Genomic DNA, 576,716 nt, shown 5'->3' with positions numbered 1-576,716 from the left:
CATGAAAAAATGCTCATCATCACTGGTCATCAGGGAAATGCAAATCCAAACCACAATGAGATACCATCTCACTCCAGTTAGAATGGCCATCATTAAAAAGTCAGGAAACAACAGATGCTGGAGAGGATGTGGAGAAATAGGAATGCTTTTACACCGTTTATGGGAGTATAAACTAGTTCAACCATTGTGGAAGACAGTGTGGCAATTCCTCAAGGATCTAGAACTAGAAATACCATTTGACCCAGCAATCGCATTTCTGGGTATATACCCAAAGGATTATAAATCACGCTACTATAAAGACACATGCCCACATATGTTTACTGCGGCACTATTCACAATAGCAAAGACTTGGAACCAACCCAAATGTCCAACAATGATAGACTGGATTAAGAAAATGTGGCACATATACACCATGGAATACTATGCAGCCATAAAAAAGATGAGTTTATGTCCTTTGTAGGGACATGGATAAAGCTGGAAACCATCATTCTCAGCAAACTATCACAAAGACAGAAAACCAAACACCACATGTTCTCACTCATAGGTGGGAACTGAACAATGAGAACACTTGGTCACAGGGTGGGAAACATCACATACTGGGGCCTGTCCAGGGCTGGGGGGCTGGGGGAGGGATAGCATTAGGAGAAATACCTAATGTAAATGACGAGTTGATGGGTGCAGCAAACCAACATGACACATGTCTACCTATGTATCAAACCTGCACGTTGTGCATATGTACGCTAGAACTTAAAGTATAACAACAAAAAAAGAAAAAGAAATAACTTTTTAAAAAGAAATGTTCTTTTACTTCCACTACAAAAATAATTCAAAGCAGAGTCCTAAACATTTTTTGTAATCCTAAAGGATCTTGTCTCAGTTTGTATGGGCTGCTGTAACAAAATATCATAGGTTGTGTGGCTTATAAACAGCTGTTTAGTCCTCACAGTTCTGGCATCTCAAAAGTCCAAGCTCAAGAGGATGGCAGATTGAGTGTTTCATGAAGACCCATTCCTCATATGCAGACATCTCACTGTAACCTCGCATGGTGGAAAGGATGACTGAGATCCCTCAGGCGTCTTTTGTAAGGGCATTAATCCCATTCATAAGGGTTCCACCCTCATGACCTAATCACCTCCCAAAGTCCCCACCTCCTGATACCATTACCTTGGGAGTTAGGATTTCAACATATTAATTGTGGGGGAAAACAAACAATCAAACCATAGCATTTATCTCTAATTCAACCCATAATTTTAGATAGAAATAATTGGAGATTCAGGCCAGGCATGGTGGCTTTTACCTGTAATCCCAGCACTTTGGGAGGCTGAGGCAGGCGTATCACTTGAGCTCAGGAGTTCAAGACTAGCCTGGGCAACATGGCGAATCCCTCTCTCTACAAAAAATACAAAAATTAGCCAGGCATGATGGTGAGCCTATTGCCCCAGCTACTTAGGAGGCTGAGGTGGGAGGATCACTTGAACCCAAGAGGTTGAGGCCACAGTGAGCTGTGATCACACCAGTGCAGTCCAGCCTGGGCAACAAAATGAAACCCTGTCTCAAAAAACTAAAATAAATTAGAGATTCAGAAAGGTTAAATAACTTGCTAAGGTCGCACAGTAGAACTCAGGGCTTTTGGCTTTCAAAGATCCCAAAACATCATGCTGCAAATATCAAAAGCAGTTCTTGTGGAAAGTGGCTTGTCATAATTGGAAAAGACACTCATAATTACCATATTCTTGCTTTGTATGCAAAGAGCACTTCCTGAGATTTATGCAAAGAATAATTAAATATGGCCTGCATTTGCCGTCTCGTCTTGCAATTATTCTCCTTTAGGTTGTTAATAATTACTCAACTAGACGAAATTAAGGATACAAGTAGATATCCATAAAGAGCAGAATGTAAACAAATGCCAAGTGTGTAATATCAACATTAAGTGCTATGAGAGGTCAGCAGTGGGAGATGAATTCAAATTAACTTGGGGTGGTGGAGAAAAAAAGATTCGTGAAAAAAGAAATTAGAAGGAATATTAAAAGATTTCTTATCTGTGAATGTTGCACATATTTAAGAACATTTGTACTACACAGGCTCTTATTCACAATATTGAGCTTTAGTTTACATGGAACTTGTGACCCCCAATCCTAAGACAATATTGCAGCCTCATTTCCCACACGTGTCCCCGGCTTAAAAAGAGATACATTTGGAATATGTGCAAAAAGCATACATCCACATACTCGTAGACCTGCATTTTCTTTGGTTCAGACAGCTTGGATAAATTAGGGAAGTTACTAGACTTGTCTGCATGTAACTAAACAATAGAATAAAAATGAAAGCAGGAGGCAAAAGCAGGAGAATCACTTGAACCTGGGAGGCAGAGGTTGTAGTGAGCCAAGATCGTGCCATTGCACTGCAGCCTGGGTGACACAGCGAGACTTTATCTCAAAAAAAAAAAAAGAAAAAGAAAGGCCAGGCACGGTGGCTCACACCTGTAACCCCAACACTTTGGGAGGCCAAGGCAGGAGGACTGCTTGAGGCCAGAAGTTCGAGACCAGCCTAAGGGACATAAGACCCCCATTTCTAAAACAAAAACAAACCAAAAAAAAAGTGAAAAATGCAATAACTGGGCCAGGCGTGGTGGCTCACACCTGTAATCCCAGCACTTTGGGAGGCAGAGGGAGGCGGTCAAGAGATTGAGACCATTCAGGCCAACATGGTGAAACCCTGTCTGTACTAAAAATACAAAAATTAGCTGGGTGTGGTGGCACACGCCTGTAGTCCCAGCTACTTGGGAGGCTGAGGCAGGAGAATTGCTCAAACCCAGGAGGTGGAGGTTGCAGTGAGCCGAGATCACACCACTGCACTCAAGCCTGACGACAGAGCAAGACTCCATCTCAAAAACAAACAAACAAAAAAAAATGCAATAACTGATGTGCTCCTAAATACATACCTTTTGGGTGTCATAAGCACGTCCTTTCCAATATCACCAGCAGATTGGAAGTATTAGCTCAGACTTCACTAAACCAAAACCCATGGCAGAAAATAATAAGTATAAATGTTTCTTCTTGAAAGAATTTTAAGCTCCACTACTTAAGCTAAATTACTTATTTACAATAGACGAGAAATGTCATGTTTACCCACCACAAGACTGAGTCAAGTACTGGGAAAACATCTTGAACTCCTCAGGAGTGACTATGTAAAATGTGAAAAGCCCCTTTTTAGAGCAAAGGCAGTATATCACAATGGTTATGTGTGTGGGCTCTGAAGCCACACTGCCAGGCTGGGTCTTTGTTCTGCCACTCTCTAGTTCCATGATATCAGGTAAATCATTGAATCTCTCTGGGCCTCAGCTTCCTTATCTGTGAAATGGGGTTAGTAGTAACTACCTCAAAGGTTGTTGTGAAGAGTGATTGAATCATTACCAGTAAAGCATTTAGACAACTGCTGCAGCCTATGGTCTACACCTCTAACTTAATAGGAATTAGTAAATTGTTATGCTATTATTTAACAATTGTTGAGTGCTTACAGTTTGTCGGCTTTGTGCTGTTTTTTATATGTATATAATTTTATGCAATCCACACAGCAGCCCTTTGATGTAGCTACTGTCATCCATCCCCTTCTATTATAGGTGAGAAAACTGAAGCTCAGAGAAGGTGGGTAATTTGCTCAATGGCCCACAGCTAGCAAGGATAGAACCAGACTTTGAGTCGGCTGGGCGTGGTGGCTCACACCTGTAATCCCAGCACTTTGGGAGGCCGAGGCAGACGGATCATGAGGTCAGGAGATCAAGCCATCCTGGCTAACACGGTGAAACCCCGTCTCTACTAAAAACACAAAAATTTAGCCAAGCAAGGTGGTGGGCGCCTGTAGTCCCAGCTACTCGGAAGGCTGAGGCAGGAGAATGGTGTAACCCGGAAGGTGGAGCTTGCAGTGAGCTGAGATCGCGCCACTGCACTCCAGCCTGAGCGACAGAGCAAGACTCCGTCTCAAGAACCAGACTTTGAGTCCAGGTCTAGTATGGATCAAGAGCTTGAACTTTTAATCCCTGTTTATACTGCCTCCCAAGTCAGCAGTTCAAAAATATACAACAAAGACCCATTCCTCTGCTCATCTATTCACTGGTTCATTTGCTGAGAGCTGGCTGTGTGCCAGGCACTGTCCCTGGTGTAGTGGGTGTAGAGGTGAAACAGATAGGCCAGAGGGCGCTGCCTGCATGGAGCCTAGGCACCAGGAAGGGAGGGAGACAAGTGAACAAAAATAAACCCATCATGTAATGCCAGCGGGGGTAAGTGCATAAGGAAGGGTCAGAGGATAGAGAGCATCAGGGCCCGGATGGGACGCTATTTTAGGCAGAGAAGTCAGGGAATACTTCTTTGAGTAGTGGAAGTGAATCCAATGAGGGGTTTTTCGTGGCAAGAATGGCAAGGGGAAGTGTGGAAGACAGAGTGACTGTAAGTGCAAACGTCTGGAGGCAGAAATGAGCCGTGCCTATTGGAAGAGTGAGGAGGCAGAGATACTACAGGGAGTTGGTTTCGAGAGAGAAGGTGTAAAATAGCCTCGCAAAGAATAGGAAAGTGAATTAACTAGGGAAATGAGGCAGCACTGCCAGGCACCACTGAGAATCCACTTGCACTCTGTGCATAAAATTAAGACCAGTAAGCCAGCTATGTATTTTTATCCAGCCACACTCTGAGATTTGGTGCCTGGATGCAGACCTGAATTGGTGAGTAGATTCTTATCAGGTCTGGGGTTTGCCAGGGGAAAGCATCGGAGAAACACGAGAGCCAGGGAGTTGAACAGGGACCATGGATTCAGGCTGGGAAAGGAAGGATAAAAGGGGAACCTGAGGGTCATGATGGACAATGAAAAAGTATACGGATTAGGGAACCTGGTGAGGCCAGACGATGGTCAGAGTTGGGGTTCTAGAGGGGGGAACTGGAGTGAGGAGGTGGTGGTCAGAGTAGGATGCCAGAAATCAACATTTTTGAGGTTGGAACAAACAATAGGAAAGCCAGTCACCACAGCATGACTGAGAGTGGGTGGCTGAGGCAGGAGGAAGGGCTGCTGGCACTAAGGAAGGTAAGAAATCAAGAGGCCAGAATACTACCTGCATCACCAGCTTCTCAAACCTGGCCACATTCTAGAATGACCTGGGAGCTCTTAAAAAATGCACATGCCAGCAAGGACTTCACATCTAAAACACCAAAAGCAACGGCAACAAAAGCCAAAATTGACAAATGGGATCTAATTAAACTTAAGAGCTTCTGCACAGCAAAAGAAACTATCATCAGAGTGAACAGGCAACCTACAAAATGGGAGAAAATTTTCGCAACCTACTCATCTGACAAAGGGCTAATATCCAGAATCTACAATGAACTCAAACAAATTTACAAGAAAAAAACAAACAACCCCATTAAAAAGTGGGCAAAGGACATGAACAGACACTTCTCAAAAGAAGACATTTATGCAGCCAAAAAACACAAGCAAAAATGCTCATCATCACTGGCCATCAGAGAAATGCAAATCAAAACCACAATGAGATACCATCTCACACCAGTTAGAACGGCCATCATTAAAAAGTCAGGAAACAACAGATGCTGGAGAGGATGTGGAGAAATAGGAACACTTTTACACTGTTGGTGGGACTGTAAACTAGTTCAACCATTGTGGAAGTCAGTGTGGCAATTCCTCAGCGATCTAGAACTAGAAATACCATTTGACCCAGCCATCCCATTACTGGGTATATACCCAAAGGACTATAAATCACGCTGTTATAAAGACACATGCACACGTATGTTTATTGCGGCACTATTCACAATAGCAAAGACTTGGAACCAACCCAAATGTCCAACAATGATAGACTGGATTAAGAAAACGTGGCACATATACCATGGAATACTATGCAGCCATAAAAAATGATGAGTTCGTGTCCTTTGTAGGGACATGGATGAAACTGGAAACCATCATTCTCAGTAAACTATTGCAAGGACAAAAAAGCAAACACCACATGTTCTCACTCATAGGTGGGAATTGAACAATGAGATCTCATGGACACAGGAAGGGGAACATCACACTCCAGGGACTGTTGTGGGGTGGGGGGAGGGGGGAGGGACAGCATGAGGAGATATACCTAATGCTAAATGATGAGTTAATGGGTGCAGCAAACCAACATGGCACATGGATACATATGTAACAAACCTGCACATTGTGCACATGTACCCTAAAACCTAAAGTATAATAATAAAAAAAAAATAAATGCACATGCCATCTGGGCATGGGGCTCACACCTGTAATCCCAGCACTTTGGGCAGCCAAGGCAGGTGGATCACTTGAGGTCAGGAGTTTGAGACCAGCCTGGCCAACGGTGAAACTCTGTTTCTACCAAAAAATACAAAAATTAGCCGGGCATGGTGGTGTGTGCCTGTAGTCCCAGCTACTCGGGAGACTGAGTGAATTGCTTGAACCCAGGAGGGAGAGATTGCAGTGAGCCAACATGGCGCCACTGCACTCCAGCCTGGGTGACAGACTGAGACCCTGTCTCAAAAAATAAAATAAAATAAAAATACACATGCCTCCAACTCCCCAAAGATTCAGGCTTAATTGGGTAGAAACAGGGAAAGAGGAGGAGAGAAGCTTAATGGCGGGCATTTTTTAAATCTTCCCAGGTAATTGTAAAGTGCAGCCAGGGGTGGGACTGACTGACTTATGTGGACAATGCAATCACCAAGAGAAGAGGTGAGAAGAGCCCCTGAGAGCCGGCAGGGGCTCAAAGCTTCACTCAGTGGGAAGAGTGACAGCAGGCTGGTAGGAGGCCACAGCACAAGAGGCTTACACAGATTCCCATGGCCTGCGCTTCCAAGCTCGGGGGAGGGTTAGGGAGAAGCAATAGCCTGGGAGTGGCCATGAGGAGCAATGCAGATACCTACCCCACCATCAGGCCCCTGTACATTTGAGGGGTGTCTCCCTGTCCCCAGGAGCTAGTCGGGCATCATTTACAGCACAACAGTGAGGTTGAGGATATAGAGGAAGGGGCTGGGGGTCAGGTGCCTGGGAGATGAAGTCAAATAAGGAACCATACAGAGCTGTGTAGGGGAAGGGCCTGGGAGCCTTGTACTCAGGTAATCACCAGGTAGGGCACAGCGGGATTAGGATCAAGGCCTTTCAGGGGAAAGTGGGTAATGTATTCTAATTAGAGCTTCTCTTTTGTATTTTATTTAGACTCTTGGGCAGCATGTTAGTTTCCTGTGGCTGCCATAACAAATTATCACAAACTTTGTGGCCTAAAACAACAGAAATGTATTCTCCAACGGTTCTGAAGCCTAGAAGTCTGGAATTGAGGTGTAGGCAGGGTCACGCTCCCTCTGCAGCCTCTAGAGGAGAACTCTTCCCTGCCTCTTCTGGCTTCGGGTGGCTCCCAGCCAGCCTTGACATTCTCTGGCTTGTAGCTGCATCAGCCCAATTTCTGCCTCCATCTTCACACGGCCGTCTTCCTTCTGTGTGTGGCCAAATCCCTCTCTCTCCTTACAAAGATGGCAGACACTGGATTTAGGCCTCGAGCCAATCCAGTATGGCCTAATCTTAACTTGATTACATTTGCAAATACTCTATTTCCAAATAAGGTCACATTCACATATACCACAGGCTAGGACTTCAACATATCTTTTGGGGGACACAATTCAACCCACAGCAGGCAGTTGGTGAAAGTGATGTGACATCTGGGATTGGGGTTCCCACCTAAATAACACCGGCTCTTTGGGCCACTATGAAATCCACTAAGAACATGTCACAGCCAGAAGAGGGTCAGTCATAGGCCTCCTTTCTGGCCCTCTGTGTCAGGGCAGAGGAAAGACAGTCTCACAGGCACACACACAGCTCCATGGGCCTCCTCAAACCCGCTTGAGAGAGAAAACAAAGCTCCACCGGGAAAACGCATGGTCACAGTGGATAAACAAGTCAACTCCCTGTTCATAGCAGGTCAGCAGTGTCTTTGAATACACATATTGCATATATTTGATGAGAAGCCACAATCTGACAAGAGAATGAAAGCCTAAAAAACGTCCTGCTAGCTCATCATTAGCAACACGCAGTGAAACCGGACCAATCAAGACAACAAAAATAACCTGTGTTGTGTGGCAGAAGCCAAATTTCGTTAAATGGGTAATGTACTCCATCTATTATCAAGAATTAAGTGCCTAATATTGCAATGTTAACACAGGAAAAACAAAATGCACAGCGCCCTCCTGTGCTTAGCCACTAGTTGGAGACGTGAAGAAAACTACAGCCACAAATTAAAGACAGGATATAGTTAATTGTTAAATTGTACGACGTAGATAGACTCAATAACACAGAAATACAAAAATAGGAGAGATCAAAGATTGAGGATTACTCAATAACACAGAAATACAAAAATAAGAGAGATCAAAGATTGATGATTACTCAAATTGGGCTTTCTGAGTTTGGTAAGTATTTCCATTCTGTATATTCCAGTCACCAGTCACTGGACCCTAAACCCTCTGCATTCACCCTTTGAGAGTCTCAGCATTCCTGTTTTACAGGTGAAGAAACCAAGATTCACAGACATGAAGTGGCTTGCCCAAGGTCAGATAGCAAAAATTTCCAAGTTAAGAATTGAGCACAAGTCTTTATTCCCAATTCCAAGGCTTTTTCTACAATGCACTGAAGGATGAGTAGGGTCTGTATAGGTAAGGGAAAACAAGAAGAGTGGTTCATGTATGGGAAATAGGATTAATATTTTATTATTACATTTAGCTCATCAGCTCCTGAGAGCTGGCCTGAATCCCCAGATGAGAAGCGGCTGTCAGTCTCTTAAAATATCTGCTCTTAAAATATCTGGGTCAGTGAGAAGAGGATCACAAGGTCTCCTTGTGGTTATTTTTAACTTAAAAAAGATAAACCTTTAAAGCAAAAGAGAGGATAAAAATGAAATTAATAAATAAATCAGAATTTTTACAAGCTGAAGTCAAAAGAGAGCTGTTCTATAGGAAGAGCAGGTTATTGACCCTGATTTGGAAGCTATAGGGAGGTATCCTTGGTGGATCACAGTGGTTCCTGGCTCCATCATATCTGTAAAGGGTGGCCTGGAATCAGAAAATGGACCTGAGACATGAGCAGAAATGCAAAGCAGGAGACGTGCAAGGGCTAGTGCCACTCCCTCACACTGCCTCCAGAAAGGCATTGCCCTTCACCCTTTCTTGAGAGAAGAAAGGGAGGAAGAAATTCAGCAAACGTGTCCCAGCTTCTACCACTGGCTCTCGCAATTTTCATAACAAAAGGAAAGGAAGGGGAATCTTTTAAGCAAGCGCGGTATGTTACATGAAAGTGGCACCAATTGACATGTAAATGCTGTTTTAATATTGAGAAAGATATTCTGAGCGCTGCTTTATGTTTATTGTGACAAATTAGCAATAACACTAATGCCCTGCACAGCTTTTCCATCAAGTCAAAGGTACTAGGAATGAGGAAGGAATTCTAGTTGTAAGTGCCAGGAAATATGTCTCCCTCAAAGGGAGAGTTTCCTGCAAAGCACCCCACTGTGTCACATGTCAACACAGCACATGAAAACAGTAGGTTTCCCTCAGTTCTGAGGCAAGACAGGCACTTTCCTGCACTGAATCCCATGCAGGGGAAAAAGTATCAGATATAATAGAAGTCCTGCATCTAAGCAATTGACTCCTTGGTCGCATCTCTAATCCAAGACCTGGATCATAGCAAGTTTCACCATTTGCTGAACATCATTGAAGGACAGGACTAACATATAAAATGCAGCAAGTCAAATATGTGAATCTATGGCTATCTGAGGACTGAATTGCTATGGGAGTTCCGAGGAGAGAAAGATCAATATAAGCTGGTTTGACTGAGAAAATGAGCCTTCAACTGGGCCCTGAATGGATACAACTTGCATAGAAAGGGAATGACAGAATCTTGGTACAGGGAGACTTGTTCCTCCAGGCTCTGGCATGCACCAGACACCATGGTGGACAAGATGCATCCCGATCCCCACTTTCATAGAGCTCATAGTCTAGCAATCAGTCTCCTTACAGAAGAGGGTACTGGTGGGTCATGACAAAAGCTGGCACTTATCTAGGGTCTATGATGCGCCAGGCACTATGCTAAGCGCTTCACAAATATAATCTTATTTATCCCCATAGCAACTCAATGATAAGGCCATTACTATTATCATCATTTTATGCATGGGAAACTGAGCTCACAGACCTAATTAGTAGTGAAGGAAAAATTCAAATCCAAGGTTTCCTGGCTCATGAGCCGTTCTCTCTCCACCATACCACACGGGAAATAAGATCAGATGAGATTGTATGATGTAGTGCTTGAAAGCCAGGTGAAGTAATTCATATCTGCTATGGAAGAGATAGGAAGTTATCTGTTATCAGTTCTCTCTTCCTGCTGCTGAGTACCCCCTCTGTCAAAGTCATATTCCCAAGACATACACATGAAGCTTAAAGGATCCTCCTGGTAAGACATACTTCCCCTGCTCCCAGATCTCCATCAGCTTTCCCGCCTTAGAGAACTGCAATATTTTTCTCTCTCCTTTAAATCCTAAACCAATGATAGCCATAAGAAACCAGTCCCCATGGTTTTTCTCATCCAGCCCCTGTACTGGCCTTTTTCAGGGTTCCTAAGATCCACAAGAACCCTGGAAGTTACCCGAGATCAAACACCCCCATTTTTTAAGTGGCATCTTATCACCCAAAACATCTAAAGGAGAAGAAAGATGTTTGGAAAGATCTTCCTACCTTTAATTCTTTAGTTTACCCACCAGATCTTCCCGGAGAGGGAAAGGGGTATCAGAAAAGGGGTGTCTGCACTCTCTCCACCTCCTTAGAGGACCAGGGATTCTTCCCTGCCCTCCGTCCTCTCTATTTCTGAGTTGCAAGTACCGCTCCCTAACTAGGCTAGGGTCAGGACGGGCACGGTAAAGCTCATCCCACCTGAAGGGCATAGAACTGGAAATGCTGCAATAAAAGAGGAAATTCTTACATTTGAAGGATAAACCTATTTATCAATGACAAAACACTTTCAGAAACACCACTTCATTTGAATCTCTCATAATAGTTGATACTACGTTCCCTCTTCCTTTTTTTAACAGATGAGTAAACTGAGGTACATAGAAGAGAAATGATTCTCTAAAGTCACAGAGGTAATACTTGCAGCCAGGCCCCTGAGCCCAAATTCTATGCTCTCTGCTCTCCAGCATGTATGCTCAGGAATCTTGATTTAGATAAGGATGCCAGATAGAGACAGGAAAGTTTAATAGTCATTCCCTATCATCATCCTAACAGATTAGGGAGATTTAACCAAATAGTTTTGGTTTCATTTTATAATCTCCTATGAATCTATCCTCCAACAATATAAATCTCTTACAATATTTGCTTTTGGTCTTAGCAAACTTTAAGAGTAGTAAGTTCTATATGCTTACTCTTCTTCTGTTAAAAAGTGCTATTTTTACTTTGCCCTAAAACTATTTCTTTAAAATGTTAAAGTCGTCCTTAGTTCCTAGGCTCTGGGATTTAATAAGTTCATATTTTTATCCTAGGTTTTCATTATCTTGTAAATTTCAATCATATTCCCCCCTCAGCCCATGTCTTTCTTTCCAGAATGAAGAGTTCTAATTCTTTTATCATCGCTCACAAAGAATGCTCTCTACCCTCTTGACCAGCTTACATGTCCTTCTCTAGACCTTGTCTGGCTCTGTAATTCTTTGAAGTACATCAGATCATTGGGCTCCCATCACTCTGTCTATTCTTCTGTATAAAAGAACACAATGGCTTTAGTTAAAATGTAAAAATATTTGAGGGACCATTTTAAAAATCAAACAATTCTTTTGCTCTATGTCAGCCCAGCATATGCTGAAAAAATATACATTTTTTGCTCCCATAAAATGAAATGAATTGAACTCTGCAATGAATTTAAATACACTGGTAGAAGTCAACCTTGTAATCTATTATGAAAATAACTTGCAAAGCACTTTTACATACCTTATCTCATTTGACCACACATGAACCACGCAAGGTAGAGAAAATATGTGATCCTTATTTTTCACATGAAAACAGTAAAAAGGTAACTAGACTAAGATCAAAGAGCTGGAATTAGAGTCCCAGTCCCTGGCCCTTCATTAAGAGGACGGTGCTTTTGCAACTGTGCAATGCGTCCTTCCTTATATTCACTTGGCACTTATTTTAAATCACCAAACTACCCCTTCTAAGACTTTGAGTGGTAAACAGCACAGTTATGAAATATTCCATGGTTCTATTGAAAGGAAACATGTTCAAGACTAGCCTATACCCTATTCTTTTCTCACCCTACACACTCTCCATGGATAATCTCAGCCACACCACAGGCATCAATATCACCTTCATGCAAATGATTCCCAAAGTTGTATCTCTAGGCCACATCTCTCTTCTGAGCCCCAGACAGGTATTTAACATGTCCTGTAAATCTCAATATTTACAAAACTTAACCTTTTGCCCCATCATAGCCCGTCTCCACTGCTACAACCCAATTTTGATGTCCCTATTCTCAAACATCTAGGAGCTAGGAGTCGTCTTGACATTTCCCTCTCCTTTCCTCCTCCTTACCCCTATATCCAATTTAACATCAAGTCCTTTCACTTTCATCTCCTGCATAGCATTCCCTTCTGTCCATTTCTCTCCTTCCCCATCACCACCACCTTAGTCCAAGATACAACCATCTTTCATTTGGACTTTAATGAACTCCTAGCTGTCCATTCCTCTCTAATCCCTTCTCCCCACTATAGTTGAAGGGATTCCAAAAGGCCATTCTGGTCATGCTGCCCCTGTTTCACCTCTGCTTACAATACTTCAATGGCACCCCTTGCTTTTAGGGTAAAGTCAAAACTCCCATAATTTGATTGCACATCCCTGCCTAACCTGGTCCCCACTACCAGCCTCATCTCACAACAGTTGCCTTCATTTCTCAAGCTTCAGCCCCACTAGCCTTCTTTCAGCTCCCTTTATTCACTGTGCTTTCACTACCCACAGGGTCCGGGAATATTCTTCCCCTTCTTCCATATCTAAATCGCTAGGATTAAATTCCTAGAAGCTTCCATCTTCAGATAGAGGCTCAAAGGTCTTTCCTCAGGGAATGTTTCTTGACCTTCCTGAGTTGAATTCCTCCATTAGACCTCAGATGGCACCAGTTTAGCATGATTATATGTATTTGATTAACGTCTGTCTCCCCACTAGATTTGTAAACTTTTGCTCACATAGAGGCACACTGATAAACACTTACGTGAATAAGCTCACTAATAAGGAAATGATTATATATTATATACCTCCTCACTATGGAATACTAGGCAGCTGTTAAAAAGAGATAACTCTATATACTAATACGAATGTCTATATTTTAAATTTAAAACAGCACATTACAGAACAGTATGCATACTACTTTTAAAACTTATATATCTTTATTTAAAAAAAAACCTCTGTGTTTGTCAGGGGAGTACAGGGTGGGGGGCCGGTATTTAAAAAGGTTTGCAAGAGTCAAGACTAACAACAAATTGCTCGCAGTGCTTTCCCTGGAGAATGGAAATGAGACAAGAAAGAGGAAAAATAGGATAGCAATTTCTACTTATAAATTTCTGGGTGGTTTGACTTTTTCCAGTGACTATATGGTATTGTTGTAATTATTTTAGCAATGCCATTTCTAAAATAATGATGTAGTTCACCAAAGTTCAAGAAAATGATCATTTCTAAATATCGTGTGAAAAAGGGAAAAAAGCCACTTTGTATATGATTCCTCAACAAGGATACAGTTCTAGAAACAAGCTAATTTCCAAGTCAGACCTTCAATCTAGCAATAAGCTCTGATGAAGACGTGAAATGGAAGAGAACAAATGGAAATGCCAGAATTTGTTTGTTTAATTAGGTCTTCCCTTCACATCACTTTTATAAACAAAAGAGATTTCAAAAAGTCACTGCTGGCCTGGGACGGTGGCTCACACCTGTAATCCCAACACTTTGGGAGGCCGAGGTGGGTGGATCACTTGAGGTCAGGAGTCCAAGGCCAGCCTGGCCAATATGGTGAAACCCCGTCTCTAGTAAAAATACAAAAATTAGCTGGGTGTGGTGGTGGGCGCCTGTAGTCCCAGCTACTTGGGAGGCTGAGGCAGGAGAATGGCATAACCCGGAAGGTAGAGCTTGCAGTGAGCTGCGATCACGCCACTGCACTCCAGCCTGGGTGACAGAGTGAGACTCCATCTCAAAAAAAGAAAAAAAAAAGTCATTGCTCCTTGATTCCTTTATATAAACTTGGAAAGAAAATAAGAAAAAGAAATAATGGCATGAATTTTTCTTAGTTTACTCCAATTGTTTTAAATTAAATACGATTGGGTACATGAAGACACCTCACTATCCTTTACTTCTCAAATAGCAGCCCTTATTATCTTTACCATAACTCAAATAGAAAAGGTCATTTTCTAAATTCACACAGATTACAGAGGAAGGAGCAGGGACAAATATACTGGTGGTGCATAGATAGGATCATTCCACAGCTAATGGCGGAAAACCTCACTTTGGTTTGGAGAGAAGTATGTGCAGGTGGAGAGACCCACAGTTACTGAAAAAGGGGAGGTGGGTGTGTGGGCATGATTCCTCCAGCAGCAGCCTACGAGGAAGCACTGGGAAAAGTCTGTGAATATAGAATAAATACTGTCACTTGGAGCTGCATTGATTCTTTTTTCAGACTAACTAATGGCTCAGATGGTAGAACAACCAAACGATGACTAAAATATGAGTCAAACGCTTTCAAATCAAATCATTCCAATGAAACAGGAACAGAGGCAAGCAGAGAACGGTCATTAGGGGTTCTAACCAAAACTTGTTAAATCTGAAAAAAACTCACTCTCCTAAATGACTGTCTCTTTCTATTTAAGTCATTTTGATGTTAGTGAACCAGGGACAATAGATCGTTATTACTTGTGACACGTACTGATCAGCTCTCAGCAGCAGAAAAAGCAGCTCCTGGCTGGGCTCATACACTTTTCCCAATCCTGATTTGTCTTTTCTCCTGCAATCTATCCAGCATGTCTTCAGTTATGCCAAAGGGTGTTAGAAAACTCTAAAATAAGGCTCAAAGTTTACTTTTTTAATATTTTTGAAAATCAACTTTCATTTAAATATAAAAGTAGTTCATATTAAGATGAAATGGGGATGGGGGAAGGGAGGTGAGAAGAAGCCTATTATGAAACGGAATCACAGGGCATGAAGCTCCCAGAAGGCTGAAACACACCCCCTGAGATATGGAAGAGGCGGCAGCATGTGCGCTGGCCCTTGTGGAGGCACCACGTGGCCCACAACACACACGTGGGTGATTTCCCTGACATCTTTCTCCTCCCTCTTCCTTCTGCTAATTTCTCCATTTCAAATTCTTTCCTCAAATGTTAATCCCTATTTTACCATTCTACTCTTCAAAAATATATATATTTTTTCAAAACAAAGCCTCTTACCACATTTATTGGAAGCGGACTTCATCAAGAATAAGTGGAAGTACCCACATCTGCCTGTTGTGTCAGGTGCCTGTTTTTATCCCCATCCCACCTCCTCCTTTCTGAGAATTATCACTCATGCAGTAGGAGAAATAGAGCACAATGTTTAGCACCCAGCAAAAGTACAGGACCTCTCCCAACAAACCAGGACGCTGGCAGAGACTGGAGCTGACTTCAACCTAAGCTAGGCACGCTACACACACTCCCTGTTCTCCTCCCTGAATGGATTCACTTAGAAAGGAGGATAACATGATTTTTTAAAAAACTTCTTTTATTGTTGTAAGACATACACAAAATTTATCATTTTTACCATTTTTAAGTGTGCACAGTTAAGCAGTACTAAGTACCTTCCCATTGTTGCACATCCATAACCATCACACACCTCCAAAACTTTCCATCTTCCCAAACGGAAACACTGTACCATTAAACAGTAACTCTCCATTCTCTCCTCCCACCTTGCAACCACCATTCTACATGTTGCACATTGAGTATCCTTTATCCAAAATTCTTGAGACCAGAAGTGTTTTAGACTTCAGATTTTTTCAGAGTTTGGAATATTCAATTATGCCAGCTGAGCATCCCGAATCCAAAAATCCAAAATCCGAAACGCTCCAATTAGCATTTTCTTTGAGCATCGTGTCAGCATTCAAAAAGTTTCAGATTTTGGAGCATTTCCCATTTCAGATTTTGGATGTCAACCTGTACTTTCTGTTTCTATGAATTTCACTACTCTAGGTACTTCACACAGGTGGAATCATATAGTATTTGTCCTTTTCTGTCTGGCTTATGTCACATATAATGTCTTCCAGGTTCATCGTATTGTAGCCCATGTCAGAATATCATTCGTTTTTAAGGCTGAGTAATATTCCATTATGTGTATACCACATTTTGTTTATCTATTCATCCATCGATAGACATTTGGGTATTTCCAGGGCAACATATTCTTAATTTAATCCCACATTTTAAGACTTACAGGTAATTTAAATTCAGTTCAACTTACTGAGTATTTACTAAGCATAACTCACTATGGGAAGTACTGTGGGAAATACAAAGGCAAATCAGACATGGTGCCTGCTCTGAAGGAACTTATGATAGACTGGGAAAAGGGAAGAGAAAGAAGTAGAAGTAACCAGCATTTGCTAATCGCTTGCCATGTGCCAGGTGCTTTACCCAATCGCTGCAGGTATAGCTCCCAATGACTCTGTAAGTTAGATATTGTAACATCTACTTTATATAGGAAGAAGAATGAAGGCACTGAGACCTTAAGTAACCACCTCCAAAGCTGGGATTTAAACTCATATCTTGGATTCAGAGGCCTGTGTTCATTCCACTACACATGCTGTTCCCTATGATTCAAGGCAGAATGTGATAAATCCTGGGGGAGAAGCTACAGCAAGGTAGAAGAGGAAGAGAAGAGATTGCTCCTTGCCTGAGAGTAAAGGTACATGACATAGTTAGGTCTTAGAGGTCAGGAAGGCTTACGTTTGACAGAGATGGAGGGTGGAAAAAATTGCACAAGCAGAGCAAAATGAGGGAGGCAGGAAAGTTCAGTACATACTTAAGGCCCCATGGAATTGTGGACCACAAGGCTGGAAAGTGGTGCGGGGAAAAATCACGGTCATAATGAAATGCTAGCTCAAGGGGTCTGAACTCCACCATCAGGCAATGGTGAGCCATTGTAGGTTTTCTGAGATGGGCCATCGTCAGAGCTATGCTTCGGGACAATCACCATGGCAATAACGCATCACAAGGATGGAGGGGATGAGAGTAGTTTAAAGGTAGGAAAAGCAGTTAGAAGGTTACTGGTGATAGCAGTTGAGGCTTAATTAGTCAGAATGGAAAAGAGGATATGGACATGAGAGATATCTTAGGGGGGGGAATGACAGAACTCGGCAATCACTGCATTTCATAATGCATCAAGTAGGCTGACCATATATCCTGGTTTGCCTGGGATATGTTTTCCTGATGTAATTACTAATGGCACTCTTTTACTCTCGAAAAGGTTTGGACAATAAACTATATAATCACATTAATTAGGAGCAATTAGTAAACAGAATCAAAGGTGACTCCAAGATTTTAAACCTGGATTAGTAAGGAAAGTGGTAACACCTTTGGAAACACAGAAGGGAAATCGGGTTTTGGGGAAAGATGTGGAGTTTTGATCTGGACATGTTAACTTTGCTGCTCAGGCAAGGATTTATTTAAGAGCGAGAAGCACCTTGCCCACGGATTTCCCCTGTATCACATGAAGGAAGGCATCATTGACCTAAAACAAAATGCAAAAGAATGTGGTCAGATTTGCATGTATGGATATTTCAACAAACATTTGATGCAGGATCAAGTAATAAAATAACTAAAGTATTAAGATGTATCTCCAATGAACTATAACTAACTATGCAACGCTAACTAGTTATCACAAATGCAAAGGAAAACAGTAACATTCAAGAATAACTCAGCCTCAGTATTTCTCTAAATGTATAATTCTCAGTGTTGTCAGATAAATGCCAGATGGTAAAAAGCCCTAGGCCTGTTCATACGCCACGGTAATAGTGCTTTGTTTTCCAGCTTTTGAAAGAATGGAGCCACTGGCAGAAGAATGAGTATTTTATCTTTAATAATTTTGTCTTTTTATTAAAATTGTCCTACTTCCTATGTAACTGAAATTGTAATCTATCTTGAATCATTTTTTAGGAAGTACGAGGTTACAAAACATATATTTAAAAGCAGCTACAGTAATCAAGGCAGTGTGATATTGGTGAAAGAATAGACAAACAGATCAATGCAATAGAATAGAGAGCCCAAAAATAGACCCATACAATATAGTTAAATGATCTTTGACAAAAGAGCAAAGCAATTCAAAAGAGACAGAATAGTCTTTCAACAAATGGTGCTGGAAAAACTGCATAGCCACATGCAAAAATATGAATCTAGATACAGACCCTATACTCTTCACAAAAAACACCTTAAAATGGATCATAGACCTTAAATGTAAAATGCAAAACTATAAAACTTCCAGAAGAAAATATAGGGAAAAATCTAGGTCACCTTGGTTTAGCAATGAGTTTTTAGATACAGCACCAAAAAAGCACAATCCATGAAAAAAAAATGGGTAAGTAGTCTTCATTAAAGTTAAAAACTTATGCTCTGCAAAAGACACTGTTAAAAGAATAAAAAGACAAGCCACAGTCTGGGAGAAAAATTCTCTGCAAAACACATATCTGATAAAGGACTTGTATCTAAAATATACACAGAATTCTTAAAACTTAACAATAAAAAGCAGGCAAAAGATCTGAACGGACACTTCACCAAAGAAGATATACAGATGGCAAATAAGCATATAAAAAGATGCCCAACATCATATGTCACTAGGGAACTGCAAATTAAAACAACAATGAGATACCACTACATACCGACCAGAATGGCTAAAATCCAAAACACTAACAGCAAATGCCGGTGAGGATGTAGAGCAATAGAAACTCCCATTTGCTGCTAGAGGGAATACAAAATGGTACAGCCACTTTGGAAGACAGTTTGGCAGTTTCTTACACAACTAAACATATCCTTACCACCCAATCCAGCAATTTCACTCCTAGGTATTTACCCAAATGATCTGAAAACATATGTCCATATAAAAACCTGCACATAAATGTTTATAGCACCTTTATTCACAATTGCCAAAACTTGGAAGCAACCAAAATGTCCTTCGATAGGTAAATGGAAAACAACCAGTGGTACATCTATACAATGAAATATCATTCTGTGATAAGAAGAAATGATCCATTAAGCCAAGAAAAGACATGGAGGAACCTTAAGTGCATGTTTCTAAGTGAAAGAAGCCAGTGTGAGAAGGCTACATGCAGTCTAAATCCAACCATATGACATTCGGGAAAAAGCAAAACTGTAAAGACAGTAAAAAGATCAGTGCCTGCCAGGGATTCAGGGGCTGGGGGTAAAGATGACTATGTGGAGCTCAGAGGATTTTTTTAGAGCTGTGAAGCAATTAAATCTAGACAAAAAGCAATTAAATCTAGACAAAAGTGATAGTAGCATGACAAATGTAGAAGAAGACTTTTGCAAAGTCTCAAACTAACATCTAGAACTTTGCTACTCAAAGGGTGGTACAAGAACCCCAGGCTTCCACATCATCTGGGAGCTTATAAGAAACGCACAAGCTTGAGCCCCATCCTGTCTTTACTGAATCATAATCTGAATCTTAACAAGATTCCCAGGTGATTTGTATGCACATCAAAGTTTGAGAGCCACAGATTACACAAGGAACTTTTGCAACTTAGAAAAAGACAGGAAGGCCAGGCATGGTGATTCACACCTGTAATCCCAGCATTTCAGGAGGCCATGTTGGGAGGATCGCTTGAGCCCAGGAATTGGAGACCAGTCTGGGCAACACAGGGAAACCCCATCTCTATTAAAAAGGTTTTTTTAATTAGCCAGGCATGGTGGCACATGCCTGTAGTCCCAGCTGCTCAGGAGGCTGAGGCAGGAACTCACTTAAATTTGGGAGGATTGCTTGAGGCCCAGAGGTAGCCTTCGGTGAACCATGATTGTGCCACTGCACTCCAGCCTAGGTGACAGAACAAGACCTCATCTCAAAAAACAAGAACAAAACCCAAAGACAGGAAGCCAAATAGAAAACTACACAAAGAGCTTAAATTGCAATTCAAAGCCCTGGAAACCTGAATGGATACCAAATATATAAAGAGATACTTAAATGTATTAGAAATCAGGAAAATTCAAATTAAAATAGTAAGATGCCACTTTACCCTTATCAGTTTGGCAAAATTCTGAATGTTGGACATATCAACAGGGTGACAAATAAACAAGAATTCTCACGTACTCATTGATGATAGAGGCATAAACTGGTCAAGTCATTCTGGAGAGTAACTGGCAGTCAAATTAAGTATGCATACATCCTATGACCCAACAATCTACACCTGGGAAAATAACCCCAACGTGACCTTTGCACAAGTCCCTAAGGTTGTGCAATAAGGCTGTTTACTGCCATACTGATTATTATGATTTGATTAGGGCATCAAGTTAACCTCAAAGTTTATCAGTAGAGAATGAATCTGTAAACTGCGGTGGATGCATACCATGCACCACGATGTAACAGTGGGAAGCAATGAACTGGATACAGGAACAGCAACACAGATGGATCTTAAAAAGCACCGACTGAGTTATATGAAACAGAACAAGGTCTAGTGCATAACACCACTTAATGTAACTTAAAAAGAAATTAACACACAAATTAACTCTATTTGTTTTACAAGGAAATGCAAATCCAAAGATGCATATCAAACTCATCACCGACTGGCTCAGAAGGGAGGAAAAAGTGGGGAGAGGCAGTGGGAAATGAGGGGAAAGGGAATAAGTCAATACAGACATTCATAAATATACAGACATAAAAACAAAAGATCAGCTTTCCATGGCCCAACAATGAAAATGTACTTTGAAATGAAGATTATGATTAATCAACCCTTTCCATTTGAGATTCTCAAAAAAAAATTATAAAAAATCAAGTAAAATAAGTACAGGAACAAATCAATCATGGCAATCTCTCTGCCGCATGAAATCCCTGGTTTCAAAAACATCTGTCTTTCAGACCTCTGTGCCTTACAGAGACCTTTCCCATCTAAGCAAATTTAGACCCTCGACGAGGAGGTGGAAGAGGTCTAAGACAGATGTTTGAAACACTCATCCCCCCTGTCAGTCATTTCCAGGTGACTCACAGCTGCATCACTCTCCCTGTCAGTTAGAAGTCACTTGTTCCCAGAGATGTGTCATAGCCCAACAATAGAAAATATTTGAGAAAACAAATATTATTAAAGCTAGTGATACTTTTTCACCTGGCATCCTAAGGGAGTCAAGGTCTTCTGCAAATAAATGTTAACATAAAAAGAAAGCTGTCCCTTCAAATGCTCAAGCTAATTTTAATCATTTTGCATAAAAATCTTTATTAAAATGTATCACACATTTCTGTGACTTCTATTACAGAGAATACCGGGGGAAAGCATAATCTTCTTGTTCCATGACTTCGGCATTTCAAAATTTTGAACATCCATTATTTTACCTTCTATTTTTCCGATATTCTATCACCTCTGCATGTCCAGTTGCCACTTCCGTTGTAACTGTAGCTGCTTCTAAAAATAACCCAACTCTGTCCCTTTCTACCTGGTGGTCCCTGTCCAGGCTGGGAAAACACACCCTCAGTGGTGTTAAGGACTGGAAGTTTAATAAAAGTGATAAGGCTCTGAGTGAGAAACTAAAAAGTAAAATGCACGGCTTTAGACCAGAGTCTTTTGATAGCTACTTCAGATAGCCTAGGGATGCTTTCCTCCTGGATTCTACAGGCTGTGTTACAGAGAGGAAGACTGCACAATACTGATGCCTAGGTATAATAGATACACAGGCTGTTCCCAGCACTCTGGTTTTCTGCCTTCAGGTGGATGAAGCCATAATTCAATTTGTCTCTGGAGATATGTAACCTGGAATTTGCTGCAAGATAAAAACATTGCTTTTGTTTTAGGATATGAAGGTTCTGCTGTTGGAATTTTTAACTAGTTCATCAATCAGGAATAATGAAATCTAGAGTTTTCTAAATATATCATATTGATGTGTGCATTCATTAGAAACTGGCTCTCCCCCATCACAGCACTGTCCTGAGATCTTCCCAACTAAAACATAAACTCCTCATGGGCAAGACTAAATCTTACTTTTTATTGACTGAAATAAAGTGAATGATGAATAAAATAAATCATGAATGAATGAATATATCTGAGATGAATGGGATTGGGGTTTTTTTCTAATCGTTTTTGGAGTACAGGTGGCTTTTGGTTACATGGATAAGTTACTTAGTTGTGATTTCTGAGATTTTAGTGTACCCATTACCCAGCAGTATACATGGTACCCAATATGTAGCCTTTTATCCATCCCCCAAATCTTCCCCCAAACTGAGACCCCAAAGTTCATTAATATCACTCTTATGCCTTTGAGTCCTCATAGCTTAGATCCCACTTACAAGTGAGAACATACGATATTTGATTTTCCATTCCTGAGTTACTTCACTTAGAATAATGACCTCCGGCTTCATCCAAGATGCTGCAAAAGGCATTTTTGTTTGTTTGTTTCTTTTTATGGCTGAGTGGAATTCCACGGTGTACATATATCACATTTTCCTTATCCACTCATTGGTCATTGGTCACTTAGGTGGGTTCCATATCTTTGCAATTGCAAATTGTGCCACTATAAACATGTGTGTACATGTCTTTTTCATATAATGACTTCTTTTCCTTTGGGTAGATACCCAATAGTGGGATTGCTGGATTGAATGATAGTTCTACTTTTAGTTCTTTAAGGAATCTCCATACTGTTTTCCATAATGGTTATGCTAATTTACATTCCCACCAGCAGTGTAAAAGCGTTCCCTTTTCACCACATCCACACCAACATCTATTGTTTTTTAACTTTTTAATTATGGCCATTCTTGCAGGAGTAACATGGTATCTCACTGTGATTTTAATTTGCATTTCCCCAATTATTAGTGATGTTGAGCATTTTTTCATATGTTTGTTCGCTGTTTGCATATCTCCTTTTGAGAAATGTCTATTCATGTCCTTCCCCCACTTTTGATAGAATTATTTGTTTTTTTTCTTGCTGATTTGTTTGAGTTCCTTGTAGATTCTGGATACTAGTCCTTTGTCAGATGCATAGGTTGCAAATATTTTCTCCCTCTCCGTGGGTTGTCTGTTTACTCTGCTAATTATTTCTTTTGCTGTGCAGAAGCTTTCCAGTTTAATTAGGTCCCATCTATTTATTTTTTGTTTTTGTTGCATTTGTTTTTGGGGTCTTAGTCATGAATTCTTTGCCTAAGCCAATGTCTAGAAGAGTTTTTCTCATGTTATCTTCTAGAATTTTTATGGTTTCAGATCTTAGATTTAAGTCTTTGATCCATCTTGAGCTTTTTTTTTTTTGAGAAGGAGTCTCGCTCCTTCACCCAGGCTGGAGTGCAGTGGCGCAATCTCGGCTCACTGCAGGCTCCGCCCCCCGGGGTTCACACCATTCTCCTGCCTCAGCCTCCCACATAGCTGGGACTACAGGTGCCCGCCACCTCTCCCGGCTAATTTTTAATAAAGACGGAGTTTCACTGTGTTAGCCAGGATGGTCTCCTGACCTCGTGATCTGCCCGCCTCGGCCTCCCAAAGTGCTGGGATTACAGGCGTGAGCCACCGCGCCCGGCCTAGTTCTTGAGTTGATTTTTGTATAAGGTGAGCGATGGGAATCCAGTTTGTTTCTTCTAGATGTGCCTGCCAGTTTTCCCAACACTATTTATTGAATGGGGTGTCCTTTCCCCAATTTATGTTTTTGTGTGATTTGTTGAAAGTCAGTTGGCTGTAAGAATTGGGCTTTATTTCTGGGCTCTCTATTCTGTTCCATTGGTCTATGTGCCTATTTTTAAACCAGTAGCATGCTGTTTTGGTAACTATGGCCTTGTAGTATAATTTAAAGTCGGGTAACGTGATGTTTCCAGATTTGTTCTTTTTGCTTAGTATTGCTTTGGCTATGTGGGCTCTTTTTTGGTTCCACATGAAATTTAGGATTGTTTTTTCCAGTTATGTGAAGAATGATGCTGGTATTCTGATAGCAATTGCATTGAATCTGTAGATTGCTTTGGGCAGCATGGTCATTTTCACAATATTGATTGTTCCCATCCATGAGCATGGGATGTGTTTCCATTTGTTTGTGTTATCTATGATTTCTTTCAGCAGTGTTTTGCAGTTTTCCTTGTAGAGATCTTTCACCTCTTTGGTTAAGTATATTCCTAGGTTTGGGGGAGGGTTTTTCTGTTTGTTTTTTGCAGTTAGTGTAAAAAGGATTGAGTTCTTCATTTGATTCTCAGCTTAGTCGCTGTTGGTGTACAGTAGTGCTACTGATTTGTGTATAATGATTTTGTATCCGGAGACTTTACTGAATTCATTTCTCAGATCTGGGAGCTTTTTGGATGAGTCTTAGGGTCTTCTAGGTATACAATCATATCATCAGTAAATGGTGACAGTTTGACTTCCTCTTCTCCAATTTGGATACCCTTTATTTCTTTCTTTTGCCTGATTTCTCTGGCTCGGACTTCCAGTACTATGTTAAATAGAAGTGGTGAAAGTGAGCATCCTTGTCTTGTCCCAGTTCTCAAGGGGAATACTTTCAACTTTTCCCCATTCAGTATGATGCTGGCAGTGGGTTTGTCATATATGGCTTTTATTACTTTGAGGTAAGTCCCTTCTGTGCCTATTTCATTGAGGGTTTTTATCATACAAGGATGCTGGATTTTATCAAATGCTTTCTCTGTACCTATTGAAATGATCATATAGTTTTTGTTTTTAATTTTTTTTATGTGATGTACCATATTTATTGACTTGCATATGTTAAACCATCCCTGCATCCCTGGGATGAAACCCACTTGTTCATGATGTGTAATCTTTTTGATGGGCTGTTGGATTTGGTTATCTAGTATTTTGTTAAGGACTTTTGCGTCTATATTCATCAGGGAAATTGGTCTGTAGTTTTTTTTTTCTTGTGTCCTTTCCTGGTTTGGGAATTAGGGCGATACTGGCTTCATAGAATGACTTAGGGAGCATTCCCTCTTTCTCTATCTTTTGAAATGGCTTCAGTGGGATTGGTACCAATCCTTCTTTGAATGTCTGGTAGAATTCAGCTGTGAATCTATCTGGTCCTGGACCTTTTTATGTTGTTGGTAACTTTTTTATTACTGATTCAATCTCTCTGCTTGTTATTGGTCTGTTCATGGTTTCTGTTTCTTCCTGATTCAATCTAGGAGGGTTGTATGTTTCTAGGAATTTACCTATTTCCTCTAGATTTGCTAGTTTGTACTCATAAAGGTGTTTGTAGTAGCCTTGAATGATCTTTTGTATTTATGTGGTATCATTTGTAATATCTCCAGTTTCATTTCTAATTGAGCTTATTTGGATTTTCTCTCTTCTTTCCTTGGTTAATCTCACTAATGGTCTATCAACTTTGTTTATCTTTTCAAAGAACCAGCTTTTGTTTCATTTGTCTTTTGTATTTTGTTGTTGTTGTTGTTGTTTCAATTTCATTTGGCTCTGCTCTAATCTTTGTTATTTCTTTCTTCTGGGTTTTGGTTTAGTTTGTTCTTGTTTCTCTAGTTCCTTGAGGTGTGACATTAGGTTGTCAATTTGTGCTCTTTCATGCTTTTTGATGTAGGCATTTAATGCTATGAACTTTCCTCATAGCACTACTTTTGCTGTATCCCAGAGGTTTTGATAAGTTGTGTCACTATTATCATTCATTTCAAAGAATTTTTTAACTTCCATCTTGATTTCATTGTTAACCCAAAAATCATTCAAGAGCAGATTATTTAATTTCCATTTGTATATTTGTATAGTATAATTTCCATTTCCACTATTTGTATAGTTTTGAGGGTTCTTTCTGGAGTTGATTTCCAGTTTTATTCCACTGTGGTCTAAGAAGATACTTGATATAATTTTGATTTTCTTAAATTTATTGAGACTTGTTTTGTGGTCTTCATATGGTCTATCTTGGAGAATGTTCCATGTGCTGATGGGAAGAATATAGAATACTACAGTTGCTGGGAGGAATTTCTGTAAGTATCTGTTAAGTCCAATTGTTCTAGGGTATAATTTAAGTCCATTGTTTCTTCGTTGACTTTCTGTCTTGATGATCTGTCTAGTGCTGTCAGTGAAGTATTGAAGTCCCCCACTATTATTGTGTCACTGTCTCATTTCTTAAGTATAGTAGTAATTGCTTTATAATTCTGGAAGCTCCAGGGTTAGATTCATATAAATGTAGGACTATAATATCTCATTGTTGGACTGATCCTTTTATTATTACATAATGTCCTTCTTTGTATTTTTTTTTAACTGTTGCTGCTTTAAAATCTGTTTTGTCTGTAAGAACAGCTACTCCTGCTCGCTTTTGGTTTCTATTTGTGTGGAACATCTTTTTCCACCCCTTTACCTTGAATTTACACGAGTCCTTTTGTGTTAGGTGAGTCTCTTGAAGATAGCAAATATTTGGTTGGTGGTTCTTTATTCATTCTGCCATTCTGTATCTTTTAAGTAGAGCATTTAGGCCATTTACATTTAATGTTGAGATGTGAGGTACTGTTCTATTCATCATATCAGTTGTTACCCAGATACTGTTTTTTTCATTGTGCTATTGTTTTACAGGCCCTGTAAGACTTATGCTTTAAGGAGGTTCAACCCTGGCCTATAGAATTGGGATAGTTTCTAAAAGGTAAAAACTTGCAGTACGTTGTCATCAGTGAATTATATTCATCACATCATTGATCTAAGTTTATTTAAATCTTAGATACCACTACAAACCTAATGAAACGGCTAACATTCAAGGAAACAACTGACAAAACTAAGTTTTGGCAGATGCAGAGCAACTGGAACTCTCATACACAGGGAATGCAAAATGGCACAAGCACTTTGGAAAACAGTTTGCCAATTTATTAAAAGCTAAACATGTAGTAGCAAACCAGTACAAAAAGTCCCCAAAAAAACAAAGTCCCAAAGTGTTAAAACGGAGAGCTCAACTTTGGGCACATTTGTATGCCAGAGCACCAGTTTCTAATCCAGAGTACAGCCAAAGAAATGGAAAACCTGTGTGATACGGGCTTTGATAGGAATGTAGTAACAACAGCCTTCTCTTCAAAATCATAGGACATAGAAACTGAAACAGAATTGTTTCTGAATAACTGAGGCATAGAGAAACAGCTGCTGATATAATCGAAGTTGCCTCTTTTTGAAGGGGCATCAACATCTGTTCTTTTAAGAATTCTGCACAGATTGATTTTAAAGTTATCATTCAGTAGCAGCTACAATGCAATCCTTGCCTTATATCATTCTTGCTTCATGATGTTATCTAGGAAACAATGGAGAATGAGGAGAAAAGTAAAACCAATTACACATCTGTGTAAATTGTCTTAAGTTAAACATACATCTAGCATATAACCCAGAAATCTCAGTCCTAAACTATATAAAACTGTATGTCTATACCTGTCATGAATGTTTACAGAAGATATATTCATAATCACCAAAAACTGAAAATAATCAAATGTCTGCATACTGGTGAATGAAAAAAACTGTGGTACATCCATACAATGAAATACTACTCAGCAATAAAAAGGAATGGACTACCGACACATGCAGCAACATGGTGCACCTCAGAAGCATTAAGCAAAGAGAAAGAAATCAAACTCAAAAGGCTACATACTGTATGATTTCATTTATATGACACTCTGGAAAAGGAAAAATTAAATGGGAAGAAAACAGGTCAGTGACTACTAGTAGCCGTGGAGCAGGAAAAGGAGACTGATTACAAGGCACATAGGGAACTTTTGGGGGTGACGGAACTGTTCTTATATCTTGACTGTGGTGGGGTAGCTATGTGCTGTATAGGTTTGTCAAAACTCAGAGAAGTGTACACCTAAAAAGGGTGAATGTTATTATATGTAAATTATATCTCAACAAACTTAACTTTTAAAAAAAAAAAAGTCAATGTGGTAATAAACATAAAAATAAATAAACTTTTGAAGTTGAGCATCAGCATGAGCCCTTAGAAAATAGAACCTAATCAAAAGTTATGCCCTAATGCATCAGAGGGTTGCAATCCCAGGGAGGCAAGGGTAACAGAAAAAGTAAAGCAAACCAAGGAAAGAAGAAGAGAAACTACAGGGCATTGTGTTACTGATTTTGAATTGGTTGTAGCTTCAGGGGGACATGTAGTTGGCAGTTGTTCACATGGGACCTCTATAGAGAAGCCATTGGATAGTGGCAATGGTTGTAAAAAATAAATAAATAAATAAATAAATAAATAAATAAATAAGGCTGGGCGGAGTGGCTCATGCCTATAGTCCCAGCACTTTGGGAGGCCGAGGCGGGTGGATCACCTGAGGTCAGGAGTCTGAGACCAGCCTGACCAACATAGTGAAACCCCATCCCTACTAAAAATACAAAATTAGCCACGAGTGGTGGCAGGCGCCTATAATCCCAGCTACTCGGGAGGCTGAGGCAGGAGAATCACTTGAACCTGGGAGGCAGAGGTTGCAGCGACTGAGATCACGCCACTGCACTCCAGCTTGAGCAACAAGAATGAAACTCCATCTTAAATAAATAAATAAATAAATAAAGCAGCCATATGAAACAGTCAACAGGGAGGAGAAAAGGCAAACAATTTATCTCCTTTCATTCCTCCCAATGAAAAGCTTGCCCTATGGAGTAAAATACCCATACTTCTGGACTGCATTGCCCAGACCCTCCATACAGTTTCTGGGGAAGCCAGAAGCTTCAACACGTCCATTTGGATCAAATCTCTGTACCAGAGCTGCAGAAGCTTCTGTATGATGAACACGATGGTAGCCTTGCCTCTAGGATCAGCTCCCAACCCAGGAAAGCACAAGGCAATCAACGATGTTAGGAGATGCATCCTAGAGATAGTGGTCTGGGCTGTATGCATTGTAGGATCAGCTATAGGAGTCGTCACTGGAAAAGCATGACAAGTGGCCAAGACCTGGGGCAGGTGGGGCCAGCAGATATGAGGAATTCCACAAACTGGGTCTAGAACAATGGGCTATAATTAATAGACCTTCTAAACTAAAAGAGTAGTTTCATTTTTAAGAATATGCCACAGATACACTAAGAAAATTTCAAGCAATTTCTATCCATTAACAATTTCTATCCATCTGTTCATATGATGATCTCACTTGACCTTTAAATAATAAGTAAGTTCATATCTGTGAGGTTAAATACCATGTCAAGCTGACACGTTCAGAGACAGCTCCCTACAGAAAGCAGACACTGCACATCAAAATAATGCCCTCCTCTGGACAGATCACAGGACCAATTCATGATCCACCCACCACAGCATAGATATAATCCTTCAGAAAATAATAAATTCTAGGTAGAATTCAAAATCTAAAGACTGTCTTATAATCCTTCCCTCTGAGACATCAAAGCAAAAGTGTTACAGTTGAGGGGAACTGAAAAAGCTCAGCTCTTTATTTTATCATGGAAATATATTATGCTTTTAAAAAGTTACTATATTCATTATGTGCTTTTACATGTATCATGTTATTTAATCCTCATAATCACCCTAGGAGGCAGGGTATATTACCGCCCCTGCTACAGATGAGAAAACTAAGGCACAAAGATGTGTAATTTGCCCACAGCCAGCATCTGAACGCTGTTGGTCTGAGCCCAGAGCCCCCCACACACACGGTCATTCAACAGGTATGTGAGCGCCTGCCAGAAGCTGGAAATGTAGAGGTGCAGACGGCACACGGCCCTGCTTGCACAGAGTTTATGCCCTATGGGAAAGACAGGCATTAAAGAAGTAATCACAAGTAAATAAAGGCGAAGCAGAGTCCTATGGAAGTTCACACCCTGTGCCTACTCAAAAATCTATGGTGCAAAGTTTGTGGTCATATTAGTATCAACTATCAAGGTTAAATCTGCAAGTACACATATTCAGGAGAAAATACAAGCTAGTCAGAAATACCAGTGCATTTTAGTTTGTATTTTCTCTATATACAGTACAGTGGTCATTTTCCAAACCCAAACAGGTCCTGATAAATAACTTTTTCCAGTATGTTAACTAATTTACACATTTACTGATTTGCTCATTTAATATTTTTCTTACCCAGGCTTTAAAGTTCAGTGAAATTAATTGTATATTCATTTAACCATCTTCATTTTCAAAAGAACAAAGAACAAAAGAACAAAATATACAAATTCTGGTACTGCTCAGGAAAATATAAGAGTGTAACTATAACATAGTTAAAATAATCTCTCTCACACAGATAATTCTATGATAAATAGATAAACTGCACCCTATAGAATAAGGCTTCTCAGAAGTGACTTCTTGGCTTGTTTGAGGAGAGAGTTTGACAATCATAAGAAGCCCAGATTCTGGCATCAGATGGACCAAGACTAGATTTACTTCCTACCTATCACTGGGCAAGGCTCCTAGCCTCTATAAGTCTTGATTCTTTCATCTGTAAAATATAATAAAGTTGGCATACCTCAAAGGGTTGTTGTGAAAGTTAAAGGAAATAATGCAGGTAAAGTGTTTAGCATAGTTCTTGACCCACAGTAAGCACCGAATGTATATGACCTGTCATTCCTATTATGAATCCTCTAAATGATTTCCATATTGAAAGAAACAGAAAAAGAAGACATGGTAAATGGATGGTATATGAATGAGATGCTTGAAATGTGTGAGGGAGCATGGCCTAAAGAGCCACCCGATTACAACGAGGGCAGCAGAGTGAGAACAACTCTATAAATCCCACATGCAGAGACCTCACTGGAAAGGAGAAGGGCAAATGGAAGCTGACAGGTGGTTAGTAATTACATAGTCAATTCATGTTTACAGAGGAGAGAGAACTTCAACGGGGATAATTAAAACAATAATCCACCTCTGGCTTTCGTTCCTGCCTAAACGGCACCTAAAAGACCTTGAGAGAGAAGAGACAGTTTAAACAGTCACTTGTTTCCACTTCTGTATGCCTGCTTGTCCTTACCCCTTATCAACAGGTATAGCCTCAGGTTAGAAGTCACATGATAAAAGCCACAGGATGGAAGGGGACCCAGAACTTGGGGTTTTCAAGTTTTAAAGCCACAAGACCTTTGCTTAAAAGTTTGAAAGAAGTAGTCAACAACCCAAATGTCCAACAATGATAGACTGGATTAAGAAAATGTGGCACATATACACCATGGAGTACTATGCAGCCATAAAAAATGATGAGTTCATGTCCTTTGTAGGGACATGGATGAAGCTGGAAACCATCATTCTCAGCAAACTATCGCAAGGACAAAAAACCAAACACCGTATGTTCTCACTCATAGGTGGGAATTGAACAATGAGAACACATGGACACAGGACGGGGAACATCACACACTGGGGACTGTTGTGGGGTGGGGGAGGGGGGAGGGATAGCATTAGGAGATATACCTAATGCTGAATGACGAGTTAATGGGTGCAGCACACCAACATGGCACATGTATACATATGTAACAAACCTTCACGTTGTGCACATGTACCCTAAAACTTAAAAGATAATAATAATAAAAAAGAAAGAAAAAAAAAAGAAAAAAGTAGTTAAAATGTGCAGCTACTCAAACCCCAGCAGCAATGGGGTCCCACAGCACAGACAGCTCACATCTATGCCTGCTGCCCTAGCCCCACATCCCTGCTGTGGCTCCTGCAGCACAGTCTAAAAACCACTCATCACGTCCTCCTGCTTATTTAGAGAGGCAGAAACTGAAGTCAGAAAAGCAAGGGGATTTCCACAAAATGGCATGGCTGGAGGGATGAAGCTGTGACTGGCATCCAACCAGTTTTCTACTGGCCAGTCAGGTTCTCTTCACCATTGAACACCATCTTCCTGACTTACATATTAAGAAGATAAAGAAAATAAGCCATGTTTGAAAAGAATGAGTCTCCTCACAGGAAGAAACAACCGTGGAAGGCTGGTTAGCAATGAAGTCTGGCATCGACAGCTTGGGCTCCACTAATCTGCATTTGAACAAAATATCACCTCCATCTATGGCTGACAAGAGTTACCAAGACAGTTTTTTGAACATTAAAATAAATTAAGTCAAAAAATAATAAAGATTTCACAGTGAATGCCTAACAGATTCACATTTACAACTATATTGCATATGCATGCTCACAATTACACTTCGGAGGAAGTTTAAGCCACATTAATGAGACTGGGGGGAATGAAAAAAGGGAGTGAATAGCCAACAAAATTAACTACAGTGACTAATGGATGAATTATAGTCTTATGATACCAGGCATTATTTAGTGTTCTACTCACAGAACCCCAACTTAGATCATCTGGTTGTGCTTTAAAGCATCTATATTTTAAAACCAAAGGTCATGCCAAGCACTTTCTTCTTAGGCTTGTATGTTGTAGAGTTCAAAGCTCATATCAACACGTGTAAATCATTTTCTAAAGAACCATAACTTTCCTCTATTTGAGGGAGCAGTGATGCACACAGAGCCCTCAAATTTCGGCTTCACGTGGCCTTCACGGATTCAGATTCACATTAGGCCTGAGTCTACAGCCATACAACCCAGAAGGCTGGGAAAAATCCTGTGACCCTGACACCTGTGCAATCCCACTATTCTGTGTTGCATTTTCATCTTTTCCTTTTATAAAAAGAGGATTGATAGCATCCAGAGATAAACTGCCCAGTCGCTTGCACAAATTATTTCCTGGCCTCATCTGCATCACATCCCTTAAGTGCGTCTCACCTCATCCAGCTTGAAAACCATTCCGACATATGGCTGGATGCACCCTTGCTGGCAGTACTGAAGCACTGAAGACAGGCTCTTGGAGAAGACGGGAAAGTTCATTTCTTTGTATTGACCACAGTACAGGCCCACAGCAGAGATATTCTTCAGGAGCAGAAGGTTGGCTGGTACAGATGCAATGTTTCCTCCAGCAAATCCCACCACCACAATCCTGCCCTCCCATGCCAGGCTGAGGAGAAAGAGAAGAAGAAAAAGAAATTATAAAAAAGCAACATACATTCACATCCATTAGGAAGGCTAGTCTCATAAAATAACAAATGACAAATGGCGAGGATGTGAAGAAATTTAAGCCCCTGTGCACTGCTGGTGGGATTATAAAATAGTGCAACTACTATAGAAAACAGTATGAAGGTTCCTTAAAAAATTAAAAATAGGTTCAGCAATTCCACTTCTGATACATATCTAAAAGAATTGAAAGCAAGGTCTCAAAGAGATATTTGCACAGCCATATTCACAGCAGCACTATTCACAATAGCCAAGAGGTGGAAGCAACCCAAGTGTCCATCAACAGACAAATGATAAACAAAATGTGATATATACATATAATGAAATACTATTCTGCCTTAAAAAGGAAGGAAATCTTGTCACATGCGATAACATGGATGATCCTTGAGAACATTATGCTAAGTGAAATAAGCCAAACACAAAAAGACAAATACTGTATGATTCCACTTATACGAGATATCTAAAGTAGTCAAATTCGTAGAAACAGAAAGTGAATGGTGGTTACCAAGGGCTAGGGAAAGGGAGGAAAGGAGAGTTGTTGTTTAATCGCTATAGAGTTTCAGGTTTACAAGATGAAAAAGTTCTTGAGATCTGTCACATAACAATGTGAATATAATTAACACTACTGAACATTTGAAAACGGTTAAGATGGTAAACTTTATGTTGTCTGTTTTTTACCACAATAAAAAAAGTAAAATGAGAAAAAGAGCAATGTACATTCATTCACAGAGACAGAAAGTAGGACAGAGGTTACTAGGGGATGGGGAAGGGGAAAGAGGCAGTTAATATTTAACAAGTACAGAGTTTTTGTTGAGGATGATCATGCAACGTTATGACTGTATTTAATGCCAGTGATTTGTACACTTACAAATCATTAAAATGATAAATATTAGGTTATAGTATATTTTACCAACATTAAAAAAACCAACACATATTAAATCCACAGCTGGGCACTCCTCTTGACCTTGCAAGCTGGCAGGAGTGAACCATCATTTATTACTTTGGGCTTCTCAGTAAAAAAAAAAATACATATATATATATATATATATACCATAAGCAAAGTATTAGGGAACCAAAGGAACTAGACAATTTTATAAGGGGGCCCACTTTAGAATCCAGGCTGTTGAGCCAGGTGCAGTGGTTTAAACCTATAATCCAAGCACCTTCGGAGGCCAAGGCAAGAGGATCACTTGAGCCCAAGAGGTCAAGACCAGCCTGGGCAACATAGTGAGACCTTGTCTCTACAAAATATAAAAATATTAGCCAGAACACAATGAAACCCCATCTCTACTAAAAATACAAAAAATCAGTTGGGTGTGGTGGCGGGTGCCTGTAGTCTCAGCTACTCGGGAGGCTGAGGCAGAAGAATGGCGTGAACTCGGGAGGTGGAGCTTGCAGTGAGCAGAGATAGTGCCACTGCACTTAAGCCTGGGTGACAGAGTGAGACTCCATCTCAAAAAAAAAAAAAAAAAAAATTTAGCCAGGCATTGTGGCACATGCCTGTAGTCCTAGTGATATGGTTTGGCTGTGACCCCATCCAAATCTCATATTGAATTGTAGTTCCCATAATCCTCACGTGTCGTGGGAGGGACCCAGTGGGAGGTAATTTAATCAAGGGGCAGTTACACTCATGCTGTTCTCGTGATAATGAGTAGGTTCTCAAAAGATCTGAGACGGTTTTATAAGGGGCTTTCCCCAGCACTTCTCCTTGCTGCTGCCATGTGAAGAAGGACGTGTTTGCTTCCCCTTCCACCATGATTGTGAGTTTCCTGAGGTCTCCCCAGCCATGCTGAACAGTGAGTCAATTAAACCTTTTTCCTTTATAAATTACCCAGTCTCAGGTATGTCTTTATTAGCAGTGTAAGAACAGACTAATACACCCAGCTACTCAGGAGGCTGAGGCAGAAGGACCGCTTGAGCCCAGGAGGTCAAGGCTGTAGGGAGCCATGGAGCCATGATTGCACCACTGTGCTCCAGCCTGTGCAACAGAGTGAGACCCTACCTCAGAAAAAAAAAAAAGAAGAATCAAGACTATCTATTTAACTACCTCAACTACTTTGTGGAAGAAAATTGGGCAATGTCATTCCATAGGTTGTACTGAAACAACTAAGTTTGAAGATTATGAACTTAGGAAGCAGGAATAAGAAGACATACACTTCAATGAGGGAAGGACCATTTGCTTTATACAAAGACTTACTTTAGGATTCCTTTAACACATGTGCCTCTTTAGAGAATTTTAAATAATCTATAAAAATTCATAAGTATTCTGCAGCCCAGTATGAAAATCCCCCTACGGTACCATTGCTAAGCAATGAGTTACAGAAACAACTTTGCAAACATCTTTGATATAAAATATGTGTATATTTGTTTGGCTTTTGCTTTTTGCTTTTCTTCTTTAGAAGGGAAATGAGAAGCTATTTCTAAAACACAATTATCCAGAAGGCAAGAAGGAAGGCAAGAGATGGGAGAGTTTTACCGGCTGTCTATCCTGGCTTTCCACTTGGACTACACACTCCTTCCTTTGCTTCTCCTCTAAGCACAGCACCAGGCACAGTGCAGAGATGAGCAAACATATAGACTGCCTGCCACTCAGCTCAGGGGCTAGAGAACCAACCGGACCCCTTTTGTGGGCAAGCTGCTCTCTCTGCTTCTGTGGCTTCTACCTGAAACTGAGATAAACTACAAAATTATGCTTGTCAGGACGACATGAGAAATGAAACCAATGCTATCAGAGTACTCCAGAATCCTTGGTTGAAAACAGAATGAGAATTGGTGTGATACAACCCTCCTACTAAATCTCCAGTGATTTTTTTAAATAAAACAAGTCAAGGAATTATCTATGCTGCTGGCTGCTTCAGAAAGCAGTAAGATCAGAAGAGCCTGTAGTTTGGTCCACAATGAACTGGGAAAAGGGGAACTGCGACCCCAGTAATTCTAACAGCTGAACGATGCCCTCTGCAAGAATTCCCCACAGACATGGATATAAAGTAGTTAGTGAGAACTGGCATAGCTGAATTTAACACATGAATAAGTTCTAAAGCATTTGGCATTGCCAACTAAGAGAGTCTGCAGTCATTTTTTGGATATTTTCCAGATGGGTATTTTGTTTTTGCTATATATAAGCATTTCCTGATTTTCTCTGCTTCTATTCCTTTTCACCCACCCACTCGCTGTTCTCGTTGATGCTGATGCCTACAGGAGAAGTGAACAGCAAAGATGAGAGAGAAGCAAGGCCAGAAGGAAAGCAGAGATCAGGAAAGGTTTCAGCTGTAGCCCACTCTAGACAGACCACCCCATGCACCTGTGGAGAGCCTCCAGGCAGATGTCTCCTCCCACCATGTCGATGGACACATTCACCCCACCCTTGTCCACCAGCTTCCTCACTGCATCCTTCAGGCTGCCCTGACTAGTTCACACTGGACTGCGCACCCCTCTGCATTGCCAGCTTGCACTTCTCATCACTTCCAGCAGCAGCTATATTACCTGCATCAAGAACACAAGATATCTGATTATCCAGAACATGTCCCAAGAAAGGGGCACCCCACCTACCCCATCTCCAGCCAAAGGGTGCTACTCGAGGAAATCATTGTGACCTTGCTGCCCTGGCACTGGCCTTGAGCCCACACATCAGGCCCAACACACAGACCATCCCACTGGCCCCTCCATGCCCTACTAGCCATGAGGTCCACATTTCTAGGAATCCTGGAACCCTAACAAGGATAGCTAGAAGGTGGTTCAAGAGACATTCAGAAAGTCTTCTCAAATTCAAATGAAAGCCACCATTTATTGAGCATCTACTATGAATCAAGCAGTTAAGGATACAAGATGGATCCTTTAGAGCCAAGAAAGCAAGATACAGCAGAGTGATGGGGGAAATAAACAGGGGTCCAGAAATGTAAACAAGAGGTACCCAATCTAAATCTAGAGGATCAAGAAAGAGTTCCTAGAGGGTAAAACATGATTCAATAGAAAGATCTTGAGGTTAGAGAGACCTTAGTCCAAATTCTGGCTTTGCCACTCACTAGCTGTGTTAACCTAGGCAAAATACTTAGTAACAAAACAACATTTTGTTAGTATTTGCCAGTTAACATTCTAAACATTTTACATACATGAATAACTCATTTAATTGTAATAGCCCAATGAAATATACAGTATTATTATCCTTGTTTTATAGATGAAGAAACTGAGGCAAAAGAAGTTAAGTAACTTGTTGCCCAAGGAAGGTCGCACAGCAAATGGGAGACAGCACTGGGGTCCAAACCCAGGTAATTCATCTCCAGAGTCCATGCATCTAACCTCCATACTGCCTGCCAGCTTCTCAAGGTTTCAGTTACCTCATCAGTAAAGTAAGACATTCAAAAAATTATCAGAGGCCAGGCGTGGTGGCTCACGCCTGTAATCCCAGTACTTTGGGAGGCCCAGGTGGGCAGATCACAAGGTCGGGAGTTCAAGACCAGCCTGGCCAATATGGTGAATCCCCCATCTCTACTAAAAATACAAAAATTAGCTGGGCATGGTGGCACACACCTATAGTCCCATCTACTCAGGAGGCTGAAGCAGGAGAATCGCTTGAACCTGGGAAGTGGAGGCTGCAGTGAGCCAAGATGCACCACTGCACTCCAGCCTGGGCGACAGAGCAAGACTCCATCTCAAAAAAAAAAAAAAAAAAAATCAGGGGCTGGGCGCAGTGGCTCACGCCTGTAATCCCAGCACTTTGGGAGGCTAAGGTGGGCGGATCACAAGGTCAGGAGTTCGAGGCCAGCCTGGCCAATATCGTGAAACCCCATCTCTACTAAAAATACAAAAATTAGCTGGGCATGGTGGCGTGTGTCTGTAGTCCCAGCTACTCGGGAGGCTGAGGCAGAATAATTGCTTGAACCTGGGAGGCAGAGGTTGCAGTGAGCCAAGATCTTACCACTGCACTCCAGCCTGGGCAACACAGCAAGACTCCGTTTAAAAAAAAAAAAATTATCTGCAGGCACAAGCTCAAGAGAAATAAAGGAAAAAGAATTAAATGGGACACTGTATACAAAGCACTTGGAAAACAAAGTGTTAGATAAACTGAAGCCGTTGTTACACCACGCAATCATTTATCCTATTTGAACCTCATAAGAACATTACTGAGGAGATATAATTACTCCCAGTTTCCAGACAAAGACGTAGACTCAGAGAGGTAAAGCAATCAACCAGGGTCATCCAGGTTGCAGGTGTTAGAACAATTACTCAAGCCCACTGCTGCGTTACTCCAAAGCCCATGCTTTTCCACTCCATCACCCTAGGAGAAAGCCATACCTAAGGCCCGACACAGATGGCACAGATGGTGGTGAGCCATACTGTGGGGAAGTCTGGGGTTTGGAAGTCTCCAGAAAAGCTGCAAACACTCAAGCATTGCCTAGACGTGCCTCACCATGGGGCAGCACCCACCAGCCCAAGCACTTTAGTCTCAAAGTGAATTTGCAATGAAATACTCCAAGAACACTGGTGCCCTTAAAAGATTCCAAAGTTTCTGATAACTATTCGAAACTGAATGCTTCCCTCAAATATTCCCTGGTGGAACCCTGAAATAGCTGCAGTTCACTGAGGGCTATTAGCACACAGTGCCACAGTGGGCAGGCACTACTCTAGGGTCAGGCACCTGAATTGAATCCCAAGATTCTCACTGGGTCTCCATGGGACCTGCAGTGAACCATCTGCTCTCTTGGTGCCTCGCTTTCTTGATCCGTGAAATAGGGATAATAAACACTTACACACCCATATCCCAGGGGCTCTGTGAGGATCGAGGGTAAGATAATTGCCGCGGAGGCACTTTGGAAGCAATATGAAATGCTGTGGGTTCAAGGTGTAATCAAAATGACCTGTTCCACATAGGTGGCATGGTAACATTTATATTTTGGTTTGCCTTTGTTTAAAATCATTATTGCTGTTCAAGAAAATATAGCTTAGGTTAATTTTAATATATTAATTAAAGTGAGGTTTTCCATCTACTATTTATAACAATTTACAACTATTTAAAACAATTTGTACAATTTTATCTTCCTCGAAATGTTAAATAACCAATAGCTCTAGACAATAAAACCAGTTATAGTCTCTCCCCCAGACAGGAGCTAAAAGCCCATCTTGTTAACATGAAATGTGTTCATATCACTTGAGGAGCCTCCTGGTATCTATGATTACTTTCAGAACTCACATGTCCTTCCCAAATGGAACTTAATAGGAGAAAGGAGAGATGTCCCCTAAAGGAATTCCAGACCAATCCAATTATCTCCAAACCTATACACCCAGCTGCCCTCTGGCTATCCAACTGCATGCTCCACAGGAACCTCACATTCAACACAGCCAAAACCCAACTCACTATTCCTGCCTGTGTTCTCAATCCCAGTAAGATGGCAACTCCATGAGTTAACTTAGTTTGCTCCTTCCCACTCAATGTCTAATAATAACAGGATTCTTTTTAAAGAGATTCTTACTGACATGACCCGCCCTCTAATAGGCACTGCACGTGTAATCTCAATATTCCCACAACAACTCCATGGAGAGAGCATTCTTTTACAAGTGAGAAAACTGACGATATTAAGCTGGAGGCAGAGCTGGAATTTGAACCTACGTCAGGCTAACTTTAAAGTCCTTGTTCTTTAGACTAGAGCAGGATGCTCTCCAGGTACCAAATTATCTATTTTTTTTCCACTTCGGTATCTCTCAATGCATTGTTTCCACTGCCTTGGTTCAGGTGGCCTATCCTAATCCTGGCTCAGATTGCCCCAAGAGCCTGTCCTATTGCTTCCAGACTACCCTTGACCTTTCCCCTATCCCTCATCCCCATGGCTACCAGAGTGAAATTTCCAAATGCAAAAATATCATGTCACTTCCCTATTTTAAATCCTCAACTGCTCTCAATAGCTTCCAATAAATGTTCAAATTCTTCAGCCCCACACAAGGCCCCTCGTGATCTTATCTCTGCCCTCCTCTCTAGAGCCACCTTCCACCATTTCCCCCCAGGTCCCTGGCTCCAGAGATACTATTTGCAATTCTCTGAATGCCTCATGCTTGTTCCTAGTTCTCTATCTTCTAATAAGTCCTCCCACCACTGAAATGGCCTTCACGTCCCTTCTTCCTCTATTCAACTGCTACCAATTCTTTAAAAGTCAGCTTAAATGTCCACCTTCTCCAAGAAATCCTCCTTTTCCAACACTCACAGCCTCAGAAAGATACTTCTGAAGAGACCTAAGTCTTTTTTCATTATTTTATTCATTCATTCATTTAAGAAATAGTTCTTGAGGGCCTACTATGTTCTGGGTACCATGCTAGGTGCAGGACTACAGGAGTGAACCAAAGAGACACTGTCACTGCCTTTATAGGGATTACAGTCCAGTAAGAGGGAGACAATAACCCGATAATGACACAAGTAACCACACTCTGAGCTATGTATTATGAAAGAGAAGTAGAGGGTGCTATGAAATCATATATACAGAGGAGGGAGAGGGGCCTCACCTAGACTGAGGGACAGAGAATACTTCTCTGAAAAAGTGACATTTGAGTTTAAATCTGAACGACAGCTCTGAGAATTACAGGTAGAGAAAATAGCATGTGCAGAAAGCATGAAGTGGGTCAGATCTTGCCAGGGTCTAGTAGCTGGAAGGATGAGTGATTTGCTTCTAGGCCCCCTCCCTAGTCTGTAAGCGAATAGATGGCAAGACCCTGCTCTGGGTTACTTTATATCCCCAGTGCCTTGCACATGATTTTTAATCAATGAATGAATATGTTATTTGAATAAATATATGTTTGAAAACTGGAGTTATGATTTTTTTAAATGGCGACTCTAACATGCAAATACCTTGGCCTGAAGAACATTTGCTGCCACATCACTGCAAGGCCCGTGGCTCCAGCTGCTGCCGTCACTAAAACAACTTCTCTGTGCCAAAGAAAGATGAATGCTACTTCAGAAACCTTCAAAAGTCAATCAGTAATATGATTTCACAAATATTTTAGAAACAGAACACTTTAAAGCAAGAATGTTAGAGGTCGTTTCATTCAAACCTTCATATATATCTGTTCTCCACCCTGTAAGCTTGCAGATGTGACTTCTAGATTAGTGCTAATTTGGTTCAGTTTTGAAGACCTCCCAGGAAAAATATTCCTGAATCTCTCTAGGTAGCCTCTCCCTCATGTCAGTGGCAATCCTTCCTTTGAGCTACCACTCCAATGTATTCTTCAGAAATTCTATCTTAAAATCCTTCTCATATCAGATACTGCCCAATGTTACAAGGTGATGAGCATGTAATGGCCACTGCCCAACTAAACCCACCTCTCTAAAGCAATTCTGAGCCTCAGCTCTCTGAAAAGATCAAGAAGCAGTATGTATGCTCCAGGTAAAGAGTCAAACTTCAGCACCTTTTCTTCTGAAATGTCCCATCTGGCACACTCAACAAGGCCTCACAGAAAAAAAACACCATAGGCCTCTAATAAACTCAGAGTGAAATGGGTTTAAATAAACCAACTATCTACACTTTAATATTTTTTATGAGATCTCCAGGGCAGTCACATTTGAGAGAGGTATTTCTCCAATTCACAATGGCCAAGTTCACAGTCTATCATCTCCTCTCAGACAGAGGGATGTCCTCACGGTCAAAAAACCCCAATCTCAAGTGGCTACCTCCCTTTGGCCTTTCCTCAGCCAAAAGGAAGGGAAGGGAAGGGAAGAGGTGGGGCACGGCCTTGTTGGACACTTCCGATATCAAGAGAAGGGTACTTTCTAGCCTTCTGTCATCTACACAGTCCTTACCCAGGCTGGGTATGGGCCCGATGCTCAACAGCAAAAATCGCAGTGCCATAAGTTACAGGGAGGACAGCAGCTTCTTATAGGAAGATCTTTTCTGGAATCTGCCATAGGTCCTAAAAAAGAGATAACAGCGACTTACGGATTGAGTGTACGTACCTAGTCATAAAGGCTGCTCGGTAAATATTAGGATTTGATTCAATGACTGATTTGCAAAGGGAAACGCTTGCCCATAACCAAGCCCAGTGGAAGTCAAAACTAAGCAAGCTGTAGCAGATTTCAGAACTTGAATGCATCAGACTTCAAAACCCCAAGGCTAGCATCTGGCTCAGGAAGAGGCCAACAGGTAGAGAATGGAACACAGATCACTGTACTGTGACGGGTGAATGGTCCGGTATGTCAGTTTTACCTCAGTAAAGCTGGCGGGGACAATTGTGTACTGTCCACCACCAGGGGGCACCATTCACACCCTGCACAACCATGCTAGACTACCCTGGCTGGCTCCATTCCCAGGGCTATCTCTTTCATAAGCTTTGTGTCCGGGAGAAGCCCATTACATCCAGCTCAATGCCCAAAACCAGTTTTTCTACTAAAACTACCTAGTCCAAATGAACAGCCAGCTCAAGGACTCAGAAAACAAAATGTTGTTATTCATTAAAACACTCAACGCAAACAAAGCTCTGTGCAAAGTGTTGTCACATTAATGAAGAGAAGGAGTTTAACATTTGAAAAAATGAAGTGCTTAGCTGAGAAACAAGACATGACCAAATAAATACAAAGAAAAAGAGGGAGAGGGGAAGACAGGAGTGAGGGATAGGTGGAAATTAAAGAAAAACAAAGGAGAAAAAACATCTTCAACCATTAATCTTGAGTGGTACAGATACCTTCTGGTCAGTGATGCATTCTTCAGCCATACAATCAAAGTTTCTTATGCCAATAACTCTATCTCCCTAAAGGAAACATACCATTAAGGATATGTGCAAATGTATGACCTTGCATTCCTTTTCCTGAGTTAATCAAAAAAGAAAAAAAAAATGCACATCTCTGACTCCATAAGACGCAGGTTGGTCTTAATTATTCAGTTAATGTTTAGTGAATAAAATAATAACTCTCAATACCACCACCAGGTTGTGAAGCCAATTTGAGGGAGCACATTTGAGACGATGAGATAGAGAAAGGGAAAGGTTGATTTGAATTAGAAGCCCAGTCTTAATTACACAAGAGGCTCAAATTCTCTGTCCTTTTGGTTAAAGACTGAGGTGCCGCCTTTTATTCATAATAAAAAGTTTAATGCAGCCAGGAACTTCCAATTACTTCCTTTCCCCAGAAAGAATTTTGTTTCTTACCCTTCTAGTTAGGTTTCCCTTTGGTGTCTGCAGGCAAAAGCCAGTAGAAGCAAGACCCTTTGGCTACAAATGAAGTTAGCAGATTTTTCATAACTACATATACATTGATTCCCTACACTTCAACTAATTTACCTCTTTAACTGTGCTGGCATCTGTGCCTGTCCCCAATACTGTCCCAGAAAACTCCATTCCTAAAAACATACTGTTTAAAGATTAAGTTATCTGTAAAACACAACACCATGGAGATGAGAAAACACTGATCAACAGGCTATTCCAACAGCTTTCACAGCTGATGATTTAGGTGCCCCTCCTCCTCTCCATACGCAGGCAGAGAGGTAAGGTGTTAGACTCAAAGCACAGGAAAGTAAACATAAGATTTCACAATCACAACCTGGGAAGCTATAGCAGTCCCAATCTTACCATGACACAAATGAAAATTTCAAGAATGTGCAAAAGCACAGAGAATCACAGGTACACAGGTACTTTTGACCCTAATCACTGGGACCTCCTATAGCACCCCAATGACAATGTTCATCCTATTTGTTTATCTGTTTTCAAGTCTCTTCTGCTGTACTATAGGGCCCTCAAGGACATGAACTGTGTTTATTCAGACAGTACTTGGCTCAACTTGATGAACTGTTGCTGTCTGCCCTTTCCTCTTTCACCTCTGAAATTTCTGAATTAATGATCATGCTTCCTACTTGAGCTGCCAGGGGAATAACTCAATTGAGTATGACATCTTCCCCCCAACCAGTATTTCAGCAAATATAAACAGAAGGAAATGGTTCTAACTGTCGAGATACAATCAAACACCCTGAAACCAAAACACGGTAACTATTTGCAATCACTCTATCTTTCATAATATATACCTATATAAAATGTACATGTGCTATATACATGCTAAGCTATACTTATATCCCTTTAAATAAATTTCAACAACAAAAATCAGTCACTTGTCCACATGTTCAGGATCTAGAAGTAGATTGGGAACAAAAATCAGACAGAGGGCTGCTAAGAAATCCACACTCTTCTTCTCTCTGATCCTTTGGCATTAGGTTTTTTTGTATGTTTGTTTGTTTGTTTGTTTTGTTTTTGAGACGGAGTCTCACTCTGCTGCCCAGGCTGGAGTGCAGTGGCATGATCTTGGCTCACTGCAACCTCCGCCTTCTAGGTTCAAGCAATTCTCCTGCCTCAGCCTCCCGAGTAGCTGGGACTACAGGCGCACGCCGCCACGCTTGGCTAATTTTTGTATTTTGATAGAGACAGGGTTTCACCATTGTTGCCCAGGCTGGTCTTGAACTCCTGGGCTCAGGCAATCCGCCCCCCTCAGCCTCGCAGAGTGCTAGGATTACAGGCATGAGTCACCATGCCCGGCCTGGCATTAGGTTTTATTGGGAATGTGTCTGTGAGGCTGAAAGTTTTAGCTGCAAACAGATGTCTGTGATCCTTCAGTGAAGAAACAAAATTGGGGCAATATCCAGCAAGGAAAGGGAATGAATCACTAGGACCAATGATAATTGTGGTAAAAATTCATTTGTTCATTTCTTCATTTTTAGAGTATTTATTGAGCACCTACTAAGAGCCATGTACAATGCTAAGCTGGGGGAATATAATGTTGATCAAGACAGGCATAGACTTTGCCCTCATGGGGCTCACAATCTAGTGATCCCAATACACAGTGAGATGGACACATCTAACTGAACCATCACTGATGGCAGGCAAACACCTGAGACCAAGGGCATGATTCTGAAAACTCCCTGTATCTTTTTTTCCTGAAGCAGTCACTTGGTCTCCCCATACTCACCAGGTGTGAAGGGAAGATGGGGCCTTTCCTGATATTGACCACGGCAGATCACAATATCACCAAAGTTAACTCCACAGAAATGGACATCAACTCTGACCTACAAAAGAAATAGAGCAGCAAAGCAGAACAGTACACATCCATGGAGACAATGTTCATTCAATCATACCAAAATAGTTACCGAATGACAACGACATGCCAGGTACTAAAGTAAGAGCCGGCACACACTCATGGGTAAGGTCTCTGCCTTCATGAAGCTAAAGTATAGGAGGGAAAACAGATATTAACCAGATAATAATGAAAATACATATATTAAGTTATAACTCCAGTACCAAGCATTAATGACAAAAATATATGGTGCTATGAAAGCACATAATGGAAGGATTTGACCACTTAGGGAAGTCAGGAAAAGCGTTCCTAAGTAAGCAACACTTTGAACTAACAACTAAGAGTTAACTCTTCAAAATAGGAGGCAAAAGGCTTGGCACAGACAAAAGCAATGGCATGTACAAAGACACTACAGTGGGGACACAAGAGACTTTGAAGCCTTACTGAGGATTTTTTTTTTTTTTTTTTTTTGAAACGGACTATTGCACTGTTGCCCAGGATGGAGTGCAGTGGCATGATCTCGGCTCACTGCAACCTCTGCCTCCCCGGTTCAAGCAATTCTCCTGCCTCAGCCTCCCAAATAGCTGGGATTAGAGGCATGCACCACCACGCCCAGCTAATTTTTTTTGTATTTTTAGTAGAGACGGGGTTTCACCATATTAGCCAGGCTGGTCTCGAACTCCTGACCTTGTGATCCGCCTGCCTCAGCCTCCCAAAGTGCTGGGATTACAGGCATGAGCCACCGCATCTGGCCTCCTTACTGAGGATCTTAATTTTCATACTAGGAACAATGGGAAGTCATTAATGAGTTTTAAACAGAAGGGTAAAATGATCAGCTGTTTGGGGAATCTGCAATCCTTTACCCTAGTCCCAGATCCCCAGCCTCTACGTTTTGTGATAGTGCCATAGCTGAGGCAGACCTACAGCAGTGTAGCCAGCAATTTCTCCAGGCCTTGTAAGCCCACGGTTCTCAAAATGTGGCCCCAGACCACCAGCATCAGTATCACCTGGCACAGGCCAGGCACAATGGCTCATGCCTGTAATCCCAGCACTTCAGGAGGCCAAAGCAGGAGAATCACTTGAGCCCAGGAGTTCGAGACTAGCCTGGGCAACCATCTCCATAAAAATAAAAATTAAAAAATTAGCCAGGAATGGTGGCATGTGCCAGTGGTCTCAGCTACTTGGGAGACTGGGGTGGGAGAACTGCTTGAGCCTGGGAGGTCAAGGTTGCAGTGAGCCATGATCATGCCACTGCACTCCACCCTGAGTGACAGAGTGAGACCCTATCTCAAAAAAAAAATGAAATTCAAATTATCAAGCCCCATCCCAGACCTACTAAATCAGAAACTCTGAAGACAAAACCTAGCATTCTGTTTTAACAAGCCCCAAGACCAGGGGTTCCCAATCACGGGGCCACAGACCGGTAGGCTCTCAGGAATCCAGCTGCACAGCAAGAGGTGAGCAGACAAAGCAAGCATACTGCCCAGCTCTGCCTCCTGTCAGATCAGTGGCGGCATCAGATTCTCATAGAAGTGCGAACCCTATTGTGAACTACACAGGCAAGGGATCTAGGTTGCGCACTCCTTATGAGAATCTAATACCTGAGGATCTGAGGTGGAACAGTTTCATTCCAAAACCATCCCCTCCAACCCCAACAGTCCATGGAAAAACTGTCTTCCACAGAACTGGTCCCTGGTGCCAAAAAGGTTGCGGACCGCTGTGCTAGACAACCACTGTCTTAAACCAACACATCCCAACAGGGGTTGGAATTACTGGAAGAAATGAAAGCTGAGACACCAAAGGGATGATATTGATTTGTTTGTACGGAGGTGGCCATATTGATGAGAAGACATTTTTATCTACAAAATTTATTCATTCAACAATTTTTTAAGCCTCTGCCACATGCCAGGAACCATTTTAGACTTAAGGGATTTAGAAGTGAGTAAAACAAACATAGTCACAGTTCTCATGGGCTAATTCCTTACAATGCAATGTCTAGGACAAATAACAGAACAAAGGAGCCCAGCCCTCAGCCTGGACACATTCTGTGCAGGACACATCAGTTATTGACAAGCACACATAGGGCACACATGTGTTCTCCAGCCACTCCACCTAGATTTAAGGAAGATTTGAGGGTGAATGTCGTTCAGCATGTGAATCCCAGGAAGTAGATCGGCTGCCATCATGTGCTCATTCAAATAATCCGTGTTAGCCATGTTAGTTAACAGGCTCCACGCTGGTAACACTTCAGGGCTATAGCTGCCTTTCTCCCTCTCCCTGGCGGTCTCCAACACTGAGGCCCACTGCCTGCTTCACGCCGTCTGAGGTTCTCATCTCCACACCAGATGACAGTGTTACCAGAGTGGTCCAATAGGCAGGGCCAAAGTGATGTCCACATTTCAGTGGACCAGCTGCCCACATCCCTAAACGAACCCCATCCCAAATCTCTGCAATATACCAGAGGCGTATGTTCACATGGAAACACGGGGGTTACCGGGCTGGTTTCAGGGAGGCAGAGGCCGAATAATTCGATTCCGGCACTGAGGTGGAAGGAAGCAAAGGACGAGGTCCATGTACCTGTGTTAAACCAATAACTTGCACATACGAAGTCGTGTGCAAATCAGAATTCTCTGTTTCTAAGGCAACAGCTCTGAGCATTGAAAAAGATGCCTATAGGCGTGTTTTGGGGGAACAATCTTCCTTTAGCACTTTAGACCTTGGAAAGGGCTTCAACCCCCTAGCTAGCTCAGGACGAAGTTGCCCTCCAGACTCTCGGTCGCCCCCTCACTTGGGAACTGGGAACTTGATTCAAGAAGGAAGCCTGCGGGGAGTGTGTGGTGACGGGGAGAAGGAGAGTGTAGAAGGGGATAAGCCAGCCCCCTACCTCGTGAGGCCTGACGGGGCGGGGGCCACCTCTTCAATGGTCAGGGGCTTCTTCAGCTCTGCGCAAATCGCGGCGTGGTAGTGCCGGCCGCTGCTCTGTCCGGCTCTCCTGCAACACAGAACAAGGGTAGGGTCAGTCGGACAGCCCCGCCGGGGGCACCCCGGGACTGCCTTGCGGGGCTCAGGGAGGAGTCGGGGTTGCACCTGCAGACCCACGCCCGAGGGAGGCACTGCCTGCAGAGCACCGCCGCCAAGGCCAGGCCGAGCGAGGGGGGAGGGGGAGTGGCCAGAGCGCGGCAGGAAGAGCCGGACAGCGCCGCCCAACCCCGGGAGAGCGGAAGGGCGGCCTGCGAGGCCTCCTGGCGATGCGCCCCGGCAGCCACGACCCAACCCTGGCGGGGCAGCTCCGGCCCAGTGCACCCGGCTTCTACGGCCGGCCGCGGAGCCCAAACGACCGCGCGAGCCCCCTGTTGGGCCTCTCTGGAGGTGGAGCCGGCTGGAAGAAAGAAAGAATAAAGGAAAACACCAGGAAACGGAATTAGACTACCCGAGATTGGCATTTTTGTAACAAATTTGGGGGACTTTTTTTTTTATAGTTTCAACTTTTATTTTAGATTTAGGGGCTACATGTGCAGATGTGACCTGGGTATATTGCGTGATGCTAAGGTTCAGGGTACGAATCATCTCGTCACTTCGGTGCTGAACATAGTACCCAATAGTTTTTCAACCCTTGCGCCCCTCAAAATTGGGAGACTTTTTAAACCACACTTGGCGATATTTAAATAGTGGTTCTTGGCTGGGTGGTTCACGCCTGTAATCCCAGCACTTTGGGAGGCCAAGGCGGGTGGTGGCCAGTGTCTGTGGTCTCAGCTACTTGGGAGGCTGAGGCGGGAGGGTCGCTTGAGCGCAGGAGTTGGAGGCTGCGGTGAGCTATGATCGCACCACCCTGAGTGACAGAGTGAGACCTTCTCTATAGATTAGATAGATGATAGATAGATAGATAGATAGATAGATAGATAGATGATACATAGATAAAGTTTCTTGGGTCCTCTGTAGTGCAAAAAATCCTAAATGCACAGGTAAAGGCTTTATTTATGTATTTACTTATTTTTGAGACAGGGTCCTGCTCTGTCATCCAGGCTGGAGTGTAGTGGCACTATTTCGGCTCACTGCAACCTCCGCCACTCCAGGTCAAACCATCCTCCCTCCTCAGCCTCCCATGTAGCTGGTACTGTAGTTGTGCGCCACCATATTGGGCTAATTTTTGTATTTTTTTAGAGACAGGGTTTCACCATTTTGCCCAGGCTGGTCTCGAACTCCTGGCCGCAAGCACCCTGCCCGCCTCAGCCTTCCAAAGTGCTAGGATTACAAGTGTGAGCCACCACACCCGCCTAGGTAAAGGCTTTAAAGTCAGCATTTGAACACCTTGTTAGAGTTCAATTCTTGTTACTAATTTTCTCATATTTACAGGACCATTTACACTAAATCTAAAGAGTTACCATTAATGATCCAATGTTGAATGAGCCTACACAAATCCAAATAATACTTCCAGTTAAAATCAGACCAAAACCCACCACGGGGAGAGTGGAAGGGCATTGGTTCTCATGTCCCCAATGCCAGTATTATGCTTGGCACATAGTAGATGCTCAATAAATGATTGTTGATTCGAAGACCAACACAGACCATTCACACTAGGTGAATGAGCACACTCTGGAAGAATTGAAAATATACAATATAATCTGTGAAATATTATAAAATTGGGTAGATCTCTATTGCAACAGTAACCAAATATTTATAGGCTAGCTATATAAGAGAAGCACACATTATGTTGGAGAGAATATTTCATTTGACAGGTAGCTTTTAAAGACAGCTTGATGTCTTTAAAAGCCATCTGGCAGAAGAGTAGTCTCAGGTTCAAGCCCGGCTCTCCCACTTATTTGTGGGTTTAACATTGACACTTGTTGGCTCTCTGCCTCAGTGAACTCCTCTGTAAAGTGAACATATTGGGCAGAATAATCCCTAAGTTGCTAAATTCCGTCTATTTTTTGACAGAAACAGAATTCCCAGATACAGCATGACCTGGAAGGCATGATCAGGAATGGAATAAAGGGAAAATGGAGAGCAAAAATGAAGTAGGAATGAACTTCTGAGATTATAGCCTAAAGGCTCTGGGGAAAAGGAGTCCGAGAGCAAGGTCCTCACCTTGGATATACAATAGAGCTTAGTGTTATTTTAATAGCACTCACAAGGAATTTGAGAAGTCATTTTAGTCCTCTCCCCCTTCTCACACAAGAGGAAGACTAGAACAATGACTAGAAGCTGAGAAGATGAAAAAACTTGTGTTTCCAAAGAGGCAAGAAAGCACTTTGTGAACTGTTAATCATTAGGCATATAAAATCAAACCGGGAATAATGGAGAAATACTAATGTTATCATCAAAGTGAACATTCTGGTTGCCAAATAACAGTGAGCAACTGGGCGCAGTGGCTCACACCTGTAATCTCAGCATTTTGAAAGGCTGAGGGAGGTGGATCGCTTGAGGCCAGTAGCTCACAGCCTGGGCAAGATAATTGTCAGGCCTCTGAGCCCAAGCTAAGCCACCATATCCCCTGTGACCTGCACGTATACATCCGGATGGCCTGAAGCAACTGGCGATCCACAAAAGAAGTGAAAATAGCCTTAACTAATGACATTCCACTATTGTGATTTGTTTCTGCCCCACCCTAACTGATCAGTGTACTTTGTAATCTCCCCCACCCTTAAGAAGGATCTTTGTAATTCTCCCCACCCTTGAGAATGTACTTGGTGAGATCCACCCCCTGCCCGCAAAACATTGCTCCTAACTCCACCGCCTATCTCAAAACCTATAAGAACTAATGATAATCCACCACCGTTTGCTGACTCTCTTTTCGGACTCAGCCCGCCTGCACCCAGGTGAAATAAACAGCCTCGTTGCTCACGCAAAGCCTGTTTGGTGGTCTCCTCACATGGACGTGCATGACATTTGGTGCTGAAACCCGGGACAGGAGGACTCCTTTGGGAGACCAGTCCCCTGTCCTCGCCCTCACTCTGTGAGGAGATCCACCTGCAACCTCGGGTCCTCAGACCAACCAGCCCAAGAAACATCTCATGAACTTCAAATCTGGTAAGCGGTCTTTTCACTCTCTTCTCCAGCCTCTCTTGCTACCCTTCAATCTCCCTCTCTCGCTACCCTTCAATCTCCTTGTCCTTCCAACTCCAGTTTTTTTCCTCTCTAGTAGAGACAAAGGAGACACATTTTATCTGTGGACTCCGGCACCAGTCACGGACTCGGGAAGACAGTCTTCCCTTGGTGTTTAATCACTGCGGGGACGCCTGCCTGATTATTCACTCACACTCCATTGGTGTCTGATCACCGAGGGGATGCCTGCCTCGGTCATTCACCCACATCCCCTTAGTGGCAAGTCAATTGCAGGGACACCTGCTTTGGCTGCTCACCCACATTGCAGCCCAGGGCTGCTCACCTACCACCTTCTCCATGTCTCTACCTTTCTCTTTAAACTTACCTCCTTTACTATGGGCAACCTTCCACCCTCCATTCCCCCATCTTCTCCCTTAGCCTCTCTTCTCAAAAACTTAAAACCTCTTCAACTCTCACCTGACCTAAAACCTAAGCATCTTATTTTCTTCTGCAACACCACTTGGCCCCAATACAAACTCGATAATGGTTCTAAATAGCTAGAAAATGACACTTTTGATTTCTCCATTTTACAAGACCTGGATGATTTTTGTCGAAAAATGGGCAAATGGGTCTGATGTGCCTGACCTCCAGGCATTGTTTTATACATTGGTCCCTCCTTAGTCTCTGCTCCCAATGGGACTCATCCCAAATCTTTCTTCTTTCTCTCCTGTCTGTTCCTTCAGTCTCCACCCCAAGCTCTGAGTCCTTTGAATGCTCATTTTCTACAGACCCATCTAACCTCTCCCCTCCTCCCCAGGCTGCTCCTTACCAGGCAGAGCCAGGTCCCAATTCTTCCTCAGCCTCCGCTCCCCAATCCTATAATCCTTTTATCACCTCCCCTCCTCACACCCGGTCCAGCTTATAGTTTCATTCCTCGACTAGCCCTCCCCCACCTGCCCAACAATTTCCTCTTAAAGAGGTGGCTGGAGCTGAAGGCATAGCCAAGATTAATGCTCCTTTTTCTTTATCCGACCTCTCCCACATCAGGGTTTAGGCTGTTTTTCATCAAATATAAAAACTCAACCCAGTTCCTGGCCTGTTTGGCAACAACCCTTAGACAGTTTACTGCCATATACCCAGAAGGGCCAGAAGGCCGTCTTATTCTCAATATGCATTTTATTACCCAATCCGCTGCCAACATTAGAAAAAGCTCCAAAAATTAGATTCTGGCCCTCAAACTCCACAACGGGACCTAATTAACCTCACCTTCAAGGTGTACAATAATAGAGTAGAGGCAGCCAAGTAGCAACGTATTTCTGAGTTGCAATTCCTTGCCTCCACTGTGAGACAAACCTCAGCCACATCTCCAGCACACAAGAACTCCAAATGCCAGAAACGCAGTGGCCAGCCATTCCTCCAGGACCACCTGCCCCAGGATCTTGCTTCAAGTTCCAGAAATCTGGCCACTGGGCCAAGGAATGCCTGCAGCCCGGGATTCCTCCTATGCCATGTCCCATCTGTGCAAGACCCCACTGGAAATCGGACTGTCCAACTTGCCGGCAGCCACTCCCAGAGCCCCTGGTACTCTGGCTCAAGGCTGTCTGACTGACTCCTTCCCAAGTCTTTCGACTTAGCAGCTGAAGACTGATGCTGCCCGATCGCCTCGGAAGCCCCCTAGACCATCACGGACGCCGAGCTTCAGGTAACTCTCACAGTGGAGGGTAAGTCCGTCCCTTCTTAGTCAATATGGAGGCTACGCACTCCATATTACCTTCTTTTCAAGGGCCTGTTTCCTTTGCCTCCATAACTGTTGTGGGTATTGATGGCCAGGCTTCTAGACCCCTTAAAACTCCCCAACTCTGATGCTAACTTGGACAATATTCTTTTATGTGCTCCTTTTTAGTTATCCCCACCTGCCCAGCTCCCTGATTAGGCTGAGACATTTTAACTAAATTATCTGCTTCCCTAACTATTCCTAAGCTACAGCCACACCTCATTGACGCCCTTTTCCCCAGTTCAACGCCTCCTTCACATCCTCCCCTTGTATCTCCCCACCTTAATCCACTAGTATAGGACACCTCTACTCCCTCCTTGGCAACCGATTATGCACCCCTTACCATCCCATTGAAACCTAATCACCCTTACCCCACTCAATGCCAATATCCCATCCCACAGCATGCTTTAAAAGGATTAAAGCCTGTTATCAGTCGCCTGTTACAGCATGGCCTTTTAAAGCCTATAAACTCTCCTCACAATTCCCCCATTTTACTTGTCCAAAAACCAGACAAGCCTTACAGGTTAGTTCAGGATTTGCGCCTTATCAACCAAATTGTCTTGCCTATCCAACCTGTGGTGCCAAAGCCATATACTCTCCTATCCTCAATACCTCCCTCTACAATCCATTATTCTGTTCTGGATCTCAAACATGCTGTCTTTACTATTCCTTTGCACCCTTCATCCCAGCCTCTCTTCACTTTCACTTGAACTGACCCTGACACCCATTAGGCTCAGCAAATTACCTGGGCTGTACTGCCACAAGGCTTCACAGACAGCTCCCATTACTTCAGTCCAGCCCAAATTTCTTCCTTATGCATTACCTATCTCGGCATAATTCTTCATGAAAACACACGTGCTCTCCCTGCTGATTGTGTCCGGCTAATCTCCCAAACCCAACCCCTTCTACAAAACAACTCCTTTCCTTCCTATGCATGGTTAGGTACTTCCGCCTTGGGATACCTAGTTTTACCATCCTGACTAAACCATTATATAAACTCAAAAAGCAAACCTAGCTGACTCCATAGATCCTAGATCCTTTCCCCACTCCTCTTTCCATTCCTTAAAAACAACCCTAGAAGCTGCTCCCACACTAGCTCTCCCTAACTCATCCCAACCCTTTTCATTACACACAGCCGAAGTACAGGGCTGTGCAGTCAAAATTCTTACACAAGAGCTGGGACCACACCCTGTAGCCTTTCTGTCCAAACAACTTGACCTTACTGTTTTAGGCTGGCCCCCACATTATTCCTGATACCACACCTGACCCCCGTGACTGTATCTCTCTGATCCACCTGACATTCACTCCACTTCCCCTTATTTCCTTCTTTCCTGTTCCTCACCCTGATCACACCTGGTTTATCGATGGTAGTTCCACCAGGCCTAATCGCCACTCACCAGCAAAGGCAAGCTATGCTATAGTATCTTCCACATCTATCATTGAGGCTACCACTCTGCCCCCCTCCAGTACCTCTCAGCAAGCCGAACTCGTTGCCTTAACTCGAGCCCTCACTCTTGCAAAGGAATTATGCATCAATATTTATACTGACTCTAAATATGCCTTCCATATCCTGCACCACCATGCTGTTATATGGGCTGAAAGAGGTTTCCTTACTATGCAAGGGTCCTCCATCATTAATGCCTCTTTAATAAAAACTCTTCTTAAGGCCGCTTTACTTCCAAAGAAAGCTGGAGTCATACACTGCAAGGGCCACCAAAAGGCATCAGATCCCATCACTAGGGGCAGTGCTTATGCTGATAAGATAGCTAAAGAAGCAACTAGCATTCCAACTTCTATCCCTCACGGCAGTTTTTCTCCTTCTCATCTGGTCACTCCCACCTACTCTCCCACTGAAACTTCCACCTATCAATCTCTTCCCACACAAGGCAAATGGTTCTTAGACCAAGGAAAATATCTCCTTCTTGCCTCACAGGCCCATTCTATTCTATCATCATTTCATAACCTCTTCCATGTAGGTTACAAGCCATTAGCCCACCTCTTAGAACCTCTCATTTCCTTTCCATCATGGAAATCTATCCTTAAGGAAATCACTTCTCAGTGTTCCATCTGCTATTCTACTACTCCTCAGGGACCGTTCAGGCCCCCTCCCTTCCCTACATATCAAGCTCAGGGATTTACCGCCCCCAGGACTGGCAAATTGACTTTACTCACATGCCCATGTCAGGAAACCAAAATACCTCTTGGTCTGGGTAGACACTTTCACTGGATGGATAGAGGCCTTTCCCACAGGGTCTGAGAAGGCCACCGCGGTCATTTCTTCCCTTTTGTCAGACATAATTCCTTAGTTTGGCTTTCTCACCTCTATACAGTCCAATAACAGACCGGCCTTTACTAGTCAAATACCCAAGCAATTTCTCAGGCTCTTGGTATTCAGTGGAACCTTCATACCCCTGACCGTCCTCAATCTTCAGGAAAGGTAAAACGGACTAATGGTCTTTTCCCAAAAACTCACCAACCAAGCAAGTAATTACACTGAACCCCCTTGGGCACTCTCTAATTGGATGTCCTGGGTCTTCCCAATTCTTAGTCCTTTAATACCTATTTTTCTCCTTCTTTTATTTGGACCTTGTAACTTCTGTTTAGTTTCTCAATTCATCCAAAACTGTATCCAGGCCATCACCAATCATTCTTTATGACAAATGCTCCTTATAACAACCCCACAATATCACCCCTGAACACAAAATCTTCCTTCAACTTAATCTCTCCCACTCTAGGTTCCCACACCGCCCCTAATCCCGCTCGAAGCAGCCCTGAGAAACATCGCCCATTATCTCTCCATGCCACCCCCAAAATTTTTCACCACTCCGACACTTAACCACTATTTTGTTTTGCTTTTCTTATTAACATAAGAAGACAGGAATGTCAGGCCTCTGAGCCCAAGCTAAGTCATCATATCCCCTGTGACCTGCACGTATACATCCAGATGGCCTGAAGCAACTGAAGATCTACAAAAGAAGTGAAAATACTCTTAACTGATGACATTCCACCGTTGTGATTTGTTTCTGCCTCACCCTAACTGATCAATGTACTTTGTAATCTCCCCAACCCTTAAGAAGATTCTTTGTAATCTCCCCCACATCTTAAGAATGCTCTTTGTAATTCTCCCCACCGTTGAGAATGCACTTTGTGAGATCCACTCCCTGCCCGCAAAACATTGCTCCTAACTCCACTGCCTATCCCAAAACCTATAAGAACTAATGATAATCCCACGACCCTTTGCTGACTCTCTTTTCAGACTCAGCCCACCTGCACCCAGGTGAAATAAGCAGCCTTGTTGCTCACACAAAGCCTGTTTGGTGGCCTCTTCACACGGACGTGCGTGACAATAATGAGACCCTGTCTCTACCAAAAATACAAAAACTTAGCCAACCGTGGTAGTACACACCTGTAGTCCTGGCTACTTGAGAAGCTGAGGCATGAGAATCGCTTGAACCCGGGAGGTGGAGATTGCAGTAAGCCGGAATTGCCCCACTGCACTCCAGCCTAGATAACAGAGTGAGACCTGGTCTAAGAAAAAAAAAAAAAAGCAGTGAGCAACAAGGTATAAAGCAAGCGGCTCTTAATTGAGCTCCTTGAAAGTAGCAATCATTTCTTAATCTCCTTTATGTTTTCAGTACTTTGCACAATACCTGACACAGCCATTTAATACTGGTTTATCTAATGAATTGTTCAATAAACATTGAGTTATCTGTTATCAATTTTCTAGATAACAAAAAATATCTTTAAGAATCAAACTTTTTATTTTTAATTAAGTGTTTTTATGGAAAATTTTTCAATTATGATTTTCATAATATCCTCATTCTCAGATAATATGAAAATATTTGGGATGAGAATATTTAGAGAAATCAAATAGTTTGGAGAAAAGGGTCAAGACTGCATTCTGCATTTATAACAATATCTGAAGAAAATAGTAAAAGCCCCATTAAGAAGAATCTTGGAGGGAGATGAAAGTATTTTCGGTAATTGAGGTGATTTTAAGCACATATGCAAAATAACCTTCACATTTCCAAAGAGAATCAAAGATGTGTGACAAGGCATTTAATAGTAGTTGCTATAGTAGCAAAAGAAATATTTGGTCTATCCATCAAAGTGCTGCCACCACACCCTACTATCTAGTTTTGGTGATTGTTTCTGATTATTTTATTTTATTTGAGGGTAAGATGGAAAGGGGACAAGAAGAGTAAAATTTGAGTCCTGGGAGAGAATAAGACCAAGCAGCTATATCTGAACCAATCTGTCCTCTGGAAAAAAAAAGAAAGAAAGTATAGATAGCTGCCCTGCAAACCAGCTTGAGGGCTCATTAAGGAAGTAAAAGAGTAACAGATGACTCTTCCTTCTGGTACAGCTCACACGAAGAGATAATATTTAACATCCAGAAGCTGGTGGAGGGCTGAGGGTGGGGAAGCAAGCCAAAGCTGAATACACAAACAGCTATGTTTTCACAGAATAATAGACAAACAATATATAAACAATGTAAGCATCATGCAGGACTATTCAGAAAATGCAAAAGTATCCTCCACAGTTAAAATGCTTTACCCAATAGATTGTCAGTCCCTTGAGAATAGAGACTGTCTCAGTAGCCTCAGAGCCTACCACCACTCCTGGAACATGGCAGGTGCTCAGTAAATGGTAGGAAGGTGTGAAGAGCTGCCAGCCACAACATAACTATCCAAAGCCCAAATCCAGACAATCTTAAGGGTTATTGCACCCACTTCTTTAGCTAAGTATACAGATGCTGAACATAATCTCATCTTCTTTATGACTTCAGTATTGCCATTTTAGATATAAATTCTCTTCTGCCACAATCATGTCCTTCAAAATTCCTGAGGTGGGTAGGAGTAGTTTGCTTTTTCACTGCATTCCCCTAGGAATGCTCTTTCTGATTGTTGCAATTGGGGTTAACTTTTATCAACTTCAGAAATGTACTTTGGCCATTAATATATAATGTATATTGACCTACTCTATTCCAGGAAATGTATAAGATTTCTACATAAGTTATTTGCTCCAAAGGTCATGGAATCATAGAATTTTGGAGCTGGAAAGGGTCTTCAAGATAATCTAATCAAACCACCTCATTTACAAGTAAAAAAACCCGAGGTTAGGGGAGAGACTGGCCCAAGGTCACACTGCTGATTGGTGACAGAAGTAGCATGAGGATCTGGCTTTCCTGACTTCCTGTTCACTGCTCTTAATACCATGCTCTTTGGATCTCACTCCTCAGCAGTATCCATAAGTGATAATATTTCACATTTTTATAGTGCTTCATAGGTTTCAAATCACTGTCACCCAAATTTGTTCATCCTGCTAACCATGAGAGTAATAATAATCATCACAAGTAGCACTGGCTGGGCATGGTGACTCACACCTATAATTCCAGCACTTTGGGAGGCCATGGCAGGAGGATCACTTGAGGCCAGGAGTTTGAGACCAGCCCGGGCAACATAGTGAGACCCCACCTCTATGAAAAAAAAAATAGAAAAATTAGTGCCAGACAGGGTGACATGCACCTGAAGTCCCAGCTACTAGAAAGGCTGAGGAGAGAGAATCGCTTGAGCCTAGGAGTTCAAGGTTGCAGTGAGCCATGATTGTGCCCCTGCACTCCAGCCTGAGCAAAAGAGAGAGACCCTGTCTCTAACAAAAATAAACAAAGTAAGTAAATATGTAAATTAACAGTAGCACTTACTGGTTATTTCTAACAAACCAGTCACTAAGTGCTTTTGCATGATTTCGTTAATCCACCCAATAGTTCTATGACTAGGATACTATTATTTTTGCTCTTTTATAGATCAGGAATGTAGGCTTAAGGAGGTCAAGTAACTTGCCCAAGGCCACATAACTCGGAAATGGAGCAATTTAGAATCATCCTAATTGCCTGGTACCAGAGCCCCTACAACAGTATCCTGCTGCCTGCTGTGCTTTCCCTGACAAACACCCCCAAGAGCAGACAAAGAAGGTATTATACAATACATTTTAAAGCAATGCTTTGCTTGCAGTTTTAAGCCTCATTTTATAGGAATTTTACAGTCATTCAAGCCTAGAAAATAGATTAATTCCCTGGAGGAGAGAATACAGAAAGCAGCCTCTAGGGATGCCTGTAGTTAAGGGACAAGAGCAGGAAGAGAAGCTAACACATAATTAGGGGTTGCTACACTATTCTATATAGCCATAAGCTTGAAAATACACTTATTTCATTTAAATGTAAAGTATACTGTACAAGATTAAAGCTGTGATTATGTAAAGTTGTTTTCATATTCACAGACTCACAAATATGATTTCAATGAAACAATGTGCTGACAGGGTTGCCTGGTTACCAGTCATCACTTAAGCAGGTACCAGCAGGCATTTGGGCTGCATTCCTGGCACCCAGATGGGCCAACTTGGAAGCAGTAGTGACCTGGGCAGTGGCTGTTGTGGCCCTTAAAACCAACCGCCAGGATTAGATGCAGGGAACTGTCTTCCACCTTGAACCATCATTATTAAGTCAGTTGACAAATTCCCAAGCATTCTGGCAACCTTATGAAGCTCTTCCAGCTCCCACCTCTCACAAAGGGAACAAATTATTCCCTTCCATATGTCACTCCAAAGAACTTTGTACCAACCTGTAGTAGCTTGCTAATCTCAATGTTCACGTGGTATTTATCTATTTACCCCCACAGCTAAGCTGTGAGCATTGTAGATAATTCCAACGACAGCATAGTGAAGTGAAAAGAATTTGGGCTTTGGATTAAGACGTACCTGTGTTTAATTCCTGGGTTAGCTACTTACTCACTGTGACCTTGTAGAAGTTACCTAACTTCTCTGAGCCTCCATTTCCACATCTTTAAAAGAGGCATCATAAGCCGGGCACAGTGGCTCATGCCTGTAATCCCAGCACTTTGGGAGGCCGAGGCAGGTGGATCACGTGGTCAGGAGTTCAAGACCAGCCCGACCAACATGGTAAAACCCCATCTCTACTAAAAATACAAAAATTAGCTGGGCGTGGTGGTGCGTGCCTGTAAACCCAACTACTTAGGAGGCTGAGGCAGGAGAATTGCTTGAACCCAGGAGGCAGAGGTTGCAGTGAGCTGATAACACGCCACTGTACTCCAGCCTGGGTGACAGTGAGACTCCATCTCACAAAAAAAAAAAAAAAAAGAAAAGAAAAGAGGCATAATAGGCTGGGCGCAGTGGCTCACACCTGTAATCCCAGCACTTTGGGAGGCCGAGGCGGGAGGATCACCTGAGGTCGGGAGTTCGAGACCAGCTTGACCAACATGGAGAAACCCTGTCTCTACTAAAAATACAAAATTAGCTGAGTGTGGTAGTACATGCCTGTAGTCCCAGCTACTCAGGAGGCTGAGGCAAGAGAATCACTTGAACCCAGGAGGCAGAGGTTGCAGTGAGCCGAGATCATGCCACTGTACTCCAGCCTGGACAACAAGAGTGAAACTCCATTTCAAAAAAAAAAAAAATAAGAAGCATAATAATTCCCACCTCAGGTAGTGGTTGTGAAAATTAAACAAAGTAAGCACATTTGTGGCAGCACTCAATCAATAGCAGCTTTTGTTATGAAGACACTGCCCCTGCCCTTGAGCCTCTCACTGTCTAGTGGAGCGAAGTTCGCATAAGGAGGCTTCTCAAATGCCTATGGTATGTTCTGTGATGAAGGGCTGCAAGAGGGGATATGGGAGCAGAGAGGAAGGTCAGCCTACCCCAGCCAGAGAACATCATTTCAGGAAAGCCTCAGAGAAGAAGAATGAAGAAGAATTGCCCAGCCAGAGGGCACAGCTAAATGTGTCCCAGGCAAAGGAGTACACACGACAGAACATGGCATGGTCAAGGAATTGCAAGTGGTCATTTACAATTGAAGTTACTGTTTGAGCTGGAGAATGACGAGGGATGAGGCTGGTGTAGAAAGAGTATAGGTTTTGGAATTCCAGCAGTCAGGAATTCCAGCTTCTTCACTCTCCAATCACGTATCCTCAACCAAGTGACTTCTTTCTGAGTCTCCGTTTCCCCATTTGTAAAACGATGGTGATTATATGAACTAATGTATGTAAAGTGCCTGGCACAGAATATACATTGTTTAAATGATAACAAGTATTATTTAACTGTGTTTATCTAGGATACATTTGGTGGTTGATCTGTAGTATACACTCATTTTTTATTGAATCAGTTGAAGGAGGAATGGGTGAATCATTCACTTACTGCATATTTTTTAGACACTCTCCATGTGCCAGTCACTGTTCTAGGCACTAGGGACACAGCAGCTAACAAAACAGACAAAAGTCTCTGCCGCGGTGGGACTTAACGGTTCGTGAATTGAGATGCGAAAGGGGACGCAGGTGTCCATGAGGGGACAGTATACGTCATGGTCCCTGTGTCTTTATGGTTCTCTGATGAAAAGCTAATAAACTGACAAGGCAAAGTTCCCAAGAGGTCTGGATGTTAATTCCACTTCATAATAACAATGAGGAGGCTCTCGTCCTCTCCCTTAATCGCTTCTTACTTATCAACCCCCAGCTTCCTGTTGTGATCCGGGGGAACTGGCGAGTTGTGTTGTTTGTCAGGAAGAAATGTCAAGGAGAGCTCAAGTAATTATTAGGCTCTAATGTCTAAAGCCACGGCAAGAGGAAATAGGAAAACAGTGCACACAAAAAGGCTATGGAGAGGGAGATTTGCCTATCTCAGCAGCCAAGTGATAAGTGAGCTCAAATGCCTTGTGATGATGCATAGAGGTTTCATTTCAACAGCAGGATAATCATACTTCACATGTGTGTATCTCTTTAGAGAAAGGGTTCACCAAGGGGATCTCATTTAATCCTCAGAAAGACTCTGTGAAGTAGGAATTCACCCCATTTAATCCCATCTCTGTCCTGTAGGTTAACTCCTCCCTCTCCACTGTGGCATATAATGATGCCCACGTTTCAGTCATAAACAAAAACAGCAAAAGGCTTCCTTCATTCCTTATGCCTGTCTAGCCATCATCTCCTCCTCACAGCCAAGTCCACCAAACATTAAGAATATGCTTGTTAGCTCCATTGCTGTCCTTCCATTTACTCATCCTACTGTGATCAACCCCCAAAGGCCACTGAAATTGCTGTGACTTCCCATATGCCCAGTCCAAGGGATGCTCGTCGGACCTGTGATAGTTGGCTTCTTTAGCATTCAAAGCCATTCTCTGCTCTTTCTCCTTCTGCTTCCCAGCCTGCTCCTTCTCGATCTTGTCCTCAGCTTCTTCTCCTCTGCCACACCTTAATGCTGTTGATCCGGGTTCTTTCTACCACCCTTCTGTGTGTGTGTGTGTGTGTGTGTGTGTGTGTGTGTGTGTGTGTGTGTGTCTCCATCTCTCCAAGTGAACAGGATTTCTTTAAAATCCTGCTCGGGCTTCCAATTTGTGAAACCCTCCCTAGCAGCAGTCCGACCACCTCTCACCTTCTCACTCTGCTGCCCCATCTTGAAAACACGTGCATTCCCCTTCCTCTTGCTTTCACAGTGGCTCTTTCCTGGCTTCAGTAAAGCTCACATCACATTGTGCTGTGACTGTTTGTGTGTATGCCTTCCCCAGGAGATTATGAAAAACTTCAGGGTCAAAACTGTGACTTCGCTATTTGTGTATTCTCAGTGCCTGGCTAGGTACCTGGCACACGGTAGGCACAGATTTAGAAGTGTTTGGTGAATTCTTAAGAGTCAAACCAAGAGCAATTGATAAAAAGTCGGGGCCTAAACCCCAGTCTTCTGACTTTAAAGGTGGTAGTCTCTCTACCTCAGCAGAGAAAAAAAGCAGTGTCGCAAGTATTCAATTATAAGTGCCTCAACCCCAGTGAATTCTATAAATTAAGGAGCAAGATGGAGGGAAGGATTTCCTTTTCCCCACAAATATTGCCCTAGCTACCAGGTGTGGAAGGATTGTTTGGCATCTGTAGCCTTCCTTTTGCATACCCCAGGATAAAAGAAGAAAATAAAAAATAAAAAAAACACCCACCTCCCCTCTCTTCCTCCCAGTGGACAGCCGTCACCATCACTTCCTGTTAAGCCAGGAGGCAGGAAACATATCTTAGCTCCTGAAACTCCCAATTTCCCTCAGGTTTCCTCACAGACCCAGGGGTGGAGAGTATTTTAATAAGATGCCTTGTAGCCAGGCCTGCCCTGAATATGATCTCTACCATCCTGAAGTAATACACCTGAAGAAACCTTCATAAAGTGGTCAAAGATACACTTGGAAGGAAGGAAATTTTGCCTCTTCCAGGGAGAGGCTCTGAAATCAGACAATGTGTGCATTCGGCAATTACAAGTTAAAGTTCCACCCAAATACACACAATCAAAGGCTTTAACCAAGGCCATCATTACTTGTGCAGGGCCCTCCTGCTGTTTGGGCAACATTTTAGTGCTGCAGTGAAGCAAGAGAAATGTCATCAAAGCGACGAGGTACCGATAGACCCATTCGCCAGTGCCTTTTTTTGACCTGATGATTCACTTCACCTTGTCGTTTATAATGCTTCAGGCTGGGAGGGAAAGAAGGAAATGAAGAGGAAAAGAGTGGGCTGTGTTGTGCATGTAATTTGTTTCACCATTTCAGACTGCTTTTTAATGAGCTTTCTCATTAAGGGTTCTGTGAGTCTATGCTTAAACTTTTCCGGACAAGCAAATAAGCAAGACTGAAATCAGATGGCATCAGCCCAGCACCTCATAGTTTGTTTCAAAGCTACAGTCACGGAGAATGGGGGAGCTTAAAAAAACATTATTTGTGAGAACAGAGATTTGATAACTCTTTTGTCTTAAAACATTTGAAAATTAATGATGTGGTCTTAACTAATCCCCATGAAAATTCCAACGTTCTTCAAGTATTAGAATATTAGAGTGTGTCTGTGATAGCATTTCTCTATTCAGCTGGTTCCCATGGAGAGAGGTCATTGTCCTGTGCTATCCTAGCCCTGGGTTCGTATTTCTGGTAGAGTACCCATCCCATTGCATCAGATAATGTCCCCCCTAGACGCTGACCCCTGTATAGGCAGTCAGCCTTACCCAGTGCTCCTTTATACTTCTTGAGCCCAACACAGTGTCCAGACATATAGTAGACACTCAATAAATGTAGTTTTGCCATTTAAATGAATTCATTAGGTACAATTACCTAACAATTAGTACATGAACAAGTACATAAAAGACTTAGACTTGAGTAGTAGACTTCACATCAGAGTAATTTATCACCTCACAAGGTTCAACAAACATTTTAGTTTGTGAACAGCCCCTTAGTGAAGCGGCAGCCTTCATTTAAAATTATCAAGAGGGAGGCCGGGCATGATGGCTTACCCCTGCAATCCCAGTACACTGGGAGGCCGAGGCGGGAAGATCACCTGAGGCCAGAAGTTAGAGAGCAGCCTGACCAACATGGTGAAACCCCATCTCTACTAAAAATACAAAAATTAGCTGGATGTGATGGTACATGCCTGTAATCCCAGCTACTCAGGAGGCTGAGGCACAAGAATCGCTTGAACCCGGGAGGTAGAGGCTTCAGTGAGCCGAGATTGTGCCACTGCACTCCAGCCTGGGTGACAGAGCGAGACTCTGTATCAAAAATAATAATAATAATAATAATAAAATTATCAAGAGGAAGGAAGAAAAGTACCGGTGGGGATTTGAAGTGGTTTTTTTTTTTTTTTTTTGTCATTGTTGAACACTGTCTATTGGGTTTCTGGCCATGAATTGGCCCTTTTTATGAATGAGAAAGTGATGCAGTTGTTACTGTATTTATCTTTACAGTGAGTTTGTTAACAGAACATAAATACAGACACATGAAAGTGAATTCTCTCTGTTGCCTATGCCTGAACCAGTTGTCCAGCAATCCTTCCCTCTGTATGGTACAAAGAATGCCTCTATGATTCCAGGGACTTCTAGAGATGATATACTTTAAAAGTCTGACATAGTGGTGGCCGTGGACTGTTTGCTTGATAAAAGCCAGGCACCTCCCCACCCTTGTTGCCAGGAAGGGTACAAAATGAGGAAAGTAGCGCTCTTCATTAGTGCTTTATCGGATTGGAGATAGGTATCAAAAGAGGGTGACACAATCCTCCCTAAAACATTCGCTCAGTGTTTCCATCCATTTTTTGCTGCTCAATATTCTTGTGTGTACTGGATTCATACCAGAGATGTAGACACTGTTTCTTCCCCCTCTCTCCTCTCTCTGTCTTTCTCATCCAAATCCATCCTTGGGTAGTAAGCAAGAGGTCAGTGATCCATCCCTAGGAGCAGAAGAATGGGCGTGGGTGTTCTCAGATTACATATCTGGAGAGTTTTTTACTGATGAGCATCACCTAGTCAGTACTTCACAAAGTGTGATCTGAGGACTGTGTGCATCAGATCCCTGAAGATGCTGATTGAAGGGCTTGATCTCCCCGCTGGCTTGGCATTCTGGGAAGGTGCACTGACGTCTACAGTTTTGTCAGGCTCCCTGGATGATCCTGCTTCCTGCTGAAATTCAAGGGCCTCTGGCCCTGACTTCTGACCTGGTGGTGCCTTGGCTCACTAGAGGGCACCATGGAACAATGTTTATTCTGGCTGCGGGCTTCCTGTTCCTGCCAACCCACCAGGGCCGCGGCTCCCACATAGTTCTGAGCTACAGCTTCCAAGCCCATCCTGGAACCACAGTTTCCTTTAAGAAACTTAGTCCGTTGCCACATCACCAAACAGATCTAGTATTCACTTCCACAATGGCACTATAACAAATTCAATTTCTAAAGAAAAATTAGGGTTTAAGTTATCTCATGTGTATTCATTAAACACAAATTGTGTACTACAAAAGCATTAGGTATCAACAGGATTAATAAAAGAAAACATCCTTCCTACTATCAAGAAAAACCTGGAAAAGATAAGACAAAATTGTAAGATCATTTAAAAGCGATTATAATTAATAGCAATTTTCAAATGAACAGTAAAAAAAAATTTTTTTAAAAATTACAAAATCCGACACAGACATTTGCCAGTAAATGTACACACAGGGAGTGGCCCCTAAGCTGACTAGGATGACTGCAAACCAGGATCCCTGAAAAGACATCGTGGAAAAGGTGGGATGAGAGAGGGCCTTGGAATAAAGCGAAAGGGAGAAGAGGAGGTCAGGGCAGCCTACTTACAACACATGTCTAATTCAGGGCCCTTCCTGTGTCTTAGCGTGACTTAACTAAAATAAACATGTTGAATGTAAATCCGGGAAGTACTACTGGGCTTTCCATTGTCATATTGGCACAGTAGCCATTTATTCGACAAATACTTGCAGAGCACTACCACGTGCCAGGCACTGGGAGTACAACGCTGGACAAGGCAAACGCTTAGTGCTGCCCTCATGTGTTTACAGTTCAGTGGGAGAGACAGGCCGGCAAGCACAATGATTTCAGAGCAGTGGATTACATGGTAGGTAAAGCAGGAGGTTTGTGGGAGTTCACAGGAGAGAAGCCTAATCCAGAGCCAGGGTGGTAACAGAAGGCTTCCCTGGGGTAGAAATGTTCAATGGAAGGAAGGATGAATTAGGAGCGGAGGGAGAAAGCGCATGTTTGAAGGCTGGGGGAGAGAGGAAACAGTATATTTGAGGAACTGAAAGAAAGGCAGTAGGGCTGGCCCCGTGGTAGTGGGGGTGTGCCGAACAGCATGGAGAGCACGCAGTAGACTGGGGCCAGCTCGTGAAGAGTCTTGTAAATCATAACTGGGCTACCTAGATATCATCCTCCGGGCACTGGGGAACCACTGAAGGGTTAAGAGCAGGGAAATGGTGGTTCCCTAATGAGATATGCATTTTAGGAGGACCTGTCTATGTCAGGGTCAGTGCTACCTTGGAGTAGTAATAAACGAGCAAAGCCATAGGAATCAGTCTCTCTTTAATTGGACCTTTCCGGTTTCCTTCCTCCATCCCCATTCACCAGCTTCCCTTGAAACCTTTTCAAACTGAGGTCTGTTTTTAAGGTCTGCTTCCCATGCCGGATGGCAGAGAAAGCAGGAATAGCTTAAAAATGTGACTGTCACGAGCTGGACTGCCCTTCTCTGTGTCCCTTACGGTCCTTGAAAAAGGCCATCTCTAGTAAAGTGCAGAAGGAGGCAGAGCCACACTGGATTGAGAGGAAGAGTGGTGGTCCGAACCCCAGTTCCCAGATTGGACACCCTTAGCATTTCCCACCGTTTAAAGGCAGTGCCTATTGAATGTTCCCAACACAAAGAAGTGATAAATACTTGAGATGATGGAGATGCTAGTAATCCTGATCTGATCACTATACATTATATGTATTGCAGCATTCCTATGTATACTATAAATATACACAATTATTATGTGTCCATTTAAAAAATTAATTAAATAAAGGCAATGCAGAGGGGAAAACTACAGACAAACGTATGGATCAGTGCACAAAATTAATGTGGAACGTACGAAGAGGGGCTTTATCTTCCTAGGTAACTGCTGTTTTATTACTGCTATGACTGACTTACAGCTTTCACTTTGCTCACACATCAAAATGTAAAACTCTTAATCAGACCTTACCTCCTTATCTACATGTTAGCTGAGAAGCAGGTGATGGCGGTAAACTTTAATGACCAGAGGAAGTGTAATACTAATGCAGCCATTTAAACCTCCCAATTTAATTAAAGTCTAGTTCCGCGCTTGCTGCTTGCCTGGAGAATAGTCAAAGGAGCACTTTTTTTTTTTAAACCACTAACTCCACCCTCAGGCCAATCCCAAAGCAGCCTGCACTATATCCTCATTTCCTAAAATGGAAGCCGTATGTACGGAGAACAGGCCTTGGAGGGACACAGGTTCCTCAGTTCCGGCCTCTGTAACAGGGAGGTCTCCCGCCCAGTTTCCTTTCCTTCGGAGTGAGGAAGAGTCTGTGTGCAGGGGCTGGAGCCTCAGGACACAAAAATAGAATATTCGAGCGTTTGGATTTTCCTTTCCTGACAGTGAACTTACTCAGGAAGAGGCATTTAAACAAGATTTTTTTTCCTCTGTTTTTCAAAAAACACGTTTAATAGGAGGAACAAAACTGTTGAGAGAAGACTTTTCAGCCCCATCTTCTTTGGCCCCAAACAGGCCAAGGTGAGGCAGTCTTTTTCTTCCTTAATTGCCCTTTTTGCTTGTAATCACATTGCCCCCCCACATGCCTCCCCCCCCAGCATGCTTCTAGACGCCTTTGCAAGGCCCCCCACCAAGTCTTCAAAGCACCACCATGTCTTTGATTGTTGGGCTCATAACTGAGACTTCCCACACAGTGGTATGAAGAGACATATGATTCAAGCATCCTCATTCCAGAAATATTATTAGTCTCAGGAAAAAAAATAGGGGCCTGCTCTATGTCTGTCACCTGAAATAAACTCCCTGTTCCTCCCCTACTGCTTCTCAGATACTCAATTCTAAAGATTATTCCAGCTTATTTTGCCACCCCCAAGGTTTCTTACCCCAGCCCCCCAGCTAGTGACTGAAGGAGAGAGAGGAGGAAGGGGGCCCTCGGAAGTTGGCCACCTCAGGGTATGTGAAGCACGTGCTTGTCACGTGGAGAAAAAATGTGCTGGGCTAACCTCTGAGACTCCCTAGAGAATCCAGAGTTTGTGTCTCTTTGCAGAGCTCAGAACAGCGTGTATGTTCTCCTCTCCCTGTTGTGTGCCTGGCGCTTCCCCAGTGAGATATCTCCTGCAAAAGCTTTTCCTGTAAGGGGTGGGGAGCTTTTGTTCTCTGGGAAATATGGTGAAGCTAATTAAGAGCATTGTCCTGTGAGGGGGGAAGGCGGAGGGCTTTCCGAGACCATGGTTTTCACCAGGGGTAAGTGAGGGCTGCTGAGATCTCTCTGTCCTGCTGGTTAACCGTTTTAGGGGGAGATTGTGATGAAGCCCAATAACATAAAAATAGATATGTGAAGTGTAATCTCTCCCTCCCTCCCTCTCTCTCTTTCTGTCTCTCTTTTTTGGCATTTGAGTTTCCAGTACTAACTCACTTCAGAAAAGGACGCTCCGACAATTTGGCTTTTAACTCCTACTGACCCGGTACAGACTGGAGGTCACAGGACTAATGCCTTATTCTATTTCACCCCAAACATGCAGGTGTGCTGCTAAAGTGAAATTTCCAGCAACTATATAGATTTGGCTGTGGGCTGTTCGTGTAGAAGTAGTTCAACAACTCAGTTCTTGACTTCCGAAACAGGAGCAGCATATTTTATGGCATTTGTAAGATATAGCACCACAAAGGTCTTAAAATATATAAACTATGATTGTCCCCATAGCAGCAAACCCAATTAGGAGCAAACATGTTGAGGCAGCATTCTGTAAGGTGTATCACTTACCTGGTTTTCTCTCTCTGGATTTAAAAATCTTTATGTATCAAACACTACAAATATTTATTGAGCACTGACCACATGCTAGGTAGCGTTCTGGGTGCTTCAGATATATTCGTGAATGAAACAAACACAGATTCCTGCCCTTGTGGGGCTTACAGTCTAGCTGAGGAAGATAAAATAAAGAACAATAAGCAGGTTATATAATATATTAAAAGCTGACAAGTGCTTTGAGGGGGAAACATAGAACAAAATAAGGGCAATTGGGAGAGTTGTGGTGAAGGAGGCAGGTTGCAATTCAATTAGGGTGGTCAGGGTAACCATGAGGTGGTGGTCATTGAGGTGACAGCTGAAAAAGACGATGGAAGTGATGGAAAGTGGGGTGCAGTGGCTTCCACCTGTAATTGCAGCAACTCAGGAGACAGAGGTGGGAGGATCACTTGAGTCCAGGAGTTTAAGACCAGTCTGGGTAACATAGCAAGAGCCTGTTTCTAATAAATGAATGAATGAATGAATGAGTGAAGTGATGGAGTTCGCCATGTAGACATCTGTGAAGAACTTTTCCAAAAGAGAGAAGAGCCAATGCAGAGGACCTGAGATGAAAATGTGCCTAGAGCAACAAGGAGGCTGCTATGGTTGGAGTAGCAGAGCATAGGAGGAGAGTGGAGAGAGGTGACAGACTCCAGCTCAGCAGAGCCCTGTGTGCCATGGGAAGGACTTTGCCTTTGACTCTGAGCAAAAGAGGGAATCATGGGAGATTTTTGAGCAACAGAATGAAGGGATCTCATTTAAATTTTTACAGAACCATACTGGCTGCCTTGTAGAAAATAGACTGAGATACTGTATCAGCAAAAGTGATTAATCCTAGGTATATAAACATATATATTTTTTTCTGGATATATTTTGAAAGTAGAGCCAACAAGATTTGCTGATAGATTAGATGTGGAATGAGAGAATAAGAGTTAAATCCAGGACAACTGCAAAGCTTTTGGCCTGAGCAACCGAGAGGAAGGAAAAAACATCAGTGGAGAAAGGGAGGGGTGCACCAGTGTCACTTGGGGTGCATTTGATCCAAGTAACTTATCTATAGTTCTTATCCAAGTGTGTTGATCAGAATCATGTGGGACGCTTTCACAATTATACTTGCCCAAGATCCCGAAAGATTCTTCTTTAGTAAGTCTGGAGTAGGGGTCCAAAAATATATATTCAATGGAGAGCCACTAAATTATAAAATAATAGTTGGTGGAGTTCTGTGTTTAAAATTCTGGACTTTATAATGAGACAAGTGAAAGGAATTATACATAACCCTCCCACTCTCTAGGATTAACTATACTTTAGGTCCTCCTTTCAAAATATCTTACAAATGAACTATGCATAACTTACTAAACAGTTAAAGCTGAAGCGTACGAAAATGACGAATAACAGAAGAAAGCTGCCAGGTTAATTTCCAGTCTCTTCCATTATGACATTAGTAATATTCATAGCCATTTATGGGACAATTCTGTCCTGAGTGTATTTAGGTTCCTTTGAAGCTAACCTAGTGTGGGCTATCTAAACATCAAGCCATTCACCATCCCTCCAGCAGTGAGCAGAGTGGGAAAGGCAAACCTTCAGTGTAAAATACACAGGAAGAGAAAAACAGTGTCTCCAGAAAGATTTGGGGGAATAGTTAAAAAGGGGAATGATAGTGTCTCCAACCCAGGCATTACTTAGAAACATTCATCTGTTGGTGAAGATTACTGATCCCAGTTTCCAGATTTAAAAACTGAGACTCGAGGCTAACCGAGTTCTCCTTCTTACACCAACTAACAATACAGTGGTAGGACTGAGCTTCAAAGTGACTAATCACTTTGGAGGCCAGCTTTTCTGGTTCCCAGGCTGTCAGCCCTTGCTTGTCAAATTGGTTCCACCAAAAGTTGGAATTCCTCGGTGAAAGGAGGGATTGCGTAATGAAGCAGCATTCCATGGGGACTTTCTATTCTGTCTGACTCCCAACCAGATCTTTCTTTCATGTTGGATCATTTTCTCTAACTATTTATTTCTGTGCGGCGGTGGTGGGAACATTGACGACAAAATGGCACCTTCTTACTCAATTTTGCTGCTCCCTGTGTGTCTGACTCACACCTGCTGACAGGAATGAGCCTCTCAGCTTCTTCCTTCCCCGGGGAGCTGGAGGTGGATTTTAACTTGCCCTTGCCCTCCCCACCATCCTCATGAAGACTGTCAGCTTAGCTCTGATTTTAAAACAACAAAAAAGAGAAAGAAACAAAGCAACTCCACAAACCTTTATTACTCAGCAGGTCACTAGAGGCAGAGAAAGAGCAGCTCAATTTTCCAGTCTCACATGGAGGCACCAATGCTGCCTGTGAAAGGCCAGCTTTGACTTATAAAATAGCAGCTAAATTGTCCACAGAGGCTCTTATGCAAGCAGCAACCAAGGGCTCCCCTTTCCGTGTTCAACCTTCACGCAGAAAATATTTTTTACACTGGCAGGAACATCTATTTGAGGACATTTATTTGGGCAACATTTAGAATACTGGTCTTTTTGAAATCAAGTATTCAGTTGACCTGAAAAATAATGCTCAGGTCCAATGAGAGTGTAGAACAAAGTAATGTAATGTGCCGCTCTTATTGCCAATAGGCTGTGATTGTGAGTTGGTACTTTCTTTTCCCGTTACTGACAATAGGCTGGTACTCATTTTTCATTTTCCCTTTCTGCCCCAGACTCTCTGGAGCACAGCTCTTTGCAAGACAGTTGTCCTAGGAGTAAAGGTTGTGTCACTATTTACAAAGAGTAAAGGTGTCTCGTTATATGTGGATTAAATCCCTGACTTTATCTTCCTTAACACCTTGTTCTATGATACCAAGACAGAAACCATTTGGCACAGAGGCACTGCCTGTGAAATCTATTAGGATTTAGCCAATCTTTAAAAATCTCTTTCTTTGGAGGCAGGACTTGGGTCGTTTTCAGACCATGTTGGAATATTTTACCTTTATTTGCACACTCGTTAGGTGGCCAGCGATTGGGCTTTTTTTTTTTTTTTTTTTGGCCTCTCTTCTGGGGTTGCTTTGGGATATTGCAAAGGGGCCACAATGAAGAGCAAATTGCTCTGATTAATATTGTGTTTATAGTTGTCTATCAAGGTCATTTCCCTAGATGCCAGCCTTTCTTTGTGAAGACAGAAATACTGTTTCGGTGTCTGTCTAACCCTACAAGAGGAAGGAGGCCAATGAGGAAGACAAGCAGTAATAAGAGTAGGATGCACATTTATTTATTTACATATATATATATATGGCAGGTTGGTGCTATAAATATGCCTGTTCCAGCTTTTCCTCCTACTCTGAAACTTCTCTTAAGTCACCTCAGTTGCCTCTTACATTGTGTCCTTGGAAACAAATCCAACGCTGTTATACAATTCTATTCTGTTTCTTTCTCTCCCCCGACCAAACAAACTAAGCATCTAGAGGCACTACTTCTATTATTAAAACTTGACTTTTAAATCCCAGGCTTGTGAAGCTTGAACTAAGGCCTGGCTTCTGTAACTCTGGAAAAGGAAAGCACCTGCAGAACTCAGCCCTCTCCTGGGGCAGGATGTGTGAGATTGCAGGTGTCTGTGACACTGGAAGAACCAAGGGCCCAGTCCTCTTAAATTACTGGAAAATAAGTTAAAACAGTTATCTTGATGTTTACTTGCTTTTAACAGTCACGTTTATGTAAAGAAGACATTACCTCAGTCTCAGTCATGACGACTTCAGGAACCTTGAGGTGTCCTGTTTGATTCAGACCTCCTTCCTCAAGGGAATATAATTCCCTGAGTGCTTGCATAGAAATAGAATGACCTCATTTTCCAAAAGCTCCGAGTGACCAGCAACCAAGGTGGTGTAATTTTTATGCAAGGTGCTTAGTGTAATAGATTTAATATTCACCTTTGGGTTAATGTTAATAATTTTGGTTTAAGACCCATTGATTTTATAAATAATGAGTAAATAACCATATGGGGATAAATGATACAGTATCTGACTTTAGAAGTAATAACAGCAGGCTGGGCATGGTGGCTCAAGCCTGTAATCTCGGCACTTTGGGAGACTGAGTGGGAGGATAGATTGAGCCCAGGAATTTGAGACCAGCCTGGGCAACATAGGGAGACCCTGTCTTTACAAAAAACTAAAAAAAAAATTAGCAGGGCATGGTGGTGCATGCCTGTAGTCCCAGCTACTCAGGAGACTGAAGCAGGAGGATCGCTTGAGCCCAGAAGGTCGAGGCTGCAGTGAGATATGATTGCATCACTGCATTCCAGCCTGGGCTACAGAGCAAGACCCTGCCTCAAAAAAAAAAAAAATTAATAACAGCCAAGATTTACTGAATATTTGCTACATTCCAGGCACCATTCTAAATGCTTTACTTACCTTTTCTCATTGAATCTTCACAACAAGCCTATGAGATAGGCACCAATATAATCCCCATTTTGCAGATGAGAAAACTGAGGCTCAAATTTGCAAGTTGTCTAAGACCCCAGTAACAGGATGTTGTAGATCTTGGATTTGAAGCCAGGCAATCTTATTCTAGAGCCTGAATTCTTAACCAATTGTACAGTAAGTCCTCACTTAACATCATTGACAGGTTCTTGGAAACTGCATCTTTAAGCAAAATGATATATAACGAAACCAATTTTACAGTAGGCTAATTGATACAAACAAGAGTTAACCTCCTAAGGCACATTTCTGGTCACAAACCCCACTAAACTTCTAACTAAGGACCCCCAAACACTTCCAATATTAAAGATTGAAATAAACGCGAACTATACATACATTAAAGAAAGAGAAATAAAAACAATAAGTTACTTATTAACTCAATTTTTGGTGAGCCAGTGAGTGACAGCAGTCACTGTGGTGGTGGGTTAAATCAAGGAATAAATGTTTGCAAAGCAAAAATTAGAAGGAGCACCGCCCTCCACCACAAAGGTCAAACACAAACCAAAATGAATATGTTGGGCTCACTGAGAACTTTCCTACCACCTCCTTTATTATCATGCATTTGTATGATTATTGTTGAGCTTAAGATTATTTATTTATTTATTTATTGGGTCTCATTCTATTGCCCAGGCTGGAGTGCAGTGGTGTGATCATAGCTCACTGCAACCTTGAATTCCTGAGCTTAAGTGACCCTCCCGCTTCAGCCTCCCAGGTAGCTGGGGCTACAGGTGCATGCCACAGCACCTCACTAGGTTTTTTTGTTTGTTTGTTTGTTTGTTTTAGAGACGGGATCTTGCGTTGTTGGCCAGGCATGTCTCTAACTCCTGGCTTCAAGCAATCCTCCTGCCTTGGCTTCTCAAAGTGCTGGGATTACAGACATGAGCCATTGTGCCTGATTGAATATTTATTTTTTTGCAGTAATTTGTATTCATTCATTTTGCAACCTGCTTATTCCAGTTCAGGGTGGTGGATGGTCAGGGCCTGTTCCAGCAGCTCAGGGAGCAAAGTCGAAGCCACCCTGGACAGGACTCCATTCCATGTCAGGGTGCTCTCACACACACACCTGTGCTCACTCACACCGGGACCATTTTGACATGCCAGTTCACCTAGCATGCACATTTTTGGGATGTGGCAGGAAACTGGAGTACCCGGAGAAACTCAGGAAGACATGGGAGAGCATGCACACCCCACAAAGACAGTGACCTTTTCTGGGAATCAATTATTTTTCTCATCAACATTATAATGAATGATGTTGAATGAAACAATGTTATTTGACGACCTGCTATATTTGATAGCCACGGCCTCACAGGCCTTGTAGCTTAAAGAGAGAAGAAAAATATGAACTATGATAGAAGGAGGTGTAGAAAAGCAGGAAACATTTAAGAGATATATTGACCCAAGGTACCCACCATCATGACGTACATTTTTAGGCAAATTGCCTGTTTTGTGTGAGACTCAAGAGCGTGGCTGAGAAAGTACTTTAACTTCATCCACAGTAGGTAGAAACATAGACAATACAGAGATTGATAGAGAAGAGCAGGTACCCCAGAGGAAGAGTTAGCAAGACTTTATCTTATTGAGACTGAGGACAGCTTTCTAGCAGAAAATCCAGAATCAGTTCATTAAGGCTGGATAGAAGGCTGGAGTGGGAAGGGAACAAAGGAGAGCTTGCTAAAAGATAGCTGGGTCATGAGAGGCCACACATGCTGCACCAGGAAATCAGAGCTCCAACCTGAAGGATTTACACTTTATAAAGATCATTCTGGGCCAGATGCAGTGGCTCCTGCTTGTAATCCCAGCATTTCGGGAGGCCAAGGCAGGAGGACCGCTTGAGCCCAAGAGTTCGACACCAGCCTAGGCAACATAACAAGACCCTGTCTCTCCAAAAAATAAAAGTTAAAAATTAGCCAAGTGTGATGTTGTGCACCTGTAGTTCCAGCTACTCAGGAGCTGAGGTGGGAGGATTGTTTGAATCTGGGTTGTCAAGCCTGCAGTCAGCCATGATCACACCACTGCACTTCAGCCTGGATGACAGAGCAAGACCCTATCTCAAGAAAAGATCACTCTGGCTGCAGGATGGAGAATGAATTTGGGAAGGACAAGACTGGAGGCAAGATCAGTTGGGAGATGCCTGTAGTAATTCTGGTTAGAGGAGATGGGGACTTGGTCTGGACAGTGGTAGTAAACATGGAAATAGTGGATGGATTCCAGGTATATTTAAGAGATATTATTGTCAAACTTGATTAGAAATGGGGTGGTGGCTCACACCTGTAATTCTAGCACTTTGGGAGGCCAAGGTGGAAGGATCACCTGAGGCCAGGAGTTTCAGACCAGCTGGGGCAATGTAGCAAGAGACCCCATCTCCTAAAAAAAAATTTGAAAATTAGCTGGAGGTAGTGACATACACTCATAGTCCCAGCTACTCTGCAGGCTGAGGTGGGAGGATCATGTGAGCCCAGAAGGTCAAGGCTGCAGTGAGCCATGATTATGCCACTGCACTCCACCCTAAGTGACAAAGAGACCCTATTTCAAAAAAAACCCAAAAGGAATGGGGCACATGAGGGAGAATAATTTAGGAAGGACACCCACATTTTAGACGTAGGCAACTGGTTGTATGGAAACCCAAGAGAAAGAGCAGGTTAGGAGGCAAAAGCAGGTGAATTTGGAGCAATTGAGTTTGAAGCACCTATAGAACATCCCCAACTTTTTTGGTACCAGGGACCTGTTTCGTCCCTGGAGAAACAGGGAGGGATGGTTTCAGGATGAAACTGTTCCACCTCACATCATCACACATTAGTTAGATTCTCATAAAGAGTGTGCAACCCTCGCATGTGCAGTTCACAATAGAGTGGGTGCTCCTATGAGAATCTAATTTCCCCACTAATCTGACAGAAGGTGGAGCTCAGGCAGTAACAGGGGCTCATGGTGCTGCTCACCTCCTGCTGTGCGCCCCAGTTCCTAACACGCCATAAACCGGTACCAGTCCAAGGCCCAGGGGTTGGGGGCCCCATATCTAAGTGGAAATGTCCACGAGGTAGGTTGATATGTACATATTTTAGGTATGTACATATTTGAGGTATGTAAGCTCACAAGGGAGATCTAGGCCAGAATTATAAATAGGGGTGTCATAGGCAAATAGATGGTAATTTAGGCCAAAGGAACAGATAATCCCACCCAGGGAAACTGTGTAGATTGAGAAATGAAGATGCCGCAGTACAGAACACCAAGGGGAAAAGATGGCCAGTGGAAGAGGAGCACACAAAAAAAGCATAGCCAGAGAGGTAGAAAGAAAATCCAGCCAAGCAAAGAGAGCAGCTCAAGAGATGGTAAACAGTGTCAAACATTGAGAGGTGAAGAAATAAATGGAGTAAACAGTGTCCCTGGGATTTTGCAACAGAGAGTTTATCGGTGCCCTTGGTGATAGCAGATTGAGAGAAGTGTTGATGGCATAAGCTGAAATGTGGTGGGGGTGAGGAGTGAGTGGGAGGTAGGAAAGTAGTGATGCCAAGTGTAGACAATTTCTGAAAACTGGCTGAAAAGGGGAAGAGAGAAAGAGCAGAGGCCATAGGAGGGTTTTTGTTTGTTTTGCATTTACTAAGCAGAGATTTGAGCATTTTAAATATTGAAATAATATCATAGGAGAGCAAAAGGTGGAGAAGGAAGAGAGAGGGAGAAATCAATAGGGCAAGATTCCTGAGAAAGTAAGAGTTTGAGATCTGAAGAACAGGCAGGGGCCTTAGCTGCAGAAAAGAGGAATGCTTCCCTAGTCTGGTGGGAGGCCAGGCTTTAGCATGTGGTGGGAAGTTGAAGTGGTTATCGTCGGGTGGCTTGTATTTTCCCTCTCAGTGGGTGTTGAGTCATGAGAGTGATGGGGACACGATTGTGTTTGTGGGTGGGAGGGATGGTTGAAGATTTCTGGAGAATGGAGAAGATGGGAGAATGCTGCTTTGGAGAAAGAAAGGGAACTTGTTACAAGGGGCCCAGCTGGGTCTGGAGTAAAGTAGGAGGACTGCCTTCACTGTGACATAGACTTTTAGACAAATTCTCTGCTTTGTATGAGACCCAGAAGCTTGCCTGGGAAAGCACTTTATCCTACTCCACAACTAAGTTTGAAACATATGAAGACATGTCAGCTGTTTGTTGGGACATAGCCTAAAAAACATTTCTTGAAATTAATATTAATTAATGATTCATTATAAGGGATATATTTACAGTAAATATGCAGACTCCACAAACATCATCTTTTTTTCTTCTTTTTTTTTTTTTTTTTTGAGACAGAGTCTTGCTCTGTCACTCGGGCTGGAGTGCAGTGGCGCGATCTCAGCTCACTGCACTCTCCTCCTCCCAGGTTCAAGTGATTTTCCTGCCTCAGCCTCCGAAGTAACTGGGACTACAGGTGCATGCCACCACGCCTGGCTAATTTTTTGTATTTTTAGAGAGACGGGGTTTCACCATGTTAGCCAGGATGGTCTCAATCTCCTGACCTCATGATCTGCTCGCCTTGGCCTCCCAAAGTGCTGGGATTACAAGCGTGAGCCACCGCGCCCGGCCTATCACTTTTTCTTCAGATTCTATAGTCACTACATCGGTATAACTAGTATTCGGAGGTAGAATTACTTGATAGTTAAAAGCACAGACTCTGGAGGTGGTCACCCTGGGGGTTCAATCCTGGTTGGGCCACCTACCATCCATGTGATCAAAAGCAAGGTAACTGTTTACCTGTAAAATGGGCATGATAAGAACACTTACCTCATAGGGTTGTTAAAGGAGATGACATATTTGGTGTAATAATATTTTTTGATATATTAACTTTTAAGTTATTAACTAATTCTCTTTCTGGAACTGTTCTTTGTGGTATATTCTTTGAAGTAAAATGGGGCAGAGCAGGTTGTGGAACTGGTGAGAAAAAAAAAAGCAAAAGGAGTCTTCCTAATTTGAGAACCCCTAAACCCATTAAGAAAAGGATGTCAGGGGATATATTTTAAGCCATCAGCAAGGGAGGAATTGTCTCTGAGACAACTGATGGTCCCTGAAGAGTAGAAAAGACTCCCTCCTTTCTGGAGAGAAAAGAAAGAAGCTGAGAGAATTGTGTGCGTGTGTGTGTGTGCGTGTGTGTGTGTGTGTGTGTGTATGTGTGTGTGTCTGAGTCACTGGAGAGAAGTCCAGACTTAATCAGATCCAAGCCTGTAAGAATGAGGGACAGCTCAGGAAAGGGGACATTCTATTAGTTATCTATTGCTCTGTAACAATTTACCCCAAAACTTAGTAGTCAAAGAAAACAAACATTTATTATATCACAGTTTCAGGGGTCAGGAGTCAAAAAGGGGCTTAACTAGGTATTTGTGGCTCTGAGCCTCTCAAGAGATTGCAGTCAAGCCACTGGCTGGGTTGCAGTCATCTACTTGATTGGAGCTGTAGGACCTGCTTCAAGCTCACTTACATGGCTATTAGCAGGAGGCTTCAATTTCTCACCACATGGGCCTCTCCATAGGGATGTTCAAGACATAGTAACTGGTTTTCCTTGTAGTGAGTGATCTAAGAGAGAGAAGAGGAGAGGAAAGACAAGGACAGAAAAGAGAAAGAGACCCAGATGGAAGCAACAGTATCTTTTATGACTTAATCTTAGATGTCATACCATCATTTCTGCCACATTCTTCTGTCTTATTATATAACCATCTCTGGTATAATATGGAAGGGGTTTGCATGAGAATGAGAATGAGAATACTAGGAGATGGTGATCATTGGGAATTATTTCAGAGGCTGGCTGTCACAGATACCATGATGGGTATTGTTGGAGCAGCCAGGCACAAGTGGGAGCAGTCTGCCTGACTTCCCTGAGTTTTGTTTGGCACCTGTGGCTCTCAACTTGCCTTTGGCATTAGTGGAGGGTGTCTCTTCTACAACAGACATCCTCTCATCACACAAGGACCTTCCAGCAGGAGTGATGGCCACCATGCTCTGAGACTTTGCTTGGGCCTGCTTACCCTATGTGCATGACCCCTAACTTGCAGAGAGCGCAAAAGAAGAAAGCCTGGACTTATTGATGGGCCAGTGTACTAAGAAAACTCCCTTTCTAACTGGGGCAATAGTTAAACATATTCCATCTGCGTAATCGCTAACTTTTACCAGGTGTTTATTTATCACATCCTCACTTTTCAGATGAAGAAACTGACGCCCAGAGAGGTTGAGTAACTTGGGAGGGGGGTAATAACTAACATGTGGTGAAAACAAGATTTGAACCTGCTGAACCTTGTTGTAAATCTCAACCTCTATTCTACATGTATGTATGGCATGTATTTAGCATGAAGCCCGGCATTAGTAAGGTAAGTGTTCAATAGATGTTGTTATTATTATTATTAATTTTTCTCATTGGAACAAAAGATAACCTATTATAGACTCAAGAAGCTAAAGGATGGGTACAGTCATTTTGAAATGTAAACATTATGTTTTTATTACTCTCTTTTGTTACTTTCATTAACAACTTGGACACTTTATTCATGTGTACAAATTGCCATTTTGATCCCTGTGATCATGTGTCCACCAATTGCTCAGTGGTGGATCTAGATTGATTATGACTACTATTTGTTTTACTCCTTTTCATAAAGTTTTAATAACCTAAAGTGTTTCTTTCAGATATTACAGTCCGGTCTAAATCAGAAGCTGCCAATTGTCCTCTTAACTCAACGGTAACCCATACCACCACCTTCCTTCAGGTGACTGAAAAGAGTATGGCTTCTGCTAGGTTTGAATTTGGCCTTCGTACCAAACAAACTGTGTGACTTGGGAAAGCTACCTAATGTTACTGAGCTGTTCTTTCATCCTTTGTAAAACTGAGCTGTTGGGAGGACTAAATGAGATAATTCACATAAAGTTTTTAACACGGTGCTTATCACAGAGTAGGCTCCTGGAGTTAAATGTCATTATCCTTTTCCTCCTTCAAATAGGGTTTAATTGCTCCAGTCATTGTGGTCCCAAATAATCTTGATTGTGCTAGGTTACCACACCTGAAATGTATCAGATGATATTTAAATGCATAAAAAAGTGCCTGATGATATCTCTATTTATTTTGTATTTTGTGAAAAGTCAAACCTGTCTCCCTCAATATATTTCCTGAAGGCGGGGAATACTTCTGATTCATATTTATATTTTTTTCTCTGTAGTACCTAGCAAAGTGACTGGTACCTAGTAGTATTTAATATGTATTTGCTGACCTAAATTAAAATCAGAGTATTTAGAACAGACTGAAATGAAAACAGAAAATCCTTGCAGTGGAAGATGAAGTAAATGGCTTTGGAGATAGGAGAAATTAATATTTCCATGAAACAAATCACATGCACCGTATAGATTTTCCTATTACATATCATTCAATACTCTCCACGAACATTTTAAAATTCAATTAAATAACATTTCAAATATTTAAAGAGATAATGATGACAGAAGTAGATTCGTCTTTTGAAAATATTTAATATTTTATTTCATGAGCTTAAGTCATATGAATACCTGGTACTGGAGAAATTATACCATTAATCATATTAATGATTTAATTGGCTTCCCAGAGTAAATGTTTCAGTTCTATTGTTGCTTAAAGAGAGAATTATTAGAGAGGAAAAGGATTTAGAGGAAGGCAATTTATATCCTCTTTTCAACTATTAGGGGCAACAAGATAGGACACTTTAGATCCCTAGTGGTGTGAGTGGGACAACAGGCCTGAGGCATTTTACTTTCCTCGCCCTAGTGTCTAGTTACACCTAAATGACAAAATGTCAACTCCAGATCAACCCCAAACTCAATCATCTGATTTCTCCATGCGTCCCCCCCAACTCTGTCACTTGGCAGCCTGCAGTTGCTGCCTACTGTTTGGGTGTGCAGTGCTGTGGCTTTTTAAATTTTTCTGCTCAGTAGTGCTGTTTTTCATTCAATGGTACATGTCTTGTCAGAGAAATGCCTGGTCATGCACGGCTCCTGTGAGCTCTTGAGTGGGAGTGGGGTTTGTCTTACAGCAGAGCCCCTTAATCCCCTTTCATTGTCATATGAATGTGTTGGATGACTTCTTCAAGGAGCTGCATCAGGATGGGTTTGAAAACAGTTAGGCTTTACTAGAACCATCTTTCTTTCCCTTCAGGTTGTGTTGCTGGGTCAGGTCCCCTGTTCCAGTCTCTTCCCTCCTCTACAGTGATTTTTTTTTTTTCCTTTCAAGGGTCCCACTGTTTACTTCTGCAGTCTGGCTTTTATTGGTGGGGGCTAAAGGATGAGAGGGGCTCAGGGAGTGGATAAAGATATTTCTCAGGCGAATTACTTAAACGTACTTTTTTCTAAGCAAAAGTTTATTGGTTTGTTTCTAGGCAGAGTCAAAATGTTCCCATATCAAAACAGCCACATCAAGGCAGCCACATCAAGACGTTCTTGGCATCAACATGACTGTGCCAAAGCTGTGTGTCAGCAAACTTGACTATGACAAAACAGCCTTTATCAAAATGGCTGTATCCTACATTGGCACAGGACTTGCCATGACAGGAATGGTTTCTAGAATGTCATTACTGTTTATAGTAACGTAAAAATGAAAAGTTGTGTTTCTTTCCACCACCAATGCTTCTACTTTCAATTGGGAGCTAGATTTACCCACAGGGACCCCACAAGGATGATAAAGAGGTACCCACTCCTTACTCCTAATGATCAATGTCTTCTGCAAAAAAGAATTGGGTACAATTTAACAAAGATGATCCTGCTTTCACCACGAAAATTGTGAAACTCCCATACTAATTTTATAATCATGTCTTTACACTTTGTTCTCATCACAGAGATCTTTTGGAATTAACTACTAACAATCAGCCAACACATTTATGTCAGCATTGAGGCAGCTCAGAGTCACATGTTCACTGACTACCACTGCATGTTCAATCACAAGCCTGGAAAAACCCATAACACATGATCGTGCCCTGACCTGATGCCTCTTCAGGCACCCAATTAGGATGCAAAATCTTTCCTGAATAGGTTGACGTGATAAACCCTTTCTAACCTGTATTTTCAGGCTAAGAAAGCTTATAGACTGGGGAGATTCTTGCTCTGGGTATACAATATATAGTGGACATGCCTCTCTGTTCCTAACTTAATTGCTGACCAACTCTTCCTTGACTTTCAAGGCACCACACTCTCTTGGCTTTATCCTGCCTCGCTGTCCGCTCCTTCTCAGTCCTTTTCTGTCTCCTATTTTTCTACCTGACCTCTATATGTTGGAGTGCCTCTGTGCTCAGTCTTGGGCCTTCTTCTCTAAGTATAACTCTCTCCTTAAGAGAGCACCTTCAATTCTAAGACTTTAAATAACATCTGTGTGCTGACTACTCCAAATATGTATTTCCAGCCTGCATTAGTCCATTTGCACACTGCTGATAAAGACATACCCGAGACTGGGCAATTTACAAAAGAAAGAGGCTTATTGGACTTACAGTTCCACATGGCTGGGGAGGCCTCACAATCATGGCAGAACGCAAGGAGGAACAAGTTGCATCTTGCGTGGATGGCAGCATGCAAAGAGAGAGAGCTTGTGAAGAGAAACTCCCATTTTTAAAACCATCAGATCTCATGACATCCATTCACTATCACAAGAACAGCATGGGAAAGACCCAACCCCATGATTCAATCATCTCCCACTGGGTCCCTCCCATAACATGTGAGAATTATGGGAGCTACAAGATGAGATCTGGGTGGTGACACAGAACCAAACCATATCCCAGCCCTAACCATTCCCCATAAAACCAATATCTCTATTCGAAAGTCCAAGAGACATTTCAAGCTTATAGGTCCATAATGGAACAGTGACTCAAACCTGTTCTTCTTCTAGTCTTCTTCATCTTAGTGTGAAAATGAATTATATAGTCTCCCAAGCCACACACATAGAAGTTATCCCCGATTTTGTTTTTCACATCCCATATATATAATCCACCAGCAAATATTACTATGGGTCTACCTCCAAAATATATCTTGACTATATCTCTTCAAATGCTACAACCCTAGTCCAAGCCACCATCATCTTTTTCCACGACTATTGCAATGGCCTCTTTTTCTTTTTTCAGTCAATTCAGTGAATGCGTATGCAATCGTAACTGGTTTCCCCCTCCTTTTTTTTTAGTTCTCAGCAGATCAAGCAAAGCTCAAGAAGGACATCTGAAACTACCCTATCAAGAATACTTCCCTCCACCCACTACTTGTTTTTTTGTTGTTGTTGTTTGTTTGCTTTTGAGACAGACTCTCACTCTGTCCCCCAGGCTGGAGTGCAGTGGCACGATCTCAGCTCACTGCAACCTCCGCCTCCCAGGTTCAAGTGATTCTTCTGCCTCGGCCTCCCGAGCAGCTGGGACTACAGGTGCGTGCCACTACGCCCGGCTAATTTTATTTTTTGTATTTTTAGTAGAGACGGGCCAGCCTCAGCCTTCCAAAGTGCTGGGATTACAGGCGTGAGCCACCGCCCCCAACCTGTTCTTTATTAACTCACCATGCTGACTTTCTTCACAGAACTTACCACTATATGTAACTTTCTATTTCTTTCCTATTGACCATATTTCCCTCTAGAATATAAGCGCCACAAAAGCAGAGAGTTCAACTCTTTTCTTCTCCATTAGTCCTCAGGGTTTACTGTAGTGCCTGACCCACAGTAGGCTCTTAACAAATATTTGCTAGGAAGGAATGAATTCAGGTATTTGCAAAAGAGGATATTTCTGGGATTCTAAAAGTTTAGGCACCATCAATATTTGCTGTTGTTCAGAAGTATTCCATTCAGATTGGCCACATATACATGTATAAAATACATGTATTATTTAAAGGGAATGAGTTGAGAATATTTTGAGGCCTAGTTCAGACGTAATTCTTAAAACCTACTATTTTGTTTGATTGTCCCAACCTGAACACTGGGGTGACAATCCATGTTGCTTAATATCACCTGGTTCAGGCACCAATCGTTAGATATAATTAAAAGTGTTTTGTTTTGGTTTGTTTTGTTTAGAGGTGGAGTCTTGCTCTGTCACCCAGGCTGGAGTACAGCGGTGCCATCATAGCTCACTGCAGCCTCAACCTCCTGGGCTCAAGCGATCCTCCTGCCTCAGCCTCCCAAGTAGCTAGGACTACAGGCATGTGCCACCAAGCCCAGCTGACTTTTATTTTTATTTTTGTAGAGACAGGAGTCTCAACATGTTGCACAGGCTAGTCTCAAACTCCTGGGTTTAAGCAGTTCTCCCACCTTGGCTTCCCAAAGTGCTAAGATTAAAAGTATATGCCACTGTGCCTGGACTGAAAGTGTTAAGATCTTATGACGAAACAAAATATTTAGATGAGAAGAAATAATCACATGGATTAAAATGATCAATGTTGAATTTGTTACATAGTTAGCTGAAGCATAAATATATACACACTCTAAATAGAAATGTAGTTGAAAATAGAAATTACTATTTTGCAAACTGGTACACGAGTTCTTTTTAGGTAAGTAATTATCTTTATTTAGAATAATATCTTGAGAGATGCCTAAGGGGTGGTAGGTGAGGCTCTGTATGGGTTGGGGAAAAAAAACAATCAAAAGATCACAAAATCATATTCTGCAGAGCCAAGAGTAGAAAAAAATCACAAAATCATTCTGCATAAGCAATTATTGGGAGGTATGGGAAGAAGACAGAAGTGGTAAGGGAGGAGGCAGAGTGGGAGAGGAGGCTGAGCAAAATGTCAGGAAGCTTACATTTGGGTTGGTGGAAATAGAACAAGGAAATCAAGTTTTCAGTTTTAAATTGGCTGCTAAAGAGTATTGCATATTTGCCATGTAGCCTCCCTATATGGCAAACATTATCTTTGAATTGCCAGAACACTCTACCACACACAGCTGCCTCTCATGAATTTGGGATGGGAAATCAAAGAGGAGGAGCTGTAACCCATCCCTGGGTCAGTGCCAAAAGAAGATAAAGGAACAGCTGCAAGACACTGCAGAGTGAAGAATGGTAATTCAGCAGAAGCCAGAAATCAAACCCGGAGGTACCAAGAGAATGGGAAGCCCAGAAGAATCTCAGGGAGTTTGGGAGAGCATCAACTTCCCATAAGACATGGGATGAGGTTTCCAGGTGAGTTTATTAAACTGCAAGGTTGTATTTGACTTCACAAATAATCTAAGAGCCACTGACAATAGGATTCTGCTGATAAATATTAATCACCCCTCACCATAGTATTAGCGAAAACTCTCTTTAGAGATGATAGGTGCAACAGACAATGTCTGTGTCCTCCCCCTGACAGGTTCGTATGTCATCCCCCAATGTGATGGTATTAGATGGTAGTGTCTTTGGGAGTTAATTAGGTCATGAGGGTGGTGCCCTAATGAGTGGAATTAGCACCCCTATAAAAAGAACCCCAGAGAGCTCCCTTGCCCTCTTTCTGTCATGTGAGGATTCAATGAGAAGACGGCAGTCTGCAATCCAGAAGAGGACCCTCACCAGAATGCAACCTTGCCAGCATGCTGATCTAGGATATCTAGCCTTCCAAACTGTGAGAAATAAATTTCATTTGTATATAAGCCATCCAGTCTGTGGTGCTTTGTCATACCAGCTCCAAATGACTAAAACAATAAGTGGTGTGTGTTTCAATTTTGATCCTCTCCTTTGATCATTCTATCCCGCTTTATTTGTTTCTGTTTTCCCCTGTGGTTCCATACTCCAATGTAGACCATGTTGGCCACAGTGATAGATCACTGTTTTTTTATTATTTTTAGAGTTGGTTAGCCAGAACAATAAAAATTAAATTTATCAAATCTATGTAGTATGAGCAGGCTAGTGAAAACTAAAATTTAAATAATAATAGAAAAGCCAAAAGTTATCTGCAAAGAGCATATCCAATTCAGCCAAATCACTTATTCATTGAATTCAACAAATACTCTGTGCCACATACTCTGCTAGGTTCTGGAACTTTGAATATAAAAAAACCCAGTTGTTCCTCTCCATGAGTTCACAGTTCAGTGGGGATACAAAAGCAAATACTTATGACACAATGTAGGAATACAACGTAGGAAGTGCAAAATATAAAAACAATCATGGCTTTTATGAGATCACTGAAGAAAGAGGCACTTAGTGAAGCCTTTGGAAGAGATAAGAGTTAGGAGTGGCTTTTTTTTTTTTCCTTGAGACAGGGTCTCGCTCTGTTGCCCAGGCTGAAGTCCAGGCTGAAATAAAGTGGTGCAATCATAGCTCACTGTAACCCTGAACTCTTGGGCTCAAACGATCCTCCTGCCTCATTCCTCCCAAAGCACTGGGATTACAGATGTGAGCCACTGTGCCCACCCAGGGGTGGCCTTTTTAATAAGATGACAGCTGAGTTGGATTTTTAAGGATATGAAGAATTACTCAAGACAAATTCTTGATGGGAAGGAAACTGGATTGGGGTTAGGAGTAGGAGAGGGAAGTAGAAGCAGAGATGTGGTTCCAGAATGAACAGCATAGGCAAAGACACAGAAGGGGAAAAGTGCAAAGACTACATAGGAAACTACAAGTTTTGATTTGCTGGAAACAGTTATAATGCACTAGAGAAAAGGGTAAAAGGTAGATGGTGGTGACTCTGAGTGTTATCTCTAAAAAGTGTAGACCATCTTGTCTGCGATGTGGAAAGGCTAACGGGTTTTGAGGCAGAAAAGTGGCAGGGCAAGAGTAGAGTTTTAAATAAATTACTTCAGTGTTTATAGAGAGAACAGTTAAAAAGGGGTTGTAGCTGCACCTGTGGTTATACCTGTATTTAAGGTAGACAAAACAAAGGAAATTTGTTAGCAAATTGTTTTTCTAGACCAGGTGAAAGATGAAGAGAGGCCTATCTGAGGTGTGGATGGTGAAGATGGAGAAGTGGGAACAGGTCAAGCAATGTTTAGGAAGTTAAACCCTCAGGGCATGGTAACCAATTAGATTTTGGAGATGAAGGAGAGACACTACCAAAGGACTCTCTCTCAGATGATAAGTATGGATGACGGGGTCATGAGCTAAGATTGTGTCAACAGGAGGTAAAACTTTTTTAATGGAGAAGATGATAAATTTCATTCTAAACATGAAGTTCTGGGTGCCTTTGGGACAGCCAGAATGAGCCAGAAAATGCTAGAACTGAGGGGTGAGGTCTGAAAGTACAGCACTGGAATTCATTTCTGTACAGGTGGTAGTTGAAACATTGAAGATGCCTCAGATCACTTAAGCAACATCTGTAGACTGATAGACAAGGGAGAGTCCAGGGAGAAGATGAGCCCACAAGGAAGGTAGAGAAGGAATGATCAGAGATGTCTAAGAAAAGGAGGAGAGTGGTATATTAAAATAAAGAATGCATTTTCAGAAGGAAGTGATCAATTGTGTCAAATGATTATAACAGGTGTTGTAATACAGGGCTTAGAGGAAAATAAATTTATTCACTTAGATGTCAATTTATTCACTTAGATGTCATTTCAAGAGCTGTTGTCATAGAGTTGTAAGGAGCTGAAAAATGAGTAGGGAGGCAACTCCCTTGAATATCAAAAGAGGATATTCAAACCAAACAAGGGTAGGACCAGAACAGAAAGTTACTAGCTTGTCTCATATAAATATTGATATACAAAAACTAAACAAAATATTTGCAATTCATTGAAAATGCAGTATAATCAAGGGGGGGTTAATCCCAGAAGTGAATGATACTTTATTTTTTGAAATCTATTAGTGTAATTCACTATCATATCCAATTAATGGAGGAACTTAAATGATCACCTCAAAAACTATAGGAAAACATTCTTTTTTTTTCTTTTTTGAGATGGAGTCTCACTCTGTTGCCAGACTGGAGTGCAGTAGCATGATCTTGGCTCACTTCAACCTCCGCCTCCCAGCTTCAAGCGATTCTCCTGCCTCAGCCTCCCGAGTAGCTGGGATTACAGACGCGCAGCACCACGCCCGGCTAATTTTTGTATTTTTAGCAGAGACGAGGTTTCACCATGTTGGCCAGGCTGGTCTTGATCCCCTGACTTCGTGATCCACCCGCCTCGGCCTCCCAGAGTGCTAGGATTACAGGCGTGAGCCACCACGCCAGGCCCTCATTTATTTTAAAATATTCTTCTTAGAAAACCAGAAATAGATCAGATCATCCTAAATATCAAAAACCTACAGCAAATATTGTACTTAATGGTGAAAAAAATGGAAACATTTTCTTCAAAGCCAAGAACAAGACATGGTATTGTATCCATTCCACATTGTTTCTGGGGGTCCTAGACAATGAAATAAGATAAGAAATAAAAGCATAGCAATTGAAAAGAAAGAAATAATAATTATATGAAAATAATATAATTGTCTACAGAGGATATTCAAGACAATCTTTTGACATGTTATCAATACTTTTTGGGTTTTTTTTTTTTTTTTTTTGAGACAGTCTCGCTCTGACGCCAGGTTGGAGTGCAGTGGTGCAATCTCGGCTCACTGCACCCTCCGCCTCCCAGGTTCAAACGATTCTCCTGCCTCAGCCTCCTGAGTAGCTGGGATTACAGGCACATACCACCACACCTGGCTAATTTTTGTATTTTTAGTAGAGACAGGATTTCACCATGTTGGCCGGGATGGTCTCTATTTCTTGACCTTGTGATCCGTCCACCTCGGCCTCCCAAAATACTAACATTACAGGTGTGTGCCACTGTGCCCAGCCTATCAATACTTCTAAAAGAGTTCTTCAAGGTTGATGGACACAAAGCCAATGTTCAAGAATCAATAGTGTTTTTCGGCCTGGCACAGTGGCTTACTCCTGTAATCCCAGAACTTTGGAAGGCCAAGGTGGGCGGATCACTTGAGGTCAGGAGTTTGAGACCAGCCTGGCCAATATGGTGAAAACCCATCTCTACTAAAAACACAAAAATCAGCTGGGCGTGGTGGTGCGCACATGTAGTCCCAGCTACTGAGGAGGCTGGGGCAGGAGAATCACTTGAACCCAGGAGGCGGAGGCTGCAATGAGCCAAGATCACGCCATTGCACTCCAGCCTGGGCATCGCAGACAGACTCTGTCTCTAAATAAATAAATAAATAAATAAATTAAATTAAATATAAAATAAAATAAAAATAGTGTTTTGCTATGACAGCAATAACCAATTAGAAAATATAATAAGAATATCTAAATTACAGTCCCAACAAAAGCCATAATGTACCCAGAAGTAGATTTAACAAAACATGTCTAAGACTTATACGGAAAAAAAAAATGAGACTTTATCAATGAATACAAAATAGAAGAAATATATCATGTTCTTGAAGGGAAACGCAATATTATAACCAGGCAATTCTCCTTAATTAATGTATACATTTAACATTTTACAATCAGAATCTCAATGAGTGCTTTGTGGAATTTGACATTTGATTATAAAATGCCCATAGAAGAGTTCAGGGCCAAGAACAGGCAAAACAAATTTGAAAAAGGAAAATAAGAATGGGAAGGAATTAAGACGGTATGGTATTAGAGCATAAATAAATATAAAGTTCAACGGAACAGAGAGCAACACATAGGAGAGCTTGGTATGTGATAGAACATACAAAGCAGCAGGAAATAGCTGGACTATTCAATAAGTGGTGCTAGGTCAATTAGTTATCCATATAGAGAAAAATTAGATCTTTCTCACTATATACATAAATACACATCAGGTGGATTAAACTTTTCAATGAGAAAGGCAGAATAATAAAGCTTTTGGAATATAGTAGAGGAGAATACATTTATAACTTTGGAGTAGGGAAGGCAATTTTAAGACATGAAAAACTTACATCATAAATGAACATAAAAATGATAAATTAAAATTTCCTTCCCTCTCTCCCTCCCTCCCTCCTTTCTTCCCTTCCCCTCTTCCTTCCTTCCTTCCTTCTTGTGAGACAGAGTCTCACTCTTCACTCTTTTGCCCAGGCAGGAGTGCAGTGATGCAATCTCAGCTCACTACAACCTCCACTTCCCAGGCAGAAGCCATCCTCCCACCTCAGCTTCCCTAGTGGCTGGGACTACAGGCACATGCCACCACACCAGGCTAATTTTTTTGTATTTTTAATAGGGTTTTGCTATGTTGCTCAGGCTGGTCTTGAACTCTGGGCTCAAGCGATCCACCCACCTGCCTTGGCCTTCCACAGTGCTGGGATTACAGGCATGAACCACTGCACCCAGCCTAAAATAAATTCCTATGTGAGAAAAAATACCATAAACTATGTGAAAATACCAGGAGAAAATGTTGACAATTCAAAAAACTGACAAAAGATTACAGTACAGCATATATACGGGGAAAGCGTTTATAAACCAATAAGGAAAAGACAAAAATGCAACAGAAAAAAAATTCTCAAAAAATGTGAATTGGCCAGGCACAGTGGCTCATGCCTGTAATCCCAGCACTTTGAGAAGCCAAGGCAGGAGGATTACTTGAGGCCAGAAGTCTGAGACCAGCCAAGTCAACATAGTAAGACTCCATCTGTACAAAAAATTAAAAATAGCCAGGTGTGGTGGTGCACAACTGTAGTCCCAGTTACTTGGGAGGCTGAGGTGGGAGGATCACTTGAGCCCAGGAGTTTAAGGTTGTAGTGAGCCATGATTGAGCCACTGTACTCCAGCCTAGGCAACAGAGCAAGACTCAGTCTCAAAAAAAAAAAAAAAAAAAAAAAAATTAAAAATAAATAAAAAGAATGTGAATAGGCAACTCAGAGAAGTAAAATCCAAATTGTCAATAGCATATCGAAAGATGTTTAACCTCTTTCCTAAAGAGGAAAATTCAGAATTAACATTGGATTGCTTTTCATATATGTGAGAATAGCAAAATCTAAAAATCTGATAATGCTAAATCTTGGCAAGAACATGAAGAAAGGAATTTCTACATCTTCTGATGGGAAAGCAAACTGGTACAACCACTATGAAAAGCAATTTTCCAACTATTTGTAGAGTTGAATATGTGTATTCCCTACACATGGCAATTCAATTTCTGAACATATATCTAGAGAAATGCATATATACATAAGGAGAAGTGCCTTAAGGATGATCACTGCTTTATTGTTTGCAATAAAAAAGTTGGAAACAACCATTTCTGTGGAATATGTAAACTAATGGATGGACTATTTATATGATACGCAACTATACAGCAGTTAAAATGAATGGAATAGAATCACAAGTATCAACGTAGATAAATCATGAAACAATACTGAATGCAAAAGGTAAAGTCTAGGATATATGTATATATATATATATATATATATATATATACATTTTATAAAGACACAAAACAATTTTATCTCTTTTTTTTAAAGATCTGAAGAAAAACTGGCTAGGAGGTAAGGAAGTAGTGAAGTTAGTGAGTATTATCTACCCTTTAGAAAAGTTCAGGTAGAGAAAGGAAGAAAGATTGGATGGTGGTTTGAGGAAGATGCTGGGTTGGAAGCCACACCCCCACAAAAATGTTGTGTACCCCAACACTTTTACTATAATTTTTTAAAAGAGGATTTTGCTCTATTGCCTACACTGGAGTGTAGTGGCACAGTCATAGCTCACTGCAGCCTCAAACTCCTGGGCTCAAGCTATCCTACTGCCTCAGCCTCCTAAGTAGCTGGAATTACAGGCGTGAGCCAGCGTGCCCAGCTATGACAATTTAAAAAAAAAAACAGAAAAGTTGAAAGAATTGTACAGTGAACACTCATTTACCCACAACCTAGATTCCACAAAGAGCATTTTGCTTTATTTGGTTTATTCTACATCTATCCATCCATCAATCCAGCCTATTTTTTTAGATGCATTTCAAAGAAAGTCGTAGACATCAGTGCACTTCATCAGTCAGTAGCGTTTTGTTTTGTTTTCTTTCTGAGAGTCTCGCTCTGTTACCCAGAGTGCAGTGGCATGTTACTGGAGTGCAGTGGCATGATCTCAGCTTACTGCAACCACTACCTCCCAGGTTCAAGCGATTCTCCTGCCTCAGCCTCTGAGTAGCTGGCATTACAGATGCCTGTCATCATGAGCGGCCATTTTTGTATTTTTAGTAGAGACGGGGTTTCACTATGTTGGCCAGGCTGGTCTCGAACTCCTGACCTCAAGAGATCCACTCACTTCGGCCTCCCAAAGTGCTGGGATTACAGGCATGAGCCACCATGCCCGGCCAACTTTTTGATTAGATGGGAGAGATGAACACATGAATTGAAAGGAGTCAGTGTTGAGGTTGTGGTTGAAGGAAAAAAGAGAAAATAATTGCTTAAGCCCTAAAAGAGGTGGGAGCATCTGGTCTTTGAAAAAGAGGAGGGAGCTCTCATCCCCTGCGCCTGAAAGAAAAGACTGGAGGGATGTGGATGTTGAAGGAGATCTTACTTAGTGCCTCAATTTTTCTCCTTGAAATAGGAGGTGGAAACATTTGTTGAGAATGAGAGTTGGGAGTTGACCAGGTCTTGAGGAGGGAAGACAAAGATTAGGTCTATTCACTGAGCAGAATGGGAGAGGGAATTGATCAAAGACAAGTTAAGGGGTTGGTGAAATCTTTGAGGGCCCAGTTGAGCTTGAATCTGTAGCAGCAGAAGACGCCAGGTTATGGGATTTTCTCCGGGCCTCAACTGTTTGAGAAAGATGATATGGTTTGGCTCTGTGTCCCCACCCAAATCTCATCTCAAATTGTAATCCCCACTTGTTGAGGGAGGGACATAGTAGGGGGTGACTGAATCACTGTGGCAGTTCCCCCCATGCTGTTCTTGTGATAGTGAGGGAGTTCTCACAGGATCTGATGGTTTAAAAGTGGTAGTTTCCTCTGTACTCCCTCTCTCCCTCTTCTACCATCATGTAAGATGTGCCTCGCTTCCTCTTCACCTTTCACCATGATTGTACGTTTTCTGAGGCCTCCCTAGCCATGTGGAACTGTAAGCCAATTAAACTTCTTTTCTTTATAAATTACCCAGTCTCAGGTAGTATCTTTATAGCAGTGTGAGAACAGACTAAAACAAAGGAGGAGAAGGAAAAATAGACTGTGAGACTGATACAGAGATGATGCAGTGGGCAAGGTGCAAGGGAACAGAAGGGACTAGTGTATTTTTTAATTTAATTTAATTTTATTCTATTTTGAGGCCGGGCGCGTTGGCTCACGCTTGTAATCCCAGCACTTTGGGAGGCCGAGGCGGGCAGATCACGAGGGCAGGAGATCAAGACCACGGGGAAACCCCGTCTCTACTAAAAATACAAAAAAATTAGCTGGGCGTGGTGGTGGGCGTCTGTAGTCCCAGCTACTCAGAGAGGCTGAGGCAGGAGAATGGCGTGAACCCGGGAGGCGGAGCTTGCAGTGAGCCGAGATTGCTCCACTGCACTCCAGCCTGGGCGACAGAGTGAGACTCTGTCTCAAAAAAAAAAAAAAAAAATTTTTTTATTCTATTTTGAGACAAGGTCTTGCTCTGTCACCCAGGCTAGAATGTAATGGTGCAATCTTAGCTCACTGCAACCTCCACCTCCCAGGCTCAAGCGATTCTCATGCCTCAGCCTCCCAAATAGCTGGGATTACAGGCATGTGCCACTGTGCCTGGCTAATTTTTGTATTTTCAGTAGAGATGGGGTTTCGCCATGTTGGCCGGGCTGGTCTCAAACTCCTGAACTCAAATGATCCACCGGCCTCAGTCTCCTAAAGTACTGGGATTACAGGCATGAGCCACCACTCCTGGCCCAGGAGTAGTGTGTTTTAGATGATCAATCATTAGTCCCAGGCAGAGCACAGAACTAACAGAGTCTAGGAAAGGCTGATCAACTGGAATAAAATGAAGGTATCTACAGAGTAGAGTTCTCATGAAATGGAAAAACAACCCTCTATTGAGCCACAAACCTTGAGAGAGCCCTGTCCTCACTAGGCTTATTGCTTCAGCTTCAGACACAGAGAGACAGCTTGGATTAGAACAAGGTCCTTGTGACCTTTCCAAAAACTTTGTGACAGGCTTCACAGTGAGCCAAAGTACAATATTTGAAGCCCATCTCTCCCTCATTCCTCTAATCCCCAGTCATTGATTGAATGGGCAATATTTCTAGTCACCTGTGCTCTCTATTGCCTTCACCCCCTTAATGAACGGTTCAGTACTTTCTCACATCTGCCTATCACTATGAAACCCCTCTTTCTCACCTCTTGTGGCTATCACTACAAACCCCTTAATCATCCTTTGCACTGAGCCATCTGGAACCATTATCCCATTATAAATAAGACATTCTACATTCTTAATATTTTTTCTTGGAAGTGTACTCTTCACTTGTCTTGAATTGAGAGACCCACTTCAAGGCTAGGATTTGCCTTGCAACATCCTCTAGTTGAGGCTGTTCATTCTCCCACACACTTTGTTCTGTTGTGCTGTAGAGGGAGTCGGGATGCAGGAGTTGGCATTTGGCTGACTGTCCATTGCTACTTCCAGACCACCACTATTTAACTCTCATGTAAATGCTTATTCTTTTCTTAAGGGTTCCCTCTACCCTCTCTTCTTTTTTGCCACTTGGTTCCCTTCATTCTACAAAAATTTGGGGACTTAACTCCCCAATAGTTTTTATCTTTATCCTACCTCCTAGTACCATCCTAGGAGTTGGTGTTAACAACTGTTCCACTAACTTAGCTTTTTAATTTTTGTACCTTCTTAACCCTTCTGACCTTCTCCTTCAATCTACTTTAGTCATCTACCACTTAGGACCACATTTTGTATCCTGTCATTACTCAGACATTACACCTTAGCAATCTTGATTCTGATATCCCACTTTCTGACTACTTGCTTCCAACCTTCCAGCTCCTCCCTGGTTATCCTGCTAATAATTTCCTGTTATAAACTAATGGAAAAATGACCAAAAAAAACCTTTCCAGGTTTCTTATTTCTCAATACTAACAATTAACCATGATCAACACTGGGAAGAGATTCTTCATCCATATTTAGGTAACAACTTACAAAAGATACATTTTGGATATTTTTTTCTTTATTCACAAGTCTTAGGCTCTAGCTATTATAACCAATGTCTTGACATCTTGAAGATATGAGAGAAAAATGAAAATGGTTGTGTAGCCTCCACATATTGACCAATTAAGATAATATTTCTTGGCCAGGCGCGGTGGCTCACGCCTGTAATCCCAGCACTTTGGGAGGCCGAGGAGGGTGGATCACAAGGTCAGGAGATTGAGACTATCCTGGCTAACATGGTGAAACCCCGTCTCTACTAAAAATACAAAAAAAAAAAAAAATTAGGCGTGGTGACAGGTGCCTGCAGTCCCAGCTACTCGGGAGGCTGAGGCAGGAGAATGGCATGAACCCAGGAGGCAGAGCTTGCAGTGAGCTGAGATCATGCCACTGTACTCTAGCCTGGGCGACAGAGCAAGACTCCGTCTCAAAAAAAAAAAAACAAAAAAGATAATATTTATTTCAGAGTAATAGGAGGACAGTGGAATAATTTTTTTAAATCTGTTCTTCAGAATCATTTGGTTCTGATTTTTTAATCACATTTTTTGAGGACTCATTAGAATAACAAAGCTAAGGAAGTGATCATTTTCTTCAGTCTCTATAGTTAATAGAAAAACACAGAAATTAATTTGCTAAAGATTACTCTCTTCATACATAGTGTCTGTTAATAGATGGTTGGCTCAGGATATTCCAAGAAGAGCTGGGTTACTCAACAGATATGGTGTTTAGGGCACTGGCAAAGTAGGAATACACAAAGACACATACAAAACTTTTAAGAGTTTGGTATCTGCCATATCTGAAACAAATTCTGTAGTGGTTATCACTGAAAACATAAAATAGAACTTTGTTGTTCTTCCTAACACTTTGCAAAAATAATTTTTGGGGGGGTGAGGCACCTTATTATTTTCAGTGCTTAGGACCTCTAAGGTTTTAATTAGGCCCTGATGTCAGGGGCCAGTATGATTCCATCTGAATATTTTTACTTTTTTCGCATTCCTGTAGTAGAATGCTGAAGTGAAGTCATGATTTTTGAGGAGTTTTGAAGTGACTGGTAGACGTCTGTTTGTCTCTGGGCTGTTCCACTGCTTTTCCAAACAATATTGTTATTGGTTAGTACAAACAGTGGCCTTCTCTTAGAGGACACGGGCCAGATATAAAAGGTACTCACAAAACCCAAGAAGATTCCTAAGCCTTTCTTTGGTCCTGATGACTCCCTAAGATCATGAAGTTTCTAACTGCTATGAGGAGAATCAGTGCTCCTTAAATTCTCCTCATTAACCTCAGTTTCCCCATTTAGAATGCTCACTTCCTTTCTACCTGACCTGCTTCCAAACTTGACTTATGCCACAGCTTTGGTTTCTATCCAACTTCTTTCTACCCAGAATGCTGTGGAATGAATGGCAGACACCCAACCACTTGAGGCTTGCTGTCCTATACTCCTCAATGAAGAGACTGAGAGAGTAGAGAAATATTTCCTATTAAAGACAGACCCCTTCTAGGGAGTAGGAAATATATTTTCTATGATTGCATTAGATTCTGCTTAAGACTCAGGATGCAGGATGCTATCGTGATGAGGGACAGACAAGGTTGAAAAGGGGAACATACTGAGCAATGAGGAACAGCTGAGAGCTACAAAGATAGGGCTGTGCTCGTGTATAAATAGCAATGTTGCTGCTACCCTGATGAATCAGACCAGATGTTTCTCTGATGTCTCTGGTCCTTTGGTTAAAAAAAATAAGTATAATTTTGCTAAAATGATATGTGGGGCCAGGAATATGGCACGAATGCTTTAAGCTTAAATAATATGTAAAAGAATAAAATTACTTCGCTGAGAAAACCTTTATTAACAAGAAAAATATCCATTTAAAGGACAGAAAAGGATGGAAAGGAATGAATCTTTTGATAGGGCTAATGAATTGAGATTCAGGAGATCTGAATTCTAATCCTTCCTCTGTCATTAGTTTTGTGAGCACAGTCATGTCATTTTCCTGGGCCTAGGAATGTTTATTTTTAAAATGGGGAGGGGCAGGAGAGAAAACGAGAGTTGCATGATTGGACTTATTAAACGGATATTTTAGTATCTTTTGCAGCCCCAAGCATCTATGAAAAAACCCTTAGTATAATTTCTTGTTTCTTGGCTTCTGGTTTCATTGAGGGGTTAATTTATGAAAGACATTGTGGGGGAGAAACAAGGTTTCTGTCTCAAGGTGCTTATAACCTAATAGCAGACAGTAAGAGTTATACAGGCCGGGTGCGGTGGCTCATGCCCATAATCCCAGCACTTTGGGAGGCCAAGGAGGGTGGATCACAAGGTCAGGAGATCAAGACCATCCTGGCTAACACAGTGAAACCCCGTCTCTACTAAAAATACAAAAAAAAAAAAAAAAAAAAAAAAATTAGCCGGGTGTGGCAGCGGGCGCCTGTAGTCCCAGCTACTCGGGAGGCTGAGGCAGGAGAATGGCATGGACCCGGGAGGTGGAGCTTCCGGTGAGCTGAGATCGCGCCACCGTATTCCAGCCTGGGCGACAGAGCCAGACTCCGTCCCCCCCCCCCCAAAAAAAAAAAAAAAGAGTTATACAAAGGACTATTCCATAATATATACTATGATTGGTTCCAGAAGACAGGCAGAAACAAATGCTACAGGAACTCAGAGGAGGCTAATTGCCAGCTTGGAGAATAGGGAATGACTTGATGGAGGAGGACAGTGGTATTTGATGGGGACCCTTGAAAAGTCCCATTCCAGGTGGAAGAAACAAGCAGAGGCAAGGGGCAAGGCAAGTGCTGGATGTATTTGTAGAATAGAGAGTCTATTGGGTTGGCAGAGCACATGCAATGAGCGAGGCAGCAACAGTGGTTTGGGACTACATTTGGAAGGCCCTTTTAAGCTCTGTAAAGCATATATTTTACTTAGTAGGCAACAAGGAGCTGTTTTTTTGAGTTTGGATGTGATTTGGTCTGAACTGTGCTGTAGAATAATTCACCTACAACAGAAAGTAGAAAGTATTGGAGGTGGAAAGGTGGCAGGGGAAGGAGGACAGCTAACAAGCTAATGCAATAATCCTGGTGAACGCTAACTAGGTCCAAGCTAGGACGGTGTCAATACGAATGCAAAGCATGGGTTGGATTTATGCAAGCTAGGATGGAGGAGAGGACTCAAAGGTAACTCCATGTATAAGCAATTTTGAGACAGAACCCACTAGTTTTACTAACATAAAAAGGCAATTCAAGAAGGCAAGGGTGTTTGGGCAAGGGGTAAGGAGATCATGAAGATGTCACTTTCCATGCATTGAGTTGGAAGTCCAGGAAGCATATCTTGTTGGAGGTGTTCAACATTAAAAAACTCCTGATAGGACCCTAGTACTGTGGATAAGGCTGGAGATGAGTTTCTCAAAGTCAACATTATCCAAGTGACAGCTGAAATCACAGAAGTGGGTAGATCACCAGGGATTTAGGGAGTGAGGTGAGAGGAAGACAGATGGCAGAATCTTGGGAAATGTCTGAATTCTTCCTTATGATAGACTGGGCATAGTCAGTGTTATAGAGTATAATCAGGAGAGTGCTGCATAAATGTGTCTAAAGGGAGAGGGGATATTGAAAGGGAGGAGCTGGCAAACCAGTTTAAAAATTGCATTACTGTTTTGGGGATTAGCTGCTTAGAGGTGGTGCCTACATAGTCTAGAAGGGACTGGCTATAAGAAAATAGCTGGCCAGGCTTGGTGGCTCACTCCTGTAATCCCAGTATTTTGGGAAGTCGAGGCAGGTGGATCACTTGAGCCCAGGAGCTTGAGGCCAGCCTGGGCAACATGGGGCAACCCCGTCTCTACAAAAAATGCAAAATTAGCCAGGTATGGTGGTGCACACCTGTAGTCCCAGCTGCTTGGGAGGTTGAGGTGGGAGAATTGCTTGAGCCTGGGAGGTGGAGGTTGCAGTGAGCCAAGATCATGCCACTGCACTCCAGCCTGGGTGACAGAGCAAGACCCTGCCTTAAAAGGAAAGAAAACAGTTAACAGCATTTGTGAAGAGGGAACCTCGTGTGTGTGTGTGTCTGTGTGTGTGTGTGTGTGTGTGCACGCCTGAGTGCTAACAAGTGAATGAAGAAGAAAACTGGACCCATACCCGGTCCTCGGTTTTGTGACAGCCAAGATTCCAAACCCTTATCTCCCCTCATTATTGACTATTGGTAATGTATATTTCTCTTTATTACTGGCAACGTGTATTCAGAACCAAAGGCCTCTTTCTATCTTTTAGAAACCTCAGATTTGTGCCAGCACTTGTTTTTAGACATAGGAAAACTATTATTTCTTCTCCTCACTAGTTACCCAATTTTTAGTTCCCACTTCTCCGGGGACTTGGGTTTGATTCTTGATGTTATGAATTCCAATGATAGTAAATATGTAGATCACCTCTGGGAGCTTGAAACCTGGAGGAAAGAGGAGGGGAGACGGCAGGCAGGGGTGTGAGAGCTTTCTTGTAGTTCACAAATAAAGGACTGTTTGCAAACTACAGTGTTAACTAAGACTTCATTAGCCAAGGATTTATCTTCACATTAAAATCTGGGTTGGCTCTGGGGAGATACCACTGGTGTAAGTTCAAGTAGGATTAACTGCCTCCCAGCAATGCAAATTGGTTTACAACTTTTTTGTTTTGTTTTTTCTTCAATATTTTTTGGGATATTTTTCTTAAATGATAATAATTTGCAAAAACCATGAAATATTACTTTTGGTTCTACAAATGTCAGAACACCAAAGAAAAACACTCTTCAGGAATCCAGATCTATTAATGAAATTAAAAATTAGGAGACTTGAGTTTTAATCTCAATCTCCTAAGTAGCCATGTTAAGGTAGGTTGCTTAATACAATTCTATGCTTAATTTTTTTTTTTTAATTTTCTAAATGGTGATTTTAAAATACTGGTTCTACTTATCTCACAGAATTATTGTTCAGGTTGTGAAAGTATTTTCTTTCTTTCTTTTCTTTTTTTTTTTTTGAGACAGGGTCTCATGCTGTTGCCCAGGCTGGAATGTAGTGGTGCAATTATGGTTCACTGCAGTCTCAAACTCCTGGCCTCAAGTGATTCTCCTGCCTCAGCCTCCTGAGTAGCTGGGACTACAGGTGTTTGCCACCAGGCCCAGTTAATTTTTTTCTCTTTTTTTGTAGAGATGAGGGTCTCACTATGTTGTCCAGGCTGGTCACAAACTCCTGGGGCGCAAGTGGTCCTCCTGCCTCAGCCTCCAAAAGCACTAGGATTATAGGTGTAAGCCACCATGCCTGGCCTGTGAAAGTATTTTATTTTTAAGTTATGAACATTAGATAAATTTCAGACATACTATTACTTAGTCAATTAGATAATGACCTGCTGCTAGTCTGGGGTCAGGATAGGGAGGTGAAGCAGGGACCAGTATCTGGAAGGTTTGGATTTAAAAAGTAGGATTATTGAAGATGGATTAAAGACTTAAATGTAAAACCCCAAACCATAAAAACCCTAGAAGAAAATCTAGGCAACACCATTCAGGACATAGGCATGGGCAAAGACTTCATGACTAAAACACCAAAAGCAATTCCAACAAAAGCCAAAATTGACAAATGGGATCTAATCAAACTAAAGAGCTTCTGCACAGCAAAAGAAACTATCATCAGAGTGAACAGGCAACCTACAGAATGGGAGAAAGTTTTTGCAATCTACCCATCCGACAAAGGTCTAATATCCAGAATTTACAAGGAACTGAGACAAATTTACAAGAAAAAAACAAACCACCCCATCAAAAAGTGGGCGAAGGATATGAACAGACACTTCTCAAAAGAAGACATTTATGCAGCCAATAAACATATGAAAGAAAGTTCATCATCATTGGTCATTAGAGAAATGCAAATCAAAACCACAATGAGACACCACCTCACACCAGTGAGAATGGTGATTATTAAAAAGTCAGGAAACAACAGATTCTGCCAAGGCTATGGAGAAATAGGAATGCTTTTACACTGTTGGTGGGAGTGTAAATTAGTTCAACCATTGTGGAAGACACTGTGGCGATTCCTCAAGGATCTAGAACCAAAATACCATTTGACCCAGCAATCCCATTACTGGGTATATACCCAAAGGATTATAAATCATTCTACTATAAAGACACATGCACATGTATGTTTATTGCAGTGCTATTTACAATAGCAAAGACTTGGAACCAACCCAAATGCCATTGATGATAGACTGGATAAAGACAATGTGGCATATATACACCATGGAATACTATGCAGCCATAAAAAAGAATGAGTTCATGTCCTTTGCAGGGACATGGATGAAGCTGGAAGCCATCATTCTAAGCAAAGTAACACAACAGAAAACCAAACTCTGCATGTTCTCACTCATAAGTGGGAGTTGAACAATGAGAACACATGGACACAGGGAGGGTAATATCACATACTGGGGCCTGTCAGAGGGTGGGGGAAAGGGGAGGAAGAGCATTAGGACAAATACCTAATGAATGCAGGGCTTAAAACCTAGATGACGGGTTGATAGGTGCAGTAAACGACCATGGCACATGTATACCTATGTAACAAACCTGCACGTTCTGCACATGTATCCCAGAACTTAAAGTTAAAAAAAAAAAAGTAGGATTACTGAAAAAGCAGGATTACTGGGGGTTGGCAGAGGCCTTTTCTTGAGCTCAGGAATGGATGATGCCATTGAAAGAGCAGATGTGGAAATAAATTCTGGAAATGTTTTGCATACCACTTGTAATGCTGTTTTTAAGATAATTGCTTGGGTAAATAAATTCCTTATACATTGACTAGTAAAGAGATACTCAACTTTGTACATTTGATGCCATATTCACTTGCTCTCTAACTTATGTTACCATGGCATTAATTTAGTATAAATAAAAATGCTCTAGGTCTGCTCAGTGCTGAGCCCTGCAATCTCAGCACTCAACATCTCTTATCCATTAAAGCACACACCATTGTTTACACGTGGAAGACTGACTATGCAGCCAGTCTAGTAAGCAAGCAAGCAAGCAAGCAGCGTCCTAGATATTAAAAATGACCATTCCTGTAAACCATCAAGCCACAAATCAACAAGCTTAATCACAAAAGTTCTTGAGGGAACAAAGTTGAAATAATATCCATTGAGTCATTGTGGAACTATCTGTACTTGTGGGTGATTTGCCAGGTAAGCTGGTTTTTCCTCAATTTCCTCACCTGTTAAACAAGAGGCAGAATGATGTTATCTCTAAAACACTTCTTGCTTTGAAATACTATTACTCTAAATAAGAGTTTGGAGAAACTCACAAAATACATCCTTGTTAACTCTCAATAAGCCCAAACAATATTCCAGGACCCCACAAAACCAGAGAACTAACAGGACCCCTTGTAGACCAGTCTCTTTGTGCAACGTAGGGAGAAAGGTGGGGGGGGGGGGACTAAAGAACTTCCCAAAAGGTATTAAAAATAGCAACATGTAATTATGAAAAATCTTGTTCCACATTAGGTAGCCACATTCAAGAAACACTGTTGGAGATCTACTATGTCTAAGGCACGGTTTAAGTTATTATTGTTCAATTTTGAAATTATTATTGTTAACTTGTCAGTAATTTCTTAAACCTAAACTGATGAAACTCGCCTTGGGTGGACATAAAAGTAAAGCCATGGCCAAGGAGGGAGACAGTCTACAAATAAACCAAAAATAAAATGCAAGTGACATCATTAAAGGAAAAAAGCCAACACACTGCACAAAGATCAAAGACAAAACAGAGAAACATGATTGGTTAATACTGGGCTTTTGAGTATTTCATGTGCCTGAGAGGTCCGTCCATCCATCCACACCACACTTCTTCACCATGCTGTTGCAAACCAATGACAAGTCCAGCTTCAGCGCGGACAGGGCGCAGGGCGCAGACCCTGTGCATATCCCAGAATCCCGGACCCACTACCACTCCACTCTGGGAAGGAAGAAGGCGTTTCCCCTTGGGTGACTGTAAGATAAAGCAGCTTCTTCGATCTCTTTGTCCAATAAGAAAGAAACGTTGGCCCATAAAGAAAGAAAGAAACAAATAAATAGGAAAGGTGTGAGAAGGAAGGAAGGGAAGCTCCTTTCTTTTCTGTTTAAATTTCCCGCACCCTTTTACCTCCCCGCCTTCTCAAACGGTCTTTACTTTGAGCAGCAGAGACCCGGACCGCTCAATACCCGGCTCTCCCGGGGAGGGTACTTGGAAAGTAGGCGGGACAGGCCGGATGAATAATTCGGTGTCCGACTTTTCCTGCCTTCGGCGCAGTCCCTCCCCCGCTTCGTTACTCGAGTGCACACGCGGCCGGGCTCTCGGCCCTCGATTGCTTCAGCCTATCACCCTGGGATGCCGCCTGCCGCCGCCGCCGCCGCCACCGCTACCGCCGCGGCTGCCGGGCTTGTGGGATCTGTCGCGGAGCAGGAGCCAGAGCTGCGGCCGGAGCTGTGGCCTGAGAGTCAGGGGGCGGGCAGGCTCATTCCAGAAGTGGGGGCCGAGGACAGGCGGGCTAGAACCCGGGGCCACCGCCCCCTACCCCTCCTCAGGCTGAGGGAACGGGCACTCGGAGCTTGAGGCGGCGGCGGCGGGAGCCGGTCAGAGGGGGCGGCCCCTGGCGGCGACGCCCCCAAGCCCAGCCCTGCCCGGCCCCGCTGCATCCCCAGCCAGAGCCTGGTCTGACCGCGAGAGACGCCGGCGAGGCTGAAGAAGGCGGCTCCGAGGAGGTGGGAGGGCGAGCCTCCCCTCCCGGGTTCTTCTGCGTCCTCTCCCGGGAGGGACCCACACACACCTGAGCCCGGACTCACCCTTGGTCGGGGCCACGCTGGATCCTCCTCCCGGCCTGGATCCCGCCCGCCGGCTGCAGGTGGGCTGCAGCGCCCGAGCCCCGGGCAGTGGGCGACGGGGAAGGAGGTGAGAGGTGTCCGCGCCGGCTGCCGCTCGGGTCCCTGTCCTCGCTGCGCGCTCTCCTCCTCCCCTTCCCGCAGGCAGGGCGCGGAGCCGCGCGCCAGCCCGCCCTGAAGCCGCCGCCTCGTCCCCCTCCCACCTCGGGGCACCATGGAGCTCTCTCCGTCGTCCGGAGGAGCCGCGGAGGCGCTGTCCTGGCCGGAGATGTTCCCGGCGCTGGAGTCCGACTCGCCGCTGCCCCCGGAGGAACTGGACGCGGTTGTCCCAGTCAGTGGAGCCGTAGCCGGTGGCATGTTGGATCGGATCCTTCTGGAGTCCGTGTGCCAGCAACAGAGCTGGGTCCGGGTGTACGGTAAGGACCACAGGCCGTCTTAGAGGCTGATGTTTCCTATTTTTGCTTGGGCTGAAATTCATTCCCTAAGTCACAGGCTCATTCCCAGTCCTCATCCGTGCTAGGTCAGTTTCCCACATCCCTTTTTGTTCTGGGGGTGCATTTCTGACAAGTTTCTTGAGACTATCACTTGGACAGGGATGTGACTCAGTATGGTCTTTGGACCTCTTCAGACACCTGCAGTAAGTTTAATGCGGAAGTTGGGCTATCCAAGACGTAATTCTTAGGCGATTACTTCAAGGGAACTGCCAGGCAATCAATCTTCAAGAAGGTATGATGGAAAACTCCATGAAACCAAGTGAATGGATTTTCGTCTCTTTTTCTTGTTGAATGAGGCAAGACTGGAAACAAAGATATTATGAAAAAGCAGAGAATAAGCTAATGAATGAAAAAAAAATACAAACTATGTATTTGGTGGGAGCAGACTAATCTATAACCTCTGCCTGAACCTCACTCTCTCTAAAAGCAACCACTTATTCCAACGGGTGTGGATTGTTTCAGATTACACTATTGTTTCTGAATCTCGTTGTAAAGTGACTGGGTTGCCACTCAGCAGGTTAAAAGTGATGAACACACTGAAACTTTGCCTTTCTGCATTCCTGGTAACCACCTCTTTAATTAAAACTGAATGATGAGATTCTATTAGGGTGAGCCTTGTGGCAGCACTAAAACCATACTGGTTTTGAAAACTCATAGCTTAAGGATTTATAGCCTGGCATTCAGGACTGAGCTGTGGCTTTCCAAAATATTGAAACGGCAAGATGTTTATCGCTTAGCTTACGTGACTACAAAAGACGTTAGTAATGTGGCTGAGTATAAGATGGCAAATTTGAAGCACTTGGGATCAAACACAATGTTAAGATGTTATCCTGCAGTCGTGTGCATCTAAGCCTGTAGTGATCAAGTACCTTATGTTTTTTTCTTTCATCTTTCTGAACAGGGTATATGCTTACTATTCAAGAGTGACCAAGACTTAGAAGGTTTTTTTCTGTATAGTTCAGTTGATTTGAAAACTTCATGTCCATCACAAAGATCATAGAACAAGGAGTCCAGAGATCTAAGTTCTTGCCTCAGTTCTACCACTAAATGGCTATGGGATTTGGGGCAGATCGAGTCACATTTTTGGCTTGTGATTCCTCATCTGTAAAGTGAGTGGATTGGATTAAATCATCACTAGTGACCCTTTTAATCATAAAAATGCAGCAATTCTTCTTATAACCAGTTCTTAAGGATTTATTTGTGTACCACTTTGTATTTTGCTGGCTGTTTCTTGATGTTACTCTACGTACCGGAAGACTTAATGCAAAGGAGTGGGAGACGATGCAAGGTCACCCAGTTTGTTCTCAGCAAATTAGATTAAAAACTTTGGTGCCTGATTTTCCGTCTGCCTGCTAATCCCACTTAGCTGGTCATTTAGAACAAAGGTTGATGAGAATCTGAAAGTGCATATGAATTAGAGTATATTGTAGTTACAACGTTTTCCCATTCTATCATCTTCCTCTCCTTACACACTTCTTTGGCATACTGTTTATTTGTGTGATGTTAGAAATAGGGCCATGCTATTCTAAGAATACGTGTATATGATAATTCGGTATTTCAGTATCCAAAACTATCTGGGTTCTCTGGACCTAGTGTTAACTATCATTCTTCATTTGTAAGGACATAAAAGTCTATAAGTGTATGTTGTTTTGTAGTCCATTCCTAGGGGTTGATTTGTGAAATATATATTGTATATTTTGTGTGTGTGTGTGTGTGAGAGAGAGAGAGAGAGTGAGAGCAAGTTTACATTATGTTTTTTTTTCTTTCGTCCTTCTGAACAGGATATATGTTTATTGTTCAAGAGTGACCATGACTTAGAAGTTTTCTTTCTGCGTAGTTCAGTTGATGCCAAGACTTCATATCAGACATCACAGAAATGCATGGTATGTATATGTGTGTGACACACACATATACATACCATACCTTGCATTTTTGTGACCAATTGCAGACTTTCCACTGCATTGTAACTTTTTTTGTTTTCTCTATCAATTAACCAGAAGTTGTTTTTATTTATTGTTTAGTATTGCTACTTTCCTTCCTCTGGGGCAGCTCATCCTGGATACTACTTTGTTGTCTTTAGTTTGACGTAAATATTTCAGAACTATTGGAATGACTCTTGGCTATGTCCTTAGCTAGTTTTAAGTTGCCTATTGTATGAACAGGGTGTATGTTTGAAAACTTTGAAGTAAAAACTTTGAAATAAAAGTAATAGAATGTAGAAAAACAGTTTGGAGAATACACTAGTTTTGTTTTTCTTGTTTCTTGTCTGTGTGTTCAAACCTTCATTGTCTTGGATCATCTAGGTTCGTCTCACAATTTAAAGAGACTTTGATGAGTGTAGTCTAACATGTTTCAGGGAAATCTACAAATTGGGAACCTAGTCTAGAGGATACAACCAGAAACCTAGAGTATACAACTGGGGATGGAGAACTTGGTTTCATTCTGGCTTTGCCACAAGTTGGTTGTCTAACTCTGGGCAAGAAGTTTTAACTCATGGCCTCTAGGTTTCAGCATAAAAGTGGAATCTGGAGTAATTGGTATCTGTGGTCCCTTTTAGCTTTAAAATTGTCTGATTCTGTGGCTTGGCCCATTATTTTACCTGCAGGTTGGCCTATAATCTTTATCCTGGCTCTTGGGGCCAGGCATTAACCAAGCCCTTAACTTAGTGCATTTAAATCATGATTGTCAGGGGATTCTGGGGAGCAGTTTTATCAAAAGGTCAGTGAACTGAGTTTTCAAAGAAGATATATTGAAGGCAGATGTTTATTTATTTGGAATGTTTTCACAAGATAGGAAGGTGAGTATGGGGATGTTGCTTAGGTCTAGTTCATCCAGTTTTGAGACCTAACCTACATAGCCATGTGGGTTCTAAAGGTAGGGTAATAATAAGGAGCTTTATTAAGTGCAATTTACATCTCCTGCAATATACTTCTGTTTGCAATCATGATGGGAACAAACAACAACAGAAGTAACCCTCCAAAGAATATCTTAACAGGAACTTCTAGAAACAATATTTTATTAGTTTGCCTCACAAAATTTGAAGACTAGGCACTATTTTGAGTTTGTTGTTGACAGGTTTGGCTCCTTGGTTGATAATACATATATATTGTGTACATATGTATATATTGTCGTAATACATATACTCAGGGTTTTGTGTATTGCCATGGTTTGGAAAATTTTTCTGGAATATGTTCAGAGCTTTATAATAGGTGGATCTATATTTAGAACACAAACTAATGCACATTTTTGAGACGTGGCTGAGAGAAAAATATTTATGCTGTCTGTCCTAATCTTCATTTTCTTTTAGTTGTAAAATGTTTCATTTGTTTTATTCCAGTGTTATAAGTTGTGCCCATGCCTTGTCAAGACTATGAAATTTTTGATATCAGGGAGCCTTGTTTATCTTTGTATTCTTATCTTGCCACCCCCTTCATTGTCAACTTGTCTGCCAGATTGGTACCTTGCTCGTAGTAAGTCAGTGTCTGTTGAATGTTGATCCGTTTGTCCTTTGACCATCCAGATCTCAACCTGACCGATTGTATGGGTGGTAGAGTAGCTTAAACAAAGGCATGCCACAAACAGCTAAATATGGATACAGAATCCAAGAGCATCAAATGCAGAACATTTTTCAGATATTTATAGCCTCAAAGCAAAGTCAATTGGCTGAAAAAGCTCAGCAGCATAGCGAAAGGAAACGGGAGTGGCAAAGCTAGCCTCACTGTCTGTGCTTTCTGGTAAACAATGAGAACATTAAAATTAAATACTTTACCATGAATGGATGGGGAGTGTAGGACACTCTGGGAGAAATTTAAGATCCCAATCTCTAGGACTGCCTGCGGTGGAGCTCTGCACTCATCAGTATGACAGGTCTGCAAGTATGTGCTCAGATATGCTCTTGGAGAGTTAAAAGGGAAATATAATCAGCACAAGGAAGGGATCAACAAGAAATCTTATACTTTTAAATTTTAATATTATCAGAAGGAATTAGGTAAAATATTCTGTTAAGAAAATGAATAGCATCAACGTTATTACCATTAAGCTTGTATACAGCTCATTGTTTATTGATAACAACATAGGGACCTGCTGGAAAATTTCAAAGGGCTAGTACTATTTAAGCAAACAGAAGAAAAAGGGAATTAATCATACTTCATTAAGTACCTTATAATTCCAGAAATGTGGCAGTGGGAATTTGGTAAGAATTAATAAAAGTTCATATTCAAGAAGTGAATATGAGCTGATGCGACAGAAGTCTTACCTGGTTGTATTATATGATACTGCTTACACCTCACCAATTAAGACACAGGATGAGATTTTTAAAAGTTACGTTTCTAGAGGTTATGTCTCTAAATTTATTTAAAATGTTGCAACTAGTATTGCTAGAAGAAAGTCAGTGAGTATGTATAAAATACATCCCCAAACATGTTCATGTTCCTTAAATGTCTTAATTTCCTCAGGTACTGTTAATTCAGTCTTTACACCTGAGTAGTCATATTTTAGAAATTTTTGGAATCAAGCTTGAGTTCAATACTCAGGATGTGGCATAGGCTTGTTGATGTATTAGTTTCCAATGATTTCCAAATACATTAAAACACATTAAGAGTAGACAGTTTTTCATTGGAATCAGAGAGAACTTCTAAGAATGCCTAGGCATGTACTGTTTAAGTGACTTTAAATAGCCCCCTTTTTTCTTCTTTTGAGAGAAAATTTGTATGTCTTATTTAAATTGTGTGCTCTATTAATGTAGATGATAGACAGTTTCATTTATAACATCTTAGTATTGTTCTATCCTCTATCATGTTGGTTTACTGCTATTTGATTTTCAAACAGTGAAAATATTTTTGAGGAATAAAATTATACATCCACAATCTCTTTTCCAAAACCATTTGGACTAGACAGTTATGTTAATATTTCTGCAGTTAAACAAATGAATAGGCCGGGTGTGGTGGCTCACGCCTGTAATTCCAGCACTTTGGGAGGCCAAGGCAGGTGGATCACTTGAGGTCAGGAGTTCAAGACTGTCTGGCCAACATGGTGAAACCCCGTTTCTACTAAAGTACAAAGAAATTAGCTGGGTGTGGTGGCATGCACCTGTAATCCCAGCTACTTGGGAGGCTGAGGCAGGAGAATTGCTTGAACCCGGGAGGCGGAGATTGCAGTGAGCTGTGATTCCGCCGTTGCACTGCAGCCTGGGTGACAGAGTGAGACTATCTCAAAAAAAAAAAAAAAAAAAAAAAAAAAAAAAATTCATACCAAGTGGTATAAAGACTATAAATAGCCTTAAGTCAGTGCAGGTCAGACTTTACTGCCAGAAAAGTTGCATACAGTCTTTTGCTTTTCAGAGCTTTTTTGATTTAGGAATTGCAGATATGGAATTGAGGATCTGTACACATCTTCGGATATAAATAATACAAAGTTCTAGAACACCCCTCTAAGAATAGTTTGTGTGGATATCCTTTATCTTTTTCAGATAATAACATTTACTGAACACATTTTTAAAAATGGGCCGGGCATGGTGGCTCATGCCCATAATTCCAGCACTTTAGGAGGCCAAGGTGGGCGGATCACCTGAGGTAAGGAGTTTGAGACCAGTCTGGCCAACATGGTGAAACCTTGTGTCTACTAAAAATACAAAAAAAAAAAAAAATTAGCAGGGCGTGGTGGCACATCTGTAATTCCAGCTACTCGGGATGCTGAGGCACGAGAATCGCTTGAGCCCAGGAGGCAGAGGTTGCAGCTAGCTGAGATTGTGCCATGACACTCCAGCCTGGGCAACAGAGCGAGACTCAGTCTCAAAAAAAAAAAAATAAAAAAGTTGTACAGTTGTGTGTCCTACTATAGTGAATGAAATTTCTGTGGTTTGCTAAGAAAAAGAAAAGAGATTCACATGACATAGTAGGCTTTACCAAGATTATTAAGGAAATGGTGGCAAGGTAGTGGTTTCGGATCCTTTGTTTCATTAGAAGGAAGGATGAGGTAAGTTGAAATAGAGGGTTTATGTAATTGTTCTTTGCAGTTGCTTTCTTCAGTAGTACAAAGTAATTTGATCACCTTTTAAGTAGGTGAACCACAAAAAAGCATTCAACTAATAACTGTTAATTCAGAAAAACTTCAGCTGTTTGCTCCCTTGTGCCTCCCTATTGGAAAAACTTTTAACTAACTAGAGAGTTGTTTGGTCTTGTTAACCAGGAGGAGGAGTTTGAAGTGTGCTAAGGGCACTGCTAAAATTGCTTCACCCTGTCTTGGCAGAGGGATAATTGCTGTCTGATGTTTGTAAAAACACCTTTCTTCCCAAAGGCTGTCAAGTACTTCTTAAGGCTAGCATGTAGAAAACCCTTTTGCAAATTTCATGTAGTTTATTTTATAGTGAGAGGGCAGCCCATCAAGAAGTAATGCGGTACACAAATAGAAGGGAAAAGAGAAGTCTTGAGGCCCAGTGCAGTGGTGTTAGTGAGTATACAGTAAACAAAAGAAATAAAAATTGAACCCTTAAAGGCATAACAACATTTCATTTGCTAGACTATGATACAGAAGTTATCACTTTCCTAATCTCTACAGCTGGGTTCAGAGATGAGCTGTCTGAATTTTACCTTCCCTTACCAGGTGTTAGTAACATCAGTTAATTGTTTTTGTTGGCTTTGCTCATCAGGGTTCAATTTAGATCCTGATTATATTTTTACCCCTCTATAAATTATCTTCAATGTTGCTCAAGTTCCGTTCACATTGTGTCACTTGTAGCAGACTTTCTAAAAGTACCCCTTACCTCCATCCCTGAGTCTAAGGGATTGGTAATACTTATAGGTATTGATTGAGAGAGTGAAAATTTAGTGAGGGGAAAATATTCAACATAGATAAGAAAACAAAATTCAGAAGAATAGTCTGAAAAGTTAAAATGAAACCTTGAAGTCAATAGTTTTTGACATTTTTCAAAGCAATCCTTTAGGTTTTCTCATTAAAGAAACTGGCTCAGGAAGTTTAGCTTATTCCCAAAATTGGAGACAGACTCCACAGTTTGTCAGGATTGGAACTCTTAACCTCAGATTCCTTAGCCTCCTGATTTAGCTTCTAGATCTTGCTGCCTTCCCTTAGGGAGATGGCCTCTCAAAGCTGAAGGTCAGGAAAACTCGACAGTGAGAAATACCAGATTGTTAGTTTCACAGTCTTTTAAGGGAAATGCTGGAAATACCATTACCTAGGTAACAGAAAACAAAAATGGACAAAACATCCATAAAGTAGGAGGATGAGAATAATTTCATAATAATCCTTAAGAGATAGACCAGAGGACAGATGAGATTTTTTTTCATATTTTTCCTAAGCTTATTATCCATAATTTTTTGGTGCTGTGATTGGAAGTGATGTCTGAAGGAAATTTGAATTTCATGTATGATGCTTAGAACCCTGAATAATACCTAATAACTTTGTACCTTCCACTTGAATTTCTAACCTCTGATTCCTATCATTAAAAATTAATACCCTTTTTTCTGATTATGAATATAATTTGTGCTTAACATAAAGAATTAGAATTTTAGGAAAAGCCAAAATTAAAATCATTTGTAATTCTACCTCTTAGAGATAACTATTATTTTTTAAAAAATATTAATTTTAGAGACAGGGTCTCATTCTGTTGCCCAGGTTGGAGTGCAGTGGCACAATCATAGCTCATGCCCAGGTTGGAGTGCAGTGGCGCAATCATAGCTTACGTAATATCCATTGCCTGGGCTCGGGATCCTTCGACCTCAGCCTCCTGAATAGCTGGGACTACAGGAGTGTGCTACCACGCCTGGCTGAGATAATTATTCTTTTAATATTTTATTGTGTTTTATTCCAGTCTTTTTTGTGTACAGATATTTTTGTATTAATACATATTTGGTATCAGATTGCATATATTTTACATCCTACTTTTTTTCTCTTAATAAGTGTATTTTCTCATGTTATTGAAAACATTAACACATTTTTTTCAAATGTTTTTATTTATTTTTAAAAATAGGTAATATATTCCTTTGTTCCAAAATTCAGAGTATAAAAAGATATTCCATGAGCTCTCTCTTACCCTTCCTCCCTGCCTCTACAACTTGCCATCTGGCAGGCATGGTCCCTCTTCCCAATCAATAAATACTTGAAATTGTTATGTATCTTTTCATACCTATTCCACGTGCATAGAAGCAAATATACAGATAGATATGTTAAAATCCTGCCATAAGTGGGGTCCAAGAAATCTAGTTTACAAAAAATTCAGGGTTATATTTCTGTGAGGTTAGTGAAATGACCAGAACAAACCTGCAAATGAAGTTGGCCATGAGTTCTGGGAGTCTGGAGCCAGTAAATTGCTTTATATCTGAAATGATATCATAGGTTTTTACTGTATATATGCATTTTTCTCTATTTTTACACGTATGATAACCCATTAGAATTGATTTTTATCTGCACTTTGAGATTCCTTCTTCTTCCTTCCCCCCTGCCCCTCACTTATTAATGTATCTCAGATATATTTTCCTTTCATTTTGTAAAGAGGTCCCTCATTCTTTTTATGGCTGCATAATGCCTGAATTAATCATAACTCATTTAATTATTCCCCAAGTTTTGCTAGTACAAGTGATTCTGCAGTGAATGATCTTGAGTATAAGCCATTTTGCTTGTGTATATCTGTAAGAAAAATTCATAGAATTGCTAGGTCAAAGGTATGTGTATTTGTAATTTTGAAAGATGTTGCCAAATTGCCCTACCTATCTATACTTCGCCCGCAATATATGAGAGTGCCTGTCTACCCACACATAGTGAATTATTACGAAATTTTGAATCAGACAATCTGAAAGGTAAAAATGATGTCTTAATTTAATTTTTTTATATCTTTTACATTAAGGGTGATTGAACATCTTTTCATTTTTAAGAGCCATTTAAATATAACCTTTTCTGTGAACTGTACATACCTTTTGCCCATTTTTTTTGGGTTCTTGGATCTTTTTCTTAGTGATTTGTAGGAACTATTAGTATATTAAGCAAAGCATACTAAAGAACTCTTAGTATTTAAGTAAAGAACTGTTTATCTGCAACAATTGGCAGTATTTTCATTTTTCTTATGGTATTCCCTCCACCCTTATGAAGAAATGATTCTTACACAATTGAATGTATTGGATTTTTCTTTTATGGCTTTTTGGTTTTATGTCATAGTTAGAATGGCCTTTCCTGGGAGTTCTCTGGATCTTTATTTTATAACCTCAGAATAGGAAAGCCCATTCTTTTTTTTTCCCCCTCTACATACCCTAAGTACCTAAATACCCTTGGGGGACAAAAAAAAGAATGGGCTTTCCTATTCTGAGGCTGTGAGATAATTCTCTCTTGGTTTATCTAGTACTTCGTTGGTTTTATTTTTTACATTCAAATCTTTGATCCAGTCTGGTATTAAATATGAGATATGGATCCAACGTCATTTTTTAAAAGATGGCTTTCCAGTTGTCCTGCCATCATTTGTTGAAGAAACCAGCTTTTTCGCACTGATTTAAGAAGACTTCTTTATTCTATACAAGATTGCCATTTATATTTTGGGTTATTTCAAGATTTTCTCTTCTGTTCTATGGTCTGTTTATATTCATGTGCCAGTATCACACAGCTTTGTTGTTGAGCCTTTATAATATGAAAATACAATTTTTAATGACTAACATTATTTAACCATTATTCTATTTTAGATGTTAACATTTTTCAAAAAGTTTAACACTTTACTGATTTGTCTTTGTGCACAAATCTTTGATCCAAACTTCTGAATGTTTTCTTATACTGAATTCCTAGAAGAGTATGAAATGTTTTTAAAGGCCTGAGATTTAGTGCCAAATTGGTGAAACCTTCCTGGAAAGTAATTCCTGCCTCTAGTATGTGAAATATGGCTCATAATTTTAAGTTCTGCTGTGTTGCTACTTTCAATGTATTAAATGTATTAAAATCTTTTTACATAAATTTTATATAATACCTTAAACGTTACTTAGCACATGCTAAATGCCTTGAGTCCTTATGCCTTTAAGACTGTCCTTCAAAAACTTAGTTGTTGTTTAAATGGTACTCCTTTTGATTAATGGCATATTTCCAAGTGAATTGAGGGAAGGGTGGGAGTATAGACTCAAAGCAATTGGTCTGCTAAAGGTCAAATCCATGACCATGGCCTTATTTGTATTATGTCAGACCCTCCGACTGAAATAACTTGATGCAGACATAATGTTTTAGGTATTCCAAGAAGCACACAGTTGGTAACTTTTATCTCAGCTAGAAAGAGTTGACGTTCATGAAAGTTATTTTGAACATGATTTGAATATAGTTTCATTTAGTTTTACCTGGATGAGTGATTGAGTTGTATGTCTTATATAATACTGTGTTAATGACCCAGTTTTATAGCATGGGATTAATTTAGGTATGTTCTGAGGAAAGTTTTTCATAATGTTAAAGAAAGCCGAATCCAAGTAATGGCAACAAGAACTAATATTAATGATTAAAGTAATTTAAAATCTTTTCTTCAGAAAAAATAATGGCAGGAATAGGAATAAGACTATGGAAAAAGTCGTATTTTATATAGACCATTAACAAAGTTAACCAAATTTTCTTTTACCAGTTAGCTGTTTAGCATGTAATACATAAGCATAAGCTTGTCTTGCTAGGCCAGAAAGGAGCAAACTTAGAAAAAGAACAAACTGTTTAACTTTTAACAATGTCTTAGAGTAGTTTGAAAGTGAAATGAAAAAATAATCCCTTATCCAGTTAATGCTCTGGAGGTTTGTAGGAAAATTTGTTTAATTCGGGCAGGATAGAATATGCAAATATCTTGTTCCATAAATAAGTACTAAATAATGAAGACATATGAAGGATATGATACAGTGGGAAAGTATGCCAGTATTTTTGTCAGTTTTTGAAGTGTATGAAATTACTAGACACATTCTCTTTTTGTTTTTTGGGGTTCTTTTTTTTTATTTTTATTTGAGACAGAGTCTTGTTCTGCCACTCAGGCTGGAGTGCTGTGGCACTATCTTGGCTCACTGTAGCCTGGGCCTCCCAGGCTCAAGGGATCCTCCCACCAAGTAGCTGGTACTTCAGGCGTGCACCACTGCACCCAGATAGTTTTTTGTTTACTTTTTGTAGAGACGAGGTCTCACTGTGTTGCCCAGGCTGGTTTCGAACTCCTGAGCTCAAGCAATCCTCCTGCCCCAGCCGTCCAATGTGCTGTGATTATAGGCATGAGCTGCTGTACCCAGCCACATTTTCTTTTTGAACTCAGTAAAAATCAATTGTAGTTTTAAAGCATTTTACTAATTTAGTTCATGGAAACATGAAATCACTGTAGATGACAACATTATTGTTAGGAGTTAATCTATAACTGTGTTGCTCTGAGGGATACACTGACAAGGTGAAGATTATTCTTGTTTTTTCAGTTCTTGTAATGAAAATTTTTTAATGTCATATTTTATGTAATAATTTTCCAAAAAGGATAGCATTTACACTATCTCCAGGGTAGTGACTGACAGCATAAAAAATCTCTTTGCCTGGCTATAATCTATATTTGCATGTTCCAGTTTGTGCTGAAGTATAGCATATCCACAATTACAGATTTCCCTCCATGCTTCCCTTAGGCTTGACTGTGTACAACTTTATGTGTGTTTGTAAATTTCAAGAATGCCCTTGAGTGAGGAAACCCAAGGCCTTTCTATTGCATGTTCCTATTTTGAAATGGCTGCTTTTTGTCCAAGTGGTTGGTGATTACTCTGTATCAATGTATGGACCTTGAATAAGATGGTCAGTACAGTAGCTACCAACTAACAAAAGATACGTTGTAATGTCTAAAATAATGACTTTGCTTTTAATGTTGTCTAGTTTCATAAAGACTTCATAGGAGTTTTCCTTTTTATAGAAAATAAAATTTATATTCCTGTTTTTGAATCTAGCTTGATAACATGATTAAGAAAAAACAGTATCATATGGTAATTCCTATTGAAATAGAAAGATACCCCAGATATAGTCAGATTTCTTCCTGTTTTGTTCAGGTCAGAAAGTCTTCAGTCATTCTTTTGCAAGTTCAACCAAAATAAGCTTGAGAGAACATTTTCAGTTATTTGCATTTTAGGTTGTAGTTTTGGTCTATACTGAGATTGTCATGCCAGAGTGTCACCTTGAGAGAGGCTTGACTTTGTAATATCTATTAGCTGATCATCTTTCTTTTCCTGTAGCTTAACTAGCGTAATAAATTTCCCCATATATATCCGGTAATATTATTCTGTTTACCTGTGAGCATATCGTATGAAATTATATGTTTTTACAGAGTTGCTTTTTCCCTACAGTCTTGAAAAACCTTGCGTTTTTTTCTGCCAACAAACTTATTAAACATGATAAGTCATTTCTCCATTTTATCAGGGAAATAATTGTGAAAAAGTTAGTGACTCCTAACGATTCTTGGTGACGTGAGATGATTACTATTTGACTCCCAATCCAGTAGTTTCTTTTGAAATATTACCCTCTATTATTGAAGTTCACATTTACTGTTTTAAATTTAACATATTTGTGTTAAAATGTATTACAAGCATTTTTGTGCTTTTCTAAGTTGTCTCAGAATTTAACAGTATGTCTTATCCTATCTTCTTTGCCTGTTTGAGACCCGTGTGGATAGTAACAGATATTGAGTTGTTTGTTGAACTGCAGGAATAAAAGTGAGGATGCTAGGTAGAGTAACCAATAAATTATTTTGTGTTCTTTTTTTATTATGGTAAATATAGCAAACTTTCATTTTAAGTTTGCTATATTTAATAAGTGTACAATTTAATGATATTAAATACATTCACAATGTTGTGTAACCATCACCACTACCTATACCCCAAATGTTTTCATCATCTTCAAACTTCCCATTAAACAATGACTCTCCCTTTCCCCTCCTCTTAGCAGCTGGTAACCTCTATTCTTTCTGTCTCCATGAATTTGCCTATTCTAGGTACCTCATATAGGTGAAATCATACATTTGTCCTCCTGTGTCTGACTTATTCACTAAGCATAATGGCTTCAAGGTCCATTCTTGTAACATGTATAAAAATTTCATTTTTTATGGCTAAATATTCCATTGTATGCATAAACTATATTTTTTATCCATTCATTTGTTGATGGACATTTGGGTTGTTTCCACATTTTGTTTCCACATTTTGTCTGTTTTGAATAATGCTGCCATGAGCTTTGGTATACAAATATCTGTTTGAGTCTCTGCTTTCCATTCTTATATACCTAGGGGTGGAAATGCTGGGTGTATGGTTGTTCTATGTTTAGCCTTTTGAGAAACTGCCAGACTGTTTTGGTACAGCAGCTGTATGTACCCTTTTACATCCTTACCAGCAATGCACGAGGGTTCCAATTACTCCACTTCCTTGCCAACATTTATTATTCATTTTTGGTTTAACCATCCTAGCAGGTGTGAAGTGATATCCCATTGTGATTTTCATTTGTATTTACATAATAATTAATGATATTGAGCATCTTTTTATTGCTTATTGGTCATTTATATATCTTCTTTGGAGACATGTCTATTCAAGTCCTTTTTTTTGCATGAATTCTCAGTAGATGTATTGGTATTTTTTAGATTGTCACTGATGGCGTTAATTATTCTACATATTAATCTTAACTCTGGTAACTGTGACAGTCATGAGCATGATGATAATGATGATAATGAGAAAACTTGTTAAGTGTTTGCTGTGAACCTGGCACAGTTCTAAGTGCTTTATACCTGTTAACTTATTTAATCTTTATAACTACACTATCAGGTAAATACTATTGTTTTTCTCATTTTATAGATGAGGAATTGGAGGCATAAAGATGTAGAGGAACTTGTCCAACGTTATACAGAAAGCAAGTGACTGATGTGGGATTTGAATCTAGACAGTTCCTCTCAAATCTGTGCTCTTAATCACTATATAATTTGACTTCTCACAAATAAGGAATGCAAATAGTTACTATAAAAAGTATTCAGTATGATGTTTGTTAATTTGTATCCCAATCCTGTAGTTTACCTATGAGTTTTATATTAGCACCGTGACTATAAAATAATGACATTTGTTATGCTTGATACGCTTTGGATGTCATAATTTACAGAATGTCTTCATCGAGTTGTATAAGTTTTATTAACCGTAGATAACATGAGGAAGCTCTGTGTGGGTGAGCCATTTGAATAGTTCTATATTTAAAAAAGGTTAAACAAAGTCTGTTAGCTCTCTAAAATTCATGTATTTTTAGAAGTAATATGAAATATGAACTTTTTTTTCTATAAAAGCATGTCTTTCTATGCCTATTAGTTATGTTTGATCAAGCCAGTGAGACTACTGATAGTTAAGAAATCACACAATCTTAAGAACCGCAAGTTGTATTCATCTGGGACATAGCTTTATTTACTCCAGGATTTATTCAGGTAGCTCTCTACTTTAGTATTAGTAATTCTGGGAAAGAGAATTCACTTTCACAGAAGCAGGTCAGTCAAAACATTGTTCAGAGCTTGGCCCTACAGGAGATATTTTAGGACATTGATAGAATTAACAGTTTTTTGTTTTTTGTTTTTCCTAGGTGAGGGTCTTACTGTGTTGCCCAGGCTGGTCTTAAACTCCTGAAGTCAAGCAGTTCTCTTGCCTTAGTCTCCCAGGGAGCTGGGATTATAGGTGCATGGTTCTCTACTCACCTTCACATGTTCTTTTCTAAAAGCTCAGGCACACTGTGGGCTCTTAGTGGGCCTAGTTCTCTTTCTCTAAGTTCCTCTTGAGCCTGACTATACTTAACAGTACATATGCTTTATAATTCATAATTTATATCCCAGGGTTTATATTTCAAGGACTCAGAAACTTAAAGCATGATTCATACACACAAAACTGTGAATCAGTTTTGAAATTTAACTCCATTTCTTACAAATAGGTTGCAGTTCTTAAAAATCTGTGATTCTGTCTTGGCCAATTTAGCAATGGGAAGTGAGTTACAGTATTTCATTCTGACCAATTCATATATCCTTTTAGAAACCAGATTTAGGCGAGGCATGGTTGGCTGATGTCTATAATCCTAGTGTTTTGGGAGGCTAAGGCGGGAGAATCTCTTGAGGCCAGGAGTTGGAGACCAGCCTGGGCAACATAGTGAAAACCTGCCTCTACAAAAAATAAATTAGCCAGGTGTTGTGGCCCGCACTTGTAGTCCTAGCTACTTGGGAGGCTGAAGCAGGAGGATTGCTTGAACCCAGGAGTTCAAGTCTACAGTGAACTATGATCATGCTACTACACTTCAGCCTGAGCTACAGAGTGAGACACCGTCTCTAAAACAAACAAACAACCGGATTCAATAAGAAAATTGAAACAACAAACTACACATCTTTAAAGTGTAATTTGATGTATTTGAAATAAGTAACCATGAAACCATTACCACAGTCAAGAAAATGAACACTTATTTTGTCTAAAAAGTTTCTTTGCATCCCTTTGTAATTCCCCCCTTTCCCCAGCCTAACACTAGACAACTACTAATCTGCTTTCTATCTGTATAGATTAGTTTGGATTTTCAAGAATTTTATGGACATTAATCCCTCGGTATTCACCAGGGGATTGGTTCCAGGGTCCCAGCAGATACCAAAATCTTCAGATGCTGAAGTTCCATATATAAAATGGCATACTATTTGCGTATAGCTTAGGCTTATCCTTCCATATACTTTAAACCATTCCTAGATTACGTAAAATACCTAATACAATGTAAATTCTGTGTGAATAGTTTTTATACTATATATATAGTGTATATATAGTATATATATAGCATATACATAGTGTATATATAGTATATATATAGCATATGTAGTGTATATATAGTATATATAGCATATATAGTGTGTATATATAGTATATATATAGCATATATATATAGTGTATATATAGTGTATACATGTGTGTGTGTGTATATATATATATATATATATGTATACTGCAACCTCCACCTTCCAGGTTCAAGCTATTCTCATGCCTCAGCCTCCTGAGTGGCTGGGATTAAGGTACACACTACTATGCTTGGCTAATTTTTTGTATTTTTAGTAGAGATGGGGTTTCACCATGTTTCCCAGGCTGATCTCGAACTCCCGAGCTCAGGCAATCCGTCTGCCTCAGCCTCCCAAATTTGGGATTTGCTGGGATTACAGGATTGAGCCACTGCACCTGGCCATACTGTATTGTTTTTTAAAATTTGTATTCTACATTTTTTATAGTTGTGTTTTTTTCTTTTTACGGAATATTTTTGATTTGCAGTTGGTTCAATCCATGAATGTGGAATTTATGGAAGGTTAACTGTAAGTGGAATTGTATGATATATACTAATTTTTTGTTTGGCTTCTTTCAGCATATTTTGAGATTCATCCATATTGTTGCATGTATCAATAGTTAATTCCTTTGTACTGCTGATAGTATCCCATTGATATTCTACAATTATTTGCCAGTTCGCCTTTTGATGAACATTTGCGTTGTTTTTTAGTTTTTGACTATGACAGATAAAGTTGTTTTGAAAATTTGTGTACTAGTCTTTGCACACACCACCACACCTGGCTAATTGTTTTGTATTTTTCTGTAGAGACAGGGTTTTGCCATGTTGCCCAGGCTGATCTCAAACTCCTGGGCTCAAGTGATCCTCCTGCCTCAGCCTCCCAAAGTGCTAGGATTACGTGCATGAGCCACCATGCCTGGCCTTGTTTAATATTTTAAGAAACTGCTGAACTGTTTTCCTAAGTGGTTGTACCATTTTCCCACTAGCAGTGTGTGGCAGGTTCCATTATCACATTTTCCTACCAGCAGTGTACATAGGTTCCATTTCCACGTTTTCCTACCAGCAGTGTATGTAAGTTCCATTTCCACATCCTCATCAATACTTAATTTTAGCCATTTCAAGAGATGTGCAGTGATAGCCATTGTGGTTTCAATTTATTCAGTGACTAATAATGTTGAGCATCTTTTCATACGCTTATTGGATATTCATATATCTTTAGTAAAATGTTCAATCTTTTGTCTATTTTATTTTATTTTATTTTGTTTTATTTTAAGATGGAGTCTTGCTCTGTCACCCAGGCTGGAGTGCGATAGCATGATTTCAGCTCACTGCAACCTCTGCCTCCCGGGTTCAAGCGATTCTCCCACCTCAGCCTCCCGAGTAGCTGGGATTACAGGCATCTGCCATCATGCCTGGCTAATTTTTGTATTTTTGTAGAGACAGGGTTTCACCATGTTGGCCAGGCTGGTCTTGAACTCCTGACCTCAGGTGATCTGCCTACCTCCACCTCCCAAACTGCTGGAATTACAGGTGTGAGCTACTGTGCCTGGCCTCTTTTGTCAATTTTAAAATTGATTTTTTCTTATTTATTGTATGAATTCCTCATATATTTTGGATATGTCATCTGTAATTATGTGATCTGTAATTATTGATCTGTAATTATTTTTTCCTCATTGATCTGTAATTATGTGATCTGTGATAAGTGATCTGTGATACATGTCTGTGATTACAGATATGTGATCTGTAATTATTTTTTCCTCATTCTGTGGCTGGTCTTATTCTCTTAAACCTTTCAAAGAATTAAAATTCTTAATTTTGGCTGGGCGCGGTGGCCCATGCTTGTAATCCCACCACTTTGGGAGGCCGAGGCGGGCGGATCACGAGGTCAGGAGATCAAGACCATGGTGAAACCCCGTCTCTACTAAAAGTACAAAAAAAATTAGCCGGGCATGGTGGCGGGCGCCTGTAGTCCCAGCTACTCGGTGAGGCTGAGGCAGGAGAATGGCGTGAACCCAGGAGGCGGAGCTTGCAGTGAGCCGAGATTGTGCCACTGCACTCCAGCCTGGGCGACAGAGCGAGACTCTGTCTCAAAAAAAAAAAAAAAAAAAAAAATTCTTTATTTTGATAAGGTTGATTTATCCCTATTTTCTTTTGCTTTGGTGGATTGTACTTTTGCTATTTTATTTAAGAAATCATTGTCGGCTGGGCACGGTGGCTCACGCCTGTAATCCTAGCACTTTGGGAGGCCGAGGCGGGTGGATCACGAGGTCAGGAGTTCGAGACCAGCCTGACTAACATGGTGAAACCCCGTCTCTACTAAAAATACAAAAGTTAGCTGGGCGTGGTGGTGCGCGCCTATAATCTCAACTACTCAGGAGGCTGAGGCAGGAGAATTGCTTGAACCCGGGAGGTGGAGGTTGCAGTGAGCCGAGATTGCGACACTGCACTCCCGGGCGGCAGAGCGAGACTCCATCTCAAAAAAAAAGAAAAAGAAAAAGAAATCATGGTCTAGCCCAATTTCACAAAGATTTTCTTCTAGTTTTTTCGTTAAAAGTTTTATAATTTTTGTCCTATCATCCATTTTGATTGTATTTTTGTGTGTGGTAAAGAATAAGAATTGAAATTCTTCTTTTTTTAAATGGATATCTAATAGCACCATTTGTTGAAAAAACTATCCTTTCAGCACTCAGGTGCCTTTGTATCTTTGTTGAAAATGAAATATATGTGTGGGTTTATATCTGGACTATTCAGTTCCATCGGTCTGTTGTCTATCTTGATTTACAAGCATACTGTTTTGATTACTATAGATTAATAATAAATTGAGGTGAGATATACAAACCTGACTTTTTTTTTTCAAAGTTACTTTGACTACTCTAGATCATTTGCATGCCCATAGGTCTTGTTCTGTCACCCAGGCTGGAGCTCAGTGGTGTGATCATTACTGTAGCTTTGAACTCCTAGGCTCAAGCAATCTTCCCACCTCAGATTCCTAAGTAGCTAGGACTGCAGGCATGTACCACCATACCAGGCTGATTTTGTGTGTGTGTGTGTGTGCGTGCCTGCAAGTGTGTGTGTGTGTGTGTGTGTGTGTGTGTGTGTGTGTGTGTGTTTAGAGGCAGAGTCTTGCTGTATTGCCCAGGCTGGTCTGAAACTCCTGGCCTCAAGCGATCCCCCAACCTTGGCCTCCAAACGTGCTGGGATTATAGCTGTGAGCCACCACACCTGGGTGGAAATTTTAGAATCACTTTGCCACTTTTACAGAAAAAAAGCCTGCAAGATTTTGATTGGGATTGTGTTAAATCTATAGATCAATTTTGGGGAGACTTACTGTCTTAATATTAAGTCTTTCAATCTAGGAGCACAATACATTTCTCCATATGGTTTGTCTTTGATTTCTTACTACAAAGATTTCAGTATATAGATCTGGTACATCTTTTGTTGGATTTACCTTTAAGTATTTCATAATCTTTGATAATATTATAAATGTATGGTTTAAATTTTTTAATTTTCAATTATTTGTTGCTAGTATATAGGCATACAATAATTTTTTACATTTTTTATCTTGTACCCTGCAACCTTGCTAAACTCATTTATTATTTCTAGTGTTTTTTTTTTTTTATGGATTCCATTGGCTTTTCTAAATGGAGGATCATGTTGTCTGCAAATAAAGATAGATTACTTCTTTTTGTAATCAGGATGCCTTTTATTTCTTGCTTGATTACATTGGCTAGAACTTCCAGTATAATGTTTAATAGAAGTGGTGAGAGTAGAAATCCTTGCCATCAACCTGATTGTAGGTAAAAAGCAGTCAGTCTTTTGCCATTTAAGTATGATGTTAGCCTTAGGTGTTTTTGTTGTTTGTTAAAAAATACAGATCTCCTTATAAGTTTAAAGATGTTCCCTCCTATTTTTAGTTTCTGAGAGCTTTTTTAAATTTTAAATTAGGAGTGGATGTTGGATTTTTGTCAAATGCATTTCCTGTATATATGGAGAAGACCATATGGTTTTTCTTTTTTGTTCATTAATATTGTGAATAACCTTGATTTTTGAGGGTTTTTTTTTTTTCCTTTGAGATGGAGTCTTGCTGTTTTGCCCAGGCTGGAGTGCAATGGTGCGATATCCACTCACTGCAAGCTCCGCCTCCTGGGTTCATGCCATTCTCCTGCCTCAGCCTCCCTAGTACCTGCGACTACAGGCGCCCGCCACCACGCCCGGCTAATTTTTTGTATCTTTTAGTAGAGATGGTGTTTCACCGTGTTAGCCAGGACGGTCTTGATCTCCTGACCTTGTGATCTGCCCGCCTTGGCCTCCCAAAGGGCTGGGATTACAGGTGTGAGCCACCGCGCCCAGCCATTTTTGAGTTTTAAACCAATTTACAATCCTGGCATAAACCTCATTTGGTCTTGATGTAGTATTCTTTTTATGTGTTGATTTGATTTGCTAAAATTATGTTAAGATTTTTGTACCTATATTCATGAGGAATATTGGTTTTTGGTTTTCTTATGTCTTTGGTTTCAGAATATGCTGTCTTCATACTATACATTATAAAATATTTTTTTCCACTTTCTGGAAGAGTTTGTGTAGAAGTAGTACTATTTTTTCCTTATATATTTGGTACAGTTTATCAGAGAAGCCATCTAGACCTGGACTTTTCTTTGTTGGAGGGTAATTCACTTCAAATCCAATTTCCTTAATAGATATAGGGCTATTTAGGTTATTTGTTTCTTCTTGAGTGTGCTTTTATTGTTTGTGTCTTTGAAGGAATATGTCCATTTTGTCTAAATTGTCAAATGTATTAACATAAAATTGTTCATAATATTTCCTTATCTTATAAATATCTTTAGAATCCTTAATGATATTACCTGTTTCATTCCTGATATTGTTAGTTTATGTCTTCTCTGTTTTGTCCCCAGTCTGGTTTATCAGTTTTATTTATTTGTATGGGAGATCTAATTTAGTGTGGGAGAGTAGGAAAGACCTTGAGAAAGTGACATTTGTACTAAGACCAAAAGGGTGAATAGGAGTTAACTATGTAGTGGGAGTTAGTAGTGGGTGAGTGTTCCAGATGAAGGGGATAACACGTGCAAAGTTTCTGGTGTTAGCCAGCATGGCAGCTTTGAGGAACTCTGAATAAAGGCTGGAGCACAGATAGTGAGATGGTACATGGTACAGTATGAGGCTAGAGAAATAGCTATGCCAAAGATTTGAGTTTGGAAGGTGATGCCTAGTGTCTTTATTTTCAAAAAGACCACTCTGGTTGTGGTGTAGGAAATAGATTCCTGCGGAGCAGAGAGATCAGCCAGAAGGCTGCTTTGTAGACTGGGTAAAACATGGTGGTAATTCCTAAACTAGAAGGGGAATATGTATTTTATTTAGGGACGTTTTAAAATCCTATTCATCTGATAGTACCCAGCACAAATAGAACTTCTTCCTTGGAGTCTTTCTTGACATCTCTTTGCTTGCTTTTCCCTCCTGGCTAGAAATAACCTTTCCCTTTTCTGAATTTCTGTTAAACTTTGTTTACATTTCTATTATGGGGCTTTTTTATTATCTAACTTGTCGTATTCTTATTGGTATATATGTTTTATTTTCTTTATTGTAGTAGAAACTGCTCATTGAAAGGGAGCATTATTCATTTTAATAGTTCACAACTAAAAGTAATGGTTTCTTTAATGAACACATGCTATAGCCTTATGGAGGTGGGTAGTCAGTCTATGAAAGAGTATACCTAGTTCAGTAAATCAGAACTCTTACGCACATTGAGGTATCTACAAACAAGAAGAATCACTAGAGTTAGTATAATAGTAGGAAGATTTCTTATGATTCCATTATTTAGATTATTAACCATTATTAAACGTTACTTTTTTTAAAAAAAAGGAGGAACTACTTCAGTTAAATATGAATCTTTGCTCAAAGTTTCTTAATAAAGTAGATTGTTATTTTATGTTATTTTTTTTTTTTGAGACAGAGTCTCTCTCTGTCGCCCAGGCTTGAGTGCAGTGGCGCAATCTCGGCTCACTGCAATCTCCACCTCCTAGGTTCACTCCATTCTCCTGCCTCAGCCTCCTGAGTAACTGGGATTACAGGCACCCGCCACCACGTCCGGCTAATGTTTTTGTATTTTTAGTAGAGATGGGGTTTCACCGTGTTAGCCAGGATGACCTTGATCTCCTGACTTCGTGATCTGCCTGCCTCTGCCTCCCAAAGTGGTGGGATTACCCACCACGCCCGGCCTAGATTGCTAATTTTATAATTTTTGATTTATCAGTCTGAAAGTGAAGAGCCAAACATAGACTTAAATAATGCCTAACGCTTTTATAGGGCTTCATAACTACTTAAAACATTCATGCGTAATATAGCTCATTCTGTTTTCATAACAGACCTGTTAGATGGGTAAGAAAGGTATTGTTCTTAATTTACAGATTTACGTCATATATTGAAGAACACTTATTAAGACGTTGGAATGAGGCTATTTTGTGTTTACGAAAATCAAAATATTCCCTTATACTTTCTCTAATAGAGTTAACTGGAAGCATTTGAGTAATAAAGTAATTGATACTGTTGTAAATAGTAATTTTTTTTTTTACGATTTAACCTGAGTAGCTTTTGGGGCGAGCATCTCAATCAGGTTCAATTTCTGAGATGAACTCAACTCTAACCATTCTGTTTAAGCATTTTATAATGTTTTAATATTTTAGTTTAAAACAGACTTTAAATTTGTCTTTGAAGTAACTAGTAAAGATGCATTTTGTAATAGATATATTTATGTTTAAAATGTACTTTGAAGGAAATAGTGTGATCTTACAAATAAAGCACAATTAGGACTTGGAATATGCTATGGTCTGAATGCTGATGTCCCCCCCAATTCATATGTTGAAAGTTAATCACCAATGTGATAGTGTTAAGAGGTGGGGCCTTTAGGAGGTGATTAAGTCACAAGGGTGACTTAATCCTTGTGAATGGGATTAGTGCCCTTATAAAAGGGGTGCAAGGGAGCTAGCTGTTTGGACTTTTCTGCCATGTGAGAATGCAGCAAGAGGCACTGTCCATGAAGCAGAAAGTGAACCTTCGCCAGACACTGAATCTAGTGGGGCCTTGATCTTACACTTCCAGGCCTCCAGAAATGTGAGAAATAAATTTATATTATTTGTAAATTATGCAGTCTAAGATATTTTGTTATAGCGGCCCAAGTAGACTAAGATAGAATATAATAATCTTGGCCAGGCATGGTGACTCATACCTGTAATCCCAGCACTTTGGGAGGCCAAGATGGGTGGATCACCTGAGGTCACGAGTTTGACACCAGCCTGACCAACATGGTGAAACTCCGTCTCGACCAAATACAAAAAATTAGCTCTGCGTGGTGGCTGGCCTCTGTAATCCCAGCTACTTAGGAGGTTGATACAGGAGAATCCCTAGAACCCAGGAGATGGAGGTTGCAGTAGCTGAGATTGCACCATTGCACTTCAGCCTGAGCAGTAAGAACGAGATTCTGTCTCAAAAAAAAAAAAAAATATGTGTATATATATATATATATATATATATATATATATAGTTCTTTTAACTTGCTTTAGAGCAGTGGTTCTCAACCTTTTTGGCACCAGGGACTGGTTTCATGGAAGAAACCTCCCCTCCACGGATGGGGAGGAGGTGGGTGGGGATGATTCAAGCTCATTACATTTATTGTGTACTTTATTTCTATTATTATTATTACATTGTAATATATAATGAAATAATTATACAACTCACCATAATGTAGAATCAGTGGAAGCCCTGAGCTCGTTGTCCTGCAACTAGTCTCATCTGGGGGTGATGGGAGGCAGTGACACACAAAGTGTGTTGCAGTCTCAAGCAGTTGATCCTATTCTAGCATGGACAAAGTCAGTTCACCTGGCTTATTCCCAAATGGGTTGTGGATCTATTCCTTCCCAGTTTGGGGATCTTTTGTGGTTGGGAAGTAATACTTCAACTCTTTCGAAAGCTGAGATAGGTGATCATGCACCAGCTGGGAGAAAGAAGGCCCTCGCTTAGTCTCTTTCAAAATCTCTGCTCATGTTTGAAACATTTCAGAAATCCCAATGTTCACTCATCGCCCCCATAGTTCCAGTTTGGCTTTGAATGCAGCCACTTTATCTGCTGACTTGAACACAGTTGTCGTTCTCTTCCGAAATGACAGATTGAGTTTGTTGAGCAGGTTGAATATGTCACACAATTGAGAAAGTTTTTGTTTGTTTGTTTGTTTGTTTGTTTTTTGAGATGGAGTTTCGCTCTTGTTGCCCAGGCTGCAGTGCAGTGGTGTGATCTCGGCTCACTGCAACCTCCGCCTCCTGGGTTCAAGCGATTCTTCTGTCTCAGCCTCCCAAGTAGCTGGGATTACAGGCACCTGCCACCACGCCCAGCTAATTTTTGTATTTTTAGTAGAGACAGGGTTTCACCATGTTGGCCAGGTTGGTCTCGAACTCCTGACCTCAGGTGATCCACCCACCCTGGCCTCCCAAAGTGCTGGGATTCCAGGCGTGAGCCACCATGCTCGGCTAAGTGAGCAAGTTTTGTGACCCATTGTGTGTCACTGAAATATGCTGCCACTGGTGACTGTTTTTCTAAGAGAAATCTCTGGAGCGGCTCTTATAACTCAAAAACCCTGGCCAGGGATCTACCTTTAGAAAGCCATCTCACTTCTGTGTGTAAGAGAAGATGTGTGTGTTCTGCATCCATCCCCTCACAGAGTTGCGTGAACAGGCGTGAGTTAAGGGCATGTACTTTAATGTGGTTGATAATTTTAATCACATCCTGCAAAACGTTGTTAAGTTCAGGTGACATTTTTCATCTAGCCAGCATTTCTCTATGGATGATACTGTGCATAGACTCAACATTCAAAAGTGACCTCTTTGACCCAAGTAGTGAAACCAGAAAGCTGTCCAGTCATGGCAGCCACTCCATCCTTGGATATACCAACACAAAATGATCAGTTCAGTTTTCCTGATATGTATTCATTCAAAGACTTGAATAGTTCTGCAGCTGTGGTGTTGGTTGGCAACAGAAGTATGTATAACGTATTTTCATGGATATCTTCCTGAAAAATATCACACAAAAACAAGCACTGTTGCCTTGTTGTCAACATTGGTAGACTTGTCAATCTGGATTGCCTACCACGGTGACTCACTAATCCTCTCTAACGATTGTGCCTCAGTATCCTCTGCTATTTCCTCAATTCATCTAGTTATGGTGCTAGCCAAAACAGGAACACGTGCCGCCCTTTGAACTGCAGCCTCTCCTGAAAGTTCATGACAGTTGTCCTTAACAGCAAACAGGATCACTCTTCACCAGTATTAAAGGGTTTCTCAGCTTTAGCAATGCCATTAGCTACTAAGAATGATGCTCTCAGTGCAGACATCACTTGATGAAGTGGTGGCCTTCAGTAATTGCTTCTGTACTTGATATTCACATTTTTTTCTTTTAAAGACCTCCAAAGCCTGTGTTTTAATGCAGGGCGCTTGGTCTCCATGTGGCGAAGCAGTGTTGAAGGTTTCATGGCTTCGTTTGATAGCTAGTCATCAAATATTGTACAAAGTGGCTTGGAGAATGTGAATCACCTGTTGCAATGAACTCATAATTTAAGTAGGACTCTTGGTATTTTACGTGTAGATTTCTTTCTGTTGGCAGTCTTAGAGTCTCCAGCTGTTTCACCATTGGGTCTTTTCCTGTTTTCAAAGAAGCTCTCCAGTAATGTTTATTTTTTATTCATTTTGGCTAGGGTTAGCTTGTGAACTTACCAAAACTGTGACTGAGACAAGTGTACAGTACAGGAAAGAGGCGTAGATGGAAGTGGTAAATAAAATAATGATGGGCTACACATGGACTAAAATAAGTGTCAGATTCTGATTTAAAGCCTTCTACCAGATGCAGCTGTACCATTGATGTACATCAACTCACTGTCACTATAAAGCCTGCCACCAGATGTAGCTTGTCACTTGCTACGTACTGATAGGGTTTTGATATGAGTCTGCAAGCAATTGATTTATTATGGTCTCTGTGCAATCAAACCTCTCTGCTGATGTTAATCTGTATTTGCAGCCACTCACCAGTGCTAGCATTACCACCTTAGCTCCACCTCAGATCATCAGGCATTAGATTCTCATAAGGGGCACACAACCTAGATCCCTTGCATGCTCAGTTCACAATAGGGTTCGTGCTCCCATGAGAATCTAATGCTGCTGCTGATCTGACAGGAGATGGAGCTCAGGCAGTAATGTGAGCCATGGGGAACAGCTGTAAATACAGATGAAGCTTTGCTTGTGCTTGCTTGCCTGCTGCTCATCTCCTCCTGTGTGGTGGCCCGGTTCCTAACAGGAACCAGGGTTTGAGGACCCCTGTTTTAGAGAATCAGTTGCAGGGTCCCAGTAATTTCCTTTTCCTCAAGTTTTCATAATACATTTTCAAGTTTTTCCAAGTGAGTATCATCAGACTTACTGGTTTCTAGCTTCTAAAATCTACCCCTAACTACTTTATGAAAATCAGTGCAACATTTTCCTTTTACAAGATCACTTTCAGATGTTTTGTGAATAAATTCTTTCTTATCTCTTGTTCCAGTTTTCTCTTAATGTTCCCTTTAAAAATGTATTTTGTTCACTGGGTATTAGAAACTCGTATTTATGTATTACTTTGATGTGCATGATACACATTTTTCTCAATGTTCCTCATAGCAACTTTGTGAAATACACAAGGTTATAGATGAAGAAACTGAGGCTAAAATAGGTTGTGATTTGCTCAGTTAGAGACTAATCTAGTGTTTGATCTCTCAACCTCTCTTCTAATAGAAATCACATATTTCTGCTTTCTCTTCATCATTGGTTGTTTTCTTTTTTTTTTTTTTTTTTTTTGGGATGGAGTCTCACTGTGTTGCCCAGGCTGGAGTGCAGTGGCACGATCTTGGCTCACTGCAACCTCCGTCTCCCGGGTTCAGGTGATTCTCCTGCCTCAGCCTCCTGAGTAGCTGGGATTACAGGTGCACACCACCATGCCTGGCCAAGTTTTATATTTTTAGTAGAGCTGGGGTTTTGCCATGTTGGCCAGGCTGGTCTTGAATTTCCTGACCTCAGGTGATCTGCCCAGTCAGCCTCCCAAAGTGCTGGGATTACAGGCATGAGCCACCATGCCCAGCCCGTTTGTTGTTATTATACTCTTTTCCCCCAACCCTGAACCTCTCTGAGTTTCTTTCATGTTACTCTGTGTATAGCTTAAAACAAAACAAGAACAAATAGAAAAAAAACCTATCTCCACTTTTTTTTCTTTGCCATTTTTCACTGACATCACCTCATTTTTGGCTTTAGTCTTCCTGATAACTGTTTTCTGGTTTTTTTTTTGGAGGCTTTTGGAGGCTCTTTAAGAGCTCAGCCTGGCTCTAGGACCAAGTCATTGTTAGACTGCCTCGTTTTTAATTTATGGTATTCTGTATCTTGAAAACAAAGGACATGCTGAGTCTTTTCAAAGGAGCGTGGAATCCATGGAGCTGACTCTTGTTGTTACTGCTGAAATAATGACTGAATGTACCATCAGCCTGAGATTCATGAAATGTGCATTAAAATCGGTTTGGAATGTTAGGTGAAATGTAAAAACATCAGTGTGCTTTATCACCAATCTGATTTTTGTCTGGTGTAAGAAAAAATATGACAAGTATGGGATTGTTTATATGTCTTATAAAGCCAACATTGGAGTGAAAAAAATTGAGTGTTTGGGGATACACATTAAGTCAAAAAGAAAATGATGCTGCCTGCTTTGGTTGTATTTGGGTCAGAAATGGAGAAGATGAAATTGACATGGCCATTTGCTGAAATATTTTCAGGTGTTCAGACTATAGTAGGAATGCAGTAATAATGACTGGATTTCAGAAATGACACTGGAAGTCATTTATTTATTTGCATCCTAGAACATCGACTTAATGTGTGTCCAGGAAGAAAATAAATCAGAAGACTGATTCATGAACTGACTGTACTATTTGTTAGAGCCAAGTATGTTTGTGGTGCATGAAAACCTTTATCAAGGAGCTAGGATTTTCATAACCAGTAAAGTTTTTTTTTTTTGGAATGTCTTGTAATATATAAAATTATAGCTGGGATAAATGTAGTTTTTTTTTGCAAGGGAAAGATGAATGGTTTGGATTTGTCAAATTTTATAGCCTAGCTATTCATCATAAAATGAATCTGTAATACTTACTTTCCATTTTTTTTTCTCACACACTACTCTGGATGATTTTAATTGTATAGTATTTAAAATTAATTTTTAGATCTTAGATGAGTTGACCAGAGACTAGTGGTAATACCAAGTATGGTATAGTCTAGGGATAGGAAAGGATAGAATTTCGTGATAACACTATAATGTGTGTGCCAAATTTAGCATATTGACCAGTGTTTTACAAAATGAGTTTTTCAGATCATCTATGTAAAAATCACCTGGAATGCGTGTTAAAAATTCAGATCTTTGGACCCTTCCTTCCCCCATCTCTCACCAATCAGAATATCTGGGAACTGCCTAGGAATTGCATTTTACAGGCACCCAGGTAATTTGGATATACATTAAAAGTTGAGATCTCCTGACATAGAACGTTCAGCATGTTATACATATTGCTCTCCTGTTTAAGATGATTAAATTATGAGATCTTTGAAGGCCGGGAGAGAACAAGGGTATCTGTTTTCAATTTATGAATTGAATGAATTTTTGGAGTTTTAAAAGCTAACACATAATTACAGCATTCATTTGATTTATTAGTTTCTCCTGAGGAGGAAACTTGGCCTTGAATTTTATAATGCAGGGCTTTGAACATCTAATTTTTGTTTAACCAAAGTAGAAAGTGCTGTAATGCTTCTAAAAACTACATTTACAGTTCCTGTTGCACTAAGGAAATATAGATAAGCTACATGTTCAAACTTGCTTTGTGGTCCCCACTTCGCTGTCCTCTCTCCTAGAGCTCTTCCAGATGTCAGGTTTTCTGAAATTGGTCCTGAATTTAAAAATAGAGAAGGAACAGTAAAAAAGGTGAGGTTTTAAATTCAATGTTGTATAAAATGTAATATTGTTGTTTTTTCTGTCACCCAGGCAGAATGCAGTGGTACAGTCATGGCTCATTGCAGCCTCAACCTCCTGGGCTCAATTGATCCTCCTGCCTCAGCCTTCTGAGTAGTTGGGACTACAGGTGCACGCCATGATGCCCCACTGATTTTTGTATTTTTTGTAGAGATGGGGTTTTGTCATGTCGCCTAGGCTGGTCTTGAACTTCTGGGCTCAAGCGATCCTCCTACCTCGGCCTTCCAAAGTGCTGGGATTACAGGCATGAGCCACCTTGCTTGGCCCAAAATGCACTATTAGTGACATACTTATCTATGTCAGGATTTCCAGACTTTTTCCCACCCAAAGGAAATATCCAGAACCCCAGAAAATGAAAGTAGACCTGCTCTGGTTACATACCCCATGGGTGTTCCTGAGACATTTCCTAGGGACTCAAGGGGTTTGGGCATAAAATTTGAAAATCACTGGAAGAAGTGGTAGGTAATTTTTATTAAATTTTATGTAGAGAGGATAGGAGAGAGTCTGAAGTTCTGTCAAAGCTGTTCAATCCTTAGAGTGGTAGTTCTCAGCCTAGGGGAATTTTGCCCTCCAGGGGACCTTTGACAAAGTCTGCAGACATTTTTGGTTGTCACAACTGGAGTGGGGGGGTGGGGAGCCACTGGTATCTTGTGGGTGGAGCCCAGAGTACTGCTAAACATTCTACAGTGCATGGTGCCCCTCATACTAAAGACTTATCCTGTCCCAAATATTAAGGGTAAGTACCTAGGTTGAGAAACTCTGCCTTAGATAAATGTTTTCTAAAATATAATTTAGTTTGTAGTCCATATTCTCTGTAGATAAGAGTTTAGTGGACGAGAGCTTAGTAAGTTGTGGTTATTTTGCTGTTAGCTTACTCTTTTATTAGGATGTTTATTTTGCAAAGATATTTTGATTAAACGTAAGTTTTCTTTCAACAGCTTTAGTAAGATTTTTAATAAGAAAATGCTATTTGTATTTTATGTATGATAACCTATTAGACCTATATGGTATGAGACAATAGCCTCTCTTTCAGAATTGCCCCGCCCTCCTTTGGGAGAGACTCTCTAATTTTATTACCAGCTTGTATCAGTTGATTTGGTTTTTTAAAAAACCACATTTTTAATCAGCTTTATTAAAATGGGTTAACTTTTAAAATGTGGAAATATTTCAGTGGTAGAATTTCCTTTCTCCATAAGCTTATTTTTCTATTAATTCAGCATCAAAGAAGTGTTATAGTGAGGTAAAAATCTTGAGTTTGAAAATGTTCTATCTCATACTTAGAGAAATTATCTCCTATCGTTTTTAGGTTCTCACGAACTGGCAGTCATAGAAATATCCTGGGAGAATTAATGCCCAAACATCAGTTAGAAAAAGGATGTTAAGGAAGTTCTGGTCCCTTGAAATGCTTCCTTTAGTCTTATTTCCTCTAGCAAATATGCAGCATTTTAGCCAATTTCTGTGGCATATGTATAGTAAATGTTTTACATTTCAGATCATTTTTGCTCTGTATTTTAGGGGAAATTGAATTATCTGACTGGTGGTAGTTGCTGAGAATATATTTTACTACCTTATTTTAAATTTCTTTCACTAAATTATTTCCTAGGGCTTTGGAATGGCATCTCTTCATATGCAACGTAGAATATATGCTTACTGTATTAGTCCACTTTGTGTTGCTATGAAGGAATACCTGAAACTGGGTAATTTATAAAGAAAAGAAGTTTAATTGTCTTAGAGTTCTTCAGGCTGTACAGGAAATGTGGTGCCAGCATCTGCTTCTGGTGAGGGCCTCAAAAAGCTTGAAATCATGGTATTTTATTTTTTGCTACTGAAATTAACTTATTATTTTTCAGAAGAATAACAGTATACTTTCCTGTATTCTGATAATTGATGTGATATTTTAAGTAGCTTACAATTACATTGACAAGGCTTCTGCTTTATCACACTTAGTAGCTGGGACTGTCAAACAGATGCAGAATGAACAGGTGAATAATTTGTTTTGTTATTTTTCATTTCCTTTTCAACTAGATTGAAAAGTAAGGATATATAATCCTACATTTTAGACTAATTGCATAAGACATCTTGAAGAATTAAGATATTCAAGAATAGCAGAGAGTTCATTTCTCATAAATTAGATGGTGACAGTGAGAGAAATTGTATTGTTGATATAGTTGTACATATTTTTGGCCAATTGGCAGATACTTGGACACCTACCTAAGGAGCAAGGTCTGGTGCTAGGCATTGTAGGGATACAGATAGTTATAATAACTGACATTTTATAATGCTTACTATGTGCCAGACACATTCTAGGTACTCAGAACTTATTACTTGTATAAATTTTACAGCAGTCATATGCTTTTACCTCTCTTTTGCAAATAAGAAAACTGAGACATAGGGAAGATAAGTATCTTGGACAAGGTCACAAAGCTGGTGGTGGAGTTTGTATTTGAAACCTGGTGATATGGCTCTGGAGCCTGTGTTATTATCCTGTAGTCAATAGTAGGAAGCAGAAGACCTGGTTCCTGCCCTCAAATAGCCTGTTGTCTAGTTGCAGTGACAAGTCTCAAACACATGTAAAGATATATAATGTATATTTTTTAAGATTGTAGACAGTAAATAAATGCTCTAAGTAGAAATATTCATCTATTTATTTGACTAGGTTGACTAGCAAGGCAATCTTGACTGGCATAATCAGGATTCTAGACTCTGGCCATATTGTTGCATAATACTGAACAGCTGGGATGGGCTGTGCACTGTGCATTTGCACCCTACATGAGTAAGATTTAAAGAAACACCATTGTTTTAGTCATTACCTTTTAAAAAACACTTTTAACCATGTACAGGTAGTTACATTGAATAGTTTATTAAAATTCTCTCACTTATTTCTGAAATCTATTTAAATAAAAATGTGGGAAAGCTCAAGAGTGAGTACACTTTACAACCTGCCTTTTTCAGATTTCTGCTTGCATTACTGTTTGGAAGTTGTTCTTCATATTCCATGGGAGATGATGGGGAGTGGAAAGATAAGAAAGGAGCAGTGACATTCATTCAATTCCTATAAATGACTTTTATTAACATTGTTCTGATGCTTCAGGTTTGTGCTTAGAAACAGGGTGTGTTATTCATTACATAGCATGCTGTCATGTCCAATCTGCTCTCTCATGACTTCTCTGAGTAAAACTGACTCAGTCAGTGGTTTGAAGCTTGACCTTCAGCACAAGAGAAGCAAACACCCACTTACAGCAGCTAGATTAATACTGTCTTTCTTTCTGAAATACTTGAGGTAGTATTGCTGTCTAATTCTTTGTCCTTCATTTTGTAGGTTATTTCGCCTCAGTCATCTTGTGACCCACAAACTGTAGGTTGAGTTGACTCAACCTATAATGATTTATATTTCCAGAATGTGTGGAATGTGTCACAGTATAGTGGCTTGAAGATAGAGACTTATCAAAGGTTATACCTGGTTTTTAAGTAGCATTCCTTCTAATATTTGTTATTACCCAGTACTTAATGATAGTATATTTATTAAGTTCAGTGTTTTCTCTTGGCTTCGAATTATTCTTGAGTTTTAGAGAAATACATAGCCTGTTAAAAATTAGGCAGCAGGAAAGAAATATTTTCTATTCTGAAATAGAAGCATTTAAAGGCACAAGGAAATGGTAATTGCAATCCTCTTTCTTCCTGTGAAAATAACAACAGCATTAACTCTTTCTTTGCCATTTTTCATAGTAAGTAATCATAATACATCATTCCTTTGTCGTTGATAGTGTTTTCTCTGATTTTTAAAATTTCAGGGATAAATTATCTGGAAAGAGCCTATCTTTTTTGAAACCTTGTGTTTGAGAGAATTACCTGATAGAAACAAAACTCAAGGCTTACAGAGGAAATGGAGTGAACATTACATTTTATAACTTTGTTACTTTTAGGCTGGAGATACATTCCTCTAGTGGTGATCTTTAAAAGATCACCTTTAATATCTAGTATCTCCATACTTATTCTAGAATCTAGACTTTTCATACATGTGTTCCCGTAGCCTATACATTTCCCCCTCAATCTCTGATCAGGAGAACTGTACATCATTTCAGTTGAATTTGTCAGTGTTAATTTCTTTTTAAAGAATAGAAGTTTACTGTAAATAACTAGTAGAAAAAGAGAGAGCCAGATAAAGAGCATTGCCTCTAAATATAAAAAATTAAGAAGAGGAAATGATTGCTCTAGTGACTAAGTTACTAAAGCTATGGAAAACCAGTGGTGAAAAATTTCTCAATTTTCTGTGGAAGACATTTCATTTTGTGGAACAAAATTTGAAAGGGCCCTTAAAGATACTATAGTTCAATTCTTTCATTTTCACCTAAGGTTCATCAACCCAGTTCTTCTGACTTCAATGAAGTGTTCTTTCTACATCACTACCCAAGTATTTATGATCTCTCTAGTGGCTAAAGAATTTCTTTCCTTTAAAACCTCAGAATTCAAAAAATTGATCCATAGAAAAAAATCCTTATGCATTTTGTAAACAAATGAAGTGCCTATCAATTTTTATTATTTGAAGTCAGATAAATAGGAGTTCTAACTCTGGTCATGCCATTTATTAACTGAATAACATATTACTTAATCTCTCTGTCTCAGTTCCCTGGTTTGTGATATGAAGGTAATAATAGAATTCTACTTGTTAGTTTGTTGTGAGGATTAAATGAGTTACTCAGAATCTCACATTGGTGATGTTACAATAGAGAGAAGGAAATGATTTTGTTGTTGTTTTTATTTTAAACATAATACTCTGTACATCAATAACTTTATTGAGGTGTAATTTATGTACATAAAATTCATTCATTGTAATTAATTGTACAATTCACTGATTATTACTAAATTTATAAAGTCATATAACCATCACTTCAATCCAGTTTTAGAACATTTCCATTATTCCCACAAATTCCTTTGTATCTGTTTGCAGTTAATCCCCATTCCCAGCCCTAGGCAACTACTGATCGGCTTTCTGATTCCCCTAAATGTGCCATTTCTGGACCTTTCAATACATAGAATCGTAAAATTTGTGGCTCTTTGTGACTGGGTTCTTTCACCATAATGTTTTCAGGGTTCATCCATGTTGTAACATGAATTAGTACTTCATTCTTTTTTTTGGCTGAATAAGATTCTATTGTATAGATATACCATACTTTGTTTATTCATTCATTCATTCATTAGTAGATGGACATTTGGGTTGTTCGGCTATTATGAATAATGCTACTATGAACGTTCATGTACAAGTTTTTATGTTAACATACATATGTTTTATATAGTATGAACATACATATGTTTTATATGTTAAGGTACATAGGTTTCAGTTCTCTTTGGCGTATACCTAGGACTGGAATGGCTGGGTCATATAGTCACTCTATGTTTAACCTTTTGAGGAAATGCCAAATTGTTTTCTATAGCAGCTGCACCATTCTGCATTTCCACTAGTATTGTATAAGGGCTCTGATTTCTCCATATCCTTCCCAACACTTATTTTTCTGTTACTTTTTTCATTTTCTAACAGCCATCCTAATGTATGTAAAGTGGCATTTCATTGTGGTTTTAACTTGCGTTTTTCGTGATTACTAATGATGTTGAACACCTTGTTATGTGCTTACTATGTATTTGTATATCTTCTTTAGTGAAGTGTCACTTCATATGTTTTGTCCATTTTAAAATTGGGCTGTCTGTTTGCTTAATGAGTTGTATGAATTCTTTATATATTCGGAATAAAAGATCTTTATAAAGATAGGTGATTTTTATATGTTTTCTTTTAGTGTGTGGCCTGTTTATTTCTTGATGTCTTTTGGAGTGTGAAAGTTTAAAATTTTGATGCAGTTCAGTTTGTCAAGATTTTATTTTATGATTGATGGTTTTAGTATCATATCTAAGAACTCAGCTTAATTGAAGGTCATGAACGTGTTTTTTTTTTTTTAAGAAATTTTATAGTTTGGTTTTAAAATTTAGACCCATGATCCATTTTAAGTTAATTTTTGTGTATGATTGTGAGGTAAGAGCCCATAAGATTATTTTTTAGCCTGTGGATATTCAATTATCCTGGCATCATTGTTAGAAAGATTTTCATTTCCTCATTGAGTGGTCTTGGCATCTTTGTTGAAAAATGAATGTTTGACACATATATGCACATGGAAACATGTGTTTTCCGTTTTGACACTAGCACATTAAATTAGAATAATTAAAACACCAGGACTCATTGGCCAGATTTATATTTTAGAACTAACATAAGTGTTAGTATTACAGACTTTCCCTTTTTATGATATACAGACATTTGCATAATTAAGGAAAATCTTCATTTCAAATATAGAACAGGTCTTTTCCATAGCATATTCAAATTCAGCAGAGCAGTTTATAAAACACTTACTGTATAGTACATTTAAGATAATGTCTCAAACTTGGTTTTTTTAAAAGCCAGTTTCCATATCTTTATTTCATTGTCACTCTGGGCCTGTGGTCATTGACTTCTACCCAAATTTTAACACAAGGAGATGTAATATGTGATTGACAATTGGCAGGTCATATGACTTTGGACTTTGGAGAATGAAGTTTAAAAGAAAAATGTTTAATTGAGTTTCTTTTCATTTTATGTTAAGTTGCTCTGAAATATCCCCCTGGGCCACTGTATTTGTTTTGACATCTGATGTTTGAAGGAGCATGTTTTTCCCCCCTAGAAAATCTTACATAATCTCAACTACATCACCTCTGTGTGGGAGAGAGAATTTATTCTTTTACTTATTATATGTTGTGTACAAGTTAGTTCTTGAATGCGATCTTGACTACAGTATATATTGAATAGTTTATCATACGGGAAATGTAAAGAAGCCATATGTAACGTCTAGTATCTTTGATTTAGTCCTGGTCTTTAGATGCTAACTTTAGGGGCAAACAGAATAAACAAACCTCTAGACTAAAGATTTGTTTTTTCTTCACCTTGTTTGGCAGACGTAATCAAATATTAATCTTAGTCTTCTGACTTGGCTTTTCCTGTCATATATTCCTTTCACTTAAAAAATAACATTTGTCACCTGTAATCCAAGCACTTTGGGAGGCCGAGGCGGGCGGATCACGAGGTGAGGAGATCGAGACCATCCTGGCTAACACGGTGAACCCCGTCTCTACTAAAAATACAAAAAATTAGCTGGGCGCTGTGGTGTGCGCCTGTAGTCCCAGCTGCTCGGGAGGCTGAGGCAGGAGAATGGTGTGAACCCGGGAGGCGGAGCTTGCAGTGAGCCGAGATAGCGCCACTACAGTCTGGCCTGGGCGAGAGAGCGAGACTCCGTCTCAAAAAAAAAAAAAAAAAAAAAAATTTGTTATTGTTAGGTTACAAGATGAATTCATATTTTAAAATTCCAAATAATTAGAGTAAAACCCAGTAAGTGCCAAGACCCTTTTTATGGCAATATTTATGTCTCTGAAATGGAAATATTTATTTATTTAGATATAGACAGAGTTTCACTCTGTGGCCTAGACCGGACTGCAGTGGCACAATCATAGCTCACTGCAGTCTTGAACTCCCAGGCTCAAGTGATCCTCCTGCCTCAGCCTCCTGAGTAGCTGGCACTGTAGTTGTGCACTACCACACCTGGGTAATCTTTGTGTGTGTGTGTGTGTGTGTGTGTGTAGACAGGGTATGTGTTTGTTGCCGAGGCTGGTCTCAAACTCCTGGTCTCAAGCAGACCTCCTGCTTTGGCCTCCCAAAATGCTGAGATTACAGGTGTGAGCTACTGCACCCAGCTAGGATATATTTCAGTTCTTTCTCTTCCCTCTTGGAAAGTATACAGCAAACTTAATTTAACGTTCTTTTAGTAACTCTTGCGAGGTGGTGGTGGTTTTTCCAAAAACCTGACACTTAGCTGAACATTCTGTTATCAACTATCTTATTTCCTCATCATGCACAAGTTAAATGTTAGACTGAGGAGTAGGTGAGTTATCCCCAAGGACGTAAAATGATGTTAATTTTCTTGAGGTCACATGAATTGTGAGTAGCTGAATGCTACTGTGAATTCTGGGCAGCCCGACCACAGAACCTGAACTCTTAAATATTACACTGTATTAACTTGACATGTTTATAAAAGTAACAATTACATGCTACCTGAATGCCCTCAGTAGTTTTGAACATGGTGCAACTGTTTATCCCTATACTAAAATTCCAATTAGGCTATTCTGTTTTGAGTCTTTGTAGTCATGTTTTATAATTTTTGTTTCCTTCCTCATTGTCAGGCGTCTTTTCTTCCTCCCTTACCCTCCCTCTTCCCTTCCCTCTTTCTCTTCCCTCCCTTCCCCCTTCCCTTTCTCCTTCTCTTAGAGTCTTGCTCTGTCACCCACACTGAAGTGTAGCCTCAAACTCCTGGGCTCTAGCCATTCTCCTACCTCAGCCTCCTGAGTAGCTGGGACTGCAAGTGTATACCACTATGCCTGGCTAATTTAAAAAATTTTAAATTTTTTTTTTTTTTGTAGAGACAGAGTCTCACTATGTTGCCAAGGCTGATCTTGAGCTCTTGGGCTCAAGTGATCCTCCTACCTTGGCCTCCCAAAGCACTGGGATTATAGGTGTGAGCCACTGTGACTGGCCTCTTTTTTCTTAAAAAAATAATTTACTACTGTCAGTGTACCATACCTGTTACCTGTTTTCTTATTTCTTTCTGATCTTCTGTGGGCTTGAATATTATATAAACAAGCTTGTATGTTTGCAGTTTCTAATCTAGAAGTGAATAGGGTCATATATGAGGAGAACATAAATCACCCAGTAATTTACCTGTAGTTATACAAAGTAGTCATTAGGTTGGTGCAAAAGTAATGGTGGTTTTGTAATTATGAATGACACCTTTTTAAAGTTGAGGAGAAGTCTGTTTGGGTATTTAACTTGGAGGTAGAATTTGAATAGCAAGATGGATTTTATTTCTTCTAAGGTTTGGAGGATGTGTACCATAACTGATTTGTATGTCATTTTTGTTGTTTTGATTCACCTTTTACAATTCAGAGTTTTTTTTTTTTTTTTTTTTTTGAGACGGAGTCTTGCTCTGTCACCCAGGATGGAGTGCAGTGGTGTGATCTTGGCTTACTGCAACCTCTGCCTCCTGGGTTCAAGCGATTCTCCTGCTTCAACCTCCCAAGTAGCTGGGACCACAGGTACGCGCCACCATACCTAGCTAATTTTTGTATTTTTAGTAGAGACAGAGTCCATGTCGGCCAGGCTGGTCTCAAACTTCTGACCTCAGGTGATACACCCGCCTCGGCCTCCCAAAGTGCTGGGATTACAGGCGTGAGCCACTGTGCCCGGCCTACAGTTCAGAAATTTAAATGATACTTTTAGAAGAGTTTGAGGCAGGGAAGTGAAATCCATGAATTAAGAGTGCAGTTTGGTATGTTTTAGAGCTCAGTGCTTTGTCCTCTGTCATCCTTCTACTGCATCCCTTTCTTCCTCTCCTCACTTCAACTCGTTAGTAAACCTGTCTGAGGCATTAGCTTTACTCTTATGCATTTTGCTTCCCCACCTTTTTGTTATAAATATTATCATGGCATGAAACAAAAAGCCTGTTATCCGCCTTTCCATGATCACTTTGGTGACACTGTTTCAGCCACAAGTAAACCTAGCAGCTCTATGAATAGCAGGACAGACTTGAATGTGGTGTGTGTGCAAGGAAGTTATTTAACTTTCTTAATCTTAAATGCCACCAGAAAACATTCTGCTCCCTGTTAACTTTTTTTTTTTTTTAATTACTTTGTTTTGCGGTAAGGAGTTGGGGGACGTGTGGTGGCAGGGAAGTAATGTAAGTTGCTTTATAACTCACTGTCTAACAAAGTTTTGAAAATTTGTCTGATTTGTAATTAGGTTCTTTAGGGTTATTAGGTTTTCATAAAAATTCTGGTTAGGGCTCTTGCCCTGCTCCCAATGAAAGCCTTTCCACAGAGCAAATATAAAAGAGAGAGTAGAGGGAATCCCCCTGAGGTTTAAATAAGTCAAACCAGTAAGTAATAGTGGAGCCTGAGTGCTGTTTGTCAGTGCATCTCTTTCTTACTGTACTTAACATCTAAAGGGCACCCTCATTTCTTTTCAGCTAATTGTGTTCTTTATGAGTGACTGTCAAATCAGGGAAGGGTGTGACAGGATCATGTGGAGATACCTTTTCTAATTAATAGCTGCCTTGCTCCTCAAGATTCTAATGAATGTTGGGAAAGGAAAAACGTTGAGGTGCAAACAATGTGAGAAATTTAATAATTGAGAGATACTTAAATTTCTATCTATTGCTGTATAACAAACTACCCCTAAACTTAGCAGCTTAAAACAATGAACATTTATCTATTATCTCACATAGTTTTGTGCATCAGAAATTTAGGAGCCAGTTAGCAGAGTTGTTCTGGCTCAGGGATTCTCATAACATCGTAGGCAAGATGTTGGCAAGGCTGAAGTCATCTGAAGGCCTCTTTGGGGTGGGGGGATGGCTATTGTCAGGAGACTTTACTTCCTCTCTGGCTGTTGGCAGGAAGCCTTAGTTGTTAATCATGTGGACCTCTCTATAGAGCTATTTGGATAATCTCAGGACATGGCCTAGAGTGAGTAGTCCCAGCTACTTGGGAAGCTGAGGTGGGAGGATTGCTTGAGCCTGGAAGGTTGAGGCTGTAGTGAGCCGTGATTGTGGCATGGCACCCCAGCCTGGGTGGCAAAGTGAGACCCTATCTCAAAAAAAAAAAAGAAGGATTAGATGATGTTGAAGGTGAAGCCTGCTATAGGGGCAGGCAATCTACATCAGTTAATCTTTTTCATGTTCTAATTGAAGGAGACCTATGATTAACAGCAAAAACAATAGCCAACACCATAGACATTTCAGCTGGTTCATTTTACACAATTCTGACTCTGCTCAATGGGTGCCAAAACTGTTGCTCCCAGATCAATTGCAGACAAGAGCAGAGCTTTCACTGGAAATTTCAAACAGGTGGGATCAATATTCTGAAGGATTTCTTTGAAGAATTGTAACAATGAATGAACATGGTTTTACCAGTACATCCTGAAGACAAAGTACAATCAAATCACTGACTACCAAGAGGTGGAAGTCAGAGCAGAAGCAGACTGATCAAGAACAAAGGTCATGGCAACACTTTTTTTTGGGATACGCAAGGCATTTTGCTTGTCGACTTTTGGGAGGGCCAATGAATGCCAACATCTGCTTATTATAAGAGTATTTTAAGAAAGTTAGCTAAAGCTTGAGCAGAAACATGCCTAGGAAAGCTTCACCAGAGAGTCCTTCTCCACCATGATAGTGCTCTTGCTCATTCTTCTCGTCAAACAAGGTCAATTTTGGGATAGTTTTGATGCACATTTATTAGGCATCCACCCTACAGTCCTGATTTGGCTCCTTCTGACTTTTTTATTTCCTAATCTTAAAACATCTATAAAGCATATCCATTTTTCTTCAGTTAGAAATGTGAAAAAGACTGCATTGACATGGTTAATGCAGGACCCTCAGTTCTTTAAGGATGGACTAAATGTGTGTTATTATTGCCTACAGGTGTCTTGACCTTGATGGAGCTTATGTTGAGAAATAAAGTTTAACTTTTTATTTTCATCTAATTCCATTTTTTCCACAAACTTTTTGGAGTCCTCTTGTATTTCCAGAATACTTGTGTATGGCTTTTTCAAATTAATTTGGCCTAAATATTATCCCAATTTATTAACCTTAATTGGAGAATGTTGAAAATCTTGTCTCTTCATAAAAAAAAAAAAAGCCATTTCCGAATACCTAGTAGCTGAATTCCTAAGGGTAAACTGAGAAATTCTATAGTTTAACTACTTGATTTACCTATTATAGCAATTATATAAAGTATAGAAAAGAAATAGCATTTTACATATACTGTTGTATTAGTCCATTTTCATGCTGCTGATAAAGACATACCTGAGACTGGGCAATTTACAAAAGAAAGAGTTTTAATTGGACTTAAAGTTCCACGTGGCTGGAGAAGCCTCACAATAATGGCAGAAGGCAAGGAGGAGCAAGTCCTGTCTTACATGGATGGCAGTAGGCAAAGAGAGAATGAGGAGGACGCAAAAGCGGAAACACCTGATAAAACCATCAGATGTCATGAGACTTATTTACTAACACGAGAACCGTATGGGGAAACCGCCCCCATGATTCAGTTATCTCCCACCAGGTCCCTCCCACAACATGTGGGAATTATGGGAGTTCAATTAAAGATGAGATTTGGGTGGGGACACAGAGACAAACCATATTAACCATATGAACTTTTTGGGTCTGTAGAATAAATAGCTATTGTTTTTTAAATCTAGCATGATCCCAGTTAGCTAGGATTGCTAATATAAAAGAAATAAAGATAGTGAATATGAAATTAATTATCCAAATTTTCAGTTTATAGATTTTTATGTAAACCACTGTCCTTTTGTAGCTCTGTATATAATTAAGCATTTCCTTCTGGTAAGATAGTTTTCTTTCAAACAGAGAGGCAATATAATGTAGCAGAAAGATTGTAGACTTGGAATTAGACCCATTTGGGCTTGAATCTTTGCTTTACCTGTGGGACCGTGGACCAGCTGCTTAATCTTCATATCAAATCTATTTCCTCATCTAGAAGAATAGTATCGAAGATTTCTTGTGAAGATTAAATTATGTGAAGGGTTTCCCAGTGTTTCTTAGATACTCTCTTTTTATCTCTTAAAGGACTTGGCCAGGCGTGGTGGCTCATGCCTGTAGTCCCAGCACTTTGGGAGGCTGAGGCAGGAGGATCACTTGAGGTCAGGAGTTCGAGACCAGCCTGGCCAACATGGTGAAACCCTGTCTCTACCAAAAAACATGAAAATTACCAGGGCATGGTGGCGGGTGCCAGTAATGTCAGCTACTCAGGAGGCTGAGACAGGATGATTCCTTGAACCTGTTGTGGGGAGGTTGCAGTGAGCCAAGATTGCGCCACTGTACTCCAGCCTAGGCGACAAAGTGAGACTCTGTCTCAAGAAAAAGATGAAAAGATAAGACAACCAGAAAAGAAAACATGTCCCTGACGAGATATATTTAAACTGAAACATAAAGGTCTAGTCCTATCCCTGTAGTGAGAATAATATGTTCAGAGCTTTACAAGAAGAAAAGCTTGACAATTTTGAGAACTAATGGAAGGCTTTTGTCCTTTAATTAGATGTAGTGGGGATAAGATTGGAGAGGTAAGTAGGAGCCAGATCTTAAGGGCCTTTGAGGTTGTGACATTTATTTGTATTTAATTTTTAATGTAGTTGAAACCACTGGAGAGTTTAAATCCACAAGGGCTATAATTCTGCTTTCCAAAATTTTGAGACAGTAAGCTGCAGTTAATTTCCGTGGAGGAATTTATTTTTCTCTTGTTATTCAGAGTCTTAGAATCTAATGTTTATTACTTAGTTTCAGGATTTTATTCTTTTTTCAAAAGTCAGAGAATAAACTTGGGTGGAAGGGATCCATGTAGATCTATGATCCTTTCTCAGTAAGAAATTTAAAAATAACTGCAGGGTCTGAGACAGAACTTTCCCTTCTCTGTTTTGCTTCTGCTTGCAGAATTGAAGTTATATTTTCCTCTGTCCTCTTTCTCCCAATTACTGCATTTTTAAGGAAGTTGGGGATTGAGCATTTGAAGTTAGTTCTACTGTCTCCCTCTGTTGTTTTTCTGTGGAGTGTGGCACCGTTTTTACTGTTGCTGAAGCAGATTTTCTGGAACATTTCTAAGGCACATACAGTCCCAGCCCCTTTTTTTCTCTTGGTGCTAAGAGAAGTCTATTGCCTATGCTTCTGTCATCTGAGGTATAATAGGGCATAATATTGGGCACTAGTTTATTAGCTGCTATTAACTTTTAAATGACTTTTTTAAAGTTTTGGAATTTCATTTCACAGAATGAAAAATTTTGTCAGTGGTTTTAGGAAGAAAGCCTCAGATGCTTACTGATGCTTTCAAATAATCAACAAAAAGTAGAGTTAAAGATTTTGTGAAATGATTTGTTTGTGGCCAAAGAAATCATGATTGTGACTCAGATGATTTAGTTAAATGTATACCAAATAACCTTTTTTAAACTGTGGAAGAATATATAAAGAATCTAATGTTGATAACTGTTTTTAGTCGCCATTTCTGCTTCATATTTTATAGAGATTGTTCTTACTCCAGTGAGGGTGATTTAAAGGGCAGGTGTTCTGGATTGCTGAAGGCACTGTGGAAACAGAGATGCTCTCACTTCTTTCCTGCTCAGTGCTTTCCAGAAGCTGTCAGGAGAAGTGCCATGTGTATTTTCTACCTTCTGTTAGCTATGCAGAAGGAAGAGGAAGAAAAATATTGTATTTTTGGATACTTGAGTTAAGAATTCAGATTATTATGGGAATAGAAAAATGGTGATGGATGTCTTTGTTTGACTGCACAGGGAGAGAATTGTTTGGAATCTGAAGATCTTTTGGTCACCTTTATAAAAAAGAATAAAAATTGATAACCATGCTAAAGTCATGAGCTGATTCTCCTGAAGTTCCCTGAAATAGTCATATGAATGATATCATATACTTTTGTACATTGTTATAATGGTGATTCTTTTATACCACATATTAATATATCTCAAATGTAAAAGTTTTACATAAAATACTTTTTCAGAATAGTTTCATGAATTAGAACTGATTTTATCATACACACTAAGGCATCATAGACAGCACTGTGTTGGTCTCTCTTCATAACAGAGATTATATGTATAAGCCATATAACCTTGAACGAGCTGTGTAACCTCTTTCTCATTTCTCTCATCATCTCTAAAATGGTATGAAAATGCCCTATTTAATTTGATTCTGAGCTGCATACATTTTTTTCACATTCTGAGGGCTCTGAAATCTGGATACATGTTTGTGATTGCTGTATTTTACTATCAGTCATGTGGCAGTAGACATGAAGTTACATGAAAATTCTTGATTTATACCTTTTGGTATGGTCACTGCATCTGATTATCCTAATGGAGTTGATGATAATACATACCTCGAAGGACTTTTGTGAGGATCAAATCAATTTATATATATAAGGTACTTAGAACAGTTCCTTCCACCTAGTAAATGCTATTTGTGTTAGCTATTTTTAATATCTATTAGAAATGTAACAGTGATTGGCTGATTTATTTCTAATTTTAAGATTATATAATACCCTTTATCTGTGGACCACAAAGCGTGTTTTATTGGAAATTTTGAAAAAGAAAGGTAAATTCCTTGTTATAGATATATAATAGATATTATATATATAAATAAATACAAATTATTTATTATATATCTATAATTTACTAGGTGGAAGGAACTGTTCTAAGTACCTTATATACATAAATTGATTTGATCCTCACAAAAGTCCTTCGAGGTATGTATTATCATCAACTCCATTAGGATGATCAGATGCAGTGACCATACCAAAAGGTATAAATTAAGAATTTTCATGTAACTTCATGTCTACTGCCACATGACTGATAGTAAAATACAGCAATCACAAACATGTATCCAGATTTCAGAGCCCTCAGAATGTGAAGATTACTGGGTAGACGAGGTAATTGAGGGTGGTAAAAGCAGAATGTCTTCTGTATTTAATATAAGATATAAGTTTCTGCTATACATATTTCTGGTATTAATGTTAGGGAGTGGATTTTAATAAAAATATCTAGTGGATCTCAACTTTTTGGAAGAATTGTTAATCTCTAGTGGTATATACTTTCTGTTTAGATTTCTTTCTCTCATGGGAATAAGGGAACTTTTTTTCTGAGGACCATATTTGTGAAAAATGGAGCATTTCAGTTTTTGTTCTAATTGTGATTTTCAGATGATCTACACTAAATCTAATAGATTAGTGTTATAATTATTCATTATCTGATTACAGCTATAAACTTTTTACTGACCTTTTTATTGATATATGTACTGTTTCTGACTTACAAGTAGACAATTTCAGAGTGATAACAGTGTTTTTGAATTTTTAAAAGTTACTCCTATTAGTCCATATTCTTAACTTTAATTCCCAATATGGCACAGAGTTATTGACAAAATATTTTCCAGTTTTTACCAAGAGTCGGAAAGTTACCTATGATAGGTGAAGAAACTGCAGGGAAGTTATTTATTTATTTATTTGTTTGTTTATTTGTTGGTACTATACCACATGAACTCTATGTTGTAATTATCATATAAAATTGTCATAGGTTTTTTTTTTTAATGTGGCTTTTTCCAGGGTGATTTCCTTTGTAGTAAATTAGTGATAAAGTTATCTAAACACCCTATTACCTTTTATGGGAATGAAATGTACACAAATTTTGATATTTCATGATAAAAAGTCAGGGTGCCTTTTAATGAGCTCCTCTTTGTGAAAACCAGAGCACTTTATATGTGCACTTATATTTACTTTGCTATACATAACGTTTTTCTTTTTACAAATATCCTTTTAAAAGTTTGTCTTATTCTTTCCTCTACTTTTTAATGCTAAGAGGTGAAAGAACTTGTCACCGTACTGGTAAATGTCAGAATTTGAACCCAGTTCTATATTATTCTAAAACCTATGAAAGCAGATTGGAAGTTTAAAATTTGAATCACTGTCTTTTAAGACTAGAGCAATATTTCTCAATCTTTTTTTCATTATTGCTCCTCCAAGGACCCTTTTTGTTTTTTAAAATAGACTTTATTTTTTAGAGCAGTTTGAGGTTTACAGAAAAATTGTGCAGAAAATACAGAGTTCCCAAGTGCCACTCTCCCCCAAACACACATAATTTCTTCTGTCTTAGTGTGGTACATTTGTTACAGTTGATGAACCAATATTGATGCATTATCAGTTTACATTAGGTTTCTCTCTTTGTATTATACAGTTCTATGGTTTTGACAAATGCACAATGCCATATCTCTACCATTACAGTATTATATAGGATAGCTTACTGCCCTAAAAATACCCTGTGTTTCTCCTCTTCATCCATTCTCTCCTCCCGCTGAAACCCTGTCAATCACGGATATGTTTACTGTCTCTATAGTTTTGCCTTTTCTAGAATGTCACATGGTTGGAGTCAGACAGTGTGTAGCCTGTTCAAACTGGCCCTTTTCGTTTAGCAATATGCAGTTAAAAGGTTCCTCCATGACTTTTTGTGGCTTGATAGCTAATTTAAAAAAATCAGTGAATCTCCATTGTATTGGATGTACCACAGTTTATACATTTACCTGTTAAAGGACATCATTTGCTTCCAGTTTTTCATAATCTTAAGTTTGTGAACTCCTCACGTTTTACTTGAAAAGCAAAATCCTAAGAAGTCCTTTAGACCCCTAGTGTATTCGGTCATTCTTGCATTGCTATAAAGAAATACCTGAGACTGTTAATTTATAAAGAAAAGAGGTTTAATTGGCTCATGGTTCTATAGGCTATGCAAGCATGGCACTGGCATCAGATTCTGGTGAGGGCCTCAGGAAGCGGAAGGCAAAAGGGCAGCAGGCACATTACATGGCCAGAGTAGGAGCAAGAAAGAGTGGGGGAGGCACTACATACTTTTTAAACAACCAGGTCTTATGTGAACTCAGAGTGAGAGCTCACTTATCACCAAGGGAATGGTGCCAAGCCATTCATGAGGATCCACCCCTATGATCCAAACACCTCTGACCAGGCCCCACCTCCAACACTGGAGACCACTTTTCTTTTCTTTTCTTTTTTTTTTGCAGCTGCAAGATTTCATAGAGTGAAAACAGAGCTCCTATACAATGGGAGGGGACCCAAACGGGGTTGCCCACTCCCAGCTCGAATGCCTGGGGTTTATATCCCAATCATTGTCCCTTAAGGGGGGGGCGAGAGATGATTTGATTATTTCTTTACCTCCTGTTTTTAGACTAATTGGTATTTTAATGAGCTCTCTTTACTACCTGATTGGTCAGATGTGAGCTGAGTTACAAGCCCCGTGTTTAAAGGTAGGTGCAGTCACCTTCCCCAGCTAAGCTTAGAAATTCTTAGTCAGCCTAGGAAATCCAGCTAGTCCTGTCTCTCAATACCCCCTCTCAACAGGAAAACCCAAGTGCTGTTGGGGAGGTTGGCCGTCGACTGCTCCAACTGCTTCCTGCTGAATTGGGGCGTAGTAGGGGTTGTGCATTTGAGATTTCCTCGGGAGGAGTGCCTTCGATGTCATTAACATCAGAGCATGGGCTAGCAGGCTGGTCCAGGGGTCCGCGGTGGATCTTAGTCATGGACTGCATCTGGGAATCCATTTGAAGAACGATGTGTAGTTTTACAGCTTTGATTCTGGAAGAGACAAACTTAACAAGGAGGTTAAAGATACAGGGATTGAAATGTATGGCCTAAAGTGCAGAGGCATATGGGTGTGGATGGTGAAAGTGGGGTTTCCTTTAGAAAAACCCCTATATGATGGGGCATCAATATTTCCGGGAAGCTGCATTCTCCATAGAAGCTCTTGGTAAGGGGAGCTTCTGATAGTACAGCAGCATGGAGGAGGTGCAGTGAGAGTGAAAGGGGGTAAGAGGACAGTAAAAAGAAAAATACGACAAGGGAGGGCCACGAGGATCTACGATTCTTAGTTACTTTCCTCACGGTTGTCACTTGAAGAGCAGGCTCAGATCCTCTAGAGATTCACAGGAATAGCTAGCACTGTCGCCTGGATTTTCGGGTTCCTATGGCAGTATCCAGGGTTTGACTCGAGTGTGATGTATCCAAGACTCCACTCCAGCCACTTTAACTGCAGTTGGGGTAGATAAAATGACTGGGTAGGGTCCTTCCCAGGATGTGTCTAGGGATGGGAAGTTAGAGGGAAGGGACTTGACTAATACCATGTCACTAGGGTGGAGTAATTCCTTTCCCTCCTCTCAGGGACAGGTTCCCTGTAATGTTTTAAGAACTTGTTGATACTTGGCTAAGGAGGTGATATCTGCAACTAAGTTGGCTGTCTCTTGGTCAAGCACAAGGTCATTGGTTAGGAAGGGCTGTCCATACAGCATTTCGTATGGGCTAAGTCCTGTTCTTTGGGGAGAGTTTCGGATTCTTGGTAAGGCTAAAGGCAACAGAGCAGGCCATGTAAGGTGGGTTTCTTGGGTTAGCTGTTCTAGATGTTGTTTGAGTGTTTCGTTCATTTTCTCGACTTTTCCTGAGGATTGTGGCCTCTAGGCACAGTGTAAGTGATATTGTATGCCTAATGCCTGGGATACTTCCTGGGTTACTGCAGCCTTGAAAGCGGGGCCATTTTCACTCTGTAAACCTCGGGGAAGTCCGAATCTGGAAATTATTTCATGAATTACCTCTTGGGCCTTTTCTGTCCTGCAAGGGAAGGCCTCCGCCCAACCAGTGAAAGTATCTACCCAGAATAGTAGATACTAAAATCCCTGAGATTTGGGCATGTGGGTAAAATCTTGTGCCAGTCTTCTCCTGGGTAATGGCCTGTTCTTTGTTCTCCTGAAGGAGCTTGGTGATAAGGCAGGGGATTATTTCTTTGGCACACTGCACAAGCCCTGACTGTCTGCTTGGTAGTTTTGAAAAGGCCTGATTGGAGACCGTATTTCAACATGAGATTTGGAAGGAACACATACTCAAACCATGTCACCCACCATTAAATTTTAATATCATAGATGTAATGTATGTTTATTTATAATGTATATTATTTTTATATAGATGTAATGTATATTTAATTATCTATGATAATTTTAATATAGATATAATATATATTTATCTATAATATCATAGATATAATATGTTTATATTTATGGGCTTTGGAGGGCCATAAACCATTTTCATGGCTAAGATTTTTACATTCCTGAAGAACCAATATTTGCCCTATTGTGAGTGATACTACCTTCATTGAGAATGCATGGAAGACAGATTTTTAAAAAGGATGTTTTTTATTCAGGCCTTTGCTGCAGTTTTTTGAAGCAGATTTAAAAAAACCCCAAATCATTAAATTAACTTGCCATTGTAGATCTATATGAATTTATATGGAAAGATTCCCAAGATACTTTAGGGGACTAAAGCAAATTGCAGAATAATTGATAGAATATGTTAACATTTATGTAAATGAATTATACCTAAAGAACCAAATATATGGTTCTACATATGCATCAGTGTATGCAAATGTATAGAAAAAGATATACATAAGATTGGTAAGTGTAAGCCCTCTGATGCAACTGGGATTGGGAAGTGGGGGTGATTAAAGGATAATTTTGCTTTATCTCTATTGTTTGGTATTTTTTTTGACAAGTAGAATACATTCATGTATTACTTATACAATTAAAAATAAATTTTCAAAAGAGAAAGGGAAACCTGAAATGGAGACAGTCAAGTATCTAAAGCAAAACCAAAAACACCTATCATTGAGCCTATGATAAATGAAAGAAATGAAGTTAACTATATAGCTGGTTATGTCATAGGTGTTATATCATAGGTGGTGTTATAGTATCATTATTACCTACTACCAGAAATAATTTCTTTTCACTCTCTCATTATTATTCTTGTCACTGTTGAATGTCTCAAGAGTTGTGTGTGTGTTCAGTTTCTATTTCCCTCTCTGTCTTATTTACTGACTCCAGTCTGACTAATGCTCTAATATGCTCTTGACAGGTCACCATGAACTCCATGTTGCTGAGCCCAGTGGACACTTTCTGTCCTCCTGCTTAACCTCTCTGCACAGATAGCTTCCATACAGAGAGAAAGTTGATCACTTCCTCTCTTCTCTCAGCTTCTCTGACACCAATTCTGTATTTTTCTCCTACCCCTTTGGCTAATCTTCATTTTTAAGACACTTTGTGGGCCAACAAAACATTCTGTGGAAGGAGTTCAGCATATATTACAATTTCCCCTTTTTAAAAATCATGTTATTCTGTTTCATTTACAGCTCTTCACATTCTGTATTGATTTTTAAAAATATTTTAAAATTGTTTCTCTTTCCTCCACTTTGAAAGCTTTATGAAAGAAGAATTTCTGTCTATTGCCTAATACTGTGTATCATCACTGTGCTTGACACGTAGTAGGTACTCTCTAAATATTTGAGAAGCAGTGAGTTAATTAATATTTGCTTTTTTGACTTTTTTAGGTTATTTAAGTATTTCTGACATCCCTTTTTGGGAATGGGGTAAAAGAATTGTAGAGGAACTATTAAATGACCAGTGTAAACCATTGTTTATAAATGGTTGTGTAATATGACTTTGGAATAATGCAGTTAATGGTTATCAGTTTAAATAATCACTATTCAGTTTTGATAATAAATGTGCTTTAGTCTTTTTCTAAATCATTCTAGGAGATTTGCCCATGGATTTATACATAGCAACTATACACATATATTTTAGATGACCAGAAAAATTTAGTGCTTTTTCCGAGCTGTCAGCTGGAATAATTGTGTACTCATACAACAGGAGTTAGGTTAGAACTGTTATTATTTAGTATCCTTTTGTTATTACCTGATGTAGTTAGTTTAACATCTTTGTAAAAATATGTTTTCAGTTCTGGGCCATTGATTTTGAAGTGGGAAATAAATGAATGCTGTCGTTTTTTCATGTCAGAATTACCAAAAAGCTCTATGGAAAGTTATTTTATAGCAAACACAAGGGAAAGGTATTTTCCAGAATGAGTTTTTTACAAATGGATAGCCATCTTTTCTGTAATACTTAAGTTTAGAAACATGTATCAGATGACAAGTCCATTGTTTATTCAAAAAACAAATAGGCATTTGACTCATTTGGGACTGTAAAATCTTCAAAAATATGCCAGAAAACTAAAAAATGTAGAAAAGAGGATTTTTTTGTTTTGTTTTCAGCCCCCAGACCACCACTTTTTATAGTAACTTATTTTCTAGTATCTTAAAAAATAGGGGCTTTTAAGGAAAGAGAATATTTCTCTTAAAGTTAATTTTGATAGATATTTATCTAGATGCTTTCTTTTTTCCCTTGCCATAATAGCTAGCTGGTAGAGAGAGGTATGTTTGAAAAGGCTTGCATTTTTTCACTTGCTCTGAGCAGGATTATGTTAGGGCCCAAATTGTGACTTTGACAAAAAAAAAAAAAAAAAAAAGGGAGTATATTAGTTTTAGGTTTGACAGCATAAAACAAAACTCAAAAATAAAAGTGGCTTAAACAAAATAGAAGTTTATAAAAGAAGACTGGAGACAGGTAGGAACAGGTAGTCATTAGGGACCAGTTTCCTCTTCTTCCTATCATCATCTGGCATGGCCAGTTGACCTTATGGACAACTGTGCCTACAGGACCTTCTGCCATTGCATCAGTATCCTTAGGTAGCAGCAAAGAGGAAGTGGATCAATGACTCCATCCTTCAGTTAAGCCAACTACCTATAAGCGACTTTCCCAGAAAGCTCCACACATTTGTACCCATTAGCCAGAACTCACACACATGGTCATACCTAGCTATAAGGGAAACTGGAAAACTAACCTAGATGAATTGCTACTCTAAATAAAATTGGGGATCCATTATTGAGGAAGGAAGAGAGTGTGTATTGGATAGGGAAATAGCATTCTCTTCTATAGTGAGAGAAGTAATAGTTTTTGTTTCTACTGAGATATGATAGGTAATTCTGCAAATTTTATTGATTATTGCAAATTTTCAGTATATTTTCCATTAGCAAGGTATCTTTTATAAATTCCTATTGGAAAAAACACAGACAGTTGCCATGGACTTGTATTCAGAGGGCTTTAAAAAGGTACTTCTGGAAAATAATACAGATTATACTTTGATTTTTCACAACAGAGAGGAATGGTTGTCCTTATTTACTTGTTATATTCAAGCTCTGTAGTCCTAAGAGGATTTTGAGTTTATCCTTTGCAAACTGATGTAGGTGAAGCCTTGCAGGCTTTATTTAGCTATATAATGCTTAACACTTACAGTCAGATTGCATTCTTTGTTTTCTTATGTTCAAAAATAATTAGAGAAAATTTGAGATATATAAATTATTCCATGAGATGCTCAAAAAATACTGATTGTGGCCATTTTTGCATGTAATCATGCTGTTTTCAAAGCTGTTACAGGTTTTATTACTGAGATACTTGGAAAACATCTTCTTGTCTCATTCTATTATTCTTAGGTGATTGAGCAGGAAATGTTTATGCAGCTTTTATAATGGTGACTTATTGACTGAGTATGTGTGCCTGCTGCTGTCTTTGGCATTTGAATAATGAATTAACATGTAGGTGGCCATGGGAAGGGAATGTTATGAATGGACTTTGCCTATGCTTTTTTTGGTAGCAAATTATATTTGCTACAAGACTGCTGTGCCATACCATTATTTCTTCAACTATTAAAAGCTATTAATTTTCACTGTGATGGATGGCAGCAACCTTTTCCACATCAACTTGGTCTCAGCAGGTGTATGTCAGGCTAACCTGCAGGTGGAGATGTCTATATAAAGGGTTGGCATGAATGCCAAAATTACTTAATAGCATAAAATGTTTCCTTTTAGCAGTAGCCTTTGGCTGTTTCTCTAAGATTGGTTCATTTATTTCATACAATTTGAATAATTTCTGAGGTAACAGATTTTAGCTGTAATTAAGTCTTTCTTAAAATTGGTTTTGTCAATGCAGATACTTGTGGTAGATAACTCGATCGTTTTATTTTGAACTTTTATATTCAGAGGATTGAATATTTTAATTGTCTTCATCTCTATCTTCTATTCTGCCCTTTTAAAGCTAGTTTATGGCTGGGCGTGTTAGCTCATGCCTATAATCCCAGCACTTAGGGAGGCCGAGGTGGGCAGATCGCCTGAGCTCAGGAGTTACAGACCACCCTGGGCAACATGGCGGAACCCTCCCTCTACTAAAAATACAAAAAATTAGCTGGGCGTGGTAGTGTGTGCCTGTAGTCCCAGCTACTTGGGAGGCTGAGGCAGGAGAATCGCTTGAGCCCCAGAGGTGGAGGTTATAGTCGTACCACTGCACTCTGGCTTGGGCTACAGAGTGAGACTCCGTCTCAAAAAAAAAAAAAAAGAGAAAAGTAAAGAAAAGCTAGTTTATGTAAACAGTAACAGTAAAGTGGTAAGTGAATATGAACCAACCATTAAAATATATATGAGCACATAGGCTCCCTTTGGCAAATAAATGGGATTATACGAGGCAAGCTGATCTTTCCTTGGTTGTCTGAGATGCCTGCAATAATAGTAATATAACTAGGTTGTATACATATGTGCAACAGTAGAAAGTTCACCTTACTGAGCAACTTATTCTCAAATTTATGTGGATTTCAGTTTCCAGCTTTACTATAAAATGATTGAGTGATTGGGCTGGGCTTGGTGGCTCACACCTGTAATCTCAGCACTTTGGGAGGCCAAGGCGGGTGGATCACCTGAGGTCAGGGGTTCGAGACCAGGCTGGCCAACATGGTGAAAACCTGCTTCCACTAAAAATACAGAAAATTAGCCAGGCATGGTGATGCATGCCTGTAATCCCAGCTACTTGGGAGGCGGAGGCAGGAGAATCGCTTGAACCCCGGAGGCGGAGGTTGCAGTGAGCTGAGATTACGCCACTGCACTCCAGCCTGGACAGCAAAGTGAGACTCTGTCTCAAAATAAAATGATTGAGTGATTGTGTTGTTAGTTGACTATAAGCATCTACACTGGAATAACTGACATTTCTCCAGTGTTCATTTGTTTTCTTTGCTCACTTTTTTTTTTTTTTTTGAAAGGGGGCTTAACCATGAGTAAGGGATTAAAGAAGTGATAGAAAAGGGTAAGGCTTGGTAAAGTGCTTTGACTTTCAGTTTTGACCCCTGCGGGGCCAGTTTTGTGTATACACTATAAATTGTCTGGAGGAAAGCCATTTAGTTAGCATCTCTTAAGTGGTGAATTTAAGCACAGTAATTTTATTAAACGCATAGTCAATAGGCTTAATGTGGTTAATCTATTTCATTCTTGTTTGTTTGTTTGTTTATTTATTTATTTATTTTTTGAGATAGGGTCTCACTTTGTCAGCCAGGCTAGAGTGCAGTGGCGTGATCTTGGCCCACTGCAGCTTCAACCTCCTGGGCTCAGGTGATCCTCCTGCCTCAGCTCCCCAAGCAGCTGGGACTACAGGTGTGCACCAGCATGCCTGGCTACTTTGTGTTTTTTGTAGAGACAGGATTGCCATGTTGCCCAGGCTGGTCTCAAACTCCCGAGCTTAAGCAATACACTACCTCAGCCTCCCAAAGTGTTAGGATTACAGGCATGAGACACTTCACCCAACCCCTTTACCATTATTAACTGAATTAGATTTAGAAATTTGGAGAGTTGTCCATGGCTACTCAAAGTTGTTACTGTATACTTATATGAATATCAATATGTAAATACGTGGGTTTATTTAGATAATCTGGGAGATTCTCTTTGTAATTTTGTAAACTGTTTTGTTTTACTTTAATTTCCCATCCATCTTCTCTTTCTCCGATCTGGAAAACAAACGACTATGACAGCTGGATTCCTATTCTCATTTTCTCTCCTTCTTCCTCTCTTTTCCCCTTCCCTCCCTTCCTTTTTCCTAAGTATAGATGACAGAAGTATTTTATTAAGGAGGATTGTGCCATATGAATGATCTAAACCCATGTAAAAATACCCTTGTTGAGTTAGATTATTCTAGGACATAAACTGTCTCCAAATTACTCACTAATTTGGGTATTAATGATATGAAAATTAAGCCTTTTAGAGATTCTAAACTTACAGATAATAGAAGAGTTTATGTTCTTAGATTTTTGTGTGTATGTGTTTACTCTATAAAAGGGAATATACTAGGCATTTGTAGAAATTTTAATCTGTTTTCTTAAGGAGTATGCTAAAATCTGATTAAGTAAAACATAACAAAGGTAGATTTATTTTTTATTTCTGGTTGTTGTACAAATTGTCAGTATAAAATACTCTAAAATTGATGTGGATTTAATTCATTTTTTTCTTAACCTCAAAAATTTTGCCAGTACCTCTTTAATCATTGTATTCTTTCTTTCTGCTTGTCATCTCGTAATTTTCTGTTGTTTGCCTCATAGTAGTTGCTGTCTTTGTCTTTTTCTATATTATGCATTAATTTTTAATTTACCTTTTTGCCAAACTTTGAGTATCACAGAGTCCACGTCTTCTCTGTGAGCCAAATTGGAAGAAAGTAGTCAAGAATATTCTTTCTTCTTTGTATGAAATCAAAACTGTCCTGTATTCTGTTTAAATATGTTTCCTATCATCTTTCCTTCTACCACCTTTCTAGATGGAGGCAGATTTGATCAAGTAATGCAGTCTGAATGATTCTCAGTTGTACTTAAAAATAAATTACATTTGACATGCAAATAGGATCACTCTGATACTTAATTATCTGTTGTTTGACCATTGATCCTCCTTCATTAACTAACAGAAACAATTAGACTAGGAATGATTGTTACCAGACCAGATTTAGAAACTGCCACAACCCCCAGTATATAAATTTTGTGGGTTCTATTAGTATTGGTTTCTGCTTTAGATGGTTCAACTTCTACTTCTTCCATTTTTAAAGGTACCATCCTATTTTAGGAGAGTTAGAATTGTAAGTTAGTTCCTTGTCAATTCATTAGATAAGCTTGATTATGAAACTTTTCATCTTTTAATAGATTTTCTGTGGTGTTTTTAATAATTAAAAGCCTTGTATTGTTGACTAAATTAAGAAATTGCAGTATATTGGGCTTCACTGTTAAGTTATTTATTTATTTTTTTGAGACGGAGTCTCACTTTGTCATCCAGGCTGGAGTGCAGCAGCACTATCTCGGCGCACCGCAACCTCCACCTCCTGGGTTCAAGTGATTCTCCCACCTTAGCCTCCCAAGTAGCTGAGATTAGCTATCACGCCTGGCTAATTTTTGTATTTTTAGTAGAGACAGGGTTTCGCCATGTTGGGCAGGCTAGTCTCAAACTCCTGACCAACATGGCGAAACCCTGTCTCTACTAAAAATACAAAAATTAGCCAGGCGTGATGGCTAATCCACCCACCTTGGCCTCCCAAAGTGCTGGTATTACAGGCGTGATCCACTGTGCTTTGGCCTGTTAGCTGTTTTTTAAACCAAAATAAGAATCTACTGGTTTTCTCCATAGAAGATAAAATGTTATCTGTTGTTACATTGATGTGGACTTTAGGAATTTAATTCAAGTATTTCAATATAAAAATATTGAACACTTCTAAAACCTGTTGCTTCTGTGGGATTGTGTGTTTGTATATTCATTGGATCCTCATTATTCATCATTATTCATGGATTCTGTGTTTGCAAATTCACCTGCTTGTTAAATTTTATTTTTAACCTCCAAATCAATACTTGTGTTGTTCTCGTGGCTACTTGCAGAGCAGCAAAAAATTTGAGTCACCAGTCATTCATCTTCCCAGATGAGATGGGAAAAAAGCAACACTCTAATAAACAACATAATAAGGAAATAAACAACATAATAAGGAAATAAAAATTTCCTTATTATTTCAGCTGTTATACTGTAAATAAGCATCCTTTTTGCTATTTAGTGCCATGATTTTTTTCACTTTTTTTGTGCTTTTTCTTGGTGATATGGCTGTTTAAATGGTGCCATATGAAGTGCTGAAGTGTTGTCTAGTGTTTGTAAGTGCAAGAAGGCTATGCTGTACCTTCTGGAGAAAATATGAGTGTTAAATAAGCTTTATTTAGACTGTTGACCATGAGTTCAATATTAATGAATCAACAATATAAAATAAGGTGCTTTAGCAGCCAGGCATAGTGGCTCACGCCTGTAAGTAATCCCAGCACTTTCGGAGGCCTAGGCGGGTGGATCATTTGAGGTCAGGAGTTTGAGAACAGCCTGGCCAACATGGTAAAACCCTGTCTCTACTAAAAATACAAAAATTAGCCAGATGTGGTGGCACGTGCCTGTGGTCTTAGCTACTCAGAGGCTGAGGCAGGAGAATTGCTTGAACCCAGTAAACGGAGGTTGCAGTGAGCTGAGATCGCCCCACTTCACTCTAGCCTGCGCAACAGAGCGAGACTCTGTCTCAAAAATAAAATAAAATAAAATAAGGTACTTTAAACAGAAACACACATTAAACAAGATTATGTATTGATCAGTTGATGAAAATGTTGTGACCAGAGGCTTACAGGAACCTAACCTTGTATTTCTCGTATTCGCTAAGTGATTCAGTATTGGCTAATTCAGTATTTGCAGTGACATGGTAGAACATAACTATTGCTAATAACCAGAATTGATTGTATATTGTGGTAGCTCACCTCCAAAATGGCCTCCAATGATCCAAGGCTCCTGGTGTTTACACGCTAGTGTAGTCCCCTTCCACACTGAATTATAGCTGGTTGACTCTGTGTCAGAAATAGAATACAGTGGATGGTGATGATTTGTGCTTTCTGAGGCTGGGTCATGTGAAAAGAATTACACACTTCTGCCTTGGTACTTGGATTGTTCTTTCTGGAGGAAGCCAGCTGTTCCACTGTACCCAGAGGACGTCTGTATAGTCCTGTGGAAAGGCCCACCTGGAGAGGAACTTAATATCCTGGCTGAGGTGTAGTAAATTTTATGTTTGATCTTTGTCTCTGTTCCTGGTAGAGAGTTCCTTGGACTCATGGAGTTTCTTGAGTGTTAGGAGAGTGTTTCGTTAGTCATAAGAAGTTCCTTTTGATTACACCTAAATTTATGCTGGTGAGGTGACTTAGAGTGGAGCCACTGAATTGCCTCAGGATATGGCTGGTCACCAGACAGACCATATGATTAGAGGATGGAAATTTTCAGTTTCACTCACCAACCTCTGGGGGAAGTAGAGGCTGGAGATTGAGTCCTATAGGAGCTCTTCCTTAAAACAGCAGTGTTGGGTGAACTTCTGGATTGAACACATGGAGGTACTGGGAGGGCGGTTCACATGGAGAGGGCATGGGAACTGTGTGTCCCTCTTCCCCGTCTTAACTTGCCCTATGCATCTCTTTCATTTGACTGTTCTTGGGTTGTATCTCTTATAATAAACCGTAAATATAAGTACAGTGTTTTGTGAGTCATTCTAGCAAATTATTGAATATGAAGAGGTTGTTGTGGAGACCCCTGATTTATAGCTGGTCAGTCAGGAGTATGGGTGGCCCTTCCAGGACTTGTGACTGGTGCCTGGAATTAGCCAAGCGTGGTGGCGGGTGCCTGTAGTCCCAGCTACTCGGGAGGCTGAGGCAGGAGAATCACCTGAGCCTGGGAGGCGGAGGTTGCAGTGAGCCGAGATTGCGCCACTGCACTCTAGCCTGGCAACAGAGCTAGACTCTGTCTCAAAAAAACAAACCAAAACAAAACAAAAAAACCACCTTTTTCGGTAGAAAATTTTATACATACACAAAAGTGGAGAAAATAATTTAATGAGTCCCATGTAACCATTACTCAGCTTCAACAGTGGTCAACTCATGGCCAGTCTTGTTTTGTTTGAACCTGTTTACTTTCCAGTTACACCCTTTCAGATTATGTTGAAGCAAATCTCAGACATTATTTCAGTAAATAATTCAGTATATATCTCTAAAAGATAAGGACTCAGCACAACATCATTATTCTATCCCTCCAAATTAGTAATCATTTCTTAAAAATAATCTAATATCCAATAAATATTTGTTTCCCCTATGTCTTACAGTTTAATGTATTTGAATGTGATCCGGATAAATTTCATACATTTTGGTAGTTGTTATATTTCTAGATCTCTCTTAATTTATAGATTCTTTCTCTCTCCCAACCCCCTTTTTGCAATGTTTTGTCAAAGAAACAGGGTTGATTATCTTGTATAGTTTCCCATAGTGTAGATTTTGCTGATTTTATCCTTGTGGTATCATTAATATGTTCCTCTTGCTCCCCTGCATGTTCTCTATGTATATAGACGTCGAGGAATGGAATTGCTAGATAATGTAACTCTATGATTAACATTTTTTTTTTTTTTTGAGATGCAGTTTTGTTCTTGTTGCCCAGGCTGGAATGCAATGGTGCGATCTTGGCTTACTGCAACCTCTACCTCCTAGGTGCAAGCGATTCTCCTGCCTCAGCCTCCTGAGTAGCTGGGATTATGGGCACCCGCCACCATGCTTGGCTAATTTTTGTACTTTTAGTAGAGACGAGGTTTCACCATGTTGGTCAGGCTGGTCTCGAACTCCTGACCTCAGGTGATCCACCTGCTTCAGCCTCCCAGAGTGCCGGGGTTACAGGTGTGAGCCACCGCGCATGGCCTGATTGATTTTTTTTTTTTTTTTTTTTTTTTTTAAAAGAGACGGAGTCTTGCTCTGTACCCCAGGCTGGAGTACAGTGGCACCATCACGGCTCACTGCAGCCTTGAACTCCTGGGCTCCAGTGATCCTCCCATCTCAGCCTTCTAAGTAGCTGAGACTATAACCATGCATCACCACATTTAGCTAATTTTTAAAATTTTTTGGGGAGACGTGGGTCTCTCTGTGTTGCCCAGGCTGGTGTTGAACTCCTGGGCTCAAGCAGTCCTCCGGCCTTGGCTTCCCAAAGTGCTGGGATTACAGCAGTGGGCCACACTGCCTAGCCTATGATTAATTTTTTAAGGATCTGCCAAACTATTTTCCAAAGTGGTCACACTATTTTACACTCCTATCAGCAATGTATGAGGGCTTTACTTTCTTCACATCCTTGACAACATTTGTTAATGTTTGACTTTTTGACTATAACCATTCTATTGGGTGAAAAATGATATTAAATTTGTTGTTTTAATTTGCATTTCCCTGATGACTAATTAAGTTGAACATCTTTGCATGTGCATATTGGCCATTCATATATCTTCTTTAGATAAACATTGCAAGAGCACATCTTAAGTTATTGTGTACTTCTATCAGGGGGCACATAGTGTATGCTTGTCTCATTTTATTGGGATATCAGCCATTGGTATAATAGCTTCATAATAATAATAATTATTATTTTTTGAGACAGAGTTTCACTCTTGTTGCCCAGGCTGGAGTACAAGGGTGCCATCTCAGCTCACCGCAACCTCTGCCTTCCGGGTTCAAGCGATTCTCCTGCCTCATCCTCCTGAGTACCTGAGATTAGAGTTATGCGCCACCACGCCTGGCTAATTTTGTATTTTTAGTAGAGACAGGGTTTCTCCATGTTGGTCAGGCTGGTCTTGAACTCCTGTCCTCAGGTGATCCACCCGCCTTGGCCTCCCAAAGTGCTGGGATTACAAGCGTGAGCCACCGTGCCCGGCCAGATTCATATTTATTAATTAAAGGAGAGTTTGGATATATAATCTAGATATAGTACCAGGAAATAGGATTTTGATTCTGTATTCTTCTATTGCCCCAGGGGTCATTAGAAAATACTCTAATATTCTAAAATTCTTGGACATACATATTGTTCTGATCTAGACTACTTTATTCTGAGTATCATCAACTTTCATGCTCTTTGTCTTCTAATAAAATTTTTAAATTATTATTTATGTACATTTCCCCTGATAACTTTGCCGTTTATTTTAAAAATTTAAGACATTTTTAGAAAGTTTTTTTTTTTTACCCCTGAAGAACATAGCCCACTCAGTACATTATAAACCAGCAAAAAAAAAAAAAAATTTTAGTAGTATGATGTTGACATCCTTCAGTTATAATTTACGTTGCCTTAAAAAAAAATCTGAAAAATCTGTTACTGTCTTCCAGGGAACTTTTTTAGTCAGGTCTAAAGCAGCCTCCTACATCTTTTGTGATGCAGGAGACAGATCTTGCTGGATCACTGTCATCTTGCCAGTCTTTTTTTTTTTCCTTTTTCTTTAGAGAGTATGCTGAATATGTTGGACTTTCTCCCTCCGTTCTACTGAAAGCCCCCATGAATGACTTTACCACAGATGACTGTCAACTGACTGGGTGTACTCTACCGAACTTTGTTGAGAATATTACACCTCTGTCTTTGTAAGGAATAATTTAGTTAGGCTCTATTACATCTATATGCAAGTTGTTACAGAGATTCTTAGAACCCAGATCCCATCTCCTTCCCAATAATTAGTAGCCTGCTATTTGAGTTGATAGTTTCCAGAAACCTGTTGTAAAACAATGTTTGCTTGCTCTTCCCCCCATAACCCCAAACCTTATATTTCTTGCCTTGTTTAATGATTACTAGGTATTTAATTGTAAAGGGTATTTTAAGAAGTTCTGTTCCGGTAATATTTACTGCGCAGCTGGGAGCTTGTAATTGCTATGCAGTAATAGAAACTCACAGCTCAAGAATTTCTAACCGGAATTTTAAAAATGATTTAATTTGAAGCAGATTAAAGATGAATTGAGCTACCATATTACTCAGTATTTGCTGCTGAAAGCTTACACCTGAATGCAAAGAAATCAAGCTATTGATTTAGGAACAGTGGTGATTTAAATTATTGTTTTTAGAATTCTCTCTCATTTATTAAACTTGATATGTTATAAAAATTATATCTAAGTAAGGATTAATTGTGTCATTTCTACCCTTTTCCCCTTCTCATTATATCAGGTAGTTTTAGAATACATATGAGTAATGTGTTGGTTTAATGGACTCCTTATAAACAATGAACTTCGAATATATGAGTGTTAATGTGACACTTTGGTTGTTATAATAGTAAGTTATGGGTGAGATTAGGGAAGATGTATATTTTCTGTGTCAGAATGTCAGCGTGCTCAGATGCATATTTTTTTATTTGAAAAAAATGCACATGAAAGTGTTTATATGAGTCACAAACTTCAACTAAAGTGTATACTTCTTTTTGAACCACTCAATAATTCTAGTGATGGATTTTTAGATGGCAGACATTTAACGTGACCTGTTGAGTAGACACAGAACAGAGAAAAAGAGCTAAAGACATGAAATATTATTACACTTTCTAATAAATATTCTTTTTTAAAAAACACAGTGATTAAGGTCAGTGTTAAAAGCCTGATACAGTGATATTCTTAGATACATAATACTCATTAAAATAGAAGCAAATATGATATTAGGACAGGTTGAAAGTGTGGTTATGCATAAAATCCTTGGCAGTGTTTGGCAATGTCATTTTGTGAGTGCCCAGATCAATAATGTATGATTTAATCTATAAATCAGTTTTATTTAGCCTAAATACCTACTTAGGTGTATAACTTCTGCTTATAATACCTGACATTATGGGTAACCTCTTTTGTTTATATCTAGTGTTAGTACTCATTTGGTGGGCCTTGACTGTCATAAAAATAATATTTTAAAACATTATATGTTGACTTCCTGAACTCTCTTCTGCATATGGAACTGAATTTTCCATGTTCTATTTTCTGAGTCTTGATAATTTTGATGTGTTGCATTTTGGCACTTCTGCCCTAGACCACTGACAGTGCTTTTTAGAGTAGGCACTTGTTCTAGCAGTGGTCTAAGTATTTTTACTGTGCCTTGCCTTGTGGAGGAGCCTCCCAGGAATCCTAGATTGTCAAATGCTTCTGTGGACCACTGCACAGCCAGAGCTTGGAATTTGTTTAACAGTGGTGTCCATCTACTTAGACTTTCCCCATGCCCTTCCTTTTCTGTCACACCTCTGCCATTTTACCACCTAGTTTTTGCCCTTGTGTGGAGTGGGGAATTGGTCAGTGGGAGGACTGTAGGCTGTAGGAAGGAGAAATACCTAATTCTAATTCCCAAGGCTGCAGGGAGTTGGGGTGCCTATGAGGGTTATCTGCTGCTCCCTGGATTGCTGGTTTAGAGTAGGGGTGGTGTTCAGGTAGTTGATAATGCTCCCAGAGCAATAATTAGGGATTTGATTATATCCTTTAACTCCCTGAGTGCATAACCGCCATTATTGCATGTAAATCTGTTAGGTAAGAAGTCTGTTTTTAGACTGGCGTACATTCACCCTTCAAGTGCATCTTTGGAAATGCTAAGTATAAAAGTGGAAAACAGTCAATATTAAATGATACTTTTCTACAGAGTTTATTATTGCTACAAGGTTTGTATATAAGGGGCAAAAGTAAAGGAATTACCATAAAAATATCAATATTTTATTCATTTGCTTATTGGTAACTGGTTTCAGCCCTGCACATCTCATGTGAAAATGACATAAAAAAAAACACACTTTCTTGCTAGGATTGCTCTTCATCTTCTATTGATTATCAGTTGGTGATTTTAAAAAATGAGTCCAGCAGATTAGTGGCCAGTGGACATATTTTGTTTGACTGCTTTGTTATGTTTGTACACTATATATCAAGAGACCAGGTTAGGTAGGCAAGGTATATACTTGGTTGCAAAGTATTTATTCTCTATTTAACTCACAGCATGTATTTTATTTTAATTGCAAGACCTCATTTGACATTTTTGAGTTTGCAGCCTTGCTTTAAAAGAACGGAGGATGTGCATCATAGTATAGCAAAGGAATAGGCTTTGGAATTAGATCAACTTGGGTTCAAAATCCTGTTCTGCCTCATACCTTGTGTGTCCTTCAACAAAGTAGTGGACTAAGTCTTATTTACCTAGTTTGTAAAATAGGAAAAATATTATTTTTGAGGATTAAGTGAGACAATTTATATGAAGCACCTAGCACATAGCAAGTACTCCATAAATGGTAGTGATTCTTAGACCAACTTGGGTTCCAAATCCTGTTCTGCCTCATGCTTTGAGCATCCTTCAACAAAGTAGTTGACTAGGTCTTATTTACCTAATTTGTAAAATAGGGAAACATTGTTTTTGAGGATTAAATGAGCTAATTTATATGTAGCATCTAGCACATAGCAAGTACTCCATAAATGGTAGTGATTCTTATTGTAGACAAAGCTAATAGAAGAATCGTTAGTATCATGGCAGTTTTCTTAAAATATTAGAAGCACCTATTATTTTGATCTCTCATGTTTTCTTCCCTTACAATTCAAATCCCTAAGTTGCTCTTTGTTGAAATATGTAAATGGACTTCTCTCTTAAAATTTATTTGATGCTTATTCTTCTTAGGAGAAAAATATGTGTCTTGTAACTTTCTTTTAATAGGTATCAATCGCTGTGATATTTCTGAGGCTAAAGGGCGTGAGACAAATACTTTATGCAAATATTAAAGTATTGTGATAGAAATGTTTCTTGATGACTTCTAGATGCTCAGGCTTAAATCCAGATTACTGGATAGTATTTACCGTGTGAGCTCAAAATACAGTCTTATAGAGGTTTTGATCACTTTGGAACCAATAAAGTAAAATATAACTTGAATTTTAGAATATAAATAACAAATAATTTAGGAATTATTTTTAGAAAATAAAATAGTTTTTTTTTTAATTATACTTTAGGTTTTAGGGTACATGTGCACAATGTGCAGGTTTGTTACATATGTATCCATGTGCCATGTTGATTTCCTGCACCCATTAACTCATCATTTAGCATTAGGTATATCTCCTAATGCTGTCCCTCCCCCCTCCCCCAACCCCACAACAGTCCCCGGAGTGTGATGTTCCCCTTCCTGTGTCCATGAGTTCTCATTGTTCAGTTCCCACCTATGAGTGAGAACATGTGGTGTTTGGTTTTTTGTTCTTGCGATAGTTTACTGAGAATGATGTTTTCCAGTTTCATCCATGTCCCTACAAAGGACATGAACTCATCATTTTTTATGGCTGCATAGTATTCCATGGTGTATATGTGCCACATTTTCTTAATCCAGTCTATCGTTGTTGGACATTTGGGTTGGTTCCAAGTCTTTGCTATTGTGAATAGTGCCGCAAGAAACATACGTGTGCATGTGTCTTTATAGCAGCATGATTTATAGTCCTTTGGGTATATACCCAGTAATGGGTTGGCAGGGTCAAATGGTATTTCTAGTTCTAGATCCCTGAGGAATCACCACACTGACTTCCACAATGGTTGAACTAGTTTACAGTCCCACCAACAGTGTAAAAATGTTCCTATTTCTCCACATCCTCTCCAGCATCTGTTGTTTCCTGATTTTTTAATGATGGCCATTCTAACTGGTGTGAAATGGTATCTCACTGTGGTTTTGATTTGCATTTCTCTGATGGCCAGTGATGATGAGCATTTTTTCATGTGTTTTTTGGCTGCATAAATGTCGTCTTTTGAGAAGTGTCTGTTCATGTCCTTTGCCCACTTTTTGATGGGGTTGTTTGTTTTTTTCTTGTAAATTTGTTTGAGTTCATTGTAGATTCTGGATATTAGCCCTTTGTCAGATGAGTAGGTTGCAAAAATTTTCTCCCATTCTGTAGGTTGCCTGTTCACTCTGATGGTAGTTTCTTTTGCTGTGCAGAAGCTGTTTAGTTTAATTAGATCCCATTTGTCAATTTTGGCTTTTGTTGCCATTGCTTTTGGTGTTTTCGACATGAAGTCCTTGCCCACACCTATGTCCTGAATGGTATTGCCTAGGTTTTCTTGTAGAATTTTAATGATTTTAGGTCTAACATTTAAGTCTTTAATCCATCTTGAATTAATTTTTGTATAAGGTGTAAGGAAGGGATCCAGTTTCAGCTTTCTACATATGGCTAGCCAGTTTTCCCAGCACCATTTATTAAATAGGGAATCCTTTCCCCATTTCTTGTTTTTGTCAGGTTTGTCAAAGATCAGATAGTTGTAGATATGCGGCATCATTTCTGAGGGCTCTGTTCTGTTCCATTGATCTATGTCTCTGTTGTGGTACCAGTACCATGCTGTTTTGGTTACTGTAGCCTTGTAGTATAGTTTGAAGTCAGGTAGCGTGATGCCTCCAGCTTTGTTCTTCTGGCTTAGGATTGACTTGGTGATGCAGGCTCTTTTTTGGTTCCATATGAACTTTAAAGTAGTTTTTTCCAATTCTGTGAAGAAAGTCATTGGTAGCTTGATGGGGATGGCATTGAATCTATAAATTACCTTGGGCAGTATGGCCATTTTCACGATATTGATTCTTCCAACCCATAAGCATGGAATGTTCTTCCATTTGTTTGTATCCTCTTCTATTTCATTGAGCAGTGGTTTGTAGTTCTCCTTGAAGAGGTCCTTCACATCCCTTGTAAGTTGGATTCCTAGGTATTTGATTCTCTTTGAAGCAATTGTGAATGGGAGTTCACTCATGACTTGGCTCTGTGTTTGTCTGTGATTGGTGTACAAGAATGCTTGTGATTTTTGTACATTGATTTTGTATCCTGAGACTTTGCTGAAGTTGCTAATCAGCTTAAGGAGATTTTGGGCTGATACAGTGGAGTTTTCTAGATATACAATCATGTCATCTGCAAACAGGGATAATTTGACTTCCTCTTTTCCTAATTGAATACCCTTTATTTCCTTCTCCTGCCTGATTGCTCTGGCCAGAACTTCCAGCACTATGTTGAATAGGAGTGGTGAGAGAGGGCATCCCTGTCTTGTGCCAGTTTTCAGAGGGAATGCTTCCAGTTTTTGCCCATTCAGTATGATATTGGCTGTGGGTTTGTCGTAGATCGCTCTTATTATTTTGAGGTATGTCCCATCAATACCTAATTTATTGAGAGTTTTTAGCATGAAGGGTTGTTGAATTTTGTCAAAGGCCTTTTCTGCATCTATTGAGATAATCATGTGGTTTTTGTCTTTGGTTCTGTTTATATGCTGGATTACATTTATTGATTTGAGAAAATAAAATAGTTTTAAAAGTGAATGTGTAAGCTTGTACTGTTTGGTCTTTCAAACTTAATTGTGCAAATTGGTGTCATACTGCTTAGCTTGGTTTTATTTAATTGTTTATCTTTTCATATGTTAGTCTTTTTTAGTTAGCATGCGTGTCATTGACACAAGAAACATTGCGAATGAGGTGATAACACCGTAGCATCCATATTGATGCTGTATCTCTTTACTGTCATGTATATATTTCCTCTAACTAGGCCAGTCACGCAGTATGGAAAGGTAGACCTGACATATCTCATTTCAGAGTAGTGCCAAGACTTTCTCTTGGTTGGTCAGTCAGTCTGGATACAGCGTAGCAGTTTCTGATGCCCTAGAAAATAACATAAAACAAAATGATACAGGGAAAGTGTTTGAAAACAAACTGATTTATACATCCGCTTGTTCTTTTCTAAAATGCCCTCGCTTATTAGACTATTATTGAAAAACAAGAAACTTGTTTTTGTTTTTGCTCTTCTGCATATATTCCATAAAATATTACTGTAGGCCAGGCGCGGTGACTCATGCCTGTAATCCCCGCACTTTGGGAGGCCAAGGTGGGTGGATCACCTGAGGTCAGGAGTTTGAGACCAGCCTGGCCAACATGGTGAAACTCTGTTTCTACTAAAAATAAAAAAATGAGTTATCCCAGCCACTCGGGAGGCTGAGGCAGGAGAATTGCTTGAATCCAGAGGCGGAGGTTGCAGTGAGCCGAGATCGCGACACTGCACTCCTGCCTGGGCGACAGAGCGAGACTGTCTAAAAATACCAAACAAACAAACAAAAAAACTACTGTGGATGAGTGTGTCCAAAGCAAAAATCAAAATGATCAGAACTTTTAAATTTCCAGTCAGCCTCTAGGAAAATTATTCTGTAGTTTTTTTTTTTGTTTTTTTTTTTAAGGAAATAACCGAAGTTTATTTTCTTTCTTTCTTTCTTTCTTTCTTTCTTTCTTTCTTTCTTTCTTTCTTTCTTTCTTTCTTTCTTTTTTGTTTAAGTTCTAGGGTACATGTGCACAACGTGCAGGTTTGTTACATATGTATACATGTGTCATGTTGGTTTGCTACACCCTATTCTGTAGTTTTACAAACTACAATAGAACCAGTACAAAAGAAAAAAGAAACATCATTACTTAATAAAAACAATAAGGTAATAAAATTATTACTTTATATGATCATCAAGAGAGTAGATTTTCTTTTCATAATTTAACTCATGAAATTAGATTAAGATCAGGTTGATAATAAGGGGGTTGTATTTGTATTAAACCTATTGAGTCGCTGGGCACGGTGGCTCTCGCCTGTAATCCCAGAACTTTGGGAGGCCGAGATGGGTGTGTCACCTGAGGTCAGGAGTTTGAGACCAGCCTGGCCAACATGGCAAAACCCGGTCTCTATTAAAAATACATAAACTAGCGGGACGTGATGGCAGGCGCCTGTAATCCCAACTACTTGGGAGGCTGAGGCCGGAGAATCGCTTGAACCTGGGAGGCAGAAGTTGCAGTGAGCCGAGATCGCACCACGGCACTCCAGCCTGGACTACAAGAGTGAAACTCTGTCTCAAAAAAATAATAATAATGAAAACAAATAAATATATTGAGTCAATCTTTATTAATCCTATCTAATGAAGAAAAGATCAGACAGACAGTGAAAGCCTGACTTATGGAACACTGTGAAAGAAATGTAGCTAGTTGTTTTCAATAATGTCCAGGATTGGTCTCCAACCAGAGAAGGGGGATGGAATAGTAAGCAGGCTTCTTTTTAAGAGAGCGTATTTAAACTGGGTGGGACTTGTATTAAGTATGCTCATCACTCAGAATGATTTTCTGAAAGAATTTGACACTTCTGACCCTAATAGTGTTCCATTTGATTTTACAAACTCCATTTTCCATCTGATTGCTTCTCTGGCCTCTTCTTCCTCTTTATTCCACATAGGTGAGGGTTCCCCCAAGTGTCTGTCTGGCTATTTTCTGTTTTCTTTCTCTTTTTACTCACAGAGTTTTCTAACACATTTTTTTTCCTCAAATACTTTAAAAAAAAGGATATAGTTAAATACAGTACATTTTTTTCTTTTAAAACGTACAATTAAGTAGTTTTTAGTACTTTGTACAATATCTTTTGCAACAATCACTACCATCTAGTTCCAGAACTTTGATCACCCTGAAGGGAAACCCCTTAAGCATTGTCATTGTTCATTTCCCCTCCCCCAGGCCCTGGCAACCACTAATTTACTTTCTGTCTTTATGGAGTTGCCTACCTATTCTGTACTTTTCACATAAATAGAATCATACAGTATGGCCTTTGTGACTGGCTTCTTTCACTTAGCATAATATTTTCAAGATTCATCCATATTATAGCATGTATCAATACTACATGATTTCATTTTATGGCTGAATATCATTCCAGTCATTATTTGAATATACCACATTCATCATTTGATGGACATTTGGGTTTTTTCTACCATTTGACTATTATGAATAATACTGATATGGACATTTGTGAACAAGTTTGTTGTTGACACATTTTCAATTTTTTTGGGTATATGCCTAGGAATGAAATGTCTGGGTCACATGGTAACTCTGGGCTTAACATTTTGACGAACTGCCAAATGCACCATTTTAATTCCCACCAGCAATGAATAAGGATTCCACTTTTTCCACATCCTTGTCAACACTTCTTATCATCTGTTTTTTTTATTATAGCCTTCCTAGTGGGTGTGAAGTGGCATCTCTTTGTGATTTTGATTTTGTATTTCCTTGGTGACTAATAGTGCTGAGTATCTTTTCATGTGTTTGAGACACTGTGTGTCTTCTTTGAAGAAATGTCTATTCAGATTCTTTGCCATGTTTAAATTGGGTTATTTGTCTTTTGATTGTTGATTTATTTATTTATTTTTATTTATTTATTTTGAGACTGAGTCTCGCTCTGTCGGCCAGGCTGGAGTGCAGTGGTGTGATCTCCGCTCACTGCAAGCTCCGCCTGTCGGGTTCAAGCCATTCACCTGCCTCAGCCTCCCGAGTAGCTGGGACTACAGGCACCCGCCACCACGCCTGGCCAATTTTTTGTATTTTTTAGTAGAGACAGTGTTTCACCGTGTTAGCCAGGATGGTCTCAATCTCCTGACCTCGTGATGTGCCCGCCTCGGCCTCCTAGAGTGCTGGGATTACAGGCGTGAGCCACCGTGCCTGGCCTAATTGTTGATTTATAAGATTTCTTTATATATATATATATATATATAAATATGTATTTTATATATAATAGATATTTTATATATAATAGATATTATATATTATATATTTTATATAAGATATATATTATATATTTTATATATAATAGTTATATATTTTATATGTAATATCTATTATATATTATATATTTTATATGTAATATCTATTATATATTTTATATGTAATATCTATTATATATTTTATATGTAATATCTATTATATATTTTATATGTAATATCTATTATAGATCATATATTTTATATGTAATATCTATTATAGATCATATATTTTATATGTAATATCTATTATAGATCATATATTTTATATGTAATATATATTATATATTATATGTAATATCTATTATATATTTTATATATATATAGATATTTTATATAAAATATATATATTTTTTGAGACTGAGTCTCTCTGTCACTCAGGCTGGAGTGCAGTGGCACGATCTCAACTCACCACAACCTCCGCCTCCTGGGTTCAAGTGATCCTCCTGCCTCAGCCTCTCAAGTAGCTAGGATTACAAGCATGAGCCACCATGCTCATCTAATTTCTGTATTTTTAGTAGAGACAGCGTTTTACCATGTTGGCTAGGTGGGTCTTGAACTCCTTACCTTAGGTGATCCACCTGCCTCAGCCTCCCAAAGTGCTGGGATTGTGAGCCACTGTGCCCAGCCGAGATTTCTTTATATATGCTTGATACTAGAACCTTATCAGATACATGATTTGAAAAACATTTCCTCCCTTTTGCAGTTTTACACTTTCTTTGTTTTTTATTTTCCGAGACAGAGTCTTGCTCTGTTGCCCAGGCTGGAGTGCGGTGGTGCCATCTCGGCTCGCTGAAACCTCTGCCTCCTGGGTTCAAGCAATTCTCCTGCCTCAGTCTCCTGAGTAGCTGGGATTACAGGTGCACACCATGCCCGGCTAATTTTTGTATTTTTAGTAGAGATGGGGTTTCACCATGTTGGCCAGGCCAGTCTTGGACTGCTGACCTCGTTATCTGCCTGCCTCAGCCTCCCAAAATGCTGGGATTACAGGCGTTAGCCACTGTGTCTTTCTTTACACTTTCTTGATGATAGTTTTTGAAGGATATATTTTAAATTTTTATGAAGTCCAGTTTTTCTTTTTTCTTACGTGTGCTTTTCTGTGTCATAGCCAGTAAACCATTACCTATTCCAAGGTCAAACAGAATTGTGCTTATGTTTTCTTCTAAGAGTTTTCTAGTTTTAGCATATATATTTAGGTCTTTGATCCTGTGATGAGTCGGTTTTTGTATATGGCGTGACTAGGGTCTAACTTTATACTTCTGCATGTGGATATCCTATTAACCCAACATCATTTGTTGTAAAGACTATTCCCAAATTTGTCTTGGCCCCTTTGTCAAAATCGATTGCCCACAAATTTATGAGTTTACTTTTATGTTTATGATCTATATGTCTATCCTATGTTTGTACCATATAATGTTAATTATTGTAACTTTGTAGTAAGTTTTGAGATTGGGAAAATGTGAGTACTCCAACTTTATTTTTCTTTTTCTAGGTTGTTCTAGCTATTTGGAGGCCCTTGTTATTCCGTATGAGCTTATCAATTTCTGCATAATAAAACCATTTGGGATTTTAATAGAGATTTTGTTTAATTTGTAGATCAATTTAGGGAATATTGCCTTTGTAACAACATTAAACCTAGTAATCCATGAATGGGGTTGTCTTTTTGTTTATTTAGGTTTTTCTTGCAATGTTTAGTAGTCTTCAGGATACAAGTATTTCACTTGTTTTCTTTATTCCTAAGTATTTTATTCATTTTCCTGTTTTTGTTTAAAAAAGGGAAAATAATAAGGCATATATGGCAAAATGTGAACATTTGGGGGATCTGGATGAAGAGTATACAGGAATTATTTGTACAATTCTTTCAACTTTTTTATGTGTCTGAAACTGTTTCAAAATAAAAAGTTAAAAAACTGTATAAAAGGAAGGTAGGGCAACTGGTAGACATAGAAATTAGCTCTAAGACTCCCAATACTAATTATTGACATCAATTTTTATTTCTAGGGGCTGGTCAAAAATGCGGTACTTTTCTGAATTCAGGACTCCAATTATAACATGTTATTTCCATTTTTGCAATCATCATTATGCCAGCAATCAGACAGATTAATGTCTTTTCTAATTCCTATTATTGAAAAAGCTGGTTATTCCAAATGGAACAGGCCCAAAATCTTCAGGGGAAATGTATTTAATTTTTAAGCATCTCAGCAAGAATTATAATGATAATTAGCATTTGTGTGTGTGTGTGTGTGTGTGTGTGTGTGTGTGTGTGTGTGTTTTAAACTGTATTTCCCCTTCCTTGCTCTAAATGGTTTCCTGAAAATAAACTGTCAGTAAATTTGTGGATGTCATTTTCTTCTATGCATACAGGATTTTTTTCTCCGTTTTAAAGGAGGCAGAAATATATATTGCTGGGTTACTGAGCATGCCATTAAAAGCTTTCTTGGGTGGTGATATAGTTGATAAATTACCTATTTTGGTGGAGTGATATGTTGTCAATTTTCACTGATTGTTTTCCATTTCATGACACCACAGTTTTAAGTTTTTTAGAACACATGCCTTGTTCATCAAACATTTGTGTGTGTGTGTGTGCGTGTGTGTGCGCGTGCGCGCGCGCGTGCAGTGGGCCCTCTGTATCTGTTGCAGATTCTGAGTCTGTGGATTCAACCAACTATGTATTGGAAAAAAACAATAAAAAGAAAACTTTATAACACTAAAAAATAATACAAAGAAAAATATAACTATTTACATTGCATTTATATTATATTAGTTATTATAAATAATCTAGAGATGACTTAAAGTATACAGGAAGATGTAGGCTATATGCAAATACTTCACCATTTTATATAAGAGTCTTGAGTGCATGGACTTTGTTATCTGAGAGACATCCTGGAGCCAATCCCCCACAGATATCAAAGTACAACTGTACGTGCGTGTGTATACATATATGTGTGTGTATCTATAGTTACACATATATGTGTGTGTGTATCTATAGTTACACATATATGTGTGTGTGTATCTATAGTTACACATACATGTGTGTGTGTATCTATAGTTACATGTGAATGTATATATACAGTTAGCCCTCCTCATCTGTGAGTTCTGCATCTGTGGATTCAACCAACCAAAGAGCAAGCATTCAGGAAAAAGTTGCATCTGTACTTATCACATATAGACTTTTTTCTTGTCATTATTCCCTAAACAATGTAACTGTTACGTAACATTTACATTGTGTTAGATATTATAAATAATCCAGAGATTACTTGAAGTATACAAGAGGATGTGCATAGGTTATACAGCAAATTCTACGCCATTTTATGTCAGAGACTTGAGCATTTGTGGATTTGGGTATCCAAGGGAAGTCCTGGAACTAATCCCCCAAGGATGCTAAGGGATGACTGTACACATACATGTACACGTATACACACAAATGCAAACACAGTATGTTTTATTTAGAAACAGTGGACATGGTGATTGAGTTTTTTATTGAGTCAACTTTTAGAGCCAGAGCTGTGTTTTATTTATCTTTATGTTCTAAAAATTGATATTCAATGAATATTTGAGTTTCAGAACTGAAAGGAACCTTACAAGCTAAAGTAGACCTCACTGCTAATTTTACAGATAAAGAAGCTGAGGTCCAGAGAAAGTTAATGTCTCTTGTCCAAAGTTGCCTGCTCACTGTCTTTTAACCATGACCAGCATAAACCTAATACTTGGTGGTGTGATGTATTTTAAAGGCTTTAGTCATAGATGAGTAGATAGTGGGAATTACATTTATAAGCTGCATTTCCCCCCCATATTTGTACATATGTGCACATACATACTCACCAAACCCACTTTACCCACCTCCACTGCTGGTATCAGCAAACCCAGTTTCCCCATAAGTGTTCTATGTTTTATCTATATTACCATATTGTGTTGTTCTTTTTTTTTTTTTTTTTTTTTTTTTTTTTTTTTTTTTTTTTTTTTTTTTTTTTTTTTTTTTTTTTCCTCATCTCACCAAAGCCAAATTGATTGTTTCCGGCTTCCTGAAAGTAAAACGAGACCTGTCCCTTGTGCTATAAATAAGGGAGATCAGAGGAATTTTTGCAATCTCACTGTTGCAAAATGTGAAAATAATAGCTGTATAACACAATATTAATGTGATCATTTAACTTAAAATTCAAGGCATGCCATCCAAGTGGCAACAATTTTCAGGTGAAAGTTTTCTATGAAATGATAGATATCCTCATGGAATAAAATCCTCATGGAACTAATATCTCTTGGCTTGTACCTCCTCAAAGGGTAATGATCTCTTGGACTATTTAATAGTTAGCATCGTTATGATATACCCAAAGGTAAGCAATTAGTGTCAATTGTAATGATTAAAAAGAACATCTTTAAAAAATAAACTCATCTGAGTAAATGAAGCCAGTTGAAAAGTCAACCAGATATATTTTGTATATCTTATCTAAAAGAGATGTAAAAATAAATGAACACTTCCTCAAAATAAAATCTTCTAATAAGAAGTGTCACCAAAGATCCCTTGGGGTTTTTTCTAAGCTGTGTGAATACAACTTGTCAATCATAGAGGGAAGAAAGAGTAACCACCACAATTAAATAAGACTTGGAAATATTCAAATATAAAGACTATACATTAGGAGTATTTTTTCCTACATAGGTAAGTAGGTAGTCATAAAAATGTCAGAAAATTGACAAATGGTGCCTAATTTATTTTAGGTTGTAGGTGCCTAATGTGATTAGGTTGTGGCTGAAAGTTCTATATAGTTTTAAAAGTCCCTTGTTGTTATGCTTATTCAAAAGGAAAACTGCCGAATTAATTTTTAAAAATCAGTTATTAGGAGTCATTTTTAAGTTAACTTTCAGTCGTTTACATGGATTTTCACAGAGTTTTAATAAAGTTCTTTCTAGCCCCTACTCTGAGGCAGGTTATTACTCAAAATGTTCAAACAAAAAATTTCCTAACTGATAAATCCAAAGAGATTTTCCTCCTGTAATAAGATCTGGCAAGATATTTTCCATTTTCAGAGTTTTCTTTAGGCTTTAATAATATGTACAGTAAGTTAGAATGTTCATAAACCACTAGTTTGTGTGTCTTATACTATTTAAACACAGCACATAATGACTGTGGACTTTAAGTTTAAATTAGAGAGACAGATAAAGCAGTAACAGAATCAGAGAATCATGATTTCTAATTGGCTACTGTGAAACTTCTTCATATAAGTGATTCTACTTGTCTTATTTGTTGATATCTGTACTATACAAGATGGAAATAGTTTCAAATATAAAGCTGTGCTTGCTTTTCAGATAATGAATCAAAATAATAAAATTTTAGTTAATTGAGAATACTATTTAGAAATAAGAGATTGGCATTAATTTGATTTTTCTTTTTAAAGTACAGTTGCTCTTTGGACAAAATGGGTATGGGGGTGTCTGTAATGCTCCCTGCCTTGCAGCCAAAAATTTGCATGTAACTTTTGACTCTTCCAAAACTTAACTACTAATAGCCTACGGTTGACCTGAAGCCTTACTGATAACATAAACGATTGATTAATATACAAATAGACTAGTATTTACATGTATTTTATCCATTGATGACATGCCCAACTTTTTCTTTTCTTTCTTCCTTTTTTTTTTTTTTTTTTTTTGAGACGGAGTCTCGCTCTGTCGCCCAGGCTGGAGTGCAGTGGCGCGATCTCGGCTCACTGCAAGCTCCGCCTCCCGGGTTCACGCCATTCTCCTGCCTCAGCCTCTCCGAGTAGCTGGGACTACAGGCGCCCGCCACCACGCCCGCCTAATTTTTTTGTATTTTTAGTAGAGACGGGGTTTCACCGTGGTCTCGATCTCCTGACCTCGTGATCCGCCCGCCTCAGCCTCCCAAAGTGCTGGGATTACAAGCGTGAGCCACCGCGCCCGGCTTTCCTTTTTTTTTTTAAATTTCTATGCTACATGGTTTGCCTGCACGTTTTTTCAAATTGTCACAAATCTCCAAAAATTTTCAAATACATTTAATGAAAGAAATTCACATGTATGTGGACCTGTGCGATTAAAACCTGTGTTGCTCAAGGATCAACTGTTGTTGTATGAGGAAAGGATAAACAGATCACTGCTTTTAAGGGGGAGTGCAAGGTTTTAACTGTATCTAAGAGCATTTACAAAAATAACAGTTCTTCTCGGATTAGAGTGTGTTTTCAATATTAACTAACAACCAGATTTTCCTCTCAACTTCGGAAACTGCTGAGGGTTAGCTTGATTCATGGCACAAGCAGATGGCATCCTGCTTCTGGCAAAACAGGCAGAAAATTCCTTTAGCACCCACCTGCATATGTTCTAGTCTTTATAAAATCCTGTACACTTTTAAATACTCTCCCCAGTTTTAACAAACATTTATTAAAGTTGAAATTGAAGATAACACACAAATAGCTAAGGTTTAGTCTTATTTTAGACCCTGTGAGAAGCCAAAAAAAAAACTGTAGACTAGAAAATATAGTATTTTATAACTGCACAAATACTACATATATTATATGAAGATATAGATACATATCCCCAAGAAGAAAAGTTTATCAGAAATATTACTACTATAAATCTTTTTTTTCCATTTTATACCTTTAGCTTAATTTCTAGAGGATTGTTTTTTGTAAAGTACTTTATAAAGGTTTGAAGTTTGTAATCAGAAGTTTTTACTGGTAATCTATGAGGGCACTGCTGTTTTGAGTATGATATTCTCTAGACCTAAAGTCTCATTTTAAAATTTGGAATTGTGGTATGTACCATCTTTATGTGGCCTGCAGAATCTCAACAATAGCACTGCTAGCTCTATAGACTAGTTGAAATGCGCACTGGGCTGTGTGTTTGTGAGACTTTTGCTTACAGGCTTATGTTCAATCTCACAGCAGTCAGTGGGACCATCTGCACCATCACATGAGAGGTGGGTTGTGAGTCACACAGAATGAACACTTTATAGCCACTCTTATTCCTGTTCTTTACTGTGTGGAATTTTAGAGTTTGTCACCGAGTGTTTTGCAGCTCCTATGTATACACCAAAGTCTAATTTTAATATGTTTTTGAACATATTTGATAATGTTCCAGTTCATTGTAGTTGCATAGATTTATTCGTTTTTTAACTGCAAAACTGTTTTTATGTAACATTGAAGATGTCCGAGACAATGAAGAAAGATCAGTGAAGTTATCCTTAGTTTTCATCTTTTATTGAGGCAGTATTTATCGTGTGAGAGCAATAGAAGATATAATCTTTGATTATGAAACTTTTTAACATTAATATGCACAGTTGCCTACTTTTCCTTTAAAAATGTACCATTTGTCAATTTTCTGACATTTTTATGACTACCTACTTACCTAGTATATGAAAAAATACTCCTAATATATAGTCTTTATATTCGAATATTTCCAAGTCTTATTTAATCGTGGTGTTTACTTTCTTCCCTCTATAATTGACAAGTTGTATTCACACAACTTAGAGAAACCCCAAGGGATCTTTGGCGACACTTCTTATTAGAAGATTGTATTTCAAGGAAGTGTTTATTTTTACATCTGTTTTAGATAAGATATATAAAATATATCTGGTTGACTTTTCAAGTGGCTTCATTTACTCAGATGAGTTTATTTTTAAAAGATGTTCTTTTTAATCATTACAATTGACACTAATTGCTTACCTTTGGGTATATCATAAGGATGCTAACTATTAAATAGTCCAAGAGATCATTACCCTTTGAGGAGGTATAAGCCAAGAGATATGCGAAAGTCTTACTGGTCCTACTTGTGTCACGTTTATTAATTGAAGAGTACTCTTCACAGTTTTCAAGTTTGTGCCTTTCCCAGCCATTCTGTTTATTGTTGAAATTATCCTTCAGAACCCATATGCTGAGTTCTGAATGTAGACCACAGCTGCAATTCTACTTAGAGCCTTTAAAATGAAGGCTGTGGTATTTAATTATGTGACAGTACAGTTTTAAAATGAGGGTGGAGTTAGGTGTATGGGCCTTACCAAAAAGCAACTTGTAAAAATTATTAAGGTGTTTACACTTGCCAGAGAGCTGCCTTCTTAACATTCCATTTTATACTTTAAAGAAATACATATCATGGAAGAATGGGAAGGTTTTAAAACATTAACAGTTTGGCTAAGTGATTATGAATACATTTATTTCCACTTAATTTCTTCAGTGTATGATTATATCCTTCTCTATCCTCCCCATTCTCATTTATTTTAGATTTATCTTTTCTTGTTTGATTTAAATTGCTCCTTATTTCTTAATAGGATACATTGAAAATAGGCAATCCTGTTACTTGGTTGCTAAAAAAGATTCAAGACATTTGAAAGTGGATTCTTGACCTGCATTTATAGGAAATACGTTGTTGACTGGAGAACCACATATTTGTGAAGTAGACAAAAAAGTTTCCTCTGCCTATTTTAATATTTATAAAGATATAGCAAATTGTCCCATGCACTAGCTAAATTGAGATAGAGAAATTCTGTGGTCTTTGCCTGGAGGAAGTATGTAAAGATATATTATATATATATATATTGGTAGTAGCATAATAGAGGATGCTGCTAATGTGGGAAGAGCTAAGTCATAGTTTATTCTTTCATTGTAGTAAAATATATAATCAGACAAGGGAATATGTAATTGGAAACAGAATTTTTAGGGGGATTAAACTGTTTTTAATATTTATTCATATGTATAACTATTTAAATATTTTCTCCTTTTTATAGCATATTTTTCAAGAGGAATTCTTTGGTGGTTTTTACTTGGAGGTGGTTCTTTGTTCATTTCTTAAAGTTGTTTTATTTGCTCTTTTTCTATGAAGGACATTCTATTTATTCATATTTCATGGTCTTTTTATATATATTATATATCCATGAGCTCTTATCTGTCTATAACTCTTTTTCAGTTCTTTAGGTTTTAAATATTAAATATTTATTCATCAGCAATCAACATAAATGCATGTAGTCACACACATGAAGCACATACATACCAGCCCAGGTGCTTTTATTTAAAGTTATCAGTTCTTTTTGTTTTTTAGTTTTGTTGATTTGAGTTGTTCATGATTTCATTTCTTCCTTTGTCATTTCTCACTTATTTTTTATGAAGCTTTGTCTCAGCTGTTTGAATGGAGGCAGCGAATTCATTTCATTTACATTTCTTGGCATATGCTCTTAATTCAGTGTAAGTTTGCTTGTCTTTATGTCCTTAACTAATAATTATTAATCAGCAGTCAGTAAACTTATACACCATTACACATGGGTTTTCCTTGGAAAATTCCACAGAATGTATGGAGTATTTTTATCCATGTTATGTCTGTGCCATCCAAAAGTAATTTCTACTCCTTAAGACATGAGTTGAAAAGAAGAGGAATGAAACATTAGGCCTTTTAAATAATGTGATCTCTCAGCACATTGTACCTGCTCACTCTTATTTTCGCAAGGGTACTGGTTTTGTTTTCAGAAAGAGACACCAGTAGTTCAGGCAATTTAACCAGTAACTGGTTCCTGTAATCAGAGTAAAGGCTAACTGCAGACTGTCATATATATTCCGAGTAGCTTTCCCCACAAAAGAATGAAAGTAATTGATACTTGAGTTGCCTGTTTAAAATATTGGGAAATTCATATTTTTGAAGCCCTAGTAGTTACTAGTTTTGAGGGAAAAAAGGACTAACCATTTTGAAAGTGAGCCTATTCAGACAATATTTTACTTGTATACTTGGGGTGCACAGGTTGGTGTGGATCATATTCCTGCTATAGAGAATAGGTTATAAATAGTTTCTGTGTGAAAGTTCTTTATCCAGTACTTAATATAAGCTATTTTAATGAGGTGGCCTATTTGGAGATGTTTTATGAAGCTTTGGCCTAAGGGATGAGGTTGGAGAGAGAGATTTAAGACTAAAGTGCTAGGAGTAGTAACCTTCCCAAATTTTCATTGCTTTCTGTTTGGCACTCTCTTATGGGAATATACCATGAGTAACCATCTCTATAAATTTGCCTTCTTACTTGGGTCTGTCATTCAGGTATTTTCAAAAGGATTTATCATGGCTAATATGTTTTGAATTAATAAGTTTATGGGTATATAAACTTGATATGTTCCTGGAGAGCTTTTTCATGCTCTATTTCATATGTTGCCTTACCAATGTTTCCCTTTCCTTTTTTCTCTCTCTCTTCTTCCTTTCCTTCCATTCATTCATTCATGATAGTCCTTTTCAAACTTTGGACCAGGACAAGGCCTAAGTTTGAAACTGTTATTGACTGTTACCTGTTGGGAGAGGTTGTCCATGAAAAATTAATAGGAGATGAAAGACATGTCTATTTCATGAATTTGCAAGTCCTTCATACCATTTTACCATGCCATCTTTTTCACATTGTTTCGTAAAATCAATTATATCTACAAATTGGTCCAGATAATAGTTTGTCAAAGGTTAATGTGAGGGGAATGGCTGCCTCTGACTGTGGCCTAAATAATGTGTAGAAATGGTGGTGGTCTCAGTAGAGAAGCTGGCTGTAATCCCAGCTGCTAGCATAGTGAGATAGATAAAAATATTCTGCAAATTAATCCTGTAAGCTACCATTGAATATTCTGTTTGTAAAGATGTTTGACAGCTTTTTCATTTAAATCTAATATTGTTATCCCTAGATCAGTGGTTCTCAATCCTATCAGACCTATTGCCCGCTTGTTGTAGCAAATATTTTGTGATGCTCTCTTTAGACTGTCCTGAAGTAAAATTGACATATAGTGAAAACCACCTGAATATAAGTCAAAAGTGATTATACGGTAATACCTAAGTAATATAAATGAGAAATAATAAGGAAAATAATTTAGAATTAAATAATTTGTATTTCAGTATGTAAATAATTAAGCATATACACTAGGAGACATAATGAGGTAGTGAAGTCCTTGCACCTATATGTAGAATCATCATAACTGCAGTATTTCCAAATGCAGATTAATAAAGGTATCTTTCATTGGCAGCTCAGATACCACAAATAGTGTTGTCATTGGTGACATGATTTTTCAAAACGGTCAACAACCTTGGTAAAGTTCCAAACAAAACAAAATACAGTCTTCATCTATTTACCTGGTAATTGCATTCCTAGAAATTCAATGTATCTTAAAATTGTGTAAAAGTATCTTATATTTATGTGTAAAACAGATTTCAGTTTCAGGCTTAGATAATTATAAATGGGTTTTCACCTACGTGCATGTGTGGTAGGACGTTTTTCACTTTGTGGGAATATCCATGCATTCCATTCTAACATACGTGTCCATTTCTCCATCTCTTCCTCCCCAGTGTTGTGGGGAGGAGAGAACTCTGCATTTCCATAGAAACCTCTAGTTACTGTAGTAACCAAACACACACAAATTCCATTGTGCCACCCACGGGGGTGCATAGCCCCTATTTTGAACCACTGCCCTGGAGGAATGATCAATGGGAAAATAGTTTTAACAGTCCAGTGTGTCTCCAGTAAGGCAATGTGGTCTATTCTTGGTATTTGTGTTTCCTGAGATAATGGCCTTTGTCATAGAATGCACAGAATAAATGAAACATAAAAGGCCACCATCACATTGTAATGTACATCTAAATATAGCATTTGCCTTGGTGGAAAGTGTGTAAACCTGTTGTTGCTTTTTAGGGCAAAGGTCCTAATTTGGTGTTCGGGTATTCCCTGAAATTACACATTTTGTATGTATGTTCTTGGGTACATTTTTCTGGGGAGATGATTTTCAGTAGATCTGTAAAGAAGTGCCTGAGGTCATGATGGAGTCTAACAGGTATGGAAGGAGCCTGTTCTCTTTCTGTGAACCTTAGTGGCACACCCTGAGATTGACTAAGATTAGAGTAGCCTTACCTTTACCACTACTTCTTTCCTTTTTCCTAGAAGTAAGGATTCAAATCCTGAAATCCATTTTTGAAAATTGTAGATTTTTTTTGAAACTGTGGCATTAAAGTGCAGAAGGAAAGCTAACATACTGTCATTGGGTCTTTATCCCCACTACATGACAAGAGAGGAATTTTAATGGTTGGGTAAAGCTTTCCAGGATATCAGTTATGAAAAACAAGCTTTTTTTTTTTTTAAATAAAAGGTTCATATTGTAATCAAGACTTTTCTCCTTAATTTCCCCCTCCCCACTATTAGTTATTTCCATATTTAAGACTGTGATTCATACTCTATGAAAATTACTTTTAAATGAGGCAGTGACATTAGGACAGATTTTACTTAGTTGATGCAGCCTCTTCCTTTTGCTTGTTACTTATTCTAAAAAGTTTTCAAGAAGAAACTTTGTCCTCTAATAATCTAGTATGTTGTGAAAAACGTATTAGCGTATAATTTTTTTCTGTCCTTGGAAAATGTCAGCAATATTCTTATACCTTTGTCTAAATGCTTAATTTAGGTCTTATAGTTCTTTTCCTAGTAGTCATTTTAGAATACTATATCTGTGTCCCTAATCTTATGTCTTTCTGTATCCTAATTATTTCGGAGTTGGTTTCAGAATTCTTTCAATATTTGTCATTTTTTCTTTTTATTTACTGTCCAAGATTAAAGTTTGCATGGTAATACAGTTTACACTCTATTAAGCTGGAAAATTTAAAAAGCTTTCATCAACTTTTGCAGAAACAAATGCTGTACTTTTCTAACACATGAAATCGAGTGATGGCCTAACATACGCTTCTAAGCAAGAATATTGTGGAAGAAGAAGAGTTAATGGGTGCTTTTCTTATCAGGTTGGCACCTGATAAAATGAGTTGCATAGGTTAGATGAAGTTTAAACTGTTTCTAGACCAAATTCTCTAAATGTTGGAGATGAGTTATTATTAGGTCAGTCAAGAAGGCCACAGATAACAAATGAGAAGCTAATTAATTTCCTGCTTCTGCCTCTGGATTTAAACAGTGTAGAGTGTTCATGCACGAACCTTTGACTTTGGCATTTACTTTCCAAGGACAATTGAAGGCAATAGCTGGTTCCTCCATGTGCTAAATTCAGCTCTTTCCTGAGCTTGCTTTAAAAAATAATCAACCTTGCCAGATTGCAGCTTCCGAGCTACCTGTTTTCAAATTGGTATAAATTATTGTCAAATTGTGATTGCTATCTATTGCTTACCTAAGTTGCAAGAAGCTTTTAGACAAGTTTTCCTGTAACATACTAAGATGAGATAGAATCATATAGTACATGGCAGATTACTGGGAATAAGGAGGTCCTAGATTTTAGAGCTAATGTCACTGAATTGACTATTGCCTTTGGAATTATCTTAACTACTTAACAAAATTATCTTAACTATTTTAGTTTTCTCATTAATAAAATAGGAAAGTATTATCTTAGGTCCCATTCATCGCCATGATTTTGACATGTGTTTTTTTCCCTTATAGTTAAGTTATGGGAATGATTAATGCTGTTAATTTAGCTTTGAACATTTTTATTAACTTTTTTGGGGGGAAAAGTCAGTCATATATGAGAGTAGAAAACATTGTGATACCTGCAAGGGTTTATGATGAAAGGGAGATCTACGTCTTCTAACCTAGACTTCCAAATTTCACAGGACTCTCCCAGAACTAATAGCTGTTGGAACTGTATCCATCCAGAAGTATTCTATGTAGATACATGGTTATATGTGTGTGTGTGTGTGTGTGTGTGTGTGTGTGTGTGTGTGATAACTATGCCCTTTTTTCACCAATTAAACATACTTATTTAATTTACTTAATTTACTTCTTTTAAACTTTTTAAAATTTCAACAGCTTTTAGGATACAAGTGGTTTTTGGTTATATAGATGAACTGTATAGCGGTGAAGTCTGAGATTTTAGTGTACCCATCACCCAAATGGTGTACATTGTACCCTATATGTAGGTTTTTTTTTTTTTTTGTCTCTCACCCCACTCCCAACCTCCCCCTTCTAAGTTTCCAAAGTCCATTATATCACTGTGAATGCCTTTGTGTACCCATTGTTTAGGTCCCAGTTATAAGAGAGAACATAGGGTATTTGGTTTTCCATCCCTGAGTTAACTTCACTTAAAATGATGTCCTCCAGTTTCATCCAAGTTGTTGCAAAACACATTATTTTGTTGTTGTTGTTGTTGTTGTTGTTGTTTTAATGGCAGAGTAGTATTCCATGGTGTATATATACCACATTTTCTTTATTCACTTATTGGTCAATGGGCACTTAGGTTAGTTCCATATCTTTGCAATTGTGAATTATGCAACAATAAACATACATATGCAGGTATCTTTTGATGTAATGAGTTCTTTTCCTTTGGGTAGATACCCAGTTAATGCTATTGCTGGATGGAATGGTAGATCTACTTTTAGTTCTTTAAGAAATCTCCATACTATTTACCATAGAGGTTGTACTACTAATTTACATTCCAACCAGCAGTGTATAAGCATTCCCCTGTCACCACATCCATGCCAACATCTATTGTTTTTTGACTTTTTAGTTGTGGCCATTGTTGCGTGGCCATTCTTGCAGGAATAAGGTGATATCTCCTTGTGGTTTTAAATTGCATTTCCCTGATGATTAGTGCTGTTGAGCATTTTTTCATGTTTCTTGACCATTTGTATATCTTCTTTTGAGAAATCTCTGTTCCTGTCATTTGCCTACTTTTTGATGGGATTATTTGGGTTTTTTTTTTTTTTTTCCTTGCTGATTTGAGTTGTTTGTAGATACTGGATGTTAGTTGTTTGTCAGATGCATAGCTTGCAGATATTTTCTCCCATTCTCATAGTTCTCTTTCACCGAGCTTAGACACAGCCTCAGAATCTTCTTAATACATGCTTCAGACAGGCATAACCAACTCATCAGAATTAGTAACTATATATTAAGCCATATGTGTTGCATTTTTTTTTTTTTTTTTGAGAAAGAGGGAGAGAGAGAGAGAGAGACAGACAGACAGAGAGACTCCCTCCCTCATTCCTCCAGGCTGGAGTGCATTGGCGTGATCATAGCTCACTGTAGCCTCAAACTCCCATGCTCAAGTGATCCTCCCACCTTAGCCTCCTGAGTAGCTGGGACTACAGGCGTGTGCCACCATACCTGGCTAATTCTTTTTTTTTATTATTTTGTAGAGACAGGGTTTCACTATGTTGCCTAGGCTGATCTTGAACTGTTGGCCTAAAACTATCCTCCCACCACAGCCTCCCAAAGTGCTGGGATTACAGGTGTGAGCACCATGCCTGGCTATCAGGTGCAATTTCAAAATTCTATTTCAGGGATTCTACCAGTATAGGCCTTTATACAAAAAATTAGTCTAAATTTTGCTAGTTCCAGAATATTCTTCAGCTGAATATTTTCTTTAGTTGTTTAAAGGAACAGTGGGTAACATGAATAGTTGTGAGAACAGTACCATGAGTTAAGTGTGTGATACTGCCTGAGAATTAAAATTTCCATGCTATTTGAAAAAACATAAGGCCTGAATTACGTATTTGGAGTTTAATACTTTCGAATGGTAGCTATAGGTTTCAGTATGATCTTAAGTTAACTGGATCAGTGTTACTTGGGATTCAGCAATTATGCTGTGATCTTGAATTGCATCTGATGTTGATTTATATACCTTGCAGCTTAATTTGTAGTAATCTATGTATATAATTCATTAAATATTCACCTACTATGTGCCAGAGACCATGCTACTTGCTGATGTAATAATGGTAAGCAGGAATTGACAAGGTTCTTACTCTCAAGGAGCCTAAAGTTTAAGTTAAACAGACAAATGCATAAATATAAACTGGTAAGTACTGTAAAGGAAAGAAACATGCTTCTAATAGAAAAAATATATTAAAAAGGAACAGTACCTTCACTGAGAAATACAGGAAGACTTCTCTGAGGAATTGATCTTTGAGTTGGGATTAAAGTGGAAAAAGCACTGGAAGAACATTCCATTTTGAGGGAATAGGATGGGAAGGTCCCCATGGAATGAGGAAGGATTGTGTATTAGAAAAACTGAAGGAAGGGGATAATGCTGAGCCAGGAAAGTAAGAAGCCTAGGCAGTGTAAGATGATTCCAGAGAGGCAGGCAAGGGGTAGACCTACAACTATAGTATAAATAACTAACTTAAATGACTACAGAACATGATAATTCTGAAACGTTCTGTAAATAGTTTTTAGTAATTAATAATGGATAATGCCCTACATTACAATTATGTTTTAGACTAGAAAAGCATTTCCCCTCTTGATAAAGTTTCAAACTATTCAGTGGAGAAACTTGAATCTCCATATTGTAGAGGTTATTTCTCTTTTGTGATTATAGTTTTCAAATTTCGTATTGAGTGTTGCTTATTGAATTGGGTTTAGAATCATCAGTTATCATAAGACTTGTGTCATTAATAAAAATGCAGTTTGAGTGCTTCTTAACACTAGTCCAAACATTTAGACGTGAGATCACCATAAAAAAAATTCAATAGGAATAATAAATCAGCATCAGAGGATATGAGGGCCTAAGTGGGAAATGTGTGTACCAACTTAAAACAAAGAACTTGAAAATTTAAAAATTACTTAAATAATTTATTTCATTTATGTGATGTTAGCAACATGATGATAATCTGAAATGAAGACCTCACATTCATTTATGGGGGCCAAGGTAAAAAAAAAATCATTCAAATCATTACTTAGTGAAGGGAGGAAAAATAATATATTTCTAGACAGATTCATAACTATTTTTTTCCTCTGAGATACTTTGGAAGACTCCAGGTAATCTTTTTTACATGAGATATTGCAAGTCAATTTATTACACATAAATTATAGTTGAGGGATTTTGCTCAAATGTCTGAAACCTTAAATAAAAAGAATTGTGAAAGCCTCAAACATATATTACTAAATTATATACTAAGTTACCTATATGTGTGATTTCTCCTTCGCAGTGCTTTTTCCACTGCTTGTGCTTTTCTGAATTTGTGCCAGCTACTAGTACTCAAACAGTTTGTTTTTATGGGATATGTAGTAGTGGCTGACAACCTGAACACAAGAGATCATAATTAAAAAGAAACCTGGAAGATAGAAGAAGATGCAAAAAAAAAATTGTTCTCATTAATTGAGGAAAAGTATATGGAATTCTGTATTAATTCTTTCCATTTAAAAATCCTAAAGGACCCGGCACCTCTACTAAAGTTCAACTGCTTTATTATACTTTTACATGAATGACTGCATTACTTATTATTTATGTTCTACTTTCATATAGCCAGACTTCATTTATAGTACCATAACTTTTTGCTATATACCACATACTAAGTGCCTTTTATGTCACTAGAATTTTGCTAGGTGTTTTACTGATATTATTTGAAGTCCTTACAACATATTTGCAGGGTTGGTGTTATTAGCCCTGTTTGAAAGAGGTGGAAACTGAAGCTGATGATGTATTGGTGAATGTTTTAAAAACTAGTTCTTTGGGGTGAAAGTTCTGATTTGTAGTGTTTGCCGATTTCTGTGGTGTAAATACTCCTATTATGGCTGAGTTCAAGCTACCAGCCTGAAGTCAGTGAAGGGGATTTGGGAAGAAGAGATGAGCACAGTTGGTTCTCCAGCCAGTGTGATCTGGTTCTGAAACACCACTGACTGAGGCACATAAAAATGAAGTAACTTTTCTTTGATAATGCCAACATTCACACTTGTATCAGTCTAATTCTAAAGACTGTGCTTTTTCCGCAATACTCCTTTTCTTTACTGGATAAAAGAGTAGCGAAGAGTCCACCTCTTCAACTTGAGAAGGAAAGAAAGAGCTAGAAGAGACAAAGAGGGTAAGAGAAAGGAGAGAGGACAGGTAGTGAGCAAAGTCGGGGGAGGAAGAAAGGAGCTTTAAGATTGAAGATTGAGAGCAACTGATGTAGATCGTTTGGAGGTGGAAGAAAAAAGCAAGTCTTATAAAGTGATAACACAAGTTTTATCAAGATGGCAGCAGTCGGCTGTGTTTTTGTCACTTTCAAGAGGACACCTAGTATATAGAAATGATAATAATGGCTACCACATCTTAAGGGGAATTGTGTTTTGACAAGCTTCCTGCAACTGATGATCTATTCTTATCACCCTCATTCATACAACTTCAACTAATGACCACACTGCTACACACAAAGCAGCCCAACAAAGTAGCTAATCTAGATAATAAATAACAATCTCTTATTCGTATGAAATAGAAAATAACCCTAATTTTCTGAGGGTAAAAAAGCCAAATATGCCATTGTACATTCAACGTTTACAAAATTTCTTGTTGTTATAAATAACAAGGGGAGAGGAAGCTGGTTCCAGAGGACATCTGGAATGAAAGATCATTCACTGGAATTTTTTAGAGTTTGATTATGAAATACTTATTAATCTGGATTCACTAATCTGCAGTATAATCCTGTCATTGTATGTAGCTTTGAGATACGTAAGGTTTCAGATTAAAAAGTCTTTCCATATGTTTATAACCAGTCAGATAAAGGTCATGTATTTTACTGAAATGTTTTGAGTTATCTTAATGATACTTAGCTTCTTTCATAGGCATATAGTCACAGTTGAGCTAAGTAGCAGGACACACAGGGAAGACAATACATTATTAATTTTAGAAATAATTCTTTCCCTTTACCATTCTTGCAAAATTAATCTGGTACTAAAATATGATACTAAGAGGCTGGGCATGGTGGCTCATTCCTGTTATACCTGCACTTTGAGACGCCAAGGCAGGTGGATGGATCGCTTGAGTCCAGGAATTCAAAACCAGCCTGGGCAACATGGTGAAACCTCATCTCTACCAAAAAAAAAAAAAACAAACCCACAAAGAGTAGCCTAGCATGATGGTGCGCCTATAGTACCAGCTTCTCGGGAGGCTGAGGTGAGAGAATCGCTTGAGCCTGGAAGGTGGAGGTTTCAGTGAGCTGAGATCACAGCACTGCATTCAAGCCTGGGCGATGGAGCGAGACTCTGTCACACACACACACACACGTGCACACATACACACACACACACACACACACACACAAGATTCTGAGAAGGAAGAAAAGACATTGTTGCTACTCTAACCACAATTTTTAGTTAGCCTCTCAGCTAATAGTATCTAGAATTTTTATGCACAAAATACTATAATAATCCTGAAAAGTTACTTTATTTTTAGAAAAACCCCACAATTTATTCTGTATACAAATAGCCAAAGACATAATTGAAGCTGGGGAGAAGAAACCACTGAAATTTAATTCTGCTTCTCAGGTTTCATATCACATAAGAAACAGATACACATTTCTTCTAAGTTGTTCGACCTAATGACATAATGCTATTCATAACATTTTCTTATCCTTTTAGTGTTTATGGAATCTGTAGTAATGTCATTTCATTTATGATATTGATACTTTGTAGCTTGTCTCTTTTTTCCTTGATTAATCTGGCTAAAGATTTTTCAGTTTTATTAATCTTTTCAAAGAACCAGCTTTTTGTGTTACTAATGTTTTCAGGATATTTAAAAATAAATATTAATGATAGAATAGTTTTTGATTTATAGAAAAATCACCAAGATAGTACAGAGAGTTCTCATATGCTTCACACCCAATTTCCCTATTACTTATATTAACATCCTTATTAATATGATACATTCATCACACTTAATGAAACAATATTAACAATTATTATTAAATAAAGTTCCTACTTGATTCCGATTTTTTTTTTTTTTTTTTGAGACAGAGTCTCACTCTGTCACCCAGGCTGGAGTGCAGTGGCACGATCTCAGCTCACTGCAAGCTCTGCCTCCCAGGTTCACACCATTCTCCTGCCTCAGCCTGCTGAGTAGCTGGGACTACGGGCACCTGCCACCGCGCCTGGCTAATTTTTTGTATTTTTAGTAGAGACGGGGTTTCACCGTGGTTGATTTAGATTATTTTTACCTAATATTCTTTTTCTGTTTCAGGATGCCATCTAGGATACCACATTAACTTTGGTTGTCATATCTTCTGAGATCTGATCCATCTTGGCTGTGACAGTCTCTCAGACGTTCTTTATTTTTTATAACGTTGACAGTTTTGAGGAGTATTGATAAGGTTTTGTAAAAGTGCCTCAACTGGGATTTGCAGGTTTTTTTTTTTAAATCATAGTTAGACTCAGTTTAAGGTTTTTATTTAGAGGGAGACACAGAGGTAAAGTGCCATTTTCATTACGTCATGTCAAGGGTACACACTATCAACATGACTTAACATTGTTAATGTTGATCACCTTGTTGAGCTAGTGTTTGCTAGGTTTCTCTGCTGTAAAGTTACTTTTTTTCCCCTTATTTCCATTCTGTATTCTTTGGAAGTCACTGTGCTCAGCACACTTAAGGAGTGATGTGTTATGTTCCACCTCCTTGAGGGTAGAGTATCTACACAAATTACTTGAAATTGTTCTGCACGGATTTGTCCACCCTCCTACCCCTATTTATCTATTTATTTATATCACTAGACTCATGGATATTTATTCATACTTCGCATTACTATCCAATAGTTCTTTATATATTCTATTGCTCAAATTGTTCTAGCTTTAGCCATCGGATACTCTTTTAGTTGGATCCTTGACCCCATCATTGTGCGTTTGTTTGAATATATCCTTACTTTTTGGCACTACAAGATGCTCCAGGCCCATCTTACATATTTCCTGTTCCAGTCCTATAATGAGCCATTTCTCAAAAAGCCCTGGTTCCTTTTATTGGAGAATAATATTAGAAGTCATGATCTAGGCACTAGGTATGTTTGTTTGTACTGGGGCATCGTTGCTTCTAGGTCCTCTCTGCTGACAGAGCAAGAAATTAAATGTGTTTATACTGATTCGTGTATACACACATATTGATAAGCATTTCTGTATGTGACCACCTGTATCTATATAAGCTAAATGTAAGTTCATATTAATGTTTCTGACTCTAACCCATTACTGTATGGATCGTTCTACCCTTCTCCCCTGGCATATCTGTAAACTCCCACTCCAACAATTCGGAACTTGGACTCCCACTCATTTACTTATTTTTTCAGTTCCAATACATGTATACAGTTCCACTATACATGTATAGTGGTTTCCAGAATTGTTAATCCATATCCCTCTGGGAAACAGCTTCATCAACTAGAGCAGCAGTCCCCAACCTTTTTGTTTTGTGGAAGACAGTTTTTCCATGGACTCGGGTGTGGGGGTGGGTAGGTGTGGGGGAAATGGTTTTGGGATCAAACTGTTCTACCTCAGATCGTCAGGCGTTAGATTCTTGTAAGGGGTGTGCAGCCTAGAACCTTCACATGAGCAGTTCACAATGGGGTTTGCAATGCATGAGAATTGAATGCCACCACTGATCTGACAGGAGGTGGAGCTCAGGCAGTAATGCTCACTCATCCACCACTCACCTCCTGCTGTGTGGCCCAGTTGCTAACAGGCCCTAACAGGCCATGGACTGGTACCGGTTAGGGACCCCTGAACTAGAGTATAGTGCTTACATATAATGTCTTTCATGTTTAGTTTTACAGACTTCACTGGTTTCCAGGGTTACTTAGGACAGCACCCTTTCCCACCTACCATCTTCAGTAAGATTGTTTCACACATTTGTATTACAAATAGATTGTTTTGTCACATTCTGCATTCAATCCTGAGATTCCCAGACCTCCTAAAGAATTTATCTTAAATTTGTATCCTTTAAGATTCACAAACACCGCATGTTCTCACTCATAGGTGGGAATTGAACAATGAGAACTCATGGACACAGGAAGGGGAACATCACACTCCGGGGACTGTTGTGGGGTAGGGGGAGGGGGGAGGGACAGCATTAGGAGATAATACCTAATGCTAAATGACGAGTTAATGGGTGCAGCAAACCAACATGGCACATGGATACATATGTAACAAACCTGCACATTGTGCACATGTACCCCAAAACCTAAAGTATAATAATAAAATAAAAAAAAAACGATTCACACTTTGTGCTGCAAAGTTCTATGGGTTGTAACAAATATATAGTGTCATATATCCATGATTACTGTATCATAGGGAATAGTTCCACTGCCAAGAATATCCTGAAGAATATCCTGTACTTCACCTGTTCAGTACCCCCGACCCACTCCCTTCTTTTGGCAGCCAACTTAAATGTTTACCATCTCTCCAGTTTTGCCTTTTCCAGAATATCATGTTGTTAAAATCATAGAGTATGTAGACTTCTGAAACGGACTTCTTTCATGTAGTAATATGCCTTTAGGGTTCATCCATGTCTTTGTGTGGCTTAATGTCTCACTCCTTTGCATCACTGAATAGTATTTATGTACCTATTGAGGGACATTTTTGTTGTTTCTAGTTTTTGGTGATTATGAATAAAGTTGGTATAAAATACATCCATGTGTGGGTTTATATGTGGACATAAGTTTTCAGACATTTGTGTAAATACCTAGGAGCGTGATTGCTGGATTATATAGTAAGACTGCGTTTAACTTCTTCTGAAATTGCCAAACTGTACTCCAAAATATACCATTTTGCATTCTTACCAGCAATGAATGAGAGTTCCTGTTGCTCTGTATCCTCACCAGCAGTTGGTTAGTATTTTGGATTTTAGCCATTCTAATAGGTATGTAGTGTTAAAACAACAAATCTCACTGTTGCATTCCCCTAATGACAGATGATGTTGATCATTTTTTGTATGCATATTTGCTATCTGTGTATTTTCTTTGGTAAGCTGCCCATTCAGACCTTTTGCCCATTTTTAAAATTGAGTTATCTGTTTTTATATTGGTGAACTTTATAGAGTCTTTGTATATTTTGGATACAAGTCCTTTGTCAGATATGTGTTTTGCAGATATTTTCTTCCAGTTTATATCTTGTCTTTTGACTCTCTTACCAGTGTGTTTTGCAAAGAATTTAATTTTAATTAAATCCTGCAAATTAATTTTTTCATTCAGTATGCTTTTGGTGTTACATGCAAAAACTCATCAAAATCCAGGTCACATAGAATTTTTCCTGTTTTTTTTTTTAAATAAGTTTTATACTTTTACATTTTACATTTAGATCTATGTTCCATTTTATTTACATTTAGATCTATGTCCCATTTTTAGTTTATTTTTGTGAAAGATGTTAGGTTTGTGTTTAGGTTCATAGTTTTACATACAGGCATCCAATGTTTCAGCATTATTTGTTGAAATACTATTCTTTCTCCATTGAATTACTTGTTTCCTTTTGTCAACAACCAGTTAACTATATAAATGTGTGTCTTTTTCCAGTCTCTCTATTCTGTTTCATTGCTTTTTCTGTTCTTTGTAGATACTATGCTCTCTTGATTACTGTAGCTTTGTAGTAGGTCTTAAGATCTACTACAGTGTGATCCTTCCACTTTGTTCTTTTTCAGTATCGTGTTGGTTATTCTAGGTCTTTTCCTATTTCATATAAACTTTAGGGATAGTTTGTTATCCACAAAACAACTTGCTGGAAATTTAATTGAGATTGTGTTGAATATATAGAACAAGTAGGGAAGAATTGACATCTTTTCAAAATTGAGTCTTCCAATCCATGAATTTAGAATTTCTCTTATTTAGATCTTCTTTGGTTTCTTTCATTGATGTTCCATAGCTTTTGCATACAGATTCTGTACATATTTTGTTAGGTTTATACTGAAGTATTTCTTTTCTAGTCTCTTTTTGTTGTATGTGTGGGGATGCCATTGTAAATGGTTTTATTTTTATTTTTATTTTTTAATTTTCAGATTGTAGTTGTTTGTTGCTGGCATAAAGGAAATCAATAGACTTTGGCTTATTAACCTGGTATTCTGTGACCTTGCTATAACTGCTTATTGGTTCCGAGAGGTTTTTAGTAGATTCTTTACATTTTTTTTTCTACAGTCATGTCATTTGCAAATAAAGGCAGGTTTATTTCTTCTTTTCCTAACTATTGCTCTAGTTAGGACTTGCGGTAGGATGCTGAAGAGGAATGGTGAGAGATGGGTAACATCTTTGTCTTGTTATCCATCTTAGAGAGAAAGTGGCCAGTCTCTCATCATTAAGTATGTTAGTTATAGGTTTTTTGTAGATGTTTTTTACAAAGTTGAGGAAATTTGCTGAGAAGATTTAAAAAAATTTTTTTTTTGGCTTGGGGATATATAAGAAGGTTTGTTAACATAGATGAACTCATGTTGGGGAGTAAGGGGGTTAAATCATGAATGGGTGCTGGATTTTTTTCCGGCTCCCTTTTTGGTCTTCAGTTGATATGATTATATGATTTTTCTTCTTTATCCTGTTTATATGGTGGATTACATTTATTGATTTGAACTGTTGAACCAGCCTTGCATACCTAGAATCTCACTTGGTTATGTTATATAATTCTTTTTATAAAATGTTGGATATGATTTGCTAATGTTGAGAGTCTTTATATTCACGTTTATGAGAGATATTGTTCTATTGTTTTCCTTTCTTGTAATGTCTCTCTCTGGTTTTGGTATTAGGGTAATGCTGGCTTCATAGATTGAATTAGGGGTGTTCCATCTACTTCTGATTTCTGGAAGAGATTTTGGAGAATTGTTATTGCTTGTTCCTTAAATGTTTGGTAGAATTTACCATTGAAACTGTCTGGACCTGGTACTTTGTTTTTTGAAAGTTTATTATTTATTCAATATCATTAATAAATATAGAGCTATTAAAGTTACCTATTTCTTTTTGTGTGAATTTTGGTAAATTACATCTTTTAAGGAATTTTTCATTTAAGTTATCAAATTTATGGATAAAGTGTTGTTTGTAATATTTATTGTCCTCGTAACGTCCATGTGATCAGTAGTGATGACTTTTCTCTTTTTTCTGATACTGACAATTTATCTTTTCTCCTTTTTATTTTCTTACACTGGGTAGAGATTTATCTATTTTGTTGATCTATTCAAAGAACCAGCTTCTGGTTTTATTTTTCTCTGTTGATTCTCCGTTTTCATTTCCATTGATTTCTACTCTGTTATTTTTTACTTCTGCTTACATTAGGCTTAAATAAGGTCTGTTGGAAGTGAATTCATTCAGCTTTTTAAAAAAGTATTTTGCCTTCATTTTTGAAGGGTATGGTATGTTTCACTAATTATAGAATTTCATTTCTTTTCTTTCTGTACATTTAAAGTCATATTCCATCATCTTGAGGCTTGATTCTTTCCGATGAGTAGTAATCAGCAGTCATTCTCCTATTTGTTCCCCTGCATGTAATAGTTATCCTCCTCTGGCTGTTATTATTATTTTGTTTCTTTATAACCAGTTTTCAGCAATTTAATTATTATGTGTCTTGGTGTGGTTTTCTTGGTTTTGTCCTGCATGGGATTTGTTGTTGGTTTTATGGATTTTTAGTTCAAATTTCAAAAACATTTCAGCCTTCTTTCTTCCTTTTTCTTTTTTCTTTCTTTTTTTGGGTGGTTGGGCAGGCAGGGTCTCTCTGTGTCGCCCATGCTAGACGACAGTGGTACAATCATAGCTCACTTCAGCCTCCAACTCCTGGGCTCAAGTGATCCTCCCGCCTCAACTTCCTGAGTAGTTAGGACTACAAGCATGTGCCACCATGCCTTACCAATTTTTCATTTTTATTTTTTGTGGAGACAAGGGTCTCTGTGTTGCCCAGGTTGGTCTCGAACTCCTGGCCTAAATCAATCCTGCCTCGGCCTCCCCAAGTGCTGGGATTATAGGTGTGATCCACTGCACCCGGCTTATTTCTTCAACCGTATTTGTTTCTCCTCCCTTTCTATTTTTTTCACCAGGGATTACTTGATAACCTCCGTAGGCCACTGGCCACTGTTTTCAGCCCTTTTTCCCCCACTCTGTTTTTCAATTGATGTATTTTAGATTGCTATATCTTATTGTTCACTGATATTTTCTTTGTGGTATTTAATCTACTGTTCTATTCATCAAGTAAATTTTTCATGTTAGATACTGTATTTTTTAATTCTGGAACTTCTGTTTGGTCCTTTAAAAAACATCTTTCACTTCTGTCCTTGTTAGCACATTGAATGTGTTTATAATAGCTGTTTTATAGTCTTTCCTAATTCTATCATGTCTGTCATTTCAGTAGGTATTGTACCTACTGACTGATTTTCTTTTTTCTGGTTGAGGTTCACAAAAGGTGAACCAGTCCTGTGCTCTCTGTTGTCTAGTATCTGAAAAAAAGTTCACAAAAGGTGAACCACAACCAGAAAAACTGTTACTTGCATAACAATTTTTACATCGTTGATAGTTTGGTTTTTGTTGTCTTTCTTTAATTATGACTGGGTTTAAACTTCTTGAGAATCAGCTTGCTAGTTTTGAGGCTTGATTGAAAGCTTTATTAGGGTGGATCTAAAGTACCCTTTTTACTTTTCTTTTTCTAAGAAACAGAGTCTCACCCTGCAGAAGTATGGTCATAGCTTCACTGTAACCTTGAACTCTTGGCCTCAAGTAGTCCTTCCACCTTGGCCTCTCAAGGCACTAGAATTACAGGTGTGAGCCACAGCACCTGGCCCCAAAGTATGCTTTTTTTTCTAGGGCTAATTTACTCTTACTATTAATACCAACGTGTAACCCTTTGGAAGATAGCTATACAATGCTCTGGGTATTCAACAAAGTCTCTTCCTCTTTGACTTGAAGGATCCCAAATGACCTCCACCCCTGAGTAAGTTGTGGAACTTTTCAGCTTATATCTCCCTAGCAGTTTTCTTTGCCTTCAGTCATGAAGTTTAATCCTACTTACATGCACTTTATTATTCAACCAATAACTCAAGGAGATTTCTGTACATTTCTGGATCATTTTCTCTTTGTAACTCCCTTTTCTTTGGTATTCTACCCTGAAAATTCTACCAGTCGCAGTCTCCCTAAACTCCCATTCCTGTTTCCTCAAATTCATTGAGGCCATTGTATTCTGTCTATGTTCCCTCTCCTTGTACCAGTTTTCAAAACATGACTCATGCTTAAAATCTGGGATTATTATAGGATTTATTGATAGGTTTTCCTTTTCTTAGGGATCACAGTCCTGTGCTCTCTGTTGTCTAGTATCTGAAAAAAAGTTGTTTCATATATTTTGTCTGGTTTTCTAGGTGTTTATAGGAGGGCAAGTTCAGTATCAGTCACTTGGTCATAGTAGGAAATGGATGATGGCAGTTTCATTTTTAGCACAATATTAATTACATCACCAAAAAGTCTGCCACTAAAGTAGTTTTACTTTGCAGATTATTTGAAGTATTTCCTCTCAAAAGCATGTTCAAATAAAACTTAGAAGTGGTAAAATTCTTAAGCTTACATTCGGATTCTATGATTCTTAAGCCTACATTCTGTGATCCTAATTCAACATTTATTGAATGAGTGTTAATATTTAGAAGGCAAATTATACTTTTCATTATTTACAGATATATGTATATTAGCTTAAATCGTTTTGCTTGAGGGTGATGAACCACAGGAGTCACTAAAAGTACCTAATTTCTAAATTTTATACCCTCTAAAAAGCTATGAATACTATTTCTCTGATGGGACCACTGAGTTCGCTTAATATAGAGCCATATTCACTGGTGCCAGTTATAAAATTGAGACCCATATGGTAGTTAGAAGCATTCAAGATAAAGGCAAATAACCATAGCAATTATTGTGGTTCGCTTCAAATGTTGATTTATGTTACCTGTGTAAATCTGGAGTGATGACATGAATACCAGCTGCATCATTATCAACCATGAGCTACTACATGAATGACTGATAATATTCTCCCAAACTACTATTTTATGGCTAATCATTATGGCATAAAATAAGAGACCTTCAGCAATAGCCATAATTACAGTTCTTATATTCCTTGTTATGTATTCCACAAATTTTGTTAAATAAAAATTGATTGTCATGTGAGGATATAATAACCAATTCTTGCTACATTAGTGGGGTCCATTTGTAAATAGGGTTGTAGGACTGTGTGGTAGAAATGCTGACATCTGTCTATCCTTTTTTGAATACAAGTACCAGATACAGGAGAAAGAAAGACCAAAGTAAACCAGAGAATTCATCCTGAGTCATTGGTCTTATGAGTATACTTTTCTGTAGAACCAAAAATTTAACGAATACATTTTTCTGAAGCTTTAGAGTTATTTCACTTTTCAGTAAAGGCCACAGCATTTCTGTTACATTGTATATTGGAGTGATTATATCTAGTTTATAAATGGCACGAATATGTTCTACACAACCCGATGACCTCAAAGTCTCACTGTAAATAACAGTAACTGAGCCAATAAAATAATCGAATCTGAAAATAATCTATACCAGTTGTCTCAAAAGTATGGTGTATACATCCCTGGGAGTACAAAGATAATCCTCGGGGGTTCAGGATAAAAGTATTAGCGAGGCGGGCAGATCACGAGGTCAGGAGATGGAGACCATCCTGGCTAACACGGTGAAACCCCGTCTCTACTAAAAATATGAAAAATTAGCCAGGCATGGTGGTGTGCGCCTGTAGTCCCAGCTACTCGGGAGGCTGAGGCAGGAGAATGGCGTGAACTCAGGAGGCGGAGCTTGCAGTGAGCCGAGATAGCGCCACTGCACTCCAGCCTGGGCGAAAGAGCGAGACTTCATCTCAAAAAAAAAAAAAAAAAAAAAAAAAAAAAGTATTAGCACATCTATTTACATGTTTTATCTCATTGTGTTTAAATTTATGTTTCTATCTTTTGCAGTGTATTTACAGCAGTCCACGAATGTAATTTATAAATACACCTAGATAGAGATGCATGTCCGATTTTTTTTTTAAACTGATGGTACATGTTGGGAAAACAAAATTGAAACTACTGCTTTGTGCTGTGAACCAGTGGTTCTCAACTGGGGGCATGTTGAGTAGTGTCATGTCAAGGGGGCAAGGGTGTGCTACTGACATCTAGTGGGTAGATGCCAGGGATGCTGCTAAATAAACATCCTAGAGTTCACAGGACAGCTTTCCTTCAGCCCCCTACCCCACCTTCCACAGAAAGAATTATCTGGTCTAAAATGAGTTTGAAAAACAGGTATATACTGTGTATTTCTTTTTCCTTGAAGGAGGGATCTCAAAGAAGTGAGTCTAGCCTGTTTATTTTCTTTTTCATCTCACTGTTGGCTGACTACTTGGTTTTCTTACGTATATGTCTATATTTTCCAATATCTCAAAAATAGGCACTAAGAGAACTGAAGGTACTTAATTTTATAAAACCAAAAGAATACTCTGAACAGTTAGAGGAAAAGAGGTAACAAAATGTGTAAGGCCTTACACACAGGGTGGTATCTAAAATATTTGTATGTGGTTTTACACTTCTGAGATTACCTGAATATGTTCATTAAGTTCTAATTTTTGTTTCGTAATTCCTAGCAAATCTTTTGATGTTTTATGAATTGTATTGGTGTCCTGATTCATTGAAATCTAAAAAGAAAGCTGCTACTGTAAGATTGACAGGAAGGAATCTATCTAGCTAGAATAAACTATGTGCAAAGTAAAGAACAAGGAGTCCATGATCTAATGATTTTTGTGAAAGATTCTGACTTCAGGGTTTAATTTCCAAATTGGTATGCTTCTCATATGCATGATCTTATGCATATTAAACTTTGTTGTAATTTCATAGTTTTCAAAAAAAAAAATCTCCTATATATAGCCGGAATAAACAGTCACTGTGAGTTGTCCATTTTAGAGCATAGGTTTTTAGGTGGTAAAGACCTGTCCTTAGTTGAATTTGTATGTGAATTAAATTCTTATTTTTATAACAATTCACTTGAGTTCTTTAAATAAAGATGATACCAAAGAGATGTAAGGCTTGTCTCTCAAAAGAATAGTAAGGATTAATGGCTTCAGGTATTAGGAGAATTAAATAGAATAGTATTCTATCACCATCTAATTGCTTTTTCTTTTGATAATATGTGCCACAGAATGTGAACCAGCTACTGCTCACTCCACTGAGATACTTAGGATGCTTTTGGTCAGCCTAGCTGAATTGTTAGCATGATCCTTAATTAAAATCATCCAAATGATATAAGGTTCTTCCTGAAGTCATTGGAAAACCTCTTAGCGTACACTCTAGAACTCAAAAGGAGCTTAAAAGTGGGAACACTTTAGCGTTACAGGCAGAATTAGATGCAGTTAATAATAGCACTTCTCAAACTGTATGTGCTCTTAAAAAATTTCAGTATGTTGTGAGCCAATAATTTTGTTAAATATAATATAAATGAATAGATAAATGAAAACAAAACATACAAAAACAAGCCATAATTTTAAAACTTAGATTCAACAGACATATTACTGTCAAATTGCAATGAAGCTTTCTAAATACTTATCCTCTATTTTTGTATCCATCTTGACATAGCCTGGTAACAGTTTCTGGATCATCAGAAGCTTGTGAACCAAACTTTGGGTTGCACAAATTTCAGTAGAAATTATATGAAATAAAATTTCTTTTTCTGCCGTTTACACGTTAGCTTTTGCTCAGTACAGATTTCTGCTTACTCTCAAATGCTGTCTTGTCTTTAAAGCTTTCCTTGACTTTCCCAAGCTGACTTGGGTAATTCCTAGCCTATACTCTTGCTGTATCCCCAAAGGGCCTCTAATATAGCAACTGTGATATCAATTCATTTATTTCATTTAAAGAAAAAGTAAAAATAGTCCTTAAGACCTAGAAAGGTTTGTGGCACACAGACAATAAGTAAATGTCTATTTAATGAATGAAATAAAAGACGAATGAATTGTAGCAAAATCCTGAGGCTTTAATAACAACACACACTGGATAAAGGAAAACTTCATTTTGCAGAAAGAAAAGACAGTTTCTCAGTCTCAAAAGTTAGACTTATGTGAATCTAATTATTATAAAAATAACCCTTGATAGACAACTGAACACATGCATACATTTCATAATTGTATAACACAGACTATGGAGGTGAAGGAGCATATGGACCTAAATAAAAACTCAAGACCCCTTGAGAGAACTTGCTAGCAATGCTGATTTAAATAATTTTTAACAGTGAGGGGGTAGGAAGTGGGGATGGGAAAGGGAGTTGAAAACTAATGCCCCCAGAGTTTCATGGTACTCTGTGCTATCTTTTTTCTTTTCCCTGCCCCTCCAACTGTTAATATTTGGTATCTTGTCATACTACTTTTATTTCAGTAAATATTTGATGACAGTCTATTATGTACTCTGTTAGGCACCTTGGAGAATACAAAGAGAAATACATGAAATTAACTAAAAGACAAAAAAATGCATTAGGTAGAAGTGCAATAGCGCATGAACGAAGAAGAACTTTTAAAAATGTGAATAAATTATTTTAAAATTAAAAGTGTTCAAATATAGAATGCTTTTCAAATCTATGTTTCTTCTGAGGCAATCTATGGATATGCTTAGGACAGCTGTTGTAGATGACACATCTATATAAATATGAAGTAGATTTATTTTCTTTAAACAATAAAACCATTAGTGTATGTGTGTATATACACACACATGTGCATATATTGAACTAGCTTCATCAACTTCTCAATAAATGGACACATTTAGCTTCTAAAGGTAGAAACGAGTCTAAAAGGGAAGAAGATGGTAAGGAATTTAGCAGCCTACAGTCTTCTTCAGATTTTGATCTGTATCTAAGCAGGCAAATGAATATATTTCTTGCAGTACTTCCTCCTCTGAGTCTGGTCAGCTATTTCCTTTGCATTCTGTCTCCAAGGCACTGGTTTAGGGGAAGGAAGTACAGAAGTCTGAATTCCTAGGGTGTTGGCACTGCCCCTGGGGAAAGTGAGATCTTGCATTACTTCTTGGTTATGTGCACATTTCCAGTTCCCACAGAGAAGCCGATCCCTGGCAGAAGGCAGATAGAGACAGCCAGACTGAGTCACAATTAGAGAATCAGGGAAATTATTTTTTTTTAAAAAAAAGGCTCTTAGTAGGGTCAAATTTTTACATAGCCAAACAGGAAGCAGTGAAAAAAATATATTTAAATCTAGATCACGTTTGAGGGAACTCATCCCCAAATTTTCAGGTTGTTCTGCCATGACAAATAAATCAGTGTGGATTCATGTGACAATTACATCTGTTGATTTTCCTTCACAAACATTGACTGATAATCTTCTGGTGTATTTTATCTCTATCTCCTAGCAGCATAATGCTCTTTAAATATGGTTCATAGGATAAACGCAAGTCAGGTTATTGAATGTTAAAGACCACAATAAATAACAAACTTTCTTTTCTGCCCCAACCCCCCTTTTTCTGATTGGAAAATTATTTGTTGGGAAAGCCTTACAACAGTAAAATAAATTACTTTTGTTCACAATATAATGAATTTTTATATTGAAAATAATAAAAATTAAATCAGCACTTTTGAAAAACTGAGGACATGATTTTATGACATGACGCTTTGTAAAACTTAATTCTATTTGGAAATTCTTTAAACTTTCTTTAAAAAAAAGTTTTTTCTTTTCTTTCCCTTCCTTTTCTTTCTTTCCCTCCTTCACCCTGTTCTTTCTCAGCAGCTAGCACAGGTAGTTGATATATTATTTCCCTACCTAGATTTAAATGTCCTGTTTGGAACGGAGTTATTCTTTTTTTCCTTGTACCTAAACACTTAGATTGCCTCATAATACATGAAACTTAAACATAATTTACCACGAGTACTTGACACAAAGAATTTTTTTTGGGTGAATATAAAACATTTAATTTTAAAATGTTGACACTATATATAATATATGAAATAGCTAGCTATTACAAATGTACACGGTGTATTTTGTAGATACCAACCTGACTTTTTTTGTTTTAGGAAGCTTTAAGTTACACTTGGTTAAGACATATCTTCACCCTTGAAAAAGCCCACATTCTATCTCTGTGATGTATGGTCAAACTGAGGCCCAATCGTTAAACACTTGGATCAAATCATAACTAATTTTATTGCCAAAGGACTTGTACACATTTATTTGTCAATTTTAGTGCCTTAAAATCTACCCAGCAGCTCATTAACATATAGAAACATACATCATGAGAACAAGAACTATCACCCATCCCTTCTGTATATTAGCAACGTATCACTCATGAGCAAAATCTCATTACTGAGGCCTGTGAACAGTCACTTTTCACATTTGAGTGAAATATGGAATGACTTATAAATGCAGCATATTGTAAGTCATTTCTTACAAAAATGTCACGAATTAAAGTATTTTACGGCATTTACTACAAAACTCCATAAAAACTGCCTTCACTTAAACTCTCTCTCCATATTCAGCAAACCAACTGGATGTCTTTGGGCATCTCTTAGCATGGATAGCACACAGACTAGTGTCTTCCATCACATCCACCAACTATGCCTCACTTGCCTCTGGAACTACAGGAGAAGCTTGGTCAATTTCCGGTAATGATGAATTTCTCCAAGCACCAAGGTCCTGGGCCTGTAGTGATGCTTTTTTATGATTTTTGTTGTTGTTGTTTTGTTTCTGTTTTTTGTTTTGTTTTGTTTTTACCATCGTTAGAGGGGGGCTGCTCTTCCTGGCAGCTTTAGTGGCTAGCTGTTTGCAGGAAGCTTCCTCACCAGTGGATTTACTAGCAGTCTATTTGGTTTGGGCCATCTTCTTTTACCCAGCGCTGAAGTCTTAGGCCACTTCTCCAACTGCTGCACTGCTTCTGCAGTCACCAAGCAAAGAAAAGATGCTCCTCCAATGAATGACCAAACACTCTGCACCTGACACAAAGAATGATTTTAAATGTAGATAGTTTTGGTATAACATGCCCAACCATTTTTACTGTTCAACTTGTCATGTTCAAATGATGAAAAATAAAAATAAAAATAGTTGTATAGGATCCAGTAAGAGATATTATCTTTGAAACTGTAGTTTGAGTGATTTAAGAATTTTGAAGGGTAATTTTGAATGTATCTAATTTTTGCTTTCCTCATTTACTTTAAAACCAAATTCAATTCCTGCTTCTATTTCACTCGGCACAGATAAACATACACAGTGCATTTCCACTGTAGTTTCATTTATATTTGAGTAAAGTGGGGCTAAGAGGTATTAAATGACTTGCTCAAAGGCAGTCAACTAGACAGGTGTGGCTGGGATCAGTGAGACTTAATATTTTCCTGATTTTAAAGGTTATATTCTAGCATACAATCTAGATTACTTCTAATTTGCCAGCAGTCAATGTAGTATTTTTTCCATAGTAGGCGTTTATTAAATATTCCGATTTAATTAACTGCATTTGAATAGCTCATTGTTAGTGATCTTTTCAATAATTTGCAATGTGAATTAGTGTAAGGTTAAAAGTTACTAGGCTTGTGTTTGAATTGTTGCTCTTGCTAAATATTGCTGTACCACTTAATAACTATTGCTCTGGTACTTATTGTGTGGCTCCCAAAGCCACACAATAGAATGAAGTACATAAGAATGTAAGTGAAGAAAAAGCTTCACTTTCTTCATTTATAAAACCTACCTCGTAGAGTGCTGTGAGAATTAAAAATAATAAATATAAGATGTAACTATATAGTATTTGATAAATGGTAGATATTATTTTCCTTTAGCATACTTGATATTTTTCGTCTTAAAAATACTGCTATGGCATTCTTGTACACCAATAACAGACAAACAGAGAGCCAAATCATGAGTGAACTCCCATTCACAATTGCTTCAAAGAGAATAAAATACCTAGGAATCCAACTTCCAAGGGATGTGAAGGACCTCTTCAAGGAGAACTACAAACCACTGCTCAATGAAATAAAAGAGGATACAAACAAATGGAAGAACATTCCATGCTCATGGGTTGGAAGAATCAATATCGTGAAAATGGCCATACTGCCCAAGGTAATTTATAGATTCAATGCCATCCCCATCAAGCTACCAATGACTTTCTTCACAGAATTGGAAAAAACTACTTTAAAGTTCATATGGAACCAAAAAAGAGCCCGCATTGCCAAGTCAATCCTAAGCCAAAAGAACAAAGCTGGAGGCATCATGCTACCTGACTTTAAACTATACTACAAGGCTACAGTAACCAAAACAGCATGGTACTGGTACCACAACAGAGACATAGATCAATGGAACAGAACAGAGCCCTCAGAAATGATGCCGCATAGCTACAACTATCTGATCTTTGACAAACCTGACAAAAACAAGAAATGGGGAAAGGATTCCCTATTTAATAAATGGTGCTGGGAAAACTGGCTAGCCATATGTAGAAAGCTGCAACTGGATCCCTTCCTTACACCTTATACAAAAATTAATTCAAGATGGATTAAAGACTTATATGTTAGACCTAAAACCATTAAAATCCTACAAGAAAACCTAGGCAATACCATTCAGGACATAGGCGTGGGCAAGGACTTCATGTCTAAAACACCAAAAGCAATGGCAACAAAAGCCAAAATCGACAAATGGGATCTCATTAAACTAAAGAGCTTCTGCACAGCAAAAGAAACTATCATCAGAATGAACAGGCAACCTACAGAATGGGAGAAAATTTTTGCAACCTACTCATCTGACAAAGGGCTAATATCCAGAATCTATAATGAACTCAAACAAATTTACAAGAAAAAAACAAACAACCCCATCAAAAAGTGGGCAGAGGACATGAACAGACACTTCTCAAAAGAAGACATTTATGCAGCCAGAAAACACATGAAGAAATGCTCATCATCACTGGCCATCAGAGAAATGCAAATCAAAACCACAGTGAGATACCATCTCACACCAGTTAGAATGGCCATCATTAAAAAATCAGGAAACAACAGGTGCTGGAGAGGATGTGGAGAAATAGGAACACTTTTACACTGTTGGTGGGACTGTAAACTAGTTCAACCATTGTGGAAGTCCGTGTGGCGATTCCTCAGGGATCTCGAACTAGAAATACCATTTGACCCAGCCATCCCATTACTGGGTATATACCCAAAGGACTATAAATCATGCTGCTATAAAGACACATGCACACGTATGTTTATTGCGGCACTATTCACAATAGCAAAGAGTTGGAACCAACCCAAATGTCCAACAACGATAGACTGGATTAAGAAAATGTGGCACATATACACCATGGAATACTATGCAGCCATAAAAAATGATGAGTTCATGTCCTTTGTAGGGACATGGATGAAACTGGAAAACATCATTCTCAGTAAACTATCGCAAGGACAAAAAACCAAACACCGCATGTTCTCACTCATAGGTGGGAATTGAACAATGAGAACTCATGGACACAGGAAGGGGAACATCACACTCCGGGGACTGTTGTGGGGTGGGGGGAGGGGGGAGGGACAGCATTAGGAGATACACCTAATGCTAAATGACGAGTTAATGGTGCAGGAAATCAACATGCACATGATACATATGTAACAACTGCACATTTGCACATGTACCTAAAAAAAAAAAAAAAAAAAAAAAAAAAAAAAAAAAATACTGCTATGGAAGATGAATCATTTTTTATGAAATCAGAACTAAACAAAATTACTCATCAAACTACACATTTTCTAGATAGATCTATTGAAAGCATGACACTTAAAAAATAAGCTAATTATGATGAGCTCTGAATTAAAGACACTGAATCTACTATCTCAGGGCTGTTATTATAATCTTAAAAGGATAAGAGTTATTGACAGTCATCCTTCTAGCCATACTATTCATATATATTACCCATACTATTCTGGAGACCTGTGAAAATCTTTGGATTCTATATCCTAGTAAAGATATAAATCTGCTATCCCAAGACCAAACATGTAAAAATTCCATATCTCATAAATATTTGAGGATATTATATAATCCTATCAAATGAAAATATAAATGAAAGAAGAACAGATGTAGAATGTTATAGGTATTATATTTAAGAAATAAGGTAGGATCTTAAATTCTCAGAAGTTCTACCCTCTCCTTGGGGTACTTCTCATTAATTTAAAAAAATAAATAAATAGGCCGGGCGCGGTGGCTCACGCTTGTAATCCCAGCACTTTGGGAGGCTGAGGTAGGCGGATCACGAGGTCAGGAGATTGAGACCACGGTGAAACCCTGTCTCGACTAAAAATACAAAAAAATTAGCTGGGTGTGGTGGCGGGCGCCTGTAGTCCCAGCTGCTCGGAGAGGCTGAGGCAGGAGAATGGCATGAACCCGGGAGGCAGAGCTTGCAGTGAGCCGAGATTGCGCCACTGCACTCCAGCCTGGGTGACAGAGCGAGACTCCGTCTCAAAAAAAAAAATAATAATAAAATAAATAAATAAATAGTTGCCAATTGTATTATATATACCTAAAAATATATTGCCTTACAAGTTTAGGGGCCATTCATATTCATTAAAAACATGTTTAAAACAACTAATACTATAAAGAAAGGGAAAAGTCAAGGTACAAAGTGAGAAGATATTTGCAACATGTAAAACAAAAGATTAAAATTCAGACTAAAGAACTTTTAAGAGACAAAGGCAAGCCAATCAATGGAAAATGAATGTAGTCAGCCTTCTGTATCCATGGGTTCCTCATCCTTGGAAGCAACCAACCATGGATTGAAAATATTAGGGGAAAAAATTCCAGAAAATTCTAGAAATCAAAACTTGAATTTGCTGCATGCTGAGTACTACTTTGAATCCATGCCAGTGAAGTGACATGAAAACGTTGTATTAGGTACTATAAGTAATCTAGAGATGATTTAAAGTATACAGGAGGATGTGCCTGGGCTGTATGCAAATACTACACCATCTTATATAAGAGACTTAAGCATCCTTGGGTACTGGTATGTGGGTGTGCAGATACCAAGGGATGACTGTAAAAGACTTCAAGTGAGACCTCATAAGAGAGGAAACACAGCTTATTAGTAACTACAACAAAAGATGTTCAACTTCATTAGTAATTAGGAAAATGCAACTTTAAACCACAAAGAAATACTCTCATATACCATCTGATGACTAAACATTAAAAAATGTTGACATTAGTGATGAAGGTCGTGTGGAGCAATAGGAATTCATTTTTATCTCATGGGACTGTAAATTGGTACAAGCCCTTTGAAAAATACCTTGACATTACCTATTAAACATGCTCAGCCAGGCACAGTGGCTGACACCTGTAATCCCAGCACTTTGGGAGGCCAAGGTGGACAGATGACTTGAGTTCAGGAGTTCAAGACCAGCCTGGCCAACATCGTGAAACGTTGTCTCTACTGAAATACAAAAATTAGCCAGGTGTGGCCGGCGTGGTGGCTCACGCCTGTAATCCCAAAACTTTGGGAGGCCGAGGCGGGCAGATCATGGTGTCAGGAGTTTGAGACCAGCCTGACCAACATGGTGAAACCTTGTCTCTATTAAAAATATAAAAATTCTCTGGGCTTGGTGGCACACATCTGTAATCCTAGCTACTCAGGAGACGGGCAGGAGAATTGCTTGAACCTGGGAGGCAGAGGTTGCAGTGAGCCGAGATTGTGCCATTGCACTCCAGCATGAGTGACAGAGTGAGACTCTGTCTCAAAAAAAAAAAAAAAAAAAAGCCAGGCGTGGTGGTGCGCACCTGTAGCCCCAGCTACTCGGGAGGCTGAGGCAGGAGAATTGCTTGAACCTTGGAAAGGGAGGCTGTAGTGAGCCAAGATTGTGCCACTGCACCCCAGCCTGGGCAACAGAGCAAGACTCCATCTGAAAAAAAAAAAGTTTAAACATGCTCATAGCTTGCTCAGCAATTTTATTTCTGCCCATTTATCCTAGAGAAATTCTTTTTTTAAAATTATTATACTTTAAGTTCTAGGGTACATGTGCACAACGTGCAGGTTTGTTACATGTGTATACATGTGCCATTTTGGTTTGCTGCACCCATTAAGTCGTCATTTACATTAGATATTTCTCCTAATGCTATCCTTCCCCCATTCCTCCACCCAACGACAGGCCCCGGTGTGTGATGTTCCCTGCCCTGTGTCCAAGTATTCTCATTGTTCATTTCCCACCTATGAGTGAGAACATGCAGTGTTTGGTTTTCTGTCCTTGCAATAGTTTTCTCAGAATGATGATTTCCAGCTTCATCCATGTCACTACAGAGGACATGAACTCATCCTTTTTTATGGCTGCATAGTATTGCATGGTGTATATGTGCCACATTTTCTTAATCCAGTCTATCATTGATGGACATTTGGGTTGGTTCCAAGTCTTTGCTATTGTGAATAGTGCCACAATAAACATACATGTGCATGTGTCTTTATAGTGGCATGATTTATAATCCTTTGGGTATATATATATATGCAGTAATGGGATCTCTGGGTCAAATGGTATTTCCAGTTCTAGATCCTTGAGGAATCGCCACACTGTCTTATGCAATAGTTGAACTAGTTTACACTCCCACCAAAAGTGTAAAAGCATTCCTATTTCTCCACATCCTCTCCAGTATCTGGAGGGGCACTCTGGTTTTTAGAATTTTCAGCTTTTCTGCTCTGGTTTCTCCCCATCTTTGTGGTTTTATCTAACTTTGGTCTTTGATGATGGTGACCTACAGATGGGGTTTTGGTGTGGATGTCCTTTTTGTTGATGTTGATGCTATTCCTTTCTGTTTGTTAGTTTTCCTTCTAACAGTCAGGTCCTTCAGCTGCAGGTCTGTTGGAGTTTGCTGGAGATCCACTCCAGACTGTGTTTGCCTGGGTATCACCAGTGGAGGCTACAGAACACCAAATATTGCTGCCTGATCCTTTCTCTGGGAGCTTTGTCTCAGAGGGGCACCTGGCTGTATGAGGTGTCAGTCAGCCGCTACTGGGAGGTGTCTCCAAGTTAGGCTACCTGGGGGTCAGACACCCGCTTGAGGGTGCAGTCTGTCCATTCCCAGAGCTCAAACACTGCTGGGAGAACCACTGCTCTCTTCAGAGCTGTCAGACAGGAACTTTTAAGTCTGCAGAAGTTTTTGTTGTGTTTTGTTCAGCTATGCCCTGCCCCCAGAGGTGGAGTCTACAGAGGCAAGTGGTCCTCATTGAGCTGCGGTGGGCTCCACCCAGTTCAAGGTTCCTGGCTGCTTTATTTACCTACTCAAGCCTCAGTAATGGCGGGCACCTCCCCCAGCCAGGCTGGCTGCCCTGCAGTTCGATCTGAGACTAGCAGTGAACAAGGTTTCATGGGTGTGGGACCCACTGAGGCAGGCATGGGATATAATTTCCTGGTGTGCCATTTGCTAAGACCATTGGAAAAGTGCAGTGTTTAGGTGGCAGTGTCCCGATTTTCCTGGTACAGTCTGTCAAGGCTTCCCTTGGCTAGGAAAGGGAAATCCCCCGACACCTTGCTCTTCCCCAGGTGAGGCGATGCCTTGCCCTCCGTGAGCTGTACCCACTTTCCGACCAGTCCCAATGAGATGAACCAGGTACCTCAGTTGGAAATGCAGAAATCACCTGTCTTCTACGTTGATCATGCTGGGAGATGCAGACCAGAGCTGTTCCTATTTGGCCATCTTGGAACGGACCCCCCGAGAAATTCTTAAATATGTGTACCAAGAGACATATATAAGAAAGTTCACAGGAACATTGTTCATAATACCAAAAAATTGGAGATAAGTCAAATGTTCATTAGCAGTAGATTGGTTAAATGTTGATAAATTCATAAATTGGAATATATTTTACAGTAGCAAAAATGAACTACAGGTACATACAACATTGAATATGTGCACATGTGAATATGTATGTTTCATGACAACAAATCTTCTGTGATTTTTTTTGGAGACAAAAATTTTAGGCACAACCACCATGTGATGGTTAATAGTGTCAACTTAATTGGATTGAAGGATGCAAAGTATTGTTCCCAGGGTGTTGCCAAAGGAGATTAACTTTTGAGTCAGTGGACTAGGAGAGGCAGACCAAACCTCGATCTGGGTGGGCACCATCTAATCAGCTGCCAGCGTGGCCAGAATAAAAAACAGGCCGAAGATCGTGGAGAGATTAGACTGGCTTAGCCTCCCACCCTACATCTTTCTCCCATGCGGGATGCTTCCTGCCTTTGAACATTGGGCTCCAGGTTCTTGAGCTTTGGGACTTGGACCAGCTTCCCTGCTCCTCAGCTTGCAGATGGCCTATTGTGGTACCTTGTGATCGTGTGAGTTAATACTCCTTAATATACTCCCCTTTATATATACATCTGTCCTATTAGCTCTCTCTAGAGAACCCTGACTAATACAGATTTTGGTACCAGGAGTGGTTCTAGAGGAACAGAATATTAAGGATGGAGTTCTTTTGTTGGTTTTGGGGTTTCTGGAGTTGGCTGCTTAATATGAATAGACCCAAAAATGCTAAGGACGCTACTTCTAATAAAATGGAGAACAGTGATAGTCCTTGGCGTGAACTGTTTAGAGAGTTATGCAAAATAAATGCGTTTGACGTTCCTGATGCGCTGCTCGTGAGAGGCAAAGAGTTTAGCAACTTTATACATAATACCTTTGACCATATGTGGAGAACCAAAGAACATAATGAAGTTGGTTAGTTGCTTCTAACTGGACCAGGTGATTTAAGAAAATAATGAACTTGGGCCTTCTAACTCCTGGCTTCAGAAGGAGATACTGAGCCTCAAATCCGTTAAGATTGCTGTGATTGAAAGTCTTATCTCTTGTAGAGAAAGAGTTGAAATTGTGGGAAAATAGACAGAAGCTCTTACACTAGTGACTGACCTGCAACAAAAGGTGCATGGACAGCCTCACCAGGTGTCTACTATTAAAGTGAGGGCATTTACTGGAAAAGAATGGGACCGTGCAACTTGGAATGGTGACATGTGGGAGGACCCTGATGAAGCTGGGGACACTGAGCTTGTAAACTTTGATGAACCGTTTTTACCAGAAGAAACAGCTTCCTCATCCCCAGTAGTGGCAGCATCCCCTCCCCAACCCATGCTGCCATCATCCTTTCCACCGTTGTTTGAGGAGATATGCTGCTTGAGGCAACAGTGATGGCGTCACCTGAGGCTGGTGCCTGGCAAGATACCCAGGACCCACCCCCAACACCCTGTTAGCTTCTAGACCTATAATTAGACTAAAGTCCTGGCAGGCTCCTAGAGGTGAGATTCAGAGTGTGACCCACAAGGTGGTGTGCTACACTCGAAAAAAATTGCTGAGTTCTCTAATTTATATAAGCAGAAATATGGAGAACAGGCATGGGAATGGATATTAAGGGTGTGGGATGATGGTGGATGGAACGTAGAGTTGAATCAGGCTGAATTTATTAATTTGGGCCCCCTAAGTAGGGATTCTGCATTTATGTGGCAGCTTGGGGAGTAAAAAAAGGTTCTAATAGTTCATTTGCTTGGTTAGGTGAAATGTGAATTAAAAGATGGCCCACTGTGAGTGAGCTGGAAATGCCTAATCTCCCTTGGTTTAATGTAGAGGAAGGGATGCAAGGGCTTAGGGATATTGTGATACTGGAGTGGATTAGTCACTTTAGACCTACTCATCCCAGCTGGAAGAGTCCAGAAGCTATACCCTTGACCAATGGTTTGCGAAATGGATTTGTAAGGGCAGCATCTGCATCTTTGAAGAGCTCCATAGGGACTGCTTTTCTCTGTATGCCAGATCTAACTGTGGGAACTGCAGTCGCTCAACTATAAAATTTAAATGCAGTGGGAATGATTGGATTCCAGTGTGGCAGGGGCCAAGTAGCGGCACTCAACTGTCAAAAGCAAGGTAAACATAGCTACCATAATGGACAGCAGAGGCAAAGCAGCAATCAGAATAGTTTGACTCATGTAGAGCTCTGCCATTGGCTAATTAATCATGGTGTTTCTAGAAGTGAAACTGCATTCCTACTTTAATTTATATAAGCAGAAAACGTCCAGGTCAAGTGGACAAAAGACGAATTCGAATTATGAAAACAGAATAATGGCTCCTCAATTTCCAGACTTGAGCTAGTTTACAGACCCAGAACCCCTTGAATGAAGGGGAGGCCAGGTCCCCCTGAAGAAGGATCCCTCTACCGACAATTTATGCTGTAAATCTTTCTCCCTGCTTCCCCAAAGAGACCTCTTGCCTTTTACCAGAGTAACTGTGCATTGGAGAAAGGGAAATGATCATACATGTCAGGGACTATTGGACACTGGCTCTGAGCTGACGTTGATTCCAGGGAACCCAAAACATCACTATGGTCCTCCAGTTAAAATAGTGGCTTATGGAGGTCAGGTAATTAATGGAGTTTTAGCTCAGGTTTAACTTACAGTGGGTTCAATGGGTCCCTGGACTCATCCTGTGGTCATTTCCCCAGTGCCAGAATGCGTAATTGGCATAGACATACTTAGCAGCTTGCAGAACCCCCACATTGGCTCCATGACTGATAGGGCGAGGGCTGTTTTGCTGTGAAAGGCCAAATGGAAGCCGTTAGAGCTGCCTCTACCTAGAAAAATAATAAATCAAAAACAATATCACATCCCTGGAGGGATTGCGGAGATTAGTGCCACTGTCAAGGACTTGAAAGACACAGGGATGGTGATTCCCAACACATCCCTGTTCAACTCTCCTGTTTGGCTGGTGCAGAAGACAGATGGATCTTGGAGAACGACAGTAGATTATCATAAGCTTAACCAAGTGCTGACTCCAGTTGCAGCTGCTGTACCAGATGTGATTTCATTGCTTTAACAAATTAGCACATCTTCTGGTACCTGGTGTGTAGCCATTGATTTGACAAATGCCTTTTTCTCCATCTCTGTCCATAAGGCCCACTAGAAGCAATTTGCCTTCAGCTGGCAAGGCCAGCAATATACCTTTACTGTCCTACCTCAGGAGTATATCAACTCCCTGGCTTTGTTTCATAATCTTGTTTGGAGAGACCTTGATCAATTTTCTCTTCCACAAGATGTTACACTGGTCCATTACATTGATGACATTATGCTGATTGGATCCAGTGAGCGAGAAGTAGCAAACACACTGGACTTACTGGTGAGACATTTGCATGCCAGAAGATGGGAAATAAATCCGACTAAAATTCAGGGACTTTCTACCTCAGTAAAATTTTTAGGGGTCCAGTGGTGTGGGGCTTGTTGAGATATTCTTTCTAAGGTGAAGGATAAGTTGCTGCATTTGGCCCCTCCTACAACAAAGAAAGAGGCACAATGCCTAATGGGCCTATTTGGATTTTGGAGGCAACACATTCCTCATTTGGGTGTGTTACTGTGGCCCATTTATCGAATGACCCGAATGGCTGCCAGTTTTGAGTGGGGTCTGTAACAGGAGAAGACTCTCCAACAGGTCCAGGCTGCTGTGCAAGCTGCTCTGCCACTTGGGCCATATGACCCAGCAGATGCAATGGTGCTTGAGGTGTCAGTGGCAGATAAGGATGCTGTTTGTGAGCCTTTGGAAGGCCCCCATAGGTGAATCACAGCAGAGGCCTCTAGGATTTTGGAGCAAGGCCCTGCCATCTTCTGCAGGTAACTCTTCTCCTTTTGAGAGACAGCTCTTGGCCTGTTACTGGGCTTTGGTGGAAACTGAACATTTGACTATGGGTCATCAAGTCACCATGTGACCTGAACTGCCTATCATGAACTGGGTGCTTTCTGACCCATCTCGCCGTAATGTGGGTCATGCACAGCAGCAACCATCATCAAATGGAAGTGGTATATATGTGATCGAGCTCGAGCAGGTCCTGAAGGCACAAGTAAGTTACCTGAGGAAGTGGCTCAAATGCCCATGGTTTTCACTCCTGCCACCCTGCCTTCTCTCCCCCAGCCTGCACTGATGACCTCATGGGGAGTTCCCTATGATCAGCTGACAGAGGAAGAGAAGACTAAGGCCTGGTTCACAGATGGTTCTGCACAATATGCAGACACCACCTGAAAGTGGACAGCTGCAGCACTACAACCCCTTTCTAGGACATCCCTGAAGGATAGTGGTGAAGGAAAATCTTTCCAGTGGGCAGAACTTCAAGCAGCGCACCTGGTTGTGCACTTTGCATGGAAGGAGAAATGGCCAGATGTGTGATTATATACTGAGTCATGGGCTGTAGTCAATGGTTTGGCTGGATGGTCAGGGACTTGGAAGAAGCATGATTGGAAAACTGGTGACAAAGAAATCTGGGGAAGAGGTATGTGGATGGGCCTCTCTGAGTGGTCAAAAACTGTGAAGGTATTTGTATCCCATGTGAGTGCTCACCAAAGGGTGACTTTGGCAGAGGAGGATTTTAATAATCAAGTGGATGGGATGACTCGTTCTGTATGCACCATTCAGCCTGTTTCCCCAGCCACCTGTGTCATTGCCCAATGGGCCCATGAACAAAGTGGTCATGGTGGCAGGGGTGGAGGTTATGTATGGGCTCAGCAACATGGACTTCCACTTACCAAGGCTGACTTGGCTATGGCGACTGCTGAATGCCCAATTTGCCAGCAGCAGAGACCAAAACTGAGCCCTCAAAATGGCACCATTCCTCTGGGTGATCAGCCAGCTGGTTGGTGGCAAGTTGATTATATTGGACCTCTTCTATCATGGAAAGGGCAGAGGTTTGTCCTCACTGGAATAGATACTTACTCTGGATATGGGCTTGCCTGTCCTGCACATAATGCTTCTGCCAAGACTACCATATGTGGGCTCAAGGAATGCCTTATCCACTGTCACAGTATTCCACACAGCATTGCCTCTGACCAAGGCACTCACTTTATGGCTAAAGATGTGTGGCAGTGGGCTCATGCTCATGGAATTCACTGGTCTTACCATGTTCCTCATCATCCTGAAGCAGCTGGATTGATAGAACGGTAGAATGGCCTTTTGAAGTCACAATTACAATGCCATGTAGGTGAGAATACTTGGCAAGGCTGGGGCAGAGTTCTCCAGAAGGCTGTGCATGCTCTGAATCGGCATCTAATATATGGTACTGTTTCTTGCATAGCCAGAATTCACAGGTCCAGGAATCAAGGGGTGGAAATGGAAGTGGCACGATTCACTATCACCCCTAGTAATCCACTAGCACAATTTTTGCTTCCTATTCCTGCAACATTATGTTCTGTTGGCCTAGAGGTCTTAGTACCAGAGAGAAGAACACTGCCACCAGGAGGCACAACAATGATTCCATTAAACTGGAAGTTAAGATTGCCACCTGGACACTTTGGGCTCCTCCTACCTTTAAGTTAACAGGCTAAGAAGGAAGTTACTGTGTTGGCTGGGGTGATTGACTGGACTATCAAGATGAAATCAGTCTACTACTCCACAGTGGAGGTAAGGAAGAGTATGTTTAGAATACAGGAGATCCCTTGGAGCTTCTCTTAGTATTACCATACTCTGTGATTAAGGTCAATGGGAAACTACAACAGCCCAAACCAGGCAAGACTACAAATGGCCTAGACCCTTCAGGAATGAAGGTTTGGGTGACTCCACCAGGAAAAAAAACCATGACCTGCTGAGGTGCTTGCTGAAGGCAAAGGGAATACAGAATTGGTAGTAGTAGAAGAAGGTCATCAATACCAGCTACGACCATGTGGCCAGTTGCAGAAATGAGGACCGTAATTGTCATGAGTATTTTCTCCTTTTGCGAAAAACATATTTGTACATTTATACACTTGTATTAAGAAAATATCTTCATTGTATTGGCATTTAAGTGTTGTTAACTTTATGTGATAACGTTTGGGTTGGGGATTGGTGCGTCTCTGGTTGTACGAAGGATAGTTTTATTATGTTAGGCATAATTATGACCTTATTATTGTGTTTATTTGAAGATTATGATCTCAGGAGATGCATATAGGTTCAAGTTGACAAGGGGTGGACTTGTGATAGTTAATATTGATGGTTAATACACACCAGGAGGTTCATGAGAGGAAGCCAGACGCTGCACTAAGTGAAGCCTTATACTAACACTATTCATCTCTGTATCTTTGATAGTTTGACCCTGTTCCTCAAGGATACATAGTATGCCATACCCTTCTTAGGCAGTTACACAAACTGGAGTATTTTACATTTTTAAAGTGATACCCAAAACAAAACTACTTGCCGATGTTGATGATGGAATTAAATAACTGAAAGATGGTTCGTAAGCCAAATATTGAAATTTTGCATAAATTAAAAAGCAAAACATTGAAATCTGAAACACCTTGACTTTAAGATTTGAGTAAATCCATCCTATATTCTGTACAGAAAGAATCAAAGCAATGTATGAAATTGTTTCATGGGTTTTTTCAATTACGTACAAAATGCTTATAAAGTTAAAAGGTGCATCATTTGCCACTTAATTTCAATTGTGATTTAGCGTGTGCTTTCTTCCAGAAAATGAAATACGATCGTATTTCATAATCAGAGGAACATGTAAAGGCTTCCAAATTCATTCCTTGACCATAACTAGAATCTACCATATATCCATCATAAAAAAGAGAAAAGAATTATTAGAATTATTAGCTGAAAATATCATCTGGTGTCAAAGTATCTTTGCTGTCATTCATAAACTGTGAGACGGAGTCTTGCTCTGTCACCCAGGCTGGAGAACAGTGGCGTGATCTCGGCTCAGTGCAGCCTCCACCTCCCAGGTTCAAGCAATTCTTGCGCCTCAGCCTCCTGAGTATCTGGGATTATAGGCGTACACTACCATGCCCAGCTAATTTTTGTATTTTTGGTAGAGACTGGGTTTCACCATGTTGGCCAGGCTGGTCTTGAACTCCCGAACTCAGGTGATTTGCCTGCCTCGGCCTCCCAAAGTGCTGTGATTATAGGTGTGAGGCACTGTGCCCAGCCCAGAAAATTGTTTATAGAAAAATACATAGTTGTGTGAATTAACAGGCTATACCAGATCTTAGAGAAATTTTTATAAAGTGACTTTTTCTTGAGTGCTTTAATTAAAAGCCAAAAGCAGAGTCATGGGTCACCAACCTTGTTAACAATAATTTTTAAAAAAGACTCTTATGGGCTGGGCGCGGTGGATCACACCTGTAATCCCAGCATTTGGGAGGCTGAGGTGGGCTGATCACTATGTCAGGAGATCGAGACCATCCTGGCCCACATGGTGAAGCCCCGTCTCTACTAAATAATACAAAAAATTAGCCAGGCGTGGTGGTGGGTGCCTATAGTCCCATCTACTCGGGAGGCTGAGGCAGGAGAATGGCATGAACCTGGGAGGCAGAGCTTGCGGTGAGCTGAGATTGCGGCACTGCACTCCAGCCTGGGCGACAGAGCGAGACTCCGTCTCAAAAAAAAAAAAAAAAAAAAAAGACTCACGTTCACAACTCTTCTGCCTTACATTAGATCACTTTAGATGTATACGTCCTCACCAACCACTTACTTCTTAGCCTATAGGAACTTGCCACCCATACTTATCATTTTATTGAAGTTACAAATTTCCTAGCTGATAAATCTAATGGCAACTTTTAACTCCACAACATTATTGACTTCTGTGTGACATTATGGACCATCCTCTCCTTGAAATTCTTTTTTCCTCTGGTTTCCTTGACATTGTTATCCTGACACTCTGACTGTTCAACTTTCTTCCTTAGCTCAAGTCCTTTGCCCTTCTCTTACATAGAGAATTCTTTTTGGTGTATTTATCTTGCTGTATGTACTCTGTCCTCTCTGAACTCCTGTCTACCCAGAAAAGCCATCTTGAGAAGAAAGTTTCAGGAAAGATGGGGTGAAGAAAGTGAGACAGGAAAGAGGGGTAGCATTCTGTTTTGTTCTTATACAAAGATCCCATTTGAGAGACCAAATGGCTGAAGTATATTCCTTTCTAGTATTTCTTTCACCTTCACATCCACTACCAGATCTTGCTACACTGATCCTTTCTGTCTTGTATAGTCAAGCTTTGCCTTTCTACTAGTTAAAACTCTCAGCTAAGGATTACTGATAATAGGTGTGACACTTGACACTTGCTGTGTTATCTCAATCAATGCTTATAACAATTCTATGAGAAAAGTATTTTCATCTTCTAGATGAGGAAGAAGGTTAAGTGACAAGCCAAAATATAGTTGCATGGCTAATAAGGAATAGAACTAATACTGGACATAGAAAGCTTCCTGGCTACAAAGTCCTTGTTCTTTACAGTTCATCACTGTCTTCTTTATCAGTTTTTCCATCCTAGTCACTACTCTTTGGTGAAAGCCTTAAATTTTTTATGTCCCTTGAACCAGTAATTTTAACAATATACCTGAGAAAAGTGAAGATTTGACAAAGATCTATATTAAAATTTTTTATAATGTTACTTCTAACAGTAAAAACAAAGCAAACAAATGAAAAACTTGGAGTAACCTTTAAAACAAAGTTCATCAATAGTGGAATGGCTGAATAAATTATGGTACTCTGCTCAATGTAATGTAATTCGGACATTAAAAGTAATGATCTCAGCCAGACGAGGTGGCTTACTCCTGTAGTCCTAGCACTTTGGGAGGCCAAGGCAGTGGGATTGCTTAAGCTTAGGAGTTCGAGACCAGCCTGGACTACATAGCAAGACCTTGTCTCTCCTAAAAGTAAAAAGAAAATATTAGCTGGGCATGGTGGTGCACACCTGTAGTCCAAGCTACTTGGGAGGCTGAGGTGGGAAGATTGCTTGAGCTGAGGAGTTTGAGGCTGCAGTGGGTGACAGAGCGAGACCCTGTCTCAAAAAAAAAAAGAGAAAAAGTAATGATTTTAAAGCATTTAAATGATGATTGGAAATACTGATGTTATGTGAAAAGAAAAACATTCTGACCTTAAATCTAAAGAAATATACACACACATATGGGAAAAAATAAATACAGTTTGTCCTCTGTATCCTCAGGTCCCACATCTGTGGATTCAACCAACCATGGGTTGAAGATATTAGAAAAAGTGATAATAACAATAAAAATAACACAAATACAAAATACAGTATAACAACTATTGATGTAACATTTATATTGTGTTAGATATTATAAGTAATCTGGAGATGATTTAAAATTGGGTACAGATTATGTGCAAATACTACAACATTTTACGTAAAAGACTTGAGCATCCTCATATTTTGGTATTGAAGGGAATCCTGGAACCGATTCCCCATGGATACTGAGGGACAAATATGCTAGAAAAAAATAGGCTAAAGTATTGAGTGGTGGGATTTTGGATGATTCCTTTTTATTATTAAAACAAGTTTTATCAGACTCAAAAATGCACATGGTTAATAACTTATATCATACAGCTTATAATAAAAAACAGTCCTCTCCCCACCCCCCACACACATAAGTAACATGATAATATCCTCTACTTTTTAACTTATTCATTTTAGATATTATCTATTTATTTTCTCTCATGATAAAAACATTAGAACTCTTATACCACACAGTTCCACTATAGCATCCCCCATATAGCTGTAGTACACATTTTAGTCAAATCATATTGCGGGAAGTCAGGGACCCCAAACGGAGGGTCTGGCTAGAGCCGCGGCAGAGGAACATGAATTGTGAAGATTTCATGGACATTTTTCAGTTCCCAAATAATACTTTTATAATTTCTTATGCCTATCTTTAATCTCTTAATCCTGTTATCTTCATAAGCTGAGGATGTACGTCACCTCAGGACCACTGTGATTATTGTGTTAACTGTACAAATTGATTGTAAAACGTGTGTTTGAACAATATGAAGTCAATGCACCTTGAAAAAGAACAGAATAACAGCAATTTTTAGGGAACAAAGGAAGACAACCGTAAGGTCTGACTGTCTGCAGGGTCGGGCAAAAACAGCCATATTTTTCTTCTTGCAGAGAGTCTATAAATGGATGTGCGAGTAGGAGAGATATTGCTAAATTCTTTTGCTAGCAAGGAATATTAATATTAATACCCTGGGAAAGGAATGCATTCCTTGGGGGAGGTCTATAAACAGCCGCTCTGGGAGTGTCTGTCTGATGCAGTTGAGATAAGGACTGAGATATGCCCTGGTCTCCTGCAGTACCCTCAGGCTTACTAGGGTTGGGAAAAAACTCCGCCCTAGTAAATTTGTGGTTAGACCAGTTCTCTGCTCTCGAACCCTGTTTTCTGTTGTTTAAGATGTTTATCAAGAGAATATGTGCACTGCTGAACATAGACCCTTATCAGTAGTTCTGCTTTTGCCTTTTGACCTGTGATCTTTGTTGGAACCTTATCAGTAGTTCTGCTTTTGCCTTTTATCCTGTTCTGTCAGAAGCATGTGATCTTTGTTCTGCTTTTTGCCCTTTGAAGTATGTGATCTTTGTACCTACTCTCTGTTATTACACCCCTTTCCCTTTTGAAACTCTTAATAAAAAACTTGCTGGTTTGAGGCTCAGGTGGGTATCACTGTCCTACCAATATATGATGTCACCCCTGGCGGCCCAGCTGTAAAATTCCTCTCTTTGTACTCTTTATTTCTCAGCCGGCCAACACTTATGGAAAATAGAACCTACATTGAAATATTGGGGGCAGGTTCCCCTGATAAAATCAGGGAAAAAAGAGTTTTTAAAAAAATGATTGTGTGGTACTTTGGTTATATTTCTTTTCTGGTGCATCTTATTCAATTTTTCCTTAAATTTTTAATTGTCTTTTTGTATTGTCTTTCATATTCTCATTTTTTCAAGTGTGCCATGATATCAAGTGCTCTTATATAATTTTATATTAAATTATCCCACCCCACACATATTTTGCTGTTTTTGGAGATAATTCTGGAGCTTTGTGTCCATTATCTTTTGTCTCCATTGGTTGCTCTCTAGACTTGCTATGTGACTTAGCCATGACACTTCCCATAACTGCTTTTATGGATTGGATACTTTTGTCCTGGATCTCATTTCTTTCTCTTTCTTGAATTAATTTTCATTTTGCTGAGGCATATTATCAAGTAGCTTCCTAAGAAATAGTGCATTGGGATCAATATTTCTGAATCCTTGCACGTCATTTTGGTGTAACAGGCTTTCAGTATTTTAGAGGCATTCAGTGTAACTCCCAAGTAGTCAGTGTTTTCTCATCTTTTTCCATTCCTGTATAGGTGACCTTTATATTCACCTCCCTTTTGAAGTTTTAAGCTCATGTCTTTATTCCCATTGTTTTGAAATAGCATGATGATGTGCTCTGGTTGGGTCTTTTTTAATTCATGGGCTTTTAGTCTAAAGACTTGTATTTCATTTCCGGATAATTCATCTGTTTATAGCTCCTTTTCCGTCTTTTTCTCTCTCTCTCATATGATAACATCCATTTTTCCATTCTCTCTTTCTTGGACTCTTATTAATCAGATATCATTATCTGATTAATATACACAGATCAGTCTCCTAGACTATGTATGTATATTATATTTTGTTTTTCTAATTTCAGCCTGTTTTAGGGGCCTTCTTTCTCTTTCTTACTTCATCTCCATTTCCTGGATTTCTTTTTATTTATTTCTATTTGAATTCTTTGGGCTTCTTGAAACTATGGATTGATATCTTTTATCAAATGTGGAAAAATATTAGTCATTATCTTTTTAAATAACACCGCTTCTCCATTCTTCCTCTCCTTTTCTTTTGGTAGTTCAATTTAGCATGTTAAATTTTCTCCCTGTGACTGTTAGGTCACTTTACTCTTCTCTTTTTATATTTTTCATGCTTTTGTCTTTTCATGCTTTATTCTAGATAGTTTCCTCTGACCTTACTCTCTCTTTAGCAGTATATAATGGTTTTTCATAGTTCTAGGATTTGTATTTAGTTCTTTTTCTAATCTACTTTGACACTTTTATAATTTTTAGTTTTCTGCCAAACTTTCAAGCTTGGATTTATTGTTTTATATATTGTAAGCATATAATTATATTGACCTGGCCTTGTAATTCAAACACATCATATCTCTGTTAATGTTTCTGTTAATATGTTTTTGTTGCCTGTTGATTTTACTTGTTAGTGCTTATGATATCTTTTATCCTTGGGGACTTCCTTATCTTTGATTGTGTGTTGAACATTATACGGAATTGTAGTCCCTTATCTGCAATTTTGAAATCAAAAAAGTTCAAATAACTTAAAAGATTTTTTGTGACTCATTTGTCGGCCAAACCTGCTGTGAAGTGACACAGAGCTGTTTAGTCTTATCCTACTTTGTGGGAATGTTGTTAAAGTTTGCTTCAGACTGATAACAGGTGCTGCCAAACATTCCGCTGGTGATATAACATAGTATTATGGTGTATATGCCATATTACCTTTCTAAAATCTGAAGTCTTCTGAATTCTGAAACACATTTGGTCTGAAAGTTTAGATAAAGACCTGTGGACCTATTTGAAAATTTATATATAGAAATCATTTTGGGTTTAGGATAATGCATTTCTCTTAATAAAATTTTTGCTCTGTCCAAACACCAAGGGCTGTAGTACTGTAGAACATAATTTAGTTTTGGGACTGGAGATTTTTGATGAACTACCTAGAAGACTTGAAGCTAGCCTCTTTACAAATCTCATTTACTTATGGTTAATCTATAGTCCTAGGGTGTAGCCCTTTAGAGTCCCAGTCTAACATGGGCTAAAGGGACAGGGATTGGTCACCTGGGGTTTGAACCCTGTCAAGCCTGGTCTCTGACTTTTATCCCTTTAGTTCCATGTGCCTATTAAAGACACAGCTCAGTTTCTGAGGACCTCTTCTAGGTAACAAAAGCCCCCAAGCAAGAACTGCTCCTGATACCATGCTCACTTATCTGGATTGTTGACTCAACCAAGAACTTCTTCACCATCTGGTTAGTTGTTTCATATATGAAGTCTTTGATAGGTCTTGGAGCCAGCTCTGACTCCACTCTTGGTTCAGGTTCTCATCATTTCACTTCTGATTGTATCCTAGCTCACCTCCCTACCTTGATCCTTATCCCTTTCCAATCTAATTTCCTGCTCATTGCCAGAAAGAGCTTTCTTAAAAAAGCACAAACATGATCACATTACTAGCCTATTTAAACTTTTTCAGTAGCTCCTCATTATTTATAAGATGAAGTCCAGATTCTTTAATAAGGAAGAAACTCACTATTCCTCCCTTGATCTGCCTCTACAGTGTTGCTCCCATTGCTTCTCGCCCCATACTCTGGATTCTTTATCAGTACCTGAAATGGATCATGCTGTTTTATGTCTTCATATATTTGCCCATGCTGTTCTCTTTGCTGGTAATGATTTTCTTCTACCCTCAAACTCTATCCCCTTAACCTAAAAAAACCCTCCTCCTATAAAACCTAGAAAAATTGACTTTTTTTTTTCTGTAGTGCTTTCTTCATTTACTCTCCCTTTCTCTCATTCCCCATAGGGTAGACTATGGTTTCCATTTTGTCCCCATTGAATTCTGTGTGTACTTTATATTTTTGCATAAACCAACCATCGTAACAGTTATTTGTGTCCATGTCTGTTTTCCCTAACTAAATGGAGGCCATTGAGGGAATATAGAATGCATTGTTTTTTATCCCCAATCCTTAGCATGAATTTGATAATACAATAAATGCTTTAAAAAATGTCAGTTGAGGTCCTTGAATGAATGTTATGGCTTGAGCAGTATTTTTTATTCTATCCCACTTAATATTCAAATGAACTATAAAATGAGGAGGTATAGTATGTAGTTTATGAGGTCCCTTCTTTTCTATATACTTCTAGGATTCTAGTAGATGTAGAAATGGTCTACACTTTGGGAAAGAATGTCTAAAGTGAAAGTGACCCTGAAAAATTGTAAAAGTTGCCAAAAAAACAGCAGAATAAAAAGTTCAGCTAGTTCATTCCATTACAAGGCAGTATGCATTCAACATATATATTTGTTTAAGGAATGAATTGCAAAGAATTCCCAAACACAAAATGTAATGAACTATAACAAGCGTAAATAACTGAAACAAATATAAAAATAGCATTTTCAGATTGTTGTTTGTGTGGTCCTCATTGTGAGCTTTGTGATCTTTTAATGATCATGCCAGCTAACAGGAAGGAACTGGTAAGAGGCGGCAGTATAATAAACAACACGAAACAAGTGAGATGATGTAGACTTCTGTTTTTTTTTGAGACAGAGTCTCACTCTGTCGCCCAGGCTGGAGTGCAGTGGCACGATCTTGGCTCACTGCAACCTCCGCCTCCTGGGTTCAAGCAATTCTTCTGCCTCAGCCTCCCGAGTAGGTGGGACTACAGGTATGCACCACCATGCCCAACTAATTTTTGTATTTTTAGTAGAGATGGGGTCTCACCATATTGGCCAGGCTGGTCTCAAACTCCTGACCTCATGATCTACCTGCCTCAGCCTCCCAAAGTGTTGGGATTACAGGCATGAGCCATGAGCCACTGTGCCCAGCCACTTCTGTCTAACTCTTTAAATATCATAACATTGAAGATATTTGAGTCTCATTGGTGCCCACTATATTCAATCAATAAAGAATTATATTTAGGCATAATCACCAGACAATGAAATGATTTTCTGAGAAAAGCTGTGTGTACTTTCCTGACCTTTGAAAGTACAAAGCAGTCTTTCTCCAAGATGGTTTAATTGTATTCCCCAACTAGGTGCAACCACTTTGGAAAACTGTTTGGTTATATTGACTATTCTTTTTTAAGAGACAGGGTCTCACTGTGTTGCCCAGGCTGGAGTGCAGTGGTGTGATCTCAGCTCACCACAACCTTGACCTCCCTGGCTCAAGCAATACTGCCACCTCAGCCTCTGGAGTAGCTGGGACTACAGGTGCATGCTACCGTGCCCAGTTCAGTTTCTTTTTCTTTCATTTGCTATAGAAACGAGGTCTCACTATGTTGCCCAGGCTGATCTCAAACTCCTGGGTGCAAGCGGTTCTCCTGCCTCGGCTTCCGAAAGTGCAGGGATTACAGGCACGAGTCACTGTACCTAGCCATATTCACTAAAATTACACATGTGCCTACCTTATGACCAGCAACTCCATGTCTAGGAACATAACTATGAGAAAAGAGTGTAGACATCTACCAAAAGTCTGTGCAGGAATATTAATGGCAGCTTTATCATAGACAAAAACTGGATATGGTCAAATGTTCATCAACAGTGGAATGGTTAAATCATGATATGATGAAATACATGTCAACAAAATAATCAAGTTGTATACAACAATGTGGATGAATCTGAGACACAATGATGAGCATAAGAAGCAAGGCAAAGGAGTACATAATGTATAATTTTATTTATATATAATAAATTTTATTTATATGAATTAATTTTTAAAAAGTAAAACTAATCTGTATGACAGAAGTGAAAATAAGTTACCTGTAGGTTCTTGGGGGAGTTGGGGGAAGGAGCAACAAAAGACTGAAAAAGAGTATAAGGGAACCTTCCGGGATCCTGAAAATCTGTGAGCTGAATTGAGTGGTGAATACAAATACATGAGAACTCACTGAACTTTTTACTATGGATATAAGGACTTTATAAAGGGAAAAAAAACCCCAAACACAAACTCTGAAAAGAATATATTTCTATCTGAATTCAGGAAGAGGCTGAACCTGGTAGCTCATACCTGTAATTCCAACACTTTGGGATTGCTTGAGGCCAGGAGTTCAAGACCAGCCTGGGCAACATCTTGAGACTACCTCTACAAAAGCAAGACAAGACAAAACAAAACAAAAACTAGCTGGGTGTGGTAATCCATGTCTGTAGTCCTAGCTACTTGGGAGGCTGAGGCAAGTGGATCACTTGAGTCTAGGAGTTCAAGGCTATAGTGAACGAGCTATCATCATGCCACTGCTCTCCAGCCTGGATGACTGAGCAAGAACCTTAGAATGAATGAATGAATGAATGAATAATTAATTAATTAATTAATTATTTTCAGGAAGATAAGAAGATTAACTTGTGTCTTGTAGTACTAGTTACTGTAGCCGTACATGTAATTTGACTTATTTGGAACTTAGCTATTTGGAAACCTTACTTAACCAGGTCATAGAAAATACCTGAATGCTAAGCCAAAGATAAAAACAAATACCTTTTGGGCAGTCAAATATGTTTCACATAGTAGATGCCATTGGCTAAAACTCACACATTTTAATCAGTAACATCACCTGGACTATGTATTTTTTTTTTGAGATGGAGTGTCGCTCTGTCACCCAGGCTGGAGTGCAGTGGCACGATCTCGGCTCACTGCAAGCTCTGCCTCCTGGGTTCATGCCATTCTCCTGCCTCAGCCTCCCAAGTAGGTGGGACTACAGGTGCCTGCCACCACACTCGGCTAATTTTTTGTATTTTTAGTAGAGACAGGGTTTCACCGTGTTAGCCAGGGTGGTCTCGATCTCTTGACCTCGTGATCTGCCCACCTCGGCCTCTGAAAGTGCAGGGATTACAGACGTGAGCCACCACGCCTGGCCCACCGGGACTGTGTGTTTTTATTTTGCATTTATCCCTAGTAAGGCTATCTGGTCTCCAAGCAGATAGCATATTAAATGGGACATATTAACTGTTTGCATCATGAATTTATGGGTGTCTAACCTTTTCTGTAAGGGTAACTTTGCTGTTGCTGTAGTACAGATGTTTTCAAACTTTGTTTTAGCTGTGGAACTTTTTCTTCAAATGTTGTCTCGTGTAAGTTCAGTATCTCATGTGTAACAGTTAACTTGCGTTAAATCACCCAACTGATATATAGCAGGCCAGTATTTGTATTCAAGTGTGGCAGAGATGGATTTGGATGCTCACCAAGTCTGCTTTTTGTTTGTTTCTTTGTTTCTTGACTCTGGTCATGTAGCTAAGCTACATTTCTTAGCCTCTCTTTCATTAGCAGTGGCCATGTGTTGACATCTAACCAAGGGAACATGGGTGGAACGGATGTAAGCCACTTTGAAGCTGGCACCACAAAACCTCCCATGGGTTCTCTCTCTTCTTCTTTGGTGTACTTGTTGGATGGAGAAGATGCTGTGAAAGAGTGGGAAGTCCTAGGGGATGGAAGAACCCGGGATCCTGAATACTCCATTGGACCTTACGTGAGTGGAAAATAAGCTTCTGTTTTGTTCAACTAAATCTTTGCTCAGACTTGAGGGTTCATTATACCAGCTAGTATTGCTTATGAGTACACTTTGTCTGCATGACTATAAAAGTTATACTCATCTTCTCAGTGTACCAGGCACTTTTCTAATAGGTAGCAGGATTAGAAAGTCTTAATAGGTCATAAAGATAGTTTCTTCTCCCTAGCTCTACTCCTCTCCTCAGAAAAGGAGAAAAAGTATTATGAATGTTTATTTTGTTTAAATATGTCAGCTTTGACAATTTAGGGGCAATTTCATTTAATGCCTAAACAAGCTGAAGACACAAAGAATTATCACTGAGTCAGTGATTAGGAATAATTAGACCAGAAGACCTTTGCAATATCCATCTAGCCTTACTTAAAGTTCAAATTATGAATATATTACTTATATGAGAAAAAAGATCCAGGAAAATAAAGATTTGTCCTTTTACAAAATAATTTCAGCAAAGTAACTAAATCTATTCAGTGGAACGTATTTTCTATTCTTCCAACCGATAATAATAAATAGTAGCTTAGAAGAGAATTAAAATGCTCTTGATACTTTTTGCTCTAATAATCATTTTAGAGGCTGACAGTGAGAGGAAAAGATTGGGTTGATTTTGAAGTCCTTAGGAAAGACTGGATCTCAGATGTTACAGTTAACAGAATTTTCTAGTCTTAATAACATCTCATCATCAAACTCATTTTGTGTTTTTTACTTCATGTCTTCAATTTGTGTTAAATATGAAGAGTTGTAAATCAGATATGAAAATCCACTGTTTGTGAGATTTTGAAAAAGGCTCGATCTTATCGTTGATTTACAGTGTTTTATAATAAGACTGATTTCATAAGCCAGAGAAGAAATTTGTGACATTTTATGTTCTATTCCTCATACCTGTGTTTACTTTCTAAGCTTTAAATTAATGATCCAAAAAGACATCTCTAGATATATGTATAACTGCAGCTGTAAAATTATAGAATGTAATTATTCAGATTTACTATTATTTATCTAGTTTACTCAATAAATAATAATTAGATAATTTACTATTATTTATCTAGTTTAACCAACCAATTATCGTAAAAATAACGTTCCTTACCTACCCAGCCATCCATTGACTCTTATCTAGTGTTTTTTTGGTTGCCGAATTCAGGATAGCTAATTTAAATAATTATATTGGTTATCAGTTTGTTTGTGTGTTTAAGATGGAGTCTCACTCTGTTGCCCAGGCTGAAGTGCAGTGGCACGATCTTGGCTCACTGCAGCCTCTGCCTCCTGGGTCCAAGTGATTCTCCTGCCTCAGCCTCCTGATTAGCTGGGATTACAGGTGTGTGCCACTGTGCCTGGACGGTTATTAGTTTTGAACCACTCTTTTGAAATCAGAAGTTGAAGAAGATAGTGTTCAAAGGTTGAAGCAAATGTGGAGGCTGTACTAATTATAAAAGTGTTCTGTGGGAACCATGAAGCAGCAAGTAAGAAGTTGCACCCTCAATTTTTTTTCAGTAGACTTTATTATTTATTTATTTATTTATTTATTTATTTATTTATTTTGAGACAGAGTTTTGCTCTTGTTGCCCAGGCTGGAGTGCAATGGCACGATCTCGGCTCACCGCAACCTCCACCTCCTGGGTTCAAACAATTCTCCTGCCTCAGCCCACCAAGTAGCTGGGATTACAGGCACGCACCACCACGCCTGGCTAATTTTGTATTTTTAGTAGAGATGAGGTTTCTCCATGTTAGTCAGGCTGGTCTTGAACTCCCAACCTCAGGTGATCTGCCCACCTCGGCCTCCCAAAGTGCTGGGATTACAGGCGTGACCACCGCGCCCGGCCAAGTAGACTTTATTTTTTAGAGTGCTATTTAGTTGACAGAAAAAATGAGCAGAAAATACAAAGAAGTCCCATGTAACCCCTGCTTCCTCCCCAAAGCCCTGCTACTAGAACTTCTCACACCAGAGTGGTACATTTGTTAAAATAAATGAACCCACATCAACACATCATCACCACCCAAAGTTCATAATTCCATTAAGGTTCACTCTTGGTGGTGTACATTTATGAGTTTTGACAAGCTACAGGCATACTGCAGATGTTGTGTGTTCAGTTCCAGACCACTGCAATAAAGCAAATGTCCCAATAAAGTGAGTCACATGAATTTGTTTGTTTCTCAGTCCATATAAAAGTTGTGCATTATGTCTAAAAAATTACATACCTGAATTTAAAATTTTTTTATTGCTAAAAACTGCTAATGATCATCTGAGCCTTCAGAGAGTTGTAATCTTTTTGTTGAAGAGTCTTGCCTCAATGTTGATGACTGCTAGCTGCTCAGGGTAGTGGTTGCTGAACATGGGGATGGCTGTGGCAATTTCTTAAAAGAAGACGACAATGAAGTTTGCCCCATTGATCAACTTTTCCTTTCATGAAAGATTTCTCTTTAGTATGCAGTACTGTTTGATAGCATTGTACCCACAGAATTTCTTTCCAAACTGGAGTCAATCCCTTCAAAGTCTTCTACTGCTATATCAACTAAGTTTATGTAATAAACTTCTATCTCAAGATGGAATAAACTTCCATATCAAGAAGCCACTTTCTTTGCTTATCCGTAAGAAGCAACTCCTCATCCATTCAAGTTTTGAGATTACAGCAATTCAGTCACATCTTCAGGCTCCACTTCTATTTCCTGTTCTCTTGCTGTTTCTAACACATCTGCATTACATCCTTCACTGAAGTCTTAAACCTTTCAAAGTCATCCATGAAAGTTGGAATCAGCTTCTTCCAGATACCTGTTAATGTTGATATTATGGATGTCATATTAGGAGGGATGAAAACAACATTAATCTACTTGTGTATCCCTATCAGAGCTCTTGGGGTAACTAAGTGCATTGTCAATGAGCAGTAATATTTTTAAAGGAACCTTTTTTTCTGAGCAATAGGTCTCAACAGTGGGGCTTAAAATATTCAGTATGTGGCCAGGTGCGGTGGCTCACGCCTGTAATCCCAGCACTTTGGAAGGCCGAGGCGGGCAGATTACCTGAGGTCAGGAGTTCGAGACCAGCCTGGCCAACATGGTGAAACCCCATCTCTACTAAAAATACAAAAAATAGCCAGGCATGATGGCACACTGCTGTAATCCCAGCTACTCGAGAGGCTGAGGCAGGAGAGTTGCTTGAATCCTGGAGGAGGAGGTAGGTTGCAGTGAGCCAAGATCGCGCCATTACACTCCAGCCTGGGTGACAAGAGCGAGACTCGGTCTCAAAAAAAAAAATTCAGTTTGCCATGCTTAAAACAGATTGCTGTCATCCAGGCTTTGTTATTTTATTGATAGAGCACAGTCAGAGTAGATTTAGCATAATTCATACGGGCCCTAGGATTTTTTGGAATAGGAAATGAGCGTTGGCTTCAACTTAAAAGTCACCAGCTGTATTAGCCCCTAACAATAGAGTCAGCCTATCCTTTGAAGCTTTTAAGCCAGGCACTGACTTCTCTAGGTATGAAAAGTCCTAGATGGCATTTTCTTCCAATAGCATACTGTTTCATCTATGTTGAAAATCTTTTGTTTAGTGTACAATGTTCATCAATGTTCTTAGTGTTCATCAATGGTCTTAGCTAGATCTTCTGGATAACTTGGTACAGCTTCTGCATTAGCACTTGCTGCTTCACCTTGTACTTCTATGTTCTGGAGATTGGGTTATTTCTTTAAACCTTATAAACCAACTTCTGCTAGCTTCAAACTTTTCTTCTGTAGCTTCTTTACTTCTCTCAACCTACATAGAATTGAAGAGAGTTAGGGCCTTGCTCTGGATTAGGCTTTGGTTTAAGGAAATATAGCTAGTTTGATCTTCTATTCAGACCACTGAAACTTTATTGTTTTGCTTTCTTATATTTCATGTGATGCCTGGAGAGTAGCACTTTTAATTTCCTTCAAGAACTTTTCAGGCCAGGTGTGGTGGCTCACACCTGTAATCCCAGCACTTTGGGAGGCTGAGGCTGGTGGATCACTTGAGCTCTGGGTTTGAGACCAGCCTGGGCAACAAACCCTATTTCTATAAAAAGTAGAAAAATTAGCCAGGCTTGGTGGTGCACGCAGGTAGTCCCCTCTACTCAGGAGGCTGCGGTGGGAGCACCGTTGGTCAAGGCTGCAGTGAGCTGTGATTGCGCCATAGCACTCTAGCCTAAGTGACAGAGTGAGACTCTGCCTCAGGAAAAAAAAAAAAGAAAGAAAGAAAATTTTTCCATTTAATTCACAACCTGGCTGTTTGGTGTAAGAGGCCTATCTTAGCTTTTGATTTGCCTTCCTCACTAAGCTTAATCATTTCTAGCTTTTGATTTAAAGTGAGATATGTGACTCTTCCTTTCACCTGAACACTTAGATGCCATTGTAGGGTGATATGGTTTGGATGTTTCATCCCCTTCAAATCTTGTGTTAAAATGTGACCTCCAATGTTGGAGGTGAGGCCTAGTGGGAGGTGTTTGACTAGTAGGGGTGGGTGGATCCCTCATGAATGGCTGGTACCCTCCTCTCAGTAATGAGTGAGTTCTCGCTCTGAGTTCACATGAGATATGGTTGTTTAAAAGAGTGTGGTATGCCCTCTCCTCTCTTTATCTCTCTCTCTCTCACCATGTGATATGCCTGCTCCCCCTTTGCCTTCCACCATGATTGTAAGCTTCCTGAGGCTGTCACCAGAAGCAGAACAGATGCTGTGCCGTGCCTGTATAGGCTGCAGATCCGTGAGCTGAACAGACCTCTTTTTTTTTAATAAATTACTCAACCCGAGGTATTCCTTTATAGAGACACAATGTAGACTAACATGTAGGATGACTAATTGTCCTAATTTCCACATCATCATGTCTCAGCAAATAGGGAGGCCCAAGGGGAAGAAAAGAGGCAAGGAATGGCCAGTTGATGGAGCAGTCAGAACACATAAGGGTTTATTGGTTATGTTTGCTATCTTACGTAGGTTTGTGGTGCCTCCAAACAATTACAGTAGTAACATCAAAGATTATTTATCATAGATTACCATAATAGATACAATAATAATGAAAAAATTTGAAGTAATGTGAGAATTACCACAGGTGATACAGAGATACAAAGCGAGCACATGCTGCTGGAAAAATGGTGCCAACAGACTTGGTTGACACAGGGTTGCCACAAACCTTAATTTTATAAAAAATGCAATATCTGCAAAGTGCTAAAAAAATGAGATATGCCTATAGTTGGAATCATACAGTATGTAGCCTTTTCAGATTGGCTTCTTTCACTTAGTAATATGTATTTAAGGTTCTTCCATGTCTTTTCATAGCTTGATGGCTCATTTCTTTTTAGCACTGAATAATATTCAGTTGTCTGGATGTACCAAGGTTTATTTAGCCATTTGTCTACTGAAAGACATCTTGGTTGCTTCCAAGTTTTGGCAATTATGAATAAAGTTGCTATAAACATTCATGTGGAGGTTTTTGTGTGGACATAAGCTTTCAGCTCATTTGGGTAAACACCAAAGAGTACGATTGCTGAATTGTACGTTAAGAGTATGTTTAGTTTTTAAAGAAACTGCCAAATCGTCTTTTAAAGTAGCTGTACCATTTTTGTGTTCCCACCAGCAGTGCATGAGAGTTCCTGTTGCTTCACACCCTTGCCAGCATTTGGTGGTTTTAGTGTTTAGGATTGTTGCCATTTTAATAGGTTTGTAATGATATGTCGTTGTAATGAAATACTTTGTGGAGCATCTTTTCATATGCTTATTTACCATTTGTATGTCTTGTTTGGTTAAGAGACTGTTGAGATTTTTGCCCATTTTTAATTGATTTCATTGATTTCTCCTCTAATTTTGTTTATTCTACTTACTTTGTATTTAATTTGCTTTTCTTTTTCTAGTATCCTAAGGTAGAAGCTTCAATTATTGATTTTAGACCTTCTTTTTTAAGATATGCATTTCAATGTTACAGACTTCCCTATAAGTAGTTTTCACTGCATCCCACAAATTCTGATAAGTTGTATCATCATTTTTACTTAGTTTGCAATATATTTACATTTCTCTTGAGATTTCTTTGATAACATGTACTTGAAAGTGTGTTGCTTTATCTTTATGTGTTTGAGGATTTATCAACTGTCTTTGTGTTATTGATTTCTAGTTTAATTCTAGTGTAGTCTGAGAGCAGACATTGTATGATTTCTGTTTTAAATTTGTTAAGGTGTGTTTTATGACCTAGAATGTGGCCTGTCTTGATGAATGTTCCATGTGAGCTTGAGAAGAATGTGTATTCTGCTGTTGTTGAATGAAGTAGTCTATAGATGTCAGGTATATTCAGTGAATTGCTGGTACTGTTAAGATCAACTGTATTCTCACTGATTTTCTGCCCACTGAATCTGTCCATTTCTGATAAGAGGACTGTTAAAATTTCCAACTGTAATACTGGATTCATGTATTTCTCATTGGCATCTCTTAATTTTTGCTTCCTATCTCTTAATACTCTGTTGTTAAGTGCATACACATTAAGGATTGTTAAGTTTTCTTGGAGAATTGACTCCTTTATCCTTTCTTTACCCCTGATAATTTTATTTCTCTGTAGTCTGCTGTGCTGAAGTTAATATAGTGACTCCAGCTTTTGATTTGTGTTAGCACAGTATAGCTTTCTCCATTTACTTTTAATCTATGTGTGTCTTTATATTTAAAATGTGTTTCTTGTAGATAACACATAGTTAGGTTTTGTTTTGTGATTTACTCTGTCTCTATTTTTAAATTGGATTTAGATTATCGATGTGTAAAAGTGATATTGATATATTTGGATTATTATTATCTACCATATTACTTCCTATTTGTATTCATTGCCTTTGTTCTTTTTTCCTTATGTATCTTCCACCCTTTTTCTACATTTTCTGGTTTAATTGAGCATTTTGTTTCACTCCATTTTCTTTTGTTTCTTAGCATGTCAGTTATCTTTTTTTAACTTTTTAAATTGTTTGCTTTTGAGTTTGCAATATACATTTACAATTAATTCAAGTCTAGTTTCAAGTAACACTATATCATTTTACAGATAGTGCATGTATCTTATAATAAGAAAATATTCCTAATCTCTGTCTCTGGAATCTTCAATTTTTGGTGCTTAGCTAAAGTTCTATCTTAGAACCAATTGCTTATCAGATGTCCAATGTTGATATTTGTTTCAGGTTATGAGAATATTTATTTTCTAAGTATATATTCGTTAAAGAACATATAAAGCTTGTTAAGAGCTTTTAGATATCTCTTTATGCTTTAAAAATTTCCCTAAATTGTGATGCTAATGTTAAAATAATAATTATAAAAAACTTGAACAGGCCAGATAATAGTTTGTACATCTACTAAATTGACATTTCTGGGAAGAAAATTGCTTTAACAATTTTAGTAGTATTTCTTGCCTTCTCCTTATCCTCCTGTTTCACATTATTCTTTTTTCCTTTTTTAATATTCTGTCCATATCCTTTAAGAAACAACAAATTACTTGGTATAGGGAAAATGACTCCCTGTAGTGCATTTAACTGCTTCCTCACCCATGATCTGTATTTTGATGTAATCTTCATGGTATCAGAGAGAATGTTAAACTCAAATAGGTGCTTACTGACTTTCTCATTACTAGTCTGAAGTTAGGTACTTTTATTTTAGATCTCTCTTTTTATTAATTAATTCAACAAATATTTATTGTGTGCTTACAATTTGCTAAGCACTTGAGATACTACGGAGAATCAAAACAAACATGGACGTTATAGCCTAGTGGGTAAAACAGGCATTGATTGATAATTTCACGAGGAAATATACAATTACAACGCTACAGCTGTGATGGAGAGATGCATTGGGCTGTAAAGGCCTGTAATAGGGAGATTTGACCTGGTCGGGGGGGTCAGGAAAGACTTCCCTGAGGAAGTGACACTTGAACTGAAATCTGAAGCATGATAATGATGGAAGGAAGATCGTATACCATCCAGTTGCAGAGAACAGGATGAGCAAGAGCCCTGTGGTGGGAAGAAGAGTGACAGGTATGAAGAACTGAAAGAATTCAAGTATGTCTTTATGAGGGAGCCTTACAGGGGTAGAGTGGGTATGAGTAGGCTCATACCAAAATCAAGAATTTTGTCTTGACTGTAAGTAGGGAACCATTGAATAGTTCCAGACAAGATGAGGTAAATTTGTATTTTGAAAAGATTATTCTGACTACAGTAGGAAAAATGTTTTTTGGTGGTCATAGTAGATGTAGGTTGATAAATTTAGGAGGCTCTCGTAATCCAGGTAAGAGATGATGGTAGATTCATTTAGGGGAGAACGGTGAGAAGTAGATAGGTTGGATAATACTCAGGAAGGGAAATGAGTAAGATTCATTAGATATTGGATATTGAATGGTGAGAGATGGTGATAACTAAGGTTTGGGGCTTGTATAGCTGGATGAATGTGGTCCCATTTATTAGGATAAGGAACACTAGAATAAGACCAGATTTTAAAAGAAAGATCATAGTTTAGGTTTTATACATTTTGAACTTGAGATAGCTATTAAGTGTTAAATTGAATATATGAGTATGTTGCTCAAAGAAGACAAAGTCTGAACTGGAGATATAAGTAGATGTGTTAATTGTGAATGATGATATGCATGGTGAGAATATGGACAGAGGATGTCAAGGACCCAGCTTTGAAAGTCTCCCAACACTTAGAGACTAGATAGAAAATATTGAACCTCTGATTGAACCAGTCAGAAGTGTGATCGGAGGTTAGGGGAAAAGTAGATTTTTTTTTTTTTTTTAAATATTTAAAGGTGTTCATTATGGTTTTAGGAGTCACCTGGTTTTTTTTTGTTTTTGTTTAAAAATGCTTTCTTATTTAAATAAATCATTTATTCCAACACTTAAAAAATCTTTATTTGGCCCTTCTAGACATATCTTTGTCTCTTAAATGAGAAGCGGTTGTGTACATGTCAGGTGTGCCTTTCACTTCTAATACTTAGAAGAAAGGTAGTTTTTGCTGCAGGAAGTGTTTCATTGGGAAGCACATGTGCTCCAGTGATAGGAAATGGGAAGAGGATGTTTTGTTATTAATTATTTAGCTTTGTATAAACAAGGACTTTGTACTTTTGAAAGATGTCATCTTCTGGTTAATATAAATGAGTCCTATTTTTAAAGATTTTTATGAGTTGATCTAAGAGATATGTAGTCACTTGTTCTAGTAACAGAATTCTAGAACTCTTTGTTAATTGTAGCATCTATCATGTATTCTAATACAAAAGAGCAAGTGGGATATGTATAACAGAATAGAATATTCCTATAGAAAAGGTGTGTCATAAAATAGGAAGTGACAACAGACTATGTCTAAGCTGAGAAAGCTCATGTTTTGCCTTTTCATCTCTACTTGTTTCCCTAATAAACACATTTTAATGAGAAACTGATATCCTATTTTAAACTTTTTAAAAGACGTTTAGCATTTACACTAATCCTAGAATATCTAAGAGTTAAGTGCCACAACTATGTTCTTTAAGCCTGAATTTCTCAATTATGTTCTGTGGATCATAGTTTAGAAAATGCTAATTTAAGCAGGTCATGGAATCCTGAACTGGAAATTAGGATATACTTGTGTTTTTCTATTTTTGCTGTTAACTTATAAGGGACAAGTCCCTTTTGTCTGGCTTTGTTGGATTATTTATAATATGAGAGACTTAGTGAAGTTGGTCTGTGATGACTTGTCTAGTTCTCTGTTCTATAATTATGATTCTGTAGATTAGTGTTAAGGCTTTTATTTTTGCTGTGGGTAGATTTTAGATTTTAAATATATATATTTTTACTTAACTTTTCTGCTTTCAAAAGGAATGAAAACACATACTTATAAAATTTGAGATATGATAGAAATTAATAATATAAAAAATGAAATTCTACCCTAAAAGAAAATAACAACACATTTTCTCTTGATGCATATGATTCTACCATGTACATACTGATATATTAATCATTATTTTAAATAAAAGTAGGATCATGGTCTACTTTTTATGGTATATTTTACCTTTCTATCTTGTCTCTTGGATTCTTTTCCATATGCATTTATCTCTTACATTTTTTTCTTGTCACTATTATGAATGTAGTATATAGTCATGGTTAAAACTTAAAACCAGAGGTCTAAGGTGATTTCTCAGCTATACTCCCCACAACTAATCACTGTTATAAAAGCATGTGAGTCTTTGTAGCATGTATAAATATATGTGTGTTTCTTTTTGTATGTATGTATATGTACTATGATTTATTTAGTCACTTTTCTATTGATGGTCATTAGCATTTGCCTCCTTTCCTTTCATACTGTACATATATATATATATATATATATATATATCCTGTATATATGTATATGCTCACTCATAAGAATGTAAGTGCAAAAGATTGTTGGATTTTTTATTGTGCTTTATTTATATGCTTTAGATAATCTTTGTCTTCAAGGAGGTTTGGCTAGGATTACTGTATCTTTGATTCTTTCTTAGCACACTGTCATGAGCACTGCATAGGTCTCTACAATCTCACAGAACATTTCAGGCAAATGTTCTCATTTTGCCCCGAAATCTTGATACAGTTTTCTCTTTTGGTGAACTTGACTGAATTACAGAGGAGCCTTGAGAACTTAGTTCTTTTAGTTTAAGATCTATCTACAGCTTGTTATTCACAATTTGTCCATGGACCAGTAGCATAGTTATCATCTAGGAGCTTAGAAATGTGGAATCTCAGGTGGAGTAGTAAATCGAAATCTGCATCTTAATACAATCTCCTAGCAATTCATTCACATATTATAATGTGAGAAGTACTGGTCTGGAAGCAAATTTGTTGCATTGTTTTTGGGGGGCGTGTTTCTTAGTGCCCACATCATGAGTTTGGTCCTTTGCTTCTTCTTGTTCTGATTAAGAGTAGAGGAAGAAAAGAAAAACATACAAATGTTTGAACTAAAGAGCTGAATTTACTAAGGATAAAAGCCATTTTCCCTGTTTTTATTGTGCCTTTCAATGGTAGGGTCTTTTGTTGATTTTTACCTGGTTTTTACCACACCAGCTGTGTGGAAGAGAAGAGAAAATACAGTTGGTTGTGTTGTAATACTTGCTTTGAAAACACAGATTTGTACTACAGAATTGATATTAAGGAAAAATTTAAGCATTATGTTAATTTTGTGTTGACTTATATGCCATTTGTCTGTAAGAATTACTAACTGAATACAGAAAACTGTATCCAGGGCCAGATGCGGTGGCTCACACCTGTAATCCCAGCATTTTGGGAGGCCGAGGCAGGCAGATCACCTGAGGCCAGGAGTTCAAGACCAGCCTGGCCAACATGGTGAAACCCCTTCCCTACAAAAATACAAAAACTAGCCAGGTGTGGTGACATGTGCCTGTAATCCCAGCTATTTGGGAGGCTGAGGCAGGAGAATCACTTGAACCTGGGAGGTGGAGGTTGCAGTGAGCCGAGATCATGACACTGCACTCCAGCCTAGGTGACAGAATGAGACTTTCTCAAAAAACAAACAAACAGACAAACAAACAAAAAACCACAACTGTATCCAGCTGAAGCAAGCCACATAGGAATACTCAAAATACATACATCTCAACTACCAGCTGCCTAAGTTCTCCACATGTTAAAGCCACACCTGCCTACCTGTGTTGTTACAGCTTTACTTGCTGTACACTTCAGGTAACTCACCTCTACCACTTCAGAAAAAATCAAAAGCTGCAACCATTCTGATGCCTACTTTCACAAGCAAACTTCCGGTTTAAAAAAAAAAAAAACCCTATTTATTTTTGTATTTATGTATTTCTTAGCCATTTTAGCGTCTTGTCTTACGTGTCATTGTCTTTAAGTTTCTGAATGTTATTCCCCTAACTCCATCTTCCCCGTAAGCCCTGTGGTTTTAGTGTGCAGTTTTGCTTAGTGCAGGGAATTTTAAAGAATTCATGTTACATTATGGCAGAATTGACTGTAGATCGTAAGACTCTCAAAAGACATTGCCTCCATCCTTTATACTTTGTAAAAATCCCCTTACAACACACTTCCCTAACACCTTACATTTTCCCCTTCCTAATGTAAGCCTTTCCTGATAATGGGAAGTTCCAGGAAGGCAGGGACAGTGTCTGTTTTGTTGTTGTTGTTGTTGTTGTTCCTCTAGTCCTAATATAGTGCCCGATAGGTAGGTGCTTAATAACTATTTGAAATATGATTCTGTGAATTTAAGTAGTTGCATATTTATTCAGAGAATTTAAATGTCATTTTGACATAGCAACCAGAATGATTCTTAAAGCTGTGCTTTAAATGTTATAAATTGTTGTTTAAAAAATGTAAAAGTACTTAGTTGCTGTTGGAAGTGGCAGAAATGTTCTGACATTTCAATCAGCAGCCAACTTTTATAGTAGAAAGAATTCTTAATAAATGTAGTAATCCAGTGGTTCTAGTATCATTGTTTCTAAGAGATTATACATCCCGTGAATATTTTCTTTAAAATTCCTAAACTCATTATATATATTTGAGAAAATTCAGAAAATGAAGTGTCAAGTTATTGTTTTAAAGTTAGATTAAGGATAAAGCTTAGAGAAATAACTAACGTAAAGTGATATTAGGCTTTTGTTAATAATAGAAGATAATTTTGAGCCCTTGTCAAATTAAATTTTAGCTAGCTGTGACAGATCTGAATCTTCACCTTTCTTTGATTCTTTCTTGTATAGTGTGTCTTCCTCAGTCCGTGGTTCTTTCTGCCTTCTAATTGTATTTGATTTTGTTTCTGTTATTTAATATTTTCCATCTCCATATTCCTGAATTAAATAGGGAAGCTTATGGTAAAAAGAATTGTGGGCCGGGTGCGGTGGCTCACGCCTCTAATCCCAGCACTTTAGGAGGCCGAGGCGGGGGGATCACAAGTTCAGGAGTTCAAGACCAGCCTGGCCAAGATGGTGAAACTGCGTCTCTACTTAAAATACAAAAAAATTAGCCAGGCGTGGTGGCAGGTGCCTGTAATCCCAGCTACTTGGGAGGCTGGAGCAGAGAATTGCTTGAACCGGGGAGACGGAGGTTGCAGTGAGCCAAGCGCGCCACTGCACTCCTGGGTGACAGAGCGAGACTCCGTCCCGGGGGAAAAAAAAAAAAGAATTTTGGTAGTTTTTCGAAACAATTGAGTTGATGGTTTACAAAATACCGTAATCCTTGTTACCTTTAACCTTACCTCTTGGTATATAAGAATATTTTCTCATTTAACAGTGAGTCCCTGAATTTTACCATGTGGATTTCAGGACTCAAATTCTATTCCCAGTTTGCAACTTTTCTCAAAATTATAGCTCTAATTTAATTTTCCACTAAGATATCTTAATAGGGTGATCTTGATTAACTTCTCTCCCTCATAAAATCTATGAAGCAAGATACTTTGTTATACTACTCGAAAGATACTCTCAAAGAGGGAACATTACAGTATTAATTATAAAAATCTATATTGTAGACTCAAAGGAAGAGGTTGTAAAATTTAAAAATATTTACTTGTATATTGTTTTATTTCAATGTAATTTCAAACCTATAGAAATTTGCAACAGTACAAGAAACTCCCATAACTCCTTTACTTAGATCCAACAACTGTGTACAGTTTGCCCCATTTGCTTTATCATATTTTATCTACCTTTATATGCAGTTTTTCCCGAGTCATTTGAGAATAAGTTGGAAACATTATGACCCTCTATCCCTAAATCCTTCTGTGAGTACCTTAAGAATATGATAACTTTCTCTTACATAACCATAGTAAAATTATTAAAATGAGAATTTTAATATTTTGTAATCAGGTAATGGCCTAACCCATAATCCACATTCAAAATTTGTCAGTTGTCCCAATAATGTCTTTCATAACTGTTTTTCCCCAGTTCATGATACAATCCAAAATCATGCATTGCTTTAAATTGTCTGTCATTAGTCTCTTTGAAACTGAAACAATTCCATGATCTTTCTTTGTCCTGATCCTGACATTTTTGAAGCAAGGAGGATGGTTATTTTGTAGAACTTTTTTTCAATTGGGAGGGCGTACCAGTCTGATTTTGCTCATGATTAGATGTAGGCTAGGCATTTTTTTTTGCAGGAATGACACACAAATGATGTTGTATCCCTCACTGTTCATCATATCAGGAGGCAAATAATGTCAGTTTGTTCCAGTATTGCCATTTAGTCACTTGCTCATTGATTGATGATTGATTCGTTCATTCATTGTCTTAAATGTATTTACTCCTTTCCTCAAGCCAATAATACACAGAAAGTGGTTTCTGACTGGTTGATCTATAACACTGATTAAGCAAATCTGCTAACTAGATAGAGTTCAGTGTTGCTTATAGTTTTCAAGGTAAAATCTAATTATGATGAAATGGTAAACCTTAAGAGAACATTTGGATGAGTTTTGAAAATACATAAACCTTCATAATCCAGATCCCTATCAAAGCTTAGAAAGTTTCCATCACCAAAAGCTTCCTGGTTCTCCTTTCTGGTTAATAATAATGCCATCTACCACTGAGAACTGCTTTTCTGATATTTTTTTCTATTATAGATTAGTTTGGTTTGGTTTAGCACTTTGTATAAATAGAATCATACAGTGTACACTCTTGTGTCTAGAGTCTTTTTTTGGCATAATATCTGTGAGATGCATCCTCATTGTTTTGTGAATGAGTAGTTCATTCTTTTTATGGCTGAGTAGTATTCCATTGTATGAAAACACCACAATGTATTTATCCATTCTTTTGTGATGTACATTTGGGTTGTTTTATTTTATGACTATTATAAATAAAGCTGCTGTGAACATTTAGGTACAAGTATATATATTTTTAATTTCTCTTGAGTAAATACCTGTAAGTGGAATTGCTGGTTCATAGGGCAGATGTATGCTTAACTTTTTTTAAAAAAACTGCAAACATATTCCATAGAAATTGTACCATGTTGTGCTCCCATTACCAATCATGAGAGTTCTGGTTACTCTACATCCTCACCAACATGTGGTTTTATCAGCCTTTTAAGTGTTAGCCATTCTAGTGGATGTGAGTAATATCTCATTATGGCTTTAATTTGCATTTCCCCAATTACTAATGAGATCGTTATCAGTGGTGGCTGAGTTACTGGTGGTGCACCCGTATAGGCCTGCAGCAACCCTAATTCTTGCCTCCTCAGAAGAAAGAATTTGAGGGGCATAAGGCAGAAGAGGAGATCGAGGCAAGTTTTAGAGCAGGAGTGAAAGTTTATTAAAAAGCTTTAGAGCAATGATGAAAAGAAAGTAAAAATACACTTGGAAGAGGGCCAAGTGGACATCTTGGAGGACAAGTGTCCCCATTCGATCATGGACTTAGGGTTTTATATGTTGGCATGCTTCTGGGGTCTTGCATCCCTTTCCTCTTGATTCGTCCCTTGGGGTAGGCTGCCCGCATGCACAGGGGTCTGCTAGCACTTGGGAAGTGAGCATGCGCAGTGTGTTTACTGGAGTTGTACACAGGCTCACCTGAGGCGTTCTTCCCTTTACCAGTGGAATGTCCCCAGAAGGTCATATACCAGTTAAACTCTGCCATTTTGCCTTTTAGTGTGCATGCTTGAGCCCATTCACCCAATTCCTGAGATCTTATCAGGAAGCTGCTGATCACCAGTTTCATGTGTTTCTATCTATTGGGAAACTGCCTTTCCCTGGTGCTGGCTGCAACCAATTACTATTTTAGAGAGACAGTTAACAACTGCCTGACCATCACCTGGTGGTCACCTGACATTCCTGGTGGTCACCTGACATTCCTGGTGGGGTGGGCCCTCTGCTGTCCTGTTCATGTATGACTAGATACCCACTGTAACAAGATTAATTCTTTTTTCATATGCTTGTTGGCCTTTAATATTTTTTTTTGTGTGTGAAGAGTTTGTTCAACTCTTACTGACTTTTTAAAAATTGGTTTTTCTTTTTACCAGTAAGTTGTAGAAGTTCTTTGTATATTCTGATATAAATTATTTGAAATGTTTGTATTGTGAATATTTTTTCTCATTTTGTGGCTTGCATGTTGATTTTCTTAATAATGTCTTCTATTGAACAGAAGTTGTTAAATTTATGAAATCATACTTATTACCATTTTCCTGTATTAGTTTTGCTTTCTGTGTCCTAAGAAATCTTTGCCCACCCTCAGGTCACAAAAATATTCACTCACAGTTTTTTTTTTTTTTACAAGCTTTATAATTTTATACTCTACATTTAGGTCTTTTTTTCTCCTCACAGATTATTTTTTGTGAATGATGTGATGTGCCATAAATAGAGATTAGAACTTGATATTTATTGTTTCTTTCCTTGTGCAAATTCACCATTCTAGGTTTTCTTTTAAATAAGGGGAAAATGTACAATTTTAAGGTTCTCTAATTTGATATGTTTTTGAGAAAGCCAAATACTTCATTTCTTTAATATACAAATATATAAATTTGGAGACTATATAAACAAATCAAAATGCAGTTATTGGTTGATGATAATAGTGATAAATAGAACATTGTAATATATTTAAAGGAATAGGTATGTTGGTTTCTGTTACAATTTCGACCATAATAAGAAAAAGACTTAGTGTGAGAACTGTTTTTCATTGTAAAACATTCTACAAATAAGTGGATAGTTTTTTTAGTTTGCCAGATGAAATCATTTTTAAAACAACTTGCAGAGTGACTTTGATTGCACTGTTATATCTGTTTTATTGGTAGTCTGAAGTCTGTCAGGCTTTCCATTTGAAACCCCTATTTTCAGGGGTTTATGAGCAGACAGTTGAAAAGAACTTAACCAGCAGAAAGTTGGCATTCATGATATTGGTTCAGGATAAGGTACTTGCTTTAACAAATTTTAAGTAGTCAACTCTTTTTTAAAGTTGTAAGGAGCACAAAGAGGAATAAAGGAATTTCTTTGGTTAAACAGATAGGGAATATTTTTCCAGCCAACTTATCCCAATTAGATTTATATAGCAAACTTTCTTCTTCCAGAAATTTTTAAAGTATGTACATTCCTATGTTCCAGTTGCCACAAGATCTTGCCTCAAGATTTTCCTTTTCCTTTGCTATAGTTCATAGCAAATACCCTGTGCCTCTGCTCTTTTTCTTCCTATTTATGCTTTTTAAATTCTTCATAGTGTAATATATTTACACTAAAAATGGTGTTAGCTTTCTTTTGGCTTTTTTCCTCCTCTTACAGTACCAGTTTGAATTTTACCTATTGGTTGAAAAACAATATTAACTTTGAGAGATGTAATATAAATAGCATTGATTTGCTTGAAATTAAACTTCTGAAATGCAGGCCATCAAAACTCTTCTGAAGAGTTGTCACTCCAAGACTAGGCAAGGTTTTTTTTCTTCTTCTGGAAAGTATCAATATCAGCTTGAGTAATTTGATTTTCTTCACAATCTGTTTTTAACTCGCTATCATTTGCATGGTGAACACTTAACTACTACTGGTCCATAAAGGTGTTGGTGGGTTGTTGTTGTTTTTATTTCACTTAAAAAGATCATTTCCTGAAAGCCTATTACAGAAATGTAACCCTACCGCAGGAAGTGAAGTGATCCTTTGGAAATCTTGACTTTGTCTCTACTCTGATGATACTTTGCTTCAGGCAAGAGGTTTTTAGGTGCTGCTGAAGTTTTTGAGATCTGGGAAAATGGCATAATAACATGACACCAGCTCTTAAGCAGCAACATCTGCTGTGGTTCAAAGCCACACAAAGAAAGCTGCTTAAGCAGTCAAACGTTTTGGACTGCACAGACATGTGTGGTTCAACTGCAAAGACTGCAGAGTAGAGGAATCTTAAAGTTTAGAGAGGCTGTTGAAGACTGGAGTCAGGGAAGATGAGCATCTTTAAGAAACAAACATCACCTTGTCCTCCAAGCTATCGAAGATCTTTGTCAGAACCTGCTTATGCAGATTCAGAGATAGGAACAAGTTTAAAGAGTTATCCATGGTGTGGTCCAGCGAAAAGCAAGAGGAAGAAAAACGATTCTGCTGTTTCCAATCTGGGAAAGCCACTGGGTGCTTATCGGTGGCAGAGACATCCGAGTTGTGGGTGGAAAGGGAACAAAAGGGAGAGATTGCAGAGTAATAAAGGAGACCTGGTTGAACGACAACAACAAAAGGTCATCCTGCCAAAGATGGTTAGTAATAATGCTTCCTCCTCTGCTGATGAGGTCCTTGGAACATCAACAGAGAAGCCACACCTGGTCAACAGCCAGTCGCTTCGAGCACCATTCACCAGATCTATTTCAGAACCAGAACCCCGCTGCAGTATCCGATTTGTTAGACTGTGGCCAACTTCAGTTGGTTCAGTGGAGTCTGAGCAGCAGGGATATTTCATCCGTGGCATTTTCTCTACTCTTTCCAGTGGCTTCTCCAGGATGCTGAATCTAAAAGGAGAATCAACCAATGAACCAGTAAGAGAAGGTATATTGCAATGAATAAGGGGAAAAGAGGGATGGCTCAGATTTAGTTACTGTTGAAATTTTAATTATTTGTTTTATAATCAGGTGAAGCATTTCATTTTCTCATTATAAAATAAATATATTTAATTAGCACAATTTTAAAAAAGTGATCATCACTGCCTCAGAAAACTTTTAATGACTTATAGTAATAGCAAGAAGTGAATGGATTTGGTTAATTAAGGAATATTTTTGTGTTGTTAATTCTTGAACTCAATTTTGGGGCCCATGTGAAAAAATTATTTTTAATGCTCATTTGTTTCCACTGATCTGCTTTTCCAGGTTAAGTGCAATTTGGAGGGAAAAATATTCAAGTAATTTTTCATAACAGTTGAGAATTTAAAATGTATTTCTACTGTTATCTCTTCATAAACATTATTTTTAAATTAATGTTATTAGTGAGAAATGTAGAGCAGAATTACACTGATAGCTCTTAAAAAGTTGGGATTTTAATTTGCTTGTATCATAAAATACTCCATTTGAATATGTAAGCCAAGCATGCAAATCTTGAATATTTGTTTAGATGACAAAATAGAAATTTGTGTTTGATTCATTTAAGACAATAGAATTGTCAAATTTTTAAAAATCTTATTTGGGACTTTTTAAAATTTAAAAATATATTTCATATTGATTATAGCATTGTTAAAGCCAAAAAGCCCACAATGCTTAATTTTTTTAAGTGATTCCCTTAAAAATGGTTGACCTTATCTGGTGAACAATTTTGGTTATGACTTGGGGCCTATGTTTTTTAAAAAACCTTAACACTGGAAGCTTGGTAGTATCTTCATGACCAGTTGAGATCATTTTTTGAGAAGCTCTTACCATTAAGAAAATTTCAGCCTCTCATTATCAGGAGATCGAACGTATCATCAAAGGTTTAAACCCTTTCTAAAACTGTGAGAATTGTTGAAGAATTTTGTTATTGAAATATAATTTAATTTATTTTAAAATAAAGTTGAAGAATGCTAATGTGATCATTTCAGTGAAAACTGAAGTAATTTTCCAAATTAATGTAAGCCAAAAATTAACTATTTCCTATAAATCCTGTCCTCCCTAGATGTTCCTTTGCTCAGTGAATTTTAATGATACTCTTAAACATATATATTTTCTCCTTACTGTTGGCAAATAGATAATTACCTAGAGGAAAATCTTCCTCCTTGATGTGCCTCTATTAACATTCCATTAAAATTTTTGAGACTTGGTTGTTTCAGTTTCTTGGATACTTGTGTGTCTGTTTCCTTGCCAGGTGATCATAAGGTGATCAAAGTAAAAGAATGTCAAAGGAAATTAAGAGTTTAAAATCTTACAGTCAGTTTCTCTCAATGGTTAGCATGTGTGCATTTGACAAAAGAAGCAATACTTTAAATTTTTGCATTTATAATCATTTTTGGACTTTCATAGTGCACTTTCAGTTTTTAGCAAATATACCAAGCTATTTTTGACTGTCTACGATGTGTGAGGTGCTGTAAGAAGGTGTCCCTGCATTTTATGCATATATGGTCTCCTTAAGGAAATATAAAATGTAATAATATGTATATGGAAGCACATACAGAGTTTAAGTTTAAGGTGCTATTTCAAGGAATTTCTATTCCAGTAACTAAAAAACAGTGCATAGTGTCCTACCAGTCACATAACAACATTTATAAAACAGTTACTCCTCTTATCTCGTAAGTGCTTCGTGTGTGTGTGTGTGTGTGTGTGTGTGTGTGTGTGTGTGTGTATGGGTATGTGTGTGCATGTGAGGGCGGATTAAGCTCTTAAGACTGAAATGTGCTGTTTATTATAAAGACCGGATCAAGTGCCTGTGCAGAGGTCTCCTTTTCTCTTTTGGCAGTAACTTCTTTCTGGCCTAGTGTCTACATCAGTGGTTTTCTAACCTTTTGCAGTTGTGAGCCTTTCTTCATCCCTCATTTCCCACAAGCAAAAGACTACCAAATAACTGACTAGTTTGATTTTCTTATCTAAGAGAAAGTAATTAAACTTGAATTCACTGAGTTAGCAAATTAAGAAGTAAATTTATAGGTGAGAGCTAGTATCCTGATGAATAAAGTTTCTTAGGAAATTTATTTATCTAAAATCCAAATTATTTGGAAATAATTTTCCAAAAAAGATTATTTAGCTGTTATCCTACTTTATCCTGCCTACCAGTATTTTTTTAATGCCCATTTTCCAGATACTGGAATTGGAAAGCTATTGATTACCAAACTTTCAGATAACCAGAAGATAGTCTCTTTTGTTCAGATATGACCCAGTGTGGTCATGGTAGCTAATTGTTAAATCAGCTATATAGTTGTTGTTTTTTTAGGTTATGCCTAATAATCTTGAGGGCTAAGCTACCCCTAACCTATAATAGAATTTCTCTCTTCATAAGTATATACTATGGTAGTCTTCGTAGAGGCATGATACTGTAATAATCATGTACCTGTCTCTCAGCTTTAGAATTTGCGGTTACACTTGGTTTCCAAAAATCAGATATTCTGGATTTTAAGAGCTTAGACTAGCCACTAAAAACATGTAGAATGTCTAATAATCACCCCAAATTTTTACTAGTCAGCCAAGTGTTATTTTTTATCCATGTGGCAACTGAGTCATTTCTTTGCTCCTCAAGCCTATAAAGATTAGTAATTCCTTGGTTTTCAGTTGCTCATTGTTTTCCAAGGAAGTCTTAAAAAACAAAGGAAAACAAATAACAGAAAGGGTTTGCTTTAAGCATTATGATTGGTAGTTTATTTCACTGTTTAAAACTTTAGGGTATGACTTACACAAAACACTAGACTTCTCTAGCTTTTACTTACGAGCAAAACTTAATCTGTGATATTTTATATTGGACACTACTGTTTTTTTTTTTTTTTTTTTTTTGAGACAGGGTCTCGCTCTGTCGCCCAGGCTGGAGTGCAGTGGCGCGATCTCGGCTCACTGCAACCTCCGCCCCCCGGGTTCAAGCGGTTCTCCTGACTCAGCCTCCTGAGTAGCTGGGATTATGGGTGCACAGCACCAAGCCTAGCTAATTTTTGTATTTTTAATAGAGACGGGGTCTCACCATGTTGGTCAGGCTGGTCTCAAACTTCTGATCTCAGGTGATCCACCTGCCTCAGCCTCCAAAAATGCTGGAATTACAGATGTGAGCCACCATGCCCAGCCTCCCTGAGTACTTTAAATGCATTTTATCTGGTTTAATCCTCCAAATAATCCTGTGAGGTAGTGTTACTCTCATTTTAAAAGTAAAGAATTAGAGCCTCAGAAAGTTACAGTTACTTCTCCAAGACTAAACAGCTAGTAAGTTGTGGGTCCCAGGTCTCTTATGATTCTATGCTCCTCCATTTGGGGGCCCACTTTGAACACATGATGTTTGAGAGGTTTTCAGGAACTTGAAAGCATCGCTTCAAGCAGTATTGAGGAATAAAGGGGCAGGAGTTTAGCGGCAGAGGTTAGTTCCCATTTGAGGATATACATTTGGAAGCCATCAGCCCATGGACATTGAAGCCACAGGAGTGGGTGAAGTCACACAGGCTAGGGATATAGTGGGAGAGTAATGAGAATGTTGAGACTAGCATCCTAGCCTCAACACATCTGGACATCTTATTCCGGTCTAACCAGTGTCTGTTAGCAGAGCCACTGGTTTACAAGTATAGACTTGGAGTTTACCAATGTGGTGGTGACTTTAATATTCTTACTTTTACGTATACATGCATGCCCACCTTATTTATTTTTATTTAACAGCTTTTTTGAGATATAATTTAACATACAGTTCATCTACTTAATACACACAATTCAATTACTTTTTTATTGTGATAGCATGCACATACCAAAAAATTTGCCACTTTAACCATTTTTAAGTGTACAGTTCAGTGGTTATAAGTAGCTTCACATTGTTGTTCAACCATCGCCATCATCCATCTCCAGATTATTTTATCTTCCCATACCGAAACTCTGTACCCATTAAACACTAACTCCCCATTCTTGCCTCACCCTAGGCCCTGGTAACCACCATTCTACTTTCTGTCTCTATGAATTTGACTCCCAAGTACCTCATATAAGTGGAATCATAATATTCTTTTGTACAGTTTATTTTTAGTATTTTTACAAAGCTATACTAGCACACCACAGTTTTAGAACATTTTCATCACACCAATTACCTATTAGCAGGCAATTCCTGTTTACCCTTAAAGGTCCCATCCGTCAGACCTAGGCAACCAGTAATATACTGTCTCTATAGATTTGCTTATAGATGCTATATAAATGGAATTGTACAATATGTGACATTTTGTGTCTAGCTTCTTTTACTTTGCATAATGGTTTCATGGCTCCTCCATGTTGTAGCAGCAGTACTTTCTTTTTATCACTGACTTTCTATTGTATGGATATACTGTATTTTATTTATACGTTCATCATTTGGTTGACATTTGGGTTGTTTCCACGTTTGTGCTATTATGAATTATGCTACTATGAACATTCATGAACAAATTTTTACATGAGCATATGTTTTCATTTCGCCTGGGTATTTGCCCTTGTATTTTGCAAACAGTGTATTCTGCCTCCAGAATAATGATTTGGTGTTTTATGACCTTAAGTCACATTAAATTTTCCATTTGTTATCTGAATATGTAATGGTGCTGCTACTTTATTGTTGTTTTATATCCATGTATTCATTCAGTAAAATATTTCTGTGTATATGTGTGTATATATATATACACACACACACACACACTTTGATCACATCAAGTACCTATTAGCAATCACTATGTCTATATATGTAAATAAAATTTTAGTCTAGTCTTAATCAAATACCTTCTGTATTTAGTCTTAGTCAAATACCTTCTGTTAGTAATTTCCCAACCTCTGCTCAAAATATAAATAGCTCAATGTGATCTACAGTTTTCAACTGGTAGCTTGATTACAATGAACAGTACAATTTGTCTGCATTTCCAGGATGATTGTCATATTTTTATCTGCCTCAGGCAAGTTATTAGTTGGTTTCTCACACTCAAGGCCAGTTTGTCTTTGTGAGGAAGCAAAGAGAAGAGTAAGATGAGTAATGACGCTGGATCTACGATTATGAAACCGTATCCTTATGAGTACACAGGTTCTTAGTGGCTGAGCTTGAGTCAGTTAACCACAGGTATTTTTCCTGTCATTCTCATGTGGAATTTTCATTGAAATGTCTTAAAAAAATTTTGCCCCTGATTTCTGGATTTAAGGATGATTACTTATTCACTTTACAAAGTAGAAACCCTATTCTATCTATGTTTTTAGATTTTGTCACCAAAATGTCAAAATAGTTTGAAGCTTAAGGCATATTGATTCATATAATTTAGCATAATATATAACCATAACCTTGGTCAAACTAAAGAGTATTTTGAAAGCTATGTGTGTGGTTTGTTGTTCTGAAGTAAAGTGGTATCTGGTGGTTAGAACATAAGAGTTACTGTCAGCATTTGTGGGTTTTCTTCCCAGATCCAAGCTTTTTTAAAAGAAAAGTCAGAGTCCATGCCTGTTATATGTTTAGTGCAATGGTTTACATACTGTAGATATATTGTAAATACTAGTGAAGATGTTATACAACTGGCAGAATAATATGCAATAAATCACTCTCAATATATGTAAAATAATGATAGTTGTCACTGGTACTTAGTGATTCTATTCTTTAATAAATCTTTCTTTGAGAAAGGCATGATTACTGTTTCCAAGTAGTAGTGTGGTATTTTAAGCAACTTATAATAAACATTTTTAATTCAAAGTGGTTAGACATTACTCTCTATCCAAGGGACTTTTGAGGACACTACCTCATGGATACCATCCATATCACAGTAGTACATGCCAGAATCTAAGAGTAAAGAATATGTTTAAGATTGTGTGGTGATTCTAATATGTGGACACATTAGGCACTGATACTCTAGTATTTAAGTTTTATTTACCTCTATCCTCTTGATGGCATCCTAAACCACGGTTCTTAAAAATGAGCCCTTTTGTAATATGGCTGGTCCTTGAGCTGGATGGAGGTGTTCTGCCCCTAAAATAGGTATAATGCCCCTAATAAAGGTATTTTCCTAGCTTATTAAAAACAGATGAATGGTATTTTTATTTAAAATTTTTATTTTATAAATTTTTTTAACATTGTGGTGCCTTGCTATCCCTTAGCCTATAATAAAACATAAAATATTTGCCTTTACACAGATTTTTATGCTTGATTATTTTGTCTTTAATATAAACTTTTGTAATTGCTTTTTGTCCTGTGATGTAACATTAGGGCATTGCTTTTCAAGCACAATGTTTTATGAACATATGTTGTCCACAGTGAACAAGGTCAGTTGCTAGTGGAAATTATGGAGTTGCTGGCTTATTAATCCTCTCTAGCCTGTTATTTCAATTTATTGGACTGTTAGTGATACCTCAGATATTGCTATTAGTCCCTAGATGTAGGCAGTATTTCTTTGAATAATGCTTTCCTGTTCATAGAATTCTGGATGTATCATTTTGTTTAGCCAAAAGGAACTTATACTTTCTTGTAAACCCTATCACTTCACATGTTAGTGTTTATTGTATTTCTTTACCAATAAAGAACATTCATTTAAACACAATAGGTCCATTTTCTTATTTTTATCCAGTTTTTTTTTTCTTAGCCTTAGACTTTATTTTAAATACAAGAATATAAAGGGATGTTTTATCCAAAAGCAAATGGCATTGAAAAAAGACCACTTTAAATTATTTAAAGCAAGTGTCAAAATTTCATAGTAAATAATGTATACATGTGTTGCTGGAGAGGATATTGGGAATTTATCTTAAATGCAAATTTATGAAAATAAACTTTTTAGTTTTTTAAACAAAATTTACATTATAATTGTAATTATATACTAGTTAAAATAAAGTTATTAAGCTAATTATTAACAACTTTTTGGGGTATTTTCCCCTGAACAAAATTGTGTGACTGCAAATCAATATCCTTCACATTTTACTTTGTCTGGAGAATTATTTTATTACAATGTTTTTAAGGAAAATTATTAGAAGACTTTGTTAGTTTTTAAGGTTCCTTTTTATTTCTAATTATTTTATTTATACATATTTATATTTTTATTCATGACTTTTTTATTGATTAGAAACATAAACCCTCTGGTGTATCCTACTGTCACATTGTTCTAATTGACCAGTATGGCTTTTAAATAAGAGTTTAGAATATAAAGTATGAGGTGGAATTTTGAGGAAAATGATTTATAAATGAAATTTTAAAATAGGATGAATTTATGAATACACTTGAATATTTAGGTTATGACATCTATGCTTCTTTCTGGTGTGCTATATAACTAGAACTTATATACCCTAAATGAGTATTATTGATGTGATTCATATGCTTGGATAAGTACACAGAATGTTGAGTCACTGTATGAAAGAATGAAGAGCTGTTTATGTACAGATATGGAAAGATCTCCAAGCTGTGTAAGGAAATAAGCTACAAAAGTACTATATGTTTCTTTTGGTTCTTTGCAATTTTCAATCCCTTTCACATGTGTTGACAGTGTATTGTGGAGAAAGTAATAAGTTCACTTTATGTGTGAGGAGAAATACTTTAGGGATACATATTAAATTTCCATGGGTAAGCTCTTTTCTCATCCTTTAAGGCAGTTGTGGATTTGGAAATGGAGAGTCAGTCTGAGAATCAAACTTGAATCCTCCACTAATCCAATATCTCTATCCATCTTTAATTTAACTAGAATACATTGAGCCTTGATCATGAGCATCAGGATTAAATAACATTTACATAATACTTCACCTTCTTCTCTCAGAAATGGATGACCAAAGTATTGCACTCAGAAAGGTGTGCAAAGGTGTGCAGATGACATACCAACTTATCAGTGTATTATCTTGGACAAACTTACTCTTCATTTGGCTATTAAATGCAGGAAATAATAGTACAGATTAATTCTCCCCCTTCCACAAACACATACACATATGCATGCAAAGAAGTGTATGTAGAGGCTATGGCTGTTGCTTAGTCTGGAAAGCTTTTTCAATCCGAATGCTCTGTCTTCTCTTGCTATGGTGATGTTTACCTCTAGCTCTCTCTTCAATTTTTCGCTCATGCAGGGAGCACTGGTCAGAGCACAAGGATGGAGAACTGCTTTATTTCACCCTCAGGTTTGTTTCTTGATTTATTTATAGTATTTTTGAGTGTATCTCTTTGGATAGTTTTCTTAGTGGTTGCTATAGGTATTACAGTATTCATATGTGACATCACAGTTTATTGTTATCAACATTTTACTACTTTGAGTAAATGACAGGTAGTAAACTCTCCATTTACAACTTCTGCCTTCCCCACTTTTAAGTATCATTGTCTTGAATATTGGATGGTGTTCTAATTATTGCTTTAATCAATATATATGGTTTATAAAACTCATGAGGATACTTACATGTTCCCATATTTCTGCTTCCTTCCTGATAATCTAAGATTTTAGCATATCTTTTAACATATCTTTTCTCTTTGAAGAACTCCCTTTAGCCATTCTTTATGCATAGGTCTGCTAATGACAATTTTTATAATGCATTCTCTCTCTCTCTCTCTCATCTCTCTCTCATCTCTGTCTCTCCCCATTCCTGGGCTCAAGCGGTCCTCCACCCTCGGCTTCTTACAGTGCTGTGATGGGATTACAAGTGTGAGCCACCGTGCCTGGCCCACTTACGTTCTTGAATCTGTAGGTTTAGTCTTTTCCCAAATTTGGGAGGTTTTCACCATTATTTCTTTGAATACTCTTTTAGCTCTACTTTCTTCTCTCCTAGATCTCTGGTAATACAGATGTTGGATCTTATTTATTTATGTTTGAGACAGGACCTTACTCTGCCACCCAGGCTGGAGTGAGTGGTGCCATCAAAGCTCACTGCAGCCTTGACCTTCCCGGCTCAAGCGATCCTCACACCTCAGCCTCCTGAGTAGCTCTATAACTTCTGTTTCTTTTATGAGGTTTTCTTTTTTCTTAATTTGTTTCCAGATAATTTCTAATTGATTGTGAAGCATTTTATGACATCCAATTTAAACTTCTGAGATAATTTTAATGTCTGATTTTTCTCAGTTGATTGTCTTTTTTCATTCAAGTTGAGATTTTCCTGGTTCTTGGTGTGTTGATTTTTTAAAAATTTATTGAATCTTGAACATTTTGGTTATTATGCTAGGGAACTCTGGCTTTTATTTAAATCTTTTATTTTAGCAGGGAGTTGCCCTACTCAAGTTTAGCAAGCAGCTCCAAGCCTGTAGTAGTGAGCTGTGATTCCAGTGACAATTTAATTTTCAGAGATTTTGCAGTACTATTTTTGTCTGCTTAGTTTAGCTGGAGTTCCTACCGATTCCTGCTGGTGCTGTCCAAAGCAGAGAATGAGCTTCCCCAGGATAGGCCATCTGGTGCCTCTAGGAGGCAGAAGGGAATCTCTGGCCCATTGGGGAAAATGAGGCTTCTCGGGTTTTGGCAGGACCTCCCAGCCTGTGAAAATGAGGAACACTTCCCAGCCTGAGCCCTGATTGTGGTGCATCCCCCTTTCTGGTATCCACCTGGCTACCTGAATCTCTCACTGGGGAAGGGGAATCCCAGATCTGGAGGGGAAGAAGAATGCTTTCCCTGGCTGCTTATTGTCTGTTGGCCTCCCCATCATTACCCCTTGCTAGTGATGCTAGGCTTGTTGTTGTTGTAAAAAAAAAAAATGACAACAACAAAATAAATAGCTCCAGGTAGGCTATTTCTGTTCCTAGGTTTGAGGTCAGGCCTGGGTTGCCTTCTTTTAATGGATTGGGAGGCAGGGTCCTCAGATGTCCTGCCACTATTTTGGTCCTCCTTGTCCTAGGGCCCCTAACAAATCAGCCATTTTTCTTTTTGCAGAGTTCTTCTATGACTGTATTTTGTATTATTTCAAAATTTTGTCATATTTAGTGAGGAGCAGTTGGGAGAAACGAGTCTACACCATCTTGTCTGGCCCAGGACTTTTTCTTAATCTTTTGTTATTCATGTCATTTTCATTTAGAGTGCCTAGCTTGTCATCATCCATGTCAAATATCTGCAGTTGTTAAATGGTATAACTCTTCTATTCCTCACTTATTAGTGCTTTTTACATGGAATCTGAGCACTTTTCCAACATCACTTTCATTGGCTCTGTGAAATTTTATCTTTTTGCAAGATTAGCAATTTAACCCTTCAGTCAGTTTGCACTTATACAGTATTCAACAATGATCAAAAAGGTACAAGGATGGGTAGTATTCAAGTGGGGATTAAGTTGTATAAGGGGTCAGTTCACTAAGGAATATTGTTGTACTTGGTAAACTTTTATTTCTTTTTTTTTTTTTTTTTTTTTTTTTGAGAAGGAGTCTCACTCTGTCACCCAGGCTGGACTGCAGTGGTGCGATCTTGGCTCACTGCAACCTCTGCCTCTCGGGTTCAAGTGATTCTCCTACCTCAGCTTCCCGAGTACCTGGAACTACAGGTGCATGCCACCATGCCCAGCTAATTTTTGTATTTTTAGTAGAGATGGGGTTTTACCATATTGGTCAGGCTGGTCTCGAACTCCTGACCTCGTAATCCACCCGCCTCGGCCTCCCAAAGTGCTGGGATTACAGGCGTGAGCCACCGTGCCTGGCCCATTTCTTTTTTAAAATTTCGTTTTATTTTTGTTGTACATTAAGTTCTGGGATATATGTGCTGAACGTGCAGGTTTGTTACACAGGTATACATGTGCCATGGTGGTTTGATGCACCTATCAACCTGTCATCTAGGTTTTAAGCCCCACATGCATTAGATATTTGTCTTAATGCTCTCCTTCCCCTTATCCCCCAACAGGCCCCGGTGTGTGATGATCCCCTCCTTATGTCCATGTGTTCGCATTGTTCAACTCCCACTTATGAGTGAGAACATGCAGTGTTTGGTTTTCTGTTGCTGTGTTAGTTTGCTGAGGATGATGGTTTCCAGCTTCATCCATGTCCCTCCAAAGGACATGAATTCATTCTTTTTTATGGCTGCTTAGTATTCCATGGTGTATATGTGCCACGTTTTCTTTATCCAGTCTATCATTGGTGGGCATTTGGGTTGGTTCCAAGTTTTTGCTATTGTAAATAGTGCTGCAATAAACATATATGTGCATATGTCTTTATAGTAGAATGATTTATAATCCTTTGCGTATATACCCGGTAATGGGATTGCCGGTTCAAATGGTATTTCTGGTTCTAGATCCTTGAGGAATCGCCATACTGTCGTCCACTGAACTAATTTACACTGCCACCAACAGTGTAAAAGCGTTCCTATTTCTCCACATCCTCGCCAGCATCTGTTGTTTCCAGACTTTTTAATGATCACCATTCTAACTGGCATGAGATGGTATTTCATTGTGGTTGTGATTTGCATTTCTCTAATCACCGGTGATGATGAGCTTTTTTTCATGTTTGTCAGCTGCATAAATGTCTTCTTTTGAGAAGTATCTGTTCATATCCTTCACCCACTTTTTGATGGGGTTATTTTTTTCTTGTAAATTTGTTCAAGTTCCTTGTAGATTCTGGATATTAGTTCTTTGTCAGATGGGTAGATTACAAAAATTTTCTCCCATTCTGTAGGTTGCCTGTTCACTCTGATGATAGTTTCTTTTGCTGAGTAGAAGCTCTTTAGTTTAATTAGATCCCATTTGTCAATTTTGGCTTTTGTTGCAGTTGCTTTTGGTGTTTTAGTCATGAAGTCTTTGCCCATGCCTATGTCCTGAATGGTGTTGCCTAGGTTTTCTTCTAGGGTTTTTATGGTTTTAGGTTTTACATTTAATTATTTAATCCATCTTGAGTTAATTTTTGTGTGAGGTGCAAGGAAGGGGTCCAGTTTCTGTTTTCTGCATATGGCTAGCCAGTTTTCCCAGCACCATTTGTTAAATACAGAATCCTTTCCCCATTGCTTTTTTTGGTCAGGTTTGTCAAAGATCAGATGGTTGTAGATGTGTGGTGTTATTTCTGATGCCTCTGTTCTGTTGCATTGGACTGTGTATCTGTTTTGGTACCAGTACCATGCTGTTTTGGTTACTGTAGCCTTGTAGTATAGTTTGAAGTCAGGTAGCATGATGCCTCCAGCTTTGTTCTTTTTGCTTAGGATTGTCTTGGCTATACAGGCTCTTGTTTGGTTCCATATGAAATTTAAAGTCATTTTTTCTAGTTCTGTGAAGAAAGTCAGTGGTAACTTGATAGGAATAGCATTGAATTTATAAATTACTTTGGGCAGTATGGTCATTTTCACAATATTGATTCTTCCTATCCATGAGCATGGAATTTTTTTCCATTTGTTTTTGTCCTCCCTTATTTCCTTGAGCAGTGGTTCATAGTTCTCCTTGGAGAGGTCCTTCACATCCCTTGTAAGTTGTATTCCTAGGTATTTTACTTTCTTTGTAGCAGTTGTGAATAGGAGTTCATTCAGGATTTAGCTCTCTGCTTGTCTGTTATTGGTGTATAGGAATACTTTTGATTTTTGCACATTGATTTTGTATCCTGAGAATTTGGTGAAGTTGTTTGTCAGCTTAAGGAGTTTTGGGGCTGACACGATGGGATTTTCTAAATATACAATCACGTCATCTGCAAACAGAGACAATTTGACTTCCTGTCTTCCTATTTGAATACCCTTTATTTCTTTCTCTTGCCTGATTGCTCTGGCCAGAATTCCAACACTATGTTGAATAGGAGTGGTGAGAGAGGGCATCCTTGTCTTGTGCTGGTTTTCAAAGGGAATGCTTCCAGTTTTTGCCCATTCAGTATGATATTGGCTGTGGGTTTGTCATAAATAGCTCTTATTATTTTGAGTTATGTTCTATCAATACCTAGTTTATTGAGAGTTTTTAGTATGAACGGGTTTCGAATTTTATCAAAAGCTTTTTCTGCATCTATTGAGATAATCATGTGGTTTTTGTCATTGGTTCTGTTTATGTGATGAATTACATTTATTGATTTGCATAAGTTGAACCAGCCTCGCATCCCAGGGATGAAGCTGCCTTGATCGTGGTGGATAAGCTTTTTGATGTGCTGCTGAATCAGTTCGCCAGTATTTTATTGAGGATTATCGCATCAATGTTCATCAGGGATATTGGCCTGAAATTTTCTTTTTTTTTAATGTCTTGGCCAGGTTTTGGAATCAGGTTGATGCTGGCCTCATAAAATGAGTTACGGAGAAGTCCCTCTTTTTCTGTTGTTTGGAATAGTTTCAGAAAGAACTGTACCAGCTCCTCTTTGTACCTCTGGTAGAATTTGGCTGTGGATCCATCTGGTCCTGGGCTTTTTGTTGTTGGTAAGCTATTAATTACTGCCTCAGTTTCAGAACTTGTTATTGGTCTATTCAGGGATTTGACTTCTTCCTGGTTTAGTCTTGGCAGGGTTTATGTGTCTAGGAATTTATCCATTTCTTCTAGAATTTCCAGTTTATTTGTGTACAGGTGTTTATAGTATTCTCTGATGGTAGTTTATATTTCTGTGGGATCAGTGGTGATATCCTCTTTATGATTTTTTATTGTGTCTATTTGATGCTTCTCTCTTTTCTTATTAGTCTATCTAGTGGTCTATCTATTTTGTTAATCTTTTCAGAAAACCAGCTCCTGGATTCATTGATTTTTTTGAAGAGTTTTTCGTGTCTCTATCTCCTTCAGTTCTGCACTGATCTTAGTTATTTATTGCCTTCTGCTAGCTTTTGAATTTGTTTCCTCTTGCTTCTCTAGCTCTTTTAATTGTGATGTTAGGGTGTTGATTTTAGATCTTTCCCACTTTCTGATACGGGCATTTAGTACTATAAATTTCCCTCTAAACACTGCCTTAGCTGTATCCCAGAGATTCTGGTATGTTGTGTCTTTATTCTCATTGGTTTCAAAGAACTTCATTATTTCTACCTTACTTTCGTTATTTACCCAGTAGTCATGCAGGAGCAGGTTGTTCAGTTTCCATGTAGTTGTGTGGTTTTGAGTGAGTTTCTGAATTCTGAGTTCTAATTTGATTGCATTGTGGTCTGAGAGGCTGTTTGTTATGATTTCCATTCTTTTGCATTTGCTGAGAAGTGTTTTACTTCCAATTATGTGGTCAGTTTTAGAATAAGTGCTGTATAGTGCTGAGAAGAATGTATATTCTGTTGAGTTGGGGTGGAGAGTTCTGTAGATGTCTATTAGGTCCACTTGGTCCAGAGCTGAGTTCAAATCCTGAATATCCTTGTTAATTTTCTATGTCATTGATCTGCTTAATATTGACAGTGGGGTGTTAAAATCTCCCACTATTATTGTGTGGTAGTCTAAGTCTCTTTGTAGATCTCTGAAATCTTGCTTAATGAATCTGGTTGCTCCTGTATTGCATGCATATATATTTAAGATAGTTAGCTCTTCTTGTTGCATTGATCCCTTTACCATTATGTAATGCCCGTCTTTGTCTTTTTTGATCTTTATTGGTTTAAAGTCTGTTTTATCAGGGACTAGGATTGCAACCCTGCTTTTTTTGCTTTCCATTTGCTTGGTAAATATTCCTCCATCCCTTTATTTTGAGCCCATGTGTGTCTTTGCATGTGAGATGGGTCTCCTGAATACGACATATCGATGGGTCTTGACCCTTTATCTAGTTTACCGATTTGTGTCTTTTAATTGAGACATTTAGCCCATTACATTTAAGGTTAATATCGTTAGTGTGTGAATTTGATCCTGTCATCATGATGCTAGCTGGTTATTTTGCACATTAGTTGATGCAGTTTCTTTATAGTGCTGTTCTTTATATTTTGTTATGTTTTTGCAGTGATTGGTACCAGTTTTTACTTTCCATATTTAGTGCTTCCTTCAGGAGCTCTAGTAAGGCCTCCTGGTGACAAAATTTCTCAGCATTTGCTTGTCTGTAAAGGATTTTATTTCTCCTTCACTTATGAAGCTTAGTTTAGCTGGATATGAAATTCTGGGTTGAAAATTCTTTTCTTTAAGAATGTTGAATATTGGCCCCACTCTCTTCTGGCTTGTAGGGTTTCTGCCAAGAGATCTGCAGTTAGTCTGATGGGCTTCCCTTTGTAGGTAACCTGACCTTTCTCTCTGGCTGCCCTTAACATTTTTGCCTTCATTTCAACTTGGGAGCATCTCATGATTATGTGTCTTCGGGTTTCTCTCCTCAAGGAGTATCTTTGTGGTGTTCTCTGTATTTCCTGAATTTGAATGTTAGCCTGTCTTCCTAGGTTGGGTAAGTTCTCCTGGATAATATCCTAAAGTGTGTTTTCCAACTTGGTTCCATTCTCTTTGTTACTTTCAGGGACCCCAATCAAGCATAGGTTTGGTCTTTTCACATCGTCCCATATTTCTTGGAGGCTTTGTTCGTTCCTTTTCATTCTTTTTTCTCTAATCTTGTCTTCACGTCTTATTTCATTAAGTTGGTCTTCAATCTCTGATATCCTTTCTTCTGCTTGATCGATTCAGCTATAGATACTTGTGTATGCTTCACGAAGTTCTCATGCTGTGTTTTTCATCTCTATCAGGTCATTTATGTTCTTCTCTAAACTGGTTATTCTAGTTAGCAGTTCCTGTAACCTTTTGTCAAGGTTCTTAGCTGCCTTACATTGGATTAGAAGATGCTCCTTTAGCTCAGAGGAGTTTGTCATTACCCACCTTCTGAAGCCTACTCCTGTCAGTTCGTCAAACTCATTCTCTATCCAGTTTTGTGCCCTTGCTGGAGAGGAGTTGTGATCATTTGGAGAAGAGGCATTCTGGTTTTTGGAATTTTCAGCATTTTTGCTCTGGTTTTTCCTCATTTTCGTGGATTTATCTACCTTTGATCCTTGAGTCCAGTGACCTTTGGATGGGTTTTCTGTGTGGGGTCCTTTTTGTTGATTTTGATGTTGCTTCCTGTTTGTTAGTGTTTCTTCTAACAGTCAGGCTTCTCTTCTGCAGATCTGCTCCAGTTTGCTGGAGGTCCACTCCAGACCCTGTTTGCCTGGCTATCACCAGCGGAAGCTGCAGAGCAGCAAAAATTGCCACCTGTTCCTTCCTCTGGAAGCTTCGTCCCAGAGGGGCACCAGCCTGATGCCAGGGCTCTCCTGTGTGAGGAATCTGTCACCCCTGTTGTGAGGTCTCTGTCAGTCAGGAGGCTTGGCGGTCAGGGACCCACTTGAAGAGGCAGTCTGTCCCTTAGCAGAGCTCGAGTATTGTACTGGAAGAGCCCTGTTTGTCAGGATCCCCTTGCTGTCTTCAGAGCCAGTAGGCTGGAGCGTTTATGTCTGCTGAAGCTGCGCCCACAGCCGCCTCTTTCCTCAGGTGCTCTGTCCCAGGGAGATGGGAGTTTTATCAATAAGCCTCTTACTGGGGCTGCTGCCTTTCTTTCAGAGATGCCCTGCCCAGTGAAGAGGAATCTAGAGAGGCAGTCAGGCCACAGCCGCATTGCTGTGCTGTGTTGAGTTCTGCCCAGTCCAAACTTCCAGGCCTCCTCAGTGCTGTCGGGAAAACCGCCTACTCAAGCCTCAGCAATGGCAGGCGCCCCAACCCCACCAAGCTTGATCATCCCAGGTCGACTTCAGACTGCTGTCCTGGCAGCAAGAATTTCAAGCCAGTGGTTCTTAGCTTGCTGAGCTGTTTGGGAGTGGGACTCGCTGGTCAAGACCACTTGGCTCCCTGGCTTTAGCTTCCTTTCCAGGAGAGTGAACAGTGCTGTCTTGCTGGGGTTCCAGGCGCTGCTCAGTTGGAAATGCAGAAATCACCTGCCTTCTGCGTTGGTCTCGCTGGGAGCTGCAGACCAGAGCTGTTCCTATTAGGTCATCTTGCCAGATCCAGAAAACCTTATTTCTTTATAAAAGTTTACAACTATGGGGACTGCAGTGAACACTTATAAGCAAACACCTTACTATATATATATATATGTGTGTGTGTCCTTACACTGTATTTGCTTAGTCACGTTATTTTGAAATTGAAAGACCATAAAGTCTTCGAATCAAATGTACTTATTTTACAGATGAGTAAAATAAAGTCACAGGGGTACTGTGAGGCTTACATGAGGATGTAAAGCTCTTAGTACAGTCAAGGGCTAGCTAGCATTTAGTAAGTGTCATGTTTGCTGCTACTGTTAATAACTTTTGTTACTATTTTGTAAAATTCTAAGATCAGAGAAAGCGAGAGTGAAGTGAGGTCTGATAGTTTTTGTAGGAAACTAAGAATCAGGAGTTTAGGGTTCTATTTCTGTTTTGTTCCTGACTCACTTGGACTCTTTGCGAAACTGGTTAACCTTTTCGTGTCTAAATCTAGCCATCTAAAGCTAGGAGAATCTTGCCATCTGCCTACGTCATGGGAGATGGTAAAGAAAATGATGGAAAATGCTTTACATCTGTGGGAGAAAGGTATTACGTAAGCTTATAACTTTGTTCTTCTCTCCATTGACAATAACTTGCTCGTACAGTCTTTAAAAATCTGTTTAACTAGCAATCCAAAATTACTGTATATGTGCAATGTGGGAGTGTTGATGCTTCCGTTAGAACACTCCCTTTTGTGATTTCCTCATCACTTAAGAAATGTAGATACTTGCTGCCACAGTATACTAAAACTATTTGCAAAAATCAGTATGTGTAAATTATAGTTAATGACTGAACATAATTCCTCATTTATCTGGCCAGGCGCGGTGGCTCACGCTTGTAATCCCAGCACTTTGGGAGGCCGAGGCGGGCGGATCACGAGTTCAGGAGATTGAGACCACGGTGAAACCCCGTCTCTACTAAAAATACAAAAAATTAGCCGGGCGTGGTGGCGGGCGCCTGTAGTCCAGCTACTCGGAGAGGCTGAAGCAGGAGAATGGCGTGAACCCGGGAGGCGGAGCTTGCAGTGAGCCGAGATTGCGCCACTGCACTCCAGCCTGGGCGACAGAGCGAGACTCCGTCTCAAGAAAAAAAAAAAAAAAAAAAAAATTCCTCATTTATCTACATAGTTTTAATTGAAATGAGCTTTGGTACTTTTTAAAGGAAAGAAAAAGGATGAAAGTAGGGACAGGGAATGGTTGATTAATTACAGTGATAAAACATGGGCTAGAACCTTGAAAGATCATGTAGCCTGTCCTTCTGCCACAGTAGAATTGTATGTTAATTCAGTTCAATAATTATTGATCAAGTGGCTGCTATGTGCATGGCACATTAAAAAAGTAAAAGAGTCTTTTTCTTCAGATGCTTATCAGTCTAGTAGGGAAAGTAAAAACATAGCTATTTACTTTATTCTTTCATCCCCATTAATGAATTAGCCTCGTAAAGATGGTTGCAAATATAGTCAGAATGTTATATAAATTTTAACTATTTTAAATTAGCTACAGTTAACTAAATGTTTATATATAAGGCTCTAAGTGTCAGATGGTCAGATCAGAAAAGACATACACATAAAGGTTTCAGATTTGCCAAATTCATTTCTGGTTGGGGTCCAAAAACATTGAAAAATTATGTTATTTAAGAGAATAAAGTGCTTGAAAAATTTTATAAACTGAAAATTTATCTGGGGGTGGAGGAAATTTTTGTTCTAATTTTCTCATAATCCACTTTGAGATTATGATTGAGCCTGAGTGAGTTTTATTTTAAAATTAATTCTGAGGAATTTAATTCAATATTTTAAAATAAAATTATGTGGAAAAATATATTCTAAACCTATTAATTTTGCATTTTACATTGAAATAATAAAAATCCAGGGGTAAATTATGAATATTCAGATAGTATACTCACTCTGAAATCTCACTATTCACTTATACTAGGAAGAAAATGTTGGAATAGGAAGAGATGTAATCTATCTCAGCAATATGGCAGTATGAACATCAATATTTAAGTAAAATGTTAACATTTTGTTTTTTGATGTTTATAGTTGTATAGAGATTAGAAAATAAAAAATTTATTTTGTTTTTAAGAAGAGAGTACTTTCAGGCTGATGGTGTGATGCTTTGGAATTGGCAGTCTAGTTCTTTATCTTTTTGTTTCAGTTGCAGATCCCTAAAATGCTACTCTTTCTTTAAAGAGAAATGAAATAGAAATGAAATCATTAAGATCAGAATACAGTTTTTGGCCTGTAAAGCTCAAGGAGGAATCTTTAGATATGAATTAAAGGGAAAAACTTTATAATGATAGTTAGAAAAGGGTCTGATGCAAGAAAATCCTGAAATCAAAATCTACCATCTGATTGGATAATCCAGAAATCAAATGACCATCTTTAACACCTTGCTTTCCCTGTCACTAAATCCAGTTCGTCAGCAATTCTTACCCTTTTTGCCACCTAAATATTTCTCTATTACAACCTTCGTTTATCTCTCCCCCGACTATATTGGTCTCAATCTACCAGTAACTAGTAAACCTTGCCCGGGTTACCATAGTAGCCTCTGTATTCATTTTCTAGGACTGCTGTAAGAAATTACCACAAAGAGGTAGCTTAAAGCAATAGAAATTTATTCTCTCTCAGTTCAGAAGGCTAGAAGCTTAAAATCTAGGTGTCAGCAGGGTTGGTTCTTTCTGAAGGCTCTGAGGGAAAATCTGTTCCATGCCTCTCTCCTTGTTTCTGGTGGTTGCTGACAATCTTTGGTGTTTCTTGGCATTCAGCTTCATCACCTTAATTTCTGTCGCCGGTGTCACATGGCTGCCTTCTTTGTGTGTCTCTTCTGTGACTTCAAATTTTTCTTTTATTATAATGATTTCGGTGATTAGATTTCAGACTCATTGTACTCCAATATGACTTTACCTTAACTTGATTACGTCTGCAATGACCCATATTTTCAAATAGGGTCACAATATGATACCAAGGGCCATAACTTTAACATACTTTTGGGGGGCATACAATTCAACCTATTACAGCTTCTAAGCAAAAGTGTCCCTATATTTGAGACTTTTTTGAGTCAATTGCCTATATGTAGTTTCACTCGTGTCAGTGTGAAGAGACCACCAAACAGGCTTTGTGTGAGCAACAAGGCTGTTTATTTCACCTGGGGGCAGGTGGGCTGAGTCTGAAAAGAGGAGTCAGTGAAGGGAGATAGGGGTGGGGCCGTTTTATAAGATTTGGGTAGGTAAAGGAAAATTACAGTCAAAGGGGGTTGTTCTCTGGTGGGCAGGGGTGGGGGTCACAAGGTGCTCATTGGGGGAGCTTTTTGAGCCAGGATGAGCCAGGAGAAGGAATTTCACAAGGTAATGTCATCAGTTAAGGCAAAGACTGGCCATTTTCACTTCTTTTATGGTGGAATGTCATCAGTTAAGGCAGGAACAGGCCATTTTCACTTCTTTTGTGATTCTTCACTTGCTTCCGGCCATCTGGGCGTATACATGCAGGTCACAGGGGATATGATGGCTTAGCTTGGGCCCAGAGGCCTGACATTCCTGCCTTCTTATATTAATAAGAAAAATAACATAAAATAGTATTGAAGTGTTGGGGCAGCGAAAAAAATTTTTTGGGGGGTGGCATGGAGAGATAATGGGCAGTGTTTCTCAGGGCTGCTTTGAGTGGGATTAGGGGCGGCGTGGGAACCTAGAGTGGGAGAGGTCAAGTTGAAGGAGGATTTTGTGGTAAGGGGTGATATTGTGGGGTTGTTAGAAGGAGCATTTGCCATATAGATTGATTGGTGATGGCCTGGATACAGTTTTGGATGAATTGAGAAACCAAATGGAAGATACAAGGTCTGAATAAAAGAAGGAGAAAAACAGGCATTAAAGGACTACGAATTGGGAGGACCCAGGACATCCAATTAGAGAGTGCCCAAGGAGGTTCAGCATGGCCCTGACAGCAAAGATTATTTATTTACTTTAAGAGGGAGTTAAGAGTAGCAGTTTGGGGATAGCACCAGGAGATAGCAGCTATGATGGCTTGGAGAAACAGTGTAAACCGGCAGTGTAAACAAGAGCAGGGCATTTATGAGTAGTTGAGAACAGTGAATAGGAGTATGACTAGACAGAAGATAGTAGGGATGACAAGTTTTTTGGGGTGCAGTCCAAGTTGGTCTGGTGTCTGGAATGAGACTTGGGCCTAATAAAAAGGAGCATCTATGCAGGAGCTCAAATGGGCTGTACCCTGTAGCATTCCAAGGACAGGCCCGAATTCTGTGAAGGGCAAGTGGTAAAAGTATTGTCCAGTCCTTTTTAAGTTGGTGGCTGAGCTTGGTGAGATGTGTTTTTAAAAGACCATTAGTCCGTTCTACCTTTCCTGAAGATTGAGGATAGTAAAGGATATAAAGATTTCACTGAATACCTGAATACCAAGAGCCTGAAAAACTGCTTGGATGATTTGACTAATAAAGGCTGGTCCGTTATTGGACTGAATAGAGGTGGGAAGGCCAAACCGAGGAATTAAGTCTGACAGAAGGGAAGAAATGTCCGCGGTGGCCTTCTCAGACCCTGTGGGAAAGGCCTCTACCCATCCAGTGAAAGTGTCTACCCAGACCAAGAGGTATTTTAGTTTTCTCACTGAGGGCACGTGAGTAGAGTCAATTTGCCAGTCCTGGGCAGGGGCAAATCCCTGAGCTTGATGTGTAGGAAAGGGAGGGGGCCTGAACAGTCCCTGAGGGGTAGTAGAATAGCAGATGGAACACTGAGAAGTGATTTCCTTGAGGATAGATTTCCACGATGGAAAGGAAATGAGAAGTTCTAAGCGATGGGCTAGCGGCCTGTAACCTGAATGGAAGAGGTTATGAAATGATGACAGAATAGAATGGGCCTGTGAGGCTGGAAGGATATATTTTTCTTGGTCTAAGAGCCATTTGCCTTGTGTGGGAAGAGATTGATAGGTGGAAGTTTCAGCGGGGAGTAGGTGGGAGTGACCGATGTGAAGGAGAAAAACTGGCCATGAGAGACAGAAGTTGGAACGTTAGCTGCTTGTCTAGCCACCTTATCAGCATAAGCATTGCCTAGAGCAATGAGATCTGACACCTTTTGATGGCCCTTGCAGTGTATGACTCCAGCTTCCTTTGGAAGTAAAGCGACTTTGAGAAGCGTTTTTATTAAAGAGGCATTAATGATGGAGGACCTTTGTGTAGTGAGGAAATCTCTTTCAGCCCGTTTAACAGCATGGTGGTGCAGGATATGGAAGGCATATTTAGAGTCAGTATAAATATTGACACGTAGTCCTTTTGCAAGAGTGAGAGCTCAAGTTAAGGCAATGAGTTTGGCTTGCTGAGAGGCAGTGGAGGGGGGCAGAAAGTATATGCATCAGATGTGAGGAAGAAAATAGATTTTGGAAGTTATGAGAACCGCAGAGTGAGTTGAGCGTAGTTTGTGATTTTGAGGGCCTCTAAAAGTATTAAGGCAGCGGCAGCCACTGCATGCAGACATGAGGGCTAGGCTAAAACATTAAGGTCAAGTTGTTTGGAAAGAAAGGCTACAGGGTGCAGTCCCAGCTCTTGTGTAAGAATTCTGACTGCACTAACCATGCCTAGGAAGGAAAGGAGTTGTTGTTTTGTAGAAGGGATTGGGGTTTGGGAGATTAGCTGGACACGATCAGCAGGGAGAGCATGTGTGTCTTCATGATAATTATGTCGAGATAGGTAACAGATGAGGAAGAAATTTGGGCTTGACTGAAGTAATGTGGGCTGTCTGTGAAGCCTTGTGGCAGTACAGCCCAGGTAATTTGCTGAACCTGATGCATGTCAGGGTCAGTCCAAGTGAAAGCGAAGAGAGGCTGGGATGAAGGGTGCAAAGGAATAGTAAAGAAAGCATGTTTGAGATCCAGAACAGAGTAATGGATTGTGGAGGGAGGTATTGAGGAGAGGAGAGTATATATATGGGTTTGGCACCATGGGGTGGATAGGCAAAACAATTTGGTTGGTAAAGCACAGATCCTGAACTAATCTGTAAGGCTAGTCTGGTTTTAGGACAGGTAAAATGGGGGAATTGTAAGGGGAGTTTATAGGCTTTAAAAGGCCATGCTATAGCAGGCGAGTGATAACAGGCTTTAATCCTTTTAAAGCATGCTGTGGGATGGGATATTAGCATTTAGCCGGGGAAGGGTGATTAGGTTTTAAGGGGATAGTAATGGGCATATGATTGGTTGCCAGGGAGGGAGTAGAGGTGTCCCATATTTGTGGGTTAAGGTGGAGGGATATGAGAGGAAGATGCATAGGAGGCTTCGGGTTGGGAAGAAGGGCGGCAATGAGATGTGGCTGTAGTCCAGGAATAGTCAGGGAAGCAGATAATTTGGTTAAAATGTCTTGGCCTAATAAGGGAACTGGGCAGGTGGGGATAACTAAAAAAGAGTGCATAAAAGAATGTTATCCAAGTTGGCACCAGAGTGGGGGAGTTTTAAGGGGTTTTGAAACTTGGCCATCAGTACCCACAACAGTTATGGAGGCAAAGGAAACATGCCTTTGAAAAGAAGGTAATGTGGAGTTGGTAGCCTCCGTATTGATTTGGAAGGGGATGGACTTACCCTCCACTGTTAAGAGTTACCCAAAGCGTCTGTGATGGTCCAAGAGGCTTCTGAGGCGATCGGGCAGCATCAGTCTTCAGCCGTTAAGTCAAGAAGATCTGGGAAGGAGTCAGTCAGAGCCTTGGGCCAGTTGGACAGTCTAATTTCCAGTGGGGTCCCACACAGATGGGACACAGCTTAGGAGGAATCCTGGGCTGCGGGCATTCCTTGGCCCAGTGGCCAGATTTCTGGCACTTGAAGCAAGATCCTGATGGAGAAGGTCCTGGAGGAACCCCTGACAGCTGCGGTTCAGGCGTTTGGAGTTCTTGTGTGCTGGAGATGTGGCTAGGGTTTTGTCTCACAGTGGAGGCAAGTTAATTATAACTTTTCTTTATTATTGTATACCTTGAAGTCAAGGTTAATTAAGTCCTGTTGTGGGGTTTGAGGGCCAGAATTTAGTTTTTGGAGTTTTATTTAATGTCGGGAGCAGATGGAGCAATAAAATAAAATGCATATTGAGAAAAAGACAGGCATCTGACCTTTCAGGGTCTAGGGCTGTAAAGAGTCTCAGGATTGCTGCCAAACGGGCCATGAACTGGGCTGGGTTTTTCATATTTGATGAAAAAGAGCCTAAACACTAACTGATTTGGGAGAGGTTGGATAAAGAAAAAGGAGTATTAACCTTGACTATGCCTTTAGCTCCAGCCACCTTTTTAAGAGGAAATTGCTGGGCAGGTGGGGGAGGGCTAGTCGTGGAACGAAACTGTAAGCCCAACCGGGTGTGAAGAGGGAAGGTGATAAAAGGATTACAGGGTAGGGGAGCGGAGGCTGAGGAATAATTGAGACCTAGCTCGGCCTGGCGATGAGCAGCCTGGGGAGGAGGGGAGAGGTCAGATGGGTCTGTAGAAAAGGAAGATTGGAAAGAGGAAAGACTCAGCAATGCTTGGGGTTGGTCTGAGGACCAGAGGTCGTAGGTGGGAGAGAAAGAAGGAAGATTTGGGAAAAGTTGCATTGGGAACAGAGACTAGGGAGGGACCAATGTGTAAAAGAATGCCTGGACATCAGGCACATCAGACCGTTTGCCCATTTTACGACAAGAATTATTTAGATCTTGTAGGATGAAAAAATTGAAAGTGCCGTTTTCTGGCTGTTTGGAACCACTGTCGAGTTTGTATTGGGGTCAAGCAGCATTGCAGAAGAAAATAAGGCATTTAGGTTTTAGGTTAGGTGTGAGTTGAAGTGGTTTTAAGTTCTTGAGAACACAGGCTAAGGGGGAAGAAGGAGGAATGGAGGGTGGAAGGTTGCCTATAGTGAAGGAGGCAAGTCCAGAAGAAAGAGAGGGTAGAGACACGGAGAGAAGGGGTTGGGGATGCTTGTCCCCCAGAAAAGCGGTGCTTGCCACTAAGGGTGAAGGACCAAGGCAGGTGTCCCCATGTGATCAGACACCTCTGAAACGTGGGTGAATAATCAGGCAGGCATCCCTGTGCGATTAAACACCAAGGGAAGACTGTCTTCCCGAGTCTGTGACCAGTGCTGGAGTTTTGGGTTCACGGATAAAATGCATCTCTTTTGTCTCTACCAGAAAAGGAAAGGAACTGAAATTAAGAGAAGGGAGAGATTGAAGTGTGGTGCCAAGATTGAAAGGAGAAAGAGGTTGAAGGATAGTGAGAGAGGTTGAAGAAGAGAGTAAAGAGAGGCAGCTTACTGGATTTACAATTGGTGAGATGTTCCTTGGGCTGGTTGGTCTGAGGACCAGAGGTCGTAGGTGGATCTTTCTCATAGAGCAAAGAGCAGGAGAACAGCGGATTGATCTCCCAAGGGAGGTCCCCTGATCTGAATCACAGCACCAAAATTTCACTCATGTCCGTGTGAAGAGACCACCAAACAGGCTTTGTGTGAGCAACAAGGCTGTTTATTTCACCTGGGTGCAGGCGGGCTGAGTCCGAAAAGAGAATCAGTGAAGGGAGATAGGGGTGGGGCCATTTTATAAGATTTGGGTAGGTAAAGGAAAATTACACTCAAAGGGGTTGTTCTCTGGTGGGCATGGGTGGGGTTCACAAGGTGCTCATTGGGGGACCTTTTTGAGCCAGGATGAGCCAGGGGAAGGAATTTCACAAGGTAATGTCATCAGTTAAGGCAAGGACCGGCCATTTTCACTTCTTTTGTTATTCTTCACTTGCTTCGGGCCATCTGGGCGTATACGTGCAGGTCACAGGGGATATGATGGCTTAGCTTGGGCTCAGAGGCCTGACTTGTAGGCAGAATGATCTTTCAAAGAGACAAATTGATCCTGTAACTCTTCTGTTCAAAACTATCCATTGGTTGTCCATTCTTTTTGAAATTAGGCTTAAAATTTATAACATACTCTGGCCTCTGCTTCTCAAGCTTTACTTGGAGCCATTCGTCTCCCTCATATTTCTGCTCCAATGACTGGCTTACTTTCAGTTCCCTGAATGTGCCATGTTCCTTTTCACCTCAAGTCAAATGCTGTTGTCTCTGTTTGAGATCTTTTGCTGCTCCTTCTTCCCCATCATTTATTCTTCTAGGTAATGTCTATTTATCCTTCAGAGCTCAACTCAAATGTCACTTTCTTAGAGAAATGTTCCCTGATCCCCAAAACTAGATTGTCTCCCCATATTATATACTCATAGTGTTTTGTACGTTTCATGTATCATAACTGTAATTACATGCACAGGGTCTTTAAAAGTTAATGTCTGGATTAGATCAACTTTTGGCGTTGCAGTCTGAGGATATCTGCTGATGTTTCTCAGTGAAATTATTGAAACTTATAAAGAAAACAGTTATTTTAAAGCCTTTGGAAACGGTCATAAAGGCATACAATAAATGAAGAAAAACCTACAAAAGTTCAAGAAAAATATGCTAAGAAAAAGCAAGAGTCTGTAATACTTGAAACTGCTCCTGACCTCCCACTACTGAGCTCACTGAGACTGTTGCAACCAAATCTTGGCAACCAAGCCAAGAACACAAGGCTCCATCTTTCCTCAGCTCCTTGTTGGAATGCTTTCTTCTCAGGAGTATAGAAGGAGGGGAGAAAGAGAAAGAAACAGAAAAATATTCAAAGAAACAGTAGCAGAAAACTCCCCCAATTTATTGAAAAACAATAAGCTGCACAGCCAGAAAGCTCAGTGAACTCCAAGTAGGATAAACATAGGCACATAGTAGTAAAAATACTGTCAGTCAAGTACAAGGAGAAAATCTTGAAATCAGCTACAGAAAAACCACTCATTATTTACAAGGAATCTCCAGTGAGATTAACATCTTCTCTGTGGGGGAAAAAAAAGGAGGCCAGGAGACAGTAGGATAACATACTCAAAGTACTCCGGAAAAAAATCCAAAAAAACAAAAAAACTGTCAACCAAACATTTTATCTCTAACAAAGCTATCTTTGTTGCGATATAAGCAAAATCAGAATGATATAAAGATATTTCCAGAGAAACAAAAACTGAGACAAATTGTCACCAGCAGACTTGCCATAGAGGAAATACTAAAGGAAGTTCTTCAGGCTGAAAGCAAGTAACTCCAGAGAGTAATTCAAATCTAAATGAAAAAAAAAAAAAAAAAAAAAAAAAAAAAAAAAAAGCTCCAGTAAAGCTAATCATCTAATTTTAAAAGATTGTATAAATGCTTATTTTCTCCATTCTTTTTCTAATTGAAAAAGCAATTGCATAAAATAATATGTATATTATTGTTGGGCTCATAACATATAGAAATGTAATATATTGTAGTGTATTTGCCAATTACGCACAAAAGACATGGGTGGGAATAAAGCTGTATTGGACTAAAGCAATGATTATAAAGTAATTATAGCAATGTATTAATATTACTGAGTTTATAATATTAATACATGTAATATGTAAAACAATAAAGTGGAAAAAGAGAATAGAGCTGTATGGGAGTAACCTTTCTATATCCCACTGCAATTAAATTAGAACAAATCTGAAGATGATTCTAGTGAGATATGTATGGTAAGCCCTAGAGAAACAAGGAAACAATAACTTTTTTAAAAAGTGAAAAATAATTTAAATGTATTAGAAAATATTCACTTAATGCAAAAGAAAGCAGTAAAAGAAAAATAGAAGAACAACAACAAAAACAAGAGATAAATAGAAAACAAAAGGTAAAATAGTAGATATAAATTCAGTTATGTCAATAACAATGTGAAATGTGAATGGATTACACAATCCAATCAAAAGAAAGCGCTTGTGAGACTGGATTAAAAATAAGAATCAACTATATGTTTTCTACAGGAGACCCACTTTAAGAAATGCAAATAGATTGTAAGTAAAAGGATGGAAAAACATGTATCATACAAGGAGCAACAACAAGAAGGCTGAAGTGCCTATACTAACATCAGAGAAAACAGACTAAACAATAACAACAAAGGACTCCTCTTATTAGAAATAGAGGGGCATCCTCAATAAAATACTAGCAAATTGAATCCAGCAACATCTAAGTATTATAAACTATGGCCATGTGGGATGTATCCCAGGAATGCTAGGTTGTTTGAACATAAGAAAATCAATGAGGATAATATATCATATTAATAGAATAAAGGAAAAAAACATGATTCTTCCAATAAACACAGAAAGAGCATTCAATGAGATTCAACACCTTTCATGATAAAAAACACTCAACAAGTAAATGGGAACTTAGCCTGATAAAGGCCATCAACAAACATCCACAGCTAATATCATACTTAATGAGGAAACATTAGATACTTTTCTCCTAATGTGAAGAAGATAAGGATGTTTGCTCTCACTACTTCTGTTCAATATCTTCTTGGAAATTCTAACCAGGGCAATTAGGCAACATAAAGAAATAAAAAGCAACCAGATTGTAAACCAACAGTAAAGAAAACCAAACCAAAGTAAAACTATCTCTGTTTGCAAGTGATATATTCACATGTATGTAATATCCTAAGAAATCCACTAAAATATACAGTAAATATACAACTTCACCTTGATTATGGGATACAAAATCAATATATAGAAAAATCAATGTTTTTGTTTTTGTTTGAGACAGAGTCTTGCTCTGTCGCCTAGGCTGGAGTGCTGTGGCATGATCTCGGCTCATTGCAACCTTCGCCTCCTGGGTTCAAGCAATTCTCCTGACTCAGCCTCCTGAGTAGCTGGGACTACAGGCACATGCCACCATGCCCAGCTAATGTTTTGTATTTTAGTAGAGACGGGGTTTCACCGTGTTGCCCAGGCTGGTCTCAAATTCCTGATCTCAGGTGATCCACCTGCCTCAGCCTCCCAAAGTGCTAGGATTACAGGCGTGAGCCACTGCGCCTGGCCCAGTGGTATTTTATATACTTGCAATGAATAATCCAAAAATTTAAGACAATTTTATTCATAAAGCATCAAAAAGAATAATATACTTAGTAATTTAATAAAAGAAGTGCAAAACCTTTGAAAACCACAAAACACTATTGAAAGAAATTAAAGAAGATTTAAATAAATGGAAAAGCACCCCATGTTCATTGATTAGAAGACTTAGTGTTGTTAAGATGGCAACAATACTCACAAAATGGCCTACAGATTCAATACAATCCCTGTCAGAATCCCAGCTGACTTTTTTGTGGATATTGACAAACTGATTCTAAAATGTATATGGAATTGCAAGCCACCCAGAATAGCCACAACAATCATAGGGGATAAAAAGAACACTTCTCAATGTCACAACTTGATACAAAGTAGTAGTAATCAATCAAGAATCAAGACAGTGTGGTACTGGCTCAGGGATATGTGTGTGTGTGTACATAGAATTAAGTCTAGAAATAAAATCAAGTGTCTCATAAAACTAATTGATTTTTGACGAGATTATCAAGACCACTCATCATAAGAGTATAATAACTTTATAAAAATTAATATAGGCTGGGCATGGTGGCTCAGGCCTGTAATCCCAGTACTTTGGGAAACCAAGGCAGGTGGCTTCCCACGTGCTTGAGCCCAGGAGTTCAAGATCAACCTGGGCAACATGGCAAAACCCCACCTCTACCAAAAATACAAAAAATTAGGCTTGATGGTGTGTGCTTGTAGTCCCAGGTACTCGGGAGGCTGAGGTAGGAGAATCACCTGAGCCCGTGAGTTGAGGCTGCAATGAGCTATGATCATGCCGCTGCACTCCAGCCTGGGCAACAGAGTGAGACCCTGTCTCAAAAAAGAAAAAAGAAAGAATTGATATATAGCTAAATCTTCATGACCTGGGATTGGCAAAGTATTTCTAGAAGTGACATCAAAAGCATGAAGAACAAAAGAAACAATAAATAATTGGGCTTCATCAATATTTAAAACAAAACGATACCATCAAGACAGTGAAAGGAGGGCCAGGCCCTGTGGCCTACACCTGTAATCCCAGCACTTTGGGAGGTCCAGGCGGGCGGATCATGAGGTCAGGAGATGGGAGACTATCCTGGCTAAATGGTGAAACCCTATCTCTACTAAAAATACTAAAAATTAGCCAGGCATGGTGGCACGCACCTGTAGTCCCAGCTACTCGGGAGGCTGAGGCAGAAGAATCACTTGAACCCGGGAGGTGGAGTTTGCAGTGAGCCGAGATCGCGCCACTGCATTCTACCCTGGGTGACAGAGCAAGACTCCATCTCAAAAAAAAAAAAAAAAAAAAGACAGTGAAAGGACATCCCCACAGAATGGAAGAAAATATTTGCAAATTAATTAACTAATTTGGGACTTGTATCCATAACATATAAAAACTGTTACATCTCAATAATAAAAAGACAAGCCAATTTTAAAAACAGGCAAAGATCTGAATAGATAGTTCTCTAAGGACAATATACAAATAGCCAGTAAGCACATGAAAAGATGCTCAGCATCATTAATCATTAGGGAAATACCAATCAATACAACAGTGAGATACCACATCTTTCTATTAGGATATCTAGAATCAAAAAGTCAGATAATAACAAGTGTTGACTTGTATATGGAGAAATTTTAACCCTTCTACATTGCTGACAAAATCGTGTAGCTGCTTTGAAAGACTGCCTGGCAGTTCTTCAAACAATTAAAATAGCATTACTAAATGACTCAGCAATTCCACTCCAAGATATATAACCAAGAGAAATGAAAACGTATGTCCTCTTAAAAATTCATACATGAATGTTTATAGCCACATTATTCATAAGTGCCAAAAGGTGGAAACAACCCAAATGTTCATCAACTGATGAATGTATAAATAAAATGTAGTGTATCTATACAATAGAATAATAATCAGCCCTAAAAAGAATGTAGTACTAACACTTTCTAAACACGAATGAATCTTCATTATGTTATGTTAAGTGAAAGACCACACATATTATATGATTCCATTCACATGAAATATCCAGACTAGGGAAATACAGAGACAGGAAGCAGATTAGTAGTTTCTTAGGGCCAAGGGGGATGGGTGGATAGATGTGTAAAGGGCAATGAAACTTCTTTTTGAGGTGACAAGAATGTTCTAAAATCATCTATGTTGATTGCACATATCCGTGAATAAAGTACAGACTGTTGAATTGTACACTTTAAATGGCTAAATTATGTGCTATGTAAGTTGTATCTTCATAAAGCTGTTATTAAAAGATGTCCGTTGTCCTAGGTAAACTACATGTTTTGTTTTGTTTTTAGAGGCCAGGTCTTTCTCTGTCACTCAGGCTGGAGTGCAGTGGTACGAACACAGCTCACTGTAGCCTTGGCCTCCAGGCCTGCCTTAGCCTCCCCAGTAGCTGGGACTACAGGTGTGTGCTCCCATGCCCAGCTAATATTTTGAGTTTTTTTGTTGCGATGGGATCTCACTTTGTTGCCCATGCTGGTCTTGAAATACTGGGCCCAAGTCATCCTCCCTCCTTGGCCTCTCAAAGTGCTGAGATTACAGGGATGAGTCACTCCCCTCTGCATGTTTTGATATCACTAATGATGTTTATTTTGTTAATCATTGTATTTAGACTTCAGAGTATAGAGTACAGCCATAAACAACCTTAACAGTTTGAATTACTGAAAAATAATCTTTTATTTTAGACCTAATGATCTTACAAATGACCTGAAATGTAAGGTTTGTTTTGCCTTTGTAACAGATGTAAATTTTCTTTTAAAAATATATTTGAGGCCGGGCGCGGTGGCTCACGCCTGTAATCTCAGCACTGTGGGAGGCCGAGGTGGGTGGATTACAAGGTCAGGAGTTCAAGACCAGCCTGGCCAAGATGGTGAAACCCCGTCTCTACTAAAAATACAAAAAAATTGGCCGGGCGTGGTGGCTGGCGCCTGTAATCCCAGCCACTCGGGAGGCTGAGACAGAGAATTGCTTGAACTCAGGAGGCGGAGGTTGCAATGAGCCGAGATCACGCCACTGCACTCCAGCCTGGGCGACAGAGCGAGACTTGTCTCAAAAATATATATATATGATAATAATTTTAGCAAACTGGAAGATTCAAGAAAGTCTGGCACCTTTTATCTAGTGTGTGTTTCTAGTTTTATTTTTCCCTACAGTCTTGACTTTTGTTAAGAATTGTAGAGTTCTCATTAAGACTATTAGGTGAGTCGTTCATACAAAGTTTTTAAAAAGTCTTCCAAATAAGAAAAAACAAATTCACTTACAGGTAAAATATTTCCCATTATTCTATTTCCCTAAGTCAAACTCTATATCCTAAATAACTAACTTCACTAAAATATCAAGAGTATTTTATAAAGGACTTGCTGGATTAACTGACATGATTAATTCCCCCAAATTTCTCCACTCCTTCTGTGAAACCTACTGACTGATGCTAATGGTGCGTTGAACATGTTGGAGAGGACTGCTCTTCAACATGCCCACTTACTTCCGCACCCATCAGTTGTAAGCTTATCATAAATCAGTGATTTGTTCCCAAATTTGGCAGTTTGTTCTTGTTATTGTACTTAGACTGATATTCAGTGTTTTATAAATTGATGAACTGTGAATGCTAAATAGAAATTGTTGTTGTTCTATAATCTTGGCGTTATAACAGTCTGAATGCAAGATGCAGTAAGGAGAGGAGCCAGAAGGTGTGGAGGTCATTCTATTCATACAGCTCCGAGCTCCTTGCTGCTGCCATCATTATTAAACAGCTCTTTGGAACTCTCTAATTTTAGTCTCTGTGAATTCTCCCTTTTTTCCTTGACAGTTTCCAATCTGTATTTTGAGAAATACTTGATTAAAATATTTATCTCCTAAGTAGAAAATAAGAACTGTGAAATTGTCCAAACTCTCATGTTTGTAACTCATGGAAAACAAATAAATTTGATGTTAGCATAATATAAATATTTAGGCCTACCTCTGGATAGGTATTAGAGAAGAGCTTAGTTACAGATGTTTTATAACAACTTAGCTCTACATATCTTTTTTTATATACCTTTATAAAGACATAAACTACCTTTTTGACTTTTAGTAATAATGTAATCACCCCATATTCCACCTGTGTTTTTATGTTGCAGTAGTTACTCCAGCTAACACAAACAAGTTTATATACTGCATTTTTATATGTGAGTTCAAGGTGAATAGTAAGTAAAGAAAAGTAACTTTTCCAGGAAATGCACACAAGTGCTCTGTGTTACTAAAAGAGTACTCCATAACACAGAGGAACATAACTGTAAGGATTAATTAGAAGTGTTGGATGGGCGCGGTGACTCATGCCTGTAATCCCAGCATTTTGGGAGGCTGGTGGATCAGGAGGTCAGGAGTTCAAGACCAGCCAGGCCAATATGGTGAAACCCTGTCTCTACTAAAAATACAAAAAAAGTAGCCGGGCGTGGTGGTGGGCGCCTGGGGAGGCTGAGGTGGAGAATTGCTACTCGGGAGGCTGAGGTGGAGAATTGCTTGAACCTGGGAAGTGGAGGTTGCAGTGAGTTGAGATCGCACCACTGTACTCCAGCCTGGGTGACAGAGTGAGACTGTCTCAAAAAAAAAAAAAAGTGTTTATGTGCCTTGCATTACAAAAAAAATCTATATCATGAAGTTTTCTTAAAGGACTCCAGCCTAGCTAGCCTTTTGAGAGTCTGTCTGTTAGGGGCCTGCTAGGGCTATTTAAATTCTTAATCTTCTTTTTTTGGTGTCATTATATTAAGAATATAAAGATGAATAATTGAATGATTGAGGAATGTTTCAAGTATATTATTTGGAGGAATTATTAGGAGCAAAATCAGTATCCTTTCTCTGCTGAAAACAGTGGCTAAAAAGAGAAAGTGGGCAGGCTCCTTGTATTGTTAGGAAGGTTGTGCTCTTGGGCTTTGTATAAATGTAGGGTATTTAAAGTTCCTAGTATCCTTGGAAACACAAACTGTTTATAATACCAATTGGTGCTTGTGTTTCAATGACGTCATACAATTTACAGATCCACACAATGAATGTCTTGTTTGTGGACCTACAGAGGAGTTCAGACAGTTTTGGAAAAGCAACTGAATGCCCATAGGATTTAAGGCTTAATTTGTGTGTGTGTGTTTTCTCAGGCTTTAATTTTAAGAAAGAGTGACAACCTTACTTTTCCTTCTTTAAATCTTATGAGTTTGGATTCAACTTTTTTTAAAACAGCAAAAGATGTCACCCATCAAATTTGTCATTGTTTTATATTCTTGTGATTGCATTTGAGAAGTGTATACACATTTTTGTACCAATTGAAACCTGTGAAGAAATAGATGAAGAAGATCAATTACTCCTCTCAAGTTTAGCCATCAACTGTGAGTGGTAAGAGACTTTTAGAGCTGGGAGTGTTTGAACTAACTGTTTAGAATAAAACAGTGCCATTAAAAAGATTTTTTTCTCTCTTCTCATCCTCCCTGCCCCCACTCTTTTTTTTTTTTTAATCTGAGAGGGAATTGGTAGACTGACCTAAATGGTGTACATTAAGCTGAACAAATAGACCTAAATAAAAGAATGTGTTTCGGCCCTTATATTTCATTTTTGCTGGTAACTGTTTCTCTAGCCAAAAGGCTCTGGATTTGTTGTCTTTTCCTTTGTAAAGTTTGTATTAAGAATAATATGTAGATTTTTGGCACAGCATTATAACTAGAGTCTGTCTGATGCTATCAGATGGAAGTATGTTTTTGTTAGAGCAAATCTGTGCAGTACTTTTTTTCCTCAGAATATTTCCAAGGAAAGTTTTATTTACATTCATCATATAATCCTGAAGACCATTCACAGTTTAAATCAGTTTTTTCTATCAGGTTTTATTACAGTATTTTTACCATCTGAACATTTTCAGTAGGAGTAACAAATGAACCCATTGTTTCAGATGTGTGAAGTTAAAATAATAACAAGTGCTATTATTTATTGAGGGCTTTACAGTATGCCGAGCACTGTTCGTAATGCTTAATATTTCTCATTTAATCATCACCACATTCCTACATAGTAGAAACCGCATTATTCCATTTTAAAGATGAGAAAACTGGAGCTCTAAGAAGTTAAGTATCTTGACTAGAGTCACATGGCTGGCAAGTGATAGGATGGGAATTCTTTTTCAGGCAGTCTGACTCCAAACTCTGTGCTCTTAACCACTTGACCTTCATGCTTCTCAAGAATGATAATAATCAGAGTTAACATTTATTGAGTACTTTTCTGTGTTCCAGAAATTGCTCTCAACTCTTTCTGGTGTGTTAACTTATTGAATCAAATAACCTAAGTTGAGGACATGGGTCTTGCCAGGGCTCCAGTTTGACTCTGAGCCTCCCTTTGCCAATGTTTGTGGTTTGGTAACTTCTTCTCTAAAATCGTTTAAAAAAAAAAAAATTGAGACAGGGTCTCACTATTTTTCCCAGGCTGGATTCGAATTCCTGGACTCAAACGATCCTCCCCCATCAGCCTCCTGAATAGTCGGGATTACAGGCCATATGCCACCATGCTGGGCCTCAAAGATCTTTGAAAACAATTTGTGTCTGCTGAAAATCTGTATTGAGTTGTGTTAAACAACTCCATAGGAATTCTAGCACAGGTCTGCGTGTGCCATTGCGCTTTGAGTTAGTATTACCTTCCTTCCGGTATATTCAGGTACTCTTACTTTTCTTATGGGAGAAGTAAAAATCTTAGAGAGTTATGCAGAAGTCTAAGTTTGAACCTAACATTTCAAGTGCTGCTTAGATATTTATAAGGGAAAGATTAAAAACCTTGTAACCAGCATTTCTTTTCTGATTGTTTAAAGCAGTGGATGTACATAGTTAAAAAGTCAGTTCTGCGAAGATTTAAATGAAAATGATCATTCACCTTCCCTATCTCTACCCATTGCCTCAGCTAGTTTCTGCTCCACAGAGGCATCCATTGTCAACTCTTTCAGGGGTTTCTTTCACTATTTACCATCATATTTTAAATAACTCATGTATTCATGTACGCATACATGAAACCAAGATAGACTTACACAGTTTTAAACATTTTTTATTTGGAATTGCCTTTTACTTTTAATCTATTTCTAAAATTCTCTCTAAACCCTCATGCACAAAACTGCGATGTTATCCCCTTGTATAATTTAGAAAATCAGAAGTTCTTACAACCGCCTCTCAGATTTGATAATTTGCTATAGTGGCTCTCAGAACTCAGGGAAACAGTATATAGTATTTACTATTATCAGTTTACCAAAAGGATGTCATAGAGGACACAAATGAACAGCCAGATGAGGAAGTCTATAGGGCAAGGTCTAGAAGGTTTCTAAGGGCAGGTGCTTCTGTCCCTGTGGAGTTTTAGGGTACACCAGCATCCTGGCATGTGGATGTATTCACCAACCTGGGAGCTCTCTGAACCCCACTGTTTAGAGTTTTAATGGAACTCTATTACATAGACATGATTGATTAAATCATTAGCCATTGGTGATTAGTTCAATCTCCAGCTTCATTTCTTCCATGGGGGTGTTGGTTACATCTGAAAGTTCCAACCTTCTAATCACAGGGTTGGTTACTCTGGCAACCAGCCCCCATTTGGGGGCCACTAAGAGTCAACTCATTAGTATAAACTTAAGTAAATTTGAAAGGGACTTACTATGAATAACAAAAGATGCTTCTCCAACTGATTACTCTAGAAATTCTAAGGGTTTTAGCAGTTCTGTGCAAGGAACCAGGGACAAAGACCAAATATGTATTTCTTGTTATATCAGAATATCACACTTGCCCAAAATCATGTATAATACATGGAAGATTTGAATCTAGTTATCTGACTATACCACTAAATTAATGTTTTCATATAACTCACATTTGGCCTTGTTCAAATGTTCAAATGGAACTATATAGTCATGGTTACCTCCTTTTTTTGTTGTTGTTTTTTTTTTTTTTTTTTTTTTTTTTTTTTTTGAGACAGAGTCTTGCTCTGTCGCCCAGGCTGGTGTGCAGTGGCACGATCTTGGCTCACTGCAACCTCCGCCTCCTGGGTTCAAGCAGTTCCCCTGCCTCAGCCTCCCACGTAGCTGGAATTAGTTTCCCTCCTTTTCAATGCCCAAATAGTTAATAATAGAAAAACGTTATTGTATGCCTAGTATGTGCAAAGTGCTTTGTTAAGCACTCAGTATGCATTATCTCATTTGAACCTCAAAAAACTCCCTAAAAGAGTAGGTATTTTTATAGTCCCTATTCATAGATGAGGAGATTGAAGTTCAATTAGGTTGAGTAATTTGTCCAGTCTTTTTCAAGTAAACTTTTTATGAAAGGATAATGTACACAAAGTACATAAATTGTATAGTTGATGTATGGCTTGATGAATTTGCATAAAGGGGCATATCTGTGTAATTTATACCCTGCTCAAGAAACAGAACGTTATTACCATCGCAGAAGCCCACTTATGTCCTGTCCCAGACACGTCACCTCCAAATAGTGACTACTAAACTGACTTTTAATACTATAGATTAGGTTTACCCAATTTTGATGTTTAAACAAAATTATACATCTTTTATGTCTTTTTTTGCTCAACGTTATATTTGTGAGAGTCAAACATATTGTTTTCTGTAGTTATAGTTCTTGCATTCTCCCTGGTATATAATATTTCATTTTATGAATTACCAAAATTTATCCATTTTACTGTTTTTATTTTGGATTGTTTCTAGCTTTTGGCAATTTTGAATAGTGCTGCCATGTATGTTCTTATACATGTCTTTTGACTAAAACATGTCCACATTTCTGTTGGGTATATATCTAGGAGTAGAATTGCTAGATATGTATACGTTGTTTTAGTTAATATTGTCCAACAGTTTTCAAAAGTGATTTTACCAATTTATACTCTCACCCTCAGATCCTTCAATTCCTCAACAATACTTAGTATCTTTTTCATTTTAGCCATTCTGGTGGGTATGTAGTGCTATCTCACTGTGGCCTTAATTTGCATTTCCCTGATGACTAATGAAGTTGAGCATCTTTTTACATGTTAAATGGACATTTGGATATTCTTTTTTGTGAAGTGAGCGTTCAAGTCTTTTGCCTGTATTCAGCTGGTTTGTCTGCCCTTGTTTCTTTTTTCTCATACCATTCACACTTGGTTTTACTGGACAGCCTTATTCATTTTGATACGGCTCCAATGAGTGGAGGAACACCAGGGCTCTTGTCTCACACCGAATTAGATAAGACGACATGGACACACATGGAGTGGTTTTAAGTAGCAGAGAGTTTAATAAGCAAGAAAGAAGAGAGAAGAAAGAAGGAAGAAGCTCCCCTGTACAGAGACAGAGGGAGAGGGCCTCCAAAGCTGAGAGGAGACCTCAAGTGTGGCAGAAACCAGCCAGGTATATGAAGAGGCTGGAAGAGGCAGTGTTTTATTTACATAGGGCTCAGGGGATTGGTTTGACCAGGCATGTCATTCATGTAGCCTGTGGAAAAAACTGGCCCTCCCACCCTAGCCTTTTAATATGCGAATGCAGAGTGCCATGAGGTTCTATACACTTGGGGAAATGGGGGGCAGCCATGTTGCCAGGCACACGTGGGGGCAAAGGCAAGAGAACAAGGGTAGGAATCGCCATGTTGGGCGGACCCAGTTTCTAATGGCTGGCATTTGTATATCAAAGGTTTCCAGCCCAGCTCTAAGAGCCGGGCTTTCCTGCTAGACAAAAAATGTTTCTGGAGCTGCTTCTAAAGAGACAAAAACTTTCCAAGGACCCCTTTTCCTCTCTAGCTGCCTAAAGTAATTTCTTAACTCCTACCACATTTTTTCAATCTATCCATCCTTTTCTTAACAGATTACATTGACTTTCTCCATCCCTGTTCCCTTTTTCTGAAGAAAGAACTTTTGACTCTTCTAGCATTTTATTTCGGAATTTACATCTCTCTCTTAATTCCAAATAATATACATACACTGTTGCTTTTTTATTCATCCATTTTAGACCTTTTTATTGATTTCCTATTATGGCGGATGAGGATTTAGCTATCACATAAAACCGTTCAAACTTCCTCACTATAGTTTTGGTGATTGGTTGGTTTGTTTTTATCAGTATTCAATGTTTGTATTATTATGCCATGCTGAGTATGGTTGAGTATCATTATTATTTTTCCTTCCTTTTTTTTTTTTTTTTTTTGAAGTTTGTAATTGCCCTTTTTTCCTGTTCGTTTAGTTTTCTTATTACTTATTCTTCTCAGACCTTACTGTAATATTGCATTATATTTTTACTCAAGGTCGATAATATCAGGTAACCTATCAGATCTAGTGTCTTTTTTGTTTTTTTGTTTTTTGTTTTATTTTGTTGTTTTTTTGAGAGGGAGTCTTGCTCTGTTGCCCAGCTAGAATGCGGGGCTCACTGCAGTCTCCACCTCCTGAATTCAAGCTATTCCCCAGACTCAGCCTCCAGAGGATGGTCTCAATCTCCTGACCTCGTGATAGCCTGCCTCAGATCTAGTGTTATTTTGCTTTCTTTTCTTTTTTCTTGGACACATTCCTCATGGAGCCCTCCTATTCTTACCTTTAGGCCTATTTCCTGAATAGCTGTCATTTTAGGAGTTTCTTTTGCTGTCATTCTTGGAATTCCTTTTGCTTTTTTCATAGGTTGTATTCCTGGTTGTGTGGATCTTCCTCTCTTTTTTTACTTACTTCCTTGCTTTGTTCAAGCATATCCTCCAGTAGTTAGTTGTTTTTTTTTTTTTTAAGAGACAAGGTCTAGGCCAGGCATAGCGGTTCACACCCATAATCCTAGTTTGGAAAGCGGAGGCAGGAGAATTGCCTGAGGCCAGAATTTAAAACCAGCATGGGCAATAGAGTGAGACCGTACCAAAAAAAATATAAACAAATTAAAAATTAGCAGCTGGGCACAGTGGCTCCCACCTGTAATCCCAGCACTTTGGGAGGCCGAGGCGGGCGGATCACAAGGTCAAGAGATGGAGACCATCCTGGCCAACATGGTGAAACCCCATCTCTACTAAAAATACAAAAATTAGTTGGGCATGGTGGTGAGCACCTTTAGTCCCAGCTACTTGGGAGGCTGAGGCAGGAGAATTGCTTGAACCCGGGAAGCAGAGGTTGCAGTGAGCCGAGATTGCACCACTGCACTCCAGCCTGGCGACAGAGCGAGACTCCATCTCAAAAAAAAAAAAAAAAAAATTAGCTGGGTGTGGTGGTGCATGTCTGTCATCAGGGCTACTTGGGAGGATTGCTTGAGCCCAGGAGTTAAAGGTCACAATGAGCTGTGATCACACCACTGTACTCCAGCCTGGGCAACAAAGCAAGACCCTGTCTCTTAGAAAAAAAAGAGAGAGAGGAGGGGTATTGCTTGCTCCTTTATCCAGGCTGAACCTGAACTCCTGGACTAAAAAGACCCCCCTGCCTTAGCCTCCTGAGTAGCTAGGACGACAGGCATGCACCACGGCTCCTGGCTTCCTTCAGTAGTTTTTAAAGATGGCACATAGGCAAAAAAGCATGATATGACAGCCTTCAGCATGCCAGTCTCTTTAACCGTACTGCTGCAATCAGGACTGGTGGATAGTTATCAACCTCCTATTCTTATTCATTGTCATGTTGAGATACTACTTGCTTCTCTCCTGTATTGGAGCACCTGTTTTTTAAAATACTGTATGCTTTTTGTTTTCTTCGTTTACTTTCTGTTATGAACTGATTGTGTCTCCCCAAAGTTATTTTATGTTGAAGCCTTCTATCTGAGTGTACTGTATTTGGACATAGGACCTGTGAGGAAAGTGATAAAGATTAAATGAGGTAATAAGGGTGGGACCTTAATTTAATAGGGCTGTTGCCCTTATAAAGAAGGGAGAGACTCCAGTGCTCTCTCTTCCCCATGTGAGGACACGGTGAGAAGGTGGCCGTCTGTAAGCCAAGAAAGATTCCTCATCAGGAACTGAATTGGCCAGTACCTTGATCTTGGACTTCACAACCTTCAGAACTATGTGAATATAAATTTGTGTTGTTTAACTCACACCATCTATAATATTTCGTTAAGGCAGCCTGAGCAGACTAAGACATTCTCCCGTTTTGAAGGGTGATATCTTCTTGTCAGACGCGTGTGAACCAGTGCAACTCTATCTTAAATAGGACCTGGGTACAGTGAGGCTGAAACTTGCCGGGCTGCATTCCCAGATGGTTAAGGCATTCTAAGTCACAGGATGAGACAGGAGGTCAGCACAAAATACAGGTCATAAAGACCTTCCTGATAAAATAGGTTGCAGTAAAGGAGCTGGCCAAAACCTGCCAAAACCAAAATGGTGACGAGAGTGACCTCTGGTCGTCCTCACTGCTACACCCCCACCAGCGCCATCACTGTTTACAAATGCCATGACAACGTACCCTATATGGTCTACCAAGGGGAGGCATTAATAATCTACCCCTTGTTTAGCATATCATCAAGAAATAACCATAAAAATGGGCAACCAGCAGCCCTTGGGGCTGCTCTGTCTATGGAGTAGCCATTCTTTTATTCCTTTACTTTCTTAATAAACTTGCTTTCATTTTGCACTGCGGACTCGCCCTGAATTCTTTATTGCGTGAGATCCAAGAACCCTCTCTTGGGGGTCTGGATTGGGACCCTTTCCTGTAACACTCTGGTAGGATATTTTTCCTGATAGCAGTTCGTGGTAGGCAAAATTTTTGAGGCCTTGATTATCTAAAATACTTTTATTCTCACACTTGGTTGTTAGTTTGGCTAAGTGAATAATAATCTAGATTAGAAATACTTTTCTGTCAGAATGTTGAACTCATTGCTCCATTGTCTTCCAAATTCCTGTGTTGCTTTTGAGAAGTCCAGATCTATTCTTATTCCTGATGTTTTATACGTAACTGTTTTTTTTTCTTACTGATATGTTTTGGTGGTCATCTATTTTCATCAATTTTGCTGGACACTCAGTGGGTTTCGATCTAGAAACTCACATCATTTAGTACTGAGAAATTTCACAAATGATTTCCTCATTTCTGTTTCTTCTTGCCTAGTATTTTTATCTTGACGCTCCTAGATTGGTTTCTCAGTTTACCTTTTTCTTTTCCATCTTTTTGTCTTTTTCATCTATTTTCTTAATTTTATCTTTTAATTATGTTACTGCATTTTTTTCATTTCTGCTATTATGTTTTTAATATACAAAAGATCTTTTTAGCTCTGTGTTGCTTTTTATTAAAAAAAAATCTTATTTTTGTTTCCTGGATGCCATTTTTTCCTGTATCTGTCTCTTAGAGGATAACAGTGTTTTGTTTTTTCCCTGTATTGTTTGTGTCTCCTTCAAGTTGCCTTTTTCTGTGTCTCTCTTTTTTTTTTATCTCTATATTCTTCTGCTAGAAGCTTTCTTTTGGTTCTGGTAATTCTTGTTGGTCTGCTTCAGATTAACAATGAGAGATGAGAAAGCTTACTGGAGGATCTAAGTGCGAAGATGGACCTTGCCCATTTTAAGGGCTTTACTATAAGGTGACCTGGAACTGCTATTTGTCGGGGGAACCCTTTTGTTAGTATCTTTAGTTCTTTTCTCTTGGGATGGTCTGATGCCCAGAGTGTTCTTCTAAATTGCCTGTGTGGAATGTAAAAGTCTAATTTTGAGAGTCAAATGGGAGTTCAAGAGAACTTTGGGGGGAGCTCATGTCTTATATGTTTAGAGTAGCCTTTTCTCAACTGTGACAATTACTCTTTTGTCCACCATTTATTTTACCCTCCCAGGAGAGCAAACCTCCATTCTTTTACCTGGGTTGGGAAGGGACATTTATCTATATAATGGGCGAGAGGATCTTGGTACTCTGCCTCTTAAACAGATTTTATACTACCCCTCTTCTCCATTGAGAGCTACCTAGTACTGGCCTATCCCTGAATCTTTCAAGGATTCTGTGGTTTAAATTAGGTTGGTTCTTAGCTTTTCTCATTCTTAATCTAAGATTCTGTTACTCAGGCCTGCTAAGTCAGTTACCACTTGAACATGTTTCTTCTAGCTTTTAAACTTTTATTTACTTTTTCTTTATTTCCATTCTCACTACTTTTGTGGGTCCATGTCTCTGTCTCTCCGTATATAAATTTATCTTTACTGTAGTTTAAGTTGGGTTTTGAAAGGAAGTGAAATTATATATGTTCAATCTACTGTTTTAACCAGTAGCTGCCATATATTTCTTAAAATGAAATTTGAATAAGGCATTATGGAGCTCTTGGAGCAATTCCAGTTTTTTCTGTAGGCCAGAGTTAGAGATCTTGGCCTTATACAGATGGATCTAGCATTTGGCTTGACTTTATCTGACTAGATGTGACCCAAACTAAATTTCTCAGCTTCTTCCTCAAACTTGTTCTTCTTTCAGAATTCCTAATCTCAGTAAATGAAACCTCTGTTAACCTTTTGACAAAAATGCAAATCAGTGGTGTCATTCCTCTGTTTAAAATTCTTCAGATGCTTCCCATTGTTCATAGGATAAAAATCAACCTCCTTAACCTGGTTTATAGGGCTCTGCATGATCTTGCCCCAAACTTTTCACTAGCCTCCTATCTCTGCACTACTTCCTTGCTCTGCAAAACTGCTTCAGCCATAGGGCCCCCCGCCCCCCCACCTTTTCAGATTGTTGACGCAGGACCACCGTCTTCCTCAAGGGCTTTTACATCTGTGGTTCCTTTGTCTGAAATGCTAATACATTTCCCTTCACCACCTACCATTCTTCCAGCTGTAATAATGCCCAAGCCTAAGTCTATTGCTTGTTGAATGTTCTCACAGCACCCTACACTGCTTTTTTGTAGTGTTTATCAGAATTATTTTAAATTAGTTGTATACTGATTATACAGTATTTGACCCCATTAAGTTGATGTTCCATGATTCCAGTCACTAGATCCGTCTTGTTCATTGTTATATCCCCAGGCTTGAGTACAGTGCTTTACTTACAATAAACACTCATTGAACTTAAAAATAAAGGAGAAGCTTTATTGATATGCTAGAAAAAAATCCCAGACTATACATCAGAATAACTGAATTCTAAGATAGCTATGCTAGGTGTGTAACTTTGAGCAAGTAATTGTATAATTCTCAGCCTTATTTATGAATTAAGGAAGTATGATTTATTGATCTCTAAGATACCTTTTAACTCTACATTAAAGGACCCCCCTTTCCCTTTCTATTCATTTCTTTTCCAGTTGGCATTTATTTTGATTTATTTTCCTACTTAATACTCATAAATCATTTCTTCCTTATGTTCATTCTTTTTATTCTCTGTAATATGAATATATTCCTTGATATTTGAACTCTCACTTTAGTTCAAGATGGGCTTGAACTACATTTTCTTTTCTCAATTAAAATCCAAATATTTGGCCAGGCACAGTTGCTTAGCCTGTAATCCTAGCACTTTGGGAGACCAAGGCAGGCAGATCACTTGAGATCAAGAGTTCGAGACTAGCCTGGCCAACATGTTTAAACGCCATCTCTACTAAAAATACAAAAATTAGCGGGGTGTGCTGGCACATGCTTGTAGTCCTAGCTGCTCGGGAGGCTGAGGCAGGAGAATCACTTGAACCCAGGAGGCAGAGGTTGCAGTGAGTGAGCTGACATCGCACCATTGCACTGCAGCCTGGGTGACAGAATGAGACTCCACCTTAAAAAAAAAAAAATCCAAATATTTGCTGTAACGACTTGGAATTTTTTTAACCTTAAATTGACTATCCAGATTAAAATATTACTAAAAGAACCTGCATGTGTATTGTGGCCAAAAACATAAGTGCCACACAAATGTGGTTGGAGAATATAGACTTATTGTCCTGTATCAGCTATGTGCCCAATAGGATTGTGTTTCATGATTATATTAAGGGTTTTATGCAATCTTAATATCTTCTAAGATAATGGAAAAGGCTGCGAAAAGTAGGTATGCCTAGGAAATTAGAAAAATTCTTACTTTGAAGAAAATATATGTGATAAAGGCTAATGAGGCAAAAACCATGAACTTGGCCATGCATATGTCCTCTTGCACTGTGTGTATGACTTTTATAAAGAAAATTATGATAATGGTGTTAGTTTTAGAAAGTCTTGTAATTTGTTTATTAAGTCTTATTTGCATTCATTATGTATCTTTAACAAATTATTGTTTATTTACCTTACAGTACAGCTTTGTAGTGTCAAAGGGAATGTAACTTGTGTCTGATGTATATACGATGTGTAAACATACCCACTAACAGGTTCACCAAATATTAAACAATTTTGTATTGGCATTTTTAATTTGGAACTTTCTGATGGGTTATATATAGGAGTTTAAGAATACTTAATATTTGGGGAAACTAATTTGGAGTTTTAGATGGGTTTGAACTAAATTTTCTTTTTCCATTTAAGAAATCATAGAATATAGGCTCCTGTTACATGAAAATTTGCCATCCAATGCATTTTCAGGAATGGATTAGATTTGGATAAGAGGGAGGTTTTTCTATTTGTGTTGGCCGTATTAAAGAGAAAAACTAAATGCTGCTTCTTACTGCTTTATAGCCTTGTATTGTAGGTGTTTGTTTCCTGCCACTCACTTGAGGTCAGTGGTTTGTTATAAAAAGAAAGGTTTTTCACTGCTGATATGAGTCATCTAAGTTGTGCTCATCGAATTGGGTTATCTAATTCCTAGTGAGTGATGGATAAGATTCTTTAGAGATGCTTGTATTATCACCTTGATAGTTTTCACTGTAAGCTCAACAATTTGTGATTCAAATGGGTCTCAATTCAGAAAATATGCATATGTAGCTTTGGATTCTATTGCACTTGATGCTATAAATAGAGGTAGAGCTATTAAAGATTTTTAATGCTGCCATACTCTTGACAACTTTTATTTCTAGTGTAGCCTGCCTTCTTCTGCTTTCTTAGGTAAAGAGGTGAGATCACAGCACTGGTTGTGTAACCAATTGCTAAAAAATCAGACACTAATTTCTCAATAGTGAAATTAGTGTCTGAGTTCACTCTTTTTCACCCTCTCCACTAAGAATCACATTCCTTGAAAAGCTCTAATTCTTTTCCCACACCAGCTGCCCCTAAAGGAAAGTGATGCGATCCAATTCAAAAAGAGGCAATCATGAGGATATATTAATATATAGAGAGATACTAAATATAGCAAAAGGAATGTGCATTAAATGGTGTTTGAGATTAAGTCTTAGTGTAGTTCATTTTTGTCAGTAACAGAAACGAGACATGAAAATGATCTTGAGTTTTTATCACTTAGTAATATAATACTATGGTCGTATTTTAAGTGCCATGCTAGTTTTTTCTTATGCTTTTCTCTTTCTTTTCTTTTTGAGACAGGGTCTTGCTCTGTAACCAAGGCTGGAATACAGTAACACAAATCACAGCTCACCACAGCATCGACCTCCCAGGCTCAAGCAATCCTCCTGCCATAGCCTCCTGAGTAGTTGGGACTAAAGGTTCAAGCCACCACACCTGGCTGCTTTTTGTACTCCTTTTGTAGAGCCAGGGGTCCCACTTTGTTGCCCAGGCTGGTCTTGAACTCTGAAGCTCAAAGGATCCTCCTGCTGCTGCCTCCCAAAGTGCTAGGATTACAGGCGTGAGCCACCGTGCTTGGCTACTTTTCTTAAATTAGCACAATATTTATTTAAGAAAAAATTGTAGATAGGCTTTTATTTCCTTCAAAGGATTAGTATATAAGTGACTTATTTTATTTTGAATATTTTATATTTTTCTGTTTAAGAGGTTTAGTATGAACTGTAGATTATGACTGATCTATTGGGATTGAAGAACAGGCTGTGATGGACTGCCATTTGTCATCTTACTGCTGGCACCATTCATGAGACTCCATTCAGTTAACTAGGCCATATAGTTGCTTAAGCAGACTTGGCTCAATGTGGAAATTAAGGGACTTACCTCTTTTAAGAGACTGGGTTGTGCTATGTTGCCCCGGTTTGAGTGCAGTGGCTATTGAGAGCACAGTCATGCACCCTACAGCTTCGATCTTCTGAGCTCAAGTGATCTCAGCTCCCGAGTAGCTGGGACTGTAGAGGCATGCCCTGATATCCCAGCAGGACTTATTTCTTCGAATGCATATTTAAGAAGTGGAAGAAAACTTTATGATCTGCTTTGCTTGCATTTCATGGCACATGTGATCGGGGCAGTGCAAACTGTTGTAGTGATGTGGAAGGGAGAAGCAAGGTAGAACTATCGTGGAAATTGTTCCCCATCCTTACCATCTTCTTAAAATAAGTAATGGCACCAAACTAAAATGAGCTCTTCTATAAAGAGAAGTGTTACCTTTATCAAATATCAAGTGTCTGCCATAAATAAGTCATAACTTCAAGGAATTTATTACTTTTTTACCAGATAACTCACTCTGACCTGTGATAGAGCAGAGTTAGAACATTCATGCTGAACTGTGCTGCAGCTGAGACTGAGAGGGAAGCAGCAGCAGAACTCTGCAAATGTTAGACTAAAGGAAATTACTCACCAGAGAGAAGTATCACATGTTATCTCTTTCCTGCTCTCTCCTTCTCTTAACAAGGGTGATAATGAGCATAGTGGATGTACTAACTAGATACCAGTGATCAAGTAGGTCGTAAATTAAGCCTCTGTAGTTGACAAGGAAACTAAAGTGGTTAGCTAAGGTTAAAAGACACAATGTAAATTTATTTCAGCAAATAGTTGTGGTCTCATAGTAAATTTATGGTAATGTAAGGATTAAGACTTGTATTTCCATGAAGGCAACCATTTCTGACCTAATGACTTTATATCTTAAACATATTGAATGATTACTTAGTATCCATATTACTCATCAAGGTATGAGGGTGGCCATATTTAAATCCACTGAGGCCCTTTATTTGTATGAACTATAATATAATTTGCCAGCCCAAATGTTCACTGTGTGTCAGGACAAAGCAGAGTTCACGGGTACTGTGTTTTGGGTGGTTATCAGTCTAAGAAAATTTTTGTTTGTTGTTCTGGAAATGTTATTTTCTGACATTTTGACAGAATATAGAGGGTGGTAAGGTGATGAAGGGATAAAATAAGTAAAATTAAACTTTAAGTGACCTGACTGGATTTTCCTTTCCTTTTGTACTTTAAGAATGAAAGAGAGTGACTTAACTGATGGCAACTACACTAGGTCTTAAGCAGACAACATTAATACATTTATAAAATAATTTGAGCATAAATCTGCAGTATATTGTGGACTACTTCTCAACCACATTACAATTTTTTTTTAATAATTTTTTTTTTTTTGAGACAAGGTCTCATTCTGTTGCCCAGGCAGAGTACAGTGGTGTGATCATGGCCCACTGCAGCCTTGACCTCCTGGGCTCAAGTGATCCTCCTGCCTTAGCCTCCCAAAGTGCTGGGATTACAGGCATGAGCCACTGTGCCCAGCCTGTTAACAGTTATTGACATTGTTAAGAATCATCTCCACATAGCAACTCTTAACATTATTTCTTCTATTGTATCAGAAATTGTCTATAGAAGATAGCCATGTGTATGCCATATTTTTAAATCTGCATGTCAGGGGCAAGGATTTTATTGTTTATTAAAAAAATAAAGAACTGCCTTTTAAAAAATAGCTTGTTGGCTGGGCAATAAAAACAAGGATTTTATTGTTTATTAAAAAAATAAAGAACTGCCTTTTAAAAAATAGCTTGTTGGCTGGGCACAGTGGCTCATGCCTGTAATCCCAGGACTTTGGGAGGCCAAGGCTGGCGGATCACAAGGTCAGGAGATTTAGATCATCCTGGCTAACACAGTGAAACCCCGTCTCTACTAAAAATACAAAAAATTCGCCAGGTGTGGTGGCGGTCTCTTGTAGTCCCAGCTACTCGGGAGGCTGAGCCAGGAGAATGGCGTGAACCTGCGAGGCAGAGCTTGCCGTGAGCTGAGATCGAGCCACTGCTCTCCAGCCTGGGCGACAGAGTGAGACTCTCTCTCTCTCAAAAAAAAAAAATAACTGTTAATTGGCCTATTAATATGATATTAAACATGAATGCCTGTTAAAACTGTTATGAACATGTTGATGAAAAGAAAAATACAATCCTCCCACCTCAGCCTCCCAAGTAGCTGGGACGACAGGCATGCACCACCATGCCTGGCTGATTTTTGTATTTTTTGTAGAGATGAGGTCTCACTGCATTGACCAGGCTAGCCTCAAACTCCTGAGTTCAAGTGATCCACCCACCTTGGCCTCCCAAAGTGCTGGGATTATAGGCATGAGCCACCATTCCTGGCCGGATGTTTTTGCTTCTGTAATAAAGTGATCACTTTAATTCTTAGCTTTTATGAAGTAATACTTTTTGACTTTGGGTTCAAAGCCAAAACAAATCTGGTCACTGAAATTTCAGAGTTGCAAAGAATTTGCCATTTCTAAGCCAGGTTAGCTGTGGTGTGGGAATAAAAACGTATGTATAGACACAGAAAAATATAGATCTGTCCTTCCACAACAGTTCAGACTTTTGCAGTTCATACTGATTATCTGTTGGGAATGTGTTTCTCTTTTAGTGTATTAAGACCTTCCCTATTTAGATAGATTTCCCAAAGCTATGCTGTTGTTATTTCTTTTTTTAGGTTGGCACTAAGATAGATGAAAGGCCCCCGAGACTGAATGAAACATTAGAGTTTGTATTTGGGAAGATTCTCTCTATAGAATCCCTTTATAAAGCTTTCTCTGGAAGGCAGTAAATATTAATAGTGTTACAGTCTCACCAATGCAACACAGTGTAGTAGTCTGTTATTGTGAGGCATCACCCAGAGTTGTTTATCTCACGACCAGGAGAATTAAGGAGCATGGTCACAAAGGGTGAGGTTGGAGCAAAAGTGTAATAAGCAGAAGAATGAAAGCTGTCTGCCTCAGAGAGAGGGTCTAGAAGAGGGTTGCCATTTTTACAGTTCAATGCAAAGGCTTTTATGAGAAACTGATGAGGGCTGGGCGTCTCATTTCCATAAGGTGTGAATTTCTGGTACCTCCACCCTGTCCTGCTAGTGCACATGTGGGCCCTTAGCTTGAGTTACTCCATAATGCTTTGTTCCCCTTACTGCACATGTGTTAGAGGATGGAATTTTCCATTGTGGCCATGTCTGGGCAAGTCATCTCTATAACCTGTCTTATCTGTGTGGCTGTGAGCATGTCTTAGGCAAGCTTCCCTGTACAAGTTCCCTTATCTGTGCCTACAGCCTGAAAAATCAGGCTTTTGTTTGAAAGGATTCAACCGAGGACCCACCCTAGCTGCCTGCCTGACCAGTTTCTTCCTTTCTCCTCTCTCAATAGGTTCATGATTTTACTAATTGCATTTAACATATCATGTCATAATTTTTAAAAACATGAGACTAGTAAATGATGTGATTCAAAAGCAACCCAGATGAACTTCTAAGGAGCTGTAAGATACAAAAATAAAATTTCTCACCGCAATTTTTTCCTACACATTCTTCATATTTTGGCCATAGACTTATTGTCCTCTCTCCCTTATCCCTGTTTCTGCTTTCTATCGGATCCCTTTAATTACTCTCCTGCTATAAAATTTTTGAGGCACTTTTCCTAAGTATGGAAGAGATAAGTTGCTTGTCCTCTAAGAAAAAAGTTGGACTGTGTCTGTGTGTGTGTTCCTATACTGAAATTTCTAGCTCTATCATATCATTCAGTTTGTCATTTTTGTCAAGTAATAGAACATGCTATGATGCTCCTTTCTCCCATTACAGGGAAGGGTTAACACATGAGAGATCTATTGTTATTGTCGTTGTTTCCTTGCCAAGTAGTTTCTAAATTTATATTAGCATTTGCAGTTACTGAATTTATATTAGCATTTGAAGGGGCCCAAAGTTTGCTTTTTAGACTTACTGGCAGGCCAAATGACTTAGTATTTTGAATGCTGTTTTGAAATTATTTGGAAATAATAGATTGCATTGAATATGTCAAATAAGCTTCCCTTTTAGGTTATCTTTCTTCCTTTTTTGAAAACCATCTATATTGGACTTCCTGTTTTATATTATAGTTACATAACCTGCTTTATTAACTTTTATCAATTTGTATTTTTATTAGTGACTCTTTTATTCTCTCATCTCTTTTGTGTTATTCATCCACCACAAACAACTAGAAAGTTACCTGTCGTGTTGATTCCTATTTCAAAATCTGGCTCACATGATCTGTTTGTTACCATTTTCACTATAACTGATCTGTTTCAGACCCTGACCATCCCTAAACCAGGCCATTACATCAGTCTCCCATACATTGTTAAGACCTCTGGTCTTTCCCCCACTTTCTTCATCTTGTTATAAACTAGTATGGCCAGATTTTCTTAGAATACCTCATTGACTTTCTGTTGTCTAAGCAGTGGTTTTTAGCATGTGGTCTGTGGAATGCTAGATCTCCAGGACCCCCCCGCCCCCGATCTGATAGTTTAAAACTATTTTTTATAGTAGAACTATAAGACTAATTATGGTTATTCAGTCTTGGTTATATGGCAGACATTTTCTGAAAAAAGGAAGACATAAACGTATCACTTCAGGGAAACAACCAAGAGTATTTATTGCTAATGATAAAATTTAAAACTAAAAGCAAAAACTAGAATGTTAGAAAATTTGCATCTGCAACTTTGAGCTTGGCAGCTTCCCAGTAGTACTTGAAGTCTTTTCTGATGAGATCAAAACTTTTCTGAAGATTGATGAATGTGACTTTTTTGATATATAATGAAAGATGTCAATATTTGGAATATCTGCAAACTGAATGAACCAATATTTTTTAAGTGATCGGTGCATGATGTTTATAAACTCACATAGGGTGAAAGATACACAAAGGACAAGGTGGACCGGTGGTTTTTGATGTAACAGAATATGAAAAGTTCATTGATTTGGTTTCAGATTACACATTTACACTAACTTTTGAAAAGCAACTGCTTGTCAGGTTTGGTGTAGTATTAATGAAGAATATTCATAGTTATTTGAAAATATTATTAAAACACTCTTTCCTTTTCCAACTACATATTTGTGAGTCCAGATTTCCTTTATGTATATCAACCAGAAAAACACAAAGCAATAGATTGAATGTAGAAACAGATATAAAAACCTTGCTGTCTTCTATTCAGCCAGACTTTAAAGAGATTTGCAAAAATATAAAAGTGTCGCTCTTTTAATTTTTTTTGAAAACAGTTACATTTCATTAAAAATGTGTTAACCTATGTTAACATGCAATAGGAGTGTTATTGTTAAATGAATTCATATTTTTAAAATTTCTCAGTTTTAATTTCTAACATGATAAATATTGATATAACCCATATAAACTCATATTGATAGAACCCATATAGTGAAGTCCTCAGTAATTTTAAAGTCTAAAGGAGTCCTGCAATCAAGAAATTGGAGAACTGCTGGTCTGCAGAATAATACCCAGTTTTAAAGAAGTATTTACAAAGAGATCCATTGACTTACCTCTGATTCTTTTTAATGTTTCTAAAATTATTTAATTTTTGTAATGAGGCCAACATTCATTGTCCTTAGTATCCTCATAGGAATGGACAGAGCAAATCCAAAATTGTTTTCAGTTTTGCTATTAAGATTCTTCTGTGCGATTCTAAGTTAGTTATTCTTTTCTCTAGTGAATTTTGGATACTAAAAATAATTGGAAGTCAGAAATTAAAAGTAAGTCACTAGAGCAAAAAAAAAAGATAGGATTGGCAAGGTGAAATGGGACAAAAATCTGAGCTTGTCCTGGTAACGCGTATAGTCTCAGTATACAGGCCTTGCTTACGTGCTTTTAAACCTTCATTTAGCCCTGGAAATGAGAACATGATATAACATAACCTATGTAAGTTAAATATAGGTTATTTAAAAAAATATCATTTTATTACTTAAAATGCCTTTTAGATAATAGAGAAGTGCTAAAAAGAACAGAAACCATCACCTTTTTTCTTTCTTTTTTTTTTTTTCCGCTTGGTATACATTCTTATAAAATGACCAAAAATGGGCATTAGAAAAAGAAGCTATAAAATCTATAGGATGGCTAACAAATCCCTCTGTTTAGACAAACATAATTTTTTTTAATATAGAAGTATTGCTCCCTATTTCATTGCTCTCTATTTCTTCTTATCTTTAGCACCAGAGGGGGATGGTTCAGGGTTCCAGAATGTTTTTTTGAGACATTGTTTTGTTTTCACAATACCATGAAGAAATTAGGAAAAGGATTAGGTTGGACAAAGGGAGAATATTAGACAGTGAGGCTTTAAGAGAATTAATTAGGATCTCACAGAAAAGAGAATTTAGATTTTCTTAAATTCAATGTTGATACAGATTTATATTTTGTCAGGAAACCTGGGTTATGCTATTAATCAATATCCTGTATTAAAATTTTTACAGACAGGGTTTATCAGTGTTTTCTTGCTAAAGTTGATTTACAGTAAAGCTTACAGTACGCAGTTGAGGTCACCCATGGCTAACTTATATAATAAAGCTAGTTATTTGAATGACCATAAATTGTCTAATTTTGTCAAAGTTTCTAATTGTTTAGACCACAAAACTATTCATATTTTCACATAAAGTAGGTGCATCTCTTTCTGTTGAAGTCGTCTTGGTATTTGACTCTAAAAATAGGCCTACGTGTGGTAAAATTGTAACCCATATTTTTGTCCAAATCATGTGAAGAAAATTAGTTTTGACATGGCTTTTAAATGTAGGCAAGAATATCCTATATATGTACAAAAGGATTAAGAGTCAGTTTCATTAGAGCTTTTTTGTGATAATTTTGAGATTTTGAAGTCAAAAGAAAACTTTGGAAGAACTGACGCTGCAATTCTAACATAAAATAATTTAAGATGCTTAGACTACAAGGGGAGGGTTGAGGGTAGGGGAGAGAGGGTTGGTGTGGATTGGAGATGCTACAGATGTAGCATGTAATGCTGTGCATAGTGTGGAGGAGATACAAACAGCAAATAAGGGAAGAAAAGACAAAACAGTGGACTTCTAAGAATTAATAACATGTCTAACCAAGCCCTAATAACACTGTTGGTTCTTGGACCTTGAATTATCTTTGGGGGGAGTTGATAAACCCCCAAACATGCAGCGCAGTATGTTTAGATAGCCTTAGAGAGGACAGGAAGTTAAACCAGAAGAAACAATGAAGACAGTATTGAACACATAAAGAGATTTATAAAGAGAGACCTACGTAGTTCTATGAAGAGAGACATATAGCAACTGACTTGTTGCTAACGTTCTACAGAACTCCAGCTATAATTATGCATATTTGGTTGATTATAATATAAGACACCTAGGAAATTATTTGGCTTTCCTTGAAGTCAAGCCAGTGCCAGTAATATATCTATCATCCTCTGACAAAAGACAAAAATTCTACAGAAAGCAGTGATAATGAAAAATACTCATATAATAGATATAATGTGCTTTTTTATGATTTACAACTCCCCTGCCCTCATGGGTGTTGGTTTTCTAATCTTTTCAATTTGAGTTTTTACTTTAGCATAACTAAGTAGTGGTAATGCATGTTAAGTAGTCTCTATAGTATATTCCTGAGAAGAATTAGTTCTTCATGCCTGAAGAACTTTTAATATATATCGAACTGTCATAAAAGCTTTATTTAATGGAACTAATGTGTACTTATAAATTAAAATATGTGCCCAGTTCCAGCAGCCCAAATGAGTAAACATTTTATATCAAAAAATTGAAAATGACAAAGATGTTAGTAACCACTTGGTATTCTATAAGGAAACGAGACAGTTGGGAATTGCTGAGACATTTTGCTTTAATATCGGGTAGCTCCACCTTTAAGAAACATCATGGTAATATATTTAGATCTTTTCTTAAGAAAATTATTTTCCATGTTTTTAAGATCTTGGTGGCCTCTAGTGGTAATACGATGCTGTTGTTTAAACATTTTCAATTCTTATGAGTGTAAAGCCATTTGGAAGGCCTAGTCTGCTGATAAATTTACTCTCAGAGTTCTGCGTTAACAGTGTTCTCAAAGTGTGTATGTAACAACATCATCTTTCTCCTAAAGACTAGGGAAGGTGTCTGAGTCACTCTGCCTCTGTATTTTGAACGATACTGGTTAAGCTCTGAAGCAACCTCTCATTATTATAGTTTATATACAGTGGTAATTACTATGTAAAGTTTGCACTAACAATTCTTCCCAGAGTGTTTCAGCCCTCTTCTCTGAAGGTTGGAGGGCCAATTTTTCATTATTCTGTATATAACAGTTTTCATTTTCTTAAGAGGAAGCTTTAAATTTACCATTGAGATTCATGTTTAGGCTCACCTCTTTATTTGATTTGGAAGAATTTTACATTTGGAATACTAGTTTACTAAGCAAGATAATGATTTGTCACTTTTGTTTTTCCCTTTTCTCATGCAGATGTGAAAGGGCCACCCACCCACCGTCTGTCCTGTGGTCAGTCACCCTACACCGAGACAACAACGTGGGAGCGGAAGTATTGCATCCTCACAGACAGCCAGTTGGTATTGCTCAACAAGGAGAAGGAGGTGAGATGGATATTATTCAGGAAAGTTAGTTTCCTTTTCTGAGTAAATTCCTGAAATTACCTAGTTTTTGTTTGCATTTTGATAAGTTGTATTATAAAAATAAAGGCTTGATGAAGATATAGGTAAGTCTAAAAGGCTGCTAATATCATAAAGGTATGTTATCTTCACGAAGGAGTGGGTTTCACAAGATAGGGCTGGATTTTCACTAAGAAACAATGGAAGAGATACTGAGTTAAACTGAGGAGTTTGGAATGGGAAGGGGTTGGATTATATAGGCCTGGCCCTGAAAATGGTCTCAAGGGGCCATTGGAAATTACATCAGTCTACTTCCTAGCAAAAACAAATGTCATTAATTGGATTAATTGAAAGAGGTTTATTGGAGAGACTATTTGCAGATGTCTGGGCAGCATAAAGGACCTATCTAAGGATGAGGAAGCACCCACGAGCTAGCAATCGCAGAAAGCAGTTATCACCCTAGGCTTCCAAGGCACGGGAAGAAAGTGATGTTTCTGGAACCTAGAGAACTGTAGCTGCATGAGAGAGCTGCTTGACAGTTGCTGTGGTTATGCACAAAAGAACACAGTCTCTATACCAAACAAAAATGGCCAGCAGGGAGGAAGTAAGACAGAATAAACACTCCGACTCTTTTCTTCTGCCTTCTGATTTCTTGCCAGTGTCACCTATTGGTCAAATCTAACTCGAAGGCAGAAAAAGATTGCTTTTTGATGTATTCTGTAGAGGTCAGCTTCCTGAAACATGTAACAAGGTCAAGAAGGGCAGAGAGTAGAATAGATCTGGTGAGGTAGACAGAATGTAACCAGGACAGGCGTCTAGTTCTAGGTGTACTTTCTGTTCTTCTAAATTAAAAAACTCTTAAACTTATCACATGCTATTACTGTTTTATTCTTCAAACTGTTACAGTTTACAAATCCTTCCACAGCCATCTCATTTATTTGCTTATTGGTGATTAATCAGGTAATTGATATCGTTCTGATTTGGTATGATAAAACTACTCTGTAAAATCATCATAATTCCCAATTTCCATGATATAAAAAAATAAGTGAATATAATATTGACAAAGAAGAGGAATAATGAAAGGGAAGGAGAAGATATGATTCAATGAAGGAGAAAGATTAATTGCCAAAACTATATAAATAACTAAAAAGATGTAGGTAGAATATCCATTCATTAAGTCACCTTACAGAAAGGTGAGTTCAAAAGAAGCAAAGAACAGGAAACACATTTCTTAATTCTTATCTGTGGATCCCTACCTCCCCTTTCTCTTCTCTTGCTCCGCCTTCCTTCCCTGTCCCTTCTTTTACCTGTCTCTTCTCTTTCTCAGCATTTTTTAATGTGGTAAAGATAATACCAATAAAACAATTTCAGTTTCTTCTTGTATTTTAATAGGCATTGCTACTTTCAAGAGCCTTGTTAATATGCCTCCATGAAGAACTTGCTCATTCTTTTTCTCTTGCCATTGAAAATATCTTTTACTTTTGTTATCATCTCCCTACCTATAACCCTTTTCCAGCATTTTAATATTCTTAAATTTAATTTTATTAAAATAACTGAATAAAGGCCAGACTTTTCTAGAACAAGTTGTGTATGTTGCTGTGTTTATATTAAGTAGACAATAAAAATTGTTAAAGTGAATATTAGTGTAGAACATTTCTAATTATCCAAACTATTCAAAATCTTCATTTTAACCAAATGTACTGTCTTTTCTCAGAGCTATTAGTAAAGAGTAATATAAACAAATCGTTGGCCATCTTTTTTGCCCTTACATTTTATTCAGTTTAGTACTGTAAGAGATGAAATAGCTGTAAGTATAGATAGCAGAAAGTCAAGAAGCATGCCTTTTCCAGAACCAAGGTGCAAATTAATCAATTGAGTTACCTGCGCTTTGGCCACCTTTTGTCTCATAAAATAACTGTCCATGATAAATAATTTTTTAAAACAACATCTTATGTCCTTTATCCCTTTTTATACCAGTCATCAAGAGTAACCCTAAACACCTGGGGAACCCTCATCCACCATGCTGTATGTACTCTCCCTATGGCTCTGTGTATTCTCTTTTCTGACACTGTCTTCCACTTGTCCTTCCCCACATCTTGAAACCCTTTCACTGTGTCCACTGCAATTCCAGGTTCATCATCAGCAAAACCAGCTGTTTCTTCCACCTTTTCTCTGAAGGATTCCCTTAACTTCTTAGTCTTACAAGAACTGAGATCTTCCCTGAGGACACTGTCTTCCATAAAGTTTTGTCAGTGGATGGCTGTTTTTCCTAATACCATAATGTCTGTGATAGGTGTCTTCCTCTTTTATGGCTGCTGTCTATTCTCCCATTTTCCCTAAAATGTCCAAACTTTGAGTCTCATATTATAGTTATCTTCTTCTTTTTTTTTTTTTTTTTTTTTTGAGACGGAGTCTCTCTCTTGTTTCTCAGGCTAGAGTGCAATGGTGCCATCTCGGCTCACTGCAACCTCCGCCTCCTGAGTTCAAGCGATTCTCCTGCCTCAGCCTCCCAAGTAGCTGGGATTACAGGCACCTGTCACCATGCCCAGCTAATTTTTTGTATTTTTAGTAGAGATGGGGTTCACAATGTTGGCCAGGCTGGTCTCGAACTCCTGACCTCAGGTGATCCACCCGCCTCAGCCTCCCAAAGTGCTGGAATTATAGGCGTGGGCCACCGCGCCCGGCCTGTAGTCATCTAACCTTCCTCATCGTTTTTTGTTGATTCTATCCCCTGGGCCATTATTATCTCCAAGACTACTCCAGTTTTAATTTTTTATGATTCTGATATCCATAGAGAGATTTTTCTTTTGTAACACACTGGCTGTCAGTTCCTTGAACTTTTTCCTCTCTAAGGATCCCACCTTATTGCTACAACTCCTTCATATTCACAATTGTGTGCATATTACTCTTTGACTAATACCTTCTATCTTTCTAGCTCATTTCTTATTTCAGCAATCCTTCAACCCTTCTGGGACCTAGGACCCATTGATCCTGTCACCTTTTCTGGCTTTTATAAAGCCTCTGATGTCCTCTGTCTCCCCTGAGTTCCATGGTCAGTCATTCTCATCACTCCTTTGCATACTGTTTCCTCGCCCTTCCCTTGCTTCATCATACACACTTGGCAAAGTGATAGCTGAAGTGAATCTTACTCTTTATCTAAGCTGCCCTGTATCCATGCAGCTTAATGTGGAGAAATTTTCTGGAGAAAATTACGCATACCATGCTGCCTGGTGTTAAACAAATGGCTGCAAACCTCTTATCAGTCCATAATGCTGCTTGGCAATCACAAAACATTTTCCCACTTCAGTTACTGTCCCACTCTCCTGGGCTAGTGCTTCACATTCTATCTATGGTAAAGTACCAGTTTCCCCTCCACCCACCTTGTTGTGATCAATAAAATACAATAAAGTGGATTGTTAAGAAAAAAATGAAAAAAAAACCATAAAAATATAATCCCACTCCTGGCTATCTACCCAGAGGAAAATAAGTCATTATATAACAAGGATATACATGTTTACAGCACACATGTTTACAGCAGCACAATTTGCAATTGCAAAAATATGGAACCAGCCCAAATGCCCATCAGTCAAGGGGTGGATAAAGAAAATATGGTGTATGTATATACTGTGGAATACTACTCAGCCATAAAAAGGAATGAAATAATAGCATTTGAAGCAAACTGGAAGAAACTGGAGACCATTATTCTATGAAGTAACTCAGGAATGGAGTATGTCCTCACTCATAAGTGGGAGCTGAGCTATGAGGATGCAAAGGAATAAGAATAACAATGGACTTTGGGGACTCAAGGGAAAGGGTGGGAGATAAGTGAGGGATAAAAGACTGCATATTGGGTACAATGCACACTGCTCAGGTAATGAGTGAACCAAAATCTCAGAAATCACCACTAAAAAACTTATCCATGTAACCAAACACCACCCATTCCCCCAAAAACCTATAAAATAAATAATAATTAAAAATTTAAAAAATATATAAGACCAAGTTTTTATTGGGTTTAACAGACATTAAATCACAATTCAGTTAAGTATGTTCAGCATAATCATAACATAGGAAAAGAAGGAATAGAAGGATAAAAATTGTATATATTCATGGAAAGTAGGCTGTACAAACCCACTGATCACACCAAGCATGCTGCTTCTCGGTTTCTGTACTATTTTGTTTATTGTGGACTAGTCACAATTTGCAGATGGCACAGGAGCTTGAACTACACTTTGAGTAAGACAGTCCAGAATAATTTCTAAGGTGATGTTTTTCATACCTTCTCCTGTTTCCTCAAACTGCCAATCTCTTCTTTATTAGTCCCACCTAGAGCTGATTACTTTGCTTATTACTTCACCGAGAAAATTGGAAAATTCACAAGAGAACTTCTGCATACTCCATTACTGTATCTGTCTAACAGCAGCTGTTTCCTTCTACCCTGATTTTACTTTTTTAACTGTGGTCAGCCCTTCTGCTTGTGTTCATTCCATTATTTCTTGCCTGTTCAAGGATATATCACTAGCAATTCTCCCCTACCTTTTTTGAAAAACATTTTAGTTTTTTGCTTTCTACCAGATCATTCCCATCAGCATGCTATTCTCTCTCTCTCTCTCTCTTTTTTTTTTTTTTTTTTTGAGACAGAGTTTCACTCTGTTGCCCAGGCTGGAGTGCAATGGTGCCATCTCAGCTCATTGCAACCTCTGCCTCCTGGGTTCAAGCGATTCTCCTGCCTTAGCCTCCCGAGTAGCTGGAATTACAGGCATGCATCACCACACCCAGCTAATTTTTGTATTTTTAGTAGAGATGGGGTTTCACCATGTTGGCCAGGCTGGACTCGAACTCCTGACCTCCGGTGATCCACCCGTCTCAGCCTCCCAAAGTGCTGGGATTACAGGTGTGAGGCACTGAGCCCAGCTTTATTTCTCATCTGAAAAAAATAAAGCCTGTATTAACCTCACTTGTACCTCCAGATACCACCCCTTTCTCTTCTCTCCTTTACAACAAAAATTCTCAAAACTTCTATATGCTCATTGTCTTTAATTACTGTTGTCCTTTAAATCTATTCCAGTCAGACTCTTACCCACATCACTGCCAGAATTGTGCTTGTTAAGCTCACTAGTGACCTTCCCATTGTTAAATTCAGTGGTCAGTTCTCAGTTCTCATCTTAATCTGTTAATGGCATTTAGTAGAGTTGATCACCCTCCTAAGGTCTCCTAAGGTCACATTCCTTCTCCTAAGGTCACTTTTCCTATTTGGCTTCCATGACACTGTGTTCTTTTTCTTTCCTGCCTCTCTGGAAGTTTCTTTTGAGTCATCTTTACAGATTTCTCTTGTTCTCTCTAAATCTTAACATGGAAGTGCCATGGGACCTTATTTCCTTGGGGATCTCCTCTCATTTATAGTCTTGAGACTATAAATGTCCTCTAATGCTGATGATTCCTAATTTTATATCTTAAAACTACATATCACTGTTCTCTCTCTCTTAAAAAGATGGAGTCTCACTATGTTGCTGAAGCTGGCCTGTAACTTTTGGGCTCAAGTGACCCTCCCACCTCAGCCTCCCAAAGTGCTGGGATTATAGGCATGAGCCACTGCACCAGGCCATCTCTCTTCTCTAGACTCATATATCCATCTGTGCATTACACATCTCCACTTGGATATGTAAGAGTCATTTCCAACATGCCCCACACTTCAGCCCTAATCTTCACTTCATAACTTACCTATGGTAAGTTATTGACATTAATGACAACTCCATCCTTCCAAGTTTCAAAGGCCAAAAGCTTCCCCAACTTGCTACTTTCCAGACATACTGTCTTCATCATTATTTCATGAGTACATCAGGCATGTTCTTCCCTAAGGCCTTAGTCTTGGCTTTTTCTTTGCATGGAACATTCTTCCCTCTTATATTTGCATGGCTCATTTTCTTACCTCCTTCATCTCTTTGCTTACATACCACATACTTAGCAAGGCCAACCCTGACTAACCTATTTTAAATCACTACTGCTCCCCACATCTGTATCCAGAACTTCTGACCTAATTACCTGGCTCTAATATTTTTTTATAGCATTTGCCACCTGCTAAAATGCTATATAATTTATTTATTATGTTTAATGTCTCTCATCTCCTAGTGGAATATAAGCTTTTGAGCAAAGATTTTGCCTGTTTTGTTCAAGGATGTATCCACCAGTTCTTAGAACAGTTCGTGATGAAACATAGGAAACTCTCAATAAATATTTGTTGAATGAATGTTGCAAGGACCAAATTAAAAACTTTTATTTCTGAATGTCTATTTCCTTAATAAAAGTTGAATAGAAGATATCTTCTATCCTTTCTTTCCATGATATATCTACCCAGAACATGCAACTTAATTCTTTATTTTTCTAAAACTAATAAAAAGAAGAGAAAAATAATTGATGGGGTGCTTTTCCACAGTTGAATACATGATTCCATCTTTATTTATTGAGCACCTATCATTATGTGTAGTATTGTGGTCACAAAGATGCAGTTTTGTTGAGACACACTGAGGTAAAATAAAGTTAAAACCGTTTGGAATTAGATAGTGGTAGTTGCACAACGTTGTGAACGTACTAAATGCTGATGAATTATTCACTTTAAAATAGTAAATTTTATGTTATATAAATTTTGCTTCGGTAAGTTTATTTCTGTTTTTTTGTTTGTTTTTTGTTTTTGAGATGGAGTCTTGCAATGTCACCCAGGCTGAAGTGCAGTGGCACTATCTCGGCTCACTGCAAGCTCCACCTCCCGGGTTCATGCCATTCTCCTGCCTCAGCCTCCCAAGTAGCTGGGACTACAGGTGCCCACCACCATGCCCGGCTAATTTTTTTGTATTTTTAGTAGAGACGGGGTTTCATCGTGTTGGCCAGGATGGTCTCAATCTCCTGACCTTGTGATCCGCCCGCCTCAGCCTCCCAAAGTGCTGGAATTATAGGTGTGAGCCACCGTACCCAGCCAAGTTTATTTTTTAATTGTAATATAACCATAAGAGATTAACTGAGATATGGCCTAGGATGGATTATAGTATGGAGTGGAGAATGCCAAAAAAGTGTTTTACAGAGAAATTTATGCTTGGGCTGTATCTTAAGGGACAAATAAGGGCTCACGAGGAGAAAAAGAAGGGAAGGATATTCTGAGTGTATATAATGATACAAAGTCAAGAAACGTATGTCTCTTTGGCAAACTGCAAAATATTCAGAGTTCATGGAACATGGTTTGCAAGAGGAAAAGTGATAGCTAGCAAGAACTAGGTAATGAAGAACCTTGAAGGCTATGATGAGGAATTTGGATTTTATTCCGGAAATGATCTGGATCAGGGAAAGGGTATTTAGCAAGGTAGTGACATCATCAGATTTGCTTCTTAGAGAAGTAACTCTGTTGATTACATGGAAAATGAAGTGAAAGGGATTAGAAGCAAATAGATGAGTTACAAGATTGCTTCAGTAGACCGGGTGAGGAATAATGAGGGGATAAATTTACAAAACAGTTTACAAAAACAGTTTAATGCCCTCAGACAGGTGTTTATGTTCTGCCATTATTATATGGAGAAAATTGAATTAAATCTCTAGGAAAAGAAAATGTGAAGCCATTGCTTTACATTACTTGAATAAGTTTAACTTTCTGTTAATTTCATTACATGAAAAGATTATAAATCCATTTCTTGTGCAGGGACCAGAATATGCTGGCACCCTTCTACCTTTCACCCACATTTAAGAATTATAAAGAATGTGGGCCGGGCACGGCGGCTCACGCCTGTAATCCCAGCACTTTGGGAGGTTGAGGCAGGTGGATCATGAGGTCAGGAGTTCGAGACCAGCCTGACCAATATGGTGAAACCCTGTCTCTACTAAAAATACAAAAATTAGCTGGACATGGTGTCGGGTACCTGTAACCCCAGCTACTCAGGAGGCTGAGGCAGGAGAAATCCTTTGAACTCAGGAGGTGGAGGTTGCAGTGAGTTGACATCGCACCACTGCACTCCAGCCTGGGTGACTGGGCAAGACTTTGTCTCAAAAAAAAAAAAAAAAAAAAAAAAAAAAGAATTATAAAGAATTTAACTCTTATCCTTGGAATTTTGCATTGAATAATTTAGAATTTCTTAAAATGAGTTTAAGGAATTTCCTGCTAAAATTATCTAAAAAGGTGGTTTTAAACTTTAATTAAGTCATCATGGGGTGTTTATTGCTGTGTTAAAAAAATTAATTTAAAGGATTCTGTAAGGATTTAAACTGAATCCTTAGCCAGGCACTGCTGGAATGTGGGAGGATTATATTAGTCTAGTATCACTCATGTATTAAGTCAGTGTGTGGGATCTTTTAATGCTTTCTCTTAACTCTACATGTTTCTTGTCAGAACTGGGGAAAAGTCTGTTTGAGGAGTATACATGGGAAGAGTATTAAATATTCCAATTACCAATCTGGGAATGTAGCAGAAGGGTAGATTGGGGCAGAATGCTGAAAGAGAGGCTTGCTGGGAGTGTCACCTTGAGAAATGACTTACTGGTTCAATAAACTGCTTCATGCAAATTTTGCCAAATAGATATTGCTTATGTGCTATGAAATATACTTCCTTGCCTGGGTACCAGGAAAGGCCCCAAATGGCATGATACCAGCCCAGTTCAAAGAGGGCACAGGAGGCCATTTGACTTTCATTTTGCTTGCAATAGATGAGACCAAGTAAATTTGAGATTAAGGAGTTGAGGGAAATGGTAGAGAAGACAAACATGAACCCCTCTGAGGTACAGCCATTATAAAAATACAAAAGAAAGCTGAATTTGTGAGTATTTCTTTTGGCAATAACAGTCTATTAGGCAGGGTACATTTGACTCCATTTTTCTTAATGCAAACTCTACTTTCTATATTTAGAATGTTTAAGGCTGGATTCTAGTGTATAGGCAGCAAGGCATTTAAAATGACACTTTTAAATATTTTAAAACATTTTTCTTTTGGAAGTGTTTACACTCAGATATGTTGATGAAAATATCAGTCTTTGTGCAAATAGCTAAAAATCAACTGTTATTTATTCTGGGGGGAGCTACCTATGGCATATTTTATTCAGAACCACTTTTAAATTATTCAGTAGATATATAATATGCCCTTATATGTTATTCACTATGTTAGGAGTTACAAAGAACAAGACAGATCTTTCCTCTTTCTCCCCCGTAACAAATTTAGTGGTAAAAATAAGACAATTTTAAAGTGATATTTGATAAATAACACAAGTAAATGGATAGAATAAGAGAAAGAAATCCATTTATTATAAAAAGAACCTTGGCCTAACTAAATATGTCATTAAGATGCCACTGGCAATGGGGAATTACCAAAAGAAGGCTTAATAAAAGAAGCAATTTGATCAAAGTTAGGTGTTAGGACGTATTGGAAGAGCAAGACACAGGAAAGAGAGCAATTAGGAGACTGCCATTCCTCAGATCTAAAAGCTTGAGTGGCTTCTCAGTGCTCCCCATGCATGGTCTGGTATTCCAGCCCTCCTAACATGTTCATAATATATTGTTATATCCCTTTTCTCCCTCTTAAGAGGCTCTAGCCAAATTGGCCTACTCCCTATTCCAAAACAAAACAAAAAAGTCATATACTTTACCAACTTCTTGGCTGATGTTATGCTTTTTCCTTTGCCTAAAATGGCCCCCATCTCTACCTATCATTCATTTATTTGTGAACTATTTTAAGGTTTGGGGATTTACTGGTAAAGTACAAGCTGTTAACTTACGTGGAATTAGTTGCATAAATGAGTAATTATAATTTAACACAGTAAGTATAATGACAGAGAAAGATGTGTTACTGGAGAACTAAATGGAAGTGTACTTTAACCTTCCCTTAGGGGACTGATAGAGGAGGAAGATTCCTGGGAAATGCAAAGCCGGTCCTAAGCCTCAGGATGATTAGGAGTTTACCTTGCAGATGTAGAATAGAAAAGAAAGAGGGAAAACATTTCAGGAAGAGAGAACAAACTAAGCCATGGCACTGAACTACACAATAGGGAATGTATTAAAGAACTACAAGCAATTTGGTATTTTTAGAATGAAGTCTAAAATTGAGCACAAAGACAGAGACAGTGGCTGGATTGTAGAAAATCTGGTGTACTATATTAGGGAGCTTGCACTTTATAGGATAGTAATTTTTAAACCCTTTTTAAGCGGAAGGACACTTTCTTTGTAGAAAGGCTTATGCAGAAGCCCTGTACAACAGATACACTGAGAATGATGTTCAGGTTGAAGCAGAGATACTTCCCTCCACCCCCACATACTTCCATACACAAACACACCACCACTTCTTTGAAAACCACTGCTAGAGTCAAAGAACTGCTGAAGGGCTTTAAACCTCAGAATGACATGATCATATTTGCATTTTGGAATTATTATGATAACTATGTAAAGGATAGGTTTAAGGGGCAGAATGTCCCAGGCAGATACCAGTGAAGAAACTGTTGCAGGAGTTTAGTTAAGAGATAAATAGAGGCTTTTGGCACCAGCTATGACAGAATGACTGGTGCAAGACTGGCCCTCCCACTGTCAACAACAAAAAATAGGACACCATCCCCTCACTATCTGTCTATCTGTCTGTCTGTCTGTCTATCGATCGACCAAAGGAGAGCATGGGTGTGCAACACAACTATTTTCAGGCATTGGACAATAGGCAGCCACCGTGGTGGTCACCATTGCCCAGGTGTCTGCTGCATACTATTTCCCAACTGTAGTGCTGTAATCTGGAGGCCAGGCCAGCCAGAGTACAGTAGACTCACTGAGCTGAGGAGGCATAGAACAGAATTTTGCATCTGAAAGGGCTGGAATCTGCTGGGTAGGATACCAGACAGTCTTTAGCTGGACTGCCCATGTCCAGGGAAAGACTACATAAGTTTTCCAGAGAGAAACTGAAGTATTGAAAACAGAATGGAGATACTAATGGTCATGTTGAGCAACGACAGAGATCTGACACTGCCAGTGAGAAATCTGTTTAAGACCTGACCACTCCAGGAATCCAGCTGAGATACCGGAAAGATCAAATCTCAAAGTTGTGGAAATTGAGGTTTATTAAAGCCAAATGATTTATTTATATCTTCACTCTTAGTACTGGTAGCCAAGGACTAATAAATGAATAAGTAGAATTGGAGATACAGAGTATAGATCAGTGGTTCTCAACTTTGCCTGTCTAGAATGTCTGGAATGGTCTAAGCGTTGGCATTTGTTTTTCTCCCAAAAAAAAGGAAAAAACCAGGATACTTGTGCAGAATGTGCAGGTTTGTTACATAGGTACACGTGTGCCATGGTGGTTTGCTGCACCTATTGACCTGTCTTCTAAGTTCCCTCTCCTCACCCCTCACCCCCCAGCAGGCCCTGGTGTCTATTGTTCACCTCTCTGTGTCCATGTGTTCTCATTGTTCAACTCCCATTTATGAGTGAGAACAGCATTGGTTTTTTTTTTTAAAGCTCCCATAGATGGTTATAAGTTGCAGCCAAGGTTGAGAACGTCTGTTATACATGACACTATGAGATGCTTATCCATGATAGGAAGGAGAGGAAACAACACCTTAAGGCAGTGGTTCGCAACCTTAGTGAGCATCAGAATCAGTCGGAGGCTTGTTAAAACACAGATTGCCGAGCTCTACCCTGAGTTTCTGATGCAGTAGGTCTGGGGTGGGGACTGAGAATGTGATTTTCTAACAAGTTCCTGGGTTATGCTGTTGCTGCTGGTACCTAGACCGCTTGTTTTGAGAACCAGTGCTTTAAGGAAATAAGAAAGTTGAGGAATTGTTTTTTCTTTAAAGTACTGAAAAATCCTCTTAAGCATATAGTAGTCCTGAGCATCTTTTTAGCATTCTTTAGGAAAAGAAATAAGAAGAGCTTTCTGATGCTAGTTAGCGTAATCTTGATTTCCTGTACTTGACTATCTGTTTAATCTGTATGGGTTCAGATTGAAATCAACATTAATTTCCATATGATTCTAAACAATATGAAAGGCAGTTTTACAGAAAATATGTGTGTGTATGTGTGTGTATATATATGTGTATATATATGTGTGTATATATATGTGTATATATGTGTGTGTATATATGTGTATATATGTGTGTATATATATATGTAAAATATGTGCTACATTGCTTTTTGATTTTCATGGATGGTTTGGAATTAACAAAGAGGACAGGGAGCCAGAGATCTAGTTTGGCTTTGTTATTAACACATCTTAGATACCTGAGATATCATTTACTCCTTTTCTACTTTCTTCCTCTAAAATGGAATGAAATTAAAGTGCTTGGTTTTGTTTGTTTTTGAGAGACAGGGTCTCACTCTGTCGCTGGAGTACAGTGATGTGTTCATAGCTCATGGCAGCCTTAGATTCCTGTGCTTAAGTGATCCTCTTGCCTCAGCCTCCCAAGTAGCTGAGACTACAGGTGCATGCCACTATAATAGGCTGATTTTTATTTTTTATTTTTTTAAAGATGGGAATCTCACTTTGTTGCCCAGGGTCTTGGACTTTTGGCCTCAAGAGATTCTCCCACCTTGACCTCCCAAAGTGCTGCGATTACAGGTGGGAGCCCCACTGCGCCTGGCCTTGATTTTTTTTTTTTTTTGGAGACAGAGTTTTGCTCTTGTTGCCCAGGTCAGAGTGCAGTGGTGCAGTCTCAGCTCACTGCATCCTCCACCTCCTGGGTTCAAGCAGTTCTCCTGCCTCAGCCTCCCAAGTAGCTGGAATTTACAGGCGTGCACCACCATGCCCAACTGATTTTTTGTATTTAGTAGAGATGGGGTTTCACCATGTTGGTCAGGCTGGTCTTGAACTCCTGAACTCAGGTGATCCACTCACCTCAGCCTCCCAAAGTGCTGGGATTTACAGACATGAGCCACCACACCCAGCCAATTTTTTTTTTTAGTTGAGGCAGAAGAAGATGAGAAGAAGCCCAGTACAAGGCCACAAGGGCAAAGAAGAAAAAAAAAGAAAGAAAATTTACCCTCATGTTATAGAACTTGGAAGATACATAATTTTTATGAGCAATTCAGTATAAACAAGTAAATATGAACTAGTAAAATAAATTACGACAATCACAGTGGAGAAAATTGCTCGTGTATAGCTGATTCTCTTAATTATATGCTAAGATTTGTATATTTCAGCTTGGGTCATTTGAAAGTACTTGAAATAGGATCTATCCAATTTTAAAGGAGTAGATCAATATCTTTTTAAAAAATATTTTAGCTAAGAAGCAATCTGTAGTGTGGCTCATACCTGTAATCCCAGCACTTTAGGAGGCTGAGGCGGGTGGATCACTTGAGGTCAGGAGTTTGAGACCAGCCTGGCCAACATTGTAAAACCCAGTGTCTACTAAAAATAAAAAAAAATTAGCTGGATGTGGTGGCGGGCACCTGTAATCCCAGCTACTCAGGAGGCTGAGGCAGGAGAATCGCTTAAACTCAGGAGGCGGAGGTTGCAGTGAACCAAAATCACACCATTGCACTCTAGCCTGAGCAACAAGAGCAAGACTCCATCTCAAAAAAAAAAAAAAAAAAAAAAAACTTAAGAAATGCAGTTTAGAATAAAGGTTACATTGTGTTCTTTGTATCCTGAATGAGGAGTAAAATGCCCTAACCTTTAAAAGTGATACTTTGAATACAACCTTTTATCATATTTTAAGTTTTAATACTGGGAAATAAAGAGTCTACATTAAAACTTTGAGAAAATAATTGAGTGAATTTTAGGCCCAAATAAGAAATATTATATTTATTCTCTCCTTTGATATAGCAGAGACAAAATATGTCCTCATAGAAGACATTCTTACTTTATCTGGATATGGCCTTTATAAATTTGCATAGAAAAAATATTTCCTCCTAAAACACCATAAGAAACTACTACTTTTTTTCTGCATGGTTTAGACCTTTATTACTTAAAATAATAGGCATTTTTAGAACTATTATCAAATAGTTATGTTTATTTAGATTCAACTATTTCTTCAAAGAACCAGATTATTTTTTCCAAATTTACTCTCATTCTTCCCACTTTTAAGGCAGATACAGGATATGTTTTGCCTTTTTTAATAGGAGATAGTCATTTAAACCTATCAGTGATACTCTTTTAATTATTTAAGTAGAGATAATAAAATTTCCATCCTGAAAGGGACAGATGACTTAGATTACTGTTTGTGAAGTTTTATATTACAGAGTACTTTTGGAAGAGTTCATGTCTTTATTGATGCTATTTTTTGGCCTTGGCTTATTTTTGTAATTTTACATATCTTCTGCCCTTCAATTTCTCAATGTGCAAAGAGTAACCATAGTTATGGTAATAAGGAAATGGGAGAATTGGGGGTCCTATAAGGAGTATGAAAATTTTAAGTGCCTATGGAGGCATTAGGAATTTGCTCCTCGGATTGTCAGTAACAGAGAGAGTTTTCCTTGCCATCATCTCCTTGACCCAAGTCACAGGAGTTGGATTACGGAAGCAAAGCAGAAGGCATGTACACTTAAGCCTATACCTGTCCTACTTTTGCTGGATCAATTGATGTGATACATGTCCATTATAATCATTTGGAGAAATAAATCATTCATTCCCCATCTCTTAAAAGGAGATAATAATAATGTCTCCCTCATGATGTCACATATATATAAACTCATTAGACTTGCACATGTAAGAACTCAGTGCTTCATTATTGAAATATATTGAAAACAGTATTGGAGCCATAATAAATTAGGAATTGTGATTAATTATGACATACTTTGCCAAACTAGGATGTTACAATGCTTAATTCTGATAAAAGCTACTAGTAAAATTTCATTACTGAATACTTAGGATTACCAGAAAAAAAAACACCCAAAACCAAAAAAACCCACAACTTTGAACCATTCCATTACTCTGCATTGATAACCTGCTTTGTAAGTCTTAAAATAGTTATTGGTATTAGAGATTTTTTTTTTTTTTACCATTCATAGTTCTCATTCCACATATGCAAATAACCACTTGATATGTTTCTGAAATTATGTCAGAAAAAATGTTTATTAGGATTATAAAAACAATCTTACCTTTGGAAGAAAATATAACATTTTATGTTGGTATCTATACAAGTTTCCACTGAAAATGTGATTTATTAACTATGTCTAAGTGCTCAATTCTAAAATTGAAGAAAATTTGGTTGATTTTACTACCTTTAATGAAATCTTTTAAGATAATTTTGAGGCTAAATCTGTCTGATCAACTTTTATTTCCATTTATTTTATTTAACATTGGACAAAATTGGAGCTTGTGAACCAGTTTCTGATATAGAAAAACATTTTATTTGTGTGGGTGTTTTGTTTTCTGAGCTCCAGGAGCAAGCACACACCTGGTTATGATTTGTACATGCTTCATGTTAGCTAATTTACATACTCACCTTTCCTGATGTTTCAGTTTTCTTTTTTCTTTTTTTTGAGATGGAGTCTTGCTGTGTCGCCAGGCTGGAGTGCAGTGGTGCGATCTCGGCTCACTGCAACCTCTGCCTCCCAGGTTCAAGTGATTCTCCTGTCTCAGCCTCCCAAGTAGCTGGGACTACAGGTGGGCGCCACCACACCCAGCTAATTTTTGTATTTTTAGTAGAGATGGGGTTTCACCATGTTGGCCAGGATGATCTCGATCTCTTGACCTCGTTATCTGCCCACCTCGGCCTCCCAAAGTGCTGGGATTACAGGCGTGAGCCACTGCACCTGGCCCAGTTTTCTTTTTAAAGGAAAGCTTCCTGTGAAGGAGTTGGTAATACCTTATCATTGTATATATTTTATTTCTATATTTCTCCTACCTTACTCTTTGTTACACACTCCTGTCTTCTTTGACTAAAACCATTATTCAATCAGAATGTAGTTATGGTGTGTTCACTATTAAGTTTTATCTTTTGCTTTTGATTAACTAGATACCTGTGGAAGGGGGACAGGAGCAGCAGACAGATTCCACCAAAGGGCGATGCCTGAGGAGAACTGTCAGTGTCCCTTCCGAGGGTCAGTTTCCCGAGTACCCACCAGAGGGCGCCACTAAACTGGGTAAGCTACTATGAAAAGGAAATAAATTCCTAGCTTTTATCCCATAATTTATGGACTTGTTACTGAGTAAAACAGAACATCCTGCATTTCCTGTTAAGTAAGTGCTTTAAAATCAATGGCACGTTAAGCGAGAGTTAGAGGTCATTAGAGAGTTCTGTTCTTTATAACCAACTGACAGCAAAGTTATTTTAAAGAGAAAGACTTTATGTGAGCCCTAGTAAGGTTGCTGTTTAGTCCTAGGCAGATGGGATAATGTGTTGCTTCTGGGTTTATTGCTCAGCTGTAGATTTTGAGAGAGTATTTGGTGATCTTGTTGAAGCACTGAGGTTCATAAGGGAGCAGTTTGTGTTGGAACTTAGTATTAAGTGGTTTAGATGTATCTTGTTCAGGTAGCTACTGGTGTTATCTTATACAATGTAATACTAGATCAGGCTGATTTAGCTAAGTTAATCTTGCATGTCTCGTAAAAGTCATATGCTGGACTATGGTTGGAGTGGGTGACAAAAGGGAGAAATCCTACTTCCATTTTTCCAGTAAGGTTACTAAAGAAACCTTACTTCCATTGTTATATACTAAAGGAGTTAATGTCAATATCAAAGCAGCTAGCTCTTCTCCCATTCCCTATCAAATGTATTCTGCTAAATGTTTTCATTTTTAATAATGGATATTTAAATAATTGGACTGGTCAGGTAATTTTAAAAGAACATAATTAAGATTAAATAGAATAATGAAGGAATTTGAAAAGTAGGAATTGTTTTGGTGCTTTATATTGTGTTATTATTTGCTTAGTGAACCATAGACTTTTGACATTTGATAAGTAGATAGAATCATTTATTGTCTCTATGGTGATCAATATGGATAATTCTGTAATTTTGGTTGTGTTTTCTAAAACCATGGTTTGGTCTGGGATTTTGGAAGGGATTGCCTTTTTCTTCATTTCTAAGTGGAACCCAGAGCTTTTGGCTGGAATTTGAGTCCTTTTGGGCAGAATTTGAATCTTTTATTTTTCTTTTTATTGTGTAATACTTGTTGCTTTCCTAGAAATTAGTTGAGTTAGCAAGTACTTTTTTCCAAGGAGCCACCTTGGAGAACTCAGATTTTTCTCTCGTCTTATTTCCACTATACTTCTTTAACATGTGTTGAAACCAGTTTAGGTGTGGGCCTAAATTCTACTAAAAACCTGTCTGGGTGTAACCATTTTATACCCTGTTTATATTTCACATCCAACTTCTACGTAAATTGAACTGGCTTAGAGTCACCTTCTTTCAGTTCCTTTGCTTTCATTATTTGCAATGATATGTTGACTGTTGTCTCTTTTTTTTTTTTTTCTGAGACAGAGTCTTGCTCTTTTGCCCAGGCTGGAGTGCAGTGGCGCGATCTTGGCTCACTGCAGCCTCTATCTACTTGGTTTAAGCAATACTCCTGCCTCAGCCTCCCGAGTAGTGAGGATTACAGGCGTGCACCACCATGCCTGGCTAATTTTTGTATTTTTAATAGAGACGGGGTTTCGCCATGTTGGCCAGGCTGGTCTCGAACTCCCGACCACCGACGATCTGCCCTCCTCGGCCTCCCAAAGTGCTAGGAATAAAGCGTGAACGACTGCGCCCAGCCTGACTATTGTCTTTACCAATTTTCTAGGAACCTTTCGCTCTTCAAGCTTTGACCCATAAAAGTCAATAGATTTTAAGGAAGTACAAACTATAGTCTCAAGAATTACTGCAGTGTTATAGAAGAGAGAACTCTATAGGAAATCGTTAAATATCTACAGTGTTCGAGGTACTGGCCCCAAAAACAAACTAAAGGTGACAAAAGTGTCTGGTCTAGAGCCAGTCCTTATCTTTTGTGCTTAACAAGAAGTCCAGTAGCCATTCTGACCCATGGACAGTCCATGAGCAAATGTCCTAAATTTGCACTAAAAGCTATCCTCGTAAATATTATAGGGAAAAACAGTACTTCTAGAGCCATTCTTCCTTACATGCCAGTCTAATCTTGAATTAGATAATTGTTCTTTTTTTTATTGTTATCTCCAAGTGATTTGTCTTTAGCCAAAATTTCTGCTGTCGGGTATTTCATTGAATAATTGCTTTATATGTAACATTCTATGCCAGTCACTAAGAGTGAAAAGAGGTATAAGATTTCTGCTCTTAGAACATTTTTTATATAGGTAGCAAGATAGGATGAATATACATAAAAACTAAAATATGTTAGTGTACAAAAATTGATTGTATGTCTATATACTAGCAATAAACAGGAAACAAAAAATTAAATATCCTGTTTAATATAGCATCATGATAACAAATTTCTAGGGGAAAAGATCTAATAAGAGATGTGAAAGCCTTCTACATAGAGAACTTTAAAATATAAAAGAAAAAAAGATTTAAATAAACAAATGGAGGGCTAAATACCGTGATGATGGTTTAGAAGACTTAATATAATGTCAGTTCTCTTTAAGATCAAAATTTCGATGAATTTCAAAATTTCTGCCCCCCATCCTTACCACCACATACACATATACAAATTGGCAGGTTGATTCTAAAATTCATCTCGAAATGCCATAGACCAAGTATAGCCACGGCAGAAGAAAACAAGGTGAGAAGACTTAATTTACTAGTATCAAGATCTGTTTAAAAAAGTATAATAGGCCGGGCGCAGTGGCTCACACCTATAATCCCAGCACTTTGGGAGGCCGAGGTGGGCAGATCACGAGGTCAGGAGTTCAAGACCAGCCTGGTCAATATGGTGAAACCCTGTCTCTACTAAAAATAGAAAAAATTAGCTGAATGTGGTGGCATGTGCCTATAGTACCAGCTACTCAGGAGGCTGAGGCAGGAGAATCGCTTGAACCCGGGAGGTGGAGGTTGCAGTGAGCCAAGATTGAGCCACTGCACTCCAGCCTGGGAGACAGAGCGAGACTCCGTCTCAAAAAAAAAAAAAAAACAAAAAAAAAAACAAAAAAAGTATAATAATGTGTTGGTGGAAGAATAAACAAATAGAATAGTGAAATAGAACGGAGAGTCCTGAAGTTATCCCATATATATAAGGACATTTGATGTGAGGGAAAAGACAGTCTTTTTAGTCATTGGTGCTGGGTCAATAACATATCTTTTTGGAGCGGGATGGGAATGAGGAGGAATCGACCTATAAGGTAGTGACTTCATAACCATGCACAAAATCAATTCCAGGATCTGAACAAGAGAGATAATACAATAAAACTTCTAAAAATAATGCAGGATATTTTCATGATCTTGGATAAAGAAAGATTTCTTAAGTCAGGAGTGTCCAATCTTTTGGCTTTCCTGGGCCACATCAGAAGAAGAATTGTCTTGGACCACACCCAAAATGCACTAACACTAACGATACCTGATGAGCTTAAAAAAAAAAAAAAGGTTCATGCAAAAATCGCATAATGTTTTAAGAAAGTTTAAGCATTTGTGTTGGGCTGCATTCAGAACCATCCTGGGCTGCATGCATCCCATGGACCGTGGGTTGGACAAGTTTGTCTTAAACAATACAAAAAACACAAATCATAATGGAAATAATTGATACATTGGACTATATTAAGATTAAGAATTCTGTCAATCAATACATCATTAAGAGAGTGAAAAGGCAAACCACAGAGTAGAATAATATATTTGCAACACCTATAATGAACAAAGGACTTTTACCTAGTATATATAAATGCTTCCTCGTAGAAAATGAGCAAGAGGCTTGAACAGATATTTTAACGAAGAGTTCACCGAAGAACAGACACAAAATAGTACATCCTGTCTGATTCCATTTATATCAAGTTCTAAAACCGTTAAAACTAATCTATGGTGTTAATTATTAGGATGGTGGTTACTTTTGGGGAAGAGGCATGAATAGTGATTGGGAGGAATATAAAGGTGGGTTGGTTACTTTTGGGGAAGAGGCATGAATAGTGATTGGGAGGAATATAAAGGTGGGTTCTGGAGTGCCAGTAGTGTTCTGTTTGTTGACTTGGGTATGAATTACACAGGTGTGTTCACTTTGTGATAATTCATTGAGCATATATGTGTTATACTTAAAGAAAATTTTAAAAAGACAAAGAAAAACAAACTAAATTGTGCTGTCACATAAGTGGTCTATACTATTACAAAGTACATAGTAAGGGGGATTAAGAACTATATAGCCAACTCCGTTGTATGCTACCAAAAGGGCCACTAGGATGAGGACTAATGAAAATCATTAGGCCAGGTGTGATGGCTCACACCTATAATCCCAGCACTTTGGGAGGCTGAAGCCGGAGGATCAGTTATGTCTAGGAATATGAAACCAGCCTAGACAACATAGTGAGACCCTATTTCTACAAAATAAAAAAATTAGCCAGGCGTGGTGGTACACATCTGTAGTCTCAGCTACTCTGAAGACTGAAGTGGGAGTATCTCTTCAGCCTGGGAGGTTAAGGCTACAGTGAGCTGAGATCACACCACTGCACTCTAGCCTAGGCAACAGAGTGAGACCTTGTCTCAAAAACAAAACAAAACAAAAACCACACATTAGATTTAGTGACATTAAGGTTCTTGGTAAGTTTAGGAACTGCAGTTTTAATGGTATGTGGCAGCAGAAGCCCTACTGAAATGAGTTGAGAAGATAGTGTGATAAGGAAATCAACACAACAAATGGAGACAATTCTTTTTAAACGTTTGCCTGTGGAAAAACTGAAAGCCTTTCCTCTAGATCTGGAACATGACAAGGATGTGCACTTTTACCACTCTTATTGGTTATAGTACTGGAAGTCCTAGCTAGAGCAGTCAGACAAGAGAAGGAAATAAAGGGCATCCAAATTAGAAAGGAAGAAGCCAACTTATTCTTGTTTGCAGATGATACGATCTTATATTTGGAAAAACCTAAAGACTCCACTAAAAAACTATTAGGACTGATAAACAAATTCAGTAAAGTTTCAGGATACAAAATCAGCATATAAAAATCAGTGGCATTTCTGTATGTTAACAGTGAACAATCTGAAAAAAGAAATTTAAAAAGTAATACCATTTACAAGAGCCACAAGTAAAATGAAGTACCTAGGAATTAACCAAAGAAGTGAGTATCGCTACAATGAAAACTATAAAATACTGATGAAAGAAATTGAAGAGGATGGCAAAAAATGGAAAGATATTTCATGTTATGAATGTTATAATGTCCATACTGCACAAAGCAGTCGACAAATCCAGTGCAATTCCTATCAAAATACCAATGACATTCTTCACAGAAATAGAAAAAACAATACTAAAATTTATATGGAATCACAAAAGACCCTGAATAGCCAAAGTCATTCTGAGCAAAAGGAACAAAACTAGAGGAATCACATTACCTGAGTTCAAATTACAGTACAGAGCTATAGTAAGCAAAATAGCACGGCACAGGCAGAAAAACAGACACATAGACCAGTGGAACAGAATAGAGAACCCAGAAACAAATCCACACACCTACAGTGAACTCAGAATTTGCTTAATGGATTGGATGTGGAAAGTGAGAAATAGAAGATTCAAGATTGTTGGCTAGAACAGCTAGAGGAATGAAGTTACTGTTTTTTAAAGTGGGAAGACTGTGGGAGGAACTAGTTTGAAAGTGTGATTGACCAGCAGCTCAATTTTTGCACACGTTAAGTTTGAGGATATTATTAGACACCCAAGTAGAAATTTGTTGGATATATGAATTTGGAAATAAAGGGAAAGGTATAGACTAGAGATACAAATTGCAAGCCTTTAGCAAATAGATTATATTTAAAACCCTGAGATTTAATGACATTCCTATTAGAATGTATGACAAAAGAAATGCAAAGACTAAGCCTGGGACAACATTTAGAGGTTAGGAAGGTGAGGAAGCACTAGCAAAGGAAGACCTAAAAAGGAAAGATGAAAATCCAGAATTTTGTTTCCAAATAAGCAAATTGAGACAAATGTGTATGGAGAAGAAGAAGGGAGTGCTTAAGCACAGAATTTACTTCTTATTGACAAGAGTTCTCAGACTTTTGCATTCAGCAGTTTACAGTTACCAAGGATACTAAATTTGACATAGATTTTGATTCATCAAATTTTTTTTCCACTGAAAATGAGATGTTTTCTTAAGGCACGTGTGCATCTGAAGTACCCACTTCCAGATTTAGAAAACCTAGAAAAAAACTATTTTCCCCTAGTAACAGTATCCAGATTTTAATTTATTCATCAAAAGATTATCTAAATTCAAACCATGCAAAGCATGACTTGCTGAATTTTCAAGAGGAGGTAGGAGGGTTCTTTGTATACAAATAATACTGGAAGGCATATTAGTTGACCGTGTGAACTAGAATTAATAGTCATTTTCAATGTCAATGTAACCTACAAATTCAACTTCTTTTAAAAAAACCAAAGCTATCAAATATCTTGCAAGAACTCTGAGAAAGGGGAAAAGTGAAAGCTGAAGAGTGGACATTTTTGTGAACTGTGCATTTATGGAAGAAAATTTATCTCTGTTATTCCATATTGCTTACTGCTTGGCTGGTGGATAGTACAAGGTGAATTTGGAACTGTCTCCAATCTTTTTGTTGTATTTCTTTGACATTACAGTAAAGTTCATGTTTTCATGCCCAAATGGGCAGACTACAGTATGAGCCTGAAATGAGCAAGGGTAGTTGTTTGCATATAACATCATAAACATGTTCATAAAGCTGGTTTAATTAGAAAATGCCAAACATTCATAAATCCGAGGCTTTCTCAGTCCTCAAACAGAAAGTTCAGATTGAACTGGTAAATTCAAATCCAAACGTTCAGTAACTCAAGGCTGCAGAGATCTCATGCCTCTATTTTAATATATTATGATAAAATGTTAAAGTTATCCCATCATCTTACTTACAGAATGTCTGGATTTTTATAAAAACTGTGCCTGTGATAGTAAATTTGTTTTATTACCCTAGAGTCCTCAAAAACCCATAAACATTTGGTAAATATATTTAAAATTATAATTTAACATAGTATGCCCCTGATACATTCTAGCAAGCCTTAGGAAAGAGTATATCAAAAGTCTTTTGGAGTCAAAGCTAGCTATCTAAAATTTTTATGTTTATATACATGAAGACCAAAAAAGGAAATTAAGTTGGAAAACTCTGAGGAAAAGCAAACCTTTTACTTTATACCGTCTTTTCCTAAGTTTATTGACCTCTAAGTGACCAAAAACTCGAGAAAACTTTGAAGAAAATTAATATTAAAGTTGAATATGTTCTCTAGGGTATTTATAGAAATATGATAAAGGATAAAGCTTTTGATTAAAATTAATAAAGATATTGATTATTCAAACATTAGCTTTTTTTTTTTTTCTTTTTTTTTGAGACAGGGTCTCACTCTGTTGCCCAGGCTAGATTACAGTGGTGTGATGTAGTCATGACTCACTGCAGCCTCAACTTCCCAGGCTCAACTGATTCTCCCACCTCCACCTGCCAAGCAACTGGTACTACAGGCACTCACCACCATGCCTGGCTATTTTTTTTTTTTTTTAGTTTATTCTAGAGACAGAGTGTCACTATCTTGCTCATGCTGGGAAACCTTGGTTTAAACCCTGGCCCTTTCTGTTAGATTAAATTAGCCTCAGTTCTAACTTTATTTGTAAATTAGTGAGGACTCTGTTTTTATTCCCAAGACATTGTTAGAAATATCTAGGTAATTTATGAAATATTTTCAAGATGCTAGAATCTTCTATAAAATTACTGGATGGTAATAGCATTGGTAGACAGGATATGTGAGTAATGAAGATTTAATATTACAAGAGATATATTCTTTCCTTTTTAAAATAGAGTAAAAATGCTGATAAATAATGTCTGTGTATGGTAGTACTCAGTATTTAGATTGGCTATTAAATTAATGTGTGTATTTACTTAACCAACAGAAGCAGGCCTTGAACTTTATGGTGATATATTAATACATATAAAGATCAAAATCTTTATAAAAAATAATATCCTGGTATTTCTAGCTCTGAAAGTTGGAGCTCAATGGATAATGGCAGCCACTGATTTTCTTTGAAATTTCCTTAAAATGTCATATCTTGTTCCTCTCCTGTAAAATAAGATTATTTGACTACTATCTATAACAAAGCTCACATTAAAACAGCTGCATATTATCTAGGCATTATATTTATATTCCACATTAATAGATGGCAGTGATATGCAAGTAATTTGAGGAGAACTCAGATAAGCTCAAGAATTATCAAAATCATTATGAATAATTAAGGTAGAAAACCCTGGAAAAATCTTCCTCAAGGTTTTGGTTGAGTAGTTTTGGGTTTTCTTAAAAACCATGAGTGGCTATATATTTATTCTTTGAAATAAGATTTGGGAAGATGTATGTGGTAATACTGATGGTAATATTCTGGAAGAATTGGCTTGATTATGGGATAAATAGCCATCTACAGTCAGTTCTGTTATAATGTCACATATAGAGTGCTAAAAATCACTACACTATGCAAGTGGAGACAAAGTGGTTAGGGGCACTACTCTCAAAAACATGGTCAGTAACACCCACAAAAATGATAAAACTGGTTTCAAATACTGTAATGAATATAGCACTTTACCTTGAAAAAATCCTAAAGTTTCCTTGTGGTAGTGGGCATCAGACTAATTTGTAAGTGTATTTTGAATTGATAGAAGGAGGGTTATTTAAAAGCAGATAGAATGTTGTTACAACAGACATGTTTGGGTGTGGCTAATAACACTCATGCAATGAACTGACGCAGCTGGTAGATGTTTGAGGTGTATATGAATATGAACATCTTGTATATCATGGCTTGGTGATTTCATTTAGTGTTTATTACAGATGAAATTTGTAAGTTAGTGAGGACTCTGTTTTTATTCCCAAGACATTGTTAGAAATATCTAGATAATTTATGAAATATTTTCAAGATGCTAGAATCTTCTATAAAACTACTGGATGGTAATAGCATTGATAGACAGGATATGTGAGTAATGAAGGTTGTGCATAAGCAAATACAGATTTTGTGTTGTGTGCAAATTGTTACCTAAAATAAATCAATTGCGGTAGAACATTTAAGTTTTCAAAGCTAATATTATAACAGAACTGACCTTATTACCAATCCGATATAGTCAGATTTGCCCATTAGAAAGAAGCTTGCATTATTAGCCAATTAAATGCAAAAACTTCATTTATGTTTGAACATTTTCCTGATTTTCTTTTGGAAGTAGTTAATTGGGTCTCAAAACTGATACGAATAAAATAAAAAAAAACTAGTACTTAAGTTCTCAAGCTAACCTACTAAAATCAATTTTACTGTTTGATTTTGTTACTTTTGTTACTCTTATGAGCTAGATTTTGATTAGCAGTAACATTTTTTTCCATTGGGACATCAGTTCTCAATTCCAAGTTGAGGTGCTAGACTACAATTCTGCTGTAATTTGAAGTTTGGATTCCTAATTTGTTCTTTTATCTTCCATATTTTAGCACAGTGGAGATTTGTTTACTTCTGTGAAGGTGGCTGCAAGGCAGTGCTGCCACTTACGATAGCTCAAACTGTTACCCAATTACCTGTCATTTGTTATCGTTGATTTGTAGCTGTTTCATAAAATTTCCAGTAGATGGCAGTAAAGTTTCTTCAATAAAGGATTCCCTTTCTAATTTGTGGAAGTCATTTGTACAGGCTATTGTCATGGTTGCTGTTCCCAGTCTGTACAGTCAAGTTCTGTGGAAATGGGTGCCCAAGAAGACCAGAGTAGAGTACTCTAAAATGTGATACACACGCTAGAGGCTCCTCTTAATCAGCCCTAAGGCCAAGTTCTTAGTAAACCACTGTGGTGGTTGGAGAATCAGGTGGGAAGTAAGAATGATTTTTAGATTCAGCCTGGACATCTGGAGGAGACGAATGGCAGATTGAACACAAGCATCTAATTGTACTCCTCCCAGAAACTCCACCAAACCTAGTAAAGGTGTTTTATTTTAAAGACATGATCCATCAAGGATATGGAGAGCGAGAAAGAAGAAAACAGCCATACACACACACACACACACACACACACACACACACATATTGAAAGCTGAAAAGCAAATAGAGTGTGGCAAATGGCATAGCTTACTTAAGAAAGCCAAATCTTAACCTGGCTATGAAGAAGGCTAAAGATGAAGCTGACCTTTACCACAGAATCTTTAAATAGCTCAGGAATTGAGCCAGACATATGTGGTAGCAGATCCCCAGGTCTCCTCCTCTTCCCCATTCCACTGAACAACTGTTCTTCCTACCTGTACCTCCACCTTAGTATAAGACTCCAGGTGTACTCTTTGGAGGAAAAAAAAAAAAAGCCCAAGTATCTTTGGATTGGGAGATACTAGGCAAAATTGAGAACAGGGCATTTTACCACATATGAGGGAATTAGGTGAATATGTGCATGCTGAATGATGGGACTCCTCCACCTTTCTTCTCTCACTTGCCTTTACTCTACAGGCAGGAGATTAGTAGAATACCCCTTGGGGTATTTAGCCCAAGAAGAAAGATTTAAGGATACCAACTTTCCCAAGATTAGTGGGCATCTGGAGAAAAGCCTGAAAGAGAGAGACTAAAACATAAAAAAGAAAAAAAAAAAGAAGAAGAAGAGAAGAAAAAGAAAAAAGGGAAAAAACAACTTGGAGGTATAGAGACTAGGCAGGGAACAGAAAACTTTAGAAAAAATGATTGATATCCTCAGAAAGATAGGATGTTACATACATGAAACAAGAACAGAATGTTTTACAAAGTTGAGCTTTTGTCTACTAAAAAATTAGAATATAAAACTCAATATAAGGGTTGGAAAATGGAATTGAGAAAATAGAAAGTAGAGAGGAAAAAAAAGATAAGATAATGAGAGGACCAGTCTAGGAAGTTGAATATCAAAACAACAATTCCAGAAAAAGGGAAAGAAAGGGAGCAAAAGCCTAGCAAAATAATTTCAGGAAATTTACCACTGAAAGATATGTGTTTCCAGGTTGAAAGGGCTTACTGAGTTCCCATGACAAGGCACATTTCATGAAATTTTAAATTGTCTGTAGTGACAAGAGACAGTCTTACAAACCTGGAAAAAAAGGGAAATCGGAGTACATACAAAGGATCAGAAAGGCTTCGGACTTACAATAAGCAATATCAGAAGCTAGAGAATGATGAGGAATGCCCTCAAAATTCTGAAGGAAATTTTTTTCCAGTCCAGAATTGTATATTTAGCTGTAAACCATTAGTCAAATTTGAGAATAGCATAAAGACATTTTCAGACATGCAAGACTCAAAGCAGATTACCTCCTACACATCATTTTTCCTGAAGCTAATGAAAGATATGTTTTACTAAGAATGAGGACAGGAGATCTAGCACTGGGGAGAGAAAAGGGGAACTTTTAGTAGAATGCTAAAGACAGAACCAAGTTTAATAGCTCAGTACAAGATGTAGAATGAAGACAGCCAGTTCAGACTGGAGCAGCTGATAAGGCTGTAGTGAGACTTTCCAAGAACACAGAATTGATAAGTTAACTCAATCAGTGGAAACAATAGGAAGCGCATTTGTGGTTGAATTAACAATAAGCACATAGATATCTAAGCAAATGAGTAATACAAGAGAACACTATAAGAAACAAAAAAGTAGTTCAGGACAAAGAGAACACTTCTATAGCACTTTTTATCGTATTGGGCACTTTACATATATGAACTTTTTAATCCTTGTAAACCCAAGAGGTAGATAATGTTACAATGAATATTTTATGGATAAGGAAACTGAGGCATAGAGAGGTGAAGTAACTTGCCTAAATAGCTAGACAGCCATCAAGTGGCAAAGATAGGCTTTGAACCCTGCAAGTATGCCTTCAAGATCTATGCTCCTGACCACTATGCTACAGTCTACATAGGATTTACCCTGTGGCTGGAGTCTAAATAACATACATAGTCATAATATTGTTTGCCTTTACCAAAATTATTATGTAACTGTGTAGGGAAGGTGAGAGAATAGGAGTATGTATGCACCTACTGGGATGGTGATGGAGGAGGAAGGATTCACATTTTCATCTTTCATAGTGGAAAGTCAATAGATAATGTCTAAAATAGAGAAATTTTAAAATATCAATAAAGCAATATTATTCAATATTTGATGTTAACTACCAAAACAATTGGCTAAGAGAGGTAAAAGTGGTTGCTTCTGCAGAAGGAAATGTGTTAAAAGAGGAGGGCTGGGGATTGCTGTTTGTTTTAACAAGCTGTAGAACCAGTTGACTCTAAACTGTGTGCACATATATTTTTTTTTTTTCTGTTTTGAGACAGGCTGTCACTCTGTCACCCAGGCTGTAGTGCAGTGGCATGATCACAGCTCACTGCAGCCTCAAAGTCCTGGGCTCAAGCAATCCTCCCACCTCAGCCTCCCAGGGAACTGGAACTGCAGGTGCACACCACCACACCCAGCTAATTAAGGGCATTAATTCCTTAGATTTTAGGGATTTAAATGGAAGGGTATTTACATTGATAACGACAGGTGGGTTTCACACTACTAAAATATACTGTTATTAAAATAAGCTAAGTCTCTTCTCATTCTATAGTCACTTGTAGTAAGATATTGTTAGCCTTTAAAACAGCTTAGTTTTTCCTTATCTAAGGTAAGGAAGATAAATTGACAAAACAAGACTAAAAACTTCTTGGCGTTTTTAGGTTTAATTATTATAATCTAATAGAGAATAAAAGCAACCTCTATTGGATGCTTCAGGAATGTTTTAAAAAGATATTTTCTTCTCTTTGTGTCTTTGTTAAATAAAAATTCAGCTGAAATAATGCTAAAGAACAAGTTCTCTGCAGACCATAAATGTTGTGCCTGTGATTTAATGTATCATTTTGGTTGTTTATATTTCTGCCAATGAATTCAAAACCCAGGGACCACGATAGTAAAATACATAAGAATTAATTCCACAGAGGTCTCTTGTAGACTCACAGCAACTTTTGCTCACGTGAGAAGATCCAAAAGTGGAATTTTTATACCTAGGTTAGGAATATTTTTACTGTGTTTCTTGCAGTGTCATATAAATAGAATTCAGAAAAATGTCAGTAAGAAAAATTATCTGTATGTAAGTCATTTTATTTTACAGTTTTCCAAGTAGTATTAGTGGTGAGTGTAGCAAATATTAGGCTAACAAAATAATGCTCTTGCAGCTTTTAAAGTACCCAAGCTTCCTACTTTAGATTACAGATTTGCCAGTGATCTGCATGAAAATGAAATAGATAAAACATGATCTACAGGGTTATTGGACAAGTGTTAATGTTTCAAACTGTCATTTTATGAATTCAAACTACTTTCTGACGTTCTGTTATTTGGCCTCATGTTAAGATTTTCTTTATCTCTTTTTCCCCCCAAATATTGGGGAAATTATTCTTTATTATGTTCACAATATTTTTTTTGACTGAGATTCAGTATTTTTAGTGTTTCTCTGTGAAGTAAAGCAAGCTTCTGTGCTTGTTCAATACTAGTTGTAACATCTTACTTGATTTGAAGTGATAGGCATCACAGATACTTTTATAACTAAAAGCAGCTTCCTCTCACTCTATTATTATGACTATTTAATTCGTAAAATGTACTCAATTTAGAAACTAAGTTAAAACCAAAACAGCATACTTGAGTTATTCCCAGTTAAGCTTTCATTCACTGAGTCAGTTAACATCCTTCTTCAGTAACAAGCACAGTCTAAGTTTTTAGTATATCAGCTGGTTTTTAGCAGATTGTGAAAGTTTTGACACGTTAATGGCTATCTCCATTCTTCACCAAACTTTTCTGTAAAGTACTTTATCTGTGCTCAATAATTTTTTTTTATTTTTATTTTTTTTGAGACGGAGTCTCATCTCTGTCACCCACGCTGAAGTGCAATGGCTTGATCTTGGCTCACTGCAACCTCCACCTCCCGGGTTCCATTGATTCTCCTGTCCCAGCCTCCCGAGTAGCTGAGATTACAGGAATTTGCCACCATGCCTGGCTAATTTTTGTATTTTTAGTGGAGACAGGGTTTCACCCCATGTTGCCCAGGCTAGTCTCGAACTCCTGACCTAAGGTGATCCACCCACCTCGGCCTCCCAAAGTGCTGCAATTACAGGCATGAGCCATTGTGCCTGGCCTCAATAATTTTTTAATAATTTTTTTCAATACCCTGAAATCTGCTTTTATTTGCCACTGAAATTACCCGCAACTATCAGAGATTTGATAATAAGTTTCATAACTTTATTATTTTTTTCTTTTTTGTTTTTTTATTTTTTTTTTAGCTGGTGTCTCACTTTGTGGCTAGGCTAGAGTGCAGTGGTGCATGGCATGATCATAGCTCACTGCAGCCTTGACCTCCTAGGCTCAAGTGATCCTCCTCTGCCTCAGCCTCCCTAGTAGCTGGGACTACAGGCATGTGCCACCAGAGCCAGATAATTTTTTTATTTAAAAAAATTTTTGTAGGTAGGGTGCAGTGGCTCACATCTGTAATCCCAGCACTTTGGGAGGCCGAGGCAGGCGGATCACCTGAGGTCGGGAGTTTGAGACCAGCCTGACCAACACGGTGAAACCCCGTCTCTACTAAAAATACAAAATTAGCTGGGTGTGGTGGTGCATGCCTGTAATTCCAACTACTCGGGAGGCTGAGGCAGGAGAATTGCTTGAACCCAGAAGGCAGAGGTTGTGGTGAGCTAAGATCGCGCCATTGCACTCCAGCCTGGGCAACAGAGCGAAACTCCGTCTCAAAAAAAAAAAAAAAAAAATTTTTTTTTTTTTGGTAGAGATGGGATCTCACTGTGTTGCCCAGGCTGGTCTCAGACTCCTCACCTCAAGTGATACTCCCACCTCGGCCTCCCAAAGTGCTGGGAATACAGGTACAAGCCACTGCATCTGGCCAAGTTTCATAACTTTAGTCCTTGTCACCTTCTAACTCTCTTTGTGGTTTTTAATGATCGACTTCCCTTTAAAGCTTCTCTTTCTTGACTTCTGTGACATTTTTTTCCTCTCTTGCTTATGTCCTGCCTCACTGTACTTTTTAAAATATTTCCCACTTTTTAAATGCAGATGTCTAAAGGTCTTATCCTTACCCTTCTTCTTTTGCTTTGTCCTTTCTCAGTAGTTGACTTCACCTATATTCATGTTTCCAAATGTCATCCCTCGGCCAATGCCTTTTAAATCTCTATTTTTGGCTTCCTCTTCTCTTCTCAGTTCCAGACCTGAATTCCCAATTGGTCATCTGTACTAGAATGTTCAAAACTGAAACCATTATCTTTGATTAGTTTCCCTTCTTTGTTCCTTCCCTCCCCAACAACCTGTTCTCGTGTGGTGGTTGGTTCTGTTAATATGACCACCATCCTTCTAGTTATTCTAACTTTATATTACTCTTTTATTTCTACCTAAATATCTTAATAACTACTCATCTATCTCTTCCTGTTTCCATTTTTATCCTTCTGTATTAACTCATTTCACTGCCCTTTTGTCATCTTAGAGCACTAATTGAATCATACTACTTTCCTTGTTTAAACACTTTTACTGTATCTCCATTGATCTATAAGATGAGGTTCAAATTTACAGTGACACTAAAGGTCCTATATATTCTGACTGAGAGTTAGCTCTTTAAGATCATCTTTTTTTTCACCTACCACAGGTACGTATTCTGGGTTCTGGCCACATAGGACTGCTTCAGATTCCCTAGGCATTCTCAATACACATGCGCTTTTGTTCACATAAGGCATAAACGTAGACTATCTTGCTGTGTTCTTCCACCTTCATTTCTACCTTCCATATGTAGAAATCCCATTTATCCTAAGGGCCCAATAAGATATCACCTCTTGGCAATCTTTTTCTTCATTCACTTATCAGAATTCATTAGCATTTTTATTTGTGATAAACAGTACTTTTTGTACTTCTGATATTTGGATGTATGTTCTTATGTTTTCAGTAAGTTGTTGGTATGTGTCATCTTTACTAGATTGGAACCTCTTAGATGGCAAGATTGTATCTTACTCATCTTGGTATCACCATAAAGCAGGTTGTTTTGTACATAATTGCAGGCTGAGTGAGTGACTGATTGTTGAGCAAATGACTGATACGAGACATATTAGAGAACCTCTTTCTTGACTTTCAGGTGGAGCATGTCAAAGTGAAAAATAATCTTAGATGTGGGTAATTTTTTTTATCCTGAAGGGAAAACCATACCCACTTTAGAGAAAATCGTTTAGTAATGAAATTAGAGAATTGCTAAATATCATTGCACAGCGACAGGACTATAAGCAGTATAGTCACAACTATTGGCTTTGATAAATACAAAGTTGGTAAATGCTATTGTCCAAGTTAACAAGTCACAGTATCAAGTGTACATGGTTGTGAATGTCAGATCTGAACTCCATGCTGTTGGTTAGTATCATAACCATAGTTGTGTTAGTGAGCAAGATATTTGTGTTTATTTTTAAGATTTTATTAATAGTAAATCACTTTTATTATTTTCTTATATTTATAGAGAATGGTAAGAGAAAATAAATTATCTTAATGAAAGGAAATGATCATTTTATCCTTTTGCTGCATTTCACAAAATGAATATTAGGTTATTTATAGCAAAAACATGTATTAGGTTGTTAAGAGATTAATTAGTATATAAAAACCACACAAGAAGATTTAGCAGTTATTTCACAGATAGAGGGTTTACTGTTTCAGGAAAGAAAATGCATACCCGTAACTAGAACACATTCTGTCTGGAAGGATACCTTTACCAGTGACAGTGCTGGGTAGTGGAAAATGGCACCAGCTTTGAAGTTGTCTTAACCTGGATTCAAATTCCGTATCCTCTCATCATTAACTCTGAACTTCAGCTTCCTTGTCGGATGAGATTTTTATTATGATTCAAAAGAAGAATGCAGGAGCAATAACATAAACTTTGAGACAAACTTCAGTTCGCTCTGAATCATAAAATCATGGAACCAGTGAGATAATATATTAGGTGTTATGTTTCTCATCTTGCTTGGACAGGTTTAAGCTATTAAAGAAATTTGAAGCTGGGCATAGTAGCTCACTCCTGTAAAACCAACTACCTGGGAGGCTAAGGTGGGAGGATTGCTTTGGTCCAGGAGTTTGAGGCTGCAGATCGCACCACTGCACTCCAGCCTGGGTGACAGAGCAAGATTCGATCTCTAGAAAGAAAAAAAAAGATTTGGCCGGGCACGGTGGCTCACGCCTGTAATCCCAGCACTTTGGGAGGCCGAGGCGGGCGGATCACGAGGTCAGGAGATCGAGACCATCCTGGCTAACACAGTGAAACCCCGTCTCTACTAAAAATACAAAAAATTAGCCAGACGTGGTGGCGGGCGCCTGTAGTCCCAGCTACTCTGGAGGCTGAGGCAAGAGAATGGCATGAACCCGGGAGGCAGAGCTTGCAGTGAGCCGAGATTGCGCCACTGCACTCCAGCCTGGGCGACAGAGCGAGACTCCATCTCAAAAAAAAAAAAAAAAAAAAAAAAGAAAGAAAGAAAAAAAGAAATTTGAGGTGTGACATCTCTTAAAGCATTCTATCTCTGTATCTTGTGACTTTGCCCATTTGTTTTTTTCCATTTTCACTTGCACTTCCTTTCTTCTAAAGTATAGTCATAATTCGTCAGTCTGTTATGTAATGAAGGTAGAAAGATGGGAGTGGGCTTGTTTATAATGCATCTTGAAATATATTTGGAGACTTGACCCAGGCCCCTGACTGCCCAGAACCTTTTCTGAAAGGAAAAATAAATAATTCAGATAAGTTGAGCAAAATTAGCTAAATATTGTTTAATTGTACATGTGCATATGGCTCTCTTTTTAGGTAGCCCAAGATTGGCTATGCTGTTTACCAAAGCCTTTTAAGTTTACATTTCAAGCAGAAGGATTTATAAATCAGATTGGTGGAAAATCTAGTTTAATTTTATGTGCAAAACAGACTGTAACTGCCTCAAGGGATGAAGTTTTTGGTTTGTTATGACCCCGTTGGCACCCACCTGCCAACTGGTCTCTGTAGTAACAATGCTTAACCAAGAAAGCTCCCTAGTTTCTCATAAAGCTGTTGTGTTCATTGGATTGTTCTGGTTACTTTTATTTCTGTAAAATTTAAAGCCTATTTTCTTTCCTGTTGTCTTCAGATATTTGCATGTTAACATGTTTCCTCATTTTGATTGATATTTAATATAGCACAACAGGAAGCTTCCATTCATTTTATTTTTTTAAAAAATTCTCCTTACAACATTCCTATTTTGTCTGTGTTTGACATGTTCTTTCTAACTCTGAAGAGTAAACATAGGAAAAATTCAAGGTAGAAAATAGTGTCTAGAACATGAATTCACAGGATGAGAAGGAAGTAAAAGCAACTGAATTAGAAAGAGAACTAGTAATAGAGGAAAGATAATTACCAGTTCATTTTTTCCTCTTAAAGGCCTTTAGGTTTTTTCCCCTCCCACTTTAATCAGAATAGTGCCGCCAAAGAGTCAAAAACATATTTAAACAAATCTTTTGTAATTAATTTTTAAAGGTAGGAATTGTAGAGAAGTATTCATTCAGATATATGTATTAGGAACCAGATGAGCTAGGGATAGAGCTAATGAGATAATACATTGGATGTGACTTAAAATAAGAAGAGAAAAAAATACATTTAAAAGCAGAGTATCATTAGCAGTGCATGTAACAGTTGGATAGAAATAGCCTTGGAGTAGCCACTAAAAGCTAGAAAGTTTCACAGTGGTAGACAGGCTCCCTGAAAGAAACTGTATGCGGAATAGGAGAAAAGGAAAAATTTGTCCTCTTCTAATAAGGTTTGGCATCAGTGATACAGTATAGAGTTACAGTAAAAGATGAGCTTTTATAACTAAATGTGTTACTGAAGTTGATAAGTTAAAATTAGCTGGGTACCATGGCTCATGACTGTAATCCTAGCACTTTAACAGAAAGATTGCTTGAGGTCAGGTGTTTGAGACCAGCCTGGGCAACATAATGAGACCGTATCTCTACAAAAAATAAAAAAACTAGCCAGGCATGTTGGTGTGTGCCTGTAGTCCCAGCTACTTGGGAGGCAGAGGTGGGAGGATCACTTGAGCCCAGGAGTTTGATTCTACATATAGCTATGATTATATAGTCTACACTAGCTACGATTATGCTGCTGCACTCCAACCTGGGTGACAGAGTGAACAAGACCCTGCCTCTAAAAATAAAGAAATGAATTAATAAATAAATAAGAATTTTTTAAACTTTCCCAAGAAAAATTAGTTTTGCAGAATCTCATGTACCCATGTAAAAGGCTGGCTTATATGTTTTCCACATTAGAAAGAATGAATCATATATCAAAGGTATATGGTATCAGTTCCCATCAGGGAATAAGAGAATAGGTTCAAAATTTCATTAGCAGAAATCTACCTCCCTCATAATTATCCCTAATAAGTGAGAATAATAAGTGGATTTTCAAAAGAAATGTTATTAGACTAAGAAGTCATCTTTTAGTAAGTATTTGTCTTTCAAAATTTATTGTACACTATTTCCATTTTATTTATAATAATGCTCTGCTATTTCAGAATCAATTATTGTGCTAAAAGTTTATGTCTCAGAAAAGAATATCTAATTAATTTTTTATTTTATTTTATTTTTGAGATGGAGTTTCACTCTTGTTGCCCAGGCTGGAGTGCAGTGGCACAATCTCGGCTCACTACAACCTCCGCCTCCGAGGTTCAGGCAATTCTCCTGCCTCAGCCTCCCAAGTAGCTGGGATTATAGGCATGTGCCACCATGCCCAGCTAATTTTGTATTTTTAGTAGAGACGGGGTTTCTCCATCTTGGTCAGGCTGGTCTCGAACTCCCGACCTCAGGTGATCTGCCCGCCTCGGCCTCCCAAAGTGCTGAGATTACAGGGGTGAGCAACCACTCCTGGCCAATTTTGTTTTCCTTTCTATAACCCCCTTTTTCCTCCCATTTTACCTATGTCATCTTCTCTTACAGACTTTTTATCACGTTTTAAGTGATGATTCGTTCTTTCTGGAGACAATCAAAAATAGCATTATCCCTATGGTTTAAAGCATGCTACAATATAAATATTGAAAGTCTGTTAATAAAGGACAAGTTTCATATAGTAATATTGTCCAGGTAAATAGAACAATCTCATTCAAACTTAGCATTTCTTTTCTATTTTGAATGAAATTTAAAATTATCACACTCCTAAAAAATTTCAGTATGTGTGTATATACAAATTTAGTTGCTCCCATGGAGGTCCTCTTAAGTAGCTTTTTAGAACTATAGTATTTCCTGGTATTCATTTAGATTATAAGTAACATTCTTCAGGCTATAAAGTATTTTTAAATTAGAATCTAAGATATCAGAAAATTATTAATTTACCACGGAGAATATAATTAATAAAACACAGTTTATTTTATTTTTATTTTATTTATTTATATTTCGAGAAAGGGTCTTACTCTGTCACCCAGGCTGGAGTGTAGTGGCATGATCTTGGCTCACTGTAGCCTCGACCTCTCGAGTTCAAGCAGTCCTCCCACTTCAGCCTGCTGAGTAGCTGGGACTACAGGCACATACCATCACACCTAGTTTTTTGTATTTTTATACAAAATTATCATACCTAATTTTTATATAAAATTTTTATACAAAAATCATCATACCTAATTTTTTGTATTTTTTCATAGAGATAGTATTTCTCCACATTGCCCAGGCTAGTCTCAAATTCCTAGGCTCAAGCAATCTACCTGTATCAGCCTTCCAAAGTTCTGGGATTACAGACATGAGCCACTGTGCCCAGCCACAGTTCATTGTTGATTCAGAAAGCATAATTGACAGAAAGACATTAGTTCTTGTACCTAGAAAAACAGTATAGAAATGGCCAGTCCCAAGAGTGACCTTATTTATAGAAAAGGTCTTTGTAGATATAATTAAAAATCTCAAGATAAGAACATCCTGGATATCTAGGTGGGTCCTAATCCAATGACAAGTTTCCTCATAAGAGACAGAAGAGGGGAAGACATAGACATGGAGGAGAAGGCCTTGTGAAGACAGAGACAGTGATTGGAGTAAAGCAGACACAAGCCGGGGAATGCCGGGAGCCACCAGAAACTGGAAGAGGCAAGCAAGTCTTCTCCCCTGCAGACTTCCAAGGAAGGGTGGCTCTGCCTATGCCTTGATTTTGGACTTCTGACTTCCAGAAAATTATGAGAGCATAAATTTCCATTGTTTTTAAGTCACTCTGTGGTAATTTCTTATGGTAGCACTAGGGAAATGATACATCTGGTTATTTTTTCTGCTATACAGACTATCTCATCTCCTGTCATGTTTTTGGTATACAGTACCATGACTCTGCTCCTTTTAATTGTGAGTCTCTTATTCCTATTTCTTTTTAAATTTTTTTTATTTTTAATTTGTATGGGTACATAGTAGGTGTATATATTTATGCGGTACACGAGATATTTTGATACAGGCATATAATGTGTAATAATCACATCAGGGTAAGTGGTATCTGTCACCTCAAGCATTAATCATTTCTTTGTATTATGAATATTCCAATTGTTATTCTAAAATGTACAACAAATTGTTGCTGACTGTAGTTACTTTGTTGTGCTGTCAAATATTAGATCTTACTTATTCTGTAATTCTTTTTATTTCTTAGTATCACCGATTGCCATCTCAAATTCATCTCTTTATGTTTTTAGAATAAAAATAAAGAATAGTTATAAATGTGAAGAAACAATAAGTGATGTAACTAGGTAGACATAATGATGACAAAACAGTGACAATGCTATGTTCTGGATATATATTACCTCATTTATTCTTGGCAGTAGTCCTGTGAAACAAGTATTATTAGTACCCTTATTTTATAGAGAAGAGTACTGATGCCAAATAAGTGGCAGAACCAGAATTCAAACCCAGGTCTATATGACTTTAAATCCACCTTATCATGGTATTTTCCTACTGCTTTATACAAATCACAATTACCAATAGGGTATTTCTGGTTATGAGTGACTTATAAATACTAACAGGCAGCTGTGAGACCTTGTCTCTCTTCTCTTCCTCTCCCCAGCTATATTTGTTCCCTGATTCAGAGCCCCACAGAGTGATTGACTTAGCAAATTGCCTAACCTAGGGAGTACAGCCTTTAATTCCTCAAATATATATTTTTTAATTCCTATTATGTGCCACACACAGTTCTGGCCTGTTGAACAAAGCATTCAAAAATGACCAGCAGTACAGATAAAAGCCTCTGCCTTCAGGGAACTTACATTCTGGTGGGACTAGGCTGGCAAAGCAAACACCTTTACAATATACTGCATGGTGACAAATGCAATGGAGAAAAAAGGTAAGGTAAAAGATGTAGGGAGTGCTGTGGGTGGAGAAGGGAGCAAAGGAATGTTATTTTTATATGAGATCATCAGAGAAGGCCTCACTGATTAAGGAACATTTGGTGAAGATCTGAAGGAAAATGTCCCAGAACTGACATTTGAGTTCCTTGAATTTCCAGTTTAATAGGCCTGTGAATTTCCAGTTTAATAGGCCTGTGAAGTGCTCAGCATTGTAAACAAATACATGTGCCCTTGAAGGCACATCTTCAGGAAATTTCATCTTCAGGAAATTGAGTTTCTCCAACTCAAACTCCTGGGCTCAAGCGATCCCCCTGCCTCAGCCTCAGCTGAAATAAGAACATTTTTGGCATCCACAATGGGAGAGACCCTTCTAAAAGTTTTCAGGGATTTAAAGCAGAAACAAAATACTCTATAAAAGATTTGAATAACAGCAGCATCTGACTTCTTGATAGTAATATTAGAGGCTGAGATGCTGGAGTGGTGCCCTTAAAATTCAAAGTGAACATGATGTCTAAACTGAAATTATATTCCAAGCTAATGTATCTGTCAAGTATAAGAAGGGGTAAATTAAGGACCAGACTGAAGTTCCAGCTACTCAGGAGGATCGCTTAAGCCCAGGAATTCGAGGTTGCAGTGAACTATGATTACACCACTGCTCCAGCCTGGGTGACAGAGCGAGATCCTGTCTCTTAAAAAAAAAAAAGGGACAAGAGAAAGACAAAGATTATCCCCAGAATCTTGGTGAAAGGAAGTCTCTGGATGGCAGCTATGTAGCTGACTGAGTGAGCATCCAGTCCAAACTGGGGTAAAAGGATGGAAGGCTCTGGTATATATTAGTATTATAAGTTAATAATAAGTATACATCAGTAAATTTTGGTTAATTATATTGTTGACTAAGTTGCTTTAATCAGAGCCATTAGTAGGGGTAGGGGGAAGGATAAATATTATTGAATGCTCAAGTTAAGGTACTAGTTTATTACAGTTCCACTGTGTTACAGCAGTGTTATCAGATGACTAGTAAGACCCGCACAAATCTTTTCTCAAAATTGTTTGATTGGATAAATTTGGAAGATTGGGCTAATGCTAGATCATAATATGAGTAACATAAGTAATGTATTATTTTGTCTTAATGGTTCTGCTTGTAATATATATCTAAGATTCTGCAAGCTACTGTCTTGCATACCTGAGAAATTATTTCACAAAAGTATTCTATTTATATCTCTCCTTGGGTGATTTATGATGTCTGCGTTTTTTTTACCAAGGTGTCTATGATTACAACATGGAGTATGTAGTGTCTTATTTCTAATACATATCCTCTGTGGATGGAACAAAAGACTGAACAGTGAACAGTACTCTTGGTAAAGTGGAGTTCTTTTTGACAAAGTTATAGACTTTTTCACATAATTGTAGTTGCAGTGGGCTGTAGTCTGGGTCATGAAATAACAGATTAAAAATGTTCCCTGGTAAAAGAATTAAACATTTCTGTAAATGGAAGGAAAAGAAAAAGATTTCAGAGAAGCTGATCAATAATAGCTTGTGGGTCCTAGTGAATGGAGCAGTCTATAAAGAGGTAAGGTGTTTGAGGGAAGAAATACTATGTCAAATGAGGGGTGAATGATAAAAATTGCTCTCATTTTCCTTTTTTTTCACCTTTCATCTTCATTTATAGAATTTCTATACAATAAATATGTTTGGCTTTTAATAACAGTGCCTCTCCCCCAGAATACTGTTTTTATTTTATTTTACTTAAAATATTATGTAGTAAATATTATTTTATTTTACTTAAAATATTATGTAGTAAATATTATTTTATTTTACTTAAAATATTATGTAGTAAAAATATTTGTACCAAGTACTGTTCTAAGCACTTTGCAAATATTTATTCACATAACCCTATAAGGTGGGTACTGTTATTGTGCCTCTTTGTTTATTCGCCAGCACTTAATGAAACTGAGACAGTGCTTGTCCAAGACACCATAAGTAGTAAATGGCATAGCTGGAATTTGGCCCCAAAGTCAGTCCTCTTAACCACTGTGCTCTTCTCTCTGCTAACGTAGTATCTTAGAAGTGGTGAGCAAAAAAGGCAGAGTTCTGTTTTATTTTTTATTTTTATTTTTATTTTTTAAGACAGAGTTTTGCTCTGTCACCCAGGCCAAGGTACAGTGCTGCAAACTGCAGCCTCAACCTCCTAGGCTCAAGCAATCCACCCACCTCAGCCTCCTGAGTAGCTGGGAGCACAGGTGCGCAGCACCACACGTGACTAAGAGGCAGCGTTCTATACTCCCGTGTCCTATGACATTGTCAGTGGTTGAATTCCTATGCCCTTATAAAAATAAATTTATTTGTCAAATTGTCTATTTTACTGTTATTTAGTGGAGGAAAAATGTGTAGTAATCTATTTAAAAACATAAAAAGAGACTATATGGGGTTTTTGTTGCTGTTAGCAATCATAGGACAAACTGTGATGAGTGAAATCATGTTTCTTAGAGATGTAACTTCACGCATCTTTTTTTTTTTTTTTTTTTTTTTTTTGAGACAGAGTCTCGCACTGTCATCCAGGCTGGCGTGCAGTGGCGCGATCTCGGCTCACTGCAACCTCCACCTCCCGGGTTCAAGCGATTCTCCTGCCTCAGCCTCCCGAATAGCTAGGATTATAGGCGCTCGCCACCACGCCTGGCTAATTTTTTTGTATTTTTAGTAGAGACGGGGTTTCACTATGTTGGCCAGCCTGGTCTCAAACTCCTGACCTCATGATCCGCCTGCCTCGGCCTCCCAAAGTGCTGGGATTACAGGCGTGAGCCACCACGCCCGGCCACTTCATGCATCATTTAAAGAATTTCTATACAGAGAACATTTTTGGCATTTAATAGCATTCAATAAATATTCAGTTAAATGTCAAATAAGAGTGTACAATATACTTTCAGCATTATTCAATTGATTATATTCTCATTAATTTCATGTTTACATGTATAGTTATGTAAAATTTAAAACATGCGTCATAAAACTTTTAGTAAATTTTAAATGTTTTTTGGATTATGATTTTAATTATGCAATAAATGATGGCATAGGATAAAGCATAGCCCACTAATAATAGAATTTTTCTAATTCAAGCCTAGATTTTCTCTACAGAAAAACCTATGTTCTCGGCCAGGCACGGTGACTCACGCCTGTAATCCTAGCACTTTGGGAGGCCGAGGCAGGCAGATCACCTGAGGTCAGGAGTTCAAGACCAGCCTGGCCAACGTGGTGAAACCTCGTCTCTACTAAAAACACACAAAAAAATTAGCCAGGGGTGGTGGCAGGCACCTGTATCCCAGCTACTCAGGAGGCTGAGGCAGGAGAATTGCTTGAACCTGGGAGGCAGAAGTTGCAGTGAGCCGAGATTGCACCACTGCACTCCAGCCTGGACAATAAAGAAAAACAAAACAAAACAAAAAACCTGTATTCGCAAAATCAATGTTGTGGCCTGACACTTTGCCAGTCAGATGGAAACCACTCTTTATTTCCTTGTATGAGAGAGAAAAATTTGTCTCCAATTCTTTTTTTTTTTGGAGATGAAGTCTCACTCTGTCACCCAGGCTGGAGTGCAGTGGCACAATCTTGGCTCACTGCAAGCTCTGCCTCCCGGGTTCCCACCATTCTCCTGCCTCAGCCTCCCGAGTAGCTGGGACTACAGGCACCCGCCACCACGCCCAGCTAATTCTTTTTAATATTTTTAGTAGAGATGGTTTCACCGTGGTCTCGATCTCCTGTCCTCATGATCCGCCCGCCTCGGCCTCCCAAAGTGCTGGGATTACAGGCGTGAGCCACTGCGCCCGGCCAAATTGTCTGCAATTCTTATACAAAGATATTCCTGTCTGATTTATCTGTGTGGCCTTGAGAAATGTAATAGTGGCTGTTTGAATCTGCCTTTAGTCACTAATGAATATTTCCTTATCAGATTTATTAATATCTCTTTTATTCTCTGAATTTTGTCATCCATAAAATAGCACTCAAATATTAGACTTTACTGAGATGAAGCTATTTTTCACCTATTTTTGGTTTTTGTCAATATGACATTTTATTTTAACCCATTTATACCTAGTGTTCCATTATTGGAACACTAAACTTGTGGGAGTTATTTATATCCTGTTGCTCAAGGTCATCACCAAAGTCTGATTTTTTTGCAAAACAAAAAAATTGCAACCTCTGGCATAAATGGGTTAAGACCAGCATGTTAGATACATTATTTAGTTTTAAATGAGTTCAAAAACCCAAGCCATATGCTGAGTTTACTTTACCCATGGGGCACATTTACCTGTTGATAGTAACTACTGTTGAAGATAAGTTACAAAATAGTATATAATCGTAATAGTAAATAATCATAGTTCTTGACTATATTAAAAAACAAATTATCTTTTCTTACAATTACTTCTCTACTCACTGAAACAAACTTCTCCTAGAGGATTTTTCAGTTTTTCATTAGTAGTAATTTATTTTGTCTGTAGTTTCTGCAGTAATAAATTTAGATATCATGTTTTATTGCCAAGAGAAAATATGTTAACCCTTGTGGTAGACAGAAAAACTTGGCTTGTTTTTAAAGCAACAGTAAATCAGTCTTTGAATGTAGTATTTGCGTTTTTGAACTACATTGTGTTTTCTTTGTGGGATCATTGTTTTGGAATTGATCATGAATTGATTATAGGCCTTGCATAATTCCATGCTTTTTATAACATCGCATTTGCCTTTTCTGGGTATAATATCTAATTCATTTCTTATCGTGTTGAATTTTTTTAATAATAGTAATAATTTTTTACTGCATGTGCAGAAATTTAGAGGGAATTTTTAACCTCTTGAAAGTTATTTTTCTTATTTAATGAGATTTTCAAAAACTAAAAATGATTATTTATTGGTTTGTTTCTCATGTCCACAATGTTTTATACTTGGTAAAAGGTCATTCATTTATTGCAACTTTTTTTCTTTTTTTTTTTTTGAGATGGAGTTTTGCTCTTGTCACCCAGGCCAGAGTGCAGTGGCACTATCTCCGGTCACTGCAACCTCCACCTGCCGGGTTCAAGCCATTCTCCTGCCTCAGCCTCCCAAGTAGCTGGGATTACAGGCATGCGCCACCACGCCCTGCTAATTTTTGTATTTTTAATAGATAGGATCAGGGTTTCACCATGTTGGCCAGGCTGGTCTCGAACTCCTATCTGCCTGCCTCATCCTCCCAGAGTGCTGGGATTACAGACGTGAGCCACTGCACCCGGCTGCAACTTTTAAAAGATAAAAAAATGCATGTCATTACATAGGAACTTTAAAAAATAATCCTTCTAAAAAAAATAGGAGGCAGGCTGGATGGGGGATGGACCCATGAGGTCAAGAGATTGAGATCATCCTGGCTAACATGGTGAAACCCCCTCTCTACTGAAAATACAAAAATTAGCTGGATGTGGTGCTGTGCACCTGTAGTCCCAGCTACTAGGGAGGCTCTGAGGCAGGAGAATTGCTTGAACCCGGGAGGCAGAGTTGCAATGAGCTGAGATCGCGCCACTGCACTACAGTGTGGCGACAGAGCGAGACTAAAATAAAAAATAAAAATAAAAAAAGCAATATATTTTAAAATATAATATTTGAAATAAAAATGTAATGTAACCAGTATCATAAAATAGAACAAGATTGTCCTTTTGGAGCCCGAAAAATAATTGAATAAAAGAGTTTTATTTTTGTCACTATCACTATCCTAATGGATCAGAAGTAATAAGTAGAAGTACCACAGATTAATTTTTTTTTCCTTAAGAACTTAAATTTTCCTTTGGGGAATTTATTTTCTTTTAAAAAAATAATCAGGACCATAATTTTCAAAGGTTTGGATAAAGGATAATATTCTACAGAAAAAAAATATAGCATATCTACAAACCAAAGACTATATATTTGTAATACTGGTTTTTCTTCTCTTTCTTTCTTTATTTAAAATATAGGGTCTGATTAAATTTATTGGCCTGTTTAATATTAAATATGTTTAAAAATAGAGGAGGAAAATAAGTAGCTGCTGAACTGTGGAAAGGGCCCCTCATTTTCTCTTGAATTTGATTTCTTCCAAACAACACAAAATTTGGGGCCAGACTACTGATACTGAGAATATGTTCCTCTCCTTTCCTTACTCAATCTATTCCCTTCTCCCTTAAAACACACACACACACTCTCAGACACACACACTGACCTTCCTCTCCCTGGCCCCTCTATATTCTAGGACACAGATGTTTGGAAACTGCTCACAGATTACACAGAATGATCATTTTCAAGTCAGGAGCTGCCTCTCAGATTCTGAGTGATACAGGCTCTCCAGTTGCTGAAACAAATGAAAAAGCACATAAGTGGAATGTCCTTTTGAAAATTCAGTACATTGTTCCAATAAATATTTACATTGTTGCATCTGGATTAATACACACTGAGGAAAAGAGCAATAGCTTCTGATAAACCTAATTTGGAACAATATGCAAGCTCCTTTATAAAATTAATAATATTATAGAAAATTTGGAAAGTATAGAAAGCTATGAAGAGGAAAAAAAAAAACCCAAAATGCCAATTAAAGATAAATTTGGAGTAGTTTAGTATACCATAGTGGTTAAAGGAAAGCACTCCAAGAGCCAGCTAAAGCATGAATTCTGGCTCTACCACTTTGTGACCTTGGGCAAGTTACTCACTTAACCTGTGTCTCCATTTCCTCATCTGTAAAATGGGCAATATAATATAATTTACTTCTTAGGTTTTATATTTTAGAACTCTGTTTTCCTAGGAAATTGCTGTTATAATTTTCCTTTTTCTTCCTTTTTCTTTTTTTTCTAATGCTTGATGATGGTCTTTAGAGTTCTACTGGATTTTGGTGTGCTTCAGTTAGTTGTAAGGAAATAATGGAAATTGGAAATTGGATGAAGTTAACTGCCTGCAGTAGTATTTTGAATTATATAATACATATGTATGTCTTTGTATCAGTGGTAAGCCAAAGACTGATTGTACCATAAGATCTATGCTTTTTCTAAATAGATTTTATAGAAACAGTAGCCCATAGTTGCAAATATTCTTTAAAACGAAGGCAAAACCAAATGCCTAATGATAGTTATTTTTACTGAAACTCAGTGTTATCTGCATTATATGAGAAAAATGGACTAATGCTTTAGTTGTGACAGCACATTAGCTTAATAGGAAATCCTTAAGCCTAACAGATAATTATGTGTGTGTATGTACATTTATAATTATGTATGTGTATATATAAAAATATATGTATGTATAAATAAATATATAACTATATTTTTAAAGCCACTGAAGAAAATGAATTTGTTTAAACTCCCTTTTTAAATGAGGAGGTCCAATATTACAGGCACGTTCTTAGCTCTCTGAGCACATTCAGAGATAGTATCCAGTAATATCCAACACTATCCCAAAATACTTTTAGTTGCTTTTCATTGTTTATTCATGAATTTTTTTGTAGAAATAGAAGTGTTGGTTTTGTTCTTTTGGTATAATCTTACTCATATGATGAAATAAAAGTAGGAAAAGATTTCCTTGTATTTTCCCATTTAGATTTTGCTTGTTATTATTATTTTTTTGAACTGTGGTCTTGTTCACATGAAAGCCTTAGTTTCTCAACTCAATATCAGGGGACTGATATTTGATTTTGCCTACTCCCTATAATGCTTCCTCCTAGCCGATTGCCATTCCAGAAAAAAAAAAAAATGCAGTCCACTAAGTCATCTTAGTGGGAAGAGCAAAGTAAAGCTCTAATGCTTAGCCAGAAGTTTTAAAAATATTTTGTGACTATCATAATTGTTACTTGTTTGACATGGCCCTTTCTAAACACTTGTAAGTACTTTGCTAACCATATGAATTAACAAGTCTTCTGATCTTTATAATGCCTCTTTATCAGAGAGCAGAGTATGTATGTATATTTGTCTGTGTTTTGTGCTGGCATCCCATCATATAAAAATGAAATTAAATAAAGTTTTAATGGTATTTCTGAATAAGTGGGTGACTTTGGTGTTTGTCATTCAAATTATAAACAATGGTTTTCTTTTTAAATATGAACTCTCAAAAGAATGCAGTGGAAAGACCCACATATCAGAATGCCAATCTTTTTTATGGGTAAACATGAAAAGACACTGTGTTTATGGTTAGAAGAAGCTGAGTTTATAATCATCTGCTGTTCAAAAGAGGAAGCACATGTAAGCTCAAGAGCCAGCACAGTTATAGCCTGGTATAACCTCAGTTGGTTTGCTTTGAGATGTGTTTTCTGCTTGGAAGAGGAGAATATGAGTATCAGGAGGGTGGCTTGTTGTTCATTAATTTATTTGATAAGCAATAAAATTGATATGCAAGTAATTTTTTTTTTGAGACAGAGTTTTGCTCTTTTTGCCCAGGCTGGAGTGCAGTGGCACAATCTCAGCTCACTGCAACCTCCTTCTCCCGGGTTCAAGCGATTCTCCTGCCTCAACCTCCCGAGTAGCTGAGATTATAGGCGCCTGCCACCATGCCTGGCTAATTTTTGTATTTTTGGTAGAGACAGGGTTTCACCACGTTGGCTAGGCTGGTCTTGAACTCCTCACCTCAGGTGGTCCACCCGCCTTGGCCTCCCAAAATACTGGGATTACAGGCGTGAGCCACTGTGCCCAGCTGTGATTTTTAATTATATACAGCTAGCTTATTATTTTGTGCCCACTGATTTTCAAAAAGATCATGCATTTATGGTTTCAGAATTATTTATTTATTTATTTATTTATTTATTTATTTATTTATGAGACAGAGTCTTGCTCTGTTACCCAGGCTGGAGTGCAGTGGCATGATCTCGGCTCACTGCAACATTTGCCTCCTGGGTTCAAGCGATTCTCTTGCCTCAGCCTCCCGAGTAGATGGGATTACAGGCATGTGCCACCACGCCTGGCTAATTTTTGTATTTTTAGTAGAGGTGGGGTTTTACCATGTTGGTCAGGCTAGTGTTTAACTCCTAACCTCAAGTAATCCACCCACCTCAGCCTCCCAAAGTGCTGGGATTACAGGTGTGAGCCACCGTGCCCGGCCTGGTATCAGAATTTCTTAATGGCTAGCATATTGAATTGTATACCTGAACCAAAGTCAGAATCCCATAATATTACTTTTATATGGGATGGAGGGAAAATACGTTATCTACATTCTTCAAAATTCAGCAAGTATACTATTTGGTTGATTCATAACTATGAAAAAAAAATCTCACAGCCTTTTAGAAACACTATATTTGTTGATATTGAACTTGGAAACTGTGATAGATGTAGCCTCCGGGAGTTTACTTATCCCTGTTTTCAAACCATTTATTTATTCAACAGATACTTAGTAAGCACTTACTATGTGGCAGACAGTATACTTTTAGCGTTGCAGATATAGCAGCGAACAAGGCAGTTATAGTCTCTGCCACCATTCAGATTCTGAGTGATACAGTTCTCTCCAGTTGCTGAAACAAATGAAAAAAGCACATAAGTGGAATGTCCTTTTGAAAATTCAGTATATTGTTCCAATAAATATATACATGGTAAGGGTGGGGTGGCAGCAAGGACTTTGTCTTATTTCCCACTTATCCCCAGAGTTTAGGAGAATGCCTGACATTAGTCAGTACTTCATAAATGATGGATGGATGGATGAATATATTACACTCTTCAAACCTTTTTAAAGTATTTAGACTTAAGAGGACTTTAGCATAACTTGAGGACAGGGGCCATAGCATATCTATTTTCTGACGCCAGAGCCTAGCACTGTGTATGTTATATGCTGAAATAAGAACATTAAGGAATTCATCTCCATCTTGCGCAGTTTCAAGTAACTAACTGAAGCCAATAGAATTAAATACCAAGGAAAGATAGTCCTTTCATCATTTACACAGTTAGGACCTATTTCTAACAGGTGGGATCGTGGTCAATAGAAGTTGCTTCTAAGAGTAGTTTCTACTTAACCTTCAATGTCTATGAACCCATAGCCATGTGCTTTGGTGCCATGGCCAGGGAAACACAGCTTTTGGGATAGAGACTGAAGTGACTGGTAAAATTGTAATCTTCTCCTGCAGCATGAGTGAGTTCTCCAAGAAGCTGGAGAAGCACGAGTAAATGCTTCACTATTTAGCCATGAGCTCAAGCTAGAAAGTGGCTGAAATTCATGTCTCTGCAGTGAATCCCTCATTGGTTAGGAATAGCCTCATAGAGTTTGACAGAGTTTTGAACTGATGCATTAGATCACACAATTTGACCACTCAACTCAGCACCAAGCCTGTTCATTTTGGATAGGTGAGGCCACTTAGCCATTTTATTTCTACAAATAGTCGCTATGTTATAATTATTTGGTTTCACATTTCTCCCCTGTATAAAGAGTTGGGTAGGGTTGTCTTGACTAATCCATCTTATGTGGTCCTGGCCCAGCACCAAACTTAATAAATGTTTGTATTAGGTTGAACCGTATTAAAATGCTATGTTTGTAAGTCAAAAAATAGTCAAATATCAGCAATGATCAAGTGAATAATAAGAAAAATTCAAGCAGTGAATGACTGGTTGGACTAGATGATTTTAAAGATCTCTTTCGGTTCTGGGATTCCATGACCTTATAATTCAAACATCAATAACATCATCAGTCAGTTTCAATACTTAGTTACCAACTTATGAAATCATGGTACCATATTGTACACAAACCTAGCACCCTGTTCTTGTCCGTCTTGGAACTTATCACAGTGATTTAGCTATTTTTATACTAGATGACTATGTGCTTCTCATCTTAATGTGTATAATACGTATCTAATGTGTAAGATATATAATACATATATACATAAATATAAATGGGTAGATAGATGATAGATACAGTGTATGTGTTTCCATCAGCTATTCGTTAAAAGGTAGATGATAGATTAATACTGTGTTGTTTTCATGTCTCTTCTGTTCCACTGCTTTAAGGTGGCAGGTGGAGTCCACTGTGATTCAAACTATGAATTTTTTCATTGATCAATTCTGACATGCTAACCTCAGCAGCTGAGCACCTGCATAATATGTTAGGTCATCATATTAATAATGAAGATTACGTAGTTGACTTGCCTTTTTATTGGGGGAATATAGAAAAAAACCCTAGAAATATGACTGATTTTAAAACAAACTAAAATGGTGATTGAGAACAGTAATACTATCTATAATTTCATCTAGTAGAAAATTAGCTTTGCAAAGCCACTCAGTTTATAAAATTGTTTTGATTATTCTTTATTTCAAAAATGAAGTTCTCAGTTTTAATCTCAACAGGAAATCTCTTGATTACAGCTGAGCAGATTTTTATCTGTTAATAAGTTAAAAAAAATTTGAGGAGGAAAAGCAAGCATCAACTTCTAGGGGTCTAATAACTTCCTAACTTAATGGGACTTGCCTAACAGTAGATGAAATTTTCATTTTAAAACTTTGCCTTTAGTAGTCAACACTGTCCTCAGCACAGCTACAGACTATATAATACAGAGTCCATACAATACAGGGCATTTCTGTATGAATAAAGTATTAAATATTTTTTAAAAATAACTTTTAAAAAATGAAGTTATAGCCTAAGACCTGAATGAAAGGCTTTAGGGAAATAACTTTGTTCCTTTTCTAAATTTTAGATATTTCCATTATGGTAAGTTAAACTGATCGGTTTAATAAGGTAGTTTAAGATAGTAATGTATATGTGTTAATAGACTTCTGTCTCTGCGTCAGCTGTAAGATTTACCTGGTTTTTATACTCTGAAGAGTTTATATTTAAATTCAACATAATAAAACATTCAAAATAAGAATCTCTGAACTTAGTTTTATTTTAGACTGCTTTTGAAAAAATCCCTTCTTAAAGTGCACAGATGCACACATCCACCCTCCCATCCTTTGTGATAGAAAAAATGAATTACTTAGCTTGGTAAATCACATTGCTTCTCCTGAAGTAGACTGCCTTCAACCAGTGCTGTGAAAGAAAGCCCAGTGAGTGAGTTAGGAAGGGTGGCTATTGTTTAGTGCTCTCTAGCAAAATAACGTGATTGGGGGCGGGGTTGGGGTGAGGATTGAGTTTAACTGGCATTGGCTCTGGCTTTTCTGCATTCCAAACTGTCTTGAGGCACCAAGTGAGAGCAAAAAGGGAGAGAGCAGGAGAGCGAGCACAGGCGAGTACAGTATACAAAGTGTTTTGAGTTTCTGACTGGCGTGCCGGAAAGATCATGTTAGCACACCCAGAAACTTCACAGGATGCAGACCCCAGGTAAGAGTTTGTAGAGTCTGAGACCGAAATGAAAAGTCACGTATTTAAGGGGAATGTGGCTTTTTAAAAATTACACAAATGCAGTGACTATTTACCTTTATGATTATTGGCTTTAAAAAAATAGGTTGGTTTTTATTTCTGTGAGTTCACAGAAATACTGTGTGGAAGCTGTCTGTTAGCATTCCAGTACAAAATCCAGCACAAGAATAGCCATCTAGGAAACTCAGATAAATTAAAAGAATAATGACCATAGCAAAATATTAGCACTGCAGCATGTACTTGTTCTGTTAATAATATGAAATGGATCCTTATTCTGGATCTTTCCTAAAATTCTTAATGAAATATAAAGATACCTGAGAACAGGTAAAGCTCATTTCTCTCTGAGTGAGACAGAATATATTGACCATCAACAAGATGTTAACAGCCTTGCTTGAATCTCAGTAACACATAATCAATCTGTGTCATTCAAAAGTTTAACAGGTTTGATCCATAGACAGCAGTAAGAACATTCGAATGAGAACTTTGCTTGTTATTTTTGCCCAAATATCCTCTGCCAAGATGGAGGCTTTTAATATCCTCTGCTAAGATGACAAGTAAGAAAGTTTATTGACTTATTGAAAGCTAAATCTGAAAGAGACTTGGAGATTATCTATAGTCTAGTCTCTCCATTTTCAATGAAAATTTTGTGGTCTAAGGTACTTGCCCAAGGTCAGAATTAGGAACAGAATTGAAATGAAAACCCAGATCTCCTTATTCTCAGTTTAACGTGTTTTTCATAGAACCTAATATATATAGGCTTATATTTTATCTATACTACATCTGCTAGCCCCAATTACAATGAATTATTGCCTAAATAGACCAAGTACATCATAAACCTAGATTGAAATCTTATGGAGAGGAGGTATTGAGAAATGGATGTCATCAAATCACTATTGATACATGCTCTTGACCAAAACCAAAAACATGTAACAAAATATTTATCAAGAGGAAAAAATGGCTTTCAGTGAAGGAAAATTACTATAGTTTGTATGCTGCTTTTAATTTTTTAAAAGACTTTAGGACATCAATTTTCTGTATAAATACGTTAGTAAACTTTTTTCTGTATGCAAATATCTATTTTTGTAATGTATCTATTTTACTGAAAGCAAATTGTATTCACTGCCTTTCTTATGTTTACTCAAAAATATAAGATAATATTTTAAATTATCCAGCTATTTTGACCAATTGCTTCCTTATCCAAGGTCCATTTCTGTTTCTCTCTGCTTATAAGGATCCTCTGTTACTTCACCTCATGAATTATGTGCTAGCAGATAATTTAAGTGAAGGCTCTTGAGAGCCACAGCAGACAGTGAACATCTGTCTTCATACATTTTCATTTAGTCCCTAAAAAAGGTTGCTGCCTTTTCCATTTTTCTGGAGACCATTGTGGGGATGAGAGGCCACACTATTCTAGTGAGCTAAATAGTAAAGATAGCCACTGTCAACAGAATCTGTCATGGCTCTTTACAACTCCTGGGAACAAGTTAGCTTGATTCGGCTATAAGCACAGTAAAGGGATGTTGTCCTTTTATATTAAAGCCTGACCTGCTCTTTCCAGTTTTTGGCTGGGTCTATGTAAGTGTAGTACTGATTTACAAGTCTGTGTGGAATGGGCAGTAAGTTTTAAGGAATAGTTTCATTACTCCTCTCGGCTATATCGGAAACCAAATTACCAAGTGAATTCTCCACCCAGTAGGAAAGAAGAGACTGTCTTACTGGAGAATCCATTATTTAAGCACTGTTTTTAAGAGGACTGTTGGCTGTGAGAATGAGAACATAATGCTGTATCCAACTTAACAGTATTCATGTTGTATTACACAAAGCTTAGATTCTTCTCTGAGCTTTTATCCTGCTTTTAATATGTGAAAGGACTGCCATGATATATCTATGTATATTATGTTGTGTGTGTATATTATACGATAGAATAGAGAGTAAAGTGGGCCTTTGGCCTGAGTATATTTTCTGATGCCAGAAATGATCAGAAGTCATTAATCTATTGCTGGTATTTTACTGACCTAACTTAAAAGAAACTATTTTATTAACCAAGCTAATCATAATAAAACTCACTACCATGCACTACAAAGAGAAAAATACTCAAAGGAAACACACTTCTTTTTTAATTCTGTAAACAAATGTCAGATTATGCAGGTTCATACTTTCCGTGTTAGAAAAAAAAACAACAATAAAAAGGTGCCCACTTTGTGGCTAAAGACAAATTTTATTTTTAAACAAGTTTTTATTGGTGTATAATGCATGTAGATAGTTGTGGGATTCATTTGATAATTTCATATGTTTACACAATTTGGAAAGATCAAATCGGTATACTTGGGATACCCATCACCTTAAAAGAAGACACATTTTAAATGGGAATAGAATGGGTAGAGTGAAATGAGTGGCATGAAAAAGAAACTCTCATATGTATGTGAAATAATTTTCTTTTGACCAGTGTTTTCTTGAAGGCAGACCTATATTCACTATTCATTATTTTCTCCTTGTTACTGTTTTAAAATTTTTTCCCATGAACAATCTATATATAAATATTGTTTATATATTAAATTTTCAAAGAAGGTAAAGAGCTCTGCTATATAATGACAACATTTTCTGAAAAAGATTTGGCTATAGTTGATCAAAACTTTTGACTCATTGAAAGGAACTGCTTTCTTTGCTGTTGCAATTTCTTTCTACCTCTTGGGCATAATTCTTTGTTATGTATTCCAGTTAAATCCCCAAGAATGAAATATCTTCAAAGAAAAATGAAGGCAAAAGATAGGGTCCAGGAGCAGGGACTTGAAGCTGGACATATAAATTGTTCTGAGCTGTCAGATTAATTCTTTATTCATGAAAGTTACCCAGTTATCCACCCAAGACTCTGAGAATCCTTTTATGTAGACAGCATGATTGTGTTTCCCCTTCTGCTCCAGTCTTGACCTTCAGCAGTCTCTAAAGAGGAAAAGTGTTCGTTACAGACTTTTTGTTCTTTTCTGTTGTTTCACGCTCCCTAGTGGTTGTTCATGGTCATTCTTGTTTTCAGTTCCCTGTATATCAGTTGTAGTGAGGAGGTGCCTATTGTATTGTGAAATAAGGTTCACTGGATTCTTATATTTGAGTTGCATAAACTTTCTAAAATAACTGATTCTTACATGCAGAATCAGAAGCAAAAATTTTTGTCCTGTTGTTCCTAGTGGACAATGATTCAAGAAAATGAGTCATGACTCAGCGATATGAATTCTCTTTTAGCCGGGGTTATTTTTAAGTGCTGATGGGAATTCCATCTATCAAAATTCCACATTTAATTGTGGGTATGATCTCAGCTTGTGTTTGGAAGCCTTAAGCAATGCCACTCAGAATACTTTCTTTGTACATACTTGACAAGTAAGAGAGACTTACTGAGTCAGTGAATAAAATTCATATGAAGGCCTTTGTCCTCTCTGGTACCCTCCTTGCCCCTACTCAAACCGTGTCATTAAGCTGAATTGGAAATACTATTAACTCAAGCACATGAAGAGGGAACCATTGAGGAGATCCTGTTAATAATATGACTCTATAGAACTCCACATTTCTGTCATTCTCAGGTTTGTAATATTTTTTTGAGTAAATGAGTTGCTGAAAAGCACTTTGAAAAAGTAGTTTAGGTTTGTGCAGCACTATTCTTTGAAGAAGAAAAGATACCTGGTTCTGCTTGCTCTTTCTACTGTCAGATCTTAGAAAGTAAGCAACTTGAGCTGCTGGAATAAAGCAGGTGTCATTCAGGATCAAGTGTTGCCTAGGATAGCAGCTAGCCTGTTAGACAAGTTGCTAACTGATGTCCTGAATCCAATTCCAAAGATTACGGAGTACCTTTGAAAAATGTTATAACAGCACTGTTGTGTAACTATTCATAAATACTACCTTTAGTTTATATGAAGATTAGTAAAATGGGTATTCTTTCCATTTTTAAGATTCTGGTTTTTAACTTTTTTGCTAAAATACTTCAAGTGGGTTGTGTGTGCCTCTCGAGTCAGATCGGAGAAGGTAAGATGTCTGGGTCCCTACTTCAATCACTCTTCTTTCCAAGAATACCTGGAATATGAAGTTTCAGGTAAATAAGTGAAATGAAATAAAAAAGAGAAGTGATTTGTCAAAATGAGTGCAAGAAGAGCCACCAAAAATCTAGCTTGTGTGACTACATAGAATTGAGTTTGTTCAGTCAAAGGACAAGGGAAGATGTGATAAGTCTATCAACAGAGAAGGATAATCATCTCCTGTGTACCAAGAGCTCATTTCAAAGAGTGTGTCCAGTATGATTATAGAATATTTCTTATCAGTATTTTCTCAAAGTATGGGAAACTAATCACTCAAACAAAGGGGAAATAGATTATTTAAATGCTTTCAACATGTGGTAGAGGAATTGCATCACACAGTATTTGGCCTGCTTTATTTATGAATCTATTGTACAGCTGAAATTTAAGGAGATTTTTTTTAATTAATTAAAATATTTTATCTTTCATATAATTTGCTACATCAGCCAGGTTCAGTGGCTCATATTTGTAATCTCAACACTTTGGGAGGTTGAATCAGGAGGATTGCTTGAGGCCAGGCTTGGCAACATAGTGAGACCTCCCCTCTACAGAAAATTTAAAAATCAGCCAGGCATGGTGGCATGCATCTCTAGTCCCAGCTATTCAGAAGGCTGAAGTAAGAGGATTGCTTGAGCCCAGGAATCAAGACTGCAGTGAGCTATGGTCACATCACTGTACTCCAGCCTGGGTGACAGAGCAAAACCTTGTATCTTAAAAAAAAAAAAAAAAAAAAAAAAAAGAAATCGCTATATACATCCTGATATTTTCCTTGAAGCATTTTTCCTCCACCTGAAGTCCAGTGAAATGTCACTGTAGTTTCCTGAAACAATAAATACGCTATTATATGCGTAGCATCATTTACTTGCCGGGGTATAATTGCTGAAATTTTGAAATATGCTTTTAGTATGTTTAGTTTTATTTATTTCCTTCCCCTATAAAAAACAGCACTTGGAAAATGATTGATGATCAACTTTTAAAGACAATTTTTTAAAGTAGCTTTTAGAAATCAGTTAAAGCACTTACCGTTCTCTTCTCATCTCTGAGAAATGGTATAGACCATTTTTATTAACCAAAAATGTAGTATAAAGAAGGAGCCCTAGGATTTACTGCTATCATTACAAGGAATGAAAACTAGTCTCCCTTGTAAACATTTTTTAGCTTATGCAATATCAAAATATACTAGGCAGGCTGGTCCGAGTGCAGTGGTGTTTACAAAATATACTAGGCAGAGGAAATTTATTGTAATATAAAAGGTAGAAGTCTAGTGGAAGTATAGCTGTTTGTCCCCAGTGCCTCAGTAGAACTGTTTAGGTCAACACATGATGACACTGCTTTATTTTGGTTTTGTTTGTTTTTTTTAATGGAAGGGTATTTAAAACCAGAAGCCAGGCTTTCATCTGGTCTTTTTTTTTTTTTTTTTATTGTACTTTAAGTTTTAGGGTACATGTGCAGAATGTGCAGGTTTGTTACATATGTATCCATGTGCCATGTTGGTGTGCTGCACCCATTAACTTGTCATTTAGCATTAGGTGTATCCCCCAATGCCATCCCTCCCCCCTCTCCCCACCTCACAACAGTCCCCGGAGTGTGATGTTCCCCTTCCTGTGTCCATGTGTTCTCATTGTTCAGTTCCCACCTATGAGTGATAACATGCGGTGTTTGGTTTTTTGACCTTGCGATAGTTTACTGAGAGTGATGATTTCCAGTTTCATCCATGTCCCTACAAAGGACATAAACTCATCATTTTTTAGGGCTGCATAGTATTCTATGGTATATATGTGCCACATTTTCTTAATCCGGTCTATCGTTGTTGCACATTTGGGTTCGTTCCAAGTCTTCGCTATTGTGAATAGTGCCGCAATAAACATACATGTGCATGTGTCTTTATAACAGCATGATTTATAATCCTTTGGGTATATACCCAGTAATGAGATGGCGGGTCAAATGGTATTTCTAGTTCTAGATCCCTGAGGAATCGCCACACTGACTTCCACAATGGTTGAACTAGTTTACAGTCCCACCAACAGTGTAAAAGTGTTCCTATTTCTCCACATCCTCTCCAGCACCTGTTGTTTCCTGACTTTTTAATGATGGCCATTCTAACTGGTGTGAGATGGTATCTCATTGTGGTTTTGATTTGCATTTCTCTGATGGCCAGTGATGATGAGCATTTTTTCATGTGTTTTTTGGCTGCATAAATGTCTTCTTTTGAGAAGTGTCTGTTCATGTCCTTTGCCCACTTTTTGATGGGGTTGTTTGTTTTTCTCTTGTAAATTTGTATGAGTTCATTGTAGATTCTGGATATTAGCCCTTTGTCAAATGAGTAGGTTACAAAAATTTTCTCCCATTTTGTAGGTTGCCTGTTCACTCTGATGATAGTTTCTTTTGCTGTGCAGAAGCTCTTTAGTTTAATTAGATCTCATTCGTCAATTTTGGCTTTTGTTGCCATTGCTTTTGGTGTTTTAGACACGAAGACCTTGCCCATGCCTATGTCCTGAATGGTAATGCATAGGTTTTCTTCTAGAGTTTTTATGGTTTTAGGTCTAACATGTAAGTCTTTAATCCATCTTGAATTAATTTTTGTATAAGGTGTAAGGAAGGGATCCAGTTTCAGTTTTCTACATATGGCTAGCCAGTTTTCCCAGCACCATTTATTAAATAGGGAATCCTTTCCCCATTACTTGTTTTTGTCAGGTTTGTCAAAGATCAGATAGTTGTAGATATGCGGCATCATTTCTGAGGGCTCTGTTCTGTTCCATTGATCTATGTCTCTGTTTTGGTACCAGTACCATGCTGTTTTGGTTACTGTAGCCTTGTAGTATAGTTTGAAGTCAGGTAGCGTGATGCCTCCAGCTTTGTTCTTCTGGCTTAGGATTGACTTGGCGATGCAGACTCTTTTTTGGTTCCATATGAACTTTAAAGTAGTTTTTTCCAATTCTGTGAAGAAAGTCATTGGTAACTTGATGGGGATGGCATTGAATCTATAAATTACCTTGGGCAGTATGGCCATTTTCACAATATTGATTCTTCCAACCCATGAGCATGGAATGTTCTTCCATTTGTTTGTATCCTCTTTTATTTCATTGAGCAGTGGTTTGCAGTTCTCCTTGAAGAGGTCCTTCACATCCCTTGTAAGTTGGATTCCTAGGTATTTTATTCTCTTAGAAGCAATTGTGAATGGGAGTTCACTCATGATTTCGCTCTCTGTTTGTCTGTTATTGGTATATAAGAATGTTATGATTTTTGTACATTGATATTGTATCCTGAGACTTTGCTGAAGTTGCTTATCAGGTAAGGAGGTTTTGGGCTGAGACAATGGGGTTTTCTAGACATACAGTCATGTCATCTGCAAACAGGGACAATTTGACTTCCTCTTTTCCTAATTGAATACCCTTTATTTCCTTCTCCTGCCTGATTGCCCTGGCCAGAACTTCCAACACTATGTTGAATAGGAGTGGTGAGAGAGGGCCTCTCTGTCTTGTGCCAGTTTTCAAAGAGAATGCTTCCAGTTTTTGCCCATTCAGTATGATATTGGCTGTGGGTTTGTCATAGATAGCTCTTATTATTTTGAGATATGTCCCATCAATACCTAATTTACTGAGAGTTTTTAGCATGAAGCGTTGTTGAATTTTGTCAAAGGCCTTTTCTGCATCTATTGAGATAATCATGTGGTTTTTGTCTTTGGTTCTGTTTGTATGCTGGATTACATTTATTGATTTGCATGTGTTGAACCAGCCTTGCATCCCAGGGATGAAGCCCACTTGATCATGGTGGATAAGCTTTTTGATGTGCTGCTGGATTCGGTTTGCCAGTTTTTTATTGGGGATTTTTGCATCAATGTTCATCAAGGATATTTGTCTAAAATTCTCTTTTTTGGTTGTGTCTCTGCCCGGCTTTGGTATGAGGATGATGCTGGCCTCATAAAATGAGTTAGGGAGGATTCCCTCTTTTTCTATTGATTGGAATAGTTTCAGAAGGAATTGTACCAGTTCCTCCTTGCACCTCTGGTAGAATTTGGCTGTGAATCCATCTGGTCCTGGACTCTTTTTGGTTGGTAAGCTATTGATTATTGCCACAATTTCAGAGCCTGTTATTGGTCTATTCAGAGATTCAACTTCTTCCTGGTTTAGTCTTGGGAGGGTGTATGTGTCAAGGAATTTATCCATTTCTTCTAGATTTTCTAGTTTATTTGCGTAGAGGTGTTTGTAGTATTCTCTGATGGTAGTTTGTGTTTCTGTGGGATGGGTGGTGATATCCCCTTTATCATTTTTTCTTGCGTCTATTTGATTCTTCTCTCTTTTCTTCTTTATTAGTCTTGCTAGCGGTCTATCAATTTTGTTGATCTTTTCAAAAAACCAGCTCCTGGATTCATTAATTTTTTGAAGGGTTTTTTGTGTCTCTATTTCCTTCATTTCTGCTCTGATTTTAGTTATTTCTTGCCTTCTGCTAGCTTTTGAATGTGTTTGCTCTTGCTTCTCTAGTTCTTTTAATTGTGATGTTAGGGTGTCAATTTTGGATCTTTCCTGCTTTCTCTTGTGGGCATTTAGTGCTATAAATTTCCCTCTACACACTGCTTTGAATGTGTCCCAGAGATTCTGGTATGTTGTGTCTTTGTTCTCACTGGTTTCAAAGAACATCTTTATTTCTGCCTTCATTTTGTTATGTACCCAGTAGTCATTCAGGAGCAGATTGTTCAGTTTCCATGCAGTTGAGCGGTTTTGAGTGAGTTTCTTAATCCTGAGTTCTAGTTTGATTGCACTGTGGTCTTGAGAGACAGTTTGTTATAATTTCTGTTCTTTTACATTTGATAAGGAGAGCTTTACTTCCAACTATGTGGCCAATTTTGGAATAGGTGTGGTGTGTTGCTGAAAAAAATGTATATTCTGTTGATTTGGGGTGGAGAGTTCTGTAGATGTCTATTAGGTCCGCTTGTTGCAGAGCTGAGTTCAATTCCTGGGTATCCTTGTTAACTTTCTGTCTCGTTGATCTGTCTAATGTTGACAGTGGGTTGTTAAAGTCTCCCATTATTATTGTGTGGGAGTCTAAGTCTCTTTGTAGGTCACTCAGGACTTGCTTTATAAATCTGGGTGCTCCTGTATTGGGTGCATATATATTTAGGATAGTTAGCTCTTCTTGTTGAATTGATCCCTTTACCATTATGTAATGGCCTTCTTTGTCTCTTTTGATCTTTGTTGGTTTAAAGTCTGTTTTATCAGAGACTAGGATTGCAACCCCTGCCTTTTTTTGTTTTCCATTTGCTTGGTAGATCTTCCTCCATCCTTTTATTTTGAGCCTATGTGTGTCTCTGCACGTGAGATGGGTTTCCTGAATACAGCACACTGATGGGTCTTGACTCTTTATCCAGTTTGCCAGTCTGTGTCTTTTAATTGGAGCATGTAGTCCATTTACAGTTAAGGTTAATATTGTTATGTGTGAATTTGATCCTGTCATTATGATGTTAGCTGGTTATTTTACTCGTTAGTTGATGCAGTTTCTTCCTAGCCTCGATGGTCTTTACAATTTGGCATGTTTTTGCAGTGGCTGGTACCGGTTGTTCCTTTCCATGTTATAGTGCTTCCTTCAGGAGCTCTTTTAGGGCAGGCCTGGTGGTGACAAAATCACTCAGCATTTGCTTGTCTGTAAAGTATTTTATTTCTCCTTCAGTTATGAAGCTTAGTTTGGCTGGATATGAAATTCTGGGTTCAAAATTCTTTTCTTTAAGAATGTTGAATATGGGCCCCCACTCTCTTCTGGCTTGTAGAGTTTCTGCCGAGAGATCCGCTGTTAGTCTGATGGGCTTCCCTTTCTGGGTAACCCGACTTTTCTCTCTGGCTGCTCTTAACATTTTTTCCTTCTTTTCAACTTTGGTGAATCTGAAAATTAATGTGTCTTGGAGTTGGTCTTCTCGAGGAGTATCTTTGTGGCGTTCTCTGTATTTCCTGAATCTGAATGTTGGCCTGCCTTGCAAGGTTGGGGAAGTTCTCCTGGATAATATCCTGCAGAGTGTTTTCCAACTTGGTTCCATTCTCCACATCACTTTCAGGTACACCAATCAGATGTAGATTTGGTCTTTTCACATAGTCCCATATTTCTTGGAGGCTTTGTTTGTTTCTTTTTATTCATTTTTCTCTAGACTTCCCTTCTCGCTTCATTTCATTCATTTCATCTTCCATCACTGATACCCTTTCTTCCAGTTGATCGCATCGGCTCCTGAGGCTTCTGCATTCTTCACGTAGTTCTCGAGCCTTGGCTTTCAGCTTCATCAGCTCCTTTAAGCACTTCTCTGTATTGGTTATTCTAGTTATACATTCATCTAATTCTTTTTCAAAGTTTTTAACTTCTTTGCCTTTGGCTTGAATTTCCTCCTGTAGCTCAGAGTAGTTTGATCGTCTGAAGCCTTCTTCTCTCAATTCGTCAAAGTCATTCTCCGTCCAGCTTTGTTCTGTTGCTGGTGAGGAATTGCGTTCCTTTGGAGGAGGAGAGGTGCTCTGCTTTTTAGAGTTCCCAGTTTTTCTCCTCTGTTTTTTCCCCATCTTTGTGGTTTTTTCTACCTTTGGTCTTTGACAATGGTGATTTACAGATGGGTTTTTTGTGTGGATGTCCTTTCTGTTTGTTAGTTTTCCTTCTAACAGACAGGACCCTCAGCTGCAGGTCTGTTGGAGTTTGCTAGAAGTCCACTCCAGACCCCGTTTGCCTGGGTGTCAGCAGTGGTGGCTGCAGAACAGCAGATTTTTTGTGAACCGCGAATGCTGCTGCCTGATAGTTCCTCTGGAAGTTTTGTCTCAGAGGAGTACCCGGCCGTGTGAGGTATCAGTCTGCCCCTACTGGGGGGTGCCTCCCAGTTAGGCTGCTCAGGGGTCAGGGACCCACTTGAGGAGTTAGTCTGCCTGTTCTCAGATCTCCAGCTGCGTGCTGGGAGAACCACTACTCTGTTCAAAGCTGTCAGACAGGGACATTTAAGTCTGCAGAGGTTACTGCTGTCTTTTTGTTTGTCTGTGCCCTGCCCCCAGAGGTGGAGCCTACAGAGGCAGACAGGCCTCCTTGAGCTGTGGTGGGCTCCACCCAGTTGGCGCTTCCTGGCTGCTTTGTTTAAATCAAGCCTGGGCAATGGTGGGTGCCCCTCCTCCAGCCTTGCTGCCGCCTTGCAGTTTAATCTCAGACTGCTGTGCTAGCAATCAGCGAGACTCCGTTGGCATAGGACCCTCCCAGCCAGATGCGGGATATAATCTCCTGGTGTGCTGTTTTTTAAGCCCGTTAGAAAAGCTCAGTATTAGGGTGGGAGTGACCCGATTTTCCAGGTGCCGTCTGTCACCCCTTTCTTTGACTAGGAAAGGGAACTCCCTGACCCCTTGCGCTTCCCGAGTGAGAGAATGCCTTGCCCTGCTTTGGCTCACGCACGGTGCTCTGCACCCACTGTCCTGTGCCCACTGTCTGGCACTCCGTAGTGAGATGAACCCAGTACCTCAGATGGAAATGCAGAAATCACCCATCTTCTGCGTCGCTCACGTTGGGAGCTGTAGACCGGAGCTGTTCCTATTCGGCCATCTTAGCTCCACCCCCCATCTGGTCTTTTTTAAAAGGAATATCCAAACAATGATTTACCTGTTTTTCTCAGAAACTATCTTAATGTGAACAAATTGCAAAATGTATTTGACAGTGAAATTTTAATTATCAAGAAATAGTGATCTTGAAGGGTGTGACTGTTGCTGTAAAGTGCTGTGATTTATGACAGCTCCCCAGTAGAAATTCTCCCAGTGTCAGAAATTATAAACCCATTTTCATTTTACTTTGTTCTCGAATTAAATATTTAACGGTAGAATTTTTGTTTCTCTTTCCCCCTATGAAACCTGTGTTACGGGACAATAGAAACTGTTTTAAGGCTCTTCAGATTTAGTTCAGATGTTGCTTATGTTACATTTTCTCTGATAGTCTGAGAAAATAAATTTTTAGATTTTAACGTTTGATCATAATATATAACAGACTCCTATACATCAGTGAGAAAAAAGCAAGACTGGAATGCTCATTTTACAAAAGAGGTAATCCAGATGACCATTTAGTATATAACAAGGTGTGCAGCTATTGTTAGTCATCAGGGAAATGCAAATTTGAACCAAAATAGGATTATATACCCATCAAAATGTCTAAAATGAGAAAAAAGAAAATACCAAATGTTGATAAGTATCTGGAACAAAAATAGTTTTCATACCATATTGACAAGAGTGTAAACTTGTACAGTTACTTTGAACAGCTGTTTGACAATATCTCCTAAAGTTGAACAATGCTCAGTGACCCAGCAATTACATTCCTATTTATGTACCCAATAGAAATGTATACCTAGGTTCATCAGAAGACCTGTACAAAAATGCTTATAACAGCACTATTTATAACAGCTAAAAATTTGAAACTACCCAAATGCTCATCAGCAGTAGAATGAATAAACTGTGATTTGCTTATAAAATGGAATTCTATACAGCAATGAAAAAGAACAAACCACTGCTTCATGTGACAGAATGCATGAACCTCACAAATGTATATTGAGCATGAAAAGGCTCAAAAGAATACTCACTGAGTGATTCCATTTATGTAGAGTTCAAACTGATCTAGGGCGATGGAAATCAGGATAGTGATTATCCTTATGGGGGTAACGACTGCCAAGGATACATAAGAGAGGCCTCTGGCTGCTGGTAATGTTCTGTGGTGGTGGTGTTTTCTGATTCAGATGCTGGCTACTAGCATGAATTACATTTGTGAAAACTTATTGACCTGTACATATGTTATTTGTACACTGCTCTTTTGTCTTTCTTTTTCTTTTTTTCTTGAGAGAAGGTCTTTCTCTGTCAACCAGGATGGAGTGCAGTGGCCCAACTGATCATAGCTCATTGTAACCTCAAACCTCTTGGCTCAAGTGATTCTCCCACCTCTCAGCCTTCTGAGTAGCTGGGACTATAGGTGCACACGACTATGCCTGACTGATTTTTAAATTTTTTTTTTTGTAGAGATGGGGTCTTGCTATCTTGCCCAAACTGGTCTTAAACTCCTGGCCTCAAGCAACCCTCCCATCTTGGCCTCCCAAAGGGCTGGGATTACAGGCATGAGCTACCACGCCCAGGCTGTACACTTTTCTGCATGTGTGTTATACTTCAGTAAAAAGTTCAAGGAAAATATTCCTATTATAAGCTCTCCAGTTTGCAAACAAACAAAACAAAAACAAAAAACTCTAGGCAACGTCCAAGTTGATGGAAGTGATGTTCTGTAAAAGGCCTTTTTGTTTATGCAGAATGTGAGCAGGACACCAGGTTTCTTTTCTTGCCTTTTTTTTTTGAGACGGAGTCTCACTCTCACCCAGGCTGGAGTGCAGTGGCGCGATCTCGGCTCTCTGCAAGCTCCGCCTCCCGGGTTCATGCCATTCTCCTGCCTCAGCCTCCCGAGTAGCTGGGACTACAGGCACCCGCCACCATGCCTGGTTAATTTTTTGTATTTTTAGTGGAGACAGAGTTTCACCGTGTTAGCCAGGATGATCTCGATCTCCTGACCTCGTGATCCGCCCGCTTCGGCCTCCCAAAGTGCTGGGATTACAGGCGTGCCCCACTGCTCCCGGCCCGACATCAGGTTTATTTTCATGTTGAAAGTTCTCCAGTCTGGCCAGGCGTCGTGGCTCACGCCTGTAATCCCAGCACTTTGGGTGGCTGAGGCGGGCGGATCACCAGGTCAGGAGATCGAGACTGTCCTGGCCAACATGGTGAAACCCTGTCTCTACTTACAAAAAAAAAAAAAAAAAAGCCAGGCATGGTGGCACGTGCCTGTAGTCCCAGCTCCTCAGGAGGCTGAGGCAGGGGAATCACTTGAACCCGGAGGCAGAGGTTGCAGTGAGCTAAGATTGCGCCACTGCACTCCAGCCTGGCGACAGAGTGAGACTTGGTCTCCAAATAAAATAAAGAAAGTTCACCAGTCTATGTGTGCCATCAAGGACTTTACATTTGGGGTCATTGAATAGGTTAGATGAGGAAAGTATTTGGGAAACTAGGCTTGTGGCTGTATCCTCAAAACAAAATTTCATCATGTAAATAATAGAATTACTAGACTTTCTAAAGCTCTGAGCTTACTGTATAAAAACACTAATCTTCTAGTCATACCTTAATTGATAAAATTTTATAATAGTAATATGTATAAAAAGATATATATGTACTCGTACTTAACACATTTACTTTTACATATAGTTACTAAAGAGTTGATGGTACAAATTTAGTAAGAATTTTCCATACTCTTGGCTTTAATATAATTTTGCTTTAAAAATATATATTTGGACTTTTAAAGGATGTGTAATTCCTGGTTATACTGGAAGAAAAATAACAGCTTTTTCATCACTGTGAAATGTGAAAATATCCAATACAACAAATGGAAGACGCCTAATAAATGTTAATATCCTTCTTTGTCTTTACAAAACTACAAACATGACATACTCTTGAACATGCCCTTCTTATCTTCTCAGATTAAGCTCTGCCACCCATGCTGTTCTTTCTGTTCTGAACCATTAAAACACATGTGTTTAGTTTTATTTCTGGATTCTACTAGAGCAGTCTTCTTCACTAGTTCTTTCATATCACTTGTTTTACTCCAACTTGATGTTTTAATGTTAGCATATTATTTATTTGTTGCTGTGTAAGAAGTTACCACAAACTTGGCAAGTGAAAACAGCATTCATTTACCCTGTCCCCCAGCCTTCTCTCTCTCTCTCTCTTTCTCTGTTGAGACAGGGTCTCACTTTGTCACCCAGGATGGAGTGTGCAGTGGCATGAGCACGGCTCACTGCAGCCTCAACCTCCTGGGTTCAAGCAATCCTCCTACCTCAGCCCCCCGAGTAGCTGGGACTACAACTGCATGTCACCACACCTGGCTAATGTTTTGTTTTGTTTTGTTTTGTTTTTGTAGAGACAGGGTTTTGCCATGTTGCTCATCTTGGTCTCAAACTCCTGAGTTCAGGCAGTCTGCCTGCCTTGACCTCCCAAAGTGCTGGGATTACAGGTGTGAGCCACCACTGCCAGCGTATTTCAGTTTCTATACATCAGAAGTCTAGGGAGACGGCAGCTGGTTCTCTGCTCAGGGCCAAAACAAACCTATCAGCCAGACCACATTCGCCTCTGGAGCTCAGAGTCCTCTTTCAAACTTGTTCAGGTTGTCAGCAGGATTCAGTTTCTTGCAGTGGTAGGACTGAGATCCCTGTTTTTTGGCTTGCTGTTGGGAAGGAGTCACTCCTAGCTTCTGGAGGCCACTGTTATGTCCCATTTCCATGGCCCCCTCACTACTTGGCGCTTACTTTTTCAAAGCCAGTGAGAGAATCTTACTCTGGTTGGATGTATTAGTTCATTCTTGCATTGCTACAAAGAAATACCTGAGACTGGGTAATTTATAAAGAAAAGAGGTTTAATTGGCTCATAGTTCTGCAGGCTGTACAGGAAGCATGGCAGCATCTGCTTCTGGGAAATCTCAGAGAGCTTTTATTCATGACAGAAGGCAAAACGAGATCGGGCTTCTTACATGTAGGCAGGAGCAGGACTTGGGTGGGGGAGATGCTACACACTTTTAAACAACCAGATCTCATGAGAACTCACTATCCTGATGACAGGACCAAGGTTGCATGGTGTTAAACCATGAGAAACTGCCCCCATGATCCAGTTACCTCCCACCAGGCTCCATTTCCCACATTGGGGATTATAATTTGACATGAGATTTGGGCAGAGATACGGATCCAAACCATATCATTCCACCCTTGGCCCCTCCCAAATCTCATGTTCTTCTCACATTTCAAAATACAGTCATGCCTTCCCAACAGTCCTTGAAGTCTTGACTCATTCCAGTATTAACTCAAAAGTCCAAAGCCCAAAGTATCATCTTAGAGAAGGCTAGTCCCTTTTGCCTATGAGCCTGTAAAGTCAAACACAAGTTAGTTACTTCCAAGATACAATGAAAGTATAGGCATTGGGCTGTAATCCCAGCACTTTGGGAGGCCGAGGTGGGTGGATCACGAGGTCAGGAGATCAAGACCATCCTGGAGGCTAACACAGTGAAACCCCATCTCTACTAAAAATAGAAAAAATTAGCCCGGTGTGGTGGCGCGCGGTTGTAGTCCCAGCTACTTGGGAGACTGAGGCAGGAGAATGGCATGAACCCAGGAGGCGGAGCTTGCAGTGAGCCAAGATCGCGCCACTGCACTCTAGCCTGGGCAACAGAGCGAGACTCCATCTCAAGAAAAGAAAAAAAAAAAAAAAAGAAAGTATAGACATTAGGTAAATACTCCCATTCCAAAAGGGAGAAATTGGCCAAAAGAAAGGGGCTACAGGCCCCATACAGGTCTGAAACCCAGCAGAGCAGCCATTAGCCCATTTCCCATTTAGAAAACAAAAAGTGCAGCTCGCTGCCAGTGCTCATTTAATTTTACATAAACATACTCTGAGACTGAAGCAAATCTGACTGATTTTCAATGTGAAAACAAAATATAAAAACTGTTCTTGGAGTTATTTCTAAATAGAACTAACATCAGAATCATCTGAATCATCAGAATTGTCTATTTCAGAAAAATTGAATTCATCAAACGAATCTTTGGCCAACAACTGTTCCAGGATGACGTTAACATCACACATAGGAATGCTGTGTTTTCTAGGATTTGACATTTTTAGCAATCGAGAATTACTATATTTTGTAAGTGGAAATACCACTACTAAAAACAGAATGCTATAAATAGAATGATGTCATTTGTTTTCAAAGTTGATATACTAGAGCAATGTGAAAATAATAATAAAAATGAGATGTTTTGTGGCAAAGTTGTCTTGGGGTAAATGCTGAAACTGCAAGCTTCGCCAGCAAGTATTCTCAGGGCAAACAGGAGAAGAATTAAATCTTAAGGCTCCAAAATAATCTCCTTTGACTCCATTTCCTACATCCAGGACACACTGATGTGAGAGGTGGGCTCCCAAAGCCTTGGGCAGTCCATTCCTGTGGGCCTTTCAGAGGTCAGCCCATGTGTTGTTCTCTTGGGTTGTTGAGTGCTGGCAGTTTTTCCAGGTGCAGGGTGCAAGCTCTTGGTGGCTCTACCATTCTAGAGTCTATAGGATGGTGGCCCTCTTCTTGCAGCTCCACTAGGTAGTGCCCCAGTGGGGGGGATTCTTTGTGGTGGCTCCAACCCCACATTTGTCCTCTGCACTCCCCTAGTAGAGGTTCTCCATGAGGGCTCTGGCCCTGCATTAGGCTTCTGCCTGGACATCCAGGCTTTTCCATACATTCTCTGAAATCTAGGCAGAGGCTCCCAAGCCCCAGCTCTTGCACTCTGTGTACCCACAGGCTTAACACCATGTTTTTAAGGCTTTCAGCTTGTACTGTCTGAAGCAGCAGCCTGAGCTGTACCTGGGTCCGTTTGAGCCATGGCTAGAGTTAAGACAGCTGGGACACAGAGAGCAGTGTCCTGAGGCTGCATGGGGCAGCAGGCCCTGGGCCTGGCCCACAGAACCATTTTGTTTCCTTGAGCTTACAGGCCTGTGATGGGAGGGGCTGCTGCCAAGGTCTCAGAAATGCCTGCAAGGCCTTTTCCCTAGTGTCTTGGCTATCAGTACTTGGCACCTTTTTACTTATGCAAATTTCTGCAACCTGCTTGAATTCCTCCCCTGAAAATGGGCTCTTCTCTTCTACCACATGGCCAGGCTGCAAATTTTTCAAGCTTTTACTGTCCATTTCCCCTTTAAATATAAGTTCCAGTTTTATGTCATGTCTTTGCTCATGCATATGAGCATAGGTTGTTGGAAGCAACCAGGCTACATCTTGATTACTTTGATGCTTAGAGATTTCTTCTGCCAAATACACTAAATCATCATGCTCAAGTTCAAAATTCCATAGATCCCTAGGGCAGGGGCAGAAGGCCACCAGGTTCTTTGCTAATGCATAACAAAAGTGACCTTTGCTCCAGTACCCAATAAGTTCCTCATCTCCATCTGAGACCTCTTCAGCCTGGACTTCACTGTTTTTATCACTATCAGTATTCTGGTCACAACCATTTAACCAGTCTCTAGGGAGTTCCAAATTTTCCCTCATCTTCCTGTGTTCTTCTGAACCCTCCACACTCTTCCAGCTTCTACCAGTTACCGAATTCCAAAGCTTCTTCCATATTTTAAGGTATCTTTATAGCAGTGCCCAGCTCTTCAGTACTAATTTTTTGGCTATCATGTAATCCAGTATAACACAACTGTAATCATGATAGTGACTATATATCACCTTGGCCATATAATGTAACCTAATCAGTAGAGTGGCTATCCCATCATATTACAGATTCCAGGCCCTGAGGGTAGAGAATTATACAAGGGTGTGGTGGCTCATGCCTGTAGTCCCAGCTGCTCAGGAGGCTGAGGTGGGTGGATCACTGGAGCCCAGGAGGTCAAGGCTACAGTGTGAGCCAAGATTGTGCCACTGCACTCCAGCTTGGGTGACAAAAATGAAACCCTGTCAGAAAAAAAAAAAAAAGGAAGATACATTTTCAAATTACAAATTTTTTTCAGTAAAAGAGACTACACACATCAGCTACTTTTATACCACCTAGCAATGACACATCATGAAAGGACAATTACAGGGAGTATTACATACATCAATATAGTTCCAGAAATCCTAAACAAAATATTAGCAAATGGAATAATACATTATGACTAAAGTTGGGTTTATAACACAAAATGCAAAGTAGATTTAATATTAGAAAGTTAGAATAGTTTACCATTAATGAACTAAAGGAGAAAAATCTTAAAATCATCTCAATTGAGCAAAAACAACATTTAATAAAATTTAACAACTATTCATAAGAACTCTTAGCAAAACAACAATAGAAAAGAATTTCTTTACTCTGATTAGTGATATCTACAAAAATCCATCGACAAATATATGTAATGGTGAAAAACTTTCCCTTTTAGATGAGGACCAAGGCTAGGATGTCCATTATTATCCTTGCTATTCCACATTGTATTGGAGGTCTCAATCAATACAGTAATCAATACAGTAAGGCCTCAATCAATATAAGAAAATATGTAAGGATTAGAAAATTAGAAACTTTACAAGTGATATGATCGTTTAGAAAATCCAGTAAAAACTTTACAGTCATTGAGTTTAGCAAGTTGCTAGATAACAAGATCCATAAACAAAACCTAATTGCATTTCTATAGATCAACAATAAACTGAAAGCAAATTTTTTGAGATACTGTTTACAGTAACAAAATGTAATAACCTAGGAGTAAATCTTTTAAAAGATGTGTAAAACATCTAAAAAGTAAACTATAAAGCTTTATTAGGAGAAATTTAAGAATAATCTAAAGTAGATATATACTATGTTTCTGGAGTTGGAAAACTGGTTTGTATGGTGTTAACTTTTACCCTAAATTCCTTTATAGATTCAATGTAATTCCAGTTTTAAAAAATCTTGTGAAGCCTGGGCAACATGATGAGCCCTATCTCTACAAAAAATTTGAAAATTAGCTGGGCGTGGTGGCACATGCCTGTGGTCCCAGCTACTTGGGAGACTGAAGCAGGGAGGATCACTTGAGCCAGGAATTCTAGATTGCAGTGAGCTGTGATCACACCCCTGCACTCCAGCCTGGGTGACAGAGCAAGACCCTGTCTGTCTGTCCTTCTCTCTCTCTTTCTGGCTATCTATATATTTGTATATATTAGGATAGCCAAAAACTCTTTTAGAAACCTAATTTAGGAGGACTTGCTCTGCCAGCTTTTAAGGCTCTTTATAAAACTATATTAATTGAGACAAAGTGGTATTAGTGTTAGAAATAGACCAGTGGAACAGAATAAAGAGTCCACAAACAGACCTGTGCATATATGTACATTTTATGTAGGATAAAATTGACACTGCAGAGTGGTGGGGAAATTAAGGTCTTTTCAATAAATGATCCTGGCTCATCTGGAGATCCATATGGAAAAATAAAGTGGAAGTGGATTATTTCTTAACGATTTACATAAAAATGAATTCCGTCTAAATTGTAGACCTACGTGTAAAACACCAAATAGTAATAATACCACTTTTAGAATATGTTATAGCATCTTCATGACCTGAGGATAAAGAAGTAATTATTAAATCAAATAGAAAAAGCACTAATTATAAAGAAGAAAAAGGTGATAATGTTTATTAATATTAATAACTTGTTTGTCAAAAGACAGTACTGAAAGTGCAAAAAGTCAAGCTATATAAACCTACAAAGAAATTATACCAGAATATTTCAAGCATCCCGACAAATTAAGAAAGACAAAGCCCAATAGAAAAATGGGCAGAGACGGCCGGGTGCGGTGGCTCAAGCCTGTAATCCCAGCACTTTGGGAGGCCGAGGTGGGCGGATCACAAGGTCAGGAGATTGAGACCATCCTGGCTAACACGGTGAAACCCCATCTCTACTAAAAATACAAAAAAAAAAATTAGCCGGGCGTGTTGGCGGGCGCCTGTAGTCCCAGCTACTTGGGAGGCTGAGGCAGGAGAATGGCATGAACCCGGGAGGCGGAGCTTGCAGTGAGCCGAGATCGCGCCACTGCACTCCAGCCTGGGGGACAGAGAAAGACTCCGTCTCAAAAAAAAAAAAAAAAAAAAAGAAAGAAAAATGGGCAGAGACTTAATAGGCACTTCACAAAAGAATATAACCAAATGGCTGTATACATTTAAAGAGGTGCTCAGCCTTATCAAGAAATCCCAAGTTAAAACCACAACAAGGGGGCCGGGCGTGGTGGCTCACACCTGTAATCCCAGCACTTTGGGAGGCCGAGGCAGGTGGATTACGAGGTCAGGAGTTCAAGACCAGCCTGGCCAAGATGGTGAAACCCCGTCTCTACTGAAAATACAAAAAATTAGCTGGGATGGTGGCGGGCACCTGTAATCCCAGCTACCTGGGAGGCTGAGGCAGAGAATCGCTTGAACCTGGGAGGCAGAGGCTGCAGTGAGCCGAGATTGCGCCACTGCACTCCTCCAGCATGGGTAACAGAGCAAGACTCCGTCTAAAAAAAAAAAAAAAAAAAAAACCAGAAGATACCCCCACATAATCTCCAGATTGGCTAAAATTTAAAATCAGGTGATACTGGCCGGGCGCGGTGGCTCACGCTTGTAATCCCAGCACTTTGGGAGGCCGAGGCGGGCGGATCACGAGGTCAGGAGATCGAGACCACTGTGAAACCCCGTCTCTACTAAAAATACAAAAAATTAGCCGGGCGTGGTGGCAGGCACCTGTAGTCCCAGCTACTCGGAGAGGCTGAGGCAGGAGAATGGCGTGAACCTGGGAGGTGGAGCTTGCAGTGAGCCGAGATTGCGCCACTGCACTCCAGCCTGGGCGACAGAGCAAGACTCTGTCTCAAAAAAAAAAAAAAAAAAAAAAAAAAAAAAAAATCAGGTGATACTAAAGTTGTCAAGCATATAGAGCAATGGGAACTCTTACATTGCTAGTGGGAGTGAAAACTTGTACAGTTTCATTGGAGGACACTTTAGCATTATCTAATAAAATTGAAAGTAATGCTAACTTAACGTAAATACATGCTTATGTACATGAGGATGCATGTACGAGAATAAACAAGCATCCATAATGGCCCCAAAATGGATACAACCTGGAAAAAAATCAGTACAATTAGTTTTAAAAAAGTGACATCATCATGTAGTAAAATGAACAAACTACAGTGACACACAGCAACATTAATAAATCTTTAAAATATAATATTTAGTAAATCAAACTCAAAAGTATATCTTATTATACTATTTATATAAAATTCAAGAAAAGGAAAAAGAAAACATGTGTTGAGATATACACATTTCAGTGCTAAAACTAAATAAAAGCAAGGAATGTTTACCCCGGAAATAGGTATAGTGGTTATCTATAGGGTGAAAGGAATTGGGATCAGGATGGAGTATTTGGGGAATTATTTGTTGCAGACAATGTTCTAATTCTTGCTATGGCAGTATTATAATTCATTAAACTCTACATTTATGTTTTATGCTGTTCTCTGTGGGGTATCATATTTCACAATAAAAGCCATATATTGAAGACATTTTTATTTCATCTTATCTAGACTTGTTATCCTTAACGGCTGCATCTTAATCCATTCTGTTCCCCTCCTTTTGAATACTTGGAGTGTTTTTGTTTTTTGCAGTTGCCAACTTTGAGTTAAGCATCTTTGTACATATATCTGTTCATTTGCTTGTGCTGGTATTTCTGTAGGATTGGTTTCCAGAAATAGAATCAAAAGATAATTTGCGTTTCATATTTTGATAGATGCTGTTAAATAGCCTTGCAAATTTGTTCAGCCTATCGTTTGCTATTTGAAGCTTTTAATTTTTTATTGTTCAATCTGTCTCTCTTTTCCATTGTAATTTCTGGCTTTTGTGTCATGCTTAGAAAGGCCTTTTTCAACTTCAGTTTATGTCTTTATCTGGAATTTATTTTTGGTTATGTGAAATGAGATTTTTTTTCAGCCGTATAGCTAGTTGTCTCGGTGCTTTTTTTTTTTTTTGAATGGTCAGTTATTTGCACAGTGATGTAAAAGGTACCCTTTATCATCAGCTAAATGTCTGTATGTCTTTTTCTATGCTACTGATCTATTTCTATATCAGTGTCACAGTGTTTTAATGATTATAGATTTTAATGTTTTTCTCTTACTGGTATAGGGAATTCTAATTAGTTCTTCCTTTCAAAAGGTATTTGGCCTTTTATTCATCTATTTACTTTTCCTAATGAATGGTAGTATCAAGTCCCTCTGTACTCCCAGCCAAAAACAAAAAACAAAAAACATGTGTTGATATTTCAGTTGGAATTACAATGAATGTATAGATTATTTGGGAGAGAATTTACTTTCATACACATTTTTAAATTTTAGTCATTTTTAACTTTATATAAAGAGCATGTTTTATATATTCTTTTGAACTTTTTCCATTTAAATATTGTATTACTCATATCTCTCCATATTTTTGCTATAGTTTATTTGACTACCGTATAATTTTTACATTGTTTGAATATAACAACAAATTTAGATTAAGAGTTACAGTTGGGGTTGGTATGCAGGTTCAGTCTCTTATTGAAGTATATTGTATTTCCTTTGTTAAGAGTTTTGCTATTGGTGTCAGTGCTGCTGTGAACTTCCTTGCAGATGTCTTTTTTTATCCTTTGTAGGAATTCCTCTTTGCTATATACATAGGAGTAGACTCTCTGGGCTTAGGGTATATAAATGTTCAACTTCAGCAATGCCAAACTTTTTCCCACCAGCAGTATATATGAAATCCTGAGTCATCTACATTCTGCCCAATATTAATACTTGGTATTGTCAGAATTTTTAGTGTTTCTCATGGAATGAAGATAAGATGGTTGATTTTGCATATCCGGACTACCAGTAATACCAAACATTTTTCAGAAGTCTATGGCTATATATGTTATGCTTTTGTGAAAGTCTTCTTTATATCTCTTGCCCACTTTTCTATTGAGTTGGTCATGCTCAGTCTATTAATAGATAGCAGTTCTTTATATGTCCTTGATAGTAATCCTGTGAAAAATTGTGGGTCTTGTGAATATCATTTCTCAGTTTCTAACTGGTCTTTTTATTTTCTTTATTTAAAGTCTACAGATGGACAGAAGTTTATAATTTTAATATAATGGCCAACCCCACCAGTCTTTTATAGTCAATACTTCTTGTTTGTTTCCTTTCCTTTTCTTTCTTTTTTTTTAGGAGACAGAGTCTCACTCTGTCACGGAGGCTGGAGAACAGTGGCGCCTTCTCAGCTTACTGCAACCTCCGCCTCCCAGGTTCAAGCAATTCTTGTGCCTTGGCCTCCTGAGTAGCTGGAGTCACAGGCACATGCCACCACACCTGGCTAATTTTCATATTTTTAGTAGAGACTGGGTTTTGCCACATTGGCCAGGCTGGTCTTGAACTCCTGACCTCAAGTGATCTGCCTTCCTTAGCCTCCCAAAGTGCTGGGATTACAGGTGTGAGGCACCATACCTGGCCTTGTTTCTTGTTTAAAAAATCATTTTGTATCCCCAGTGTCTCCAGATATTTTTTATTAATTTTAAATTTTTGTTCTTGACACTTAACTCTGTAATCCACCAGGAGTTGGTTTATACACTTTTTTCATATTGATGACTCTTTCCTGCTATGTTTATTGAACAATCCTTCTTTTCCCTCAGTGATCTAACAGCACCCTGTTATCTATAGTTCCATGGTTTTCTGCAAATGTCTTAATTTTTCTTATGAAGCTTGTCCCTAGTTTGTAGTTCTTACCGCTTTTTGGATGGGATCATTTCTCCCATTAATTTTTCCTAATTGATAACTACTGGCATACAGGAAAACTCTTAATTTCTGTATATTTATATTTATTCTAACCATCTTAATAAATCTTTTTATTAATTGTTTTTCAATTGTTTCTCTTGTCTCCCTCTGCCATCCTCACTTAGGGATACACCTTATTTTCTGCAAATAATTATCATTTGCTTCCTTCTTTCTAATATCTGTATCTCTTACTCCTTATCTTGTCTTACCACCTTGGCTAGGACCTCCTACCAGTAACATATAACCCTGGTGAACCCACATCTTGTTGAAAAACAGTGGTGAGTTGGATATCTTTTTGTTACTCCTAACTTTAACAAAAATATTTTTAATGTTTTATATCTGTGTATAATATTGCTATTGATTTCTGGTCTATATTCTTCTTTAAGCTAAGAAAGTTTGGTATAGTCAAGGCAATAATAATATACCTCCACCTCCATCCCACCGTGGAGTGGAAGATATTCAGCCAGTCCTTCCACCCCTGCCCTACCTTCTTCAGATTCTAACCCCTATTGCTCCTAGGCTACAAACCTGTAGTGTATGTAACTATACTGAATACAGTAGGCAGTTATAACACAATAAGTACTTGTGAATGGAAACATAGAAAAGGTACAGTAAAAATATGGTGTTATAATCTTATGTGACTACCATCTTATATACAGTTCAGTATGCCACATATGCCTGTATTCTAAGATTTTTTATTTTAATTTTATTTTTTAAATTTACATGTAATAATTTTACATATTTACAGGGTGCATAGTGATGTTTTGATACATAAGATATAGAGTGATCAGATCAGGGTAATTAACATATCCATCATCTGAAACATTTATTATTTCTTCCTCTTAGGAAAATCCAATATCCTCCTTCTAGCTATTTGGAACTATACATTATATTATTGTTAATTACAGTCATCATACAGTAGTATAGAGTGCTTGAACTTAACTCCTCTTATCTAGCTGTAATTTTATATCCTTTACAAAATCTTCCTGTGTTCTGAGATTTCTTATCAGAAAGGGTACAGGATTTTGTCAGTTGCGTTTTCAGCATGTATTGATATAATCATTTTTTTTTACCTTTTAATCTCTTAATAGAGTGTCATAATGATGTTTTATTAAAATATTTATTCATTTCTCCCAAGTCACAAAAGTAAAGCCAGGAAACTTAAATATAGCCAGTCATTGAAAATACAAATTTGTTCTTTGCAGTATTCGTAAAGCCTTAGAATTTTTTGTGTTTTGTCATCCAGCATACTGACCTTGTGCTTATCTTTTTACTCTGCTTATCTACTTTCATTTTACAAAACATCATTTTGGTAGTTCCCAAGATATTTAAATTTTTATTATTTATTAACTATGTGCAGAAAATCTTGAGGTCTCTCTTCATGCCAACTAATTACACGACTGCTGAAAAATGAAGATGCAATTAAGGAAAGCAAGGCAGCAACTTACTACCATTTATTCTATGCCATAGTCAGATGATGATGGTGAACTCTGATTTTGTTATAAATGACTGTAGATCTTTGATAAACCTTTGATGTTACTGTTGTTGAATTAATTTCTCCTGTCTTACAGCAGCCTCTGTTGACCCCAAACCTTAAGATCTTTTTAGCGTATGAGACCTTAATAAATGATAGAAGAAAAAAAAAGATTTGTGTTTGCAATTTTGTGATTTTTTTTTAAAATATGGACTCACAAATTATATAAGCTTCAGGTCCCACAACACATGAGTGCCTCTGGGTGTAAGGGATGAAGGGTGGGGGTTTTATTTTCCCCAGTTCTTGCCCACAATTGTGCTATCACTGCTAGAAAGCTGATCTCTATGATGGGGAGCCAATAGTTTTTTACTTTACTTTCAGTAATTAAAGTTAATTTAATCTACTTGATTAAAATTTTATCTCGTTTCCTATTTAACTCCACCCCCCACCCCCACCATGGAGTGGGAGATATCCAGCCAGTTCTTTCACTCCTCCACCCCTGCTCTACCCTCTTCAACTTCTAACCCTTCTGGCATTGGAGTAGGGAGACAGGATTGGAGAAAAGGTGTTCTGGTCTGATGCCACAGTTTTTACTTAGCCAGACATGAAATTACAAGCCCCTGTTGGTTATTGTTGCTTCTCTAGCTAACATTGGCCATGAATTCAAATGCCTTCTGCATGTGTTCCAGTGCTGGCTCTCTTATAGGTAGAAGGGCGCAAACTCTTCAGAGGGGCCCATAGGGAGCTTCCCCACTGAATAGTTATTTGGTGTTGGAGATCCAGCATCCACGATATAGACCTGGTTCTCTTTTTTGGTGTCTACTTAGCTCATAGTAATCAACTATATCTTTCCCTTGCATTCGTGTTCTTCCAGTCAGCAAGGTTACAGGCTGCTCCACTGCAGTACCTTGTTCAGGGTTTTATTTTACCACGGCTGCTATAACAAAGAACCACTGACTGGGTGGCTTAGACAACAGAAATGTATTGTTTCACGGTTCTGGAGGTTAGAAGGTGTCAATGGGTTTGTTTCCTTCTGAGGGCTGTGAGAACGAATCTGTTGCATGCCTTTTCACCTCGCTTCCAGTGGGTTGCTGGCAATGTTTGGTGTTCCTTGGTTTGTAGGTATGGGTGGGAAGAAAATAATAGAGTTTTAACCCTTTGGTTTTTATCTGAAATAAGGAAAAGTGTACTTCACTAATATTTGCTTTATAGATTTGGAGCCCATGTATGTCATTTATGAATAAATATACTAGAGATAAGAAGTTAAATTTTCTATTGATATAATATTTAGGAAGTATAGACCATGAGCTTCTTGAGAACAAATCTTTTTCTAATTTGTCTCTATATTCCACAAATGTAATGTATTTTATTGTAATGTTAATGAATTTCTGAGCTAGATAATAATGTAGTTCTGTAAAATAGTTCTGCCATTTAAACTCATTTAAGATCAAATGGGGCATGTTTTACATATCTGTTGATGCAACTGTTTTGTCCAACTACAGCCCAATTTACAACAGATTCAAATACTAACCAGAAGGAAGTTAATGAGTTGATTGTGGTATTTTTTTTTCAATCAGAAGTGTTTTCTGGATACATCTAGATACAGTGTTATAACAATCCAGGTGATAAATGTATTGAACATTTTTGGTAATTGTGGTTTTTAATGTAAAAAAAGAAAGGTATGAAAACCCTTGACTTTTTTTTGATTTGCCAAAACATTTCTGTAATAATGTATACATTCTCCATAGCTATTAGTACTCATTAGCTTTTTTTAATTGAACAGTTGGCCCTTCATATCTCTGGGTTCTGCATATGTGGATTCAACCAACCATGGACCAAAAATATTATTTAAAAAATTGCATCTGTACTGAACATGTACAGACTTTTGTTCTCATCACTATTCCTTAAACCAGTGGTCCCCAACCTTTTTGGCACCAGGGTCTGGTTTCATGGAAGATTTTTCCATGGACAGGAGGGAGTCGGGGGTGGGGGTTGGTTTTGGCATGATTCAAGCACATTATACTTATTGTGCATTTTATTTCTATTATTATTACATTGTAATATATAATGAAATAATTATACAACTCACCATAATGTAGAATCAGTGGGAGCCTGAGCTCGTTTCCCTGCAACTAGATCGTCCCATCTTGGGGTGATGGGAGACAGTGACAGATCATCAGGCATTAGATTCTCATAATGAACACGCAACCTAGATCCCTCGCATGTACAGTTTACAATAGGGTATGTGCTCCTATGAGAATCTGATGCCACCACTGATCTAACAGGAGGTGGTGCTCCGGCGGTAATGCTTGTTCACCTGCCACTCACCTGCTATGCGGCCTACTTCCTACCAGGCCATAAACCAGTACTGCTCCGTGGCCTGCGGGTTGGGGACCCCTGCCCTAAGTAATACAGTATAATAACTATTTACATAGGATTTACATTGTATTAGGTATTACAAGTAATCTAGAGATGATTTAAAGTATATGGAAGGTTATGCATAGGTTATGTACAAATACTGTGCCCTCTTTTGTCAAAGATTTAAGCATCCATGGATTTTGGTGTCTGTAGGAGGTCCTGGAACCAATCCCCCATGGATACAGCGGGATTACGGTATATGACTTAAGGTCTATAACATGATGTTTTGATATACATAGTGAAATGATTACTACAGTCCAGCAAATTAACATATCTGTTATATACTTCCCTCCCTCCCTCCCTCCCTCTCTTCCCCTCTCTTTTCCTTTGTAGTAAGAGTATCTAAAATCTACTCCCTTGGAAATTTCCAGTATAAAATATTATTAATCATCATCCTCATGTCGTACACTAGATCTCTAGATTTAGCCTACATAGCTGCAATTTTATACCCATTGACCTAATTCTTCCCATTTTCTCTGCCCCAGGTAACCACTATTCTGCTCTATGTTTCTATCTGTGTATTCATTGTTCCGTTTTTTTTTTAATTCCACATATAAGTGAGATCATGCAGTGTTTTTCTCTGTGTGTGTGGTGTATTTCACTTAGCATAATGTCCTCTAGGTTCATGAATGTTTTTGCAAATGGCAGGATCTCTCTTTTTCAAGGATGAATAATATTTCATTACATACACACACACCCACATCATAGTTTCTTTATTCGTCAACAAGCACTTCAGTTGCTTCCATAACTTGTATTGTGAATAATGTTACAATGAATATGGGAATGCACATTTTTTAAATAAGATTGTGATTTCATTTCCTTTGAGTAGATATTCAGAAGAGTGGGGATTGCAGGGTCGTATTACTAGTTCTATTTTAATTCCTTAAGAAACCTCCATACTGTTTTCCACACGGGCTGCACAAATCTGCATTTCTACCAACAGTGTACAAGGGTTCCCTTTTCCTCACACTCTTCCTAACACTTGTTATCTCTTGTCTTTTTGATAATAGCCATCCTAAAAGGTGTGAGGTGATATCTTATTATGGTTTTGATTTTCATTTCCCTGATGATTAGCGATGTTGAGCATCTTTTCATATACCTGTTGGCCATTTTTATGTCTTTTGAGAAATGTTTATTCAGGTTATTTGCCCATTTTTTAATTAGGTTATTCAATTTTTTGGCATTGCGTTGTTATATATTTTTGATATTAACCCCTTATCAGATATATGGTTTGCAAATATTTTCTCCTAATGTGTAGGCCTCCTTTTCATTTTGTTTATTGTTTCCTTTGCTGTGCAAAAAAAGGCTATTTACTTTTATCCGGTACCACACGTCCAAAGTTAGATTTAAATTAACGTAGTTTTCATTGCAAAATTAGCAATGGTAAATTTGTCAAAGCGTTAAACAACCTCATTAAATGCTCATAGGAGCAAATAACCATGTCAAATACCCTGTTCAGATATGGAAAAATTTTGCTCATTTAACAAATATTAAGCACTTACTATGTGCCCAGCATTGGCTAATGTTCAGTGAAATCCTTTTGTTAAGAGATTCTTTTGAAAAACAATCAGACTATAAACATTATTTATTGGTGGAAAGGAGTAAAACATCTATATGCTATAAAAAGGCCGGGTGCAGTGGCTCATGCCTGTAATCCCAGCACTTTGGGAGGCTGAGGCGGGTGGATCACGAGGTCAGGAGATCGAGACCATCCTGGCTAACACAGTGAAACCCCATCTCTACTAAAAATCCAAAAAATTAGCGGGGCCAGGTGGTGGGCATCTGTAGTCCCAATTACTCGGGAGACTGAGGCAGGAGAATGGTGTGAACCCAGGAGGTGGAGCTTGCAGTGAGCCAAGATCACGCCATTGCACTCCAGCCTGGGCAACAGAGTGAGACTCCGTATCAAAAAAAAAAAAAGAAGTAAAACATTTATATGCTATAAAATTCAACTTGATTTTTCCATTTCTTCACTTCAGAAACCATGGGGTCTGGCCGGGCGTGGTGGCTCACACCTGTAATCCCAGCACTTTGGGAGGCTGAGGAGGGCAGATCACGAGGTCAGGAGATCGAAACCATCCTGGCTAACACGGTGAAACCCCATCTCTACTAAAAATACAAAAATTAGCCAGGCGTTGTGGCAGGCGCCTGTAGTCCCAGCTACTCGGGAGGCTGAGGCAGGAGAATGGTGTGAACCTGGGAGGTGGAGCTTGCAGTGAGCCGAGATTGCGCCACTGCACTCCAGCCTGGGTGACAGAGCGAGACTCCTTCTCAAAAAAAAAAAAAAAAAAAAAAAAGAAATAAAACATCTATATGCTGTAAAATTCAACTTGATTTTTCCATTTCTTCACATCAGAAACTGTGGGGTCTGGCCGGGTGCGGTGGCTCACACCTGTAATCCCAGCACTTTGGGAGGCCAAGGAGGGCAGATCACAAGGTCAGGAGATCGAAACCATCCTGGCTAACACGGTGAAACCCCGTCTTTACTAAAAATACAAAAAATTAGCCAGGCATGGTGGCGGGCGCCTGTGGTCCCAGCTACTCGGGAGGCTGAGACAGGAGAATGGCATGAACCTGGGAGGCAGAGCTTGCAGTAAGCAGAGACTGTGCCACTGCACTCCAGCCTGGGTGACAGAGTGAGACTCCGTCTCAAAAAAAAAAAAAAGAAGAAACTATGGGGTCTGGCCTTTTTATTTGGCCACTAACTCTCTGGATTCCTACACAATTTACTTTACTCTGTTGTGGTGTCTCAGATCACTGATCAAGGAAAAGAGTTTTACTTCTCATTAAGTAACTGTTCACCTTCACCTTTCATACCTCACCCAAAATATCTAAAAATGTTATAGAAGAAATTCCAATAGGGAATGTAGTTCTGAGTGTCAGCTCTGGAATAAGAATATCTAAGTCTTCACCCAACCTCCAATACTGGCTGTATGACTTCGTCACTTCTCTAAACCTTCGTTTTCTCTAAACCTTAGTTTACTTAACTATAAAATGGGAAAAATGTTACTACAACCTTGTAGGGTTGATATGAGGAGTAAATGAGAGGTTAATAGCACCTCACGTACTACCTAGTACATTGTAAATGCAGAATACGTTTGATCTATTATTATTGTTGCTGCAAGTATTCAAATTATTGCTAGGCCTAGCGACAAATTGCAGGAGATGTTACCCTAATGATTTTCAGTTTACTTACAGAGCAGTGCTAATCATAGATATATTGGGTTTATATATCCATCTATGCATCTACTCAATAAATATTAGGTAGCTACTATTTGCTTGATATTTTGTTAGGTGCTAAAAGTGATAGGCTCCAAGAATTGTATATGCTGTGAGTAAAATGTAAAATATAACTTTATATTAGAGAAAAAATATTTCAAGAATAATTATGTATTAGCTACTTTCTGGGTCTTTCTGAGAAGGAGTTATCTGTTCATTAACAACAGCTGTCACTTTATTTACATTGTTTTCTTAGAAGAATGGCTTTAGTATTTAAAGAATCTGATTATCTCTAATTCTAGATAGTCATTAACGTCTTTAAACAGAATCTGCCTTTAGCTTTGAGTGGAACATTTCTGTTGAGCACATGTTTTATAATACTGTTGACTACCTTGCTTTTTTTTATTACTTTACATCTTGATACCCTTTTTCACTGAAATCAAAGCACCTTCTATGTGTATATTAAATATTCATATGATGGGAATACTTCTTCTGATGCTAACGTCCTTGTTGCACTGTGGCTTTGCATGTCTAAGTATTGCTTCCTAAATCTAGATAAATGAAAATTCATCTTAGCTTCATTAGTTTCATCAGCTCTAATCATATAATACCTTATATGATCATATAATATTATATCTCCTCACTAAAATACAAGAAAAGTTATAGTTTGATATTTGCTTTAAGCTTCTTTGAAGAAAAGTATTGTACATGTACAAAGGAGTATCAAGATAGAGATGCAATCATTGTATCTATCCTCTAGTTGCCTGTTATGTTATGTTATGTTATGTTATGTTATGTTATGTTATGTTACTTTGATGGAGTCTCACTGTCGCCCAGGCTGGAGTGCAGTGACGCGATCTTGGCTCACTGCAACCTCTGCCTCCCGGGATCAAGTGATTCTCCTGCCTCAGCCTCCCAAGTAGCTGGGATTACAGGCGCGCACCACTATGCCCAGGTAATTTTTTGTATTTTTAGCAGAGATGGGGTTTCACCATGTTGGCCAGGCTGGTCTCGATCTCCTGACCTCAGGTGATCCACCCACCTCAGCCTCCCACAGTGCTGGGATTATAGGCATGAGCCACCATGCCCAACCTAGTTGCCTTTTAGAAAACTAGTTATTCTTGCTTCCAATCCTTTATCACAATAGTGTATTGAATGTCCATAAGTTCAATAGTAATCCTCCAAATATTTGAGACATTATTTTAATATTATGTAGATTATTACTTTGAATTATACTTACAATCAGTACCCATGATTTCTCAGTCACCATTGCTTGAAGACACTTTGTTTTTCAAATAAATGCCTTTTTATGATATTGAAATATAATTTGTATAGTAGATTATGCATGGAGTAGCATACCTAATTTTATCCTTAAAATGTCAACCAACATCAATGTTAAATTTCCTGATTTTAATTTTTGTTCTTGGTTTAGTAAGAGAATGTCCTTTGTTTTAGAAAATGCACACTGAAACAGTTGCTGGTAAAGGGCATAATGTCTCCAGCTTCCTCAAATGAGTCAGGAAAAATGCATATACATAATAAAAATATGCACAGAGTGATTCAGCAAAGTTGGCAAAATGTAAACTGTTGATAAATCTGGAAAAAAGATATTCAGGAGTTGTTTATACTATTTATATAAAGTTACTAAAAAACCTACACCAACTTTAGTTATCAGTTTAGGAAAAGATCATGTATTACTTGCCTTTGTTCATTCTTGAATATCTAGCATTAATCTTTTCCTGTGTGCAAGAATACTAAAGCAGGAGGAAAGAGACTGAGTTAGTGGTTTTGGTTTATTCAAGAAGGATGGAAATCCCAGAGGAATTAGGAAGAAAATATGATGACTGTAAAATTAGAAGATAACGCTCATCCACTATCACATTTTAAAATTACTTGATACCTCCCCCCCCTCAAAAAAAAAAAACCCACGGATTATAGAAAACATCTTATTTGGACATCCTTTTGAAGTATAAGGCTTCCACACAAAAACTTGTACACAAATTGTTCATGGCAGCATTCTTAATAATATTAAAAAGTAGAAACAACCTAAATGTCCATTAGTGGAATATTTTCAGCCATAAAAAGGAATGAAGTACTTGCTAAAACATGGATGAACCTAAGTAAAAGAAACCAGGCATAAAAGACCACATATTATATTATTTCAATTGTATAAAATGTCCAGAATAGGCAAATGTATAGAGTCAAAACTTAGATGAGTATTTGTTAGGGGATTAGAGGCTGGGGAGTATACGAGTAACTGCTAATGGACACAGTTTCTTTTACAGGCCATGAAAATGTTCTGTAATTAAATAGTAGTAATGGCTACAAAAATGTGAATGTATTAAAAATCACTTTAAAAGGATGAATTTTATAGTATGTGAATTATATTTCAATAAAGCTCTTATTTTAAAAAAGTAAAACCTTGCCCATCAGTCTTACCTCGGAGTCTTCCTGTCTAATTAAAGGTAAGTCAAAGACCCCTAACATTACATGATCTGGCTTCCTATTACTCCACAGTCTGATCTCCTTTTACTTTTTCCCTCTTCATTCCAGTCTAGCTGCAGTGCCTCCTGGCTGTTCTTGCCTCCAGCCTTTTTATTGGTAGTTCCTTCTTCCTAAAACTTACCACCTTTAACAGTTTAGTCAAATGTCAACCTCTCAGCAAGGCTTTCCCTGGCTACCCTCTCTGAAATTGTAAACCTCCCCTAAATTACCTATTTCCCCTTTTTGCTTTACTCTTCTCCTTGGCATTATTTACCATCTAACACAATATATATTTTACTTTTTTATCTTACTATTTCTCTTCCCCATAAAATATAAGCTCCCTGAGGACAGAGATTTTGTTGGTTTTGTTCACAACTGTATGCGAGGGCCTAAAATATGCTTGGCACATATTAGCACTGATATTGTTGAATGAATGAATCTGAAAGTATAAGTACAAGCAGCTATAATGAAAATCAGGAATACTAAGTAATTGAAGAAAGGGCTACATATTTTATGCCCTTTATTAAAATAAAAATTAAGTATCTCATGGGACCATGAAACTAAAGGAGTAGAAGGAAAGCAATAATTTGTGTCTTGAAAGCAAAATAATAAGACAATTATTCAGTTACTAAAATGAAAATAAAATGTTATTTGACCCAGGCAGATAATAGTTATTTTACTTTTCAATGTTAAGGACTCGGTAGATATCCAGACATACATTAAGTACTGAAAATATGTTGCCTGAATGGACAGTGTTGACATAAATCAGGGATCATTTAAGTATGGCCCATGCCCTTTTTTGTAAATAAATTTGTATTGGAACACAGCCATGCCCATTAGTCTACGTATTTTCTATTGTTGCTTTTGTGCTATAACAGCGGAGATAAAGTAGTTGCAACACATTATATGACCCACAAAACTTAAAATATTTACTATCTGGCCCTCCACAGAAAAAGTGCATTTGCTGACCCCTGTCTAAATTGGTCTCTGTGGAATACGGAATAGTATAGTAGAGAATCATGACCAAACCTTCAGAAGTTTGCATTTCATTTCCTGGACTGGCTGTGTTCTTTTGGACAAGTTAAGTTCTAAGATTTTCGGTTTCTCGTCTGAAAATGAATAGAATACTTATCTCACCTGGTTGTTGTTTAAGAATTTTAACTGAGCTAATGTGTATAAAGCACTTAGTGAAGTGCCTAGCAAACAGTAAATGGCAGCCCAGTAAGTAGCACATGCATATGTGTATATACATATATGCAGACATGCACATACACACAGGAAATGCATATGCCCTCAAATAGGAACTCTGTAAGTCACCAAGCATTCTCCAGACACTTTCTATATTTTTAAGTAAATAATGAATAAAGTTAAATAGTAAGTACTTACTACACATAAGACAACATGATAAACTGCCAAAATATATGGGATTTTGTTTTTTATGTAGAAAATTATAGTCAAGCATTCTTTCTTTCTTTCTTTCTTTCTTTCTTTTTTCCTCCTTAGAAACAGGGTCTCACTCCATCACCTAGGCTGCAGCACAGTGGCACAATCATAGCTCACTGCAGCCTCAAACTCCTGGGCTCAAGCGATCCCCCTGCCTCAGCCTCCCAAGTAGCTGAGACTACAGGCATGTGTCACCACATCTGGCTAATTTTTGTACTTTTTGTAGAAGTGGGGTCTCACTGTGTTGCCCATGGTGTTATCAAACTCCTGGGTTCCTCAGCCTCCCAAAATGCTGGGATTATAGGCATGAACACCATGCCTAACCTTCAAGCATTATTTCTGACAGCCCTATTTACAGTATTTTGATGCCCTTGACTCACACTTTAGCAAAATGTACAGCCCACTATAGAGTTTTACATTTTCAGGTAAGTTTCAATGTTTTATTTTTAAGGAAGGACTAATTCATGCTATGTTCTGATTATAAAAAGAGGAAAACAGTGTAATGCCTTATACATTATATTGTGACAAAATTTCAATCTAGAACTTTTTCTTGGGTGCCTCATTTTCTTTTCTTTTTTTTTTTTTTTTTTTTTTTGATATGGGGTCTCATTGTGTCACCCAGGCTGGAGTGCAGTGACATGATCTCGGCTCACTGCAACCTCTGCCTCCCGGGTTCAAGCAATTCTCCTGCCTCAGTCTCCCGAGTAGCTGGGATTACAGGTGTGTGCCACCACACCTGGCTAGTTTTTTTGCATTTTTAGTAGAAACAGGGCTTCACCATGTTGGCCAGGCTCGTCTTGAACTCCTGACCTCAAGTGATCTGGCTGCCTCAGCCTCCCAAAATGCTGGGATTACAGGCATGAGCCACAGCACCTGGCCTGGGTGCCTCATTTTCTAACTGTCAGTATACAGAAGGCAAATTCATAGGGCTGGATTATTTTGATGACCTTTCTAACTATACAGTGTTTTCTTTGTTAAAATAAATAAGAGATTTAATTTTTCCTTAACCAAGTTATTTTGGTTGTTAAATGTGAAGACCAATGGTATGAATCCTTAAATCAGGAATATGTGTGATTCTTTAGTATTAAGATATCTGTAATACATGGAATTGTAATTTATCTCACTTTCAATAATTTAGTAAACAGTTATAAATGTACTATATGCTAGGCATTAAAATTTTTTAAAAACTTAATAGAACAGAAATTTTGTTTTCTAAAGGTATGAGATATTGTTGAGAAAAACATTATGTAAACAAGTAATTTTAATAACATAATAGTAATAACAATGAAAGTACGGACGTGAGAGCCGTTAATTCTACTTTAAGATGTCAGGGAAGACCTGGAGAGGTGACATTTGAGCTGAGTCTCAAGGGAACAGTTCAGTATTGTCAGATGTGTATGGTAGAGTGATACCACACAAGAGGTACCAAAGTCATTCAGCAAAAGTCTTTGAGCTTCTACTGTGTGTCAGAGAATGTTTTAGGCAGTTGAACAAAACAAAACAGTTGTTCTAGACAAATGAACAAAACAAATGACTTGTTTTCTGCCACTTTCAGTGGAACATGTAAAGGCATGGAAGTGAGATAAATAATACAGAATGGCTGAGTCTAGAGGAGTCTGGAGGTCCCTGACAGGAAAAAAGCAGAAGCCCCGTCACACCAGGAAGTTTGAATGTAATCCTGTAGGCTACTGATGTCCAATCCCAGAGCTCCAGAGATACTGGTGTGTCATGAAGTTATTACAAAGGAATTAGCAATCCATGCTTAGATATTAAGCATGCATAGCCTGTGGATTTTAATAAAATGTCTTTTACACCTATTTTTATACTACTTTTCAATTTTTTGTAGTTATTTTGAGTAATAGAAACTCATTTAAACATATGAATTCATAATACCTTTTTCGACAATTTTTATTTTCTCAATCGTATGGTACTGTCACTGTAACTATTTTTAAGTAATCATCAGAATGGTTAATTTTTAAATGAGGTCCTAAAATATTCAGCCTGGCATCTCCTGCCAGTGTTGAACCTGTTAAAACTTCTGGAGCTACCATCTAAAACTTCAGTTAATATTTGATGAGCTTCATCTAAGTGCCAAGCACTGCTCTAGGCACTAGGATTACAAAGATTAATATAAAACAAGGTCCATGTCGTCAGGGAACTTACAGTCATAATGAACTAGAGTCTAGATTAAAAATAAATAAGACTGAAGTAAGCATGGAGAAAAGGGTATAGATTCAGGATATGTTAAGGAGGTAGTAACTCTTAATCAATGAGAATCTCTCACTGAAAGCAGACTACTAGAATAGAAGCAAAGACCAGATTCTTAGGAAAAGAGCTAACGTGTTGCTAATACAGGGGAAAAAAAAGCTCTATCTTTTATTAAGAATATTGTTTTCTCCTAGTAACAAGCCTAATCAATCTCCAGAGAACAAGGATATTAATGATTTATGGATCTGTGAACATACCTCTTCTGCTTGATTTTTCTCTGCCTGGTAATAAGGTATAAACCTGTGAAATAATCTTAAACCATGAAAATATGTAATGTAAATGATGTAAAAAATTCATCTGTATCTGACACCTTCACAATAATGTTGGAGAACAGTCATTCTCTATGTTGATCTCTGTACCTTCAGCCCAACAAGCTTACTTCTCTTACTTCTTTCAGATTTCAGCCTTCTTTCCTACACACACACACACACACACACACACACACACAGACACACAGACACACTTCCTTTCTTTCCTCGCAAAGAAAGACAGCTATTGACTAGAAGCCCAGAATTGCCCCCAAGTTCCGACCACCAGCTCGAATTCTTATGAAGTGGACTTGTAATATCCTTAATGTTGCTGTTGGCAGTCAGTTACAGATTCCATTATTGTCGATCAGTGCAGTCGCCATGCGAGGTGGGGGGAGGAATGGAGGAGGAGAAGAAAGGAGGGATGAGAGCTTCCTATTCACAGATTTATCAACCTGCCTTTTCTTGCAGGAAATCTTCGTAAAGGGGGCTGTTGAAATAGCTAAAGCAGGAAGGGGAAGGGGGCTGCAGTTCTTGCGGAGGACTGAAAGGAAATTTGAAAACCTTTCTCCTCAAAACAAAACAAAATGCTGAATTTGTTCTTTTGTCTTTGTTTTTGTTTGATATGCTTTACTTAACTGATTAGCTATTGTGCTGTCTGGTTATCTAAGCTGCTTCCAGTGTAGGAACCTGTTTCTTTTTCTTTGAGTGTCTTTATTCTTTATTTTCGTATGATTTTTCCTGTCATTAAACACACTTCATTATTCAGTGTTATCCTGGCTTTTTCTTTCAGACTAAAGCATAACACCAAGAGACAGAAGGACAAATCTCCCTTCTCTTCTCTTATACCACCCTCTTTTAACCCTATTTCTTTCCCCCTCCCCCTGGTTGTATTAGATTGATGTCACAGAGACAGAATTCAGAGTGGAGGGAGGATCACATTTTCTCTTTCATCATTACTGCCTAGCCAGCAATTTAAGTGTTGGACCCCCAAGAATTTAGTCTCTATATCCTTTTTTTCTCACTTCATCATTCAGTAATTGTGCTCTGTATGGAAAAGTTTTCTGGCTGGAGAATGAGTCTCCTTTCCCCCGGTGATGTGGCGGAGTGGTTGGATAGTAGCACCGAAGAAGAGAAGAGCCTTCTGTCATTTCTGGGTACGGTAGGGCTTGCTTGTTCTTTTAACCCTTTATTGTCTGAACTTTTCTTACTTTTGGGAATAGGACCCCAAATTCTCTAAATCCACTTTTGTATTTTTAAAAGGAGAAGAGGAATTAAGGGAATATGTTTAAGTCGTTTGCTTTTCAAATTTTGTTTGTCTATAGAAATAATGCCACCAACACTAGCTATGAGAAATAAGAGAGAGATTGCTTTGCCTTAACAAAGAGTGCTTGCTCCATTCAAGGCTTACCATGTCATCTGGCCAGCTGTTCATGGTATTTAGACAACTTCTGCCAACCAAAATAATATTATTGTTTTACTTTACTCTCAATACAGTGACGGTGAGGCATGCTGTGTGAGAGTGGGAGTAGGCTTTGTGTGCATGAAATGCCAATGTACAAATCGAGAAGTAGCTTTTATGCAAGGTATGAAATATTTGTAATGTTTATATATGATTTCTACTGACTACATAAAATAGGACACATGGACCTCCCGTTACTTTAACTTTGCATTTATGAATGCTAATAAATTTCTAAGTAAAGCAATTGTTTATCTTGAGGTTATTGATATAATAAACAAATTATTAGGAAAGTTAGGTTGTAAATCCAGTCATATCTTAAATGTGATAGAAGAGCTTGATACTCATTTAAAAACCTATTTGTGAATACTTTCGCTAGATTAATTATAGCCTTCAAATTTATCTTTCTTATAAATTTGATTTATATTTTCCTAGATATAAGTATGCCTTTATTATAAATGGACAAAATTCAGTTGATCTTCTAATTTTCTAATTTATTCCTCATGAATATTTTGTATGACCTATGGATAGTCTTCTGCCAGTCCAAAAGCTATCTCTACTATTATTTGAAAACCTTTCTTATAGTTAGCATAAGTTTATCTTTCAATTCTGTTGTCAATCTTAGCATTCTGGTTTTTTTTGGTGTGGTTTTTTTTTTTTTTTTTTTTTTGCAGTTTAGATGTAAAGGGTCATCCTAATCAGGTCTTCCTAGGTACATATATTTAGATATTAACCCGACTCTTAATTTACCGTGGCCTTATTTATCTTGGGCATTTGGATGACTTTAAGAAATATGTGTACCTCTTAAGCCTTCATTTCTCTGAAGCCTATCTCATTCTACTTGCTTCCCATTCCCCTCCCCTGACACATGCATACATACACATAGAGAAACATCAGTGAAGAAAGAAATACAGATATCCCTAATAAAACCAACTTAGACTCTACTACATCATGGGAAAGGAAGGCAGAGTTATCATTGAACATATTTTCTGTGCTCTGGCATACCTTTATGAATTCTCATTATCTAGCCTAAAGATTAATTTATTTATCTCCTTTTTTTGTGGGGAGGTCATTATCCCACTATGCCTGAAATGAATTTGGTTAATAAAGATGAGTAAATAAAAAGTGCTATAGTAGTGCCCCCACCCATCCCTGCTCCTGTCCTCTGATTAGGGGAGTTAGTAAATTCCTATTTATCCACAGACGGATAAATGGAGGTAATAAAGACAAAGAATGTTAGAACTTGCTTAGAAGAAAAAAATGCAAATTTCCATAAATTATGATGTTGACTTCTGGGTAGTCAATTCCCAATTATCCACGTAATGAAACCTTCAGATTATAGATAAAAACAGGTAAGTCAGAGTCCTGATTCTGCTCAAAGGCTACATTAAGTTTAGTTGCTGAGTGAATAGACAGCAATGTATCCCATGCTCTGCTGTGGCAGTGCTAAGCTGTGAAAGTCAGCAAATCTTATTTTTAGGATTGAAGCTCTCTCCTGACCATAGGCAGCAAACACCTCCATCTGTGGATAAACAGGAATTTTACTGAGCTCCTCCACAGGAATGAGGAACAAAACTATCTGAGATGTAGCTTGTGATATTTCGAGGATTAAATAAAACCCTTGTGTTGAGTCATTTGCTAATGTAATTACCATTAATGACAACATGCTTTTCCCAATGAAGATGCCAAGAGAAAAACAAGAAAACTAAATCTACTTTATGGTGAATCTAGGATGAGTAGAACCAAGAGACACTGTGTCTTTTGGTACCTATCAAATTATGCTTTCTTTGCCTAAGGAATTTTAAGGCAGATTTCCCTCCAGAAGGGGGGATGCAAGAAAAGTACTTTGTGCTGGTTAGGATCTACTACTTACTTCTGTACAGTAACCACCTAACTGATGTTCAGGCCTTCCCAATAATGTAGCTCACTGCTAGTTTGATGAAACTTCATACAACTGTGCACTGTTATTAATCTGTTCAAAAACCTTCCATGGTTTCTTCATCACCTATCAGATAAATTTAAAACACCTTACTGTGAAACTTAATTTGGCCTTTCACACCTGACATTCTATTATTCATTTTAGAGGAGAAAATCCCCAAGCCTCCCTTCCAACCACATTGGTATACTTCCTATCTTGGAACAAATATTGCCCTTTCCTACCTTGTTTCTTCTGTCAGCAGTGTTCAAACTCAGCTTTCTAAATTCAGCTTTTTAAAACTCTGCCCTTGTTTCAAAACTTTCTTATAAATAAATACAGTGTTCTAGACACTGCTAGATGCTGTGGCTGGATACAGAGAAGTATAAGAAAAAGCTGCTTGTGAGAGACATAGAGTTTGGCTGGGGAGAAAACATGAACTATGCCAAGTTAAATAAGAAAAATTAAATGGTAATTCAGACAATGGAGAAAACGAAAATAAGGCAGTTCCTAATTGTAAAATTATTTATCCAGGTAAAAATTGCTTTGAGAGTTTGAAGAATTTACATTTTAAAACATTGAAAATTACGTTACAGAGATAGGGTTTAATCTGAATCCTAAAAGATTTTTATGGAAATGGTGGGGTTTTCTGTATGAAAGCAGTGTCCTGAGGAATATTAAATAATTTCACATCCAGTGAGCAAACTGTCTTGAAAAGAATGCAGAATTCATGTAAAGAAGTAATGAGAGATAACATTTGAAGGGTATTTGGAAGCTCACTGTGTAGGACTAGTGAGACAGGCTAATGAGTGACAATTTTATCCTGAAAGCCATAGAGAAGAATGAAAGATCCTTGAGCAAGAAGAAGATGTGATCAAAGTAGTTTTTTAGAAAGACATCTGAAAGTGATACTAAAGGGGAAGAGGCTAGAAGCAGTTAAATCAGTTTGAAAGCTACTGCAGTAGTACAGGTATGCAATAAGTGCCTCTACTTTTTTATCCCTGTGTATTATAATTGTTGGTTTGTGTATTAAAACCAGACTGTGAATGCCTCCACAAGGAGGGCTTAATCCTCTGTCTTTTCAGCACCTGGAATACTCCTTGTGCAGATGAATGTTTGTGTAGCTCAGGTGAATAACAGATTAAAATAGATGGAGAGATTACAAAGAATCTATCAGCAGAATTGGTGACATATTAGAGGAATGGGGAACAAAATGAATCAAAGATAATTTTTGAACTTGGAAGAATGGTGGTACTATTAACAGAAATAAATTGAGAAAGGGAGCCAATTTTTTAGGAAGATGGGAGTTCTGTTTAGATATTTTGAGTTTTAGAAGACTAATCCACATCCAGACAGAAAAAACAGGTTTGGTAATTGGAAATTAAGTCACAGGTGGGAGCTGTTCATCTAGAGAAGAAAGATAGTTGATATTCTAAGCATCTGTAGGTCATCTGCTATCAAGAGCTTGTCAAGAAAAAAGAGAGGGCAGCAGCTGAAACTTGAAGAATATCAACATTTGGGGGTGGGTGGAGAGACAGAGGAGACACAGAACGAATGACCGTAAATGTGGGAGGAAAGCCAGGGTGGTGTGGTATCACAGGTGCTAAGGTAGAAAAGGTTAACAATGTGGTCAGTAGTGTCAGTGGCTACAGAAGCCGAAGAGAAGTCAGAAAAAAACCACTAGGCTTGACAATGTAAGAGACTGTTGATAACCTGTGAAAGTGTTAATGCTATTTGAGTAAAGTTGAAGAGGGAGAAGTCAGATTTTATAATATTGAGAATGACAGTAGGAGGTGAGATAGTGGAAAGCACAGGTTAAGTCTTTTGCCTGAAGAAATCTGTGACTGACAGAAACATGTACCCTTTTAAAAACTAAATTGAGAAGACTTGGACATATTTTTAAGTGGAGGAGAGAGCAAGATCTTGAACCTACAAGGATAAAGACTAAGAATACAAAACATTTTATGGGTTTGGAGGTGAGAGTAGAATTAAAAGCATAGAATTAACCTTTTGAAGGGAGAAAGGAAAAACTCATACAGGAACCAAATACGCATGCCAAGATTTAGCAATGGAATGTAGGGAAGATGGGGAGATAACAGCTACTGTATTAATCTTATGCCATTTATCACACCCAGTCTTGCAGAGTTAGCTATTTGTGTACCCATTTATGTTGTTATTTGTGTGCCCATCAAATGCTTCCCTGCTACTGCCAGATAAGGATCTTCTCTTAATATTTTGTCATCTTTCAGAATAGCACCGAGTAGGTACTTAGTAGATACTTTTTGAATAATGAGTACTATCCAGATACCCAAAAATTTGAGACTCGGGGCTTTTCAAAATTATTGAAATTATTCTATTGGATCCAGCTTTTTTTCCCTCTTATTCTACTATTCTGTAGTCCCATAACCATTTCAGGTACTTTGATAGCATTTGAAATTATTATTCAGTAGATAATGATTGCATTTTCCAAATTCTAGAATGAGAAGGAAAATAGTGTATACTTTTTTCCACTTTGCCTTTTCTAAATGGAATTTAAATGATTTCATTTTACTTCATTGAGTGAAGTAATTTATGTGATAGAATAGTTCTATGAAAGAATAATGTAAATTTGACAAATCCTAAACATTTTAAGTTTCTAAATGACTCTGTTGACTATAGTTAATTATTTGGCATTGGCAACTATTATCTGATTCCCAAAATTTACACCAAACATCAAGGGAGAAACATATTCATTATGCCAGACTAGATAACCTCAAAAATAATATAGAGACAATTAGAAATGTCATATTAATGTAACAAACACTTTTAACTAAATGGCTGAACTCTCAGGAAGGAAAGGAAGTCCCCAGGAAGAGGAAAAAGAAAACAAAACAAAACTCAAAATCTAGACAGTAAACTCTCCTGGGGGCATTTACCAATTTTAGAATTTTAAAGTTTTAATGTCTATAATATAGGAGATGGGCCAAGGGTCTAACAAAGTGAGGAATTAGAACTGAAAGGCCTATGTCATTCTTCCCCATAGGACTGGGCCTCTGAATGAGTTACACCTTCAGTGAAAGTGAAAGTTAGAAAAAAATCTCATTGACAAATATAGACAAATCTTAATTATCTTAACCTGGACTGGTAGGTGAGGTGGGAGGGGAAAAACATCCTGAGAATTCATAATCACAGTCGTGATAAGGTAAAACTGAAATAGTGGACAACATTAATATGTCAGAGACAGGAAGTGGGTAATTGGAATTGAAGTATTTTAAGATTGTTGAATTATTCAAGAGAAGGATAGAAATCGTGATTAACTTTAGGCTTTAAGTATACGTGTTAAAATGTTAAGGACAACTACTAGAAGAATAAAAATAGAGTGTATATTTTCAAAAGCAATACAGAAGAAAATGGAATTTTTTAAACCTGATTAACCTGATTTTAAAAAAAGAAAATCAGAAAAAAATGGGAAAAAATAAATAGAAAATACAGTAAGATGGTAAAAATAAAATCCAATTATATCAAATTATATATGAAAATGTTAAAAGATAAATATTGTCAGACTGGATTTTTTGAATGCTATGAATGAGAGAGAGATCTAAAACACAGGGACCTAGGAAAGTTAAAAGTAAAGGCTTGGAAAAAGAAAGCTGGTGTAGCCAGTGAAATAGAATAAGACTATCAAAAAAGTTGCTGGAATAAAGGAGGTCCCTCAATAATGATAAAATATAAAAATCACTAGGAAGACATAACAATCTTACATGTACCCAATAACAAAACCTCAAATTTTATATGGCAAAAATGGACAGATATATAAAAAGAAATGGATAATTCTACAGTCCTGTCTATAAAAATTAGTAAGGATATAGAGAATATTCAAAAACGCAGTAAGTTTGATATAATGGACATATATAGAATCCTGACTCCAACAATTAGTCTTCTCAAGCACATACAGAATCTTTATAAAAACTGGCAATAGACCAGGTCATAAAACAAATCTCAACAAATTTCAAAGTTACACAGATTGCATTCTCTAATAACAGTTGAACTAGGTTAGAAATTAGTAACAAATATTTACTTTAAAAACCTTTATTTTTGCAGTCTTTTAAAGTTACTTGCAAATAACTTGTTAGTCAAAAAAGAAAACATAATGGAAATTATAAAATACTAAGCAATACTGAAAATAGTGTATGTCAAAACTTGTGGAATATTACTAAAATTGTTCTTAAATGAAATGTATAGTCTTTTACATTGAAAAGGGCAAAGGCTACAAATTAATGAGCTAAGCATTTAACTCAACAAGTTAGAAAAATAATAAACCCAAAGAAAGTTTAGGGAAAGAAATAATGAAAATAAGAGTAGATAATGATGAAATGGAAAATAGAAATCAATAAAGCCAAGAGTTGTTCCTTTAAAAAGCCTAATGAAAATAGATGAAACAGACAAGATTTGCTAAAAAGAGAAAATATAAACAATGTTGACACATGAAAAAAGGGTATAATTATAGAAAATTAGAGAATTGAAAAATAGGAGACTATTATAAAAAAGACCTTTTTGATAATATATTTGGAAATTTAGACAAGTGGACATTTTAAGAAAAATGTAACTTAAAATTGTAGAAGCAATAAAAAAATGTAATTAGGCCTGTGACCTGTAACCATTAAAGAAATAGAGGCTAGACACAATGGAGCACACCTGTAGTCTCAGCTACTGGGGAGGCTGAGTTGGGAGGATCACTTGAGTTTGAGGCAGTGAGCTGTGATTCTGCCACTTTACTGGGAGTGACAGAGCAAGACCCTGTCTCGAAAGAGAGAGAGAGAAAGGAAGGGGAGGGGAGGGGAGGGGAGGGAAGGAAGGGAAGGAAGGAAGAGAGGAGAGAGAGAGAAATGGAGTCAGTAGTTTAAAATCTACCACTGATTATGGTTTAATTTCTCATACAGCTTGACTTCAGAAAAATAATTAATGTCAAGGCACACTTGCATTAATATTTCCAATCAGTGATAATTCAGTTTTTCATAGTGAGTGAATAAATTAGCATTCTGGCATCTAAATTTAAAAGCAAAAAGTACCTCAGTATGGCTATTGAATCCATATTGAGTCTCACAGGTGGACATGGTTCCCTTAGAGTTTTTAAGTCTTACATCCTTTGTTTAGGGATTTCCTTAGAACAGAGAAAGTGTAGAACAGAAGATGTTCTTGCAAAAATTTTCCTTTTGGGGATGTATACTTTAAAAACTAAAGGAAATTAAGCTGAACAGATATCTAAAGAAAACGAGTAAGATATCAAGACTTAAATGTAATTATGTTCAAGTGTGCTTCTCAATAAAATTTGGAAATTTGTGACTTAATTTGAGACAGGGTCTCACTCTGTCAGTCAAGCCCTGCGTATTCCACCTCAGCGCCTTGCCCCCCAGCCTCAGCGCCCCCTACCAATAGTAGCTGTGACGACAGGTGCAGGCGCATGCCGCCATGCCCAGCTAATTTTTGTATTTTTTGTAGAGATGGGGTTTCTCACCAGGTTGCCCAGGCTGGTCTCGAACTCCTGAACTCAAGTGATGCACCGGCCTCAGCCTCCCAAAGTGCTGGGATTACAGGCGTGAGTCACCGTGCCCTGCCAATTTGTGACCTTTTTAAATAGAATGATGCATAGAAGGAAAATCCTCAAAACTTTTAAACCTAATTTCCCATGAGGCTTATTTATCATAATCTCAATTTTTCTGTGATAGCTGTGTCACTAATAGATCAAAATAAAAAGAAAAAAATTAGAAGAAAAAATATCAATTTAATATACATAAAGGAGAGTGGTCTTAAACTCAACTAGATGGTAGAATTTAATTCCATGTGTGAGAGGTAACTAGAAAATTTATCAATTTATTGTGTATTAAATTGAACTATATGAAATTGCTGGTATTTTACCATTTTAATCTACCAAAAAAAGGCAGTTCTATATGGCTGTACCTAATAGAGTCATGATTATAAGCACATGTGTCTATTGAGTGGGGGTAGGGGAACGTGTCCAAAGTATGCTTAACAATTTTTTAGTTGTTAAAATATATTTGCCATTATTTATTATCTTTTATTCTATCTTAATAATCCCTGCAGACAAGCAAGAATGGGTGCAAATGGTTTATAAAAACATTGTGAGAGAAATACTTAAAACAGAATTCTACCTGTTAAAATTTGTTTAAAAATTTAGACATGATCACAAGATGATTCCAATCTTGCAGTGACATAAGACCTCCATTATGGAACACTAGTGTCAGTATTAGGAATATAGTTTAGTTTGGTACCCAAAACTAGAACACATATAATCAAAGAATATGAACTTATATAAATGTATTAATTGGAAATCAAAGAAATGTGAGTAATTAGGCCTGGTTTTATGGAAGTAGATGAATTGAAGTTGATATTGAAGGTCATCTAAGAGTTGGCAGATATGTAGGTGAAAACCATTAGCAAAAGCAGGCATATGAGAATGAATGTGGCCAGCTTGAGATTAGAGATCATCTGACTGAGGCAAATTGTTGAAAATTGTTGGCAGAAAGGACTAAATATGCAAAGTAGGGCCAGATGATTTTTTTTTCTAATGTCTGACTATCTAAAGATCTCTAGGAAGGAAATTTCATCCAGAAAGTAATATTTTAGGGAGATTAATCTGGTAATGAAGAGTAGGATAGCTTTAAGCAGGGAGAGACTGGAGTCAGTATGAGCAGTTAGGAGCTTCCTGCCATAATCTGCATGAGAAGATAAAAAGCCCTAGATTAGGATGGTGGATGGTAGTGGAAATAAAGAAGACAAAATGAAGCCAACAGCCGTTTCGAAGAGATACTTAGCAGTGTGTGTTGGCTAAAGGGGGGCAAATCAACATCATAGGCTCCTTTCTTTTTTATTACCTTCACTAATGGGTGATGTCGAGTGTACACAAAATGATTTTGGTTTTGTACAGTGTCATGTGCATATTTAGTTCTCGGTAAATGATTAAGTTCTCATCTTTATATTACAAGTTTACATATTTGTATGTTTTCTTTTTTTAATGTCCTCTATTAATATTTGTTTGGGAAATAAAACCCAAACAGAGGCTCTGGCATAATCAAGACTAAATCTTTTTTTAAATGTTCACTGCCCACCAAAATTATGGTATGAATAAATCTACCATTATACCCCCAATTATATATGAAGCTTATTAACAATGAGAATATATTACTAAATCAGTTACAGAAAAAGTTATATATGAAGCATATTAATAATGAGTATATATTATTAAATCAGTTACAGGAAAGGTTTAAATAAAGGTGTTAGGCCCTATCTGTAGATGAGAAGAGATTATCTCCCACAGTTGACGACAAAATAAAACTCACCAAACTGAAGTTGAGATCTTATAAATACCAAACCGAAGTTAATACCTTATAAATAATTGGACTGACATGTTCAAAATAGTCATTTTATGCTGAACAATGCTTTGTTGTTTAGTAATTGTTCTTTGCAAAACCTAAAATATTAATGCTTTTTATCTCTGTTCATCTCATACAACTTATCTAAGTATTTATCTCCCCACATAGGTATACTGAAGATTGGTGGCATTGACATGCTTTATTTTGGAGGGCTCTTGTCACTTTTTATTCAAGGGATCAGTATTAGATATTCTTTATAAGTTGTTTCCTGTTTTGTTCACATTTTTTCACCATTAACTTTTGTCATTAAGTTAGTAAACTTTTGTCCCTTGTTATTGTTTTGCCTCACCTCTCTGTGTTTCTTGACTAGAATGTTTTTATCAGCATCAGCATTCAAGGATTGAGTTGTTCTTTACAGGTTTTGTGTGCAGAAAACACCTCAAGAGTGTGACTTAATTCTCTTTAAAATATGAAGAAAACTGGAGTCTCTTTGATCATTCATCTTATTTTTTTCCTCCATTGCAGCCCATTATACAAAACACATGGAGAACAGGATAGAATGCATGGCGATTAAAGCTGTCTCTAAAGCCAAACTGCATGGATTCTAATCCTGCCCCCACCCTTTTTACCAGCTGTGCAAACATGGGCAGAGTAATAGAACATCTTCTTGTTTCTTTATCTGTAAAATAAGTTGATAGTTCCACCTCCAAAGGATTGTTTTGAGGATTAAAGATTTAACTTATATAAAACATGTAGCAAATAATAAGGCATAATATAAGGTTGGTGCAAAAGTAATTGTGGTTTCGCATTTTTTAAGTTGCGAAAGCCACAATTACTTTTGCACCAAACATGACAATTTGATGTTGTACTTGTCATTGTTATGTTTTCATCATCATCAAGATACCCAGTTGTCGTCACTAAGAACTAGATATATGTTTTCTATCTGAAACTTAAGATAACATAAATATCCCTGAGCTATTTTCTTGGCCTTTTCAGTTGAGAGTGTTGTTGGCACTAAAAGTATTCTCTACCATCTCATCCAACATTGTCATGTGCAGCCCTAAGTTGAAGAAACGGAATGAGTACTTGTGGGTGGTATTCAGATCCCTTGGCTGGGGAAAAAAATTGTTTTTCTATTATGTTAACAAGAAGAAATATTTAAAAATAATAATAATAAATTTACTGAGGCAAGGAAATGGTGGGGAGACTGGATGGCTTTACTTTATGAGAATTTACCACATTTATGTACTTAGCACCAATTTGTACATATTGGAGTGTGTGGGGCATGCAAACTTGAAAGGACTACTTGTTTGAGTGAAGTACTGCAGTCTGAGTGATACAAATTGGGTGAATTAAAGTGGCTCTGGGGATTTGTATTTCAGAGCAGCTGGATGCTTGTGGCTGACAGTGCATAGGCTTTAAGGCAGTAAAAGTGGGATACAGCAGAAAGTATCCTACTGAAAATGGTGGATGAAGTTTATAAAAACACCCAGGTGCTATAGTGTTAGCAGCCATATAAATGCAGTATGTGATTTTTCTTCTCTTTGCTCTTGTCACTTTTTCTTTATAATATTTTTCTAACTCTGTCTTTTAAGTTCCTATTACCTTTAGGAGTCCTCCAGCAAAAAAAATATGAAACCTTATTTTCATGAAAGCCTTTTTTGTTTCACAATTTGCCATTTCTTATTAAAGCCCCTCTTTACTGAAGAGCTACAAACCCATTTCCTCCTACTATTTCATCCTTCCTATTCTGTTTCTTAAATGTCTTCTGTGCATCCTATGGAAGAAGAACCTTCCTAATTCAGAATTCACAGCATGGAGAGAGAAGTTACTTGCTTATTTCATTCATTAATAATTTGAACCACCGACATACCACATCCTATTTAATGTTGTCATTATTTACACAATGCAAGGGAAAATAGATTATAGTGAAGTGGACTCATTCACAGCAACACTATATATGCCAAAATTTCGGTGACTTGAATGGTTACACAAACACAGTTTGGTTTGTGTTCAGTGTTTTATCATGTTTTGTTGAAATGTTGACTTAAAAAGGCTTTTGAAGTAAACTGAAGAATTCGCTTTATGAGAAAAACATTAGAAACTTGTTTCCTACCTACAAATATCAAAATTATTAGAGGCATGTGAATAATTATAATTGAAAGAGTATTTACATTTATTCATGTTTTATAATTCTGTGCAAAAAATTACTAGGAATTGGTTCAGGTTGCCATTAATATGAAGTGCTTAGACATTCTGTATATGCCAAAGAAACTGCATCTGTGATATGTAATATTTTTCTGTTCTGTTATAACTTGAGAATTTTACTATATTTTAGTTTCTTATATAATTGCTCACCAAATTAAAGCTATAAATATCTTTCTACATTTTATTTACCTTTCCTGCTAAATTTACTCCTCTGAACTTACTTTATTCCCTTTTAAATTTTGCCACCATCCTCAGAGAGAGTAATAATTGTTACTATCTCAGGGGCTACAGCAAAGATTAAGTAAGTTAGATACTAGACCCAGTACTTAGCACATAAATTCTCAACATGAGCTAAAATTAGCTGAGTGTGGTGGCGTGCACCTGTGGTCCCAGCTAATCAGGAGGCTGAGGTGGGAGGATCGTTTGAACATGGGAAGTATAGGCTGCAAGGAGGTGAGATTGTGCCACTGCACTCCAGCTTGGGAGACTGAGTCCGTGTCTCCAAAAAAAAAAAAAAAAAAAAAAACCCACACAAAAAAAACCTCAATATGAGCTAAAATTATAATAAAAATATTTTCCCTAGACAAATTATTCACAAAGAGGTGCTTAAATAGCTTTTATAGTATAACACTTTCTTTTAAAAGAAAAAAAATTTAAATTATTATCTTTACCTGTTTTTTACACTGTGGTAACTAATTCTAAAAATGGTAGACATTATAAGAAATTTATGCTATTTATAATAGTTAAGTATATGCAAATATTATATGGCATATGAACTTTGGTTAAATGAGATTGAACAAAAAGTAATTGATGCCTATAGATACTTGACCATACAGTAATGACATTGTGTAGCAGATACCTTTCTCATTTAAGATATTTTCGGAGTCTTTTGGAACGTAACCCTCAGTTAATATGATAAACATTTCGGTTTACTCTCTTTCCAAACATAATAACATTCCAGATTTATTCTGAATCATATTCATTATTCAAAATCCTGAAAAGAAAATTGGCCTGGTGGTTGGCTCAAGCCTGTAACCCCACTTTGAGAGGCCAAGGCGAGTAGATCATTTGAGCCCAGGAGTTAGAGACTAGCCTGGGTAAGATGGTGAAATACCCTCTCTAGAAATGGGCATGGTGGCACACACTTATAGTCCCAGCTACTTAGGAGGCTGAGGTGGGAGGATCACTTGAACCCCGGAGGTAGAGGTTGTAGTGAGCCCAGATCATACCACTGCACTCCAGCCTGGGCGACTGTCTTAAAAAAAGAAAGAAAAAGAAAAGAATTAAGAAATACCAGTAAGTGTCTATCTATGGACTTTCAATATGATTTGTACCTTTTGGTGACGCATGTCTGACCAGGTGGTTTTTCATTTTAGAGTTAAAAAAAAAAAAAGTCCTTACAAGAGAAGATTAATGAGTTTATATGTTTTGGTGCAAAATTAGCTTTTTGGAAGAAAGAGGTTCTTTAAAATGTAATAGTATTATAGTGTCATTTCCTTAGCATATACATTTTCTTCTGTCACTGTCCTTATATTGGCCAGTATTATCTGAACATGTCTGCCCCAGTTCCCCTCAGACTTTATCTCCTACTATTTGTTCCCACTCACTGGCACCAATCCCACTGGCCTCTTTGCTGCAGTTTACCTTAGAAGCTTTTTACTAACGTCCCTCTACCTGTAGTCTTCTTCCCTGTTAAACCTGCAAGGCTGACTTCCTTACCTCCTGAAGTATTGACTCACACCTCACCTTTCCAATGCAACTACCTATTTAAAATTACTCTACCTATTCATCTCCCTGACTACTTTTTATTTCCCCCAAAACACTTGTCACCTTCTAACTTACTCCTTAGGGTCCTCCCAAGTTCATGATAGGAATTTGTGGCATTTATTCCCTGGTAAGTGAACCAAAGGCAATGTATACGCTGTTAGGTTCTAAGGCAGAAATTGACTTCTGTTTGTTGAACAGGAGCATCCTCCACCAAAAGTATATTTGCCCCTATAATTATCCAATTTTCAGTTTCTTTGCCACACTTTCCAAAGAAAGCGCGTTGACATAGAGGAAAATGTGTATGTTGAGGAAATGATAGTACTCTATTTTGGATTTTAAAAGATTCTTCCTTCCAGAAAGCTAATTTTGCCTCAAAGCATATAAACTCATTAATCTTGTCTTTATCTCTGTTTGGTCTGGATAACCCAGTTTATTAAATGGTGAAGACTAGGACAGAAAAGGTGAAATGGCTTACACAGAATCGTACATATCGTTGGTAGAGCTGCTAAGAAAAACATCCAGATGCTCTCTTTGTTCAATACATCATTCTATATGGAGCTGTATTGGAGGTTATCTCTCATCATTATAAGTCATCACATCATCTGAGGTCATATTCAATGGCAAAGGAAATGAAGAGATAAATTTAAAACTTAACCAGGCTTTTTATAACTCTTTTTGCCTTTCAATCTGAAGATGAAAAATATTATGTTTAGAGATGAGAAAGTGAGGCAGTTTCAGGCCTTTATCTGAAACAATATTGTATCTCTCTTGTCTCATCAATCTTAGAGAATGGGCATATTTTAAAATGACTATAATTAAATATTGTAACTATGAAAAGAACATTAATTTTATAGCAGGTGAAAATAATGCAATAGTATGTAGCATGAGTGGGGGTAGAGGATACAGCTGTCTAATTTTGGTCTACTGGAACTAGTGTAGATTTTCCTTCAAACTGAGCAGAAATGTAGCCCTTAGAGCATAGTAGCAGCTTTCCTTTCCGCTTACAGTTTTAAAGTTAAAGGCACAAGTTTAATATGCAGTCCGTCCTGTGACTAATCCAGCAGGTTGCTCATTCTGCTCTTGCTAATGCTGCTACCTTGCTTCTAAGTGGACATTGGTACTTGGGGTATTTATTTTTCTGTATGCTTTGAAGTAGTTATGAATCTTCTGAGAACTAAAGAACTGGGATTCTCCAAAGGCCTATTCTACACTAGCAGATGAGTGGTATTATTGTGCGGGTTGAGAAAGCAACAAAGTGTAAACTTCTTTTCATTAGGTGATTTAGCTTTACCTTATTTCTTCCCCTTCTTTCCCCTCTTTAGTGGAAATTGTTCAAACTTCAGGAATGATTTAATATCTTCTTTCTGGACCCAATAATACATCCTATAAGCTACATCAGCATTGTATTTTTTTCCCATAATACAGAAAGAGAATTTAAAAAGAGAAAAGAAAACAGAAGTATAACAATACCATATTTATTGGAGTTTGAAATGTGGCCACTAATTTTAGTCAATATAATTTCAAATAGTTAAAAGCATTGAAACATATTCATTTAATGAGTTTGTATGCCTGAAAATTAAAATTGGATGTTTGGAAGAAAGTGAGGAAGTTAATTTCAGTTTCTTTCCTTAGCCAGAACATTGCAAATTAAGGAAATGGTTTACTAGATCATTTTATCCCAGGTAATGAAATTTATTTTTCCTCCAATTTAGTTTCTCTGTCAATTATTCAGAAATTAAAACATACTATATTGTAATATTAAATCTCCAGTATCTTCTAATTTGATATGAGGTTACCTTTATAGGTAATTATTAGAGAAAAGGTGAGATTTTTTTTCTACCTTCACCAGCCCCATTCCCTGCCTGCCTTGTCCCTAGCCATGTAGAGTCATCTAACTTGGATAATTACTCTGTAGAGTCATATTCCTGAAGTCTGGAAGTCTTTCTGTTCAATGTGCTCCAACAAGCTGATTTACTTAAATTCAGTGCTTTGTGCCATTCCCATGAATCTGAGCTAATTATGCTGCCATTTTTCAGCGATGTGCATTAGAAGTCATGTGTGCCTAATTCTGAAAACGGCTTTGTACATTAAGGCTCATTTAACTAGTGATGGTTAGAGAGAAGTTAAGGGACTTACAGTTACTGGTCATAATTTTAAAATACAGTAGTAGTATGGAACTCTCTTGTACTGCAAGCATATAAGATGCTATGTTGTCAGCCTCTCAGTCTTTAGGAATGTTCCAATTTGGCTTGTGCCTTACCAGTCAAGATGTCACAGAGAAGATATGTTTAGTCATGGAAAAGAAAATCAGTGTCCAGCACGCAAAGATAGTAAAAGAGTAAGCACTTCCAATTGGCTTTTCATAGGAGAAATTGATTTGTGTGCATTACTGGGTCTGTGTAAAATGGTGTCCTTTTGGCACTAGCCGAATATACATTTCAGTAAATGTTTTTTCTTGCTGCAGATAAGTGTAAGACAGTGAAATTTTCAGTAACTGAGGGAAGGCAGTGGTTGGGCGTCTGTTAATAGCCTGAAAGTAACTAATGAGGATGTGCAGTCAGAACGATTGATTGAATAGCTGCAGTCCTGTGTATTTCTTTCTTGCTTGCTCTCTCTCTGCAAGCTGTGGAGAGGGAGGGGGAAGAGCAAGACACAGAGGGAGCGAGAGAAAAAACGCTCTCTCTTAAGTGGAAGTAGCACGGATCCCAGGGGCCAGAAGGCCAGAAATGGAAGTTTAAACTGCATCTGTCTTTTAAAGGGAGAACAGCAGGAATCAAAATGTCAGTCTGCGGAGTTACGATTTACTCCTTGTTTTCTAAGATCTGGAAGATAACACAGAATACTTTTTTTAGGATGTGGCTTTTTTTTCCTTGTCCATGTTGAGATTATCTAATGTTATCTGAGAAGCTGGATTCCTTTATGTCTGTCAGTTGAAGTGGCGATGGGAAGCAGTTGTGATAAAGGTATAATACGTATATATCTATCATCTGTGTGTGCGTGTGTATGCATATATATATACACGTGTATATATATATCACTCTATGAAAAAATCTTAAAAATGTAGCCTTAATACAGTATATAGTAATCAAATGGGAGAAGATCACATTATCTGCAAAATCCTAAGCTTGTTAGGTCAGTTTGAACAGATTTAGGATTCCAGAGTAAGATGTTAGTAAGGTCATATTGCCAGAACAAGGAGAAGCTGATCTATTTTTATATCTGCATAGGCATATATGTTATTTTATCTTGGCAGCAGCTTTCAGTCTTCTCATGGCCCTTTTGTTGCAGTCTGGTGAATCATCTTATCTGCACAGAACTAACTTTGACCTTTGTGCAAACACCATCAAATCATATGCAACATTAGACTATATTTTGTTCAGAAGAATATTAGAAATTCCATTTTATTCTATTAACTCCTACATTGCTGACACATAGAGAAGTAGATTTATATACCGTGAGAAGCAACTATTAGGTGAACTTAAAGATATTAAACATAGCTCAGAGGAAATTATTTTTATATGTGCACAGATGAAAATATAAACTGTCACACTAAAGCAGATTCTTAACTGTGACCAAGTCTCTCTAGTGTCTTGATAGTTTAAGCACCTCAAAGATAGATAAATTATGTGAGATAGAATGTAATGTACCTTTAAAGCATGCTGGTTTATTGTGAAAAACCAATAACTTTACAGTTTAGTGGAAGATCCTAAATTTGGGGTTCTTAATGATGTTTCAACTTTCCTCCTTTTTTCCAGAGGTACCAGCAGAAAGGTCCCCTCGTAGACGGAGTATCTCAGGGACCAGTACATCAGAGAAACCCAACTCCATGGATACTGTAAATACCTCACCCTTCAAAGTACCAGTAAGTGTTTATCTTCTTTATAAGAATATTTTACTTTTCTCCTTTCTTCTTAGAGTTAGAGACAGCTACTAAAGAATCCAAACATTTTTCTCATCAAGAATTTCTTTATAATTCTGTGATTAAAGGATAGACTCATAAACTTGTATAAATTAACTGTGGTTAATGTCAACTACTTTCTTTTTTTTTTTTTTTTTTTTTTTTTTTTGAGACTGAGTCTCACTCTGTCATCCAGGCTGGAGTGCAGTGGCGTGATAACGCTCACTGCAACCTCCACCTCCCAGGTTTAAGCGATTCTCCTGCCTCAGCCTCCGGAGTAGATGGGATTACAGGTGCATACCATCATGCCTGGCTAATTTTTGTATTTTTAGTAGAGGCGGGGTTTTACCACATTGGCCAGGCTGGTTTCAAACTCCTAACCTCAAGTGATCCACCCGCCTCAGCCTCCCAAAGTGTTGGGATTGCAGGCTTGAGCCACCATACCCGGCCGTCCACTACTTTCAGTATAATATTTATTAGGTTTTAGGGAATATTATTTTTACTCACAGGGTACTTACAAAATATGTAACTACATTAAGTTCAAATTCCTCTCAACTGTAGAGTTCAAATCCTTGCAGACATCTTTTTATCAAGCTGCTAGCAAAAACCTTTCACAATTCTGTGAAGAAGCTGGTGGGAGGTTTTTTTTTTAGGAATGGGATGTAATTTTTTTTATTTTTCAGAGCTGGAACATAAGCAGAGAGTGATGAGACTCAGAAATTTGCAGACTAAATTCACAGAGAATTAGACAATTGTGAATTCTAATCCTAAGACTTGGTCTGCACTTTGCTTAAGCTATCTTTTGGATGGCCATGGAAGTGCTTAAGAAAAACCTTGAAAGAAACTAAGTCCTTAAATTGACCAGGCAGTATTGAAAATCAGCATTAAATACAAAAGAGGCTGGGCCCAGTGGTTCACACCTGTAATCCTAGCATTTTGGGAGGCTGAGGTGGGAGGATTGCTTGAGGCCAAGAGTTCAAGACCAGCCTAGGCAACATAGTGAGACCCTGCCTCTATTAAAAAAATTTAAAAAAAAATCAGCTGGGCATGGTAGCCTGTGTCTGTGGTCCCAGGGGAGGCCAAGGTGGGAGGATTGCTTGCACCTAAGAGGTTGAGGCTGCAGTGAGCCATAATTGTGCCACTGCACTCAAGCCTGAGCCACAGAACAAGACCCCATCTCTTTAAAGAAAAAAAAGTACTGAGATGGAAGGGCCATATGTGATCAGGTCAGCTGACTATCAGTTACAGACCTGTTTTGGACTTTTTTGATATAACTGTGAGTAACCAAGATTTTAAATCACCTGTTTTCTTGGATAAGAAATATATTTATTTCCTAATCATATCATTTTATTAAAATTAATTATTTTTATACTTGAATTGCTTCATGAGATTGGTCATTATTCTAGGTACAATGAAAATCAGTATAAGGTAGGAATAGACTTTTCTATGTGGAAAAAAAAAGATTTCTCTTAATTCAGCCAAGTTAATATGGTGTAGTCTGCCTTTATTCTAATACTTTTTTTAAAGTTGGGATGACCTTTTAAGTGGAACTGATTTTTTGATATATATAAATTGGCATTCATGCATAAGATAACCAAAATGAGTGTTTTATTTTGTGTTAACCCTGAGGAGCAAGATTTTCGCTTGTTGTATCTCAGGACCTTGAAGAGTTTATGAATAGCGGTTACTGGACACCTTTCAAATTTTTACAAATGTTCTCATTTTCAAAGATCACAAGCAAGTATTGGATTAATATTCTAAGCAAATTATGACAGGAATTTTAAAATATCAGATTTAGTGTCTTTTACTAAATTTTTTGTTCCATAAACATAGCTACCTATTTTTTATTTTTCTCATGAATGAGAAAAAACATTATTTTTCACCTCCTTGTTTTTCCGATGATGCAGAAAGAATAGAGTAAAACTGACTGTCGGTATGCAAAGTTTGGTGAAAAGGATTGAGTTAGAATTTGAAGTTTTCACACCATCATGCTAGAATGGAATGGTGACTCTTAAATTTTTTTGAAAAAGTTGATAACAGGATGAATATCCCTCTGCAATATGGTAACATTAAAGCATATCCTATATTGAGTCTCAAGTTCATGGCCAGGCTTTGAAAATCTGAATTAATTAAGAACCATAATTTTTATTTAAGTTGATGACTAATTTAAGATGTATCTTAATAATATGACTAGTAATTCTTGAGTGAAAATTATAAATATAATGATAAACATATGAAAGCTAGCATTACTTACAAACCACTTACTCTTCTGACAATCTCAGCCGTGTTGTAGATTTAGAAATAATGAGGGAAGAAAAGGGCCTCTGTCTAGCAAATGACAGTCACAAAGCCCGTGCACCCATGCACTTAGCTCTCTAGGAGAATGTAACCATTCACAGGCCCTCACCTAAAGAGTTTTCTGAAAAATAACCATTAGAACACACTGATTACAACAACAACAAAGAAATGTCAGTAAGTAAAAGGATGAGACAGAGAAAATGAAAAGCAGAGAATCATAAAAACAATCCGAATTCACTTAGGATAAAGGCAAACAGCTTTACATTTAAATTAGACCTTAAGGATATTATTGTGTTCCAGGATAGTCTATAGTGCAGAAATTGACATTGATAATAATGATCCTGAATCATCAAGAAAAAGTGAGATTATATTTATTTTGCTACTTTTTTAAAAAGTGGAACTATGTTATATTATGTGACATGTATCCATTGAGAATGTTGATTAAAATGTTGAAGATATGTGATGTTTATAAAACTTGTTATCCAGAAAAGTGGTTTGTGAAGTACCTCATTCCTTGATCATGCTAGATAAATAATTTATATTTTTTTAAGAGAAATCAAAATATGCTGGCTAAATGAGTACTTGGATATCTGTAGAAATTCATTGTATTTTTTTTAATTTTCATGTAATACCAATAGTAGTGTGATTTACATCACTTAAATATATTGCTGATTAGAAGAATGTCTAATTTTCAGGTCAACACACAATACATTTATAATTAATGTCACAGTGGACTCTTTGAATTTGGGAAAGCAGTACAAAAAGGAGTCAGACTTTGAGATACTTAGAGTTGTTTATACAATATCTGAATTTAGGATAGCAGTACAAAAAGGAGTCAGACTTTGAGATATTTAACTTAGAGTTGTTTATGCAATATCTCAGATCATTTCTATGTCAACTTTATGAAGAGACAGAACCAATATTTTACCACAAGTACCAGTGGTTCCAGGATTCAGATGTCATTGCTATGGTGTGCAGTAGGTTTACCGCTCATCAGTTGGACCCCAAAATTATAGTAGTGGACTCTCAAAAAGGACCTTATTCCTCCGAGCTCCATTTTCAGACTTACTGAAAGCAGATAAAATAGATTTTAACAAGTCCTAAATGAAATCATTTACAATGACACACTTATTGAATGCTTACTTTGGGCAAAGTATTGGTGATTCATCAATTGATACCTTCTTGGCGTACTGTGCATGGTACAACAAAGTTTTCCATTCTGAGACCCTATATATAGCCTAGTAGCAAGAGATAGAAAAATGACCAGATTCATAAAGAGATTGGTGAGCATGGTTACACAAGTTATTAACAACACAATGTGTAAGTTAAGGCTTTGACAAGGAGCAGCATTTGAGCAGAGTTTCAAAGGCTGAAAGAAAATAATTGACAGGGGAAGAAAGTACTCCAGCCTGCGGGAATGGCATTTTGGAAAGACACACAGTCATGGGATGACTGATGCTTCCAGGGATTATAGAAAGAACTGAGTGAGACAGGAATTGAAAAGTATGTGGGCAAAAATGGCAGGTGAGAAGGCTGGAAAGGTAGGTGGGGGCAAGACTGTGATTGAGTTTGTTTATCAAACTTAACCAAATTATACTTGCTGCTGAAGCATTAAAGATGTGTTTATTGGAATATTTGTCTTTGACTCTAAAACTAAACAAAGTGGCATGAATACTGTGAAATATGGGTAAATTACTTGACTCTTCTCCTGAGTCTTTTTTCCTCTTGCTGTCACTATTCCAACTCAGGGTGATAGGTAAGGGGCTATCATTCAATAGAAGGCCAGCCTAGCACTCACCCCTGGCCTTTCAGCTGATACTACTGATTTTTCTAGAATAATATTTAGCCTTAAGGAGATCAAGGAGAAGCCAGTGAGTAAGGATCACTCATATCCTGCTGGTTGATGCCAAGTAAGACGGAAAGAAGAATAACCATAACAGTGAGCTCAAAGCAGGGAACCCTAAAAAACCTTTGTATGTCTTCCTCATTCACAAAAATTTATACTTTTAAAAACTTAAAATAGGCAACTGGTACAGCAGGGTGTTCATGTATAATAACATTCAAAATGAGGGAAGAAGAGGAAATTTATGTGGCTACTGAACCTATAGGGAAGAAGAGGAAATTTATATGGCTACCGAACCTGTAGGTTAAGGCAATGTCTTGGTTTTCAGCAATATTGAAATGTATTTGTACTCTTATCTAATCATAGCCATAAGAAAAAGTAGTGATCTACAGCAGTGGTCCCCAACCTTTCTGGCACCAGGGACCAGTTTTGTGGAAGACAATTTTTCCACGGACCAGGGTTGGGTTGGGAGGGATGGTTTGAGGATGATTCACGTGCATTACATTTATTTTGCACTTTATTTGTTATTATTAGGTTGTAATATATAATGAAATAATTATACAACTCACCACAATGTAGAATCAGTGGGAACCCTGAGTTTGTTTTTCTGCAACTAGATGGTCCCATCTGGGGGTGATGGTAGACAGTGACAGATCCTCAGGCAGTAGATTCTCGTCAGGAACACACAACCTAGATCCCTCGCATGCGCAGTTCACAATAGGGTATGTGCTCCTATGAGAATCTAATGCCACCGCTGATCTAACAGGAGGCAGAGCTCAGGCTGCAAGTGATGGGAAGCAGCTGTAAATACAGATGGTGTTTTACTCGATTACCTGCTGCTCACCTCCTGCTGTGCCGCCCAGTTCCTAACAGGCCACAGACCGGTACTGGTCCATGGCCCTGGGGTTGAGGACCCCTGATCTATAGGAGAGTTTCTTCCTTCCTTCGCTCTCATTCCATTTTCTTCACACATACCGTAATTCCAATTGCAATTATTTGTTTGTAGGTTCTGTCCCTCATTAGACAACACGTATCTGTTCCGGTCATCTTTATAACAACCCCAGTGCCTAACACAGTACCTCCCACAGAGCAAACATTCAACAAATAATTGTTGAATAGATAAAATATGCATGAATTATCAAAGACCAGAATCGAATGAGTTTATCTCACACATATTCTCTTGGTATTACTGATAATGTCCCTAGTCAAATGGGATATTAAATATGTAATTACATTTAATAAACATTTAATAAGAGATCATGTGGGATAAGAGCAGAATGGATAGATTTTTTTCCTTAAAGAGAGATTTTAATTAATATTTGAAATTCAGAACTGTGGTGTTTTAGTTATGTAGTGTATACTTTGTCTACTTATATTGGTAACTGAAACTAGAGAGAATTCTTTATTATTTAATGATTTGTTTCTGTGACTATTTCTTGGAACCTTTTAGGTGTTATACATATGTATAAATTCACAATGTTTTTGCACATCTGAGTTTTGACTGTTCTTCAAAAACAACTTTAGTCAATTGACATTTTCTCCTCTTTTAAAGACCATTTTTCATTTTTTCTTTAACATCGTGCTAGACTTTCATTTAAATGAAATTACTGGGATGATGAGGAACAATTGAATAAATAATGAAAAGTTATCCAGGTACATACTTAAGTTTAATTCAGAAAGAGAAAATGATTATGTCTTGTAACCATGTCTGTTTGTTTCACAGTGCCTGATATTTTGGAACAGGCTTCTTTCTTTATACTCTATTTATAAAGTGACTATTGATATTTATGATTTTTTTAATCACTTCTACTTGCATGATACCATCAATCTGGCTTTGGTCAAGAGGGAACTGCTTGTGTTCTGGGCCAGGTGCTAGGCTTAGTGTTCTGATTTTCATAACACAATGGTCTAAGTTGGCCTTTCATGTAAGTATAACACAATACCGTTGCAGCTGCTTCATTTGCGTTTGCTTTGAGCTTGGCTCTGAAAGAATTCAGGCACCAAAAATTATGCTTAGACATCCAGAAAGCATAGTTGAACTAAGGCAGTAGCTGAATATTCCTATGTAACTCTCCTTGTGCTCGTCACTGTGACACCTAAGCATTCCCAATCAAATAAATGCACTAGAAACAAAACATTGTCAAAAAACCAAATCTTTACATAGTTTTTAGAAGAAAGTAAAGCCCTGGGAAATAAGATATAGACTAAGTTAAAGTCCTGTGTAAAAAGAAATGTGTCTTAAGTATCAAGATTATCAGACTCAGTTGCTATTGGTTTCTGTTTTGAATCCCCTATAAGATCCTATGTAAGTGTTTTTCCAAGTTAAACAAAGAGATAGAAAGCTTCACGTCTGCTATTTAATAAAGACTAGTAAGTGTCCATTGTCCAAACTAGGGGTTTTCAACTCTGGCCATACATAAAAATTACCTAAGGAACTTCAAAAAATATACTGATGCTTAGACTCCACCTCAGACCAGTTGAATCAAAATCTCTAGACTAGAACCCAGTCTTCTGTATTTTTTTAAAGGTCCCAGATGATTCTAATATGCAGCTAGGGTTGTAAATCATTTGTCTAAATGACTGATAAAATATTAGGAACTCATTTTAGTCAGTGTCTTACCTGTGAATATCAGTGCTTTCTTTCCTACCTTCAAGTCTGACATAAGAATCTAAGAAGCAGTATTTTCTCAGTGGCCCTTATTACTCACATACTAATTGCTGCATTGCCTGTTAGTTGCCCTTCTGTGTTTGCCATGATCAGTTCAGATGACCAATGTAAATTTACAAAATACTTGCTTTACCTCTGACCAGCCTAAGAATCTCAGATTTCAGGGTGAAACATTGAAATTCAATTCATAGCATCCAAGCTACGATACAATTCCAACTTTCGTATTCTCAGCGTTACTGTATTCCAAGAGGATACTTAAAACTTATTTCCCATGATGCTTAAAGACTCTATATCCGTGTTTCTTCTCTCTTTTCACTAACCATCTGCATGGAGTTAAAATCCATAATAGGATCGCCATCCAGTGAGACTTCTTTTAATGAACAGTATATATATATATATATATTCATATGTGTGAATATATAGATGTGAGTATATTCATATGTCTATGAAAATGTCATTACCAAAGGTAGAAATCATATAGTAATCATGGGTATGTCAGAAAATTATGGCCTGTAGATATTAACTATATCTTTAAGTCATTTTGTAATCAGAAAGGGCATAATTTTAAAATCCTCTAATGATAAATATCTTAGAAAATATATAATTTAGAACCAAGGGTCTCAGAGCAGAAAAAAAAAAGAATAAGGTTAGATACAACTCCTTAAGGGAACAGGATGAGAATTGGCAAATACCTGGAGGAAAAGGGAGCAGGCTTGGTTAGGAAATACTACCAAGACTCTAAACTTGAAAGAATTAAAGAATGAGGGAAGCCCTCCTCAATCTGTGTCAATTCCTAGAAATGGGCTTGCAGCAGCACTAACTACTGGAGATTCCAACTTACCCTAACCAGGAGAAGAGGGCTGTTTGAGAGAGAGGATGAGATACACTCACTTACAGCTCATTCTTTTTTTTTTTTTTTTTTTTTTTTTTTATTTATTTATTTTTTTTTATTATTATACTTTAGGGTTTTAGGTACATGTGCACAATGTGCAGGTTTGTTACATATGTATCCATGTGCCATGTTGATTTCCTGCACCCATTAACTCGTCATTTAGCAATAGGTGTATCTCCCAATGCTGTCCCTCCCCCTCCCCCACCCACAACAGTCCCCGGATTCTGATGTTCCCCTTCCTGTGTCCATGAGTTCTCATTGTTCAATTCCCACCTATGAGAGAGAACATGCGGTGTTTGGTTTTTTGTCCTTGCGATAGTTTACTGAGAATGATGTTCTCCAGTTTCATCCATGTCCTACAAAGGACACGAACTCATCATTTTTTATGGCTGCATAGTATTCCATGGTGTATATATGCCACATTTTCTTAATCCAGTCTATCGTTGTTGGACATTTGGGTTGGTTCCAACTCTTTGCTATTGTGAATAGTGCCGCAATAAACATACGTGTGCATGTGTCTTTATAGCAGCATGATTTATAGTCCTTTGGGTATATACCCAGTAATGGGATGGCTGGGTCAAATGGTATTTCTAGTTCGAGATCCCTGAGGAATCGCCACACTGACTTCCACAATGGTTGAACTAGTTTACAGTCCCACCAACAGTGTAAAAGTGTTCCTATTTCTCCACATCCTCTCCAGCACCTGTTGTTTCCCGATTTTTTAATGATGGCCATTCTAACTGGTGTGAGATGGTATCTCACTGTGGTTTTGATTTGCATTTCTCTGATGGCCAGTGATGATGAGCATTTCTTCATGTGTTTTCTGGCTGCATAAATGTCTTCTTTTGAGAAGTGTCTGTTCATGTCCTCTGCCCACTTTTTGATGGGGTTGTTTGTTTTTTTCTTGTAAATTTGTTTGAGTTCATTGTAGATTCTGGATATTAGCCCTTTGTCAGATGAGTAGGTTGCAAAAATTTTCTCCCGTTCTGTAGGTTGCCTGTTCATTCTGATGATAGTTTCTTTTGCTGTGCAGAAGCTCTTTAGTTTAATGAGATCCCATTTGTCGATTTTGGCTTTCGTTGCCATTGCTTTTGGTGTTTTAGACATGAAGTCCTTGCCCACGCCTATGTCCTGAATGGTATCGCCTAGGTTTTCTTGTAGGATTTTAATGGTTTTAGGTCTAACATATAAGTCTTTAATCCATCTTGAATTAATTTTTGTATAAGGTGTAAGGAAGGGATCCAGTTGCAGCTTTCTACATATGGCTAGCCAGTTTTCCCAGCACCATTTATTAAATAGGGAATCCTTTCCCCATTTCTTGTTTTTGTCAGGTTTGTCAAAGATCAGATAGTTGTAGCTATGCGGCATCATTTCTGAGGGCTCTGTTCTGTTCCATTGATCTATGTCTCTGTTGTGGTACCAGTACCATGCTGTTTTGGTTACTGTAGCCTTGTAGTATAGTTTAAAGTCAGGTAGCGTGATGCCTCCAGCTTTGTTCTTTTGGCTTAGGATTGACTTGGCGATGCGGGCTCTTTTTTGGTTCCATATGAACTTTAAAGTAGTTTTTTCCAATTCTGTGAAGAAAGTCATTGGTAGCTTGATGGGGATGGCATTGAATCTATAAATTACCTTGGGCAATATGGCCATTTTCACGATATTGATTCTTCCAACCCATGAGCATGGAATGTTCTTCCATTTGTTTGTATCCTCTTTTATTTCATTGAGCAGTGGTTTGTAGTTCTCCTTGAAGAGGTCCTTCACATCCCTTGTAAGTTGGATTCCTAGGTATTTGATTCTCTTTGAAGCAATTGTGAATGGGAGTTCACTCATGATTTGGCTCTCTGTTTGTCTGTTATTGGTGTACAAGAATGCTTGTGATTTTTGTACATTAATTTTGTATCCTGAGACTTCGCTGAAGTTGCTAATCAGCTTAAGGAGATTTTGGGCTGAGACAATGGGGTTTTCTAGATATACAATCATGTCATCTGCAAACAGGGACAATTTGACTTCCTCTTTTCCTAATTGAATACCTTTTATTTCCTTCTCCTGCCTGATTGCTCTGGCCAGAACTTCCAGCACTATGTTGAATAGGAGCGGTGAGAGAGGGCATCCCTGTCTTGTGCCAGTTTTCAGAGGGAATGCTTCCAGTTTTTGCCCATTCAGTATGATATTGGCTGTGGGTTTGTCGTAGATAGCTCTTATTATTTTGAGATACGTCCCATCAATACCTAATTTATTGAGAGTTTTTAGCATGAAGGGTTGTTGAATTTTGTCAAAGGCCTTTTCTGCATCTATTGAGATAATCATGTGGTTTTTGTCTTTGGTTCTGTTTATATGCTGGATTACATTTATTGATTTGCGTATGTTGAACCAGCCTTGCATCCCAGGGATGAAGCCCACTTGATCATGGTGGATAAGCTTTTTGATGTGTTGCTGGATTCGGTTTGCCAGTATTTTATTGAGGATTTTTGCATCAATGTTCATCAAGGATATTGGTCTGAAATTCTCTTTTTTGGTTATGTCTCTGCCAGGTTTTGGTATCAGGACGATGCTGGCTTCATAAAATGTGTTAGGGAGGATTCCCTCTTTTTCTATCGATTGGAATAGTTTCAGAAGGAATGGTACCAGTTCCTCCTTGTACCTCTGGTAGAATTCAGCTGTGAATCCATCAGGTCCTGGACTCTTTTTGGTTGGTAAGCTATTGATTATTGCCTCAATTTCAGAACCTATTATTGGTCTATTCAGAGATTCAACTTCTTCCTGGTTTAGTCTTGGGAGGGTGTATTTGTCGAGGAATTTATCCATTTCTTCTAGATTTTCTAGTTTATTTGCATAGAGGTGTTTGTAGTATTCTCTGATGGTAGATTGTATTTCTGTGGGATCGGTGGTGATATCCCCTTTTTCGTTTTTTATTGCATCTATTTGATTCTTCTCTCTTTTCTTCTTTATTAGTCTTGCTAGCGGTCCATCAATTTTGTTGATCTTTTCAAAAAACCAGCTCCTGGATTCATTAATTTTTTGAAGGGTTTTTTGTGTCTGTATTTCCTTCAGTTCTGCTCTGATTTTAGTTATTTCTAGCCTTCTGCTAGCTTTTGAATGTGTTTGCTCTTGCTTTTCTAGTTCTTTTAATTGTGATGTTAGGGAGTCAATTTTGGATCTTTCCTGCTTTCTCTTGTGGGCATTTAGTGCTATAAATTTCCCTCTACACACTGCTTTGAATGTGTCCCAGAGATTCTGGTATGTTGTGTCTTTGTTCTCGTTGGTTTCAAAGAACATCTTTATTTCTGCCTTCATTTCATTATGTACCCAATAGTCTTACAGCTCATTCTTATAGATGATGTACCATAAACCCTTTTCCTCTCAAAGCAAAGATATTTCTCCTCAGCTTTAATGGGCAAGGGGAAACACAAGACCTCTCATTTCACAATGAGAAATAAACACTTTGAAGGCCTAATGCCCACTTAAGGGAGCATATAATTAGCTACTAAGTATAACCTCTTTTAGAGAAGTTCTGAAGCCAGAGATGTAAAAAAGAAAATTTGCCACCTTCATGATTAAGCTAGAGTTAGCTATGCAAAAAATAAAAAATATTTTGCTCTTCTCAGCTGTACTTATACTCAGCAAGGTATGAGAATTGCTGGTAAACAATAATACCCTTGGCTTGCCTTTCTACCATAAGGCCCTTTAATTTCGTAACCAATGCCAGTATCATTCCACTGGATTTTTAAAATGCTTTGTTTCTTCTATATTAAACATCTACTAATTTCAATTTAAAGAAACTTCATTCCAACAGTATTATTTGATTATAATATCAATACAAAATTTTTTGTCAGATTGTTGAGTGGCTGGTAAAAAAAAAAAAAGGCTCTAGAAGAATTTGAATAGACGTTTCTCCAAAGAAAATATACAAATGGCAGTACACACATGAAAAGATACTCAATGTCATTAGTCATTAAGAAAAAAACAAAACCACAATGAAATAGCACTTGATGCCCACTAGGACGACCACAATCAAAAAGAGGGACAGTAATAAGTATTGGTGAGAATGTGGAGAAATTAGAATGTAAAATGGTGTAGCCACTTTGACAGCTCCTCAAAACATTACATGTAGAGTTTCTATATGACCTAGCAATTCTACTTTTAGGTATATACACAAGAAAATTGAAAATATATGTCCACATAAAGTGTACACAGATGTTTATAGCAGCATTATGATAGCCACAAAGTAGTCATAACCCAAATGTCTATCAACTGAAGAATAGATATACAAAATATGATTTATCCATACAATGGCTTATTATTTAGCCATGAAAAAGGAATGAGATACTGACACATGCCACAACATGAATGAACTTTGAAAATATTATGCTAAGTGAAAGAAGCCATACAAAAGGCCACATGTTGTATGATTCCATTCATATGAGATGTTCAGAATAGGCAAATCTATACAGACCAAAAAAGAGATTAGTGTTTCTTATGAGTTGGGTGAGGGAGAAATGGGAAGTGACTGCTAATGGGCATGGAGTTTCTTTTTACGTAATGAAAATGTTCTGGAATTAGACTGTGGTGATGGTTGCACAGCTTTGGGGATTTACAAAAATCACTAAGTTACATCTTTTATTTTTTACTTATTTTTTTTTTTTAGATAGGGTCTCGCTCTGTCACCCATGCTGGACTGCAATGGCACGATCGTGGCTCACTGCAGCCTCAACCACCCAAGCTCAAACGAACCTCCCACCTCAGCCGTGAAGCTGGAACCACAAGCGCATGGCACTGCACCTGGCTAATTTTTTTTTTTTTTTTTAAACTTTTGGAGAGATGGGATCTTTCTTATGTTGCCCAGGCTTGTCTCAAACTCCTGGGCTCAAGCAATCATCCTGCTTTGGTCTTCTAAAGTGCTGGGATTACAGGCGTGAGTCACCATGCCCAGCAGAGTTGCACACTTTAAAAGGGTGAATTTATGGTACATGAATTATATCTCAGAGTAAAACTTTTTAAAAAGTAAAACACCAGGCTTAGAAGACTTAGGATAAAAAATTTGAAAATATTAATATGTTAATATTAATTATAAATTGAAATAATGTTTTAGATATATTTTAGATATGTAATATATTATATATTGGCTGCAGATTTTCTACAGTTTTTTTTAGGTAATCGTTTCTGATACTTTGCATATTTGCATTTTTATACAAACTACCGTAATTTGGCCTACTATAAGGGAGATAGTACTAACTACTTTTACTCAAGGATATAGAAATAGAAGCATAATATTTAGTTTAAAGAGAAAAAAGCTGATTTACGTTAGTGTCATGTGGAATATTTTTAATTTTTGCAAATTATCAACAAATTTTTATATCTTGTTCATGTTTGCATAGCATATGTTATAGTTTCTTCTATAAATTCATACCTGTTAAATTGTTTGACCTTTTGTATTTTTAATACAGTCCACCTCTGCCTCTCCATTCTTGTAAGATGTCTTATATGTGGGTTTGTTTAATGGGATAATGCTGAGATTTCATATTAGAGGAGTGTTTTTATGATATTTGTATATCAATGAAATTAATATCAACAAATCAGGAAATAGAAAAGAATGCTGTTTTGGCAAACATTCTTTCATTCAGTCCTCTGTATTGTACTATGGCTTGGTTCTGATGTCCCATAGTAATTTAAACTCAGCTTGCCCCCAACTGTATTCACTTTATGTTTTTCTTAAAAAGTTTTCCCTTGAATTTCTCTTTGTAGTGCTGCACATTTCTTCAGTTCCCAGAGCCAAACCCTAAGAGTCATAATATACTCTTCCCTTTCTCTCAAATTCTGTCACCAGATCTTGTCTACCTCTCTTCAAATTCATTCATCCCTTTTTCCAGTCCCACTGCCATTAACTGACTTCGCTTATCAGTACTTGTGGTTCCTTCCCTGAACTAGTACCAGGGTCAGCTTCATGAGCATGAGACCAGTGCAGTACACAGGGCCTTCACTTAGAAAGGCTCAATGCATGAAGTTCAATGCTGTATCATTGCCATCTCGAAGTTCTTAGTCATTGATCTTTGGATTTGTATTTTCTAAGTAAAGTTTAATGGGACAATGGAGCATTCATGGGGACCTTGGGCATGGTACCATCTCCTGCTGCCTCCCTGGAATGAATTATCTGTTGCCCACTTCCCCACTCCCTGATCTCATTCAGCCTCCCTCTCTCTTCACCCAGCCACAGCTGTCAGTCTCTGACCCTGGCAGGGGCCTTTGCACAAGTGTGAGAAAGATAGGGATTAGACAGCACAACCCATGGTGTCTTGGAGCAGGGCTTGGTAAGGGTAGTCCTTGCCCCTGCCTGTCATCTCCAGGGATGTCTTACAGGTAGATAGAAACCACAGCTGTGTTTGGGTGGGTTGGGGAAGGGCAAGGGAGTGAAGAGACAAGCTTCTTGCCTATCTCCAAGCCAGGTACCTAGTGAGTTGCAGGGGCAGCTACGGGAAGGGAAGAAGCCTCAGCCTCCCTGCATGACATGACACACAGGTTTGGTGGCTGGCATGGTGGAACCTGGTAGCCAGTGGACACCCACTGCTGAGTCATAGTCTGGGGTCCCTGGCACCTCTGAAGGTTTACACTTAGCTGTAATTTTTCCTGGTACTGGAGGAAGTGTGACATTAAGTAGTAAATAAAAGGCAGCATGGCAAGTGGAGTCAAAAACTACTGAAGAAAGGGAAAAGTTTCGTAATTTATAATAGTACGTTTAATGACATTGTCTTCCTGCTTTTTGAACAGCACTACTCCCAGCTTTTCATTTTGCACTGAGCCCCTCTAATTATGCTTCAGGTCCTGTCTAGTACAGTAGAGATTCTTAACTCATCTCCTGGCCTCCAATTCCTCCTCATCAACTTTAGCCTTCACTCTGCTACCAGAGTGGTCTCTAAAATCTAAACTCCATCATTACTTCGGCCTCCCTTGCTTAATGTCTTTTAGCTCTCTACAATTCCATGCCCATGAACAAGACTAGTTTCATACATTTTATTTGGCTTGCTCAGTGGTTTCTTCCTCCTCTCTCTTCCTTTCTCCTCCTCTTTCCCTTCATTTGAATGTCTTCAGACAGAACTACCTTTTACTTCAAAAACTGTCAGTCACCTGCTGAAGGCTTTTGAGTTGAACTTGTGTTACAGGATGATAAAACCAAAGTTAAATTGGCACTGAGAGCTTTCATTGTCTAATTTTGTACTGCCTTTCCAGACTCATTTCCTAATGCTCAGTATCCTCATTTTCACCCCCAACTCTCTTCAGTCCTGAGTTCCATCTTTAGCAAATCTGAGAGTTCCCCAAACAAGTTTTCTCAGGCCTGCTTACACATTTCTGCCCAGGAAGTCCACCTTCCATCCTTGCTAAAAGTATTCTCATCCATTAAGACTCAATTCCAGTGTTTCTTTACCTCTTCTAGGCAGCATTAACCTTGGCCGTCTCTGTCCTTCCACAGGAGTGTACATTTATCCATTATAGCACCGATACTATTATATTGTAGGGTTGCGTTCCCTAGTCTGTGATATTCTAGTTGGTGATCTCCAGAATAGGTTGTGTATACTTCAGAGGATACACAGACAATTCATTTGGGGTGCAGAAAGAAAATATTAAATGTTTGATATTTTAAAAAATTTTTGCTCTTTAAAAATTTTACGTTATTGAATATTTTATAGTCATACATCAGAAAATCATATTTTATAAGTATATTTTATTAGGAAGGCACACTCAGTATTTTATTCATTTCATAGTCAAAATTAATGAACTAATTATTTTGAGACGGCATCACAGTCACTCAGGCTGGAATGCAGTGGTGTAATCTCAGCTCACTGCAACCTCCGCCTCCCATGTTCAAGTGATTCTCCTGCCTCAGCTTCCCGAGTAGCTGGGATTACAAGCACATGCCACCACGCCTGGCTAATCTTTCTATTTTTAGTAGAGATGGAGTTTTGCCATGTTGGCCAGGCTGGTCTTGAACGCCTGACCTGAGGTGATCCACCCACCTTGCCCTCCCAAGGTGCTGGAATTACAGGCGTGAGCCACCCCACCCAGCCAATAGTCAAAATAATTTAGAAACCACTCTTCTAGAAGACAAGAACTATATCTTATTCATCTCATAACTTTAGCACTGACCTTTTATTTTTCCTAATCTATTTATGAAAACTGATTTAATATATGAGTGATATTCATGATTACCCAAAGTATGCATGTTGCAAAGACATTGACCTCTTATGCCATAGTTTCTTCATCATTAGTTGGTAGTTTTTAATTAATCAACATTGTGTACTGGTTTTTATAAAGGGTCTACAATAAATCTATTAAGTGAAATAGAATTAAGAAGGGTGGAATGTAGTGAGTAGGAAGAATTTCTGTGGAAGTCCTGTGAGAATAATGATAGAGAAACTCATGGGGAGTATCTTAGTTTGCTTCTCATTTAAGGTATAATTGAATGTGTAAGAATGTGGTCTGCCTCTCAACTCTTTAAAAGTTCCATGGGGCTGGGCATGGTGGTACATGCCAGTAGTCCCAAGCTACTTGGGAGCCTGAGGTAAGAGGTTCACTTGAGCCCAGGAGTTCAAGGCTGTAGTACGGATGATCGTTCTGTGAATAGCCACTAAACTCCAGCTTGGGCACCATAGCGAGACCCCATCTCTAAGAAACACTAATACTAATAATAAATAAATTTAAAGTAAATGGGGAAAAAAGACAATACAGTCAGCAGAAGTGAAGGTGAAAACCTGATGATCTGTCCCAGCTACCTGGTCTTATATATTATGCAGTCAGTGAGACCATTGTTTCTCAGAAGCTTTTTCATTAAAATAAGGTGATTACAGTTGAAAAAGGCCCTGAGCTTTTCTGATCATGAGATTTAGGGCCCATGTCACCCTGCCTTTTTAACTCTGTCAGAGTACCAGAACAAAGATTTCATATTATTAGCTTTCAAGGATTTGTACCTAGAATAGGCAAAGGAATGATAAGAGAACTGTATTTTTTACTGTTGTTCAACTAGCATCTCGCTTGTATGATCAAGAGCAAGTTGTTTGACTTTCTGTAACACCTATGATTTCTTTTTTGTAGTAATGAAATATTATACAAATATTTTAAGATCTTTGGAAGTTTGCAGATAAAAAGATACTATAGGCTGGGTGTGGTGGCTCACGCCTGTAATCCCAGCACTTTGGGAGGCCAAGGCGGGCAGATCACTTGAGGTCAGAAGTTCGAGACCAGCCTAGCCAACATGTTGAAAGCCCGTCTCTACTAAAAACACAAAAAATTAGCCAGGTGTAGTGGCATGCACCTGTAGTCCCAGCTACTCGGGAGGATCGCTTGAACCTGGGAGGTGGAGGTTGCAGTGAGCTGAGATAACGCCACTGCACTCCAGCCTGGGCGACAGAGCGAGACTTCATCTAAAAAAAAAAAAAAAAAAGGACCAACATATATGTTATATATATTAAGGACCAATTTGTTAATATTTTGGTGCCAAATTTATAATGGAAAAACTGTTTGCAGTATTACAAACAGTATAGTTAGGAAATAGCCTCTAGAAGTAATAAAATAAGTCTAATACAATCTTTTCAGTAATGTGTTTCCCCACTTCTTTCCCCCCTTCATTTTATCCTTAGGAAAAAAAAAATCCATCCTGATAGACGTTAGTAAAGAGTAATTACATTGTTTCACATTATATTTTTTGCTCATGACCATCCATAATGTGGATTTTTGGTACATTTCGTTTCAACAGAGGCAGTAAGAATTTTATCTTTTTCAATAACTAATAGGCTCAAAAGCCCCCCTCCATCTCTGATGCTCTTATTCTTAGAGTCCTAGAAATGAGAGATGGAAACTTCAAATACCATTTGACCCAGCCATCCCATTACTGGGTATATACTCAAAGGATTATAAATCATGCTACTATAAAGACACATGCACACGTATGTTTATTGCTGCACTATTCACAATAGCAAAGACTTGGAACCAACCCAAATGTCCAAAAACGATAGACTGGATTAAGAAAATGTGGCACCTATACACCATGGAATACTATGCAGCCATAAAAAATGATGAGTTCATGTCCTTTGTAGGGACATGGATGAAACTGGAAACCATCATTCTCAGTAAACTATCGCAAGGACAAAAAACCAAACACCGCATGTTCTCACTCATAGGTGGGAATTGAACAATGAGAACACATGGACACAGGAAGGGGAACATCACACTCCAGGGACTGTTGTGGGGTGGGGGGAGGGGGGAGGGATAGCATTAGGAGATATACCTAATGCTAAATGATGAGTTAATGGGTGCAGGAAATCAACATGGCACATGTATACATATGTAACAAACCTGCACATTGTGCACATGTACCCTAAAACTTAAAGTATAATAATAAAAAAAAAAAATTCATCTAGTCCATCTCCCCTGACAATGAAAAAAATGTATTTCACATTATATTATCTAATGCTTTTTCAGGCCTTCCATGATAACCTCTGAAAGACTGTCCAGTAGGCTAATAGACCTCATTTTGAGATCTTCGTTTTGACCCATCATTTCTCATTATTATATTCCTTAAAGCCATCATCCTTAATATTCATACTTTGTGAACTTGAATGAGATTAGCACAGTCTGTTAGTCATAAGAAAATCAACATACTATAAAGAGTATGTATGACATTCAATTTACAATAAAATTTAAAAAAATCAGTACATACCTCATTATCAGGAACTGTTCTACAGAAGTGAATTTTCCAGATACTAAACTTTTCTTCCTTAACCACCAGATTTAGTTTTGTTTTAATAATTTTGAGGGGGTTTTCCCTCCTATGTGTTATTTCTGTACTTTCTTGAGTGAATTCAACTTTTCTTAATAATTCACGTTAATCATTATCAGCATTCTGCAAATACGTATTAAGTAGCCCACTGTATGCTAAGCATTACAGAAATACGAAGATGAGTTCAATGTGTTTGTTTTCTGTTTGCCTTCAGGAGTTAAGATTCATAGGGAATATGAAATAGGAATAGAATTAATTATAGGTCAAGATAGGGGAAAACAGTAGTATAAATAAAAAGTTTAGATAATCAGAAGTGTGAGAGACTAAGTCCTATTAGAGTAATCAGGAATGGTTTCCTCAGGAATTGGTATTTGAAATAAACGATACAAGGACAACTGAGTAACCATGTGGAAAAAGATAATATTAGATGTGTATCTCATACCTTACACAAGAGTAAACTCCAAATGGATTAGGGATCTAAAATGTGAAAAAAAAAGCATACCTAGTAGGAAACATGGATGAATTCTCTAACCTTAATGCAGGGAAAAACTTTCTGTGATGGTTACTGAAAAGCCAGAGGCAATTTTTTAAAAATACATTGATAAATTTGATCATACAAAATAAAGTTTTTTAATAATTGCATGACAAAAAAAATAAGAAAATTAAAGTTAAAGACAACCAATGAATCAATTGAGAGAAAATATTTACAACATGTTAGAAACTATTAAGGTCGGGCACGGTGGCTCACACCTGTAATCCCAGCATTTTGGGAGGCCGAAGCAGGCAGATCACCAGGTCAGGAGTTCAAGACTAGCCCGTCCAACATACTGAAACCCTGTCTCTACTAAAAATACAAAAAATTAGCCGGGCATGGTGGTGGGCGCCTATAATCCCAGCTACTCGGGAGGCTGAGGCAGGAGAATCGCTTGAACCCGGGAGGCGGAGGTTGCAGTGAGCCGAGATCACGCCATTGCACTCCAGCTGGGGGACAGTGTGAGACCCCGTCTCAAAAAAAAAAAAAAAAAATTAAGGGACAAGTGACTAAGACCCAATAGGAAAACTGAAGAAAAGAAAGACATGAATAGGTAATAGATAAAAATGTTTCTGAACATATGAAAACAATGTTCAAATTCACTTATAATCAGAGAAATGCAATTTTTTGTTTGTGTGTTTGTTTTTTGAGACAGAGTCTTGCTCTGTCACCAGGCTAGAGTCCAGTGGCGCCATCTCGGCTCACTGCAACTTCTGCCTCCCGGATTCAAGCGATTCTCCTCTGGAGTAGCTGGGACTATAAGCCCGTACCACCAAGCCCAGCTAATTGTTGTATTTTTAGTAGAGACAGGGTTTCACCATGTTGGCCAGGCTGCTCTCAATCTCTTGACCTTGTGATCTGCCCGCCTTGGCCTCCCAAAGTACTAGGATTACAGACGTGAGCGACCGCACCTGGCCCAAATTTTTTTTTTTTTTTGAGTCTCGCCTTGTCGCCCAGGCTGGAGTGCAGAGGCGCAACCTCAGCTCACTGTAACCTCCGCCTGCCGGGTTCAAAGGATCTTCCCACCTCAGCCTCCTGAGTAGCGGGGTCTACAGGTACACGCCACCACACCCAGCTAATTTCTGTATTGTTTGTAGAGACGAGGTCTCAACATGTTGGACAGGCTGGTTTCACACTCCTAGGATCAAGCAATCCTCCTGCCTCGGCCTCTCCAAGTGCTGGGATTACAGGGATGAGCCACAGCACCTAGCTGAGAAATGCACATTTTAAAACAACATAGAAATATTATTTCACCTTTCAGTCTGACACAAACTATAAAGGATGACAACAAATTCAGTTGGCAAGGTTGTGGGAAACAGACACTCTCATACATTGTTGAAGGGAAGGCAAACTGGTACAACCCTTCTAGAGGGGATTTGGCAAGATTACATATACACTTACCTTTTGACCCAGCATCCCATTTCTAGGACTCTAACCTGAAGGTACATTTCCACCATTATGAAAAAACATATGCACAAAGTTATTTATGCAGCATTGTTTTTTAATTGCAAAATATTGTAAACAGCCTATATGCACATTCATAAGAGGGTGACTAAACTATATGTAGAAAGTAGAATAGTGGTTCCTCCCCCACCTCCCAAGATGTCCACATCCTAATATATGGAAATTGTGAATATGTTACCTTATGTGGCAAAAGGGACTTTTGTAGATAGGATTAAGGCTAAGGACCTTGAGATAGGAAGATTATCCTAAATTATCCAGATGGATCCAGTCTGATCACGAGACGTTAAAAGCTGAAAAGCTTTCATAGAGATGCAACATTGCCGGCTTTGAAGATGGAGGAAAGGCCATGAGCCAAAGAATGTGGGTGGCCTTTAGAAGCTTGAAAAGGCATAAGACAAATTCTCCCCTAGAGCCTTCAGAAAGGAATGCAGACCTGCTGATTTTAGCAAGATGAGACCTGTGTTGGACTTCTGACCTACAGAACTGTAAGATAATAAATTTGTACTGTTTAAACCACATTTGTTTTAATTTGTTATAACGGCAGTTGAAAACTAATATAGTGGAAAGCTGGTGAATTTAGAATTAGGGCTGTGTTTAGGTGAGTATAGTACCTATGTTAATTTCTTAATTTTCATAATCATACTATGGTTATATAAGATAATAACATGAGGGGAAGCTGGGCAAAGGAAAACTCTGTACTATTTTTCCAAATTTTTTGTAAATCTAAAATTACTTCATATCCAGAGGAAAAATAACTAAGGATTCCTTCCCTCCTCAGTGTCCTTTCCCCACTCTACCTCATTAACATCCCCTTAAAAAGTTGCCATGTCGTCTTGTTATTTGTGAATTTCCAACCAAGCTTTCAACTCAGTGGCTCCCAAACCATATGTCCACATAAAGACTTGTTCGTAAATATTTATGGCAACTTTATTCTTAATATCCCAAAACTGGAAACAACTCGAATGTCCATGAGTTGACAAATGGTTAAACGAATGTTGGTGTACCCATACAGTGGAATAAAAAGGAGCAAACTATATATGCAACAGCATGCATAAATTTCAAAAACATTATGCTAAGCGAAGAAAGACTACATACTGCATAAATCCATTTATGTGACATTATGGAAAAGATAAAACTGTAGGAATAAGTCAGATTAGTGGTTTCCAGGGGCTGAGGGTGAGAGGAAGGGATTGACTGACTACAGAAAGGCAGGAAGACATTTTTGGGGTGATAGAAATGTTCCGTATCTCACTTGTATTGGTACAGCATACATTTATCAAAACTCGTCAAGCTGTACATGCAAAAATAGTGACTTGTTTTTTGTAAATTACACCTCAATAAACCTGTTTTAAAAGAAATGTTTTAAAACAAAATACATAAAAAGTTGGACATAAAAGGTTTGAAATAATGTAACAAGAAGGTAATAAAAATCTGACATGACAGATTCATGAAAATGAATCTCTAAGAATGTAATTAGTTAATAAAGTATGCTAGATATCTTCCATTGGTCCCTCTAGCAGATCTTAACATGTCAATATGTGTTTTAACATGTTGTAATGTAATACCTATAATATAATATAATCTGCATTTTATATTTTAATATAATAATTATACATAATATGGCATAATGACAATGTGTCAACATCAATTAGATCTGATTAATGGATATGTGTTTATTAATTTCTGTGCTTTGTATGTTTGAAAGTTTTATAATGAAAGTTTTAGTTTGCTTAATAAAAAAATCACATTGAATGCTTGTTAAAAATGTAGATCACTGTGCCCCAATCCCAAAGATTCCGATATATCAGATCTGTGCTAGAAGAACAATTGTGATTTATGACAGAACCTTTTCTCTTTCCTTTTGATGCTTAAATTTGAAAAACAAAAACAAAAAACCTACTAGAGGATAAACTACCCATACTAAAACTATAATGCACTTTGCAACTATTTCTTGTTTTGTTGTTCTTGTCATCTACAGTCTCCCTTCCTGTTTGGACTTCCAAATAACTGGAAGATAAACTTAAGTAAAATATAAAGACTAGAAAGCAAACTTGAACGTTTTCAGTTACTCTTCTCCTTTTTCCTTGTTAATTTTTTAGAATTACATTTTAGTCAACATTTACTGAATATCTACAAGTTCCTAAGTTATATTAAGAGAGCAAGGAAGGGAATTATTTATATATGACACAGCTTTTTTTTCTCAGGTATTTATAATCCATGATAAAACAAATATGTAAAATACATAGAGATTTTAATTTACTAATAAACTAAAACTCGAAAAGCAAGAATGAAAACAATTCTCACCTGGGTCCTTTCTAGTTGACAAGGTGGCATTTTCTTACTGTGAATCAGGTAACATTTTGAGAAACTGCCATTTAAAAATAGTTAATCACTCAGAATTGCTGTAACATTGTCCTTAATCCCTTGTGTGGTCACTGATGTGAAAAAGTTCAAGCAGAATTAAAGCAGGGTTTTGTTGCACATCCCTACATTTTTCATATGAAAGGTGATGACATGTTTCTCTGTCTCCACTTCTCCCTGTCTTAAGGGAACGCAGCAGTGCTAGGATACTGGCAAGGCATTGTCCCTTATTACCCCCACTGAGGCTTCTGAGAGCAGTTGCATAGCAGCAGTTTTATTTCAGTTACCAGTTTCCCAGCTAGCCGAGTTCAGTCTTCAGGGAATACTCCAATTTGCAGGTGGCCAACAACTTTAGTTATCATTGTCTTAACATTTACCAAGCTCCACAGAAAGGCAATAGTTGGCTTTTTCTTTCACTGACTGTTGCTAATTTTAAGCCTTACTTTGAAAGAAAATAATGAATACCAACTAATTAAATCATTTTAGTTGTATCATTTGCTATGACAATGTAGCTTTTAAAAAAAATAATGAGCTTTTAACTATTTTTAAGACTTGTAAGTGGTAGCAACAGCATTTCAAAAAACTGGATAGAGTAGGATTTGTTTTGAGTGTTTGATTAGTATGCTTTCAGATTAGGTTGGTGTCAGAAGGATGAAATTAGTTTATTTACATTCTTTCTTTCCTGTGTTTCCATTTAGACTGAGCATCATTCACACTCTTCACATTTTTATAAGGCATGGATATCATAACTGTGAAAGAGAAAAAAGCATTTTCCTCTTGGTATCCATCTATTTTTAAATTTTATATTTGGATTTTTTTTATTTTATACTCAGTGACCACAGAATCAGTTACATATAAAAGCCATTTCAATAAGGTTTTGATTTTACTTTAGTTTAATTATATAGCTAGGAATCCTAGGGGCAAATTCTTGTAAGTCAAATGCCACAATAGTAGTTTTTTTGTTTTTTAGCTTTTCTGTTGTTGTTGTTGTTTGGTTGTTGTTGTTTTTTTTGCTTCTCTTTTTTTCCCTCATATTTTGAATTGTCATATTACATTTCTGGCTGTTTATGATACATAATTCTGTAATAAGGTATGTGTAGAAGTTACATATAATACATATGGGGAAAATAAGTTGTTATAGTACTTAAAGTATTTGATGTGGAATTAGAATGTCGAGAATTCATATAGCACAGTGGTTAAAAAGGAAGGGTTCCAGTGTGAGGCTACCTAGGCTCAAAGTTCTCCTCTGCCATTTAGCATCTGTGTTACCTTGGGAAAGTCATATATTCTTCTGTATTAGTCTGTTTTCACACTATGATAAAGAACTACCTGAGACTGGGTAATTTATGAAGAAAGAGGTTTAATTGACTCACAGTTCCACAGCCTTAACAGGAAGCATGACTAGGAGGCCTCAGGACATTTACAGTTATAGCAGAAGGAGAAGAAGGACCTTCTTCACATGGAGGCAAGAGAGAGCAAGCGGGGAACTGCCATACTTTTAAGCCATGGGAGGTGGTGGGAAAAGATTGCATCATGGGAGAGGATTTCCTCTATGCTGTTCTCATGATAGTGAGTGAGTGAGTTCTCAGATGATCTGAGGACACACTACTGCATATGATTTTTCAGTTCTGAAAGCAATTTTTGAGCCCCTACTAAATACCAGATATCAGACCTGCCCTGGGAACACAAAGCTTGCAGGGTTTAGTGAGGATGACACATAAGTGGGCATGCACTGTGCTAGATGTAAGCCTAGCTCTTTATAAGGCACAGAGGAGGGGCACGTAATCTAGGGCAGGGTCAGATCATGTCAAAAAAGACACCCTAGAAGAGATCATTCCTAAACTCTATCAAAAAGGATGATTCAGCCAGGGAGAAGGAAGAGAATATGAGCAGTGGTAAACATGCATGGCGAATATAGAGAATTACAGGTATTTCGAGTTAGTGGAGGATAAAGTATGAAGTGGAATGACCAGGGATCAGGCTGGAATGGTAAGTCGTTTCCAGATGATACTATATCTTATAGGCAGAACTCTTACCAGGGCCATTCCTAGCTGCTTTTAGGTACCTTTGGGTTAATTATCCATCCCTTGACCAGTCAGATGGATCCAGGGCAGAAAGATTGCATGGCACAAAGCATAGTGACCTGAATATGTAAGCAGTTGCTCAGAAGCGGGCAATGGGCAACTGGGCATGACATGTACTTTGTTGTTTCTCAGAAGAGGATAATGCGGGAAGACTCAGTACATGGTTGGTCCAGGATGGAGGGATAGTAGAAGCCAATCCAAGCTTGGAAACAGTGAATTTTTTGTGGTTTCATCCTGTACAGCTATGTGGTCTTCCTAAAGAGCTTCGTCATGGCACCAGGAAGATTGACTTAAACATTGTTTTATTTTTATTTTGGATAGCTAATCATTAAGAAAATGGAGGGTGCTGGTAATTGAATAGCATCAGATGATTAGCTGTGGAATCTAGGGAGAAGGAAAAGAGAGCAGGAAAAAACAAGGGACAAGGAGAAAATGAGGTGGTCCAGAAAGTGAAGGTTTCTGTTAGGTTGAAGAGTACATTAATATGGTGAAAGAGATATATGAAAGACATGTGATTAGGGAGGAAATCAGAGAAAAAAATATTACTGTTTAAGATGTCTGAGATGGAGTATCTCTGAATGATGATAAGATCTAGTGTGTAGATATAAGAGTGGGTGGCTGAAATGTTGAAGAATGAAGCTGGGTCCTCATCTCTCACCTTATACAAAAATCAACTCAAGATGGATCAAAGACTTACATCTAAGACCTGAAACCATAAGAATTCTAGAAGATAACATCGGAAAAACTCTTCTAGACATTGACTTAGGCAAAGACTTCGTGATCAAGAACCCAAAAGCAAATGCAACAAAAGTAAAGATAAATAGATGGGACCTAATAAAACTAAAAAGCTTCTGCACAGCAAAAGATATCAGAATCAGTAAACAGACAACCCACAGAGTGGGAGAAAATGTTCACAAACTGCATCTGCCAAAGGACTAATATCCAGAATCTACCAGAAACTCAAACAAATCAAGAAAAAAAAAAACAAAAAAAACAGATAATCCCGTCAAAAAGTGAGCAAAGGAAATGAATACACAATTCTCAAAAGAAGATATACAAATGGCCAAGAAACATTAAAAAAATGCAGCATCACTAATTATCAGGGAAATGCAAATCAAAACCACAATGAGATAACCACCTTACCCCTGCAAGAATGGCCATAATTAAAAATCAAAAAATAACAGATGGTGACATGGATGTGGTGAAAAGGGAACACTTTTACACTGCTGGTGGGAATGTAAACTAGTACAACCACTATGGAAAACAGTATAGAGATTCCTTAAAGAACTAAAAGTAGAACGGCCATTTAATCCAGCAATCCCACTACTGGATATCTACCCAGAGGAAAAGAAGTCATGAAAAAGACACTTGCACATGTGTATAGTAGCACAATTCACAATTGCAAAAATGTGGAACCAGCCTAAATGCCTATCAACTAATGAGTGGATAAAGAAAATGTGTGTGTGTGGCACACACACACACACACACACACACCCTGTGGAATACTATTCAGTCACAAACAAAAAGGAACAAAACAATGGCATTCGCAGAAACCTGGGTGGAGTTAGAGACCATTATTCTTAGTAAAATAACTCAGGAATGGAAAACCACATATTGTATGTTCTCACTTATAAGTGGGAGCTAAGCTGTGAGGACACAAAGGCATAAGAATGATATAATGGACTCTGGGGACTTGGGAGGAAGGGTGGGAGGTGGGTGAGGGATAAAAGACTACACATTGGGTACGGTCTACACTGCTCAGGTGATGGGTGCCCCAAAATCTCACAAATCACCACTAAAGAACTTTTCCATGCAATCAAACACGACCTATTCCCCCAAAACTATTGAATAAAAATAAAAATTTAATTTAAAAAAATGAGTAGGTGGAGAGATGACATGCAGAAATGGCACACTTCAGGTGGCTGAAGGAGAGAAATGTATTTGGTATCTGCCATATCTTTGCAACCTTCGGTGACACTTTTGTCCATGTCACTGATCATTCTGGCAAAGAAACCCTCTGCCGTGTGACTGGTGGGATGAGGGTGAAGGCAGACCGAATCCTCACCATATGCTGCTTTGTTGGCTGCCCAGGATGTGGCTCAGAGGTGCAAGGAGCCAGGTATCACTGCCTTACATGTCAAACTCTGGGCCACAGGAGGAAATAGGACCAAGACCCCTGGACCTGGGGCCAGTTGGCCTTCAGAGCCCTTGCCCCTTGAGTATGAAGATCAGGCAGATTGAGGACGTCACCCCCATCCCCTCTTGACAGCACCCACAGGAAGTGGGGTCGCTGTGGTCACCGTCTGTGAACAGGACTCCTCAAAATATTTTCTGATAATAAATTGCCATCATGTAAAAAAAAAAAAAAAGAGTGGGTGGCTGAAGGGGAGGATACTGAGTAATGGAGTCAAGGAATTATGAAGCTAGGGTACTAGACATTACTATTTGGTTATTTTCTAGCATGGTGTTAAGAGACAGAAAAATATTACAAGCTAGGGGCTAAAGTTCTTAATGAATAAAGGAAAGTGAAAGAGAGATTGAAACATGAGAGCAGCAAAGAGAGATGAAGAATGCTAAATCAAGATGGTATGTACCTTAAAAAATATGCATTTACTCCAAACCATGATTTTATGGAATATTGATTTGGAAACAGTCATGGTAAGCTAGGTAAAGTCCAGCTACCTCTTCCTGGATACCACTGAATATTGGGTAATGGAGAATGAAAAAATTTCAACTAAATAGGGCTCTGAGAGAAACCATTTCTCAGGTTAAAACTATGCTTCATTTACATCAAGGAGATGACCACAAAATTTTGAAAGGTTTCACTACCTCCCTGAAGTATTACTGCCCACTCTGTGCAATCTTAACCTTTTCCTTATCTTTGTTCCTAAATCAGCCATAATTTCATATATGTATTTATCAAGGACTTACTAAAGTTTAAATATTGTGATAGATGTTAAGGTAAATATAACATTATGCCATCCCCTCAAAAGTTTAAATGCAAGACTTCTTGTTTTCAGATAGGAAAACCTCAACCGTAATTTATGAAATGCTGGAGTCTTAGTGTGGCCAAGTCTGAGAGATAAAAACTGCAGGGGTATTCATTAATGGGGAGGCCACAATTTTTAAAAATTTTACCTCCTAGAGTCCTACCAGGTTCTCACAGTGAATATCTGAGAAAATTCCCCTCATTTTTCCAGCAGGGAGAAGGGAAAGGAGCCATTTTGAAATGCATCAGAACTTTCTTTTTCTTTCTTTTCTTTTCTTTTCCCTTCCTTCCTTCCTTCCTTCCTTCCTTCCTTCCTTCCTTCCATCCATCATCCATCCGTCTGTCTGTCTTTTCTTCAGAGTCTTGCTCTGTCTCCCAGGCTGGAGGGCAGTGGCATGATCTCCGGCTAATTTTTGTATGTTTAGTAGAGATGGGGTTTTGCCATGTTGGCCAGGCTGGTCTCAAACTCCTGACCTCAGGTGATCCGCCTGCCTCAGCCTCCCAAAGTGCTGGGATTACAGGCATGAGCCACCACACCTGGCCCGTTCTGTTTTTCTTAACAAGGTCTGCTCTCAGAAGAAACTAACCAGAGCCTAACTGATAAGAAGGAAGGGAAATAACCAATTCCAGCCCTCTCTAGCCATCCCCTTCCACCTAAGTGGGGTGACTGGGGTGAGGGGCACTGAGAAGCACTTACGAAGTTCACAGTCCATAAACACAGACTCATTAAAAGACTGAGATCTAATAGGACTTCAGAATGTTTTCCCCCACCTTACTACTACATTACTAAAGGCCTGTATACTGCAGTTCCTCTCACCTGGTACAGCATATCCAGCTAGCAAGAAAAAAATACAGAACATACTAAAAGGCAGAAAACACAGTTTAAAGAGACGGGGCAAGCATCAGAACCATCCTCAGAGCAAGCATCAGAACCAGCCTCAGATAATATTGAAATTATCAGATCGGAAACTTAAAACAATTATGATTAATATACTAAGGGTTCTAATGGATAAAGCAGATAGCATGCAAGAACAGATGGACAATGTAAGAAGAGAGGTAGAAATTATAAAAAAGAACCAAAAGGGAATGCTGGAAATCAAAAACACTGTAGCAGAAATGAAGAATGCCTTTTGTGGGCATATTAGTAGACAGGGCACAATTGAGGAAAGAATTTCTGAGCTTGAGGACATCTCAGTAGAAAGTGGCAAGACTGAAAAGCAAAGAAAAAGAAGACTGCAGAAAAAACAAAAACAGAACAGACCCAGAGGAACCTTAAGTACATATTACTAAGTGAAACAAGCCAATCTAAAAAGGCTGCAGTATGATTCCAACCACAGATGCTCCTTGACTTACAATAGGGTTATGTCCAACATCATAAGTCAAAAATATCCTAAATTGAAAAGTATTTAATGTCCTGATAAACCCATCATAAATCAAAAAATTGTTCAAACCATCTTAAATGGGGGACTGTCAATGTATGACATTCTAGAAAAGGTAAAACTATGGAATCAGTGAAAAGATCACTGTTTGCTAGGGGTTGGGGTGTGGGAGGTGCTGAGGGATGAATAGGCAGAGCACAGAGGATTTTGAGTGGTAAATATACTCTGCATAATACTATAATTGTGGATACATATCACCATACATTTGTCCAAACCCATAGAATGCACAACACCAATAACAAACCCTAAAGTAACCTATGGAATATGGGTGATGATGATGTCAATGTAGATTCGTCAGTTGTGACAAATATTCCAGTTTGGTAGGGGATGTTGGTGGGAATGGCTATGCATGTGTAGAGGGAAGGGGAGGAACATTGGATATCTTTATATCTTCTACTCAGTTTTGCTGTGAATCTAGAACTAAGTTAAGAACTATTCTCTCTGCTTCTATCTTCTATCTTCTGAAAGACATTGTAGAGAATTGGTATCATTTCTTCCTTTAATGTTTCATGGAATTCACCAGAGGAACCCATCTGGGCCTGGTGCTTCTGTTTTGTAAGGTTATTAATTATTGACTCAATTTCTTTAATAGGTATAGCCCTATTCATATTGTCTATTTCTTCCTGTATAAGTTTGGCAGATCGTGTCTTTCAAGGAATTGATCTGTTTCACCTAGATTATCAAATCCCTTTGTACCATTTTAAGGTCCATAGAACCTGTTGTGATGCCCCCTCTTTTATTTATAATATAAGTCATTTGGGTCATCTTTATTTTTTTCTTAGTTAGCCTGGCTAGAGACTTACAAATTTTATTGATCTTCATAAGGAACCAGCTTTTGATTTTATTGCTTTTATTTATTGATTTATTGTTTTCAATTTCATTGATTCTGCACTAATTTTTATTTCTTGTGTTTGCTTTAGATTTAATTTGCTCTTTTTTTTCTAGTTTTCTAAGATAGAAACTTAGTATTGGGTTTAGATCTTTCTTCTTTTCTAGTATATGCATTCAATGCTATAAATTTTGCTCTAAGCACTGTTTTTACTGCATACCACAAAATTTTGATGTTATGTTTTCATTTTTATTTCATTCAGTTTAAAGTGTTTTTTAATTTCTCTTGAGATTTCTTCTTTGATCCATGTGTTGTTTAGAAGTATGTTATTTAGTCCCCACATATTTTGGAGTTCTCTAGTCATCTTTCTATTACTGATTTCCAGTTTAATTCCATTATGGTCTGAAAGAAGACATTGTATGATTTCTATTCTTTTAAATTTATTAATGTGCGTTTTATGCCCAGAATTTGATCTGTCTTGGTGAATGTTCCATATAAGCCTGAGGAACGTCTATTCTGCTGTTGTTGGATAAAGTAGTCTATAGATGTCAATTATATCCAGTTGATTAAATGGTGTTTTGGAGTTCAACTATATCCTCACTGATTTTCTGCCTGCTAGATCTGTCCATTTCTGATAGATAGGTGTGCAGTCTTCAACTATATAGATTTATCTATTTCTCCTAGCAACTCTTACCAGTTTTGCCTCATGTCTCTTGACACTCTTGTTATTAAGCACATATACATTAAGGCTGTCTTCTTGGAGAATTGACCCATTTATCATTATATAATGCCATTCTTTATCCTTGTTAAGTTTTCTTGCTCTAATATCTGCTCTGTCTGAAATTAATATAGCTATGCCTGCTTTCTTTTGATTAGTGTTGGCATAGTATATTTTTTCTATCCATTTCCTATTAATCTTTTTGTGCCTTTATATTTAAAGTGAGTTTCTTGTAGATAATATATAGTTGGGTCTTGTTTTCTGATCTACACTGACAATCTTTTTTAATTGGTGTATTTAGACTATTGACGTTCAAAGTGATTATTGATTTAGTTGGGTTTCTAACCATATTTGTTAACTGTTTTCTATTTGTTGCCTTTGTTTTCCACTGTTTATAACCTTTCATGATTATTATTTTTTTTTATTATACTTTAGGTTTTAGGGTACATGTGCACAATGTGCAGGTTTGTTACATATGTATCCATGTGCCATGTTGATTTCCTGCACCCATTAACTCGTCATTTAGCATTAGGTATATCTCCTAATGCTGTCCCTCCCACCTCCCACAACCCCACAACAGTCCCCGGAGTGTGATGTTCCCCTTCCTGTGTCCATGAGTTCTCATTGTTCAATTCCCACCTATGAGTGAGAACATGCGGTGTTTGGTTTTTTGTCCTTGCGATAGTTTACTGAGAATGATGTTTTCCAATTTCATCCATGTCCCTACAAAGGACATGAACTCATCATTTTTTATGGCTGCATAGTACTCCATGGTGTATATGTGCCACATTTTCTTAATCCAGTCTATCGTTGTTGGACATTTGGGTTGGTTCCAACTCTTTGCTATTGTGAATAGTGCCGCAATAAACATACGTGTGCATGTGTCTTTATAGCAGCATGATTTATAGTCCTTTGGGTATATACCCAGTAATGGGATGGCTGGGTCAAATGGTATTTCTAGTTCACCTTTCATGATTATAATTGAATGACATATCATTGCATTTTCTCTCCTTTCTTAGCATATCAGTTACACTTATTTTTAAAAAAATTTAGTGGTTTCCCTAGAATTTGCAGTTTTTTAAATTTATAACTAATTAAGTCCACTTTCACATAACACTATACAACTTCATAGATAGTATGAGTACCTTATAATAAAGTAATCTTAATTCTTCCATCTTGTCACGTATCATTGATATTATTCATTTCCCTTATATATAAGTATACATAAGCATACATATCATATAGACATAAGCATACATACATAATCATACATAATTACATTGTTATTACTTTAATATTAAATCAATTAAGAAGAAAAAAGGTGGTTTTATTTTCACTTATTCCTTTTATACTCTTTTTTTTCTTAAGAAGGTCCAATTTCTGACCTATATTGTTTTCTTTCTCTCTAAGGAACTTCTTTAAACATTTTTTGCATTGCTGGTCTACTGGCAACATTTTTCCTCAATTTTTTCATGTACGTGAGAAAGCTTTATTTCACCTTCACTTTTGAATGATAGTTTTGCAGGTTATAGAATTCTAGGTTGGTAGTTTGGGTTCTTTTTTTTTTTTTTACTCTCAACACTTTAATATTTCACTCCATTCTCTTTCTTGTATGGTTTCTGAGGAGAAGCCAGATGTAATGCTTATTTTTGTTCCTCTGTACATAAGGTGTTTTTTCCTTCTGGCTTCTTTAGGATTTTTTCTTTATCTTTGTTTTTCTGCAGTTTGAAAATTATATGCCTGAGTGTAGTTTTGGGGGTTGGAATTTTTTTTCTTTTAGGAGTTTTTTTTGGCATTTATGCTGCTTGGTATTCTCGGTATTCTCTGAGCTTCCTGGATCTTTGGTTTGGTATATTAATTTAGGGAAATTCTCAGTCATTATTATTTCTGATTTTCTGCTATTTCTTTCTCTTTTCTCCTTTTGGTATTCCCATTACACATGTTATGCCTTTCATAGTTGTCCTGTAGTCTTTGGATATTCTTTTCTGGGTTATTTTTGTTTGTTCTGCTTGCTTTTCAGTTTTGGACGTTTCTGTTGATATATCCTCATGCTTAGAGATTCTTTCCTCAGCCATGTCCAGTCTACTAATAAGCCTGTGTATAAATTTATCTTTAGTATCTAAATTCTGTATTAAATGGCAAGTTCCTTGAGGGCAGAGTTTGTGTTTATCTTTGATTTCCTTACAACTCCTAGTAGAGTTCTCTACAACAAATAAGCATACATTTTATTAAATATAATGTATCATATTATGTCATATGAGATATGATATGATATGTGCCACAAGGCTGGACGCGGTGGCTCACGCCTGTAATCCCAGCACTTTGGGAGGCCGAGGTGGGCGGATCACCTGAGGTCGGAAGTTCGAGACCAGCCTGACCAACATGGAAAAACACCATCTCTACCAAAAATACAAAATTAGCCGGGTGTGATGGCACATGCCTGTAATCTCAGCTACTTGGGAGGTTGAGGCAGGAGAAGAGCTTGAACCTGGGAGGCGGAGGTTGCGGTGTGCCGAGATTGCACCATTGCACTCCAGCCTGGGCAACAAGAGTGAAACTCTGTCTCAAAAAAAAAAAAAGTGCCACAAAAAGGTAGAATTAAATTACTAGATGAGTGAACGTCTACTAATACTGTCTCAGTCAAATGCTTTACTGTATTTTCGTTAGAAATGTATGTGTGATTTTTGGTCGACTCCTCGGCCTGGATCTCAACCTAGGTTTTTGAAACACCACCAAGCAATCCTATTACAATTCTATAAACTTAAACCTGATTTGCCAACTACACTTATTAGCAAATGTGGTGACTCATTCTGATTGAGTCATAGAAAATAATACATAAAGCCTTTGCCTTTATGTACTAATGACTGTGACTAATGACAGTGACTATCCCTAATGACACCAAAATTGTACAGTTGACCCTTGAACAACATGGGGGTGAGAGACACCACCCTGCTGTGCAGTTGAAAAATTTCATATAACTTTTGACTCACCCAAAACTTAACTACTATTAGCCTACTGTTGACTGGAAGCCTTGCCAATAACATATAAAGTCAATTAACACATATTTTGTGTGATATATGTATTATATGTTGCATTCTTAAAATAGCAAACTAGAGAAAAGAAAGTGTTATTGAGAAAATCATAAGGAAAAGAAAATATACTATTTACTATTCATTAGGTGGAAGTGAATCATCATAAAGATCTTCATCCTCATCATCTTCACATTGAGCCTTTTTCCCTTGCCTTCAGTCAATCTCTACATACCTATAATAAGCTGGAGTGAAAAACAGCCTAGGGTATTATGTCTATGTGATATATACTAGGAGATTTTACACTTACTCCTTGGATGGCCAAAACAATAGGATATAGCATTATAAGTATTTTCTTTCAGTAATCTAAATAGTTCTGCTTCTGATTTGAGTAAGTTTGTTTTCATTTTTCTCTAATAAAAGGAGCAATGCCTGCATGTTTAAAAAACTCTTGGCTTGGTAAAACACTATGGCAGTCTATACTGATGTTCACCAAATACTTTCTTTTATTTATTTATTTATTTTTATTTTTTTTAATTATACTTTAGGTTTTAGGGTACATGTGCACAATGTGCAGGTTTGTTACATATGTATCCATGTGCCACGTTGTTTTGCTGCACCCATTAACTCGTCATTTAGCATTAGGTATATCTCCTAATGCTGTCCCTCCCCCTCCCCCCACCCCACAACAGTCGCCGGAGTGTGATGTTCCCCTTCCTGTGTCCATGTGTTCTCATTGTTCAATTCCCACCTATGAGTGAGAACATGCAGTGTTTGGTTTTTTGTCCTTGCTATAGTTTACTGAGAATGATGTTTTCCAGTTTCATCCATGTCCCTACAAAGGACATGAACTCATCATTTTTTATGGCTGCATAGTATTCCATGGTGTATATGTGCCACATTTTCTTAATCCAGTCTATCGTTGTTGGACATTTGGGTTGGTTCCAAGTCTTTGCTATTGTGAATAGTGCCACAATAAACATACGTGTGCATGTGTCTTTATAGCAGCATGATTTATAGTCCTTTGGGTATATACCCAGTAATGGGATGGCTGGGTCAAATGGTATTTCTAGTTCTAGATCCCTGAGGAATCGCCACACTGATTTCCACAATGATTGAACTAGTTTACAGTCCCACCAACAGTGTAAAAGTGTTCCTATTTCTCCACATCGTCTCCAGCACCTGTTGTTTCCTGACTTTTTATGATGGCCATTCTAACTGGTGTCAGATGGTATCTCACTGTGGTTTTGATTTGCATTTCTCTGATAGCCAGTGATGATGAGCATTTTTTCATGTGTTTTTTGGCTGCATAAATGTCTTCTTTTGAAAAGTGTCTGTTCATGTCCTTCGCCCAATTTTTGATGGGGTTGTTTGTTTTTTTCTTGTAAATTTGTTTGAGTTCATTGTAGATTCTGGATATTAGCCCTTTGTCAGATGAGTAGGTTGCAAAAATTTTCTCCCATTCTGTAGATTGCCTGTTCACTCTGATGGTAGTTTCTTTTGCTCTGCAGAAGCTCTTTAGTTTAATTAGATCCCATTTGTCAATTTTGGCTTTTGTTGCCATTGCTTTTGGTGTTTTAGACATGAAGTCCTTGCCCACGCCTGTGTCCTGAATGGTATTGCCTAGGTTTTCTTGTAGAATTTTAATGATTTTAGGTCTAACATTTAAGTCTTTAATCCATCTTGAATTAATTTTTGTATAAGGTGTAAGGAAGGGATCCAATTTCAGCTTTCTACATATGGCTAGCCAGTTTTCCCAGCACCATTTATTAAATAGGGAATCCTTTCCCTATTTCTTGTTTTTGTCAGGTTTGTCAAAGATCAGATAGTTGTAGATATGCGGCATTATTTCTGAGGGCTCTGTTCTGTTCCATTGATCTATGTCTGTTGTGGTACCAGTACCATGCTGTTTTGGTTCTTGTAGCCTTGTAGTATAGTTTGAAGTCAGGTAGCATGATGCCTCCAGCTTTGTTCTTTTGGCTTAGGATTGACTTGGCGATGCGGGCTCATTTTGGTTCCATATGAACTTTAAAGTAGTTTTTTCCAATTCTGTGAAGAAAGTCATTGGTAGCTTGATGGGGATGGCATTGAATCTATAAATTACCTTGGGCACTATGGCCATTTTCACAATATTGATTCTTCCTACCTGTGAGCATGGAATGTTCTTCCATTTGTTTGTATCCTCTTTGATTTCATTGAGCAGTGGTTTGCAGTTCTCCTTGAAGAGGTCCTTCACATCCCTTGTAAGTTGGATTCCTAGGTATTTTATTCTCTTTGAAGCAATTCTGAATGGGAGTTCACTCATGATTTGGCTCTCTGTTTGTCTGTGATTGGTGTACAAGAATGCTTGTGATTTTTGTACATTGATTTTGTATCCTGAGACTTTGCTGAAGTTGCTAATCAGCTTAAGGAGATTTTGGGCTGAGACGATGGGGTTTTCTAGATATACAATCATGTCATCTGCAAACAGGGACAATTTGACTTCCTCTTTTCCTAATTGAATACCCCTTATTTCCTTCTCCTGCCTGATTGCCCTGGCCAGAACTTCCAGCACTATGTTGAATAGGAGTGGTGAGAGAGGGCATCCCTGTCTTGTGCCCATTTTCAAAGAGAATGCTTCTAGCTTTTGCCCATTCAGTATGATATTGGCTGTGGGTTTGTCATAGATAGCTCTTATTATTTTGAGATACATCCCATCAATACCTAATTTATTGAGAGTTTTTAGCATGAAGGGTTGTTGAATTTTGTCAAAGGCCTTTTCTGCATCTATTGAGATAATCATGTGGTTTTTGTCTTTGGTTCTGTTTATATGCTGGATTACATTTATTGATTTGCGTATGTTGAACCAGCCTTGCATCCCAGGGATGAAGCCCACTTGATCATGGTGTATAAGCTTTTTGATGTGCTGCTGGATTCGGTTTGCCAGTGTTTTAATGAGGATTTTTGCATCAATGTTCATCAAGGATATTGGTCTGAAATTCTCTTTTTTGGTTATGTCTCTGCCAGGCTTTGGTATCAGGATGATGCTGGCCTCATAAAATGTGTTAGGGAGGATTCCCTCTTTTTCTGTCGATTGGAATAGTTTCAGAAGGAATGGTACCAGTTCCTCCTTGTACTTCTGGTAGAATTCGGCTGTGAATCCATCAGGTCCTGGACTCTTTTTGATTGGTAAGCTATTGATAATTGCCACAATTTCAGAACCTGTTATTGGTCTATTCAGAGATTCAACTTCTTCCTGGTTTAGTCTTGGGAGGGTGTATTTGTCGAGGAATTTATCCATTTCTTCTAGATTTTCTAGTTTATTTGCATAGAGTTGTTTGTAGTATTCTCTGATGGTAGATTGTATTTCTGTGGGATCGGTGGTGATATCACCTTTTCATTTTTTATTGCGTCTATTTGATTCTTCTCTCTTTTCTTCTTTATTAGTCTTGCTAGCGGTCTATCAATTTTGTTGATCTTTTCAAAAAACCACCTCCTGGATTCATTAATTTTTTTGAAGGGTTTTTTGTGTCTCTATTTCCTTCAGTTCTGCTCTGATTTTAGTTATTTCTAGCCTTCTGCTAGCTTTTGAATGTGTTTGCTCTTGCTTTTCTAGTTCTTTTAATTGTGATGTTAGGGTGTCAATTTTGGATCTTTCCTTCTTTCTCTTGTGGGCATTTAGTGCTATAAATTTCCCTCTACACACTGCTTTGAATGTGTCCCAGAGATTCTGGTATGTTGTGTCCTTGTTCTCGTTGGTTTCAAAGAACATCTTTATTTCTGCCTTCATTTCATTATGTACCCAATAGTCATTCAGGAGCAGGTTGTTCAGTTTCTATGTAGTTGAGCAGTTTTGAGTGAGTTTCTTAATCCTGAGTTCTAGTTTGATTGCACTGTTGTCTGAGAGACAGTTTGTTATAATTTCTGTTGTTTTACATTTGCTGAGGAGAGCTTTACTTCCAACTATGTGGTCAATTTTGGAACAGGTGTGGTGTGGTGCTGAAAAAAATGTATATTCTGTTGATTTGGGGTGGAGAGTTCTGTAGATGTCTATTAGGTCCACTTTGTGCAGAGCCGAGTTCAATTCCTGGATATCCTTGTTAACTTTCTGTCTCATTGATCTGTCTGATGTTGACAGTGGGGTGTTAAAATCTCCCATTATTATTGTGTGGGAGTTTAAGTCCCTTTGTAGGTCACTGAGGACTTGCTTTATGAATCTGGGTGCTCCTGTGTTGGGTGCATATATATTTAGGATAGTTAGCTCTTCATGTTGAATTGATCCCTTTACCATTATGTAATGGCCTTCTTTGTCTCTTTTGATCTTTGTTGGTTTAAAGTCTATTTTTTCAAAGACTAGGATTGCAACCCCTGCCTTTTTTTGCTTTCCATTTGCTTGATAGATCTTCCTCCATCCCTTTATTTTGAGTCTGTGTGTGTCTCTGCACGTGAGATGGGTTTCCTGAATACAGCACACTGATGGGTCTTGACTCCTTATCCAGTTTGCCAGTCTGTGTCTTTTAATTAGAGCATTTAGCCCATTTACATTTAAAGTTAATATTGTTATGTGTGAATTTGATCCTGTCATTATGATGTTAGTTGGTTATTTTGCTCGTTAGTTGATGCAGTTTCTTCCTAGCCTTGATGGTCTTTACAATTTGGCATGTTTTTGCAGTGGCTGGTACCAGTTGTTCCTTTCCATGTTTAGTGCTTCCTTCAGGAGCTCTTTTAGGGCAGGCCTGGTGGTGACAAAATCTCTCAGCATTTGCTTGTCTGTAAAGTATTTTATTTCTCCTTCACTTATGAAGCTTAGTTTGGCTGGATATGAAATTCTGGGTTGAAAATTCTTTTCTTTAAGAATGTTGAATATGGGCCCCCACTCTCTTCTGGCTTGTAGAGTTTCTGCCGAGAGATCAGCTGTTAGTCTGATGGGCTTCCCTTTGTGGGTAACCCGACCTTTCTCTCTGGCTGCTCTTAACATTTTTTCCTTCATTTCAACTTTGGTGAATCTGACAAGTATGTGTCTTGGAGTTGGTCTTCTCGAGGAGTATCTTTGTGGCGTTCTCTGTATTTCCTGAATCTGAATGTTGGCCTGCCTTGCTAGATTGGGGAAGTTCTCCTGGATAATATCTTGCAGAGTGTTTTCCACCTTGGTTCCATTCTCCCCGTCATTTTCAGGTACACCAATCAGACGTAAGTTTGGTCTTTTCACATAGTCCCAAATTTCTTGGAGGCTTTGTTCGTTTCTTTTTATTCTTTTTTCTCTAAACTTCCATTCTTGCTTCATTTCATTCATTTCATCTTCCATCACTGATACCCTTTCTTCCAGTTGATCACATCGACTACTGAGGCTTCTGCAATCTTCGCGTAGTTCTCGATACTTGGCTTTCAGCTCCATCAGCTCCTTTAAGCCCTTCTCTCCATTGGTTATTCTAGTTATCCATTCATCTAATTTTTTTTCAAAGTTTTTAACTTCTTTGCTATTGTTTTGAATTTCCTCCCATAGCTCAGAGTAGTTTGATCATCTGAAGCCCTCTTCTCTCAAGTTGTCAAAGTCATTCTCCGTCTAGCTTTGTTCCATTGCTGGTGAGGAACTGCGTTCCTTTGGAGGAGGAGAGGTGCTCTGCTTTTTAGAGTTTCCAGTTCTTCTGCTCTGTTTTTTCCCCATCTTTGTGGTTTTATCTTCTTTTGGTCTTTGATGATGGTGATGTACAGATGGGTTTTTGGTGTGGATGCCCTTTCTGTTTGTTAGTTTTCCTTCTCCCAGACAGGACCCTCAGCTGCAGGTCTGTTGGAGTTTGCTGGAGGTCCACCTCAGACCCTGTTTGGCTGGGTGTCAGCAGCGGTGGCTGCAGAACAGTGGATTTTCGTGAGACCACAGATTCAGCTGTCTGATAGTTCCTCTGGAAGTTTTGTCTCAGAGGAGTACCCGGTCGAGTGGGGTGTCAGTCTGTCCCTACTGGGGGGTGCCTCCCAGTTAGGCTGCTCGGGGGTCAGGGACCCACTTTAGGAGGCAGTCTGTCCGTTCTCAGATCTCCAGCTGCGTGCTGGGAGAACCACTACTCTCTTCAAAGCTGTCAGTCAGACAGGGACATTTAAGTCTGCAGAGGTTCCTGCTGAATTTTTGTTTGTCTGTGCCCTGCCCCCAGAGGTGGAGCCTACAGAGGCAGGCAGGCCTCCTTGAGCTGTGGGGCTCCACCCAGTTCGAGCTTCCTGGCTGCTTTGTTTACCTAAGCAATACTGGGCGATGGCGGGCAACCCTCCCCCAGCCTCGCTGCCGCCTTGCAGTTTGATCTCAGACTGCTGTGCTAGCAATCAGCGAGACTCTGTGGGCATAGGACCCTCCAAGCCAGGTGCGGGACACAATCTCCTGGTGTGCCGTTTTCCAGGCCCATTGGAAAAGCGCAGTATTAGGGTCGGACTGACCCGATTTTCCAGGTGCCGTCTGTTACCCATTTCTTTGACTAGGAAAGGGAACTCCCTGACCCCTTGTGCTTCCCGAGTGAGGCAATGCCTCACCCTGCTTCGGCTCGCGCACAGTGCGCTGCACCGACTGTCCTGCACCCACTGTTTGGCACTCCCTAGTGAGATGAACCCAGTACCTCAAACGGAAATGCAGAAATCACCCATCTTCTGTGTTGCTCAGGCTGGGAGCTGTAGACCGGAGCTGTTCCTATTCGGCCATCTTGGCTCCACCCCCGATGTTCACCAAATATTTTCAGTTCCCTTTCTGAGTACCAGGTAGTACTGTACATCCCTTCCTCCATTGAAGTTAGATATGGTCATGTGATTGTTTTGTCAGTGAAATGAGACGAGAAGTGACATGAAGCTTTAAGAGCTAGTACATGTACATAATTTGCCATTTTACCTTTATCCTGCTGCAAAAACTGTAGAAGCCCAGATAGAGAGCCTCCCTTAGCCTAAGTTCCTGAGTAAGGACAGCATAGACAGGATCCCACCCCCTCAGTTGACTTGCTTATGGACATGTAACATATTTTATGCCACTAAGATTAGGGGGGTAATTAGATTATCATAACCTAGCTTATCCTGATAAATATAGCCTTCACCCCTAAACAGTGGGCCTTGGTAGTTAGTAAAGGAATATAAAAGATTTGTTGTGCTAATATTGGCCTAGTATTTCTTTTTCTTCATTATAGAAATGTTTATTGTACACAGCTTATATAAAATGATATTCATCTCAAGAAAGAGTCATTCTCCATGTGTCAAAATATTTTTCTTTGAATTAGAATCTTTGCTTGAGAAATTTTGTTTTATTTTATTTATTTGTTTTTGAGTTAGGGTTTCATTCTGTTGCCCCGGCTGGAGTGCTGTGGTACAGTCATCACTTACTGCAGCCTCGAACTCCTGAGCTCAAGCAATCCTCCCACTTCATCCTCCTGAGTAGCTGGGACTACAGGCATGTGCTACCCGTGGCTGGCTACATTTTTTATTTTATTTTATTTTATTTTATTTTTGTAGAGATGGGGTCTCGCCATTTTGCCCAGGCTGGTCTTAAATTCCTGGCCTCGAGCTATCCTCTCACCTCAGCCTTTTCAAAATGCTGGGACTACAGGCGTGAGCCACTGTGTCTGACTGAGGAATTTTAATATGCTTCTATAAGATTCCTTTCACCTGCCAATGATAGAATTGTAAATTTCTTGAAAGTAATGACCATCATTCATTTTTGCATGTATTCTTTTATTCAACAAACTTTTGTTAAGTGCTCATTATTTGCCAGGTGCAGAGTTGAGGAAGATGTTCAGGGAACTCTAGATAGTTCGGTAAAACTGGCAGGAAGCAGGCAGGGGCCAAAGACTGTAAAGCACTTTGTTAAAGTCTGGAAGCTTTAACGATTTCATAAATGATCTATACTTCATTTTAAAGTAGTTTATCCACATTCAATACTTAATTTTACAGTGCCATATCCAAGGTGACATAGACTGAGTTTTAACACTTCCGAGACCTCCAATACATTATATTTTACAACTTAGTTAACTCCTTTTTACATATCTTAGAATAAAGCTTTTTCTCTTCTGTCAGTATCTTTTAATTCCTCCAATGCACCAAGTACCTTCTCACCTGGGGGCCTTTGCACATGCCATTTTCTTTGCCTGTTTTCCCTTAGTTTGGGAAATCAGTGGATGTCATTTGTATTGAAATTGCTGGTACCATCTTCATAGAAAGGAATATATTTGTGTATGTTATATTGTTGTGCTTTTAGAAATCTACCAGTAAAATTAGAAGTTTTTCTTCCATAACTAATATAAACATTAAGAAATAATAAATTAGGTGCTATTAGAAAGTTTAATTATCCCAATTCTCACAGAAGAAAATTTTCTCATCACTTTGCCAGGTGGTTTCAAGCGACTATTATTTACAAAATTAAAAAGCTTAAAAGCTAGGTTCTATTTCTGGTCTTTATTGTAAAAGTCTAAATACTTTTTGCAGAGATAGTGCGGAAGAGTAACATTCCCTTTTGGTTCTCTCTCCCATCACCTTCTGCCTTTCCTTCTAGGGATTCTTCAGCAAGCGTCTGAAAGGCTCCATCAAGAGGACCAAAAGCCAGTCAAAGCTTGACAGAAACACGAGCTTTCGGCTTCCATCCCTTCGCAGTACAGATGACAGGTAGGAAGTTAACTTTCTTAAAACAAAAAAAGCAGTTTGAGAGCGAATTTTGTTAAGGCATTTTGGTCTATTCTGAATTTGAATCAATGACAAATAGAAAAATACAATAAAAAATTGACTTTTATGTTGTGTTCATAGTAAGGCAAGATACAAAATATTGACTCAAATACCCAACCAATTTAAGAATCTTATAATATTGGAGAGTTTGTGGATACATAAAAACTAATTTCAGAGTCAGTTAAGCTGTTTCTCTGTAGAATCAAGTTATAATGGTCAGAGGTGTATCTTTTGTTTTGTTTTTGGTAGAATGACTATAAAGAATAATGATTATGGTAGCTAAACAATTTTAGCACTGTCACAGGATGCTTCATACATGTTATCTTGTTTCATCTTTATAATAACCCTATATGATAAATACTATTATTATCACCATTTTATAGATGAAGAATCTGAAGTACAGAGAGGTTAAATAATCTTGCCCAGGGTCATACAGCTAGTAAATGGCAAAAATGGTATTTGAACTTGGGCAGGTTGGCTCCAGAGTCCATGCTTTTTCCTGCTATGTTCTGTATGTATAGCATATGAAATTGGCCTTGTTGGTTTGTAATTACATCTAGAAGACATGTGCTGAAAAGGAAGCCTGGATGGATTTCCATAATTAGGACTACTAGCTTGAGTAAACCTCAAATGTATAGCTCCCTAAGGATAATATCCTTCAAAAATCATTGAATGTGTGCTAACACATTTTTGACACATCATGTCTCGATAATGTTCAAAATTTTGGAAATAGTGTTTGTGGTATCAGCATCAGCACATCATCGCCACCACTTATATTTATTAAGTACGTACTCTGTGCCGTACATGTTGTATGTAGTCTCTCATGTAATACAACAACCCTAGGTACTATTGTTATCCTCATTTTATAGATGAGGAACTGAGGCATAAAAAGTTTGAGAAACTTGCCCAGGGTCACACAGCTAATAAGTAGTAGAGCTAGGATTTGAACTCAGGTCTGCCTCTCATATTTGATACTCTTATTAATGTTTTACTTTTTTTTTCCAGTAAGTGACTTTTTTTCACTTATCTACCTAGAAAACAGAAATAAAATTATAGATTTGCCAAGCAGATGATTACTGTCTTTATTTTGTAAATGAAGGACTTGATGAGGGACTACTGCTTTATTAGCCCTTCTTGAACCACATTAAAGATGCTCTGTGAAATTTGCAAGTCAGCCCAATTTGCAGTATATTTGTATTATTATCTCTTTTATACCTCTTTGTTTTAAGGTAATCATAAAAATAGATTTTTAAAATATTTTTCTTAGTTTCCTGTTATTCTATAATTTTTACCATTCCAGGAATTCAAAGCATTTTATTAATGTCTCAAAAAATAGAATAACAGTTTTTTTCAGATTATCGATTCTTAAGAACAAAAATGTTGTGCAGCAAATAAAACACCCCCAATTCAATAACCGATTTCTTAAACTCTGCAGCATCATATAGAAACTTGGGAGACAAGATTTTTTTAGAAGTATACGTTATTTTTTAACCTTGCACTAAATATTACCTTCTTTATTTCAAACAAAGGGCTCTCTCCTATTCCATTTTGTTTTAGGTTGCCCATGGGAATTGTTTGATTGAATTACCAAGAGATCATATTCTCCCAGAGTCTCTTGTATTTCTATTATATAGTTACTGTATTTTTAGCCTTTCCAGTGATTGAAATGTATTATTTGTGACTTTTATGCTGTTATGCTTTAATCAATAGCAAAGCCTTTCTTTCTTAAGTACAGCACAATAAAAAAGTGCTAGTAAATCTCAAATATTAAGTAACCCTTTTAATTTATCAACTCCATTTGAATTGCAGAGATTTCCTATACAGAAATTTTTCAAAAAGCTTTTTCTTGTATAGAGATGTACTCAATGTAGTTTGAATGTGTTACCATTTTTAAAAAAGACTCTCTTGCCTTCAGATCATATGAACAGTCAGATAAATAGAACTAAGTTACAAGATAATGAACAGCTGAGTTCTTTGAATTAGTACCCTTATAGGTGTGACCAAGGATTTTCTGAAGACCTCTGATTTTCTTGGGTCAGATACATCAATTGCTGAAGTCAGCCACTTCTTTCTTTCTTTTTTTTTTTATTTATTTATTTTTTTATTTATTTTTATTTTTTTGAGACGGAGTCTCGTTCTGTCACCCAGGCTGGAGTGCAGTGGTGCAACCTTGGTTCACTGCAAGCTCCGCCTCCCGGGTTCACGCCATTCTCCTGCCTCAGCCTCTCCGAGTAGCTGGGACTACAGGCGCCCGCCACCACACCTGGCTAATTTTTTTGTATTTTTAGTAGAGACAGGGTTTCACCGTGGTCTCGATGTCCTGACCTCGTGATCCACCCTCCTCGGCCCCCCAAAGTGCTGGGATTACAAGCGTGAGCCACCGCGCCCAGCCATCAGCCACTTCTTTCAAAATGTTATACAGTGTCTAAATCTAAGTAGCAAAATATTTCTATTATTTTATCCAATGTATGGAACCTCCAGTTAAATGTAGTAAGCAGCTCTTTTTTTTCCCCGTTTTTAAATTATAAAGTAAAATACTCATTTGTCTTTGTTGTTTTGGAGGGGGAAAAGTTTCAGTATATAAGTAAAGAGAAAAAGAACTAAAGACCCTCTTTATCTTTCCTATCTCCCCACATAAATAACCTTATTAACCATTTGTATATTTTCAGACCTCTTTAAAACTCCATACATAAAGGGAACCCAAGTATATGTTTTCATGTTTTAATATAAATGGGATCACATATTACTTTGTGACTTGCTTTTTAATATAAATATTTTGTACTCTCCATGTGTCAGTAAATGTCAGTCCACATCATTCTTTTTAACAACTGAATCTTTGTATGCTACAGTGTTTTTATAATAATGTACCTCACTTCTCTACTGATGGATATTTACATTGTTTCCCTTTTTTGGTACAAAACAGAGATGTCATGAACATTTTTGAACATGTGCCTTTTTGTACTGGTGGCTGGGTTGGATTTCAGAAGTAGAACTGCTTGGTATAGAGTATGTATGTTATCAAATTTTCCTTCAAAAAAGGACCTTTCCCACCAACAAATTAAGATTACTTTTATCCTTCAGACAACCTTTTCCATTTTATCAATATGTTGAAAGAATAGAAATATTAAACACTTATGTAGTATTTATTATGTGACAGATATATTCTAAGTACTTTATATAAACTAACTCATTTAATCATCACAACCACCCTATGAGATAGTCACTGTCATTACTCCTATTTTGAAGATGAGAAAACTGAGACACAGAGAAATTCATAAGTTGCCTGAGGTTATACAGCTTGGAAAATGAGAGAACTGAGGTTCAAACCCAGGAAGATTGGCTTTAGAGTCTGTATTTGTAACCTTTACTGTATATTGCCTCTCTAAAAGATGGGATGAGGGGGGGGGATTTCTTTGTTTTCATCTGTATTTTGCTAATGCTTAGTATACTGAATATCCTGTCATATGTTTTCTTCTTCTGTGACTTACCTATTTCCTTTGCCCATTTTTCTATGGAGTTGTTTGTCCTATTTCTTATGATTTGGAATAGCACTTTTTATTACTACGGATAGTAAGCCACTACTATGCATGTTAATAAAGTTTTTCTCCCAATCTGTTTCTTGTGTTTTAAAATCATGTCTTCAGGTTACATGGAAGTTTTCAATTTTCCTTTCTCTGATATGTCAGTCTTTTTGGGTGGGAAGGGGGGCTTATCTGATCAAATTTGATCAGAACACTGAACTCAAGAGGTGAGGGACCTGTTTCTTATTAAATTCTTCTTTATGATGCTGTGCAAATTATTTTTCCCTTCTTCAAGAGGGAGAAATATTCTATCTGGAGTGATCCAGAGGATAATGAAATAGTGGACATGATATTTTGAAATCTTCAAAGTGTTGTGTTTTTTTCTTTTTTGGATACGGAGTCTCACTCTGTCACCCAGGCTGGAGTGCAGTGGCGCAATCTCGGCTTATTGCAACCTCCACCTCCTGGGCTCAAGCAATTCTCCTGCCTCAGCCTCCTGAGTAGCTGGGATTGCAGGCATAAGCCACTGCCTCCAGCCAGAAATCTTCAAGGTTTTTGAGATAAACCACAAACCTTATCTTCACTCATTACATTTTTATTTTTATTTTTGGAAACAGTATCCTGTTCCGTCACCCAGGCTGGAGTGCAGTGGCACGATTGTGGTTCACTGCAGCCTTGACTTCTCAAGCTTACTTAATCCTCCTGCCTCAGCCTCCTGAGTAGCTGGGACTACAGCCACACACTACCATCCCTGGCTTATTTTTATACTTTTTGTAGAGATGGGATTTTGTCACGTTCCCTAGGCTGGTCTCAAACTCCAGGGCTTAAGTGATTTGCCCTCCCTGGCCTCGCAGAGTCTGGGATTATAAGTGTGAGCCACCATGCACAGCCCTCATATTTTTAAAAGATAAAATTATTCTCCGGAGGTCTGAGTTACCACTTTAAGATAGCAGAAAAACATTTTTAAAATGGTTAATTTTATCTAAAGAAAGCAAGCTGTGAAAAATACCACAGTTTTACCAAATAATGTTTCTAAAATCCAAATGTATTGATATACAGTAACACAGTCAATATGTGACAGTTACGTACAAGCTACTATGCCGTATGCTACAGAGAATATAGCACAGAGAACCAAAGATACAGGCCTCAACCTCGAGGAGTCCAGTAAAAGACGTAAGTGTCAAGGAGGAAATGGTATTGGTGAAGATAAAATTACTTCTTGTTGAGTGGATCAGGAGAGACCTTAGAGGGCAATGGCCTGTGAGTTGGATCTTACAGGTGTAATTTGGACATAGAAATAGACACACACACAGAACTTTCCTTGGAATGGACACAATGAGCAAAAGTAGAAAGTAGGAAATTATGGAGCTTGAAGAGAATTACTGAATGGTTCATGGTATCAACATGTAAAGGGGCAAGGTAGGAAATAAGTTTGGAAAGGTAAAATTCCAGTTTTTAACTTAATAGGTGAAAACAGTTCTGTTTTTGTCTTTTTTTTTTTTTTTTTTTGAGACTGAGTCTCGCTCTGTCGCCCAGGCTGGAGTGCAGTGGCGCAATCTCGGCTCACTGCAAGCTCCGCCTCCCGGGTTCACGCCATTCTCCTGCCTCAACCTCTCCGAGTAGCTGGGACTACAGGTGCCCGCCACCACGCCCGGCTAATTTTTTTGTATTTTTAGTAGAGACGGGGTTTCACTGTGGTCTCGATCTCCTGACCTCGTGATCCGCCCGCCTTGGCCTCCAAAGTGCTGGGATTACAAGTGTGAGCCACTGCACCTGGCCTTTCTGCTTTTGTCTTAAAAATTAATATGAAAAACAAATATGAACTCCATCTTTAATGAAACTAGGAAAAATATGAGAGATAGATTACTTAATCTATAATTTTCACTTAGAGGACAAACAGATGTAGTTACCTACAAAAAGAAATTCTAAAAAGAAGTCTATACTTAGGATTCAGTTTAGTTGCCAATTAACAGATACCCAAAATAGAAATGACTGAAACAAGGTAGAATTTTTTTTTTTTCACTTCGGTCTGAAAGTGGACAGTCCGGTTCAAGTCTGCCATTCTTCAGGATCTTCAAGAATCTCTTTATAGGCATAAGATAGCTACTAGAGCTCCAACCATAACATATTTGTTTTAGATACCAGAAAAGATGGGCCCATAAAAAGACACATACCCTCCAGCTGAGTTATCTGCCTTTAAAGCAATCTTTCTGAAACCATACCTAGTTGACTTTGACTTCTGTCTCATTGCCACCTTTTTCTAAGGGAGCCTGGGAAACTTTATACCTGGATATATTGGTGGGCCCAATAATAATAGGAATCTGTTCTTAAGGAAAGAGAGAGGGATGGACATTGATAAGACAGCTAGCAGTCTCTGCATAGGAAGTTGATTTACCCACCTACTCTGGAAAGGTTCATCTTCCACCCAGCTCTAGAAAGTCAGCAGCCAGACTTACCCCTGTCACATAGCAGTTTGAGAAATTGAATCACCCTGGAGAAACAGACCTACAGATATCTACATTTATATCTGTAGGCCCTTTTTGCCTATTAAAATCCCAGCTGATAAATTCATTCCTAGGTAGATCCAAGAGAAATAAAAATATATATTCATATAAAAACTTGTATGTGAATGTTCATAACAACATTATTCATAATAGGCAAAAAGTGATAACAACCCAAATGTCCATCAGCTGATCAATAGATATACAAAAACATGATATACCCATACAATAGAATATTCATCAGCAATAAAAAGAGTACTGGTACATGTTGCAATGTGTATGCATGTTTTCAACCTTGAAAACACTGAAGTGGGAGGATCGCTTGAGGCCAGGACGTCAAGGCTGCTGCTGTCAGCTGTGATCATGCCACTGCACTCCAGCCTGGGAGACAGGAGAGACTCTGTCTCAATAATAATAATAATAATGATAATAATAATAATAATAATCCAGTCAGTCACAAAGTACTACATATTGTATGATTCCATGTATAAGAAATGGAAATGCTGAGAATAAGTAAATCAATTTATATCATCGTAAAATATCTGAATGCTAAAGTTTAAAAAAAATATTAAAATCTTCTAGAAAGAAAAAATAGGTTACATACAAAGGAATGTTGGGGGTGGGGGGATGACATTGTATTTCTCAGTAGAAATAATGAAAACCAGACATTAGTGGAGCAATGTCTTGAAAATTCTAAGTGGAAATTATTTTCAACCTAATATTCCATACCCAGAGCAGATCTCAAATGTCAAACTGAGGAGTTTGGATTTTAGCCTGTAAGCAACAAGGAGTCTTTAAACATTTTTGATCAAGGAAATGACCTAATCAGAGTTTTGCTATGGATGGATTAATCCAGCAGTGGAATTTCAGGTAACTTAGTTTGCAGATACTAAGTTTGAGAGACCAGTTAACAAAAAGCTGTGAGAAGATACAATGAGGGCTCCAAGGCGGATAGTAGCAGTGGAAATGCAGAGGCAGAGACAAGATAGGAGGAACATTTTAGAGGCAAAATCAATAGGATGTCACAAAGTCATCATTGTTCCAAAGCCATCTAATCAGATAAAAGCCAGTAAAGTGATTTCCTAGAATCAATATTGGCAGCATTTTCACATTAAAGCCGTGTCATGTAGGAGGGTGTTGGGACACAAAAAGACTCTGTGATGTTTCTGCCTTTCATTCAAATGCACTTAAAACTAGGAAAGGACTGAAAACAGTGGTACTATATTGTCAGGCATTCCAAGATTCCAAATGCCTGTTGCCAGCCTTGCTTTGGAAGTGCTACTTAGATTTACCAACGACTAAAGGTAAAGATGAGCATATGGAGTAGAATATTCTCACCCACTCCAAACTTCCCTCAAATAAAAACCTTCACAGTAATGTTCTCAATTCTAAGGCTCACTAACAAAGTATGGTTTTAAGTAGTCTACTTTTTCTTTGTCAAAAGATACCTGAAAGTAAGTATGGTGTTCATTGGTAGGTGGAATTATGGAACAATATTCTCAGCTTCTTGAGTTTCTCCTTATTAATTAGAATTTTTTAACTTTTTATTTTGAAATTATATAAAGAAAGTTGCAAAAATAGTACATAGAGTTCTGCAGACCCTTCCCCCCAGCTTTCCTCAATAGTGATGTCTTATAACTGTAGTATAATAGCAAAACCAGGTAATTGACATTGGTATAGTAATATTAAATAAACTGCAGACTTTATTCAGTTTTCACCAATTTTACATGCATTCATTTGTGCATGTGTGTGTTGTGTATAGTTCTGTCCAATTTAATCATATGTATAGATTAGTGTAACTACTACCGTGATCAAGATAAAGAACTGTTTCATTACCAAGAAAGAACTCCCTATGCTACCCCTTTATAGTCATACCCACCTCCCCACACCTATCACATCCCTTGAAAAACTAATTTGTTTCCTATATCTTTCGCTTTATTATTTTAAGAATAGTGTTTCATAGAATCATATAGTATATAATTGGTTGAGATTGGCTTTTTTTTTTTTACACTAAACATATGCCCTTGAGGTCCATCCAAATTTTTACATATATCAGTAGTTTGTTTCTTCGGGTGCTGAGTAGTATTTCATTGTATGGATGTACTACTGTTTGTTTAACCACGCATTGAAAGACATTTGGGTTGTTTCCAGTTTTTGCTATTATTAAAATGAATAAAGCTGCTATGAACAGTTAGATACAGGTTTTTGTGAACATGTTTTCCCTTCTGTGGGGTAAATGCCCAAGAGTGTAATTGCTGGGTTCTATGGTATGTACATGTTTAGGTTTGTAAGAAACTACCAAACTATTTTCCAAAGAGGCTGTACCATTTTACATCCTGATAAGCAATGTTTACAGGGGAATTTTTTGTGTCCCAAGAGATTTTCACTTATGTTTTCTCTTAGAAGTTTTATGATTTTAGCTTTTATATGTAAGTCTATGATCCATTTAGAGTTCATCTGTGATTGCTTTAAATAAAAGATCTTAATTCAGAACTTATTGATGTTCTCTATATATATATATTCTACATATATATTAAATATATATATATTTTTAAGAGACAAGGTCTTGCTCTGTTGCTCAGGCTAGCGTGCAGTGGTGCCATCATAGCTCACTGTAACCTTGAACTCCTGGGCTCAAGTAATCCTCCTGCCTTAGCCTCCTAAAGTGCTGGGATTATAGGCATGAGCCGTGGCACCAGGACCAGTTTAAGATATTACAAAATTCTAATCAAAACTACAAACTTGCCCCAGCCAAACCAGTTACAGGCAGTCTGCCTGCCTTTGGAGAAGAAAGTATGGTAGACTACTTACTTCTCTCCTCATCTGCTCTTCCCCTCTAGCCTACTAACCATGTTTTTAGGTACCCTCCAGGTTTTGGGGAAGGAGAAGCAAAAAAAAAGATGAGAAAGAGGATAAGAAAGTCTATCTTAGCCTTCCATAATGCTCTCTGAGCCTAACAGAAATTTAAAGCTGACTTTTCTCTCATGGGGTAATTTGGGGACTTTTTCAGAGATGTATCATCCCTCAGGAGCTCTCACCTATGGTTTTATTGACCTTGACAGATGCATTTCTCTTCCAAGTGCTCACTTGCGAATCCTTTCTAGAAAGGAGTTCTTGATGCTTTGGTTTCTTCGTCACACAGTCTTATGGTCTACAGGAAGCCTCCGCAAATCTTTTGCCCTAACAACCTCTAGGAGTACAGGCTTATCCAAAAGCATCAATGCTCTTGCTCTGCCACCAACAGTTAGTTGGTCATTTCTCATCATCTAGATTTCCCAGACGGAATCAAACCCTGCCCTCTGTGTATCTTTTACCCTTCTCCCTTGTAGGTAGCAGGAGGATGAGCCTCACAACTTCTTTCAAAAATTGTTTCTCACAAAATCTTTCCCATTCTCCATTCTCTGACCACTTTTTATAGTCTTGACATAACTGAGATCAAGGTAGTGGAACTGGTTCTAAAACATTTCCTTTGTAAATGCTGCAGTTTGTCTGATACTTGACTTTGGTATACAGAATCTGTTTTATCTAGGTGTCTCAATTGAAACTTCAATTTTCATGTCTCATTGCCTATGTATGTAATACTTCTACAAATCTGTAATCTTTAGCTACCGCACAAAATGCAACATGGTGCAGTCTTTCCCTCTCAATATTACCTCCTGTCACTCCTGCCAAAAGTCTTCTTTATAGTATTATACTTGTCATACTGTTTCATATTTCTCTGCTTTTGATCCTACTGTCTCCTCTAACCCAAATGCCATTTCCTATTCCTATACCCTGTCTTTTATCAAGCTTACTTCTAGTTCATACTCATGCAACAGTACCCGAGTCAGGAGTTACATGCTCCCTCCCTTCTTTTTGGTATTCTTCCCACATATCATCCTAGACTAAGTGCCTACTCCACCCCCCAACTACCTGTGGCCAACTCTGCATACTTTATTCTAGGATTAACTGCTTTCTATTGAATTTATCTTTTCATATGTCTGCTTACTGCAGCAGATTGAAAGCTCCTCCAGGATACAATCTTTGTATCCTCATCCCCTAGCACAATGACTGTCCTATTGAGGAACTCAATACACATTTGTTGGCCTGAAACAGAAGACGAGAGTCAAAACTGACTTCCAGATAATAAAGAATTACAATCTTTTAAAATATGGTCTATGTGGATATGACAACTTCTCAGAAATTACTGGACTCTGGGCCATTAATTAATCAATACAGTCTAGCTATCGATTATAGAGTTTCCCATTCCAGATTTACAGCCATGGGCCAATTAAGGATCCCTTAGTTTTATGAACTAAAACCCGATTGAAGTATCTAATTGCATCATGATAGCATTTTAAATTCATTAGAATGCTTTATCTTAATAGAAAAAATATTTCTACACATTTACTCCATCTTTGTATTCTTCCAGTGAAGAGTGTATTCAAGAATAGCTTTCCTGATCTCAACCAGATGAATAATTTACATAAAATGAACTAATGCATATCACTGCAAAAAAAGCTGTGTGTCTATAATCGTACTCCTTCACATTTGTATTGTACTGCAGTTTATGAAATCGATGTGAAATTATAGATTACTGCATTTGATTCTCACAACTGTGTGAGATGTAGGAAGAGAAATCATTATCCACATTATCTACACATATCTTAAATGAGATAACTAAGGTTCAGAAAGAATAAATTATTTACTTCATGTCACATGGCTAATAAGTGGTTCGAGCTGATGTGAATATGTAGGGCCTTTGGCTTCAGTTTGAGTGTTTTTTCCATTATACTCTTTGTTGTGTGTGTTGATAGGAATCCTAACTTGCTGACAAAATAAGAAAGAAGGGAAAAAAGGCAAAAAAGTACACACACACACACCCCTCTTATACCAGCAGAATGCTATACAGTAATAATTGAGTCAATTTATGATCATAATATTTCTGCAATTTGGAAAAATACAAAGCTGACTCCATACTGTACTCTTTTCATCTCTCCTCCTCTGCCAAAAAATCCAAATGGATTGAATGAAAACTTAAAAGCACTAAAAGAAAATATAGCTTATTTCTTATGATCTTGGAATTTAAAAACCCTTTGTAAACATAAACTGGGGGGAAATAATTATAAATATGACAGAAAAAGAACTAATTTACTTAATATACAAAGAGTGTTTACATATCAGTTAATTTTAACAATTAGGAAAATGGTTTAAGAACATCGAATAGCAGTTTATAATTCACAGAAAAGGGAACTGAGATTGCCAATAAACATGTACAAATGTCCCCAATCTCATAATTAAAGAAATGCACACTAAAGCCATAATGAAATACCATTTTTTACTAATTAAACAGGCAAAAGATTTTGAAGTTCAGCCACATCTCATGTTGAAGATAGCAGGTAGAAACATGCACTGCTGATAGACACTTAAATTGATGTTGTCTTTATGGAGGGTAATTGAGCCATATCAAAAATTTGAATGCATATGCCCTTGGATCTAGCAATTTCACATCTGAGAATTTGAAGTATGAATGTATGCACATGTGCGTGAAGATATATGTAGTAAGATATTCTGAATTTTGTTGCTAATCACAAAAAAAGGAAACTTACATGGTCATCAAGGACTGTAAATTATTACAGGCTCATGTAAAGGAATACTATGTGGTCATTACAAATAGATAAAGTATATCTGTATGTTCCAGTATGGATAGAAGTCCAAAATATTCTCTTAAAAACAGTATTATACCATCCCATTTATGTAAATGAATATGTATATATAGACATATATGTTTGTATTTAAATATATTATGTATATTATGTTAAATACATACAAATATATTGTTATATAAATATATGTAATATACTATATATTACATACTTTATATAATTATATACATATATGGGTACCTTCGTATAAAATATCTCTGGGTTCACAAAAACGGTTAATGGCCTCCTTTCTATAGGAGGTTGTGGGAGGTACCCTTTTTTTATTCTTTACCTTCTATCCTTCTGAACTCCTGGAATTTTTTGCCTAGAGTATTTATCACTTATTGTAGGAGAAAAATTAAAAGATGATTAGTTTTTTTAAAAAACCTGTTTCAAACCCATGTCTCCCTCTAGCTATTTTACTGTTGTCACCCCTTCACAGTCAGACTTGTGGAATTAATCTTCATTTCCTCATACTTCATTCATTTTCTCAACCCATTGAAATCTCATTTTTGTCCTCTTTTCTGAAACTGCTCTTGCCAAAGTCTCCAATACCTCTAAATTCAATTCCCAAATTCAGTGGCTACTATTAATCCACCTTTCTTGAGACACCTCTTTCCTGGCCTTCTGTGATACTTGACTCACCTGGTTTTTCTTCTTTCTCAAATTCTTCAGTGTCTTTTGTCAGTTTTGTAGCTTTAAATGTTAACATGCCTCAGGTTATGTTTTTAGGTTGTCTTCTCAATATGTATGTTCTGTTTCACTGTTCACATCTACCCCCACAGGAACCTCAAACTCAACTTGTATAAAACTTGATTTTATTTGTACTCTCACCTCAACCAGCGTTGCCTCCTCTTTCCTATCCCTGTGAAGGATATCACCATCTTTCACCCAGTGTTTCAAGCCAGAAATGAGCAGTTGTCCTGGACTCTACCCTCTCCCCAATTCCTCCAGCATTCCAGTCATCAAAGCCTATTTACCTCCTAAATCTCTCTCAGTGCCATCTACTTCTTCCCCATATCTGTTAGTCTAATTCATTATCTTTACTCAGATTACTATCATAATCAATGAACTGGTTTCTAGGTCTTTCATTTTTTTTCTCTCCACTCTCTGTGTACTCCTTTGTTTCTCCACTCCTTAGCCAAGGTAGTTTTACTGAGACACACATCTTAGCATGTAATTCCCCTTCTACCACCTAAAGCCTTCCGATGTACATCTACTGGTATTGTGATCAAATTTAAATACCCACACATGACTACAAGTCTGTGATCTCTCTCAAACCTCATTATTCACCAGGCCTCACCCACTCCAACACCCCAGCCTCTTCTCCTTCTAACATCCATACTGTAGTAGAGCCACACTGCTAAATTTCTTTCACTGTCTGAACACCACAGCCTTGCATACTGTCATACAGGCCTTTTCACATGCTATCCGTTTTCTCTAGATCTCCACACCTGCATATAGTGAAATCCACCCCATCCCCATGAAGATGGTTACAACTTTGTGTTACTGTTTTCTCCAAGAAGTCTTCTCTGAACCACCCCCACCTTAAAATCCTCTACTTAGTGCTCATAGAGACTTTTTTTGGCATCCTTTTTCGTAAGTCTTGTCACATTGTATTATAATGGTTTGTTAACTCACTAGATTATAAATTGTGTGTGTGTACACAGACCATGCTTTTCTTCTTCACCTTTGTATTCCTTGCATCTACCTCTAATATAGTACCTGACCCATAATGCACACCAGGTAATTACTGGTTAGATGGATTCATACATATATTCATTTATTCAACTAAATGAGAAACTAATGGGAAAGCAAATCAGTCATGAGTTTAGGAATTATTAAAAAGTCAATGTTGCCAAGAATGTTGGCTCACACCTGTAATCCTAGCACTTTGGAAGGCTGAGGCGGGCAGATCACCTGAGGTCAGGAGTTCAAGATCAGCCTGGCCAACATGGTAAAACCCCATCTCTACTCAAAATACAAAAATTAGCTGGGAGTGGTTGGTGGTGCACGTCTGTAATCCCAACTACTTGGGAAGTTGAGGCACGAGAATCACTTGAACCCAGGAGGCGGAAGTTGCAGTGAGCTGAGATTGCACCACTGCACTCCAGCCTGGGTGACAAGAGAGAGACTATGTCTCAAAAAAAAAAGTCAGTGTTACTGAACTTCACCAGTATTTTTCCTCTCTTATCCTTCTACCCATTACTTTTATGGCAATTATGAGACTAAAAGTCTAGCAACTGAAATCAGAAATAAGGAAATAAAAGCTGTAATCTGTCCACTCTTACTGGTATGTTACTTGAGTTGGATTAAGAGTTTGGTTTGGTTTAGTTTCTGTTTTTTAAAATTCAATATAGTTATGTTTATATTGAATTTGTTTAATAGGTGCTAGTAGATTATATTACATTTGCAATTTAAGGACAAAAAGATATGTTATAACATGGTACAGTTTCTGTAAAGGAATTGTTGCCTAGTGTCTATCATACTGGAGGCAAGTTGGATTTTCTACTCCCTAGAATATGTCTTAATGTTTATAATCTAGTCTTCCTTCTGTATCCACCTTCACTGTATGTATACATGTATATGTACCAAGTACAAAGTAGGTAAGTATATTTTTGTCTATGCTGATACATTTCTTTACCATGAGTTTCTCATTTTGAGTGACAACTCAGGCTGACAAATATCCTTCTCCATCATTACCAGCTGGTCCCATTAGACCATCCTGTCCTAGAGGCTGAGAGCAGGGAGAAGTAAGACCTATATGTTATGTTTCCATAAATAGTTTTTTAATGTGAGTGGTGTGGTATGTATTTTTAACCTAACATAAAAATCAGTGAGTAATATAAGCAGTAGAGACTACTGGCTTTAACTACAGCAGGTAAACCAGTTCAGCCGGTGCTGTCAGGATCCTCAGGCTAAACAAGTCTTTGCACATAAGTAGAGCTCCGGTGAATGAGCTCTAATTTCTTTTTTTTTAATCCAGGGAGGAAAACCTTTAAAATTATAATACAAGAAAGGATCTGCACTTTCAAATGGCAAACATCAGTTGAATATTTTCACAAAATACCTAATTGGAAAATAATAAAATCCAGGGAGCAAGTAAAGCTACATTTTTCCCAAAATGAAAGCTCAAATTCAATTTTTAAAAAACTGATTAGACACTATATAAACTTGCTGGTAGAGAATTAGGATACTCAATTTTGTTAATTACTACCTAGGACATTTTTAAACAAAGTGAGTGCCTTAGAAATGCATACTGGTGAATACAACAGTATGTTGCTGCACCCAGCTTACTGGCTGAGCTGTCTCATCAGGAATTCACTGAAGCAGTCTGGAATCGTAACTGCCAAGCCAAGCAGAAACTCACCTGCACTGGAGTCCAGGATTTTATGTGGCAATAAGCATTTTTAATTAAAAGTTTCCCAATTCCTAAATTTGGAACTTAATCTGTAAACATGTAGCAGATTGAGCTAGCACCACCAAGCCTCATTGGAGCTGTGGGGGAAATGTGGCATTCTGAAAAATTGGCCAATTAAGCTGAGAAAATCCAGCTGTGTTTTACTTAAAATTGCACTAATCAGTGTTATTTTATTCCCTTTTTTTCTTCGCCAGTGTATCTGCTGTTATGTGTATGTTGGCTCCCCATCTCCCAACCCTTCACTTTTATCTTTTAAGACTGATTTCATATAGGGATGAGGATTCAAGCAATATAATACTCATTCACTTTAGTGAGTAATAGAAAGCCTCACCTGCCTTGTAGTTTATTTCTTAAATAAGTCAGAAGCAGCAGATAATTTTCATCAGCAAAGCAATTAGATTTTAACCATTACCTATTACATTGCTAGAGGTCTTGAAGTTTACACAAAAATCAAGATTGTCTGCTGACCTTAAGATAAAAATATAAAGAATATGGCGTTCCTTAATTAGAAGTAAAATTGTCTCTGGGAAGCAGTTTTTTATTTAAATCAATACATAGTCTGTTGGAGCCCTGAATTATTCTTACAGGGTGTTCGGGATGATGGGGCAGTATGGAAAGTAGTCAGGGAGAGAACCTGGTCAGTAGTTAAGGGATTCACAAAGTCCACTTTCAAGGATGGGTTAGATTTCTTGATGAAGGCCATTGTCAGATTGGACTGGGAATCATTATTTTAAACTCATTATTCTCCCAATAAATCCACATTCTGCTTTCTGTTAGAGGAGTAAACTCTGGTGCCAAACAGGACTACTAAAACTCTGTAGTTAGTAGATCTAAGAAAAATCAATTCAGAAGGAGGTAAACATGAATTAGAGGAAACTTGGGGTTACTAATGCTATTATATTGAAATATTTGTACAAATAATGCCTCCCCTGTCCCAAGCCATTCCCAAGTAAACATCTTCCTGTTTACTATAATCTTGCTTCTTGGGGAATTACTTCTGTCTTCTTAGAGACACTTTCTTCCCAATACAGGGAGGGCTTGCTTATTTATTCAGTAATAATGTTGAACATATTCATGACTTTGGTTTTCAATTCAGTACACACAGAAAAATGCTAAAAAATATGAGATTCTGAACTATGTATTAATTGAAATTTCGGTAACTAGGAAGAGTTTGGAGTTATAATTCTAAGTGGCTTGGTTTTAAATTCTCTTATGGCTACATTTGAAGTTGGACCTGAGTATCAAAATGAAACTTGTTCAGCACTGGAAATGCAGTGAAAAAATAGTTTTCACCATCTTTCTGTAAAAGAAAAAAATATATTTAACCCGGGTAAGTTTCAGTAAAATAATACCTAGAAACATTAAACCACGGTAGGCACTGTAAAGGAAACAGAACACATGTGAGAGAAAGCTTTGTACTTGCAAGGTGAGATATAGGAAATAGTTTCTAGTAGGGGCATGGGAATTGTATATGAAGCAAGCTAAAGTTTCTCAAGTTAGTCCCTAGTAGAGGTTTTACTTTTTATTTTTTATTTATTTTGTATTTTTGGTAGAGATGGAGTTTCACCATGTTGCCCAGGCTGGTCTCAAATTCCTAAGCTCAAGTGGTCTGCCCACCTCAGCCTCCCGAAGTGCTGAGATTACAGGCGTGAGCCACCTAGTAGAGGTTTTAATAAGAGATTATCTTCCACTCCCAGAGTTGGCCTCGTCTCTTTTCTATTGCCTTTTACTGAGAACTTGTTTATAGAAATGGATAGAAGCCTCACCATTCTTTCCTTTCTGTCTTAAAGTAGTCAACTTTGCCATATTTGCAGAGCATGCCCCTTGTGTTATTCAAGCCATAGCTTCTTGCTGCCTTCCAGCTCTAATCTCCTTATAGGTGTAGCACCATGGCAACAGGCCCAGCCTAGAGCCCAGGTGCCTTGTTTGTTATCTGAGGGGCTGGGTGCAGCCTGAAGGAATAGAAGAAGGTATATTACGTATCCTACAAATTGTTTGGATAGATGAAGTCTTGATCTGTTGTTTGTGTTTCTGTTCTGCTTCTATGGAAGACTTGAAATAACACCTGGAAAACATTTATTCAAAGATGTTATCAGTAACCAAAGGCAACAAAGAAGCCATCTTCTATTTGTTCTCGTCTTCTAAACAGAGAGTTGTTTTCTGACATATAGTTCAGAAAGTGACTTGCTATACCGGGACATGTGGCACCGCTATGATTTGGGGTTGCACTGCCAGGTGGCTCTACCATTGCTTCATGTAGGTAGACATTTATTTTGTTTGAAATAAAATTAATTTATGCTTTAGAAATTTTTCCTAGAGAATTTAAAAAATAAAAGTTGCCTTTGTCATACCTCCTTCTGTTTTAAACACGCCTTAATCTTTCCTGTTGAGAAGCTCACCCCAGAGCATGAGAGGATTTTTCCTTCCAGCAACTCCTCCTGGGAAAAATGAGCTAGAATTGTTTTGTTTAAGAAAGATTACAGTGTCCAGTTTCCTTAATCAGGCTTCCCGTATAGCATATTGAGAAAGATTATATGATAATTAAAGTACAATCTTTCTAACATTTAATTATTTATAGTTGATGTACTATATTTGCAGTACATAACATGTCATTGTCTTATATATAGAACAAAGAGAAATAAATATGGAGCTTACATTGTTATATTTTTCTTTTTTGTTTTTTTAATTTTTAAATATTTTAATTTTTTGTTCTTGCCCAGTATCAGAAAAATAAACATTGCCATTTTAAGATACAAAACATTAGGTAGCATTTGTCCCTTTTGTGCATACTTTGTACTATCAACAAGAAATATAAATGTTGACTTTTTTACTTTAAAAATTACTAAATATCAGAACACATGTTTTGCAGCCTAAACTTTAAATGGTGGCTTATTTTTGTGTATGTGTGTGGAAGGAAGAACTAAAATGCTTATAAGCTTAAGATTTTTCTTATTTTATGAAATTTGATTAAACAATGTTAGAATAAAGGTAGAAAGGAGAAAGCAGCCTTAGTGCTAGTTTCTTATATCTTTTTACTTTATAATTTAACCAAAAGCTACTCTGGCATTAAATATTTAAGTTCCTTTTGGTGTTAATGTGGTTATTTCAAGGAATTAAATGAAGCTGCTTATTTAATGTGTTTTATAAAAACAATTGTCTTTACACAAGGCATTTTTTATCCTTATTACTAAGTACTTCTGCTTGAAATACATGTGTGTAACTATGCGTGTTTCGCTTAATAGATACTATAATTATTGGGTCAAACTGCATGGCCATCCAGTTTGGGATTCAAGAATATTGTACTTACGTTTGACTCCTTGAATTCTTTCAAGAGGAAGGCAGTGAAGTACTGGCTCTTGTAGTGACAAGAGTCATGATTCCTAGCATTCTTCTTATAAACAACTAGGAAACAAAATCAGCCAGAATGACCGAACAGTGTTGACAAAGATCTGTCTTCTAGATGAGAGTTTGGGCTTTTTTTTCCATGGTGGGAGGTTTCTTCAAGGCATTTTATTCTTTATTCATACTTATACAGTAAAGCATATATTGAACCAAAAGCCTGCCAGAAAATAATTCTATATTGAGATGGAAATCAGGACTTTTGAAAGACAAGGTCTTGTGATAAAAAGTTGAGCTTCGACTCTCTCTCTCTGTGTGTGTGTGTGTGTGTGTGTGTGTGTGTGTTCTGCCAAAGTAGAAAGAAACAAAATGAAGATTCAGCCACTACTATTTTGTCAGTGATATAAGGATAAAGCTATAACATGAAAAACAAAAAGAAATAATTTGTCTTTTGGCAATACCTTTGCATAAGAAAGAATATATAAGATAACCTTATAGAGTATATATTTCTCCATCTTCCAAAATAGGAATAAGATTAAAAAACAATGTCTGTAATGGGATTTGAAGGTCACTCAAGTCTAGTAAAATTATAGTATATTTTTATGCCATATTGAAAAAAAGTATGTGTGCACTCACATAGATATATAGAGAGAATATATTTGCCACAGAAACATGATTACTATTATTGTTACTGTAGATTAACTATTAATTTGTTCCTCATTTATTTCTCCCCTTAGGCATTTGTACATTTATTGTTATACTCCATTGCATTAGACGTTCACTTCCTTACTGGCCAAGTTACACTACCTTAAATATCTTTTTCTACTTTTAGGTCTCGTGGGCTGCCTAAACTAAAAGAGTCACGTTCCCATGAATCCTTGCTGAGCCCGTGCAGCGCAGTGGAATGTCTGGATCTTGGTAGAGGGGAACCTGTATCAGTGAAACCACTTCATAGTAGCATCCTTGGGCAAGACTTCTGCTTTGAGGTAAAAATAAAGTGTAGAAAAAAGGAAGAGTAGTTAAACAACAGTTGGATTTTCTGTCCAGTAATTTTGCGATTTCATTACTGTGCAGTTGATGATTTAATTAACCGGTTTTCAGTTGCTAGCAATTATCTACTTACAGAGAAAAAGTTAGAAATCTTTTCATCTAATCATATTTGCAGTTAAAGTTATTAAAGATGGCTTTGCATTCCTTTTGGCTTTGTCTCCTTTCAGTAAAATTTGATTCTTAGTACATTTTCATCAGGGCACAAGACTAACAATAACGTTATGTTAGTATATTAACTTTTAGTATTGGTAAGGATGTCACTCATCATGTTATTTTTCTAACCACAGCATGAGTGGTTCAAGATCTGAGACCATGTTTTTCTTATTTATCCATCCATCCATCCATCTATCCATCCATCCTAATTCCAGGACATTTTGACCTAAATGTCTTATTTATTTTTGAAATCCCCTGTAACTAACCCAGACCCCAGCACATTGCAGGTGCCTGATTTTTGAATAAACAAAATTGCCAACTATCATAAGGTAATTTCTCCCTTCCAAATATATACTACTAGCCAGTTACAAGTAAAATTCAAAAACTATATATACATATAATTATACATACATAGAATTATTAGGGCTGAGATTTGATTAATTAACAAGAGCTTACTAAGTGACTACAGATGAGTCCTATACTAGATAGATGTTGTAGAAGTCAAAAGATGTTTGGTTCCTCTTCTTATGGACCAGCACTGTGCAAAAGAAATATAGTACAGTCTGCATGCGTATCCAAAATATTATCATTTCAACATGTTCACTATCAGAGAAATTGTTTCCTTTTTTTAAAAACTAAGTCTTCAAAATCTGTTGTGTGTTTACACTTGCAGCACATCTCAATCTAGAATAGCCATGTGAGGCTAGTAGCTGCTGTATTGGACACAGCATATAATCTGATCGGGTTTATTAGGTTGTGACCAGAGATTGAGTTAATAAGTGAGCAAACTTCAGCAATTTGGGCAGGACATTTATTGGTGTTCTTTTTTATAAAAATCAGTTGAACTTTCTCATATTTGTGGAACTCAGTTCATTAGGCTGTATACCAAGCCCAGAGTTAGGTGCTAAGTATATAACAACGTATTTCATTTTTAAAGGACTGTGTTAATAGTGGTCAGGCTAACCTAATAAATGACTAGAAATCAACAGGCTGGTTGTGTAGTGGAGGAAAAATGGGTTCCAAAGGGAGTAATTCAATATTAGTAACTCTTCAATTTCATTTAGCACCCTTCTATAATATAGTGAAGACAGTCTCAAGAAATCTGATAAGCTGTTTCAGAACTCTCATCCTTTATTACCTATTTTTTACTAACTCAAAGTTGAACATCTTTATTTGCAGGTAATTTAAGGTATTGCCTAAAAGGCCTTTAATTTTGATTTTTCTGAACCATAGGCCAGTTTTAATTTCCTTGGATGAATTTAAAATAGTCTTTGTTCTCATACCTGGAAATGGATGTGGATGCTACCTAAGCAAAAAGCAGATGTAGATGTAGATATAGGTATCAGAAAACTAACAAAGATCATCTTAGTTTCTTATGGTATGATTTAGGTTCATGGCATATGTCTAACTCACAGCTTTGCATTCCTCTTGGCCTTGTCTACTTTCAATAAAATTAGACTCAGTACATTTTCATCAGAGGACGAGACTAACAATAACACTAAATTAGTATATTAATTTTTTAGTATTGGTAAGGATGTCGCTCATTATGTTATTTTTCTAACCACAGCATGAGTAGTTCGGGATCTGAGACCACGTTTTTCTTATCTATCCATCCATCTATCCTAATTCCAGGATATTTCGACCTTATCATTTAAGAGTTAGAGGTATGCTGTGAACCATAATGACAGAGCCCTGAAATCCAGTGTTTTCTTTTTCTTATGTCTAATTTTTATGTTGAAGGTTACCTACTTAAGTGGAAGTAAATGCTTCAGCTGTAACTCTGCCTCTGAGAGAGATAAGTGGATGGAAAACCTTCGCAGGACAGTTCAACCTAATAAGGTAATAGTAGCTTCAAGTATCTGAAAAATGTATAACTTTGTAAGCAGTTAGTTGGTAGAAGGTAAGTGTGGTAGTAATACCTTAATTTGTCTACAGCTTGAGAGTTTTAAAGCACATTTATATGTTACGCCATTTGTAGTAAGCTCTTATTGTATTGTTATAAAGAAGTATCTGAGACGGGTAATGTATCAAGAAAAGCAGTTTAATTGGCTCACGGTTCTGCAGGCTTTACAGGAAGCATGGTGCTATTATCTGCTCAGCCTCTAGGAAGGCCTCAGGAAACTTACAGTCATGGCAGAAGGCAGAAGGGGAGCAGGCACATCACATGGTGAAAGCAGGAGCAAGCAAGAGAGAGAGTGTGTGTGAGAGTGATTTGGGGGGAAGGTGCCACACACTTTTAAACCACCAGATCTCACAGGAACTCAGTATCAGGAAGATGGCACCAAGGCATGAGGAATCTGCCACCATGATCCAAACACCTCCCACCAGACCCCACCTCTAGCATTGGGGATTACAATTCAGCATAAAATTTGGGCAGGGACAACTATCCAAACGGTATTATCATTTTAAGCTAAAAACAGTCTTACTGCAGATATTATTGCCATGGTTCTACCAGCATGGATAAAAGGACTTTGAAAAGTCAGGTGCATTGGGCATGTCAGAAGCCAGTACATGATAGAAGAGGGACTAGAATACGAGCTTCTTAACAGCTTATCTCTTTTATTTGCAGAAATTAGACTGGTTATATGAAAACTTACCATTACAAAATGATATCTTCTTAACCCAAGTAAATAAAATAGAATGAACCATATATAGTATATATAATGAACTATATATAATTCTTCAAGATTCTAATGCATGCTTGTTTAGAGCTTACTGTTAACCTAAGCAATGAGATAGCAATCCCTTTCATTATTTGTTGACTCCCCTTAATAGAGTGCCTAATGAACATTGCCAACTTAAGAAAAAAATGTTTTTTTTTTTCTGCAATGTCAGCTCTGAAATTCAACTTTGTTGCCTCTTTATAGGACAATTGCAGGCGAGCTGAAAATGTTCTTCGTTTATGGATCATTGAAGCCAAGGACCTTGCCCCTAAAAAGAAATATTTCTGCGAACTGTGCCTTGATGATACCCTCTTTGCTCGTACAACCAGCAAGACCAAAGCAGACAATATTTTCTGGGGCGAACATTTTGAATTCTTCAGCCTTCCGCCTCTTCATAGTATCACAGTTCACATTTACAAGGATGTGGAAAAAAAGAAAAAAAAGGACAAGAATAATTATGTAGGGCTAGTCAACATCCCCACTGCCAGTGTGACTGGTCGCCAATTTGTAGAAAAGTGGTATCCGGTGAGTACACCTACACCCAACAAAGGAAAGACAGGAGGACCTTCTATTCGGATTAAATCACGTTTCCAAACTATCACCATTCTGCCTATGGAGCAATACAAAGAATTTGCAGAATTTGTCACCAGCAACTACACCATGCTGTGTTCTGTCCTTGAGCCAGTAATTAGTGTGAGAAATAAAGAGGAGTTGGCTTGTGCCTTAGTGCACATTCTTCAAAGTACTGGCAGAGCCAAGGTAAGTGGAAAAGAAGGATTGTAGTACCTGAAGTCTCTTCCCTACCTTTCATAAACCAAGATATGGATACCGTAGAAATCCAAATTAGAGAAATGTGCTTTACTATTGGTCAAAACAAGAAGAATTAAGAAGATAACCTATTAGATCCAGAAAAGATGAAGATTATAAAACTAAACAAGTAAAATGGAGAAACCAACAAATATTTAAAGTCCATTTGCATGAAACATAGATAAAACACAGCCAGCTCTTTCTTGTCTGACAAAATAAATGGTAGGATTGGCATGATAACCCTACAGGATGTTCAAGGTTCCTTATCTTTAATTTAGTTCTAGAGTGTTGTATGGTGGCTTTCTTCCTCACTGTATTTTGTTTAAGATTAACTGATGACTGTATCCTCTAGGCACAGAAGGAAGTATTCTAGAAGTATCTTGAGTATTAGCAAGAGTCTTTGTGGGATTAAAATCTATATTTAGAATAAAAATCCAAGGGATATGATACAATTGGTAGCTGTTTCATGATACACTTACCTTATTTCACCTTGGATAGAAGTAAAAACTCGGGAATATTTTTTATTTAAAGGAGAAATATGCTGGTTGTAGGAAGAACAAAAACCAGTTGAGAGAGTCTTTGACCTATGAAGGATATTAACTAGGAAGAGTTACCATTATACTGTATGCAAACTGGTCATGATAAAATTACATCTCAGATCCAAAGAAACTCACAGCTAGAATAATGTATTTAGAACCAAACAAAGTACTATTACTATTTCTTGATATGTTGGAATGTATCAATATATTCAATATTTAGTCTCTTATCTGGCTTCTGTGGATTATAACTTTTGTGTTTAAATTTACTTATAATCTTGGGCATTCTGTCATTAAAAAAGCTTACGAGTTTGGAGCAAGGTGTCACTGAAATTTTGAATTGTATGGATATATTTCTACTTTTCAGTTGCTCAAGGTTCAGAATATACATTAAGACTTTTTTTAATGACTTAATATTGATTTACGTACATTTTAGGTAGAATAAACACCCATTTAAAGTGGAAAAGTTCAGTAAGCTTTGACCGATTTTGCACCCATTGAAACCACCACTGTGATCAAGATACAGAATGTTACCGTTACCCCTAAGTTTCCTCCTGTCTCTTAGCATTAAGTTTAATAGTGATTCCTAAGTCTACAACTCTGTTATACTGTTAAGCTGCCCCAGAGTAAGTCCCATTGATGTTTAAAATGCTTAATTTTAAAGTAAAAGTAAATCAGCATATTCCTCCTATTTTGGCATTTGCAGCCCTTGAAATATCCAATAATTATGTAGCATTCAAAATATACGATGTTATCACATTTCAAACTGAACAACCAACACTGAGCTTTACTAGAAGTTCTTTAAGACTGTTGAGGAATGAAGCAGCTGTTTCTTTGCACCTTTATTTCCCCTTATGCTATCCTTCTGGATCAATGAATGGATGAATGGATGGATAGATGGATGGATGGATGGATGGATGGATGGATGGGCGGGCAGACAGAAAGATAGCCTAGACAATGACTTCAAGTGATGAGTTCAGTAGATTCTACATTGATACTGTGGACCGATTTATAACTGTTATATGTTGAACACCTAATATATGGCAGAAACTGTTAGGTACTGGAGATACGGTGGTAAACAAAAACAGAAACTGGTTTTCTGGGGAAAAATATTAAGTAATTACAGAAATAAATATGATTACAGTGGGAACTGCAGAGGATAAAAAGAGAGATGATACTATGAAATGGAGCAAGGGGAGCTGACTAATGGAGTTCAGGGGCAGTGTTGGTCAGGGATGCCTTCACTGAGGAAATGATGTGTGAACTAAAATCCAAAGGATCCCAGGAATGAGCTACATGACAGTGGGAGTGGAAGCAAGGGTGGGAGCAGAGCAGAACTGAGAACAGGATTTGGAAAAAAAAAAAAAAAAAAAGAAAAGGCTTTGTGGCGAATAGAGAACATTGTGTGTGTTAGAAAGGGCTTGGTGTATTAAAGGACCTAAAAAGAAAAGGTACAAGGCTTGAAAGGTAGACAGAAACCAGAAAATATATGGACTTGTAGACTGCATTCAGAATTATGGCCTTTATCAAAAGCGCAACGGAAAATCTTTGAGGAAATTTTAAATGTAGGGGTAGTAACACCTAAGATTTTATCCTGATTGCTTTTTTTCCTTTCAGATGAATCTGATAGCTTTAGTTTAAAGCAGCATTTCCAGGATGTCTGATATTTCAGCAGTCTCTTCTAATGTGTATTATTTATTCAGTTGCTTTCTGCCTGATTGAACATTATTCTACCAGGATTTTCTGACTGACTTGGTGATGTCTGAGGTGGATCGTTGTGGAGAGCATGATGTCTTGATCTTCAGAGAGAACACTATTGCCACCAAATCCATTGAGGAATACCTCAAGTTGGTGGGACAACAGTATCTTCATGACGCACTGGGTATGAAAGAGAAAAACATCTATTTTCTTTACTTTTCAATTTTAAGTTATTTCACGCCCATGAGACAAATGAATTGAGCTCAAATTCTACATGTTATTTAGTTCTAGCTGACTCAGATGTTAAGGTTTGAATCGTGGCTGTAAGAAGTCTGCAGTACTCACCAGTAGAGAAATAATAATAAATGTAGAAACAGAAACCTTGTCAGCATACACTGCTTCCCCGGGTCCCCAGCTTCATGATTCCAGGATGCACAGTAATATCAGTAGTGTGCACTGATAGATCTGAGGTGGTCTGTTTTGCCCAAAGTTTTGGGTGTTTATATGATGATATTATTACCCAGTCTTGAGAGTGTTACCCTGACATGTGTTATCATGCATGCAAAACTCTAATCAAAAGTGAAGAAACTCTTGCCACTTCCCACAACTTCCCCACAAATTTCTGCCTTTGAGGTCTCTAGAATTTTTAACATAACTAATTTTTGTCCAATCAGTAGTTCTTGCTGACTAGGCTATGCACTTGCAGTTCCAGATTTGGTCATGAAATTGAGGCATTAACCACTAGAGTAAGGTACTGTGCTGGTCACTTTAATACACATCGTGATAGAGCAGATGTGAGTCCCTTGAAGGAAATAGCCCTTTGTTTTACCTCCATATCCCCACCACCTGCACAGACTGTTGAGCAGCACTGTCCGATAGAAATATAATATGACCCATGTGTGAGTAATTTTATTTATTTTTATTTTTTGAGTAATTTTAAATATTCTAGTAGTCACAGTATTAAAAAGGATGAAGAGAAACAGGTGAAATTGATAACATATTTCATTTGACCCAGTATATCCAAATACTATTTAATGGTTTAGAAGAATAAAAGTTATTAATTAGGTGTTTTACTTTTTTATTCTTTTTGAAAATCAGTGTGTATTTCACATGTATCACACATTTTAATTTGCACAAGCCATTTCTAATGCCCAACAGCCACGTGTGACTATCAAGAGTAGAAAGTAAAAATATGTTGAATGATTGGAGAGATTTTTACCCTCAAGGAGTTTGCAATGTAAGGATATAACATTATGGATATCTCTATACCAAAAAGAGACATTCTATGTTCTTTCAAAGAATTTTAAAAAATTGAATCCAGCTGTTAGAATTGTCAAACTTTCTGTGTGAAATACATTTATGTTTTGTATGTAGTTTGATGAATAGAAAGGTTAAAAACAGACATTGAGCAAGAGCAGATAAGAAGATAAGATAAGAAGTAGCATGGGGGAAAGGACCCATGAACAAAAAGACATAGAGGTGGGACAGAACCAGGAATATGTGGAATAAAACCATTTAGCTGGAAAAAGACATGAAAGAAACATGTGAACAACAAACAAAAAGATTAAACAATAATTAGAACCAATTTGTGAAAACCTCAAATGCCTGGGTGAAGATTCAAAGTTTACAGTAATCATTGGAGAGCCACTGAAAGTTTTGAGCAGGGTGTTTTTGGTGGAATTAACTTAGCAGACTCATTAAGACGAGTTGTATCCAGGCATGGTGGCTCACATCTATAGTCCCAGCTACTCAGGAGGCTGAGGTAAGAGAACTGCTTGAGCCCAGGAGTTCGAGGTAGCAGTGAGCTGTGGTCACATCACTGCACTCCAGCCTGGGTGACAGAAAAAGACCTTGTCTTTTTAAAAAAAAAAAAAAAAAAAAAAAAGGGTGAAGAAAGCCTACTGAAAGCCAATCAATTAAGAAGCCATTGTAGGCTGGGCACGGTGGCTCACACTTGTAATCCCAACACTTTAGGAGGCCGAGGCAGGCCCATCACCCAAGGTCAGGAGTTCAAGACCAGCCTGGCCAACATGCTGAAACCCCATCTCTACTAAAAATACAAAAATTAGCCAGGCATGGTGGTGGGCACCTGTAATCCCGGCTACTAAGGAGGCTGAGGCAGGAGAATCTCTTGAACCAGAGAGGTGGAGGTTGCAGTAAGCCAAGATTATGCCATTGCACTCCAGCCTGGGAGACAAGAGCAAAACTCCTTCTCAAAAAAAAAAAAAAAAAAAAAAAAAGCCATTGTAATAAGAAAGAATGAGACTCTGAATGACTGTAATCATGCAAGTAAGAATAGAGAGGAAGACGGATATGAGAAATATTAAGGTTGAACTGATAGAACTTGGCAAATTTTTCAGTTTGTGGGAAGGAAGGAGGGAACAAATATTACAGAGAATTGTGGGGTTTTGTGAGTGACTAGGGGGATGACAAGATTCTTAACAGGAATAGAAACCACAGAAGTAGTAGGCATGAAACAGGGGAAATTACATATGTATTCAGTTTGAAGTTCTAGTAGGAAATCTCAGGGGTTTTAGGTAGGAAATCTAAGATACCTGTCTAGCTGGCTGTTGGAAATTTGAGACTAATTTATGCATGTGGAGAGGTTAAATGAAGCTGTAAGATTACCAGAGCAGGAAGAGAACAGGGCCAAGGATAGATCTTAGAGTGCACCTGGGTTTATGGTATAGAATGAAGAAGAGGAATCAGAGAAGTGATCAGAGAAAGAGAGAGCATCCAAAAAAGAAAGAAAACCAGGAAAATACTGAGTCCTAGATACCAATAGAGAGGAGAGCATCAGTAGAGTCAGAAATTATGGAAGGTAAAGAAAAAGAATGGATATTGCATTTGGCACCTTAAATATCACTAATGATGGCTCACACTGGTTTCAGGAGGAAAGGAGCCAGGCTGTAAGGAATAGAGTGAGTCGCCATTCAAGAAACAGGATCACTGTGTTTACATGAAGCAGATGCATTATAGTAGCTACTACAATTAGTTTCTGCTCTGAAGCAGATTTTTTGTCTTCCTGCTTATCTTCATATTTTTTTCTCTAATCATATAGACATTAAGAATGGTACAAAGAGCTTAAGAAAAGTACAAAGAGGTTTATAGTGTCATTTACATAAAGAGCTTATTACAGTCATAAATTATATCTCATGATTTGCTTTAATGATTTGTGTTTTGTTAAAAAAAGTCCATCAAAAAAAAAAAGCATCTCAAACCATATTCTTCATTCTGTGGAGATAGGAGTGAATATTTATTGACTACCTGCTTCTTGGAAATCAAATATTCATATTTGAAATTCAGTGTGCTAAACAGGATTTCTGAATGAAATAATTTCCAAAGCGAAAAGTGGATACCAGTCTTTTTATAACAGTGAATGATTAAATAGCCGATGGGCTCAATGAGGCATGAAAATTAATTTAGTGGACATGGGAAGAAATTCAAGTAACCCCTCAGAAATCTCTGTAATAATATTTATAATCCAAGAGCAAGGGCCAGAGTAGTAAAAATGGCTGCTGCTTCTAAGAGCATAAACAGAATTAATTGGTAAGCTTCTTCAGGACAGGGGCTGTATTGTCTTCTTCTCATTAAAGTTTTGCTATATTTCATATACTTTGGGCAGGAAATAGATGCTGTTTCCAGACCGCTTGAAGAATTTTCAGAGACAATTGATTTTAAAAGTTGCCAGTAATAGTGTACGATATCTGTCTGCTTCTTAGCCAGTCCTTATCTTAATTAAAGCGTTACTCTTTCTGCACAGGCTCTGCATTGTTTAGACTTAAATCTTCCATCTGTAATCCCATTTTACCTTTCCAATTGAAATCAGATTGCACCTTGGTATCCTGTGACACACAGGAAATACTATCTGTGAGATATACAAAAGAAAGCCCTGATGAAAAGACCTGATTTCCACTTGTAGCAGTGGAGGCAAATTCCTTTCGGCAGTAATATGTCCATCCTTGTTGACTTATTCCTACATGTGAAATTTTTATGCTAGATGGTAATGAGTTAATGATTTACATAGAAAATACATCATAGAACATTCTGGGCACAAACTTAACACGTAAACAACATAACGAGCACCCCCTTTGGCTCTGGTTTTTTTTTCAAATGCAAGAAGGCAAACTTAAGTGGGTTTTTTAATCTGTCTTGGTAATTTTGATCAATTAAGCACCTTCTAGTTACAAATCAATAAAAGCCTCTCCTTTTCATATGGTACATTCTGCATGCTCAAACATTGGTTATTGTTTCAACAGTTAAAGTATTATTTTTCTATTTTGGAGCATTTTAAATATGTGATAATCAGGGACAAAAACTTTTTAAGCTGGTACTATAGACAATTAATTTACTTCTGGGCCCTGGGGTTATTTATCTGGCACTTTTCTTGAAGAATTAAAGAAAAATACTGTTAATATTCATGTTTATTTATTAATATTAGTATTTTCTTCCCTTGAATACATATAACCTAAAAGAACTCACTAAACAGAATATTTAGGATACAAGTGTAGAGTTTGGCCAGTTTTTACATGGGATATTTGACATTGATTTCTTAGTTTTAAATTTAGGTACTCTTTAAATGAAGTTCATTTGTGGAAACACATAGCACAGGAGACATAGAGAACATATTGAATACATATCTTGTGAGAATTGGTAACATTTTAAAAAAGGCTTTTACTAGTTTTGGCCATTTCACTTTACAAAAAATTATTCAAAAGTTGCATGATTTTTAAATTAAAATAATTTTTGTATAGTGCTCCTCCTAAGAGCCAGGTACCGTATTAGATGCTTTTCATGCATTATGTCTGTTCCTCACCACAACTCTACAGGATGGTTGCTATTAACACTGTTTTACAAATAAGACAGCTGAAACTCAGACTAATTAAGTGACTTTTCCAGGCCCCACAGTTAAATGATGGATCCAGGATTTGAGCCTAGATCTCTCTGACCTTAATGCCTTTAATTTTTCTGTGCACCACTTTCCTTTCTGTACACCACATTGTTTCCTGTTCTCTAAGCATTTTTCCTCAAAATTATCACTTCTCATCCCCTGTCACAGGTATTTTTAAAAGCTTTCATTTATCCAAATACTAATGGCTTTGATAAAAATGCTCTTTCTGCTGCTGCTGCTGCTGCTGCTGCTGCTGCTGCTTAGTTTTGCAGGCATTATTGGTCACTTTCATGAAGTTTGTTATAACTAGCCTGAACCTCAAGTAATAAATACATATTTAGGAGGATCTTTGAAAGGTCCACTCCTCTTTCATAAAGACCTGTAAAAAACCAAGAATACATACTGCCATCTCTGATAAATATTTATTGAGCACCAGTAACATTTTGGGAGCTATTCAGAAGAGTCAAGATTTGAACATGAATAAAACCTAGTACCTAACCTCTGAAGGTATTCATCCTAGAAATGAAACAAACACAAACAATGAGAAATATGAAGTAGTCGAAGATATACAAGGTATGGTGTATACTAGAGGATAAACAGGTAAGGTAGGAATTTGTTTTTTCAGGGAATAGTCGGTGTATCTTCATAGAGCATAGGCCATATGAACAGGGCTTCTAAACTAAATTTATATGGAAAAGCATATACAGATTATGTAACAAGCAGATCTGCTATAATATTGTGTAATGTTGAATGACTGTCTCCGTTACAAGAGGGAAGCATAGAAGATAGATCCTTACTTGCATCTGTGTTTGGCACCAACATTAGCACTTAAAACCTTCAGTGCACTATTCAATCAAGCTTGGGTCATTTGTTCTTCTAGAATAACAATAATAGTCACCTAAGTAGAACGAGCCTTAAAACATAACAAGTTTATACTAATTAAACATATATTTAGTTTAATACATTTTTTGAGTAGTATCATTACCACTTTTATAAATACTGTGATGATGATGTTAGTGATTGCTGTTATTCCACTTCCAGGATAAGAAAAATAACATGATATGTAGGATGTGGCAACTCTTGGGTTCCAAAGCAATGAGGCTTCATGGACCATCTTTTTTGCCCTCCCTGTCAGATCTAGAAAAGAATTCCCCGTTACACATTTTAGGACAGAAATCATAAGTCCTTTTATTCTATTCAGGAAGACACTGTTTATAGCTATACTGTCATCTTCTCTCTTCAAATAGGGGAGTTTATCAAAGCTTTGTATGAGTCAGATGAGAACTGTGAAGTGGATCCCAGCAAATGTTCATCTAGTGAACTGATAGACCACCAGAGCAACCTGAAAATGTGCTGTGAGCTGGCTTTCTGCAAGATCATCAACTCTTATTGGTGAGCTTATCTTATCCTCTGCCTTACATTTTTTCATGTAAAAGTCATCACAATGGAACTTACATTTTTTCATGTAAAAGTCATCACAATGTTAACAATTATTTTACAACCAAAGGGGAGGGTCTTGGAGAAAAATTGAAAGTTTCCCTAATACAGTCCCATCTAAAATTGAAATCTCCATTGTAAGCAGAAGTACTTTTGAACTGGCTATCTACTTAAATATAATCTCTAATAGAATATTAGTACTATAGCCTCTGATATCAAAAGTATTTATTTTGCTTTCTAAAATATTTACTAGTGTTGAACAGATGTGTTCATGAATTTTGATCATTGCTCTAACTCCAGCAATTGGTGAAATTTTGGAAAATTTTTGATAAACAGTCTTTAGAGAGATTATGGTGAGTTATACTAAACCGGATGGTTTAGTCAGGAGCCTCATGCCATTTTCCCACTTTGCAAAACTAAATTTAAACTAATCCAGAGTTCTGTAGCTTTGGGTTTCCAGTCTCCATCTGGCCTCTGTGAATTTTCCACCACCACTCAGCCATGAATCAGGTAAAACCTCATCCCGGAATTTCTACTAGGTCCTCCTCACAGCCTGACTCTTAAGCAAACGTTATTGGGTCAGGGTGGAATCACTTGTGCTTGTACTGGTACTTCTGTGTTTAGAGGTTTTGGTACTTCTTTCCTTCCCTAGTGTTTTCCCTCGTGAGTTGAAAGAAGTGTTTGCATCATGGAAGCAGCAGTGCCTGAACCGTGGCAAGCAAGACATCAGCGAGAGGCTCATCAGTGCCTCATTATTTCTCCGTTTTCTGTGTCCAGCCATTATGTCTCCCAGTCTTTTCAACCTTATGCAGGAGTATCCTGATGACCGCACATCTCGGACTCTAACTCTTATTGCCAAGGTCATTCAGAACCTGGCCAACTTTGCCAAGTAGGTGATACTGTTGTAACCACTTTAAAAATACAGTTTAAAAAATACTTGAGGCCTAAAATTTGGATGAGGGTTGCGAGCCTTATCACTCATGTTACCAGATTTTCACTGTGGTATTAATAAATATAGCAAAAAATTGGAAACAACTTAATCACTTCATAGAGGAATGGTTAAGTAACCTATGATACATGCATTCAATGGAATATTTGCAGGCACTACAAACTGTTTACAAAGACTATCCAATATAGAGCATGAAGATAAAATTATACTAAATTAAAAGTGCTGATAAAAATACTTTAGTGGAAAAAAAAGGGCAGAATAAAAAGTGGTATGTATACTGTTATCCCAGCAATATGAAAACACAAAAATTTAAGTATAAAAAAAGTTGGGAAGAAAAGACAAATTCTGTGGTTACAATATCTAAGACAATTATCCTGGCCACTTCAAAAAAGACAATTTTATGAAAAATGCAAAAGATGGAGGGGGGGCTATTCTAGATTAAAAGAGATTAAATGCAATACTTGAAACTTATTTGGATCTTAAGTTGGAAAGAAATACATATATGTCCTTTTGGGGGCAATGGGTGGAATTTAAATATAGACTATAAATAAGATAATTCATGAATAATGTTTTTAAAAGTTTTAGAGTGATAATGGCATTGGTTTATGTAAGAGATATTCCTTATTCTGAAGAAATGGACACTAAACTATTTAGAAGTGATGTCTGCAACTTAGTTTAAAATGGTTCCAGAAAGAAAAAAAAATTCTGTATAGAAAGAGAGGGTGTGAAAGCAAACTTGACAAATATAACAGTTGGTTATTGTAGATGAAAGGCATATGGGTATTCATTGTATATTCTTTCAACATTTCTGTAGGTTTAAAATTTTTCAAAAGAAAATTAAGAGAAAACAGTTGGGAAGGAAATGTACTAAAATATAAACAGCAGAGATATTTGGGTAGCTTGAAAGAGACATCCACACCTTTTTCTTTCTACTTTTCATTGTTTCAAACTTTTTTCAGTAAGTTTATGTTATTTTTATAATTTATAGAAAATAAATTTAAGAAATGGCTGGGAAGGAATTCACATTTACAGAACTGACCACAAATTTACTCAATATTGATGCTTAAAGACAAGTTTCTGTTAGCAATGTATTGAAGAAAAAAATTGGAACTTCAGTGAACAGATTGTTTTCTAGTATAAGTGGTGGCTTTTTAGAGGTGTACTATTTTAATTTTGTATAATTTATATATAAGCCAATGCAGAAATATACATATTTATCCATATTTGAGCTAAAAAATATTTATATTTTATTTTGGAACAGGTTTTATGGACTTAAACTAGGCCCTGAAGATAGCTAGAATCTAGATAGGCAAAGGAGAGAAGTTGTTCTCTAGTGCAAGTAAATAGCATGGGCAAAAGCTTGGAGAAGAAAAAAATGTGTAATATATTTGGGAGACTTTGAAGAAGCTAGCAGTATTGAAGGTTTGTACTAGTGAGCTTTTGGTAGGTAAGTGAGGGGTATATTGCAGAGAAATTTAAATACCAGAAGTGGAAAAAAAAAAAAAAAAAAAGGAGTTTTGGCCTTACCCTTTAGAGAGAATAGAAAGCTATTCAAAGCATTAGAATATTAAAGTGATATTAAGAAAGTATGTTATAACATTTATCACTTATAGATAATAAAATTAGTCATTCCCTCCACAAAATAAAAAAAAAAGTCATAGTTCTGTGTAATGTCAAATCAAAATGATCATATCTCTCTTGAATATGTTCTTTCTCATTTTCTCATCCTCTACTTCAGGTTTGGTAACAAAGAAGAATACATGGCATTCATGAATGATTTTTTAGAACATGAATGGGGTGGAATGAAGCGCTTTCTTTTGGAGATCTCTAATCCAGACACCATCTCAAACACCCCAGGCTTTGATGGTTACATTGATCTGGGCCGAGAGCTTTCAGTTTTGCATTCCTTACTGTGGGAAGTAGTTTCCCAACTTGATAAGGTAAAGTAGGTTGGTGGAAGATAGAGAACTTTAATGTACCTGAATTCTGGAAAGTAACTATAGAGTGATAGCACTCACTCTTTCTGCTAATTGAAAGCAACCTTTTACCCTAGAAATCTGAGAGTAAATGGTCATCATTTCTGAGTAAAATATGAGATCGACAACCATGAAACTCTAGAAAACCATGACATTATTAATATATGTTTTTAATAATTATCTGAATTAATGGAGTATATTTCTCTAAATTTATACAGAGTGCATATCTGAAAACTTGACTAGAAACTAATATATTGGTATATACAGCCTTACGCATGTCTAATAGGGTAAGATGAAACCTCATATAGTAATTTCTAATAAAAGTATCGATTTAGCTAAGAAAATACTAGGTTTATCATGTTTTAAGTAACTTTACCCATGAAACAAATTTTTTTACTATACAAGTCATAGAGTTTCATATAATTATTAGTGCTAACAGTCACTGTTTTCTTTCTTTAAAGATGTGAATTAAGAATACAGAAAGCAATTATTTTTAATCATTTGTTTGCTAAGAATTTTATTATATACCGTATTAATAAGTAAATATACACCATGCCAATCATTTTCTTCCTTCTGGAATTTAACAAAAAGGAATAGATTTGGTAGTAAAAAATAGTCTAATAGACTTTGGCTAGGCTTATTACAATAATTATTTATTGGTGTTTTTGTTTGCCACAGGCACTTTATAAATATGTGTGGTGGTATGTTAGAATAACCTCAAAAGACAGTTATTTTTCTATGATAATGATTTACTTGTTTTCCTCTATTTTCCTATCAATAAAAATGCTACATCAGTAAAATTTGAAGGAATAAAACTTATTAACAAAGACCACTTTGCTAAGGAAATATAAGTGGCAGTGTGTCCTCCAGTGCTTAAAACATTTGTAAAACAATAAACTGTTCCTTATTCTCGAGGACCTTTTCTTCACTTTTAGAAATGCTAGCTAGATTTTTAAGTTGCAGCTATGCCAAAGATAAATCCTTTTCATATGAATCATAGCCCAACATTGTTGAGCAAGTAAAGGCATTTGTGGCATCTATACCTGGGTAGGGTAGAAGAGTCTGTTGATTGTCGAGAAGGCAAAGACCCAAAGGCAGCTATGTCAAACTGATTGACAGTTGAAGGGGACTCCTAAGACCCCATGAGAATAAGAATTCCCTAAAGAAAAAAATGATTGAAATGGATAAAGCAAGTATTAAAGAGTTCGTCTTTTTTGAATAACTGCATCTCAGTGGGATGCAGATTCGGTTTTCCTGTGAAATGGGCCTGGTTTATTCAGGATCAAAGTCTTTTTAACGGGCTTTGCTGTGTAAACACACTTTCTCCTTTTTAATCTGTGTTTGGTCCTGGGAACCAGGAATACATCCAGACATATCTCATAGAGAAAGTTTACCTGATTTTGCTGTTAAATTAACAACAAAAATCGTCTTACTGATGGAAACTCAGTTGGCAGTGGGCCAGGGTTCCCAAGATTGACTGGGATGGTGGATGGCAGTATCATCTGTGTGCCCTGCAGTACTCTGGATTCCTGAATGAGCACCTTCTTATATGTTGGCATGCATTTCTTTTCTCACATGATCCCTTTTCTTTGAAAGTTTATCATACTAGCTGATCCTCTGGTCTTGAAGTTCTTTTGGTTAGAAGGAATTTGGTTCTTCCTCCACCCTCCCCCACCTTGATCTACTAGCCTCCCAAAGATTTAGTTTGCTTCGCATGCCTATTTTAGTTGGAATGGCATTAGTTTGGTAGTTTTGAGCATGTCTTTTAATTTTTATTTGCATAATCCTGATTTCGATTTCCTTTCTTTCCTCAATGTCTGCCGCACCTTGTTTCGCCTCCTCCATTCATCTCGACGCCATGGTTCTGCTGCTCCATAACAATGCATTATGAACCTGCCACTCCCATATGCAAACACCTACCCTTCCCTCCAACCTACACCCCTCCATCAATGGCCATCGTTGTGCCAAAAACAATCTGTGGTGGATGTCGCAATGCTTATTATCCAATTAGGGTGAAAATTCCTTCCTACAGGCGACCGTGGCAAAATTGGGGCCTCTCCCTCGTGTTCTTGCTGATATTACCAAGTCATTGACTAATCCTACGCCAATACAACAGCAACTGAGACGCTTCACTGAACATAACTCCAGTCCAAATGTCAGTGGAAGCCTCTCCTCTGGGCTGCAGAAAATATTTGAAGACCCCACTGACAGGTATGAAAGAGAGAATTTGACCACTATCTCGGAGAAACATGTTTAGCAGAAGTATATTCAACCTATTTGTTGAATTTACAAGTTTAAAATCATGAGCAATTGAAGACTCATCTGACCTGAGAGCAGTCCAATTATTTGTCATAATAATGCACAAGATCTGGGATAACTTATTTTCTAGAATGGTAGTATAGAGAGTTACAATATATTCCACAAGCATATTTTAAAAATTTGTGTCTTGCTTAGTGGAAGACTAAAGGCTTTATGAAATTCATGTTTCTATACGTTATAGCATTCAAAATCTTGGAGAACCTCGGTTAACACCATTTTATAGCTGGCTATGTCAGCTGGACAGGTAGATACAATGTTGATGTTTAGACTGTTTTAGGGATTGGCAAGACTTGTGCCTTTTGCAGGGACCTTTCAGTTGCGTGCTTAAGAACTTCTCCTCTTGAAGGTTTAGACAAATAAGTATGAATTGGAATATTTGGGGAAGGTTTAAAACCTAACTAGGAAATTATTGGAATCCTGGTTAAAACTGAAAACAGTGATGGGTTGGTATCTACAGTGTTATTCTCTACCTTTGGGGAAAAAGTAAAAATGTTGAATTTTATTCTAAGAATTGTAATAATTCCCTAATTAGATAAAATCTGAGTTTCCAAAGGAATGTACATATCCACATAAGAACCTTCAGAGGAGTTCATATGCCTGAATTGAGGCATCTTAGCCATGTTGAAGTTGTCTCAAGAGAAATTAAGTGTACTTTCCTTTTCCACAGTGATTTGCATAAACTAAAATCTCCAAGCCAGGACAACACAGACAGCTACTTCAGAGGGAAAACATTATTGCTGGTTCAGCAAGCCTCCTCTCAGAGCATGACTTATTCTGAAAAGGATGAAAGGGAAAGTAGCCTTCCTAATGGTCGGAGCGTCTCCCTCATGGACCTCCAGGACACTCATGCTGCTCAAGTGGAGCATGCGTCTGTCATGCTTGATGTGCCTATACGCTTGACCGGAAGCCAGCTTTCCATAACCCAGGTGGCCAGCATCAAACAGCTGCGGGAAACCCAGAGCACTCCCCAAAGTGCACCCCAAGTGAGAAGGCCCCTGCACCCAGCCCTGAACCAGCCAGGTGGCCTTCAGCCCTTGTCGTTCCAGAACCCTGTCTATCACCTCAATAACCCAATTCCAGCAATGCCAAAGGCCTCTATAGATTCCAGTTTGGAGAACCTAAGCACTGCCAGTTCCAGAAGCCAAAGTAACAGTGAAGACTTCAAGCTCAGTGGACCCAGCAATAGCAGCATGGAAGATTTCACTAAACGTAGCACTCAGAGTGAGGACTTCTCCAGGCGGCACACTGTGCCAGATAGACACATACCTCTTGCTTTGCCACGACAAAATAGTACTGGGCAGGCCCAGATCCGAAAAGTGGACCAGGGTGGGTTAGGTGCCCGAGCCAAAGCCCCACCATCCCTGCCACACAGTGCTTCCTTACGTAGCACCGGGAGCATGTCAGTGGCGTCCGCAGCCCTCGTGGCCGAACCTGTGCAGAATGGGAGCCGGTCCCGGCAGCAGTCCTCTTCCTCCAGAGAGAGCCCTGTTCCCAAAGTGAGAGCAATCCAGAGACAACGGACACAGCAGGTAGGTGTGAGTGCTGAAGGGGCCTGGCCTCTACTTGGTCCATCTGTTTCCTTTGTTCTTTATACATAAATCATTGGGAAATCCTGTTGTTAACAAAATTTCCTCTTAAAAGCAACCTTTAAATGGAAAAAGGAAAGGAAAAATTTAGGAGGCTTCTGCCTAGGTGTGACTACAGAATGTAGTTTGACTCATTACCCTTAAGAATCTAACAAACACACAGGGGCCCCCTTCCTTCTCTTCAAGCAGCAGAGCTACTACTTCAGTTTGCACTTAGAACAAATCTGTGATGTTGAATGAATAATTAGATACTTAAAATCTGTAGGCAAAACCAACTATTATTTTGGAAATCTGAAAATTAATCCTTCTTAATTTTTTTTTCTTAAGCTTCCAGAATAAAGGTTTGCATTCTGAGCCAAGAGTTTAATATGACTGCTCTCCATTCCATCCCTCAACTCCCTCTGGAAATACAAAGTCCCATGTGGCTTTTCCTGCAAATAGCTAGAAAAATAAACACTTGAACACCTATAGAGTCAAGGTAAAGGAGAGGAGTAAAAAGATAGCAGCACAGGTGGAAAAGGAAGTATTCTAAACATCTGCAAATCCCTTACATTTCTATTTACATGGACAAGCCCAGCTAACATCACATCCAATCTTAATATATAAGATTTTCTAATTTTTTTCTTGACAAATAAAAAGCTTTGCCAAGAAACTAATCATTTCTTCCTTACATACTACATTTTGAAGCATCAATACATATTTTTCCCTTTTAAACAAACTACTGTTAAATATATAATATACACATTCATATAATTTTTCATATATATAATATATATCTTTCATCTAAAAAGATTTTTCTCCTAAAAAAGCATTGTATTAGTTGAATTTTTTTTGAAACCTAATGATGCTACTAAAAAACTTGAGATTAAAAGAGTTCTATGACAGATCCTTTTATGCAGCAAAATAACTGGGCAGGGAGACTGCAATAAAATCCTAGTTTGTATCTGTTATATATTTGCATTTTTACAGTTTAGGCACTTACTGATATGGCTGCCTCTGCCTCCAGTCTGCTATGATCAGAGCCCCTTGCACCTACTTTGATTTTTTTTAATTGGATTATTTATAGAATCCTTGGATACAGAAATAGAAAAAGGGATGAAAAGCATGACTAACTTAAGCTGTTTCTGGAAGCAGACTTCCTGGGCTAAACCTCCTAGTTGGTCATTTTTTACTGAGTAATAAAGTTTTTCTACAGTCTTAAATTTTTCATTGTTATTTTGTTATATTTCCCAAAATTTTACCAAATCATTTGATTTAGTAAGCATTTTTATTTGAAGAAAAGGAAAAATATATATCTTTTATATGTATCATATGTATTTTTTATATATAAATGTGTGTGTATATAAACATAAAATGTGTGTGTTAGGAGGCTATCAGTCATTCCCACCTTATTGTGAAGTAGTTTCCTCACATCACTTTTGTGCTAGACTCTAGTTGAGATCAACTACTTTCAGAGAATTAAGGTGTTTATTGGGAGGAGAAAGGAAAAATGCATAGTTTTAGAAATCAGAATACTGTGTAGAAGCAAGTATCTACTCAGGGACTTAGGGCAGCACAAGGGCACTGAAGATAAAATAGGATTAGCGAAGAGCATGAGATCTGACAGAGAGGGACAGGACAGGGAAAGTTCCTCCACCTGCTTTTCAAAAGTGTGCTTAGGCCCAGCCCTGTACAGAAAAGGAAAATAAAGATTCTTTTTTTTTTCTTTTGCTTACCCTTTCCTTCTGTATCATGGAGTCCTCTGTGACTCCATGAGGGCCTATGACTCAGGCTGGTTGTTTATTAATATTATAAATTAAATAGCCTTTTTTATGCTCATCTGGAACCAGTTGTCATTTATAACATTTTTTCTTTAGGAAAATATAATACCTATCGTGTAAGCACATAATACATGTTTCTGTGGGTTATGATTAGAGGGCTGCCTGGATGGATGGGAGGTGGGAAATGCATACAGTCTCCAAACAACCAATATAAAAATTAGTTTTTGTGTCACAGCCATTAGTGGGTCAGCAAATATATTTTTTGGCATGAAGTGGGGTACAGGCACAGTAAGATGTCCAGGTAGAGCTTTGAATATTAATCTTTGTTTATACTTTTGCTGGTACTGCCACTGTCCTATCAGTTGAAGCATAAATCACCGTATTTTGATTGCTCAAGTTTCTTTTTTTTTCCTACACTGGCTTTTGGTTCATTGTTTTGAACTTACATCGTTAGTTTTTTATTTATTTATTTATTTTTTTGAAACAGAGTCTTGCTCTGTCGCCTAGGCTGGAGTGCAGTGGCACGATCTCAGCTCACTGTAACCTCCTCCTCCCGGGTTCAAGCAATTCTCCTGTCTCAGCCTCCTGAGTAGCTGGGATTACAGGTGCCCGCCACCTTGCCTGGCTAATTTTTGTATTTTTAGTAGAGGCGGGGTTTCACCATGTTGGCCAGGTTGGTCTCGAATTCCTGACCTCAAGTGACCCACCTGCCTCGGCCTCCCAAAGTGCTGGGATTACAGGCGTGAGCCACCATGCCCAGCCTAGTTTTTTATTTCTTATCTGTTTCTTGCTTGCTTTGTTCATCTCACTCCCATGAAGCCTCTGAAGTTCTATATAATCAGCACATTTTTAAGGCAAATTCCTTTACATATTTTAATTGCAAATTGTGTTGGGGAATTCTGTTCCAGAAACTAGAGGATTTCTTTGTGGGGATTGTTTGGTAGGCGGCTGTAATTATCAGTAGCTTTGTCCCCTGCAAATTCCATTTATATCTTAGCACAAAGTAGTGCCCATTGTCTGCAGAGTAACTGGCTTCAGTCTTCTACGTCTAATGAGTAGGAAGGAAATAAAATCCTGGTGAAAAAATTTACAGATAAATTTTTTTTTAAGAAACTCTTAATTTTTTAACCCATTTCGGCCTCTGTTTGGATTGCTTTTTTCTTATTTTCCTCTCTATTTTGTTTTTCATGTATCATGTACTTTGTACAAATAATAGACTTTATATATATGAGTCGTTCAGATTTAGCATGTACTCTAATCTTAGAAATTTGAATTTGAAGAGGCCTTTTAAAATAGATAATTGACAAGCCTGTTAATACAATGCTGCAGTTTTCACATTTGGATTTGTTGAACTGTCTCCTAACCAACCTCTTCAAGAACTCCCAAAGTTTGTGGATTAATTTAATCAGCCCTTTATTTGGTGTTGATAGCAGAAGGGTTATTCATTTATGGGAATCCGACTATTTCACACTATGAAGCTGAAACCAATTGGTCTTGTTTATATCTAGTAAATACTAGCAAGGAACAAGGAACTGGCCTCAGCATAGCCAGGCTATGATTAATTGTAGTATCAGTGAAACTGCTGCGTCAGGCTCTTTTGCTCTAAAGCATTACTGTTTTTCCAGGGAAACCCTATACAGCTTTACCTCAAAGGGAAGATATTCCTCATGGGAATTCCTGCTCCTTTTTCTTTTTGTCTTTTTCATTATCTTTGATGATCATGTTGAAAGTCAGTGGATATAAATTCTCTTTCTAAGGCTATTCCTAAGCAAGATGGGATCTGAACCACTTACTAACCTCCTCCCTCAATTTCTTGGACTATAAACTAGAGATATTTTTTGCTATTTATCCAGCTTATAAGGAGATGGAGCAATCATTGAAAAGAAGCCTTTGGTGCCCTTACAAAGGATTAGGGGAAAAACATAGAATATTCTCTAAGTAGGCCGGGCGCGGTGGCTCACGCTTGTAAGCCCAGCACTTTGGGAGGCCGAGGCGGGCGGATCACGAGATCAGGAGATCGAGACCACGGTGAAACCCCGTCTCTACTAAAAATACAAAAAAATTAGCCGGGCGTGGTGGCGGGTGCCTGTAGTCCCAGCTACTCGGAGAGGCTGAGGCAGGAGAATGGCGTGAACCCGGGAGGTGGAGCTGGAGCTTGCAGTGAGCCGAGATTGCACCACTGCACTCCATCCTGGGCGACAGAGCAAGACTCCGTCTCAAAAAAAAAAAAAAGAATATTCTCTAAGTAATAAATTATATTTTAGTAATGAATTCTAAAGATAATCCAGAATAATAAATGAATAATATTTTATTGAGCATCTGTTATGCATTTAACTAGTCAGTATCATTTAAAAGAACTGTATGATATGATGCCCATTAGATTGACTAATTGGAAAATAAGAGCAACGCTTATAAGACCAAGAATATATAAAAGATAGTATATGGTTTTTTCATTTGAAGAACATATTACAACAAAAAAAATCATGAAACAAAAATCACCTCTGTTTCCTTTCAATCTAGCACAATAACTATTTTTTATTTATTCAATATTTCTAGCCTTTTTACAATTTTGTGAAGGCTTTATCATTAATAGAAGGAATAGTTAGGATTGATCTATTTTGTCACTTTTATTTTTATTATTTTGACCACCTACTGTATGCCAAGCAAAGTGCTAGGATATATTAGGAAGTGGCTGAAAATAAGATTTGACCAATAAAATAGCAGAAATTTCTAGAAGTTCATTCACAATTGCTTAGTGTATATGGGTCTATTTATATAAACTATGCACATCCATCCTCAGGCATGAAGCTATTTTTATTGATATATATCTATAATCTGTAAATCGACTAAAACCAGATCCTTCTTCACACCTTTAAGAAATGTCCCTGTGTTACTTTTGCATGTGTAAGTTTTAAAGTCTCTCCCAACCCGTCTCTGATAGCCTTTTAGTCTCCGCAATCAGTTTTTTAATCTGGTCTTCCTCACTCTCCGGTTCATCAAAATACCCCTTCTTTTAAAATATTTATTTAGAGTTTAACTGAGTTCTATTCCAGAATGATACAAAGATCCTTAAGATGTAATGGCTGTGATGGCAGAGAAAATGCCTTTCAATTATGAAATTATAGAATTCTGGTCCTCAAAATACAAATCCCTCTATTTGATTATAAAAGGCTAACTCACATGCCAAGTTTTACACTCTCTCTTTAGCTTACTCTCTCTCTCTCTGAGGCAGGACAGAGGGGAGAAAAATGTGTGTTTCCATCATTGTTTGTGGAGAAAGCACTAATGTTCAGTAGCCTAATATAAATTGTAATATCTAGTGCCAGTTTTTGAAACACAAATATAGTAATGACTGACACCTAACCTCTCTGTAGCACTCTGAAGTTTCCAAAGAATTTTCAAATATATTGTCTTATTCTCACAGCTCCCTATGAGATGATCAAGATAGGTGGTGGTGACAGTGTTGGTATCTCTATTCAGTAGATTAGGAAAATAGACTACCCAGTATCCATCATTTTGATCCTGTATTCAAGAAATTTTCCAGTATAAGGACCCTTGAGTGATCTTAATCCATCATGAAGTCAGTGTTCTGTAAAGATAACCAGCATCGTTTGTCCTTCTTTTTCTCTAAATCATTAATATGAAAACTAGATTGGTGCAAAAGTAATCGCGGGTTTTGCCATTTAACCCACAATTACTTTTGCACCAACGTAGTGTTTGCCATTCTGATATATAAATGGGCGCTTTGTGAGTTTGTTTAGCACTAATCAGTTTTTTGGTTTCTGATTGTGTCTGGACTAAACAGATGTTTTGACCATCAGGTTATGCTTTCTTTCTCTTATTTTATCATCAAGTAGACTTTTATGGCATAAAAGACTTTTATGGCAGAGGTCATTTATTAATTTCAGCAGGCAATATGTTACCTACCAGTATTTGGACCACTGGGCAAATTAACAATTTTAAGGCTTTGACTTTCTTTAGAGGGAGAATAAGGATGCCTCTTGGATATGATATATACAACTTTCTATTCAGAATAGTTTGCACTTATACAAATGTATATTCTCTTTCCCCACCCCTAGCCTTGGCATTAGTAAAATAATACTTAAAGCCAAGAGCATTTATTAGAAAACTGAGAGATCACAGTTAATATCTTCCAAGAATAGCTGTTTGTGAAACATAGCACACGGGTGAGCTGTTAGGGGAAATGCTAATAACTGTTTCTGATGCAGGTTCAGTCACCTGTGGACTCTGCCACAATGTCCCCAGTAGAGAGGACAGCAGCCTGGGTTCTGAACAATGGGCAGTATGAAGAGGATGTGGAAGAAACTGAGCAAAATCAAGATGAAGCCAAGCATGCTGAGAAGGTAGAACCTAGTCTGCTTCATCAACTTTCTGATCCCAAAATGACAGGCCACTAAAAGGATTATCTAGCTAAGAACATAAACTCATCCCACCCCCATCTTCACCTCTACCCCTTATGTTAATCATCCTACACATATCTATGTAAAATAGGTCAGTGGTGTGTGTGTGTGTGTGTTTGTGTGAGAATATATGTGGAAAATGTTCATCTTGCTAGGGGGTGGCAGTTAGCTACTATTTTTTTTAATGTAGATGCCTTAATCTCGAGGACACTCTACTATTCATTTCTAGTCATTTTAGGCAAACATTTCATGTTTCTGTGTTTCCATAAACTTGTTGGTCTTCACCCAAGGACAAAATTACCCTAGGGCAAGACTTTTTCTTTATCTTGGTAACAATTTGGTTTTGGTTTTAGTTTTTTTTTGTTTTGTTTTGTTTTTTGCCTTTTCTGGATAAAGAATATATAGTTCTATTGATGATTGTTAAAAGGATATTATCTATTGTTTAGATTTTTTTTTTTGTTTCTTAAGGAAAAGTTGACTTAGGGAAAAAAGGTTATCAAACGAGAACCTTGACATCATGTATAGCATTACATTATTTAATTGACAACCAGACAATTAGCTTCTTTTTATCAGCATGATATTCCGGTGTACTCAAACCCCAGCCACAGCAACTACAGTACAGGAAAGGGCCATGTAACTAATTGAGTCACTGAATTTATGTAAAGCTCCTTAGAAAACAGACATGTATGTTCCAGCAAGCAGTACAAAATTGGGCAGGTGAGTCATATTACGAAAATAGGCCAAGAAGCAATATTAATTGGCCCTAGGGAAGATGTAGGCCTTTGTTTAGTGCTTGTGACTGGAATATTTTACACTTTTATAGTTGGGGAGAAAGCAGCAATAACCTCTGCCATGAAAGTCTTATTGATTTAGGGGCTTGACATTATAGAAATGTTGCTTGTTCTCTATAGGGCTGATTCTAGTAGAACAAAGGAATGGCAGTCTGATGAGCTAAGACACATCAGAGATCCTACAGTGCCGATGATGACACAGAATCTTTTTCTCTTATAGACAACTGACTTTGGCTTATTTTAAGTGATTTGTCAGACTTTTAAGTACTTCATCTGTTTTTTTTTCCCTCTCATTTGATACCATCACAGATTGGATGTGGCTTATAGCAATGGTAGCCTAGTGTAGACAGAGATACGTACATATGTAGAATTTGGAATGCCAAGTTAAGATTTAAAATGTAGTTTTAGTAAGGAAGGCAATGCTCCATTAACATTTATGCCAGTTGATAATTTTAAAGAATATTAAGAACAGTATAGGGAATGACAGCACAGCCAGCATCTAGCTACACTGCTTAGGGTTTCTTTTGTTTAAAAAAAAAAAAAAAGAAAAGAAAAAAAGAAAGAGAAAGAAAGAAAAAGAGAGAAAGAAAGAGTAAATCACTGATTTCTAAAAGCAGTGTGACTCCAGTTTTTCTCTCCTTGCCTCCTCTGCCCTAGTATGAACAAGAAATTACTAAACTGAAGGAGCGCCTGAGAGTGTCCAGCCGGCGACTAGAGGAATATGAACGCCGCTTGCTGGTGCAGGAGCAGCAGATGCAGAAGCTGCTGCTGGAATACAAGGCCCGACTGGAGGACAGCGAGGAGCGGCTCCGAAGACAGCAGGAAGAAAAAGATAGCCAGATGAAAAGCATCATCAGCAGGTTAGACATCACCTGGCAGCAGACGTGGGCTAGTTAGCAAGACAAAGAATTGAGATGATCCACAGAACCCTGAAGGAATGGCAGCAAAAGCCATTTTTATCCTTGTGGTACTGAGTACAAATGTGATAATTGACTGTATCTCTTAAAATATCCTAAATATGAGACCTTGGGCACTTCCTATGAAGATAATCTGTTTTTCTTTAACCATAACAATTAGAAAAAATTAAAACTTGGTGGTTTACTTGAGAAATCTTAGAGGAGAACTCGGTTTTAAAAATGTAAATATCCAATGCCCAAGACTAAATTAATCTTTCAAAATGAGTCCAGAAACATGGAAAGGAATTTTATGGAATATCTTTGGGGCCAGAGGACCTCTTTTGAGAGTGCTGCAGATGCCAAGGGAGACAAAGGGAGGGTCAGTTTTACCAAACACTTGTATAGCACTCGCCATGGGACACACACCTTTCTAAGCACTTTACACATAATAGTTTGTTTAATCTTTATCACAGCCTCCACCTACGCATTATTATTCTCATTTTACAAATAAACAGGCAACAAATTCATGAAGTCACTTGCCCAAGGTCACATAGTTAGTGATGCACCAGGATTTGAATCCCAGACTCCAGATTCCATGCTCATAACCACTATGCCTCAATATTTGTAAAATGCTATGGACAGGTCAAGTAAACAGAACTGTTTGTTGTTTTAATAGTGTGGAGGTAATTGACAGTCTTACTGAGAGGTGTTTGGGTAGACTGGCAGAATTAAACATCAATGAGGTAAGATGTGAATGGCAGACAGAAAACAAGCTAGACATACTAGGTATAGAGTACTCATTGAGGAAACTTAGCTGTGCAAGGGAAGAGAAAGTGGGCCAGGTTTAGGGTAACTTGAGATTAAGAGAGGGTTGTTTGTTTTTTGTTGGTTGATTTGATATTTTAAGATGAAATAAGTTGTGTTCAGGAAGGAATCTGAGAGAGAAGAGGGAGGAAATGATTATGGGGTTACTATTCCAAAGGAGATGAAAATGTGCGGGATCCAGGCACAAGGAAAAAAATCAACCTTAGATGTCTTATTCCAAGGTAGCAGAGAAGAAAGAAAAGATGGTAGCAGGTGTCTTATTAAGAAGGGCAGAGGATATTGAGTTTTCCTGTTCTCTACACTAGCTAGCCCTCTCTTTGAAGATGTTGATATTTCCTTCCTGCCACATTCTAGGCTAATGGCTGTGGAAGAGGAACTGAAGAAGGATCATGCTGAGATGCAAGCAGTTATTGATGCAAAGCAGAAAATTATTGATGCACAGGTAAGCAGGCTTTGAATCTAATAGAAGGCACTTGTTTATAATAATGATTATTTCCTGACTTCACACCCTTGCAAATGCCAAGGCAGGTACCAGAAAATGTGTCATTGAAAAGTTCTGGATTTTACGTTTTGAAGATTAAATGAGTGTCTATGTGACCTCCATTATTTTCCTTTCTTTCACTGGTGAGAAGTCTGTTTACCCAGCAAAGTATTAGCGTGTTTAGTGCAGTTGCTTGACAAATCTCGACCTAGTGCATGATGGAGTTTGCTTCTTTCCCTATGGAAAGGAGGCATTTTCTAAGGGGGTAATTGTGAAAAGTGCACTGCATGTGCCTGGCTTGTGACCTCCACTGACCATTGCTTGGCTGTGCTGTTCATGGTCTTGTCAGTCACGTCCACTGCCATCAACCGTTTGCCCCAGACAGTAATGGAATTGCCAGGGAAAGACAAGGTTGTAAAAAGGTACCTTTCCTTGTTGTTCTTTTGGTTTAGGGTTTGGCATTGCTGCTTGGAATGTGCTTGGCTGCTCTTCTTTGTTGGTGCTGTGCTTAGGAGCATCTTTTGATAAAACTTTAAAAAAAGAAAAGGTTGTTGAAATCAGAACCTAGGCTTCTGCTCACTGTAGCTCACACCTGTGACACCAATGAGATAAAGTCTGCCAAGAGCACCTCCTAGGGACATGTCAATGATTAGAGCAAAATCCAGGGGGCAAGAAATGTTTCTAACTCCTTTTTATTTTATCATTGCAAAATATGGTTGTATTTCTTAGGGTGAAACAAATAACAAAAAGCAGGTACAGTTTTTATAGTTTTGATAGTGGCTGATCTAGCCACTGAATGTGTTGCTTCCCTGAAGATAGCCGATCCAGGTTTGCATTTTTCAACCTTAAATGCCATATCATATCCCTAAGCTGTGAAATAAAAAATGAGAGCAAGGATTTTATGCATAGATAGCCTCCTCCCTTCTGTAGGTATCAGCTAGTAATCAACATATTTTAGAGCCCCCAGTATTCTTAAACATGTACTTAACAGTCTAGTTGCCTTATAGAGTCCATGTGGAATGGGTTTATTTTTCAACAAAATTGAGAGTGAGGCTGAAAGCACAGTCATGGAAAGAATGCTTCATGGGCCTCACACTCCTTTAAACACACTAGACTTGGAAGTCAGGTTAGAGTTGTGAGGATGCTGTCTCAATCAGCACAGCTCCTTAAAATATTTTGGATTCTTGAGCTCTATAGTTTCTGAGACATGCTGAGAATCAGAAGAAAGGTCTGTAGTAATTATCTTACTTGGTCCTTTGAAAGAAATCTTTCTAGATGCCCCCATGGTAGGTGAGGTAAGGGTAGTGGAGACTAGGCCATCTCACTATTCACACTATAAAAATTCATCCCAGTGACTTAAGAAAAACAGCCTGGATAAATAAGGCAATTGAGCCAGGAAAACTAATGTTAGTAGGTTTTCACTTTGGAAATTTCAGTATAACAATATAAAGCAAGAAGAGTTCTATTAATAACCACACAAGGAGAGATGTTAGTACTAAGAGATAAAACAGACTTTTTAAATAATTTCAGCTGGTTTAAAAGTATCAGTCTTGGCCAGGCAAGGTGGCTGATGCCTTGTAATCCCAGCACTTTGGGAGGCTGAGGCAGGCCGATTGCTTGAGCTCAGGATTTCAAGACCAGCCTGGGTAACATGGTGAGACCCATCTCTACAAAAAATGCAAAAATTAGTCAGACATGGTGGCTCATGCCTGTAGTCCCAGCTACTTGGGGGGCTGAGGTGGGAGGATAGCTTGAGCCCAGGAGGTCAAGGCTGTGGTGAGCCGTATTTGCGCCAGTGCGCTCCAGCCTGAGCGACAAAGTGAGACCCTGTCTTGAAAAAAAAAGTAATAATCTTAAGCAGAGGGAGCTTGGGTGTGCCACAGTTGTGGTTCTGTACATGGGCTGACAGGACAGCCTCACGATTAGCTCCTGAAGATTTCTACCCCACCCCCTAATTTTATATTAGGGCTAGGTGACTGGGTATAAAGCAGGAGTCACCTGCTAGGCCTAGGAGGTAAAAGCCAGGGAGGGAATCTGATTTATTAGGGCACAAATGCTCTGGAAAGTAAGGACCTTCTCTCAGTTAACCAGGAGGGTGTCATGTGTAGGAATGGGAGAAATGTTATCCTCAAACAGTCACTGTCAGACTGGTGGTCTGGCTAAGCTAGTTAATATTTTGAGTCCATACTTCAAGGCAAGGCAGTGGTTTTGAAATGGTTTGGTTCTCTGGACTATTTTGGTAGAATCAAGGCACCTTTCATAGATGAATATCCAGCTGCTTCCACTGACCACTCAACAGCAAGGACCACTCTCAACGAATGAATCAAATCATACTAGGATTGGTTAAATATAATAAATTACCTACCCAAACACAGATATTACTATATAATAAACTATTCTACCAGAGACCCACTGTGGGTCTCTAAAGAATAGTTGGGAAAATCCACTAAACTATATTTGGAAAACCTCTGCACCATGCATAGCACAAATCCTAAACGCTATAGTTAAATTTTAAAAAATTATAGTGTCCTTAAAAGGAAAGTTTCTCAATTCCAGCTGTTGGCTTACTGATACATTAAAATCTTATTATAGCAAATGACTTTAAACATCCTTTGGCATTCTTTGTAATGAATGACTTTTGTATCAGATCCTTTCTTTTGTAAGGAGAAATCTCTCTTAAGTGAATGATGGAGCAGAGCAGCCCTTCTGGCATCATTTAATAGAATGAAGATATGTTTGGGGTGAAAGCTTCCCAGAGAAGTAACTCTTATGTCAACACTTCCCTAAACACTACCAGCCAGGTGCCCAGTAAACTGGTTTTCATCTCTGTCAGCAGCCCTATGCTCCCAGGAAAATCTTGTCCCTGAATTCAGCCTCTGCCTCTTCTTGAGTCATTTCATGCTACAAGGCACAGGCCTGCATCAGCCACTTTCTAACAGGAACTGCAAAAGGATGAGCACTCGTTTGGTGAGTGGCAGAAGCACCTATCCTGGACCTTGTAGCTTAGGGGCCATAGGGATCCTAGTGGTGATAATAAGGATCCATTTCTTAAATATCAGACCAGAGAATGTGCCACCTTTCACCCCTAAGCATGAGGAGACACTGTGGCTCCCAGGATCTCTCTATGTGACTCAGGTGGAGAACAGAGAAGGGCTTCCTCCTATGAGAAGCAAAGCAGCTGCCTAGTTACTGTTGCAAGTGATATCTCCGCTGTGTTAAATTACAGGTCATAAATGGAGATGAGATTATTCAAACAGGCAAGTAAACCCCGCGTCCGTTCTCTAGCTGAGCAGTTCCCAGCCCTGGCCCAGTGCACTGGCCTCCTACACATTCCAGCTCCTGCCACTCCCCACATGGAAATCCTTCCTGTCAGGTGTGGACTAGATTGCTTTCCCTTACAATCCAGGCAGAATTGAAATGTCCGAGCATCTTTTGCCAACTGAACTTGACTTTCATAAGTCTCTATTTGATTTTTTTTTAACTTTTTTGTTTTATTTTGAGAGGTTGGCAATAGGGGGAAGTACAAAGGGAGTTTCTTTATGTGGAAACTTTCAGCTGTTTAGTGGGGGGGCTGTTTGTCTTCAGTTGTTACCTTTTTAGGCAGTAAGTAATTACAGTCATTCTTAGCCTTTTTGACCTTTTAAAAATCAAATTTTTCATGAATGATTTATTTTTGGATGAACCCTAGAGAATCTTAATTTCCTTAGTATTGAGGCCTTATAATTTATCCCAATTCTGAAATATCTTTTCTTTAATCTTCCAAGAAATTATCACTCAGTTTAGAGATCATTCCTAATAATGCGGGTAGGGAGGGGGGAATATCATATTTAGCTCTTACCTCTTGTTTTCTAGTATTCACTGGCCAGTTCTTACCTATTGGCTTTTCAAAGATCTATATTTGTTATCCCAGTAAACTTCATTGGTTAAAATTTTTTTTAATAATTATTATTTTTTAAAAGCCTTGCAGCTCTTTCCTTTAGTTTTGTCTATCCTTAAAATGAATTACTTTCCTAAAATAAAAAGCATTTTATACCAGATGCATGGGTCATTAATAATGCTGATTTTGTGTATCTTACCACATGAGTTCTCCATCAGGGAAAGAAGGATTTTTTTTTAAGTGATAATGACAAGCAAGAGCTAGTTTGTTGTTGTTTCTTTTTTTTAATATACTTTTGAAACTGTGACCACCAGCACTGCTGCCTTACAGATCCTACCCTCCTGACCCCAGAAAGCAGGAGAGTAAAGGGAAGTATTAGTTGATGCCGTGGTGGTATGTGATTTTACCTAGATTTTCCCCCAGGACCGTGGTCTTCACCCTGCATGCTCCCAGTAGCATGTGTCCCAAAGTGTAGCACTACATGACAGCCCTGGGTAGCTGCTGTTTCGTTTTTTTTTTTTTTTTTTTTTTGAGACGGAGTCTTGCTCTTTCACCCAGGCTGGAGTGCAGTGGCGCGATCTCGGCTCACTGCAGGCTCCGCCCCCCGGGGTTCACGCCATTCTCCTGCCTCAGCCTCCCTTGTAGCTGGGACTACAGGTGCCCGCCACCTCGCCCGGCTAATTTTTTTTTGTGTTTTTAATAGAGACGGGGTTTCACCGTGTTAGCCAGGATGGTCTCGATCTCCTGACCTCGTGATCCGCCCGCCTCGGCCTCCCAAAGTGCTGGGATTACAGGCGTGAGCCACCGCGCCCGGCTGCTGTTTTAATAGCAAGGAGCAGCACCAGCCCTCAGCCCTGCTACCTCCTCTCTGAACTTTACCATGACTAAACTTTACCATGCTTTTCTCAGGGTCAATTTTAAAAACCCCTAAGGTAGTAAAGCTCCTTTTGGCTTTGGAGATATTCCCTATGTGTTATTTTCTTTTTAATTTTACAGGCATAGGTAAAGACTGTTTCCTGCGTTGTTTTCTGAAAACTATAGACTTCATGTTAGAAAGGTTCTAGAATGATGTACTGAGCTGCTGAAGCTAAGATTAGGGTATCTCTTCTAACCTAATCCTTATGAGACTGATAATGTTTTGAGAAAATGATTTTATAAAAAAAATTTTAGATAGTCCTACTTTCCTTTAGTTAGACTGCCTATTTTTTTTTCCTCTTTTTTCCCCCTTGGTTTTTGTGTGTGTGTATTCACCAATGCTTGGTTTCCAAATATTGTTTCTAAAGCATTTATTTTTTCAGAGACTCTAAAATGAAAGCAATCTCCGTATTGGGCAGCCCTCCTGGAGTAACTTTGAGCTGGAATGGGTCTAGGAGCCTGTGTTCTCTGTTTGTTCTCATGTGTTATGTTGATGGCATTCCCTTTTCGGCCACATCTCCCTCCCCATATTCAAGTAACTCCTTGGTCTGAGCTTTTTGGCTGCTTTTTTCCCCTCTTGCTGTTGCATCCTCACCTTGTTGGTGACTCTACACTGCCACCATGTATTGTTTTAATTTTGAGCACAATGTGAATTCTTTCCAAATGTGACTGATATGCCCTCTTTTGGGGCTAAGAACCCATAGATCACATGCTCTTCTCCTCTGTGAAATGAAACCTCTGGTGCTTCTTTCTTTGCCACCTAATTTCCATGTTTCAATTTTGACCTAAAGCACTTAGTATAATAAGGCAGCTTGATACCTCTGTTGCATAGTCTGAAGTAACACATGGTATCACTTTTACATGACAGTCTAATGTCCTAAGAGATTGTTAATAAAAAGTCCTGCTATGCTGAAAGAAAAAGAGAGAGAGAGACAGACAAAAATAAACACAGACCCATTGGGCTCAGGGGAAGCTGAACCTGACCAGTGTGCAGAAAGAGGCAGAGACGTTCCATTTGTCTGGGAAGCACCATGCATACGACTGTTTGAGAGAAAGCACTGGACTAGTCATTCAGTAAAGAAAGCGTGTTACCTCCTGCCTGTAGCCTGAATAAAGCCGTGATTGGTGTGTTGTAGGAAAAACGGATCGTGTCCCTGGATTCAGCCAACACCAGACTGATGAGCGCGCTGACCCAAGTGAAGGAGCGGTACAGCATGCAGGTCCGCAATGGCATCTCCCCCACCAACCCCACCAAGCTTTCCATCACGGAGAATGGTGAATTCAAAAACAGCAGCTGCTGACGGGCTTTGTGAATAGACAGACTGTGGAAGGAGACAGAAGGAAATTGACCCACTCTCCTATCCCCAGACCTTTACCTAGCCCCTCCAGGTTTACAGAATGTTGCTACTTCACAATGGCAATGTGGTGAGAAACTCTTGAATAAAGAAAGGAACCTTGTCTTTCAGGGCATAAGGCGGCGACTTCCAAGGTCAATGCTTTTCCGCCACATCTCTATGTACATAAGGAACTTAGTTCTGGGCCATGTACAGAAAATATCACTGTAATATACCAAAAGGAAGTTAATAATGTAGATTACCTTTTTGATTATTGCTATTTTATTATTGTTTTCCTCTTGTTGATAGCACTGCAGTTGTTAGAGGAAGTAAAGTAGAAACTGTTGTGTGAGCGAGACATGAGCCTGTAGGTTCAGTAGGTAGAGACCAAGCATCTATCTGATAGAAGCACATGGAGTGCAATAGGACATTGTGAGAAGGAATTTTTCAGGGATTCATCTACTAGTTTAGAAACCCCACTCTGGCCCCCTTGTCCTTTCAGAAAACATGCAAATACCAAGATCCATATAAAACAATAATTTATTCCACTGATCAACCAAGACTGGTTCTGGCTGGACAGCTAATCTGATTTGGGGATTCATTGTTTCAGAGGACACAGACAAAAGCCGTTGCATCAAAACTGGACTTTAGGAGTAAAATTTCTATTGAACTCCTGTCAATATGTTTATTTCCTCTGTCTACAGCAGATGGGAATCTTCTCTTTTAGATAGGGGCTTTTTTTTTAACCCCAATTGTAATAAAGAGTGTTCTTTTTCCTCTTTAGAGTTTACAAAACTATAAATAATTGTGTCTCCACATACCATCTTCATCTTCACACATTCACTGCACTTTCTTCCCCATAGTGGGAGCTGTCATCACCAACAGGGTTTACTCTCCCCTGGAGAGGTTATTTAAATAGCTGTCCATAAGCCATCCAGATCAACACCCTTTCTTCCATACAGAAAAGGGCTAACCATACCATAGCTGGAATCTCTGAATATTTCCTATTAAAATTTTTTTCTATGTGTTAAGTTATAATTTTTGTTTGGGATAAAGACTTTATCCATTGTACTAGCAAATCTATGAGGGGCAATTTTATCTGCATCTTTAACTTTTAAAGTACTTGTTCACCTTATCCCCTCAGTAAAGAAAGGAAATCCAAATTTGAAGCATCACTCTCTTAAAAGAAAAAAGAAAAAGAAAAAAATTGAAAGTGTCAGGATGGCACATTCCAATTATTATTCCCATGCTGGTAGATCTGACAATAATGACCCAATTTCAACACTTGTCATCCATAGCCTTATTATTATAGAACAGAAAAAGTCATGGAAACAAATTCATTTCCTTTTTTCCAGAGGTGTGCAATGTCATCTTGAATGCAACCTTGATTACCAGAAGTATGGAAGGTTACATGTTAAACAGACATTATATATACAAATATATATATACATATATATTCACACATATGTACATATAACTGCACAAATAGGAAAAGTTCATGCCTTCTATGCTGTTCAGATATAACGTTAAAAGGGTCTCGAACCTCTTTAAGCAAGATCTAAGTAGTTGTTTTATATTGAGAAAGCAACAATGTTTCTCGAATAAGTTGATGTTGATTTTAAATTATAAGCTTTAAAGAATTTTTTTTCTAGAAAAAGGGGATGGAAAAAATAGGACCTGAGGGAGCCATATGCATCAAGTGAGTGTTTCTCCATAATGGAATATTTATAAGAGAACATGTATAGTGCCCTCTTTTGAGTGATGCCAACAGACACCAAGCCCTCCTTTTCACTGAGTCCCAGGCTTGCATTCCAGCCTCTTGAGCTCTGCCCTCTCTCAGGTGGATCTTTATGTTGGACCTTACGTTTCAGCAACCTCACCTTGGCCACATAACCCACAACCTTTTAAAACAGTTTCTTTCATAGCAATCCCTGTTTCTGCCAGACAGAGATCTAAAATGGGAGTTTCTCACTGTGTTTATCTGATCTGCACACTTTATATCCAGCTGTTTTGGCACTTTTACGTTTTCTTCACCTTTGGTGAAGGTGCAAATTCTTACACCTTCTCTCCAAGCGGAGGGCACACTGTGGTCAAAATCACTTATTTTATTAGGAAAAAGAGGTAACTGTTCCAAAGTGTAGTGCCCTTTGTTGAAGGAGGAGGGATGTAAGCATAGATTTGTTCTTGTTTCTGGCTATTCTCAGCTCAAGCCATGTTTAATTCATTCTTTGTAAAAGCCTTCAATTGTGCCACAGAAAACCTGGTAAGAGAATTGTCAGTTTCATTGGCCTTAAGTATATAATGTGGGTGATGTCTTGCCATTGAGGTTTGGAAGCTCTTAGTGCTGATTATGGATTACAGAGGGCTGATAAAATTACTTATATTGGGAATTGAGAGAAGCCCAAAAAAATCAAATGTGCTTTTGATGGATAAAATGTATCTTATTAGCATTATGGGAGCTCCTTAGAGGGCTGTCTTCACTGGAAGATTTAATGCCCAAAACATTTGGACAGATTAGGCAGCCTTCTACTACCGGGTTATCTCGAATGAAGAAGAAATAGTAAAAAATAATAATAATAGAGCATTACAAGTAAGCTAAAAGTTCAGAGTTGCTGATAGATGTTAAATGTTAGGTTGTCCTGTGAGCCTACTCCTGTCCAAACATTTTTCTCAGTATTTCTTTAGAGAATGCTGCAATCTGTAGAACTTACTTTGAAGGATTTTTTAAGAAGAGAAGCCACCAACAGGTGATAATTTTTATGGAGATGTTTTTTAATTGGCTTTCCCTCAGTTCAAGTAGGTAAATAACCTTGTTTGCTGGGAAGAGGTACATGGCTGAAGAGAGGCAAATAGATTAAGATAGCAGTGTCTTGCACTTCCTGTTTCCCTCAAAACACCACCACATTGTGGGGCGCAGGATAGATCAGGGTTGAATGGAATTTGGAATTCAGGTGAAGTGCTTGTAAAGTGCATGTCTAGCTGACAACAGACTTGCCCATTAATGAGGACAGTGTTGGTAGGAGTCAGAAAAGAGCTTTATATTCCCCTTTTATATTACTGAAGCAATAAGCAATCTGAGCTGAAGCAGCAAAAAGAGTCACATTTCCATCAGGTCATCATATTCCCTGAGTCTCTGCAATAAAAGCCATGTCAGAGGGGAGATTATAACTAGGTAACTATAACAAGCACTTGAGCACTTACCATGTTCCAAGCACTATCACCAAGGTACTGTTTGGGTTTATGGCAGTCTAACAGTAAGAAAAATGTGGTAAAATGAGGTAATCATGCTGCTATAGCTTTTTGCTTTTTTTCATATAGTGTCAAGTTGGTCAGAATTAGCTTTCTCTGACTGGTCTGCTTCTGTGTTTCTCTGTGGTGGTGTTAAGACTATGAAAGAAAAAGAAAGATTACCTAAGACTGCTACAAGCGTTAACTATATGCCCTTAAGAATGAGCTTGACTTTGGAAGTAAAGCTTTTCAGATCTTAGTCTACCCAGGGCCTTTGTTGATGGGTCTGTGGTTCTGTAGACCCCTGGCTTTCACTGTGTTCTCAGAGGTACACCAGATTGAGAGTAGAGTTCTTCTTTGGAAGTCCCAGAGCAAAATAACTGCCATCAAGTGAGTTTTCATTCATATTTGTTTCCCCTTCCATAGAGGGTTAGTTTTAGTTACCTCTAGCTTGGAGTTCCTGAGAAGGCTGGTTATAGGACTGAGCATGGGAAAGGAACCCTCTTCAGGATTACCTCAGTCCCATCAGTCTACCCCATTGTGACATTGAGCCCGACACACGCTTGACACCAGACTAGACTTGTCACAGGGCCAAACCCAACAGCCACATGCCATAGCTTCACTGCATTTTCAGCTACACCTTTGGAGGCCACCTTCTCCTATCAACTGTGGAAAGCCAAAAGGGCTCCCTTCTCCATTCTCCTTACCTTCTTCAAGTCTAATAGTGAAATCTCCTGCTTACCCCAGCAGTAAATAGTTGCCTTCCTACCCCTTACCTGGGGGCCGATAATTTGAGATACTTTGTTTTTTCAATACGTCAGTTGAAGGATTTAGTTTCTTAAAAGCAAGAAATGTTGGAGTGTTGAATTTTTAAATAGAATATCTTTTCATGTTTGAATGATTGTTATTAGTTCTAGAAGCATTCTCGTTGTCATGACCCAATTATGTATACTCTTGGGTTTAGGAAGGACAAAAGTGATGAAATTTGCATGAGGTAGAATAAATATCTTAGGAGGAGTGAAAGAACCTGAGGAAGAGACATGACCCATAAGGGAATGAATGCATAAGCAGTCTTCTCAGTAGCCCAGAGTTTCCAGGAAACAGGAATATTTATATCCCTTGCCCACTCTTAAAATACATAGATACATAAAAAGGCAGTCTCTGTAGACAACACATGCACACACCCACACAAAACACAGTTCCTGGGGCTTCCTTTTTCTGAATGTTAATCCATTTTATCGAGCAGTGATTCCCAAACTGAGATTTTCAGATTTTATGCTCTCGTTTGTTAGATTTTATAACAGTCATTCTATCATCCTAAAAAATGTACTATATGTGTTATATGTATATATAAGTTAAAGCAACTTGAAATTGACTTGGTTTGGCATTGTCTCAAGAACCCTAGATATCATTATTGATACCATGGGGAATCATAGAAATAAAGTTGAATATCACTGATCTGAGAGTAGGATCCAGAAATAAGTAGTTTCAGTTCCTGATCAGTTAAGCCTCAAGTGTTTGAGTAACCAACACAGCAAGACTTGGGAAATGCAGTGAGTACCCGAGGAAAGGAAAGTGGTAGTCTTTGCCTGCATTTCAGCATGCATTTCATTTCCTACTCAGTTGCTATCTTCCACTTAAATACCCTCGTTTGACCCTAGGAAGTTTTTTGTTTTTTTTTTTAGTTTGAGACTTAAAACCAGATTTATTTGTTGTTGTAGAGAGATTTCCACAGAAGTTGTGTTTTAGGGACCCCCATCATCTTTGTGGGGGTACAGATATTTATGTGTAAATATCATTTTATGTGATTTCCAAATTTTCGAGGGAAACATTTCAATTCCCAGTTCAACAAAAGGTTAAATACTAATTGACTCAATGACCACCTTCAGAAAAGTTAAATAGTAAATTAGGTTAAATTTTGACTGGTGCTTAGACATTTCCTAGTTATATTAACTTAAGCAGACAGCAGCACATTAACCTGAGTTACACCTGTGAGGAAATGACCTTCTAAATTCGATTTTGTTTTTCATCTCCAGGGCCTTAATAAGAGTGTGTTAACACACGACTATTTTACAATGATAGCTCTAAATAATTTATTTTTTATTTCAAGAAAGAGAAATACACCTTAGAAAAACAAAACCCAAGATTTTATTTTATTTTTAAAGCCATATTTTTGTGCTAGTAGCATTTAGATTATTCCATATGTGAGATCCATATCAGCATTTCATTACCTGGGTTTGTTCTAAAGAAGATTTATTTTTGTTCTGTGAATAATTTTTGACAGTTCTTGTACATGTACAGATATAGATAACGTTTGAGGTCTTTTATTGATATTCCTACAAAGAATACAAATAAACTTTAACTTTAAACATTTCAGACTAAAGTTGCTACTATATTTGACATATTGCTGTCTTCTAGCATGCACCTGGGTGACTAGGACACTTGGAGAGAAACAAGAAAGGAAATGTATGCCGGAATATTATTCTAAAAATATATTTTAACATTAAGAACAGTCTGTCTTAGAATTTCCCAACTTCCATGTAATAAGATTTCAATTTAGGAAAAATAACTACATTAGCATGTATTGTGATAAAACTGTTACTTTTGAATTCTGCAGAATTTGAAATCTCTTTAATAACTTGTGACAGGTAAAGTTTCCTCTGGTTTATTAGGAAATGTAGCCCCACTTAGCTTCCTAGACCACTACCATCCTCTTGTAATTTTCCAGTTAGATTAATGGGGTTTGTTTTCAGGATTTTTGATGTTTGATTCAGGTTTTTTATTTTAATTTCTTAATAGAAGTTCATTTGTCATTCCCAACATGATTGTTCCCAAATACACCCATCTTCTCCTGCATCCCTGTTTCATTCTGTAAAATCCAGGGATGCAGGTTTCATGTGTAGTCTTATTTTGTGTTAGTTGTAGGTCTGTGCTTTTTGGCACATGTCGAGTTCTTCCTAATCTTGTTCTACTAGGGATTAAAAAATTAAAATTTACTCAAAATCCAGAGAAGATTGCATGAAACAGAAACTGCATATCCAAGAATTGCGCTATTTTTTGTTCACTTCGAAGCTGACCCATTTCAGTCTAAATTGTTCGTGACCTAATGTAAGCTTTAAGGCTTCCTGGATCTGAAACATCAAAAGGAGAGAAAGTGTTGATGTGGTCTTTTTACCTCATGGTCCTCTTAGTCCTAAACTATCCATCCATATACGCTTTATGCATATCCATACCCTGAATTGTTTTTAGCCTCCCTCCAGCTGTCTGAGTTTTTTTTTATTAGCATTTTACCAGTAGGAAAATACATAAATTAATTGTTAGCAAAAAAAAAAAATTTTATGACAACACTAAAACAGATGACTAAATCAGTGGTTTTCAATCCTGATTGTTCATCAGAATCACTGGAGAGTTGTTTTAAAAAAAAAAGAAAAAACAGAGGAGTACCTCCTGAGCTCTACCATTGAACAATTAAATAGAATCTCTCTAAGGATTGGGCCTGGCCAGGCTTTTTTTTTTTTTTTCTTTTTAACCTTGCCAGGGGATTCCGAAGAACCAGGGGATAAGAAACACTAGTCTAAATCAAGCTGTGAGCACTGCATGTTTTCTGTCCCCAATCCTGAAACTGGGGTAAGTTGGTTACAGGTGTTTCCTTGCCTTCTATTTGGAATTTAAAATTCTACTAAAACTGACAATATATACTCAGCCTTCCCCCACATACACCTTGTCCCTACCAATCTGTCCTTTAAGTCTGTGAGGTAGAAATTCTCTCCATTAACATGGTCATCCCATTTATGGAATAGATACATTCTGACAAAGCTGACCAGAAGATGGAATTCCCTATTTCGACCTCAGTTTCCCCACTGGCTTCAATTTAAAGCAGAAGGTAGATGGCTTCTGGTTTGGAGTCAGAAGCTTCAATGAGTACACCCCTCGAGGAGTGCTGAAGGGCCCAGGCCAGAATCAAATATGCTACATTTGACTTTAAAGAGTAAACAACAGGCCGGGTGTGGTGGCTCACACCTGTAGTCCCAGCACTTTGAGAGGCCAAGGCAGGTGGATCACGAGGTCAGGAGATCAAGACCATCCTGGCTAACATGGTGAAACCCTGTCTGTACTAAAAATACAAAAAATTAGCCAGGCATGGTGGCGGGCGCCTGTAGTCCCAGCTACTCAGGAGGCTGAGGCAGGAGCATGGGGTGAACTCGGGAGGCAGAGCTTGCAGTGAGCCGAGATCGCGCCACTGCACTCCAGCCTGGGCGACAGAGCGAGACTCCGTCTCAAAAAAAAAAAAAGTAAACAACATAGAGAACTCAAAGTTCCTTTGTCTACCTCCACCACCCCCCACCAAAAAAAAGGCCCTTAACTACATTTGACTTTAAGCAATAAACATAAGAGAACTCAGAATTCCTTTGTCTCTCCCCACCCAAACAAAAAAACGGTTCTTAACTTTTCTTGACCTAATATTCAGCACTGAAGTCTTATTACTTGAAACTTATCAGATGCTAAATTATACCATTCGTACTTGTTGTTCTTTCAATAGCAAAATGTACTGAAAGCTCTCCAGTCCCCCCTCCACTCCTGGCAAGCATGCAGTCACGTGCTCATATGAATTTTCCAAAATCATGAGCATTTTGTAAGATTCAGTTGGTTCTATGAAATTACAGTAAAGAGTATTGTATATTTTATTATAATTTGTAAATTGTGTACTATACATTCTTTATATCAGTAAAATTTATAATAAACACATGTACATTATATACTCTCACACACATATTACTGGTCTTTCTAGAAACTTGATTTTGTGAAATTCTAGAATGAATTGCCAGGGTGATATTTGGCCTATGAATAAATTGCAATGAACTAACAGGTAAATGCCGATGTTTCCTTGTCTGTAAAATTAAGATTGTGGCTAAATGGTCTATAGGGCACTCTCTAGCACTGACATTCTGTGGTTATTATCTGATATAATTGAGAAATGTGTCCTTAGACTATGTTCAAAAATCAGCTTGAAGCTTTTCTCTCAGTATTTAGGAATAATTCTTCCTCTTCACAGTCTCCCATGGCACAGTAGTTTTTAAGAACCAAAAAAAAGTCTGAAACAAATGTATATTCAGAACACTACGGTGATAATGTTGATAATAATAATAGCCGGCCAGGCATAGTGGCTCACGCTTATAATCCCAGCCCTTTGGGAGGCTGAGGCAGGAGGATTGCTTGAGCCCAAGAGTTGGAGGTTGCAGTGAGCTATAATCGCACCATTGCACTCCAGCCAAGGTGGACAAAGCAAGACCCTGACTCAAAAATAATAGCTAATGTTTATTGAGCACCAACTATGTGTCAGATTATTTGCTAAGCACTTTATCTGGAATATATCATTTAATCATAACACCAACCATGTGAGTTAGGCATTATTATTATCATTGCTATTTCATGAGGAAACTGAGGCTCAGAAAGACTAAGTTACTTGCCCAAAGCTACACAATGGATAAGGGCGAAACTAAGACCCAAACTCAGATCCCTCTGACTGCTGTCTTGACAAAAAAAAAAAAAAAAAAAGCTTCGGAAAGACATTGGAGAGGGTAAGAAAAGATCCAAAAAGATCGTGCCACATAACCAACTTGTCACCATGAGCCAAAGTGATGGCAGTGGGACAAGATGAGGTCATATTCCACAGGTTTTCCACCTTAATATATTGGTTTTTATAAGATTGTCTTGCAATGTCCAATCATCTGACTGATGAGAATTAGAAGAGTGGGCAGAAGTCTCACCTGTCTCAGAAATTGGTCTTTCATCTCTTCTGGGTCCATCAGAGTTGAGATGGTAAAGTCTGCTTTCAGGATTCCAAAAGGGTGCCCTGAAAAAGAAAGTGCTACCTGTTTGGGGGGATATTATCCTATTTCCATTTCAAGTTCTTAGCAGTCAGGAGCACCCGGTGGACACCATAGATGCTACATGTTGATTTGGGATTTCAAAAAGAAAGAAGAAAGAAACTGCTGAGCAGAAGAACGCTCAGCCACGATTAGGATCAACCAATTAGTGGCTGAAAACAGAGTCCCATGCTTTGGGTAATGCGGGCTCTTCCACAGCCTGGCTACCCATCAGGCAATTATTTTCTTTTTTGTTTCTTCTGTATTTTTCTCCTTACTTTTAATCCAGTAAGTAGATACCCCACACCATGCTGGAAATACTCATCTCTCCTTGAGCTCCCCACCACAGAAAATTCTAAAGAAGTTTCCTGACTTTTTAAATAAATCCAGCCTTTGCCCATGAGCCATCCATAGTCATTACAGGAACTACAATCTCATAATAAGACTATATTTGCATTGCATTTTATTGTTTCTGAAGTTTATAATTATCTTATTGGGTGCTCACGACAACCCTGTGATATAGGCAGGGTAGTTTTTACCACATCCCCTTCGCAGAAGAGAAATAGAAATTCATAAACTTGTCCCCTAAATTTTCATAATAGTCATGGAGCATAAACTAGAATCCACCTCTTTATTCCTATCCCTATTCCCAACATTTCATGCTGTCATTCACGAAAAGGTCTCAAGGGCCCTGTGCCGAGGAGGGACTGTCCAGATTTAACTGCTCCACTGGTAAGAGTGGGAACTTGGTAGACAGAAGCAGTCACCTGATTTTTGCGCTAATGTTTTTTCTTTAGATTCTGAACTCAGATGTTGGGCCTCCGTGGCAGCAGCTGTATCTCTTCTATCAGTGCCACTCCCTACACTGGTCACAGCTACAGGAGGGGAAAATAAAAGATTTATTGCAAATACAACCAGGAGTAAGGTGGGCTGATATTGGTGACTGCCCCTGAGCTAAAAGACAGACAAGGACAGCCACTGCTAGGCACACAGTTGCTGCAGAAGCCAGCGATGTGGGAAGCTCAATTCCTGCCAATCCCTGACTCACTCCCACAGGCTCTTGTAACCCAGCACTTGAGTTGCTACACCATCATCTTTCAGAAAGCCCCCCTGGCAGCAGGACCTGTGGGGCTTGGGCAACGTTAGGAGGTTTTTCCTCATCAAATTTTTTTTTGTTCAGTAGCCTGTGCTCCAAAGGGCCTAATGTCCTTATATTGTCTGCCAGCTACACAAAGCCCCCACCATGGCACCCAGGGACCCTCAACATCGCCATCTCCATCCCAAATCAAGTTCAGGCTCTCCCCCAGCACCCCCTCTCTTCCTGTATGGCTGGCCATGCCCAGAGGCACTCCAGCCAGAGACCCTGGTGTCCTCAGCAGCTCCCTTGCTCCATCTCACCTGCTCTCATGTTCAGTCACCAAAGTCCTGTCAGTGCCTTGCAGATGTCTTTTTATTTTTTCAAATACGGAAATAATCCTTTTATTTGGAATATATTATTGTAAAATATGTAAGCAAATTTATCCCCTCCCCAACCCAGGGACACCCATGATTAACACTTTGCTGTAGAAGGTGCTTCACACTCTCGAATTTGTTAATTTGAATGTGTAAAGATCTCTCTTGTTCGCTTTAAAGGCTGCATAGTAGTATTTCACTGAATGTACCATAACTTACTTAACCAATCTGCTTTCAGTGGACATTACGTTGTTTCCACCTTTTCACTGTAATAAACAATGCCGCAACAAACAACCCTGTGTGTGGAGGGTGCATATATATGTGTGTACCTCATATTACTGTTTCCTTAATGAATTTCCAAGGGTAGAATTTCTGTACGAAAGATTATGCATATGTTAAAACTGATGCAAATTCTGATACCAGAGTGGTAGCCCCAGTGGGCATACCTATTGTGCCAAGATCACTGTTTTTCCCACATTCTCAGCATTATTACCTTTCAAATCTTTGCCACACTGGTAAGTACAAAAATACATTTTAAAACTGCATCTTTTGGCTAGGTGTGATGGCTCACACCTGTAATCTCAACACTGGGAGGGTGAGGCAGGAGGATCACTCGAGGCCAGGAGTTCAAGGCCGGCTGTGCAACATGACGAGATCCTGTCTTTAAAAAAAAAAAAATTAGCCAGGCGTGGTGGTGTATGCATATAGTTCTAGCTACTTGGGAGGCTGAGGTGGGAGGATCGCTTGAACCCAGGAGTTAAAGGCTGCAGTGAGCTATGATCATACCACTGCTCTCCAGCCTGGGCAACAGGCGAGACCTTGTCTCTGAAAACAAAAACAAAACAAAAAGCAAAAAAAGTAAGCATCTTTATAAACTTTGCATTTGTGTGATTCAGTGAACAAAGCTGAGCATTTTTAAAAATTTATTTGTATTGGTACTTCAGTTAATGTCACTTGTGAACAATGTAAAATCAATTCCCTGTCATGTCCCTTCCCACTCCAGTGCTCCAGAACAGGCCTCGGTTCCACCCACCCAGACTGTGCAATATTCTTTCCCCACACACACGTTTCCTGTCTCTCCTTTTCTGATTGGCCACCCCTTCAAAGGCCTCTTTCCCCACCCAAAGCATCATAAATTTCTTTAATAAAGTGGTAAATGTGTAAAATTCAGAAACACAGAAGAGGAGGAAACATCTGTATTTTCATCCCCTGAATATAGTTACTGTTAACATTGTCACACATCTCCTTCCAGACTTGATTCCTAAGCCTTGCTATTTCCTTTCAGCCTTGTTGTGGCCGTATTATGTACATAACATTGATAATGCTTTTTTCATTTAGCACCCTAATACAAGCATTGTCCTACATCATCCTAACCACCTTGCTTCTGGAAACTACAAATCTGCGCATTTTGCTCACCTGCTGTAAACCTCTGATGGCTCCATTGGCTGGTGGATCAAGTCCTTCAGATTTTGCCCCCAGTGTACCCCTTTCTCCTCATCCCCTGCCACTCCCTTCCCCACTAGGTGGCCTACACCAGTCGCATCAAACTGCTTGTCATTCCCAAGCAAACCATACAGTTTGACATCTGTCTTTACCCATGCTGTTGCTTCTGCCAGGAAGAACTTGCTATACTTTTCTGCCAGATGAAATCCTCCGTTGTTACACCTTCTATCCCATTACCACCTTCCAGGCAGAAGGAAATGAATTGCTTTCCTGCCACAGCTCTTGGTTCACACTTCTGGTTCAGCACTTTCCAAACCGTCCTGACTGTCTCCATTAGTTCCTATGAGACCATGTGCTTCTAAAAACAGGAAGCAGCCCTGCTCATCTTGGTATCCACAGTTCAATGCCTCCTTCAAAACAAGTACTCAGGAAATTATCGTCAAATTAAATCATCTACCAATGTGCACTATCCTAGTCCCCAGAGAGATACAAAGAAGTACAGAACAGCACCTGCCCTGTGAGATTCCGCAATCTCAATAATTCATAATTGTAATTATTTATAATTAATAAAATGAGAATGAGGCCAGCCCCATCTATTAAGGTAAGGAGAGAGGTGGGAGAAGGAATGAGTCACTAAACATTTCACTAGAGAACTGAGATTAAAATGGTAATAACTACCATTTATTGAGTGTCTGCCAGATGCCAGGCACTGAGAGATGAGAAAAATAACGTTCAGAGAAGTTAGGAAACTTGCATAAGGCCACACAGTAGGTACTGGAGCCAATATTCCAACTCTTGACTGTCAGACTCTTGCTTTTAGAACCAAAATGGATTATTTCTCTCCCAGATCACCCCACTTCACCTCCATTTCCATCCTAAATTACCCAGAGAGGACGAGACAGTGAGCTGGCTCCGGCCAGACAGGACCCCTGTAGGATGCGCTGGAGTGCAGCCGTGGTGGGCAGACTGTGGCCCCAGCACACAACGCCCCCACACCACACCCACCTCTCATCCTCAACTCCCTGGCCTGCACCCTACGCATGGAAGCCAGGCCCGGTCGCCCCAAGAGAGGAACTCCCCGAGATGCTTGGGCCTGCCTGGGGTGGAGGTCCTAATTTCCAGCGACGCAGACAGGCACCTGTTTGGGGCCCTGGCCAGCTCCCAGCTGCTTCCGGGCGGGTGTTTTGGCTCAGGGCTGCAGAGTCAGAGGGTGCAGTTGTCCTTTGGGGCACAGCTGGGCTCCCTGAGCCAAATGAGTCTGAGATGCTTTGTTTGGTCCCCAGAGCGCTCCCTGGAGCCTGGGAGCCGAGGCCCCGGCTAGATGTGGCAGACCCAGGGGGTGCTGCTATCCTGGGAGTAGCTGGGGCATCGCGGGTGGCATCGAGTGTGGGGCTCGAAGCGGAGGCCAGAAGAGTCGCAGCTACTTCCTGGGGGACAGAGAGGCTCCCCCGAGAGGCCGCAGCAGGGCTGGGGGGCTGGGACGCCAAGGGCGCGGGGTGGGAAGACGTACTCTGGGCAGTGACTGGGGGCATCCTGGGTCCTTCCCCCGGAACCAAGGTGCCCCCCGGGGCCGCGAGGTTGGCCGGAGGGCCGGGTGTTACCGCCCCTTGGGGCTGGAGGGCCGCTGGGCCCGCGGAGGCGGAAGCGCGCGAGTAGGGGGTGCGGAGGCCGGGCTCGCGGGGCTCCGGGCTGCCCCGCTGAGTGAGCCGCGCCGCTGAAGCCGGGCCCTGCGAGGCGCCCACCGGGCCGGTGCTGGTCCCTAGGGCCAGAGAGAAGACTTCTGTGGGGTCCGCTGCGCCCGGGACCCCTCCCAAAGCCGAGGGCGCCGAGGAGTGGCGTCGCGCGGTGGCTCCCCGGGCCTGTGCCTCTTCCACGCCTGGCCTTGCCCACCCGGTGCAGACAGGGGCGAGCAGGGAGGGCCTCCTGAACCCAATAGCTCGGCCCAGGTGGCCAGTGAGCCTGGGGCAGCCAGGCAGGTGCCAGGATAGACGTTAGATGAGAAGGCAGGCTGTCGCCCAGCTTCTGACCCAAATCTGACCACGGCTACCAGCCTGGGCTCTGTCGCCTTCAGGGTGAGGTCCCTTAGCGACTCACAGAGGGCCGGGCCGGCAGGATCTGGGCTCCCACACTCTCCAGTGCTGACTGTCCCCACCCCACCTGCAGCTCCTTCCATCTGCACTCCTCACCCAGCCACGCACCCCCACTCCACTTTGCAAGCTAAATCCTTCTCATCCTTCCAATAGTTACAAAGTCACCTCCTCTGGGAAATCCCGTGGACGATTATGGGGGGGATGCTCCCCTTCTCAGCATCCCTACCACGCCTGTGACTACACCAAGCACCAGCCTCTTCCCAACTGGCTGTGAGCGCCTTCAGAACAAGCCTTCCCTTTTCATTGTGTCCCCAAAATCTTGCCTGGTGGCTGTGCCTGGGCTAGCACAAGACTCCATCCACACTTTCTAATGAGTGAATGAATGAGGCTCTGCTCGACCTTGATCAAGTGCCCTAACTTTTCTGTGTCCTCAAAAAAAGACAATAATCCCTTTGTGTGATATAGGAATCTGTAAGGAGGCCAGGAAAACCGTGATTTTGCCCTCAATTACTCTAGTTAGCCTCAGAACTCTTGGGAAGTAAAATGAGGTAACAGCTGTGAAGATGTTTCAGAAATTTTAAAATACTATAGGAATGCTGTCACTGTCCTTCCCAGCCACCTCCCCATACATAATGCCAACAGCTCATCATCCCTCATCCTCTCCCTGAAGAGGAGCCTGCAATTCCGAGGGACTTTGCGGTGTTTCCCTCTGGATGCTGAGCCTCAGGACCTCTCTGATGATTCTTCCTCAGGAGCACTGCTCAGGTGTCTTCCCTTCCACCTCCCCCGGGGCCTCATCCTCTCACCTGAGAGACCGTACAGCCTCTCCTGGGTCTCCTGGCCCTGGAGCTGCAAGTTCAGTGGCCCAATTCCAAGAGAAGGGAGTTTGATGTGGCCCAGTCCTCCTTCCCCAACCCTGGCTGGACCAGCAGGGTGGGGAGCAGAGGGAAACTCCCCTCTGCATAAGTGGCCCTTGACTGCCACCCCCTTAGCTCACCCTTTTTCTAGGCCTTCACTGGCCCTTCTAGGAGGGTCTTATGGGGCCTGCAAGCCACCTTGCCACTTCCCCAGACCCTGAAGACCCAGATCCAGCCAAGGGCAGGCTCAAAGCACCTCTGCCTGGCCTGGGAGTTGTTGTTTCCTCTGTCATTTCTGTGGGGGAAGTGTGGAAGACTGGAGGCAACTCTGCCGACGCCCGGTGTCCAGTGGAGGGGTCTGCAAGAAAACAGAGTGAGTGTGAGGGCAGGATCTGCAACACCCAGCAGGTAAGTGGCCACCCCGGGCTCTGATGGCCCCGCATTTGGTTGCCCATCATGGTAGCCAAACTCAGGAGGGCGCAGTTGTTGCACATCTACCGTGTGCCAATCCCTGCAGGAGACACATTCACCATCTCCAATCCTCACAGCAAGCAGCTCCTCAGGGAGGAAGAGCATCTTTATGGATAAAGATCATGCGTCTCATCAAATCCAAAACACAAAAAGAAACAGCCAAGGACAAGCAAATCCACAGAAACAGAAAATAGGTTTGTGGTTGCTGGTGGGGAGGAGAGGGAGTGACTGCTACCGGGTAAGGGGTTTCTTTGGGGTGGAGCGGGGGTGATGAAAATATCCTAAAATCAGATTAGTGATGACAGTTGGACAACCTTGTGAATATACTAAAAGCCACTGCATTGTACCCTTTAAAAAGGTAAATTTTGGCTGGGTGCGGTGGCTCATGCCTGTAATTCCAGCACCTTGGGAGGCCAAGGCGGGTGGATCACTTGAGGTCAGGAGTTCAAGACCAGCCTGGTCAACATGGCAAAACCCTGTCTCTACTAAAAATACAAAAATTAGCCAGGCGTGGTGGCAGGCACCTGTAATCCCAGCTACTTGGGAGGCTGAAGCATGAGAATTGCTTGAACCCGGGAGGTGGAGGTTGCAGTGAGCTGAGATAGGACCACTGCACTCCAGCCTGGGCGACAGAGCGAGACTCTGTCTCAAAAATTAATTAATTAATTAATTAACTTAGTTAAATAAAAAATAAGGTAAATTTTAAGATGGGAATTATATATCAACAAAACTCACAAAAAAGAGAGAGTGGTGGGGAAGGAGGAAGGGAGGAAGGAGAGAAGGAAAAGGCAAGGCCCATCACACAGGATGTGGGCACCAGGCAGGTTTGGGATCCCATACATTCACAGGGACAGAAAAATGACAATGGCTCCCGTCCACCGGGGGCCCACTCTGTGCCAGGGTTTCTACTCTGCCCCTTACATTCACTTTCTCATTCAGCCCTCAAAGCCATCCTATGAGGTGCGTGCCACCAATTCATTTTGTTCAATATATTTCAGAGATGAGGAGAAGGAGGCTCCGAGATGCTGCCCACCTTATTTCTGTAAAGTCTGATTCCAAAGCCCAGACTCTTAACTTCATTGTCCAATAACGCATTGCTCTTGCTAATTGCCAGTGCCCTAAGGCTGGATGGAGTCCGTTCCATTATTTAAAGATCCCCAGAATTAAAATAATACAACTCCCTCACAAGTTTATAGTGTAAGGATCTCAGGAGCCTGCTCCAGAACTCAGTTACCCCTCAGAGTCTGGAAGTGCTTCCTTGGGTCTATCCTCAATGTCATCTGCTGCCAAGTAAACCCATTTCCCATCTCGTTCTATCCTCAATGGGCCAAGGGCCAGCAAGAGCAGACTCTCACTCACCATAGAAGCAGATGAAGGGCAGCGGGGAAGAGCAGTTCACCGAGTAGACTTTTGGGGAGTAGGTCATATAGATGCCGAGAGCTGCGCACAGTCCTCTCACCATCATCGGCACCTGCAGCCAGGAGGGGATGCTGGCCCCTAGGTCACTGGACCAGCTCAGAGATCCAGAGTTTGCATTGAGGTAGAGGCCAATCCAGGCTTCAGTCTCACTCATGATGGATCTCAAGGCCTCCTTGCCTGTCTCATCCGTCACCATCTGCAGGTCGGCCAGGTCTGTGTGGTGGCTGCGGCAGTACAGCAGGGCCGAGGACCATGTCATCACTTGGTCAAATCGCATGAAGGTCTGACCACTGATCTGGACCACAGCTGGGGTCAAAGAATGTGGAGATCACAGGCCTGAGGGCCTGGATTTCTGACAGCCCAGCCTTCATCACCTTTGGGGATAGAATTCTGGTCTGACATGGGCCCTTGTCCCTGGTCCTTGAGTGTTAAGTTTGATCAAAACAACAATTTTGTAGGTAGACCAAATACCAGGATGGAAGAATGGATGAGATAATATAGCAGCAGGTGGGGGAAACATTAGGGAAAGCAGAGGTTAAGAGTTCTTGTAGCTATATGGCCTCACAAGTTCAGTTTAAGTCTTAATTTCTTCATCTATACAATGGGGTGGTAATAGTACCTAAGGTCAGGATTACATGAAATCATATATGCAAATGGTTTAGCACAGTGATATATTAATAGTAAGCACTTGGCAAGATGGTAGTGACCATTTTGGGGGAGATTATGAGGAAGACAGAACAATCTTGGCTTGGGGCTACCCTCGAGTGTGATTTCTAGGGGCTGTGCCTGCCCCCACTGGCTCCCAGGCAAATCCAGGGCTGAGCAGAATAGATGAAGTGTGTGATCTTCCTAGGCTCACTGTGCCTGGAGAGCCAGGGAGAAGAGGCCAGCCTGGAGGGATGGGCGTGGTGGACAGGAGGCAGAGCAGGCAGGCTCAGTGGCCTTGCTTTCTGGGCAGCCCAGAGACTGAGATGCCGTCCTCCCACAGCCACCACTGCCAGTCCCTGCCCGAGGCTGGACTGGGCCAGGTCCTGAGGTAGGACAGGCCCAGCCTACCCTGCCCCTCGCCGGGACTGTCCCATCTTGCAGCACATAAGCCCACACATCTGAGATTCCAGACAATGGACAATTGCAAATGATGTGAGTGGCTGGGACTCGACCTGAGGCATTGATTCCGGAGGCCCGGAAGACAAAACACTACTGTTTGCCGAGTCAGGAGTCACATGCTCAGATTCAAATGAAGCCTCCCAAACTTGGACATGAGCCTTTCACCTAAGCCCATCAAGATTTGCCTCCAATTTCCCTAACATTTTCCCTATCTAAACTGATTTTTTAAAGTTACTCTTGATTAAACCCCTAGTATGTACCAGCCCTGAGCTATGCATGTGGCCCGTGTCATCTTTGAAAACCCCACTACCATCCTGAGAAGTTGGTGTCATTAACCTCAGTTCACAGATAAGGAAAAGGAGGCTCAGGGAGGCGACAACCTGCCCGAACTCAGGCCATACTAGAGATTGGAACATGGGAAGCCCACCCCATCTTCACTCTACAAGTCTGTACCCCATACCATGCAGAAAACCCACTCTGCAGAGCAGACTGAGTGAGTATATTGCCTCTGTCATAGAACTTCTCCATATCAGATAGGAAGAAACCTTTTAAAAGATACCAAGGCAGTAATACCAGAGGGGACTATTTCCGAGAAGCCGCCCCCACCCCTAGATGGATGAGCAGGTACTTGGGCTGTGAAGAGGAACCACCCTGTCCCCAACCCCAGAGTGAGAGCTGGGCTGCAGCCAAGGGCCCATCCACTCTCTGATTCCAGTCTGTGATTGGAGACCTTGAGCCAGTCACCCTCCCCTCTGGGCCCATCGGAATAATAAAGACAATGGCCGGCTCGGTGGCTCATACCTGTAATCCTAGCACTTTGGGAGGCCCAGGCAGGCAGATCGCTAGAGCCCAGGAGTTCGAGACCAGCCTGAGCAGCATGGCAAAACCCCATCTCTACTAAAAATACAAAAAATTAGCTGGGCATGGTGGCATGTGCCTGTAGTACCAGCTACTCAGGAGGCTGAGGCAGGAGGATCAGCCACCAGGAATGTCGGGTGAGCTGTGAGTGTGCCACTGCACTCCAGCCTGGGAGACAGAGTGAGACCATCCATGTCTTCAAAAAATAAAAAATAAAAATAAAGACATTGATCCTCTGCATGGGGTTCAGCCAGGGGGCAGCAAAGCCTGGAAATCCCTCCCAGACAGCCAGGCAGAAAACAGGGGAACAGAGGGGACCCAGGGGTGGAGATCCTGCTGGCTGGTCCTGGTGGAGAGGTCCAAGGCAAAACAAGCCAAATTCCCAGAAAAGGGAATGGGAAGCAGGTGTGTACCTGGCTTTGGAGAGGTGGTCAGGCTGAGAGAGGGCTTTGTGGAGATGAGGTACCCGACGTCAGGGTCTGTAAAACAGAAACAGACCACAAGTTCTGGGGAGGCCCGGGATCCTCTGCAGGCAGGAGCTGTCCAGTTACAGCCGGGAAAACCTAGCTCGGGGACAGACAGGCTGGTCCATCCTTTTACACATCTATTCAATCCATTCAATAAATACTGGGCACCTATTATGTCGCAGATGCTATTCTACGCCCTGGGAAAAATGGCAGAAATAAGACAAGCGGAGTCCTTGCTCTTGAAGAGAATGTGAGAAGGAGCAAATCTTGTAGAGAGGCGGGAGGAGCTGCCCAAGCACAGCCACGACAAAGGTTCTGCAGTGAGAAGGAGCCAAAGGAAGTCATGTGGCTGGGGCAGGAGTAGGAGACGAGGCCAAAGAGGGGAGGCGAGCCCTGATGGCTAAAGGAGGACAGGATTCTAAGTGCTGCCAGGGCCTGCTGATTCTTTTGTTTACAGGGAAGTGACCTGATTTACCTTTTTAAAAGCTCACCCTGTTTAGAGAACAGACTTTAGGGGTCAAGGGCAGACCCAGAGGAGAGACAGCGCTGACTTGACCCCACGTGCTAGCAGCAGAGGTGCAGAGCTGGAGAGAGGCGAGGGGTCAAGACCCATCTTGGTGGAGTGCGGGGACAGTGTGGGGAGCAGGAGACAACCCCATATGCACACCCCTCCCTTTGCAGGCCTCCTGGTCCCGGGCACACTTACCACCCCTGGGAATCTCCTTACTCGCTTGGGAACCCAGCATTTAAATCTAGGCAGCCACCACCTGCTACTTCTCAAGTTCCCGGGGCAGGCATGTTGGGCACACATGAGGTTGGTCCTCCATAACCCTATTTGAGAGCTGAGGGTGGCACAGAGTTGTATTGAGTCTTGGCTGACAGAGGGAGAAGCAGGAAGTGACACTCTTACCAGGCAGGTGCTGTGCACGCCACAACCAGCCCACGTATGATCTTCCCAACAGCAACAAGACAGGAGTCAGAGGCACCGGCAGCCAGGACAGAGAGGGACCCGGTGGAGCACAAGGAGGGGGCTGCTGTTCTCCAACAGCTGGAGCCTTGTGCGTGGTGTACCGATGGTGGATTTCCCGCAAAGATGCCCGAGGAGTTGGCTCCCGCTACCCACTTAGCGGGAAGCAGGGGATCTCCCAGAGGGCGGCCGCTACCCGCCTGCCCAGCTCTGAAACCCTAACCATCCACCTGTGCTTCATGAGAAGGAGACAGTGAATTCTGCTCTTGCTTCTGCATAGGTACGCATGCATCCCCCCAACCCCAGCCTGTCTTTCCCTCTTGGCTCCCTTTCTTTTTCTCCTTCCCCCAAATCCTTAATTGGAAAGAAAGGAAATTTCCAGATTTTATTTTTATTCTATCCTGACTTACACCCAATTTTTTAATGAGGTCTTCGAATAGGGGTGCAGAGGAAATAGAAATAGAGGTCACAGAGAGAAAGTGATATGGCAAAAAGAGTAAAGTCCTGACCAGTTATCCTCTGAAAGGGCGCTTCTCTCTCTGTCTCTCCCCACCCCATCATTTGCTATTGAAAAGCAACACCGGGCCAGGCCCCATGGCTCATGCCTATAATCCCAGCACTTTGGGAGACTTAAGGCAGGAGGATCACTTGAAGGCAAGAATTTGAGACCAGCCTAGGCAACACAGAGAGACCCTGTCTCTATTAAGGTTGGTTTTTTGTTTGTTTTGTTTTGTTTTTAATTAGCCAGGTGTGGTGGCATGCACCTGTAGTCCCAGCTGCTCAGGAGGCTGAGGCAGGAGAATCACTTGAGCCCAGGAGTTGGAGGTTACAGTGAGCAATGATCACACCACTGCACCCCAGCCTGGGCAACAGAGAGAGGTCCCTGGGGGAAAGACCAAGCCTGAAATATGAATGCGAACACACCATAGTAGCAGAGGAAGGGCTTCTGGTCTGTGCAGGAGGCAGCCCCTATGTTGGGTAATTTCAGCCAAGTGTACAGCATGGCACAGAAGCCCACCCCAAATTCGGGTAGCTTCTGGCCCCACTCCAGGGCTGTGACTGTGGAGCCGCTGGACCATCTCAGGCCAGAAGTGCTTGCGTCGAAGAAGAGGCCAATCCAAGCCGGGGTGCTGGTCATGAGGGAGTAGAGCTTCCACAGGCTACTTGGCTGCAGGTCAACGAGGTCTGTGTAGTGCAGCCGGCAGTGCTGCTGGGCGTCGTACCAGCTCAGCGCCTCCTTCACCAGAACCAAGTCCCTCTCACTGCTCACCAGCTGCAGGACTGGAGCAGGAGAGGCTGTCACAGCACAGCTGTCCCCACCCCAGCCCCTAGTCCTCAAAGAGCTTTCAGCCACACCCCGGTGGGCCTCCCCAGCCTCTTCCTGCCCACTCTGCGCTTTGCTGCTGGCCCACCAGTCATATCCAGCTCTCCCTCCCAGCCTTGGCACAAGCTGTTCTCTTGTTCTCGAAGAGCCGGCCACCTCCTGCAGCTCCCTCAACCCACGATTCCTATTCTCCCATTTCCTCATCTCCCCAGTCCCTTTGCCCAGCTAACTCCTCACCCTTCTGCCCCATCCTTTCCGCAGAAAAGGTGAGGTGCCTTTCCTACGTGCTGCAGTGCAACCTTGTTAGTGCTTGATGACAATAGACAATGCTTGCTGAGTGCCCGCCATGTGCCATCGGCTCAAGGAATTCTTCCAGCTGCCTAAGGTATCACTCTGACTGTTTTACAAATGAAGGAACCAAGTCACAGAGAGTTAAAGAGGCACAGCCAAGGCCACCCAGTGGAAAGGAATACAGCCCAGACTCAAGTACCCTGGGCAGGCTCCCAGCTCCAGGCCCATATCCATGGCAGGGCACTGCCCCTCCATCAGGGGCTCATAACCAGAGCTGCACCTTGGAGTTACCTAGGAAGCTTTTCAAATACACCAATTTCCAGGCCCACCCTAGAGCAAAGATCTGCTGCTGGGACCAGCATCAGGATTTTTTAAAAGCTTTCGGGGAAGAGACCTTTTTGCTTGTCTGTCTGTACCACCTGGTATAGGCAACTTAGGAGCAAAGAATGAGCCTCATTCATCATTATATTCCCAGGGCCCAGCACAATGCCAGCCACAGCACAAGGGCTCAATATATTGAAAAGGAAGGAAGAGAAGGGAAGGAAGGAAGAAAAGAAGGAAGGAAGGGAGGGAGGGAGGGAGGAAGGAAGGAAGCAAGGAAAGAGAAGGAGGAACTAATGAGTAAATCAAACGTCTCCTAGGAGACCACCCCAAGCCCCAAGATCTGTGTTCCTTCCTTCCTTGACTCCACCCTCTTGGTCCCAGTAAATGTGGTTGGTCCAGGGCTGCTCTGTCTGCCCAGGCCCTGCCTGTGGAGGGAGGCAGAGAGGAATGAAGGGCTTGGTGCTAGGACCTTGGGGGTCTGGGCCACAAGGAACCCTTCAAGCTAGATGCCCCTGGAGAGGAGAATGAGACTGGAGAGCTGGGCACAGGCCGTGGCAGGGAAGCCAGGGGCCAGGGCTGAGGAGGAGAACAAGCTCCTCACACCCACCATAGGGGAGGATGCTTCCTGTCACTGAGAAAAGCATTCTGCTTAATGTTTTTAATGACCGGCTGTGGCCCGCATAATTGATTTTAGGACGGTGTCCACCCCTGGCCCCCCAGCTCTGTGCAGGGCGCCCCTCCTGCCGGCCTCTCCAGCCCCACCCTGGAGCTTCTAGTCAGTTCCATGGCCTTGAACTTAGCCCTTCTCTGCTTGCCTGCCAACACCTGGGCCCAAGACCCCTCTACCCTTGGCAGTCCCCACACGCCCCCACTCTGCAGCCAGAGGGCCTAAGACCTGACCACCCACCGCCACGTGGGTCGCAACCATGGGGCCCTGTGCCCTCCCCTCCCACCCGCATCAGCAGCCGCCACCCTCCAAGCCAGGGCTTTTCCTGGCTTTCTTGGTGGCTCCTTCTCCCCCTCAGGCTCACCCACGGCTCCCTTTCTCCGAGAACCCTTGCCGCCCCCGCCCCTGGTCCACAGACCCCCACAACGCCCATCCCTGTCCACACCCCGGTGATGTCCTTCCCTGCATTGCACACGCTTCTGAAGTGACCTGCGTGGCCGTCTGCTTGAGGAATGTCTTAGCCCTGCTAGAATGGAAGCTGCTGGAGCCGCACTGTTTCTGACTGCTGCCTTCTGGGCACTGGCTGAGTACTGTCTGGTTAGGGGCGATGAGGGCGAAGCTCCCTTCCCACCCCTGTTCTGAGGGTTGAAAAGCATTCGTTTCTTTCCACCTTGCCTCCCTCCAACCTGGAAATCTGGGAACTTCAGGGGTGCGCCCCCTTCCCTCAGCCTCAGCCTGGGGAAGCATGGAGCCACGCACCCTCCTCCAGGCCGGGGGGCCTCACCTGCTGCGCAGAAGGAGAGCAGCAGCGCCCGGGACAGCATGGCTGGGCACTGGCTGGGTGATGGCTGGGTGCTGGCTGGGCACGGGACAAGCCCCCGGAGCTGGTGGGGACTGTGGCAGAGACTGCGTCTTACCTTCTGGCCTTTTATTCCTTGCTGTTTACTCTCTTCCTCTTTGCTACCCAAACTGCTGGATTTTACTAAACAAATACTTACCCAGTGCCTGTTGCTGCCAGCAGGGCGTGAGGTTCTGGAGATGCAGCCTGGAGGATGTGGAAGAGATCCCTGTGTGGGGGCTCAGAAAACAGTGTCCCAAAATGAAGGCCCCAGAAGCACAAGTTTTTCTCTGACCTTCTCCTCCCTTCCCGTCTCTCAGCCCCACTCTCCCCAAGGCCAGCCATAGGAACTAGATAGAACCCCTTTTCGCCAAAGCCAGCCATAAAACCTAAAAATATTACTCTAACTTGCCCTTGCCTTGCTGTGTAGAAACTGGCTCTAAAGAAATGATCTGAAGGGATCATCGTTTGACTGTAGGTCATGAAACCCCCATTCCAGAGAGGGTCCTGCTCCATGCCCAGAAGGAAGGACTTCATGCTCAGAGGGGCCAAGAAGAATCCAGACCCACAGGCCTGGCTGGGTTTCCCCACTCAGTCTATTCACATTAGATCAGACCCTTTTTTCCAATCATATTTCTAGACAGCTGCCCACACTTTGTTGAACCTAAGCATAAAAATGAACAATTTCTCCCTCTTTCTTTCGGTCTTCATTCTGAAGGCTCCCAGGGACACATGTTAAATAAATTTGTATGACTTTCCTCCAATTAATCTGCCTTTTGCGAGTTGATTTTTCAGAGCATCTTCAGAGGTCCTCCTGCAACTTAGGAGGAAAGCAACATGGATCTGGTAATTAATAAGCAGATCGGGGAGGGAAGGAACCCATCCTTGAGGCTGGCTGCTGCGGGAGACAGGGAGTAGGGTAGCAGAGGGCAGGGTGAGGCTAGACCCCTTGGGTCCTTAGGGTCAGAGGAGTAAGGGGCAGAAAGGAAGGATGGGGAAGAAGGGGGTGAGGAGGGAGAAGAAGCTGGAAATTGTGGACCAGGCTTTGCTAGAGTCACCCCCTACCCCTCTTCACAGCAACCACATGACATGAGGGAGAGGGCTGTCGTTTTCCCTGGCTCACAGGGGAGAAACCGTGGCTCAGAGAAGTGAAACAGCATGCTCAGGACTACACCGCAGGCAGAGGTGAGACAGTATTCAAGCTTAGGACACTGAAAAACATGAGGTTGGGAGGTGATGGCCCCAGCAAGTTCTGCTTCCGCACGGTCAGAGGCCCCCACGCCCAGTCTAGGCTCTGACTCCAAAATTAAGCACAGGACTGGGCTGGGCACAGTGGCATGCACCTATAGCCCCAGCACTTTGAGAAACCGAGGCGGGAGGGTTGTTTGTGCCCAGGAATTTGAAACCAGCCTAGGCAACACAGTGAGGCTTCATATCTATAAAAATTAAAAATTAGCCGGGCTTGGTGGTGCATGTCTGTAGTCCCAGCTACTCAGCAGGCTGAGACAGGAGGATTGCTTGAGCATGGGAGGTTAAGGCTGCAGTGAGTTGTGATTGTACCACTGTACTCCAGCCTGGGAGACAAGTGGTCTCTAAAATAAATAAATAATTTATTTATTTATAAATAAAATAATAAATAAATAAATAAACAAGTAAAACAAAAATAAAGCACAGGACTGGAGGCCAAGGCACTTTCACTGGGGAACCAAAAACAGCTTGCTTGTGTTCTCTCTCTCTCTCCACAACATCAAACATGCTGTTTAGGCCCAGAGCCCTCTCTGTTGGCCTAAGGGCGAGGACTTTCAGGAACACGGTCTGGAAGGCTCTTTTTTCCTACCCCCCACCCCTTCTCACCCTTCCCTGACGGAAGGGCAAACGGCCCCTCTGAATGGCCAAAAGGGAAAGAGGGGAAAATTGTTAATGCGGCCACAAAAATGTCCTGCCACAGTATTCTCTCGTGCAGCAACGGCCTCAGATAACTTCCTCCCAGAAGCAGGTCCTGCTTGTGCCAGGGCCTCCCAGGATCACTCTCTGGGGACAGAAGAGAACCTGACAATCCTGACCTGGAAGATGCTGCCCTGCCAGTGACCTTTTCATTTGGCCACTCCCCCAGGCGTCTCCCTCAAGTCTCTCCAGGAAGGGCCCTACAGCCTCACCCCAGCTCAGGCCCAGCACTCCCTGAGGGCAGCACTTGGGACTCCAGGCTGAAATTCCACCTGCGTTTCTTTCCTTCCTGACTGTGAGCTCGTTGACAGTAGGGACTGTGCCAAAGTCACAAAGCACTCGCCCCTCCCAAGCCCAACAAAACCTTTCAATAAATGGCAAGCATTGTGGTTATCATTAGTAGCTGTGATGGTTAATATCGAGTGTTGACTTGATTGGATTGCAGGATACAAAGTATTGATCCTGGGTGTGTCTGTGAGGGTGTTGCCAGAGGAGACTGACATTTGAGTCAGCGGAACTGGGAAAGACAGACCCACCCTCAATCTGGGTAGGCAGAATCTAATCAGCTGCCAGCACAGCCAGAATAAATGCAGGCAGAAGAACACGGAAAAACTAGACTGGCTTAGCCTCAACCTACATCGTTCTCCTGTGCTGGATGCTTCCTGCCCTCGAACATCGGACACCAAGTTCTTCAGCTTTGGGATTTGGACTGGCCTCCTTTTTCCTCAGCTTGCAGATGGTCTATTGTGGGACCTCACCTTGTGATCCTGTGAGTCAATACTCCTTAATAAACTCCCCTTTATATATACATCTATCCTATTAGTTCTGTCCCTCTAGAGAGCTCTGACTAATACAGTAGCATTTGCTATTATTATTATCTTTGGATTGCAGCTCCTACGCAGTGCTCTGCCTGGTACATAGAGACCTTCAATACACGAATGAAGGAGATGGCTTGGACGAGACACAGAGGGCCGATGGTGAGAGTAGGGGAAGACAGCCTTGGCATCCAGTGTGTGAGTTACATTGGTGGCTGTGCCAGGAAATCTAGGCAAGGGTCAAAGGAACCAAGAGCGAGGGAGGAGCAGGCTTCCTAAGTGGCCCAGGAACAAACACTTCGTTTGCATGAGCTACAGGAAGCCATATGGTTCAGGGAAACTCCCACCCGCTCTTTTCCTATCCCAGAGCGTGGGAATGTCATTTTTACCCAGGCTCAGGGAATCCTTCTTTATAGACAGACAACTTTCACTTTCCTACAATCCACACCTTTTCTCCCAGAACCACCAGATCTGCATTCCCAGTGTGGGAGCTGCGTTTCCCACAGTGCTTTTGCTAAAGTTTCGGGCCGTGGCCGCAGTACCCCTGCCAATCATCGGAGCAGGCGCGGTGGAAACAGCCCTGCGGCCAGCTTGAGTGATTTTCTCTGAGCTTTGATTCTTCATCTACAAGATGAGAGTCATCATAGCTATTTGACAATGGCATTATGGTATGATGAGGATTCCTTGTCATGAATATGATGCACTTTACAAACTCCAGTGTGCAGGAAACACCTTCTTTTCTAGAGTGGCTGTCTCGTTTTCTACTCCTACCCCAATGTATGATAATCCCAGCTATTCTGCTACCTTGATAACAAGTAAAGCAACTTAGCTTTCACTCTGAGCGCTCACCCTGCCAAGCAAGGAAGAAATTAGAGCCCCTCTTTTTTCAGGGCTGTTCCCCCAACACACACACTCTCTCTTTTACACATACTCACAGACTGTAGAGAAAGAACAAGAGCCTGGGTCTTGCCTTGGGCCTGTCTGCACTGCTCACCACCGAGACACCCGTTTCCAGTCCTTAGGGTCACTTCAGGTCAGCCAGCTCTGCCATGGATGAGCCACCCCATTGACGGAGGATGTTCTGAGAATCTGGGACCCCCACATGGCTGCTCCTCTCTGAGGTCCTACTCCTGCCTAGGGCTTTGGGGAAAAAAACACAAATTCCTACCTAACAAGCTTATCCTGCCTCGTGTCTATAAAGCACTCAATCTCATCCCAGACCCATAGAAGACGCTCAACTAGCCTTCCTTCCATTTCTTCAGAGAAAGGAAGGTTTTCTCCTCTCCCTGTAGGGGGCACTGTGAACTGGAGACCAGGGCTGTGCTCTGAGGGCAGTACGCGGACGGCACCTGTGTCCTCGGAAGGCTCCATCAGCTGCGTGGGTTGAGATCATCCTCAAGGACCGCAGGACCCCCAGCTAGGCTGCACTTTGTTCATTTTGTGGACACTGCCGAGCCACAGGCCATGTCCCATTGGACGGAGGGGCAGCTCTTAGCACCTGCCCACCCTGAAAGGTAGGGTGTCTGCGGTGAGGAGCTCGTTCCCTTTATTCCTGCTCCCTGCTCTGAACTGTTTTATTCAGCTTGTGACCTAAATCTGTTTCCACATCCTCTGTTGTAAGTGTGGGTTGCCGTGCCTGGCAAGGAGGGGCAGTCGGTGTATGTTGACTGAATGAACGGTTGGATAAAAATGATTTACTGCTGATGATTGTGTGGGTTTGGACATGACCTGTGAAGTCGCCTGTGCCTCGTGGGGCCATTTCTGCCCGAGGGAAAAGTTCTGCTCTAAATCCCTATGCTGGCAGGGAAAGCAGGGGAGCAGCTGGGGCAGGTCACTGGGATATTTCTGGAACACTGGGATCCCTTGGCGAGAGCCTCTGTTCTTGGGCGCCCCCTAGGGGCAAACACTCATTACTGGGCAGCCAGACCCGCTTCCTTCAACCTGAAGAGCCCTTTTTGCCGGTGGGGGAGAGGAAGGGTGAACCCTTGCATTCTAAGCTACTGCTGCTTGTATCCTTCATTTATTCCACCGCCTTCCCCCTGTTTAAGTGCTGTTTTAACAGCTAGTCTTAAATAGAAACAATTCTACTTGATTCCTTTACAACTAAATATTGAGTTAATATTATGTACCTAATTTGACTATTTTTCTTCCCATTAGCCTAATACGTATATTATCTCTGATTTTGATCCTCTTACCTTTCAAATTACTAAATTCCTTTTGTTTTATATAACTGTTTTGGTCTTTTCTGTTCTGCTTCGTATAATTTTCTTCAGCAAGTATTTCATACCGATACTTTGGTAGATACATGATTAATTTCCTCTCAATATTTTATTTATTTCAAGTATTCATGGGGGGGGAGGGAGGGAGTGGGTTGGGTACACACCATATGTGATGAGTGCCTCTGAAAAAGCTGGCTTCAGGGACAATGCAGGGACCGCCACACGAGCACCTGTCCCTGAAGCCTCCTCCACCCCCCAACTCCCACCCCAACATACTTCTGAACTGGGTCCAGAGCCCTGGGGGTGGAAGTGGAGCCATTAAAAAAGGGAATCACTGGTACCTCTGCCTACCCTGAGAGATCCTGGGACAGGAGTAAGGACTGGAGGGTATCGTCCCCAAGAACTGGAGGCCTTTGGGGACAATTATGGTTCACAAGGTGCATGTGTCACACCCTTTACATGCTTTGCCTTATTTAATTCTTAGAAATAAAATGTTAAAACCCTATGGGGTAGGTACTGTATAATATCCCATTTTACAAATGAGGAAACAAGTTCAGAGAGGTTAAGAAACCTGCCCAAGGCCATGTAACTGGTATGGCAAGGACCTGGAGTTTAGAGCAGGGCTGTGTGATGTTACAGCCCAGGCTCATTTCCCAAGGCTGCTATTCCAGGGCCCACCTCAGGCCAACTGAGTTATCAGGGGGAAAGGATGGAGTCCCTCCATCTGCACTATGCAGATGGCCCCCCGGCAGTGGGGCATGGCCTGGGAAAGCAGGGATCATGTCTATTTACCCATTTTTTTAAACCACAATTTTACAAATGTCAAGTGGGAAATGCTGTCACGGGGTGCAGCGGTCAACACAGTCCACCCCTCTACTCCCCAAGCAAGGAAGGTGGAGGGTGTGTGCCCCTTGGGGGAGAGTCTGGGGTGCAGGTCAAATGTGCTGGCTGTGTAGCCATGGCTCCCCCATTTAGCTGTGACTTCAGAAAAGTTAACCTCTGAGTTCGAGACCAGCTTGGCCAACAGGGTAAAACCCCATCTCTACTAAAAATACAAAAAGAAATTAGCCAGGCATAGTGGTGGAGTCCTGTAATCCTAGCTACTTGGGAGACTGAGGCAGGAGAATAGCTTGAACCTGGCAGGTGGAAGTTGTAGTGAGTTGAGATCACGCCACTGCACTCCAGCCTGGGTGAAAAGAGTGAAATTCTGTCTCAAATTAAAAAACAAACAAACAAAACAAAACAAAAAAACGGAGAGAGAGATGCTGTTGTCTCCAGCCCAGGCCCAAACCCCTACCAAGAGAATAAGATTCCAACTTTCTGGGCCAATCTTCACATGGACTCAGCTCTGAGGTTCTAATGACCTCAGGGGCAGAACGTTCAAGGGAAGGAGGTAAACCACATATAAAAGAGGCAATGGCCAGGCTGACCCCACCAGATGCCAACCAGCTGTCAGTATCTCCAGGTTCTGAAAAACTTGGCTCAATCTGAGTCATTGCCATGTTTGGTGAGTGGGGCCCAGCATTTGGCATCTCCAGGCTGGAATCAAGTTCAGGTGGCTTCATGGGGCTGGACACAAAGGTTCAGCTGAAGAAGGTTATGGATTCTCAGCCAAGAGGACAGCAGCAGGGCCCACCCCTCAGGAAGGGGCTGGCAAAGCTGAGGCAACTTGATTGGGTCCCAGTGCTACTCAGAGGGCTTAGAACAGCAAGAGAATTGTAGACCAGACCCACATTCTGTGCTGCAGGAGGGAAGAAGACTGTGATGGGGAGGGAGGTTTGCAGGGCCCTCCACAGAATGAGACTGGGTTAGACTGGGACTGGGATAGACTGGAACTATTGCACGGGAAAGCCCTGGACAAACCGGATCATTATTCCAGTCTCTGTCTCAATGCTCCAGCCCACTGGCCATTCAGGTGACACAGAGGTGAGTCCCTTACCCGAATCCTAACTCTTCCAGTTCACATTTGCTAGGAGATTTCATTCTGTTTGAGTGTCCAGTGTAGGTTTCCTCTTTTTTTTTTTTTAATCAGACAGGGTCTCATTCTATAGCCCAGGCTGCAGTGCAGTGGTGTGATCCTAGCTCATTGTAGCCTTGGCCTCCTGGGCTCAAGCGATCCTTCCACCTCAGCCTCTAAAGTAGCTGGGACCACAGGCATGCACCATCACACCCAGCTACTGGCTTCATGGATTTTGGTCCTTGTAAGCTACCTCCCTTTTACCCTAAGAGTGGAAGAAATCGAAATCAAGTTTGCTTATGAGGAGACCTGTTAGAGTGGAATAAGGAAGGTGAAATGTGTCAGGAAAGGATAGCAGAGGTTAGCTGCCTGCCCCATAAGCCTGTCTCCTCTTATTCTTGGGAGAAACCTGGCCATATTTCCCAGCCTCTTTTGCAGTGAGATATGGCCTTGTGATTATATTCCAGCCAAAGGAATGTGAGTGGGAGAGACGAGGGCTATTCTCAGGACTAACCCAAGAAACCCTCCCATCTGAGACGTTCCACTCTCCATGGACCCCGTGTGAAGCATAGTCCCCCAACAAGGCCAGCCCCAAGAGGCTACTGTGCCATTCAGTTTGATTGTTTCAGTGATGGATGGGAATTTGAAGCTGTCAGAGGTGGAGAGGAGGCTATTAGGGGAGGGAATTGCAACTGCAGAGCACCTTCCAGCAGGGAAGCTGAGAGAGACAGGCGTGAAATCATCGCTGTACTCTATTTGGGTTCCATCCAAAGAGGGTAAAGGGAACCGGCTAAGTAAGGAGGCCTCAGGAGCCCTGTCTGGCAGTAGCAGGGAGAGCCTCTGCTGGCTGGCAGTGTTGGCTTTATCTCACACGGCAGGTGCCCTGTGATGGTTGGTTGTGGGAAGAGTAGCGGGTTCCCCTGGGTCTCGGGAGGCCCTGGCAAGCATGTGCCTGTCATGGTGAACTTACAGAGGAGAAGATCCTTCCACAATACATTTGCTCAGACTTTTCACTTGTCATTGGCTGTATTGAAATAGCCAGAGATTTACAACGATCTCTTCAGATTGTTATGTTTTGTTGCTGAAATAGAGGTACTGGGAAGTTCATATGATAAAAACTGGGTATAAGTTTTCCAAAGAAACAACATAATAGGATTATGATTCTAGCCAAGATCTGATACACTATGATAAAAATGATCAGAAATTGCATAGTAATCAGTGTGCCAATGATAAAAGCTATCTCTACCCTGCACGGAGTAAAGCTTTCCTAGGTGTCTATACATCAGTCAAGTAGGTTGACACAGGAATCAATCATGTGAGATCTCTGAAAATGTCATGTGAGAGGTTCTCTTGGGGCTGCGAGCCAGAGATCGTCTCTGGCTGAGGGCAGCCACCCAGATACTGCAGTCCGTTTGGATGTAAACAGCCAGGGCATCCTAAGTGTGAGTCGTCTGGGTCACATGTATTGAGCCGTGTCTGTTTCAGTTTGACTGGACAGCAAAGCCTGTGGGATTCTGGGTCTTGTGAAACGTTCCACCCTAATCAAAGGACTTTAGAACATTGGGCCCCCAGTGCTCAAATAGGCCCCTCGGCACACATGACGTTCTCTTCATGTTCTCTGGGCCTTGACGCGGGGAGTGGCTGGGCCTGGACCTCATCATGGGCCAGACCCAGAATCATAAGAGGCCAAGCTCAGAGGCTTAAGACCATTTTAAAATTCCCCCCAACCCTAGCCTCCCACACAACACTGTATCCATAAAACTGAAAAAAATGCAGGACCCTTGTAAAGAAAATGAAACCCAAATGATAGCAACGTGGAGAACAGAGACAGTTGGCTGCTTCTTTCTGTCTGTTGTGAATAGTCCTTTTTCCCCAAACTCTGATGGAGCAGCAGTGGGCTTGCCCTGGTACAGATAGGTTTTGCTCTGAAGGGAGATTAGGAAAAGCATGTCGGGCATTCTTCAAATAAGAACGTCCTATGGCTTACCTAGAACAAAGTTACACCACAGCAATACCAACACTGCAACACTGCTTCAACCTCGTTTCTCTTGCAGGTACCAAAGCTTCTTAAAAGAATATAAGAATCATGATTCAGGCTGGGCGTGGTGGCTCATGCTTGCAATCCTAGCACTCTGGGAGGCTGAGGTAGGAGGATCCCTTGAGCTCAGGAGTTCGAGACCAGCTTGGGCAACATAGCGAGACCTTGTCTCTACAAAAAATTTTAAAAATTAGCCGGGAGTGGGGTGGCGCATGCCTGTGGTCCCAGCTACACAGGATGCCGAGGCAGGAGAATTGCTTGAGCCCAGGAGTTCGAGACTGCAATGATCCATGATCATACCACTGCACTCCAGCCCGGGAGAAAGAGCAAGATCCTGTCTCTTCATAAATAAATAATCATTATTCAGGTTCACCACATGGATTCCCCCAGCCCCTCCAGAACATATTGATAAAACGATGGTGTGCAATGTTTGAGAGCTCTGTAGTTAAAATTCTGCCCAAGTGATAATACCGTGTGTGCTTGTGTATATATACACAGATAATTTTTTAATTTATAATGCGGTTTTGCATTGAGACCCTGATTTCTCTTAGACCTACTTTCCTAATAGATAAGCCAGTGGGCTCATGTGCTATGCTTGGCTAGAAGGCAGCTCATTTAACAACTGCTCAGCCAAGCAAGGGAAGCTCTGCTGCAGGTCCAGGAGGGCCCCAAGCCAAAATTAGCAGAAGGAGGTAGGGCCCATTTTCATGGGGCTGGGGGATGTTGAGATGGAGTCGGTTGCTTTCACTGTAATTCCCTTGGAGGAAGGGCATTCCTACCACGAGGCCATCAGATCTGGGAGGGCTGAATTAAATGGTCCAAGGAAACTTAAAAGTTCCAGCCGCTCATTTATAAGTGGGGAAAGTGAGGCCTAGGAAGCTGATGACCACCCCCAACTCCCTCTCCTTCCCCTGATGCAGTGGCAGACACATTCGGCTCTGGCTGTGGTGGAGTAAGACCCACAGCTGTCACCAGCGTCGGGGCTGGGAAATCACCACCTAGGAAATGCATCAGAAGTGCTGCAGGTGGCTCCAGAAGTTCCAGCAGCCTCCAGGAAGGATAGTCCCAAGCAGGTGTGTGTAACAGGAGGGTGAGTGTGATCAGTAGTGGCCTGTGTGGGGATGTCATTCACATGCAATTTGCATTAGTTCCTGTACTCCTGTGCTGTCTGTCCTCAGATGTCCATGCTGGCCTTTTCTGTGCAACTAGCAGTTGAAATGAGAGGGAAGAAGGAAGTGAATGCCCAGTGATAAGAGGAAAAGAGAAATCAATTTCACCAACCCAGATCCCCAGCGATTTTTTATCCCATGGGGTGCCATATTCCTCTGACTGTCTACTTTAGCACAAACTATGGCTACTACCCTCAGAATGGCCTTTTCTTTATATTCTTCTTTATTTGCCCCCAAAGCTTCTTATCTTTAGCTTCTTGTCCCAACCCTCTTCCAGGATGATAGAAGAACTAGGAAAAGAGAATTTTTAGGTGGGCAGGGGTCTGGGGGTGGTTGTGGGACAGGGGCAGTGTGAGGTCAGAGGCATCAGAAACCATCCTGCTGAGATTGGCTACCCCACCTCATACAGAGTAACTCAGGTTAAGTAAGACGGTGCATGCACGTTGAACCAGAGAGACTTCATGGCATCCTCCAACCCAAGGTGGCTTCCAGTCCGAGGTGGGGTCCATTCGCGTGAGGAGTGCACAGCAGAGGACATGGGCTGTGCGCTCAGAGGAGGAGCTGGCTGTCCCTGGAGGATGTCCCTCTGAGTCAGTAGGTGAGTCCTGCTGCAGAAGGAGCCACTGCTTCTGACGTGTGCTTTGCACTTTGGCCGTAGCAGGCCGTGGTCCTCCTCAGTGTGGACTTTCCTTCTGCTGCAAGAGGGAGGCCTGGTGGGACTCTGAAACCTGGCCTGAGCCCCTCATCTCAGTGGCCAAAGCCCCCCAGGCCTGAAGCTGTGGTGACACCCTGGACCACCATGTGGGTCCTGGCATTGTGACCTCAGCTGTTCCGTACACAAAGGGGTGGTCGCCCTGCCCTCACCTTGACCTGTAAGTTGCCTAGGACAGTGGCCTGGTCCTGGGGGCTGTTGTGGGGAGTTGAAGAACACCCTGGCCTCCTCCATCATGTTGGCCAAGAGGGCAGAATTGAAGAAAACACATCTGGTAAAAGAGACATTGCTGGACAATGTGGGTCGTCTCTGAGCGCCTACTGAATGGAGATGGTGGCGGGGCAGGGGATACAGAGAACGCTCCCATGAATCTCTGATTTTTCTTTCTCTGTGCTGAGCATAAAGCAGCCTCTCAGTCTGGAAGGGGTGTGAGATTAATCCCTGGCCTTGGGGTGGGACGGAAAGAGGCCTCTGCTGCCTCCCTCTGGGGATGAGGAGCACTGCCGAGGGAGCACTCCCTACTCTAAGACCACTCACGGTTCCATGGCCCATGCCAGGCCTGCCAGGCCCGCATCTAACCAGCAGGGCTAAGGCTCAGAATAACCTTATTCGATAAATATAATCATCACCTTGATTTTATAGATGAGGAAATGGGGGCTCAGAGAGGCTAAGCAACTCACCCAAAATGACAGAGCTAGTAGAGAGGTCAGCTGAGATTAGAGTGCAAATCCGCCTATGGCCAAAGCCCTTGCTATGGAAACAACACTTCCGGGACTTGCTTCTAGTTATCGTAAAGTGCTTTCTCCACGCTGGCCCCTCCAGCAGGGAGAGGGCTGCCTGCCAAATAGGTGGACACACGCCCATAGGAAGAGGACAGCACGACAAGATGTGAGTTGTCAGGAATCGGACCCGGGTGCTGCGGGGTCTGTGAGTCTGAGCTCAAGCCAGTTGGACAGGCAGGGTTGCATGGTTGTGGGGGGCGGGGGGCAGGGTTCCCGTGCAAGGGCCAGATGTTCTCCTCCCCAATCCTGAGGCCCGCCAGCCTGAATCCCAGCCTCCTCTTTTTGCAGAGCAAGAACTACAAGGCAGTTTGCCTAGAATCGAAGCCAGAGCCGACCAAAGTAAGAAGCTCTTTTGAGGCCATGCCAGCAGCCAGGCCTGAGATCCATGGGGAAGGGACCTGGAGTCAGGGGTCATTTGCTGATCCTAGTGGCCAAGATTTGTCTCAGGTGCTGGGGGATGCACTGAGAGTTCTTGCTCTCATAGAACTTCACACTGTAAGCAATCAGATACGTAAACGAACAAGGACTCATTCAGCAGCGTTACCTGCTCCGCTGGGAATCAAGACAGGGAGACATGGCTGAGTGGCTGCCGCAGAGCAGGTGGCAGGGAAAGGCCTTCCTTTGAGCTGAGAGCTGAAGGATGACACTCTGGCCTTGCAAAGGCAGAGTAAGAGTCTTCTAGGCAGAGGAGGCAGCATGCACTGAGGCCCAAGGTGGGAATGAGCCTGGCTGTTCAAGGGACAAAAGGAGCTGAGGCCCCATGGGCCAGCAGGGGAGCGGGATGAGATGAACTGAAAGAGGGAGGAGGATGGAGGAACCTTCTGCACAGGTGGGGCCACCAGCTTTCCTCTTGCCCTAGCCCTAAGGGAGGAACAGAAACACAGGAGGATCTCTTCTGCCTCTGCACTTCCACCTCCCATCTGCAATTCCCAAAAGTCTGTGTTCCTGTTTCAATCCACAGACATTTGATTACAAAGCAGTTAAACAAGAAGGGCGGTTTACCAAAGCAGGAGTGACACAGGACCTAAAGGTGAGTGCATGAACTCAGAGGCATGTCTATATTCCAAACCATTTGAGTGTAAGTTTTCCCCAAATCCTCAGTGCCTGTTTCCTAAATACAAGAATATCCTCTTACATAGGCACAGTGCAATTATCAAAATCCAGAAGTTAACACACAGGCAACACTCATCTATAGCCCTTGTTCTAATTTCACCAGTTGTCTCATGCATGTATTTCATAACAACAGAAAGGAGACGTTTTCTGGTCTAGGGTCTGATCCAGGATCACACATTGCCTCGAATTACCAGGTGTCTTTTCTATAATCTGGAACGGAACAGTTCTTTGTCTTTGGGGACACTGACATTTATTTATTTTTATTTTATTTTTTGAGACAAGGTCTCCCTCTGTCGCCCAGGCTGGAATGTAGTGGCGCGATCTAGGCTCACTGCAACCTCCAACTCCCAGGTTCAAGCAATTCTCCTGCCTCAGCCTCCCGAGTATCTGGGACTATAGGCACGCACCACCACGCCCGGCTAATTTTTGTATTTTTAGTAGACACAGGCTTTCACCATATTGGTTTCGAACTCCTGACCTCAGCTGATCTGTCCGCCTTGGCCTCCCGAAGTGCTGGGATTACAGGTTTGAGCCACTGTACCTGGTCTGGGCACATTGACATTTTTACAGATTACAGATCACTTATGTTGTGGGATAACCCTCAATTTGGCTTTGTCTGTTGGATTCCTCATGATGAGATTCAGGCTGTGCATTTTTTGGCAGAGATACATGATGCCTGTAGGTCCCACTGTCTTATAGTCTTTTTAAAACATTAATTAATTAATTAATTTTGAGATGGGGGTGGGGGGTCTCGCTATGTCACCCAGGCTGGTTTCAAACTCCTTGTTTCAAGCGATCCTCCCGCCTTGGCCTCCCAAAGTGCTGGGATTACAGGTGTGAGCCAGTGCACCTGGTCTATCCCATTGTCTCAACAACATCCTTTCTTTCCTCCCTATTGGAAGCTTTTCTCTGACAGTGCCCTAGGATCTTTCCTTTCCTCCTGTTGATGGTTTCCCCTCCATCCTAGATATTTCTTTCCTCCTTCTCTTCTCCATTTTATTTCCTCAGAATGAACTCAGGGAAGTGAGAGAAGAGCTCAAGGAGAAAATGGAGGAGATAAAACAGGTAACAAGATGAGGCCTTCCATATCATGGAGGAAAAGTGTAGCTTCAGGAAAAATGCAATGCTTAAGTTTGAATAGTGAAGGAAAGCAGGAATTGCATGGAAAAATGTAACTCAGTCCTAATACCCAGAGCACTTCAGTATTAGGTTATTCACTTCTTACTTGTTTGATGCCTAAACCCAGTTTTACTCCCTAAAGTGTCTCTTTGATAAGGGTGGGTGATGTCACCTTAGTGATGAAGCTGAGTGAGAGGGGCTGATTTGGAATTCGAATTTAGGGGAAGTCAGGGACCAACCCCATCTTCCTTATTCGCCTCCCCTGAGCAAGTTGCAAAGCAGGAAAGCTCTCATTTCTATGATACAACCAACCAATCACCTGTGGCATCCTTAGGAAAAAAGCGAATAATCAAGCAAGAAAGTGTAATTGAAGCTGTGGTCCAAGCTCCATACGCAGCCTTGCAGTAGCCAGATCTAAGCCGTGCCAAGGCTGGTGGTTGTGGTGACTTGATGGTGCTTGCACCCTCGTCCCTTCACAGACTCCTTGAGAAGAAAGTGGCTCTAACAGGCCATTATTAGTCCATGCCAGAGGAGCAGATGCTGCCCTTTGCTTAAAATGCCCCAAAGATGCCACAACTAACCTCAATAACATGCTGTGTGCTTTGTCAAGCCATGCCTTTCTTCCCTGTTAGATAAAGGAGCTAATGGACAAGGATTTTGATAAACTTCACGAATTTGTGAAAATCATGAAGGTAAGCATTACTTGAGTGCCTTCCACAGGCCAGTACCATACTGGAAACTGTGGAAGAAACACCAGCAGACCCTGCCCTCCAGGAGCTTATTATCTACTAGTAGTCCCAAATTCCATTGCAAGAAAGAATTGCAAGCCAAATAATTAATTCGTTGTTTGCTAGTTAGGGGCTTAGAGGTGTGAGAAATTAATGCGGGTTGGAGTAAGCAGCGAAGTCCATACAGAGAAAGTGAGTCTCAAGTTGAGTCTTGAAGACTGCATCGGCAGCTTAATGCAAATCTCATCAAGAGCCCAGTAAGATTCTTTCTTAACTCAAAAAATTACTAGGATGATCTAGATTCTAGAGCAGTGATTGACAACATGTGGTGTGTTTCAGAATCGCCCGGAACACTAATAAAACAGAGCCTGGGCTCATGTTCAGATGGTGCCTGGGCCCTTGTAGTTTAGACAAGTTCCCAGGGGAAAGATTGAGAGGCATAAACTGGCAAAGGCAAATAGCTACCCATTTTTCAAGTGTTGTAAGGGGACATTAGCCTTACCAGATACTAAAATTCACGATAAAAACAAAGTTATTAAATCAGGATAATCAAGGATAATCAAACACATGAATGAAATCAGATAGATAACGCCTCAACAGCCTCTCTGCCTGGGATGTAATGAGAATCAGTTGTGAGAATGTTAAAACTCCATTTACTTAGACCCTTTCCCAGGGAAACTGAATACAAATCTCCAGGGTGGGCCGGAGTTGCTTAAATCTCCGTTTTGATTCAGATGTTTGCCTGTGGATGAGAACCAGGTCCTAAACACTTTAGCAGCAGTTACTAACCGTGGCTGCACATTAGAATCACCTGGAAAGCCTTTCCCCTACACTCTCCCCATCCAGGCTACACCTCATAACGGTTAAGTCAGAAGCTCTTAGAATGAGGTCCAGATGCCAGTGGTTTTTAGTTGCCCAGGTGATTCCAGTGTATACTCAAGGTTGAGAACCACAGCTCTATAGAATTTATCTATGATAAAGGTGATTTTTTGATGTCCTTGAGAAGGAAAGGATTAGGTAGTAATATTAGAAACATTGCTTGACTATATGAAGAAAAAACTTAAGCCAGTTAACACTGTAAAGTTAAATAGTCTATGAAGTGATTTTAAATAATAAAAACCAATAAGAAGAAATGTTAAGTAAATATGTAAATAGAAGTTCTAAATATAAATACAATGGAAGAAGTTACACAGGAAATATTGATGTATTTAACTATGTAAGATTTTTTAAAAAGAATTATGACAGAAAAATCACTTACATTTACAGAATTATAAAAGCAGTTTGGGGGAACATTTTTCCACAAATATAAGCACAGAAAAAAGGTTTTTATCCATAACATATAAAGTTCACATAAATCAATAAGAACTAAGTAGGAAAATAGACAAGAGTGTGAATAGGCAATCCACAGAAGAGAATATTACTAAAAAGCAATAAACATATTAACAAAGACCTGACCTCATAATTAAATACATGCAAATGAACAATCAATTATTGTTACACTCAAGCAAAATTTTAATTTATGACAATTATAGTATAAGACATAAATGCTCTTATACTGTTGATTAGAGTGCAAATTTGTACAAAACTGGAATGTTGTTAGACAATAGATATAAAAAAATCAACCTCTTGATTTATCAATTTCACTTCTCAGAATTTAACCTATGAGAATAATCAGAAATGCCATCATGGGTATACATAAAAATATGTTCATGACAGGATTATTTGTAATAATAAAAATTTGGAAACAACCTCAATTTTCAACAGTAGGGGAATGGCCAAATAAATTATGAAATATTTATATAACAAAAGTTAGGAACTATTAAAGACAATGTTTAGAAAGAATATTTATAATAAGCACTAAAAAAGCAAGATACAAGTAATATACATAGGCTGATCTCAGCTAGGTTAAAAAAAATAAGTAAATATATAGACAAAAGACTGGAAAGAAATATACCAAAGGGGTTCATAGCAGTTATTTCTGGATGAGAATATTCATACTTTTATATCCCTCTGTATTGTCCAAATTTTCTACAAAGGGCATGCATTAATTATTTCTCTGTTAAAATCCAAACAAAGTAAGTGTTTTGTTGGTGGGGAGGCTGGGTATGGAAAGGCACAAAGGAGGTGATTTCAGGCAGGGGAACAGCTTAAGCAGGGCAGGAGGCAGGAGGAGCATGTTGTATATGGTGGTCAGAACGGGGATCAGTCATGAAGTGTAGGACCACTGGGGGAAACTGTGAGGGAAAAAAAAATGACTGGGCACAAAGGCTGTAGGTAATGATGGCTTTCGAAAGACATGCGGACAAGCTAGGACTTGGTTCTGTGAGCAGCAAGAGGCCTCTGGAGATTCTTAATCAAAGAACATTCTGGGAGGAGCACTTCAAAAAGCTTAGCCCGGCAGGTGTTTGTTTGCAAGGTGGCCTGGGTGGGGCCTGGGGAGCAGGTGGAGATGTCTGGCAGCGGGAACACCACAGCTGGACCAGGTGTAGGGAAAGAAGGACAAGATAAATCTGAAAGATGCACTGAAGGAAAAATAACAGTTCCTGGTGACTGATTCAATATGGAGACTGAAGTCTCGAGAGGCAAGCGTCCGTGATAACACCAAATCTTAATCTGGATGATTTAAAGAAAGTGGTGACAATGACAATGACGGTGGGGCGATAGAGCTAGCTTGGGAAAATGAAATCAGCTTGGCACATGATGATTTGGAAGGGGTACGTGTTGGTGAAATGTGTAAGAATATGGGAGATTTTGACTCTGATGTTTTGGACCTAGGAGACATTGACTTCAAGGATATTTTGACTCTATGAATACAAATATTTTATTCAAATTTGTACTAACATTTAAAAATGCTTTTCAAGAAGGTATTTTATGAAATCATCTCTATGCAGACAGTGTAATTTCTTAATCAATTTTCTATAGTACATCAATTAAGCTGTACCAAATCTTTCATTTTTAATGAAAATTATTTTATTGGAATAAATTGTTTTTATTTCTCTTTTATGACAACCCAAACCTGTTTTTCTCTGTAACAAATATTGTCAGTTATAGCTTCTACCATCTTAGAATTTTTTTCATGTCCAGTATTTCCATTCAGTTTACCCAGGTCACATTTTATAGATCAAAACTTTGTCAAGATTTTATTATTCTTTCTGTTCTGAGTGAATAATACATGTGATGTATCCCTTTAGCTGCTGTCAGTTTTACTTGTTGTTGACCATCTTTGCCAGGAATTAGGTAAAAGATGAAGCAAACACAAATACGCAGGATCTGGGTGCATGGCAAGGGTCAAAACATTGCAGTCAAAGTGTCTTTGGGGTCACAAGATTGGTCTTCTTGGTTCCATCATTTTATAGGCATCAAACCAAGGCAAGCATTGGTTTTATCCAAAGTGTGAGATCAGGTAAAACAGTAGCTGGCCTCTGGCTCACCCAGAGACTTCGGAAAAGTCCCCTAATGTCTCTGCCTGTGCTTTCGTCTCATCGGGGAAGGGGGATGAGGAAGGGGAGAAGCTGTACATGTCACGGACACTCCAAAAGCCACCTCACCCAAGTCCAGCGAGGATTCTTGAGGAAGTAAGACGCAGAATGGTTTGCAGAGAGGCGGGAGGAAGGTATTTCCAAAGTCCTTCAAAATGAAGATGCTAGTTCTGAATTCTCTCTTGAAGGAAATGCAGAAAGATATGGATGAGAAGATGGACATTTTAATAAATACACAGAAGAACTATAAGCTGTAAGTGTAACCTGCACTTGTCTCTCCTCATCTCTAAAGATTCTGCTCCCTTCCCTTCGTTGGATCCCTTTGGGGTTCAGAGGACACCCAGACTCTTGGAGGAGTTGTCTTTGCTCCTACTGCCCCTGTGACTTGGAGTCAAGGCCTTCCACAGCCACCCGTGTACTGGTTATCTCCTTGTCATGTTGGAAAATGTCTCCCCAACTCTCTGCCCCTCCCTGGCCCTCCTCCCCCAGTCCCCTTAGAAGAGCGCCAAAGGAACAGCAGGAACTCAGGCTGATGGGAAAGACTCACGGAGAACCACAGCTCAGGCCCAAGCAAATGGATGGAGCCGGTGGAGCCGATGGAGCACCCTGTGCTCTTCACAAGAAGACGATGGCACCACAAAAAACAAAACAGGGCTCACTGGATCCCCTTCATCAGTGCGGGACCTGCTGCGTAAGTGAAGCCCTGCCCGAGCCCAGCACTGGTGCCAGAGCCCTGGCTCCTGCTCCCTGATGACTTCCCCGAGCTTGTGCTGTATCATAGTGAAGGGACAGGTCCGCCCGCTGCTGACTTCTGGGTGCCGCCCGAGCCTGCGCCCTCCCTGACCTGCCTTGCCTTCTAGGCCTGTGGAGCCTCCTTAGCTGTGCCCATGCAGGACTTGACCCTGGATGCGCCTACCCGCCAGCTCCACCCTCTTATTCTGTCCTTCCCTTTAGCAAGGGCAGATGAAGTGCCTAGCAGGCTGCCTTTCTTGGACCAGGGGAAATTGATCTTTCTTGTGCCGTTTCTGTCCTCTGCAGGAGAAATGTTTCTTGTGTGCTCTAAAGAACAACTACAGTCACGGGTAGGTAGATCCATACAAGATGTGCCTTTTCTCGGTCAGGTGCCTTGTTGTCCCCAAGGCCATGTTCTCCCAGCCGCATTCATATCACACTCCTCCTGAGGTTGTGCTGGGAGTAGGGACTGTTAGCAGACGCTGCCACCCAGCACGCTCAGTCGTAGAGGATGTGGCACCAGGAAGGAGGACTTGGGTCACCCAGCCCAGAGGCTACTGCCCGGGGCTCCCACGGTGGGGAGGGTGCACCACCAGCGGCGGAACTGACCTTGCCTCAGGTCCTGCCCTTTCTCCCCATCCAGCGGGAAATATTCACACCAGGTCTGGGCACCCTTTTCACCCTTGGCTTCTGGAGCTGCCCGCTGATTTATCTGTACCTCAACCCCGGTGACATCAGATATGTGTTTCCAACCTAGCGCAGCTGCAGAACCTACCAGCAGTTCCGGTTCATCACCTCCCAGCTCCTTAAGATGCATAGTCAGGGCTTCTTGTCCTCTTAAATACCACCCCGACCCCAGGCCTCCATTGGAGATTAAAAACCTTCATTCAAAGCCAAAGGGGATGTCATGGTTTTGAGTACCAGTCCAAAACTTGAGTGTGTGGAGGTCGATTCTTTTTGGTTCTATATCAGTGTATTTCAGACTCCAGCCCTTCCCCCTGCTTCCTGATGGATTGGTGGGAAATTCCATCTTAGTCATCTTAGGGTCCTCCCAACCACCACCTCCCTCCATTCCACCTGGGTCTGCAAAGGTCCCAGGTCAGAGCATGGGGAGGGCCCCTGATGATAGCGGACATCAGTCTGTGTGGTCTCAAGAGAGACCTTGCTGCCTGGCCCGCCCGCTCCCTCCACGTAATCAGCTTCTACCTGTGCGTGGGGCCCAGGTGTCTTGGGTGATGCAGGGAACCCCTCGGCCTCGAGTTCTGCCTGCACCGCACCCCTCTGAGGTCTTGTCACCAAGCAGGACTCAGGTCCCTGCTGCTCATAGGAACTGGGTAGCTTTCTTGGGTTCTGGGGATCCACCCTTCTCACCCCCTTGAAGGTTTCCTCTCCCTCCCTCCACCCCCAAAGGGAACATTCCTTCAGAGCCCTCAGGCCTTTACAAAGGTGGAGAGGAGCCAGTGACCACCCAACCTTCTGTGGGCCACGCTGTGCCTGCCTCAAAGTCCCAGACTGAGGGAAGGTGAAACTTAACTGCCAGCTTGAAATGAGAGTAAAGAAGACACAGAGCAAACGGTGTTTCAGAAATTGTCCTGCCCTCGGTGTGATTCTTTGGCTTCAATTTGAAGGAGGAGGAATGATGGGATCTCATATTTTATTTCACACCAGTTCCTCCTTGTTTCATCTCTTTGCTAAGCTGGCTGCTTCTACCATCTAATAAATAATTGGCCAAGTTCTTTTTTTTGGAATTTTATTATTATGGTTAATTTTGTGGGTTCATAGTAGGTGTATATATTTATGGGGTACATGAGATGTTTTGACAAAGGTATGCAAGGTGAAATAAGCAAGCCATGGAGAATGGGGTATCCATCCCTTCAAGCATTTATCCTTTGAGTTACAAACAATCCAATTACGCTCTAAGTTATTTGAAAATGTACAGTTATTGACTGTAGTCACCCTGTTGTGCTATCAAATAGTAGGTCTTACTTATTCTATTTTTGTACCCCTTAACCATCCCTACCGGCCCCAAGCCCCCAACTACCCTTCCCAGCCTCTGGTAACCATTCTTCTACTCTATATCCATGAGTTTCATTGTTTTCATTTTTAGATCCCACAAATAAGTGAGAACATGTGATGTTTGTCTTTCTGTGCCTGGCTCATTTCACTAAACATAATGATTTCCAGTTCCATCCACATTGTTGCAAATGACAGGAGTTCTTTCTTTTTATGGCTGAGTAGTACTCAATTGTGTGTGTGTACGATATTTTCCTCATTCATCTGTTGATGACACTTAGGTTGCTTCCGAATCTTGGCTATTGTGAACAGTGATGCAACAAATGTGAGAGTGCAGATATCTCTTCAATATGCTGATTTTCTTTCTTGTAGGTATATATGCAGCAGTGGGACTGCTGGATCTATAGTAGCTCAATTTTTAGTTTTTTGAGGAGCAACCTCCAAACTGTTCTCCATAGTGGCTGTACTAATTTACATTCCCACCAACAGTGTACAAAGATTCCCTTTTCTCCGGGTCAAGTTCTTAATGGCTGCAAATTAATGAGCAATGTATTTGGTGCTTCAGATAAACATTTAAAAAACAAAACTCAAAACACATGCAGGCCTTGTTTGCAAGGAGCTTATAGCTTTAAAGGTGAGATGGCAAACATGCAGAATAACAATATGGACCATGTAGAAATAAGTACAATAATCATAAGCATGTGATGAAAGCAGAAATGGATCAGAAATGGGGAAAAGAAGAAGGGTGGGCAGAGCTCTGTATTAGTTCCCTATTGCTGCTGTCACAGATCACCACAAATTTAATGACTTAAGACAACAAGAAATGGGCCTAACATGGATCTTACTGGGCTCAAATCAAGGTGCCAGCACAACTGCATTCCTTCTGGAAGCTCTAGAGGAAAATCTGCTTCCCGGCCTTTCCCCGCTTCTGGAGGCCACCTGCCTTCCTTGGCTGATGGTCCCTCCCCATCTTCAAGGCCAGCAATGGCCATGGGATCTTTCTTGTGCCTCATCACTCTGACATCGACTCTTCTGCCTCTTGCTTCCACATTCAAGGACCCTTGTGATTACACTGAGCCCATCTAGATAATCCAGAATAATCTTTTTATTTTAAGGTTAGCCAGTTAGCAACTCTAATTCCCCTTTTCCATGTAACATCACATATTCACAGGCTCAGGGAGTTAGAACATGGACATCTTTGCAGGACATTATTCTACCCACCACAGGGGACTTCCCAGACCCTGTCCCTTGACTACCAAGCCTCCAAACACTTGGGAACACTGCACTATTCAGTTCTGTGCTGTGGTAGTTTTAAACTAGGCCCACAAATTCTTTGATACTCCTTTTATACTCTTTCCTTCAAGAGGAACCCAGTTCCTCTCCTCTTAAGTGTGGGCTAGACAGAGTGACTTGCTTCTAATGAATGGAACATGGCAGAAGTGATGTGTATTACTTCTGAGGTTAAGTCATAGAAGACATGGTGGCTTCCACCTTGCTCTCTCTTGGACACTCATTCTGGGTGAAGTCGGCTGCCATGTTGTAAGGACACCCAAGCAATCCTGTGGAGAGGGCCACATGGCAAGAAACTGAGGCCTCCTGCCAATAGCCATTTGAGTGAGCCATTTGACCAGGAAGTGAATCCTCCAGCCCCAGTAGAGCCTTCAGATGATGGTAACCCTGGCTGACCTCTTGCCTGCAACTGCCTGAGAAGATCCTGAGCCGGAACCACTCAGTTAAGCTTCTCCTGGACACCTGGCCTGCAGCAGCCATGAAATAATAAATGCTTGTTGTTTTTAAGTTGCTAAGTCTTGAGGTAATTTGTTGTTACTCAGCAACAGAAAAGAATGTGTCTATCTCCTGTTCATTGTTTTAAAGACTTGAAACATTGAGATTTATATGGTTATGCACACAAATGTACAACTTGATGGATTTTTACATACAGATACATGACTGGAATTGTTCTAGAACACTTCCATCCCCTCTTCCCAGCTCACATCTGCCCCATATCCAGGTTACCACTATTCTAATCTCTACCATTTTGTGTTATTTTGCCTGTTCTTAAAGTTGACATAAGTGGAATGATATGTTATGTATTATTTTGCTCAAAATTGTACAACTCATGCATATTGTTTGTATATAGCAGTAATTCATTATTTTTTAACTGCCATGAAGTTTCCATCTTGTGTCTACCTCATAATCTATTTTTCTATTCTCCTGTTGGTAGTCAATTGTTCTTTAAAATAATCTATGTAAAAGCCATTTTCCCAGTTGCCCTCTGTCCATTCTTCCCTATATTTAAACACTTTCCTTAGTCCACAGTGCCTGGTGGGTTACACTGCTTCCTCTTCACTGAGCAGTGTACGAAAAGGTCTGCCTGCCTCCTCATGCCTACTCTGCTTAGCCCTGAACGCCTGTCCTCTGCCTGCTTTTCTCTTGAAGCTGCTCCCCTAAAGGAAGCTGGTCACCTCCTGACAGCCAATTCTATTGACCCTTCTGCAGCTTTTGTTCTTCTGATTGAGTTCCTGCTTTTGACGCTGGTGAGTAATCGATCTTCCTTGAATTCCCAGGTTTCCTTACTCCTGTTCTTCTACCCCTAACTTCTTTTGTATCTCTCTTGGTTACTCTTCCTCCACTGTCTTAGTAGTTTGGGCTGCTGTATCAAAATATCATAAACGGAGCAGCCTATAAACTACAGAGATTTATTTCTCACAGTCCTGCAGGCTGTAAAGTTCAAGCTCAAGGCACTGGCAGATTTGGTTTCTAATGCAGGCATTTCCTGGCTCACAGATGGCACCTTCTCATGTGTCTTCACGTGGTAGAAGGGGCAAGAGGTCTCTCTTTTATAAGAGGCACTAATTCCATTCGTGAGGGTGCTGCCATCGTGACCCAATCCCCCAATTCTAATACCATCCATCATCCCCTTGGAGGTTAGGTTTCAGCATACAAGTTCTGAGGGACATATACTTTCAGACCACAGCATCTGCCTCCATTCTCAACACGGATGATCCCTAGGCTTTTCCCTGAATTACTTGACATTTTTCTAGGGACCTACTTCACTTCCTTCTTGGAATTGGAGGGTAGAATTGAGTCTGTCTCGCTCAACACAGCAGCCCCAGAATTAACACACTGCTCAGTGAATGAGTATGTAGCACTCAGTATCAACCCTCAGGACCAGAAGGTCGAAACCAAATTGACACAGGGCCTCCTGAAAGAGTTCAAACTGGCTCTGGAATCTAGAGTTTAGATTAATTTATTAATGGCCAAAAAGACAAATGAGCTGGAACAAAAAAAGTCCGTGTGACTCCAAAACCCAACCCCTGGTCTTGTTCTTCATGTTCAGGAACACTGACTTCAGGTTTCTTTCGTAATTGAGTGTTCATAATCATAACTTGATTGATGATCAAATGTCTCTCCCACCTCCTTTCTCATCAGTATTCATAAGGCAGCTTGTTATTCCTCCCAGATAAACTGGTTGAGAGAGAATGTAAATTTGTTTAAGAGGTAGTAATGTCAACTTTGCTCTAAAGCAGCATGAACTTGGCCGGCTGCGGTGGCTCACAGCTGTAATCCCAGCACTTTGGGAGGCCGAGGTGGGTGGATCACCTGAGGTCAGGAGTTTGAGACCAGCCTGACCAACATGGAGAAACCCCATCTCTACTAAAAATACAAAAATTAGCCAGACGTGGTGGTGGGCGCCTATAATCCCAGCTACTCAGGAGGCTAAGGCAGGAGAATCGCTTAAACCCAGGAGGCAGAGGTTGCGGTGAGCTGAGATTGCACCATCGCACTCCAGCCTGGGGGACAGAGCGGGACTCCATCTCAAAAAAAAAAAAAGAAGCATGAACTTGAACAGTGGCCTCAAATCACGGTCTCTGGCAGGTGACCCCAAGCCTTGGACTCAAGCCCTGACCTGTCACCCAAGCTTGGATCTACCTGTTGTTTCAGGGCCTCATCATTCTGTCAACTTCAACACAGCCAAAACCAAACTTCCCCGTGTCCCCAAACCCTTCTCTGCCTGACTTGCTGGTGGGAGTCCTTGTCCTTGCTCAGTTCTCTGACAGCTAGAGCACAGGCTGATCTCCAGCCAAAGGTTGGACCTCATCCCCCCACAGGGCTTTCACCAGCCTGTTTGCCTGTCCACTTGGTGCCCTGGACTAGACATCCCTGGAGGAAACCTGGAGTGCTGTGGAGCTCACAGCCCCCTGCCCTGAGCAGCTGGTCCCAGAGCTCCTTTGGTGATTTTGAGGATTTCTGAGAATATAGGTAAAGTACCTGTCACAAAGCTTCCTCTTTCCTCTTCGATGGCTTCCTCCATGACATATCTTTGATGGCTTCTTAGGGCCTTTTCCGAAGAGCCGAGGATGAAAAAAAGGAGTTGAGTTCCTTAAGGGCAGAGACTGTGTAGAATTCATCGATTATGCCCTGCCCCTGCCACTTGATGGCTGCGTGGCTGTGGAGAGCATGCCCTTTTTCTGCCCTTGGTACCACGTTAGTCATTAAAGCTTCACATCTTCTCCATCTCCCATAGCAAATGAACAACTGGGTTCCATGGAGCCTTTAACCATTTCAAATGTTTATTCCTGAATTCTCCCCTCTCCCATACACACTCTAATCCAAGCTCGTAGTGTCTGGATCCTGAGCTATGTCCAGTAGCTTCTGACCCAGTCCTCTTGACTCCAGGAGTTTCTTCTCACAGCCTGGAATCCATTGTCCACGCCACTTCCAGAGATTTCCTCCCGAACTACTACTTTACTCTGCAACTCACCCTCTTGCTCAAAAACCATCCCCAGGGCTGATTACTGCTGGGATAACAGACATACTCTTTCACCTGCTGTTCAAGGCCTTGCATTTCCCATATTATTTTTCATCTTTTCTCCCCCTGTTCCTATCTGTAAACCCTACACTCTAGGGTCCCAAATGTGCCCTTCACATTCCCATGTCCTTGCCTTTGCTCCCCTTCTTCTCTGAGCTCCAGGAGTCTCCCATCATCCCTGCTGCAGTGCCCTCTGCTCTAACAGCTCCTCAGGGACCCAAGGAATAGGTCACTCAGCCGTGTAGAGGTGTTTCCCATCTTACTGTTCCAACCTGCATATGTCTTTCCTCTCCGTGCAGATGGTCAGTTTCTAGAGGCAGAGCTTATGCTGTCTTCATCTTCATCCTCGGCATGGAGGTCAGAACCCTGCACTTGGCAGAGGCTGAGGAAGAATTTTTTGGTTGAACTTTTGCTGCCTAGCCTGAGGGATTCAAATGTTGGCCCTCCTGACCCACTCCTGCCCTCTTGGCTCTGTGGCCTTGGGTCTGTGGACATCCCCGAGGGTCCCGGGGTGCCAACAGGGGTCTCCTGTCACATGGAGCCCTCTGGGACTGTGCAGGTTTGGGGGCGATCCCAAGAAAATTCTCCATATTATCCAGTGTCCATCCCAGATCATGTCTGGAAATATACATACGTCACCGTGTCTGTGCCAGGCTGGCGGACGGGATGAGCAAGGCTGTCTCCCAGCCTACGTAGGTGCCAGTTTTAAGAACAGAAGCAAAGTCATCAGGGAAACCGAGCTGCCACGATCTGCTGAGGCACTAACTTCTTTATGGAAATGATGCTGCAGCTCTAATTCAGTGCCGAGGACTGGTGGCAGTGGTCTCTGCCATCCCCATCCCTTGATCTTTCCCAAGCCCCCTCATGCCCCAGTCCCATGTCACCCAACTCACAGGCGATAGGACAGCTATGTGTGTTTCAGGGACAGGCTTGCCTGGCTGTCAAAAAGCTGTTTCTTGTGCCCCTGGGGAGAGACCTGCAAGGAGCCACCGCCAGACGTTCCTGCTGACACTGTGCCCAGGGCAGCTTTACTGGCAAGCTTGTGCTTTTTTTGTAGGTCTCAATGTCACCTCCTCTGGAACAGAATGATACTTAACTTTGTCTCTTTTCCTAAAAATACTATTCCTGTCCTGTGTACAGAGCCATGGCGGGCATCTCCCTGACCCAGGTTCCTACTTCTGTGCCATGGGACCCTGCCCTCCTGGACATAATCAGGAGCCGGTTGACTGGACCGGGGTGGATGCCAAACCCAACTCTCCCAGTTGGATTCCTTTCCCTGGGGATTTGGAACTGGAATTTGGTGAGAGCTCAGTTGGCCCCAGAATTGAAGATATGTAACTGGGAGCTGGGTTGCCATCTGCCACCATTAGCTGAAGACGCAGAAAAAGCTGATCTGTTGGAAAAGAAAACCAGTTCACAGAGACGAATGAAGTGGAAGAGTGGAGGGAAAGGCCCTGCAATCCAGAGAGGAGTCTGCAAGAGCCACTCTCCGGGTCCCAGGCCCTCTTGGTCCAGTTGTAGCTCCCACCTTAGCTCTGAGGGACCCCCTGGCCTCTTGGACTATATCACCCATTCCTGTTTAGGCAGAGTGGGCTTCTGTTATCACCAAACAAGCCTTAACTAAGGCCACACAGAAGAGATCTTGGAGATGGTCCGATCACTCTCTTCCATTTACAGGTGAGGGGTTTGAGGTCCAGAGGCGTGTGGCGAGGTACCCTCCGCTGTGGCCAGGCCAGGACTACAGCCCAGGTTTTCTGGCTCCCGGCCCAGCACTTTGCTCCCTTTGCCCTGTGGCCATCTGGGGCCAGCACGTCTTTCAGAGATAACAGGTGAGATGGGGGAGCTCAGAGGTCACAGCCAGCCGGATCCAGATACAAATTGGTGGATGCTGCAGACACGTTACTTAGCCTCTCTGAGACTCAGCATATTCCTCCAGAATGTGGGGGTGATAACATCTAGTTAATAGGAGTGTTGTGAGAATTAAATAAGTATATATGGAGGAATTAGATTTTTTAAAAACTGTTGTGTTGACAGTAACCATGAGGTCAGAGTTGCCTTTCCTGGATCAAAGGCCTTCCATTCACAGACCCAGTTTCCTGACACATTGACTGACACTTATCATGTCCAGGCCTGCAACAAAATGAATTTGATCTACCTTAAAAAATAAACAAATGACCTACAGTTGTTTTGAGAGGAGGTAGGAAATCAAACAATAGGAAAGCGTGAGTGGTGTGGGGATCAGGACTGGCTATTCTAGAGGACAGGGGTGGGTCCCTTGTAACACAGCATCTCACTCCTGTCAACCTGGTGGCCAATGACAACAGAGTGAGGTGCAGTTGGCTCACCCCAGCCCTCCCACAGGTAACAGGTACGGCAGCCCCAGGCCTTGACGCATGCGGTCATCAGAGAAACATGAGGGTGAGTCATCTGGGAGCAATTAAGAGGGGAGGCCCAGGAGGAGGCCAGACTGTGTCATCCATCCCATCACTGCCACAGCCCTGGCCCAGTGCCCACTCACAACATTCCTTCTCCCGGGTCACAGGCCACAGGCCAGCCCAGAAGGTGGCTGAGGATGGGCTCAGGCATCCAACACTTCTGACTGGAGCCCAGATCCATCTCTCTTAAACTCAGCAGCTCTGAAGATCCTCCAATTCCATGGCAACGGGCTGCCCACCCACCTTCCCAAGGGGTGCTACCCTGACTTGCCACCATCTAGTCTCAGCAAACTGAAGCTGTCCTTTAAAAACATAAATTAGAACATGTCACTCTTCAGCTCAGAACTTTCCAGTGTTTTCCCACTTCTCTCAGAGCAAAATGCAAAGTCAGTGGTTCACAAAGCCCTACAGGATCCGCCCTGCTCCTTCCCCATCCCTAACCCTGTACAGTGTTTCACTCGCACTTTCTAGCCATGCTGGTTTCTTTGTTTTTCTTCAAACACAACACATACCCTCTTGCCTCAGGGCCTCTGCACTTACAAACACTACCCCCTCTCACCACCCTGCCACCACCACCACTAGAATTCTCAGCCTTCCAGCTGGCCAGCTCCCTCGCCTCAAAGTTACCTTCTCAGTGGCCCCCAGCCCCAGCATTCCTTATCTTTCTTACTCTCTGCTTTATTTTTCTCTCCAGCACACTCGTCACCAACTCACATACCATACAGTTTACTTATTTGTTTATTGTCTGTCTTTTTCTATGAGAATCTAAGCTTTTTGAGTGTGGAGATTTTGTTTCTGTCACTGCCATATCCCAGGGTCCAGAATAGTGCCAGGCACGTAGCAGGAGATTGATAAGCACCTGTCGAAAGGCCACGTGGACATCAAGAGACTTACCATCTACTGGGCACTGAGGGTTCTGAGCTAAGAGCTTTTCTAATATTATTTATTTCATTTTTGTTTTCTTTGGAGACAGAGTCTTGCTCTGTCACCCAGGCTGGAGTGCAGTGGCGTGATCTCAGCTCACTGCAACCTCCGCCTCCCGGGTTCAAGCGATTCTCCTGCCTCAGCCTCCCGAGTAGCTGGGATTACAGGCGCCTGCCACACACCTGGCTGATTTTTGTATTTTTAGTGGAGACAGGGTTTCACCATGTTGGCCAGGTTGGTCTTGAACTCCTGACCTTGTGATTTGCCTGCCTCGGCCTCTCAAAGTGCTGGGATTACAGGCGTGAGCCACCACACCTGGCTATTTATTTCATTTTATACTTATGACAACCCTGTGAAGTCCCTCTGTCATTCTATGAAGCCATTGAAATTGTTATTCTTGCCATTTTATACAGAATGAAATAAACTCAGAGAGAAGGTAATGAACGTAATTTGTCCGAGGTCACAGGATAAGTGGCGGAGCTGAAATTCAAATCCTAGCATTCTGACTTCAGAACCTGTTTCCTGGACACTCTGGCTTCTCTCGATGTGGTCCCCGGCCCGGCAGCATCAGCACTGCCTGGGAGCTTGTGGGAGATGCAGCATCTCAGGCTCTACCCCAGACCTACTGAATCAGAATCTGCATTTTCACAATACTTCCTGGGTGAGCCCTTCCAGGGCACACTAAAGTCACCACTACAAGCAGTGGGATCTGCTGTATGGAAAACAGGGGGCCTTGCTCTGAACAAGGGGCTGCCCACAGCCTGGGGGTCATTCCCCTGCCATTGCCGCCCCCCACCCCACCCGGGAGCGCTTCCCTATCTGCTGTTGCAATCCTGAAAGAAGGCTGAAAAGGGTCTGGTGCAGGTAGTGAGGCTTTAGGCTTCCTCTTCAGCTGCCCACAGGCCTCTGTCAGAGGGCCAGATATCGTGTTGATCAGGGAAGGCTCAGCCCCTGCCTCTGTGTGGGAGCCAGGCCGGTCATGGACAGGGCTGTTGGAGAAAACGCTCCCCGTTCACAGGGAGCAGCAGGCTGCACCTCTCAAAAGCAGGCAGAGAGCCAACTTGACATCAGAGGTACAGCGCTGAGCCCGGGCAAGAAGCCATTTCCACTTGACACTTCCCAGGCACTTGGACCAGGAAGGTTGTTAAAACAAAAACAAAACCTACTCTCATTTAGGTTATTAATGCCTGGGAGCCCACCCTGACACTCATTTTATTACCAGGAGCCACCTTTGGTCTTGGCATTCACTAAGGAGTGGGCCTGAAATAAAACCAGAAATCCCCATTCCCAGCCTGCCCCAAGCCCTCCAAATCCAAGGGCGCTTTATGTGTAAACTCAGGCAGGCAAAAGTCGACTGTGAGAACACGCCAGCAGATGGCGCTGTGGCCCCACCAGTCCCTGCCCACTGAACTCTCCGGAAGGAAAAGCGGCAAGGATGCAAACAAGAAAATCAGACCAGACTAGGAGTCTAGACCCTGCGTCCCACGCGGTCCTACCATGGCTTCCTCTTTGGAATTTTCAAGGGGACCCAGGAAGACTGACACCGCTGATCTGTGCCTACAGGAAAGCCAGTGGCCTCTCACAGAGGGATCCGTTCTAAAAGGACACCCCAAATGCGGTATTTGGAACTCACAATAAAGGGACTTCCATTCATTCCTTTATTTACTTAACTAGCATTTGTTGAGTACCTGCAATGAGCCAGGTACAGGGCTGGGCGAAGTGTTTTTCCATAAAATGATGCTGTGACAATGGTTAGATTCCAAGGCTAGCTGCCCCACCCTGCCCCGCCAAAAAAAACCGTTTTATATCTTTAGAGAAAATGGAATGAGACTATTTTCTGTTTTAGGGTCAGAGAAAAAGAATAGCGGAAGGACAGTGTGGAGAAGAAGAGAGAGAAAGGAAGGGAGACAAGTAGGAGCGAGAGGACTGGAGAGAAAAAGAAGCTGGGTTTCAATCCCATCGTGGTATGTATATTTATTATTATTTTATTATTTTTCCTCCTGAGTAAAAAAAAAAAAAAAAAAAAAAATACCGAGTAGTTGGGACTACAGGTGCATGCCAACATAACTGGCTAATTTTTAATTCTTTTTGTAGAAACAGGGTCTCACTATGTTGTCCAGGCTGGTCTCAAACTCCTGGCCTCAAGTGATCCTCCTGCCTCAAGCCTCAGCCAATGCTCAGGATTACAGGCGAAGCCACTGCACCCGGTCCTCGTGTACACAAAATACTGAACCATAAAAGGTTTGGTTTTGGCATCATCCTGTTTCCCTTTCTAGACCCGGATCCGAGACTTATCTCTGCAGAGCACAGCATTCTGTGAGGTGCCCCAAAGCCGCCAAGTGTCTGCAGCTGCTGCTGTTCCCAGCTCAGTGTTGGGAGGAGCTCAATCTGTTAAAAGAAAGCACCTTGATTTGTGACAGACCAGCCCTCCCAGGGACGTTTGCACATCATTTTTTTTTTTTTTTTGAGTGAAACAGGGTCTTGCTCTGTTGCCCTGGCTAGAATGCAGTGACACAATCATGGCTCACTGCTGCCTCAACCTCCTGGGTTCAAGTGATCCTCCTGCCTCAGCCTCCTGAGTAGCTGGGGCTATAAGCACGTGCCCAGCTAATTTTAAAATATTTTTTATTGTAGAGGCGGAGATCTCACTATGTTGCCCTGGCCAGTCTCCGACCCCTTGTGAGCTCAAGTGATCCTCCCACCTCGGTCTCCCAAAGTGCTGTGATTATAGGTGTGCGCCATTACACCCAGCCTGTTTGCATCTTTTAATGAGTACCCAAATTAACCTGTAATTGGTAAGTTCCCAGGCAGTGGGCTGGAGGGGAGTGACAATTTCAGACTGTGCTGAGGATGGAATTTGGAGGCAAGGCCTGAGTACCAGCAGGGGCAGGTAGGGGGCGGCGCTCTCACAGTCTCTTAAAGGAGCTGGCAGGAGCAACTTCTGAGAGTTGGGGGCTGGGATGGAAAGATCGTTGGCAAGTAGGGGGTTTGCAGATCAGGGGTAAATATCTCTAGCAGTTTGGAGTGACTTCAGTGTCATTCTGCATGTGTGCTTGGGTGAGGCCAGAGAGAGAAGGTCGGTTTGGGGAAAAGGCTGGAAGCCAGAGAACTGCTGAGCTGGGAGAAAGGCCTCAAGGTAATGGGGCCGCAGCAGGCCCAACTCTCCAGGGGCCACCACCTGAGAGCCCTCCCCGTGCAGCATGGTTCTCCAGCTGGTTCTCCAGCATTTTGCCCCGCAGAACAGATGGCCGTGCTGCCAAATTGCCCACAAAGCAGTTCCCTGTGGTCAGGAGACTTGTTCAGAAAGTCCTGCCTCAGTGGCTGTGGGCTGGGGGCCTGGGTCTTTCCTAAAGAGCCTGCTGTAGGAGGTGAGCAGAGCCTAACACCCCCGGGGAGGACAGTTGTGCCAGGGCCATGCAAGGACAGATTCCCTTCCCACCGCAAGCCAGGTTTTCCCATGGCACTGCATTCTAAAATCCTCCATTAAGATGAAACTTAGTCATCGTGCACATGGTGCCCCTCCTCTGCCTCCCAGGGGATTCCAATTAAGGAGCCCACCTGCTTGCTGTTCCTTTGAAAAGTTCTGCTGGCTGTGCAGGAAGCGGGGCACGGGAGGAGGAGACCTGCCTGCTCACCAGGCCTCGGTGGGACCACAGGAGAATCTGGGTCCCTGTCCTGCAGAATGTAAAGCTGGGGTTGCCCTGCCTCGGCCATTGTGCCTTTGCTAACGCTGCGTTCTCCAGTGGAAGCGTTCCTCGGATCACCTCTCAAGTCCTGGCCATCAGAATTAATCCAGAGTGACAGAAGTCAAAATAGGGTTACCTTTAGAGTGCAAGGATGACAGGGAAGATTCTAGAGTGCTGATGCCCTATTCCTGATCTCACGGTGGGGATATGGGTGTGTGCTATGTGTAAAATTTCATCAAACTGAATATGTCAAATGGTGATGCTGCTTTGGAAAACAGTTTGGCAGTTCCTCAAAAATGGAACATGGAGGCCGGGTGTGGTGGGTGGCTCACGCCTGTAATCCTAGAACTTTGGGAGGCCAAGGTGGGTGGATCACCTGAGGTCAGGAGTTCGAGACCAGCCTGGCCAACAGAGTGAAAACCCGTCTCTACTAAAAATACAAAAATTAGCTAGGCATGGTGGTGAGCACCTGTAATCCCAGTTACTTGGGAGGCTGAGGCAGGAGAATCACTGGAACCTGGGAGGTGGAGGCTGCAGTGAGCTGAGATCAAGTCACTGCACTCCAGCCTGAGCAACAGTGCAAGACTCCATCTCAAAAAAAAAAAAAAAATGGAGGGGTAACCTATAGACTAAAACAGACTAAAAAGTCCTATCAGCCAGTTTCAACATCTGCGTCTCATTTGTACCCTGATTCAAATTCTTTTTTTTTTTTTTTGAGACGGAGTTTCACTCTCGTCGCCCAGGCTGGAGTGCAATGGCGCCATCTCGGCTCACTGCAACCTCTGCCTTCCGCGTTCAAGTGATTCTCCTGCCTCAGCCTCCCAAGTAACTAGGATTACAGGCACTCACCACCACACCCGGCTAATTTTTATATATTTAGTAGAGACGGGGTTTCACCTTGTTGGCCAGGTTGGTCTCGAACTCCTGACCTCAGGTGATCCACCTGCCTTGGCCTCACAAAGTGCTAGGATTACAGGCATGAGCCACTGTGCCTGGCTCAAATTCTTTTTAATAATTCACACAGTACAGTTTTGAGACAATTGGGAAATTTAAATTCTAGGGATTATTGCTAGTTTTGCTGTGTAGTAGAATGGTGGTTATGATACACAAGAAGTTCTTTTCGAGTGATCTGCTAAAACATTCACAGATGAAATAGTATGATATCTGGTATTTGATTGAAAATAATAAAAGATGGAGTAAACTGATGGGTGTGGGGATGGGGCTGGGTTAGCCATTGTTGGGGCAGGAGAGTGGGTAGGTTTGTAGTAGTTCATGATACTATCCTGTCTACTTTTGTGTATGTTCGAGTCTCCAAAGTTAATAAAGCTAAAACAAAGATATATATACATAGATCAAAAAATATATATGATGTATAACAAAGTATTTCTCCAGAGAAACAAATATAAACAAAATGAAACAGACTGAGAATCCATAATTATGTAAGAACAAGATCTTTCTCATCTCAGCCAGTTTTTCCATAACTAGGTTTTTTGGTAATGTGTGTTTCACAAGCTGAGACTCTCAACTCCTAGTCCAGAAAATTAAGCAGAAACTTACAGATTACTAAAACCCAAGGAGAAAGAGTTGGATACAGAAAAATTTGTGGAAGATTTTGGGTCAGAAATGAGCAAGTGTTCACACCAGAAGGTCCTCTACTGAAGGCATGAGCCAGGCTGCAGATGTGTTGGTGACTGAATTGGATATGAAAATAGCATATCTGTCTGGCATCCTCATCCCTCACAGAATTGGATGGCAGAGCCCTGGTTCTCAGGACCATTGAACATTAAAACCACCTGGGTGCTGGGCGCAGTGACGCACACCTGTGATCCCAGCACTTTCGGAGGCCGAGGCGGGTGGATTGCTTGAACTCAGGAGTCTGAGACCAGCCTGGAAAAGATGGGGAAACCCCATCTCTACAAAACAAACAAACAAACAAACAAAAATCCCACCTGGGGAGCTCTGAAAACATACAGATGCCCAGGCCCATCCTGGACCAATTAAATTGAGATCTCTGCAGGAGGGAGGCCTGGGGTTTCAGTGGTTTCAAATGCTCCCCAGGTGATTCCAACCTGCAACCAGAGTTGAGACTTGTGGTGTTAGGACAGGCAAGGTTGGGATTTAAGCTGGTGTGCCCATATTTAAAAACAGCTGGGTGGACGAGCTGGGAAATGGTGGCAGCCATGGCTGCCAACTCAATGACAAATTGAGTTGGTAGGTGAGACACTGGGTGTCACCTTTGGGCTGTTTGCTGTGAGTCACCTGAGGTCATTTGGAGCCACTGTGTCCAACCTGAGTCACTTCTCTCTGGAACTCTGGGGTGTGGCTAAGATCCTAGTAGGCCAAAGGTTGGCTGCTTTGGACTGAGCTGTGGGCTTCTATGCTGCAGGCTTTGGCAAGCACATATCAAGTACAAGGGTAAACAGCTGGTCAGCAGAAGACACAGTCTGGATAAAGCTGGGTAGGGAAAAGTTGTGGAGTGCACGAAGATTGGCCTCCTGCTTCACGCTGGGCTGTGAGTCAACCCAAAGTAACACTCAGCAGCTGAACAGGCAGTGCCAAGCCCAGATTCCATCTCCACGGCAATGAGATTCCTCCCCCAGGATCCGTGTCTAGCGCTGAATAGTGACTTTCATCCCTGCCACAGCGGAAAGTCAAACTGGCTAATTGGCAGGGAACAGAGAGATTTAAAGCAAATGCATCAGGAGCCACTGATCCCTGGCAACTGGGGGGAGGGGAGACACATAGTTTCTAAGCAATCACGACACGTTATGGGAAACTGTGATTCAAGTTTCCCAAATTCTATTCTCAGGTATTAGCTGTGGCACAGAGCAAGGCCCCCCTCCCTGCAACTTCCTTGCCACTCAGGTCGGTGGGAGGAACAGCTCGAAGCTGGGATGAGTGTTGCTTAACCTTTTGCCTGTCCAGCAGGAGCCAATCACTTCCAGGCCATCTTGGCCCAGAGGGAAGGCACCTGCCCCCAACACGGGGTTTGTGGCTGAGCTGGCCTTGCGTCATGCCCTCCTGCTCCAGGTGTGACTTGCACTTTGACCTTCTTTTTGCCTGAGCCCCACCAGTTTACCTGTTCTGACCACTGACCAGCCCAGCACTGCTCACAGTGCCCCAGCATTGGAGTCCCTTTTCTTGGCCTCTTTCAGAAACTTCCCTTCTCAGGCGGCCTTTTCAGGTGTGGCCTGGGACATCTGCCTCTCCGCCTCTGGCGCCAGAGGTCCTGGCCTCACTTATCTGCTGCCAGAAAATGAGAAGGCAAGGCTCTGTAACCAACCAATCGGCCAGCCAGCCAAGGAAATATTGAAGACTCAGAAAGAGCTTTGAGAGAGAGGCATTTAGGAAGCACAATCTGTAGGAGGCGGAGTGCTCTGGGTGTGAGGGGGAGATGCAGGGGCTATGGACTCAAGACTGTTTCCTGAAGGAGGTGGGGCTAGGATGAGGTGAGAAGGATGAGCATGATATTAATTTGGTGGTGAGAAGAGGTGGGACAGGGTGGCTGAGTGTGTGGGGACCAGAGAAGAGGCAGGAGTGAGTGCGTGCTGAGAACACTCGTGGGTGGGGTGATAGCCCCAAATCCTTAACCATGGGCCCTGACCCACCAGAACCTGTGCCAGGTAGGACCCTTAGCTGCCGGGTTGTGGGGACACCTGGCCAGTCCTGGGAAAGGACCAGGAGAAAGATGGGCAGGTGGCCACCGGGTGGGGGGTGGGGTCAGCTCGGGGCAGCAGCTGTTTACCAACCAGTATGGAAGTGGTTCAATATTTTATTAACCATAAAGGACCCTAAAGAGTGTGCAGTAACAGAATCCTCGCCATGCCGGTGGGATGGGGCAGTGACATGGCCGCACACCCCACCATGAGATGTGAGCTCAGCACTCAGACACTCTGAGGGGATGAGCTGTGTACTTGTCTGCAGGAGGACACAGTCATGAGTCAGGAGCTGCTGTTTTCCTTCCTTGGAAAGGATGGTATGTTCCAGCATAGTGCAGGGGGCCCCTCAGGCCACCCCAGTCTTAGGGGAAGCGGAGCTGCCTCTATCCTCGCCCAGCCATTCGCAGCTTCCCCCTCTGCGGCCCTGGCCCCACCCAGGCGTGGCTCCCACTGCGGTGTGGGATGGAGAGGCTCTCAGGCTCCCCTGTGAGTCTGACTCCAGTTCCTGTTGGTCTTGTAAAGTCAGAAGAAATCCCAGTGATGACAAGAGTATAAAACAAGACTTGTCAAACTTCATTTTGAGCCAGGAAAATCACAGGATTGTCACTGGGACAGGGGTTGTGGTTGTGACCTCTGTAATTGGTCTGGCTGCTGCATAGTGGCTCTCGCTGGAAGCCACGAGACTTTGCTGGAAGGAAAGCCTTCCTCCCTCGATATGGAGGGCTCCGAGCTTCACAGGCAACCGCAAGGATCTGGCACGTGTCACACAGCAATGCTTCGACAGGCCAGGAATCCCACCTGCAGGGACCCCCAACGGAAGAAGAATCCCAAGCACCGACACTATAGAGCAGAGCAAGATGCCAGTGGCCAGCTCAGCACAGCCACTGCAGTGAGAGGTCTTGGTGGAAGCGACAGAGCTGACCTGGCTGACTCGTGCAGGCAATGGACATGGGGACGTGTGCAGAACTCATCAGTCGGAAGGCTGGAGAACCGCACGGGGAAAATGGGCAGGTATCAAGGCGGGCTGACAGCAGGAGATGCAGGCGAGGCCAAGCCGTGGCTGTGCTGCAGTTAGGATACTGTGGCTGGGACTGCTGCCACAGGACATGGGATGCTACTCTCACAGATGGTCTCCTGGCCTAGCTGCCATGACCAAAAATAAGTTCTCTTCTGTTCCTGCACCCTAGCCTTCAAAGCCCCACTGGGCTGGGCAGGATAGGAAGGCTGTGACCTCTGCAGGGGTGGGGGACAAGAAGGACACCTGGTTCCTTCCATTCCTTCCATTTCCAGAGGGGCTGATGCATTCCTGCCAAGAGTCACCAGGGAATCCTCCCAAATAGAATGGGTGCTGGAAGCTGGACAGCCAAAACAAACAGAACAATAGCAAAAAATGCCCATTATATATTGGAGAAGCAATTGTGTTGATGGAAACAATAGAATGAGCTAGTTTTGTCTTTAAACCTAGGAAATAAGGCCAGGCGTGGTGGCTCATGCCTGCAATCCCAGCACTATAGAGAGCTGAGGAGGGTGGATCACTTGAGGTCAGGAGTTTGAGACCAGCCTGGCCAACATGGTGAAACCCGGTCTCCACTAAAAATACAAAAATTAGCCAGGTGTGGTGGTGCACACCTGTAATCCCAGCTACTCAGAAGGCTGAGGCAGGAGAATCGCTTGAACCCAGGAGGCAGAGGTTGCAGTGAGCTGAGATCACGCCATTGCATTCCCACCTGGGCAACAGAGCAAGACTCCATCTCAAAACAAAAACAAAAACAAAAAACACCAAAAAAACAAACACACCTAGGAAATAGATGAATAACATCACCTCCCAGGTGAGTAAGAGAACAAAAGACCCTGTGGGTTCATCCTCTTATTCCTCAGGGGAACCATATCCAAATGAGACGTGTACACAGGCAATACCTGCAGGGCGAGCTGCATTCTACATAGACATTCAAAACTGTCTCAATTCAAAACTCTCTCGATTCAGACCCTCCAGAGGACGGCAGCTCCTATCTCATGCAGACAGAGAGGTGGGGTGACTGCATCAGAGGTCTGGTCAGGACTTGAGAGATGCAGTGAAATTTGATTGTGGCTGGTGGGTGAAGTGAGGTTTGATAGAAAGAGAATGGCCCATGCATATCCTCTGGGGACCCACAGACACCCTGAAATTGTATGCAAAATATTGCATGTGTGTTCATGTACTTTTTCTGGAACAAGGTGAGAGCTTTTATGGAATCCTCAAACAAAAACAAGCACTGCCCTGGAATAATATTTCCTAAACACTCTCATCACCCGACACCCCAAGGCTTGACAGGATGCTCTAAAATATCCATTTCTGTTCTCATCCGTTCACGTGCAGCATTATTCCCACTTCCCAGCCTTCTGCCCTCTTCTCCTGTCTCCTCTCCATGCTTAACATGCCAGCCCCAAATGCTCCTCCTTGCCACCCAGGGCCTGAGTCATACATCCATCTGCTGAGCTAAATATCTCTACTTGGATGTTTAAAAGGCACCTCAGCCTGAATTCATTCCAACTAGAACTCTTGATTCACACCCCCACGGAAAAACCCCATTCCTCCCCCCGGGCTCATCTGGCTCAGTTCATGGCATTCCTCTTTCTGTAAAGCTGGGGAAGTGTGCAGTGGTGAAGCGCTGGGTCCAAATTCCAGCTTTTCCATTTGCTAATGGTGGGACTTTATGCAAACTGATTCGGCTCTCTGGGCCTCAATTGCCTCTTCTGTAAAATGTGGGAAGAACTGACGCCTAATTCATAGGAGTGTTATGAAATATAGACAGGTTAGCTATGTGAAGGGTTTAGAGGAGTGCCTGGCTAACCATATTAGCCACTGTCATTCTTATTCTTCCAGTTGCTCAGGACAAATCCTAAGAATGATGCTTATTTCTCTCTTTCCCTCATGCACCACACCCAAGCCCATCAGCAATTCCTGTCCATTCCACCTTCAAATACAGATCCCAAATCTGACCTCCTCTCCCCATCTCTATTGCTACCAGACTTGCCTGGGCCGCCTGGTCACTTGTGGTGGTCTCCTAACTGCTCCCCTTGCATCTACCATGGCCATCCTCCCCACACCAGCTCTCCGGGTGGCAGCCAGAGTGATCTTACAAAACCATAGGTCAGGTCATTGCTCCCCTGTCAGACTCAAGCCCATCACAGCCCTTGCTATGCTGAGAGGCCCATCCCGCCCCAGCCCGCTCCCCCACCACCTGCCCCCCAACCTGTCCCCCCACCTCGCCTGTGCCTTCTGCAAGCCTCTCCCACCACTCCCCCTCCCTCCCTTTACTCTGGCCATTCTGAATGTTATTGGTCCTCCTTGAGCCCTTCTGAGCCCTCTGCCCAGAGTAATGCCAGAGTGGAGGCCACGGCTGAAGGCAGAGGCTGTTGGCCTGGGGTGGAGAGGAGAGATTCCTCTGGGTGGAAGGTGACACTGGGCAGCCTTGGATGAAGTGAATACCTGGTGTGGGGAAGCAAAAATAAATAGAGAAACAAAAGGATTAATTTTGCTTCTTTCCAGGGACTTGATTTTCTACAAGGGCTGCTCCAAGAGGCTTCTACACCCCCGCAGGGAGGCAAGCACCGTTTTGAGGTGGCCGGGCTGGCGAGGAGGTGCAGACCCCAGCCAGCTGGAGGGGCTCTGCCCTGGTGGCGTTCCCACTCCCACCTCATTCGCAGGGCGCTGGGGAGGGCTGCAGGTGTTTTATTCCCACCCGGCTTGCAGCACAAGGAGGGAATCGCCTGACACCTTCCCATTCTCCTCTGCCCCGCTTCCTTTCTCTGCTCCCACAGGTGGAAGTCACCAGCGGAAACAACCCTTCACTGTTTGGAGGGCTGGGAGAGAGGGGCCACGAGGGCCCTGGGAGAGCCACCGGGCGGCAGGCAAGGGGCGGGGCAGTCTCCCTTCCGGCTTCAGGGACCGAACGGTGAAGGGCAAGGGGAGCTCAGGGAATAAACGAGTACTCCCGACTAATGTTTAACCCGGACTCCGAGACTCCGACTGGTCACAGTCCTGCAGACCTCCACGTCCTGCACAGGCGACGCAGCGCTCCACTGGCCCGCAATGCGCACCCCGGGGGAAATGGAAAGTGCCATTGAAATGTCAGATGTCACCGTCTTCATCAGCACTCTTGGAATTTTGGCGAAAGTGACTTCTTTTGCTGAGACTTGACTCACTCCCGGCAGAGGGATGATAGCGGCCTCGCCTCGAGCTGCAGGCGTCATTCTTGGTCGCCTGTTGTGTCCAGAGCCCCCGCGAAGGGAGGGAGCGCAATTCCCGATGTGCCCGCTGGGTGGCGCTGGCGCCGCGCCGTGTCCCGGGCTGAGGCGAAACCGCGCTGCCCAGTCCGTGCCCGGACGCCCCCGCGCCCCCGCCCGGCCCCGCGCGCTGCAGCCGCCGCCTCTTCTCGGCTTCCTCTTGCTTTCCAGTAACTCTCCTCCTGGGGAAAAGGCTTTTCATGGAGCAAGCTCGGAGCCTACGGGGCTGGCCTCGGACTGGATGGGGGTAAGGACGGGTGGCGGCGCTCGCGCCGAGCGAACGGAGGGCTCAGGCAGCCGGTGATCAGGGCCGGGCCGCGGCCGCCGTCTGGGGTGAGCGGCCCACCCCGAGCTCTGGGCCAGGGCTCGCGGCTGTCCGGCAGATGCTGGGCGGGGAGGTGTGGGGAGGGGGCTTCCTCAGGCGGGGCAACCGGAGGGGAATAGGGTGTGCAGGGGGGAGGGGAGGCGTGGACGCCCTCCCGCCTCTTCTTCTCCCGCCCGGTGCCTGGTGGCTTGGCCTCCGCTCCAGAGCTTCGCGTATCCTGGCAGGAGCCGGCGCTCTCTCCATACTTAGGACTTGACCCTTCTTCCACACCCGGGCAGGGAATCATCTGCCCAATCCGAATTTGATTTTTTGCTTGTGAGAGGAGAAACTGGTGACAGTGTCGCATGGACACTGTCGGGGAATCCGAGACGTAGACCTGGAAGCCTGTACCAGAGGCCTTGTGGACAGCTTTGGAGCATGCATCTTAAGGCACACCACCGGTTTCTGCTGCTTTGGCACAGCCACGCAGCACCTAGGATGCTTCTCTGCACGCAGCAGTGGCCTAATCCGTGCACCCTCTGACGGTGTTGGAGGGAGCTGGAGCAACATCAGATTAATAGCCCCTGGGCTATTTGTATGACGTGCAGATTTCACCCTCTCATTCTTAAAGGGTGAAAAGCTCCAATTCAGAAAGGCGAGGATGGGGCCCAGGAATCTGCAATCTGCGTGGGTTTTTTTTGTTTTTTTTTTTTATAGAGTCTTGCTCTGTCACTCAGGTTGGGGTGCAGTGGCGCGATCTGTGCTCACCGCAACCTCTGTCTTCCAGGTTCAAGCGATTCTCCTGCCTCAGCCTTCCGAGTAGCTGGGACTACAGGTGCACACCACACCTGGCTAATTTTTGTATTTTTAGTAGAGACGAGGGTTTCACCATGTTGGCCAGGCTGGTCTTGAACTCCTGACCTCAAGTGATACGCCCACCTTGGCGTATCCCTTGTGCTGGGATTACAGTATCCCAATGTGCTGGGATTACAGGCATGAGCCACCGTGCCTGGCCAGAGTTTGCATTTTGTTGCTGTTGTCGTTTGTTAGTTCGAGATGGAGTCTTGCTCTGTAGCCCAGGCTGGAGTGCAGTGGCGCCATCTCTGCTCACTGCAACCTCTGCTTCCCAGGTTCAAGCGATTCTCCTGCCTCAATCTCCCAAGTAGCGGGGATTAACAGGCGTGCACCACCATGCCTGACTAATTTTTTTATTCTTAGTAGAGACAGGGTTTCTCATGTTGGGCAGGCTGTTCTCAAGCTCCTGATCTGCCCACCTTGGCCTCCCAGAGTGCTGGGATTACAAGTGTGAGCCACCGCGCCTGGCCTGTTTTGTTTTCTTAAATCCAGTTCTGATTCAAGCCTAAACCTGCCACTTCCATTCCCAATCCTCTGAGCTTCATGAGCTCCAGATACAGGGCTGTTAATCACAATTTCTTTAATTCTTTATATCTCTTGTGGAATTAGAGGGGTGGATGTTCTTTTTGGAAAAACATTAGAAAATGCCTACATGTCTTTATTGAAAGAACTTAAAAACAATGTATTTCTCTAGGGTTTATTTTCCCTCACGGCTCTCAACCTTCTCAAAATATAAGGTTGGCGGATTAATTATACTGAAAGTCTTCAGTTGGATATTTTATTATTGCATTTTTAAAGTTGTGTTTTGTAATTGCCCTGACAATGTAAGGAATGATATTTGTGAGGGTGAGTCAACAACACCTTCCCTGTTGGTATTCTGCCCTCTAATAACCCGGCGGGCTGGATCCCCAGCACCTGGAAGGAGTCATCATGGAACGTTAATAAGGAGGAAGGCTGGTGCTGGCGCCTGGAACGCTTCAGAGACAGAAAGCAGTGACTAGGCCAGACAGGCCCCTTGTTTCTGCGCTTTGAGATAGAAGTGAGAAATGGAAAATAGTCTCTTTATCTTCTCAGCAAATACAGCCTATGCTCAGAATGTCTCCGACTTCCCATCTCTGAGATGCCAGCTGCCCAGTTCCATGGAATCATGGCAAGCGAGAAACTGTCGTTCATAAGAGTTCAAGAAAATGAATATTCTCTCAACTCCGTGAGGGCCAGTGGGTTCCAGGTGAGATGAGACAACTTGGTGAGGGTTGTAACTGAGCTCCCAATGCATTTAGAAGCCTCTGGATGGCCGGCGGCAGGAAGCGGGTTGGGGGGTGCATTCCAGCCATGCTGGAAAAATTATATTTTGAAGTTAAATCTGGTAGTGTTTTTTCCAATATTGAATAGGCTTCAGGAAAGAGATAATACATTAACTTCTTTGTTCAGAGGGTACTCAACTTGCTGGAGTCATCTCTGCTATGGCTTTATTTGCGAACAACAGAGAACTTGCTCTGCAGCAGCCGCAGGCTCTCTGGGGACCCCACAGGCTGTGCAGATCCCCCACCCCAGAACCACAGAAAGAGACGGAGCAGGAGCACACCCCGTCTCCCAGGCCCAGGACAGCTGCTGAGCTCCAGAACACGGACTCTTGAAGGTTGATTTTGACTACCTACTAAGCTCCAGCTGAACCAGTTCCACTTCTTTAACCTTCCCATGATCCCTGTGAGGGGTCCGTGGTGTTGCTATTTGCAGGTGAAGAAAGTGAGATTGAGGGAGGCTGAAAGACCTGGCCCCAAGTCACAGTGCCCCGCTGAATATGGTGCTGCCTACTGGATATCCTGGGTGCTTCAACATCAGCAGCTCTCGGCAAGTGAGTGGGCCATGGACAAGGGACATGGGGGAGCAAGCCCAGCTGCACGGTTCCAGCTCTTTCCGCCACATCACAGCTTCTGCAGTTGGAAAGCCA

At 39.4% G+C, this 576,716-nt stretch overlaps 3 protein-coding genes, 3 long non-coding RNA genes and 1 pseudogene across 11 annotated transcripts in view; 4 read left to right on the top strand and 3 right to left on the bottom strand.

Annotated features, from left to right (window-relative positions):
• Positions 1-15,862: 15,862 nt before the first annotated feature.
• On the bottom strand, positions 15,863-48,374 carry LOC100582225. Of its 2 annotated transcripts, none has more exons than XR_004032599.1 (5): positions 48,264-48,374; positions 48,061-48,168; positions 45,072-45,168; positions 32,864-33,092; positions 15,863-17,798 (listed from the first exon to the last, which is right to left on the bottom strand). It is a non-coding gene; the product is annotated as an uncharacterized LOC100582225 (long non-coding RNA). The 2 variants fall into 2 exon arrangements; XR_004032598.1 differs by lacking the exons at positions 15,863-17,798; positions 32,864-33,092 and adding exons at positions 42,721-42,871; positions 43,400-43,458.
• Positions 48,375-104,313: 55,939 nt separating this feature from the next.
• RASAL2 (RAS protein activator like 2) lies at positions 104,314-515,994 on the top strand. 4 transcript variants are annotated; one of them, XM_003258936.4, is made up of 18 exons: positions 104,314-104,904; positions 305,637-305,764; positions 321,675-321,801; positions 412,791-412,897; positions 455,336-455,445; positions 474,801-474,954; positions 476,912-477,010; positions 478,039-478,593; positions 480,915-481,059; positions 487,014-487,158; positions 487,856-488,092; positions 489,891-490,092; positions 492,161-492,339; positions 493,115-493,976; positions 500,023-500,157; positions 501,663-501,865; positions 503,081-503,168; positions 509,136-515,987. In XM_003258936.4, exons 1-18 carry the CDS (start codon positions 104,703-104,705, stop codon positions 509,298-509,300), a joined length of 3,843 nt encoding a protein of 1,280 aa, XP_003258984.2. In that variant the 5' UTR covers positions 104,314-104,702; the 3' UTR covers positions 509,301-515,987. The 4 variants fall into 4 exon arrangements, with proteins under 4 accessions (XP_003258984.2, XP_030679792.1, XP_030679793.1 ...); XM_030823932.1 differs by lacking the exon at positions 509,136-515,987 and adding an exon at positions 506,434-506,479 and having other exon boundaries at positions 104,585-104,904; XM_030823933.1 differs by lacking the exons at positions 104,314-104,904; positions 305,637-305,764; positions 321,675-321,801 and adding an exon at positions 394,913-395,473 and having other exon boundaries at positions 509,136-515,994.
• LOC105740647 lies at positions 151,519-162,456 on the bottom strand. Its single transcript, XR_001116721.2, has 2 exons — positions 162,016-162,456; positions 151,519-152,545 (listed from the first exon to the last, which is right to left on the bottom strand). It is a non-coding gene; the product is annotated as an uncharacterized LOC105740647 (long non-coding RNA).
• On the top strand, positions 439,745-440,149 carry LOC105740646 (annotated as a pseudogene).
• A 13,942-nt stretch (positions 515,995-529,936) lies between the features above and the next one.
• On the bottom strand, positions 529,937-531,087 carry LOC100586008 (putative C-type lectin domain family 20 member A). Its single transcript, XM_003258938.3, has one exon. It carries the CDS (start codon positions 531,085-531,087, stop codon positions 530,386-530,388), a length of 702 nt encoding a protein of 233 aa, XP_003258986.2. The 3' UTR covers positions 529,937-530,385.
• A 12,893-nt stretch (positions 531,088-543,980) lies between these two features.
• TEX35 (testis expressed 35) lies at positions 543,981-553,545 on the top strand. Of its 2 annotated transcripts, none has more exons than XM_003258939.4 (9): positions 543,981-544,131; positions 544,928-544,978; positions 545,601-545,669; positions 546,761-546,817; positions 547,504-547,563; positions 551,267-551,331; positions 551,568-551,769; positions 552,117-552,160; positions 553,221-553,545. In XM_003258939.4, the coding sequence occupies exons 1-9, from the start codon at positions 544,093-544,095 to the stop codon at positions 553,324-553,326; spliced, it is 693 nt and encodes a 230-aa protein (XP_003258987.1). In that variant the 5' UTR covers positions 543,981-544,092; the 3' UTR covers positions 553,327-553,545. The 2 variants fall into 2 exon arrangements, with proteins under 2 accessions (XP_003258987.1, XP_012366506.2); XM_012511052.2 differs by having other exon boundaries at positions 544,093-544,131; positions 552,117-552,154; positions 553,216-553,336.
• A 22,020-nt stretch (positions 553,546-575,565) lies between these two features.
• LOC115837601 overlaps positions 575,566-576,716 on the top strand; it is a 4,556-nt gene continuing 3,405 nt past the window's right edge. The window contains exons 1-2 of the long non-coding RNA XR_004032597.1: positions 575,566-575,993; positions 576,199-576,716. The exon at positions 576,199-576,716 is cut by the window's right edge and continues 164 nt beyond it. This is a non-coding gene — a long non-coding RNA (uncharacterized LOC115837601). The remainder of the gene's footprint in view (positions 575,994-576,198) is intronic.

The sequence above is a fragment of the Nomascus leucogenys genome, chromosome 12 (genome assembly GCF_006542625.1).
Source record: "Nomascus leucogenys isolate Asia chromosome 12, Asia_NLE_v1, whole genome shotgun sequence".
NCBI classification, from domain to species: Eukaryota; Metazoa; Chordata; class Mammalia; order Primates; family Hylobatidae; genus Nomascus; species Nomascus leucogenys.
The sequence above is the reverse complement of the archived record's forward strand: the minus strand, read 5'-3'. Positions and strand labels throughout refer to the sequence as shown.

Bases quoted from the DNA above. Each gene is read 5' to 3' on its own strand.
- TEX35 (XM_012511052.2), top strand. From the start codon at position 544,093: ATGTTGGCCAAGAGGGCAGAATTGAAGAAAACACATCTG. The intron at 547,564-551,266 runs GTAAGCATTACT...TCTCTCTTGAAG, and splicing joins AATTTGTGAAAATCATGAAG to GAAATGCAGAAAGATATGGA. The intron at 552,155-553,215 runs TCACGGGTAGGT...TCCCTCCACCCC, and splicing joins GCTCTAAAGAACAACTACAG to CAAAGGGAACATTCCTTCAG.
- RASAL2 (XM_003258936.4), top strand. From the start codon at position 104,703: ATGGAGCTCTCTCCGTCGTCCGGAGGAGCCGCGGAGGCGCTGTCCTGG. The intron at 104,905-305,636 runs GTAAGGACCACA...TTTCTCATGCAG, and splicing joins GAGCTGGGTCCGGGTGTACG to ATGTGAAAGGGCCACCCACC. The intron at 503,169-509,135 runs GTAAGCAGGCTT...GGTGTGTTGTAG, and splicing joins AGAAAATTATTGATGCACAG to GAAAAACGGATCGTGTCCCT.
- LOC100586008 (XM_003258938.3), bottom strand. From the start codon at position 531,087: ATGAGGAAATGGGAGAATAGGAATCGTGGGTTGAGGGAGCTGCAGGAG.